The 490,443-nt window shown below is 45.6% G+C and overlaps 11 protein-coding genes, 3 long non-coding RNA genes and 2 pseudogenes across 62 annotated transcripts; 13 read left to right on the top strand and 3 right to left on the bottom strand.

Annotated features, from left to right (window-relative positions):
* Positions 1-29,229: 29,229 nt before the first annotated feature.
* Positions 29,230-154,350, top strand: CTDSPL (CTD small phosphatase like). Of its 7 annotated transcripts, none has more exons than XM_049715931.1 (10): positions 98,389-98,521; positions 120,883-121,037; positions 129,423-129,455; positions 136,697-136,798; positions 139,877-139,933; positions 143,276-143,368; positions 146,969-147,154; positions 150,647-150,764; positions 152,475-152,545; positions 153,980-154,350. In XM_049715931.1, exons 1-10 carry the CDS (start codon positions 98,404-98,406, stop codon positions 153,986-153,988), a joined length of 942 nt encoding a protein of 313 aa, XP_049571888.1. In that variant the 5' UTR covers positions 98,389-98,403; the 3' UTR covers positions 153,989-154,350. The 7 variants fall into 7 exon arrangements, 5 of the variants coding, with proteins under 5 accessions (XP_049571889.1, XP_004277961.1, XP_049571888.1 ...); XM_049715930.1 differs by having other exon boundaries at positions 152,850-154,350; XM_049715929.1 differs by having other exon boundaries at positions 151,726-154,350.
* Positions 43,714-63,372, top strand: LOC125965608 (uncharacterized). Its single transcript, XR_007479696.1, has 2 exons — positions 43,714-52,579; positions 54,166-63,372. It is a non-coding gene; the product is annotated as an uncharacterized LOC125965608 (long non-coding RNA).
* Positions 69,006-82,526, top strand: LOC117195873 (uncharacterized). Its single transcript, XR_004475768.2, has 3 exons — positions 69,006-75,667; positions 76,179-76,323; positions 76,653-82,526. It is a non-coding gene; the product is annotated as an uncharacterized LOC117195873 (long non-coding RNA).
* Positions 150,771-178,694, top strand: VILL (villin like). Of its 17 annotated transcripts, none has more exons than XM_033402149.2 (23): positions 152,406-152,545; positions 154,414-154,843; positions 155,990-156,083; positions 156,166-156,236; positions 164,794-164,860; positions 164,981-165,055; positions 165,377-165,582; positions 166,855-166,963; positions 168,232-168,342; positions 168,646-168,845; positions 169,229-169,307; positions 169,411-169,509; positions 170,217-170,355; positions 170,577-170,677; positions 172,623-172,760; positions 172,866-173,024; positions 173,558-173,737; positions 174,315-174,460; positions 175,451-175,595; positions 177,337-177,522; positions 177,676-177,747; positions 177,939-178,166; positions 178,420-178,694. In XM_033402149.2, the coding sequence occupies exons 5-23, from the start codon at positions 164,795-164,797 to the stop codon at positions 178,531-178,533; spliced, it is 2,553 nt and encodes an 850-aa protein (XP_033258040.1). In that variant the 5' UTR covers positions 152,406-152,545; positions 154,414-154,843; positions 155,990-156,083; positions 156,166-156,236; position 164,794; the 3' UTR covers positions 178,534-178,694. The 17 variants fall into 17 exon arrangements, 13 of the variants coding, with proteins under 13 accessions (XP_012391463.1, XP_033258040.1, XP_033258038.1 ...); XM_033402147.2 differs by having other exon boundaries at positions 156,166-156,952; XM_049715880.1 differs by having other exon boundaries at positions 156,166-156,970.
* A 294-nt stretch (positions 178,695-178,988) lies between these two features.
* Positions 178,989-201,028, bottom strand: PLCD1 (phospholipase C delta 1). 2 transcript variants are annotated; one of them, XM_033402152.2, is made up of 16 exons: positions 200,871-201,027; positions 195,952-196,134; positions 193,058-193,222; positions 189,459-189,687; positions 183,162-183,291; positions 182,829-183,060; positions 182,040-182,241; positions 181,727-181,871; positions 181,501-181,650; positions 181,252-181,410; positions 180,861-181,020; positions 180,549-180,665; positions 179,972-180,150; positions 179,747-179,879; positions 179,485-179,634; positions 178,989-179,350 (listed from the first exon to the last, which is right to left on the bottom strand). In XM_033402152.2, the coding sequence occupies exons 1-16, from the start codon at positions 200,902-200,904 to the stop codon at positions 179,265-179,267; spliced, it is 2,454 nt and encodes an 817-aa protein (XP_033258043.1). In that variant the 5' UTR covers positions 200,905-201,027; the 3' UTR covers positions 178,989-179,264. The 2 variants fall into 2 exon arrangements, with proteins under 2 accessions (XP_033258043.1, XP_004277957.1); XM_004277909.3 differs by lacking the exon at positions 195,952-196,134 and having other exon boundaries at positions 200,871-201,028.
* On the top strand, positions 196,375-300,597 carry DLEC1 (DLEC1 cilia and flagella associated protein). 14 transcript variants are annotated; one of them, XM_049715840.1, is made up of 39 exons: positions 196,375-196,752; positions 197,070-197,136; positions 208,818-209,339; positions 210,366-210,516; positions 231,623-231,733; positions 233,261-233,454; positions 233,667-233,887; positions 234,696-234,774; positions 261,929-262,016; positions 262,547-262,720; positions 263,359-263,495; positions 265,030-265,122; positions 267,965-268,070; positions 268,696-268,858; positions 269,965-270,157; positions 270,807-270,865; positions 271,432-271,600; positions 272,021-272,114; positions 272,331-272,461; positions 272,570-272,728; positions 276,703-276,842; positions 287,810-287,963; positions 288,409-288,519; positions 289,498-289,628; positions 290,366-290,557; positions 291,332-291,402; positions 291,864-292,015; positions 293,242-293,360; positions 293,885-293,955; positions 296,334-296,530; positions 296,615-296,725; positions 296,844-296,969; positions 297,077-297,171; positions 297,366-297,450; positions 297,642-297,860; positions 298,813-298,974; positions 299,745-299,898; positions 300,154-300,240; positions 300,325-300,597. In XM_049715840.1, the coding sequence occupies exons 3-39, from the start codon at positions 208,959-208,961 to the stop codon at positions 300,540-300,542; spliced, it is 5,298 nt and encodes a 1,765-aa protein (XP_049571797.1). In that variant the 5' UTR covers positions 196,375-196,752; positions 197,070-197,136; positions 208,818-208,958; the 3' UTR covers positions 300,543-300,597. The 14 variants fall into 14 exon arrangements, 12 of the variants coding, with proteins under 12 accessions (XP_049571797.1, XP_049571796.1, XP_049571798.1 ...); XM_049715839.1 differs by having other exon boundaries at positions 196,375-197,136; XM_049715841.1 differs by lacking the exons at positions 196,375-196,752; positions 197,070-197,136 and adding an exon at positions 201,050-201,615 and having other exon boundaries at positions 267,980-268,070.
* Positions 241,805-261,922, top strand: LOC101279236 (translation initiation factor eIF-2B subunit delta-like). Its single transcript, XM_049715935.1, is given in 2 exon segments — positions 241,805-258,939; positions 258,942-261,922. Coding segments are annotated over 2 exon segments (1,572 nt in total). The 5' UTR covers positions 241,805-258,257; the 3' UTR covers positions 259,832-261,922.
* Positions 300,598-300,774: 177 nt separating the features above from the next.
* On the bottom strand, positions 300,775-311,570 carry ACAA1 (acetyl-CoA acyltransferase 1). 2 transcript variants are annotated; one of them, XM_004277906.4, is made up of 12 exons: positions 311,274-311,569; positions 310,978-311,071; positions 309,955-310,012; positions 306,857-306,936; positions 306,511-306,553; positions 304,647-304,745; positions 303,699-303,779; positions 302,360-302,550; positions 302,025-302,204; positions 301,685-301,740; positions 301,434-301,579; positions 300,775-301,131 (listed from the first exon to the last, which is right to left on the bottom strand). In XM_004277906.4, the coding sequence occupies exons 1-12, from the start codon at positions 311,448-311,450 to the stop codon at positions 301,056-301,058; spliced, it is 1,281 nt and encodes a 426-aa protein (XP_004277954.1). In that variant the 5' UTR covers positions 311,451-311,569; the 3' UTR covers positions 300,775-301,055. The 2 variants fall into 2 exon arrangements, with proteins under 2 accessions (XP_004277954.1, XP_012391485.1); XM_012536031.3 differs by lacking the exon at positions 304,647-304,745 and having other exon boundaries at positions 311,274-311,570.
* A 1,550-nt stretch (positions 311,571-313,120) lies between these two features.
* On the top strand, positions 313,121-317,698 carry MYD88 (MYD88 innate immune signal transduction adaptor). Of its 3 annotated transcripts, none has more exons than XM_033402165.2 (5): positions 313,121-313,484; positions 314,368-314,502; positions 314,899-315,060; positions 315,264-315,355; positions 315,621-317,698. In XM_033402165.2, the coding sequence occupies exons 1-5, from the start codon at positions 313,157-313,159 to the stop codon at positions 315,639-315,641; spliced, it is 738 nt and encodes a 245-aa protein (XP_033258056.1). In that variant the 5' UTR covers positions 313,121-313,156; the 3' UTR covers positions 315,642-317,698. The 3 variants fall into 3 exon arrangements, with proteins under 3 accessions (XP_033258056.1, XP_033258057.1, XP_004277952.1); XM_033402166.2 differs by having other exon boundaries at positions 313,122-313,484; positions 314,899-315,088; positions 315,313-315,355; XM_004277904.4 differs by having other exon boundaries at positions 313,123-313,484; positions 314,899-315,079.
* Positions 316,955-345,934, bottom strand: LOC105748413 (putative UPF0607 protein ENSP00000382826). Of its 8 annotated transcripts, none has more exons than XM_049715945.1 (3): positions 345,661-345,934; positions 344,205-344,254; positions 316,955-318,097 (listed from the first exon to the last, which is right to left on the bottom strand). In XM_049715945.1, the coding sequence occupies exons 1-3, from the start codon at positions 345,777-345,779 to the stop codon at positions 317,817-317,819; spliced, it is 450 nt and encodes a 149-aa protein (XP_049571902.1). In that variant the 5' UTR covers positions 345,780-345,934; the 3' UTR covers positions 316,955-317,816. The 8 variants fall into 8 exon arrangements, 6 of the variants coding, with proteins under 6 accessions (XP_049571902.1, XP_049571898.1, XP_049571901.1 ...); XM_049715941.1 differs by lacking the exon at positions 316,955-318,097 and adding an exon at positions 320,183-329,138 and having other exon boundaries at positions 345,661-345,927; XM_049715944.1 differs by lacking the exon at positions 316,955-318,097 and adding an exon at positions 320,183-320,792 and having other exon boundaries at positions 344,184-344,254; positions 345,661-345,917.
* Positions 345,935-346,025: 91 nt separating this feature from the next.
* Positions 346,026-445,433, top strand: OXSR1 (oxidative stress responsive kinase 1). Of its 3 annotated transcripts, XM_004277903.4 has the most exons (18): positions 346,026-346,426; positions 362,532-362,644; positions 369,568-369,676; positions 386,635-386,776; positions 402,888-402,943; positions 411,311-411,420; positions 413,906-414,007; positions 417,869-418,002; positions 421,946-421,994; positions 422,611-422,676; positions 426,822-426,944; positions 431,021-431,056; positions 436,168-436,302; positions 437,613-437,677; positions 439,600-439,652; positions 441,318-441,386; positions 442,246-442,310; positions 442,724-445,433. In XM_004277903.4, the coding sequence occupies exons 1-18, from the start codon at positions 346,357-346,359 to the stop codon at positions 442,796-442,798; spliced, it is 1,572 nt and encodes a 523-aa protein (XP_004277951.1). In that variant the 5' UTR covers positions 346,026-346,356; the 3' UTR covers positions 442,799-445,433. The 3 variants fall into 3 exon arrangements, with proteins under 3 accessions (XP_004277951.1, XP_033258046.1, XP_049571893.1); XM_033402155.2 differs by lacking the exon at positions 413,906-414,007 and having other exon boundaries at positions 346,073-346,426; XM_049715936.1 differs by lacking the exons at positions 346,026-346,426; positions 362,532-362,644 and adding an exon at positions 377,902-378,038.
* On the top strand, positions 378,057-382,502 carry LOC117195871 (transformer-2 protein homolog alpha-like; annotated as a pseudogene).
* On the top strand, positions 431,536-436,160 carry LOC117195872 (protein phosphatase 1 regulatory subunit 14B-like; annotated as a pseudogene).
* A 321-nt stretch (positions 445,434-445,754) lies between the features above and the next one.
* On the top strand, positions 445,755-449,512 carry LOC125965548 (uncharacterized). The gene is made up of 3 exons (XR_007479561.1): positions 445,755-447,470; positions 447,504-448,872; positions 449,162-449,512. It is a non-coding gene; the product is annotated as an uncharacterized LOC125965548 (long non-coding RNA).
* Positions 449,513-451,009: 1,497 nt separating this feature from the next.
* Positions 451,010-460,167, top strand: SLC22A13 (solute carrier family 22 member 13). Its single transcript, XM_033401951.2, is given in 11 exon segments — positions 451,010-451,168; positions 451,171-451,236; positions 451,239-451,267; positions 457,398-457,501; positions 457,741-457,895; positions 458,124-458,264; positions 458,267-458,291; positions 458,458-458,736; positions 458,738-458,837; positions 459,377-459,604; positions 459,776-460,167. Coding segments are annotated over 11 exon segments (1,626 nt in total). The 5' UTR covers positions 451,010-451,014; the 3' UTR covers positions 460,121-460,167.
* A 3,066-nt stretch (positions 460,168-463,233) lies between these two features.
* On the top strand, positions 463,234-487,245 carry SLC22A14 (solute carrier family 22 member 14). The gene is given in 13 exon segments (XM_004277936.4): positions 463,234-463,731; positions 472,931-473,446; positions 474,162-474,265; positions 474,484-474,638; positions 475,543-475,596; positions 475,599-475,710; positions 479,809-479,929; positions 480,200-480,297; positions 480,550-480,764; positions 482,418-482,438; positions 482,793-482,925; positions 483,538-483,741; positions 485,551-487,245. Coding segments are annotated over 13 exon segments (1,935 nt in total). The 5' UTR covers positions 463,234-463,698; the 3' UTR covers positions 485,720-487,245.
* Positions 487,246-490,443: the final 3,198 nt, after the last annotated feature.

The raw sequence follows: 490,443 nt of genomic DNA, 5'->3' as shown, positions 1-490,443 counted from the left end.
CCCAGAAGTCCCATACAGCACTGGCCAGAAATTAGTCATATAAATGCACCCATCCACGAAGGAGGCTGGGGAATGGATTTTTAAGGAATAAGAAGAGAATACATATTGGAGACAACTAACAGTTGCCACACCCATTGGTATAAGATACTCAGAATATACCTTCCTTAAGCCCTAAATACGTACCCTTCAAATCCTTGAGTCTGACTGGATTTGAGCAAGAGGAACACCTTTATTTGGGGTGGGTACTTAGGGTACAACAGAGTTGGCTAATCATATTAATGTCCACACAAAGCTCTTTCTTGTTTTATGTTATTTTTCTCCTTTATCCCCCGCCATCCTCATTCACATTCCTCTCTCTCCTAGAGGCACCAAGTCTAATGAATTGAATACATGTCTTTAGAAATGTAAGTACATAGTATTATTTTGTGTGTTTCACTTAAATGGTATTGAGCCTAAAAGCTCAGGTTGTGGTTTCATTTTTTTGAGGATGTATTCATGTTGCTGTGGTTATGCAGCTCTACATCCTACATTGTTTCTACCGCATTTTACTACTCCAGCCCCTCTGTAGGAGACCTTTGACTGCTTGCACCCTCCTGCTGCAATGAACATCCTCTCCCATGTCTCCCGCTGGGCCTGAGCTAGAATCTCTTGTGGTCCATATTACATATATTACATCTTAACATGGTTACAGTCTCCTTTTCCAGATTCTAAAATGACCCCACAGTGGATGCTCTCAGCAGCAGTGCATGTCCCTGCATCCTTGCCCATCATGGAATTATCTGACTTTCTTGCCAGTCTTGTGTGTACACTGTTGTATGGAGTTAGGTTTGAATGTGTTTGACAGCCGTACACATGCATCTCTTCATATTCTTATTGGCCATCTGGGTTTCCTTTTCTGGAATCAGTTTCACCTCCTTGAACAGTCTCTCCATTAGATTTCCAGAATAGTACGCCTACCACCTCCCTGGCCACTTCTCAGCCTCCCTTGCAGGTTCCCACTCTTCTTCCCAGCCTCTTGATGTTGGAACTTCTTGCATCTGTACTCCTTGGAGATCCCCATCCAGGCTCCTGGCTTTACGTGTCACCTACAGGACCCAGGTGCCTCCAGTCTGGTCCTCTCCCCTGAATTCTCCACTCACTCAGCTAGATCACAGGCTTCTCAAACTGAGCATGTTGAAAGCTGGACTGCTGCTGTCCCCAACTCAGGAAATGGCAGCTTTATTCTTCTGCTTGCCCTGGCCAAAATCCTTGCAGTCATCCTTGACTCAGCCGCCTCCCACACTACAACCACTCCTTCAGAAATCTCTGCCAAATGGTCTTTAAAAAACAAAACCACTAATTCAAAAAGGTACATGCGGGCTTCCCTGGTGGCGCAGTGGTTGAGAGTCTGCCTGCCGATGCAGGGGACACGGGTTCGTGCCCCGGTCCGGGAAGATCCCACATGCCGAGGAGCGGCTGGGCCCGTGAGCCATGGCCGCTGAGCCTGTGAGTCCGGAGCCTGTGCTCCGCAACAGGAGAGGCCACAACAGTGAGAGGCCCGCGTACCGGGAAAAAAAAAAAGAAGTATATGCACCCCAACATTCAGAGCAGTATTTTTACAATAGCCAAGGTATGGAAGCAACCTAAGTGCCCATCAACAGATAAATGGGTAAAGAAGATGTGGCATATATATACAATGGAATATTACTCAGCCATAAAAAAGAATGAAATTTTTGCCGTTCGCAGCAACATGGATGGAGTTGGAGGGCATTATGCTAAGTGAAATAAGTCATACAGAGAAAGATAAATACTATATGGTATCACTTATATGTGGAATCTAAAAAATACAACAAACTAGTGAATAAAGCAGAAAAGAAGCAGACTCACAGATATAGAGAACAAACTAGTGGTTACCAATGGGGAGGGGGGAGGGGCAATATAGGAGTAGAGGAAAAAAAGGGTTATTATGGGATTATATGAACTCATCTGTGTGAATCTTTTGAAAATTGTAAAGCACTCATTGCCAGGCAAACTTAAGAGCTTTCAGGATCACTCAGAACCATCCTGTGTCTCTGTCCATACCCACTATGACTGGATTTTTCTTTATTTCCTTTTAGTTCTGTCCATTTTTGCCTTTTATTTAGGACTGAGCCTATTTTATTAAGTACCTAAAAGTTTAAATTATCTATCTTTTCCAGATCAACACTCTATCATTATGCAGTGATCTTCTTTTTCTCTAGTAATACTTTGTGTTCAAGTCTGTGTTGGTTAGTGTTTATACAATATACCTTTTCTCATTTATTTATAGTCTTTCTATTGATATATCCTTATATTTTGTATGTATCACTTGTAAACAGAATGTAGTTGAGTTTTTAAAATCCATTCTAACACTGTTTGTCATTTTATTAGAACATTTAGTTTATCTGTACTTATAATTATTAATGAAATAATTGGATTTATTTCTGTCTTATTTTGTGGGGTTTTTGTGTGGTTTTTTTTTGCCTATCTTAAGTTTCTTTTTATGTCCTTTTCTTCTTTTTCACATTGCGTTCTTCCCCCCTTTAGTCCTTCTTCTTATGTTCTTTAAGTGGATACCCAGATACCCTAGAACTTCAAGACTTACCATAGTTTACTTGCCTAAACATACCACAGTCTAAAGTTAATAACTCTCCTTTAATGCATTTTAAGTTTATACTTCAACATCATAAGTCTTTTGTTTTTGTGTTTTTGTGTTGAATATTCTGTAGTAAAATGTTGCTCATGTATTTGCCACCTTCTCTGTTCTTCATTCTTTCATCTCAGATCTTTCTTCCTGGGGTCATTTTCCTTATGCCTAGTACATCTTTTAGAATTTTCTTTATTGAGAGACTGCTGACAGGCACTGTTTCAGTTTTGTTTTATTTGAAGCTTCTTTAATCTGCCAGATTCTTGACTTTTTGCTGGCATAGAATTCAGCAGTTATTTTCTCTTGGTGGATAAATATATCATTTCATCTTCTGGCTCCTGTGGTTACCATTAAGAAGTTGGCAGTCAATCCATTTGTCACTTCTTTAAGAGGGATTTGTTTTTTCTCTCAGGCTTCTTTTAAGGTTTTCTCTTTGTTTTTGTGATCTGTAGCTTCACTCGGATGTGAAGGTGGAATTTCTGCTTATTCTGCTTGGGATTTGCTGGGCTTCTGTGGTTTGATGTCTTTCATCCATTCTCTTCATCTCTGTAAATATTCTCCATGCTTCATTTTTACTTTGACTCCTTCTAGAACTCTGATTATCTAAGTGTGAGACTCTCTCTGTCCTTCTTGCCTCTTTGTCTACCTTTCCTGTTTCCATCTCATCATCTCTCTGTGCAGCATCCTGGAATATCTCTTCTAGACTACTTTTGCATTCACTGTCTTTTCAGCTTGTGTCAAATCTGCTTCTAGAATTGTTTATTGGGATTTTCATTTCAATTACATTCACATATCTAAAAGTTCTATTTAGTTCTCCTTCAGATGTGATTGGTAATTCTTTGTATTTTCTTGTTCACTACATGTGCTTTCAAGTTTCTTTTGTATCATTACACATGGTAATCATAGTTTCTATTTTATATCCAATACATGCAATGTCATTGTTATGTGTCTATTTCTGTTTTCTGCTTTCTGGGGTTTTTTTCCCTGATGATTCTCATTCACGTTACCTTGTTTCCTTGTGTAAATAGTGGATTTTTTTGTTGCTTGATTGATTGTTTTTTGTTGGTCTGTATGTTTTTTACTATTAGCTGCTTATTTTCCTTGGAAAATTATTTGTGGTAATTCTTTGAGAGATAGGATGGAGATGTGCTCCTACAGAGAGCATTTGCTTCTGCCTCTGCCAGGAGCTAGTCTGGGACCATACATTGAGGTTCACACCCATGTAGTGTGAATTTGAACAAATCTATGATAAGGCCAACTTGTGGTTGTTACTTCTCAGCAGTGATATTTCCATCACCCCCTTGCCCACCCTGTGCCCTACTCAGCACTGAGGCCACTCCCCTCAGTTGAGTACTGGTAGGAATGATGTTTCTATTTCTCTTACATGGAGGTTGTAGCCCTTTGAGCTCCCACTTTATGGGCCCACGAACCCTGCAAAGCCATGAAAACCAATCTCAACTTTGTTAGGTTGACACCTGCTCAGGACTAAAGTGACTGCAATCCTCCACTTACCTCCCCACATTGCCACCTTCACTCAGATTTTGGCTTGATAATTTCATACTGTTACTGAGTCCGAGCTCATACTGTTCACCACACAACAGGCCAATAAATGGAGAGACGCGTTGTTGGGGCAAAGAATAGCGACTTATTCAGAAAGCCAGCAGACCAAGAAGATGGTGGACTACTGTCCCATAGAACCATCTTGCCAGGGCGTGGATGCTAGTTTCTTTTATAGAACAAAGTGGGGGTAGCGGGGGTGAGGAGGTAAAGTCAAAAAGGCAGTAAGTTTTTGCAACTATTTTCTGGTTCTGGCCAGACTCCAGAGGGGATGTGTTAATTTCTTCTTTCCTGCAGCCATTCATAGGCGGGCCTGGTCAAGATGTTTGCTGTGAGCTAAACAAAGGTATTTTAGTTTAATGCTCAGGCTTGGGAGACAAGGTTCCCAGAGGTGGGCCATTATGTATACTTTGAGCTATAGGCAACATCCCTTGAGTAATTAACTTGTAGCAAAGGCAATAGAATGCAAAGGTTAAAGTAAAAGAAACAGATCCAACATGGAGTCAGATTTGTTCTTCCCTATTACAATACATTTGCCATGTCTTCTGTGCTTTTAAGAACATGCTATTGAAAATATTTTATTCTTCATTTTTAATATTTTTGTTGTTGGGGGGCTTGATCTACCTTTATTCATGGATTATAAGCCTAGATATCTATTTTCTAGGTATCTAATCTAATCAGTTTGTGTGTGTGTGTGTGTGTGTGTGTGAGACGTTATATAAAATATTTCAAGCAAACAGAAAAGTTAAAATAGTTTTATGGTAAATACCTGTATACTCACCATCTAGATTCTGTCCATTAGCATTTTACTATACTTAGTTTATCACAGATCTATCCATTCCTCTCTCCATCCATTCACATGTCTGATTTTTACATATTTCAAAGTAGGTAGCATATACTAGTACATTTTCCCCTGAATGTCAGTTGTTTTTGTATGTTTGTTTGAGTTGTTAATCCAGTTATATTTTTCATTTCTATAAGTTCTATTTGATTCTTTTTTAATCTATATAGTCTCTCATCCCTGCACATATGTTTAAGCTTTTATTTTTAAAGTATGTTAAACTTATTTTATGATGTGTATGTTATTTCCAATAACTCATGTCTTTTATTATCATTGTCTGTTTCTCAGTTGTGGTGCCGTGTTTCCTTTGTGTTTTGCCATTTTTTCCTGTCAATTGCTTGTTCCCCTCAGAGCTTATCTGTGGGAATTTGAGGTAGTTTCCTCCAGGGAAGATTTTCATGTGCTTCTGCAAAGTGGATGAGAGAATGAATAATCTGGGACTGTTTTAAGCTAAATTCTTGCCTTGAGTTTTTTTCAGACCACCCAGGAAGTGTTGTAGGCAGCCTGCAAACTGATGTCAGAGCAGGAGCAAGGCTATAAGTTCTCTGAGGAGATATTTTTTTCTCCTCTATTCAACACCAGGATTCTAGTCTGGCCATTTTCTTGGTATACCTTGGGATGGGGCAGCAGCAAGTTGACTTCTCATTTAGCCTTATGCTGATGGTACAGTCCTTTGGTGTCCCAGATTCAGGAAGGGAGAGACCCCTTTCAGATCACCCTCCTTGAGTGATTCCAGGACTATGTCTCCTGTGCCCCCTTCCCTATGACGCTATAAAAATTCAGAACCAAGTTTTCCCAGTTTGGCAAATGTTTCCAAGGCACAAGTCAGCTTCAGCATTCTGCCTACCACCCCTACCTGGGTTCCCCACACCCCTGAACTTAGTGCTTATCCTGGATGTGCCTCCTTTTCTTGCCATTTTGTCAATAATTTAAGAAAAGCAACTATAATATTTTCATCTTGCCCTTTTAGATGATTTCAGCAGAAAAGTCAACCATGCTAGCGGAAATAGAAGTCTGTATTTCTCTCTATATTTGAAATATGTCATAATTTAAAATAATCTGATAAAAAGAAAAATCTAGAAACTTCTACTCTCAAGTAATTCTCATGTGCTCTATTAAGAATTCACTTAGGGCTTCCCTGCTGGCGCAGTGGTTGAGAGTCCGCCTGCCGACGCAGGGGACACGGGTTCGTGCCCCGGTCCGGGAAGATCCCACATGCCGCGGAGCGGCTGGGCCCGTGAGCCATGGCCACTGAGCCTGCGCGTCCGGAGCCTGTGCTCCGCAACGGGAGAGGCCACAACAGTGACAGGCCCGCGTACCGCAAAAAAAAAAAAAAAAATTCACTTAAACTCTAACATATGTGAAAACTGATTATATGAGATACTGAAAGCAAGAAGATAAAAAGCTCTGTTCAACATTTTTATGAATGATTTATTCCCTCTGAGTTTTTCATTTAAGTTGATCTACCTTTGAGTTGAAGGTTTTATTAATGATACTGCTGTTAATGTAGCTATTGGCAGTAACTATGTAGTAAAACTTATTTTTACTATACTTGTGATTGTGTGCTGAAACTTGTATGAACGTATGAGCTGATGGAAATAAGTATAAATTAGTTTCCTACTTGGCATTGCTTAATGTCAGCAGCAATAATTATTAGGATTTATTTTTTATGGTGCTTGTGTGTCCATAAGAAATGTTGTAAACCCAGACTTATTAGAAATGTCTAAGAAGTTTGGGATCTGAGAAGATATATAACTTCAGACAAATAGGTGGTCTTTCTTTACACCAGGCTGAGAAAGTACACCCTGACAGAAGCCAAATAATTTCTTGAGTGCTCCTTGAAATCTTTTGAGACAAAAACAATAATATTTATACAGGACCATGAGGACTGGGTGGCTATGGGCCTCTGAGAATGAGTCTATATCTTAGAATACCAATGCCTTGTGATATGATTTTGTTTCTGTGTGGACTTGTTCTCCGACTAGTGGGCTGAGAGTCAGATCTCTGAGAGGAGGGCAAGATCGAGCAAAGGTGATTCGCAGGGTTGCGTTTTCATCCTCAAGTCTTCTCTCTGACCCTCCTTCGTCCCTGCTAAGTTAGTTCCTTAGTGTGGAGGCTTGAAACATGGGAATAACAACATATATTGCATAACCCAACGATAGTGAATGGTATAGCTTCCTAAAGGGACCCTACATTACCTTATAGTGTCTTAGAGCTACCCCAGGGTGGGAGGTAGCTCTTAGACACTATACGTTAGGTATTAGAATATTATAACTCCTTCCACAAGTAAAATACGCATTATTTATCAACCTCTTCTAAATGATGGCCGTCCGTGGACTCTCCATGTAAGACTTTCCTAGGATATTTGTAATATCAAATATCTATCATGTTCTCATTATGTGTCCAAACCTGTTGGTAGATGATGTGTGAATGCAGTATGGGGGCATGGCTGAGAGGACGAGCTCTTGATTTAGGCAGATCATAGGGAGAACAGCCAACAGGAGAGAAGTACCCACGAACAGCAGAGGGCCACCCCCACAAGGGCCCTGAGGGGCCAGGAAGGAGCCCTGGTCATTAGAGAAACAATCCCACTATCAGCACCACAGACCCACCATGTCCCAGAACCTTGCTTATGGGATCTTAGAAAGAAAATGAGCTCACCTAGGACCCCCCACCCCCGACCATGCACACAGGGAATAATGCAGCTGCACGTAATCATGATCATGCCAAGAGGTGATTCAGGAATGCTTGGTTGCATGATTCTGGTTGGAGTATAGATTCTTGGGTATTGTGTGATTATGGCTCCTCTATGCTTTTGTAATAGCAAGGTCTAGCATCTTTCAGTTACACCTAGAATCTGAATCTTGGAGTTGTCACCTTCTCTGGAGATCACTCGCTACAGGAATTTTTTCTTTGGCATCCTTGAAATTGCATTCTTCAAGTCTCTGCTCAAAGGTTCTCATTGATGAAACATTCACCATACTTCTCTGCCCCACTGGGTCAGTGCTGCTGAACCCTGGAGCTCCCTCTGTCTCCCCAGCCCTCCCAGCCATCTATGTCACGTCTCCCTTTATTGTTTTTTTAAAAATACTGGTAAAATACACATATCTTATATTTTTACCATCTTAAACATTTTTCAGTGTACAGTTCAGTGGTATTAAGTACATTCACATTGTTGTGCAACCATCACCACCATACATCCCCATAACTCTTTTCATCTTGTAAAACCAAAACTCTATACCTATTGAATAATAATTCCCCATTCTCCCCTCCCTCCAGTCCCTGGCAATCACAATTCTACGTTCTGTCTTTATGATTTTGACTACTCTAGGTACCTCATATAAGTGGAATCATACAGTATTTGTCTTTTTGTGAATGGCTTATTTCACTTAGCATAATGTCCTGAAGGTTCACCCATATTGTAGCATGTGTCAGAATTTCCTTCCTTTTTAAGGATGAGTGATATTCCATTGTATCACTATACCACATGTATATATACCATATATACCATGTATCAGCTATTGTGAATAATGCTGCTATGAACGTGGGTGTACTAATATCACTTTGAGACCCTGCTTTCAATTCTTTTGTATGTATATATATATATATACAGACGTGGAACTGCTGGATCATATAGTAATTCTATGTTTAATTTTTTGAGGAACCAAGGAACCACTATACTGTTTTCCACAGTGTCTTTACCATTTCACATTCCCACCAAGAGTGTACAAGGGGTCCAATTTCTCCACATCCTTGTCAACACTTGTTGTTTTCTGTTTGTTTGTTTGTTTATTTGTTGACAGTAGCCATCCTAATGGGTGTGAAGTAGTATCTCCTTGTAGTTTTCATTTGCATTTACCTAATGATTAGTGATGTTGAGCATCTTTTCATGGGCTGATTGTCATTTGTATATCTTCTTTGGAGAAATGTTTATTCAAATCCTTTGTCCATTTTTGAATGGATTTTTTGTTGTCGTTGTTGTCGTGTCTTAGAAGTTCTCTATATATTCTGGATATTAAACTCTTGTCAGATATATGATTTGCAGATATTTTCTCCCATTCTGTGGTTGTCTTTTTAGTTTGGATAGTGTCTTTTGATGTGCAAATTTTAAAATTTTTCATCAAGTCCTATTTGTCTATTTTTTCTTTTGTTGCCTTTGCCTTTGGTGTCACATCCAATAAATTGTTGTCAAATCCAATGTTGGGAAGCTTGTGTCTTGTATTTTCTTCTAAGAGTTTTATTGTTTTAGGTCTTACAGTTAGGTTCTTGATCCATTTTGAGTTAGTTTTTACATGTGGTGTTAGGTAAGGGTTCAACCTCATTTTTTTGCATCTGGATATCCAGTTTCCTAGTACTACTGGTTGAAAAGTGTTGAATGGTTTCGGTACCCTTGTCAAAAATTACGTGACCAAATATGTGAGGATATATTTCTGGGGTCCTTACTCTATTCCATTGGTCTATATTTCTCTTCTTCCCTCTGTACCCCCAACCTTCCCAGCCATCTGTCCCAAGTTTCCCTTTAAAAATAAAATATATACTTTGTCTCCATGACAGCATTCAAAGCATATGAAAAGAGCTGCTATATAATCTATAAAATTTCTCTTTCCTGCATAAAGAAATCTCTAGTTCCTAAAACTATGTTTATGACAGCTTCCACATCCTGTACCATCTCTGACATAAATAAGAAAATAACTGTCACCCTGTAATGAAGCTACCCCTCAAATTTCCCTCCTTGCTTTGAGCTGCCAGCATAGAACTAAATTCGGTAACAAGAATTTTTATCTGTCTTGTTGGCAGCTTTGCTACCACGTTGACTCATATTAAGATTGTGGGCAACTCCTAGGTATTTTAAAATTCACTCCAATAAAAGAAAAATGAAAAGACCTTCCCGATGCCATTTGTTTTAATTCTGAAAGATATTTCAAAAAAGTGCAAACAGTATTATAACAAATGCCTAGGAACCTACCACCACTTTGTCACATTTGCTCCAAGTATTTCATTGGATTTTTAAAACTTTTTTTGGAAATAATTATAACCTCACAGGCAGTTGAAAAATAAGAAGTCCCATGTACCCTTCACCTAGCTTTCCCCAATGGTAACATCAAGCATAACCATAATACATACAATATCAAAAAGGGGAAATTGATACTGGTACAATCTATAGATCTTACTCAGATTTCATCAGTTTTTATATACATTCACTCATTTGTGTGCATGTGCGTGATCTATAGTTCTATGCAATTTGATCACATGTATAGATTCCTTCAACCACAACCACACTCAAGATTAATTACCACATAATGTTGCACACCTGAAAATAATATAATGTTATGTCAATTATATCTCAATTTAAAAATTTTTTTAAAGATTAATCACCACAAAGGGACTCCCTCATGCTACCCCCTAACCCGACCCCTAACAATCATTAATTTCCACCTCTATAATTTTGTCTTTTAGAGAATATTTTGTAAGTGGAATCATAGATTATACAACTATTTTCTCCATTTGTAGATTCTAGTCAGATTTATTTCTATTCATAGAAATTGTCCCTTTTTTCCTCTCTGCAGGCAGTATCCACTTTACGTATGTGTGGAAAGCCCTCTTCAGCCAGGTTGGAAAAGCAGGAGGAGGGAGATTCCCAAATCCACTGAGAAAACTGAATTAATTTTCTCTGAGAAAATGCAGTTGGTATTAAGTTTCCATAGGGGTAGCACTACTATTCTATTATCATCCTATGGACACATTATGGATTCAATCGACGTTTTTGACTAGACAAAGTACTATTCATAACATTGCTCCTGTGAAAAAATATATCCCAAAGTCCAAACCGGAAAACAACCTGTTTATTGGTGTTTGCAAACGTTGTGTTGGAATTGTGTGCCCAACTTTGCTTTGCCAAACATTGTGTGGGCTTGGAGTAACTTTTATCTGACTGGGGTCAGAGAAACAAAAATATTCACATTTCTTTCAGTTGTGGTAAAAGAAGAAAAAAATATATATATATATATAACCTTTGAGATTGGCTTTTTCACTCAGTATAATTCCCTTGAGATCCATCCAAGTCGTTACAGGTATCAATCATTTGTTCCTTTGTATTTCTATAGTATTCCATGATATGGATGTACCCCAGTTTGACCATTCAACTGCCGAAGGGCATTTGGGTTGTTTCCAGTTTTTGGCTGCTACAAATAATGATGTATTATGACAATTGTATTTCAGGGTTTTGTGGCACATAAGTTTTCATTTCTCTGTGATAAATACCTAAAAGTGAGGTTACTGAGTTGTAAGGTAAGTGTATATTTAGTTTTAAAACTAAACTGCCAAATTATTTTCCACCAGCAATGTATGAAAGATGTAGTTTCTCTACATTCTCACCAGTATTTGATACCATCACAATTTTTTTTTGAGCTGTCTAATAGGTGTAATATCTCATTGTGGGTTTAATTTGCATTTCCCTAGTGGCTAACAATGCCAAACATCTTTTCATGTGCTTATTTGTGTCAGCATATCCTCTTTGGTGAAATGTCTTTCCAAGTCTTTTGCCCATTTTCTAACTGACTGTTTGATATTTTACTGCAGAGTTTTGAGAGCTCTTTTTATATTCTAGATACTAGTCCTTTGTTAGCTACGTAGTTAGGAAATATTTTCTCCCAGTCTGTAACTTGTTTTTCACTTATCTATTTATCAATTTTTTTATGGATCATGTTTTTGGTGTGAAAGAACACGTCATCTAACCTGAGATTGTGAAGATTTTCTCTTATTTTTTTTTCTAAAAGTTTTCCAGTTTTGTATTTTATATTTAAATCTATGACCCATTTAAGTTAATTTTGTATAAGGTGTGGGGTTTTTGCATTTTTTGTTTTTTGGCTTTTTTGCTTTTTAAATAGACTATTTTTAGAGCATTTCAGGTTCACAGCAAAATTGAGCAGAAAGTCCAGTAAATTCCCATATCCTCCCTGCCCCCAAACACACTCAGCCTCCCCCACTTTCAACACCATGGAGCACAGTTGTACATTTACTACAATCAATGAATCTAGACTGATACATCATTATCAACCAAAGTTCATAATTTACATTAGGGTTCACTCTTGATCTTGTGAATTCAATGAGTTTTAACAGAGGTATAATTATATGTATTATTATATGTATATAAACAGAGGTTTTCACAGAGGTATATTATATACAGAATAGTTTCACTGTCCTAAAAATCCTCAGTGTTCTGCTTATTCATCCTTTCTACCCCCCAACCCCTGGCAATGACCTATCTCTTTATTTTCCCCCTAGTGTTGCATTTTCCAGAATGTTATATAGTTGAAATCATACAGCACATAGCCTTTTCAAATTGGCTTATTTCACTTACTAAATTAACACAAGTTTTTCCCACGTCTTTTCATGGCTTGATAGCTCATTTCTTTTTAGCACTGAATAATTTTCCATTGTATAGATATACCACAGCTTATATATGCATTCACCTCCTGAAAGACATCTTGGTTAGTTCCAACTTTTAGCAACTACGAATAAAGCTGCTAAAATATCTGTGTACGGGTTTTTGTGTAAAAAAAAGTTTTCAACTCATTTCAGTAAATACCAAGGGGTGAAATTGCTGGATCAAATGGTAAGAGTAGGTTTAGTTTTGTAAGAAACTGCTAAACTGTCTTCCTAAGTGGCTGTGCCCTTTTGTATTCCCACCAGCAGTGAATGAGAGTTCCTGTTGCTCCACATCCTTGTCAACATTTGATGTTGTCAGCATTTTGGATTTTCATCTTTTTAATAGGTATGTAGTGGTATCTCATTGTTTGAATCAAGGTTCATTATTAGCCTGTGAAAGTCCAACTGCTCCAGCGTGTCAGCTATTTCAAATATAAAAACAAAACATCTTGATGAAGTTGAAGCCCCTTTGTCCCCAGTCCCTAGCCCTATTCTCCTCCATTTCTCCTTTCCAGGAAACCACCACTATGAACTCAGAGTGCATCTTTTCAGTCCTTTTTTTACATTTTCAGAGACTTATAGATATGAATCTATGAACAAGATTTATATGTTTTATAGGTTTTTAATTTACAAAAATGCTGTCATGTCGTATGCATCATTTTTACTTGCTGATTTTGCTAAACATTTTGTTTTTAAGACATTTTCATGAAGCACTCTTGGGTAGTCAGAGCAAACATCTTGCCCCATTGGTGACACATACACACAGTCCCTGATTTATGATGATGGTTTGACTTATGAAGGTACAGAAGCAATACACATTCTGTAGAAACCATACTTCGAATTTTGAATTTTTATCTTTTCCTGGGCTAGCAATATGCAGTAAGATGTGGTCTTGAGATGCTGGGCAGCTGCAGCCCCCAGTCAGGCATGCAATCACAAGAGTAAACAACCAATACACTTACAACCATCCTGTACCCAGGCAACCATTCTGTTTTCACTTTCAGAATGGTATTCATGAGCTCTACCCACCACCAGTCCCTCCCATAAGGAAACTTCCACAAGCCTCTTAGATAGCCTCATCCACCAGAGGGCAGACAGCAGAAGCAAGAACTACAGTCCTGCAGCCAGTGGAACAAAAACCACATTCACAGAAAGACAAGATGAAAAGGCAGAGGGCTATGTACCAGATGAAGGAACAAGACAAAATCCCAGAAAAACAACTAAATGAAACGGAGATAGGCAGTCTTCCAGAAAAAGAATTCAGAATAATGATAGTGAAGATGATCCAGGACCTCGGAAAAAGAGTGGAGTCAAAGATCGAGAAGATGCAAGAAATGTTTAACAAAGACCTAGAAGAATTAAAGAACAAACAAACAGAGATGAACAATACAATAACTGAAATGAAAACTACACTAGAAGGAATCAATGGCAGAATAACTGAGGCAGAAGAACGGATAAGTGACCTGGAAGACAGAATGGTAGAATTCACTGCTGTGGAACAGAATAAAGAAAAAAGAATGAAAAGAAATGAAGACAGCCTAAGAGACCTCTGGGACAACATTAAACGCAACAACATTCGCATTATAGGGGTCCCAGAAGGAGAAGAGAGAGAGAAAGGACCTGAGAAAATATTTGAAGAGGTTATAGTCGAAAACTTCCCTAACATGGGAAAGGAAATAGCCACCCAAGTCCAGGAAGTGCAGAGAGTCCCATACAGGATAAACCCAAGGAGAAACATGCCAAGACACATAGTAATCAAATTGGCAAAAATTAAAGACAAAGAAAAATTATTGAAAACAGCAAGGGAAAAATGACAAATAACATACAAGGGAACTCCCATAAGGTTAACATAAGGTTAACAGCTGATTTCTCAGCAGAAACTCTACAAGCCAGAAGGGAGTGGCATGATATACTTAAAGTGATGAAAGGGAAGAACCTACAACCAAGATTACTCTACCCGGCAAGGATCTCATTCAGATTCGATGGAGAAATCAAAAGCTTTACAGACAAGCCAAAGCTAAGAGAATTCAGCACCACCAAACCAGCTCTACAACAAATGCTAAAGGAACTTCTCTAAATGGGAAACACAAGAGGAGAAAAGGACCTACAAAAACAAACGCAAAACAATTAAGAAAATGGTAATAGGAACATACATGTCAATAATTACCTTAAACGTGAATGGATTAAATGCTCCAACCAAAAGACACAGGCTTGCTGAGTGGAAACAAAAACAAGACCCATATATATGCTGTCTACAGGAGACCCAGTTCAGACCTAGGGACACATACAGACTGAAAATGAGGGGATGGAGAAAGATATTCCATGCAAATGGAAATCAAAAGAAAGCTGGAGGAGCAATACTCAAATAAGATAAAATAGACTTTAAAATAAAGAATGTTACAAGAGACAAGGAAGGACACTACATAATGATCAAGGGATCAATCCAAGAAAAAGATATAACAATTATAAGTATATATGCACCCAACATAGGAGCACCTCAATACATAAGGCAACTGCTAACAGCTATAAAAGAGGAAATCGACAGTAACACAATAATAGTGGGGGACTTTAACACCTCACTTACACCAATGAACAGATCATCCAAACAGAAAATTAATAAGGAAACACAAGCTTTAAATGGCACAATAGACCAGATAGATTTAATTGATATTTATAGGACATTCCATCCAAAAACAGCAGATTATACTTTCTTCTCAAGTGCGCACAGAACATTCTCCAGGATAGATCACATCTTGGGTCACAAATCAAACCTCACTAAATTTAAAAAAATTGAAATCATATCAAACATCTTTTCTGACCACAATGCTATGAGATTAGAAATGAATTACAGCGAAAAAAACGTAAAAAACACAAACACATGGAGGCTAAACAATACGTTACTAAATAACCAAGAAATCACTGAAGAAATCAAAGGGGAAATCAAAAAATACCTAGAGACAAATGACAATGAAAACACAATGATCCAAAACCTATGGGATAAAAAAAAATAAATAAATTAAAAAAAAAAAAAAACAAACAAACAAACAAAAAAACCTATGGGATGCAGCAAAAGCAGTTCTAAGAGGGAAGTTTACAGCTATACAAGCCTACCTCAAGAAACAAGAAAAATCTCAAATAAACAATCTAACCTTACACCTAAAGGAACTAGAGAAAGAAGAACAAACAAAACCCAAAGTTAGCAGAAGGAAAGGAATCATAAAGATCAGAGCAGAAATAAAGGAAATAGAAACAAAAAAAAAATAATAGCAAAGATCAATAAAAGTAAAAGCTGGTTCTTTGAGAAGATAAACAAAATTGATAAACCATTAGCCAGACTCATCAAGAAAATGAGGGAGAGGACTCAAATCAATAAAACTAGAAATGAAAAAGAAGTTAAAACAGACACCGCAGAAATACAAAGCATCCTAAGAGACTACTACAAGCAACTCTAGGCCTATAAAATGGACAACATGGAAGAAATGGACCAATTCTTAGAAAGGTATACCTTCCAAGACTGAACCAGGAAGAAATAGAAAATATGAACAGACCAATCACAAGTAATGAAATTGAAACTGTGATTGAAAATCTTCCAACAAACAAAAGCCCAGGACCAGATGGCTTCACAGGTAAATTCTATCAAACATTTAGAGAAGAGCTAATATCCATCCTTCTCAAACTCTTCCAAAAAATTGCAGAGGAAGGAACACTCCCAAACTCATTCTGTGAGGCCACCATCACCCTGATACCAAAACCAGACAAAGATACTACAAAAAAAGAAAATTACAGACCAGTATCACTGATGAATATAGATGCAACAATCCTCAAGAAAATACTAGCAAACAGAATCCAACAACATATTAAAAGGATCATACACCATGATCAAGTGGGGTTTATCCCGAGATGCAAAGATTCTTCTATATATGCAAATCAATCAATGTGATACACCATATTAACAAATTGAAGAATAAAAACCATATGATCATCTCAATAGATGCAGAAAAAGCTTTTGACAAAATGCAACACCCATTTATGATAAAAACTCTCCAGAAAAAAAAAAAAGAATGGTATTCATTAAATTACATGAGATATTTAACACTTTATTATAAAATAGGCTTTGTGTTAGATGATTTGCCCAACTGTAGGCTAATATAAGTGTTATAAGCACATATAAGATAGGTTAGGCTAAGTTGTGATGTTTGGTAGGTTAAGTGTATTAAATGCATTTTCTACTTAAGATATTTTCAACTTACAGTGGATTTATCCAGACTCAACCCCATCATAAGTCAAGAAATATCTGTATAAAATTAGTTCATTCCCTTTTAAAACAATCATGTTGTAGTCCATGATATGTTATGTAGTCCATGATATGATATTAGTGCATGTTATTTATTCATTCCAGTCTTAGTGAACATTTAAGAAATTTCTAATCCCCATGATATAGTTACACAATCGAATTTTGGAACCTACTTCTGAATGAAGTGGGAGGAAAGCAAAGAATCTAGCTCCCGGCTTCCCCCTGGTGGTCAGGATACGTCAGGGCAGCCTTTCTAACAACTGCTCAGAAGGTATGCGGATATTTTTGGTATTTACGGGAACAGAACATTTAACTTCCTAAAACGTCAGTGGAATAGGGCTGAGGGGCAACAATAATCAAAAAATTAAGTGATGCAATTAGCGGGAGTAATGAGGAAAGGAAAGCAAGCAAGCATTTTTTAAAAGAACAAGGGCATTCCCTGGTTGTCCAGTGGTTAGGACTCTGTGCTTATACAAGCCACAAGGCACGGCCAATAAACAAACAAACAAACAAACAACGAAAATGCTTCAACCATAAACTTATAAAAGCAATTTTTGAATTTGGCATTAGTTTCGAGTTGCAGAACTATTGAGAAATTGAGAATTACAGTGAAACATAGAACGTGATCCTTACTGAGATGGGGCTGTTATCTGTGGACTGTTTTTGTAACCTATTTTCCCCACTCCCCTCCAAAACTATATCACTGTCAAGGCGAGTCACTCTTAATCTCCTTGTAACCATGGGTGAAATGCCACTAAATCAATGGATATCTATTGGCAACATTTTCTCTACAATGTCATTGCAATTACCAGAAAACAATCTTAATTTTAAACACATCTTATAAAGACAACAGAGATGAGCTTTGATTCTAAAATGTTTATATTCTTCTTGTGGTGTTTAATATAGATCCTTTTCCATGTCTGTGTCTATGTATGTGTGTATGAATGCTTCAGTGTATGCTCTGAGCCCATGAGTTGAAAACACTTTTCATTGTACCTAAGAATCTTTACTCTCAGGTGGTTTACGCTAAGGGTTTTTTAAATTAGTATTCTTCTACTTTGAATATATGACCTTGAGCTATGGCATACTGAATTAAAACACCAGTATTTTGCCTACCAAAAATGTTAAAATTTGTTATCAGACATCTGCAAAAGTGTAAAACAGAATAGCTTGCCATTTGAGAAATTTTTTAAAGGAAGCTAATTATTCCAAGGAAACAACAACCAAAAAAATCTATAAACCAAAAAAAAAAAAGGGCAAGAGAAACATTATTGAGATATGCATCCATCCAAAATATTATTTGCCACAGCGTTAGTTCTAATTATTCTCTGGGCTCCCCAGTTTAAAATATTTTGATAAACTCTATGACAAATACAGATTCATCCATTTAATTTATTTGAGTAACAGCACTCAATACATTTTCTTTTTTTAATTCATTTCACATTGATCATATGCCATGTACCAAAACCTATATTCTCTGAAGATTTCCTGACTTTGCATTTTAATATTTTAGAAGATCTTGCTTTCTATCATTCTAGAACTATAGTTGATAAATTCTTTCTTTGCTAAATTCCCAATTTCACTAGCTGAAATATTTCACTTTTTTATTGTGAAGCATTGGCAGGGGAGGGGGACTGTGGCATGGATATCACCATTCCATCTTGAAATGTGCTCTATTTCTTCACTGGGTGAAGTGGTTTATTGACTGTCAATTTGTAAAGTGCACTCTGGGATTATCTGAATGCAAGATAGTAAGAGGGGAAACATATTTCATTGCCTTTTCTGTCAAATGGAATTAACATGCACAATATATCATCTTCTGGCAAGAATAGATGAAATACCAGTGAGTGATCTAGAATCTCCATCACATGGTTGTCCAGACAGAGTCCTAGCTGGATAGCTGTGGTCTCCAGGGTCCAATGGCTTCCTCTGCTGTCCTTTTTGTCTAATAGTTGTTTTTATACATGTGTGTTGGTATGTATGTATACATTATGTGTGCATATATAAGTATTTGATTTCTTTAATTTTATGTATTTTATTATTTATTTGGTTGCGCCAGGTCTTAGTTGTGGCAGGCGGGCTCCTTAGTTTCAGCACGTGGGCTCCTTACTTGTGTCATGCGAACTCTTAGTTGCAGCATGCATGTGGGATCTAGTTCCCTGACCAGGGATCGAACCAGGCCCCCCTGCACTGGGAGCGTGGAGTCTTACCCACTGTGCTACCAGGGAAGTCCCTGGAAATATTTGATTTAAAACCTACTCCTCAGGGTCAGGGGGGAGAGAGAGAGAGAGAGAGAGAGAGAGAGAGAGAGAGAGAGAGAGAGAGAATTCCCCTCCCACCTTGTCCCCATCTACCCAGTGTCTTCACCATTTCCTCCACCCTTCAACTAACCACTGCTATCTGTTCCTTACAAGTCCATCCAGATTTTCTTCATATGCTTACAAACAAATATGAATTTGGATCTTTGGGTTTTTTTTCCTTTTATACATAAAAGGTAGCCTGCTATATACACTACCCTGCGCTTTGTGTTTTTCTCTCTCAGTTCACAGAAAGCATTCTTATTCTTTTTTATTGCTGTATATTTGTTATTCCATTGTTCTAATGTATGAGTAAACCATAATTTATATAATCAGTCCCTTCTAAAACAAATGTAATTTCTTTCCAACCTTTTATTATTACTGCAGTAAATAACCTTGAAAATCGTCATTTTTGCCTGTGTGCAAATATACTTTAGGATAAATATTTAGAAGTAGAACCACAGCGAAAACCAATCTATCCCTTTGTAACTTTGACATATTGCCAAATTGCTCTCTGTAAGCACTGTACCAACTTACTCCCACCCATAATGGTTCCACTTGATGTGTTTTCAATGGTGTTTTGAAGAGAGAACACATTTTTTATCATTTCTTGTTTCCTATATATAAACACTTATTCATTAAACAAATAATTACCAAGTGCCAACTATGCCCTAAGCCCTCTTCTTAGGCCCTGGAGACACAGCAGTGAATAAAACAGACATACCGCTTTCATAATATTTTATTGTGAGACAGAGAAATAGATGACTAAGTGTGGGCATGATATATAACTTTCCTGATCATTTAAAGCCTGAGTCACCAACTCAGATGCCACACAGGGAACTTAAATGTGTGAAGCTCAGGGGTGAGACATCAGAGGGCATAGTGGGCACCATGTAGTCCTGGAGACCACAATGCCTGTGTAAAGGCTGCAGCTACTGGTCTGCTCTACACTATTGGATCATGTGGGAAGAAAACGTCCTTGTTGATAGATCCCCAATTTTCAAAAAAAACCCCAGAAATCCATATTTTCATGTGATATCTCCCCACTTTAAATGTTGGAAACTATTCAAACTTTTAGGAACATTTTGAGGACAGGTTATTTTTCAATGGCGCTAGATAAGTTGATACTAAAGTTTATATGGAAAAAATCATGCAAGAATATCTAGGAAAATACTGAGGGGAAAAAAGCTATTGTGAGAGTCAGGGACTGGCCTTATGAGAGACATTAAAACATATTCTAAAGCCTCTATAATTGAAACAATGTGGTATTGGTGCATGAATAGACAGACAGTCCAGCAGAACAGAATAGAAAGCCCAGAAATCAACTTCGGTACATATGGGAAATTAATATACAATAAAGGTAGCATTTCAAATCACTGGGGCAAAGATTAACTTTTTAGTAAATGGTGCTGGGAGAACAGGGTTGACATGGGACAAAGAAAAAAGTAGATTCTTATCTCACACCCTACAAGAGAATAAACTCCAAATGGATTAGAAATCTAACTAAAAGATGAAACCATACAAGTACTAGAAGAAAAACTTAGATGGATCCTTTCATAACCTGGGTGTAGGGAAAGGCTTTCTAACTATGACTCAAAATTCAGTGGCAATAAGAACAGATGGATAAATTTAACCACATAAAAATTTCCTCTTGGCAAAAAGAAAACACCATAAGCAAAGTCAAATGACAAAATGGGAGAAAGTATTGACAATCTATGTCGCAAATAAAGGGCCAATATTCTTATATAGAAAGAGCTCTAAAACATCAGGGATGTCAGATTTAAAAAATAGAAAAATGAGCGAGCGACATGAATAGACAATTTACTTTATACATAAATGAAAGTATGTTCAACTCACATGATAAGAGAAATACAAATTTAAACTATGCTGAGATACCATTTTTCTCCTGGAAGATTGGCAAAAATTTAAAACATGAAAACACATTTTATTGTTGTAGCTGAGGGGAAAAAGGCATTCTCATCCATTGCTGGTGGAAATACAACTTGATATAATCTTTCTTCGAAGAGATTGGCAATTCCTAACAAAACTACACGTGTGTTTACCTTTTGACCCAAGAATCTGGGTCAAAAGTATCCAAGAATTTACCCTTAAAATACTCCTATGCAGTGTGGTCTTTTAAAAAATGAGAAAGATCTCTATGAACTGAAATGGAGTGATTTGCAGGCTATATTGTTAAGTGAAAAGAAAAGGTACAAGTGAGTATTATAGGCTACCTTTTATATAGGACATGAGAAATAGTCATATATACATGTATCTGCTCTTTGTACAGAACAAGAAAACAAAACCCGGGAAGGATACACCAGAAACTAATGAGAGTAAACAGCTAAAGCTCTAGGGTAGAAACAGAGTAGAGAGGATATGGGGTCAGGGGTGAGGTACAAAGCGTGGGGCAGTGGCACTTCTCTGAGTATACCTTGGTTTTAGGAAAGTCAGTATAGTTCTGACTTTGGGGACCATATTAATGTTTCACTTACCAAAAAAAAAATCTACACAAATGGGGAAAAAACCTAACATAGAATAAACAGAAAAGAATGACCCTAACTTGAGTGTGGAAGAACAAACCCAAGTAACATGTGAATGAACTATTTTGACAAAAGACAAAGATAACTGGGACATCCCCAGCGGTCCAGTGGTTAAGACTTCACCTTGCAATGCAGGGGGTGTGGTTTCTATCCCTGGTCGGGGAGCTAAGATCCCACATGCCTTGCAGCCAGAAAACCAAAACATGAAACAGAAGCAGTATTGTAACACATTCAATAAAGACTTTAAAAATGGTCCACATCAAAAAGATCTTTAAATAAAGTAAAATAAAACATATTAAAAAAAAAGACAAAGAACTGTAAACAAATACTGAACTCTACTTAGTGGGATGGATTTTTGCTGTGGACTGGGTTAGCAATTCTGCAGCTACTCTCTGGGTATGCTAAGATTGAGCACACAGCTATATGGTGGATTACAGGAGTCAAGTTTCTCCCTGCCATAAATGGGAGTTACAAATATGGGAAGAGGGGAGGCTGGAATGAAATCTGTGGTGTTAGATAGGAACTCATGGTTTTAGCAGATTGAATATGGATAGATGACTGGTAAAGAGATAGACTGCTTGATACAGATATAGATCGAGAAATTCATATAGATGTAGATGATAGATAGATAGATAAATTTATATAGCTGTGTCCACTGAGTAAGCCTAGAATCAATAACACCCCAGTAGCAATGAACACACATCTAGCCCCCAGATCTTGGTCTCTAAATACCATTCTCCACTAAAAAGAATCAAGGCTCCTTAGACAGATGACTGACTCCAGTACTAGTGCAGGGAAAGGACAAGATGAGCCTGGAACATCTTGTTGGACCAGAAAGTGAGGAAGAGCTCAGAGAGTAATGTGGAGATGTCAAATGCACACAAAAACCAACTTGAATGGATTCCCACTGATGAAATGGGGAAAAGCCTGATAGCAGTAACCAAATTCAGGCAAGAATCATCAACAGATGCTAAAAATAGAGGCTAAACGTTTGATGAGAGTAAGGATATTTGAATGGTCTCAAAGCACCTCCCCACATAAAGCTCTTTAATTAGAAATGGGAAAATACAATGGGACAAAATTTATAGTGTACAAACCTTAGAGCTGTTGCCTTAAGCAAGTGATCAAAGTAACTGTTACCAAAAATGTTACCAATCGGGGCTTCCCTGGTGGCGCAGTGGTTGAGAATCTGCCTGCCAATGCAGGGGACACGGGTTCGAGCCCTGGTCTGGGAAGATCCCACATGCCACGGAGCAACTGGGCCCGTGAGCCACAATTACTGAGCCTGCGCGTCTGGAGCCTGTGCTCCGCAACAAGAGAGGCCGCGATAGCGAGAGGCCCGCGCACCGCGATGAAGAGTGGCCCCCGCTTGCCACAACTAGAGAAAGCCCTCGCACAGAAACGAAGACCCAACACAGCCATAAATAAAAATAAATAAATAAATTTAAAAAAATAAAAAAGAATGAGGAGGCATCTCCCTGCCTCTTAAGAAAAAAAAAAAAGTTACCAATCATGCCACAGTGAAGCAACATGACATGCCTCTTCATATGATGTCCTGGTAAGGATACAGCATCACTTCTGGAGCATTCCTGCCAAAAATGCATAACCTGAATCTACTCTTGAAGAAACAATAGGCAAACCCTTGTTAAGGGATATCCTATAAAATAACTGGCCTGTACTTTTCAAAACTGGCAAGGTCGTGAAAGACAAAGAAAGACCAAAGAACTGTTCCAGATTAAAGGAAAGAAAAGAAACCTGACAACATAATCCTAAATTGGATCCTGGACCAGAAAAAATATATTTTCTTTTTTGCTGTAAAAGGCAGAATGGGTCAATTGGTGAAATGTGAATAAGGTCTGCAGATTAGATAATAATTGTGTAACAACGTTAATTTCCTGATTGGATAACTGTATGTGATTATAAAAGAGACTATTCTTGTTTTTTAGGAAATATTCACTGAACTGTTTGGGAGTAAGTCTGCAACTTACTCTCAAATGGTCCAAACGATAATAATAAGGGGGGATAAAAAGTTAACATTTGGGAATCTAGTTGAAGGGTATATGGGAATTCTTTATTCTTGCAAAGTTTCTGTAAGTCTATGATTATAAACAAAAATTTGCGAGAGTCTGTGCTGTACAGGCAAAAACAAAACAACAATAACAAACCATGTTTGCCACCAGCACGGACCTGTAGGCTGGGTGCCACCCCTGGGCTGCTAGTTTGCAGTCTCCAGTTTAAAGCTATTTTCTTGAGTTGATTTGAGTGAGGTCTTGCTGATAACAACCATTGCCAGGGCTGGAGAGTGCTTTGCTGCATCTGGAACTTTTAAACCAGCTTAGCACCAACAAGGAAGCTGCCGAGACAGCCCTTATATAAATAATCAATTTGCTAATAAAGGAGTTTCAATCTGGACGCAGCCCCAATCCTCAGAGACAAGGAAGAGCTTGTCCAGACGGTCTTCCCCCGCGGAAGTCCTGCATTTCATCAGCTGCCTTTGGAGAGGTGCAAGCAACCTTGTCCCCTGGTTTTCCTGGTCTCAGTCATACACAGCACTAGGGGGGTATCTACGCATCTTCCAGAACCCCACTGTTGAGGAAAATAAGTTTATATCAGTAAAGGGGGAAAAGAGACTTTAAAGTTGAATTAAGTTAGGAAAGAAGAAAATGTGTTTCAATATATGAGAGGGAAATGTTCTTGGCACATCAAGCTTTTCTGCGCAGCAGGGCCTCCTTCAGGGGCCCCGTGCAGCATATGGGATGCTTTCATCTGAGGGTGCAGCCCAATCTGCCAGAGCCAGGATGCGTTAAAGCAGTTTGCAGACTGATCCAGGGGACATTCCTGCCACCTCTCCCTTCTCACTCTGCAACTGTACTTTCCTGATTAGTAGGTCCAAAGGCCAAGGGGAACACAGCCCAGGAATACTGAACTCAGAGCAGGCTCCCTGATGATCGGGCCTTGGAAAGGCCAAAAGACGACTGCCATTGAAAAGACAGTTTGTTATACTCAGAATTTCCAAGAGAAGGGGCTGCCCCATGCCACGGGAAGGGGGATGGCATGCAGGGAAGCACGAGGGTGGGTCAGGAGGCAGAGGGAGAAAGGGAAACTGTAGCAAGAGACTTTACTGTGGTTTCTATGGAAAGGAACAGGTGAGACGGGGTTAGTGGTTTAGGATTGGCTAGTTAGAATAATTTCGGTGGGCTCTAGGATGTAGGGACTATCTCTAGTCGTCTGGTACCTGATCCTAAGGTGATTAGGGCAATAGTGGCCTGGAGTGTAATAGCTCCAAAAAGGAGGTGGCTGGGGGAATGGGCTCTGGGTTGATCGGTTTGCATATGAAAGACATGTTTATAAGCCAGTTATTTGCTTTCTCTAGGAATGATGTAGCCCTGGGGTGGGCAGTCGCTCTAGAGTCAGCAAGGCCCTAAGATGTCAAAACATCAGAGTATAGTAAATAAAAGGCATGGCTAATACAACCATTTGTAGGTTTTGCAGCCAAGAGCCCAAAGGGCTCAGCCTTACAGCTGGCATCAATTGCAATGTGAGAAAGTGAGCCTTCAGATGATTCTGGCCCCCAGCCTTCAAGCAGCCCAGGTGACACCATGTAAAGCAGAGATGAGCTACACGTGTCAAGTCCTGCCCAAACTGTAAGTCGTATGCATAGAAATATTTTTTTAAGTCACTAAGTTTTAGAGTAATTTTTATACAACTATAGTAACTTGAACAATGGTAATGAACTAAGCCGAACAAATTCTCTCTCCAGAATTTAAACTGGGACTTATGAAAATGAATCAGGAGTTCCCTAGTGGTCTAGTGGTTAGGATTTGGTGCTTTCACTGCCGGGCCCTGGTTCAATCCCTAGTCGGGGAACTGAGATTCAGCAAGCCGCGCAGCATGGCCACAAAAAATAAAGAAAGAAAAAGAAAAGGGGAAATGAGTGAGTTGCTAACAGGAGACAAGTGGTTAGACCCTAAGAGAGTCTCATTCGTGATACATGACTTATTCTGGAATAACAGGAGTGCTGGGCTAGAGTGGCCCTGGTCCTGAATGATCCAGTTTCCTGAGGTCAGTAGTAGGACCTCATCATTCCTGAGGCCTTCGGGTGGTGGGTTCCTCCAGGGTCTGAGCTGGGCTCCTATGCGGTCTTGGATGGGGCAGAGAGCCCTGCTCTGAGACCCCCATGCTAATCCTTCCCTAAGAGAGTCTCCATTCCTTGCAGCCAAGGGAGCCTTTCACCCTTGGAGGCACATGGTACCCAGCCAGAGCCTGGCATACAGTAAGCAAGCAGGATGGGGGGACACCTACCTGCCTTCATTGTGGGACTCGCAGAGACAGAAAATGTTAAAGAGCTTTGTGAACACTCAAGGTCTGGACAAATCCATGTGGGTGGCTAGTATCGTCTTCATTTCTCCAAAATACTTTACTTTTACTATTTTAAAAATAATTTTAATCATCCAAAAATGTCCAGAAATTTCACTTCCTCGGTCCCAGCTCCAAGCTCAGACTGGGACAGGTGCCCCCTTCTGGTTTGTACTCATTCCAGAGCCTTCTGGCAACAGACCGTCATTTGCGTGTTCCTGCCTGCAAAGGGGAGGCCCAGAGAGAGGGAGCACTTGCCCATGGCCTCTTTCAGCAGAGGCAGGGCCTCCTCACCCGGTCCCCACACACAGCCCCCTTTCTCCACCTACCCCAGCCCAGCACTCAGGTGTGGAGCACAAGACTGGGTAGTGGGTGGTGGTGGTTCCCTGGGGTGAAGCTTCAGCGGTGCTTCGGGGGCAGCGGTGCAGGAGGACAAGGTGAGGCAGATGCGCCCGAGCGTGCGGGGGCTAGGGAACTAAGTGGGGGAGGCTTGGGGGAGTGAAGAAGGGGGAGAGAGGGAGAGTGGAGTCAGGAGATGGGCTGATTTATTGAGATCTTATTTTTTCCTCCCTGTATTCTCCACTCCTCCAGTTCCAAAGCAGACGGCCCAGCCCTCTCTCTCCCCAGGTCTCTGGGGAAGTCTGTGCAAAAAATAGAAATTGCCTGCAGACGCTCCCTTGCTCTCACTTGTGTTCATGTGCATGATGGATGATCCCTTCTGGGCCAGGGAAGGCCAGAGGGCAAGGGAGGGCAGTGCCAAGGTGGGACAAACCAGCCTGGGCAGAGACAACCTTATCACGGGTGCACCCTGTGTCCTGGCATGAATTTGAGCCTGTGTACGAATGAGCTTGTTCCTGTGTGTGCCAAGATGTCACCAGACCTGCCTGTGAAACATGTCATGCCACAGACTGCGGGCATGTATCTTTTCAAATTATAGTTTTGTCCGGATATATGCCCAGGGGTGGGATTGCCGGATCATATGGCAACTCTAGTTTTTTTGAGGAACCCCCATACTCTTCTCCATAGTGGCTATACCATTTTACATTCCCTCCAACAGTGTAGGAGGGTTCCCTTTTCTGAATTCAGAGAACATTTTAATTTGCCAGCCCCTGGGCCAGCCATAGCCCCTGAACAAATGCAAAGAGCATTAGAAGTGGGGACAAGGGAAGTCCTGGGTGCCATGGGGCCCTAATCTGCTCTGCACTTGGGAGGGTTAGGCTGGGCGTACGCTGGAGCCTGGGCTACTTACACTTTCCTAACCAAAAGGGCACTTCGCTTCAACCTTCTTGGCTCGGCTGCCCCAGGAAATCACTATGGTCCCAAAGGAGCCAACAGAAGAGCAGCTACTCACACATGAGCGCACTCCAAGGCAGCGGGCACCAGGACTCACGAACAAGCTCAAAGCCAGGATGTCACTTGAGGTCCTGGATTTGGGGGCAAAACCCCTACATCTTGCCTAACTACCTTTTAGAGCAGCTCCCCTGAAATGTTTTCCCACCTGCCACAGGAGCCCTGTCCCAGGACTGTCTCCCAGACCAGAACCCTCACTGGGCTCCACCCCGTGCAGACACTGTTAGGTCTGCTGGCTGCCCTTCGCCAGAGGCGCTTCCGGCAGTGTACTTGAAAACTTTGGAGAGTCTCCTTGCTTCTCCCGGTGAGCACGTGACCTCGCGGCAACCAGCTCCTGGTTCCAGGGGTTAGGGAGTGAGAAAAGTCCTAAAGGCCTGGCTTCCTTTCAGCCACGACAGGGATGGACGTGCCTATAACGCCTGAAGTGCGCGCGCAACCGGGCGCAGGGAGGCAGGACGATCCAAGCAGCAGTCCGCCCACTCAGCCTTGCCCACCTACGTCACGCTCCGCAGGCCCGCCCAGATCCTCCTGATTGGTGGAGAGCGCGCGCGAGTGCTCCCCTTCCGCCCCCAGATCCGCCCCCCTGCGGCACTGCCCGGCCCCCTGGTTTACCGGGCTGCCAGTGCGGCTTCCAAGTTGGAAAACGAAGGCGCGGGCGCGAAAGGGCCCAGACCCACCAAGGGTGAGGAGGCACTTTCCCGTCTTGCTCGCGCTCTCGCCCTCGCCCTCGCCCTCGCTCCAGACCTGACAGTGGCTGGCTGCTTTTCAGAAGCACAGTCATTGCTCAGCTCGGGCCGCCACAGGCCCCTTCCTCTCCTCAGCCTTCGACCCGCCACCCCGGCCGGGCCCCTTACTGCAACAGCACCCGTAAATGCCCACTGCCCAGGCCCCGCTCGACGCCTACACCCCCACGTGCCATGAGGTTGGTCCTCGAGGACCCACCGTCCAGCACGCGGGCTCTAGGGTCCAATGCTGAAACCAGTTCTGCAAGCATCCCCCGCCTGGAGCCTCCAGCTCCGTCCGCAGACGACTCCTCCCTCCACCCAACCCCTGGTCACTCTTGGGTCCCGCATGTCCGGACCCTTCAGGATTCCCCACACTCTGGGACCCCTCCGTTGACCGGCGCACCCTCGGGTCCCTCCGAACCTTCCTCGCATTCAGGGGTTCTTCCTCGCACCAGCGCCCCGTACCCCTCCGCGGGCCGCCTCGGTGTAAGGGACCTCTCTTAGCAGCCTCTACCTCCGCAAACCGCTGCCCTCCGCGCCCAAGTCCCTGACCCCTCGCTTCCCGCGCCGGGATGCCCCTCACCCAGCACCTCCCCCAAGACACCCTCTCGGGACCCTCCTCCCCTTCCCTCACATCTGCCTCCTACTCTTCCTGCCTCCTCCCGGTAAACATCCCTCCCAGGGTACTCCTCACTCTCGCATCCATGCGATCCCCCCTCGGGCCCCCGGGATCCCACTCCGAACACCCCTCCGAGCCCTACCCGCACCCCCGCGGGCCCCTGCCTAGCCCCCCACGCCCCTTAGCCCACTCATCTGCCGGACTCCTCCTCACGGCCCTCGCACCCCAGGCCGCTCACCCCACTCATTTTCCCAGAACCCCTGACACCCCCACACACCCCGGCCCTCTTATCTACCGCCAGGATCCCTCTGGAATCCCCTCCACCCCAAGCCCCTCACCCAACTCGTCTGCCCAAGACCCCCGCCCGCCCTCCACTCACCGCCTCGGCCTCACCCCGAAACCCTCTCCCCCCGGGGCCGGCTGGCAGCGCCGGCGGTGGCGGCGGCGGCGGCGGCGGCGGTGGAGGCCGGTCCTCGGGCCGGGACACACCCACCCGCCCGCCCTCCCGCTTTCCCTCGTTCCCTCCCTCGTTCCCTCCCTCTCTCCCGCCCGCCCGCCCTCGCTCCTGGCTCGCTCCTTCCCCCTCGCCCGCTCCCGCTTCCCGCGGCGCCCGGCCTCCCGCTCCGCCTCCCCTTGCGCGGCTCTCCCGGGCGCGGCTCCGGGGTTCATGGTGACGAGGCGGCGGCCGCTCCAGCCCAGCGGCGGCGGCGGCGGCGGCGGCGGCGGCGGCGGGAGCGGGGGCGCGGGCCCGGGCCGCCTCTCCCAGAGAGCGGGGCCGGGCGGCGGGCGCGCCCAGGCGGCGGCGGCGGCGAGCGCCCCCCCCGGCCCGCGGCCCCGCGCGCCCCCCGCGCCGCGCGCCCGTGCGCCTGGCTGCCGGGGGGCCGGGCCGGCGGGCTGCCGCCGTGCCGCGCACCCATGGACGGCCCGGCCATCATCACCCAGGTGACCAACCCCAAGGAGGACGAGGGCCGGGCCCCCGGCGCCGGCGAGAAAGGTGAGGAGGGGCGCGGGCGGGGCGGGCCGGGGGCGTGGGCACTCCCCGCGCGGCCGGAGTTGGCTGCCGGGCGCCGGCCCGGGCTGGGGGAGGGGTGCGTGGGTGCGGGGTGTGCCGCAGGGAGGCCGGCGTGCGGGTGCCGGCGGGAGGGGGAGTGTGCCCGCGCAGCCCGGGGTGCGGGAGGGGGCGTGCGCCTCTCCCGGGGGGTGGCAATGTGGGGCCGACCCTGCCGGCCGGGAGTTTGTGTGTGCGCTCACGCCGACGGAGAAGTTGTGAGCGCGCGTGTGTGTTCCTGGCAGGTTGGAAGTGTGTGTGCCCTGTGTGTGCAGGAGACAGACGTTGGAAGGGTGTGTGTGCACTTAACGGAGAAGTTGTGAGTGTCGTGCACCCGACACGTTGGGAGTGTGTGTATGTGTCTGTCGGTTTATGTGTGTGTGTGCACTTGCATGTTGTGGGTGTGCACACACCAACTGAGAGACGGTAAAGGTGTGTGTGTGCACCTAACAGAGGTGGTGCGCTCGGGTTTTCCTGACAGGCTGTGAGTGCGGGTGTGTGTACCTTATGTAGAGGTTTCTGTGTACCTGACTAGGAGGTTGTGGAATGTATGTGTGCATGCCCAAAAGAGCCTGAGTCTGAGAGTTTGTATGTGTTCACTCCTGACAGAGTTTGTGTGTGCAGATGATTGTGTGCCTACAGCACCCAACTGGCAAGTTGAATATGTTGTGTCCGTCAACTGGGAGGGTGTATGTCTGTGTGCACTCACACCTAAGAAGGCTGTGTGTGCTGTGCCTGACCATGAGCCTGTGTGTGCAGCGTGCGCACCCGACAATGAGGCTGTGTGCCGTGCGTTTAGTTGGTTGCACAAGTGAGGTAGGGGGTCGGGGGGAGCATTGCTGAGCCATCCGCCCTCCTTGACTCTGCCGTCTCAGTGACACCAGCCTGCTGGGCGCATCTGCAAGGCCTGGTCCTCCCTGGGTCCTTTTAGGGCCCAGCTCTCATGGGCACTGGAGGAGCCCTTGGGGGCCAGGTGTATCCCTTCCCGGAGAGTCGGCACTGTGCTGCAGCACCTGGTCTGATTTCAGCACATTTTGGCCCCGTCACCCACTTCTGTTATCTTTTTTGCTCTTTTCCTTTGTGTCCCTGCCCCTCTTGGAGACCTGTTGTCCCCCTCTCTCATGTGCCCTGCTCACTGTCACTTTAGTGAGCTGGCCTGAGGCTTGGACAGTTTTGAAGAGCCAAGGAATCTGGCTTGTTTTGTTCTGGTGACTAAAGCTTCCTGTTATGCGCAGGGCAAATACCTGGACCCAGGTCAGGAGCAGCCCACCAGGACACGCCCCTCCCCTCTCCAGGCCTGGCCTTTGACTTTGACAGAGTCAGATTTCTTTCCATGTGTTATTACTCTTGTGCCAGTCGGGTGAGGTGTGCAGCCCTACGGAGCAGTGGCATGGGGGTGGGGAGAACACCCCATTGCCTCTCCCCAAGCAGGAACGGCTGAGCAAGCCCACCAGGAAAATGCAAGAAACCACCAGAGGCACCCTGAGATTGGGGATTTGTCAACCCATTTGCACTTTCATAGACCATAAACACTGTGTGTCTGTGGACTTGTTTTCTTTTATGTAAAATTAGAAATCAGACTCCCCCAGGCATTTTCCTGTGCCTTACAAATGGGCTATAAAAACCTCTGCAAAAGGGTGCTCCAGATGAATCTTCATGTCTCTCTGGAGCCCAAGTGGGCAGCACCTTGGTTGGTCTGGCCTTCCTGCCGCTGGGGCTGTTAGTTCTTGGGGCCCTGGCCTGCTGGCTCTGGGCTGGGCATGTCCCCTCAGGGACGTTTTGGTTGGAGGCATCAAGGAGATTTGATGCCTCTGCTTCTCTCCCGCTGTGGATTGAGTGCTTCGTGTGATGCTTTGCCAGAGAGAATCCACAGCTCTTGAGAGGAGAGGGGTGGTGGAAAGCAAGGAAATATTTGTCGAGGCTTCAGCCTTCCTGCTGCTCCCCACCTGGTTCCAGGAGCACGCACTTACCCAGCTTTCTCTTTTCGTCTAGCTGCTAGGCTTCTAAAGTGGAGTCAGTTATCCAAAATCCAAACCATGTACAAATACTCAAGGATGGTGCTTGTTCTATTCAACTTGTTTACATTGCCCTCCATGACAATCTTTTATTATCTTTAACTGTTTATTTTGTTTGTTTTCTAGTGTCAGGTTGGTTTTGGTAACTGATTAGAGGAATTCCTCACCTGCTGCTCTGGGATGGGGTGGCTAGCTAGTAGATGCTTCTTGTTGAAGCATTAAAATCCTACTCAATTTAGTTTCTCACTTTAAAAGCTGGAAATAATTTTGGTTAACTATAGTGTGGCAATAAACTTTAGAGCCAAGCTTTGGAATAGCTTCTTCAGATTCATAAACCACTAAACAGGTTTAGCAATGCTTCTTGCTTAAGCATGTTGATATATTTAGATAGGCACAATGTATTTTATTTTTATTTCTTTTTAATTGCCAATTTTAATTTTTAATAAAATATGGTATTTATAAGGTGCCTTCCATTTGGTATACACAGCAGATGAGATATAGCTTAAGATCTCAGGACTGTAATAAAAAAACCAATTTATTGGAGACAAAACAGGCACAATGTATTTTATATCATTTGAGTTTTAGGTAAATACTTAATCCTTTTGGTTTTTATTATGGGGCCTGGAATGTTGTAAGTTTTTGTGATAGGAAAGAAATGCTTGGTTTTAAAAGTTTACTGTTATCATTTGTTCTTAAAATAGGAATAATAATGACTGCCTTTTGGGTTTGATTTGGGGGTTAAATGAGATGAGGTATGTTAAAGACTCTGCCTGGTTCACCAGTGTGTCACTATCCCATAAACCTTTCTTTAGGTTTAGGTTTGCAGAGAAAGTAGTAATGGGCTCAGGCATGGGCCTGGGCGGGCGTGGGGGCAGTTTGCACGAGTTGAATTACTTTTTGACACTTTGCCTCGTGGTGGTGCACCACTCAGAGATGGCTCTCCCTGTCAGAGGTGTGGCCTGTCACCGAAGATTTTTTTTGTAATCATGTTTGACTTGACTGATGGTATAAAGATGCAGAGACAGTTTTCCCTGAGTTTAGCTCAGCCTGGTTTGCTATCTGGAAATTTATTCTTACAAATCAATATGAAAAAGTCAAACAATGCAGTAGAAAAGTGGTCAAGAGATATCAACAAGAAAAATCATAGAAGAGAAAATTTGAATGTCCAGTAAGTGTATGAAATGACACTTTACTTCCTGTGAAATTTTTTCATGCATCAGCTAGGTTAAATATTTAAATGACTGACAACATTCAAAGTAAACAAAAGTTTTGGGAAAGGAATACTTTTGTAGTCTTTTGTGAGAGAATAGAATACAGACTTTTTAGAGAGTAATTTAGTACTGACTCATTTAGGAACACATTTGGCTGCAAGTAACAGAAAACCAGACCTAACCTGATAGGAGTTTATTCTTGTCACATAGCAAGCAGTCTGGAGGTAACTGCCGGCTGGCTTTGGTTCAGCAGCTCATTAGTATCAGGGCTGACCTCACTGTGATTCCCTTGACTTCCCTACATGTTGTAACATGGCTGCCACCCCTCCAAACACCACAGCCACCTTCAGGGCAGGAAAAAGGGACAGTGCCAGTCATGTCCAGTCCTTTTTACTCAGAAAGCAGAAACACTCCTAGGGACGGCCCAGCAAACTTTTGCTGATGTGTAATTGGCCAGAACTGGTCATGTAGTCAGTCGAGCCTTTGTTTTGGAGGTGGGAGAGGAGAAGATGATTGGCAATAGGTGGGAACAGGTGTTGGTTCAGCCAGTCAACAATTTTGGCCACACCTGCAAAGCCCTGGTCTACTTCTGGATTTCTCTCCTAGAGAAATAGCCTCATATGTGGTCCAAGAAACAGCACAAGGATTTTCACCAATGGCTACATTGCTTGCAATAGCAAAAATTGGAAACATCCTAAGTGTCAAAGGATTAGACTGTGGTACATCAATTCCATAGAATACTGCAAGGTACTTGAAAAGAATGAGTAAACATAGATCTAAACATACTGATGTGCAAATTTCCAAGACATTTTGAAGCAGGGGGAAAAATCAATTTGAAGAACAGTATAAACATTGTGATCCTGTCTCTATTTAAAAAAAAAATCAGACACACACATAAAACTGTACATATGTCTAGAAATGCACAAAAAATCTGAAGGAAATACTTCAAACAGACAATACTTCCCTGGGGAAAAGACGGGGATGGGAAGCGAGGGAACTTTGCCTTTTTGTTTAAATATTAATGAAAATGTACTTGTGCTTTACAGAATTTTTTTTTTTTTTTTTTTTTTCTGTACATGGGCCTCTCACTGTTGTGGCCCCTCCCGTTGCGGAGCACAGGCTCCGGACGTGCAGGCTCAGCGGCCATGGCTCACGGGTCCAGCCGCTCCGCGGCATGTGGGATCTTCCCGAACTGGGGCACGAACCCGTGTCCCCTGCATCGGCAGGCAGACTCTCAACCACTGCGCCACCAGGGAAGCCCCTGGAAGAATTTTTTTAACTAAAAAAAAAGAAAAGAAATTTCTGTAAGCTAATACATGTCACTTGATGGGATTTCTCCAGGCAAGTTTGTTTTGGCAGAATTTTGGCCTAAAATGCTAGGTATATTTCCCCCAAATGTTTGCAACACTTAAGCTTAACTCAGAAACCTTTAACCTTTGGGCTGCTAACAAAATTATAGCAAGGAGAAGATTCTTGGAAGCAATAGTTATTTCAGATGCTGGAACACATTTGAAGTAGATTCAGTTTGATTAGCTTTTTAATAATAAACTTTTTATTTGGAGATAACTGTGCATTTACATGCAGTTGTAAGAAATCACACAGAGGGCTTCCCTGGTGGCGCAGTGGTTGGGAGTCTGCCTGCTGATGCAGGGGACACGGGTTCGTGCCCCGGTCCGGGAAGATCCCACATGCCGCAGAGCGGCTGGGCCCGTGAGCCATGGTCGCTGAGCCTTTGTGTCCGGAGCCTGTGCTCCGCAACGGGAGAGGCCACAACAGTGAGAGGCCCGCGTACCGCAAAAAGAAAAAAAAAGAAATCACACAGAGATCTCCTGACCTCCCCCTGCCCCACCCTGCCACCTGGTTCCTGCCCATATTAGCATCTTGCAAAACCTTAGTACAAAATCATTGGTGTAGTCAGGATACAGAAAAATTCCGTCACCTGGAAGATCCCTCATGGGGCCATTTTATAACCACACCTACTTCCCTCCCATCCTCACCCCTTCTCAGCCCATTGGCAACCACTAGTCTGTTCTTCATTTCTGAAATTTTCTCACTTTATATAAATGTATGGGGGCTTCCCTGGTGGCGCAGTGGTTAAGAATCCGCCTGCCAATGCAGGGGACACAGGTTCAAGCCCTGGCCTGGGAAGATCCCACATGCTGCAGAGCAGCTAAGCCCATGCGCCACAACTACTGAGCCTGTGCTCTAGAGCCTGTGAGCCACAACTACCGAGCTTGTGGGCCACAACTACTGAAGCCCGTGTGCCTAGAGCCCATGCTCCACAACAAGAGAAGCCACCGCAATGAGAAGTCCATGCACCTCAAGGAAGAGTAGCCCCCGCTCGACGCAACTAGAGAAAGCCCGCGTGCTGCAATGAAAACCCAATGCAGCCAAAAATAAATAAATAAAATTTAAAAAAATAAATAAAATATATAAATGTATATAAATGGAGTCAAACAATATGTGCTCTTTTGGAATTGACTTTTTTCATTCAGCATAATTCTCTGGATTTTCAGCTAGGTTGTTGCTTGTATCAATATTTTCTTCTTCTTTATTGCTGAGTAGTTTTCCATGACATGGATATACTACAGTTTGTTTAACCATTTACTCTTTGAAGAACATCTTATCGTTTCTGGGTTTGGGCTATTACAAATAAAGCTGCTTTAAACATTAATGGACAGGTTTTTGGGTAGACATAAGTCTTCGTTTCTCCAGGATAAATACCCAGGCACGCAATTGCTGGGTCATATGGTAGTTGCATATTTACTTTTTAAAGAAACTGCCAAACTGTTTTCCAGATTAAATGTATCAGTTTACAGTCTCACCAGCAATGTGTGAATGATCCAATGTGGAGAACCACATCCTCACAGCATTTGATGTCACTTTTTATATTAGCCATTCTGATAAGCATGTATTAGTATCTCATTGTTGTTTTATTTACATTTCCCTGATGGCTAATGATGTTGAACGTCTTTTCATGTGCTCTTTTCCTTCTGTATATTTTCTCTGATGGGATGTCCCTTCGTGTCTTTAGTCTGTGCTCTAACTGGATTTTTTTTTTACTGTTGAGTTTTGAGAATTCTTTTCATATTCTAGATATTAGTCTTTTGTCAGATATGTGGTTTGCAAATATTTTCTCCTTATCTTTAGCTTGTATTTTCATCCTAACACAGACTTCTGCAGAACAAAAGTTTTAAATGTTGAAAAGGTACAAAATATCAGTTTTTCCTTCTATTGATTGTGCTTTTGAGGTCAACTCTAAGAACTCTTTATCTAGCACTAGATCCCAAAGATTTTCTCATATGCTTTTCCTAAAAGTTTTATAGTTTTACATCTAATACCATTATCTATTCTGATTTAATTTTTATAAGGTGATTGACTTAGATTCACTTTTTGTCTCTGGCTGTCGAATTACTTTAGCCACATTTGTTGGAAAGGCTTTCCTTCTGCTTTTGCGCTTCTTTTCCATCTCTGTCAAAAATCAGTGCATCATATTTGTGTAGGTCTCTTTCTGAGTTTTTTATTTTGTTCCACTGATTTATGTGTCTATCCCTCTGCCTGTATCACAGTCTTGATTACTGTAGCTATATGTTAAGTCTTGAGATAGGGTAGCCTGATTCCTCCAAATTTTGTTCTTTTTCAAAATTGTTTTAGCTGTTCTAGTTCCTTTGTCTTTCTATATATATTCTACAATAATCTTGTCTATATCTATTAAAAAAAACTTGCTGAGATTTGGTAGGAATTGAATTAAACCTGTGTGTCAATTTGGGGAGAATTGACATCTTTACTACTTTGAGTCTTCCAGTTCATGACCACGGTATGTCTTTTCATTTATTTAGATATTCTTTGATTCTTTCATCAGGGTTAAATAGTTTTCAGCATACAGGTCCTATTAATGTTTTTGTTAGATATGCATCTCAGTGTTTCTCTTTTTTTAAGTTATTATATTTTTAATTTTGGTGTTCATGTGTTCAGTGCTAGTGTATAGGAATACAATTGAGTTTTGTATGTTTTCCTTGTATCCTGTGATTGCTCATCTAACTTATTAGTTATAAGAGGCTCTATATACTTCTTGGGGCTTTTAACATAGACAAACATGTCATCACATAAGAACACTTATATTCATTTCTGATTTGTATGCTTTTCTTTTTCTTGCTTTATTGCACTGACGAGAACTTAGAGAAGTATGATGAATAAGAGTTGTGAGAAAGTACATCCTTGCCTTGTTCCCCATGGGAAACCATTTCAGTCTTTTACCATTAAGTATATTGTCAGCTGTTGTTTTTTTGTATGTCTTTATCAGGTTGAGGAAGTTCTCCGTATCCCAGTGTTTCTGGGAGTTTCAGAAATGGATGTTGAATTTTGTCATATGCTTTTTCTGCATCAGTTGATATGATCATATGAGTTTTCATTTTTAGTCTGTTAATATGATAGATTACACTGATGAATTTTGACATATCAAACCGCTTGCATGCCTAGAAAAAACCTCATGGTTGTATATATAGTTCTTTTTATATATTAGTGAATTCTTTTTTTTTGTTTTGGTTTTTTTGGTTTTTTTTTTTGCGGTACGCGGGCCCCTCACTGCTGTGGCCCCTCCTGTCGCGGAGCACAGGCTCCGGACGCGCAGGCTCAGCGGCCATGGCTCACGGGCCCAGCCATGGCTCACGGGCCCAGCCACTCCGCGACATGTGGGATCCTCCCGGACCAGGGCACGAACCCGTGTCCCCTGCATCGGCAGGCGGACTCTCAACTACTGCGGCACCAGGGAAGCGCTATATTAGTGAATTCTAATTGCTCATATTGCTAATATTAGCAATATTTCTGTTGCTAATATTTGAGGATTTTTACATCTGTATTCACGAGTGATATTGGTCTATAGTTTTCCTTTTTGGCATGGTCTTTATCTGGTTTGGTATCAGCTTTGTAAAATAAATTGGGAAGTATTCTCTCTTCTCTTTTCTGGAAGAGATTGTGTAGCACTGGTGTTCATTCTTCAGTGAAATCATCTATGCCTGGAGATTTCTTTTGAGGGGGGTTTTTAAATTACAAATTCAATTTCTTTAATAGTTACAGAGCTATTCAAATTATCTCTTTCATACTGGGTAAGTTGTGTCATTTTTGTTTTTAGAGATTTAATCCATTTCATCAAAGTTGTCAAATTTGTGTGTAGAGTTGTTCATACTATTATTCCCTCGTTACCTGTTTGAAGCTTGCAGGGTCTGAAGTGATAGCCGCTGTTTCTCATATCCCCTGTTCCATTCGTAGTATTGGTAATTTGTGTCTTCCATGTTATTTTTTGGTCAGGCTTGATAGAGGTTTCTCAATTTTCTTGATCTTTAGAAAGAACCAACTTTGTGTTTCATTCATTTTTCTCTACTGCTTTATGTTTTCAACTTAATTGATATCTGTTCTTTTCTTTTAAAAAATTTTTTTTAATTTAATTTTATTTATTTTTTTATACAGCAGGTTCTTATTAGTCATAAATTTTATACACATCAGTGTATACATGTCAATCCCAACCTCCCAGTTCACCCCCCCACCCCCCACCGCTTTCCCAACTTGGTGTCCATATGTTTGTTCCCTACATCTGTGTCTCAATTTCTGCCCTGCAAACTGGTTCATCTGTACCATTTTTCTAGGTTCCACATATATGCGTTAATATACGATATTTGTTTTTCTCTTTCTGACTTACTTCACTCTGTATGACAGCCTCTAGATCCATGCACATCTCTACAAATGACCCAATTTCGTTCTCTTTTATGGCTGAGTATATTCCATGGTATATGTGTACCACATCTTCTTTATCCATTCGTCTGTTGATGGGCATTTAGTTGCTTACATGTCCTGGCTATTGTAAATAGGGCTGCAATAAACATTGGGGTGCATGTTTCTTTTTGAATTATGGTTTTCTCTGGCTATATGCCCAGTAGTGGGATTGCTGGGTCATATGGTAATTCTATTTTTAGTTCTTTAAGGAACCTCCATACTATTCTCCATAGTGGTGGTATCAATTTATATTCCCACCAACAGTGCAAGAGGGCTCCCTTTTCTCCACACACTCTCCAGCATTTTGTTGTTTATAGATTTTCTGATGATTCCCATTCTAACTGGTGTGAGGTGATACCTCATTGTAGTTTTGATTTGCATTTCTCTAATAATTAGTGATGTTGAGCAGCTTTTCATGTGTTTCTTGGCCATCTGTATATCTTCTTTGGAGAAATGTCTATTTAGGTCTTCTGCCCATTTTTGAATTGGGTTTTTTGTTTTTTTAATATTGAGCCGCATGAGCTGTTTATATATTTTGGAGATTAGTCCTTTGTCCGTTGATTCATTTGCAAATATTTTCTCCCATTCTGAGTATTGTCTTTTCGTCTTGTTTATGGTTTCCTTTGCTGTGCAAAGGCTTTGAAGTTTCATTAGGTCCCATTTGTTTATTTTTGTTTTTATTTCCATTACTTTAGGAGGTGGATCAAAAAAGATGTTGCTGTGATTTATGTCAAAGAGTGTTCTTCCTGTGTTTTCCTCTAAGAGTTTTATAGTGTGCAGTCTTACATTTAGGTCTTGAATCCATTTTGAGTTTATTTTTGTGTATGGTGTTAGGGAGTGTTCTAATTTCATTCTTTTACATGTAGCTGTCCAGTTTTCCCAGCACCACTTATTGAAGAGGCTGTCTTTTCTCCATTGTATATCCTTGCCTCCTTTGCCAGAGAGTAGTTGACCATAGGTGTGTGGGTTTATCTCTGGGCTTTCTATCTTGTTCCATTGATCAATCTATGTTTCTGTTTTTGTGCCAGTACCATATTGTCTTGATTACTGTAGCTTTATGGTATAGTCTGAAGTCAGGGAGTCTGATTCCTCCAGCTCCGTTTTTTTTCCCTCAACACTGCTTTGGCTATTCGGGATCTTTTGTGTCTCCATACATATTTTAAGATTTTTTTGTTCTAGTTCCGTAAAAAATGCCATTGGTAATTTGATAGGGATTGCATTGAATCTGTAGACTGCTTTGGGTAGTATAGTCATTTTCACAACATTGATTCTTCCAATCCAAGAACATGGTATATCTCTCCACCTGTTGGTGTCATCTTTAATTTCTTTCATCAGTGTCTTATAGTTTTCTGCATACAGGTCTTTTGTCTCCCAAGGTAGGTCTGTTCCTAGGTATTTTATTCTTTTTGTTGCAATGGTAAGTGGGAGTGTTTCCTTAATTTCTCTTTGAGAATTTTCATCATTAGTGTATAGGAATGCAAGAGATTTCTGTGCATTAATTTTGTATCCTGCAACTTTACCAAATTCATTGATTAGCTCTAGTAGTTTTCTGGTGGCATCTTTAGGATTCTCTATGTATAGTATCATGTCATCTGCAAACAGTGACAGTTTTACTTCTTCTTTTCCAATTTGTATTCCTTTTATTTCTTTTTCTTCTCTGACTGCCGTTGCTAGGACTTCCAAAACTATGTTGAATAATAGTGGCGAGAGTGGACATCCTTGTCTTGTTCCTGATCTTAGAGGAAATGCTTTTAGTTGCTGTGGGTTTGTCGTATATGGCCTTTATTATGCTGAGGTAGATTCCCTCTATGCCCATTTTCTGGAGAGTTTTTATCATAAATGGGTGTTGAATTTTGTCAAAAGCCTTTTCTGCATCTATTGAGATGATCTTATGGTTTTTATTCTTCAATTTGTTAATATGGTGTATCACATAGATTGATTTGCATATATTGAAGAATTCTTGCATCCCTGGGATAAATCCCACTTGATCATGGTGTATGATCCTTTTAATGTGTTTTTGGATTCTGTTTGCTAGTATTTTCTTGAGGATTTTTGCATCTATATTCATCAGTGAAATTGGTCTGTAATTTTCTTTTTTTGTAGTATCTTTGTCTGGTTTTAGTATCAGGGTGATGGTGGCCTCATAGAATGAGTTTGGGAGTGTTCCTTCCTCCGCAATTTTTTGGAAGAGTTTGAGAAGGATGGGTGTTAGCTCTTCTCTAAATGTTTGATAGAATTCACTGGTGAAGCCATCTGGTCCTGGACTTTTGTATGTTGGAAGATTTTTAATCACAGTTTCAATTTCATTACTTGTGATTGGTCTGTTCATATTTTCTATTTCTTCCTGGTTCAGTCTTGGAAGGTTATACCTTTCCAAGAATTTGTCCATTTCTTCCAGGTTGTCCATTTTTTAGGCATAGAGTTGCTTGTAGTAGTCTCTTAGGATGCTTTGTATTTCTGCGGTGTCTGTTGTAACTCCTCCTTTTTCATTTCTAATTTTATTGATTTGAGTCCTCTCCCTCATTTTCTTGATGAGTCTGGCTAATGGTTTATCATTTTTATTTTCTCAAAGAAGCAGCTTTAAGTTTTATTGATCTTTGCTATTGTTTTCTTTGTTTCTATTTCATTTATTTCTGCTCTGATCTTTATGATTTCTTTCCTTTTGCTAACTTTGGGTTTTGTTTGTTTTTCTTTCTCTAGTTCCTTTAGGTGTAAGGTTAGATAGTTTATTTGAGATGTTTCTTGTTTCTTGAGGTAGGCTTGTGTAGCTATAAACTTCCCTCTTAGAACTGCTTTTGCTGCATCCCATAGGTTTTGGTTCTTCGTGTTTTCATTGTCATTTGTCTCTAGGTATTTTTTGATTTCCCCTTTGATTTCTTCAGTGATTTCTTGGTTATTTAGTAACATATTGTTTAGCCTCCATGTGTTTGTGTTTTATACTTTTTTTTCCCCTGTAATTGATTTCTAATCTCATAGCGTTGTGGTCAGAAAAGATGCTTGATATGATCTCAGTTTTCTTAAATTTACTGAGGCTTGATTTGTGACCCAAGATGTGATCTATCCTGGAGAATGATCTGTGCGCACTTGAGAAGAAAGTGTAATCTGCTGTTTTTGGATGGAATGTCCTATAAATATCAATTAAATCTATCTGGTCTATTGTGCCATTTAAAGCTTGTGTTTCCTTATCAATTTTCTGTTTGGACGATCTGTTCATTGGTGTAAGTGAGGTGTTAAAGTCCCCCACTGTTATTGTGTTACTGTTGATTTTCTCTTTTATAGCTGTTAGCAGTTGCCTTATGTATAGAGGTGCTCCTATGTTTGGTACATATATATCTGTAATTGTTATATCTTCTTCTTAGATTGATCCCTTGATCATTACGCAGTGTCCTTCCTTGCCTCTTGTAACATTCTTTATTTTAAAGTCTATTTTATCTGATTTGAGTATTGTTCCTTCAGCTTTCTTTTCATTTCCATTTGCATGGAATATCTTTTTCCATCCCCTCACTTTTACTCTGAATGTGTCTCTGGGTCTGAAGTGGGTCTCTTGTAGATGGCATATATATGGGTCTTGTTTTTGTATCCATTCAGTGAGCCTGTGTCTTTTGGTTGGAGCATTTAATCCATTCACATTTAAGGTAATTATCGATATGTATGTTCCTATTACCATTTTCTTAATTGTTTTGCATTTGTTTTTGTAGGTCCTTTTCTTCTCTTGTATTTCCCACTTAGAGAAGTTCCTTTAGCATTTGTTGTAGAGCTGGTTTGGTGGTGCTGAATTCTCTTAGCTTTTGCTTGCTCCATCGAATCTGAATGAGATCCTTGCCAGTAGAGTGATCTTGGTTGTAGGTTCTTCCTTTTCATCACTTTAAGTATATCATCCTACTCCCCTTCTGGCTTGTAGAGTTTCTGCTGAGAAATCAGCTGTTAACCTTATGGGAGTTCCCTTGTATGTTATTTGTCATTTTTCCCTTGCTGCTTTCAATAATTTTTCTTTGTCTTTAATTTTTGCCAATTGTTTACTATGTGTCTTGGCGTGTTTCTCCTTGGGTTTATCCTGTATGGGACTCTCTGTGCTTCCTGGACTTGGGTGGCTATTTCCTTTTCCATGTTAGGGAAGTTTTCGACTATAATCTCTTCAAATATTTTCTCAAATCCTTTCTCTCTCTCTTCTCCTTCTGGGACCCCTATAATGCGAATGTTGTTGCATTTAATGTTGTCCCAGAGGTCTCTTAGGCTGTCTTCATTTCTTTTCATTCTTTTTTCTTTATTCTGTTCCACAGCAGTGAATTCCACCATTCTGTCTTCCAAGTCGCTTATCCATTCTTCTGCCTCAGTTATTCTGCTATTGATTCCTTCTAGTGTAGTTTTCATTTCAGTTATTGTATTGCTCATCTGTTTGTTTGTTCTTTAATTCTTCTAGGTCTATGTTAAACATTTCTTGCATATTCCTGATCTTTGCCTCCACTCTTTTTCCGAGGTCCTGGATCATCTTCACTATCATTATTCTGAATTGTTTTTCTGGAAGATTGCCTATCTCTGTTTCATTTAGTTCTTTTTCTGGGGTTTTATCTTGTTCCTTCATCTGGTATATAGCCCTCTGCCTTTTCATCTTGTCTATCTTTCCGTGAATGTCTCTGTTCTTTTCTTTATTATTTCTTTCCTTCTGCTTGATTTGGGTTTATTTTGCCCTTTTTCTAGGTTCTTGGAGGGGAACTTAGATTATTGGTTTGAGACTTTTCTTTTTTCCTAATGTATGCATTTAGTGCTACATAGTTTTCTCTGAGCACTACTTTTGCAATATCCCACAAATTTTGATTTATTATATTTTCATCTTCATTCAGTTCCATGTAATTTTTTAAAGTAGGCCTTATTGGGCTTCCCTGGTGGCGCAGTGGTTGAGAGTCCGCCTGCCGATGCAGGGGACACGGGTTCTTGCCCGGTCAGGGAAGATCCCACGTGCCGCGGAGCGGCTGGCCCTGTGAGCCATGGCCGGTGAGCCTGTGCGTCCGGAGCCTGTGCTCCACAACGGGAGAGGCCACAACAGTGAGAGGCCCGTGTACTGCAAAAAAAAACCCCAAAACAAAAACAAAACAAAAAAAAAATAGGCTTTATTTTTTAGAACAGTTTTAGGTTCACAGCAAAATTGAGCACAAAGTATAGAGTTCCCACATAATGCTGACCCCACACATTTTCACCTCATTTGGGTAAATACCAAGGAGCGCTATTGCTGTACTATATGGTGAGAATATTTTTTGTTTTGTAAGAAACTGTCAAAGTGTCTTCCAAAGTATTTGTATCAACCTTAGTTTTCAAAAGTTTAGTTACGTTATGTCTTGGCATGGATTTCTTCAGGTTTATCCTATTGGGGATTTTCTCAACTTCTTGAATTTGTATGTTGTCTCTCACCAAATTTGCGAAGTTTTCAGCCAGTATTTCCTGAAGTGCTTTTTCAGCACTGCCCTTTTCTCCTCTTGTTCTGGGACTCTGATGACACAAATATTAGATCCTTTGTTATAGTCCCACAGGTTTATCAATACTATTCTTTTTTTTTTTTTAACCTTTTCTCCCTGTTGATTCAGATTGGGTAATTTCTGTTGGTCTATCTTCAAGTTCATCGATTTGTTCTTAGTCCCCTCCATTCTGCTATTGAGCCCATACACGAGTTTTTTATTTCAACTTTTGTATTTTTTTTTGTTTAAAATTTTCCATTCAGTTTTTCTTTATGTCTTGTATTTCTTTACTAAGACCTTCTATTTCTTTGCTGAGGCTTTCTATTTTCATTTATTTTAAGTGTGTTCCTAATTGATTTTATTGTAGCTGCTTGAAAATCTTTGTTAGGTGAGTGTTACATCTCTGTCTTCTTGGTGTTGGCATCGATTGACTGTCTTTTTTTCATTCAGTTTGAGATCTTCTGGCTCTTGGTATAACAAGTGAATTACAGTTGAAACCTGGACATTTTCATGTTGTATGAGACTCTGGGTCTTAGTTCAACCTTCTGTTTTAGTTGGTTTTCTCTGGCACTGCTCTAGCAGGGAAGGGGGAACACTGCCTCCTTATTGCCAGATTGAGGTAGAAGTCCAAGATCTCCACTTGTCCTCTTTTGGCAAATCTGCTGGGCAGGGGAGGGAGTTTCAGCTCCCACATGGTCTCTGCTGAACTGCAGTGGGAGTGGTCTCACTACCACTGGGTGATGGTGAAAGCCCTGAATCTTCCTGTCCCTCTTCTGACTCCACCCCTGTAGGTAGGGAAGGAGCATTTCATTACTGCTGGGTAGGGATAGAAGTCCAATCTGGCCACATGGTCTCCACTGACACCACTGGGAGTGGAAGGGACTCAGTACCAGCTGTCAGGGATGAAGGTCTCTTCTGCCTACGTGGTTTTCTCAAACACTACCCCAGCAGGGTGGTGGGGTGCTTCCTTACACCCTGGTGGGGGTGGAATTCTACATACGCATTGGATTTTGCTAATATAGGTGGGGTTGGGGCCACAGTGTGTGTGTGTGTGTGTGTGTGTGTGTGTGTGTTATTCGCTGCAGTAGGGCAGTTATTATCTGAAAGCTTTCTGTCTTACTAGACTGTCCCTTTTCTGATCCTTTGGTTACAAAGAATAGGCCTTTGAGAGGACTTTGTCTGCAACTGTTGATGTTTGCCCATATCCAGCTCCTTCAGCTCTAAGTCTGGGTTATCTGAGGTAAAAGAAAACCCCGGGGGTCACCACTGTCAGTTCAGGTCTCAGGTCCCTCGCTGCTCTGCCTTCTCTCCACCTTCAGTCTTTTTATGTTTGCTATATAAACCAGGTTTTTAGTTGTACTTAGTGGAAAGAATAGGAAGAAGTATGTTTACTTCATCTTCTTGGAAGTAGAAGTCCCCTGATTAATTTTTAGACCTATCCAAATTAAGTGTTTTAAGGAAGACTGGATTTGGAAAGTTGTAACTTTCAAGGTTTATTTCAGCAATGTGCTAATGACTGATGTAAAAGTCAAATTGAGTTAGTGCTCTGAGAATCTTGATTGTCCCTGAAAAAGAGAAATGATAAAGAATTCAGTGTGAAATCAGGTCTAGATCAGTGGGGCTTCAGTGACAACTGTTGTTGAGCCAACCTTCAAAGGATGCTTTCATAAGCTTACGTCTTAACACCAGAATTTAGATCAGAATTCTCAAGTATCCTGATTTAGATGTATTTTTGATCTAATATTCTGTTTGATTGGCAAGCATGTTTAAACCCATATCTTATCTTTCACTTTGTTTCTCAAATGAGAAAGCATCCATTTAAGTAGATAGAAGAAGTGTCTTCCTCGGGTAAACACAAAGGAGCTTATCTCTGGTTTTAGTGCTTGTGACCACCAGGCAGGGCTCACTGGCCAGTGAGTGGAAAAGCCTGCTTCCAGTCTGTGCTGCCCTGAAAGTAGGTCTGAGGACTTCAGAAACTTGGCCCAGGCTGCACTTGACCGGAGTGGCCAGATCGGAGGGGAACCCCATTTGCAATGGCAGGACTGGGCTTTCGGGGGGGACCACACAGCTTTTCGTTTAATTCTGAGGTATTTATTTATTTTCCTTCCAGTTTTGTTGACATACGACATTATTTAAGTTTAAGGGATACAGTACAATGACTTGACATACATATGTATTGTGAGATGATTACCACAATAAGTATACATCCATTACCTCATATAGTTACCAAAAAAATGTTTTCCCTTATGATAAGAATTTTTAGGATTCACTTCCTTAGCAACTTTCAAATATACCGCCCCGCATTGTAAACTACAGTCATCATGTTGCACGTTACATCCTTAGTGCTTGTTATCTTATAAATGGAAGTTTGTACCTTATGACCACCTTCACTCACTTCCCCCCTCCGCACCCTCTGCCTCTGGGAACCACAGTTCTGATCTCTTTTCCTATGAATTTGGTTTTTTTTAGATTCCACATATAAGTGAGATCATAAAGTATTTGTCTTTTTCTGACTTATTTCATTTAGCATACTGCCCTCTTAGGTCCATCCATAATGTTGCAAATGGCAGGATTTCCTTCTTTATTATGACAATAATGTTCCACTATATATTGATAATATATGTGTGAATCTATATGTATATGAATCTTACATGTATATGAATATATATAGGTGTGTGTGTGTGTGTGTGTGTGTGTGTGTGTAGTGATGTTGGGGGTGGGAGAAGGGGGATACATGACAGGGCCAGTGGATTCACTGGGTCCTTTCAGCCAGGAATTGGCAGAGGTCAGGAAACACTCTGGCCACAGACGATTCTAGATTTAAACATACAATACATATATAATTTTTTTTCACTTGCTTTGGTAATAATGTATGATGCTAAGGTCAGCAGTATATAACTACTAATCAAGGGAATGTAAGGATTCTCTTGGGAAATGTTGAGGTATAATATATACCTTGAAACTTATTTTCCAGATATTAAATCATGATTTATAAGACATTTGAAGTTTAGTATTTTTAATGACCTAGCTTTCTTTTAAAAATCTACTTTCGGGACTTCTCTGGCGGGGCAGTGGTTAAGAATCTGCCTACCAATGCAGGGGACATGGGTTCGAGCCCTGGTCTGGGAAGATCCCACTTGCCTTGAGCAACTAAGCCCGTGCGCCACAACTACTGAGCCTGTGCTCTAGAGCCCGCAAGCCACAACTACTGAGCCCACGTGCCACAACTACTGAAGCCCGCACGCCTAGAGCCCATGCTCCGCAACAAGAGAAGCCACTGCAGTGAGAAGCAACGAGGAGTAGCGCCTGCTCGCCACAACCAGAGAAAGCCCGCGGCAGCAACGAAGACCCAACACAGCCAAAAATTAAATAAGTAAATAAATAAATCTACTTTCATTAAATAGTTTCCTTTTATTTAATCTTTTTTTTAAAAATATTTATTTATTTGGTTGTACCAGGTGGGCTCCTTAGTGGCATGCAAACTCTTAGTTGCGGCATGCATATTGGATCTAGTTCCCTGACCAGGGATAGAACCTGGGCCCCCTGCATTGGGAGCACGGAGTCTTAGCTGCTGCACCACCAGGGAAGTCCCTCCTTTCCTTTAATCTTTTACTATTTTTTCTTTTAATGAGGAGGCATGGTCAGTGCTTTATTTAAAATAAAATTAAGCAAATATTTGTCTTTATGGCTTTGAAATAACACATAATGGAGCAAAGGCTTAGGAACTGCTTGTAGCCCTGGGTTGGGATGTGGACATTTTTATATTTGGGATCAGGACAGAAAACACTAAAAACACATAGTTCTCTGAAACTAGGGCCTAATAAACTGGTCTTCATGGATACTAAGGATTATATAATCACCTAAGTAATCGCTCATTTTGATTCTGAGTAGCTGCTTCAAGTTAAAAACTGAAAGGTTTCTTTGTAATTATAACTCGTACTAAGGCTACTTGCCAAAGTGTTTTAAAATCCTGGTACTCAAAGCACTTTAAAAACTGAAGAGAAGTGGCTTAATATGTGATGGCTGATACTATTCTTACCTTTCATAGTTAGCATTTAACCTAAGCTTTCAGTGTTTCACGGTGTCATGAAGAACAAACCACACTACCTTGTCAGCACGCACTACCTTGTCAACACGGCTTGAATAAATGTAGCCTTTTAGTATCAGAGAGAAGTCAGTATTCCAGTAAACATTCATCCTGTACTTGGCATTGTGTGTAATGTGTCCCTCTGCATTCTGATCAAGCTCCAGGTTCCATGCTTAACGTATCATAAATTTGTTCTAAGTATTTGACTCACTTATGTCCAGGTCAGAAACCACTGACTTTAATTCCAGAACCTTCTGTCAGAGCCGTATTTTCTTTCCCCTTTTTGAGGAATCAGTTCAACATATTCATTTTTGTTTGGGTTAGAACAAAAACATTTCAAGGCGGTCATCAAACAAGCATGCAGTTGAAGGCGCTGTTAACTCTGTCAAGTGTATGAGCACTTATTAGTGAGCATGAATTTTTCTGTCCCACAGGATATTCTGTTTTACTACATAGACTTGACTGGTTTTTTTTAAGTTTAATTTTTTTAATGAGGTAAATTTACATACAATAAAAATCATTCTTTTTGGTGTAACCCAAGGTTACGACGTTCCCTGAGCTTTGACAAACTCATACAGCTGTGTAACCACCTCCATAATCAAGATAGAGAATATTTCCATGCCTCTCAAAATAATCCCTGTGCCCCTCAGCCCCTACCCACCCTCCACACTCAGCTCAGAACAACTGATCTGTTCTCTCCCCTGTCCTTCCCTTTTCTGAAATATCATCTAAACAGAATCATGCAATATGGAGCCTTTTGAGTTTGGCTTCTTTCACTTAGTGTAATGCTTTTGAAATTCCTCCAGATGGTTGCCTGTATCAGTAGTTTGTTGCTATTTATTGCTGAGTAGTGTTCGATTGTACGCATGTACCACAATCTGAAAGTATATGTTTAACTTTATTTAAAAAAAAACTGCCAGTTTTCCAAAGAAGCAGTACTATTTTGCATTTCCACTAGCAATGTTTGACTATTCCAGTTACTCTGTATCTTTGTCAGTACTTAGCATTGTCAATTTTTAAATTTTAGCCATTCTGGTGGGCATCTAGTGGTATCTTGTGGTTTTAATTTCTATTTCACTAACAACTGATAGTGCTGAGATTCTTTTTATGGACTTATGTGCCATTCACCTTTTGGCAAATTGTCTGTTCAAATAGTTGCCAATTTAAAAAATATTAGATTATTTGATTTCTCATTATTGAGTTTGAAAGTTTTTTATATATTCTGGATACAAGTACTTTGTTGAATATGTGTTTTGCAAATACTTTATCCCAGTCTTTTATGTGTCTTTTCATTTTCTAAGCAATGTCTCTGATTTTCCAATTTTTTTGTAGTTAAACACACTTTACATAAAATTTACCATCTTAACCATTTTTTATTTTTTTAATTAATTTATTTGTTTGTTTATTTATTTGGCTGCATCGGGTCTTCGTTGTAGCACGGGCTTCTCTCTAGTTGCGGTGCGTGGGCTAATCTCTAGTTGCGGCACAAGGTCTTCTCTCTAGTTGTGGCTCTCGGGCTTGTCTCTAGTTGTGGTGTGTGGGTTTTCTCTCTCTAGTTGTGGCGTGCGGAGTCCAGGGCGCGTGGGCTCTGTGGTTGGCGGCAGGCGCACTCTCTCGTTGAGGCGCCCGAACTCAGTAGTTGTGGCTCGCGGGCTTAGTTGCCCCACGGCATGTGGGATCTTAGTTCCCCGACCAGGGATCGAACCTGGTCCCCTGCATTGAGAGGCGGATTCTTTACCACTGGACCACCAGGGAAGTCTCATTAACCATTTTAAAGGGTACAATTCAATGATATTAAGTATATTCATGTTGTTGTACAAATATCACCACCATCCATCTCCAGAACTCTTTTCATCTTACAAAACTGAAACTCTGTACCCACTAAACAATAACTCCCCATTCCCCCTCTCCCCAGCCCCTGGCAACCACCCTTCCACTTTCTGTCTCTGATTTTGACTACCCTAGCTACCTCATATAAGTGGAATCATACAGTATTTGTCTTTTCATGACTGACTTATTTCAGTTAGTATAAAGTCCTCAAGGTTGATCCACTTGCAGCATGGCAGAATTTCATTCCTTTTTAAGGTTGCATTGAGAGAGAGAGAGAGATATAGATGTATTATATATCTTTTTATATATGTGATATATAAAATATTCCAGATTTTGTGTATTTATTCATCTGTCAGTGGACATTTGGGTTGCTTCCATGTTGTAGCCATTGTGAATAACGCTGCTGTGAACGTGGGTGTGAAATTACCTGTTTCAGTCCCTGCTCTCAGTACTTTGGGGTATATACCCAGGAGTGGAATTGTTGTGGAATCACATGGTAATTGTATATTTCAATTTTTGAGGAACCACCATTCCTGCTGTTCCACAACAGCTGTACCATTTTACATTCCCACCAAGTACACAAGGGTGTCAGTTTCTCCACATCCTCACCAATACTTGTTATTTCTGTCTTTTTGGTAATAGCTATCCTAATGTGTGTGAGGTGTTGATGATGTCATTTGAAGAGCAGAAATTGAAGTTTATTTGTCTGCATGTGAATGTCCAATTGTTTCCACGTCAGTTATTGAAAAGACCATCCTTTCTCTGTTGTATTGCCTTTGAACCTTTATCAGAAATCAAATGACTGTATATGTGTGGGTCTATTTCTGGACTCTATTCTCTCCTTAAATTTTGATCAGCATCCTATTAATGTGAAGCAGTGTTAAGCTTAATATATTACCAGCCCTCCCTCAGAAGTAAATTTTTGGTCATGATTTAACCAGAAGAGGAGACCAAGACATTTTATAATCTGGCCGGGCAGATTTACTCTGCATTTTGCAATGAAGGGTGTTCTGAAAGACAAAACCTATGACCTTCTCCACTCTTTTGGGAACTTACCCAAACAGATTTTGTACAGTATCTTTTTCCAGGTTTAAAATTGGGGCGGAGAATTTCTTCTAATCTTGAGTATCCTTCTGCAGAAAGTTAATACAAAAGTACAAGATAAGATAAACAAGCATTTGAGTTTAAAATATAGTCTCCCATAGTTATACGATAGTATAAAAATAATGACTATCTTGATGGAGTCCAAGCGAACAAAAGAATATAATGTCACCAAAACAGAAATAAATGTGCTGAAGCCCCAGCTCTGCAGAGAGGGCCTGGGCTCCAGAGGGCGTGGGAGACACCTTTCAGGCTGTCCACAGATAACTGCCCCAAAAAAAGGAAGGGCTTCTGTTACCTAAACAAAAGAGAAGAGCCTGGCAATCACAAGGGTAGCTTGAGTTCTTTTACTACCAGGTAAATAAACCAGGTGAAACTTCTCTGAGAACGAAATCTTCATCCAGGTAGTATGACTTAGTTTGTATAGAAACCACAGTCTATTTGCCACTAATTTTAAGACATTGCTTAGAAAATGATGTCGAGATGATCAGCCTCTCAGAGGTGGAAGACTGGGCCAATGGCTAATGTTCTTTTCTATCTTCCTGTCTCTTGTTTGGCCACTCATTCCAGCTCTTCCTCCCTGAAGCTGCTGGATGTAAATTGCCAAAGCACAGCTGTGATTATTGCTGCTGCCGGCTCAAAGCTGTTTCTCGGTGCTTCCGCATTGGCTTTAAGATAAAAACATGGTGTTTCACAGCCTGTAGCCCTTCACGGGCTGACCCTAGACCACCTCTGCATCCTCCTGTCCAGGGATCCCCTTCCACGCGGTGATGATCCACTGGCTGAGCCCAAAGATGCTGTGCATTGTCACCCCTCTGTGCATACGCTGATTTCTCTTAACAGATGCCTTTTCCTTTATGTGCCGGGTGGATTCTTAGTCATCCCCTCAGACCCATCTCGAGCGTCGCCTTCTCTTGATACCTTCCTGCACTGTCTGAGCAAGATGCAGTAAACAGAGTGGTCATGTTCAAGGGCACAGGCTTGGGTTTGAATTCCAGCTCCATCACTTTTGAGTTGTGTGAACTTTGACAAGTTACTTCATCTCTCTGAGCCTTGATTTCATAGTGGTACATACCTAATAGGGTGATTATGAGGATTAAATAATATAATATATATGTGTGTATATATAGTGCGTATCAAAGTACATAAGTATTTAATAAGCATTTCTTATTATTATGTCTGGTTCATTTAGTCAGTAAACATTTATCGAGCACCCACTGTGTGTTGTTCACCTGTACCAGATACTTGGGATGCAGAGAAGAGTGAGCCCTGGCCGTGTAGCGGAGGTTCTGAAGCACCATGCTTTAAGAAGAAGACATTTAAAGTGCCATGGAAGTTGCCATTTATTTTATGATGACTATATGCCAAGTACTTTACATGTGTATCTCATTTGATCCTCCAACAGCCTTAAGACGTAGGTGTTATAATCCCCATTGAGGCTCAGAGAGGCTAAGTATCTTGCCTGTATAGTGTAGATAGTAGAGCCAAGAGTTAAACTGCTGTCTGACTCCATGAAAAGGAAATTTAGGAAATATTTGGAGAATATCATAAGCCCTTTGAGATTTACATCTTGAAAGACAGAAACCATATTTTTTCAAAAGATGCTTCTTCCTGCTTCTGCCAGAGGCAGCATATTTAACAGGATAAATTCTAGGGCTCACCCAAGTTGACAGGCCACATTTTCTTACAATTCATCTTCTGTTACTTATATAACAAATTCTGTTTCCTTGAGTCTTGCTATTAACTCTTCATCTCCCTCTTCATATTCAGTTGTGAACTGTGAATAGTAGAAATGAGAGGAGTTAAAGTTTATAGTAAAGGTTAAGACTCCAATGGCTTTTATCTCTCAAAATCTGGCAGAAGTGACAGCCTTCACTATTAAGACTTACACACTATGTCTAAGTGTGCAACTAAATAAAAGTGGACTTTTAAGATATTTTTAGAGGGATAGGATGCCAAGAAGGCTCTTAAAGATGCTTGAATCCCATTATATTGGTCAGAGTTCTAAGTGGCAAAACACGGAACCTGCCTAAACTGTTTTAGACAGAAAGGAATTTGTCAAGATTTTAGTGGCTTGTAGACCCACTGGTGTGGCCAAAGAATTAGATTTGGCTGTTTCCCAGCCAGGAAAAAACACTGAACTGTATCTTAGGACTACTTTGGTGAATGTGCTACTGCCCTCACCTGCTGCTGATTCAGCTCAGAAGCATCACCAGAACAATATTTGTCCTCCCTTAAACTCGGCGATCGTTTCTAAGAACTATCAGAAATGAAAGGAAGCCCGTGCTCATAGGCCTACTTGATTCTCTTGAGGTATATGCTCATTTGAGGAGCTGGGCTGAGATCTAGTTAGAAGAGATCTTATAAAAACAAAATCCTAGATAAATAAATTGAGGCATGTTCAGACAATGAAATCATATACAGCAATTAAAGGGGATAAACCAGAGCCACATCTATGCACACGGCTAAGATTTAAAAATGTAATGTTGAACAAAAATGCAGGTTCTATAATAACACATACAGTTTGATACCATACCAAAAGAAGTTTGAGAACATGCAAAAATAGCCTCTATAGAGTGTATGGATAGATGCATATATTGTAAAATTACAAAAGCATCCCCAGGAATGATGAATTCAAAATAGTGGTTATTTCTGGAGAGGGAGAACAGGGAGTGGGACCAGAGAAGGGTATACAGGCAGCTTCTGTTGTATCTTTAATGTTTTGTTTTTTATGAACTATTTTCTTGAGACAAATAACAGCAAAATGTTAAGCAATCCAAGATCTGGGTAGTTGGGTAGCCCAATATATAGTTGTTTGTTATATTTATTCTCTGTCCTTCTCTGCATAACTAAGTGTTTCATAATTTAAAGTGTTAATACTGGGCTTTAGTTGAGTATTAAGGTAAATTTTTAAAAATATTACCTCCTTTCCATAGAGATAAATTCAAAAGAAGTGGTACAAATGCAGTTGTTGAATTTAGCTGGTTCTTTTCCCAACAGGAGGGTATTCAGGAAGATATCCAAAACACTTGGTCACTGAGCTTTCCAGAGGGAGTTGGAGTGGTCCTCAGTCGTAGCTCAGGCTGTGCCAGGTATGCAAGCTGGAGCCAGGTCACACCCCAGTCCTATTATGTTTCTCTCAGGTGACCTTCCAAAGGGTGTCATGAGTGCTTGGTCTAGAGCCAAGTTAGCTTTGTGTAGAGTGCTGGCAACAAAAGTCCACGTTGGTTTAAAATGTTCTATTTACAACTGTGTGGTCAAATAGCCTGGGTGTCATCAAAGGAATGGTTTGCTTGATTTGCCAATTGTGCCCTGTTATCGTGGGAATTTATTTTGGGGATAAAGGAACTGAAATGTTGAGCCAAGTCCTTTCTATTAAGCAAAGGAAAATCATATTGGAAGGAGAACAAAGAAATGTGTGAAATGCAAAATCAAGAGGAGTCATCTTAAAACAAATCACCTGAACAAGTGTTTGAAGACCCCTGGCATCCCTGGCGCACAGAGGCCCTCACTAAGTCTTTGAACTGGTGGGATTTCCATTTGGGTGGAACTCTGGTTCCCCCTTGGTCTAGGCTGCTTCCAGCACCATTTTTTTAAAAAATATTTATTTATGTATTTATTTGGCTGCATCAGGTCTTAGTTGCAGCATATGGGACCTTTTACTTGCAGCATGTGGGATTTAGTTCCCTGATCAGGGATGGAACCCAGGCCCCTTGCATTGGAAGGGCGGAGTCGTAGCCACTGGACCACCAGGGAAGTCCCAGCTCCATTTTTTTAGTGCAGGAATTTTTAACCTGGAGTCCACAGATCCCTAAGTGGCTCATGAGTAGAATTCAGGGAGTCCATCAACTTGGTTAGGAAAAAATATTACATCTTAATTTTCATTGACCTCTAACTAAAATTTAGCATTTTTCTCAGTTATGAAGTAACTGGCAACAAACCAGTATAATATTAACAGTGCCTGTAACTTTATCATCATGTCCAAAATAGATTGGCCTGTGATTTTCTTCTCTTTAAATGTCCTTGACGTTTTGGTGTCAAGGTTATGCTGGCCTCAAAAAGCAAATTGGAGACTTTTATTCTCTGGAAGAATTGGTGTAAGGTTGGGCTTCCCTGGTGGCGCAGTTGTTAAGAATCCACCTGCCAATGCAGGGGACACGAGTTCGAGCCCTGGTCCAGGAAGAACCCACATGCCATGGAGCAACTAAGCCTGTGCGCCACAGCTACTGAGCCTGCACTCTAGAGCCTGCGACCCACAACTACTGAAGCCCGTGTGCCTAGAGCCCATGCTCTGCAACAAGAGAAGCCACTGCAATGAGAAGCCCACGCACCGCAACGAAGAGTAGCCCCCGCTCACTGCAACTAGAGAAAGCCCGCGTGCAACAACGAAGACCAAATGCAGCCAAAAATAAATAAATAAATAAAATAATTCTAAAAAAGAAGAATTTGTGTAAGGTTGGTGTTATTTAATGTTATTAAATGTTATTAAATGTTTAGTAGATTACATTGGTGAAGCCCTTCAAGGTCTGAAGTTTCTTTCTGGGAATCTTTTAAAATATAGATTTAATTTATTTAATATATACAGGACTATTTGGATATTCTATTTCTTCTCATATAAGTTTTGGCAAGTTTCCTTTTCCTAGGAATTTGTCCATTCCTGCTGTTTTCAAAATACTGAGTGAAAGTTGTTCAGAATGTCCTCTTGCCCTTTTAACATCTATAGAATCTGTAACGCTGTCCTCTTTTTCATCCTTTATATTAGGTAAAATTTTAAAACATTAACACAACTCCGGGTTCTTAAGCGTTTAGGGAAATGACAACCGTTGATAGGCATTTAAATTAGTACAGCCTTGGTGACTTCCATGGTGGTCCAGTGGCTAATAAGACTTCGCCTTCCAATGCAGGGGATGCGGGTTCAATCTCTGGTGGGGAGCTAAGATCCCACATGCCTCGCAGCCAAAAAAACCCAAAACATAGAAGAGAAGCAATATTGTAACAAATTCAATAAAGACTTTAAAAATGGTCCACATTAAAAAAAAAATCTTTTAAAAATAAATAAATTCGGGGCTTCCCTGGTGGCGCAGTGGTTGAGAGTCCGCCTGCTGATGCAGGGGACATGGGTTTGTGCCCCGGTCTGGGAAGATCCCACATGCCGCGGAGCGGCTAGGCCCGTGAGCCATGGCCGCTGAGCCTGCGCGTCCGGAGCCTGTGCTCCGCAACGGGAGAGGCCACAACAGTGAGAGGCCCGCGTACCGCAGAAAAAAATAAATAAAAAATAAATAAATTCGTACAGCCTTTCTGGAAGACTGTTTTGTAGTATAGTATATATCAAATATGAAATGTGAGTATATTTTATCCAACTACCAGTTTTAAAGAATTTGCCATAAATAAATAATTTCACAAATGCAAACATAATCAGCACAGTATTATCTATAGCAGCCAAAAAAAAAAAGGGAAACAAATCAATAGGAGTCAGGGAAGTAATCGTACTGTTTACATTCGCTAGACTACCTTTTTTAGTTACAAAATATAGGATGTTAGTCACAGAAGAGCATGTACAGTGTAGCATCTTCTGTGTTAAATATATACTTCTATATGTGAATGGGTACATAGAAAATAATTGGGAAGCATGGTCACCAAGTTTCTAACAGCATTATCTATGGGTGGTAGGATGTTGGGTAACAGTTATTTTCCTTTTGCTCTTCTGTATTGTTTCAAATGTTTGCATGAACATGCATCATTTCTATAAAAATAACAAAACTTTCTAAAGAGCTTGGCAGTAACAAGAAGATGAGAGGGTGGTAGGGGAGGGAAGTGTCAAAGCATATTTCTTGACTGATGGAGAACAGCCAGGGAAGAAAGAGAGCTTGAAGCTACAATAAAGAAGGGGTAATCACTGAAAGACAGGAGGGCCTGGACTCAGACACAGAAGTCAGCCCTAAAGGGGCAAGGCAGCATTTCTTCCCAGAAAGGAGGGAAAGACAGTTGAAAATGTGGAGAAGTTCTGAGCATAAGGGAAGGGAAAATAATGTTCCTAACACACGGCTGCCAATTTCTTACTGAAATCAGAGGTGAGACTATTTGCAAAGAGTGGGAAAAAAGAGTGGAGCAGGGGTCTTGAGGAAAGTGGCAAGGGTCTCCAATAGGATTGACAGGAGGAGAGGGATTCACTGGGGCGTGGACAGTTGACCTGACCTGGGTGCCTTACGGAAACTTTGGTAAGGGAGCCCGATGGTATGGCTGGGCAGTTTTTCTCTAGGAGAAAAGCACAGTTGGTACCAGGTCAGAGGGTGGCTCCGCAGGCTTAGTAGTGCTTCAGAGGATGAGAGAATTCAGGATACTGATTGACCTTAGAATCCAGGATGCTTGGGAGGAAAGTGAATTAAGAAGAGTACCGAGGACTGGGGATTTAGTTGGAATATGGACATCCAAGAAGCCAGAGGACAGGTGCTCATGGTCAGGGTGGGTTTTCAGAGTTTGACATGTTATAGGAGACACGAAGGGCTGCTAGGTGGCCAAGGGGGCACAGGAATGGTCATAGAAGTTGGGAAGGTCAAAGGGTTGTGACGCTGGTAGGTCCAGTGGGCTTCCTCGTGGATGGGAGCATTTCCCAGGATGGTGACGGGCATTCCTTTGGAGAAGATTTTGAGGCAGGTACTAAGAGATTGCCTTCAAGGGTAGAAAGACTCGTCAGAGAGGGCTTGATGGAGAGAGCTGGTAGAGTCCTGGTCTGGAGCAGCTGCAGGACAGCAGGGAGTCTCTTGACCTGCTCTCCTAAGACCAGGACCCTGGACTCCAGACTCCAGGAGAGGCCTCCCCTCACAGCTGTGGGGTTTGGCCCTCCGGAAGGCTGGCAGAAGGAATACTCCAGAAGAGGAGAAGGAATGCTCTGCAAAAGCTTCTTAGCAAAGGGACAGGGCATGGGGTGCAGATGTGTGGGCAAAAAATACGAGAACGGCGTTCAAAAGAGAAGCAGACTAGCGAGAAGAAGGGCTGAGCTGCAAAGGGGTGAAGATTTGTTTGCCGGTTTCCCAAAGGAAATGCTGAACTGTATGTTTCTTTTTCTTATCACAAAGCAATATCTGCTCACTACAGAGAGAACAGAAACTACAGATAAGCAAAAAGCAAAAACAAGTAAACAAAAAGAATCATAAGAATGACTCACGATCCCAGGGTCCTGGAGCTTTTCCCGTTGACATGTTCTCCCCTCCTGTTCCCACTGGCGCAGATCCAGGGCAGGGCCACATTGGCTCTAGAACAAGCTTGTCCTTGGGGTCACAAATTTCTCTTCCTAGCTGAGCGCCCAGGCCTGCTTCATTCCACCTCCCAGCCTTCCCATCCTGCAGAGGCCGCCGCAGCCATCTTCCCAAAACACCCTTCCCATTGCCACTTCCCTTTTTAGGTTCCATCATATACTACCTCCCCTCCCTGGCTTTCCAAGGCTTCCGTAACCTGGAACATGGAACAATCCTACCTCCCAGACTTGTTTCCAAAGCTTTCCCTTTACTTAGATGTGCTTTGTTTCCCTCCCAACTCACATCCCCACCTCCTCACATCCAGGTCTCTGTGATGCCCTCCCTGTCAGGATGGCCACCCCAGTGCCCTGCACCAGCCCATACTGACTGATCTTTGCCTTTCCAGGTACTCATCTGATCATTCCTTTTAGGACCTCATCAGTTCTGTGTCAGTGAACACCTAGGTATGATGAGTACACTTAGGTATACTTAGGAGGAAGCACAGGACTTAGAGCTGGGAGGAACCTAGGCCCCTGTTCTTACTGAGAGAGAGGCCAAGAGACACCCCCAAAGTCAACCAGCAAGCTGTTGATGGAGCTGAGACTAGAACCCTGATTCTCAGACCTGAACGCTACTTGTTGAATTGAATATTGCTTTTAACACACGGCTCTTCTCTGATGCCTGGACATGAAGTCCCAGAGACCCAAAGCAGTGGTTATCAGTGTTGAGAATATATCAGATTGCTAAAAATCCAGACTTCTGAGCCCAGTGGGGGGAAACCCTGATTCAGTATGTCCAGGATAGGACCTGAGTATCTGCATTTAAAAAAAACAGAAAAAACTCTCTGGATGATCCTGATGTAGAGAGCCCTCAGCTCAACAGAACTCTTGTCTTTGGTTTTGCTTTCTTTTTTAAGTTCCCTGATATTGTCCCTGTGGACACTGTTAAGCTTTTCTGAAGCTTCGCGTCTCAGGAGCAGGCTTGAGTCACCCCCCATCCAGATCCCCATCCAGCAGCAACAGCACAGTACTGTGGCCTTTGCACCTTCTCGGGCCCAAACTGGCCTGGGCCCAAGCTGCTGTCTTCTTGATGTGCGTGGCCATTTGGCCCCAGGAGCCAAGTTATTTTTCAAAGTCCTTTTAGGCATACCTTGGCAAAATATTAAGTGTAGTGGAATTCTTGTTGGAAGCACCCCCCTTGCCAGGGTGTTTCTTAGCACCTTCCGAAGCATGGATGCCCAAGCTCTGTGGTCTGCCAACTCTCTGTGTCATAAGGCTTCCACGTAAACCAAGCCCAAACGTGTGCCTGGCCCAGGCTGGCGGGAGGAAGAAACCGTCTGCGTGGTGATGAGGGCGAGACTCTGGGCACACCGCCTGCCTGGGCTCGTGCCTCAGTTCCACCTTTCCTAGCTGCGTGACCTTTGACATCCCTTTGCCCCCTGTTTCTTCATCTATAAAGTGAGAGTAAAAATTATAAAGTTAATTATATTATAAAAAGTAAAAAGAATTCCTACCCCACAGGATGGTGATGAGGATAACAAATTAATGCATGAAAAGTCCTTGAAACAGCGTTTGGCACATAGTAAGTGTTCAGTAAGGGATTACAATTATTATAATTATTACATGAAAACTGTGATGAAATAATGAGAATCTAAAGAGATGACTCACTGCTCTCCATGGTTATCTGTCCAGAGTTACCAATTCCCCCTTGTTGCATCAGCATTGATCAGAGGAATGACTAATAAGGTAGTAATTGCTCTTCAAAATACTGCCTGGACCCCTGAAGACAATTAAAATATGCTAGGTATTTCCTAGCAATAAGGTCAAGCCTTGCATAATTTAACAGCTCTACAGCAGTTCAGCATTTTGGTGCTTTGGTAAGGTGGCAGTTACATAACAGGCTGCAACCACGCAGATGAGCAGAGCCAGAGGTGGGGGAGAGGGTGCTTTGAAAAGATGTGTTAGCACAGGGATGATGGGTGTGATAGATGAAGGACATGGCAGCAGCTGTGGGCTTCATGAAGTTTGGGTCTAGGGGATGCATGCATGCCCCGTGCCATTTTGGCACATGTTGGCTTGAAAAACATCTCCCAATGTTAAATATCAAGCTAATGCCAATGGGAGGTATGAAAGTTTGTCTTATTTTAGCCATATTGCAGGTGTTTTCTCACTCCTTGGTAATATCTTAAGTTAAAAATACCAATTGCATCAGTCTCTAAAGTGACACAAAGCTGAATAAATCTCTGAAATCATGTTTCATCAAACTTTTATGTAAAAAACTCAACTTATAGTATTGCCAAAGCATCACCTTCCTGTATCCCATTGCCAAGATACCCTTCCTTGGTGCTTCAGACGTAGTGGTACCATACTTCAGATTCCAAGTACAGGAGAGCCCTAGAAGGGTGTTAGAAAGCAGATTACTGTGGTTTATTTCTGTTTTGGGATGAGAGATGCTAGTCTGTGAGCCCTTAGCAAGTGATCTCATGTGCTAGCCACTACAATACTTTTTAGACTGCCTTGTTTGAGTTCTGCAATATTTCTTTAAAAGAAGACTGACATTTGAATTGACTGCTTGGTGTTTATCAGAACGTAAGCCTCAAAACTTCTAGAGACCAGAAAGTCAGTTTGTTTCTGGAACTGTCTTTAGAAAAACAAGGATCATCTCATCTCGTCTGAGGAGCCAGAACAGTTCTTTGGTTGCCCAAACTTTTTGGAGATAATGCTTAAACCGGGGTCTTTAGATTCATGGATGGAGAGAGTGCTACGGGGGCTGCTGTCAGCTGAGCCAGGCTGAAAGCTTGCCTCGGTAAGGCTCGCTTGGTAGCCTGCCATTTGCCTTAGTAAGAAGCAGCTGTGGAATAAGTCCCTGGAGATGAATGAGGCCCAGGAAAGCCTTGTTGGATGAAAATCCATAATCTTACCTTAAGTCTTTTAAAATAAATAATTTTTTTAATATTTACAAATGAGAGCAAAATTTAAGATGAATATATTCTTTTTTATTGCTGCCTGTCCAAACATTATGGGAGGTCAGAGTGCTAGCCTGCTAGCCAGGTGGCAGGCAGTAGCCAGGAGGCCTTAGCCATCTATAACTTTCATTTGTTCACCTAATACCCAGTTAGTGCAGACCATGGACCACACTGTGCTGCAGAGGAAGGACGATGGCTGGAAAGTCTCACTGAGTGCATATGTGTGAAGCATTATTTTTAAAAAATATTTATTTATTTACTTGGTTGTGCTAGGTCTTAGTTGCGGCAGGTGGGCCCCTTTAGTTGTGGCTCACCAGCTCCTTAGTTGCAGCACATGGGCTCCATAGTTGTGGCATGTGAACTCTTGGTTGTGGCATGCATGTGGGATCTAGTTCCCTGGCCAGGGATCAAACCCAGGCCCACTGCATTGGGAGCATGGAGTCTTAGCCACTGCACTGCAAGGGAAGTCCCTGAAGCATTATTTTGAATACCAAACTGTTTGACATTTTTCATAATAAAGTTTTTTAAAAGTGAACTAGTATATTTGAGAATAAGAAGGAGATCTTGGAAAATAAAAGATATAACTAACTTAAACACTTTTTAAGTATAGTGGAAAGGCTGAAAAACAAAATCAGGGAGTTTCCAAAAGGCAAGGTGAAAAGATGAAGAGATAGAAAATAGGGGAGAAATAATAAATAAAAAATTTAAATGATACATCCAGGAGTTTGAATATCTGAATAGGAGTTCCAAGGAGAAAGAACACAGAAAACAGAAGGAAATTACCAAAGAAATAATACAAGAAAATTTTCAGAACTGAAGGTCAAGGAGCTTTCAGTCTAGAGCCCAGCACAATGAATGAAAAAAATTACCCATCCCTAGACACACTGTGATCAACATTCACAACCCCAGAAACAATGAATTGTAACAGCTTTTGGGGGAGAACTAGTCACAAACAAAAGAAGGAAAATCGGAATGCTAATAGAGCTCTTAATATCAGCAGTGGAAGCTAGAAGTCAACAGAACAAAGTCAGCAAAATTCTGAGGGAAAATTATTTTCCATCTAGAATTCTATGCTCAGCTAAACTTTCAATAAAGTTTGAGGATAGAACAAAGACATTTTTAAATCTACAAGGATTCAAAATTTTGCTTTCTGTGGATCCTTTTCTAGGAAACAACCAGAATAAATACTCAGCAAAATGAGGAAATAAAAACAGAAAGAGAAATAGAACTCAGAAGGCAGGGAAACAACACAGGAAAACAGCCTGGAGAAGCCCAATGTGTATAAAATAGGCCTGGCTACTTCGGAATTCACAGAGTGTCTGCTGTACTTAGCCGTTTGGAAAAATAATATTTGTATATATACTGATAGTTCAGGGAGAGTGTTTGGAAAAACCTGAATGTAAGTGCCTAGAAAATGAAGGAAATGAAACAAAGAGGGAAGTGTTAACTCCAAGGAAAAAAAATTGTAGAAGGGAAAAAAAAATTAGTTACCTCCTTGACTTTTCAGTGAACAATTCTTTATCATAATAATATAAGGGAAGGAGAAATGTGGCAGGTGGTATAAAAGAGCTTAAATCTAGGCAATTATAACATGAAGTTAATGGGTGAAGGGTAAATAGATAAACCAAGAAATGGCAATATTAACATATTATTTGGTTTTTTAAAAAAGCTAAAAGCGGGACTTCCCTGGTGGCACAGTGGTTAAGAATCTGCCTGCCAATGCAGGGGACATGGGTTTGAGCCCTGGTCTGGGAAGATCCCACGTGCCATGGAGCAACTAAGCCCCTGCACCACAACGACTGAGCCTGCGCCACAACTACTGAAGCCGGCGTGCCTAGAGCCCGTGCTCTGCAACAAGAGAAGCCACCACAAATGAGAAGCCTGCGCAGCGCAACGGAGAGTAGCCCCCGCTCGCCGCAACTAGAGAAAGCCCACGCGCAGCAACAAAGACCCAACACAGCCAAAAATAAATAAAATAAATTTATATATTAAAAAAAAAAGCAAAAAGCATTGAAAGTGTTTGCCTCAGGGTCCTGTTTTTTGGTTTCAGCATTTTTGAGCAGTTTGATTTAAACCATGTGTTTTTGTTTGCTCTGAGAAAAATGAAAATAAAAGGAAGAAAAGGTCAAAAGTTTGACCATCAGTGGGAAACTCAAGCCTGCATCGTCTAAGCTTTTGTCACCACAGGCATCAGCGGTGTGGCAGATGGGAGCACACAGTCAGAGTCTCTGTCAAATCCAGGCTCTGTCTCCAGGTTTCTTGTCTCGGGATAGCCTCCCTGTCCATTGGCTGGTGATTGGGCCATCTCCTGCCAGCACCATACCAAGTTTCAGATGAGGTTATAAGGCTGAGCACGGGTGTATGCCTCATAACAGGAAGAGAGGAAAGAGGAGGAAGGAAGGAAGGAGAAAATCCCCTTCATAGATGGATTTAGAAAATGATTTGCCACTTTATTGTTGAGACAGCTTCAGGGAAACTCTATCTGAAATGCACCAACCAGCTGAATATAGTATCAGATGACGATTCCACTTCTTTACCATGTAAAGCTGGCTGGTATGACTCAACAGTGTGTCTCTAAGCCAGCCCCAGGGAGCAGAGTTAACCAGTGGGCACACTGGGCTATCCCATTCCCACCCCTGCTCCAGGTTGGAGTTGGGGTGTGGTACTAAGGGTTCTGGCTGGCCTGACCTAGTGATCTATCTAGAGAACACAGAATGGACCAGATTTCCCCCACCCACACCCCTCATCCAGGGGGTGACCTCTCCATCCATCATCACTGCTGACGGAGGTGCCTTATCATGAGTCTGGGGCCTGCCCCAGTGCAGACTAATCCGTGTCTGGGCTCCCTGAGTCTCGTTAGAATTGGACCACTGAGACCATAGCAATAGTCAGGTAGCCATTCACTTCTCTATACCCTATTCCTGTTGACCAGCACTGTCTGAAAGAAGTGACTATACAGGGAAGCAGCTTTCTACTCCTACACCCAGGTGTGCAGGGCACCAGGCCAGCCACAATCGAAGACGCAGCTGTCTGTGTAGACTGGACTGCATCGAAGCCCAGTCTGTCCTCTTCTACACCAGGCCTGGCGTGCCATTTTATCGGGGAACCATTGTACCAAACTCCTAGCTGGGGAGGACACCTTGCACTTTCAGTTAGTCATGATTTAACCTGTTCGTGGAAGCGTTTTCCTTTGAACAGAACATCTTTCTTTTATCATCTAGGTAGTGAGCCATTTTTAAAAATCTTGTTTATTATAGAAGTGATGCATGCTTGTAACAGATTGAAACAATACAAAACTATGTTACAAAAAGGATGGTATATATGTATGTATGTACAACATATATATGTATATATACATATATGTATCTTCACAAACAGCTGTGACCACACATATATGGTTATTGTTCAACAAAAATGAGATCATATGCAATGCAGTATGTTTGTTCTGTCGACATAAATTATAGGCATCTTTTCATATCCTATAGATCTGCCTCTTTCTCAAGAATATTCTTTATACTGATACACTTTGATTTATCTAAGTCCCCTATTGATGAACATTTAATTTCTCCCAGACTTTTTTTTTTTTTTTTTTTTTTTTTTGCAGTACGCGGGCCTCTCACTGTTGTGGCCTCTCCCGTTGTGGAGCACAGGCTCCGGACGCACGGGCTCAGCGGCCATGGCTCACAGGCCCAGCCGCTCCACGCCATGTGGGATCTTCCTGGACCAGGGCACGAACCCGTGTCCCCTGCATCGGCAGGCGGACTCTCAACCACTGCGCCACCAGGGAGACCCCTCTCCCAGACTTTTGATATTAATATTAGAATTGTAATAGTACCCTTAACTCTGAAGTCAGACAGCCTTAGTTGGGATTCCAGATACTCCATTCACTTACTTTGTGACCTTTAGCAAGTTATTTAAACTCTTTGTGCCTGTTTCCTGATCTATTAAATGGGAATAAAATTGTCCTCACAATGTTCCTACCAAAAAAAAGCTAAGTAACATAATATGTATAAAATGTACTTAGCATATTATAATAATCATAACTAACATTTTTGGAGTACTTACTATCAGCCAGGCACTGTGTGGGTAAACAAATACCACACTATTTCACACGTTAGCGTTATAAACAAATATTTTAATATCTGCACAGGCAAGTCCTCCATCATTATTATTAAAGCGACATTAGCTATTCCTATGCATTTACTCCTCCAGGTAAATTTTTAAGTCAACTTTCCACCTACCTCCCATCAATATGACAAGTTTTTTTTTTTTTTTTTAATCCAGTTGGAGTTTTGAAGGGTGTCTCTACTTTTGAAGGTTGCCAGAGTAGAAAGACCCTTGGACTTGAGTCAAAAAGAATTGGATAGTCTCGCGGTATCCCTCCAAGGCAATGTGACCATGGGCAGTTCATTTAAATGCTCTGAGCAACTGCAGCTTCCCTACCTGTAAAATGGGAGAGATGATCCTTATAAGACATGGGGGGAGGATATTGTAAGAAAACACTGGAACAGGGCCTGCCACTTAATAAATACGTAACAAATGTACTTGCTTCTGAGGTGAGTGTTTGTACTTTATCTTCTGACTCTTTGTCGTTAGCACCATTTTCAGTGGCAGCTCCAAGATGATCTTCAGCGAAAAGAGTTTGTGTAAGAGCAAGAGCAGCAGTGAGCAGGCAGGATGAAGTCTCAGGCCCCCGCTTCCTGTGCAGGGCGAGCTGAACATTTACGACCCGTTGAAGATTAGCCAAAAGGGAGGAAAGGGGACTGGGACAAACATAGACTGTTCCGTCGTGCCGGCATGTGCCATCAACCATGGAGTGGACTTCCTGCTGCAGGACACATCTGACCTTTAAGAGGCACTGTCTGGGTGAGGCTGCCTTTTAGCAGGACAGAACACAGCTGTTGTTTAGATATCAGAGGCTGGTTAATAACTGTATTTGGCAGTCAGCTTGGGATGTTAACAGTTTGGAAAACAGTCTGCTTCTAGGTTTAAGGAAGGCCAGTATGAAGGGAATCTTTGTGTTACCAAACAGGTTGTTTGGTAATCCTTTGAACAAAAATGAACACTTAGCAGCAGCTTTAAAAAGAATACCGAGAACTCGTAAAAGTTAGAGCAGATGTGCAGGAGAAGGTCACACTTCCAGAGCTCTCTTGGGAACTATTTCTGGACTAACAAGTCCAACAAATGTGTAATTCAGGTTGAGATTTCTAATGCAAATATTGACTCAGTGGCAACATTTGCAGTTAATTCTCAACTTGAATGTGTCCTTTCAGAATACCTTTGCCTGTTTTCTTTCTTCATGCCTGATAGTTTGCCCACCCTTCATTTTGAACCTTAGCAGGTGAGTTTTTAATGACCAGTTCTGCATTCTTTCTCTAGGCCTGAATAATGTTTAGAGGAATAAATATAACTATTTCTTCATTTTCCTAGTGGCATAATTGTAGGAAAGGAGGGAGGAGAAGAGACAGTTTAGACCAGGAAATCCTGGCAGAATGTAAATGATTCCCAGTCTTAGGTCAGATTACATAAAAATAACTTCTTACCCACTATTCAATTTAAAGGAAAACCTGAGCTTGTTTTGTTTTTTTTTTCTTCCCCCAGTTCACTTGATATTTTAATTACTGTTAATTTTAAAACATGTGTCTTACAGTTTCTATGAATTGGTATACAAACTGCTGTGTGGCTAACCAACTTTTAGTGTAAAAGAAAATGTTTTGATTAAAAGATATGACAGATATAATGTATATTTATTTCACCTTCAGTTTTGAAAGATATTTTCACTGGATATAGAATTCCAGGTTGAAGATTTTTTTCCCCAGATGCTGTTATACCACCTTTTGGCTTCCTTGGTTTCTTATGAAAAGTCAGTGGTCCCTGGAATCATTGTTACCTTTATGTAATGTAGCATCTTTCTCTGGCTGCTTTCAAGATCTTTTCTTTATCTTTTGTTTTCTTTGCATTTATCCTGCTTGGAGTTCATTGAGCTGCTTGAATCTGTAAATTTAGGTTTTATACAAAATTCGAAGAATATTCGAAATATTCTTCAACTATTTTTCTACCCCATTCTCTCTCGTTTCTCCTTCTGAAACTACAGTTACACCTATGGCAGACTTTTTGATGTTGTCCTACAGGTGTGATGTTCTGTTTATATTTTGTTCCATCTTTTTTTTCTCTCTATTCAGATTGGATCATTTCTGTCAGTCTGTCTTCAGATTCATTGACTCTTTCCTTTATCATCTCCATTCTGTTAAGCTCATCCAGTGATTTTTTGGAAAATTTTATATATTGTACTTTTTAGTTCTAGAACTTCCAGTTTGTTCTCTTTTATTGTTTCTATTTCTCTGCCAAGGTTTCCTATATATTTCATATATTCTTTTAGACCGTTGAGCATAATTATGATAGCTGCTTAAAAATTATTATCTGTAAATTGTAACATCTGGGTTATCTTGGGATCATTATTGATTGTCTTTTTTCTTGAGGTTGGGTTGCATCCTGTTTTATTTTTGTATATGTAATAATTTTAGAGTGTATTTTGAACATTATACTATTATATTATGAATACCGTGGCTTCTCTTATATTCTTCTGAAGAAGTTTTTGGAGGCAGATTGTTGTTTGTTTTGGTTTTTGCCTTAGCTCTCAATTAGCTTGATTGAACTAAAACCACAAACTCTGTCTCTTGGGCAGCACCTCAGTTCTTGGCTCAGTTATTTTATCTTTAGCCAGGTTGCTTACAGTCTGCTCCACACATTCCTGGCTCAGGAGTCAGCCGGAAATTGGGCAGAGTTTTAACACAGAATTTGTGTCTCTCTCTTGCTGGCTGTATACTTTCTGGGATTTTCTCTTTACTTTCAGTGTCTGTGGTTGTCCCGAAATCTGTCCCCCAAGGACTGCATGCTTTCTATTGGAGTTTTAGCCACCTCACATGCCACTGACTACAGCCTGCCACCAGGCTAAGAGCCATGAAATTGAGGAACACATCGAAGTGTTTTCCCTTCTTCCGAGTGTCAGCCTTCTTCTTGAATCTGCCTACTTTTTAATCTTTCTACAGTGCCTTCAGGTAGTTGTGTTTTCAGTTTTTCTCCAGAGTTTCTAGTTATTTTCTCCAGGAGAACCAGTCCAGTAGGAGCTTACTTGGCCATACCAGAAGTAGAACCAAAAATATACTTTTTAAAGAACATTTAAAGTACAAGCTGCTCCTTCCCATAATTAGTTCAGATTAGCAAGTTTGAAAAATATAAGTAGATAAAAACATGGAACTTGAGAACTTCTAGAGGAAAACTGTTATTTTTAGGGTCATGGTAAACAGCACTACTATTAACACCCAAATAAGCAACATGGTTCATTGTAAACTTCAACATATTAATGAGATACCAAAAGCTGCTTTGTAAATCTTTTAGTCAGAACTTTTAATTTCATTGTAGTGAAGTAAAAGTTGCCATGCAGCAAATTACATACCAATTCACAGAATTAAAGGGAGAAACAAAAAAATTTCTCAACCAGAGTTGGAGATTTTCCACTGTCAGCAATTGATAGAATAATTATACAAAAAAAAAAAAATATATATATATATATCAGTAAAGGCATAGATGAATGCCTAAAGCACATTGATATAGAATACTACATTCAACAACAGCAGAATACACATTCTTTTAAAATGCACATGGTATGTTTACCAAGTTGGTCAAAATGCTGGACCATAAAACAAGTCTCAATAAAATTTAAAAGTTTGAAATATATAGAGAATATAGGATATCCTCTGACCACAATGGAATAAAATTAGAAATCTATAACAGAAATATATCTAGGGAAACCCCAAATGTTTGGAAATGCAACAACACACTGTATACAATTCATGGTTCAAAGAAGAAATCACAAGGTATTAGAAAATATTTTTAACTAAATGATAATGAAAATACAGCATATCAAAATTTGTAGGATGCAGCTAAAATAGTATATAGAGGAAATTTTATAGCTTTAAATATTTGTATTAGAAAAAAGAAAGGTCTTAAATATGCTGTCCAATAGAACTTCCTGTGATAATGGCAATGTCCTCTATGTGTATTGTCCAGTCCAGTAGCCACTAGCCATGTGTGGCTATTAAGTACTTGAAATGTGGCTAGTGTAACTAGGGAATTGAATTTTATATTTATTTAATTTAAATTGATACCCACATGTGGTTATTGGCTACCATATTGGACAATATGGATCTAAAAATCAGTGACTAAAGAAAAGTACACAATATAAGTAATAAGGATATAGTAAAGATAAGAGCATAAATCAGTGAACTGGAAAGTAGACCAAAAAATAGAGAAAATCCATAAATGCTTGTTCTTTTATTTATTTATTTATTTATTATTTTTTTTTGCGGTACGCGGGCCTCTCACTGTTGTGGCCTCTCCCGTTGCAGAGCACAGGCTCTGGACGCGCAGGCTCAGCGGCCATGGCTCACGGGCCCAGCCGCTCCGCGGCATGTGGGATCTTCCCAGACCGGGGTACGAACCTGTGTCCCCTGCATCGGCAGGCGGACTCTCAACCACTGCGCCAGCAGGGAAGCCCCAAATGCTTGTTCTTTTAAAAGATCAATAAAATTTATTAAGTATATAGAGAGCAAAGATTACCAATATCCAGAGTAAGAGAGGGACTACAAACATTGGGAAAATAATGGAATGTTATGAGCAATTTTATGCCAAAAAATTAAACAATTTAGATGAACTGTACAAATTCTTTGAAAAATACAACTCATCAAAACTGACACAAGATGAAACAAAATCTGAATAGCACTATGTCTATTTTTAAAAACAAAGTCTAATTCAACATCAGGCGCCTTCTCACAACGATTTTGAACCTCAGACAATGTTGGTAGAAATATAAAATGGTATAATTACTTTGGAAAAAGTCTGGCATTTCTTTTTTTTTTAATTTTTTTTATTTTGCGGTACACGGGCCTCTCACTGTTGTGGCCTCTCCCGTTGCGGAGCACAGGCTCCGGACGCGCAGGCTCAGCGGCCATGGCTCATGGGCCCAGCCGCTCTGTGGGATGTGGGATCTTCCCGGCCTGGGGCACAAAACAAACCCGTGTCCCCTGCATCGGCAGGTGGACTCCCAACTACGGCGCCACCAAGGAAGCCCCTGGCATTTCTTATAAAACTAAATATACACCTTCTCTTTGCCTCAGCAATTCTACTTATAGTTATGTATGCAAGGGAAATTGAAATATATGTTGACAAATAAACACAAAGCCTAGGCGTCAGTAGGAAAATGGATAAACAAACAATAGGATATTTATACAATGGAATACTATTCAGCAATACTGAGGAGAAAATTACATTAGGAGAAAATTACATAAGTGCAACAGCACTTATGAAACTAAAAAACATGCTGAGTGAAAGAAACCTTCCACAAAAAGAGTATATACTATACGATTTCATTTATAAGAAATTCTAGAACAGGCAAAACTAGTCTATGGTGGGGAAAAAAAATCAAAACAGTGGTTCTTTATGGGGGAGTAAGGGGTTTTTTAGTCAGGTGTATATATTTGTCTAAACTCAGTGAACGTACACTTCAGACATGGACACTTCACTGAGTATGAATTTTACTTCAAAAGAAAATATTAGTATTGAACTTCAGTTAATGATAGGCATACTGAATTATTTAGGGAAAGTCTGACATCTGTAGTTTACTTTGAAATACATCAAAAAGACTAGATGGATTGACGGATGGACAGGAAAATGGATATGTATATAGATATGTGATAAAGCAAGTATAGTAAAATGTTAGTGGTAGAATCTAGGTGGCCTTAAACATACTCTGTTGTCCAAATGAAATTTTTCATAATAACATGTTGGGGAGAAAAGGTGAAGGAAAAGCGTGCTTTTAATTCCATGCACACAGAATTACAGAAATGCAGTTGAGCTGAGCCTCACTGGGATCTGCCTTTATAGACAAGAAAAATGTGTTATGCATACATTTGTTCTGAGTTTCTTGAGAGCTACTATAAGCAAAGGATCATGGAATAATTAATTAATATGTATCGAGGTTTTTTCCTGTCCTCTGGAAACTTGCAATCTAATGAAGCATATAAAACAAACATACAAATAATAGAGCACAGAATGCCATACGTTCTCTAAAGTAGGTAAGGACAAGCTGGCATGTTGTTCAGCAGAGTGAGAGCATTTTAGGTTGGAGGAACCCTGGAGGCTGCCTGGAGGAGGGGCTATTTTAGATTCTAAGAGGACAGGGGCCTTCAGCACAGAAGACGGTATCTGGTGCAGAAGGGAGCCTGTGCAGATGTTTGGAGGGGTGTGAAATAAACCTGGAAAGGTGGGACCAAGGCCTTGAAAACCAGGTTTGGGTTTTATTCCGTAGCTAGGGAGGAGACATACATTGTGTGTTTGGACAAGGGAGGGAGATGCATGCTTTAACATAAATGTTATGTACTAGTACCCAGAAATGCAGGAAGTCCAGATGAGAGCCACCCCGCCTCCCCGCCTCCCACTGTAAGGCTTTATTCCAATCACACGCCCTTGGAGGGGTGCCCGGGACCCGGTTTTAAGTTGAAGAAAGTAGCTTAGAGGGTCTCCAAGGTCCATCCAGTTCCAGCATTCTGTGATCTGTTGGCTGGAAAAAGTTGTTGCTCAAACAGATTAAATATTTCCTCTTGCAATGTTATGTTGCTCCGTTAGCCAACTCTTACTTCATAAAGTCTGGATTGTACTGTTAGATATATTACAGATTCCATATTCTGGGTATCAGAGCTGTGAGCTGTTGCTGTGTGGTAATGTTGCTTTTCACAGACCGGTAACATTTCAAGCTATTGAACTTTAACATTGCGAAAAAAAAAAAGACTGATTGTGTCCTTAAACTGGGTGGGGGTTACAGGGGAAACCTTCCAATGCTTCTGCATATGTCACAGATGGGTCTGAGCAACACGAACTTGCTTGTATCATTCTGGTAATTCCCGAATGCAAGGAAACAGAGACAACACAATTTCTTGTGTTGAAAGAAAATCTATTTCTGCATGAGTTTTTAATAATGGTTTTATTGTAATCTCTGGTGTGTTTTGATCTTTGGCCCAGAAAAAAATGTCCCAATATATTGAACCATTGGGTAGGTGGTGAAAAACTAACTTTCAGCTCTAATCATCCAGGTCTAGGTGGACATCTGCTTGTGTCGAGAGTGAAGGAAAGATGCTGGAAATATTGTTATTTTCAGACCACTGGGTTCAGGCATTTGATGTGAGGAAAGAAGTGATATGTTGAAAAAGTTGTGTGAGGTGGGAACACAGAATCTTTGGGAGGAAAAACAGAAAGAAAGGTAGCTCAGAGCACTCTCAATGGTATGTTTGCCGTTGCTGTGGTGGTTTGATGACTGGCTTAGACCTGGTTCCAAAGACACAAGTTTGATCTTTGATGGAGTGCTGGTTACACAGAGATCTCTGTTGCAGAGAAAACATGTTTCTTAGCGTTCATTCACTTTTCATCTTATTAGGGAAAGAAGCCATGTCCTGACCTCATCAAAACCATTTAAACACCAAGCCACAGCTCTCCAAGGGTCTCATAGATTTGTGGTTTGTGAATGGGGCAGAGGTGGTCAGTATTCATATTTATTGATGGAATCAGTCCAGAGTAATCTCAGAACCCCCAGGGTCTTTTACAAAGAGGATGTTCTCTCAAGGAACCCAGTAAGCGGGGTCTCAGATCAGAGCTGCTTCAAAGAGGTAAGGGACGTGCCTCCAGACCAGGCCCCAGTAAAGAGAGGAAGCTGCTTTTCCTCTGCTGGGAGCTAAAGACTGCCACATCGGGACCCTTCCATTTTTAAACATTTCCCTGAAATGTGCGCTGTTTGTCAGCAAACAGCACGTTTTGAAGCCAGATATCCTGTCCAAATAATAATAATGTCACAAGTTCTGTCATGAGCATAGTTTCCCCTTTCTTCAACTTATAAGGATTTTTCATATGATTATAAAAGGAACTATTAAAATCTTAGAAAATATAGAAAGGTGTAGAGCCACAAAAGTCATCCATAATACCACAACTTAAAGGTGTTAACCATTGTTAGCATTTTAAGATTTTTCTTCTTCCTTTTAAATTGCTCTTACATATGTATATGCATAAATGTCATAAGGGCATCATCGGAAACATGCCAGCTATTTTTCACATAACGTGAGAATTTTTCTCGTGTTATAAAAAACCCTTAGAGAATATAGTTAATGACTACAAAATATTCCATTTTGTGAGCACAGCATCGCTTTTTTTTTTTGATTTTTTTTTTTTTTCTTTTGCGGTACGTGGGCCTCTCACTGTTGTGGCCTTTCCCATTGCAGAGCACAGGCTCCGGACACGCAGGCTCAGTGGCCATGGTTCACGGGCCCAGCCTCTCCGCAGCACGTGGGATCCTCCCGGACCAGGGCACGAACCCGCGCCCCCTGCATCGGCAGGCGGACTCTCAACCACTGTGCCACCGGGGAAGCCCACACAGCATCATTTTAATAGTACCTCACTATTAGACATTTAGATTGTTTCCAATGTTCTTTTGTAAAAGTGGGAATATCCAGGTTTCAGGAGACACACTCCTATGTCTGGGGAAGGTGGAGAAATATGTGTTTGCAAGGGTGCCTGGTGGCCCAAACTAAACCTGTTCAGACCCCTCCGCAGGGCCTCTGTCTGGCTTTCTGTGCATCCAGATTGAAGGACCAGAGAGGGAGTCCTCAGATCCGCTGATCATGGCAGGGGTCACTATGTGTTTGTGCTGCTCTTCCTGGGGACAGGCAGGCTCTGGGGATGGGAGTCCATCCCAGTGGACAACCCCTCTGCTCCCAGTAGCCCTGGGAGCTAGGCCAAAGGACCTAGCCCTTCCTCGCTCTCTTTTCCTCAGAAAGAGAGACACCGCTTTCTTGGTCCCATGAGGCTGTGGTCTTAGGTCTGAAACAGAGGAGCTTTAAGTGGCTTGGAGCCTACTGGACCTAATAATAATGGTTCTAACAGTGGCTAATATTTATTGGGCATTTGCTATGATGCTTCAGGTGCTCTACATACAGCAACTTGTTAATTTGCAGACCTCCTGTTCTGAGAGCAGGCGGTAGTGTCTCCTAGTGAAAATAAGCAAGGCGGGCTCAGGGTCTCACAGACCTGGTTAGGGTCCCGGCTGCCCCACTGACCAGCAGCTCTGTGACTCAGGCAGGTGCAGCTCTTAGGAATGCATTCAGCTGCAAAGATCAGAAAACCCAACCGAGAGTGCCTTAGACAAGTAGGTAGTTATTTTTCCGACATTATGAGAATTCTGGAGGGAGCCAACCCCGGGCTCATGCGGTGTCTTCAGGGACCCACTCTCTTATCTTCCCACCTGCACTATCCCCGCCTTGTGGCTTTTGTCCTCATGGTTGTGAGATGGCTGCATCTGAGGCAGGAAGAAGCAGAAAGGGAGAAAGTGGGGCAGCCCCTGGATCAGGAAAGCAAAAGCTTTTTTTGAAACGCTCAGCTTATGTCTCATTGGCCAGAACATGGCCACCTGGCTGTACGGGACTCTGTGGGAGAAGGTTTAGCTGGACACATTGCCCTCCCTACAGAAATCAGGGTTCGGTTAGCAAGGGAGACAAGGAATGTTTGATGGGTCAGCAGCCATCAGCATCCGTGTCAGCAAGTCACTTCATCTCTCTGAGGCTCAGTGGTTCCACCTCCCTAGTCTAGTCAGGCTCTTTCAACTCACTAGAGGTATCCCCGGTTTGCCTTAGGGCTTGGGAGATCCCCAGGGATGGGGAGACCCAGACGTGGGTCCCAGCAACACACAGTCCATTCCCCGTGGGTCTCTGTGCTTCCCAGCAGGCCCTCTGGCACCTTGCTGTCCGGGAGGTACCAGGAGCTCTGGGCACGAGCTGTCCTGCCATCACTTTGAATCGGGCATCCATGGCTCCCTGCCACACCCCGCGATTCTTCCTGGCTTGGAAAGCTGGCCTCTTTGCCCTCTTTCTCTTCCTTCTACTCCTCACTCTACTGACTCAAGCCGACTGTCACCTCTGCTGCCATGGCTGCATCTCACATTCAGACCCCCCAAAAGAGACAGTGTCCGGGGTGAGTCGGTAACCCCTCGGTGAGGAGCATTGTGGTCAGGCAGAGGCTTCCTGTCCCAGTGGTCACTCGTCACCCTTTAGCCACAGGACACATTGTGGCTTCTTTCCTCAACAGAGAGAGCCCTGTGGCTGGGGCAGGTGCTGGTGGAGCCCACGTCCTCTGCGACCCGTTGCCTCGGGGAGTCTCAGGGCACAGGACTGCACAGCTCTCGGGGCGTCATGCACGTTGAGTCCATGTGAGTTGTGCTCCAGAAAACACCATCCCCCGGGTGGGCCTCAGTTTTTGTTGGAGACTGTTTGCGATGGGGGTGAGCTTCCTGTCATCTGGCTCTTGGAGAGACAGCCAGGGCCCCTGCATACTGACTTCAGGGCAGAGGAGAGAGCCCAGGGAAAGGTGGCTGGTCTCATTGCCGGCATCCCTGGGGAGACCCTTGTGTTCTGTGAGGAAGACGCCTTTAGCCACGTCCCAGGCTGCTGAGAGGTGAGGGCCAGTTGTCAGGACGAATGAGGGAATGTGTAGGCACATTCTTTGAAGCCATGACTCACTCCAGAGGCCTGCTTGTGGCTGTTATTACAGCTGCCGCTGCTGCAAAACAGCTTTGAACCCTGAGGTGTGAGACCGCCTTTGGAGGTGGGGGCACGGAGGGGGCAGAGTTGTTTGGCAACACAGGACAGGAGCACCGAGTTCAGGGATCTGGGAAGGGGCCGGGGGGAGGGGGGATGAATAAGCCGCCTCTGTCTCCTCAGTAGCGCTTTTAGGTTGTCTGTGTGATTCTGGATGCAGGGAGAGCTCGCACACCTGGGCCCCGAGGGTCAAAGGCAAGAATCAGGCCAGGAGGCCCTGTTATCACAAGAGTTATCACAAGGCTGTCCAGGTGAACAGAAGGCAAAGGTATGTCACACTCCCACCAGACAGCTCTCAACTGGGGCCCTGCTCCGGCCTCGTGGCACCGGCTCGCGGCCTCTTGGACAGAAGCCCAGGAGTCCCCCTTCTCTCCTCCACCCTGCGTTCGTGCTCTGGCCCAGAGAAGCTCCAGTGGGCCACAGTGCTGCACTGAGGGGCCAGCCCCTGCCCAGTCCACGTGCAGTTGCTTCTGGCCGGTCCCCAAGCCGGCCTGCCACTGCCGCTGCCACTAGGTAACTGGTTTATTCAAGCAGCTTATACCGGGGCTCTAGCGGTTGAAACAGAAAGTCACTGAATGGCACTGCCTTCCTCCCCAGGTCCCCACCACATGCTCTCGTGGCCTCAGGAGCTCTCCTTCAGCCTGCCCAGGGCTGGAGGGCCGTGTAGTCAATCTCCTCAACCTGAAGAATTCTACAGAATGGAGTTGGCTTCGTGGGCTGGCTGCCTGTTGGACCTGCCAGCAGACCAGCCCTTCACTGAAACTTTGAACTTGGTTATGTGACATTTGCTTTTTAAGCAGAGAAGAAAGGCAGATTGCTGAGCAGAGCCAAGCTAGTTATGGTTCTTTTTTTGGCTGATGAGTACTAATTCCCTTTGAGGGAGGCTTCTCACTTGGTCCCTTTCAGACACCAGGAGAAGAAGGGGTGGGACCCTCTATCAGGCTTCAGAGGAAAGGACCCGCACCAGTGAGTGGAGGACCCCAGGTCCTAAACTGACGCGAGCTGAGAGTACCTCACAGCATGACACGCTGTGCAGAGGGAGAACCGGCTCTCAGGAGCAGTGACCCCTGGGGATAGAGATGGAAGCCAGGGAGCCCATCAGGGGTGGGAGGCGCCCTTCCAGCTCCCCGCCCAGAGCACTCCTGCACCCCAGGCTCCCAGGAGTCAGCACCTAGTGCACAGTGGGCTCGAGACTGGGCCCCGGGGATGACCCAGCTCACCCTCGTCTGCGCGCTCAGCCTGCAGCTCTCTGCGCCGCCTCCTTCTCGTGGAGAAAACATGTCCATGACCATGAGTCCCTTTCCATCCCACATGTCCAGGGCAAACCTCCCTGCTGCAACACACAGACGTGGTTCCAATCTCTGCTCCTTCCTTCCCTACGTCTCTGGTCTGGGAAAGCGGTTTTCTGCCCATCCTCACATCCTGCCTGCGGTATTGCAGCAGCCTCCTAAGCAGGCCTCCTGCCTCTAGGGCTCACCAACAGCATCCTGTACCTCTTTCTGGCATAACTTGCCAAAACACGATGCACTCTAATCATGCCTCTGGAAGTTTTCAGCTCCTTGCTCGCTGCCTACAAGAAAAAGGAGAAGGTGGGAGAACCTTCCTTTGTGATTTGGCCCCCCTCTGCCTCTCTGAGTCTTGTTACACTTTGTTCTGCCCACAGCTCCAAACTTAGGGACTCAAGAAACAGTTAGAGATGGAATGAATGAATCTAAAAATTTGGAGGCCAAACAAGGGTCCTCTGGTGTTTTTAATTTCGTAGTTATAGAGCTGCCATGCTAATATCTTCATGAGATATTAAGAGTATCATTGATAGTCTTTTCCTGGTTTTCTGGAGATAAGTCTGTTATCCAGAGAATTGAGAGGCCTGTCTTATTTCATAAAGGGGGCAAGGTTTATGGAATATATAAGGAAACTGAGAGTCAAATAACATTTTGATCTTTTGTTTTGAATTTGTAGCTCAGATAATGCCTACCAAAAGCATTTCAATAATTCGCTCTTTTTTTAGCCAGCCAGTTCTTCAGTCGAGTTTAAAAAGGCTTGGAAGAACATGTGATTTTTAAAATATCCTGGAGGATTTTTCCAGGCCTGGGCGACTCACGGGTCAATGCACAGCTATTTCTGTATGTGTGTAGAGTGGGAGGTGCTCTGCCGGTTCACGGAGGGCAGGTCCTGGCTCTCTGGATGGGGGGTTGGATGCAGGACTTTACTCTTCCCTCCTTGTGCCTCAGCTGGACTTCACTGCAGAACCGCAGGCCCATTTTCCTCACCCCTTTGTGTTTCCGTGCCTGCACCGGCTGCAAGGTGTTTATTCTGAGCTGGTCCCTTTAAATTGTGGGAGCCCTGACTCTGGGTCAGAGGTGTAGGTATGAACCTAGTAGGTGTCTGAGGAGTCGCTCTGGGGGAGTGTAGACTATACAGAGTAGGGGTAGCTTTGGAATACACCATCCATACATGAGAAACAAACACCTCCTAATAGCAAAAGGAACCCTCAGGTCAAATGGAGAGCTGAGGAGTGTGGACCCATGGTGCTGAAGGATCGAGTGCCCCGCCCAGCCCTGCAACTCATCCTTTGATTTTCTGGGCCAGGCCTTTCCCCCAGGGGCACAATCCCTTTCAAGCTAGGTGGCTGGGCGGATGTTTTCTGTTTGCCCCTCAGATCCACTCTTCACCCTTCTGTGCCCTGCCCTGAGCTCTGGAAGCTGACCGTAGGGACTGTGTGAATGGGCTCCTGGCTTCCTGCCCCCTATTGTGCTCTTTACCCGGTGGGGAGAACCGACAGGAGATGAGAGGGGTGTGTGGAGGGCGCTGGGAATGGGGGGTGGCGGTGCGAGGCCCAAGTATTGATTCTCCTGGCTCCTCCCTGAGGCATCACCAGGTCTGGGCCCCTGGTCGGCAGTGCTCTCCACAGGGCACTTCATCTAAGGTTCCAGTAGCCTCTCCTCCCTCACCCCTGTGGTCCTGGCATGTAAATGTGGCACTGTTACTGGTCCCAGAACGCTGCGCTGTGGTTCCCCTACCCCCTGCTCGCCCCTCTATAAATGGTCCCTTTATTAAACTCTCCTCAGATTACCCAGTTTGAGAGTGCCATCTGTTTCCTGCCAGAACCCTGGCGGATATGGTTCCTAAGATCTTTTCCAGCTCAGAAAAAAGATGCCTGCAAGCAAGGGGGAGCTGGCCCTTTGGGGTTCCCGTTTTTCATTGGTGCCTCCCTGCCTGGTTCACCAGGATCATGGGAGGGAGGGACTGGTAGAAATGTGATCCCCAGAGCACAGAGTCACTAGGACAAGGATCACCAGGGCCTTGGCAGACACAGACTGTCAGAGCCCCGATTTCCAAAGAGTGGGCAGGTGTGCTGTCCCCCTGTGGTGGAGGGGCGAGGGTAAGGGGTGATCACACCAATGGAGGCTGGACTGTCACTCCCATCCCTCTCTGCCCTGTGACTTTGAGCAGGTCACCTCACCCTCGGAGCCTTGGCCTCTTCCCTCCTAGTCCAGAGCTGATTGCCCCATCCCTGGCCCACACACGAATGTTATGAGGTGCAGAGGAAGGAGTCTGTGCAGACTAAAGAGAGTTGCCGTCAGAAACAGCTTTTATTGTGATGGGGTCACAGGCAGGGCACAGAGCTCCGTGGGGACATTCCCCCTGCTCCTGTCCCAGCTAAACCTGCTTCCTTTCATGCTTTCCTGCTGTATGCACTCATAGAGACATACGTGGCTCCCAGAGTGTCAGTTTCAGGATCAAAGCTTGACCTCAGAGATACCAGGTTACAGGATCATGCCATCAAAGCGCTGCGGCAGCCTCCGGCCATCTCTGGAATTCAGATCCAGACCTCGAGGGTCTTAGGCAGCCACCTGTGGCCCTTCTCAAAGAAGCCACTTCAAACTAGGTCTAAGAGAGGATAAGAGAAATTAAGAGTATACTTTTTTAATTTATCTATTCTTTTTTCTTTTTTTTTTTGGCTGCATTGGGTCTGTTGCTGCGCACGGGCTTTCGCTAGTTGCGGTGAGCAGGGGCTACTCTTCGTTGCGGTGCGCAGGCTTCTTATTGCTGTGGCTTCTCTTGTTGCGGAGCATGGGCTATAGGCACACGGGCTTCAGTAGCTGTGGCTCGCGGGCTCTTAAGAGCACAGCCTCAGTAGTTCTGGCGCACGGGCTTAGTTGCTCCGCTGCATGTGGGATCTTCCCGGACCAGGGCTCGAACCCGTGTCCCCTGCATCAGCAGGCGGAGTCGTAACCACTGCGCTACCAGGGAAGCCCCCTATTTATTTATTCTTTTTTTTTTTTTTTCTTGCGGTACGCGGGCCTCTCACTGCTGCGGCCTCTCCCGTTGCGGAGCACAGGCTCCGGACGCGCAGGCCCAGTGGCCATGGCTCACGTGCCTAGCCGCTCCGCGGCATGCGGGAGCCTCTCGGACCGTGGCTCGAGCCCGTGTCCCCTGCATCGGCAGGCGGACTCCCAACCAGTGCGCCACCAGGGAAGCCCTATTTATCTATTCTTAATGATTAAAGTTACCACCGAGAGTTCTTGACATACAAGAAAAATACACTCTTGAAAACTACAAATGTCAAGTGCAGTTTTCTCTTTAAAAAAGTGATAAAGGCAGGACTTCCCTGGCAGTCCAGTGGTTAAGACTCAGCGCTTCCACTGTAGGGGGTGCAGGTGCCTGGTCAGGGAACGAAGATCTGGCATGCCGTGAGGCGCAGCCAAAAAATTTTTAAAAAAAGAAAAGTAATCAAGGCACTTAAAGAACTTCCATCCTACTCACTTGGCACTGTGGATATTGTGCCATACCATGTGCAGACCAGTGGGGGAGTGGAGGAAGGAGAAAAGGGGTGAAGGAGCGATGGGCCGGGAGAGGGCATAGCACAAAATGCCCTGGTGGAGACACACCTCACTGTGTTGCTTACACAGCAGTTGGGAATTGTGCACACGGCAATGTGAGAGATCTTAAGAACATAGTGCTCAGTGGAAAATTAAAATGAGATACACAAACCAATATTTCCATAAGTTAAAAATAGGCACACAGGAAAACCCATAGCACATCTTGTGAGCAAACATAAAGATACACCTCAAGCACATTCGACAGTTTGCCTGTGGGGTGAGGGAGATGGAATCGGGCTACAGGGAGAAAAGCACACACACAGAGAAATCCAGAGCTTTCACCTGGACCACGTTAATCTTGTGCCCAGAACTACTGCATGTGATGCAGGGAACCCTCTGCTCCTGAGGTGCAAGACAGACGAAAACGCAGACAGTCCTCAGTTGTTTTTTCTGTTCTTTTAAGTTTTAAAAGAAACTTTAAAAAGCTTTTACAGTTCAGTTTGCATGGTCTTCCCCCGTAGCCCTCAGTGTAGCCTCTAAACCACAACTAGTTACTGGATCAGAAGTAACCTTTGTAGGGTCAGAACGCAAACACAGCACAGACGCTGCCCACAAACCACATGAAAGAAGGGATGCTGTGAGCCACCCTTCATGCTCCCTTCTGGAAACTCACCCCCTGGCAATGCCTGCCAAGCGGGCTAGTGTCTATCACAGCAGACAAGAGTACCACCCTACCTGTGGTTCTCTTTTGTTTAAAAAGTGCCTCATGGAAAGTGGACGATGGGGCAAATGCATGTGAACCTATCAGAAGAGACTGAATACAATATTTTGAACTGTATGTCCACTTTTCTCTTTTTAGTATGTTTCCTTTCGTCATGTCATGGGCAAGTTTTTTGCCAAAGTGATAATCACGCGTCTACATAATCACATGTTACATAAATTACATTATTTTTCATCCTTATTCCAGTTATTCTGTCCTCAATATTACGTTTGATAGTATTTTTCCATTTTGCTACATAGACTCTGTTACATCATTTTTAATGACTGAGTAATGTTTTATTAACTAAATATCACAACACTTATCAGAATGACATTTAAGCTGCTTTCCACGTATCCTCCACTTGTAAGTAATGCAGAAAGAAGGTATCCATGCTGCATAAAACTTCTTCATATTTTAAATGAATCCCTTAGGATAGACTCAGGACATGGAATTACTGGGTGAAGGAGTGAACAAAAGCATCTATGACTCTTGGTACAAATTACTAAATTGCTTTCCAAAATGATAGTAGTAATTTACACTTCCAATAGCATGTTCTTGTACCAGCATTATGTTTTATAAGTTCTTAATTGCCAATTTAATAGCTTAAATACACTGATTGCATTTTATTTGATTGTGAGGTTGAAATTTTTCCAAGTTTGTATTTCTGTTTATATATTACTATTGGGGGGTGATCTTTTTTTTTAGTTTTTTAAAAATTTTATTGGAGTATAGTTGATTTACAATGTTGTGTTAGATTCAGGTGTACAGCAAAGTGATTCAGTTACACACATACATGTATTCATTCTTTTCCAGATTCTTTACTCATATAAGTTATTACAGAATATTCTTTACCCATATAGGAAATTACAGAATTCTTTTTTTTTTTTTTTTTTTCGGTACGCAGGCCTCTCTCTGCCGTGGCCTCTCCCGCTGCGGAGCACAGGCTCCGGACGCGCAGGCTCAGCAGCCATGGCCCACAGGCCAAGCCGCTCCGCGGCATGTGGGACCCTCCCGGACCGGGGCATGAACCCACGTCCCCTGCATCGGCAGGCGGACTCCCAACCACTGCGCCTCCAGGGAAACCCCAGAATTCTTTACCCATATAGGTTATTACAGAGTTCCCTGTGCTATACAGTAGGTCCTTGTTGATTATTTTATATATAGTAGTGTGTGGTTTGGGGGTGATCTTGGGCTGTTCTTTTTAATTTGTATGTAGCCTTTACCCAATATTTAATCTTTATCACAATTTTGCAACTGTTTTGTTTGCCCTTTAAAATGTTTGAAGTTTTACATAGAAAAAAAATTTTAAAGAAACTGATACTGATTCACTGGTGTTTTTATTTATTTTGTTGGCTCAATGAAAATCAGGATACCCTGTTGGTTAAATCTGAGGAAGAATTTTTACAGCATGGCAGGATGAAAAAATGCATCCAGTTGAGGCCTTGGAAGGTAGACAAAGCCAGGTTCCAATCCCTGCCTGTGATGTCCTGGCTGAGCAAACCAGTCAGGCTCTCTGAGCCTCACTGCCTTCATTTATGCCAGGAAATTACCATGCCCACTTTCCAGGTGTGGACCAAGGTCATGAACAAACACTGGCACAGTGGGAGCCCAGTAAACATGGGTCCCCTTCCACTCCTTGCCCTCTAGAACTGAGCAGGTTAGGAGGACCACACTGAAACTCTCGCCCAACACTGCCCACGGCCATGCTTTTCTCGCCAGTTGCTGGGAACAGTAGAGTTGTTGTTCTGGCGTATCTGCTAACCACCTTCTTGTTTTTTCTGGTGTGGTGGTGTTCCTTCAGTCAGCAGCGGGAGGGAAAGAACTAGGTCGGGATGGGTAACCTCAGTTCTCGAACTCCTCTTGTAGCGAAAGAGTCTGGCCCTTTCCAGCAGGGTTTCTGTGATGGTGATTGTGGGGCTGTGTCATCTTGAGCAGGGCTGAGGTGCTACGTACGTCTCATGTGTGGGGAGGTAAGAAGGGGATGACAAGTTACCGTAGTTGGGAATTTGGGACCCTGGTGCCCATGAATTAAACACTAATGGATTTTAAATGTAAGCTGATTAAACTTTAAACTTTTGTTGCCCACAAAGTGAAGTATCACCCACTCCCAGTCTCTTCACATTCTGGGAAGAACGGTTAAGACATGAACACTGGAGCCAGACTGCCTGGATTCAGATCCCGTCTCTACCACTTATTAGCTCTGTATGTGACAGTTGGCAAGTGACTTAACCTCTCTGTGCTGCAGCTTCCTCATCCAGAAAATGGGAGGATAATAATAACTACATCATAGGGTTGTTGCAAGGATTGAATGAGGTAGTGTGAGTTAAGTATTAACAGAATTCTACACCACATGGTAACCTTACAGTAGTTAGCACAGGGTCCTGAGATTTTCTTTGCTAAAGTCCGTTTGAATCTATGATTCTGAGAGGCTAGCCTGCATACTTTTTGTCAAAGATCTGGAAACTCAGTTTAAAGGTAATTTTGTGAGATTTCTCAGTTCATTAGAAGTAGATGGTGTTTATGAAGAATATGTATCAAGAGTATAGAAGACATATTCCTAAAAGAGTAGTTGTAAATTATTATAAATATTTTATTCTTATTGGCTTTGATTTTTTAAAATTCAGGGCTGTATTCCTGTGGAAAAAGTTTGCTTCCTGCTGAAGTAGATGTCCCTTTGTCTCAGGGAAACACACAGAGGCTGAATTTCTCTGTTTCACAGGGTGGGGGCCAGGGGCTGATGGGGGAGGTGTGAGTTCACTGCTTGTGAATGCGGGCCCTGATGTCTGGGGGAGGTGAGATGGTGAGTTACAGCCCTTCTCAAGCTCCTGTGCTTCCAAGGTCAAGCCTCCTGCCATGTGTGCTAAGTCTAGGCCTCTGCCCTGCTTTATGGCTGTAAATAGGGGTTTGTTGGATGACGTTGTTGTCCTGTATCTCTCAAGGTGCTAAGACGATGCAGAGCTTACAGTGAGCATGTCGGTAATTTAAATCACTTAATACTCTTGCTTCTTTCAAAACAGTTTATCATAGAAGACTGACTTGGTTAATTGCTGTACTTAGGAAATCAAACAAAGGGTGAGCCCCAGAGGGGGTTACAGCAGCTGCCACCTTTGCTTTTCTACATCTGCTTTGTTGAGATGACTGAATGTTAAGTCAGAGTGTAGTCCTCTTTGGGTTTGAGAAATTGGGATGATCACAGCTTTTGGTAGCGATTTGCAGGGCATCGGGAACTTCAGACCTGAGACAACGCAGAGTGATGAGTTCCCTCTTGTCACTCAGCAGGATCCGGGAGGGAGGACCCAGGAGGGAAGTATTGCTGTGTGGCTGGAACACAGAGGCTGAGGGGTGGAGGAATGATGAGCTGTTCTTTACCCAGAGGTGCAGGTGAGCTCTTTCTCATTTCACTGAACACCCAACCAGAATAACCTTTCACAAGTATCAGGGATTTCACTGGAGAAAAATGTTTTTTAAAAACATTTTAGTGGATTTCCAAGATAGGTTTCAGATTCTTTTCCTGGGAGAGAGAAGAGGCGGGGTAGCAGCAGGCATCAGGAAGCTGTCCAAACACCTGGGTGGCAGGTGGAACCGTCTCTACAGAGAGAGGGAGGAACAAGAGTCTGATAAGCTTACAAATCAAAAACTGCCATTATGGGCTTCCCTGGTGGCACAGTGGTTGAGAGTCCGCCTGCCGATGCAGGGGACACGGGTTCGTGCCCCGGTCTGGGAAGATCCCACATGCTGCAGAGCGGCTGGGCCCGTGAGCCATGGCTGCTGAGCCTGCGCGTCCGGAGCCTGTGCTCTGCAACGGGAGAGGCCACAACAGTGAGAGGCCCGCGTACCACAAAAAAAAAAAAAAAAATCTGCCATTAGGAAAACCCTTTCAGTTAATTATAGGTTAGCCTATTCATCTGTGACTTTCAAAGCTCCTTGATTTATGGTATCTTGGGTGGCCAGGTCCAGAGGTGCTCTGACTTTCCCAGCTGCGAAGGAAGGACCGAGAGAGCTGCAGCCCCTTCTGGCGTCAGCCTTGTCCGTTCCTCCCTTCCAGGCAGATGTTTTCAGGCCAGAGTGTAAGTTCTGGAATAAGTCTTTGTAGTACCCAGCTTGTTGGTTTTGAAATATTTCCTTTATAGGCAGTTTTGTATTGTCTCTGGGTAAGGTAGAGCCTCATTAAATCAAGTAGGCGTTAGCCAGGCTGCAGGTTCCCCAGGTACAAGTTGACCCCACGAGGCAGAGGGGCCCTCAGAATCTCAGGATGGGAAGAAAGGGAAACATGTTAACTGAGGCTGTGTGTGTGTGTGTGTGTGTGTGTGTGTGTGTGTGTGTGTGTGCTGGGGACATGGTAGCAAGCCAAGTCTTCGGTAGTAATGGGAGGCAGAAATTATTAGTAATCTAGTTATCATTTCAGAGGGAGTCTGACACTATAAGCAAGAGTTTGTGAGAGTCCAGGAAATTCATAACTTCCCCATACCACACATATTTATTGAGCATTAACCATACTTTAGACACTGTGGTAAATCCTTACATGTCTAGTTTATTATTTCTGTCATCCTGTCTTCATCACCACCACAGCCGCAACACCCAGCCCCAGTATATTTTCAACTTTCATTTATGAAATGCTTACTGTGCGCTAGACACTCTCCTAAGTGCTTTACAAGCATTATTCAATGTAATCCTCACCATAACTGTCCTTTCACAGATAAGGATAACTGAGGCTCAAAGAGCTTAAATAGTTTGATTAGAAACTTTGATACGTGTCTAAATGAAAAGCACTATTTTAAAACCAAGGTCTACCCATTCATCTGCTACCTTGTATGCCTCCTAAACGAGCAAACACTGCAAGACTCAGCAGGCTATACTCTTTTATATTCAACTGACTAGAATATTTTGGAATAAAATCTGTAGGTGGCAGGACACAGGGCATAAGGCACTGCTTTTTCCTTTTTCCTGGAAAGCAGAGGGGGAGTGGTTTCATAGCAGATTGTCTTGCTTTCAGGTGGAAGTAAGACCTGGGGACACCCTGCTAACTGAAAATGCATATTAATCTGTTTATTTCAAATCAGAATTTTGTGACCTAGTCCAAATTGTAGATGTTATAGATGAAGAAACTGAGAGCCAGAGGAGGGGACAGACTTGCCCAGGATTACTCGCGAGTAGGGCTGTTGTTCCAGGAATCTGGCAACATTGGTCTCTCCATGTGTGAACATATATGTGCCTGAGACTGTTTCTGGGCTTTCTATTCTGTTACATTTGTCTGTTTGTCTATTCTTTTGCCAGAATTACATTTTCTTACTTACTGTTGCTCAGTAATAAGTTTCAGTAACTAGTGGAGCAAGTCTGTTATTGGCCTTTTGCATTTCCATATAAATCTTAGAATCAGGTGATCTGTTTCCGGTTTTCACAAAATGAACAAACAAGAACTGCTATGGTTTTCATTGAGACTGCATGGAATCTGTAGACCAGTTTGGGGAGAATTGACATCTTTACAATACTGAATCTTCAAAACCATGAACATGGTATGTCCCTCCATCTTTTATGAACTTTAAAAATTTCTTCAAATCACATTTTAGAATTTTCTACATACAGGTCTTGCATATCTTTCTGTTTATTTCTAGATATTTTGTATTTGAATGTTAGTGTAAATTATAACTTTGAATTTTTTTTCCTTTTCTAAGTGTTTATTTTTAGTGTTATGAAATACGAGAGATATTTTCAGACCAACCTTGTTATCTCCCAACTAATTGTTGATGGTAGAAATTTATCTGAAGATTCTTTTGGATTATCTATGCACACAGTCAAAATATCTGTGAATGGAATGTTTTCCCTCTTTCTTTACCTTTTCTTTTCCAGTATCATGTTGAGTAGAGGTGGTGATTCAGGCCTCTTTGCCTGGTCCTTGATCTCAGCAGGAAGCTTTCAGCATTTCACCATCAAGTATGATGAGAGTGCTATAGTTATTTATAAATACCACTTATCAGATTCAGGAAGTCTCTATCTTGTCCTAGTTTGCAAGGAGTTTTATCATAAATAGATGTTGAATTTCATAAGATTATTTTTCTGAATCTACTGATATGATTTTCCCCTTTATACTGTTAATGTGATGAATTGCACTCCTGTGTTATTAAGCCCATTTGTTTGATGTACTGTATTATCATTTTTTTATACATTGCTGGATTCATTTTGCTAATATTTTATTCAGGATTTTTACATCTATGCTCATGACAAGGATTGCCTGTAGTTTTACTCTTTTGTAATGTCTTTGCCAGATGTTTATGTCATGGTTTGATTAGTCTCATAAAATGAATCGAGACGTGCCGTCTTTTTTGTTCTCTAGAAGGATCTGTGTGGGATTGATATTATTTCTTTGTTAAGGGTTTGCTTAAGATTGGTGTATTTGTTCTTTAAACATTTGAATATTTTCTTTCAGTACTTTGACAATATTCCAGAGTCTTTTGGCTTTCAGTATTTTCATTAAGAAATCTAAAGTCCATCTTATTGCTCCTCCTTTGATGCCGATCTGTCTTTTTTTTTTTTTTTCCCACCGCCGATCTGTCTTTTTCCCCTCTGTCTGCTTTTAAGATTTTCATTTTGTCTTTGGTGCACAGCGATTTACTATAATATGCCTAGGAATAGTTTTCTTTTTATTTATCTCATGTGGGGCTCATTTAAGAACTTGGATCTGTGCTTGATGTCTTTCTTCAGTTTTGAAAATTCTTGGCTGTTACTTCTTTGGCCCAATTCTCTCTCTTCTCTCCTGTGACTCTGATTACATACCTGTTAATCCTTCTTTTTTTTTTTTTTTTTTTTTTTTGCTGTACGCGGGCCTCTCACCGTTGTGGCCCCTCCCGTCGCGGAGCGCAGGCTCAGCGGCCATGGCTCACGGGCCCAGCCGTTCTGCGTCATGTGGGATCCTCCTGGACCGGGACACGAACCCGCGTCCCCTGCATCGGCAGGCAGACTCTCAACCACTGTGCCACCAGGGAAGCCCTGTTAATCCTTCTTGTTACATCCCTGTGTATCTCTAATGCTCTCATCTTTCTTTTCTATCCTTTTGTCTCTCTGAGTTTCAAACTAGATATTTTCTTCTGCCCTATCATTTAGTTCACTAATTTTCTTTTCAAGCTGTGTTTAAGCTGCTGTTAAACCCACCTATTGAATTCTTAATTGTAGTTATTTTATTTTTAAGTTCCAGAATTTCTATGTGTTCTTTTTGTTTTGTTTCTAATTCTCAGAGAAACTTTTCAATTTCATCTTTCAACTCTTTGACCATATTAAGTATCTTTTTTTTTAATTCTGCATCTGATAACACCTTTATTTTTAGCCCTTCTGAGTTTGTTTCTATTGCCTGTTTTTTAACTTGGAATCCATTCACATTGTCTTATATCTTCATATACCTGGTTAGTTTTGATTGCACGCCAGACATCAAAGATGAAAATTTACAGAAATAACTGGAGGCCTTGGAGGATGTTCTCTTCCTTTAGGGAGAATTACTCTTTCCTCTGCCAGGCCCCTGGAGCACCTGCTGTCTGTTGTCACTGTAAGCCAGTTCCAGAGACTGAGAGAGCTCTGCCTCCGTGAGGACCAGTCTGCCTTTTGTTCATCTTTACTCATAGGGTGTAGCACTCTGGGGATGGGACTCCAATTTTTGTTTCTCTGGTTTCACAAGCTGTCCAGAGTGATGCTCAGCTTTTCAGCCTCTTAACTAATTCTTCCAAAAGTGGCAGGCATTCTTAGAGGAAGAGCAGCCCCAAATGCCAGGCTCACCTCTCTGGATTTCTCTCTTCTCCTAAGTCTTGGCTCCGTTCTTCACTGCCTGCTAATTCTCCATAACCTCAAGCAGAACTTTTAAAATATTTTTCCAGCTTTTCTCGTTCTCAGCAGGAGGATTAGTCCAAATTACCTAGTTTAACATTACGTCAGTGGTTTTTAAATGTGGTGCTTTTATTCACATGGTGTTTGTTGTGGATTAAATTGTGTCCCGCCAAAAGATATGTTGCAGTCCTAACCCCCCGTTCCTCAGAATGTGACCTTATTTGGAAATAGGGTCATTGCAAATGTAACTAGTTAAGGTGAGGTCACACTGGAGTAGAGTGGGCCCTTAATGCAGTGTGACTTGTGTCCTTATAAGAAAAGGAGAAGAAACCCAGAGACGGAGACACACAGGAAGAAAATGGCCGTGTGATGGATAGAAGCAGAGACTGGGGTGATGCGTCTACAAGCGAAGGAGCGCCAGGGCTTGCCAGCAAACCCCAGAAGCTAGAAGAGGCAGAGGGTCCCCTGCAGGTTTCAGAGGGCACATGTCCCCGCCAGCACCTTGAATTCAGACTCCTAGCCTCCAAACCTGTGAGACAATACATTTCTTTTGTGTTAAGCCACCCAGCCAGTAGTACTTTCATATGACAGCCCTAAAAAATTCATATAGTGTCTTATAGTGTACAGAGTACTTTCCCGTTAAACTACTTTGTTCTGCACAACTATTCTGACAGGAAGGCGGGAGGACAGGTGATGTTAAATGAGGTCAGAGTTAGAGAAACTGAGGCCCAGAGAGGCGGCATCCACATTCTGGGTACCACAAGTCACAGGCGAAGTCTGGATGTACCTGGGCATCCTGCTTCTTTCTATCCCACTGAGATACCATAATTCTTCTCCAACCTCATTACATCTTTCTAGGGTCCTGGGTATGGCGAGGTTCCCAGTGACCCTGTGCCAACGCCCACTGCCTTGTGTGAAAAGGACAGAACATTTATTTGACTGGGTAGCACACACATTCATTTGTCTGTTCATTCATTTGTTCAGCAGGCACTTACCAAGTTATCACCTGGTCCTATTTCTTTTATATATATATATATATATATATATATATATATATATATATAAATTTTATTTATTTATTTATTTTTGGCTGCGTTGGGTCTTTGTTGTTGTGCATGGGCTTTCTCTAATTGCAGGGAGCAGGGCCTACTCTTTGTTGCGGTGCATGGGCTTCTCACTACGGTGGCTTCTCTTGTTGCGGAGCACGGGCTCTAGGCGCATGGGCTTCAGTAGTTGTGGCACATGGGCTCAGTAGTTGTGGCACACAGGCTTAGTTGCTCTGAGGCATGTGGGATCTTCCCAGACCGGGGCTTGAACCCTTATCCCCTGCATTGGCAGGCGGATTCTTAACCACTGCGCCATCGGGGAAGCCCACCTGGTCCTATTTCTGGGTGAGGGCAGGGGCACAGTACAGGGAAGGACAAATTCGAGAGGGACAGAACGAGTGCTCAGTCTCTGTCGCGAGGAGCTCACAACCCAACAGCAGAGAAGTTTCACCCTTAAACTGTTGTAGCTTTTTAGGTAGAACTTAGCAGAGTATGAATAATCTTACTCATGTAAAGTGAGTTTTCCACTCTGCTTTATATACAAATGAAATGTCAGAAAGCATTTGTGTAGCCTGTTTAATATTGAGGGCGCATCTTTTGCTTTAAAGTGTTAGACACTCTCATTGTAATTATTTAGAAAATTATCTGCTGATAAATTGTCCTAAATTATATCCCAATATAGCTGAATAAATTTAGACCTTATTAGGTTGATGTCATCCAGTTGAAAATGTAGCCCAACAGCAAACGCCAGACCACAGTGTACTAGATATAGTATTACTATTAAATGTTTCTGTTTGGTACACAGTGTAACTCCGTCATCAAATTTTTATTTAGAACTTTGAAAGGAGGGTAGAGGAAGCATCAGGCAGTTCCTGTCCTCAGCCAGAGACAAACTGTAAGCGATGAAACCTTCATTCTTTCATTCGTTGTTCAACCTTAGTTTGAGTGTCCAGGCAGTGGGGATATGGTGTTGAATAAGACATGAAAAAGCCAAGTATAAAACTGAGTGCTGTTGTGTTTGACAGCAGAAATTTGAGAAAAGAGCTGGATGAGCCAAGAGCCCAAAGGCATAGTAGGAGTTAGAGCAGAGGAGTGTGGGTTGGAGACTTCAGGGAAGAATTGCAGAAAGTTTCTTGGAACTGGGCCTTTTTAGTGAGAAGGAGGAGCGGCTAGAGGAAGGCCTGGGAGGCGTCCCAAGTGAGGGGAGATGGGAGCAGATGCAAAGGCAGGGCCAGGGGAGCACCGGAAGCTCCAGAAGGGACATATGCTCAGTAAACTCACTTACATGCACACTTGCTTCATTGAATAAGAGAACAGTCCCCAGGGCCTGGAGATCTGGTACAGCCTCTCTCTCCGCTAACCAACTCTGACTTTGTGCAGGTCGCTCCATTCCCCTGTGCCCTAATTAGGGAACTCAAAAGTCCACCAGGCATGAGGATGTTCCTCAAAGTCTAATTTGTCAGAGCCCCTTCCATCCCTGCCCACCCCGCCCCCGCCGCTTGCCTCATCAGGCCAAGGCCTTTGCCAGCTTTGGAAGGCCCTGTCTGCTCAGGCTGCCTGGGTCCTTGTGGCCCCACGCCCTGTGCTTGGTCTTCTCTTAGCTCCCTGCCCCTGCTCCCAGGTTGGCTCACTATCTTCAGGGACACATGTGGAATATTCCAAGCCTTCTGGCCTTTAACGTATATTTCTTGGAGCCCTCCAGCATATAAATGTGGTCCACCTCCCCCTAGGAATGTCATCTGGGCTCACATTTCTAGAAGACTCTACCTTCATTGTCCTTCCAGTCACATTCTGTTTTCATATCAATGAAACATATCAAGTTCCCCCATCACACGTTCTCTTGATTTAATATGATCACAGCCCAGCTAGGCCAAAACTTAAATTGCCTTATGGTGACACTAAGGGATTGTGTTCTGTAATTGTGGTCCAGTTGTTTTCCGTTTGTCTTTTTGCATCTCATAGATAGAATCTTAAATAAAGGACAGTGCCTGGAGCTTAGAAACAATTTGATTCATTCCCCCAACAAACATTAAGGGCTATATGTGATCTGGGCCCTCTGCTGTTAGCTGGTCAGAATCATGAAGAAAACGCTGTTCCCTGCCCCCAAGGAGCTCCCAATCTAGAAGGGGAAATGGCCCTAAAGAATGATGAGAGTGGTCACAAAGCACCGAGCTGATCTCCCTGTGCCATGCGGCTGCTTCCCACTAGCTATCTATTTTACGTTTGGTAGTGTATATATATATATATATACACGGGGTGGGATAGGGAGGGTGGGAGGGAGGGAGACGCAAGAGGGAAGAGATATGGGAACATATGTATATGTATAACTGACTCACTTTGTTATAAAGCAGAAACTAACACACCATTGTAAAGCAATTATACTCCAATAAAGATGTTAAAAAAAAAAAAGAATAATGAGAGTGGAACAGTAAAGGACATCATGGAAGTAGCAAGAACACCTTTTATTGTAATAGGATTTGTGTCAATGGAAGTGTTTATTATTTAAAAGATTATGTGTAGGGCTTCCCTGGTGGCGCAGTGGTTGAGAGTCTGCCTGCCGATACAGGGGACGTGGGTTTGTGCCCCGGTCCGGGAAGATCCCACATGCCGCGGAGCGGCTGAGCCCATGAGCTGTGGCCACTGAGCCTGCACGTCCAGAGCCTGTGCTCCACAACGGGAGAGGCCACAACAGTGAGAGGCCCGCGTACTGCAAAAAAAAAAAAAAAAAGAGTCCTGTACCACAATGTTTATTGCAGCTCTATTTACAATAGCCAGGACATGGAAGCAGCCTAAGTGTCCACCAACAGATGAATGGATAAAGAAGACGTGGCACATATATACAATGGAATATTACTCAGCCATAAAAAGAAACGAAATTGAGTTATTTGTAGTGAGGTGGATGGACCTAGAGTCTGTCATACAGAGTGAAGTAAGTCAGAAAGAGAAAAATACCGTATGCTAACACATATATATGGAATCTAAAAAAAAAAAAAAAGGTTCTGAAGAACGTAGAGGCAGGACAGGAATAAAGACACAGATGTAGAGAATGGACTTGAGGACACAGGGAGGGGGAAGGGTGAGCTGGGACGAAGTGAGAGAGTGGCATGGACATATATACACTACCCAATGTAAAATAGATAGCTAGTGGGAAGCAGCCGCATAGCACAGGGAGATCAGCTTGTGCTTTGTGACCACCCAGAGGGATGGGATAGGGAGGGTGGGAGGGAGATGCAAGAGGGAGGAGATATGGGGACATATGTATATGTATAGCTGATTCACTTTGTTATAAAGCAGAAACTAACACACCATTGTAAACGCAATTATACTCCAATAAAGATGTTAAAAAAAAAGTCTACGGGTTCCCTTTGCCGTAGATGGTAACGTTCATGGGTCCAGGGATGGGTATGTGGCTCTCTTTGGGGAGGAGCATTATTCAGCCCTCCCTAGGGCAGAGGGATTTAGCTAAAGCGTGAGGAACAATTTCTGGATCAAAGACGGGAATTCATGATCTCTGCTTGAGGTCTTTGAAGAGGTGCCACAGGACCCTGTCTTGGGGGCTGGACCGGCCTGGCTGCCAGAGCTGAACTCCCCAGACCTTCCTTCCAGCAGACGGAATGCACCAGGTCTTGGTGAGGCTGAGTGCCGTGGGGGCAGCTCTCTCCAGAGGTGACTTGTCTGGTGCTGGAAGCCAGGACGTGAGCTGCTGGAGCTGCGCAAGGAGGAAGCAGCCTTCCCCCCTTTTAATTGGCAGCTTGGGCTGTTCTGTAGCTTTGGTCCCCCTCAGAGCAGCTGTGTTTCCCAGGCTGTGGAGCATCTGCCCTGAGGGGTAACATCAGAGGTGGGGGCCGGAGAGGCCCTGGCAGGAGGTGTGGGCGTCCCTGGCCCTTCCTCGCTTGGTCCCTGGGTGGTGAAGGGCCAGGCACTGGTGGCATTCTCGGTTTAGAAACATCCTCCTCAAGAGTGAGATTTTCAAAATAGTGACCTTTTGTGGGGGAAGAACAGCATCTGGTTTAAGATCCCACATCCTCTTCAACCCCAGTATTGCAGGGCTTTCAGTAACGCCAGGGTCTCTACTGTGGGTGTGTTGCCCTTACTGTGTGGAATGGAGCAGATGTTTGGGTTTGATTAGCTTGCTTGGGTTGAAGAGGACCTAGTCAAGCACTGGTTCTGGTCTCTTCCCGACCCTCCTGCCCTCTGCACTTCCTCAGCCGTGTGGGCCTGGGTCCAGCCTATCCCGAGCCCTCTCTTCTCCCCATGGGTTTGAATCAGTGCCCCTTGGACCTCTGTGAGCCCAGGAGCCAGAGCCCTCCCACTGGGAGGAAGAAAAAGAGGGATTTGAGAGAGGAGGGCTGAGAACCATCCTCCCTACCATTGCCTGGTACAGTTGTCCCAGTACTTCCTTATCTGTTGTGCCATCTTCTCAAAGCATCTTCTGGATGTGGCCTGCCCAGGACCACCTTTTTTTCCAGATAACAGGGTTTAATTTCTGATTGGCTAAATGACTTGCCCAAGAGAAAGGCTCTGAAGACTGGCTGCTGTCCGGGATTATTTCCACGGCTCCCATGCAAGGGGTGGCACCTCGCCTATGCTGGGCTGAGTGTCACAGCGGGGGGGCCCCTTCGGACTGTCTCCTCCACAGTCAGGACAGAGGGTGTGAGAGACCAGAGCCTGCTTTGCAGACGTGTTTGACCTGTGTCATGCTCAATACCCCCAAGTTCAGAGATACTGCTGTAGGTAGTTAGATGTGTACCTTTCTCCTCCCACTGGTTTGTGAGTTTCCCAAGGACAGAAACATTTTCTTATTTGACTATTTTTAATCTCGCAGTGTCTAATCAATACGTGACACATAGTTGGTGTGAGAAAGCCATTGCAACCGTCACCACCACCATCACCACCACACACAGATACACATGCACAGAGTATGTGTGTATTTTGTGCTGAGGTAGACTTATTATGACTTTCTGAGGCCTCACTCTATGGTAAGGGGATGTACCCGTGTAAGCAAATGGTCATTACAAATTCGGGTCATCGCAGGACATCTGTTTCTTCCCTCTCTGCCCTCTTGTCATGGGCCTTGCCTCCACGGCGTTCAGATGTGCTGAGGAGTTTTTCCCAGGTTGTGGAATATGTAGACCTCTGCCTGGGGGAGCAGAGGTAGCCGGCAACCCATGGAGAAGGGCCTGAGGGCAGCCACATCTAGCAGCCCCTAGAAGTTACTCTCTGAGTTTGATTCTTTTTTTTTTTTTAATAAATTTATTTTATTTATTTTTAGCTGCATTGGGTCTTCGTTGCTGCACGCGGGTTTTCTCTAGTTGCAGCGAGCAGGGGCTACTCTTTGTTGCGGTGCACGGGCCTCTCATTGAGGTGGCTTCTCTTGTTGCGGAGCGTGGGCTGTAGGTGCGTGGGCTTCAGTAGTTGTGGCACGCCAGCTTAGTTTTTCCGCGGCATGTGGGATCTTCCTGGACCAGGGCTCGAACCTGTGTACCCTGCATTGGCAGGCGGATTCTTAACCACTGCACCACCAGGGAAGCCCTCTGAGTTTGATTCTTAAATGCCATCCTCAAACTGAAGGCCCGCACTGCTGTGCAGCATGAAGGCCAGGGTCTGTCCCCAAGGTGAGCCCAAGTGGTCTGGGAAGCAGCACCCTGAGGCCCCAGCGGTGCAATTATACCACACCGGTGACCAGTCAGCGGTGACCAGTCAGATTCCCAAGGTGAAAATGGATCTCAGGGCAAGAATTGGGCTGGAGCTCAAATGGCTCCAGCCCTTGGGGCGATTCTCCCTCCTCCATCCAGAGTGGGAGGATCAGGGTATTACTTTATTAAAGGAGCTAGCAGGCTTCCTTAAATTCGGTGCCGGGTAAATCTTTACTAAATACATTGCTCCTACTTCTCCTTGCAAATGTGGCCATGTTGAGTTATGGGTTAAATCAGCCCTTTTGGGCTAGCATGAGCACCTTATCTCTTTAGTATTTATGGGAAATAGCTTGCCAGCTTCCAAACAGTGATTGGCGAGTGAGGCTTGTGACCAGGACCTGCTCACCAGCTGGGGCCTTGCCACCTCCTGGCCTGAAGCACTGAAGTGTGTGTGTGTTTCTGTGTCAGGGCCATCTTCAAGGCTGGAGCCCAGCCCAGGCTCAGAGCCCACTGGCCTGGCAGGACTATTCCAGCATGTGGGTGTTTGACAAGCCAGGGCAATGTGACCCTCGTGGACAGCAAGGGGTGAGTTCACTGGGCATCCTTGGCTTCCCTGTGTGACCTTATCTCATCTAACATTGCAACAACCCAGCGTGAGCCAGGTCGGGCCACCGAGGGGGTGCATTTCAGAAAAGATGACGCTGACAGAGTGGGTGAGGAGAGACCTGTCATCATCAGACTGTTACGGAGGTCCCAGGGAGGGGGGTGATAGCGTGGGCCAGGATGACGACTCACCAGATGAAAGATGAAAGAGCCTGCGCCTGGTAGCTGACTGACTGCAGGGGTTGCAGGAGGCAAAGCTGAGCTGGGTGTCCACCTCTCTGGTGCTCTTGTAGTGACATCGAAGCAGTCAGTTGGAGGAAGGAGCCCTGAGCTCTTCTTTTGGGGAACCCTGAAGTTGATGTGCAGACTCCCGGGGAGACTGCCAGCCCAACGGATAGTTCAAGTGTGTTCTTAAAATACCCAGTCTTGGCAGAGTGGAACTCTGTGTAGGAAGAATCACATGGTACTTCTTATTTCATGTGCAGTCCCCAAAATGTGGTGTTTATTTTGAAGTGTGTGGTTTATGCATTTTTATCTAGAGAGGTTTCTTGGGATCATTTGTTGCTATTTTTCCATTTGTAAAGGTTTTATACCCTAGAAAATTCCTGGTTAAGGAACAAATAACTAAAAATACTTCTTACAAAGTCACGCTCTTATGGGAATTCAAATTATAAAGGTAAAAACTCTAGGCTGTCAGCATCGACATTAGAATGTGCATATTTCCATCCAAATTATTAAACTGTTGGCCGGTGGATACTAACAAGCCTTCTAAGTATTCCTTCATTTTCTCAATTTTTTTTTTTTAATGAAACAACACTTACAAACCAATTCAAACTCCAAACAGTATTAAACCACTCATCTAAGGCTGTCAGAAAACTATGATAGTAGGAAGGAGACAACACAAACGTGATTTGATGGGATTTTCAAAATTAACTTGAAAACATCTGTCCATATCTGTGAGAAATGAAGACAGTTTTAATCAGGTGTTGCAAGCATAAACTCTTTCCTTTCACTCTTCTCTTGTTAAAACAAACCGAAACAGGGAAGAGTTTCTGTGTTTGAAAATGGGGAACGAGAACAAGCCTCTTGCTGTGTAATCCAGGGTGAGATTTCCTTTGTCTTACAATCCTTGAGGTGAGAATTCCGAGTTCATTTTGATTCATACTAAAGCTGTTTCCCTTATTTGGCCTAAAGAGAGAGAAGGAGCATCGTGTGTCCTGTTTATATGATGAAAATAAATTTCGCCAGTTACTCTCTTGTCCCTTTTGGTTGCTGTCCCATGATTGGAAGGCTTGTTTATGCATGTGAAAAAGGAATTCAAAAGGGTTATGAAGTCCAGAGCTGATATTTGAGAGGCTGAAAAACAGTGAGGAAAGACCCAATGCCAGCAGCTTTTCCTTGTTCTCGGAGACCCCTGGTACCGTGATTGCCGGCTTTTCCAACAAGGCTTTCGCGAGGGCACCTTGAGCAGCTTAGCCTGGTGGGCAGCATGTCAAATGTCCCGAGGCTCTCGCTGATCTTCCTGCCTCCACAACTGCAAAATAACGACAAAAGTAAATACTTGGGGCCAGGTTTACTTTGCTCAGACAAGTTCCAGTCTGGTTTCTAAAATTAGGAATTCTGTGGGACGCACGTGGTTTGGGCACCCTGCCAGAGGACTTGGTCTCAGGGATGTACAGTGCCCTTGTTTGTTGTTGCGTGCTTGGAAATGTGCATCTAAACCCTGTCTCATGTCTGTCCGTCTGTGCAGACCCACTGCCCGTGGCGGGAAGGCTTCTACCCAGCTCATGTGAGTAGGCACATCCCACCCCCACCAGCATGACCCCGCTTACATGAAGCTCTGACCCCGCTGTCTGTCCTCCATACACCGCCAGCCAAGCTTCCCAAGAGGTCAGCTCTCATCTTGTCTCTGTCCCTCCTCAGAGCATTCTCTCAACCCACCCCCACTGCCTTCAGGGTAAGGCCCTCCCCACTCTGGTCTCACCTCTGCCCCCAGCCAAACTGGCCTCCTTGTTGCCCCTCAGACACCCCGGCTGCTTGTTGCTTTTGTAACTTTCTAGTTCTCCCATATAAACGTCCCTCCACCTGCCCTCTGTCCATCCTTCCGGGCTCAGCTGTAGTCCCACCTCCCCAGAGAGACTGCCCTGCCCAAGGGAAGCCTTGGCCAACCACTGTGAACGTTTGCCGGCATCATCCAGCGTTGTTTCTTTCCCTCAACGCCCAGTGCAAAGGAGGCACTCGAGAAACATTCCTGTTTAGCCTTGGTTTTTAGTGTCCCCTCCTGGAACCAGTCCTTGCCCTGTAAAAGGCTGCCCTCCCAGCGCTGGCTCCTGGGCTTGTCTTTCTCCTCCACCCGGACTCGTGGAGCTCCCTCTAGAATGAAGCAAGGGCTGCTGTCACCCTAAGCCTCTAGGTGGGGCCATGGTGGTGGGGAGCGGGGGGCGGCCTGCATTCCAGGGTCTTCTTTCTTGGGTCGAATGGGAATAAGCAGGGCCGGCTTCATGGGCATGCAGCCTGCATCCCAGAGAGGACCCACACTTGGTTTACTGCTCTGCTGTTACTGTCTTAATTTTCTTACTTTTTAAACAAGGGGCCCTGCATTTGCATTTTGCACTGGGTCCTGCAAAGTAGGTATCTGGTCCTGGGAACAGGGCAGGTATTAACAGACAGGTCGGGGTGGAGACATGTCAGTCCAGGAGGAATGCTGGCTGAGGTCTGTGTGGAGGCCAGTGGAGGATGGGAGGAGACAGGAGGAGAAACATCAGCTCTTTCCTTGCAGGGGTGGCAGTTCTCCAAAGGCAGGAGTGTTCCTCAGGGGTAGTGACTCCACAGGACCTGACTTTGGCCCTAAATAGCCTTATTGAGGTCCTGTCGTAAGCCTGCCGTTTTTATAGTGCTGTTCCAACAACTTTCCCATGTCAATCAGAGGAAAAGCCAAGTCCTTCCAGTGGCCTGCAGGCCCCCTGACCTAGCCCTTCATCACTGACCTTCTCCCCTACCACTGTCCCCTCGGTTATTCTGTTGCAGCCACACCGGCCCCCTGGCTGTTCTTGAACATGTCAAGGATGCCCCTACGTCAGTCAGGGCGTTTGCACCTGCTGTGCTCTGAGCCCAGAAGGCTCACCCTCACCTTCTTCAGGCCTTTGCTCAACCACTTAATCAGTATAGTCTTCCCCAAATATCCTATTTAAAATAACACACACACACAGAGCACTCTTTAACCTTTTTCCTGCTTTACTTTGACCTACAATATATATCACCATCTGACCTACTCTATGTTTTACATGTTTTTATTGTCTGTTTCTTCCCCCCCGGAACATAAGCTCAACGAGGACAGGGATTTTTTTTTTTTCAATTTTATTTATTTATTTATTTATATTTTTGGCTGTGTTGGGTCTTCGTTTCTGTGCAAGGGCTTTCTCTAGTTGCGGCGAGCGGGGGCCACTCTTCATTGCGGTGCGTGGGTCTCTCACTGTCGTGGCCTCTCTTGTTGCAGAGCACAGGCTCCAGACACACAGGCTCAGTAGTTGTGGCGCACGGGCCCAGCTGCTCCGTGGCATGTGGAATCTTCCCAGACCAGGGCTCGAACCCGTGTCCCCTTCATTGGCAGGCAGATTCTCAACCACTGCGCCACCAGGGAAGCCCGAGGGTAGGGATTTTTGTAAGCTTTGTTCACTGCTCTATTCCTAGAACACTACCTGACACATAGCAGACACTAAATAAACATGTGCTGGATGAATTCCCTGCCCTTTGGGGGCTGAGAGTCCTTCTACTTGAGCCCAGAAGGAGGATCAGCAGTAGCTGGGGAGAGGTCCATGAGGCCACGGGAAGTCACAGAGAGACGGCAGGCTGGCAGACAAAAGGAAATTAAAAGGTACCACACAAATAAGTGGAGATAAAACTAGAAAAGCCTAAACGAGCGGAGCAGCAGGAGATAGGAAGAGACCCTCATTGAAGCCACACCAGCGAACTGAGAGAAACAGCTGTGGTGGGTAAGGTCATAGGTTTCCAGCCCACACAAGAAACACTATTATTTTTTTCATTCCTGACCCACCGTGGATCCCATATCCATCTATCAGATAAACTATTAGGGAATTAATTTCTGTTCTCATTTGTTAATAGAGACATAGATGGATCCCTCCAACATTGTAAATAAGAAACAGCCACTGACTGTCACGAGCCACGTGGGTCTGCGTCCTCCCAGCAGCAGCAGAACTGAGTCCGTGCAGCCGTGTTGCTGCCTGGGCTCCCAGAGACCCTCACTCATAATTTACATCCCAGGGCCCTCACTTAGGAACCACCCACTTCAGTGCCCTCTGAGAGCCCTCCAACTCAGAATCAGGTCGTCCCGGGAGATCTCTCAGTGCCGTCCCTGGGCAGGTGAAGGTCCAGGCGCCTCAGTGGGACCGATGTAGGAATGTCAGTCCCTGTCATCAGGTACACTGGTCTGACTGATAAGTGTGGGAGGGACCTCTGATCAAGGTAACCCTCTTGGCAGAATAACCAGACACCCAGGTCTTGCCTCATAGAGAACAGAGACTCTGGGGACAAATGACGTCTATACAGAGTTGATCATTAGCAAAACTGAGGAGGGAATCGAAGACTGAATGACTGGCAGACTTGAGCTTTTTTGTTTTTAGGTTTTGGCCTCAGGAAATGTCTGTGCTGTGAGGAGGATTAGTGAGGACTCCTGAAGCATTATTTGAGGTGATTATCTCTTTTTGCAGTTGTGAACCAGTATTTGGTGTGACTGGGTAGAGACCAAATGTAGAAATGGTTACATTTTAATCGTAGAACCAACCTAGAGGTAGAACATACTGGGTGAACTGGCTTGCTGCTTTAGGAATTCTTCTGGAAGGAGTTTGACCCAATAATAGCAGTTTTTAGTGGAATTTTATCAGTGAACTGTGGCCCTAGTCCAAAAGAAGAAGCAAATGCATTCATTACCTAGAAGATACTTGCATTGTTAGGCGACGGTGGTGATGAGCCAGGAGTGAAGGAGCCCCACCACAGCACTCGGATCACCCACAGCCCAGAGGGAGCGAGAGAGATGGCCCGTCGTGTGCCAGTTGTAATAACGATGGGCAGAAAGGTATAGGCTTTGCAGTCTGACAACCTGAGTACAAATTCCGCTTCTACTACTTGGTACGTAACTGTGCACTCTTGGGCCAAGTCTAGGTGCCTCGCTTCTAGGCCTCCAAAATGAGGATGGTGATACCTACGTGAGGAGGAGATTGTGTCAGGTCGAGCATGTGAGGCACTCGCCCAGTACAGGAGGCATTCCTTCCATCAGCGGGAGCTGTGGCTTCCTCCCGAAACCACTCTTTTTTTTTTTTTTTTTTAATGTTGTTAAAAAAAAACCCACATAGCATGAAATCTACCCCTTAATGAATTTTTAAGGGTACAGTACAGTATTGTTAACTGTATGATCATTGCTGTGCATCAGATCTCTAGAACTTTTTTGTCTTACATGATGTTCTCAAGGTACATCCATGTGTAGCACATGACAGTATTTCCTTCTTCTTTAATGGAATGGTATTCCATTACACACACACACACACACACACACACACACACACACACACACACACACCCTATAGTTTCTTTATCCATTCATCCATTAAAGGACGTTTGAGTTACTTCTAGTCTATTGTGAATAATGCTGCAGTGAACATAGGAGTGCAAATATCTCTTTGAGATCCTGTTTTCAATTCATTTGGATGAATACCCAGAAGTGGGATTGCTGTATCATATGCTAGTGGGATTTTTAATATTAAGTGTATGGGATTTTTAATTTTTTGAGGAACCTCCATATTGTTTTCCACAGCAGCTACCCCATTTTACATTCCCATCAACAGTGCACAAGTGTTCCAATTTCTCCACATCCTCGCCAACACTTGTTATTTTGTTTCTTGGGTATTTTTGGAGCATTCTTAAAATTTTTTTTTATTTATTTTGGGCTGCATTTGGTCTTTGTTGCTGCGCTTGCGCTTTCTCTAGTTGCAGCAAGCGGGGCTATTCTTTGTTGCGGTGCGCGGGCTTCTCATTGCCGTGGCTTCTCTTGTTGTGGAGCATGGGCTCTAGGCGCTCGGGCTTCAGTAGTGGTGGTGCGTGGGCTCAGGAGTTGTGACTCACGGATTTAGTTGCTCCACGGCATGTGGGGTCTTCCAGGACAAGGGCTCAAACGCATGTCCCCTGCATTGGCAGGTGGATTCTTAACCACTGCGCCACCAGGGAAGCCCTGTTTTGTTTTGTTTTGTTTTGTTTTGATGATAGTCATCCTTACAGGTGTGAGGTGATACCTCATTGTAGTTTTAATTTGCATTTCCCTGATGATTAGTGTTATTGAACATCTGTTCATATACTTGCTGGCCATTGTGTGTCTTCTTTAAGAGAAACGTCAATTCAAGTCCATTGGCAATTTAAAAAATCTGATTACCTGGGGTTTTTTGCTGTTGAGTTGAAGGAGTCCCTTATATATTTTGGATATTAACCTCTTACCAAATATATGGTTTGCAGATATTTTCTCCCCTTCTGTAGGTTGCCTTTTCACTCTGTTGATTGTTTCCTTTGCTGTGCAGAAGCTTTTGAGTTTAATGTTGTCTGTTTTTGCTTTCGTTGCCTGTGCTTTGGGTATCATATCCAAAAAGTCATTGCCAAGAGCGATGTTATGAAGCTTTCCCCTGTGTTTTATTCTAGGAGTTTTATAATTTTAGCCCTTAACATTTAAGTCTTTAATCCATTTTGAGTTGATTTTTGTCTATGGTGTAATATAACGGTCCAATTGTATTGTTTTGCATGTGGATATCTAGTTTTAAGAAACACCATTTGTTGAAGAGACTATACTTCCCCATTGTGTAGTCTTGGCTCCCATTTTGAAGATCATTTGACTGTGTATGCTTGGGTTTATTTCTGGGCTGTCTATTTTTTTCAGTTGGTCTATATATCTGTCTTTATGCCAGTACCATACTTTTGTAGATCTCTAATATGTTCTGAAGTCGGGAAATATGAGGCCTCCAGCTTTGTTCTTCTTTCTCAAGGTTGTTTTAGCTATTTGGGGTCCTCTGTGATTCCATATGAATTCTACGATTGTTTTTTCTATTTCTGCAAAAAAAAAAAAAGCCTCTGGGATTTTGATAGGGATTATATTGACTCTGTAGATTGCTTTGGGTGGTGTGGACATTTTAACAATATTGTCTTCTAATCCATGAAGACAGGCTGTCTTACCATTTTTTTCCTGTCTCCTTTAATTAATTTCACCAATGTTTTGTAGTTTTCAGTGTAGAAGTTTTTATCTCCTTAGTTAAGTTTATTCCTAAGTATTTTATTCTTTTGGATGCTATTGTCAATCCAGTGGTTTTCTTTATTTCCGTTTTGGATTGTTCATTATAAGTGTATAGAAATGCAACTGATTTTTATACATTGATTTTGTGTCCAGCAATTTTGCTGAATTCGTTTATTAGTTCTAATAGTTTTTTGGTGGAATCTTTAGGGTTTTCTACATATAAAATCATATCATCTGTGAACTGAGATAATTGTGCTTCTTCTTTCTGATTTGGATGCCTTTTATCTCTTTTGCTTGCCTGATTGCTGTAGCTAGGACTTCCAGTACTATGTTGAATAGAAGTGGTAAGAGTAGGCATCCTTGCCTTATTCCTGATCTTAGAGGAAGAGCTTTCTGTTTTTTACTTTTAGTGGGATTAACTGTGGGCTTTTCTTATATAGCCTTTATTATGTTGATGATTTTTTCTTTTAATCCTAGTTTTAAAATTATTTTTATCATGAGGCAGTGTTGAACTTTGTCAAATGCTTTTTCTGCTTCTGTTGATGATCATGTGATCTTTATCTTTCACTCTGTTAATGTGGTGTATCACATTGATTGATTTTTGTGTGTTGAACCATCCTTGCATCCCAGGGATAAATCCCACTTGGTCATGGCATGTGATCCTTTCAGTGTGCTATTAACTTTGGCTTGCTAGTATTTTGTTGAGGATTTTTACATCTGTATTCGTCAGGGCTGTTGGCCTGAGGTTTTCTTTTCTTGTGATGTATCTGGCTTTGGTATCAGGATAACACTGGCTTCATAAAATGAGTTTGAAGTATTTCCTTCTCTTTAATTTTTCGAAAAAGCTTGAGAAGGAGTGGCATTAATCCTTCTTTAAATGTCTGGTAGAATTCTCCAGTGAAGCCATCTGGCCCTGGGATTTTCTTTCTTGGGAAATTTTTGATAACTGATTCAGTCTCCATGTTCATTATTGGACTGTTCATATTTCCTATTTCTTCATGACTCAGTCTTGGTAGGTTGTATGTTTCTAGGAATTTATCTATTTCTTCTAGGTTATCCAACTTGTTGGCCTATAATTGTTCATAGTTTTCTCGTAATCTTTTTATTTCTGTGACATCAGTTATAATGTCTCCTGTTTCATTACTGATTTTACTTATTTGAGTCTTCTCTCTCTTTTTGTTAGTCTAGCTAAATATTTGTCAATTTTGTTGGTCTTTTCAAAAAACCAACTCAGTTTCATTGCTTTTTAAAATTGTTTTTCTATTCTCTATTTTGTTTATTTCCACTCTAATCTTTATCATCTTCTTTCTTCTGCTAACTCTGGGCTTACACTTCTAATTCCTTGAAGTGTAAGGTTAGATTGTTTACTTGAGACCTTTCTTCTTTTTTAATGTAGGCATTTACTACTATAAAATTCCCTCTTCATACTCCTTTTGCTACATTCCGTAAGTTTTGGTACGTTTTCATTTTTATTTGTCTCAAGATATTTTCTAATCCCTTTTGATTTCTTCTTTGACCCATTGGTTGTTCAAGAGTGTGTTGTTTAACTTCCACATATTTGTGAATTTTCCAGTTTTTCTTCTGTTGATTTCTAGTTTAATTCCATTGTGGTCAGAAAAGATACTTGGTATGATTTTAGTCTTCTTAAATTTGTTAACACTTGTTTTGTGGCCTAATATGTGATCTGTCCTAGAGGATGTTCCATGTGCACTTGAGAAGAATATACGTTGTGCTCTTGTTGGGTGGAATGTTCTGTATATGTTTGTTAGGTCCATTTGCAATATAGTGTTGTTCAAGTCCTTTGTTTCTTTGTCCTTTCTCTAGATGTTCTATCCATTACTGAAAGTGGGTTATTGAAACCTCGTACTGTCATTGTGTTGCTGTTTGTTTCTCCCTTAAGTTCTGTCCATGTTTACTTCATATGCTCTGATGTTGGTGCATGTATGTTTATAATTGTTATGTCTTCCTGGTGAATTGACCCTTTTACCATTAGATAATGTTCTTTGTCTCTTGTGATAGTTTATTTTTTTTAAAGATTTTTTGATGTGGACCATTTTTTAAAGTTGTTATTGAATGTGTTACAATATTTCTTCTGTTTTATGTGTTTAGTTTTTTGGCCCCAAGGCATGTGGGATCTTAGCTCCCTGACCAGTGATCGAACCCTCACCCCCTGCATTGGAAGGCAATGTCTTAACCACTGGACCTCCAGGGAAGTCCCATCTTGTGACAGTTTTTGACTTAAAGTCTATTTTGTCTTTATAAGTGTAGCTACTGTCCTTTCTTTTGGTTACCATTTGCAGTGAATATCTTTTTCTCTCCTTTCACTTTCAGCTTATGTGTGTTCTCAAATCTAAAGTGAGTCCCTTGTAGATAGCATATAGTTGGATCTTATTTTTTTAATCCATTCAGCCACTCTATGTTTTTTTATTGGGGAGTTTAATCTATTTACATTTATAGGAATTACTGATAGGGAAGATCTTACCATTACATTTTTTAAAATAAATTTATTTATTTTATTTTTGGCTGTGTTGGGTCTTCGTTGCTGTACACGTGCTTTCTCTAGTTGCAGTGAGCGGGGGCTAGGCTACTCTTTTTTGTGGTGCACGGGCTTCTCACTGCGGTGGCTTCTTTTGTTGTGGAGCACAGGCTCTAGGTGCACAGGCTTCAGTAGTTGTGGCTTGTGGGTTCTAGAGCGCAGGCTCAGTAGTTGTGGCGCATGGGCTTAGTTGCTCCACGGCACATGGGATCTTCCCGGACTAGGGCTCAAACCCATGTCCCCTGCATTAGCAGGCAGATTCTTAACCACTGTGCTGCCAGAGAAGCCCCCTTACCATTACATTTTTTTAATTGTTTTGTCGGTCTTGTAATTTTTTTAACCCTCTTTTTCTTTCTAGCTCTCTTCTTTGTTTTTTGTTTTGGGGTTTTTTTGTGTTTTTTTTGTAATGACATGCTTTTATTCCTTTCTCACTTTCTTTTTTCTCTCTTCCATATGTATTTTCTTTGTTGTTACCATGGGACTTAAATTAAACATATTATAGTTATAATAATCTATTTTAAGCTGATAACCAAGGCCACTTTTAATCTTGGCACAGTTTTTAGGAATAAGGTACAACAAATGGATTTTTTTAACTTTCTCATTTTAATTACTTTAATGGAATTAACTAGAATTAGTGCATGCATATTTTATGAGCCTAATGCAACTAAATCCCAGTGGTATTTTTTTAAAACTTGATAAAGTGATTCTGACATTCATCTGGAAGCATAAAGGGTTAGACTATCCAAGAAGTTTTTGAAAATAAATAATAAAGGAGGACTGGTACTATTAAATATAAAACACTAAATCTACAGTAGCAAAGCTATGTGTTACTGGCACAAGAAAAGGAGTGGGATGAGATGGGATGGGATGGGATAGGGTAGAATAGAATGCCCAAATCATTGTATAGGGTGAATTGTTCAATAAATATTATTAGTATATTTGACTAATCTTTTGGGGGGAAAAGGTAGATTCATATATCCTACTGTGTACCAGAATAAACAGGTAAAACCGATAAAACAGATAAAATCTTTACTTTAAAAGATATTTACTTTAAACTAAAAAAGAACTAGAAGAAAATATAAGTGAATGGTATATTGTATTAGATTGGGAAGGAATCATTTGAAAAATGGTTAGATTTGACTTCCTAAAAACTAAAACTTCTGCACATACATAACTACTATTTTAAAAAAGTAGAAGGCTGAAAACAAACTGATGCAATTTCCAATGTACAGAACAGTCCAAGAATTATGTCTCTAATATGTGACAAAGGAACACTTATAAGTCAAAGAAAAAATATAGAAAAATAGGCAAAAATATATAAGCACAGTTTTCAAAAGAAGAAATAGAAATGACCAAAAAGTATATGAGAGGGACTTCCCTGGAGGTGCAGTGGTTAAGAATCTGCCTGCCAATGCAGGGGACATGGGTTCAAGCCCTGGTCCGGGAAGATCCCACATGCCGTGGAGCAGCTAAGCCCGTGCACCACAACTACTGAGCCTGCACTGTAAAGCCTGTAAGCCACAGCTACTGAGCCTGCACGCCACAACTACTGAAGCCCGTGCGCTTAGAGCCTGTGCTCCACGACAAGAGAAGCTACCGCAATGGGAAGCCCATGCACTGCAATGAAGAGTAGCCCCTGCTCACCACAACTAGAGAAAGCCCACGTGCAACAACGAAGACCCAATGCAGGCAAAAATAAATAAATAAAATTATTTAAAAAAAAAGTATATGCGAGATTGTAGAACTTGGGTGGCAATCCAAGAAATGCAAATTAAAGCAAGAGCAAGTTACCATTTTCACCTTTCCGCTTGGCAAAGGCCAATTAAAGTCTCAGAGTTTGCACAGCCTAAGTGGAACACCCCATGAGGGGGTGCGCATACACACTGCCTCTCTAAGTGGCAGATTGTCCATAGATATCAAGAGGCTTAACGTTTTTTTCAAAGACTTTGGCCTTTGAAAAGCAGTTACACTTCTAGGTATTTCTTCTAAGGGATAAATCAGATGTGCACATAAAATTAGGTATGCTATGCTCACTGCCATATTATTTTTGATGATTTAATTTTTTACTTATAATGCATGATATACAGTATGCAATTATTAGTTTAATACATGATACACAATCCAAAGGATACTAAAGAGAATAGAGTGAAAAGTAATTCTCCCTCCCTTCTGGTGTGTCCTCCATTCGTCTCCCATGGGGCAACAGTTACTTATAGAGATACTTTTTGCACATATAAGAATATGCACACGCTTGTGCATTCTATTTTGTTAACTTATTTGATTTTGTATTTGAAGGTTGATGGTAGTACACTATATGTTCCAATGTCCTTGCTTTTCTCATTTAATGTATCTCAGAATGTGCTCCATTATCAGTAGGCAATATAAAGCAGAGGTTAAGAGCCCAGACTACTTGGATTTGAAAAAAGTCTACTACTTACTAGCTGTGTCATCTTGGGCAGGTTTCTTAACTTCTCTGGGACTTAGTTTCCTCATCTATAAAATGAATATAATAGTAGTCCTAACCTCATAAGATTACTGAAAGGATTAAATGAACCAATGTATGTAAAGTGCATAGAATAGTGCCTGGTACATCTTAGGTAAGATAAGTGTTGGCTGTTATCAGTGCACAGGGAGCTGCAGCCTTCTTTTTCACAGCTGTATAATATTCCACACCAGGGATAGATAGATAGATAGATAGATAGATACAGATAGATGTATAATATTTGGTCCCACATTGATAAACAACTAGTTTGTGCTGAGGTCAGCATTGCTGTTGCAAGCAAATTGCAGTATTATGACACAGTTTGAAGGAAACAACATAAATGTCCAAAGTTAGTTTAATTTTGACACAGCGCACATCCATACAGTGGAATCCAATACAACCAACCAAAATAAGGTTATAGAAGGATATCTGATGAAATGTGAAAATGTTCACGTATTAAGTAGAAACAAACATTTTAAATATTTACTCAGTTTTTTCCACTATAAACATGATGTAGATTGTAGACATTGAGAAGCAATAAAAAAAAGTATAAAGAAAAATAATAATTAACCTAGTCCTACGATCCAGAGATTGCTGTGCTTACTTAACATCCTGGTGAACTTCACATAATCTCTCTTTCAGAAAACTTGCATTCATTACTTTATAGGAAGTAGGAGTCGCCATCTTTGCTAAACATGGCAGGGAGCTGTGAGTTGGGCTCCCCAGATGAGGGTTGGCCATGTGTGGGTGGCACAGATTAAAGCCCTTTGGAAGAGGGAGGCTCACTGTGGGCAAGAGGGCTTCCCAGGAAAGACATGCTGCTCGGCTGAGCGTGCTCTTAAAGTTCCTTTTTATCAAATCAGTCGTTTTCATTGTTCTGTGTTTCCTTTCACACATTCATTCGTTCAATAAACATTTGTATGTCAGGCCTATTTTGTACTATCGTGTTTCTAGATCTTAAGGACTGAGACATGAACAAGATACGTTCCAAGCCAGTACCCCTGGAGCCTACCTTCCCCAGCTTGTCCAGAAGCACATGACAAAGTTACAGACATCGGGCAGCACAGTGTCTGAGGTGACCTGCCTGACCACAAATGCTTCCCCACATGTCTTCATAATGGTCATTTCTTGTGGCTGCACAGTATTCAGTCCAGTCGCTGTGCACTGATTTAACTAAGCACCCCGCTTTGTTGGACGGTCAGATTACCAGCATAAACACCTCGTGGTCTTTGACACATCACTCACCTACTTGTCATATGGACTGTTCCAGTTTACAGAGTTACCAGCAATGTGTGAGTGAATGGGCCCAGGCCGTCAAAGCCTTACAACCATTGGCTATATGTTTTTATTTTTATCATTTCTGCTTATTTTTTAGGTCCAAAACTGGACCTCGTTGTTTAAACATTCATTTATTTGATTACTGTTAAATTTTAACCTTTGCTTCCTCTAAATAAGTGCGTCATCTGTTTAAATCCTTTGTTCCGTTACTTATTTTGGCTCTCAGTGTGAAAAACAGATTCTGTATAGTGATGGTTAAGAGCTCAGATTCTAGACCCACACAGACCGGGTTTATCTCCAGCCCTGCTACTTCGGAGCTGTGTGACGTGGGGCACAGGGGTTTGGGGAAGTGCTGAGGCCAGGAAAGGCATTCCCAGCCGAGGGGCTCTCCTGGGAAGCTGAGTCACAGAGTTTGGTGGCCTGGGTACATTCGGGGGACGGCACAACAGCCACTGTGTCTGGCTTCATCTAATAGGGTTGCCGGGAGTATCACTGGTTCATTTTGGAGTTTTCAGAAGTGTGATATTTTGAGTGAAGGCAGGTAGCATAAGGCTTCATATTCAGTTTCTCCCTGGAAACAAAACCCAAACCCATCAAGTGCTGGGGAGAGGCAGGGAAGGGTGGTAGGAAGGCCGGGAGCTCTGCAGCCAGGCTGCTCTGGCTTTGAACCCCAGCACCCTCACTGCACAGTTATATGTACTCCTGGTCTTGTCTTCTCATCGGAAAATGGCACTGCACATCATGAAGGCCACAAGTGATTTATGTCAGGGACCTCACACAAACAAGGCACTCAACTAACGTGGGCTGTTACGAACCAACTGTGAATGGGGAAGCTCATCCTTCCATCTCAGAGGATGAGATTAGGATTTCTCCTGCCCAGTTTTTAGCCATCAACCCTTACGGGCCCTCCCCGTGATGTCTCACTGCTGGAGGAACCACTGCCAGTTACAGGCTGCACAAGGGAAAAGAGCTTCCAAAGGTACATTTCTTTCACAGAGTGGCGGGTGGAATTCCCTGAGCAAATCGATCACTTGGGAAGAAAGTAGGGACTGATGGGACATCTTGAAAAGTGACTAAGTCCTTTTCCTAGGAGGAAAGGATGTTTGGATTCTCAGCAGCTACATCTGCTTTTGAACTCTGTGCGGTCTGTGCCCTGGCCTCTCCCCACCCCCCAACCCCCCCTTTTATTCAAACAGGGGAAAGTTGTGTTTGTTGACAACTGTTTCAGGGTGGGAAAGGAATGTAATGTATGCATAGACTGCCCAGAATTTCCTGTTAGACACCCATTCCAAACCTCGGCCCTGGGATGCATTCCAGAGATTGCAGCCCAGTTCTGGAAGAGAAGAAATGGTGCATTCATTTAAAAGCTGACCCTCAGAGGAACTCCCCCTCCTCCCTTAAAAAAAGGTGTTTAGCATTTTCTGTGGTAAAGTGGTTGTGAATTCAGCTGTACGGTCTCTTCAGGGTTGTAATGCGCTCTGACATCCCCATGTACGGAGAAATAGCCTACTTTGGGAAACTTTGGTGTCCAGTTTTGCAGCTATAACAGCATTGGTGTCCACATGTTTTTAATGTTCTGCTGTAAATACGTGGATGACACAAATCTGTTACGCAATACCTTTCTCGCTTCTGCTCGTGGCATGAAAGAAGCTGGTTCTGATGGCAGGTTTTGGTGCTATGACACATTAGCAGTAGACTTCATGTGTTAAGTCAGTTTTCTCCTGGAAATTCTGTTACTCGGGGTCTTTGGTAGTCTGGACCCTGTGTCGGCATGTAGGCTGGCTTGGCATTGTGGAAATGAAAGGTAAACCTTGTTCTCTATAGCTGCCAAGATGCAGTTTCTTCACTTGAATGATTGGGGGTGGAGTCATAGTTGGTAGCAAACATTTCCACCTATGTTTCAGCTACTTTCATCTTGACCCTGAAGCACTCCTTGGTTCTATAGAGATGGGGGAGGGGGTCGCCGGGAGTTGGAGCTCAGATCAGAGATAAGGACGGATGGGTGGGTGGGGTGCTCACATAGGAGAGTGTGCAAAGCTCTGAATCAGTGTAGACCCCAGAGGTTGTGATCCTGCAGCCAGGGATTCAGGACGGTTCCTAAGCCTCTCCACACCTGGAATCAAAACCAGGTCAGAATTGTCAAAGGGCAGTGGGCAGCTATCACACTAACTAGGAAACGCTGGCTTTGGGGTCAACATTTCCATTTCTGGATACAGAAGGGAACCAGTCAGGTCAGGAAGTAAGTATAAGAGGATGATCAGAAATGCCCCTCTCGGCCTGTCATACCAACCCACTGTGGGTTCCGTTGTGCCTTCCGTCTGTTGGCATAAACACAGTCCTCTTGTCCCAGTGAAGGGCCAAACCCCACCGTCAGCCTTGGTGGTCTTTCTCCAAGACTTTCCATGTTTTTAACTACAACACTTTATTTCTAACCATATTTCATGATTTCTTCAAGATTTCTTCAAAAAGGCCTGAATCCTAGGGTTTAAGTTTCACATGTAGAGCTGCTTCTTACTTGTTTACTTTCTAACATTATTATTATTATACAAAGAAACCTTCACTAGATAGGAGGTAGAGTTTGAAAGAGCTACTTCAAGTTCTAAGTTTAGAATTCACATAACCAGAACCAAAATGGGTCTGCCTACGTGTTTTCTCCTAAAGCCAGGCTGTTTTTGTGAGGACTGTTGTCTGGATACAGTCACTAACTTCTGTTCACAGTGAGACACTGCACTGGGCCTAAACCAATCATCAGTTTTTGTTGCTATATCTTAAGCTGCTGATAGATTTTTCTCTCTTACACAAACATACATGGTTTTGCTGCATCCACACAACAACCCTGTGGGGGTAGGTGTTATGATTCCCCTGTTACCTGTGTGGCTTAGGTAGATGAATTCACGCTGGCGAACAGAAGGCAGGGTAATTCTATGTAAATGTAATTCTAAAGCCCGTTTTCTTTCCATGTAACTTGTATTTAAAGTCAGTTTTCATGGCTTCCCTGGTGGCGCACTGGTTAAGAATCTGCCTGCCAATGCAGGGGACACAGGTTCGAGCCCTGGTCCGGGAAGATCCCACATGCTGCGGAGCAACTAAGCCCATGCGCCACAACTACTGAGCCCGCGAACCACAACTACTGAACCCGCGTGCCACAAGTACAGAAGCCCATGCGCCTAGAGCCCGTGCTCCGCAACAAGAGAAGCCACTGCAATGAGAAGCCTGCGCACTGCAACAAAGAGTAGCCCCCGCTCGCCTCAACTAGAGAAAAGCCCACGTGCAGCAACAAACACCCAGTGCAGCCAAAAATAAAATAAATAAATTTTAAAAATAAATAAATAAAGTCAGTTTTCAAATAAGAAATTCCATTCTAGGCATGTTACATAAAAGAGGCCACATCTGTGATTTTTAAACATCCTGGAAATCTGTGATGTATATAGATAGCTTACATTAGTCATAATCTAAAATTTAAACTCAGTAGTTCCAGTTACAGAAGTCAAACCATGACGTGTGTGGTACAGATCTGATTACGTCATTCCCCAGGTCCATAGAATTAAATCCAGACTCATCACCATGGTTTACAAGGCCCTTGCTGTCATCATCCCCATCTCATAACACCTCGCCTCTTTGATTTTTCAAATATTTCATGCTCCCTCTCACTTCAGGGCCTTTACACGTTGCTGTTTCCCTACTTCCCTGACCCCTCCAACAATTTTTTTTTTTTTTTGCGGTACGCGGGCCTCTCACTGTTGTGACCCCTCCCGTTGCGGAGCACAGGCTCCAGACGCACAGGCTCAGCGGCCATGGCTCACGGGCCCAGCTGCTCCGCAGGATGCGGGCTCCTCCCGGACTGGGGCACGAACTCGTGTCCCCTGCATCGGCAGGCGGACTCTCAACCACTGCGCCACCAGGGAAGCCTCCCACCTCCAACAGTTTTATACAACTTCAGCCCAGTTGTCAGACTACTTTCTTCTAAGAAGTCACTCCTACCCACCCCCTGCCAAATATGGACTTTGTGCCCTTCTCTGGGCCCCAGCAGCGCCCTGTGCTACCCCATCATAAGGAGACTCATACTGTATTAGAATTGCTTGTTCTCGTGTCTCTCCTCCTAGGCGTGCGCGTCGTGAGGTAGGGACGGTGCCTGTGTGATTTATCAGCGTCTCTGCACTGCCTCGCCCAGGAGCTCACATTTTCAGGGATAATCCTTTCCATTGCAGATAGCATAAACCCAATTCGTATTGGCTTCAAAGAAAAAGAGATTCACATAACTGAAAATGCCAGAAAGATCTGGTTTACTGAAATCAAGTCAGAGATCTGCCCCTCTTCACATCTCAGTTTGGGCTCACGTGATCAGTCAGGTAGGTGCTTCTCGCTTGGTGGCCAGGATGGCCGCTGGTGGCTCCAGGCTTACATCCTGCCAGCTTAGCAAACCAGCAAAAAGAGAACATTTCCTCCAATAGCCGTAACATGAATCCAGGGGCCGACTTTCCTCGGCCCAGCTTGGGTCATGCGCCCATCTCTAAGCCAATCACATGGCTCTTATTGGCCAAGCTTTGGTAATGGACTGAGAGTTGGTGAGGTGAGAGTGGTGGAACTTTTACCAGAGGATGGGAAATGGATCTTGGCAGGCAAAAATGTCACACGTCTCCTACAGTCCCCATCGGCAGCTGGTGCTTTGAAGATACTGGTCCTTGCTACTGGACCAGCAGTCTGCCAAGAGAGACCAGGGAGGTATTGAGGAGGCTTCCTGTCTCACCTTTAGGACTGAAGACTCAAGGAAGGCAGCCATCTCTGCACTCATGTTAGCCGCCCCATTCATAGGCCCTCTCTAAGCCCCTCATCTGCTGTGCTGGAGGATGGGAGGTCCCCAGCCATTGAAGGAGAACGGTGGCGGGGGGGGAGGGTGTATGAGTGGGAAGCGGGTTGTTCATCTGCTGGCTGCAGTGACATCAAGTACAGGGACAAAGAGAGAGGCATTAGCTCCCAGGGTGTATCGAGGAAAACCGGGCCACATGTCTTTGTCCTCAACGTCACACACTCCCCACATGGTCAGAGGGCTCCAGACACATGGGTGAGGCCCATGCCCAACGTCTCCAGCTCTTCACAACCCTTCCCAGGGTTTCTGCTCCACGCAGGCCTGCTCAGAAAAATGGGGGAAGTCTTAGGATCACCCCATCTGCCCCTGCCGGGGATCTCCCCATCCTACCCTGTAGGATGCCATTTTCATGGGCCAGCCATCTGTGTGGAGAGAAGGGCAGCTGCTGGGACCAGCCACAGGCATGTCTTCATTAGCAGGACTGAGGAAGAAGAAGAGTTCCCTCTGATGGGCCTGCGCTCTCAGAGCTGGGGGGCAATGACAGCATACAGTGGCCCAGTAGGGGAGCCTGCAGGAGAGCCATGATGGGTCTGTTGGCCTCCTTGCCTGGTCCTCATGCAGTCCTCCTGCCCCGGGAGGGTGCTCCCTTTTGGTGCACAGCATGGGGCGAGGAGCCCCTGGATCAGATGCAGACAGGGCAGGGGCAGAGCTCAGCAGAGGAGGGTTGAGCAAGTGGGCAGGAGAGAGTGGATGCTTCCTCCCCTCATCTTGAAAGCAGTATTCTTTTTCTAAGGGGAAGCAGGTAAACAGTGCCCAACAGCATTCATCTGGACGCTTCACCCCTCCCTCCATTTTCTTTCCTCATCTCTGCCTCTCCAGGTTTTAGAGCAGTTGAGTAGAATCACTTCTGAGATTTTTCTAGTTTTGCTTTCTGAATTACAGCTTAAGTAGCCAAGGTCTGTTATAGTAAGTTATGCCTCCTAGTTGTCAGACGGCAGGGAACAAATGTGGACCCACGGGATCCAGCCTTGGATCCGGGATTTACCAGCAGAACCCCTACTCCTTTATGAAGCACAAGCTCTTCAGAAACTAATGATAATAATAAGAGCTGACATTTATGAAGTGCTTACCCTGTGCTGGGTCCTGTTCTGTGTACTTTATACGAACTCATTTAATTCTCACAACAAGCCTATTGTTTCTATTTTACAGATAAGGAAACTGAAGCACACAGAAGTCATATAACTTAGGTCCCGTAACATTTACTGGTTGAGCCAACACCTAGGAGGCTGACTTCAGAGGCCACATTCACAACCACCAGGCTCCTCACTTGCTGGGCTACACCTTGGTGGGTCATGTCAATGATTAATTATAGGACACAGAATCAGCAGCAGCGAAACAAGTTCTGCCGCTATTGTAGTTGTCCGGGGACAGAATGATGAGGGCCTCAGCTGGGATATGAAAGGGACAGGGCATTGTTGAGGACAGATTTAAGAACCACCAAGGATATCAAAACCAACAACTTAATGAGAGGGGGAAGGGTAGAGGTTTAGACTCGGAGATTGATGCCCCAGGTGACGAGGGGACCTGCTGGGTGAAGCACTCCTAGGAGGCATCCGGAGGAGATGTCCATCCGGCAGGCAGGTGGATAAACTGGCCTGGAAGTTGGGAGGGAGGAATGGGCTGAAGATGTAGCCCAGACAGACGTGTTTATTTGGGAGTTCAGTGGCCAAGGACCAAATCCCTTCCACTGGGACAGGCTTCCTTCAAGGGGTTGGGCTTTGAACCAGCCCCTGAAGAACAGGAATGTTCTCAGAAGTGGGGTATGAGGAGAGGAGGAGTGGGGGGTAGGATGTCAGCGTGATGAGGCGTCTACCATGAGGAGGAAACCGGACATGAGGTGCACAGGTGTGGACGTGGATAGGAGCAGGAAGATGATCAGGGAAAGCAACAGAAAACTTCAGAATAATTTTTGATGATGTTTTCCTCCTAAATCTGATAAAACATGGAAATCTTTATGAAATGTTCGAGACTGATGTTCAAAGTTCCTACTCTCTCCTTTACTCCTCCAAAGTATTCTTAAAACCAGTGTAACTGGAAGATGTACATATTAAACTGATTTTCATACCCTACTGTTACAATTCTGATAAAGACCTTCTTCTGGCTCCCTGGGCCACCAGGGGGCCTCTCGTGTTATCAGTAGGGACATTCAAAGGGGCGAGTGAGGCCAGGTGGTGAGAGGCTGGGTGGGCTGCCAGCCGGGAAAGCCAGTGGGAGCACGCTGCTGGGCAGATCATGGACTCGGTGCCCTCTGTTCACGTGGGCCCCTCTGGTTTGGGTTGGTGGGCATGTTCCATCCCGGCAATGTCACGGTCCGGGGCTGAGCCTGGGCCACCACAGCAGTGACATTTACCTCCTGCAAGGCTTATGACGCTGCTCTTGCCTCATTTTGCCCTTCACAGGCATGGAGTGGAAAGCGGAGGAATAGGTGTAAGGGTTTGGGTTTGGGCGTAGGATATGGTTTCTCCTGAGCTTTACAGAGTTGCTGAAAGAAAGCTTAACGAGACTGTTTTCTTTCCCCATTGTTAGAGTAAAATGTAATGACCATAAAACATTGGGGAAATATAGAAGGAAGAGGTGTAAATACCCAGAGTCTGACAATTACTGTTAACATCGCGATATATTTTTGCCAATCTTTTCTCTACTACAATCTCTTTTCATTTGTTTTTGCACAGTTACGATCAAGTCAGGTATACAATTATTTATCTTGCTTTTTTGATCTAATGTTATAAACATTTGTCCATTAAAACATAGATGTTGGGCTTCCCTGGTGGCGCAGTGGCTGGGAGTCCGCCTGCCGATGCAGGGGACATGGGTTCGTGTCCCGGTGCGGGAGGATCCCACGTGCCGCGGAGCGGCTGGGCCCGGGAGCCACGGCCGCTGAGCCTGCGCGTCCAGAGCCTGTGCTCCGCAACGGGAGAGGCCACAGCGGTGAGAGCCCCGTGTACCGCAAAAAAACAGAAAAAACCCCATAGATGTTGATTTCATGTATCAACTGAAACCCTTTTACCAGAAGTTTATGAGTAAATCAAGGGCCTTCTGGATTGTAGCTGGTGGAGAGGCAGCAGCTGGGGTGGAAGGCAGCAGGGTCATGAGACCCATACAGCCCACCTTGCCCTTTCAGGAACAGTGAGTGCCGTGGGCAGGGTGGGCTCATGCTGGTCCTGAGGGAATCCAGCCATTTCCCAGCTAGCCTGCTTTTGAGAGCACCAGCCCAACCCAAGGGTGATTAGAAGATTCGAAAGCCCCCAGCTGCCTGAAGGTTCCTACGGGCCCTAGTAGTGACCTTATTTAACAGGAAGATGCCTGGACCCTCCCACAGCCATGAGCTGCTTCACCTCTTCCTACATAGACGGGGGAATGGAGTGAGCTGCCATTGTCAGGGGTGATGGCCTCCCAAGTGACCTGAGCAAATAGTGACCCTGCAGCCCTCTTTGTGGCTGCCACGTGGCAAGTAATCATATGGTGGAATTATAAGTAGCTCCCTGGCTCCATGGTCAGGATTTTTTTTAGCACATAAGTTAGCTTGTTAATTTGTTAGTTAGTTATGGGGAAGATTTATGTGACCCAAGGATGAAAATAAGATCCGGGAAAGTGCATTTTTTGCAGAGCTTTTTACTGCCCGGCCTGAGTGTTGACGGATCAGTGTCACCAAGACATGAACAAACAGCTTGTTTACTTGCAGAGAAATGTGCTCTCAGCCGGGGAAGAGACAGTTTTTTCTTCCTCTGACTAAATTATCTGAGTGAGGCATAAAAAACTAAAATACCTAAAGTAACAACAAAACAGCTTAACCAATCATTTATATTAAATATGAGTTTATGGCAGTGCTTTTCTCTCCGTTTGGCACGTTCCCTCCTTCTTAATCTAACCTGAGTTGTTTCAGAATTGTCTTCAGTGTGGTGCATGGGGAAAGCATGCGCTCTGGAAACTGACCCACTTGGGTTTGAATCTGGGCACGTGCAATTACTAGCTGTATGTTCTCAGCAGTTAGATGGAAGCAGTCACACCTATCTCCTTGGGTAGCTGTGAGGATGACATGAGATGAGGATTGTAAAGTACTAGAACCCAGAGGGCTGGCCCCAGGAAACAGTGGTCACTGTCGCTGCCACCACTGCTGTGTGGGAGGTCTCTGTGCCTGGTGGTCCCCATGGTCTGGTCTGGCCGGACGAGTGGGGCCTGAAATGAGAAGACGGGTGCCCTGTGACATGAACCTAAGGATTCATAAGGCAGAAGAAACAGCCAGCTTTTCCAGAGATTTATGGTTCTAAAGATCATCTTTAATTAATGAAGGTTTTTGTTTGTTTGGTTGGTTGGTTTTTGCCTGTGCTAGGCAGCTTGCGGCATCTTAGTTCCCTGACCAGGGATCGAACCCAGGACCCGGCAGTGAAAGTGTGCCAAGTCTTAACCACTGGACCGCCAGGGAATTCCCAGCGATTATCTTAAATTCACACTTCCTGGGCCATTTGCCTAAACCCAGGCTAAAGACCATCCAGCCTGTGAAGCTGCTGGCAAAACAGCCTTTCAGTCCTTTTTCAGAATTTCTGAATGCATTTGGTTTTGCTGCTGGCAGAAGGGTACCTGCAGACTTTCAGCAAAGGTTTTGTGATGTCTTGAGAGGGTAGGTGCTATACAAATCCCTCAAGTGTACAAAGAGGAATCGTGCCAGAATTGCTTTGTGGGAGAGACGGACTCCAACAGTTATCATGCGAACTTAATAATTTCCTACAGTGGCGATCTTCCCATCAACCCCAAGCATGGTCCCTGTGCCCGTAGCCTGTACCCAGACGTGGTATGTGGTGGGACTGCTGCTGACCCACCCAGACGTGGTATGTGGTGGGACTGCATTCCCAGGGCTAAATGCTTCTGCACCTCCAAATTGTCAGCCTCCTCCCCTGAGGTGTGTTTCTCATCTGTACTAACTTTTGTCTTTTATTTCTGACTTGTGGCGACTTGTCTTGAGCCCTGGATAACAGAAAGGATCCATCCCTCCCTCCGGAGCCTCAATCCAGGACAGGCCAGGGAATGAGTCAGTGGCACAGTATTGCCCTGGGTCTCGTGAAGATAGGCTTTGCCCTGGCCAGCCCTGATGTTCTGTCCCACCTCTCCTGCTGTTTCTGTTTTAAGTGTGATGGAAGCCTCCACCCCTGAGGTCTGTGGGTCCAGGCTCCTATCAACTTCTTGACAAATGGCAGAGTTTAAGAAGAGGGCTGCTTTGTGCCTTCACACATCTTATTTCTTAACTCATGAAGTTAGTTGTTTCCATGGTGAGCAGGGAGTGTCCAAGAACCCAGTTTCAATGTGACTCTTCCTTGGTACCCTTCACAGAGAAATGCTTCTCAGCGAGGGACAAGTCTGATTTGTGCCTGCAAGGATCTATGTTTTGAAGTAGCACTTGTGCAGGGTTGGAAGACTTTATCTGCTGGTCTCAGGAAGGCAGATGGCCCCGGGAATGGGTCAGCTAATGAGCAAGCAGCCCCCACTGGGCCGAGATCAGGGGAATTCTGTCCAGCCAGCAGGACTGGACTCCATCGACTGTCTGGCCCTCTAGGAGTCACGTAACAGTCTTTTAGAGGAACTTCCTGGCTCCCCTGGTCTTCTGGTCCTGAGTTGGTCTCCACACGTCAGGGCTCTGGGGCGGCTGCACGTTCGAGTTTTCCCGTAGTATTACAATTGGCCACGCTGTGCTTTGTTTCTCTTCCCAGCATCCCAGTGCAACGTCAGCCTGAAGAAGCAGAGGAGCCGCAGCATCCTCAGCTCCTTCTTCTGCTGTTTCCGTGATTACAATGTGGACGCTCCGCCGGGCAGCAGCCCCGGTGTTCTTCCGCCGCTGGTGGAGGAGAACGGCGGGCTTCAGAAGGTCAGTGCCGACGCAGCAGCCCCGGTGTTCTTCCGCCACCGCGCGTCTGTCCCGTCCTTGACGAGCATCCTTAGTCAGAATCTGTGACAGTGTGTGCGCAGCCATTTACTTAAAGATTTGAAATTACCAAAAAAGTCATCATTTTTGTTACAGGATATGTCAGTCATTCCCATTTAGCAACTGAAGAACATATTTGATGCGAGTTATAAGAGTCACTTCATATTTTTGTAACATTCTGTCATGGGGAGTTGTATGAAAGAGAGTTAAAGAACCAGGAGCAGACAAAGAAATGGAAAGACCAGAGGAGACACAGAGACTTGGAAAAAAGCCAATAATAAATATAAGTGAATTTAACTACCTCGTTTAATAATAAACGTATTTGTTATATATTCTTTCATATGTGTCAAATAAAAAATTTTAAGTCAGATCATCACAATAGGTTAAAAAAGAACAAATTCTACTCACATGCTGTCTAACAGACATCATATTCAAAACAAAATGACTCAGAACAGTTAAAAGTAGGAGAATGAGCAAAAAGACATCACACAAGTATGAGCAAAAAGACATCACACAAGTATAAACAAAAAGAAAGGGCTTCCGTGGTGGCGCAGTGGTTGAGAGTCCGCCTGCCGATGCAGGGGACACGGGTTCGTGCCCCGGTCCGCGAAGATCCCACATGCCGCGGAGCGGCTGGGCCCGTGAGCCATGGCCGCTGAGCCTGCGCGTCCGGAGCCTGTGCTCCGCAACGGGAGAGGCCACAACAGTGAGAGGCCCGCGTACCGCAAAAAAAAAAAAAAAAAAAAAAAGAAAGCAGGGATTATAATAGTAATCTCAGCTGAAAGAGAATTTCAGGTAAAAATCACTGAAAGAGACAAAGGAGATTATTCATTATCAAGGACACAAGAGTCATAAAACTTTATATCCCAAATAATGTGAGCAAAAGACATGAACTGACGTTTCATAAAATAAGAAACACAATTGGTCAGTAAACATGAAAAAATGTTCAATATTGTTAGTAATCAAGGAAGTGCAAGCTAAAACAATGAGATATCCTTTTCCATCTATCAAATTATCAAAATATATTTTTAAAAATAATATTTGGGTTTGGCATGGGGGTAGTGAGAGAGAGAGTAGAGGATGTAAATTGGTTATTGGTAGGAGTGTGAATTGGTTACACCTTTCCGGAGAGAAATTTGGCAGTATGATCTCAAAACCTTAAAAATAGGGCTTCCCTGGTGGCGCAGCGGTTGAGAGTCCGCCTGCCGGTGCAGGGGACGCGGGTTCGTGGCCCGGTCCGGGAAGATCCCACATGCCGCAGAGCGGCTGGGCCCGTGAGCCATGGCCACTGAGCCTGCGCGTCCGGAGCCTGTGCTCCGCAGCAGGAGAGGCCACAGCGGTGAGAGGCCCGTGTACCGCAAAAAAAAACCACACACACACACACACAAAAAAAAAACCCTTAAAAATATACCTATCTGTCCACCCAAGCAGTTCCTCCTTATTGACATGAGTATGGATGTGCAAAGATTTAATCATAAGATACTATCCAGCATAGATTATAATGTTGCAGAATTATAAGTGAGCCGATGATCGACAATAAACAATAAAAGACCTATACAGTAACCATACAAATAGTATGCAGCTATTAAAAATGATGTCTCATAAATATTACTGATATAGGAAGATGTTCACAATATATCACTTAGGGGAAAAAAGGTTAAAATATAGTAGGCAAGTATATTTATAAGTATGTATATGGTCATAAGCACACATACACACACACACAGGCATTTACAAGACCAGAATGACATATGCCAAAATATGAAGAGATTATTTCAGACTTGTGGAATCTGTGTAAGATTTTCTCTTCTCCTCTGTGCCTTATTTCTTTTTCTTTTTGCTTTTCCCAATTTTCACAGAAAAGCTTAATTAGAAAATAGATTAGATTAGAAAATAGATTATTTTAAAAGTGCATACGAACATAGGGAAGAAGATTCTGGGAAGACTACAGCTTGAGCATGTGGTTCTGACCATTTAAATTCCCTCTCTGGATAAACCCAGGTGAGCCTGCTGGTGGAGCCTGGGAAGTACATCAAGGCCTCCACTTTTCCTGACATCTCCAGGGGAAAGAGAGGGCACAGAATTCATTCTCTCTGACACTCAGTAAGAAGCAGGGAACCACATCAGAGGAAAATGCTTGCCTCTCTTGCAGTCCTGGGATGAAGACTTGAAATGTGAAGTCCTGTGAGGTCAACAAGCCAGCGGGAGCCTGTGGATCCCCTTGGAAAGGGCCTGCATTGCCCACTTAATGTGTGTGGTCCCTGGAGGGGCTGCACTGACAAGCTGAATTGCTTTCAGTCTAGTGCCCTGGAGGAGCCCAGTAGTACAGCGACTTTTTCACCTCTTTGTGCTTTGTCAACTTGGGCTCTGCTGGACCATGAAAACAGCTCTGCCTCACAGTGCTGGGCCTCGCAGTGTTCCCTCATTTACCACTGCCGAGGAGATTCCAAGTTGAAAATCTAGAATGTGAGACTCCCACTGAGGTAAAACTAATGGAAAAGGTAGAAGAAAATGATAGTTCAAGAAATGAATTTTTTTTTTGACCCTGCCTCACGGCATGTGGGATCTTAGTTCCCCGACCAGAGATCGAACCTGCGCCCCCTGCATTGGAAGCAAGGAGTCTTAACCACTGGACCACCAGGGAAGTCCCGAAATGAATTTTGAGTATACAAATAAATTTTAGAACTTAAAAAAAAAAAATCCCTTGATTTCTAAATACAAAAATTCAGTAAATGAACTGAGAAAAAGAGTGGGAATGATCACTGCTGAGAACTGCATTAATGTTCTGGAGGAGCAAGTGGAAAAAATATCTTAACAATTCAGATCAAAAACACAGAGTCAGTAATTGTGAGAGGTGGGAAGAAACATCTAGGAGACCTAACATGCAAATAATAGGAATTCCAGGAAGAGAAAAAGTAATAGAAGAAAATTTTCTTGAGCTGAAAAAAAAAAACCTTGAATGTGCAGATTGAGAGGATTTACCAAATCTGCAGCAGGATTAGTGGCAGCAAGAAAAGGAGCACATGTATGCCTAGATATATGCCATTGAAATTCTGAAATTTAAGTATAAAGGAAATCTTACAAGCTACTGGAACAAGATATTTTCAAAGAAAAGAGAATTATACTAGCACCAGACTTCTCGTCAGCAACACTGCAAGCCAGAAGACTATGAAAACATGTTTGCTACTGAGAGAAGAGTTACAAACCCAAAATTCTACATGTAACCAAGATAATCATTTATCTACTAAGGCAAAAGAAGTACATTTTCAGACATGGAATGATTCAGAAAGGGGACAAAAAAACAATCTGGGTGAGACTGATATTCAGTTATGATATAATTGTAGAAAACGTAGGAATAAATACAATTATTAGGAACAGAACTGTGACGAGTAGCACAATTAGAAAATAGATCCTCAAAATTCACAGAGAGTGAAAGGGAAAATAAAAAGAATTGTGAACAAGCCATCAAAATTAAGGAAAGGGGGGACTTCCCTGGCCGTCCAATGGTCAAGACTCCTCACTTCCAATGCAGGGGGCACAGGTTCGATCCCTGGTCGGGGAACTAGGATCCTGCATGCCATGTGGTGCAGCCAAAACGAAAAAAAAATTAAGGAAAGGGGAAAATAAATAACAATAAATAGGAACCTAACAAAGAGTAGGCATAAAACCAAGTTTAATGAACGAAATTCTCCTAACAAAAGACCAAGACTCTATCAGATTGGCATGACAAATTCAGGTGGATGCTGTCTCCAAGAATACACCTGTATCAGATAGGAATGATTTTGGCAGCAAGTAAAAGAAAACTGACAAATAATAACTTAGCCAAATGGGAGATTCTTTTCCTCACGTATAAAACTTGATGCTGGCAGTTGCTGGATTTAGTTTAGATGCATGGTGATACCATCAGGGTCCCGAACTCTTTCTGTTCTTCTATCTTTTGATCTTTCTGCTCCACCGTTCTTGGAGTGTTTGCCTTCATCCTCATGCTTGTTGTTTACTATCATCTCAAAGTCACAGGCTTCGGATATCATATCCACATTTAAGAGAATACAAGAGGGAGGAGTAGCACTAGCCATGTCTGTCCGTTTTATGGAAATGCTTTCACAGAAAGTCCCAGGAAAGTCCTTCTGCTTATGTCTTATGGGCCAGAACTTTGTCACCTGGCTGCCCTCCAGCAGCAAGAGAGGCCTGAAAGGGGAAGGATTTATTCCTGCAGTTTCCTGCTGTCAACAAAATCAGACCTCTTTTCACAGAGGAGAAAAGAGGAATCACTACTGAGTAGATTTAGGGTCAGTGTGAGTTCAGTTATGCTGCAGTAACAACTCCAAATCTTCAGAGGCTTAACATAAGGAAAGTTAATTTTTCATTCATGCTACATGTTTATCATGGGTTGGCTGGGCCATCTGTTCTGTGCCAATGTCCAATAGAAATATAGTGTGAGCCACATGTGTAATTTAACTTTTTCTAGCAGCCTCATTTTTTAGAATCTTTTTTAAAACTTGAGATTGATATTTTTAATTTTATTTTTTATTTGTTTGGCCATACCATACGGCTTGTGAGATCCCAGTTTCCCAACCAGGGATCAAACCCAGGCCCTCGGCAGTGAAAGCACAGAGTCCTAACCACTGGACTGCCAGGGAATTCCTGAAATTGATTTTAATAAGAGATTTTTATTTAACCCAGTATGTCCAAAATGTTATTTCAGCATGTAATCGATAGAAAAAATTATCAATGAGATAAAATTTACATTCTTTTATCTTACTAATTCTTCAAAATCTGATGTGTATTTTATACTTACAGCACATCTTAAATTTGGACTAGCCACATTTCATGTGCTCAACAGCTACATGTGACTAATAGCTACTGTTATTCTATTAGATAACTCTATCTTATCCTCATTCATGGACCAGACTAAGGAGGGCCCATCTCTTTGCTTCCATGATTGTCACATCAGCAGAAGAGGAATGTGGTAAATCACACTGGCTCTTAAAATTTTCACTCAGAGGTAACAAGACTTATTTCAGCTTACATTTTATTGGCCAAAGCAATTCACATGATTACACCTAACTTCAAGGACTGTGGAAGTGTAATCCTACCATGTGCCCAGAAAGAAAACTGGAATTATTTGGTAAACAGTGCTAATGACTGTTACAGTATGCAGCTAATAGCTTTTGAGCCAGCATCTAACATACAGTGATACCAAAAAAAGGTAGAAAATAAAGAGATGGGCAAAATGTACAAAGCAGATCAAACAAATAGAAAGCAAAAGTGGCGATATTAGTATCAGACAAAACAGAATTCAAGGCCAAAAACATTAAACAAGAGAAAGAGGGACATTTTATGATAAAAGAACTAATACATGCAGTGTACAGTAGCCATAAACCTTTACATACCAATCAACAGTACAGCCAAATACATAGAAGAATATCATTTAAACATGATATAAAGCTGTCTTCTAAAAATAAACAGCAAACAACAGAGGAAAATCATTGGAAGTTCTGGCTAATGTAATAAGATAAGAATATGAAACAACTGATATAAATATGGAAAATAAAACCAGTTTTATTTGCAGATGGCATGATTATTTACAGTGAAATCCCAAAATACTACCAAAAAATGAGAATCACTAAAACGTTTTGATGTGGTGGCTCTTATTTCTTGAGAAGTGTGTTGTGTTTCTGAATAGGAAGACTTAAAATTTATACAGAAGAAAAAAAATGTCTAAGAACAGCTGAGAGGGCTTCCCTGGTGGCGCAGTGGTTAAGAATCCACCTGCCAGTGCAGGGGACACGGGTTCGATCCCTGGTCCGGGAAGATCCCACACTCTGCAGAGCAACTGAGCCCGTGCACCACAACTACTGAGCCTGCGCTCTAGACCCCACGAACCACAGCTACTGAGCCCACGCACCACAACTACTGAAGTCCGCGCACCTAGAGCCTGTGCTCTGCAACAAGAGAAGTCACCGCAATGTGAAGCCCACGCACCGCAATGAAGAGTAACCCCTACTCGCCGCAACTAGAGAAAGCCCGTGCCCAGCCACGAAGACCCAACACAGCCAAAAATAAATAAATAAATTTTTAAAAAAAGAACAGCTGAGAAATTTTTGGAAAAATATTAATATAATGAAAGATACCTAGACTTAAGAGATGTTAAGCTGTACTGTACATTGGTGTAGAAAAACATAAGTGGAATTTGTATGATGAGATTTCACTGTAAACCCTATCACAGCCCCGAATTCTGATATCTCCCCTCAAACTCTCCATTTTCCCAGTTTGAAAATCATTGCTGAGGAGAATCCCCATTAGTGAAGGGAACATAGTTTGTACCCTAGGCCTGTAAAGGATTTAAAAAGTGAAGAATCACTGCTGTCATAGTAAAAGTTATTTTTACCTAGTACCTGCCTAGATGAATGACTTGAGAAGATGGTGGTGCAGCCCTGGAAGGTTTCCTGGAGCCCTTAGCCATATCTACCAGAGAATAAAGTCCTTAAAGGGAGCTCCTCTGACAGAGCTGGGCTTAGCTGGACCTAGTGTTCACTCATGGAAACGTCCTTTGGTTAACACTTGTAAGAGTGGCTTTTTAAAGAATTAAGTTAACTCTGAGTAGTGCATCGTTTGCATAATCCGCGACCCTTCAGTATGTGAGACCAGACCTCGTAGAAAGAGCCTGTGTCAAAGTGGGGCAACTCTGCCCTTTGCACTCACCTGGTCAGGACACCTGGAACGTAAAGCCCAGGCTCAGTAGGTGTGGAAGCTGATTCCAAGCATGTCGCTACTGCTGCCTCCTGGGCTCTCCCAGCCTCTTGGAGCTCAGCCTGCCAGAGGAGGAGGGAAGGCTGTGGACAGAGTGCAACAGATGGTTCCATCCACCCTGCATATTTACTGTCCTGGAGAAAAGCTTCAGAGCAGTGGCCTGGGGTGGCTACCACTGTGACCGTCACAGTTACAGCCTGGACTGGAGACAAGTTGCCCAAAATAAAAGTGTCTGCAGCCCCTGTCTGGAGGCTAGAAGGAGTCAGCACTCAGAAGGTCCCAATGGCAGAGACCCTGGAGGACTTCTCAGTGCAAGGACAGAGTGAAAGCCATTGCTGGACACTCACTCATACATGCGTATCCCATGTACACACACACGTAAACCTCTAGGGTAATTTTCAAGCCCACATACTTGTCTAGGGTGGCACCTTTGGTTGTGGTCTGTGTTTTGTCAAGCCCTTCCCAAATAACCGTTTGGCGGTGTTATCTCTCACCTCACTGATGTGCTCACCTGGTCTGAAGGTACACCTGTGTGTTAGGGCTGTTTGCCATCTCCCACTAGCGCATTGGTTCTCAAATGGAGATGACTTTGCCCCCTAGTGAACATTTGGCTGTGTCTGGAGCCATTTTTTTTTTAACATTTTTATTGGAGTATAATTGCTTTACAATGGTGTGTTAGTTTCTGCTTTATAACAAAGTGAATCAGCTATACATATACATATATCCCCATATCTCTTGCATCTCCCTCCCTCCCACCCTCCCTATCCCACCCCTCTAGGTGGTCACAAAGCACAGAGCTGATCTCCCTGTGCTATACAACTGCTTCCCACTAGCTATCTATTTTACATTTGATAGTGTATATATGTCCATGCCATTCTCTCACTTTGTCCCAGCTTACCCTTCCCCCTCCCCATGTCCTCAAGTCCATTCTCTATTAGGTCTGCATCTTTATTCCCGTCTTGCCCCTAGGTTCTTCATGACCTTTTTTTTTTTTTAGATTCCATATATATGTGTTTGCATACGGTATTTTTCTCTTTCTGACTTACTTCACTCTGTATGACAGACTCTAGGTCCATCCACCTCACTACAAATAACTCAATTTCGTTTCTTTTTATGGCTAATATTCCATTATATATATGTACCACATCTTCTGGTCTGTCTGGGAGGCAGAGTGGAGCCCAGTGCCCTAACTGTGGAATATCTTTGAGTTCCTCCTGTTCATCAAATCCCACCAAGGGGGCTTCCCTGGTGGCGCAGTGGTTGAGAGTCCGCCTGCCTATGCAGGGGACACGGGTTCGTGCCCCGGTCCGGGAGGATCCCACATGCCGCGGAGCGGCTGGGCCCGTGAGCCTTGGCCACTGAGCCTGCGCGTCCGGAGCCTGTGCTCCGCAACGGGAGAGGTCACAACAGTGAGAGGCCCGTGTACAGCCAAAAAAAAAAAAAAAATCCCACCAAGGTACAGAGAACAGGCAGTCATACGGCCGCTGTACTCAAGAGTGCTTTGAAGTTTCTTTGGAGAATATGATCTACTTCTCTTTGAACCTGACAGTGATTTTTTTTTTTCTCTCTCCTCAGGGTGACCAGAGGCAGATCATTCCCATACCAAGTGTATGTATATTTATCCAATTTTACTTAAACAGTTATAGAATCTTGTAGCTTTCGGCCTACTAATATAAAAGATTTTTTAATGTTTTTGCTTATATTGCATTTTTATCGTGTGGTATTAACAGCTCTGGTCTGTTGGGAAAAAAAAAAAAAAAGTGAAGCTACATTTTAAACCGAGAACAGGAAGTTCTGTACGAGTTTCCTTTCTTAGGAACAGCAAGGCAACCAGCATCTATTAACCACATTCTCACCTTTCTCTCTGCAAAGGGCCTCCACGTCTCTTAGTAAGCCGAGGCGGCACTCCCCAACTCCATAGACTGCAAGAACATACTTTTGCCCCAATAGGGTTCTTTGCAACAGGTTCTGTCCCAGTGGGACTAGGTTCACCACACCCCCATCCCAGGGGAGCAGACCATCCCTGACTGTTCAGCAGTGTCGGTAGCTTGGCCGTGGCTCTGATCAGAAAAATCTCCTCAGTTGTATTCCCTGAAGTTGCAGAATCACCCTACCATCACCACCATCCTGCCCTCTGCCCCCCAAATCCCACAGGCTGGTTGTACTGCAACTCTGCCCCAGCCAAGCACTCCCTTGGACCACCCACTTCTGTTTTCAGTCCTGGAATTTGGGATACTAGCTGCACGGTTGTCTGCCCCAGCACAGGCCTGGACCGGCCACCCCTCAGACAGCTGCTCTCCCCACCGCTCCTTTGCTTCCGTCTTCTCTGCCAGCCGAGCCGTGTGGCCTGAGGCCAGTCAGCAAGCAAGAAGCAGACCAATGACCGACTCCCAAAAGAAGCTTGCAGTTGAGATGTCTGTATCAAACAGGATCTCTCAAACAGTCCTGTGTCCTTAGAGAAGGATTTAGGTTTTTAAAAGTTGTCCAGAAATTGATTTTTTTTTTTTTTTGGCCACACCGCACGTGGTTTGTGGGATCTTAGTTCCCTGACTAGGGATTGAACCTGGCCCTCGATAGTGAAAGAGCGGAGTCCTGACCCCTGGACCGCCAGGGAATTCCCAGAAATTGATATTTTAATCCATAAAGGTTCTCTGATTCAGATTGTCTGATTCAAATCTAATCATCTATCTTTACTTGGACTTTTTCACATGTTTTCTGGGAACATCCAAGAGACACAGCAATCTTACATTGAAGGAAATGATGGATTTCATTAGTACAGTTTGACTTCAAATTTGGCGAAGCATGTCACCTATAAATTGCCCAAAATATTTTTGTTAATTTCACTTATCTTCACAACATTAACCCTCCATTGATTAACAGGTTGCAAGGGTTTGTGGAGTGATTCTGACTTTGCTAGCGTGCCTGGGGGTTGGACTTTGTTGGGAACTGACTTTGATCAAAAACATGGATCAATCAGCACGACTTCTTATCCAGTGTTTGAGTAGGATACCCAAGGGATTGATACCAGAGGCCTCTTTTTAATCTTTTACAAAGTAGTTTCGTATAATTTTCCTGCATTCAACAGGTATCTCTCCCCCTACCTCTGAGACTCCGATAGCACTGGTTTTTTTCCTCAAAGTTAATCCACAGCTATCTGTAGAGTTAAGTGCTGAATCAAAGCATTTGTCAGAGTAAACGCTCTACTGGGCACCCACAGTAGAGAAAAATGACCCTTTCTTCACAAATCTCTTTCTAGAGTCCCAGAATAAAATAGTCAAGAGGAAAAAGATGCTTTGTGTAATTTAGCCTAGTGTTAGGTCAGTAAACCACAGACTGCTTCCTACATGTGAGACACTGGGTTAGGCCTTATGAATCTGAAATATCTTGCAAGAAAGCAAAGCCTAGCTAAAGTAACTTGCATCTTTTTTTTTTTTAAAGCTTTTTTTTTAAATTAATTTTATTTTTTGTCTGTGTTGGGTCTTCATTTCTGTGCAAGGGCTTTCTCTAGTTGCGGCAAGCAGGGGCCACTCTTCATCGCGGTGCGCGGGCCTCTCACTGTTGCAGCCTCTCTTGTTGTGGATCACAGGCTCCAGACGCGCAGGCTCAGTAGTTGTGGCTCACAGGCCTAGTTGCTCCGTGGCATGTGGGATCTTCCCAGACCAGGGCTCGAACCCGTGTCCCCTGCATCGGCAGGCAGATTCTCAACCACTGCGCCACCAGGGAAGCCCAGTAACTTGCATCTTTGAATAAGTACTCCCAGAACAGCAGTTCCACCAATGGGTACCGTGTGATCTCCACTGCCTGCTTAGCATGCAGCACTAAACCCAAGTCCATCTGGAGAACAGCTCTGCCCCAGGATTCGAGCCTTGGGGTCTCCTGCAAAATCTGCACCTACCTGTCGAGACTGCAGCTCACATAAACAGTAGCCCTGCCTTTTCTGGACCACGGGGGACCTGGTTAGTGCTAGGAGCCTCTGAGAGCTTGTTGGAGGGCTACCACACAGGACCAGAAATCCAGGCTTGTGCTGAGCCTCCAAACCAAGTCCCCACACCTGCTGAAAGCTTTTTCCAGGCCCAGAAGACGAAAGGTTCCCCTAAGCCTGTGGGTGCCCAGAGGAGATCCGGCTGGAGTTCCCATCTCTTGCTGCTCACCTCATGAGCCCTCCATTTTTTATTCTCATGCTGCTGTTTATATGTGCAGCCTCCATCTTTTGACTTTTTTTTTTACTAAGCTCATTTTTTCATTATTCACTTTTCATTATTCATATTTTTTCATTATTCAAACTCATGGTTTAAAAAATTACTGCAAGATTAAAATAGAAAAAAAAAATCTCCCAACTTGATCCCACTCTCTAGAATAGCCTTCTAACATTTTTTGTATATCCTTGCAGAAATTTTCTAAATCAACACAGGCATATTTAAACAAATGAGAGTGTTGCGAGTTGCTTTTTGCTTTTATCAGAGTACCTTGAACATCCTTCCAGATATTAGTACATAGCGAGCTGCCTCATTGTTTTACATGTAGTTGATGGCATTTACGTTGTGTCCACTTTTGTGCTATTACAAATATTCTTGTGCTTGTGTGTTTGTCAGCCTGAGTGATAGTATCTGGGTGATCAGTTCCTAGTTGTGGAAATGCTAGGTCAAAGGGTATACTTTATATTTCTGGTAGATTAAAGGCAAATTGCCCTCTGAAAACCTAATTTACATTCCCAGCAAGAGCCCATTCCCTTTTCAAAAATGGTAATTAGCAAATACTTTGATCTCTGCTAATCTGAAAGTAAAGATTTATTGCTTTGATTTGCATTTCTTCATGAATGAGTATGAACATCTTTTCACAAGTTTATTGTCCATATGTATTTCTTCTTAACTATTCATTTCTTCTAGATTTTATACTATTATCTTTTTAAATTTCAAGGAAATTAGCACTCTCCCCCAAATTTATGATATATTTTTTGGTCTTGTTTATAATCATTTGGCCACAAAGGAGTGTAATTTTATATAGGGAAATGTGTTCATCTTATCTTTTATGGCTCCTGAACTTTATGTCATGCTTAGAAAGCTCTCCCCACTCTATGACTATGACCCACTTGTCTCCTAGTATTTTAACGGTTTCATCATTACACTTAAATCTTTGATCCATCTGGATTATGTTGGTGTAGGGCGTGAAGTCGCAATCCAGCTTTATTTGCTTTTCCAGGTGACAAGTCAGTTGTCTCAGCATCATTTATTGAGTAACCCATCTTTTGTACACCTATTAGAAATAACATTTTTATCTGGATTTGATCTTAAACATTTCACTTAGTAACATTTGTCTCCCAACTGGGAGCTGGGGTTTGGGGCCCTCTGTACCTCTTATCGGAAGCCTCATGTTCTGTCCAGTAAAAGTCAGGTGTTGTTGAAGGGTAAGGAAAAATGCAGAGGGACAGGCTTGGAAACGGTGAAGTTTGGTGGTGACTCTGAAGGTGAACACTCCGATGCTTTGGCCCCAGTGAGGAACAGACCCCTCCCGTTCCCCACATGCTCGCTGCGATCACTAAGTCCCTGGTGCTTCCAGCTCGGGGTTGACAGTGCAGCTGAGCCATAAAATTGCTGAAAGTGGAGAGGAGAAATTTGTTTTCTAACAATTACGTCTCTATGCTGTCGGCCTAAGCCTTTTAGTAAACAGTAGTATACTTTTTTCCACCAAACCTTATGAAGATCATATAAGCAGAGCAACTCCTCTAGTTAGAGCTGGTGTCCAGTCTCCTTTGCCCCTCCTGCAGCAGCCCCTAGAGTTCTGCCCTGAGCTCGGGAGGTGCGAGGGGAGGGAGGTGGGCAGTGTGCAGACTTGGAGCCTGAGAACTCAAGTGCACAGACAACCAACCAGCGTACCAAGAAGAGGCACCACTCTGTAAGATTTGCAAGGGTGTGTTACGGGGTGGATACCTTAGATTAACTATTCCTGGCTGCCCGTTCACAGCCAAGGAGGGGAACTTTCACGTCCACTTCCAGAAAGAGCAATGGCATGAATGCCCTTCTCAAACCTCCCCCTCCCCCCATGCTTTCTTACTCCCGCCCCACCCCCCTGGCAGTGCCCGCCTGTGCTTGGGAGCAAGTCTCTGTGTTTAGAAAAGGCTCTTTTTGATATAGCTGGTGTTTCCCCTGTTCTTCAGCTTGATGATGACCTGAGAGAAAATTTGCATCAGGACATTTTTTAGTTAATGATTCAAGCATCACCTGAGCAGATCAATTGAAGTCACAAAACACTATCGCAATTATCTAGTATCCTCTCATGTTCCAAGGACACAGCTGTCCAAAAGAATTCTTACCACTGGTCTGAGGAATTTGCATTAATCTAAAGCCAAGCTCTCAGGGAAGCCGCGTGCATTTAGGAACTGGGCTAAGGATTAATGGACCCCCCCCCCCGCAGCGTGTCGCCCCAGCCTGGCCTTGTTCTCTGCAGCAGAAATGCTAAATCAATAGCTTGCTTATTATGCCTGTCACCCCGCTTGCTCTTTTCTCTCTTAAAATAGTGCGGGGAGGCTTTTTCCTTACTGTTAACTCAGAGAATGCTTGTAAAGTGTGGGTTAAACCTGCGAAGAAAGTAATTTTCATTCTCTGGTTTGGAAAATAACTGAGCCACTTTTGGCAGAGCTTTAATGTTTTCAGATATGCTAGGGATAGAAGTTCTAGATCCTTATTTTCCAGACTAGCAATTACTTAAAGTTAAAATGCTGTTTTAGTCTATAAACGCATAGAAAAAGGGCTAGACAGATACACACCAAACTAAAAAGGGGGGGCACCTGGGGAAAGGAATTGGGGGGGTGAGCATGGAAGAGGGAATACTTGTGTTTTCTATGTCTATATTCTTTACAATGAGAATGTGTTTTATTACATAATTGTATAATAGAAAATTAAAACAAATTTTATTCTGGTCACAAGCATGCTTTCTGCTATGGCTCACACAACAGAAATAACCCCAATCCTCTCTATTACGTTCATTTATTGGGCTCATCACACCCTGCCTTTTTAAACCTCTTTTGAACTTCTTGCAAGTTGATTGTAATTTTTTTAATAAAACCTGCCTGCTTGCTGATTTGTAATGAAGGACATAGTCCTTTCCAGGACACTGGGTCCCACGCTCCAAGTCTAAGGCACGCCTTTTCCAGTGCCACATTCTCAGGGATACTGCCTGGTGAACATTCATTAGAGCCAAGGGAGTTGGGAGGCCATAAGGGCTTTTTCTGCTGGATGATGTTGGAGAGAATGAAACACCCACGCTTACTAGAGATAGCCCCCCAGGAATTAGAAATGCTCGTGTCTCCACACATTGCTTCATCCTACTCCGCCCCCGACAATCCCTCCAGCCAAGATGATCATAGCACTTGCAAATTTACCTACCCTGTTGACTGCCTGCTTTACATTCACTATTGAACCAGCTCAAGTCCAAAATTGACATGAATTCCCTGACTAATGTTCAACTGAAACCAAAAAAAAAAAGAGAGAGAGAGAAAGAAATAGCCATTTAAAAGGGAATACTTATTGATTTCATTTTTTTCTTGTTTTATTTGATAAGCTAAATTGTCCATTCTTCAGTGGTTAGGAACAGATATTTTCTTGTGTTTTGTTTTGCGTTAAATATAGAACAGAGCTTGACCTTCCTCCAGGACAGAAAATTAGCTAGTTAACATTGGATACTGAATATGCCACAAAGTAAACTGAAATACTTCAAATCATTTCTAGAATGAGGCAAGGCCCAAGAAATAAATACTCTAAATCAAGAATGAGGTTGGCTGAAGATATCTAGGATTTTATTAACTCTTTATGACTTGTTTATTATAACATGAAAGTCAGCTACTGCAAAGACATATAAATGGATTTTCTGGTTAACACGCAACATGTGGATTAAAGTATAACTTCCAGGGACAGAGACTCCAAGGGATAAAAGTGCCACCGTTGCTCGATATTACACCACAGTGGGGCACGTACAACGCAGGGCACTGTACGTGGACCAGTTTTATTTCTGTTTCCTATTATTGGAGGTCACTTTGGATTGCATTTTGCTGGTAGTTCTATAGTTTCTCTTAACGGTTTTTGAAAGCTTCAGTCACTTTTTTAAAAAAATACTATGGTCCAATAAAGCTCTAAAATATGCTTATATACCACAGTGAATTTCAGATGAAATATGACCCCGGAACATAGGCTGCATGGTTAGAGTAGCGATTATAATTTAACATTCATTTTCATGTTGTCCTTTTTTTTTTTTTTGCGGTACACGGGCCTCTCACTGTTGTGGCCTCTCCCGTTGCGGAGCACAGGCTCCGGACACGCAGGCTCAGCGGCCATGGCTCACGGGCCCAGCCGCTCCGCGGCATGTGGGATCTTCCCGGACTGGGGCACGAACCCGTGTCCCCTGCATCGGCAGGCGGACTCTCAACCACTGTGCCACCAGGGAAGCCCATGTTGTCCATTTTAATAATCACAATAGCCACCACATATGTGCCAGGCAGAATGCTGGGTGTTTTACTGCAATTATAGCTGATAACAACCTTTCGTGGTAGGTATTATCATCCCAACTCACAGCCAAAGAACAGACAGAGCTGATATTCAAACCCAAGTTTGTCTGGTTCCAAAGCCCAGGCCCTCATAATAGCCGTTCAGGCAAGTGGCACAGTATTTGCTTGGTAAAACTTCAGTTGCAAACTGCTCATTCCTATTGTTTTTAATAAAATTCCATGATGTGCTTGACCAGGCATTTAAATGTTTGGTTTCATTTCTGACCTCACTGACATAGTGTAATACAATTATAAGGGATTTGGTTTGTCTTTTACATAAAGGTAATAATATTGATTTTTTTCCCCCCTTTAGCCACCAGCTAAATATCTCCTTCCAGAGGTGACGGTGCTTGACTATGGAAAGAAATGTGTGGTCATTGATTTAGATGAAACATTGGTGCACAGTTCATTTAAGGTAAATCAACATAAAAAACAATCAGTGATCTTTGTGATTTGGTCACAGTTGTATTGGAAAAGGATGAAAGCTTGTGGTTGTTGGCGTATGACCTCACTGTTTATGAAATCCCAATAGCAGTTGCTTATTAACTCAGGTGAACATTAACTCAAGTAGCTGAATATTAACATGATTAGTTTGGGGCTGCCAATATCCCTGAGACTTCATTCTTACGTATGCAATTTGAGTTTTCCAACACTCTGGCCCCTGCAGAAATCCTTTTCAGGTGGCACAAGGCAATCAGTGCCCCAGAACACTGCTATGTGTTTGTCAAGGTAACCGGAGCGCTGTACGTGCTGCAAGTTGTATTGGGAGGGGCAGGGGAGGCACTGTTGAAAACCATCAAGCAACCGACTATCCTGGAAATTTTCCCAGACCAAGTTTTGGAAGATGCCCAACTCTGAAGAAGACTTCCAGAGTTAACGGCATCTGAACACATTCAGCCATTTACCTTGACCGTTTTCATGACAGGAGGTTGCTGGAGTTTTTCCTAAGCTTCATGGCTTAATGTGTATCCACCTGCCTGACCTCCCTCCTGATGGCTGCGGGGCTGCAGTGAGCGCAGCTTGCTCTCCATCTTCATCTCCCCGCCAGAAAAACAGCCAAGATTACAAATTACCCAAGGGCCTCTATGCAGGGACAGCTATGGCTACACTCTTGGGGAATGAGTTAATTAATCGTTTTTCCATTTTTTGAAATTGTTTAAAAGAAGCAAATGATAAAAAAAAGTTTGGAAATAGGGGACTGGTGTGTTGGGGAAAAGAAGCAGGTGTGTAGGGTCCTTGTCCTGTTTTCCTTGGGTGTTTCTGGTGATGGAGCTGCTCTACTATTGCTGGCCAGTTAGACCACATTCTTCTTTTTACCCCCAGCCCATGACCCCGTTTACTTTGCTGAGAGACGTGAAAGCACCACCTGAGATGGAGTGTGTGTCTGACACCAGCCAGTCACTCCTTGATGGCTCTATGGGAAGTGGGAGAGCCATCAAATTTTCCTGAAGACCTTTCTGCCAGAAACATCCCTCCTTGTGCCTGCTTCTCACTAAACAGAATCCTCCTTGACAGGACAAGGCCAGGCAGTCGTCCTAGAGTCCTTTGGAGAGTGGAGGCAGGGCCACACTTACCCCTGGCAGTGAGAAATGGCCCGGCTGGCAGCTGGGGCACGTAGGTACCACTCATTCCCCAGCCCCACAAGGGCCCTTCCAGGATTGGTCCCAGGGCTGCAGTGACCTTATATCCCAACTCAACACTGAATGGCATTGGAAGCCTTTTCTCCCCATGGGCAGGATGCTCAAGACTTTTTCAAGTCCCTGAGGAAGAAAGCCCTTTAGGACAGGGGTCAGTTGCCACTACAGCATAGACCAGCTTCATTCCAAGCAGCTCTGGGAGTGTGGGCATCGCTGGCCAGACTGCCCAAGGTTACTGAGGGTTCCTGCCTCCAAAGGCGAGGCCTTGGCAGCCCCTGGTATCTCCAGGGCCTACTCAGAGGGCGTTGATGCGACGGGCTGATGTGAACACCATCTCTTTGTTTCTGCCCTCCCTGGCCTGCCTACATTTGCGAGCAGAATATTCTTTATCATATGGTTTTTAAGGTTCTAGGCATTTCAGAGCCCTTTGAGAATCCGAAAGCTGTGAACCTCTCTCCTTGAAACTGCGCATCTGTACAGCACGCAGGGCCAGGACCCAGGTTTACAGCCCTGGCTTTGGCCCGGTCTCGTGCAAGAAAAGATGGAGGGCAGTGCTTGCTCTGAGCTGGGCAATGGTTTTCTCTTGTTCTATGCTCTGTGGAATATGATTTCACAGTCTAATGCCTTGTGAGAATTTCTTCCTTCAGTCTCTTGCTTTCTAGCCTGATTCTCTATTTTAGTTGTGAAATGATAAAATACCGAACTCATCCTTGGCCTTCCAACCAAAGCAGTGAAGACACTGTAATCTTAAGCCTCAGGTGCTCTGCTGAGTGCTTAGTAATGGTTCTGTGATCTAGTATTTTCCACCTTTTTTTCAGTTTACATATCAAAGAACAATGTGTGTGTACAGTAATGGGCTTAAAGGCAGAGACCCCAGTTCAGATTGTGACCAGAGTGCCCTGTGGCCACCACACACGTGTTCTCCCTGCCTCTGTTTCTCTCCTACGTGTCCCGAGGGTTTGTGGTCTCATGATTCTCTTGGGCCTGTTCATTTCTACCTGATTTATGGAATTCCATTTAGAAGTGTATGTGAGTCTATCATTGAGAACATAGTGACTGCCGAAGCATCCTATTTGAATTTTAAGTGTTATTAAGTGTCAGAGTTACTTTAAATATGCAGAGGTTTGTGAGTGTGCTACGTATTGTGTTACATAGAGCAGAACGGTCTGGAGTGGGCTGGCTCTCCCCACCTCCCACAGTAGGAGATGGTGCCAGGCAAGGCCTGAAATCACTGATGCATGCTGGATGGAGGTAGGGGCACTCATCAGATCCCTTGCTTTAGTTGTGGAAGACAGGAGAATCCGAGGTCCAGAGGGGAAAGAGCCGGCCCAAGGTCATGACTGTGGCCTCTGACTTCACCCCCATATCCGATGGCCCCACTTGGGGTCCATGTGTTGAACATCTGTCAAGCAGCCCCTCACAGGGCAGTCTGCACTTGTGGGTCCAAGACAAATTCTTTTCCTCTGAGTAGCACTGTCCTCGGGGATCGTCAGGCTCTCACCTCCTCCCCCTGGTGGCCAGCAGTGGTTCCTGCCATGCTGGGAGGGCTCTAGGCAAGAGCGGGGAGTTTGACAAGCCCGGTTCCCAAGCCAGGTGCGCCACTCTTTGCGGTTGGGGCCAGGGAGGTGATAAAAAGGTTGCACCAAGATGCTGAAAATGTAACAATGTTCAGAACAGAAAATAATGTGCTTTTCTTCTTGTGCTTATTTTGAGGAGCCATGGCATGCTTCAACATCCTCCTGAATTGTTTTTTCCAACAATAAAAACATTGGTCCAGGCAAGCTTTTTTGGTGCTAAAGTTTCCAATTTTATTTTGTTCTTTCAGAGATACTAATTATAGTTTCTTTTTTCTCTAGCCTATTAGTAATGCTGATTTTATTGTTCCCGTTGAAATCGATGGAACTATACATCAGGTAAGAAATCAAAGCTAAATCTGAGTTTCAGTTAGCATTTTTTAGTAATTATGTTTCCTGTGAACTGTATTTCTAAATTCCCACTTCATAGTCTTTTTATTCCTAAATCAAAAGGAAGTAGATTTTATTAAAAATGCAATGATGTTCTGCTTTTTTTTTCACTCAGATGAATTTTATACTTAGTTTATAAGGGAAACTCTAATCTATTTGTAAATATTAGATGTGGTTGCAAGTTCAAATAGTTCTTTGATTTGATGCAGACTTTTAGACGTTTCCGTATCCCCCACTGGCCTAGCTTGATGGTCTAATTAACTTCCCTGTGTAATTGCTGCAACTACTCTCCTAGCAGACAACAGGAGAATGTCACAAGTCACCCGCTTATGGTAGATTCTCGGGAAAAGTCCGTTTCCAAGGCCAGCCAGTCCAGACTTACCTTGTCACTCCTGCATCGTGTTCTCCAGTGAATATTTAGCAAAATCCAACCCAAAAAGGAAAGGAGGAAGGGTGTGCGTTTTTTGGATCAGCAGGCAGCTTTGACTAAAGATGCCCTAGTCAGCTGGCATACATCTTTGTTCTGATTTTTTTTTCCCCTTATTTTCCTTTTTTCTTCATGAAGCTCCTCTGGAAATAGTTTCATTTATGAAATATTGGAAACATTGTAGGAAGACATTGTAGGTTTTCCGCAGGGATGATCCAGTCATCTTCCTTGTCAACCCCGAGATCTAAAGGGAGGGTCTCTGGCCTGGTGTGTTTATATCCCAGGAGGGAAACTCTCCCTTGGCGCTTGAGCCGTAACAGGATGTCTTTCCTTAACGATGTCGGTAGTCTCTTTGGCCCTTGAGTGCAGGGTGTCAGAGCTGGGGGAGTCGGCTGATCCAGCCACCTCATAGCACACATGGGGAAACTGAGGCTCAGCCAGGGAGAGGATTGGTTCAAGGTCATACAGTAGGAAGAATTAAAATGAGAGCTCCAGTCTCCTGTTCCTAACCCAGGGCTCTTTGGGTGATACTCGAGTCCCTCTCCTCCCCTGCCAGGAGGTCCTGCCAGGAATCCGTCCAGTCCCTGGGAAAGGCAGCCCTGTCCCTGGTGTCTCCACACTTCACACTTTTAAAAGCCATCAGGGAGCAGGCACTTGGGCATTTAACATTTGCAGAAGCGTCAACAGAATTAACTTAGCATCTGAGAAGCAGTCAAGGCTTCTGCATTTATTATCTTGGCTCGTGTTACAAGATAATGAGACAAAGGAGAGGCTGCCCATTGGCATGGCAGGAATTAGGAGAGAAATTAATCCTTTGTTCCTCGTGACCGTGAGCATGGCCCTCAGGACCTGACCTGCTGTGGCCAGCCCATTCTCTAAGGAGCTGCCCAGCTGCCCCAGCCCTCCAGACTGTGCTGTGATTCACTTGGTGGTAGATACCCCAGAGCTGGGGTCAGAAACTCTCTCTCCTGAGGGAATGAAGCCACAGGCGCCCAGAGGAGGACCAAGGCCCTGGCGAAGGCCGTGGCCTCGTTCAAGTAATCCAGGATAGGCTGTGCAGGTCCCAAGGGGCCTATTCTTGGTTACTTGCACGCGGACGCGGGCCTGGACGCTGGCCTCCGGGCCCAGGACCCTCCTCTCTGCCAGAGGCACCAACACCAGAGTTCCCAAACCAGTCTCCTGCCCTTCGCGTGTAGCAAAGCTTCCTTTCCAAGCAATATTCCCAGGGAGACTGAGGACCACAGGCCGGATCCGTTCCTGGCACCAAGCAGCCTCGTGGGCATAAGTGGGGCCTGGAGCTACTACAGCCACAGGTCCAGCCCTCAACCCACACCCAGGCCACCCTGCTCCTCTGGCCCCTCACTCCACACACCCTTTCAGTCAGCCATGTTTCCCACCAAGTCCTGGCTCTGTGTAAACTCCTTTACCAGCAGCACATCCTCCGTGTGGGGCAGAGCCCCGTTCCCCTCTGTTACTTGTCCTGTTAGGTATCCAGCCTGCTTCGTTTATGGCCCCATGCATTACTCGCCCTGGCCTGCTTTTCACATTTCATCTTCAGCCTTTTCTACCCTCATTTCCCCCTCTTTTATTGCTGCCTCTGAAGGGCTGGTCATGCAGGGCTCTGGCCATTCTCTAACACCCCAAGTGTTTTCAGGCCAGGTCTCAGGCTCATACTGTTTCCTCTGTCTGGAAGCTCACTTCTCATCCTTATCAGCCTGGTGAACTCCTATTCATCCTTCAAGGTCCAGGCCACATGTTCCCTTTTGTGATTCCCTCCCCTTGAGAGGGGAGTTAATCATCCTCAATTTATCCCTCTACTACAGCTGTCATTACACATGTTTATTTTGATATATTTTTCTGTACGTCTGCTCTAGACTGTGAGCTCTTCAAGGGCAAGGCCTGTGTCTCACTCACCTTTGTAACTGCTTCAGGCTGAGCCCAGAGCTGGGACTGAGCGAATATGAATTGAATTGAATTTTAACAAGTTTGAATTATTTTAGGGAAATGGCTAATTTCAGATGGAATTTATTCAAGTTTTAATTAGTTCTTCCCTCCTCCCACCTCCTCTATCTCCTCTTGCCAGCTCTGCCTTCTCTCCCTGCTCCTATGTTTCCTCACATTTGTTCAGGTTCCCCAGTCAGGAGCAGAGCCCAGCCACTCTAGGAAAGGCTGCTCTTTGCCCCCCTCTGCTTGGCGACTCCTCCTGATGGCTGGTTTCTGGGGCCTGGGGTAGGCTGGCTTCAAGTCCCCTGAAGCATCTGTTTCTGGAGCAGACCCAAGCAGAGTTACCTTTGTGGGGTCAGGTAGATGGTTTCCCAAGCCGACAAGGAAGGCCCTTCCTTCAGCTTTGCTGGGTCTGCGCCTCCACCCCAGGCCTTCTCAGCAAGGGAGGGGTTCCAATCAGAGTAGGTAGCAGCTGGAGCAATCCCAGGCCTGCCGGGCAGGGGCCCAGGCCCTGACCTCCCGAAAGGACTACCCCAGACCACAGCCTGTGTCCACAAAGGGCCTGACTGAGAGCATGTGCCGCGAAACGCACGTGAAATGAAGGAATTGTGTCACACAAATGCGGCACAACCCTTCCACTCACTGCTTCTGAAAATCCCCAGGACCTTCAATACCATGGTCAGCTTCCCTTTCCCCCTTGGGAGGGGCGTCTGCTCCGAACTCAGACCTGGAGCCCAATCTGAGGTGTGTCTGGCCTGAAGCGCCGTATCTGACTGCACAGCCCTTCATACGCACCACATTAAACCAAGGGGCAGGAGGCAGGAACCTGGTTAGGAATTCTTCCTATGCAGGGTGTCCGGGCCCCAGGCCTTTCCCAGCGGCTGCTGTGACTGACCGGCGTGCTGTCCCTGCCGTTGCAGGTGTATGTGCTGAAGCGGCCACATGTGGACGAGTTCCTCCAGAGGATGGGGCAGCTGTTTGAGTGTGTGCTCTTTACTGCCAGCTTGGCCAAGGTGGGTCCTGCCCCCAGCCCTGAGTGCCCAGCCCCTCCACCCCTGCCCCCTGTCAAGCAGCCCTTTGTTAAGGTGGGGGAAGCTGTCACCATGGTGACAGGTTCCCACCCCAGGTGGGGTGGATGCAGGCCATGTGCACAGCACCAGCCTGAGAGGCTTCTGGGTTACCATAGCGACAGCACTGGGAACAAATGCTCCATGAAGTTGCTCCCTGCGGCCACTGAAGCTACTTATCCACAGACCAGGGAACCACACATGTGTCCAGTGTAACCAAGAAAGGGCGTACGTATCTCATCTGTTGACTGGCTACAGGCTCAGGCCTCTTTGCCCTTGGGTTAGCTCACACGGGTTTCAGGGAGAGACAAGGGTCAAAGATTCATCCACCTGCTGGGGCCAAATGAGAGTTGTGACTGCCCTCATGAGCCCTGGGACCTCAGGCCAGTTGCTTCACTTCTCTCGCCTCAGTTTCTTCTATAAGATGGGGATGATTCCATCTACCTCATGGGGTGGGTCAAATGAGATAATGCCCATAAAGAGCTTAGCACAGGGCCCCACTCCTACTCAGCAGGTGTCCGTGGAGCACCTGCCGGGTCCCATGTGCTGTGCTGGGCGCCGTCACATGGTAACCGCTACTGGTGTTCGTTCTTTATTATCATAATTATTCATGATGATAAAATAATTCACACATGTTCTGGTCCTGTGGTTTGGTATGAATCTCTGACCCAGCATCTACACTGGCTCTGACCAAGGAGAGTGGTTTCTCGGCCCTCTCCTGCTGTTGGAGGGAACTGGCAGGCTCACAGGGCCCCCAGTGTGGTTTAGTCTGTCCCTTCACAGGGGAGCGGAGGTACGTGCGTGGTGTGGAGGGCAGACAGGGCAGGCCCTGCTCCTAGGAAGAGATCCTTGCCATGACCATGTCTCAAACCCTGACCCCGATGGGCCAATGCCATCCATTTGTTGATGGCACTGCCGGTGTCTCCATGGGCACCTCAGGGACCCTGAACGGCCCCAAAGATGAGCTCTGTGGGGCCCAAGTTAGCTAGCTGTCTGCCTGTCTGCAGACCCGCTCCAAGGACCCACAGGCAGCTTCCTCCCCCATGTTCTGTCTCTGCGCGGCTCCCTTCTCTGCATGTCGAGGACTCTGACCCCGAGTTCCCACACACGCTGCTTTGCCAGGTTGGGCATTGCTGGTGTGGGCCATCTCTCTGTCATGGCCGAGGGGAGAGAGACCCCCACTTGCTCACATTCTGCCAAGCTCATCACCAGGCCGGCAGTGAGGGGATCCAAAGCCCCGGGCTGACCTCTGCATACTGTAAAGGGAACGTGGCCTCAGGGAAAGCATAATCTTCCCTGGTGGGTACCAAGGCTAATCGTGCTGCGGTGCCGAGGGCTTTTCTGACAGTGCTCTGGGCTGCCGAGGAGCCTGAGGTGATAACCAAAGAAATAACAAACAGGAAGATTGCACAATGCTGGTGGATTGAGAGCTGTTTTTTTCTTTGGCGAAATTGAAAGCACTCTTTCTTGGCATCATCCCCAGCACTTGCTTAAACATCCTTGTTCAGTCGCTCTCCCTGGACGGCTCCCACCTGCCCCTCCATCTGTCTCTCCAGCCCTTCTCTCGCTGCTGCCCCAAGGCTGGCTCTGCCGAATCAGCCCTCAAGTCTAGCCGTCCAGCTTCTCTCCTCCCTGGGGCACAAGCTCTGCTGACAGGTGGCCGCTCCCCAGTGCTTGGCTCTGGGCTCAGCCCCAGCCAGCACTGTTGGTGCAGAGGACCTCCTGGCCTGCCGCCCGGGGACCTAAGCAACCCTCTGCTGACTGTCAGAGCCCTTCGGTGTCTGCTTCCCCATCTTAGTGTCCTTCCTTCATTCACTCACCCAGCAAGCATGTACTGTGTGTGTCAGCCACTGTACTAGGCACTAGGCATACCACAGAGAACAAGAGACAGTCCCTGCCCACATGAAGCTTATATTCCCCTCCTTCATCTCCAAGGCCTGGAGCCCCAGACTCAGACATTCCCTTGAAAGATGTATGCCACCGCCACCGTTAATGATTATGAAGAAATTATCTAGAGTCAGCCCCTTAAAAACAACCCACATGGTACTTGGCTACCCTCACCAGCAGAAAACTGCAGAGCCCTGAGCTCACCCCGCTTGGTTGGCAGGAAATCCAGCCTCCTCCTGGACTCTGCTCCATCAGGATGTGTCTGGAGAGAGGAGGACTCGCCCATGGAACCAGGATGCTGCTCGTAGCCCTGCATCCTGCAGCCGTGCCTGCCTTGGCTCTGCACTTGGGCTGCTGTGCGTTCTGCCACTGGCCTTCCCAAGACCACCAGCCTCGGGTGCTTCCTACCTCCCTGGCAGAGCCTCTGGGCCCCTAGGGAAAGTGGCTGTGCCCCTCACTTGGGTCTTGGTGCTGAGGCCTGACCTAACATCGGGCTGGGAGCTGCCACTCTTTTGCCTTCAGCCCAGGCCACTCAGTCTGGATGAAGATTTTCCCTCAGGGATAACCCCTCTATTTCTTTATCCAGTTCAGCCTGCTTTGGGGGGAATTCCCCCAGGCCATGGCATAGGGCCAAGCTGGATGAACCCCAACTGTGAGCGGGGCTCGAACTCCCTCCCTTAAAACTCCTGGGCTCCAAGTAAATGGAAGTGCTGTCTGGGCACCATCCAGTGACAGTCGGGGGCTGGGCTGGCCCAGCTGCCCGGAGCACCTCTAGGGGGCAGTGTGGCCCCGTGCACACAAGACAGATACCAAGTCCGCTCTTTCGTTCACTGACGGAACTAGTATTTACTGAGCCCTACTATGAGGTAGGCACCCACAAGTGCTAGGGATGTCATGGGGAACATGACAGGCAAGGCCTGGTCCCTGACAGGTGACAGGAACATCAGGTGGTCCCAGGTGGTGAGCTCTGTGGGGGCAATGGCTGTGAGGCCAGAGAGTAGGCAGAGAGGAAGGGCTGGGTAGGTGATAAGGGAAGCCAAGATCTGAAAAATGAGGAGACAGAAGGAGAAGTTCGTGCAGAGAGCGGGGAGAGAGTGTTCCATGCAGAGGGGACACTGGTGCAAAGGTCCTGACCATGTGCAAAGCCAGTGTGGCTCAAGTGACTTGAGATGGAGCTGAGAAGTGGCTGCAGCCGTACAGGATCCGGCAGGGATCAGGGGGCCTCGTTCCAAATGCGACGGGAAGACAGTGCAGGGAGTGATGTGGTGTGACAGATGTCTTCCAGCGGCCGCTCTGACAGCTGTGGGGTGAAGGGGTGGAAAGGAGGCCCAAGGGGAAGAGGGAAGCTATTCTAGAGGCTCACGCAGCCACCACAGGCCAGAGACTACAGAGGCCCAGACGAGGCAGTGACAATACAGAGAGATCCAGGTGGATTCAAGATATTTTTGGAGCTGGAAGTGACAAGAATTTCTGATGGATTGGATATGAGAAGTGAGAGAAATGGAAGAATCCAGGGTGTCAGGGAAATAACCAGGATCTTGAAACACATCCAGTTATTTAAATCCCTTTTTAGAAAAGTAGTACGGATCTTGCTGCAGGAGGTCAGGGCTTCTGGGCTCTTCCAGGCGCCCAGGCTTCATTGTAACACCTGCTTTCCAGTACGCAGACCCTGTGGCTGACCTGCTGGACCGCTGGGGTGTGTTCCGAGCCCGGCTCTTCCGAGAATCATGTGTTTTCCATCGAGGGAACTATGTGAAAGACCTGAGTCGCCTTGGGCGGGAGCTGAGCAAAGTGATCATCGTGGACAATTCTCCTGCCTCGTACATCTTCCATCCTGAGAATGCAGTAAGTAGCCCCAAAGCAAAAGGACGCAGAGCTCCATCTGAGCTCTCTTGCCAGGCAGAACCACTTTTGTACCTTCAAGCCCCTGTGTGGGGTTTCTTGGCCTTTTCCTTGGTGAAATCCCAACTCTGCCACTTAGCAATTACATGACATTGGCCAAGTTATTTATGCCCATTGAGCTTCAGTTGTCCTGTCTGTCAAATGGGGAGTATAAGCATGCTGATCTCATAGGATTGTTGGAGGATTGGGTGGCAGTACGTGAAAAGCACTTAGAGCAGAGCTTGCAGGCTCAATGAGCCTGTATCTCCTTAGCATCTTTAGGATTGTGACCGGGAAGGTTCTGTCATTAGCTTCCTGGAGCTGGCTGTTGCCCAGGACTTCATGACCCCTGTAGACTTAGAAGGCCTGGGTGACCTCTTCAACAGAAGTATTAAGAATGAATAGCACTTCAATGAGGTCTTCAGATAAGACTGCCAGGCTTTACGACCTCATAATGATGTCTAAAAAGTAGACAACGGCAACATTTCCTACATAAAACTCCATGGAGGGCTTCCCTGGTGGCGCAGTGGTTGAGAGTCCGCCTGCCGATGCAGGGGACACGGGTTCGTGCCCCGGTCTGGGAAGATCCCGCATGCCGCAGAGTGGCTGGGCCCGTGAGCCATGGCCACTGAGCCTGCGCGTCCGGAGCCTGTGCTCCGCAATGGGAGAGGCCACAACTGTGAGAGGCCTGTGTACTGCAAAAACAAAACAAAACAAAAACCATGGAGTGTGGCAGCTCCCAGTGCCGACTCTCTGGGTGCAGCATGACTCAGAGCAGGAGAGACGCCCTCCTGCTGCCCGCCCTTCATTTCCAGGGGAAGAGAGACCAGCCCCATTGGTGATTGCTCACCCCTCCATGGTGGCCACCATGCCAGGCCTCAGCTCAGGCCCTGGAGAGGATGTTTCTCCCAAGCCCATGTTTCTCAGACTCAACAAAAGCCCAAACAGGGTCCTTTCCTTGAGGCCAGAACTCTGTTGCTCCACTTATAACCAAAAACTGAGTTCAAACTAGATTCCATTAGTGTGTAATCATTATTTGAACAAACATTCAAAATGTATTATATTTAAATATGCTCCTTTTGATGAGTTAATCAAATTCAACATAATGCATTTTGTAATGTGTCTAACAGATAAGGGTTCTTTTTAGTATAATCCCAATTCCTGGGACTTTTCTGGCAGTCCAGTGGTTAGGACTTCACGCTTCCATTGCAGGGGGCACTGGTTCAATCCCTGGTCCGGAAACTAAGATCCCACAAGCCTCGTGGCGTGGCCAAAAAAAAAAAAAAAAAATCCCGATTCCATTATCACATCTGATAATACTAACAGTTTCTTAATATTATCTAATATCCAGTCTGTGTCCATCTTTTCCCTATCATCTCGAAATATTTTCTTACATTTGGATTGTTTGAATCAGAATCCAGACAAGGTCCATACACTGCTTTGGTATTGTGTACTCACTGTGGTATCCCATCAGGAGGCATACGACATCAGGTTGTCCCACTTTTAAAGATTTTGAATTGATTTTTGGATTCAGGTGTTGTCAGCCGGATCCATCCATTTTTAAATTTTCAATCGACCTTTCACGACTGTGAGCAGTCGTTGATGATCCTTACCTACATCCACTATTTCATTAGGAATTGCAAAATGGTGATTTCTGAATCCTATCATTCTTTCTGCATTTATGGGCTGGAATTCTTTTTTTTTTAAATTGAACTTGCTCTCATTGACTACTTGATTCCCTAAAATTCATTTTGAATGTTTGAATAGGGAAGTCAGAGTAAAGTCTTGGTTCTTTTTCATTAATTTTGCAGTTTTCAGAGTCATGAGTTGGTGCTCTAGCAAGCCTCCAAAAGTAACCAGTGAATTTTTTTAGGTACCATCATGAACTCATGGATTTTTTTTATGTTATAACTTAAGTCCATCTATTATCCTTTTGTATACTTTGGCCAGTGGATGCCCCTTCAGATAACAATAGTCTTTGATAGCTTCCTGCTTTCTGGTCCAGCAAGGTGTTCTAAGCTCATCTTGTCCATTTCTTGCTCCAGCCCTGGAATCAGCCATTTTTCTATGGACCCTGATTCCTAAGAATGAAAATGGTATCTAGAGACCACAGTTTGGGTGGGTTCTCATTGTTACTGGGATGTCCTTTGCTTCCAGTCCTTTCTACTGGACAGAGTTAAAATACACTTATTTTTATTTTTAGAATGAAAACAAAATCATAAATTCACATTGGTTTTTCCAATTCAGTTGTAATGGTTTTTATTTAATTTGTTTTTGTATTTGTGTCTCCTTCTCTTATGCTGAAACTCTTGATTCCTAAAGATACTAACATCATTACAGGTTTGATTTATTCTATAGTATACATTTAATAGCTTCAGAATTGCAGTGTTTTAATATTATTACTAATAATAAAACAATTGAGTGCATTTAGAGGTTTTGTTTTTTTGAGAAATCTACAAAGAGCACTATGTTTCAAAATCACTTGAAATAATCCTCTGTGGTTATGTCACAAACTTATATACACTAAGGTTCATCTTTTGTTGCTTTTTTTCTTAATGATTTAATTTTATTTCAGTTATGTAACACATTTACATAGTTTAACATCAAAACTATCAGCAAAGATAAATTCAGAGAAGTCTTGTGTCCATTTCTGCCCTCTCCCCCATTCCTGCCCCTTCCCCAGGAGTAGTCATTTTTTTGGTTAATCCTTACCTTGTTTCTTTTTTAAATTACATGCTGAATTTTTATGTTTCTGAGCAGTCTTTAGATTTTTAAAATGGTCAAAAATACTGCTTTACAACTTTTTTGGCTTCCCCCAATTTCTTTTAATATCTCTTCTTGGCACCCCTGGCTATTACCCACTAGCAGCCTTCCCCACCTCTCTGTCTAAACCTAAGGGAGAATGCTGTCTTGCCCATGGCTTCAGAATGTCCTGAAATTTTATACTTCCCCTTTTACCTGATCTCTGCTAAGCGTGGGAGGAAATGGTCCACTTCTCCTTGCCGTGCAGTCTGGCACAGTGACCCTAAGTGGAAGCCCTCTGGTGCCCTCTATGTGGGCTCCCTGATGTCAGTGTTGGCTGGTGTCCGCTGGCTCCAAGTGCTCTGAGGTACCAGAAGCTGGTTTAATGCAATGGCAAGAGCGTTCTGGAATTAGCAAGGTGCTAAGCTAGTTATATATTCTGCGCCCTGGCCACCTTTTCTGTGGCAGGAAAACAAAACAGGCAAATGCCTGCAAAGTGGGTACACTTAATTTTGCCTTCCTGAACCAGGTAGATCTAGATTGATTTTAGTTGGGACAGGAGAACGAACAAGATGATGATGATGATGATGATGATTTCCAGGTACCCATCCTCCTTACCAAAGAAAATGTTAAAGTACAGGGACACAGTCAGGCTAGAAGCGGCCCCCAGGCCTGGATACAGTTCTGCTGCCCCTTCCACGCACTGTCTTCCAGGTGCCTGTGCAGTCCTGGTTCGATGACATGACAGACACGGAGCTACTGGACCTCATCCCCTTCTTTGAGGGCCTGAGCCAGGAAGACGACGTGTACAGCATGCTGCACAGACTCTGCAGTAGGTAGCCCCGGCCTCCGCCCGCCTCCCGCCTGTGCACCCTGGAACCTCAGCCTCGGGACCTGCCTGGCCTCAGCTCCCCAGGAGCTAAGAGTGAGGACACGCCATACTCCAGGCCACGGGGCGAATGTGGCCATACCTACCTGGTTTATTTTTTAAGAACAGAAACAACTATTTTAAAATGAACTCTTTTAACGAATTTCGTAAAGGGACATGCATTTTACTGGATTTGCTTTTCTTAAAACATACCAAAAAGGAAAAAAATGGGAAAAAAAAAAAAGCTTGATATCTATCAGACTTCCTTTCAACTGTCCTCCCCTCCAGCAGACAGCCTGTCCCCTTCTACCCCAGCTCAGAGTAGCTGACCCAACTCAGAATCTCTTTCCTACAGGATGAAGTGCCTTTTTGAATGTTATTTTAAGCTGAGAGTTAATTTTTCTATACAACGTATTTCCAGACATCTTTTAGTCTTTTATTGTCTTAGCTTCTCTAAGAAGATAAATATGACAATTTTCTAAAACCTGGAAGGTGGGAGGGAGGTGGGTGGTAAGGGATGGGGGTGAGTCATAGGAGCCTGTCTCCCAGCGGGTGTGCTGCTCCGACCGCCTGTGGCATGCCGCAGGGTCAGGCCCTTGCGAGGAGATTTTGTGATGGTGTCAGTGTGTGCATTCATTTCTGACCCAGTTTGGAATGTATCCGCAATCGTGTGGCTCAACGCTTTAGGAAACGGTAGATCCTTTTATATTACTCTTATTGTTTCTGACGGTGACAAATTTGTCTTGAGGTCACAGTTTCCCCTGGAAAAGTGGCATCATGTCACTTCCGCTTTCACACTACTGCCATATTTCTGTATGTTTTTGGTTTGGTTGTTGTTGGTAGAACAGTTCTAAGAAACTCTAAAACCCTTGGATAGTTTTATAAAAATCTGATGATTGATTTTTAAATCTGTCCTTTCCAAAAGCTGGATACCCGTGGAGCTGTTTGGGAATTTTCTTTGCTGCTACCGTGCTGCCACCAAATGGAATTGACCAGCGGCTGTTACACTGTTCTTTGCCACTGTGCCTACGCTCAGAATCTGCTCACTGCTAAGCTGCAGACTTGGACAGGGTCAGAAACATAGGTGTCCCACCCCGTTGCAGACTGTGGACTGCGTTCCTTCCCTGGCACCAGCCTTGGGAGTTCAGAAGGGAGCAAAGACAAAAGGGCCAGCGCACCTGACCGGTGTGGCGTTCATTTCAAACAGCAGTCAAGCTCAGAGTTTCTGATAAGCCGACTGTTGTCTCTTGAGAACCTGTGGCCTCAACCCACCACCACGCTGATGTGGCCCGAGTCCATCTCTTGGTCTTCTCTTTTGAAGCACAGCCTATTTCTGAGCCGAGGGTTGGGGAAACGCATCTAGATGTGGGACCCATCGCCCAGAGCCAAGGAGAGGAAGGGCCCCCTCCCTGAGCCGGGGCTCCCTTTGCAGCCTTTCCCAGTGAGATCTTTTAAGCAGTGCCATGTTCCTCGTTTGACAATAAGACAGTCTATAAAGTATTGCTCTTAAAGATAATTTAAAAGAACCCTTTCATGTTGGCACCATTGCCTTAGTCCTCTATGGGTCGGGCCGGAGTTCTGGTGGGAGTGACTGGCACTAAGAAGACTGGAAAACGGTGGGGGGCGGGGAGCTGTCAAAGTAAAATTTCTTTTCTGCTTTCATTCATAAAATAGTGAAGCCAGCTGCCAATCACGTCCTCCCAACAGCACTTTGGTCTGCAGACTGCCGTGCTTTCAGAAGAGAAGTAAGTATTCAGGGGTAACCAGGTCTCCCCATGCTCTGAGTGTTCCAAACCCAGTAATCCACATGCCAGTTAAAATAGAAAGAGCCCCTTGCAAGGCATGACTACAGAAAATAACAGTTACGTGGCGGGTCTGCACATGCCATACACCTTGATTTGGAAAACTAGTCATTAAAAGAACCCACTGCCTTAAATGTCTTGAATGTTGCAGTCAAGGGTCTGACATGTGCTGACATCCACACAGAAATCAGTCCTGATGAGAGCCTTAGAACCTCACCTGTGCCCCCTTCTTTGTTGGCATCCCAAGGTCTTATTTGGAATAGGGGGCAGAGAGGACTGAAATCCTAGAATATTCCAGGGGAATCAAACCTAGGAGTCGTGCCCCACTTCCGATGGAGTGAAGACACTTGGCAGGCTTGAGCCAGACACTTCACCTGGTCATTCCTGAAACCGTGAGCACCATTGCACTGAGCCAGTGCAGAGCTGCCGGGGGTGGAACCCAGTTCCTGCCACCACAGACGCAGAACGTCTCAGGAGGGCAGCGGGCCCTCGGAGCGTTCTGGATTCTGTGCACCTTATTTGACCCCACTCCAAAATTCCGTTCTTATTTTAACCCTTGATTCTGCTTTATGTACATAATCAAAATATCTATATCGATATATATATTTTTAATCATCTACATGTAAATGAAGCAATAGAATTCTAACATAAGGCCAAGAAATGAGATGAATGTTCGGGGTTTATGTTTTTTAAGGTAAATACGGGTATTGTTTTTAATTATTACCTTTTATTAAATTGTGGGCTTTAAAACCTAATGAAACCTATCAGCTATTTCTCTGTGCCATATACTTCCCATTGTTACCAAAACACCCCCCAACTCTTTAGCCAAATGAGAAATCTGACCTCTTGAGTTTCCATGGTCCTTTCGGTACCAGGTTAAAATATAGTCTCCTGGAAAAATATTTTTTACATTAAGATCTGGAACAGGATTCTGTGGCTCGTGGACTATGATGTTATCACATCTCTGGCCGGGCCTTGAGTGGAGGTGCCCAGGCACACCTGAGGTTGTTACTACTCTGTCTTCCATTGCTCTGGAATCCTACGTGTTGGTCCGTGGTTTCACCCATTAGCTGTTTGTAAACAATGCATCTGTATCCTAAAAAGAAGCACCACGTGTCATAGCTGATGGTTGACGGGGAAACTCCTTTGATGTGGTGCAATTTTGATGAGATGATTTTGGAGACATGAGGATGCCCTAATGACACTGATTTGTCATGGTTGCAGCATTTGAACTTGTATAAAAAGGAAATCTGTATAAGTCTATAACCTGGCAACATTTTTATGACCCTGTGTATTAAAGATGGCTTTCTCATAAAATCCAGAACCGCACAGCCCTATGGTCAAACACTCGTGACGTTTGTGCCTCTGCTTTTAAAGGTGCTGTGATGGACAGTTGGCATGCCAGGGTTCGAGAAGAGTGGATGGTTTGAAGTGCTTGCATATACCTGTGCAAAATCAACTGGCTGCCTCTGTTCCTATTTTACTGTAAATTTGATGGTATCTGTTCCTGTTCCATTCTCTAGGGAGCTTCTCTATAGACAAACACACACACGCACACCCCCAAGTGGTGGAGATGCTGGTGGTGTCTGGGTAGTCATGGATTTCTGTTGGACATTTGAATGTGTAAACAATCCAGCATCACTGGGGAAATACTACATGTAGAATGTGCACGTTTCCAGGGCCGAGCATTGTCAGTCAAGAGATTTGCAATGATTTCCTTCCTGCCAAAAATAAATACATGAAACTGCGCTCTCTTGTGGGTGGACTGCTTCTTAGCACCTCTCCTCACTCTGTTCTCTGTTCTCTCCCAGCTGCACAGCCTCACACCGGCACCTTGGGTCTCCCGGTGCCCCAGCTTCTGAAGAGCAGGGGCCAATGGGAGCAGGATCTCAGGAGCCACGGACCTTGACTCCAAGGGGAGCTAGGAAACCACTCTGCCCAGTGTTAGGACCCTGGCTTCATCTCCCCAGACAGAAGCGGTCTGGCTTACCATCCTCCCCCAAGGACTCCAGCCCTACCAACAGGCTTCCAAGTGCAGCCTGAGGAAACCACAGCCTCAGAGCCACAGGCATTGAGTGTGGTACCTAAACCCATAGCCCTCGCATACTCTGGCTGAGGTGCTGTGGTTGTCAGATGAAGCATGGCAAAGGACCCAGGAAGAGAGTAAGGATATCCAAAACAGTTTTCTTGCACTGGGACATCCAGAAACATTGCCCTCAGCCAGCCCCTCTGTATGAGAAGGTAAGGGGTGACAAGTTCCCTGCCCTGCCCCTCTGCTAGGAAGTCCCGGCAGAGCCTTGGGCACAGCCTCACCACTCTAAGGACTGTTTCTTCATAATGATACCTAATTCAGATAACAGAAAACACCAGGGTCAACAATCTCAGCAGATAGGTCTTATCCCCATTTTGTGGATGAGAAAACAGAGGCCAGTGAGACAATGCTCTGCAGTCTATTTTGTCTGTCAGAGGGATACAGGGTTCTGCCAGGCATGTATATTCATCCCAAACAACACAGGGCACAGTGTTATATCAGGCCAGGAAACCTAATATTTACCCAGAGACACACCCCAACCCCCCCCACCCCCTAGTTAGTCTGTACCATGCCCCTAGGTGCCCTTTCTGCAGTAGAGCTCCTGGCCAGCCAGAGCGGTCACCCCAGCTTCCTCCCTGGTCTGGATTCCTAGGCTGTGTCCCTCTCTGTCCCTCTGTCTCTCCTTTGCTCAGCTCCCTAGCCCTCTCCCTCCCCTTGGCTTCTCTGGCATTGCCCCCAGGCCCCACCTCTGCATACAAGCAAACAACTGGTTGAGAACTGTCACTGCCCCTGAAGCTGGGTTTAAATGGTCTGGGGTGGACTTGAGGATCTGTATTTTTAAGGGCCCTCAGGTTTCTAATGGGCAGCCAGAACTGAGAATCACTGGGTTAGGAGAGGGTGCTGTAAGGGAGGTGTGGGGTGGAGAACCTAGAGCCCACATAGCCTCCTCCCGAAGGCCTGAGGGTCCAGTGTGTTCTCCTTGGAGATCAGGCTAGTGGCCATGCCAGGTGGTGAATCTGGGCCGTGAGCAGCCTGTTGATTCGCAGGCAGCCCTGGCACAGGAGATGTGTGCCACGCCAGCATCCCAGGTTACACAGACTGCCGCTTATCCATAAGCTCAGCAGACTGTCTTCCCAGGTGGGCTTTCCCCAGCCACTCCTCCCCAGCCTCCTACCCGGGTCCTGGAATACAGAAGTGATATAGGTGCTCAAACAAGAAAACATCAGGAGGTGAACTCTCAGTATGCCAGGTCCCAAGCAAGTGACCTCTTGATGACCTGTTCCCTTCCCACCTATTCAGAGGACCCGTGCCAGCCCAGCTCTCTAAGGGTGGGCATCATATTTTTACGTGCCCAGATGATTCAAAGGTGCAGCCTGGGCTGAGAACCTCCACTCTGGCTATGGAAGAAAAGAAAGTCCCCCAAAACTCTTCCAGGCCTGACACCTCCAGGTATGGCACAGGAGCTATGGGCAGGGCTTAGGGGGAATGACATATATTGCTTTACCTGAAAGGTGTTATGTATTCACTGCAGAAAATTCAGGAAACTCAGAAAAGTACACAGAAAACACTATATGGACACTGGGAGTCTTTCCCAAGGCAGGGGTGAGGCGGGGGTCCCAATAAGAGCCCCAGCTGCCTGACAGCTCCCTGCTTTTACAGTGAGGTGGGGAGCAGAGTAGCTACCCCCACTTCACATTGGAGCAGTGGATCGCTCAAGCCACCGGGAACACCTCACCTGGCGGGAGGAGGGGGTAGGGAGGGTACCGTCCTGGCCCCAGCTGTGTCTAATTGGGGGGGTGCACGGGGGCTGCGCAGGGCCACGCATTCCCCGCCACGGAGACGCAAGGCATCGGCACCTTCTCGTTCGCAGAGACCTAGGGCTGTTCTCTGGACCGTCCTCGGTCTCGGGCACTCCACACGGCTCATTAGAGTGGTGGCCCCCGCAGGCACAGGACAGGCTCCATCTCCTCGGGCCCTGGCCGTTGCCATGGCGCCCTCGGGGGAGTCGCTCTCGGACCGTGCGCGCCCCGGTTACTGTGTCACTGCTCCTCCGCGGCCTGCAGCCAGGTGGGGGGCGGGAGGGGACCCACGCGGGCCCAAGGCCGCTCTCCTCAAGGGCGTAGGACCGGACGTTTCCAGGCCGTGGGATTCAGGACACTGGTCAGGCAGCCCCGTCCCCGGCCCAGGTCCTGTCCGCGCTCCGGAGGGGCGCCCCCGCCCCCCCCCCCCGCCACCTGGGACCCGGTCTCCACGAGAGGCAACATCCTGCACCTGTCTGGGAGGGACTCGGACGAAACCTGGGACACCAGGACGCCGAGGTGGGAACCAGAGCGCAGGTAACGTGGGGGCGGGGCCTGCAGGGGCGGGGCCTGAGGCGGGGCTGGCATCCAGCGCCTGCCCCGCCCACCCCAGGCTCTCCGACGCCTTTATCAACATTGATGCCGAGGGGGCTGGGCCTTCGGAGATAAGCTGGTGGGGGGGTGGGGGGTGGGGGGCGGGGAGGAACAGAGTAGCGCTGAGAACCTTGGGAACCTGCGGGGCGAGGGTGGGGGCGGGTCGCGGCGTCCCGGGGCAGGAAGAGGTCAGTGGTACGAGGGGGTCATGGCCAGGTCGGTGCTGGGTGAGGCAAGCCAGGCTCAGTCCCCTTCTGACTCGAAGCCCGGATCCGTGGGAGGGTGGCCGAACCGGAGGAGCGGTTGACAGAGCTCCATTCTTGCTCCGGAGGATGAAGGGAGAGGCCGGTTACTCTCTCGTCCTTGTAGCATACTGGCTGCCTGTGATCACTGCTCTGGGCCTCAGTTTCCTCTCTCTGTGCCAAGGGCTTGATCCCGTGGAGTTGTCCACACCAGACACAAAACAATGCTGCTCATCTGGACCCCAGGCCAGGCCCTGGGCCCACTGCCACCGCTCCGGGCCTCGGGTCACAGATTACAGGGTGGGGCGGCTCTGGAGTAGGGCAGTTATGAGAGACTTCCTAGAGACCCAGAGAAGTCTAAGGGGAGGGGCCTTGGAGAGTTCCTTGTGCCCCCACCCCGCATTAAGCTGCTGAGGCTGCATTGTGCCAGGTGGGGTGTCCTGCCCACAACGAGGGCGGAGGGAGGTGCCGTTTTGGTTGAGTCAGGAATGTGGAAAGGGAGCCATGGGAAGATGTAGGGGAGAGGCTTCCAGGCAAAGGAAACAACAAGTGCAAAGGTCCAGACACTAGAATGAGGTCCGCGTCTTAAGAGACACAAGAATCCTGTAGCTGGAATGTAGTGAGAACTGGGGACAGTGATAGGAGATGCAGCCAGAGGGACAGGCAACTGGGGATTTGATTTTAGGGAAGCTTCTGGAAAGTTTGAAGCAGGGGGATGGCATGATCTGATTTATGGTTGAAAGATCCCTCTGGCTACGGCGGGAGGATGGATGTAGGGACCAGGGAGATCGAGAGAGGAGCTCGTGCTGCCAGTTGGTGTGAGAGGCTGCTTTCCAGAGCAGGGCAGGAGTTGTGAGAGGGCTGGCCAGGCTCAGGGGCCCGGATGAACCAGCCGCTGGCCAGTCTGCTGGGTGTGAGGGGAGAATAGGAACCCAGGATGGCTCCCAGGTTTGGGGCCTGAGCAGCTAGATGTTCCTGCCATTTCCGGAGGCTGTGAGGAGGTAGATCTGAGAGAGGCCTGACGTGGATGTCAAGTGTGAGGGCAGACATGCCAGGACAGATGGGACGAGATAAAGGAGACAGATGGAGGCTGGGGGAGTTCGGGAGGGGTGGGAGTTGGGGTCAGAAGAGAGCGTTTCCATGGTGTTTACAGCCTGGGGACTGGAACTTGGGAAAAAAATAGAAAGGAGACGGCGAAGGAGCGGAGGCTTGTGCCTGCTGACATTTAAAGGCCCCAAAGGAGGCGGCCGGTGCGGTGGGGAGAAAACTTGGGCTGGGGGAGGTTTCAAAAGGAAAGGTTGGTCAGCGGAGTTCCTGGTTGGTGGAGGGGAAAGGTAAGGTGAAGACAGGGAGCCAACCCCCAGCTTTTGGGCTCTGGGGACTAGGAAAGGGCCATTTCCAGGGAATGAAGAACAAAGACCAACCAGGGTGGACTGAGAGAGAAAGTGAGATGAGGTGGGGAGAAGTGACTGCATGTGATTTTGCTGGGGCCCAGACAAAAGGAGTCGGGAAACAGGTGTGCACAGGCAAAGAGGTGGAGCCAAACACAGGCACCTCACAGGCACACACGCACAGTCACAGAAAGGAACAGAGGCTCAAAAAGGCATTCTCCCACACACGAGGTCAGACACACAGACACACACAGGGGCTGGCCAAGTGCCTTGTGACACGGGCCTCCCTTCACACACAGGGACCCAGTAACTCTATCTGTTAAACACAGTCACACACCGGCAGTAGGTCCTCCTGGGCACAGCTGGACCCAGATTTCCTGGAATCCCCTCACCCTGTGACAGAGAGCAGTGGGGGTGAGGACTGGACATGGGGAAAGGGTCTTGGGACCAATTGGCAGCTTTTTTTTTTTTAAGGGATTTTTTAAAATTAATTATTTATTCATTTATTTTTGCCTGCGTTGGGTCTTCGTTGCTGTGCACGGGCTTTCTCTAGTTGCGGCGAGCAGGGGATACTCTTCGTTGCGGTGTGCGGGCTTCTCACTGCAGTGGCTTCTCTTGTTGCAGAGCACGCTCTAGGTGCTGGGCTTCAGTAGTCGTGGCGCACGGGCTTAGTTGCTCCGCAGCATGTAGGATCTTCCCGGACCAGGGATCTAACCCGTGTCCCCTGCATTGCAGACGGATTCTTAACCACCGCGCCACCAGGGTAGCCCCCAGTGGCAGCTTTTAGCCGTGTTCCCGCACTGGAAGGGGCATCCACACCGGCTGCACCGTGGCTGGGACTGAGGCCTGTGGTCTAAGTTAAGGATGGCCGTGCCCCTGGAGGTTCTGGAAGGCTCTGTTTTCCAGCTCTTCCCCCACCCCACAATCAGGAAGGAAAGGAGGGGGTTAGCCTAGGCGTGGAAGCGGCGTGTTCCCTGCAAGGGCTGGACTGGCCTCTCCCACGATGGGTATCAGGGCTCCCTGGGGAGGGCTGTGCCGGGCAGCGAGCCCGAATTGGGATGGGGAGGGCAGCAGAGATGCAGGAGGGAGCCCTGGCCACCTTCCCCCACCTTCTGAAGTGACCTGGGTCTCGCAGAGCCAGACTGCCGACCCCCCCGAACCAGCCTTGGCGCTGCTTCCTCCTAATGTTTGCTGGGGTGGCCTGGCCTTCTGGAGGTCGGGGATCAGGGACTCTCAGAAGGGAAATCACAGTGGATTCCACACCCCACATCTTGGTGCAGCCCAGGCCTCCATCTCCCGCTCTCTCTGGCCACTGGTACCCTGGAGGTGAGGCCTGGCAGTCCAGCCAGGGGAAGGGGTTGGCTCTCAGAGAGCTGGGTTAATATTTGTTGACTGACTAACTGATTGACTAAGTGTGAATGCCCCAGCCCGACAAGTGCTGGGGCGTGTCCTGCTGGGCGGGAACAGGGATTCAGTTACAGTGTTGGGGAGGGCAATGGGCAGAGCCTGGCCCCGAGCCAGGCCCAGCACTGCCCACAGGCAGGGTGAAGGAACGAGCAGTTTCCAGCAGGTAGGCCGGGCAGGGAGGAGACTGGGGGGCCAGGGTGGGGAGGGCCGCCCCAAATGGGGTGTACCACGTCGGGTCACTGGGCTCGGGGCTGCCGAGGGGCCGGTAGAACTGGGAAGGCAGCGAGCAGCCCAGCAGGTGAGGGCACTGGTGGAGGCAGGGAGGCTGCGACCAGAGCAATCCTCAGGGGCAGGAAAGTGTCAGATTTTCTATGGGGTGGGGGGGCGTGTCTGTCTCCCAGAGTCCATACACCTGGGGCCGGGGCCCTGTCCCTCCCTCCCACTCCAGCAGGCAGTGCCCCCCCGCCCCCTTCCTGGAAGTCGGGCAAAGTGACCTCAGGGTCCGCCCCTTCTCAGGATCCTCAGGAGGCGGAAGTTACACACCTAGGGGAGAAAAAGGGGCACCAGAGGAGGGAGGAGGCTCTGGGTAGAGGGAGGGGCGGGGGGTGTGGAAGGAGGGGGCTCCGAGGGAGAGAAAGGGGCCCCTGGGTGGGAGGAGAACCCGGGGAAGGGAAAAGGAGGCCAGGGGAGAGAGAGTGCATTGGGGAAGGAAAGGGGTGTGAGAGGGCAGCTCCAGGGGAAAGAAGGGAGGAGGAAGGGAGCACAGAAAGGGTGGAGGGGCAGTCAGGAGAGAAGGGGGCACTGGGGAGAGGGAGGATGCATGGGGGGAGGAAAAGGGCACCCAGAAAAGGAGGGGGCACCGGGACAGAAGGGCACGTCAGAGGAGGAACTGGACATCTGGGAGAGGAAGGGGGCCATGGCTGGAGGGAGTGAGCCCCCAGGGAAGAGAAGGGAGCTTCCAGTAGGAGGAGAGGATACCTGGTAGAGGGTCCCCACTCGGGGTGGATGATGGAAGGGGAAGAGGGGACACCCTCGGGTGGGAAAACCTGGTGGGTCAGAAGGGGCACTCTGGGGAGGGCAGGGGCCTCCTGAGGGAAAAGGGACTGCCTGGAGGAAAGAAGAGGGTGCTGGGGAGATATGGCCCCCACCCTTTGAGCATCCCTTCTCCATCCCCCCAGAATCCAGTTGGAAGACAGGTTACATGGGATGAGGCCTCAGGCCCTGGGAGCCTGAGAGTTTGGCTCTGCAGGCTGGCACTGGATATGCGGGCACCCTCCAAGCTCCCTGGGGATGATGCTGTCCCTACCCCATGCAACCAGCCCAGTCCCAACTTCCTGGCCGCAGTCTGACTTCCCTGCCCCAGAGGGAGCCCTGGTGACCCCTGTGCTGAGCCAACCAATCTTCCTGTCACTCTGTCACTATTTCACAGTTACAGCTCCTAGTCTGTACCTCTGGTCACTGCCTGCCTGTGCCCTGGTGGTTGTCACTAATCACTGCTTCTGCCCGTCACCGCCGAATGTCACTACCCCTGTCACTTGATGTCACCACGTGTTTCCTGTTGATTGAGACCACCGTTACATGGTCACCGTGTCTGCCTGTCACTCATGTCACTGTCACAGCAACAGGCCATCACTGCGACAGCAGTTCTGGGTGCAGTTAGAGCACGTGGTGACTCCCTTCTCTGTCCGCTTTCACTCCTGCAGTCATGGGCTGAGAACCTGCCAGGTGTCAGGCAGCAGGAGCCGGCAGTAAACCAGGAGGACAAGCCCCTGGCCCCGGAATCCAATGCTCTAGTGAGGGAGGCCAGGCCGTCAGCACACAGGGTCTCCAGTACGGGTTCGGGGGGGCGGCTCTAGCCCCAGCAGGAACCCCCTCTGCCCGCCCTGTTCTGGGCAGCTCCCTCTTCCACCCCACCTCACCCCACATCCACGGCCATCTTGGCCCTCTTTGAGAGGGCTGGGTGTTTCCCACTGTGAGCTCACCAGGGCCTGGGCCCAGCCTGGACAAAGACGTAAGGAAGCTGGGCCACTCGGTGCCACCTGCCACGCTCTGCCTCTGATTCTGTAACTCTGTATCTCCCCTCCCACTTCATTTCCCCTGATCATGCAGGGTCAAGGTTGTTCCTCCTGCTGATATAGCACGGCTAGAGTGGAGTGGAGAGGGGAGGGGAGAGGAGTGAACACCACACCAGGGCCACTAGGAGTGAGAAATTCAGAAAGAAGGGACTTCTGGGTCTATTGGGCAAAGCAGCAGCAAGAAGGAAAAGTTGCAGCTGGCAGGATTTAGTTTACACGTCGAAAGAATTTCCACGGATGAAGGAATGACCAAGCCTCATGCAGAGGTTTCTGAAGGAGGGATGCAGGGAAGCCCGGGGTCGTTGAGAGTCACCTGCCGACATGAAACAAAATCCAGAGCCCCCTTCTTCCCCAGATCCCTCTCATTCCACGCTTCTCTCTCCTGTGCACACTCAGAACCACAGAGCACGGCAAAGTTGCTGTTTGCAGAGCCAGTGGCTGTTTGCAGTCTGTGTGTATTAAGCGTTCAGCTGTGTTTCAAGAATTTGAGAATGTTTTGGTTTGATCTATGCAAACTGCTCATGTCAGCTAAGCCTGTCACTTGCTGCAGAGTCTGTCATCTTCAGAGACAGTCCGTGTGTGCAGAGTCTGTCCTGGGTTTGCAGAACATGTGTCTGATCTGCAGAGCTTCTTTCTGTCCTGAGCCTGTTTTGAGAGTGTCTTTTTTCAGAACCTGGGTCTTTTTAAACAGTCTGTCCCTCTTTCTTCATGGATAAGATATGCTTTTATTGCAGAAGCGGCCCTGAACGCAAGCCTATCCCTGTCTCTGGAGCTTGTCCCGCGGCCTTGGCTGGGACAGCTCTTTCTGCCTAAAGACACCGTCCCTGTCTATAAAGCATTGTCTGTTTACAGTTCCTGGCCCTGTCAGCAGAACCTGTTTCCTCTGCAAGGAGTATCTCTGTCTCTAGACTCTGTCCCTATTCATAGAGTCTTTTCCTATTTCAGAGCCTATTCTGTCTGCAGAACCTGAGCCCTATTTGTACAGTCTGTGACATTTTTCAGGGCCTTTGCCTATTTGCACAGCTTGTCTCAACTTCCTGGATAGAAATTCTCGTCTGCTTGCAGGCTTTCCTCCTACGAAGAGTTTCTCACCTGCCATGGGTCACTGTGTCTGGGAGCACCCCTGTCTTTCGACAGAGCACATCCCTGTTGGCAGAGCCCATGCCTGTCTGCACAGTCTACTCCTAATTCCATGGGTACTTGTTAACAGAACCTGTCCCTATTCATGGAGCCTTTATCTCTCTCTAGAACTCATCCTTTTCTAAAGCCTGTCCCTGTTTGCCGAACCTGGGCTCTCTACAGAACCCAGCCCCGTTTTAAGATCTTGCCCATGTCTGGGGCATCTGTGCTGGAACATGGAGCTGATTTCCCGGCCGGCTCCTTTCAGCACATCCTGCCCTCTCTGAAGACACTGTCACTGTTAACAGAGGCTGTCTGTTTGCAGAGCCTGTGTGGGCTTACAAAACCTACCCCAATCTGCCAAGTCTCTGTCTATACAGGCTTTGTCTGCAGAGCCTGTGTCTTTTTGCAGAGCCCGGATTGCTCTGCAGAGCTCACGATTGCTTGCCCAGGCTGTTCCGATCTCCTTGTTTGCAGGATTTGAGGCTGTTTCCCAAGGCTGTCCCTGCATGCAGAGCCTGACCATGCCTAGAGAGCTTTTGCCTGTTTCAGAGCCTGCCTCTGTCTGGCAAGCACTTCTCTTACTGGTGATGCTGTGTCTCTTTGCAGAGCCTTGCCTATCTACGTGCCTGTTCATATCTGCAGAGCCTGTCTCTTCTGCAAAGAGTCCCTGTCTTAAGGGTTTGTCCCCATCCACATTTGCAAAGCCTTTCCCAATTCTGCAAAACCCCTCCACACCTGCAGAACCCGGGACTGTCTGTAGAGCCTTTCTCAGTGTTCATAAACTTTACCTGTTTGCCCAGCTTGTCTGAATTTCCCTGGGTCCAGTCTGTGTCTCTTCACGTAGGTCATCCTTACAAAGGTGGTCCCTGTCAACAGAACTCATCTTTGTCAGGAGAACCTGTGCCTGTTGCATCCCCTTCCTGGGTCTGAGGAAGCTGTCCCTTTTCTCTGCAGGTGCTGTGTCTCTTTGCATGGTTATCTCCTAACTGTCTGAAAGACCTACGCCTATTTGCCTTGTGTGCAGAGCCTGTCTTGTCTACAGGATTCTGTCTCACTTCAAGAGCCTGCCCCTGTTTGCAGAGTCTGTCCCTGCCTACAGCACCTGTTGTGACTAGCAGAGCCCTCGCCTGGCTGTAAGCCTATCACTGTCTACAGTGACTGTCCCTGGCTGCAGATCCTGTGTCTGTATGCATAGCCTGTTTCAAACGCCCTGTCTGTTTGCAGAGGTTGTCCATAGACTCAAAGCCTATCATTGTCCACAGAGCTCAGCCCTGTTTCAAGTACACAAGCACAGACGACAAGGCAGGTCCCTGTTTGCAAAGCCTCTGTGCCGACGTCTGCAGTACCCTGGTGTCCTGGTGTGCTGGCCCTTTTGTTTACGCAGCCCTCCTCATGAGAGGCACAGGCTATGATGAAGGGTCTTTGGAGAGCTGTGCGTGGGGAGAGCTCTTGCTTAGAGCCCAGAGTACAGGCGGCCAGGGCCTGAGGACTCTGGCTACTGTTCCCTCCCTCACTCTTTCCTGATCTAGGATGGACACCAACAGGGGCCTCCCAGCCATCGAGAGCCACAGGGACCTCCACATATGGATCACTGAGGTGAGCTACACGACCAGACAGAAGAGCCCCCCACTCAGAGCTCCCTCCCCCTACGCCAAAGGGTCATGGCTGGGGGGAACAGGGTCTCCCAAGTTGTCACTAGGCACCCTCCTCTCCCAGAACCTGAAGATGGTGCCGGTCCCCGAGCGGGCTTATGGGAACTTCTTTGAGGAGCACTGCTATATCGTCCTGCACGTGAGCACTTCAGGGGGGTGGGGGGTGGGGTGGCTGGCCCTTTGGGGGTTCCATGGTGCAGACTAAGCCCCGCCCTGGGAAAAGGCAGGCTGGGAGCCCAAGAATCGCATCCCATACGGAGGCTGCTGCCTTTGAGGCCTCTTCACCCTTCCCTCGCCGGTCTCCGTCTCCTGTCGGTGGAAGCACCTGACCAGTCTCCCCACAGCCCTTCGTACATCCTCCACCTCGATCTCCCCTCTCCGCCTCAGCCCTCGGGCCCCACCCCACTCCTGGGACCTCAGCCCCTCACCACACACACGGACGCAAACACCTGGGCCCTAGGTCCCCCAGAGCCTGAAGGCCACGTCGGGGGCACCCAAAGACCTGCACTACTGGGTCGGGAAGGAGGCGGGTGTGGAGGCGCAGGGTACGGCGGGCTCCTTCGTGCAGCACCTGCAGGAGGCGCTGGGTGGCGCCACCGTTCAGCACCGCGAGGCGCAGGGCCACGAATCCGCCTGCTTTCGCAGCTACTTCCGCCCTGGAATCATGTGAGTGAGGCGGGCAGGGGGCTGGGAGGGACAGGAGCCGTGGGGTGGCTGGCGGCCTGGGGCAACTGTCTCCCTCATCATAGTGTGTGGGGTGGTTTTTTTGAGGGGGGCGGGTAACAACTTATTGACATACAAATCATACCATACAACCCACCCGTTTAAAGCATAAAATTCAGTGATTTTTTAGTGTATTCACAGACTTGTGGGATCCATCGCCGTAATTTTGGAACGTTTTCAACACCCCCAGAAGAAGCCCCGTACCCTTTAGCATCACTCCCCATTTCCCCCAATACTCCCTTGCCCCAGTCTGTATAGATTTCCCTCTTCTGGACATTTTACTTAAATAGAATTATACACCACCATTGATGGATATACCACATTTTATTTATGTATTCATCACTTAATGGACATTTGGGTTGTTTCCACTTTTTAGCTGTTATGGGTAATACTGTTGTTAACATTTGTATACAAGTTTTGGGTAGTTTTTCCCCCCAGTTTTATTGAGATATAACTGACACACAGCACTGTATAAGTTTAAGGTGTACAGCATAATGGTTTGACTTACATATATTGTGAGATGATTACTGCAGTAAGTTTACTCACCATCCAGTATTGTATACAAGTTTTTGTGTGGACATATGTTTCTCATTTCTCTTGGGTGTATACCCAGGAGTGGATCCCAGTGCTGTTCTTCAGTTTGCTTTTCTGTTACTATGCCCAATAGAAATATGTCTTTTGCTGTAAATTGCTTCAAATATTTATTTAATTAACAATTACAATATATTAGGTCGAACCATAGGAAATTGCCAGTATTCGATCATTTCTGTTGAACCTGATACATGTAAATAGTATATACATAAATGCACGCACACATGTATACATGCGCATGCAGAAAACACGCCACCCCATGTATGTCCACCTGCAGATGGACACCCACATACATTGGTGAGTATTCATGTCCACCTACACACATATACGCGGTTGCGTGAATTCCATGCACGCACATCTGTACGCACACAGATAAACAGATACACGTTATTCCCCACATGCATACATGTATATACACATTCATGTGTCCACGTATCTACACATGGATAAACACATGCACATTACTGCCCCCATATGCTTGTACACACGTGTTCATATCTACTTGCACACACGTATTAAACAGGCACACGTGTCCCCGCATGTGTGCATGCAGGCGCGCACATCTGCACTCACCCCTGCGCATGGCAGCATATGGTCTCACATGGGACCCCATGCTCTCCTCAGCTACCGGAAGGGAGGCCTGGCCTCTGCCCTCAAGCACGTGGAGACCAACGTGTACAACATCCAGCGACTGCTGCACATCAGAGCGGGGAAGCACGTGTCAGCCAGCGAGGTGAGAGCTGCCAGGGATGCCACCTGACCATGGACTCAGCTGGACTGCGTGTCCTGAAGTGTAGGGAAGTGTGGAGGGCGGTGGGGACATTGGGGGGAACGTGGGAGGTCAGCATTCCCCGATGGCCCATCCTGATGAGGAGAGAGAAGGCAGAGCCAGGCTTCCAGCCCCACCCGTCCCACAGCTCCTTTGACCCTCTGTTTCCTCATCTGTCCCATGGACACACTGAGAACTAGGGAGGTGAGGCAGACACGATGATGCACCTGGATGGCTCTGCTAAGCAGCACAATGGGAAGTAGCATGATTTAGGGAGGTGCACAGCCCCACATTCTCATACACGTCATAATTGTCACCCATAGGCACACCCAGTGTCTCCACGGTTAGCCCTAATGCCACTCGGTCCATAGAGTGCCCTTGTGCAAATTAGACCTGAGCACCCCTTACTTCCATCTGTCAGGATATTGATGGAACATACTGATCTTGTGAGAACAAGACGGTTTGCTGCCATCAGTGTAATGAACAGTCAGGAGTTTGACGCCTGCGATGTGAATGGTGACGCTGAGTTGTGTACGTTGCTGTCTGCATGGTATGTGGCAGCTCTGTGACTCACAGACAATCCCACCCAGGCTAACACAGTGTCACCCACAGATTTAGTGATCATACATCCCCGGTCATGCAGCGCCACCATGCAGCCCCAGGTTTTGCCTGTTAGCGTGGCATAATTATTCAGAGCTCCCACTTTTACTCTCCAAAGCATTGGGATGATACTTGCCCTTTTCCACAGATAACACACTGTCCCCCACACAGGTACACATGCACTGTCAGCCAGGAGCTCATACACTTCTTCACATTTGATGTTCACCTACACACACATCTACACATGTGGATAAACTGGTACTTGCGCCCCACTTGCATCCATGTGTCTGTGTACGCATGTACTGCTGTAGACTTGCACTGAGTGAGAAGTGTCAGACTCGGTCACGGACACCCTGTGAAATGCAGCATAACCTACGTTTACACATGCCCAGAGATGCACCCAGCCACATCCACAGTGACGCTCAAGGTCTCACATGCTTACATGGATGCGTGCCTGCACACCATCAGAGTGGTGTCACACTCACACATACACCCAGTTGCACGCAGCTTCATGCACATAAGTGACACACCTGAGCTATGCGCACGTGGGCAAGGACAGGCTGCAGTGCCCCTCCACCTGGGTGCGGGTGGTGTGACACACTGTCTCCCTCCCTGACGCCTGGCTCTGGCAGGTAGAGCTCTCCTGGCACAGCTTTAATAAGAGTGACATCTTCCTGCTAGACCTGGGCAAGATGATGATCCAGTGGAATGGGCCCAAAACCAGCACTGCTGAGAAGGCGCGGGTCAGTGTCTGCCCCGGGAACTAAGGGGTGCGGTGCTCGGGGAGAGGGGTGGTCCTCCAGGTGCCCATCCTCCAGCTACCCCAAGACGTGGGCTTCGCTCTCGCCTAAGAAGCTGAGAAGCACCTACAAACTGAGTCCAGATCCTGAACTGGTGGTACCCCTGGATGCCAGGATAAGGGGATACCTCCCCTGGCCCCCAGCCTCTGGGAGCTGAGCAGTGACAGGAGGATTCTGGGCTGGACTGTCTGAGAGGTGATGGGGGGCATTCTGGGGATGCTCTGACTGCCAGGTCCTGTCCCGCAGGGCCTGGCCCTGACCCGCAGCCTCCAGGACAGGGAGCGTGGTGGCCGTGCACAGATTGGTGTGGTGGATGATGAGGCTGAAGCCGCTGACCTCATGCAGATCATGGAAGCTGTGCTGGGCTGCAGAGTGGGCAACCTGCATACCGCCATGCCCAGCAAGAGTACTGACCAACTGCAAAAGGCCAACGTCCGCCTCTACCAGTGAGCAGACCTTGGGAGTGGGCAGGGTGGGTGGAATAGCCCAGGCGTGCATGTCCGGCATTACTGCAATAACACGGTGTCTCTAGGAAGCCCTCTAGAAAAGGTTCATGGGTTTCTGGGGCAGGCCATGTGGGACCTTAGGCCCAGCCTGTGCTCTTGCATGGCTGCCTTTCTGAGAACGCATTGTACAGACAGGGCAACTGAGACCCTGAGAGGGCCAGGGAGCTGCCTAAGTCTTCACAGCAAGGCTGCAGTGAAGACCTCAACCTGGGCCCCCAGCCCCCAAGCCTTCTGCCTCTGGAGGTGCGAGGGGCAGTGGTAGCTGGAGTGCAGCCAGGCCCGGGAGGAGCTGAGCTGCCCACATCTGGATGCCTGTCCCCTAGTGTCTACGAGAAGGGCAAGGATGTGGTGATCCAGGAGTTGTCGACCTGTCCTCTGGCCCAAGACCTACTGCAGAAGGAGGTGAGGCAAGCCTGGCCCCAGCCATCCCGTCCATCTCCCCACCCACTCTACAAGCCCAACCCAGTCTGGACCACCTACTGACCAGCCCCACTTTGGCTCCCAGGACTGCTACATCCTGGACCAGGGTGGTTTCAAGATCTACGTGTGGCAGGGACGCATGACTAGCCTCCAGGAGAAAAAGGCTGCCTTCAGCAGGGCTCTGGTGAGGCTATGGGGCCCTGGCTTAGAGGGACATAGAGCTGCCCTGGTTCCTGGGTAGGGAGGAATCCGCCTTACCCTGCAACCTAAGCTGGGAGACATCCATGTCCTGGGGTCTAAAGAGAGAGGTAATCCTGCCCTGGGGCCAGGAGGGGGATACATCCTGCCCTGGGAGCCCTGTCGGGTGGAGGAGGACATAACCCTGCCCTGGGGTCTAAGCCTGAACACCCACCGCTCTGTCTGAGGGCGGAAACACAGCTCTGCCCAACGGTCCGAGGGGGAACACAGGGCCTCTCTCTGGGGTACCGCGGGCTGTGGCCTGCCTTGGGGGCCCTGACGGGGGAGGACCAGATAGCTTCCAAGAAACCATGTGTAAAAGGGGGATGTGGGGGACCCGCCTTGAGGTCTGAGGATTCTCCAAGCACTGGGTGCTCCCTCCTTTTCCAGGAGGGGAGGCAGGGCTCTGCCTGGGGTCTGACGGGTGGTCATAGCTGGCCCTTCCCGAGGTCCGGACTAACGGGACCCTGCCTGTCCTCAGGGACTTCAGAGAAGTCGGTAGTGCCGGAGCCAGCTCCTTAAGCCAGTCATGAGCTCAGTTAATTAACGCTGCCCAGTGCACTGGCTGGCCCCGAAGCGTGAGCGGCAGGTCCTGCGGGTGGAGCGGAGCAGTGGGCCCCTGGGCCACACGCTTGACAGAGCCCCCCCGCCCAGGGCTTCATCCAGGCCAAGGGCTACCCGAGCTACACCAATGTGGAGGTGGTGGACGAAGGCGCCGAGTCGGCCGCGTTCAAGCAGCTCTTCCGATCGTGGTCTGGGGAGCAGCGCAAGAACAAGCACCTCCGCGGAATGGGTGAGGGGGCGTGGCCGGACGGCGGAGCGGAGCGCCGAGCCGAGGCTTCCTGAACGATGGGCGGGGCGGGGCTGGAGGGGCGGGGCCTGAGCGGGGCCCAGAATCTCCACGGGAAGGTTGAGGGGGCGTGGCCGGAGGGAGCTTCTTGCGTGATTGGCTGAGCGAGGCGAAGTCTGGGACAGGGCAGACATCGCCAGTGACACCCTCTGTCCCACCCTCAGGTAAATTACTTCAGGTGAAACTGGACGTGGGCAAGCTGCACAGCCATCCTGAGCTGGCGGCCCAGCTCAGGATGGTGGACGACGGCTCTGGGAAGGTGGAGGTGAGGGGCACTGACTTGGCTGGGGGAAGATGGGCGCACAGGTGTAGGCTTTGTCTTCAGGTGAACCTTATGGCTGCTAAAGTGACCCAGGTACGCCCAGGTGCACATCTACACACAATCAGGGACACACGGGGCATGTGTACGTATACACGCACCCTCCGCCCTGCCAGCTCATATGCATCACGCGTACAGTCCCATGCAGCCACGGCCACTTGCTCGGTAACACTCATGGCACCCAGAACAGTAACATTCGGACAATTGTGCCCTTTTGTCATATGTATGACACATACATATTATAGACACACATACTCATACCTTGTGATTGCACTTATTCAAACAATTGAAAACATGTAAGCATACAAACTCTGCATCACACATGATCACAGCCCCACACGCCCAACACAAAGTCACACCCTGTCAGCCACCCTTCTGGTCTCAGACCAATGTTCTGGGAGATGGCAGGGGTTGGGGGCTCCTTCCAGGCTCTGTACAGGGCAGGGTTGTATCTTGACTAATTGGGTCACCCCCAGGCAGGGCCCTTAATTCCTTCAGGGCTTAGGTTTTTATATGTAAAATGGGGCTAAAGCTGTGGTCCCACCTGGCCCCGAGGCTGGTGTGCGGGTGCTGAGAGCGTATGGGAACAGGACAGCTGGGCCTGTGTGAGGCGCACTAGTTCTCAAGGTAGGCCGAGGTCTGAGAAAGTACTGTTTCTCCAAGGTGCCCTCTGACATTTGCCCTACTATGGATGGACAGTGGCAGTGAGTGGGGAGAGACTGAGATAGGAGAAGACGGGGTGGAGGGGGAGGAGGGAGAGAGGATGACAGGTTGAGGGGACAGGGAGAGACAAAGAAGAGGAGACTGAGAATGAGAGAGAGAGGGCGGAGGAGACCGAATAGAGGGAGGAGGGGATGGGATGCAGAGCAGGGAGGGGTGAGGGCACAGGGAGAGGAGAAAGGGGGTCAGGGAGAGATGGGGTACCCAGGGAAAGACAGAGGGGCAACCAGCGAGAGAGAGAAAAGGAGAAACAGGAAAGCGGAGAGAAGGGCAAGGGAGGAAGGAAGGAGGGGTCTGCAGCCCAGGCCCCGAGCACAAAGCCAGGGAGGGGACGTCCCCCGCCCCCCCCCCCCCCACAGCAGGCTCGGGGACAGGCAGCCAGAGGGGGCCCCGAGCCAGGAAGCCTGGCTGCCAGGTGAGTGCTGCTCCTGGAGGCGAGTGGTTGCAGTCAGCCTCTTCTGCAGAAGCAGGATTCCCGGTGCTCTGGTCTTTTCCAGAGACTGCCGTCAGGCTCTGTGTGGCCACGGGATGCCCAGATGTTGTTTCTTGCCATGTCGAGGTGAGCGCTGTTACCCCCACTTCACAGGTGGGAAAAACTGAAGCTCAGAAAGGTCTCACTGCCGCTGTGGGTGACCGGGATTCAACCAGGGTTTGCCTGGCTCCGGGGCCCATGCTCGGCTACCCACAGGAACAGGATATCACATTAAGTGTGACTAAGTGTTTCCTTTTCAGTCTTTGAACAGGGTTTGCTTTTTTTAAGTGACACTTGAAAAAAAGGAAATTTTTCCAAGAGCCCCAAGGCCTTGCTTCTGCCCAGCTTCTGCTGCCCTGGCCTGAGCAGAGAGCAGCTGTGCAGGGCTGTGGCTGGTGAGGTCAGGCTGGGGTGGCACGTGGCAGCCTGGGCAGCCTCTGGAGTGCTCACCGCTTGTTTGTCCCAGGCACCACACACCAACTCAGAGTCCTGGCTGAGAACAGGCTGGCACAGGTGTGGGTCCCAGGGGTCCCTGGGGGAAGCACAGAGTGTAGGGTGGGCACAGAGCTCGGGGGGAGCCCCTTGTCTGCACAGATAAGGTGTGTCCCCCGCTGCAGAGAGCTTCTTGGCTGGACACACGGTGGGTGGGCTAGTTCAGGTGGAGGCACCAGCCCTGCCTGTTGGGCCCCTGTTCCCCAGGTGTGGTACATCCAGGGCTCACGCAGGCAGCCCGTGGACCCCATGCATCACGGACAGTTGTGCGCAGGCAACTGCTACCTTGTCCTCTACACGTACCAGAAGATGGGCCTCGACCAGTACATCCTGTACCTGTGGCAGGTGCGCCGGCCTGAGCAGGGTGGCGGGCACCCTCAAGCCCCAGAGCTCAGGAGCTGAGAGTGGGGTCTGGGAGCCGTGCCAGGCCCTCACCACCCCTGCCCGCAGGGCCTCCAGGCCACCGCACACGAGATCAAGGCCCTGAAGGGCAACGCCGAGGAGCTGGACCTCCAGTACCACGGAGCGCTGGTGCAGGAGCACGTGACCATGGGCAGTGAGCCCCCTCACTTCCTCGCCATCTTCCAGGGCCAGCTGGTGATCTTCCAGGTAGGGCCCGCCTTGCTGCTGTGGCCGCAGTCTCTCCACCCCTCCGTGCACCCATGGCCCTTACACGCATGTGCTAAGCGCCTTCTCTGCAGGTCAGGGGCCCAGCGGTAGCCCCTTGGCTTCCTGGTGCTTGTCCAAGGCCCAGGAGCTCCAAGGGCGACCCCTGCCTGAGTTTCTTCCCCCATCCCCAGAGGCAGCCACAGAACAGGCGCACAAGTGCGGAAGCGGAACGGAAAGGGAGCTGGGGCCTTACCTGGGGTCACACACAGGCAAAGCTGCTCCCCACTTTCCGTCTTCAAGGCCTGCGGGATCCATGCTCTGACCCCTTGGCGATGGGGTGAGGGGTCTGTTTAGAAAGGGCCTGGTTCCCTATTCTAGACCGATGGCATCCTCACATTCCACACTCAGAGGGTAGAAAACAGAGCTGGCTTCAGGAGAGGGGGCCCTGGGTGCCGAGGCAGTTTGGCCCCCACTGGGAGAGGGAGGCGGCCCCAAGAGCCCTTGCCGCAGCCTGAGGCCCAGCCCTCTCGTAGGGGAGCGCTGGGCACAACGGGAAGGGGCAGCCAGAGTCCGCCACAAGGCTCTTCCACGTACGAGGCACCGACAGCTACAACACCTGGACCCTGGAGGTGCCAGCCCGGGCCTCAGCCCTCAACTCCAACGATATCTTCCTGCTGGCCACAGCCAGCCTCTGCTACCTCTGGTTTGGGAAGGTACCCCAGCAATGACTACTTGACTTACGCCTGGGGCAGCGGTGCCAGGCCAGGGAAGGGTCTACTCCGCAGCGGAGGCTGACTTTAAGTCCAGCCTCAGGCCAGAGGGAGGTGGGGGAGAGGCCACAGTGTCCCTTCTGGGACCTGGGGGAAGTTATGGGTGGACCTGGGCATCCACGGGTCAGAGCCAGGCCAGGCCCAGGCTGCCTGCCCTCCTTCCTGCCTCGTGCCGGGACCACATCCCTTCCCAAGTCTCTTGGGAAAAGGAGGCCTAGTTCAGATTGCCAGGGTTTTCTCTGATCTTCAGCATAAACCGTGAATGATCTCCAAGCCTGGAGGTCCCCATCCTGTGCTCTGGACCTGGAGAGGGTTCAGGTCCCTGTGACCTTGATCAGCTGAGGAGACAGAGGGAGGAGGGGGAGGAAGGGAGACACTTTGTCATGTGTGCCCCGCCACGAGCCCAGGGCTCCTTGTGACTCAGGCGCGGCTCCGCACAGGCTCCTGTTAGCAGGGGATGTGGCGCAGGAGGTGAAGGCCCCTCCCTGTGCAGGGCGTGACCCAGCTCTTTGCCTGCCAGGGCTGCAGCGGTGACCAGCGTGAGATGGCACGGACAGTGGTCACCGTCATCTCCAGGAAGGACAAGGAAATGGTGCTGGAGGGTCAGGAGCCTCCCCACTTCTGGGAGGCCCTGGGGGGCCGGGCACCCTACCCCAGCAGCAAGAGGTGACAAGGCTGGGACGAGGGTGCTCTCCTGACCCAGAGGAGGGAACTGAGGCCCAAGGGGGTGGGTGACTGATTAAGGGTCACACAGGGAGGTGGAGAGGCCAGACTGGAGCTGAGAACTCGTGGTTCCCCAGCCCAGGGGCTCCTAGGAGCACAGCCCACCCTTCCCTCCTCCCTAACTTGGAGCACGAAGGTGCCGGGGACAGCAGGGTGGTCGCGCCCTCTGCTGGCCGAATGTGCTCCCTGCACGGTCCCTGTACTGGACCGTCCTATCGGCAGAGGGCCAGAGGGCAAAGTGCATTCCCCCACCCCACAATCCCCACGGGTGGTGTCCCCGGTGTAATATGACATATGGGTAAACAGCGTGTGTGGAGTGTGCAAGAATAGTGTGTGTGGGGTGCGTAAATGGATAAGGGTATGTATGGGAAGGAAGGGCAGAGTGAGGCTTCAAAGGGAACTGGGAGCGGAGAACCTACCGCTCTTTATGTCTGTGCGGCCCAGCTATGCGCTGTGCTCCCCCCAAGTCTCCTGAGCTCCTGAGTGCTGCTGTCACCCTCTCTCAGCCTGGCTTCCGTCCTCCCACCTTGGGCCTGAGGCTGGGGGCCAGCGGCTCCTCCCTCCCAGGGTGGCAGGGCTCCAGCTCGGCCCTCCCTCCGCACTCAGCCAGCCACCCCCTCCTTCCCCGTGCTCCTTCCCCGAGAAATTCATGGGGCAGCTTGCACCCCGGCTGCCTGTGGGAAGACAGACTACCTAACCTGCTTTCCCCACTGACACGAGGACACGGAGGCCCAGAGAAGGGCAGGCGTTTGGGAGTGGATCCTGGGATGGGTGGAACTTAGAGGGGAGCAGGTGCCTCCTGCTCCAGGAGGCATTGTGTCCCAGCCCCTGGGGGGCGGTAGAGGGGTGCTGTGCTGGGGGCTGGCTTGGCCCAGGCTGGTCAGAAGCCCAGCTCTCTCTGCGCCCCTCATGGCCTTGTGCCATGCTGGCCAGGCTCCCCGAGGATGTGTCCGACTTCCAGCCACGACTGTTTGAGTGCTCCATCCAGACGGGCCCCCTGGTCCTCACGGAAGTGGTGTTCTTTAGCCAAGAGGACCTGGACAAGTATGACGTCATGTTACTGGACACCTGGGAGGAGGTACGGCAGCCTGGGTGCCTGGCTGCGTTGTGAATGGGGGGTGTCTGCACCTGCGTAATTGGGTGTGAGTGTGTGTGACTTTGTGTTTCTAGCCACGTGACTGCATATAAGGCTGCGGGTGAGTGTGTGACTATCTACGACACTGTAACACTGAGTGACTGGGCAATTGTGTGACTGTGGATAAGACACCAGGGACGACTCTGTGACCCAGGGAGCCTGGGGGAGACTGTGGCTGTGTGTCTGGGACTCATGTGTGGTCGTGACCGGTTGTGTAGTTGGGTGTAACTCCATGTGCCTTATAAGGGCGTGTGTGAGTCCATGCAACTGAGTGCCCATGGCTGACATGTCAGTGCTGAGTGGGTGGCCATAAAGTGACCGTATGTGTGTGCGTGTGCGTGTGCACGCATGTGCGTGATGCCTCTGTGTGACTGCATTTGATCTCTAGTTTATTTATTTCCTCTCTGGTCTTTATTATTTCCTTCCTTCTGCTGACTTTAGGTTTTGTTTGTTCTTTTTCTAATCCTTTTAGATGGTAGGTTAGGTTGCTTATTTTGAGATTTTTCTTGTTTTTTTGAGGAAGGCCTGTATCGCTATGAACTTCCCTCTTAGGACTGATTTGGCTGCATCCCATAAATTTTGTCTGGTTGTGTTTTCATTGTCATTTGTCTGTCTGTGTGCCTGAATTTGCCTGTGTGTGTGCAGCTGTGTGTAATGGCTGTGTGGTCAAGGAACTGGCTATAAGTGACCAGACTGTCTATAACTGGTGACACTGTGAGAGAGAGACAATGTAACTGGCTGCAGGTGTGAGTGCCTGAGTGACTGCATTCGTATGACTGTGTAATCATGTTTCTGTGTGGCTGGATGTGATGGTGTTTCAGGCTACTTGTGTTTTCAGGCTGTGTGATCCACTGTAAATGTGCTTAGATGCAACTATGCATGAGTACGGGTGACAGTGTATGGCTGTGATTTGCCGTCTGGCTGAGTGGTGGTGGACAGTTGTGTCTGTGTATCTGTGGTCGTGTGTGTGTATCTGCATCACTGTGCCTGGGACTCTGTGTGACTGTGGCAAGGAGGCCTTTGGGCTCGCATCCCACTCAGAGCGCAGCCAAAGCCCCTCCCCCAGCCCTGTGACAGGTGGCCCCGACTCTCCCCCTCGCTCACTCTGCTCCAGCCACCATGGCTTCCTGGCCGCTCCCTGAACATGCCAGCATGCTCAGGGCCTTTGAACTGGTTGTTTCCTCTGCTCAGAACACTTTCCCCCCAGACATACATGTGACTTGCTCCCCCACCTCCCTCAGAGCTTGACTCCAGTGTCATCTTCTCAGTAAGGCTCTCCCTGACTCTAATTTAAAATGACAGTATCCACCCCACCACCACCCCACTTCTCTTCTTTCCCTGCTTTATTTTCCTCCATCTGATATACTACATATTTTACTTATTTTTGTGTCTCCCCCAGCAAAATGAAAGCTCTACAAGAGCAGGGATTTTGTCTCTTTCTTTCCCATGGTTGAGTCCCCCGTGCCTAGAACATTACCTGGCACACAGTCGGTGCTCAGTAAATGTGTGGATTGACTGCACACACGCATGCCTGAGACTTCCTGGCACATTTACGGGTGTGTGGGGTGGGTGGGTCTGGTTGGCTGGGATGTGTGCATCGGGTTCTGAGACCACCTGATGGGCAGGGCTGGGAGGGAAGTGGTCAGCTCCACCCGCCCAAGGCCAGGCCCCCTCTGTGGCCCAGATTTTCCTGTGGCTGGGGGCAGCTGCGAGCGAGTGGAAGCAGGAGGCCGTGGCCTGGGGCCGGGAGTACCTGAAGACGCACCCAGCAGGGAGGAGCCTGGCCACGCCTATCGTGCTGGTCAAGCAGGGCCACGAGCCTCCCACCTTCACTGGATGGTTCCACACCTGGGACCCCTACAAATGGACGGTGAGTGAAGCCTGAACCCCCCATCCCCACCCTAATCCTGGGAGACGGGCCTGCCCTGGCAGATGGTGGGGGAGCCATTGCCCTGTCCAGGGACCTCCAGTGTGTGTGGGGAATCTGGTCCCATTGGTGCCCCTCCATCCGGCCCCCCCCCAGAACAATCAGTCTTATGAGGAGGTGGTGGAGGGCGGCATGGGAGCAGTATCTGCCATCTCAGAGAGAACAGCAGTGAGTACTGGGGCCTCCCAGGGGTCTGGGCTCAGCTGGCATGGCCCAAGGGCAGGAGGAGCAGGGAAGGAGCCAGGTGCCGGTAGAGGGCAGGGGTGGCAGTTGGGGGCAGGAGGGCGGGTGGGCTCAGTGTGGCCTCCCATGGGAGCCCATCCCCCAGCTTCCCCAGCCTGAGTCCCCTCTCCTGACAGCAGGTCAGCAGCTTCCGGCTGTCCAGATCGCCACGCAATGGCAGGGCAGGCCCGTTGGCCCTGTGGGCCCTCAAGGGCTCCAAGGACAGCTCCGAGAACGAGCTGGAGCGGGGCCCCAAGGCGGGCAGCGGCCCCAGATCCGTGGCCAGCAGGAGCCTGCCCCGGGAACAGCTGAGGCACCAGGCTGTTGAGGACCTGCCGGAGGGTGTGGACCCGGCCCACAAGGAGGTGGATGCCTGAGACCCCCGCCCCGCCACTCACCGCCCCAGCACTAATGCATATAAAGCTGAGGTGCCGGCGCCCAGGGCGTGACCCACTGACGGTGGGCAATGGGCAGGCTGCCCGGGGAGATGTGTGTTCCAGATAGGGTGATGGGCAGAGAGATGTGGGAGAGGATGACACCTCTGGGCGAGTGGGACAGGGTTCTGGGCTCCGCTGATACACTTCCTCTGCACCCACTCCCTCCTCTCCCCCACCCCAGTCCTATCTCTCAGACTCTGATTTCCAAGATATCTTTGGGAAGTCCAAGGAGGAGTTCTACAGCATGGCCAAGTGGAGGCAGCAGCAGCAGAAGAAGCAGCTCGGCTTCTTCTGAACCCCGGCCCTGCCGGCTCCATCTACGTGGCCAAGACGCCTGCCTGCGGGCACCTCCCCTACACATATACGAGCCCCCCGGGGAGGCCCTCCTGGCGCACCCTGCTTGGAGACTCCTGGGTCACTAAAATAAAAGCCTGTGGCCTTCACAAGATGTGGTGAGTGGGCTTTCAGGTCTGGGTCACTCAGCAGGTCCGCCTCTGGGAGAGTGGGCCTCTGGGGTTGGAGGGGTCGGCCGTGACATTCCAAAGACTGAGCCCTCCATACCCTCCGCCATTCAGGGGTTTGTTTCTTGCTGGTCCCTCCTGCCCAGGGGACAGGTGTCCCCCCTTGCTCCAGTGTGAGGGTGGAGAAGTGGAGAGTGAGGTGCTGGGGCTCCAGTGCTCTGGGGCATGCACACACGCACGCATGCCTTACAGGGATTTTTCCAGTGTCCAGGTAAAGAGACCACAGTACTTAGTCTTATGATTTTTATAAAAACCCTCAACCTAGGGCCCGGCTGGAGGATGGAGCAGGCTGCAGTGTCATTCCTAAAGGAATTGAGGACAGCTCCAGGGACTGGGCCAGCTCCTGGGCTCCCGAGAGGCAGCAACACAGACAGTAGGTTGGAGCTGAGGGCAGCGTGGGGCTGCCAGCTCTGAGCAAGAGGTTGGGAGCAGCCCCTGTCCTGCCCCCCAGATGTGGACAGAGGGCCTGGTCCGCTCGGGGCAGCCCTCACCAGACTCCCCGAGCCTAGTCCTGGAGGCCCACCTTCACAAAGAGGGTGGCAGACGGGTGCTGGTCTCCGTTCTTGGACAGGAGGTGAATGTGGCGGTATCCTGGCAGGCGGAGGGGCGGGGAGGGGCGCACAGCGGAAGTTCTGGTCACTTAGGGAGGATGCTTTGAGGAATAGCCGGCCCCTTCCCAAGAGATGCCTCCCCTCGAGTCGTCCCCTCCCTCCACAAACACTCACCCTGCTTGAGGCTGTTCAAGGGGATGGTGCTCTGGCCAATGAAGTCATTCTTGGAGGAGGCATCATAGTCCTCCACCACAAAGCGCACGAGGGCGAGCTCAGGCACAATCACCTCGAACTCAAACTCTGTGTCCCACCATGGGTTGAAACCTAGGGGTGCAGGCACCATGTCAACAGCATGGACAGAAGCATGGACAACAGCATGGACAGAAGCCAACAGCATGGCTCCAGAAGCCGGGCCCAGCCCAGGCCCAGCACGTACCGTTATTGGTGACCACAGTGGTCTGGTGGCTGGCCACGTCCTGGCCCACGCCATGGATCTCCACTGTCACCTTGGGGTCCACAATTGAATTCTTATTCTTGTTGACTTTTGGCAGCTGCTGCCCTGAGATGACCTGAGGAAAGGCGGGGGACAGTTAAGCGTTCAGGATGGTAGCCAGGGGGAAGGGAGGCCCATGGCATCTGTCCCTCCGGTGGCTGGCCATACCCTGACATTGAGCCGCTTCCGAGCCCACCAGGGCCCCTGAGCCAGGGCACGGGAGTTGAAGGTGGAGTTGGGGTCTCGCAGGAAGGCAGGCTTCAGCACGTACCCACAGGCCCCATTGTCCTGGAATCGGCCCTGGTATACGTCCATCTCTGGCCCAGGTGTCTGGAAGTTCAAGGCCACTACAGGCAGGACAGAGCAGTCACAGGCTGTGGGCTGGCCTCAGGGGCCCCAGAGCCCAGCCTGCTTGGGGTACACTGAGGCCCAGAGTCACACGGTGAGGCAGAAGCAGGGTCCAGGATCACTCCAATGCCTACTGCCCTCCTGCCACCCTAACTGACCCACCACACCAACCTTGCATTCCATTTCTGGTGCCAGAATTCAAAGGACAAATGTGCTAACAATGGGATTTCAGACGCTGTATTTGCTGGTGGGGGATATTTCCAGACTGAGATTACCAGCTCCTGAGCCCACAAATCCCTGCATCTGGCTCTGCCTGGGTCCCCAGAGGCTCCTGGCCCGTGGCCTTCCAGGCGGAAACCCTCACCCAGGCCTCCTCCAAGCCCCAGCCAGCCCGTACCGATCTGGCAGCCCCCATTCCACATCTCCACAGGGCTGTAGTTGGAGGAATCCGTTCTCCACCCGGCGGGGTAGATCCTGCTCAGGTGACTCACATTGTGGCGGACAAAGCTGTTTCCTGAGGGGGGTGTGAGCGCATTAGAAGCGGAGGCCTCCTGGTGAGTCCAAGCCCCTCCCTACCAGCTCTGTCTGGTAACAGCGTGGGGTGCCAGCTCTGGGCGACGTCCGGAGGGGTGGGAGCCAGTCCTGACCCTGGCCAGCTCAGGTGGTCAGACAGATGGACAGCACCCTGGGGGGACAGGGCCGGGCTCACCTGATTCTTGAAGCAGTCGGAGGGCACGGTTCTCGGAGAAGGATGCCATCTCATAGAAAGCCTGCCCACGGGTGCCAGGACTGGGGAAGCCCAGAAAGTGGACGCTCTTGCAGTAAATGACCATATCTGAGAGCTCCTTTGCTAGTCTGAGCTTGTCCTCCTGGGGGCCATGGGGAGGCCCAAGTCAGATTCAGAGGTTGGGGCAGGTGGGCACTGAGAGAGCCAGAAACCCAGATACAGAGAGAACAGAGAGGGAGACAGAGAGAGGGGGCAGAGGGTCTGAGTGACAGCCACAGAGAACCCGGACAAGACAAATACCCCACAGTGTGATGGAGGGGGATGGTGGGGTAGGGCCCCCCTCCCCTCCTCGCTCCATAGCCCCCGCTCAAACCGTGGACTTGTGCTGCACTTGGTTCCTCACTGCCTCATCCTCCATCTCAGCAGCCTCATCCTCGTCTGACACCACAGTGGCCTCAGGGCTGCCTTCCCCTCCAGGGAGGAAAAGCCCCCCAAGCTTCTTCCCCTTCAGCAAGATCTTCCCCTTCAGTTGCTAAGGGTGGAGGGGCAGCTGGTCAAGACGCAGCGGGCCTCCCGGCCAGTCCCCTGCCCTCTCCTCTGGGCACCCTACCCCATCGGGCACCTCAGGGGAAGGCAGGCTGCTGGTGACCCCGTCCAGTGGCCGATCCAACAGCATGGGGCCCAGGAGGGTGTGCAGGTGTTGCGCCATCACACGCTGCTGCTCCAGGCTGCAGTGGTTCTCCAGGGACAGGATGACGGGGTAGGGGGACACCTGGAGGCCCAAGGGCGGATTAGGAGGGGTGGGTGGGCCCGAGCATCCCCTTCCTCAGGCCCAGAAGCGCGCCCACCTTGAAGGCGTAGTCCCGGATGACCCTGAGCACGTCGCAGAAGAGGATCTTGGAGGTGAAGGTGTAGCCGTGATAGATGACCGGTTCCTGGTTGGGTCCATCCCAGCAGTCGAGCTCCAGGCAGCGGCAGCCTTTGCACAGCGCCCTGCGAGTGGGACGGCGGCTAGGCCCCTCGGTCCCGGCCGGGCCCCGCCCAGGTCCCGCCTGCCCGCCCAGGTCCTGCTCAGCCCGGCCCCGCCCCGCCCCGCCCCGCCCCATCACGACCAGGTCCCGCCCGGCCCCGCCCCATCATGCCCAGGTCTCCCGGCCCCACCGGATGTAGGCTTCGGTGCTGCTGGGCCCCGTGAGCTGGTCTTCCAGCAGGTAGGTGTTGTGAGAGGACGACACCAGGTAGTGACTGAGCGGCTGGCCCATGTCCTGGTAGACCCGCCGGTGCGCCCGGTTGAAGGCGCTGCCGTCGGCCGAGAGCAGGTACATGAGGAAGCCGTCCTTGGTCATCTGCCGCCGCGCCTTGGCTGGGAGGCGGGAGGCCGGCGCCCGTCAGAGCCCTAGGCTGGCGCCGCCGCTCTGGGGGGAGGGGCCCCCCCACTCCCCCTCCCCGCACTCACCTCCCCCCCTACTCTTCCTGCCTCCCGTCCTGAGCTGGTCCTCGGTACCTCTTGGAAGCGGCTAAGCTCGGGTCTCTTGACCAGACCGTGACTATCCCAGGGTGGGGCCCTGTCTCCTCCTCTGTCCCCCATGCTGTGAGGCCCCCCCTGAGGGCAGGGCCTCATCTCCTCCTTCTCCAGGACTGGGCCCCCATCTGATGTCTTAAAGCTTTGTGGCCAGCGTGGGCACAAAGAGGGAGGCAGGAAAAGTGCCTGCTTTTCCAGCCTCCTCTCTCTCCATTTCCTGGGGGAGGAGTCCTCAAATCCCCTGAAGGAGGAACCAAGAGAGGGTCCCTGCCTCCCATCTGCGTTCCTGGGGCAGAGAAATACTGACCAGGGGCTCTGGGCCTGGCTGAGGTGCCCCCTTCCCTCCAGCTCCCTACTCTTGGGCTGCCGTCTCCCCAGGGGTCTCCCCACCCTGTGTGGCCCTGGGACTACAGGTCATAGGCCCTCACCCATCTCGCTGGGCTCGTAGCGCTCAATGAGGGAGAGGGCCAGTGCAGGCCCCGCCGCCTCCTCCCGCTGTTGGTGCTGCAAGAAGACCACTAACTGATCCACCGACAGGGTCTCCCCCGAGCCCGCAGCCTCCTTGAAGGTGAGGTCGATCTCCTTCCTCTGGGTCAATATCTTGTAGAAGGTCTCGATCTCCTCATCCTCCAGGGAGTTTGTCTGAGAGTGGTCACATTCCTGCAGAGCCAGGACGCCAGGTGGGCAGGGTTCAGAGCAGGTCTCGGGCTGCAGTCAAGGACACACTGCCAGGCAGACCCAGCCCTCACATCCTGCCTCACCCTGAAGATCTTTCGGGCATAGCTGTCGTCCACCTGGATGTTGAGCTCCTTCAGGAAGTTCTGCAGCTCCTTGAAGTTCATCTTGTTGTCCTTGTTTTTGTCAGCTTTTCGCAAGCAGGAATGAATCCAGCTGGGCAAGAAGTAAGGAAAGAATCCAGGAGCCCTGGGACCCCCGAGGTCCCAGCCACAGCCATGATTCAAGCTCAGGGTCAACTCCCAGGCCCAGGTGGACTGAGGTCCCCTGTAGACACAGCTCCCCGCAGGCCTGACTTTTGGCATATCCTCACTTCAGAGGGAAGACCTGGTGGCCTCTTTGGAGGAAATGTGACATCCAGTGAAGGAGTCTTTTTCCTGTTTTCTGGCTTTGAACCCTTTCAAAATTTCAAAAACATTTCTTTTCTCACTCTAAAAGGGTTCATTACAGACAATTTAGAAAATGCAGAAAAGTAAATAAACAAAGCCCCCATAATCCTATCACCCAGGGGTAACTACTGTTAACATTTCAAGGTATGTCCTTTTCAGTATATAATTGTTACCCAATTATAGATATAGTATATATCTATATAGCATATAATTATACTATACACTATATAGTATATAGTGCTTTCTGACGAAAGCACTTGAGGCTTATTTAGTAGGAAACAGCAAATTTCAAGCCACTGATCAGAAGGTGGGGACATCACATGCAAAAACAAAGCCTGGATCATGGTGTCATGATTGGGGCACTTAGGCCTCCACTTCTCCATTCCCTCTATCTCTCCCATCAGAATTGACCTTGAGAACTAGAGAAGGAGGAGCTGCACACTACAGTCCACAGAAAACAGAGAGCTAACTATAGAACAAGACAATGGGAGCTCATGAGCACAATGAAAACATGATAGCAGGCTTCAGAAGAAATCACAAAAGAAACAACAACATAAATCATGCCATATAAACTTTTTAAAATTCTGAGGATTAAATAAAGAAAAACTAAAGTCATCTATCTGACAGACTGGAGGAAGCATTTGCAGCAAAGCCTTTGAAGAATTCATTAAAAAGAAAACAGTATGATGACCCTAATAACTAAATGAGAAAGGGATATAAACTGACCTTTTGCAAACATTACTAGTAGTCAAAGTTATTAACAATTTGGAAATGAGATGCAATTTCTTAAACTAAAATTTAGCAACTTAAAAGTATATTACCTAGTGCAGGTAAGGGTGAGGTGAAATGGACACTCAAATCCATCACGTGGGCAAAAAGTAAATCAGTACAACCCTTAGGAAAGTGATGGAGGGATAGCTAAAGCTTTAACCTGTTACATCAGTTGACTCAGTAATTCCACTTCTAGGAATCCATTGGTAAGGAAATACTTCTAAATACTGAAAGGTTTTATGAACATAGTTCTTTGCAATGTTATTTATAGTGGTGAAGGAAATGAAATGTTTGACACTAAAAGAATGGATCACTAATTTATAGTCCATCCATTCAGTGGAATAGTACACAGTCATTAATAAAGCTGTTTATGGAGACTATACTAACACAGGGAAATAATTATGATATAATGTTACACAGAAAATGGATACAAATGTATAATCTCCACTATTTTTAGCAAACGTATCATTAGGCAAAATGAAATGCAGCCAGAAAAAATTAAAGATTAAAATTTTATTCTAACCTACCCATATTTTTAAACCTTTATTTATATATATGTATGTTTTATGTAAATATGTGTATTTACATTAAAAAAATTATAGTAGAATTCCAGGTTAAAAAATTAAGTTCAGAGTGGTACACCCAAGCATGAGGTCCCAGTGCCAACTGCTCTTCAGCAGGCTGGGATGGCTTTATGATCTCAAGGTCTGGGCAGCAGAAGCCTGCAGAGGCCATGAGATTGTCCAAGTGCATGCCTGTGCAAAAGGAGTGACTATCACAAAAGTGCCACAGAATTGGGCTTTTAAGAAAGCTCAGGGACTTCCCTGGTGGTCCAGTGGTTAAGACTCTGCACTTGCACTGCAGGGAGCACAGGTTCAATCCCTGGTCAGAACTAAAATCCCGCATACCTCGAGGCATGGCCAAAAATAAAATAAATAATTAAAATTTTAAAAAGAAAGCTCAAAATCAGGCAGACATAGCCTTGAGAAAAGACACTTAAAAGTCTTTGAAATGCTGAAAAGTACACAGTAAAGGGAGCTAACAGGGTTCAAAATGTGTCCCCCAAAGGAGTTGGATATACATTGGCAATGAATAATCAGAAAATGTAATAAAATAATTCCATACAGTAGCATCAAAATGAATAAAAATACAAATTCTTTTAATACATAACTTATACTCTGAAAGCCACAAAACATTGTTGAAAGAAATTAAAGATCTAAATAAATGGAAAGATACCCCATATTTGCTGATCAGAAAGAAGACTTGATATTGTTTAATGAGAAATACTCTCCAAACTGATCTACAGATTCAGCACAATACCTATCACAGTCATGCTGGCTACTTTGCAGAAATTGACAACCCAATCCTCAAATTCATATGGAAATTCAAGGGACCCAAAACAGTCCAAACAATCTTGAAAAAAAAAGAACAAATTTGGAAGACTCACACTTCACGATTTCAAAACTTCGTACAAAGTTACAGTAACTAAAACGTTGTGGTTCTGGTGTGAGAAGAGACATTTAGGTAAATGGAAGAGAATTGAGAGTCGTGAAATAAACCCTCATATTTATGGTCAGTTGATTTTTTGAAGATGGTGTAAAGACGATTCAATGAAGAAAGAATAGTCTTTTCAACAAATGGTGCTGGAACAGCTGTATGTCTACATGCAAAAAAAATGAAGTTGGATCCCTCACCACACCATACACAGAAACTAACTCAAAATGGATCAAAGACCTAAATGCAAGAGCTAAAACTATAAGAAGAAAATATATGAGTAAATGTTTGTGACTTTACGTTAGATGTGACATCAGAAAACACAAGCAACAAAAGCAAAAAGTAAATGAATTAGACTTCACTGAAACTAAAAACTTTTGTGCTTCAGAGAATACCACCAAAAAAAGAAAAGAACCCACAGAATGGGAGAAATTATTTGCAGAGCGTATATCTGATAAGAATATTTTTAAAATATTAGAATATTTTAAAAATATTTAGAATATTAAAAAAAAAAAACCTCTTACAACTCAATAATAAAAAGACAACTCAATTAAAAAATGGACCAGAGGGCTTCGCTGGTGGCACAATGGTTGAGAGTCTGCCTGCCGATGCAGGGGACACGGGTTTGTGCCCCGGTCCGGGAAGATCCCACATGCTGTGGAGCGGCTGGGCCCATGAGCCATGGCCGCTGACCCTGCGTGCCTGGAGCCCGTGCTCCACAGCGGGAGAGGCCACAACAGTGAGAGGCCCGTGTACTGCCAAAAAAAAAAAAAAAAAAATGGACCAGAGATCTGAATAAACATTTCTCCAGAGGAGATATACAAAAGCACGTTAAAAAATGGTCAATATCATTAATCATTAGGGAAATGCAAGTCAAAACCACAGTGAGAGACCTATTTAAAAAAGAAATAACAAGTGTTGGTAAGGACGTGGAGAAACTGGAACCCTTGTGCACTGTTGGTGGGGATGTAAAGTGGTACAGATGCTATAGGAAACAGTATAGTGGGTCCTCAAAAAAATTGAAAATAGAATTACCATATGATCTAACAATCTGACTTCTTGGTATACACCCCAAAGAATTGACAACAGAGCCTCAGAAAGATACTTGTACACCCATGTTCACAGCAGCATTATTCATGATGGACAAAAAGTGGAAGCAACCTAAGTGTCCATTAATGGACAAATGAATAAACAAAGTGTGGTAATATACATACAATGGAATATTGTTCAGCATTTAAAAGGATGGAAGTTCTAACATGTGACAACATGAATGAACCTTGAGGACATTATGCTAAGTGAAATAAGCTAGTGGCAAAATGACAAATGCTGTATGAGTCCACTTATATGAGGAACTTAAGAGTAATCAAGTTCATAGGGACAGAAAGTACAACAGTGGTTGCCAGGACCTGGCGGAGGGTGGAATGGGGAGTTACTGTTTAATGGCTACAGAGTTTCAGTTTTACAAGATGAAAAGAGTTCTGGAGATGGTTGCACAACAATGTGAATGTACTTAACACTACTGAACTGTACACTTAAAAATGGTTAAGATAGTAAATTTCATGTTATGTATACATTACCACAATTTAAAATTAAAATAAATAGATCCATAAAAAAAGAACTTTACAACAACAAATGGGCAAAGGATGTATTGAATAGCTGTTTCTCCAAAGAGATATGCAAATGGCCCATAACCACATGTAAAGATGCTCAACACCGTTAGCTATCAAGGAAATGCAAATCAAAACCACAGTGAAATGCCACTTCAAACCCACAAGGATGGCTATAATAAAAAAAAAAAGGCAGATAATAGCAAGGGTTAGTGAAGATGTGAAAAATCAGAACTCTCAGACACTGCTGGTGGGAATGTAAATTTCCTCTTTGGAAAATAGTTTGGCATTTCCTCAAAACGTTAAATATATAGTCACCACAAGACTCAGAAATTCTAGGTATATACTCAAGAGAAATGAGAACATATGTCCACACAAAAACTTATACACAAATATTCACAGCAGCATTATTCAGAGAAGCAGAAACCCAAATGTCCATCAACTGCTGATTGGATAAGTAAAATGTGGAATGGCCACACGGTGGAATACTATTAGGCAAACAGAAGGCATGAAGTACAAACACATGCTACGACATGGACGAACGTTAAAAACATTATGCTAAGTGAAAGAAGCCAGTCACAAGAGACTGTATGATTCCATTTATATAATAGGTCCAGAAAAGACAAAGGTATAGAGACGGAAAGTAGATTAGTGGTTGTCTAGGGCTGGGGGGTTGTGGGGAAATGGGGACTGCTAAAGGGCATGGGGTGTCTTTTGGGGGTGATGGTTGCATAACTCTGAATACACTAAAAAGATGGACTTGTACACTTTAAGTGGATGAATTATATGGTATGTGAACTATATCTCAATAAAGCTGTCATTTAAAAAGAAAAAAAGGAGCCGGTGCTGGTTCCACCCTAATCCTACATACCAGAAGGCTGATCACTTTGAACCATAGACTACTGTGTTGCTGTGCACCTGGACTTTGAAGTGAATTTGTTTCAAGCCCGCAGGCTGGCCTGCACACCGGGACTGGGGGAACGTGATGACTCCCCAAAGAGTGGCACAGGATATGGGGGCAAGTGGGAGTGTATCATGGCCTCCCAAACTCCCAGAGGAAAAAAATGCAGTTAACTCTAGGAAACATTAAAATATCTGAGACTAGGTCTCCCACTGAAGCAGGCAGCTCCCCTCAGCCTCCCCACTCCATGCTGGTTACCTAGGGGGGATGAGGGACTTCAGGGGGCTGCACTGTTGTCTGGCCCTTGGGTCAGACTAGACCAAAGAGGGCTCCAAGTACCCTCCCTGCTTCCTTTGTGTTCTCCCAAATTCATATGTTGAAGCCCTGACCCTCAATGTGATGTATTTGGAGATGGGGCCTTGAGAGACTTAGATGAGTTCATGAGTGGGGGCCTCATGATGGGATTAGTGCCCATAAAAGAAGAGACACCAGAGGGACTTCCCTGGTGGCGCAGTGGTTCAGAGTCCGCCTGCCAGTGCAGGGGACATGGGTTCGAGCCCTGGTCCAGGAAGATCCCACATGCCACGGAGCAACTAAGCCCGTGCACCACAACTACTGAGCCCATGTGCCACAACTACTGAAGCCCGCCTGCCACAACTACTGAAGCCTGTGCGCCTAGAGCCTGTGCTCTGCAATAAGATAAGCCACCACGATGAGAAGCCCGCGGACTGCAACAAAGAGTAGCCCCCGCTCCCCACAACTAGAGAAAGCCCACGGGCAGCAACGAAGACCCAATGCAGCCAAAAATAAACAAACAAATAAATAAATTTATCTTTAAAAAAAGAAAAGAAAAAAAGAAGAGACACCAGAGATCTTGTGCTCTCTCTCTCTCTCTGCCATGTGAAGACAGTGAGAAAGAAGGCAGCCATCTACAAGCCAGGAAGAGAGCTCCCACCAGAACCCGACCCTCTGGCACCCTGACCTTGGACTTCCAGCCTCCAGAATCGTGAGAACATTAATTTCTGTTGTTTAAGCCACCCAGTCTATGGTATTTTGGTATGATGGCCCAAGCTGCGTGTCTTCCATACCCAGGTTGTCCTGGGGACGACCATAGCCAGTAACCACCCGCTGGGCCTGGACCCACTGCCACCAAAAGGATACTGCCGCAGCTTCTGCTGCTGGTCCATGGAGCCCGAGTGATGGACGATCTTGCGCAGGCCCTGCACCCAGTGCTGGGCTTCGGCGGGCGATGGGGCGATGAGGTCTAGCGTATTGCGCTGGTCCTTGAAGACGATGGAGAAGCAGCGGTCCTCAGGCACGTCCCGGGCAAACTTCTCCAGGCCCTCTGAGCGGTGCCCCATCCGCACCTCCTGAATGTCCTCGATGGAGACTGCAAGAAGGGGGTGGAGGTGGGCAGAGAGAGCCGTGAGGGGCAGGAAGATGGGCAGAGCGGGGGACAAAAAGAGGCTGAGGTGGAGAAGGAACGAGACACAGCTATAGCGTGCACAGTGGAAACGCCCAGGCAGAGAGAGATTGACTTTAGGGTGGGAAGGGCACCTAGGGTCCCAGGCCTCCTGTTTCTGTGCTGGGAGGAAGCAGGGCCCCTGGGAGAGGAGTGGGGCAGGGCAGGGCTCTCATACAGAGATAGAGAGAGACCATTCTGGAGCTTGGGGCCTGTGACAGAGAGGAGGCCACACACTCTCCTGTTGTGCTTGACTTTGGGCCCTTCGCCTCCCTCAAGACAGCCATGGGAGCCTCCAGGCCCCTCTCCTGACAGAGGGGGAAGTGCTTGTGTCAGGGGAGCAGCCAGGGCCTTGCCCTGCATGAATCTGTGTGTCCTGATCTCAGGGAGCCCCTTGGCAGGAATGGTGCTCCAGGATCCCAAGAGGTAGACTGGAGGGTGCCCCTGGGGGTCTGAGATGACATCATTCTGCCCTTGGGAACCAGGGACGGGGGCTGTCCTGTCACAGCCCAACCTTCCAAGCTTTAGGGAGCAGCAAGACCCTGCTCACCTGCCTGAAACCCCAAGGTGCCCTCCCTGGCCTGGCTGGGAGGGGCTCATGCTGGGCCTCCCCGCATCAGGAGCCAGGCTCTGCCCCTAACCCTGCCCCATCCCCATCCCCATCCTGAGCCATCCACGTCCATCTTTCCTGGGTCTAGACCAGCTCTGGCTGAGAGCCTGCCTGTCCTTCCCGGTGGTGGCCTCCTGGCCACCTGCAGGCCCCAGATGTGTGGCATGTGCCTGTCCAGGAAGCAGGCTCTGAGGTGTGAGACACGCGAACCCTGGGCCATGTGGGATGCAGGGGATATCCCTGCTGAATCGCTCCGCTCACAACCTCCCGTGTCCCTCAAGGTCCCACACCAGCTGTAGCTGCCCCAGGCTGGGAGTGGAAACAGGAAGCCTGGGCAGCGGAGAGAGAATCCAGACGCCTTCCCTGCTGATGATAATCCTTGTCTGCCTATGGGAACCAGAGCTGAGGGAGGCTAGTGGCGTCGGGATGGGGGCAACTTCCAGACCAGGAAGCAGAGGCAAAGAGAACTGGGGACTGCCCCCCACCCCCATCTCCTGGCCTCAGTTTCCCCGGGGGGGGAGCACAGTGGAGGGCAGTCTCACTGCTCACTTAGAGGAGGGAAGCAGCCCGATGGGTATGCTCAGCCCAGACCTGTCTCTGGGTCTCTGACATGGAAAAAGCCCTCTTCCAGCCATGCTCCTCACCGGAGCGCACCTGGTGCCCAACCCCCAACCTGTCGCCCCTGTGGCCCCTCCTGTCAGGGTGCAGGCCCCTCACTCACGGCCCTTCCTTATTCTTGCCCCTGCACCTTTGCTCACACTGGGTCTGCTGCCCGGGAGGTTCCTCCTGCCCTTGTGCTCCCAGCTGTGCCGGTATGAGGTTCCCAGCTCACCAGCCCAGGTCTGGAAAGGCCCACATCTCCCACTCCTCAGTCTGCCCCCTGCCCACCCCCGCCAAGTGCTTGGCTCACACTGGGAACCATGCACGTGTACTGGCTGGGGGGTGGGCTCCCAGGAGTCCCCAGGGCTCAGACAGTATGATGCCCCATTCCCACGGTGCCGCCAACTGCCAGCGTCTAACAGGAAACCCCATATCAGGGCAGAGGCCTGTGAAGGAACCTGGCTGGAGCCACAGACAGAGGCAAGGGCCAGGTCACTCCTGTGTTACGTGGCCAACAGGCACGCAGGGTAGTTTCCTGAGAGCGCTTCAGGCTCCATCCCCTCCCACCCTGCCCTGCCCTGCTCAGACCTCCCATGGCCCATTGCCCCCAGGACCCAGCCGGGCTCTCCGCATCCGACCCTGCTCCTGTCCTGCCTCCCCTCTGACCTGCCACAGGCAACACCTTCTCAGGTTTCTGTCCAGTGTCCTGGGGCCTGGCAGACCCTTCCTGAGACACCCTCAGTGGGCCGCCCCTCCCTTTTCTCCTGCCCCCTTCCCACCTGGGCCCTGTCACCTGTGTCTGGTCTCACTCCCCAGAGACCTGCCAGTGGGCTGACCCTGCCTGCCCCATCTCTACAGCCGAGGGCAGGTGAATGGGTGAGGGATTTCCAGGGACTTGGACTGTGTGAGAAATCCAGCTGCAGTGATCCTTCTGTACCCCCAGCCACACGTGGTTATTTAGATATAAATTAGTTAAAGTTCAGTAAAATTAAGAATTTGTGGGATTTCCCTGGCGGTCCAGTGGTTAAGACTCCACACTTCCAAAGCAGGGGGCTCAGGCTCAATCCCTGGTCGGGGAACTAAGATCTCACATGCCGTGCAGTGGCACAGCCAAAAAAAAAAAAAAGAATTCATTTCCTCAGTCACACTAGCCACAGTTCAAGTGCTCAATGGCCACAGGTGGCTAGTAGCTGACATATTGGACAGCACAGATACAGGACATTCCCATTATCATAGAAAGTTCTTTTGAATAGCTTTGGTCTAAAATTTTCCCACCAAGTAAAGGTGCAGAGGGAACCTCTCATTTTACAAGATTCTTAGGGCATTCTGTGTAAAAGGGCAGCAGCAGTTGGCAGAACTTTCTTCCTAAGACCTTGCAGGGGGCACTCTCCATCTGCAGGCCTGAGCTTTGGCGTCTTGGACCTTTTCTAAAGCTTCCAGAAAGGCCTCAGGTCCACAACCCCAAGGGAGCTGCCCAGCCAAGGCCTCTCTGTGCAAGTCCCAGCCCTGCTCCACCCCAGGCTCTCTTTCTGGTCCCAGCCCAGGGAGGAGCTGCCTCCTGCAGCCCCACCTCACATCCTGGCCACTGCTACCTGGAAGGGCCTTATCTGCCCCTGGACTTTGGGCCTCACCACACCTGGGCCCTAGTCCTCCCTCCTTCCCTTCTTCCCACAAATGTCCGGGTGGTTACCTGGGAATTCAGGCAACACTGTCTAGCTCCCTCCCTACTTGGGAGCCCGGCTTTCCCCATCTGTGGTCATGGCTATGGAGTCCCACCCCCAAAAGGCTTGAGCATCTCCATCTGTGGTCCTCGGTCCATGACTGCCCTCTCTAGCCCAGGCTAGGCCTCAGTTTCCCTATCAGTGATTTAACTGGCTCCTCTCCCCAACCCTGGCCAGGCTGTTTCCCCATATCTGGTCCTGTTTGCATGACCAACCTCTGCCCCACCAGGCCAGGCCTCAGTTTTCCTACCTTTGGTCCTGGTCCACGACTGACCTCCAGCCCCACCCCACCCTGACCAGTGTCAGTTTCCCCAACCAAGCGCAGGTGCAGCACCCTGCCCCTCCCCTTGCAGCCCAGGGCACTCACACAGCTGGGACTCTGGGGTCCGCATGACCTTGCGGGACTCCTGCCAGATGGTCTTGCAGTCCTCCTGCAGCTTGTAGAAGCGTTCTCTCCGCCATGAGTTGGACTTCACCTTCAAGAGTTGGCTGCCCTTCAACAGTGCCTGTAGGTCCTTGTCATCCTGTAGACCTAGGGGGCAGAGCTGGTAAGATGCTACCTCCTCTAGGGTCCCTGCTGCCCCAGGCCCCATGCTGGCCATGCCCACCACTGGACCCTCTCAGCCCATTTTTCACCAGCCTCATCCTCAGCTCTCTGTTCACTTCTCCCTCCGCCACCCTTGTTCCAACCTGATTCTGGAGACCTGCCTTCTCCAGGAAGGCATCTGTGTTGCCAGCTGAGGCCACGTAAACCTTTGGACACCCACCCACTCAAGGCCACACTTTATACACTATGACCTGCCACCCACAGCTGAATGGACAAAGAGAGGGCAGCTAATTCAAGAACACCTGGTTCCTGGGTGACCAGACCCCTAGGAAATGGCCTGGCTCTGAAAGACTTAGTGGGCTCCTCCTAGGGGTCAGAGTGACCTGAAGGAAGCTGGGACCAAAAGACCACCCTAGCCTATCACCCTGGCCACATGGAGTCCAGCAGCCAGCTCTATTCAGAGCCGATGGACTACCTCACCTCACTTCTGGCCCCAAAACAAAAACTCTGTGGCTTTTCAGCAATCTTTATCCTTCTGCTCCAGCAGAGTGGTGGCATCAGGGACCGTGTGGGTCCAGTCTGAGGGGCCTGTGCCTAGGCCTATAGGCTTTTCCTTTCTGAACCCAGATCCCCAGCCCCTGATGTGCTCTCCCAGTTTATCCATGACCCCACTCCCTATGCCCCAGCCAGCCTGCTCCACACACACTCAGGACCTACAGAATCTTCTGGACCACTTCCGCGGGCCTCAGCCACCCACCCCCTATCCCTCCCCAATCTCCTGCTTCCAGTGGAGACAGCCACGTGCTAACAGCCCCCCACACCCATGGCTTCAGGAAACCTCTGTGCCTCTGTTCCCCCAACAGCACTGGGTAAGGAGGTGTCTCAAGACCTCCTCAGAGGTGACAGTCTGATGTGACCTTCCCCCACCTTGGTCCCAGCTCTCTCCACCCCCTGCCTTAGTGTCAGCAGTTTCCCTCCAGCCCCAGGTGAGGCCCATTGAGGGAGGAGGGGGCTCCTGCAGGATGTCCTCAACTGGTGGCTGTGTCTGTGGGGCTCAAGACAGAGGCCGGCAAGGGTAGTTCCCAGCCGCCGGAGGAGAGAGCAGCCTCAGCTCAGCTGGGGGATTCCACTGTCCTTTCCGAGGCTGAGGTCAGCTGGCGGGGGGTCATCTCCTTACCCTCTGGCTTCTGGCTGTACCGCCCCTCCCCGGCTAGGGCATTAGGACAAGCCACTGTGCATGGCACAGATGGGGGGAGGGGCGGCGCACAGGGGCGGAAGGTGAGCCCCACCCTCTGGTTCTGGAAAAGGCTGTGAGCAGATGACATGTTCATCCTGTCCTGGAGCCAGACTGCGGCCCTGTCTGCGGTCAGGCAGAGATAAGTCCCCTGGTTGCCAACATGGCTTCCGGAACACAGACCTCGGTCCCAAGGTGGGTCTTGATATTAGTGGCCCTCCAGGCCGCTGGGCGACCTAAGCAGACACCTCCATCTCTGAGCCTCATTTGAGGCCCTTTTGTTTCTGAGGCCTCTGGGCTGCCCGCCCCCCCTCCCTTGCTCCCTTAGCACCCAGAAGGTCTATGGGCCCTTCGCTCAGCCCCACTCACTCAGCTGAAGCACCTTCTCCTCCTGCGGGATGGTGGTGCTGAGGGGCCTCTGAGCTCAGGGGCCCCTGGGTCGACCTTGCAGCCTCACCAACCTGCCCAGGCTAGTGGCACATATGGGGAGTACAGAGGGGCTACAGTGCTAATAGGAGGCTGGCGGTGGGGGCGGTGCCAGGAGCCCTGCCCATGTACCTAGGGTGAGGCCTAATGGAAACAAACTGAGTCTGGGACTCACAGCAATACACAGCTACACAGATATAGCCACACACATACACAGTCACACACACCACACCACCGTACTCATCAGACACTGCCATACACAACCGGGAAGAGACAATGGGCCACACACGGTGACACATATTATTACATGGAGTCACACACAGCCACACAACGTACAGTGCCAGAACATCATCGTCGTCATAATAATAGCAGTCACCATAATAATAATAATAGTTCATGTTTGAATAAGATCCTGTTCTTAGCACATGTATTTAATCCCTTGAACAACCCTGTGAGGAAGGCACCATCATTGTTCCCATTTTACAGATGATGAAACGGAGGCTCAAGGAAGTTACATGGTAGAGTCGGGACTCAGAAGCTTGCCCACAAGGCCAATGCTAGAAAACATTACCTTATACAGCCACCTCTCAGGGGCATGCTGCCACAAAGAGTAACAGCAGAACACCCACAGAACACACACACCATAACAGAGATGACAGAATCACTCAGTCACCTGGGTCATCCACAGTCACACATGGTACACAGCATCACCCTGGATCACACACTGTCACACTGGTGCCACTTGGTTACACAGCATTGCATATCATTATTGCTGCACAGTGGCCCCCACTACCATACAAGTGACAGAATCACCACTAGGTTTGTAAACAGGATGGTTTGGGGGTGGCAAGGCGCAGGGTAACCAATCCCCGCCCCCATTACTCACTCCACATGCCATGCCCGCAAACACAGCCCCACCATGGGTCACACACTCACAGAACTATACAGGTCCAGTCCCCGAGATCAGGAACATACAGTCTGAGTCCTGTCCCAGCTGCCTTCCCAGCCTCCGCAGATCTCGGGGGGGTGGGGGGGGGCGCCCTGCATCCCTTACCCAGCCTCTGCTCATTGAGAGCTGCCACCTCGAGGCTCTGCTCCTGCAGGTAGAGCTCTCTGGAGCGGCTCTGGCTCCGGCTTCGGCGCCTGACCCCCAGGCACTGCATGACGTTCCGAAGTGCCCCCGCCGCCCGCTGAGCCTGGCCCGGGACAGTGTGGCGTCCAGAAGGCAGCCCTGGCCCTAGGAGCGGAACGGCCTCCTTAGAGTGGAGCAGGGGCGGAGACCTGGAGTGGATGGGCGGGGCTAGAACCCGTGGGGGCGGGGCAGTGAAGGGTCGGGCCATGGCTCTAGAGGCGGGGCGATACAGAAAATCTGTGCTGAAGGGGCGGGGCCATACCCTAGGAGGCAGGGACAGTTCCAGAGGGGCAGGACCGATGCCCCCAGGAGGTGCGGCGAGAGCGGAATCAAGGCGGGGAGAGAAGGAGGAGGAACCGGGGCCGGGAGGTGAAGTGGGACAAATCCATAACCCGGGAAGAAGATCAGTGGTGAAAGTCAGAGCCCAGAAAGCGGATTGGGGTGGAGCCAGAGCCAAAGAGATGGGGAGCGGGAGGAGCCGAGTCTGCGAGGCGACGTGGGGCAGAGGTAGCCAGGAAGACGGCCGGGGGCGGAGCCAGGGCCCAGGGGACAAACCGGGGGAGGGTCCCTCACTGCAAAGGCCTTTTGTTTTCCGGCAGGGAGGGGCGGAACCTCGACTGTGGAGGCAGTCCTACCAGGGGGCGGAGCCTGAGCCGCGAATTCTAAACGCTCAGCTGGAGGCCTGGCAGAGGACTGGAGGGCTGGGCAAGATTGAGCCGGGAGGTAAGCCCGGCCGGGCGGCAGCCTGGGCTGCAGAGTCTAGCGGACAACCGGGTGGGGCGGGATAGGAAGGAGCCGGGGATGGAGCCCGGGCCGGACAGCGGACCCCGCCAAATATTTTACCTCAGTTCCTCAACGAATCCACTGTGACTCAACGGGCTGTTGCCTCACATGTAAACCTCAGGGAGGCCTGTTTCCTTCTCTGAGAGTTCCGCTACCTGAGTGGGATAATCTCCAAGGCTCCAAATGCGAATGGAATTCTTGAAAAAATGCTGGTCTTAAAAATGAGTCCATTAACACAGGCTTGCTTTGATAAATAGGTGAGGAGGACTCCAACTCCATATGAAACTGTGCTGCCAGTGTGCTCGGAACAGTGGGCCCTTTCATGTAAGTTACGTCTTGCTTTTCATTCACCCAGCAATTATTTATGGAGCCCCTACTGTGTGCCAAGGTCAGGACACCACCCAGAGGCCTGACTCACTCCTCTCTTTTACTCTCCGCCTCTGAATAGTTCCTTCACTCGCCTCACCGCAGCTCCAGTCACCAGCATTGACAGTGAGTCACTGGCAAAGCCAGTTATTAGCACAGACAAGCACAGCAATAATAACAAACTGAAGTGCAGAGCAACTTGCCTAAGGTCACACCTCGGAGAAAAATAAATCATGAGAATGTGTGTTAATGTAGGTGAGCTGGAATATGGGCACAGAAATGTTGTTCTTCATTTGGAGCTGAGGGAGCTGATTGTAAGGGGAACCTCTGTTTTAGAGAAACCACGTGATGGTTTAATGGTTTAATCAGAGGGCCAAGGACTCCCCGAGGACCTATGGATAGAATCACATCTCAATACAATTTGCTTCCTTTGAATTCTTATGTATTTTATTTTATGTATTTTATTTTATGCATTTAAAAACATGATCCTGAGAAGGGGGCCACAGGCTTCACCTAACTGCCAAAGTGGTCCAGGGCACAAAAAAGTTAAGATCAGTGTGGATCAGTGTGTGTCTGTGTTGTGTGGGCATGGAATCCCAGGGACAGACAGCTTTGAAACATAATTGAGGAGGGTAGCGGTCTAGCTACCCCAAATTGCTATGATGGATCTGGAACCGTTATCTCTTGGGGGTACTGGCTTCTTTGCCAACCTAGAATTCCTTTGCCCACTAGTGCTTTATCCTCACAACATCCCCTATCAGTAGGTATTGCTTTCCCGTGGATGAGAAAACAGGCCCAGACAGGCAAAGGGACTTGCTCAGGGTCACAATGTAAGTAGAGGCAAAGCTAGGACTGGAACCCAGGACTGGAACCTAGGACCAAGATGAGGCCCCTCTTACACCCTACCTTGCACTTTTACTAATGCCAGGTTTTACAGTGGGGCGGGAGGGATTCAGTGTTTGAATAGTTAGTGTAGGTGGAGGTGGATGTGTTCAGTGAGAGGAGAGCTTTGGGAAGTTAGGTCTTTTTGGGTACATCTGGGGACCTGCTGGAGAAGCCAGTGCAGGCCTGGCTAGAATGGAGCAAGCAAAGGAAGTAGGGTAGGGAAGGAGGCCAGGGGACTACAGCGTCAGTCTGAGGGCTTCAGAAGCACCAGAAGGAGCCCCTGATTCTTCTTATTTTTTTTTTTTTTGGCCTCACTGCATGGCTTGCAGGATCTGAGTTCCCCGACTAGGACTCAAACCCCGGCCCCTGGCAGTGGAAGCATGGAGTCTTAACCACTGGACCGACAGGGAATTCCCCAGGAGCCCTTTGATTCTTAAGGGTTCTGGTCACTTTTTTCCTGGTTAGGGACTACCTTATTCCCCCTCATCTCACAAAGTACTCACATGACGTGGTCACTTGGGGGGTGGGCCTCCTGTAGGAACATTGTACCTGCTGGTACTAGGCACTGTTCTCATTATTGCCTTGTATGTGTTAGCTCATTCAATCCTTACTGCAATCCATGAGGGAGGTAGTGTTCTTATCCCCCATTTTACAGATGAGGAAACTGAGGCACCAAGAAGTCAAGGGATTTGTCTAAGATGAAAAAGCTAAGACTTGAACCCAGGTAGTCTACTTCCATAATCCATGTCTGTATACTACAGTGCCTCTGCATGCATCTGGGGCGAGGACAGAAGGGACATCTCTCATCTAGGTGGCCCCCATACCCCCCCAGGCCAATGGAGGGAGCCTTTCTGCAGCAGACCCCCAACTGCCCAAGCCAGAAAGTGTGTCCAGTGCTAGAGGACCCGAAATATGAAAGAGATGCAGACTCTCCAGTGGAAGTGTGAACAACCTGGAACAGCACAGGGCACAGTGACTACACCCTTCCACCACCAGTTCTCCTTGACAGATTCTTGCTTGCCGATACGGTTTGCAGGGGGAACAAAAGGCAGTTAAGGGACGTAATTTTGGGTGATGAGCTAGAAGCAGCAGGGCCTTCAGGGAGACAGCTTGGGATCGCACTGTTCTTGCCAGCTCCGCAGGAAGAGCTGGACTGTCAGGCACTTGGGAGGCAGGTCTCAAACACGATGGACCAGGGCTGCCAAGCCCATGCCACAAAACTGGGAGGCGCTGAATGAGCCTCCACGTGGCTTCCTCTCCAGGGAAGATACCAGGGCTGCCCAGGGACAGAGACTGGGCAAAGGCACAGATGCCTGAGGATGCAGCCCATTCTAACATGAGCTGAGGCTACAGCTGTAGCCAGAGGCGATCAGAGGGCTTGTAGGAGGTCTGAATGTGAAGCTGGCACGGAAGAGGTGGCAGTCTGCAGGGTACACAGCACTAGCTAAGGGATGATGAGAGAGAAAGCAGAGATCTCTACTGTGATCCTCTGAGCTGCCCAGCCGCCCTTCCTGCCAGGGTGGCAGGAGCACTGAGACACCTCTGTCCTGAGAGGAGAAGAGGGAGCCCTGGAAAGGGCAGGGATCCCATGACCCTGAGTTTGCCTTGAGGCTACTTGTGTGAGGGTAACAGCTCTGGGCACTGAGCAAGGTCTCTCTGGGCCATGGGGACCAGATCTGGGACAACCAGGAAAATGAGACAAACTGGGCACTGGCTGAAAGGAACGTCTCCGAGTGTCCCTGAATTCCAGAGGGTCTCTAGTGGACAGCTGGAGGGCTCTGGCTTTCTCTTTCCCTTCTATTATATCCATGCATGGTTTAGGTGGATAGGTGGTGGGCACTAAAGGACTCCAGAGGTACTAGAAAACAGAGGGAGATCGGGTTAAGCGGTGATTGGTGCAAGAGAGGCAGGGTTTGCTGAGCTGGCAGATGACCTGGGGCGCAGGAGGGCAAAGCACGCTAAAAGTGGGTGAGTCCCCAGGCTGGAGCAAAGAGATTCCAGGTCCAGGTTGGGGGCCCCGTGCAGCTAGGAGACCTCCAGTCCCTGCAGTCCAGAGCCCGCGGCTGCCCTCTCTCCTGGAGAGACAGCTATAGGGCAAGGAGCTGGCCCAGACTGTTTCCCGGTCGGTCGGAGAAGACAGAGCTCGGCTGGACAAAGGGGGGTAGCAGCAGGCAGTTAGAGCTGAGACTCAGGCCTGTCCGGCCAGGAGGGTGCGCAGATGGGGGCGATCGGGCTGCCCCTCCCAGTCCAGGCGTCGCTGACTAGCATTTCTGCGCTGGGCAGTTACTGCGGCGCGGCCCGACCTCACCTCGCACACCTCCTCGCCCCAGCCTTCCCACCCCGCCACACCTACGCTGCCTGACGCGGTCCAGGCACGCCTGGGCTTTGGGGAGCCTCTCTGGGCGGCCCGGACTGGGCGAAGATAACTCAGTTATTCGTGGATGCTGGTTCCTTTCCTCCTCGGTCCCTCCGAGCGCGCCGGACCCTGGAGCCCACCCGTCCGTGACTAGGAGAGGGAGAGGGGGAGTCCCCGAGGCGGCAGGGCCGGGGGTCGTCTTTAGGGAAATCTTCAGACTCGCACCCTTCTCCCCACCGGCCGGGTCTGGGGAACAAGCCTGGAAACGCCCAGGGTTGCGCCCGGCAGTCCCGGGTGGAGATTTCCTCCGTGCGACAAAAGGGACGAGGGGCGGGCCCGGGGCGGGGCGGAGGGCGGCCGAGGAACCGGGGGTCCCCCATCCTGGGCCGGGAACGGCTTTCCTCGAGGTCGGCCCAGGCGGGGTCCCCCCGCGAGCCGGCCGAGTACTCACCGTGCAGGGTCAGGAAGTCCCGGCCCGAGTCCATGCCCGACGGACGGCGCGGCGGGAGGGGGGCGCCGCGGGACACTCGTCCGCAGCGACAGCGCGGGCGGCCTCGGGTCCGAGAGGAGTGCAGGGGAGGGCCCCGAATGGACTGAGGAGGGAGGACACCGGAGGTGCTCCCGGGACTCCGCTCCGTCCCTCGCCCGCCCGCGCCCCCGCCCCCGCCCCCTGGGCCCTCCAACCAGCGCCTCTCCCCGCCCCTCCTGGGGGTTGGGGAGGAGAGCAGAGGTGGGGACCGGGAAGCCGGGCCATCCCTGGCCCAGGCCTGTGGGCGCGTCCCGGCCAGAAATAGCCGGATCTCTCTGGCTTCCTCAGCCACCGCCACCGCCAGGCCGCGGACCCTGTCATTATCGCCGGCGGCCCGGCCCCACTCCCTGCCTGTGGGCGCCTCGCCGGGGTTGGGGTGATGCACGAAAGAATCTGGAGTCCTTCTGGGGCAAGGACCGCGTAACGTTCGACGCCCAGCCGGGCTGGTGCGAAAGGGAGCCTCGGAGTCCAGGCGCCAGCCGCTGCTCCCCGGATGTCTGCTTTCCCTTCTGCAAAATGGGTGCACGGAGGCGAGTGAGGAGGTCCTTGGAGAGGCATGCCTGGACCTAGTCTGGAGAAGGGTCCCCTCCCGGCTCGCTGGGAAGTTTCTAACCCGAGAAGTGCCCTTGGCGGGGGGCTGGGGCGGAAGCCATAAAACTTAGAGCAGGTAGGTGCAGAGAGCTCTCCTTTGAGCCCCTCACACCCCAAACTCCTGGCGACCTCCAGGGTACCTTCTTTGGGTGGCCTCCCAAGGGGCTGTCTGGACAAGGGGTCCCTAATGGACCCCCCCCACATACTCCCACCATCAATTCTTGCAATCCTGACACCCTTTTTATAGGTACCCAGAGACCTCCAGGGGAAGTCCTGGGGGGATCCTGGAAGGATCCTGCTGCCCACCAACTTTTGGGAAAGGCCCTTGGGAGAGCCCCCAGAAGACCTCCCAGGATGCGGGGTACTGAGCCCACCAGTGAATCTTGCTGGGCTGATAAAACCAACAGGAGAGTCTGGCAGAACCAGTTGGACCCCAACCCCTCCCCCTCCCAGTACAAGCAGGCCTAGGTGGCCTTGAATACCTCATGAAGGGATGTAACCAGCTAGAGAGCAAGTCTTCCCATCCTGACAGTTGAGCCTGGGTCAGGACTTTGGAGAGGCTCCTGCCCTCTGTATGTCTCCCCTATGCAGAGGGGGACTGCCCTCTGTCTGGCACTCTCCCCAGTGGGCCTGCCCTCCAGCAGGAGCAGCCCTTGCCCCTGGCAGGCCTGTCCAAACCCTCCTTGCTTTCCCTTCTGCTCAAGGATGAACAAGTCCACACAAGGCCTCCCTGTGGAGCCCCAGCCTGGGGACAGGGAGGATGAGGGGTCCTTTCTCTGTCCTCACTCTCTCTCCCAGGCCTGGATGCCTGTCTCCAGGACTGCCCTTTGGGGGCCTCCTCTGGCCTTGGGGCTAGTCCTGGGACCTCTGACATCCCCGGGGGCCTGCAGGCCCCTCTACTCAGCAAGTTAAGCCTCCTCAAGTCCTGCTCCTCTTCCCAGGCAGAGACACAATGGAACTCTGACACCAGCAATTGACTCCTTCATCTTAAGCATCATTCCTGTTTATTCACATCACCTCCCAGCTCTGAGCCCCGAGCTCGAAACCAGGGCATTACCTGATGCCGCTGGTGGGGGCTACAGCCTGGCTCTTCCTTTGCACACACCAAACCTGTCTCACGCAGGCCCTCTTCTGGCCTCTGGCCCAGGCAGAGGAGCTGAGGCCTTCTCCTGAGCCTGGGGTTGCTGGGCAGGATGGGCACGGCTGACTCAGAGTTGGGACATGCAGCCAGGTTCTGCCAGAAAAGAGGGCTGGGCCACGCCCTGCTCAGAGAAACCAGGCTGCTGCTCTGACCTGTGGGTCAGCAGCTCCCCAGGACTCTCCTCCCGCCTGCCCCTCCCTCTCTCTCACAGGCTGGGAGGTCATCTGCTTAATTACTTCTGCTGTGTGTAAGCCTGTGTGGTGTGTGTGACTGCGCCTGTGTGTTGAGGGGCTGGGAGGGCCTAGCAAAGGCTTTGCATTGAACCGCAGTTGCTGGATTCTGCTCCCTCTGCCCTTAAACAGCCAGGGCTCTCTGTGGGCCCATCCCTGGCCAGATGCCTAGATTACCCTCCTAAAACCCAGCTCTCAGTAAGTTACCTCTGCAGGATTCCCTGAGATCCTGGTGACTCACTGGGCTTTCAGCAGGCACAGAGGGGCCACGCGTGCCCATAGACGAGTTGTCTAATGGGGGGGGTTCAGGCATCTCCCCACCCCCGGCTGACCATCCTGTCTCCGATAAGCGTGTGAGGGGGGGGTGTGGGGAGGGGGTTCCTGGGATGACTGGAGACAGGTGAGACCTAGTGTCAGGGCTGGTGCCCACCTTAGGTCACTTCCCTTCGCCCCTCCACCCCTACCCTCTCTAGAGGCCTGGGGAGGGGGGAGGATCAACCCAAGAATGCCAACTTTCCAGCTGTGCTTCAGAGCCAGCCCTGCCCAATCCCTCCCCCAGAAAAGCAAACCTAGATGAGCTTGGGTCAGTGAGGTGTAGCTGCAGCAGAGAGAGCCGAGCGAGGGAGAGGGTGAGAGAGGCCAGAGAAGAAATGGGGCCCAAGTCCTGCTGGGCCTTCTAAGGGCTTCCACGTTCGCTCTGGGGGAAATGGGGAGCACTTGAAAGGCTTCAAGTCAAGGAGGGACATGATCTGACTCATGGGTTTTTTTTTATTTATTTTTATTTAAAATTTTTTTTATTGGAGTATAGTTGATTTACAATGTTGTGTCAGTTTCAGGCGTACAGCACAGCGAATCAGTTATACATATACATCTATCCACTCTTTTTTAGATTCTTTCCCATATAGGTCGTTACAGAGTATTGAGTAGAGTTCCCTGTGCTATACAGTAGGTCCTTATTAGTTATCTGTTTTATATATAGTAGTGTGTATATGTCAATCCCAACCTCCCAATTTATCCCTCTCCCCACCTTTCCCCCCAGTAACCATAAGTTTGTTTTTTACATCTGTGATTCTATTTCTGTTTTGTAAATAAGTCCATTTGTACCATTTTTTTAGATTCCTGTTTTGGTTATTTTTTTATTTTTATTTTTTTTTTGGCCATGCCGCATGTCTTGTGGGATCTTAGTTTCCACGACCAGGGATCGATTGGGCCCCCTGCAGTGGAAGTGCAGAATTCCTAATCGCTGGACCACCAGGGAATTCCCTGCTCTTGTTTTAAAAGAATCACTCTGGTTGCTGGAAGTGGGGGGTATCATGGAGGGACAGGGCTGAAGCAGGGAGTCCAAGGAAGGGGCTTTTGTAATAATTCAGGTGAGAGTGGACGGTGGGTCAGACCCTGGTGGTGGGAGTGGAGGTCATGAGAAGTGGGAGGATTCTGGATACATTTTGACTGGAGAGCCAGCAGGATTGACCAGTGGGGGCTGTGAAAGAAAGAGAAGAGTCAGAGGTGACTCTAGGTTTTTGGCCTGGACCACTGGAAGCAGGGGTTCCCAGAAGCAGAAATGGGGAAGGCTAAGGAAGAATGGGAGCTCTGTTGTGGACACATTATGTTTGAGGTGCCTTCAGACAGCTAAGGTCAAGTATTGATACAGGATGGATATACAAGTCTGGAGTTTTAAAGGAAGATGTGGGCTCGGGCTAAAATTTGGGATACGATTCAAAGCATGTTGAAAATGTCCGTAAGCCCTCACACAATGCTAGTGGGAGTCTACTCTGGGTTAATCGTTCTGGGAGGTAATTTGGCAATATCTCAAATATTAAAATGTACATATGCTTTGGCCAAGCAATTTTAATTCTATATCATCTATGTATTTTGTACAGAAACATTATACAAGTTGAAATTCACTAGCAGGGACCTGGTTAAATAACCTATGGTATTTCCATTACAGTGGGTTCTCCTGCATCTGTTAAACAAAAACAAAAACAAAACAAAACAAAACAAAATCAGTCCTCTTTGAGTTGCTGTGAAAAAAAAGCAAATTGTAGGATAACATATATAATGCATACTATAATACCACTGGCGCTTTTTAAAAATTAAAAAAACTTTGTAGATATTTGTATTTGTACAGGCAGAAACAATAGCTAGAAGGATATAGAAATAATCCAAGGAAAGAGATTGAGAGGAAGATACTTTTTATTTTTTATGTATTATTCGAATTTTTTACCATAATGATGTATAACTTTTGAAATTTAAAAGTAAAAAAAAAATTCTATTGAAGTATAGTTGATTTACAATGTTATGTTAATTTCTGCTGTACAGCAAATTAATTCAGTTATATGAATATATACATTCTTTTGTGTATTCTTTTCCATTATGGTTTATCACAGGTTATTGACTATAGTTCTCTACGCTATATAGTAGAACCTTGCTGTTTACCCATTCTTTTTTTTAATATTTATTATTATTTTTTTATTTGGTTGCACCGGGTCTTAGTTGCGGCAGGCGGGCTCCTTATTTGCGGCTCTCGGGCTCCTTCGTTGTGGCATGTGAACTCTCAGTTGCAGCATGCATGTGGGATCCAGTTCCCTGACCAGGGATCAAACCCGGGCCCCCTGCATTGGGAGCGCAGAGTCTTAACCACTGCGCCACCAGGGAAGTCCCTGTTTATCCATTCTATACATAATAGTTTGCATCTGCTAACCCCCTAACTCCCAATCCATCCCTCTCCTACCCCCACCCTTGGCAACCACAGGTCTGTTCTCTATGTCTGTGAGTCTGTTTCTGTTTCGGAGATAAGTTCATTTGTGTCATATTTTAGATTCCACATATAAGTGATATCATATGGTATTTGTCTTTCTCTTTCTGACTTTAAAAGTAAAAAAATTTAAAAGGCCAAAAATGTGCGTGGGAACCCAGAGATAAACAAAAGTCAAATTCTGGTCGGCAGAACAGGTTATAAAATGAAGAAGGCAGCTCAGGAAATTCCCTTTATGCTGACAAAGTCCTCATAGGTGAGGAGACTGGCGTCCTTTGTTACTGGTGCCCGGTTGAAACCATTCATTTATTCAGTTAGTCACAGAGCAAACAGAAAGTAGTTGCTGGGCACAGTGGAATCAGGGATGAAACCAGCTTATCAGGCAGAGAGATACCAGGAGAAGAGGGAGACGATGGTGGAGGTGGGGAAGCACAGAGGAAAGCGGGGAGCGAGGGAGGGGAGTGTGTCATTAAGAGGGAACGGGCAGCAGCAGATACTGCTGAAAAGTCAAGGAAGATGAGCGCAGAGGAGGAATTGGAGCTTTGCTGAAGACCTTGGCCTGGACAGAGCTGGGGGAGCTGAAGCCAGAAGGTGGGAGGGTCACAGAAAAAGGCGAGGCCTGTCCCAGGCTGGGCCAGACTCTCTGTGTCCTTCTCTGAGGCTGTTTGGAGGCAGGATGGAGAGGCCAAAGGTGATGGTGAGAATCCATTGTCCTGTCTTTCCCTAGGGCAGGGAAGGGGGCCAGGAAGCTTCCACAAGACCACCTGGTTTGGGCAGGCCCCGTCCTAACTCTAGAGCAATGGAGGCCCCCAGACTGTTCTACTAGCTCCTTCCTCCCCTATGGTGGTGGTGGGGTGGGTGGGCTCACATGCACGTGAGCAATTGGACAAACCAGCCCACTTGCCCAAGCTCCCTCTGCCTCCACCCCCACCCACGCTACCCATTAGTGCACACGCCGGTCAGCAATGAGAGGAAGGCCTTAAAGAAGTGGCCTGCACAGGTCCTGTCAATGGGCTCACAATGTCTGGGCAGGCACGGGGCATGTCACATTGACCTTGTGGCCTCCTCGCTCTGGAGAGGGTGTAGCTTGAGGAGACTCAGAGCAGGATCCTCTCAAGTACACAATGCAGAACAGGGGCCCTGGCTTCCCAGCCCTGAGGATGGAAGAGATACCGGAAAGTAGAGATGAGGGAGCCAGGCCCAACCACGAGAAGCGGAAGTGGCCCAGGTCTGCAGGCAAGCATCCTGGGCCTCATCTCAGGAAGTGGGTTTCAGGCTGTAGGGCACACAGACTCACCCCAGCAGTAAAAAGAGGATGTTTATACCACCTGTGAGCAGAAGCCATGCTCTGGCAAGGATGGCAGTCACTGTGATGTCAAGCTGCTGCCTTGGACAAGTGCAGGCCTCTCCCCATCTCAGTGGATGATCTCATCACCCACCTGATCCCACACACAGGATATGTGGCAGTCATTCTTGGCCCCTTTTCTCTCTCACTCCCATGATCCACCAGCGAGTCTTGTCAATTCTACCCTTTAGCTCCGTCTCCAATCAATTCCTCTCACTTGAATCCCAGCGCCCTTCACCTCTTTCCTAACCCCTGCGCGAGTTTCCCAATTGAGCTCCCTGATGCCTCTTGCCTCCCCCCAGTCTACTGTCTCACAGCAACGAGAGTGATCTCAGTAGAACATACAGCTGACCACCACACACCCAGCTTCAGACCTTGATGGCCCTCCTACTGTCCTCAGAATAAAGTTTAAATTCCTTAATGTTGCCTACAAACCCATTTATGATCTGGCCCTTGCCTAGCAGTTTCCTCAACTCCCTGAGTTCCACCCCTGAACTTCTTTCATTTCCTCACATCTGCAGTGCTCTTTCCCAGTTTTAGCACAATGGGGTCCCTCTGCATGGAGTGCCCTTTTTCTTTCTCCCCTGGCTTACTCCTACTCATTCATTTTTTTTTTTTCACTTAAAAAATGGAAGTATAATTTATATACAGTAAAATGCACCCTTTATGGTGTACAGTTCTGTGAGTTTCGACAAATCCATACAGTTTTGTGACCACCACCACAATCAAGATGTAGAACAGTTCCATCACCCCAAGAAATTCCCTCATGCTCCTTTGGAGCCAACACTAGCTCCCATCACCAGCTCCTGATAACCACTGATCTGTTTTCTGGTTTGCATTTTCTATAAACAGATATCCTCTAAATGGAATCATTCATTATGTATATGTAGCCCTTTGAGAATGGTTTCTTTTATCCAGCATAATGCATTTGACATTCATCTGTGCTGTCGTATCACTAGTCTGTTTCATCTTTATTGCTGCGAGTATGCTGTATATAGATGTACCACAATTTATTTATCTTTTTATCAGTAGAAAGGACATTTGGGTTTTTTCCAGTTTTTGGAGATGATGAATAAAGCTGCTCATACAGGGCTTTGTAGGCACAAACATTCTCATTTCACTTGGAATAACACCTAGTTGTGGGCCTGATGTATGTGTTACTTTTTAAGAAACTGACAAACTGTTTTTCAAAGCTGCTATAATGGTTTGTATTCCTGTTGCGATACATGAGAAGTTGCTGTACATCCTTACCCGCACTCACGTGGTTCGTTCACCTGTTTGTTCGTTCATTCAACTTCTTGACATTCTACTAAGTGTGTAGTGGTATTGCACTGTAGTTTTAATTTCCACTTCCTTGATGGCTAATGACGGTGAGTCTATTCATTCTTCTAAACCTCTGCTTGGTCTTCACTTCTGCCCAAAACCCACTGTACTCGCTTTCTTTGTAGACTGGTTAAGTTCCTGTCCTTTGTGGTTCCATGACAACAAACAGTTTCTCCACCTTGACCGTAGCCCACTAAACTGCAATTGTTTTCCTGTTGTCGCCTTGCTCAACACTCTGGTCACACACACACACACACACACACACACACACACACACGGTTGTGAGCTCCGCCTTCCTTTGGTATCTCTAGCTCCTAGCACAGACCTGAAACAGAATCTTTATACAATAAATATTAAATGAACGAATTAATAAATGCTGAACAAATTAGAGAATAGGCAGATGAAAGTAAGTAGGAAGAAGCTTTGGCAATGAGACGGGCCTGGCTGTGCCAATTAACTCTTCTCTGTCGGTCCCCACGCTAAGGTCCTCCTCTCAGTAAAGGCAACACTGCCGTGCAAACGGTTACGAGGATGACGACGCGACAGCGCCCTTTAACAGACGCAAAGCGGAAGAGGTGGGCCGGAAGTGGAAGTGCGGCAGGGAGTTAGCGGCGTCTCAGTTGCCATGGAGACTGGAAGGGGAGAGCAGCAGTCCGCAGAGTCTGAGTCCTTCGCCTTCGCTGAGGCGACGTGGACGCCAACTCCGCGTCCGACCCGGATCCGCAGCCCCAGCCAGTCCTCCCTCGCCTACTCCGAGTCTTTCTACCAGCCAGGTAGTCGGCCCCGCCGCGTCTCGCCGCTCACGCTCCGGCCGCTCCCCGAGCCGCACCTGCTGCGCCTGCGCCCCACCTCGCCGCGCACCCAAGACATCTCTTACTTGCTCACCGGCGTCTTTCAAAACTTGTATACCGCCGAGGTGATTGGCGAGGAGGTGAGTGCGAGTTTGATCAAGGCCCGCGGCAGCGAGGATGCTCGGCACGAGGAGTTCGTGGACCAGCTGCAGCAGGTAACACGGCCCCGGCGTCCCGCGCGCTTCTCCGCGTGCTCACCCGAGGCGCGGCGGCGTCACCGCGTGTGCGGCCGTGCGGGCGACCCAGGGCGCGACTCAGCCACTCGACAAGAGTCAGCCCCTGTTGGGTGCCAGGCACTGGGGATGCAGATGGAAAAGAGCAGACCAAGTCCATGCCGCCGTATATCCGACATTCTAGTGGGAGGACACTCTACACACGCGCTTAGGCGAATACACACATTCTACACACATAACGGCATATATCTCTAGCACCTATCTTTATTTCCCTACACGCATACACACGTTATATATTACACATATAAATGAAACGACGAGGGCAGAAAGCTGAATAGTTGTTCCCCGGAGAGGATAAAGTCACGTCCGCTTTGGGGTGCCTGCCCTTGTGTCACAAACCACAATCTTAATCGAGGCATTCATGCCCAGATTTTAGGAAGCATGTCCAGGCTCTAACAGCAACTCTGCTTCCTTAATCTGTATAAGGAGGAAAGTAGCTGACTTGAGTCCTCTCTGCTGAGGCTGACTGCTAAGCAGGCCATACTGCCCACAGCCCCCTTCAAGGAGTCTCAGCTGTGTGCTTTCAAGCAGCTGAGATCAACTCTGAAGGGGCTGACGGCTGGAGGCTCTCAGCTCACTATGCTCCCTGCAGCCAGGTAGCAAGTCCTTCCTTGAAGGGGGTCTGGGTGACACAACCCTTTGTCTGCCACAGGTGGTGTGTTAACTCATATTTGGTATTTCAGAGGTTAGATGGCAGCTCTCTTTACTGTGAAGCCAGTAGTCAGGAGATGGGGTTTCAGACTTTGTTCTGTAATTGACTTTACTATGAAAGCTTTAAGCCACTTACTCCTGTGGGTCTCGGAGTTCAGATCTGTCTAGTTAGACCAGATGGTCTCTGCAGTTCTGTGACTGTTCTGTGCTTCACGGGAAGCCCTGATGCTGGGGTGGGATTCAATAAAGCTGTGTGATCTCACCATATTTCTGTGCATCTGATCACCCACCTGCCAGATTCGGGAGCTCTATAAGCAGCGGCTGGATGAAGTTGAAATGTTGGAGAGACATATCATTCAGGCCCGCGCACGGGCCCTTGCGGAGAAAGAGCGGGCCATGCACCAGGCCGAAGTACAGGTCCTTGAGCCGTTCATCAAGATGCCTCCAGGTGTGTATGATGAGCTCCTCTATGCCCTTCACCCTGACTCCCCAGTTGTTAATGTATTACTGTGTTCGCTTCATTACCTCTCTAGTCTTTTTCTGAACATCTGGAGAGTGAGTTGCAGATATGTTGTTTCATTACCACAGAACACTCCATTGTGCATGTCTCCAAAACAGGGACACTCGCCTACATAACCAGCACACAGCCCCCTAAGCCAGGAAATCAGCAATGGTGCAGCGTTAACCTCCACTTCCCAGATGGCATGCAGGTTTCACCTGCTGTCCCACAGTGTCCCTTTCTCCTCTTTGGTCTAGGATCCTGTCTAGGAAGTCATGTTACATGTCATTGTCATGTCTCATTTTCAGAATTTTCATTTGGCACAGTTCTTTGAACTTTTCCTGTCTTTCATGTTCTTGACTGTTGGGTTTTTCCTCAATTTTTAAAAATTATGGTAAACTACACATAACATAAAACTTACCCTCTTAACCATTTTTAAGCATACTGTTCAGTGGTATTAAATACGTTCATAATCTTGTACAAACATCATCACCATCCGTCTCCATAACTCTTTTCATCTTGTAAAACTGAAACTCTATGCCCATGAAACAATGACTTCCCATTCCCTGCCTTGCCCCAGCCCCTGGCAACCACAATTCTACTTTCTGTCTCTGTAAAAATTTTTTTAAAGTTACTATTTCTGACCATTTATTTAATTTAATTAATTAATTTATTTACTTTTGTCTGCGTTGGGTCTTTGTTGCTGCACGCAGGCTTTCTCTAGTTTTGGCGAGCGGGAGCTACTCCTCGTTGCGGTGCACGGGCTTCTCATTGCGGTGGCTTTCTCGTTATGGAGCATGGGCCCTAGGCGTGCGGGCTTCAGTAGTTGTGGCGCACAGGCTTCGGTAGTTGTGGCTCACCAGCTCTAGAGCGCAGGCTCAGTAGTTGTAGTGCATGGGCTTAGTTGCTCCACGGCATTTGGGATCTTCCTGGACCAGGGCTCGAACCCGTGTCCCCTGCATTGGCAGGCGGATTCTTAACCACTGCACCACCAGGGAAGTCCCTATAATTTTTTTTCTTAATTTAAGATTTTTTTCTGATGTGGACCATTTTTAAAGTCTTTATTGAATTTTTTACAATATTGCTTCTGTGTTATGTCTTGGTTATTTGGCCTAGAGGCATATGGGATCTCAGCTCCCTGACCAGGGATCAAACCTGCACGCCCTGCATTGGAAGGTGAAGTCTTAACCACTGGACTTCCAGGGAAGTCCCTTGTCTCTATAATTTTGACTACTCTAAGTACCTCATATAAGTGAAATCATACAGTATTTGTCTTTTTGCAACTGGCTTATTTCACTTAGCATAATGTCCTCAGGGTTCATCCATGTTGTAGCCTATGTCAGAATTTCCTTCCTTATAGGCTGAATAATATTCCATTGTAGGTACATACCACATTTTGCTTTTCCATTCATCAGCTGATGAACTCTTGGGTTGCTTCCTGGTGTTAGCTGTTCTGAATAATGCTGCTCTGAACATGGTCATACAAATATCTCTTTGAGACCCTGCTTTCAGTTCTTTGGGGTTTATACCCAGAAGTGGAATTGCTAGATCTTATAGTAGTTCTATTTTTAATATTTTGAGGAATCACCGTACTGTTTTCCACAGTGCCTTTGTCATTTTTACATGCCCACCAACAGTGCTCGAGGATTCCCATTTCTCTACATCCTCACCAACTCTATTTTCTGGTTTTTCAGTGTGTGGTTTTTGTTTTTTGTTTTTGAGTGTAGCCATCCCGATGGGTGTGAGGTGATAGTTCACTGTGGTTTTGATTTGCATTTCCCTGATTATTAGTGATGTTGAGTGTCTTTTCATATGCTTATTTGCCATTTGTGTATCTTCTTTGGAGAAATATCTTCTCAAGCCCATTTTTAAAAAAAATTTTACTGGGGTATAGTTGATTTACAATGTTGTGTTAGTTTTAAGTGTACAACAAAATGAATCTGTTATACAAATACATATATCCACTCTTGTAGAATCTTTTCCCATATAGGCCATTACAGAGTATTAGTAGAGTTCCCAGTGCTATACATTAGGTCCTTATTAGTTATCTATTTTATATATAGTAGTGTGTATATGTCAATCCCAATCTCCCACTTTATCCCTCTCCCCTTACCCCCCAGTAACCATAAGTTTATCTCGTATATTTATAACTCTATTTCTGTTTTGTAGGTAAGTTCATTTGTAATCTTCTTTTAGATTCCACTTATAAATGATGTCATATGATATTTGTCTTTCTCTTTCTGACTTACTTCACTCAGTATGACAGTCTCTAGGTCCATCCATGTTGCTGCAAATAGCATTATTTTGTCCTTTTTTATGCCTGAGTAATATTCCATTGTATATATGTACCACATCTTCTTTATCCATTCCTCTGTTAATGGACATTTAGGTTGCTTCCATGTCCTGGCTACTATAAATAGAGCTGCAGTGAACATTGGGTGTGCGCATATTTTCGAATTATGGTCTTCTCTGGATATATGCCCAGGAGTGGGATTGCTGGATCATATGGTCGCTCTATTTTTAGTTTTTTAAGGAATTTCCATACTGTTCTCCATAGTGGCTGTACCAGTTTACATTCCCACTAACAGTGTAGGAGGGTTCCCTTTTCTCTACACCCTCTCCAGCATTTATTGTTTGTAGATTTTTTGATAATGGCCATTCTGACCAGTGTGAGGTGATACTTCATTATAGTTTTGATTTGCATTTCTCTAATAGTTAGTGATGTTGAGTACCTTTTCATGTGCTTTTTAAGCATCTGTATATTTTCTTTGGAGAAATGTCTGTTCAGATGTCCCACCCTTTTTTTTTTTTTTTTTTTTTTTTGGTACACGGGGCTTTCACTGCCAAGGCCTCTCCTGTCGCAGAGCACAGGCTCTGGACGCGCAGGCTCAGCGGCCATGGCTCACGGGCCCAGCCACTCTGCGGCATGTGGGATCCTCCCAGACTGGGGCACAAACCCGTGTCCCCTGCATCGGCAGGCGGACTCCCATCCACTGCGCCACTAGGGAAGCCCCCACCCATTTTTTGATTGGGTTGTTTGCTTTTTTTGATATTGAGCTGCATAAACTGTTTGTATATTTTGGAGATTAATCCCTTGGCAATTGCTTCATTTGAAAATATTTTCTCCCATTCTGAGGGTTGTCTTTGTTTTGTTTATGGTTTCTTCCTTTGCTGTGCAAAAGCTTCTAAGTTTAATTAGGTCCCATTTGTTTATTTTTGTTTTTATTTTCATTACTCTAGGAGGTGGATCAAAAAGATCTTGCTGCGATTTGTGTTAAAGAGTGTTCTATGTTTTCCTCTAAGAGTTTATAGTATCTGGCCTTACATTTAGGTCTTTAACCCATTTTGAGTTTATTTTTGTGTATGGTGTTAGGGTGTGTTCTAATTTCATTCTTTTACATGTAGCTGTCCATTTTTCCCAGCACCATTTATTGAAAAGACTGTCTTTTCTCCATTGTATATTCTTGCCTCCTTTGTCCTAGATTAGATGACCATAGTTGCGTGGGTTTATCTCTGGATTTTCTATCCTGTTCCATTGATCTGTATTTGTTTTTGTGCCAGTACCGTACTGCTTTGATGACTGTGGCTTGGTAGTATAGTCTGAAGTCAGGGAGCCTGATTCCTCCAGCTCCACTTTTCTTTCTCAAGATTGCTTTAACTATTCATGGTCTTTTGTGTTTCCATACAAATTGGAAAGGTTTTTGTTCTAATTCTGTGAAAAATGCTGTTGGTAATTTGATAGGGATTGCATTGAATCTGTAGATTGATTTGGGTAGTATAGTCATTTTGACAATATTGATTCCTCCAATCCAAGAACATGGTATATCTCTCCGTCTTTGTGTCATCTTAATTTCCTTCATCAGTATCTAATAGTTTTCTGAGTATAGTTCTTTTGCCTCCTTAGGTAGGTTTATTCCTAGGTATTTTATTCTTTTTTTTTTGGCTGTGTCTGGGTCTTCATTGCTGTGCATGGGCTTTCTCTAGTAGCAGCAAGCAGGGGCTACTCTTCATTGCAGTGCACAGGCTTCTCATTGTGGTGGCTTCTTTTGTTGCAGAGCACAGGCTCGAGATGTGAGGGCTTCAGTAGTTGCAGCACGTGGGCTCAGTAGTTGCAGCACATGGGCCCTAGAGTGTACAGGCTTCAGTAGTTGTGGTGCATGGGCTCTAGAGGGCAGGCTCAGTAGTAGTGGCACACAAGTTTAGTTGCTCTGCAGCATGTGGGATCTTCCTGGACCAGGGATCAAACCTGTGTCCCCTGCATTGGCAGGCATAATCTTAACCACTGTACCACCAGGGAAGGCCCATATTCAAGCCCATTTTTAATCGATTGTTTTGTTGTTGTTGAGTTTTAGGAATTCTCTATATATCCTCATTATTAATCCCTTATCAGATACATGATTTGCAAATATTTTCTCTCGTTCTGTGGGTTGCATTTTTACTCTGTTGGTAGTGTCTTTTGATGCACAATTTTTATTTTTCATGAAGTCCAGTTTGTCTATTTTTATTTTGTTGCTTGTGCCTTTGGTGTCATATCCAAGAAATCATTGCCAGATACAGTGAAATCACTGCCAAATCCAATGTTGTGAAGTGTTGGCCTTGTATTTTCTCCTAAGAGTTTTATTGTTTTAGGTCTTGCATTTAGGTCTTTAATTAATTTTGAGTTAATTTTTTGTACATAGTATTACAAAAGCATCCAACTTCATTCTTTTGTGTGAAGATATCCAGTTTTCCTGGCATTGCTTATTGAAAAGACCATCCTTTCTCTATTGAATGGTCTTGACACTGTTGTCAAAAATCGTTTGACCGTATGTATGAGAGTTTATTTCTGGGCTTTCTGTTCTATTCCATTGATTTCTATGTCCATCTTTATGCCAGTACTATGTTGTTCTTATTATTGTAGCTTTCTTATAAGCTTTGAAATTAGGAATTGTGAATCCTCCAGCTTTGTTCTTTTTCAAGATTGTTTTGGCTGTTGCTTTTGGCTGTTTGTTCCTTGAGATTCCATAGTGAATTTTGGGATGGGTTTTACTATTTCTGTAACAAAAAAACATCCTTGGGATTTTGATAGAGATTTCATTGAATCTGTGTATTGATTTGGATAGTATTGACATTTTAACAGTATTAAGTCTTCTAATCCATGAACATCTAATGTGTTTCCATTTATTTATGTCTTCTTTTGTTTTTTTCAGCAATGTTTTGTACTTTGTATTGTACAAGTCTTTGATCTCCTTGGTTAACTCTCAAGTATTTTATTCTTTTTGATGCTCTTATAAATGGGATTTTCATAATTTCCTTTTCAGATTGTTCATTTTTAGCATATAGAAATGCATCTGATTTTTGTGTGTTGACTTTATGTACTACTTAGCTGAATTCACTTGTTAGTTCTGACAGGTTTTTTTTGTGTGTGAAATCTTTAGGGTTTTCTATATATAAGATCATATCTGCAAACAGTAATAATTTTGCTTCTTCCTTTCCAGTTTGGATGCCTTTTATTTCTTTTTCTTGCCTAATTGCTCTCATTAGAACTTCCAGTACTGTGGTGGCTAGAAATGGTGAAAGCAGACATTCTTGCCTTATTCCTGATCGTAGAGGAAAAGCTTTAAGTCTTTCACCACTGAGTGTGATGTTTGCTGTGGGTTTTCATCTATGCTTTTCATTATGTTGAAATAGTTTCCTTTTATTCTAGTTTTTTAGTGTTTTTTTAATCATGAAAGGGTGCTGAATTTTTTCAGAAATTTTTCTGCATCAGTTGAGATGATCACGTGATTTTTCCCCTTTCATTCTGTTAATGTGGTGTATTACATTGATTAATTTTTGTATTTTGAACCATCCTTGCATTCCAGGAATAGATCTCACTTGGTCATGATGAACTATCCTTTCAATATGCTACTGAATTCAGTTTGCTAGTATTTTGTGAGGATTTTTGGATCAGTATTCATAAGGGATATAGTTTTCTTGTAGTGTCTTTGTCTGGTTTTATGTCAGGGTAATGCTGACCTCTTGAATGAGGTAAGAAGTGTTCCCTCCTTTTCAGTTTTTTGTGAAAATTTTGAGGATTGGTATTAATTCTTTAAATGTTTAGTAGAACTCACCAGTGAAGCCATCGGTTCAGGGCTTTTCTTTGTTGGGAAATTTTTGTTTTATTATTGATTCAGTCCCTTTACTAGTTATAAGTCAACTCAGATTTTCTGTTTTTTCATGATTTAGTCTTGGTAGGCTTAGTGTTTCTAGGAATTTGTCCATTTTTATCTAGGTTACCCAGTGTGTTAGTGTACAGTTCCTGGTATTCACTTATAATCCTTTTTATTTCTGTAGAATCAGTAGTAATATCCCCACTTTCATTTCTGATTTTAGTCTTTTGAGTCTTCTCTCTTTTTTCTTAGTTGATGTAGCTAAAGGTTTGTCAATTTTGTTGATCTTTTCAGAGAACCAACTTTTGGGTTCATTGATTTTCTCTATTGTTTTTCTGTTCTCTACTTTGTTAATCTGTGCTCTAATCTTTATTATTTCCTTCCTTCTTTCTGATAGCTTTAGGTTTAGTTTGTTCTTTTTCTAGTTCCTTAAGTCCTAAAGTTAGGTTACTGATCTAAGATCTTTCTTGTTTTATGTAAGTGTTTATAGCTCTAAAATTCCTCCTTAGCACCGCTTTTGTGGTGTCCCATAAGTTTTGGTATGTTGTGTTTTCATTTTCATTTGTCTCTAAGTATTTTCTAATTTTATTTGTGATTTCTTCTTTGGTTCATTGGCTGTTTAAAAATGTGTTGCTTGGAGTTTGGGGACAGGTTTGGTTTTTTAATTTTCCAACCAAGTTGAGAGGCAAGTTGATCTTACATAAAGCACTACAGCACGTAGTAACCATGTGATTTTGAGCAAACCACATGATTTTTCTAGGTCTGTTTTCTCACCTACAAAATAAGGAGGTTGGACTGTCAGGGTGAATGGGTGAATTCAGGGTGAATGATAGTTGATCCTTGCTTTCATCACTTTCTAGCTCATCACCGTGCCTTTTTTCTTTCCTAAGAAAGATGTCACACCCCTTTCCTCTTCTCTTCTATTGTCCCTCCCTCCTTCCCTATCAAGGTACAGGCAGAGCTGGAGATTAGGCTGAGATCCAGAGTTTCCTAGAGAGTAACAAAGTGGCTTAGAAAGGGAAACCTGACTCTGGCCTCTTAATCCTGCATTTGGTGACTAAGGGGACGTAGGATGGTGACACGTCTCTTGCTGGGAACATACATTTAGCCAGTTTTCATAGTGCCTAGAATGTGTATGTCTATTTGTACACGATTGTCTTTTCCTATTTTGGAGTGGTCAGACATTTTATTTTTGTTCAGAATTATCAAGTTTTAGACAAACTTGCAAAACTGTGCTTTTATTAAGTGACTTTTTTGAATAAACTCTTTGGTATTCTGGAAAAAAAAAAGTGTGTTGCCTATTTTCTACAATTTAGTGAATTTTCCAGTTTTGTTTCTTTTTCTTTTTTTTTTTTTTGTGGTACGCGGGCCTCTCACTGTTGTGGCCTCTCCCATTGCGGAGCACAGGCTTCCGACACGCAGGCTCAGCGGCCATGGCTCATGGGCCCAGCCGCTCTGCGGCACGTGGGATCTTCCCGGACTAGGGCACGAACCCGTGTCCCCTGCATCGGCAGGTGGACTCTCAACCACTGCGCCAACAGGGAAGCCCCCAGTTTTCTTTCTGTTACTGATTTCTAAGTTTACCCCATTTTGGTTGGAGAGTATATATTGTATGATATCTGTCTTTTCAAATCTATTGAGACTTAATTTATTGCCTAACATGGTCTGAGAAATGTCTCACGTGCACTCGACAAGAATGTGTATGCTGCTGTTGTTTGGTAGAGTGTTCTATATGTGTCTATTAGATCTAGTTATTCTATTGGGTTAAGTCCTCTTTTCCTCACTTATCTTTTGTCTGGTTGGTCTATTGCGATAAATGGGTATTGCAGTTTCCAACTATTATTGTAGAACTGTCTATTTATCCCTTCAAATCTGTCAATTTTTGCTTCATTATTTAAAAAAAATTTTTTTTATTTTTTTGCGGTACGCGGGCCTCTCACTGTTGCGGCCTCTCCCGTTATGGAGCACAGGCTCCGGACGCGCAGGCTCAGCAGCCATGGCTCACGGGCCCAGCCGCTCCGCGGCATGTGGGATCTTCCCAGACCAGGGCACGAACCCATGTCCCCTGCATTGGCAGGCGGACTCTCAACCACTGCGCCACCAGGGAAGCCCCATTTTTTAAAAAATTAATTAATTTATTTTTGGCTGCATTGGGTCTTCGTTGCTGTGCACGGGCTTTCTCTAGTTGCGGCAAGCGGGGGCTACTCTTCGTCACGGTGCGCAGGCTTGTCATTGCAGCGGCTTCTGTTGTTGTGGAGCATGGGCTCTAGGCACGTGAGCTTCAGTAGTTGTGGCTCATGGGCTCTAGAGCGTAGGCTCAGTAGTTGTGGCGCATGGACTTAGTTGCTCCGCAGCATGTGAGATCTTCCTCTATCAGGGCTCTTACCCATGTCCCCCGCATTGGCAGATGGATTCTTAACTGCTGCACCACCAGGGAAGCTGCTTCATTATTTTGATGGTCTGCCATTAGGTGTGTAAATGTTTATACTTATTGTATCTTCTTGCTCTGTTGAATCTTTTATTACTATATAATGTCCTTCCTTGTTTCTTGTAATTTTTTTTAAATAAATTTATTTATTTATTTTTGGCTGCATTGGGTCTTTGTTGCTGTGTGTGGGCTTTCTTTAGTTGCGTTGAGTGGGAGCTACTCTTCGTTGTGGTGTGTGGGCTTCTCATTGCGGTGGCTTCTCTTGTTGCGGAGCACGGGCTCTAGGTGCACAGGCTTCAGTAGTTTTGGCACGCGGGCTCTAGAGCGCAGGCTCAGTAGCTGTGGCGCACGGGCTTAGTTGCTCCACGGCGTGTGGGATCTTCCCAGACCAGGGCTCGAACCTGTGTCCCCTTCATTGGCAGGATTTGTAACCACTGCGCCACCAGGGAGGCCCCTGTTCTCTTCTGGTTACTATTTGCATGGAATATCTTTTTTCATCTTTTCACTTTCAATCTATTTGAGTCTTTGGATCTAAAATGAGTCTCTTGTAGACAGCATCTATTTGGATCATGTGTTTTTACCTATTCTGCCGATCTCTGTCCTTTGACTGGAGAGTTTAATCCATGTACATTTAAAGTAATTACTGATAAGGAGGAATTTCTGTCACTTTGCTGTTTTTTTTCTATATGCCATGTACCTCTTTTGTCCCTCATCTCCTGCATTACTGTCTTCTTTTGTATTTAGTCAATTTTTGTAGTGAAATGTTTAAATTCCATTCTCATTTCCTTTTGGGTATATTCTATAGCTATTTTCTTTGTGGTTACCATAGGGATGACATTTAACAACCAAAAATTATAACACTCTAATTTGAATTTATACCAGCTTAACTTCAATAACATACAAAACTCTTGTTTCTTTACATCTCCATCCCTACCCCTTTTGGTTGTTGATGTCAGAATATTACATCTTTATACATTGTGTGCCCAGAAATACCAACTAATGCATTAGTCTCTTAAATTATGTAGAAAACAAGACATGAAGTTACAAACCTAAGTTACTATAATACTAGCTTTTATAATAATCAGCTTTATGTAATACTAGGTTTTTATAATACTAGCTTTTATTTTTACCTTTGTGTTTTTCCTTTAAATGTATAATATTAGTCTCTTAAATCATGTCGAAAACGTTTATGATTGTCCATGTATTTCCTTTGTTGAGATCTTTATCTCTCCATGTGTCTAGGAGTTACTGTCTAGCGTCCTTTCATTTCACATTGCAGGACTCCCTTGAGCATTGCAGGGCAAGTTTAGTGGTAACAAATACCCTCAGCTTTTGTTTATCAGGAAATGTCTTAATTTCTCCCTCACTTTTGAAGGACAGTTTTACTGGATATAGGATTCTTGGTTAACAGTTTTTCCTTTTAGCACTTTGAATGTATTGGCCCACTGCCTCCTGGCTTCCATAATTTCTGATGAGAAATCTGCTGATAGCCTTAATGAGGATCCCTTGTATGTGACAAGTCACTTCTCTCTTGCTACTTTCAAGATGCTCTCTTTGTCTTTCAAATGTTTGATTATAACATGTAACATGAGTGTCTTTGAGTTCTTATAGTTCATTGAGCTTCTCGGATGTTTATATTCATGTATTTCATCAAATTTGGGAAGTTTTCAGCTGTTATTTTTTCAGATATTCTCTCTGCCCCTTTTTCTCTCTTCTCCTTCTAGGACTCCCGCAATGTGTGTTGTTCACTTTCTGGTGTCTCACAGCTTCCTTAAGCTGTCTTTACTTTTCTTCAATCTTTTTTCCCTTCTGTTCCTCAGACTCGATAATTTCTATTTTTCTATCTGAAAGTTCACTGATTCTCTCTTCTGCCTGCTCAAATCTGCTTTTGAATCCCTTTGATAGTGAATTTTTCATTTCAGTTAGTGTCCTTTTCAGGTCCAACATTTCTTTTTAGTTTCTTTATACATTTTCTGTCTCTTTATTGATATTTATATTTTTTGGTACATCGTCTTCTTGAGTTTCTCCACATGTTCTTTTAGTTCTGTGAGCATCTTTAAGACGGTTTAGCCTTTGTCTAGTATGTCTGCAATCAGGTCTTTTTCAAGGACAGTTTCTGTTGATTTAATTTTTTCCTTTGAACATGGCATACTTTCCTGTTTCTCTGTATGTTTTTGATTTGTTGTTGTTGTTGTTAGAAACTGGACATTGAATCTAATAGTGTTGTAACTCTGGAAATCAGATTCTCTCCCTGCCGCAGAGTTTGCTGTTTTTTGTAATTGTTTTTTGGTTTTGCTTTTTTAATTATTGTAGGCTGTCTGTGCTGAGGGTCAGCCTGAGATGTAATCTTAAGGTCTTCTAGGTCTTTTCTGAACCCTTCTCTGGGTATGTGTGGTCATGTTCTAATATTCCCCTGATCTGCAGTTGTTTTTGAATGACGTAGTCTTTAATATCTGGCTTCCAAAAGGGGGAAAAGAGAAAGATGAAGGGGGCGTGCTGGCCCTTTAAATTCCCTGGAAGTCAGCTGATGTTAAGGCTTTCCATTAACACTGCAACCACAGAGGAAGGTAATGCTGTGCCTCTATGTCGAGGCAAACCCTCCCCCAGCTTTACTAATCTTCAAGCAAGTTCCCTATCAGCCACTTTCCTGAAAATCCCAGCAACAAAGCTGCCCTCACACCCCTGATCAACCAGCGAAGCCATTCACCACTACTGTCCAGAACTCCATGTATACTCGACCTCAGGCCACTTCTGCCATACAAAGTGAACGATTAGGTGTGACACTCAAGGCTCTAGCCTGGGAAGGATTTCCCTACATGGTGTCTTTTAGGGCCATGCCTGAGTAAGGCTGTGATACAGCAGCAGCCCATTTACGGCTAACCTCAGTGTATCATGCTGACCCATCTCTGGACCAGACTGGGTTGCTCTTTTTAACTTTGATTTACAGAGAATTTAGAATGTGCACCTAAGTAAATAGAACAGTATATGAACTCCCATTTACCCCTAACTCAGGCTTAACACATGGCCATTTCTGTCCCACTCATTACCCCCTCATGATATTTTAAACAAGTTGCATACATTATATAATTCCACTGTAAATATTTTAGTATGTATCACTAAAAGATAAGAAATGTTTTTGAAAAATAATGACATTATTATTATACTTGAAAATAGCAATAATACCTTAATATCAGATATCCAGGAAGTGTTCAAAATCAGACCTGAGTTTTTGTTCCTGTCAGTTGGTCTTTGAAAGTTTCCCATGAAGCCATAGATAGGAGTTGAGGGAAAAGCACAGGAGCAAAGGACATAGACAGTCTGGACCACCAGTTGATGTAATTAGCATGTGTCTTTTGGATCTGCTCAGGCCTGATCCCAAATATGCCATTTTCCCATTGTACAATGGATTGCTCCTGTGCCCTCCCAGTCTTATGACTCAGTGGATCTGATAATACCCAGTCAAGATGAGTAGCTCTGGATGAATAGTCACTCGATGTCCCATAGTTAGTGCTGGGTCTATGCTCAAGCCCTATAGCCCATTTTTCAAATGATGAGTCATTCTCTTTCACAGTAGGCAGAGTTTTGCTCCAGAACCCTGAGTCTGTGTTACAGCTCTCCTACTGGGGCTTTCTAGAGACTCTCTACAATATTCTAATCCACCGTAGATACCTTTGGATTCGTTGCATTTTTGTGTGTCATGTGGCTTTAATGGCAGGACAGCTTCAGTCATGGCCTGGACATGCCATAGAGCTCTCGCTTGCTTTGAACCCCACTCAAAACTGGTAGCCTTTCAGGTCACCTAATAAATGGTTTGGAGCAATATTCGCATGTGTGGAATATGCTGCCTCCAAAATCTAAAGAGTTCTGCCAGTTACCACTCTTCTTAGTGGTAGGGGATACAAAATGCAGCTAGTCGTCCTTTACTTTAGAGAAGATGTTCTGGCATGCCATGTATTTATTTAATTAATAAATTTATTATTTAGGGATTTAAATTTAAATTTAGGGATTTATTGGATCCCTAAAAGTTTCTTCAGTGTGTCAGTGTTGGAGGACAGAGGGAATGAAAAGCACCCACCAAACTGAGAAGGCATTGTGAGAGTGAAAAATGAGGCAGGCAGCTCCATATAATCAGTGGATCAGTGGGTGAGATTGGGATCGGGTGGGCAATGACGCAGAAGCATTCACAGCTGTGCTCCACACCGCAGAGGGGCCATTGGGATAATTTCATAGTTAACCTCGGGTATGGGGCTAGGTGCTTGGAAACAGTACGTGCATTCCTAAGTTAAGATTTGTGAATGGGTGGGGCTTCCCTGGTGGCGCAGTGGTTGAGAATCTGCCTGCCAATGCAGGGGACACGGGTTCGATCCCTGGTCCAGGAAGATCCCACATGCTGTGGAGCAACTAAGCCCATGCGCCACAACTACTGAGCCTGAGTGCCACACTACTGAAGCCCGCATGCCTAGAGCCCATGCTCCACAACAAGAAAAGCCACTGCAATGAGAAGCCCACGCACCGCAACGAAGAGTAGCCCCCACTCACTGCAACTAGAGAAACCCCACGCACAGCAGGGAAGACCCAACACAGCCAAAAATAAATAAATAAAATAAATTTACATTAAAAAAAAAAGATTTGTGAATGGGTAACTAGTCTTGTGGGCACCAGGAATACATCAGGGAAGGTTTTTCATCATTGTTTGGGGACTAATAGAGCATAGAGGCTACCTGGTCCTCATGATTATTAGGCAATATCTATTAACTACAAAGCCCTTGATGAAAGAGAAGTGATTCACTACGCAGTAAAGTCCTGGGTAGGGTCATTGAAAGGAGAGGAGAAACTGTAAGGGCCCAAGATGGCTGTCAGTCATGCTAACAGCCATACAGTCAGGAGCCTGAATCTTCTAGTCTTACTAAACTACTTACCACTTCATGATCACCAAGTCCAATTAGTAAGTCATCAGTATAGTGGACTGGCGTGATGTTGGGCAGAGTGTCAAGACAACTGAGTTCCCCGCAGGCTCTATTGGTTAGAGAGCAGGAGAGTTAGTATATGCTCTTGTGGTGAGATAGTGATTGTGTGCTGATGTCCTTCTTACATAAAGGCAAATTGCTTTAAACCATCTTTACCAAGGAGGATAGAGAACACACTTGCCAGACCAATCGTCACATGTCAATGCTAGAAGCTGGCCAGTAAAGATACCACATTCAGTATGGCAGCTGTGATTGGGGCTACCACGTGGTTAAATTTATGGTAGCCCATTATCATCTACTCTATTTGGCTTCTGCAGGAGCTAGACAGATGAACTGAATAGTTTATGAACCCTTATGTATCCATCACTTAATCCCAACAAAACCATCCTCCCTGTATCCTTTAGGTATTTGATGGTGGTGCTAATCTCTGCAAGGGGGGAGGGTTGCTTCTGCTGACCTGGAGTGTTCAGATGAGCCTGGAGGTTCAGCATTCTCAGGTTCATGCACCTCAATGCCTCATTCCAGGTCTTTGAATCTTACTCTTTTCCTGTCAGGGTCCTGACTTTGATACAGGAGACCTGTTGATGCTGTGCATGCAGTCTCCTTTGCTATTCTGCTACCATCAGTTAGATCCCATATCTGATTTTCACACTGTCTGCCCTGCAACTTAGATGAGAGTCTCGTTAGACATTGCCAGAGACTCTGACTTTCATGGTATGCCTTGTCCGTTAGTTGACGTGAGCCTGTAATTTTCTCTTTTTTGAAAGCTTCCAAAGCAGTTAAAAGCCAGCCAATCCTTATAATTACCATTGCCCCCATACCATTCAGGGGTCATAGCTATCACAAGTGCCAGCACTTCACCTTTTGCCACATCCCAGTTTACCACATATGAGAATCTTAGTTATTTGATGCTGTCATACTCCAGCAATGACCAGCAATGGAATCCTTTTTGCCATCTGACTAAAGAGTGATCCAGCTCCAAAATCCTATCCTGATAGTATTCACTCTAGTCTGGAAGCAATTGTTTTACCCAGTTTCTCCCAAAAGCAAAGCCTGGATAAAATGTTTTCATGCAGGTAGTTTATTTGGGAATGTGATCCAGACAGAAGGTATGCAGAACAAGGGAAGTGGAACAGGGAAGAAGGGAAAGATGATATAAAGATTTGTCATTCAGTTGGCCTCCACTACAGGTGACACGTGCTCAGTCCCCCAGGACCTTTTGAGGAGCCTCATGAAATGGATATCAGAACCACCAACCACAGGGAGATGAAAAGGGGAAATATATCTGTTGGCTCCTGACCGCTGTTGGACAAGAGCGCTCCCCTCGTGTTAACTCCCTGTCTTAACCAGTCCAGGATGCTGTAACAAAGTACCAGAGTGGTGATCATTTTGTAATGTATAAAAATATCGCAACACTATGTTGTACACCTGAAATTAATATTATAAGTTAACTGTACTTGAATAAACAAACAAACAAACAAAATTCCCTGGAAGTCACTTCAGCTGGAAGAGAAGGGGCTTGACACAATGGGGGGAGGTGCCTTTTTGCCTACACCTCTGTGGTCAGAAGCAGTCATCGGCCGTCAGAGCACAAATCCCAGGTATTTGGAGGACAGGGTCCTTTTGGCTCACCCAGACTCTCACAGACTGTGCAGGATGCCCCAGAAACACATGCACAGATGCCTGCCCTGGGACTGGGAGTGAGGTGTGGGTAGCTGCTAAGAGCTGAAGTCCACTGCAATTTCCTGTCCAAGGCTTCCCCTGGAAGTTACAAGTCTTGAATAGATGCCATGGTTACAAAATAGTTCCGTTAGACTGATTCTGCCAGTGCACCTTTCACCTAGGTGGGGAGGCAGTGTCCTGGTGCTTTACTCCCTGTCTTCCCAGGATCCTCTCTCTTGACAGGCCTCCCCCTCTGTGGCGTGGCTCTAATGTTGCCCCATGACCACACGCAGGCTCGCGCTTGGCAGCAGCACCATGCAAATGACGCTGTGCTCCTCTCACTGCAGCACGTCAGGAGGCCCGGGTGATGCTAGCCTTGATTACCTGGTCAGGTTGGTGTCTCCACCTGAAATTCGCCATGTCGGATGATAATTGATTAGTGCTTTGTGGAGAGGTATTCTCACATTTGACCAATATCTTTTTTCCTCATCAAAGCTCCATCAGCACTCACTGAAAACTCTTTTCTAAGTCAACCATCTCTCTGGCAATGCTTTCTTAATTTATTTGTTAAAGAAATTGGGTCATTTTTCCTGTACACTTGTCCATAGTCTGGATTTTGCTAATTTCAACATTGTGGTGTCATTTAACCTGTTCTTATGGTCCCTGTATTCTTTGCAATTCAGTAGTTAGTTGTAGAGACATTTTGAGGTTTAAGTTCAATTTGAGGGGCAGAAGGGGAAAGACCAGTTCATAGATGGTGCTGTGTACTCCCTTCAGGAGGTACGTGATGTCTCTGTTTTCGTGATATTGCCAGTCTTTGCCCAGATCTGTTGTTTCATTAGGGGTTATAAATTACAGTGAAATGCTAATGATACTGAAATACTTCCATAAAGAGAAACTCTTCAGTAACTACTTTGATTACTCCAAGATAGGAACAGAATTAATTCTTTCCCCTTATCTGACAGTTTTTAAAATAATGAGTTGGTTTCTCTAACATCTGCCAACGATGACTAATGAGGTTTGGTTAGTCGGTTTTTAATATCATTATGACCTCATAGGTTTCATAACTACAATTATATTTATTCTTTTTTTTTTTTTTTTTTTTTTTGGTACGCGGGCCTCTCACTGTTGTGGCCTCTCCCGTTGCGGAGCACAGGCTCCGGACGCGCAGGCTCAGCGGCCATGGCTCACGGGCCTAGTCATTCCACGGCATGTGGGATCTTCCCAGACCGGGGCACAAACCCGTGTCCCCTGCATCGGCAGGCGGACTCAATCACTGCGCCACCAGGGAAGCCCTGTCTTTATTCTTATTGATGCTCGAACTGTCCCATCTTTGGCCAATTGGAACATTTTCAAGTTGACACCTGACTCTTTTGACACAACATTTGTTGTCTGTGATAACTTCCTTACTTTCTGGAATGGTCAGATGTTCCAGGTTCATCTTGTGTATTTATTGCCCCAGACCTGGAATCAGCCGTTTCTCTAAGAAGCCCTGGTTCCTTTATTCCGCCCCGCCCCCTCCGAAGTCTTTGATTTATCCTCTTACATCCCCGAAAATCATCATTTTCCAGGTTAGTAGGGACAGTGCTTTTAGGGTTGGGAGACCTGACATATCTGTGGCCTGGAGGGAGGGAGAAGTGGAAGATACAGTGGCTTCGGAAAGCATTACACTCATGGGGTCCTGCTGAAGACCAGAGGATGGGTAAGATGCTTTGCATATGTTATTCCACTGAATCCTTCCAACAACCCTGCGAGGTAGGTTTTCTCTCCATTTTACAGGTATAGGAGCTGAGAGAGGAGCTCAAGTAACTTCCCTAAATTCCCACAGCTCAGAAGGGCTGGGACCCAGATTTGAAGTTGTATCTGCTGTCAAAGCCCATCTCTTTCTTCTCTCAAGAGGAGGAGGAAGGCCTGTTGTCCAGGCACAGTGTCACACGGGTGTAGATGACTTCCCCTCGGGTGTGGCTCTGAGTGTGAGGCCCCATGCCATGTCAGGTCTGCCCGCTCTGAGGCTCAGCCCCGTTAGACAGTGAACACTCAGTGTAGAATCCATATCTCCTCCTGTTGCCCCTTCTCTGCAGCAGAGTCGTGTAGCTGCCAGGCCCCCTCCCTCAGTCGTGGATTTAGGCAGAGATTATTGGTAGCAGATTCTCAGGAAGATTTATTGATTGCCTGACATCCACTGAGTCCTTGGAGTCTGATACTGTCCCTGTCTTTGGTAGGATTCTTTTGGCTAAAGATCAGGGGAGATTAAGTAATTATTTATTTGTTTATTTTTAAATTTATTTATTTTTGGCTGTGTTGGGTCTTTGTTTCTGTGCGAGGGCTTTCTCTAGTTGTGGCAAGCAGGGGCCACTCTTCATCGCGGTGCGCGGGCCTCTCACTATCGCGGCCTCTCCCGTTGTGGAGCACAGGCTCCAGACGCCCAGGCTCAGTAATTGTGGCTCACGGGCCCAGTTGCTCCGCGGCATGTGGGATCTTCCCGGACCAGGGCTCGAACCCGTGTCCCCTGCATCGGCAGGCAGATTCTCAACCACTGCGCCACAAGGGAAGCCCTTCTTTGTTTATTTTTTTTATTTATTTATTTTTTAGAGAAGTTTTTTTTTTTAATTTATTTTTTTGGATGTATTGGGTCTTCATTGCTGTGTGCGGGCTTTCTCTAGTTGTGGCGAGTGGGGGCTACTCTTCGTTGTGGTGTGCAGGCTTTTCATTGTGGCGGCTTCTCCTGTTGCGGAGCACGGGCTCTAGGTTTGCATACTTCAGTAGTTGTGGCACTCGGGCTCAGTAGTTGTGGCTCGCAGGCTCTGGAGCACAGGTTCTGTAGTTGAGGTGCACGGGCTTAGTTGCTCCGTGGCATGTGGGATCCCCCCGGGCCAGGGCCCGAACCCGTGTCCCCTGCGTCGGCAGGCGGACTCCTAACCACTGCGCCACCAAGAAAGTCCTCTTTGTTTATTTTTAATGAAAGTGGAATAAAACATTGAGAACTGTGAAATGAACATCAGCCAGGAGAGTTTCCCAGTGACCTTCATTTTATGTTTTTACCCAAGATAATATTAAGTTGTAATCAGACATTATCTGCCCTGGTTTCTCAGCCTTCTGCTGGCAATGTTTCTCTTTTTGATTTCAAAAGTAGCAGAAGTAGAGACCTTAATCCAGTTCGCTGGACACCCCTCTGGTCTCTGCTTCTCCGGGCAGGGCGAGGTGACCCAAGAACACCTTTTATAACTTGGATGATTGATGGTAAGGACATTCCCCTGAAATATTTGTTATTTGAGGCACAGAAGCAGACTTTCTCCGTTTGCTGATACAAACGTCACATGGTGGAAAACATGCGTAAATTCTCCAGACAGAGGGAGAAAGATCAGAATTCAGCAGAACGTCCTGTGCTTTTGTTCCCTTCCCTTGCTGCTATCTTATTTATTTTTTATTTTTGGCCGCATAGGGTCTTAGTTGCGGCATGCAGGATCTTTCACTGTGGCATGCGGGCTTCTCTCTAGTTCTTCTCTCCAGTTGTGGCGTGCGCGCAGACCTAGTTGCCCCATGGCATGTGGGATCTTAGTTCCCTGACCAGGGATCGAACCTGAGTCCCCTACGTTGGAAGGCGGATTCTTTACCACTGAACCACCAGGGAAGTCCCAGCCTTGCTGCTATCTTATCTGTATTATCTTTTGGGGAATGGAGCAGCCAACCCCTGGCAGAGCCGTGCTCAGGAGCAGGGTCCATGTAGGAAGCCCATCCTTCCCAAGTGGAAGGAGATGGTCACAAGGCCAGTTCAGGGTGCCCAAAGCTCACCTGGTCCATGGACCAGGCCTGACGTGGAGAGAAACTTCCCAAAGACCTGATAAGAAACTGCCGCTCCCACCCCCAGACACAACACTGAACTGCCCACACCCTGGGGGAGGACCGTGGGAGTAATGGTATCCGAAGACAGAGGATACATCTCCTTGCAGCATGGCCTTTGCCCTTTATCTGGAAGCTTTATTTTATCTTTTAATATTTCAAATAGGCCATCACCAAAGTACTTGGGAACTGGGCTGGACTGTGTCAGTTGGCATTGCTGTCACTCCCTGGTGAGGTCTCTGTATTGCAGAGGAGGGGCCAGGGATCCACACGTTCCCAGAATGGACCTTTTACCTGTGGTTCCGGGATCGGTCACTGATGAGAGGCTCTTGGTGAGTTTTGGAAGGGGAGGCCTCTGTTCTTCAGAAGCAGTAGCAGGCAGATGACCGAGCAGCTGTGAGTTTCAGAGCAGAGTCCAGATCACGTCCTGAGAGCCCCCTGCTTCAGTGCTGCTGGCTGAAGTTGTTAATGATGAATTCCCTGACCTCTCTCCCACTTTGTAATCCTCTGCATTCAACAAGTGCCCTCCCGCCCTTTTTTGGCCGTGCCGCGTGACTTGTGGGATCTCAGTTTCCCAACCAGGGATTGAACCTGTGTCCTCGGCAGTGAAAGCACAGAGTCCTAACCACTGGACTGCCAGGGAATTCCCTTAACCCCTTTGTATACGGTATACATAGAGTAATTCCTGTTTTCCTTGTCGAAACTTGACTATTACAGTAATAGGCCAAATCTGCTCTTCACTTGTCTCACCTGTACCTTTGGTTATAGGGAACCTCCGGAGGGAAAGGCCATTTAAGGCACCATGTTGGTTAATGGAGCAAGCAGTAAAGTTTGAAAACTTTCAAGTCTTCCATTCACCCTGTTTACTCCTTAATTTTTATCAAAGTAGTCGTGTACATGGTTTAAAAAAAATCAAATTGTTTCTAATGAAATATAAAAAAGCCCCCACCTACGTATGTCATTACACATTTGTGCAAACCCATAGACTTCACAACACCAAGAGTGAACCCTAATGTAAACTGCGGGCTTCATGTGACAATGATGTGTCAGTGTAGGATCATCAGTTGTAACAAATGTACCATCCATGGGGGACGTTGATAATGGGGGAGGCTCTGCATGTGGTGGGGGGAAGTGGGTATTTGGGAAATCTCTGTACCTTCCCCTCAATTTTGCAGCAAACCTACCACTGCTCTAAAAATGTCTATTGAAAAATCCTCCACCTCACCTCTCCCAACTTCAGTCCACTTGTCAGAAATGGCCATTTTTAGCTCTAATTCTTCCGGAAACCTCTAGATAACACATCTTTTCTACTGTTTCCTGGCTCATCAACCATAGATAATATCAACTTCCCACTCTATTAAATGAGATTTCCTCTCATGTGTCTGCCAGTCGTTTGGGGGTTGGCTGATCTAGCTGGGCTTGGCTGGCTAGATCAGCGTCCAGCTGTGGGTCCAGCTGAACTTGGCTCCCTGCTGCAGGTTGGGCTCAGGTCTGCTCCATGTGGACTCCTGCTGGGGTCCAGGATGAAGGGGCAGGAGCTCTTCTCAGGATGATGGCAAAGGCACAAGAGGGAAGGCTCAGCTGCATGAGCACCTTTCAAAATCCTGCCAGCCTTTCATGGTCAAAGCACATCACATGGCCAAAGTCAAGGGTGAAGAAGTGGGCTCTGTCCCTAGTAGCAGGAACTAAACACTCACATGGCAGGGGGCGTGGATACAGAGAAGAGTGAAGAATTGGGGCCACTCATCAATCTACCCTGTTTCTCCTAACTCTGTTTTGTTATAGACCTCTCTGCAAGTAACTGTATTTTAGCTCAAATCATACCACCACACAGCCTTGCCCAATGGTTGGCCTCTTTTAAGTGGCCAACTTAAATACTTGCTGGTTAGTTTCTTAAATCTCAAAATGACCACAGGTTCTAAGAATTTTGTTAGGTGGTTTAGGCTTGGAGGATGAAGAAAGTTTGGGTGTAGTTTCTTTGACATCAGTGTGCCTTGAAACACCTTTTCTCATTCTCTTCTGTGTAGTGAAGACCATCTTCAGGTGGTGTGTGGACAACGAGTTGCTACAGAAGCATCATTTGATCTGCCCGAACGATTACTACAGCGATACAGTGCCCTTTTGCTCTGCACCTAAAGGTAATGCCTCTGTGCTCTCTTTGTGCTCTCTTCGAGCCTCTGATACCATTCCAGGGAAATTCTGTAGTAGTGGGACCACACCAGCCACGTTTGCTGCTATTTCCTTGTTCATAGATGTTTTTTTCCACTTTTCTTGAATTTGGTAGTGGCTCTTGGGAGGGTCAGCTCTGAGCGTGCCACTTCCTCACTAGCTCCCTAGCATGTACAAGATAAAAGTCTCAGCTCCTCAATGAGGAATCTGACTCTCTAGTCCGTTGCCCAACAACAAGATGTGAAAATGTTTAGAAATGGAGTTGAATGAACCAAGACAGGGAGGGTCTGAAGACATATGAGCCAGGGAGCAAGTTTCTGATGGAGTCAGAACACGGACCTAGGGGTTCTGCATACCCCTTACAGGCCAAGAGCAACTTTGAGTGTGGAGGGAAGTTTGGGTAGGGAGGCGGAGAAGGATGTGTGTGTGATACTGGGCCAGTTTTCTGTGCTGTAGAGGCAAGATCTTCTGAAAATGAGTGGAGTGGGAGGCTGTGTTGTGGGCTTAAGCAGCAAGGTAGAATTTCAGAAGAGCCGCCATGTAGATCCTGCGGCCAAACATCGGGATGGCAGCCTGGCGGTGCCAGGCTCCAAAGACGAGCTTGTCAGCAGCCCCAGTCAGTGGGACTCTGATGATCTCTGGGGGACCGGAGCTGAGAAGGCATTTGGGTTGGAAGGACTGGGATCCAGAGAATTGAGGGTGCTGACGAGGAAAGAGTTGCACTGACGGCCTGGGCCATGCAGAGAAGTGAGGCCAGAAAGAGGTAGCAGAACCAAGTGCCATGGGGTACTCGACCACTTAGTATTTTATTTTGTTTTATTTTATTTTTATTTTTATTATCATTTTTGGCCGCACTGTGTGGCATGCGGGATCTTAGTTCCCTGACCAGGGATGGAACCCGTGCCCCCTGCAGTGGAAGCATGGGGTCGCAACCACTGGACCGCCAGGGAAGTCCCAAGCCACTTAGTATTTTAAAGTTGGCTGGACACTCAGTATCTTAGGCAGCTCAGTAAGGATGGATTTAACATGTATTGAGGATTTACCTGGCACTGTGCTAGGAAATGTGATGGTACCAGTTTCATTGCATTCCTGCTAGCAATATTGAATGTTCTCATTTAACCTTTCGGAGATGATCTTATAGGTATTAAAAAGCTAATACAAACTTTGATTTGTCATGTGAACCTTTTAAAAAGCATGTTCACATATGATGTATGTGTACATGCGTGTGCGTGACAACGGTGCACTCATGTTCTTGACCATGTTTGGCAACTGAACAAATACATGAACACTCTAGTCCTAAGTCTCGAGGATGCAGAGTAAGTTCCAGGAGTAATTGATACACTGCAGGGCAATTACATCTGGGGTAGGAAATATGAACATTTAGGGGGAAAAGAATACCAAGCTAACTGTGCCTTTGGTGGTTTCATTAAGTCATCTTGGAAGCGTCCACCTCGTCACCTTGGTATAGTAACTTATTTTTTTTCCTGGTGCTACAGGTGCCTTTGTCCCTGGATATTCAAAACTGACATTTAGTTTTGAGAAACGTTCTGTCCCAAAGATAGAGCTGACCAAGAAGCTTGCCTGCAGGAAGATGCCCTCTCAGTCTGAAGAGGAGACAGACTACACCATGGACAGCCTGACATGGGACTCATCTTTTAAGGGCAAACTCAGATCCAGAGCAACTGCCGAGGTGAGTGCTGAAGCCTGTGAGTGTGTGGGCGGTGAGGCAGGGCGATGACAAGGGGGAAGGGGCTCCTGGTGACACACGACATTGTGATGAAGCCACAGCAAAATAGAGAGGAGGGTGTCCTTGGCCACCTGTGGATCATGAAGTCGGCAAGATATCAACACACACAGCCCCCCTGCTTGTCGTTGACGCTATCCTTTTCTCGTGTTTCAAAGAAAACAGGTTCACGGAAGAATAAAAACTGGATGAACCATTTACGTGTGCCCCAGAGGCAGCTGGAGCGGCTTCTGCTCTCCAGGATGGAGAGTCGGAACCGCTTCCTGAAAAACCCTCGCTTTTTCCCTCCTAACACTCCGTTTGGAGGCACGTCTCTTCTGTTTCCTCCCAAGAAGCCAGCACTGATAGGAGAGTTCCAGGATGGAGAGCTGGAAGAGAGGTGTGTTTTTTCCTGTCTCGTATTCTCAGAAAATCTGACCCTGCAGAGGAAAACTCAGAAGGTCCTGAGTCTGCTTTGGCTTCTGGAGGATCCTAGACGTTTGGGGGCGGGGTGTCAGTGTCCAAATAGAGCAGGGCTTCGGGGCTGCCTTCAGGCGTGGCCTTTGGACACCCCCAGAGTCCTGGGTTGTGCTCTTCTGACCTGCCAGTCTTGAGGAATAGGGATTAGTGTTGGCTCTTGTTTATATCTTAATGGTCTGGATCAAATGGGAGACATTTCTATAGCCTTGTGCTCCTTACATTAAATTCATGTGTCTTGGATAATAAAAATGTTTAAAATCTGTGTAATGACAAATAATTAGTATAAATTGTGATGTTTCTTTAAGAGAGTGCCTTTGGCTATATTTCAATAATTGTCCGTACGAAGGGAATGAGTTGCTTCACTGGTTCATAATTTTAATGGACTTAAAACGATTAATGTTTCTTTATTAAATATCTTTTTATTAAGAAAAATCGGAAAAGATTTGCCAAGAAAACTAGCACCTATATTAAAAACCCAATTAACGTATTGGTGTTTAAGCTTCCAGAGTTTTTCCTCTGCATATTGAAAAGGAAATATGTAGATATATGTGTTTTCACAAAGATTTGATCTTGCTGTAAAGCTCTTTTGTGACCGGCTTTAACAACAACAAAAGCCAACAGATGACACATTGCCTATCTCTTTGATGGCTTGGATGTATTTCTTTTCCATGAATCAGTCACATGGATGAAACTAACAGCCTTTCTCACCCTTTCTTGCCCTCCCACAGTTGTGCTGATACTCCAGTGTTTCTAGCTAAGCCCTCAATCGCATTTTTCACAGATTATGAAATTGGACAAGTTTATGAGGTAGGACTCTGGTTTCTTTACACATCCCACTCTGCTTCCTTATTTTTAAAAAGTCTTTGCTGTGAAATTTAAAAACCATACACACACACACACACACACACAGGCCATACACAAAACTAGGGAAAAGACTGTAAAGAACGCTTATGTGCCCATCACCCAGCTTCAACAGTTACCTACCTTCTGCAAATCTGGTTTCGTCTGTTATCCTCACAACTTCATGTATGTGTGTCTGTGTGCACATGCATTCACTGGAGTATTTTAAGGAAAAGCTTAGATAGCATGTCATTCTTCAGTTAATACTTAAGTGAGTATCTCTAACAGATAAGGACTGTTAAAGAATAACCATCATCATACCCAGCAATATTAACAGTGATTCCTTAATATCAACCAATATACATCCACATCTGATTTTTAGCTATTTTTTTTTTAAAAAGTCAATTTATAATTGGTTTCTTTGAGTCAGAATTCAAACATTGCATTTGGTTAAAGTATCTCTTATTTCTCCCTTAGTTTATAATTGCTGCTCCATCCTTTTCTTTTTAAAAATGCCATTTATTTGTAGAAGAAACTGTAATTTCTTATATTCTGGATTTGGCTAATTGCTTTATTTTTTGTTTTTTTAGTTTAATTTTTATTTTATATTAGAGTACAGTCGATTTACAATGTTGTGTCAGTTTCAGGTGTACAGCAAAGTGATTCAGTTATACGTATACATATATACATTCTTTGTCAGATTCTTTTCCCATATAGGTTATTACAGAATACTGAGTAGAGTCCCCTGTGTTATACAGTAGGTCCTTGTTGATTATCTGTTTTATATGTAGTAATGTATATATGTTATATCCCAAACTCCTAATTTACCCCTCCTCCCACCTTTTCCCTTTGATAACCGTAAGTTTGTTTTCGAAGTCTGTGAGTCTGTTTCTGTTTTTATATAAGTTCATTTGTATCAATTTTTTTAGAATCCACCTGTAAGTGATACCATATGATATTTGTCTTTCTCTGTCTGACTTACTTCACTTAGTATGATAAACTTTAGGTCCATCCACATTGCTGCAAATGGCATTCTTTCATTCTTTTTTATGGCTGAGTCATATTTCATTCTATATAGGTACCATATCTTCTTTATCCATTCATCTGTTGATGGACATTTAGGTTGCTTTCATGTCTTCGCTATTGTAAATAGTGCTGCAGTGAACATTAGGGTGCATATATCTTTTCGAATTATGGTTTTCTCCAGATATATACCCAGCAGCAGGATTGGTGGATTATATGGTAGTTCTATTTAGTTTTAAGGAACCTCGATACTATTCTCCATAATAATATTACCAATTTACATTCCCACCAACAGTGTAGGAGGGTTCCCTTTTCTCCGCACCCTCTCCAGCTTTTATTGTTTATAGAGTTTTTGATGAAGTCCATTCTGACGAGTTGTAGTTTCGATTTGCATTTCTCTAATAATTAGTGATGTTGAACATCTTTTCATGTGCTTTTTGGCCATGTATATGTCTTCTTTGGAGAAATGTCTATTTAGATCTTCTGCCCATTTTTTTATTTGGTTGGTTTTTTTTTTTATATTGAGCTGCGTGAGCTGTTTGTATATTTTGGAGATTAATCCCTTGTCGGTCTCATCATTTGCAAATATTTTCTCCCATTTTGTGGGTTGTCTTTTTGTTTTGTTTATGGTTTCCTTTGCTGTGCAGAAGCTTTTAAGTTTAATTAGATCCCACTTGTTTATTTTTGTTTTTATTTCCATTACTCTAGGAGGTGGATTGAAAAAGATATTGCTGCAACTCATGTCAAAGAGTGTCCTGCCTGTGTTTTCCTCTAAGAGTTTTATAGTATCAGGCCTTACATTTAGGTCTTTAATCCATTTTGAGTTTATTTTTGTGTATGGTGTTAGAGAGTGTTCTAATTTCATTTTTTACCTGTAGCTGTCCATTTTTCCCAGCACCATTTATTGAAAAGACTGTCCTTTCTCCACTGTATGTTCTTGCCTCCCTTGTCATAGAGTAATTGACCATAGGTGTGTGGGTTTATTTCTGGGCTTTCTATCCTGTTCATTGATCTATATTTCTGTTTTTGTGCCAATACCAAACTGTTTTGATTACTGTAGCTTTGTAGTATAGTCTGAAGTCAGGGAGTCTGATTCCTTCAGATCTGTTTTTCTTTTTCAGGATTGCTTTGGCTATTCAGGGTCTTTTGTGTCTCCATACAAATTGTAAAGTTTTTTGTGCTAATTCTGTGAAAAATGCCACTGGTAATTTAATAAGGATTGCATCGAATCTGTAGATTGCCTTAGGTAGTATAGTCCTTTTGACAATATCGATTCTTCCAATCAAAGAACATGGTGTATCTTTCCATCTGTTTGTGTCATCTGCAATTTCATCAGTGTCCTATAGTTTTCAGAGTACAGGTCTTTTACCTCCTTAGGCAGGTTTATTCCTAGGTATTTTATTCTTTTTGATGCGATGGTAAATGGGATTGTTTCCTTAATTTCTCTTTCTGATCTTTTGTTGTTAGTGTATAGCAATGCAAGAGATTTCTGTGTCATAATTTTGTTTCCTGCAACCTTACCTTATGAGCTGTAGTAGTTTTCTGGTAGCATCTTTAGGCTCTTCTGTGTATCGTATCATGTCATCTGCAAACAGTGACAGTTTTACTTCTTTGCCAATTTGGATTCCTTTTATTTCTTTTTCTTCTCTGATTGCCATGGCTAGGACTTCTAAAACTATGTTGAATAATGGTGGTGAGAATGGACCTCCTTGTCTTTTTCCTGTTCTTAGAGGAAATGCTTTCAGTTTTCCGACGTTGAGTATGATGTTAGCTGTGCGTTTGTCATATGGCCTTTTTTATGTTGAGGTGAGTTCCCTCTATGCCCACTTTCTGGAAAGTCTTTATCATAAATGAGTGTTGAATTTTGTCAGAAGCTTTTTCTGCATCTATTGTGATGAGCATATGGTTTTTATTCTTCAATTTGTTGATGTGGTATATCACACTGACTGATTTGTGGGTATTGAAAAATCCTTGCATCCCTGGGATAAATCCCACTTGATCATGATGTATGATCCTTTTAATGTATTGTTGGATTTGGTTTGCTAGTATTTTGTTGATAATTTTTGCATCCATGTTCATCAGTGATATTGGCCTGTAATTTTCTTTTTTTGTAGTATCTTTGTCTGGTTTTAGTATCAGGGTGATGGTGGCTTCATAGAATGAGTTTAGGAGTATTCCTTCCTCTGCAGTTTTTTGGAAGAGTTTCAGAAGGACAGGTGTTAAGTCTTTAAATGTTTGATAGAATTCTTCTGTGAAGCCATCTGGTCCTGGACTTTTGTTTGTTGGAAGTTTTTAAACTACAGCTTCAATTTCAGTAATTGTGATTTGTCTGTTCATATTTTCTATTTCTTCCTGGTTCAGTCTTGGAAGGTTTTACCTTTCTAAGAAATTGTCCATTTCTTCTAGGTTGTCTATTTTATTGGCATATAGTTGCTTGTAGTAGTCTCTTATGATCCTTTGTGTTTCTGTGGTGTCCATTGTCACTTCTTCTTCATTTCTAATTTTATTGATTTGAGCCCTCTCCCTTTTTTTCTTGATGAGTCTGGTTAAAGGTTTATCAATTTTGTTTATCTTTTCAAAGAACTGACTTTTTTGTTTCATTGATCTTTTCTATTGTTCTCTTCATCTCTATTTCATTTATTTCTGCTCTGATCTTTATGATTTCTTTCCTTCAACTAACTTTGGTTTTTATTAAAAAAATTTTAATTAATTAATTAATTATTTTTTGGCTTTGTCGGGTCTTAGTTGTGGCACGTGGGGTCTTCGTTGCAGCATGTGGGATCTTTCATTGCAGTGCGTGGGATCTTCATTGCGGCGCACAGGCTTCTTTCTAGTTGTGGCATGCAGGTTTTCTCTCTCTAGTTGTGGCGCGTGGGCTCCAGGGTATGTGGGCTCTGTAGTTGTGGTGTGCGGGCTTAGTTGCCCTGCAGCATGTGGGATCTTAGTTCCCCAACCAGGGATCGCACCCGTGTCCTCTGCATTGGAAGGCAGTTTCTTTACCACTGGACCACTAGGGAAGTCCCTAACTTTGGGTTTTGCTTCTTCTTCTTTCTCTAGTTGCTTTAAGCACAATGTTAGGATGTTTATTTGAGATTTTTCTTCTTTCCTGAGGTAAGAGTGTATTGCTATAAACTTCCCTCTTAAAAGTGCTTTTGCTGCATCCCATAGGCTTTGGACTTTTGTGTTTTCATTTTCATTGGTCTCTAGGTAGTTCTTTATTTCCTCTTTGATTTCTTCAGTGATCTATTGGTTGTTTAGTAACGTATTGTTTAACCTCCATGTGTTTGTGTTTTTTAGTTTTTTTCTTGTCATTGATTTCTAATCTCATAGTGGAACAGCTGTACTTCTCTGTCGTCTCATTTTGTCTAACTTTCTGTGTTTGTGGCCTCCATTCCTCAGGCTGCAGGATTATAGTTCTTGCCTCTGGTGTCTACCCCCTGGTGTGTGAGGTTGGTCCAGGTGCTTGTGCAGGCTTCCTGGTGGGAGGGACTGGTGCCTGCCCACTGGTGGGTGGAGCTGGGTCATATCCCTCTGGTGGGCTGGCTCATGTCAAAATTTGTGTTTATAAGCAGCTGTGGGGTCAGGATGTCTTTAGGCAGCCTGTCTTCTGGTGGGTGGGCCTGTGTTCCCACCCTGTTGGTTGTTTGGCCTGAGGTGTCCCAGCACTGGAGAAGTGCAGGCTGTTTGGTGGTGTCTGGTCTCAGTGCCAAAATGGCAACCTCTGGGAGAGCTCACGCTGATGGGTATTCCCTGGGGCATCCGCCACCAGTGTCCTTGCCTCCACAGTGAGCCACAGCTGACCCCCACCTCCCCAGGAGACCCTCCAAGACCCACAGGTGGGTCTGGCCCAGGCTCCTATGGAGTTACTGCTTTGCCCTGAGTCCCAGTGCACGTGAAACCTTGTGTGCGCCCTCCAAGAGTGGAGTCTCTGTTTCCCCCAATCCTGTGGAGCTCCTGCACTCAAGCCCCACTGGCCTTCAAAGCCAAATGCTCTGGGGGCTCCTCCTCCTGATGCTAGATGCCCAGTCTGGGGAGCCTGACGTGGGGCTTGGAACTCTCACTCCTATGGGAGAACCTTTGCAATATAATTATTTTCCACTTTGTGGGTTGCCCACCCAGTGGTTATGGGATTTGATTATATCAGAAAAGTGCCCCTCCTACCATCTCGTTGTGGCTTCTTTGTCTTTGGGTGCAGAATATCTTTTTTGGTAGGTTTGAGTTTTTTTGTTGATGGTTGTTCAGCAGTTAGTTGTGATTTTGGTGTTTTTGTGAGAGGAGTTGAACTGAAGTCCTTTTACTCTGCCTTCTTGTCTCAGTTTGACTCTCGCTAATTGCTTTATTTGGTGACATTAAACATATTCCTTTATCCTCCATATATTTTATAAACTTGTCAGATGTAGAGGTTTGATTAGATTCATGGTCAAGTTTTTTTTAATTTTTTTGGCAAGAATACTTCTTTGGTTGTGGTGTATATTTCTTGTTGAATCCCATCAGGAGAACGTGATACTCGGTTTTCCTATTATTGGTGATGAATGGCTTCAGGTTTTATGAGCCTAATTCATCCTTTATAAAGTTTTTATCAATGTTTTATTTAATGGTTTTAGTAGCATTAGATGATTGTTGCCTAGATCAATTTTTTTTAAATTAGGGGTTATAAAACGGTGACTTCTAATTCTGTTATTCTTTCTGCATTTATTACCTGTGATTTCCTGTTTTTAAAAAAACTTTCCCTCAAACTTCTGTTTATATCCCCTCTTCCTTAAATTCTCCTTACCTCTATAGATAACTATTTCTATTAGTTTGGGTTCTTCCATTGTTTCTTTTCGGAATCATAAGCAAATATGTAGATATATATTTGAACCCTTTCTCCTTCTTACTGTCCACACCTTGCTTTTTTCATGTAACAGTATATCTAGTGATTACTTCAAGAGCAATATGTAGAGACTTCTCTCATTCCTTTTCCTAGTTTCCCTCTTGCTGCTAGCCTCCTTCCATCCTGGGGAATCAGGTCAAGACCAAGCTTAGCAGTCACCAGTTCTGCTCACCATATGCAAAGACAGCTATTCTTAATGATGACAGTCCCTTCACACACACATGGACTGTACTTTACAGTTTAAAGAGCACTTGCAAATCCATAATTCTTTAGGAACTCTCATCCACCCATAGCAAAAGCAGACTAAGATGTCAGGCTTTTAGGCTAAATGTTAAGGAAAGCATTTTGTTTACTTCTTGAACTCAACAGTTATGTATTCTCTTTTGGACTTGTGTGCTTGGGATTTCTGTGTCTGGTCATCACATTTCAAAGACAGTTGGAAAAGCTGGCAAAGACTCAAGAGAAAGGGAGCTGAAATAATTTCAGTTTGGGCATGGAATGGGGCAAAGGGATGGCTGCCCAGGGACATACAAAAGCCATTTCCTTAGGACCTGCAGGTGTCCACTGTGGAGCCTGTAGATGAGGTGAGCTTAGGCTGCATAGGACCATCTTCCCCTCCTGTCTTTACTCTTCTGTGGCACAATTTTTTTTTTGAAAAGCTTCTTTATTAACACAAATTACTATTCTTTTTTTTCTTTTGTAAATTTTTACTTGTTTATTTTTGGCTGTGTTGGGTCTTTGTTGCCATGCGCGGGCTTTCTCTAGTTGCGGTGAGCCAGGGCTACTCTTCCTTGTGGTGTGCAGGCTTCTCATTGCGGTGGCTTCTCTTGGTGCAGAGCACGGGCTCTAGGAATGTGGGCTTCAGTAATTGTGGCACGTGGGCTCAGTAGTTGTGGTTCATGGGCTGTAGAGCACAGGCTCAGTAGCTGTGGCACATGGGCTTAGTTGCTCCATGGCATGTGGGATCTTCCGGGACCAGGGCTCAAACCCTTGTCCCCTGCATTGGCAGGCAGATTCTTAACCACTGTGCCACCAGGGAAGTCCCCGTGGCACAATTTTATTTATCTTCCCCACTAGATTGAAACCCACATGGGCAGGGGTTATTTCTAGGTTTATGTTATCATTTTATTATTAGTGCTGGCATATAGTAGGTCCACTGACTGAATTACTTGAATACTTGAATATGGGTCTACCTCTTAGCCTTGCCTGCCCCTGATGCAAGGTAAATCAAGAACAAATGAAAGGGGCCTCATTTTACTAAAAAAAAAAAAAAAAAAAGAGTGTGTGTGTATGTGTGTGTGTGTGTACTTCTCAAAGGGTTTGTTTGTGGGTCACCCACCTGGCAGATATGGGATTTGATTTTATCATGATTGCATCCCTCCTGCCGTCTTGTTGTGGCTTCTTTGTCTTTAGATGTAGGATATCTTTTTTGGTAGGTTCCAGCATTTTTTTGTCAATGATTGTTCAGCAGTTACTTGTGATTTGGGTATTTTCATAAGAAGGGCTAAACTCACGTCCTTCTACTCTGCCGTCTTGTCTGAGATCTTCCCAAGGGGTTTCGATAAGGTGGTGAATGACAGCTTACAGATGGTTTCGTAAGGTCGCTAAATATGCAAAATGGTTAAATATAGAGGGAAACCTGCTGTATAAAAAATAAATTAAATTTAATTTTAAAAACTATATAGGGAAGTATATGTAAAATAATGTTAAAATTAATCAAAGCACAGCATAATGATTATGAGTAAGATCTGAGTACATATGGCTGGAAGAAGCCACTTACACTGCACAGAGAATCATACATAATTAGCACATTTCAGGGAAGGAGTTACAGTATCATTTTTTTTTTAACATCTTTATTGGGAACAGTATCATTTTTTTCATAAACTTGTGTTGACACTGATGAAAACTTCTATTTATTTTTTAATTTGGGGGATTTTTGTTTTTATTGAAGTATAGTTTATTTACAACGTTGTGTTAATTTCTGATGTATAGCAAAGTGATTCAGTTATACATATATATATACATTCTTTTTTTAAATATTCTTTTCCATTAAGGTTTATCATAGGATACTGAATATAGTTCTGTGTGCTGTACAGTAGGACCTTGTTGTTTATCCATTCCATATATAATAGCTTACATCTGCTAACCCCAATCTCTGACTCCATCCGTCCCCCTCCCCCCTCCCCCCGGCAACCACAAGTTTGTTCTCTATGTCCATAACTCTGTTTCTGTTTCATAGATAGGTTCATTTGTGTCATAATTTGGATTCCATATGTACGTGATGTCATATGGTATTTGCCTTTCTCTTTGTGGCTTACTTCACTTAGTATGATAATCTCACGTTGCTGCAAATGGCATTATTTTGCTCTTTTTTTATGGCTGAGTAATAATCCATTGTATATACACACCACATCTTCTTTATCCATTCCTCTGTCGATGGACATTTAGTTTATTTCCATGTCTTGGCTATTGTGAATAGTGCTGCTGTGAACACAGGGGTGCACGAATCTTTTTGGATTAGAGTTTTGTTTGGATATATGCCCAGGAGTGGGATTGCTGGTAATTCTATTTTTAGTTTTCTCAAGAACATTCCATACTATTTTCAGTAGTGGCTGTACCAACTTACATTCCCTCCAGCAGTGTAGGAGAGTTCCTTCTTCTCCACATCCTCTCCAGCATTCGTTATTTGTAGAGTTTTTAATGATGACCATTCTGACCGGTGTGAGGTGGTACCTCACTGTAGTTTTGATTTGCATTTCTCTAATAATTAGCGATGTTGAGCATCTTTTCATGTACCTCTTGCCCATTTGTATTTCTTACTTGGAGAAATGTCTATTTAGGTCTTCTGCCCATTTTTTGATTGGGTTCTTTTTTATTGTTAAGTTGTATGAGCTGTTTGTATATTTTGGAAGTTAATCTTGTATCCTGCTACCTTGCTGAATTTGTTTATCAGTTCTAGTAGTTTTTGTGTGGAGTCGTTAGGGTTTTCTATATATAGAATCATGTCATCTGCATATAATGACAGTTTTACCTCTTCCCTGTCAGTTTGGATACCTTTTATTTGTTTTTCTTGTCTGATTGCTGTGGCAAGGACTTCCAATACTATGTTGAATAGAAATGATGAGAGTGGGCATCCTTGTCTAGTTCCAGATTTTAGCGGGAAGTCTTTCAGCTTTTCACCATCGAGTATTATACTGGCTGTAGGTTTGTCATAAATAGCTTTTATTGTGTTGAGATATGTTCCCTCTCTACCCACTTTGTTAAGAGTTTTTATCATGAATGGATGTAGTATTTTGTCAAATGCTTTTTCTGCATCTATTGAGATGATAATGTGGTTTTTGTCTTTTGTTTCTGTGGGCATCACATTGATTGATTTGCATATGTTGAACCATTCTTGTGAGCTTGTGATGAATCCCACTTGATCGTGGTGTATGATCTTTTTTATGTGTTGTTGGATTTGGTTTGCTAATATTTGCTAATATTTTTTGAGAATTTTCACATCTATATTCATCAAAGATATTGGCCTGTAATTTTCTTTTTTGGTGGTGTCTTTGGTTTGGGTATCAGGGTGATGGTGGCTTCATAGAATATCTTTGGGAGTGTTCCCTCCTCTTCGGTTTTTTGGAAGAGTTTAAGAAGGACTGATATGAGTTCTTTGTATGTTTGGTAGAATTCTGGTCCTGCACTTTTGTTTGTAGGGAGTTTTTAAATTACAGATTCTATTTCACCTCTAGTGATTAGTCTGTTCAAATAATCTATTTCTTCTTGATTCAGTTTTGGTGGGCTGTATGTTTCTAGAAATTTGTCCATTTCTTCTAGGTTGCTGAATGTGTTGGCATATAATTGTTGATAGTATTCCCTTACAGTTTTTTGTATTTCTGCACTATCAGTTGTTATGTCTCCTTTTTCATTTATTATTTTGTTTATTTGTGTTCTCTCTCTTTTCCTCTTGGTGGGCCTGGCCAGAGGTTTGTCAATCTTGTTTACCCTTTCAAAGAACCAGCTCTTAGTTTTATTGATTTTTTCTATTATTTTTTTAATCTCTATTTTATTTATTTCCTCTCTGCTCTTTATTATTTCCTTCCTTCTGCTGACTTTAGGGGTTTTTTAAAATTCTTTTTCTAATTCTTTTAAGTGGTAGTTTAGGTTATTTGAGATTTTTCTTGTTTTGGAAGGAAGAACTATATTGCTATGCATTTCCCTCTAAGAACCACTTTTGCTGCATCCCACAGATTTTGCATGATTGTGTTTGCATTGTCATTTGTCTCAAGGCATTTTTAAATTTTCTCTTTGGTTTCATCGTTGATCTATTTGTTCTTTAGTAGCATGTTGTTCCATCCCCATGTAATTGTCTTTTTCTCCTTTCTTTTTCTGTGGTTGATTTCTATTTTCCTGCCATTGTGGTCAGAAAAGATGCTTGAGGTAATTTCTATACTCTTAAATTTGTTGAGGTTAGTTTTGTGCCCTAGTATGTGGTAAGTCCTAGAGAATGTTTCATGTGCACTTGAAAACAGTGTGTTCTGGTTTTTTTGAATGTAATGTCCTGAAAGTATCAATTAAGTCTATCTGTTCTATTGTATCATTTGGGATCTCTGTTGCCTTATTGATTTTCTTTCTAGATCTGTCCATTGATGTGAGTAGGGTGTTAGTCTCCTACTATTATTGTATTCCTGTCAGTTTCTCCCTGTTAGTATTTGTTTTATATATTTGGGTGCTCCTGTATTAGGTGCATATATGTCGACGAGTATAAAATCCTCTTCTTGTATTGATCCTTTTGTCATTATATAGAGTCCTTCTTTATCTTTCTTTATGGCTTTTGTTTTATGTTTTTTAAGTTTTTAAAAAAATATTTATTTATTTATTTGGCTGTGTTGGGTCTTAGTTGCAGCACACGGGATCTTCATTGCAGAGTGCGGGATCTTTAGTTGCAATGCGTAGGATCTTTTAGTTGCGGCATGCAGGATCTCTAGTTGCAGCATGTGAACTCTTAGTTGCAGCATGTGGGATCTAGTTCCCTGACCAGAGATAGAACCTGGTCCCCCTGCATTGGGAGCATGGAGTCTTAGCCACTGGACCACCAGGGAAGTCCCTCTCTCCATTCTAGCTGCTGCAAACCAGTTGCTGCATTCTCCTCCAAGGCTCTGAAGCTCCCCTGCTCTCCTGGCTGAGCTCCCTGCTGGTGAGGGGACTTCCCAGCATGCAGGAATCTTTTCTCTTTCACAACTCCCTCCCAGGGTTGCAGGTCCCATTCCGATTCCCTTCTCACTGTCTTTTTCTTTTCTTTTATTTTTTCCTTTTTTCTTTTGTCCTACCTGGTTATGTGGAGATTTTCTTGCCCTTTCAGAGGTCTGAGGTCTTCTGCCAGTGTTCAGTAGATATTGTGTGAGAATTGTTCCACGTGTAGATGTATTTTTGATGTTTTTGTGGGAGGAGGTGAGCTTCACGTCCTTGATGAGCTACTCCACCATCTTGATCCTGGACCTGATGAAACCTTTTAAATTAAAAAAATATGAATGAGAATTAGGTTTTTTCACTGTTGCAAAAAGAAGTTACATATAAGGAAAAGGGGAATGCTAGAATGAACTCTATGGTGCTAGATTGTATTTGGAAGTGTAAATAAGGATTCATGGTTTAAAAATATAGGTGTGTATGTTGGGGGGGGGATAACACATACACACAGTTGGATAAATACAAGAATAAATGTAGATGTATGTGAATGTGTTGGTTAGTACACATGCATATATTTCTTGGCTGTATCTACTAGAGAGAGAGAAATAATGACACCCTAGTAGCATTTAGCACACCTGTTCCATGGATCTTGGTTTCTAAGTACTATTTTCCAAAAAAAGGAACCCAGGGCTCATTGGAAAACTGTTTGATTCCAGGGTTGAGGCAGGGAAAATAGGAAATGCATGTAGAACATCTTGTGGTGCCAGAAAATAAGGAAGTGCTAGAGAGAGAGAGAAAAAGAGAGAGAGTGTGTGTGTGAGTAGGGGAGAGGGCATGTCAGAAGGACACAGCTCCCAATGGCCAAAAGAGAAACAACTCAAGCAACAAAACAAATAATAATGTTATTAGATTATAACCCAAAGAATAAAGTAAATATCCATGAGTCCATACTAATATAAGTAAATATCTGAATAAATAAATGGGAGAAAAGGGACAACTCTTTGTTATGAAAGAATTCTAATTAATAATGTAGAAAGAATGAGAATTTAAAAATCATCATTAGGGACTTCCCTGGTGGCACAGTGGTTAAGAATCCGCCTGCCAATGCAGGGGACACAGGTTTGATCCCTGGTCTGGGAAGATCCCATATGCCATGGAGCAGCTAAGCCTGTGCGCCACAACTACTGAGCCTGTGCTCTAGATCATGTGCGCCACAACTACTGAGCCTGCGTGCCACAACTATGAAGCCTGAACACTCTAGGGCCCGCATGCTGCAACTGCTGAGCCTGCGTGCTGCAACTACTGAAGCCTGCATGCCTAGAGCCTGTGCTTTACAACAAGAGAAGCCACTGCAATGAGAAGCCCGCTCATCACAATGAAGAGGAGCCCCCGCTTGCCATGACTAGAGAAAGCCTGCGCGCAGCAGCAAAGACCCAACACAGCCTAAATAAATAAATTAATTAATAAATAAGAAAAAACCCACACTAAAAAAAAAATTTAACCATTAACTATCACACTAATAAAATCTGCAGGCAAAACATACTAATAGATGCTAAAATTATTGGGTAGAAGTGTGAGCAGAAACATAATTCCATAGTCTCTCCCCAAATATTTAGCAATTACAAAGGAAAAATAGTAACTGTACAGTAGAGAATCCTGGAAGACACCAATTTAACCAAGTGGTTAAGGTTACCATCACCACTAATAGGACACATCAATAACATATAACCCCGATATGATATACCGGGAAGGGCACATCACTTTTGTGGTATTCCTACAAATAATGCACAACCTCAATCCATTCATGAGTAATCATCAGAGAACTCAAACTGAAGGACACACTGTAGAGAGACATTCTACAGAATAACTGACCCGTACTCTTTAAAAGGCTCAAGGTCATGGAAGGTCACAGACAACAAGGGAAGATTGAGAAACTGTCACAAGTTGGAGGAGACTAAGAAGATATGACAGCCTAATGCAATTGCAGATCCTGGATTGGATCCAGGAATAGAGAAAGGATGTTAGTGGACAAACTGGAGAAGTCCACATAAATTCTGTTCTTTCGTTAATATATGGTACCAAGCTCAATTTCTTAGTTTTGGTCATTGTTCTGTTGTTATCTAAGATGTTAACATAAGGGGAAGCTAGATGAAGAGTTTATGGGAACTCTCTGGATTATTTTTGCAACTCTTGTAAATCTAATATCTCAAAATAAAGCACTAAAAATATGTATTCTGTGGAGACTTCCAGTTATGGCAATGTTGTATGTAAATAACCTGAGGAATCTACAAAAAAAAATGAAAATTCTGGAACTGAAATGAAGTACTCAATAGAAGGCTTAACAGCAAATTAGACACAGATGAAGGGAAGACTTGCAGATATGTCAGTAGAAATGATCCAGGCTGAAGTATAAAGAGAAAAAAGATGAAGGAATATAGAAAACTACATTAAAAAATATGGGGCATAGTAAACAGGTCTGTTATGTAATTGAAGCCCCAGAAAAAGAGGAGACAATGTCACAGAAGCAGTATTTGAAGAAAAAATAGTTGAGAATGATCCAAAAGTAATGAAGAGTTCAAGCCATAGAGTAAAGCACTAACAATCCTAAGAAGGATAAAATAAAGAAACTCTACCTTATGCATATACTTATATACATATACTTACACATTATAGTAAAATTCTGCTCTAAAGACAGGGTTTGGGGAGGAACTTAAAGCATCTAGAGAAAAAAGACCCACTGCCTTCTAACAGTAATGACAGACGCTAGAAAATATTGGAATGGAAGCTTCAAAGTGATGAAAGAAAATAACTTTCAATCTAGAATTCTAAACCTAGTGAAAATTTTCTTTAAAAGTGAAAATAAGGAATTCCCTGGGAGTCCAGTAGTTAGGACTCAGTGCTTTCACTGCCAAGGGCCTGGGTTCAGTCCCTGGTTGGGGAACTAAGATATCGCAAGCCACACAGTGTGGTGAAAAAAAAAAAGAAGATAAAATGAAGACATTCTCAGACAAACAAAAACTAGTAATTCATTACCAGATAATAATAATTCATCACCAGAAGACCTGAACCAAAGGAATTCTTCAGTCAGAAGAAAAGTCTACCATATGGGAGTAGAGAAATATAAGAATGAAGAGCAACAGTAAGGGTAAACTTGTTAAGACATGTAAATTAATATTAAATGTAACATAACCATAATAATAATGTAGTTATTATTAATAATTATATGTTATTTAAATATATGTAGAATTAAAAACATAACTATACCCCAAAAGTGGGAGGGGTAAGTGGATTTAAAGTGTTCCAAGATCCTTGGATTCTCTTGGAAGTGTATAAGTGCTAATTAATATGGAAACTTTAATAATTTAAGGTTGCTTGTTGTAATCTCTACGCTAATCATTATTCAAATAGTAAAATGATTTAAAAATAACAAGGTAATGGGGGAAATGGAATTTTTAAAAAATATTTGATTAATAGAAGATAAGAAATGAAAAAGGAACATGGGGGATAGTACAAATAGAAAATAAAAACATGGTAGATTTATACTCAAAAAAATTTTTAACATCTTTATTGGAGTATAATTGCTTTACAATGTTGTATTAGTTTCTGCTGTATAACAAAGTGAATTAGCTATATTATACTCAAATTTGTTGATAATTACATGAAGTAATTAAATGGACCAAGTACTTCAATTAAAAATAAGGATCAGGAGGGACTTCCCTGGTGACGCAGTGGCTAAGACTCCTCCTGCCAATGCAGGCAACACGGGTTTGAGCCCTGGTCCAGGAAGATCCCACATGCCACAGAGCAACTAAGCCCATGCGCCACAACTACTGAGCCTGTGCACTAGAGCCCATGAGCCACAACTACTGAGCCCACGTGCTACAACTACTGAAGCCCGTGCACCTAGAGCCCTAGAGCCCACGCTCCACAACAAGAGAAGCCACCACAATGAGAAGCCTGCGCACCACAATGAAGAGTAGCCCCTGCTCGTTGCAACTAGAGAGGGCCTGCGCGCAGCAATGAAGACCCAACGCAGCCAAAAATAAATACATACATACATACATACATAAATATTTTTTTTTTAAAAAAAGAAGGATCAGGGAATTCCTGTTGGTCCAGTGGTTAGGACTCCATGCTTTTACTGCCAAGGGCACGGGTTCAATTCCTGATTGGGGAAGTAAGATCCTGCAAGCCACACAGTGTGGCCGAAAAAAAAAAGAGAGAAGGATCGTCAGACTGGGTAGAAGAACAAAAACCAACTAAATGCTGCTAACGTGAGATAACCTTTAAAATTAAGGATATAGGGCTTCCCTGGTGGCACAGTGGTTAAGAATGTGCCTGCCAATGCAAGGGACGCAGGTTCGAACCCTGGCCAGGGAAGATCCCACATGCTGCGGAGCGCCACAACTACTGAGCCTGAGCTCTAGAGCCCACAAGCCACAACTACTGAGCCCACGTGCCACAACTACTGAAGCCTGCACGCCTAGAGCCTGTGCTCCGCAACAAGACAAGCCACGACAATGAGAAGCCTGTGCACCGCAACGAAGAGTAGCCTGCACTCACCACAACTAGAGAAAGTCCGTGCACAGCAACAAAGACCCAACACCGCCAAAAATAAATAAATGAATAAATTTATTAAAAATTTTTCCAAAAAATAAGCATATAAATCCCCACTGTAATGTCTGTTACACACAAACTGTTGTGGGTTCCTGCCAGCCTTAAAAAAAATGATCTGAATTTCTTTCTCCTAAAAAAAAAAAAAAAGGATACTAAAAGATTGAAATATAAGGATGGAAAAAGATATAATCAGACAAACCTTAACCAAAAGAAAACTGGTGGGACTTGCCTGGCAGTCCAGTGATTAAGACTTCGCCTTCCAATGTAGGGGCTGCGGGTTTGATCGCTGGTCAGGGAGCTTAGATCCCACGTGCCTCATGGCCAAAAAACCAAAACATAAAACAGAAACAATATTGTAATAAGTTCAATAAAGACTTTAAAAGTGATTCACATCAAAAAGAAAATCTTAAAAAAAAAGGTAAAAAACTGGTGTGGCTATGCTAATATCAGAGAAAGTAGACATTAAGTCAAGAAGCATTAGTAGAAATAAAGAAGAGGGACATTTTATACTGATCAAAGTTTTTTAAAAAATCCATCCAAAAGGTACAACTATTTAAAATCTAGGGACTTCCCTGGTGGCACAGTGGTTAAGGATCCGCCTGCCAGTACAGGGGACACGGGTTCGAGCTCTGGTCTGGGAAGATCCCACATGCTGCGGAGCAACTAAACCCATGAGCCACAACTACTAAGCCTGCACTCTAGAGCCTGCAAGCCACAACTAATGAGCCTGTGTGCCACAACTACTGAAGCCTGCGTGCTTAGAGCCTGTGCTCCGAAACAAGAGAAGCCACTGCAATGAGAAGTCTGCACACCACAACAGAGAGTAGCTCCCGCTCACCGCAACTAGAGAAAGCCCGTGTGCAGCAACAAAGACCCAATGCAGCCAAAAATAAATTAATTAATTAATAAAAAAAGAAAATAAAGTCTATATACACTAATGACCTAGCCTCAAAATATATAAGCAGGACTTCCCTGGTGGCGCAGTGGTTAAGAATCTGCCTGACAATGCAGGGGACACGGTTGAGCCCTGGTCCAGGAAGATCCCACAAGCCGCAGAGTAACTAAGCCCATGAGCCACAACTACTGAGGCTGCACTGTAGAGCCCATGGGCCACAACTACTGAGCCCTCGTGCCACAACTATTGAAGCCCGCACACCTAGAGCCCATGCTCTGCAACAAGAGAAGCCACCTCAATGAGAAGCACGCACACCACAACGAAGAGTAGCCCCTACTCACCGCAACTAGAGAAAGCCCATGTGCAGCAATGAAGGCCCAACACAGCCAAAATTAAATAAATAAATAAATTTATATTTAAAAAATTATATATATATATAGGCAAAATTTTACAAGTCTAGAAGAAAAACAAACAATAATAAACATGAGATTTTCACATTCTTTTCTCAAAAACTTAAAGAGCAGGTAGACAAAAATATCAGTAAGCACACAGAAGAATTGAACAATATAATTAACAAACTATATCTTATTGAGTTATATACAACACTGTACTCAGCAATTGCAATGTACAATTTCTTTAAAAGTACACTTGGAACATTTACCAAAATTGTCTATGTGCTGGATCATAAAGGAATTAACAAATTTCAAAGGACTGAAAGCATATAGAGCTTGAACTAAGTAGACTGAATAACAAATATATAACTAGAAACTCCCCCACATATTTGGAGATTAAGCAATTCATTACTAGATACATGAGTCAAAGAAGTCATAACAGAAATTAGAAAATAGAAAATAATGAATGATCATCTTTAAATGATACATCACAGCTTATGGGATGCAACTAAAGACATGCTTAGAGGAAAATGTATAGACTTATGTTCACATATTAGAAAAGAAATAGGGCTTCCCTGGTGGCACAGTGGTTAAGAATCCGCCTGCCAATGCAGGGGACACGGCTTCGAGCCCTGGTCCGGGAAGATCCCACATGCCGCGGAGCAGCTAAGCCTGTGTGCCACAACTACTGAGCCCGCGTGCCTAGAGTCTGTGCTCTGCAACAAGAGAAGCCACCACAATGAGAAGCCCACACACCACAACGAAGAGTAGCCCCCACTCGTCGCAACTAGAGAAAGCCCACGCTCAGCGACAAAGACCCAACGCAGCCAAAAGTAAATAAATAAATTTAATTAATTAAAAAAAAATAGTCTGAAAATCAGTTACCTAGGTATACATCTCAAAAATTAGAAACGAATAGCAAATTAAGCCCAAAGAAGCTGGAAGGAAGCAAATAATAAAACAAGAACACATTTTAATTAAATAGAAAACAAATATAGTGTAGGATCAGCAAAGCCAAAAGTTAATTCTTTGCAAAGATTAGTAAAATTGCTTCGTCCCTGGCAAAACTGATCAAACTGAGAGAAGGTAAAAATTGCCAGTGTCAGGGGAAATAAAGACATCATTATGGATCCTACAGACATTAGAAAGATAACAAGAGGTTTATGAACAACTTTATGCTTAGAAATTTGAAAATGTAGATGAAATAGTCATAATTTTAAAAATTTTGTGAAAGCAATGATAACAGCAAAAGGATAAACATGAAGGTATAAAAGAGGACATCAAAATTATAAAATTTGGGGAGGAGAGTAAGAAAATGTAGAACCGACCCCACCATATCTCCGAGGTGTGCCTGTACCCCACATTGTACTAGCTCATGAGGGCTGATCATGCACATCTCTTTCCAGCTCTGTGCTCAGGGATGTCACATTGGTATCTTGAAATTGACCTTATTGAGGGTTTTTACACCACAGAAATCAGCCAATATTACCAAGTCAGGACTCTCCCCACCCCAAGAACTGGTCGTTAAACATTTGCCAGCACACTACAGAATATATTATACTCATGAATTGGAAGACTCATTGAGAGGGGAATTAGTGATCTGCATACTCATTTAACGAATAATAGCCAATACACTGTTGTCAGTGAGCAAAGGCAAAAAGAATTTATAACTGAGAGGGGAGAGGAAAAACTTTAGTCTGGGAACAGTGAATCTTGTCTGCATATTTTGGGGGTAAGAAAGAGGCCAGTTTGGGAGTCTATTCTTAAGCAGTCTGAATAATGATATCAAAACAGTTTCAGGGGCTTCCCTGGTAGCACAGTGGTTGAGAGTCCGCTTGCCGATGCAGGGGACGCGGGTCCGTGCCCGGGTCCGGGAAGATCCCACATGCCGCGGAGCGGCTGGGCCCATGAGCCATGGCCGCTGAGCCTGCGCGTCCCGAGCCTGTGCTCCGCAACGGGAGAGGCCACAACAGTGAGAGGCCCGCATACTGGGGAAAAAAAAAAAAAAAAGTTTCAGGATTTTTAAAATGAATTTTCCAGAAAACCTTGCAAAATTAATTGTGGAGTATATGTGACAGACTGTGTCTTCCAGTGTCCTTTATTAGTGTTCTTTATCTTAGTTAGGCCAGGTCTGCACCATTTCCCTCAAAAATTTCTCAACTCCCCCCATTTTGGTCAAAAGTCCCTGGTGTAGAGGATCTAAACCTAAGGGCTTTAGTCTGTGATGCAGAATCATTATTGGATGTCAGTTTGATCTTGGGGGTATAACAACATTTAAACACCTGAGTGTCAAACACAATGTGAATATTATAACAGACATTTGGAACATATTTTGTGTCCAATTTTTGGATAAGTGTAGGTCCAGTCAAGAGAATATATATTAAAGACAAGATTGGTCAATTTTAGTTAAGTAATTGGTTTTTTCAGCCCCTATGATTAATTGATCATTTCATCTTTTTCAAAATATGTATCCAGGTACTGTAAACTATTGGCTATTGTATAGTGTTCATTTTTTTGGTGAGAGCACATCTATTTAGAATCATTCTACTTAATGAAGTTTTGTTAATCTAGCCTAAAATGAGTTATTTAAAGTCAGTATTCATTCTGCTTCTGAAATTATCTCAGATTTGTCCAGTGGGAGCCTTACACGTTGTCTCCCGTGTTCTTTTGATATGACCTAGCAGTTTCTTGAGCGCTTCCTTACATTCTGCCATCACAAGATGTTCCAGGCTAATCTTGTACTCTCTTTGTCCCAGTTCTGGAATCAGTTTCTAAGAAGCCCTGGTTCCTTTTAGCGGAGAATGGTATTTAGAAACCAAGATCTAAGCACTAGATCTGCTACTAGCTACTGGGATGTCATTGCTTCTAAGTCCTTTAAATGGATAGAGGTGGGGAAAAATAACAGTTTCAGAGGTCCATCTATATATATGTAAATATATATGTACACATAAACATGCATATATCCATATCCATGTGCTTACATATTTAAAAATCATGACTTCATGCTGATTCCTCTAACTACAGTCTAATTCCGCAGTGCCTCCTCCCATTCCACGCCTATAGCTCCCTCCACCCACAGTCATCTGAAGAATCTTGGAATAACATTCTACTTGTGGAAGTCTCTGCATCTAGTTTAGTGAGTCTCAGGGTCAGATCACCGCAGTGACTGCATGTCCAGTTGCAGGATTCTAAATATTTATACTGTGGGAGGCATACAGCCCAGATGTATTAATGTTCTGGGACTTAAGAACAGCATTTGTGGTTAAAAGTACTTGATAGAAGAAAACAAAGAAAGAAAGTACTTAACATGGTCCCTTCCAGCATGGTTTTAAGGGTAACTTTCATTGGAGTCTCTTTTAATATGTTCAGTGTTCCAGTTACTGTAACCATGTAACACATTGCCCCCAAGACTTGGCAGCGTGAAACAGCAGTTTGCTTTCTGATCAGATAGGACACAGCTAGGAGAGTTTATCTCTACTCTGTGATATCTGGGGCCGCAGCCGAGAGACTGGGGCCAAAGTCTCACTCACTCACACGTGTGGTGGTTGGTGCTGGCTTTCAGCTGAGACCTCAGTTCCTCTGCCTGAGGCTTCTCCACCTCAGCTAGTTCCTTTCCTTTCCCTTCCCTTCCTCAGAGCACAGTGGCTGGTTTCCCCAGGGCAAGCCTCCCCCAAAGAGAAACGCAGTCTGCCACTGTCCGTTATATAAATTGAATTGTATCTAGTGATGTCTCTTAGAAATGCACCTTGCATCTGTTGGGCATATGACTGTGTGCCTAAGTTATTTACCCAGCTAAACTATAAAGTTTAAGGATAAAAACATTTTCAAATTTGCCAAGTCTTTAAAAATGTATGTCCCATGCACCCTTTCTCAGGAAACTCTTAGGGAACATGCTCCCCTATATAAGTGAGTAAACCAAGGAAGAGGAAGGCTTGATGTGTGGGAAACGAGAGATCCAGCATAGGAGAGACATGCAGGAAAGGCCCAGGTCAGTAATGGTTAAGGAGCTCTGTAGTTACTGCTGGTACAAAGCTTAACAACTTAAAACAACAATTTTATCGTGCTTGTAGATTCTTTGGATCAGAAATTCTGACAGGGCACAATGGGAATGGCTTGTTCCATGATGTTTGGAACCTAGCTGGAAAAAGTCAGTGACCAGGGGTAACCTGAAAGATGGGGCTGGAACTCTCTGAGGCATTTTCACTCACAGAGTAGTTGATGTTAGTTGTCTGTCGAGGGTGCTAACAGAGCACATGCACATGTATTCTCCATGTGGCCTGGGCTTCCTCACAGAATGGCTACCTCAGGGTAATCAGGCAGCTCAAAGTGAGTGATCAGAGCTTCGAAGTGAGTATTCTAGCAAGTAAGGGGGAGGTTGCATCACTTTTTTTTTTTTTTTGGCTGTGTTGTGTCTTTGTTGCTGCGCTCAGGTTTTCTCTAGTTGCGGCGAGCAGGGGCTACTCTTCGTTGCAGTGCACTGGCTTCTCATTGCAGTGGCCTCTCTTGTTGCGGAGCACGGGCTCTAGGCACCTGGGCTTCAGCAGTTGCGACACAAGGGCTCTAGAGCGGAGGCTTGGTAGTTGTGGCACACGGGCTTAGTTGCTCCACGGCATGTGGGATCTTCCCAGACGAGGGCTCGAACCCATGTCCCCTGCATTGGCAGGCGGATTCTTACTTAACCACCACGCCACCAGGGAAGCCCCTTAAGATTTAATTTTATTTTTATTTCTTTGGCTGCGTTGTGTCTTTGTTGCTGTGCGCGGGCTTTCTCTAGTTGCGGTGAGCAGGGGCTACTCTTTGTTGTGGTGTGCGGGCTTCTCATTGCAGTGCCTTCTCTTGTTGCAGAGCACGGGCTATAGGCATGTAGGCTTCAGTAGTTGTGGCACACGGGCTCAGTAGTTGTGGCACACAGGCTCTAGAACTCAGGCTCAGTAGTTGTGGCGCATGGGCTTAGTTGCTCCGCGGCATGTGAGATCTTGCCAGACCAGGGCTCTAACCCATGTCCCCTGCATTGGCAGGTGGATTCTTATCCACTGTGCCACCAGGGAAGTCCCTGCATCACTTTTTATGACCTAACCTTGGAGGTTCGTTTCCCTTGGAATACATGAGAAAGTCATTACTTCCTCTGCATTGCTGTAGGTTACAAATGAGTCACTAAGTTTAGCCCAGATTCGAGGGGAAGCTACATAGATAGACCTCACCTCTCAATGGAAGGACTGTCAAAGAACTTCTGGATGTGTCTGAAAACTGCTACAGGGGTTGTCCTGTCCTGGGTCATAGCAGTAGGTGTAGCAAGCGACCAGTCCAGATTAAAAGAGGCCAGAGGCTCTAGGAAGGGTTGACTTGTGGGGGTGACACTGATAAGAGTCCCTGATACATCTGGACATCTTGGAAGGAAATTTGTAGGGTAGTGGAAAGAGATTAAATTATTGATAAGCACAAACCAAACAAAATAATTGGTTGATTAACTTTCGGAAAAACAAAAAGTGTATAAGGGAGAATTTCATGCTCAGCTGTGAATAGCATTTACATAGCAACAATAATGTAAACATTACTGATCTAACCATGAGTGTGATGTAACTTACATCGGGAAGATGAGGGAGAAGAAGGGTGTGGCATGCGGTGAGCTGGCTAAGGGTGAGGAAAGAGAGAATATCCATATCACCCATCCATAATTAATGCCTAAAACTGAAAAAAAAAAATTAGCATGCCATCTGGAGCCACGGAAGTAAATTCCAAAATAATCAGCTAAAGGAGGAAAAAGTGTTTGTGGTTGGGTGTGGGAAATGGCAGGGGTAGAGGCAGGGGAAGAGGGCAGGATTTCTATTTTCGAAATTTTGTAGAACTCTTTGCCTCTTTAAACTATGTGGTTATCCAACTTCGATGAAAATAGCTTAAAAAGAAAACTTTTTACTGAAAGAAACGCCATGCCCAGATCATTTTACAGGTGTACACCATCAAACATTCAAGCTAATCCTGACCTTATATAAACTGTCAGAGACTACAAAAAGAAGGAACATACCCTCATTCTTAGGTAATGAGCCTGCTGTGGTCTGAATGTTTGTGTCCCTCCAAAATTCGTATGTTGAAATCCTAACCCTCAAAGATGATGGTATTAGAAGGTGGGGCCTTGGGGAGGTGCTTAGGTCATGAGGGTGAAGCCTTCGTGAATGGGATTAGTGCCTTTCTGAAGAGGCTCTAGAGAGATCCCTTGCCCCTTCTGCCACTTGAGGACACGGTGAGAAGGTGCCAGCTGTGAATGGAAGAGGGCCCTCACCAAAACACAGCCATGCTGGCATCTTGATCTTGGACTGTCCAGCCTCCAGAACTGTGAGAAATACATTCCTGTTGTTTATAAGTCACCCAGTTTTATGTCATTTTGGACTAAGAGCCTAATGTTACCTTGACACCAAAGCCAAATAAGGAGCTCTGACAATGAAAGTCATAAGCCAGTTTTGCTTAAGAACATAAGCCCGGGAGGATGATGGCTGCCGTGGCCGTGGCTGTTTGCGAGGACTCGGCATCTGGGATGAAGGCGGAGCTTGTTCCTCGGCCTGCGGCAGGGGGGAGGGAGATGACCCAAGAAGAAAAGCTGCAGCTTCGGAAGGAAAAGAAACTGCAGAAGAAGAAATGGAAGGAGGAAAAGGGGGAAGAACCAGAAACTGGCTCTGCTGTATCTGCAGCCCAATGTCAAGGCCCGACCAAAGACCTGCCTGGACTGGACAGTCAGTTGGGCAGTGCCAAGGAGAAAGTTCCAGCAGGTGGGAGTAAGGCTGAACTTCGAGCTGAAAGGCAGGCCAAGCAGGAGGCTGAGCGGGCCCTGAAGCAGGCAAGAAAAGGGGACCAAGGAGGGCCACCTCCTCAGGCCTGCCCCAGCACAGCTGGAGAAACCCCCTCAGGAGTGAAGGGTCTACCCGAGCAGAGTCAGGTTGATGACTCCACGCTTCTGAGGAGGCTTGTTAAAAAACCAGAACGACAGCAGGTTCCTACACGAAAGGATTATGGACCCAAAGTCAATCTCTTCTCCCACCTACCCCAGTACAGCAGACAGAACTCTCTGAGCCAGTTTATGAGCATCCCATCCTCTGTGACCCACCCAGCCATGGTGCGACTCGGCCTGCAGTACTCCCAGGGCCTGGTCAGTGGCTCCCATGCCCGGTGCATTGCCTGCTTCGTGCCTTGCAGCAGGTGATTCAGGACTACACCCCACCTCCCAGTGAAGAACTGTCAAGGGACCTAGTGAATAAACTAAAGCCCTACTTCAGCTTCCTGACTCAGTGCCGTCCCCTGTCAGCGAGCATGTACAACGCCATCAAGTTCCTTAACAAGGAGATCACGGGTGTGAGCGGCTCCAAGCGGGAAGAGGAGGCCGAGTCAGAACTTCGAGCAGCCATCGGACCATATGTGCAAGAGAAGATTGTGCTTGCAGCTCAGGCAATCTCACGCTTTGCTTATGAGAAGACCAGTAATGGAGATGTGATCCTGATATATAGATGCTCATCTCTGGTATCACGAATTCTTCAGGAGGCTTGGGCTAAGGGCGGGCGGTTTCGGATGGTAGTGGTGGACAGCCGGCCACAGCTGGAGGGAAAGCACACGCTACGTTCTCTGGTCCGTGCTGGGGTCCCTGCCTCCTACCTGCTGATTCCTGCAGCTTCCTTTGTGCTCCCAGAGGTTTCTAAGGTGCTGTTGGGAGCTCATGCACTCCTGGCCAACAGGTCTGTGATGTCACGGGTAGGGACAGCACAGCTGGCCCTGGTGGCACGGGCCCATAATGTGCCAGTGCTGGTCTGCTGTGAAACATACAAGTTTTGCGAGCGTGTGCAGACTGATGCCTTTGTCTCTAATGAGCTAGATGACCTTGACGATCTGCTGTGTGAGCGAGGAGAACGTGTGGTCCTGGCTGACTGGCAGAACCACTCGTCCCTATGGTTGTCGAATCTGGTCTGTGATATGACCCCCCCAGAACTGGTGGATCTGGTGATCACGGAGCTGGGCATGATCCCTTGCAGTTCTGTACCTGTTGTGCTGCGAGTCAAGAGTAGTGACCAGTGAGTGGAGGGACACAGGGTCAATAAATGACATACTCCCTACACTTAAAAAAAAACAAAAAACATAAGCCCAGTCTCATCCCCCAGCCTTTTGGAGCTGTGAGAGGGCTTGTCTGTCCTGAGATGGGGAGCAGAATGGGATGCTGGCTGTGAGTGCTGGAGGCTAAGGAGTTGTGGTAGGAATAAAGATCTGTACCTTATATGCCAGGGGCTTATTATGTTTCCTATAATTTCATTTTTGTTTTCTTTCCATATTTTGGTAAATTTAAAAGACATTTGAAACAAACAAAAAAAAAGAACATAGGTTCAGAAATATTAAGTAAAAAACCAAGCAAGAAGAAACACGCACGCACGCACGCGCGCACGCACACACACACACACACACATCCACCCCAGGAGCAAATTGAGTATAACCCAGGAATGCAAGGGATGTCTTCACAGTGGCCCTTGAGTTGGCAGTTGGCTGCCCTGAGCCTGTCAATTTTTTCCTCCATGGCTTCCAGTGCTGTTATGGAAAGCCAGCCCACTGTGCAATCCGTGTACTTACTCTTCCCAGACCTTGCAACCGCGCCGTAGCTACCACGTTTCAATGCCCGCCTGCACCTCATTTAAGTCGACCATGGGTGAAAGCCTTAGTAATCTCAGGGGTCATCACACCCTACTTCCCACCAGCTAGAGTTCTGATCGCTGCCAGACTGGGGAGAAAGCCAACTCCAGAATCACATCCTAAGGGTCTGCTGTTTTAGGACCTTTCTGACGCAAAGTGTCATAGCCTGGGTTCCCCATAATGCGGAGTCTGAGGTGGTGAGATTTTGTGCTGTCATTTACAATTCCAGGGAGGAGTGAGGAAAGGGGATGGAAGGAGGCAGAACCAATACAAGAATTACTGAGCTGACTTCCAGAAAGTGCAGTTGATTATTTTATCTTGTGAGACATCCCTTCATAAACTGCTGGATCCCGCCCCTTATTGCTTGGGGGTTTGCCTTGTGTGGCTGGGAGCAAGACTCTCTGGAGGCCTGCCTCAGTGGACATGAGGGGCAGCCACTGCCATGAACACCTCGATCCGTAATGACAGCAATGGCTGCAGCTAGCCCCGAGTCTGGAGAATAGCAGCAGATTGAGGGTATGGTGCCAGGGCTGTCCCGTGCACGTGTGCAGACCTGAAGAGGCAAAACTGAGTTAGTATCCTTGCCATATGGAAAATAATTTAATCCCTACCTCCCTCCATAGCTGAAACAAAATACTTTCCAGAAAAGATCTCAAGCAAAAATTTAAGAAGAAAATATAGGAGATATAGAAAGATTTCTTGAAACTGAAGTATAAACCTTGAACAAAATGTTGATAAATTTTATATGAAAATTTTAGAAACTGTACGCCAAAAGGTAATACAAGTTATAAACTTATACAAGTTATATATTGGGTTGGCCAAAAAGTTCATTCGGGGTTTTCCGTTACGTCTTACAGAAAACTGAACCCAATACTTATACTTTATAAGGTATAACACACACCTTATAAAGAATTAGTACCCAGAATATATAAAGAATTCCTACAAATCAATACGAAAAAGACAAAGTACCCAATGGCAAGTTGGCACTACGAACAGACACATCACACAAGAGGAAGCCCAAATAGCAAATAAACATACGAAAAGATGCTCATCATCATTAATAACAGAGAAATAAAAATTAAAACTATAATATGGGTCTCTCCACACTTGGATCTGGTTCACAGGTGGATTGAGGCAATATGTTGTACTGGCCAAAAATGGATTTAAATGTTGATTTAGGCATACATACCTATGAAGACATGCTTCAAATTTATGGAGCTGTTTTCTGGTGGGAGGCTGGGGCAGGGCTTCATCTGTATTTTTAATGTTTTACTTCTTAAGCTGGGTGATGGAAACACGGCTTGTCATGTTATAATTTATACGTTTTTCCCAGTGTAATAGTTCACGAAACAGAAGGCAAAGGTGTGTGCATGTATGGAGTTCCTCTTCCGTGCCAGGTTCATTACATTTATCCCCCCACCCCCTTCCCATATTATTCAGTGAACCCCAGACTTCATAGCCTTTGTCCACACACGTCGCTTTGCCTTTGAACAGATGGTGATCTCGCTGCAGAACACCACGTCCACCAGCCACCACCTGCGAGTCCTCCCGCCGTCCACACCCTACTTCGCTCTGGGATTGGGTGAGCTCAGGGTGGCAGTGGCCTGGGCGGCCTCGATATTGTGTACTGGCCTTGCCCCGGGTTACACGCCCACCAGGCCCTAGGGTGACTCCACAGCTGCACCCCTCGTGCTCCACAGAGGCCTCCTACCCACCCTCCACCGAAGGCCCCCAGTCTCGACAGCTCCTCCTCGGATCTCGTCCCTCCAGGCTCGGTTCTGCCCTCTCCTCGCCCTGCGCACTGTCACTGCCCTCAGCCAGGACCCCTGGTTCCTCACTTAGGCCATCACAGTGGCTTCCCAGCCAGGCTTCCTGCCTCCGTGACGCAGCGTTCTCCTGAAGAACAGCTCTGATCTTGTGTCCCACCCCCGGCAACCCCTGCAGAAACCTCAAATACCTCTCTGCTGCCCACAAAATAAATGCTAAGCCATAGGAACAGGCATGGCCCCGCCTGACCGTTCCAGGTGGACCCTATCACTCCCCCCACTGCCCCAGGCCCTGGTCTTCTTACCTGGTCTCCAGAATCTCATTTGTCGCTTTTGTCACCCACAGGGATGTTCCCAGGAAAAGGTGGAATGGTGGCTCCTGGAATGACCTGCCAGTACACTGTCCAGTTTTTTCCCGACTGCCTTGGGGGTTTTGATGACTTTATTTTAGTGGAGACCCAGTCAGCACACACGCTGCTGATCCCCCTGCAGGCCCGGAGGCCGCCCCCAGTGCTGACGCGTGAGTGTGCTCTGCTCCCCCGGGATTCAGGGAGGGCTGGTGCCCCTATAAGGACCGCCTGCCCACAGGGCCCCTTCATGGCAGCACACAGCCTGTCCCCTGGGACAGGGGCTTCTGGGTCCTGAGAAGGGACCTGCCAGAAGTTTGCGCACAGTCCTCCCGTGTCAGGCCCCGACCATCCTGCTTCCCGTGGAGGCTGACTCTGAGTGACACACATCGGGAGAGGAGGCCAGCATCCCAGCTGACCCCAGCCTAGGCGTCGCTGGCTCAGGGACACCCTGAGTGGGCCTGTGCCGTGGCGAGGCAAGAAGGAGTGCCTGGAGCCCTCCATGGGTGTCACCTGTGTGGCCGTGGGGTGGCTGGCTTTGCCTGGACGCCCTCATTTACGAGTCCCTTCAGCTGGGCACAGGCTGCAAGCTGGGACTCTGACCACAACCCCCAGGGCCATGCCGGGTGGCACTGGCTGAAGCCCGAGCGCATGGAGTCCTGAGGCGCCGCTGCCATGTGGGAGCAGGGGTGGGCCCGTCCCCATCCATCCCCCTCGCCCCTCCACAGCTGCTCTTAGCTCGGGCTGGGCCTCTGGAGAACAACAACAGGACTGTGCTGTTTCTCTTGCCCATCTTTTCTTGTGGCTGCAGTGTCGCCGGTGTTGAACTGTGGTTACTGCCTCATTGGGGGCATGAAGATGACCAGATTCATCTGCAAAAACGTGGGCTTCAGCGTGGGCAAGTTCTGCATTATGCCTAAGAAGAGCTGGCCGCCGCCAAGCTTCAGAGTGAGTGCTCACAGATTGCTACCTGGCAAAAGAGCAAATCCATCAAAGGAAATAACCCCTGTGAGGGACTTGCTCGAGTGCACCTGTGACTGGAAACACACACACACACACACACACACACACACACACACACACACACACACACACACACACACACACACACACACACACACACACACACACACACACACACACACACACACACACACACACACACACACAAAACAGAATTTTATAACCTCTCTCTCCAGCTGCCACGGTCCAGTGAGAATCAACATGTACAGAGACCAGCGCTGTAGTTCTTGTTACTCCCCTAATACCTGTGTGACCCTGGGCAGGTCCTGTCACCTCTCTTATCCTCCAAGGCCTGGCTCAAATGTCCCTGCATTCATTCATTCATTCATTCATTATAGTAGCAAATGTTTGAGTATAGCAGAGGTCACAGATTGGCAGCTCTTTGGCTGAATTTTGTGGGTATATTTATTTGGCACAGGGCTTAAAAACATTTTTTGAGCCACCGTTTACAAATAGAGAGATTTCGGACTTCCCTGGTGGCCCAGTGGCTAAGACTTCACGCTCCTAGTGCAGGGGGGCCGGGTTCAATCCCTGGTCAGGGAACGAGATCCCACGTGCTGCAGCTAAGACCCAGCGCAGCCAACCAACCAACCAACCAAATAAATAAATAAATATTTTTTTATAAATAGAGAGACTTCGTATAAAAATGTGCACTTCCAGTCTCTCTGAAACATTGGGTATGTGCAGCCCTGGGCCAGGATCCACTGTGGCCTGTCCGCTGGAGTTGAGAAGCAGGGGGTGTGCACATCCCCTCCTGTTTGCCCAGCTCTGCCCTCCCCGCCCCAGGGCAGCCAAGTGCTGACACCACTGATGGTCATGCTCACTCACAGTGTTATCTGACTCAGCGTAGAGATACTTTGCTGTACCTGTGTCTCCCGAAACAAGCGACAGATCCAGAGGACCACATGTTCCCAGACACACATTTCACTCATTTCTGTTACCTGCCGGGGTCCTGGAGGCGTGGGTTTGTGTCCCTGGCATCTAAGTGGCTTCCTGTGTGGGCGCCTGGGCTGCAGCTCTGCTGACAAGATGGCAGCGTCCCTTGACTCAGGTGCCCATGGCCAGGGGTGGGTTGAGGATGGAGGCCGACACAGAAGCCGGCACCAACCACACAGGCTGCTGTAGTAGGGAAAGGACTGTGCTTTGGGAGCCCACCTCCTGCTTTGCGTCTGAAACACTTGTCAGTGGCCTCGTACCTCCTGCCCGCAGGCAGCTCTTCGTGGACGCTCTGTCTTGTACTCATCTTTAACCACCAGAACCCCATCCAGTGCCTGGTGCAGGTTGAGTGAGTGCTGGCTGAATGCATGAGCCTCGGTTTCTTCATGAACAGGAGACTGGATGATCCATTAAGACCCTTCAAGCCACAAAATGGATGTTTGGAGGAGGGAAGTGTGTCATCTGAGCACGAGATCTTACAGTTTCTTCCACACTGTTGGGTCATCATCTGCTTTTCTTTAAGGCTGTTGCAACCATCGGCTTTGTCGAGCAGCCTCCCTTTGGGATCCTGCCATCAGTGTTCGAGCTGGCTCCGGGGCAGGCCATATTCGTGCAGGTAGGTGATGAGACACTAGCTTGTATTTCTTTATGATTGGTTCGCTGTTTCCTCAACTGCTCGCTTGATTTCATTTGCCTCTCTGGTTTTTTGTTCCTTGGGGCTTTTGGGGGTTTTTTTTGGCTGCCCCACACAGCTTGTGGGATCTTTAGTTCCCGGACTAGGGGTTGAACCCGGGCCACCGCAGTGAAAGCACTGAGTCCTAACCACTGGACCGCCAGGGAATTCCCGCCTCTGTGTTTTCATGACCCAGATAGCCACTCCCAGGTCCCAGCCTTGGTAGCTTCTGTGTAGGAGCATGCTTTTGTATTCTGTGGGGTGATGTCATTTGACTCTCCTATGACCTCCCTCACAGAGCAAGTGCAGAAAGCCCTAGCAATGCCACCACGATCCCTGAGAGTTGCTTGTCCACCCGTGAGCCTGCGGGTCACCTCTGCTAACATCTGAGCTGCCTCCAGGATCTCCCCTCGGTCCTTCAGTCCGTCTTGGACCATCCCACCCCCTAAATCTGGTACCTTTGTTCTCTTTCCTGTTTTATCCTCAGTTATATGGTCAACAAGGCCCGCCTTCCTTAGGCCTCATCCTGAACCTCTGCGGAAGCTCCCAGAGTCTGACCTCTGGGATGTGGGCTCCTCCTTTCCTAACTGGCCCCTTTCCGGCGTCCCTTGGGCCTGTCACACCTGCTCACTGGTCCCCAGAAGAGGCTGTGAGACATGGTGATGTCTTCCTGCCCCTGTCACCCCACCCTCTGCTCCAGGAGTCTGACTCTGTGTGGTCCCATGGCTGGGTGTGGGGCTGCCACAAGTGAGCATGGCCTTCCTCACTTGCCTGCTGAAGGACACACCCACATTAAAGAGTAAAAGCTATCTGGGTTCTGGGGAGGGGGATTTGGCCTACATCAGGTCATCAGGTAGTGAAAGCCAAGAGCCATAGGTTCTCAAACTCAGCTGCACATGGCCGTCCCCTGAGAAACTTGCAAACACGCTGACATCTGGGCCCCAGCCCTGAGGTTTTGAGTTAATTGGTCTGGGGTGTGGCCTGGGCATAGGATTTTTCAAGCTCCCCAGGTGATTCTGTGTGTGCAGCGAAGTTTGAGGACCACTGCCATAAGCTTCTTTGCCAAGATGTAAAGGAAGGCTTCCTTTATCAGCTCCTTTCCAGTTGCAAGGGTCTGATGGGGTCTTGTTCATGTCCGTGATGATCTGACCCTGATAAGAACCTGGCTTTTGGAGTCGGGATGAGGCCAGTTCAGGAGCACAATAGGGATTATCCATCCTCCTCTGTTGCCGAGGGGTGAGCCGGGTCCTCTTGGCATAGCCCAGGATTTGTCAGAGCCTTGTGGTGGCTTTAAGGAATTGGGGCTGGTCACCCCTGCCCAGGCCATGATGTCCCCCTCATCCCATCCTCCTATGATCCCCAAGGAAAAGAAGAGGGTGGCAGCAGCAGTCTTTGGGGAGCAGTGGGGGAGTCAGGGGGAGGTTTTCCCCTTTGCATTCCTTATGTAAATTTTGTTTACTGACTGGGATTTTGTTTGTTTTAAAATTTATTCATATTTCCAAATAAATAGATTCACATGATTAAAAATTCAAAAGACGCAAATAGATGCACAGTGAAATGCTCCCTCTCCCCCCAGTTCCTCAGCCACCCAGAGGCCACAGCCTTACCAGGTTAGAGTGTCCTCCCAGAGATATGTGATGCCTACCTAAGCAACTGCACATGGTTTTCTCTTTCCTTTGTTTCCGTTTTTCCTTCACACAAATAGTTGCCCACTCTGTGCTCTGTTCTGCACCATGTATTTTCCACTTACCGTTTCTTTTTTTTACAGCTGCATAGTATTCCACTGGGCATATGAACCATAATTTAGGTCAACTGTCCCCTGCATGAAGATTATTTCTGATCTCTGGCCATCTCAGGGAAAAGCTTATACATACATCACTCTGTCCTACCAGAAGGATACAGTCCTTGACGTGCATTTGCTGACTCAGGGTCTCTGCTCTCATAATTGTGATACATGTTGCCAAAATCCCCACCATGTGGATTGTATCAATTTGTACTTCCATCCACAGTATGTGAGGGTGCCTATTTTAATTCTCATACCTTTGCCAATACAGTGGGTTATCAAACTTAAAAAAAAGAACTGTTATCATGGACATTTTAAAACATACACAAAAATAATCTGAAAAAGAATAGATATACATATATGTGTATAACTGACTGAGTTTGCTGAACACCTGAAACTAACATAACATTGTAAATCAACTATACTTCAATTAAAAAAAAAAAAACGAAAGGTCAGAAGTCCAACTGGCCAAGCAAAATCAAAAAAAAAAAAAAAAACCCAAAACAAACCTATATGCAAAAATAGAATAGTTGAATGATCACCCATGTACTCAGGACACAGCTTCAACATTTATCAACTCTTGGCCAACCTTATTTCCTTTGTGCCTCTCCGTCTCTTCCCACCAAGCCCTGCCCTGCCCCTCTAGATTATTTTGAAGAAAATTAACATATCCTATCACTGTGTTTATGACCGCTAACTTTCTGCTCTTTGCCAGTAGGAGGCATGAAAAACTGTTTTGGGTGGTTTGCATTTCCACTTCTTTTATCATGAATGAGGTTAAACATGTTATTTAAGAGCCATTTGTATTTCAGTCTCTATGAATTCTCTCTTCATAGCCTTTCAACACACTCCCCAAATTAGCTGGTGGAGCCTGGGCTGAACCCCTAGCCTTAGGGAAGGGGCCGGGAGGGGAGGCAGAAGTGGAGACCGGAGGGAAGGAGGTGCAGCTGAGAAGAAGAGGGCGAGGGGGTAGAAGCCCCTTCACGGGAGACAGCGGGACAGCCCTTCTTTCCCCAGGTCCTGTTCCTCCCAACCAGCCTGGGAAAGGCAGAGCAGACCTTCATCATCGTGTGTGACAACTGCCAGATAAAGGAGCTGGTGACCACAGGTGGGCTTGGGTGCGCTCCCAGGGGTGGCCCAGCTGCGCCCGGTCCCCCTTGGGGGTGGGCACACTCAGGGGATGCTGCAGCCTCCAGGGCTCTGGTGTGGGGCCTCTAGCTCTGGTCAGACCTTAGAGACCCAAGCCAGTGTGGCCTTCGGGACTGTCCCAAGGGGCCGTCTAGTGCGAGAGGGATGTAAACCTGGGGGGCAATCTTTTATCGAGTCACTTTGAAACTCACCGCGATCTCCTTTGGGGGACTGCCAGTGACTCACACAGAAACGACCAGGGCACCTGTAGGTTCCTGTACAGTTAGAAGGGGCATCCTGCTGAATTTCCTTAAGGTGCCCTGTTCCTTCCTTCCATCCGTCTGTCTACCATCCACCCAGTTTCACTCACCAGGTATTAATTGAATGCCTGCTACATGCTATGTTATCAAAATCACCTTCTTTTGGTCTGAGGTGACGTGGGGACATGAACCTGCGTGCTGTTGGCTCCCTGTCCCCCTCTGTGCACTTCCCGGGGTCACGATCACGGCGGTTGCATGTGGATGGTGGCTTGGGTCCTGTGACAGCCTTCGGCCACAGAGTCCTGGTTTCAGCCCTAGTGAAACGTCACTACTGTACTTTGTCAGGAATCGGGCAGCTGGTGGCTCTGGATCTGATCTATGTGTCTGGTGAAAAAAGTCAGCCGGAGCCCGGAGAGCCCACAGACTTAACAGCCCAGCACTTCCTACGCTTCGAGCCTGAAGACCTTCAGTCCACGGCCAGCAAACTGCTGATTATTAGAAACGCCACGTGAGTGACGCCTGTGAGGGACCCCAGCACACACCCTCCCTCCTTCCTCACCTGGCCTGAGGTCCCAGTGAGGCTGGTGGTTCCTTCCAGAGGCCAGGGGGGGATCTGGGCACAGGATGGAAGGATCCAGATTTGCACTGTCCATCATGGTAGCCAGTTGCCACATGTGACTATTTAAATGGAAATCAATTAAAATTAAGTAAAAGTAAAAACTCACTTCCTCCGTGACACCAGCCACATTTTAAGTACTCAGTAGCCGCACGGGTAGCTGGTGGCTATCGTATTAGAGCCGATTTATAAGATGTCGTATTGGACAGTGTTGCTCTAGATCCTCTGGAGCATCCTTAACCAGGAATAGTTTTCCAGAGGGGTCCTGCCCAGCCCACGAGGGGAAGCCACCCAAGTCCCAGCGTCAGACAGATGATGGCCTGTGGGTTCAGCTCTCATGCCATTTATTCCCTGACCGTCCTCTGAGCTCCATCATTACACCAGGACAGACCTTGGGGAGCCTCCCCGCCAGGCTGCCCAAGTGACCCAGGCCTTACACAGGCTCTGTCGCCTGGCAGGATGAGTAGTTCTCACCTGCCGTCCCCCTCACCGACACCTGCTGTCAGCAGCACACCTGGAGTCCCACCCCTTCCACCACCAGGGAGTTGTCACCGCTCCTGTTGGCAGCCAGTGGGCACATATCTTTCTGGCCAGAGCAGTTGTCCTGGGAGGCCATAGCTGGAGAGGCAGAGGGTGGGGTCGATGTGGCAAAAACTCATGCGGTAGAAGGTAAGGCAGAAACTTTTCCTGATATCTGGGGGGGTGCCTGATGGTTAGAGCATGATTCCCCCGAGTCACTGTGGCTCCAGCCTCCAGCTGCTGTGTGGGGCTGTGCTGGGAGGTCTGCAGACTCCCTGCCCCCTGTGCTGTCCCTTGCCCAGGGGCCCCCAGGCTCCTCCATGGGAAGGGCCTGAAGGCTGACCTGGCCATGTCCTGCTCCTGGGTCGTTTCCTGCTCACTCCGGGAGCAGGGCCAGGCCGGGGGTGGGGGGAGCTGATTCTGGCAGAAGTGGGACATGGACTTGGACCCACTGCCTACTGTCAAGGTCGTCCCCACAGGCACGTGGAGCTGGCCTTCCGCTGGCAGATCATGAAGCCCAACCTGAGGCCCCTAATGCCTGGAGAAACCTACAGCCCGGACAGCATCAAGTCCCACCCCGACAGGGAGACGGCCTTCTCCATCGCCCCCGACACGGGAGCTCTCGAGCCCCACACAGACCACGAATTCCTCTTGAGCTTCTCTCCTCGAGAGGTTCGAGTGCGGCCATCTTGGTGGTCACACATGATTGGGTCACGATGTTTTCACCCTCTGTCCCTGTTCTTTGGTGACACTGAAGCCACGGCCGACGCTGCCGAGATCCCTAGCATCCTGCCGAGGCTGGCGCTTAGCTAAGAGCGGGGCCAGTGGCCGGCTTTGGTGTCCAGCTCGTTTTGCCTGGTCCCGACCCTGCACGCCCCATCTGCAGCCAGGGCCTGGGCTTGTTTCCTCGGCTCTAGTGTCTTCCGTGTCTCTACTACATCAAAGGTGTTACCATTCCTGCCCAGCCCACAGAAGCCCCCAGAAAGAGGGAGGTGGGGCTCCCCAGAGTGAGGCTCACACGACCCCCGCTTTCCAACACGAAGCCGTGTGTGTCCCGGGCGAGGGGGGAGTGTGAGGGGGATGCCCAGGGACCCTTGCTGGTAAGAGAGCAGGCCTGCCTCTCAGCACGCAGCCATCTCACGGCCTCTCCCGGGAGGGTGTGGTGCTGCAGACACACTGCGGGCACTGCCGAGCGAAGCAGCGCTGTGTCTCGTGGAAGACCTCTCTGGGGGCCAGGCCACCGGGAGGAGGGGTGCCTGCCGTGCCTTCAGCCTGCCCTGGGGCAGGCTTTTGTCTTCAGGGTGCTGTGTTTGCCTTGCAGCCCAGGGATTTTCACAGCGTGCTCCAGATGGTGCTAGAGGAAGTCCCAGAGCCCGTGAGGTGAGCGGGAACCGGGCCCCTGGCTGAGGGGTACGCAGTTGGGCATGCTGGGACGGAGTGAAGGAGCCCCTGACCCCCGGCAGGCTTTGGCGCGTGGGAGCGCCTTGCCTTGCCCTGGCACCCAGGCCTGGAGCGGGCTCCGCAAGCAGGGAACAGCTCTCTGGACTCACTATCCTGGAACCTTGGAGCTGTGCCCCAGGCTCACGGTTACCGCCGGGCCTCTAGGCTGGTGGCCTCTGGGTGGTGGCGACTAATGAGGGGAGGTTTTGTCCCAAGGCGTCACCTCTGCCAGTGCTTCCCTGAGCAAGCTGTCGGTGGGGGGCCTCCAGTCAGCTGGTGTGGAGATCCTGGCCGACGCTGCTGCAGGGTGGTCCCTGGAGGTGCAGGGAGGGACCCCCGCCCCAGGCCTGTGGTTGAGCTGCCGTCCCAGCCACAGGCATTCATCTGTTTCAGGGCATTGCTGACGCCTCTGATTTCAGGGGGCTGTGGGCAGGGGGCGCTTTCTTTTCACAAGACCAGAGATGCGGGACACGATGGCTCCTAGCTCATGGTGGCTTTGTGTCCAGCTTGCACTTGGAAAGCCCGAAGGATCCCTCATACTCTGTGGATGACGTGATTGTCCTGGAAATCGAGGTGAAAGGCTCAGTGGAACCTTTCCAGGTTCTCTTAGAACCATATGCCCTCATCATCCCCGGGGAGAACTACGTTGGGATAAACGTGAAGAAGGATTTCAAGGTAGGTGGTTGTCCCTTCCCAGCCTAGGCTGCCCGAGATGGTGCTGAACTTGGGCGCGAGCATGGGGAGGAAGCGGCTGGCGGGGCCAGCTGTGGTGGCCACTGCAGAGAAGCTGAGGCTCTTCCCAGAGCCCCGGAACCCACTTGGTTTGAACAGACGCTGGGCCGGACACGTCTGTCATTTGTCAGCTTCCCAGCATCCTCCAAACGACAGGACTGTGGCACGCGTTCCTGGGTTTAGGCATCTTTGACCGGCGGTGGCACCCACAAACCGCCGTGTGCCGCCGTGTGCGTTGGTGCCATCGGGTGGCCGGGATGTAGCTGGGGAGGTGTCGAGAGGACCTCTTGTGAGCCCACAGTCCCGCAGTCCTTTAGCAAGTACAGATCTGACGGGGAGCCCGGCTTGGGGTGTGTCTTTCAGATGTGGAACAACAGCAGATCAGCCATCAGGTACACGTGGGGGAAGATCAGCGACTGCCACATCGTTGAAGTGGAGCCCTGCACGGGGACCATCGGTACTGCAGGGGCCGAGGTGGGGGCTGGCTGGGGAAGGAGAGCTCGAGGTGAAAGGGGCCTGTGCAGGGGTCCATGGCCCCCTGATCAGCTCCAGCTGCAGCCTGGCCCTGTGGTGGGTAAGGAGTACGCCAAGGCCAGGTATCTGAGCCCGGCCACAGAGGGGACCTGCCCCTGCTTCCTTTCTCCACGGCTCACCTTTCCTCTCCCTCTCTCAGAGCCCAGCGAGGTGGAGGATTTTCAGTTGAACTTTACCGGGGGTGTCCCCGGCCCGACGAGCCAGAGCCTGCTGTGTGAAATCAAAGACTCCCCCTCACCCGTGGTCTTACACGTCGAGGCGGCCTTTAAGGTGCCTCTGGCGGGGCTGGGCGGCTGGGCGGGCTGGACGGGGAGCCGGGGTAGGGCACAGAGCCCACGGCCCGGATGGCCGGGTGACGGGCCCCTCTGGGTGCCTCAGGGGCCTGCCCTCGTCATCGACGTCTCAGCCCTTCAGTTTGGTTTGCTGCGCCTGGGGCAGAGAGCCACAAAGTCCATCCAGATCCGGAACGTCAGCCAGCTCCCGGCCACGTGGTCCATGAAGGAGAGCAGGGTCTGCCTGCAAGAAAGGCAAGAGAGCGTAAGTCCTGCGATGCTGGCTCGTGGTGCCACCCCTCCCCCCTCTCCCCCCCACCCCCACCGGAGCCGAGTAACCCGCGTGTTGTGTGAGCCGTGGAACTGTTGCTGGTGCCTTCAGAGCGTGGAGGCTGGAGAGGAAACACCTGCCTGGTGACCTTTGCCTCGCAGAGTCCCCCATCCCGTCTCTAGGCAGTCGGGGTCCTTTCTACAGCAGAACTTAACCCCGAACTGGATTTTCCTGTTCCTTTCAGAGCAGCCAGAGCCAGGAAGAAAACAGGCAGCTGAGCTGGGCGGGAAGCTTCCAAAAGGCCCCCGGGGAGGGGCAGGCCGTGGGGCTCCCTGCAGAGGTTCCCAGCCTGCTTGCAGTTTTGAGTACCTGCCACCAGGTGGTGAGCTTGCCGCCCAAACCAAAAGGCTCCGAAAGGCAAATCATTTCCACTCAAACAGCACTTTTCCTTTTACTCTAAAAATAGAAAATATTAAAAGTGGCTAAGCATCGTCATCATTACATTTAAATTATGGCATCATGTTTTGTTTTGGTTTTTTAAAAATTTATTTTATATTTGGCTGTGTTGAGTCTTCGTTGCTGCGCGCTGGGCTTTCTCTAGTTGCTGCGAGCGGGGGGGCCCCCTCTTCGTAGCGGTGTGTGGACTTCACATTGCGAATGCATTGCGGTGGCTTCTCTTGTTGCGGAGCATGGGCTCTAGGAGTGCGGGCTTCAGTAGTTGTGGCACATAGGCTCAGTAGTTGTGGCACGCGGGCTCTAGAGCGCGGGCTCAGTAGTTGTGGCATGCGGGCTCTAGAGCTCAGGCTCAGTAGTTGTGGTGCTCGGGTTTAGTTGCTCTGCAGGGATCGAACCCGTGACCCCTGCATTGGCAGGTAGATTCTGAACCACTGTGCCATCAGGGAAGCCCATGGCATCATGTTTAAATACCATGTTCAGGGAGTTCTCTGGTGGTCCAGTGGTTAGGACTCAGGTGCGTTCACTGCCGGGGCCTGGGTTTGATCCCTGGTCAGGGAACTAAGATACCGCAAGCTGCGTGGCACAGCCAAAAAAAAAAAAAAAAAAAAAAAAAAAAAAAATATATATATATATATATATATAAAAATATAAGTTTCAATCTTTTTTATTTTTATTTATTTATTTATGGCTGTGTTGGGTCTTTGTTTCTGTGCGAGGGCTTTCTCTAGTTGCGGCAAGTGGGGGCCACTCTTCATCGCAGTGCGCAGGCCTGTCACTATCGCGGTCTCTCTTGTTGCAGAGCACAGGCTCCAGATGCGCAGGCTCAGTAATGGTGGCTCACGGGCCTAGTTCCTCCGCGGCATGTGGGATCTTCCCAGACCAGTGCTCGAACCCGCTTCCCCTGCATCGGCAGGCAGATTCTCAACCACTGCGCCACCAGGGAAGCCCTATGTTCAGTCTTGAACAAGCCCAAGCCACACCAGCAGGCAGCTAGCTATAAACCACTGGCTCACCATGCCCACCCTTCCCACGTGGTGACTGTAGCTCTGTCGGAGCAGCTGCTGCACGTGTGAGACTCTGGCCAGGTCTGTCTGGTGAAAGCACCCTCCCTCCCCAGGTCCCGCATCCTGCTGCCCACTTCCCCTGTTGGTTAGAGGGCTGCACACTTTTTCTTCCACATTCAGGAGCTGAGGAAAGAGAGTCACAGCCACACATACATCTTATTTGCCAATGCACCTTCCCTTCTCCAGGACTTTTCCTTTCCACTTGAAAGCCATTCTCCTTTACCTGGCGGCCTCGCTTCTCCACTAGGCACCCTGAAACTTAGAAGTTATGACAGTTTGCATCGAATTGGCCAACACCATTGCCAAGAAACATTGCCATGTGGTCTGTTCCACAGGCTTGGAGTTAGCACTGGCCCCCCCAGGGGTCACTGGTCACGCTGCTTGGACCATGGAACCACAGAGGCTGGCGCTGGGACTGCGGGCAGGGTGCTATCAGTAACCTTTTCTTCAAATGAAACCTTCAGCAGAAGCCCAAGATCTAGAATAGAGTATGACTGTTCTTGGCTCCCAGAGGCCTCCTCGTCAGGCATCCCTGCCCCGCCCTGCCACTCCCCACATCCCACTTCCCTGCCCTAGGACTTCTGAGCAACCCCTGGGATTTCCCAGAGCGAAGTTGGAAACTTACGGACCTCAGCCAACCTTGTCACTTGATAGAGGAGAAACAGGGAGGGACAGGGGCTTCCCTGGGGCCACACAGCTAATAGGTGGCAGAATCGTATCAGATCCAAGTTCTCTGATTCCCAGTCTGTGTTTTTCTCCCATAGTGAAGAATAACTACATTTTACAGTTGAAGTAATTGTCAGTTTCACAGTACATTAAGATTTATGTCCTAATCGAAGCTGGTAGCAGTCCTGTCTCTACAGTTCTCTGTGCTGTGTTCTTGTGAGCTCTCAAAAATAATGTTGAGATTTGGGGTTTGTAGATGTCCCCAGGCCAGGGGACCCAGAAACCCAGACCCAGACCATAGCGCCCCCCCCCGCCCACCCCACACACACCCACCGGGCTCCAAAGGAGAGGCACGTGAGGAGCAACGAGCAAAGAAAGCAAAGGGGCTCTTTCCTTACCAGCAGAGCTTGGGCCCAAAGCTTGGACAAGCCAGGCCAGAGCATGCCAGCCACGTTTCCTGAGACGTAGGCCAGCCCACCCTCCCTCCAGTGCCAGGGCGGTGGAACCTCTGAAGTGAGAGGGCACAGGGCCCAAGATAGCACAGCACGGCGGCCAGGGTGGAGGTGGGGTGGGACTGGGCAGGGGCGGCCAGGTCTCCCTCCAGGCAGGTGCCTTGCACTCCTTCATGGCCTTGGTCTCAAGGAAGGAAGAGACCAAAGAGGAGTAACCTCCCTCCTGGTTGTAAGCTTTCAACGTCCAGTGACACCCCGACTAGCCAGTGCGGCCCCTCTGGGGCCCCGGGGCCGTGCAGTCAGGCTGGTGCTCCTGGCCTCAGCCTGGACAGGAAGAGGGGCACTCTTCTCCCCAAGCCTTTTCCTTTCCCTTTTAGTGCCTGGTATAGGGCAGGGGATGGACATGTTGGGTGAGTGGGAACTAGCCTGCAGTGGGGCTGAGTGAGGTGAGGGTGTGACGGGGTGGGGCAGAGACCACGTGGGTGTGTTACTGAACCAAGCTTGGGTCCGCTTGCCCACGTGCAGTAAAGCCAATCTACGGACACCAGGTTGTGGTGAAGGAAGGTGTAGTGTTTAAGGTGCCAGACAAGGAGACTAGGTGGCTCGTGCTCAAAAACCTCAAACTTCCCGAAGGGTTTCAGCAAAACATTTTTGAAGGCCAGGTGAGGGAGGTGGATCATAGCGTGTGTGCTCAGTTCGTGCACAGTTCTCTGCTTGGGGGATGGTGAGGTAACAGGGCAGTGTCACAGGGGTTAACGTTATCACTCCTCAGGCTCCGGTAGGTCCGGGGACTACGTGCTCATGGTCATCAAGTAGTTAATTTCTTCCATTTGGTGGTGGTTTTAGCGTCTGTAAAACAACTTAGGAAACGTGCAGCGGATACTGTCATCTAGGTGCTTCAGAGAGGAGCTACAGCAGAGGATATGGGGAGGGGTCTGTACCAGGAAGGCACAGTTACAGGTGCAAAGGGCAAATCTGTGGCCACATGGAAGCTTGTCCCCTAGTTTGGGGGCTTGGTGGCTTTCCTTACTTGAAGCCGACAGTTCCTGACGCGCGCCTGCGCAGCAGGGCGGGCAGACCTCTCAGAGCCACCACGCCGAGGGCGACTCCCTCTGCCTTCCACCTCCGGTTTCCTTGGAGACTCAGTTTTCATCCTCTTCGTCCTGAGCTCTTGCTCAGCTGTGTTCCCCCACCCGCTTGCCTCCTTCCGCATCCTAGAAGCGCTCGGGGGAGGGGGTGGGGGCAGCTTGGGGGCAACCCTGGTTGTTCATGGCCAGCACCCAGTTCTGCAGTTCCATGTGTCCCCACTCCTCGTCCTTCTCCTCATCAGGTGTCTCCCTTCGTCATCGAGCCGTCCAGTGGCCAAGTTCAGCCACTGGGGGAGTGCAGAGTGAGCATCACGTTGGAGGCCCGGCACTGCCAGTGTCTGCAGACTGTCCTGAAGCTGGAGGTGGTAAACGGGACCTGCAGGTAAGGGGGTGGGGAGGGAGCCAGTATGACACACTCTTTGCATATTCGTGGCATATTTATTTATATTGTGTGTAGTTATGTATTTGTCTATAGACGTTTCAGAATTTAAAGGTCTTGATATGTGTTTATTCTATGAAGTTTGGAAATTACAGAAAAGAAAATGATCCATAATCTATTACCTGGAGATCATTCACTAGTAATATTATGGGGTATATATATCCTTCTAGTGTATATATGCGAAAGGAATATACATTAATGCAGCCACTTTGGACAACACTTTATTGTTACCTAATAAGGGTAACAATACCCTTGGTCCAGCATCAGTCCTTCTGGATATAATCCCAGACTTACACGTGTGCAGTGGGAGCCGTGTGCTCATGCTGGAAGGCTCATAGCTGGACTGTTCATGACAGTGAAAAACTGGAAACAGCTGACGTTCATCAACAGGAGAATGGATACAAAATAACTGTGTCAGATTTTCTCTTTATTGGAATGCAGTTGACATGTCACTAAGTTTTAAGTAGTACAGCATACTGACCTGATTCATTTATATATTGCAGCATGATTTCCATTGTAGCGTTAGCTTACACCTCCATCACTTCACCTAATTATCATTTCATTTTTGTGGTGGGAATAATCAAGTCTCCCAGCAGATTTGATGTATATAATACAGTATTGGTGTCCATAAGCACCATACTTCACATTAGATCTTCAGGACCCATTCACCTACTAGTTGCAAGTTTGTACCCTTAAACAGCATCTTTCCAGGTGCTGGGCATCCCCAGCCCCTGGTAACCACCATCCTACTCTCTGTTTCCACGAACTTGGCTTTTTTAGATTCTGCATATAAGTGAGATATTACAGTATTTGTCTCTGTCTGACTTATCTCACTTGGCGTAATGTTCTCAAGGTCCATCCATGTTGTCGCAAATGGCAGGATTTCCTTCTTTCTCATGGCTGAGTAATGTTCCATTGTATGCATATACCACATCGTCTTCATCCATCAATCTGTTGACAGACAGTTAGGGTGCTCCATACCTTGGCTGTTGTGAATAATACCGTAAACATGGGGGTGCAAATATCTCTTTGATATCCTGTTTTCACTTCCTTTGGATATATACCCAGAAGTGGAATTGCTGGGTCAGGTGGTAGTTCTCTTTTTAATATTTTGAGGAACCTTCATACTTCTTCTGTGGTGGCTGAACCAATTTATATTCCTACCAATGGTGTACAAGGGTTCCCTTTTCTCCACATCCTCACCAACACTTGTCATCTTTTGTCTTCTTGAAGATAGCTGCTCGAACAGGTGTGAGGTGATATCTCGTTGTGTTTTTTTTTTTTTTGCAGTACACGGGCCTCTCACTGCTGTGGCCTCTCCTGTTGCGGAGCACAGGCTCCAGACGCGCAGGCTCAGCGGCCATGGCTCACGGGCCCAGCCGCTCCGCGGCATGTGGGATCTTCCCGGACCGGGGCACGAACCCGTGTCCCCTGCATCAGCAGGCGGACTCCCAACCACTGCGCCACCAGGGAAGCCCCTCATTGTGGTTTTGATTTGCATTTCCCTGATGATTAGTGTTGCTGAGCATCTCTTCGTGCACCTATTGGCCATTTGGATGTCTTCTTTGGAAAAATGTCTAGTTCCTCTGCCCATTTTTTAATTTGATTTGTTTGGCTTTTTGCTGTTGAGTTGTATGAGTTCCTTATATATTTTGGATATTAACCCCTTATCAGATATGTGTTATTGCTGATTGAAAAAAAAAAAAAAGCACAACCTAAAAGTTGAGAATTATGTTTAATTCTGGGACCTTACTGAGGACTATAGTCCAGAAAACAGCCTCTCAGATAGCTCTGAGGTAAGGGAGGAGCCAGAATATATGGGAGTTTTTGCTGAAACAAAACAAAACAAAACAAAAACAACATACAGGGGAACATCAAAAGATTACTGCTAATCACAAGAAACAGACATCTCAAGTTAATGATTTTAGTGCTTTTCTGTGTATGGGAAGATGCAAGATTCTGGGCTTATGGAAATCATTCCTTTAATATGCATCTTAACTACGTATGGCTGGTACCCTGTCTCTCTCCATCCTGAATTCCCCTCAGGGTGCACTGGTGGAGGCAGGTGCAGTGACTGCTGGCTTGATGGTTGCAACATCCTTTGTTTACTGAAATGGCAGGCAGCATTCTTTGTCCACAGTGTGCAAATACTTTCTCCCATTTGGTACGTTGTCTTTTCATCTTGTTCATTGCTTCTTTTGCTTTGCAGAAGCGTTTTAGTTTGATGTAGTCTCACTTATTATTTTTTTTAATTATTTTATTTTGGCTGTGCTGGGTCTTTGTTGCAGCGCACTGGCTTCTCTGGTTGCGGCGTGCAGGCTTCTCTAGTTGTGGCGGGAGGGCTCTAGAGCACGGGCTCAGTAGTTGGCAGCACGCAGGCTTAGTTGTGGTATGTGGGATCTCAGTTCCCCGACCAGGGATTGAACTTGGGCCCCCTGCATTGGGAGCATGGAGTCTTAACCACTGGGCCACCAGGGAAGTCCCTCTCACTTGTTTATTTTTGCTCTTATTGTTTTTTGTACTTTTGGTGTCAAATCCAAAAAAGCATCCCCAAGACTGATGTTGAGGAACTTCTTCCCTGTGTTTTCTTCTAGGTGTTTTATAGTATCAGATCTTACGTTTATGTCTTCGAGCCATTTCAAGGTAATTTTTGTGAGTGGTGTACGATAGGGGTTCAGTTTCATTTTTCTACATGTGGTTACCCAGTTTTCCCAACACCATTTGTTGAAGAGACTGTCCTTTCCCAGGACATTTTCCCAGGTGTTCATTTTTTAAAAATTGAAGTATAGTTAATTTACAATGTTGTGTTAGTTTCAAGTGCATAGCAAAGTGATTCAGTTATACATACACATAATATATTCTTTTTCAGATTCTTTTCCATTGTATGTTATTACAAGTTATTGCCTATAGTTTCCTGTGCTGTACAGTAGGTTCTTGTTGTTTACCTGTTTTATATATAGTAGTGTGTATATGTTAATCCCAAACTCCTAATTTATCTCTCCCCACCCCTGCGCCACGATCCCCTTTGGTAACCATAAGTTTGTTTTCTATGTCTGTGAGTCTGTGTCTGCTTTGTAAATAACTTTATTTGTATCCTTTTTTTTAGATTCCACATATAAGTGATATCATATGATATTTGTCTTTCTCTGTCTGACTTACTTCACTTAATATGATAATCTCGGGAATTCCCTGGCAGTCCAGTGGTTGGGACTTGGCGCTTTCACTGCTGGGGCCCAGGTTCAGCCCCTGGTTCGGGAACTAATATCCCACAAGCAGTGCAGCGCAGCCAAAAATGAAAAAAAAAAAAAGAAATCTCTAGGGCCATTCATGTTGCTGCAAATGGCATTATTTCATTCACTTTTTTATGACTGAGTATTATTTCATTGTGTATATGTACCACATCTTCTTTATCCATTCATCTGTTGATGTACATTTTGGTTGCTTCCATGACTTGGCTATTGTAAATAGTGCTGCAGTGAACATCAGGGTGCATGTATCTTTTTGAATTATGATTTTTCTCTGGATATATGCCCAGGAATGAGATTGTAGGATCATATTTTAATGCTATTTTTAGTTTTTTAAGGAAGCTCTATACAGTTCTCCAAAACGGTTGAACCAATTTACATTCCCACCAACAGTGTAGGAAGGTTCCCTTTTCTCCACAACCTCTCTAGCATTTATTATTTGTAGACTTTTTGATGACGGTCATTCTGACTGATATGAGGTGATACCTCATTGTAGTTCTCATTAGCATTTCTCTAATAATTAGTGATGTTGAGCATCTTTTCATGTGCCCATTGGCCATCTGTATTTCTTCTTTGGAGAAATGTCTGTTTAGGGTATTCTTTTTTTTTTTAATTTTTTAACAAATTTATTTATTTTTGGTTGCGTTGGGTCTTCGTTGCTGCATGCAGGCTTTCACTAGTTGTGGCGTGCAGAGGCTACTCTTTGTTGCAGTACGCGGGCTTCTTATTGCAGTGGCTTCTCTTGTTGCGGAGCACAGGCTCTAGGCATGTGGGCTCAGTAGTTGTGGCTCATGGGCTCTAGAGCACAGGCTCAGTAGTTGTGGCACACAGGCTTAGTTGCTCCATGGCATGTGGGATCTTCCCGGACCAGGGCTCGAACCTGTGTACCCTGCATTGGCAGGCAGATTCTTAACCACTGCGCCACCAGGGAAGTCCCTGTTTAGGGTATTCTTGGCTCTCTTGTCAAATATTAGTTGAGTGTATACATGGCATTTTTAAATGAGCGAATACCATTGTATTCTGGGAGGAACACACTGGAGATTTCAAAGGTTATTAGTGATATTCCCTCTCTCACTCCCTCCTTTCCTTCCTTCCTTCCTTTCTCATGGAAAATTTCTTACGTATATAAAAATAGTATAGTATAATGAACCCCTGTGTATCCATCATCTACTTTCAGTAATTATCAAATCACGACAAATACTGCTTCATCCACATGCCTCATCCATTTCTCCCCCCAACCCTTCTCAAACTATTTTGAAGCATAATATTCATTTTCTTAAGTTGACTGATGGTAACATTTTGTTTCTTAAGCTAGGCGGGGGTGGTACACAGTTGTTCTTTTTATTATTATTCTTTAAACTGTATAGCTGTTTAAACTGTATATTTGTTTTGTAGTCATTTCTGCACGTATTTTGTTATAAAAACTTTAACTGCTCACTTTAAATCTTCATGAATACTTGAATTATCCTCCAAAGAGAATGGGCCATTTTATACTTGCACCTCCAGGGTATGAGACGCCCATCACCCCAGACTGTCACAGTGACAGATATTCTCAGACTTTGGGTACTTGGATCAGCAACAGGGGGAAAGTACCAGCAATGTCTCATTCAAATGTGCTCTTCTACAGCTAACGTTATGGGTCTAAGTATGAGTCTTTTCAAAGCCACCGGTAATTGCATGGTTCTTCATGGTCCTTAAATAAGAGGGTTAAGTCTGTCTTCTCCTCAGGCAGAATGAATACCTTTTATTCAGTCTCTGCTTATTTCCTTTCTTTTCTTACCTCTATTCTTTCTTCTTAAAGGACCTTGTATTAATCAGAATGTTTACAGTTGCAAGTGAGGGAAACACATCAATTTAGGCAAAAAGGGGGAACCATTGGCTCATGTACTCGGGCATTCCTGCCCTACTGAATCCAGGGCTCCAGCCTCTTCCTTTGTCTGGTCTTCTACTTCTCTCTCATTGTCCGCCCTCCTTCCCTCTCCTGCACCCACCCCATCCTTCAACTCTGCTTCTCTCTCTTTGTTGGCCTTTCTCTCCCCTATTGGCAGGGGCCCTTGGCCACAATGCCCCAGGGAAGGGGGCCACTTAGAGTTCCAGGCTCACACACTCCCAGCTTAATAACCTCTGTGAAAAATGAAATCAGCTTTCTCCAGAGATACAGTCTGAATGGATCTCTTTGGTCACCTCCCCTCACAGGCCCTACCTCCCCGTGGCAGGGGGCAAGGATCCAGCTCTAGAAGAGGCAGGTGGGAAAGCTTGCTGGACAGTAAAAACAATAGCTACCACAGTCCACCACAAACCTGCTGGATCTATACTGCATGAGTTTAACCATTTTCCTCATATTTTCCATCTCTTGGGGTTTTTCTCCTTGCTCAGGGATATGCCCTTGGCCCTGCAGGTCACTAATTAAGTCTCTGGTGGATACCCTTGTTTTGGCAATCATGCTTTTCAATTTCAAGCTTTTTTTTTTTTTTTTTTTAATGAATTGTTCCTTTTCTGTAGTCATCTGTTATTGTCTTATGGATGCAACAGCCTCTCAGATTACCCCGAGGAAACTAATTTTAGTTTCCTCAGATTCTGGTTTGGAATCTTTCTTCGCTTTTTGGGTTTCTTTCTACATCTAATAATCCTTGGCTGCCCATTCCTGTTCTGAAGGAGGAAGTTGATTTGCATAAGGAGCCGGTGGTGTCAGTTTCCTCTGAGTATGTGGGTGTAGGTGTGGATGGAGTCCTCCTCCCAGGACTGAGTGTGTGTGAGTGTGTGTGAGTACCCTCAGAGCAGACAGCTTCCTGAATCCCATAAAGGGAAGGGGCCTTTGGGGAAAACAGCCCAAGACAAACAGTCGAGGAAACCCACACTGGCCAGCTACACGAATCAGTCCCTTCCTTCCTTCATAAATAGGATCTTTTTGGTCGTTCTCCCTCAGAGACAGTTGAGAAGCCCAGTGTTCCTGCAGGATCTGCTGTGACCTCTCTTCAGGGCCACGCCCACATTCTTCACTGAGGGTGGGGTAAATCCTGTTGCAGGATTTACCAGTCTTCTGTGTGATGCCTGAGCTCTGGGAGCCAGTATAGCTGAACCCTCCAGGATAATCTCCCAGCGCTCCTTTAGTTACCTCCCCTGCTCTTTCCCCACAGCCCACTCTGCCTTGTGATGCCTCTCACTCCACTGTTACGGAATCTCTGCTTGGCCTTCTCCAGGGGTCTTAAGTAATAGTTTTGTTCTCCTCTGTTTTATCAGTTAATCTGATTACAGCCTTTCTTTTAATTTTTTAATTATCCCAATATAATGCATTGGGATAGCATTATATTTATTTTATTTTAAAATTTTCACAAATTATGCATAATGTTAACATAGTGTATCTTATTATAATAATGATATATGGGGCAAATATAATAGTTGCCAGTCGGGACCCACTCTCCATCCTTCTCCACCCTGCTCTCCTATTTCTCCTCTTCCTCAACAACACTTGTTACAATCTATCGTTCAGTGGTACTCATCCTGGTGTGTGTGAAGTGATATTTCACTGAGGATTTGAGTTTTCCTGATGGCAAATGATGTTTAGCATCTTTCATATGCTTCTTGGTTATCTGTAGATCCTCTTTGGAGAACTAGCTCTTGAATTCTGTGCCCATTTAAAAAAAATAAGGTTATTTGTCTTTTTATTATTGAGATGCAAGTGTTCCTTTTTTTTTTGAGATGGAAGTGTTGTTCTTTATATATATTCTAGATACATGTCTATTATTAGGTATATGATTTTCAAATATTTTCTCCCACTCTGAGAGTTGTCCTTTTACTTTCTTGATGGTATGTATACTTTGAAGCACAAAAGTTTTAAATTTTGGTGAATTCCAGTTTATGTATTTTTCTCTTTTGTTGCTCGTGCTTTTGGTGTTATATCTAAGAAACCATTGCCTAATGTCACAAATATTTACTCACATGTTTTCTTCTGAGAGTTTTATAGTTTTAGTTCTTATTCTTAGGTCTCTGATCCGTTTTGAGTTAGTTTTTGTGTATGGTGTGAGAAAAGAATCCAGGTTCATTCTTTTCCAACTAGATAATCAGTTGTCTCAGTAGGGTTTCTTAAAAAGACTTTTCTTTATCCATTGAATTGTCTTGGCACCCTTTGTCAAAAATCAGTTGACTGTAAACATGAGGGTTTATTTATGGACTGTCAGTTCTGTTCCATTGATCTATAGGTCTGTTCTTATGCCATATCAACATTGTTTTGATTAATGTGGCTTTATAGTAAGTTTTGAAATCAGGAAGTATGAATTCTCCAACTTTGTTTTTCTTTCTCAAGATTGTTTTGGCTATTCTGGGTTCTTTGAATTTCTGTATGAATTTTAGGACCAGTTTATCTCTTTCTGCAAAGAGGCAGCTGGGATTTTAATAGGGAGTGTGTTGAATCTGCCGATCAGTTTGGGGAGTATTGCCATCCTGACGATATTAAGTCTTCCCATTCTTGAACATGAAATGTCTTTCCATTTATTTAGGTCTTTTCATTTCTTTCAGTGAGGTTTTCAGTGTACAAGTCTTGTACTTTTTTTGTTAAAGTTATTCCTAAGTATTGTATCATTTTTGATGCTTTTGGAAATGGACTTTTCTTAATCACATTTTATTATTATTCATTGTTAATGTGTAGAAATACAAATAGTTTTTTGTATATTGACCTTGTATCCTACAACCTTGCTGAACACATTACTTCTAATAGTTTTCTAAATAGAAGATCATGTCGTCTGCATTTAGAGAATATTTTACATCTTCCTTTCCGTTTGTTTCCTTTAAAATTTTTATTTATTTATTTATTTTTGGCTGTGTTGGGTGTTCGTTGCTGTGCATGGGCTTTCTCTAGTTGTGGCGAGCGGGGGCTACTCTTCGTTGTGGTGCGTGGGCTTCTCATTGCGGTGGCTTCTCTTGTTGTGGAGCATGGGCTCTAGGGCGCATGGGCTTCAGTAGTTGTGGTGTGCAGGCTCAGTAGTTGTGGCTCGCGGACTCTAGAGCACAGGCTCAGTAGTTGTGGTGCATGGGCTTAGTTGCTGTGTGGCATGTGGGATCTTCCCGGACCAGGGCTCGAACCCATGTCCCCTGCATTGGCAGGCAGATTCTTAACCACTGAGCCATGAGGTAAGTCCCTACATCTTCCTTTCCAATCTGGATGCCTTTCCTTTCTATTTCCTGCCTAATGGACCTAATGACACTCCAGTACAGTGTTGAATGAAAGTGGCAAGGTTGGATGTCCTTGCCTTGTTTCTGATCTTAAAAGGAAAACATTATCTTTCACCTTTAAGTATATTAGCTGTAGGCTTTTTGTAGATGTCCTTTATCAGGTTGTGGAAGTTCCCTTCTATTCCTAGTTTGCTGATTGCTTTTCTCATGAAAGAACGTTTCATTGAATGTTTCATTGAATGTTTTTTCTGTGTCTTTTGAAATAATCATGCCATTTTTGTCCTTTTTAAAATTAATGTGGTGTTTTTCACTAATTTTTGCATATTCAACCAAAAATTTTATTTCTTATTTGACCTATTGTTTATTTAGGAGTGTGTTGTTTAATTTACACGTATTTTTGTTTCCCAAATTATTTTCTGTTGTTGATTTTTAATTTGATTCTCTTGTTGTTGGAGAACATACTTTGTATAATTTCAGCCTTTTAAATCTGAGGCTTGTTGTATGAGCTATCTTATGGTCTGTTCTAGAGAATATTCCATGTACACATAGGAAACATTTTGCTGTCATTGGATAGAGTGTTATATAGAGGTCTGGTTGGTTTATAGTGTTAAGTCTTCTATTTCCTGTTCATCTTCTGCTTAGTTGTTCTGTCCACTATTTAAAATGAGGTATTGAAATCTCTAATCATTATTTTGGAATTGTCAGTTTCTCCCTTCAGTCCTGTCATTTTTTGCTTCATGTATTTTGTAACACTGGTGTTAGACATGTGTATTTATAATTGTGATGTCTTCCTGATGGATTGATCTTTTTATAATTATAAAATACCCTTCTTTGTCTCTAGTAACAATTTTTGTCCTAAAGTCTATTTCATCTCCCATTAAAATAGCTACAATAGCTCTCTTTTGGGTACTGTTTGCAGTATATTTTTCCATCCTTTTACTTTAGGCATATTTGTGTCTTTGAATCTAAGGTGTCTCTTGCAGACAGTATACAGTAGGATCATTTTTTAAAATACATTTTGCCAATCTCTATCTTTTGTTTGGCTTTTGAATCTATGATCTATCTCAGTCTCGTTCTGTGGCTATAAAAAGATAGCATGATAACTGCAATTAAACCTCATTTTCAAATGTATTTTACAGCTTTTTATGGGGACAAGTCTTTTCTTCCTTGATATTCTTGAAGATTGCCAAGCTGGCCAAGATGGAAAAGGTTTTTTCTCTTTTGGAAAAATCCTTAATTATTGAACAAAGTGAACAGCACTCAGAAATTTATGGCCAAAAAAAAAAAAAATGGGGGTGGGGAGGAGGTTAAAAAAAAAAGAAGATAGCATGAGACATCCTTGTAATGGAACCGTTCTGTGTCTTGACTGTGGTGGTGTCATGCGTACCTACATGTGATAAAATTGCGTAGAAGTAAATACATACAAACGAGTCCATGTAAACCTGATGGGGTCTGAATAAGATTGCTGGATTGTATCCGTCTTGGTCTCCTGCTTGTGACATTGTGCTATAGTTAGGCAAGATGTTACTATTGGGAAATTGGGTGAAGAGTATATTGGATCCCTTTGTATTCTTTTTTGTTACAGCTGCATGTGAATCTACAGTATTTCAAAATAAAAAGTTAAAAGCAAAATGCATGTTATCTCCGTTCCTTATATAAGGAAAAAAATACCCTCAGACATATTTGTGTGGGTCTGTTTCTAGGTTTTCTACATTGTTCCATTGATCTGTTGTATACATCCCTCCACCAGTAACACACTAACTTGATTGCTGTAGCTGTATAGTAAGTCTTAACATCCAGTAATTTCCCACTTTATTCTTTTTAAAAATTGTTTTAGTCTGTGTCCTTTATCTTTCTATATTAATGTTATAATAAGCTTGTCTATATCTACAAAAATCCTGGCTAAGAGTTTGATAACAATTGTGTTAAACTTAATAGATCAATTTGGGAAGAATTGACGTGTGTTGAGTTTTTAAATGCATGAACATGATTTATGCCTCTCTATTTATAGTCATCTTTGATTTCTTTCATTGGTGTTTTTGTAGTTTTCAGCACACAAATTCTATATGTGTTTTATTAGATACTTACCAAAGTATTTCAATTTTTCGAGCAATTATAAATGGTATTATATTTTTTAACTTCTGTTTCTACACATTCTTTGTTAGCCTGTAAAAATGTGATTGATTTTGGAGTTCCCTGGCGGTCCAGTGGTTAGGACTCTGTGCGTTACTGCTGAGGGCCCGGGTTTGATCCCTGGTCAGGGAACTAAAAATCCCACAGGCCTCCTGTCACAGCCAAAAAGAAAAAAAAAGTGATTGATTTTTATGTGTTGATTTTTACCCTGTCACTTTGCTGACTCACTCATTAGTTCTAAGATTTAAAAAAAAAATTGATTCCCTGGGATTTTCTACGTGGACCATCGTGTCATCTGCACATAGGGAGGAGTTTTAATTCTTCCTTTCTGTTGAGTATGCCTTTTATTTCCTTGTGTTCCAGCCACCTGCCTGTGTATGCCGAGGTGCAGGAGCCCTACGTGTACCTGCAGAGCAGCCAGGTGGAGGTCACCAACCTCTACGTGGGCGTGCCCACCAAGACGCCTGTCATACTCATCAATGGCACACTCCTGCCCACCCAGTTCCACTGGGGCAAGGTGGGTGAGCCCACACTGTCGGGCCCTAGGCCTGCAACCCTCAGCCCCAGAGGCCTGTGTGGAGGGGGACATTGTCCCCCAGACACCTCCCAGAACAGATTATTACCCCTGGAGCTGACTCTGCTGCCTGCCCCACGTGCCACGGCAGATGGGGCCACGTCCCTGTGCATCAGAGCCAGCTGTCCCTGTTCCCCATCACCCTGGGCCTCCCAGGGTGGCTTTAGTCCAGAGAACCCCTGACAGGGATGAGGTTCATCTGTGGTGGGAGAGGAGAGGAGAGGGACCTGTGGTTTATCCCCACTCAGGAGCACCCCACCCTGCTGGTCTTGCTGGGGGCCCCCAGTCCGCCAGCCTCCCCAGAGTATGCGGCGGTGCTGAGCCCTCTGTCTGGACCCCGGGTCCATCCTGGAAGCCCAGCACGTGACCCCACCCATGTGTCTGCCAGCTCCTGGGGCTCCAAGCAAGCTTCTGCACAGCAAAAGTCTCCCCGAGACGTGGCACGCTGGGCCCCCGTGAGGAGCGCCAGTTCAGCCTAGAGTTGACTGCTCATACCCAGGCGAGTGAGGGCTCAGGGGCCTGCATGCCCAGGAAGCTCCCCTGGCTGCCTGCCTCTGTGCCGGCCAGGAGGTCCACCCCAGACCCCTCTCCTGGGCTGCGTCAGTGGGGACGAGACTTCTTGCATTTGGGTCTGGGGTCCCCACTCCCACTGGGCCTGCTGTCTAGGGATACAGGGCCTGGATGTGCCCTGACACCCTTGGGCACCACCTTTAGCCCTCGCCAGGCCATTCTCTTTGGAGCAGGTGGGCCCAGCTTTCCAGCTGCCTGGAGATGCTGAACAGAGCTGCTGCCCACGGCGGGCCCTGTGTTGGGTGCTGCAGGGGAGTCTGAGCGGCACCCAGGTTCCTCCCAAGAAGGACACAGCTTCTCCTGGGTGCAGCCCACAGGAAGGCCATTGGGCCGAATGTGCTCAGTACTTGGGTGGTTGCCGGCTATCTGTTTGTGGTTCTTGTGGGGAAGGAAACTTCTTCCTCGCAGGGACTAGCAGCCCCAGGTCCCAGTCCTCTCTGGCGAACATGTGGCCGGTGGGCTTTCTTACACAGCTGAGTCTGAGCTCGAGGGTGACGGCCGGGCCCAGGCCTGGCACAGAGCAGACCTCATGCAGAAAGGGCTTGATTTCTATGGTAGCAGCTTCATCAGGATAAATGTGCGGCTTCTCCAGAGGTCCGCTTGGAGGGGTCTCCTTCACATGGGGCTGCCCAGGTATTTGGGGCCGACTCACAGCCAGGAGCCTTGAGGAAGGGGCCAGGCCTCCGGTGGGGGGCAGGGGTGGGCTGACAGGCCGGGTCTGGGCATAGTGACCCACTGAAGGGTCTGGGAGCCCTTCCACAGAGATGAGCCTGGACAAGACCTTTGGGTTGAGCGCCCCCGCCCCCAAGCAGCCTCCTGTGCTGCGGGAGCCCATCTGAGGCCCCTCTGCTGAGGCCAAGCCCTGGGCTTTACCTGAGTGATGCACCCCCGGTGGGCTTCCTTATAGGACGAGTTGATGGACCTGGCCCTCCCTTGTAACGTGTTGGGCGTGAAGGAGCCACTGGTTCTGGGCATTTCCGGGAAACCCCGGGGACTGCAGGTGGCCATCGCCATCTCTACAGAGGACAGCGACAGCAGGTGAGCCCAGGGCAGGCCCGAGGCCTGGGGGCTGAGGCAGCCGTTAAAAGGACCGGCCTTGAGGTGGTACCAGCCTCCTCCCCGTGATTCCCGCGGCCGGGAAAAGGCCCCTCACAGACTCTCTGGGGACAGCCCCGCCTAGCCCATCACCGCCTTCTCTGTGGTCTTTCCCCACACACCAGAGGCGTGGTGTTCAGGCGGGGAAACGGCAGGGGACGGGGCTGTGGGTACCTTGGGCTTTCCCACAAGAGGCCTGGCGACCGGGAGACAGGCCGGTCTGCCCCAGACAGGGAGAGCCTGGGGAGTTTGAGGCCTCTCTTGGCATCACAGGTGGGCGAGATGGGAGTCTCTGGGGGGTGGCAGCTTTTTTTTTTTTTTTTTTTTATTTATTTATTTATGGCTGTGTTGGGTCTTCGTTTCTGTGCAAGGGCTTTGTCTAGTTGTGGCAAGTGGGGGCCACTCTTCATCGCACGCACAGGCTCAGTAATTGTGGCTCACGGGCCCAGCTGCTCTGCGGCATGTGGGATCTTCCCAGACCAGGGCCCGAACCTGTGTCCCCTGCATTGGCAGGCAGATTCTCAACCACTGTACCATCAGGGAAGCCCTGGGGTGGCAGCTTAATGAGGGCTTGGAGGATGCAGCCTGGTTTCCGGGCAGCTCTGGCGCCCCCACCCCAGGTGGTTCGCTGGGCAGGGCCAAGGGTGGCGTGTAACCGGGTGCTCGTGGGCTCGGGGCAGTGTTGCCAGTGCAGAGCTGTGGCCATGCCACCCGGAGAGGCTCCACCTGGACTTCGGCTCAGCAGTGCCGCTGCGGACCCGCGTGAATCGCCAGCTCATCCTGACCAACTGTTCCCCGATACAGACCCCTTTTACCCTCAAGTTTGAGTACTTTGGGAGCCCTGCAAACAGCCTGCGCCAAAAACCCAGCCTGTAAGTCTGGTTTCTTTCAGAGGCGGCTTCTGGAGAGGATGTGGCCTGCTGAGGTGGAGGGCTTCGGACAGGCCAGGTGGTACTGGGGCCCGCGGACGAGGGAGAAGTTATTGTAGGTGGAGGGAACTGTGCGCAGAGATACAGTGAGGCACGCTGCAAAGCTGTAGCTCGGAATCAACTGCAGTGAAAGTATTTACACCGAGAGGTTGGCTAAGTTTACCAGCACCCCGCTGCAGACGCCCCGCCACCAAAGCTCCTAAGGTGGGGGTGGGAGTGGGAGCTTCAAAACCACCGACTGCTGGTGTTGCAGGGCACCAGGAACAGCTCCTGAGCCATTAACTTGCCCATTGCAGAAAGTTAGCATGTGTTCAATGCAGGACAGATGTCAGCAGGAAAGAGTGGAAATGGCCTGTTGCAGAAGGCTGGACGAGGGTTGGGGAGTCTGGGCTGGGTTTGCATCCAGGGGTCACCAAGGTGCAGAGCCTGGGGATCGGGGTCCCTGCCCTGGAGCCCTCCTGAGTTTGTTGGGAGGCAATCCCTGGGGCTGGCAGGCAGCCTGCAGCTGGGATGCTTTGGGTGGTAGGGGTGCAGCGTGAGCAAAGACCACAGACAGAGGTGAAGAGGAGGCCTGACCAGCTCTCCCCTGGGAGGAGCAGGCAGGGCCCCCTTCCTCCGCTGGGCACCTGGGGGGATGCTGGTTGCCAGGGGAGGTGGCTCAGGTCTGGGGAAGGGCCCGGGTGGCTTGATGTGATTTCCATGTCCCGTCTTGTCAAGCCCCGACATGCCTCCTGCCCTGCTGAAGATGGCTCGGATGCGGGAGCTCTTGGCCAAGCGAGAGCAGCTGGGTAAGAGTCCCAGGGCATGCGCTGAGCCCAGGCCTGGCCAGAGCGGCATTTTGCGTGGCCTTCCAAGGAGGTGGGCCGGTTGCTGCAGGAGGGGACCCTGACCAGAGACCACTTCTCAGCGTCTTTTCTAGCAAGGTCCCTGAGATGGCCGTGGCCTCCACCTGACAGCGCCCCCTCTTTTAAACGAGGCCATCCCCTTGCCAGGGCCTACGGCTTGTGCACAGGGCCTGGCTTCGATTCGGGAGGGGTGGTGGCTCAGAAGGGAGGGCTGAGGCTCGGCCCTTGTGGGAGGTGAGAGAAGCTGGATGCTGGGCCCCAGGCTCCCAGGAGGAGGGTCTGTTTAGCCAGACCAAGGAGAGGCTGTAGGTTGGCTTGTCTGGTTCAGTGCTTTGCTGACGCTTGAGGGTTTGGACCTATTTCCTGCCCTGGGGCCTGAATCCCCATTCCTGGTTCTCCTGCAGAGTTTATGGAAAGCATGCTGTCCCACGGGAAAGGAGCTGCCTTCTTTCCCCACCTCTCCCAGGGCGTGCTGGGGGCCCACCAACAGCTTGCCATTGACCTCACAGCCTGTGCGAACATGTGGGGCGAGTACTGGGACAGCCTCATCTGCACAGTAAGTAAACAAAGTAAACGTGTCCCAAATCCTAGGCTACTGAGTTATTGCACAGAAGATTTTCTTGAACTATTTAGTAAATTGGATGGGTTAGTTATGGTAGATATTTGCTTTAAATTGTGCTGTGCCCAATGACAAAGAGTTGATCACCTTAATATACAAAGCGTTTCTTAACTAACAATAAGGGGGGCAAAAGCATCCCAAATAGGCAAAGGGTTCGAATAGGCAACTCAAGAATGACAAAGAGAGACGGCCAGTGAACGTGAAACATGTCACCGGCACTGGTAACCAAAGAAGTGAGGGTTAAACCACTGAAATACTAGTCTTTGTGAGATTAGCAAGGTTCAAAAGTTGTCAGTGAAGGTGCAGGGGAAAGGTACTCACGTGCACGGCGAGGCCGGCTGGGAAATGTGTGCCGCCGTTCAGAGGCACTTCTGCAGGGCGCTGGGGACACACAGTTAAGGTTGCCCCAAGGAAAGAAGTGGACACAGGGAACAAGTAAATTCACACCAGGCTTCCTTTTCTTCTCAGCGTTGTTTGTAATAGAGGGGGGAGAAAAAAGCAAACGGTGTAAACATCCATGTCCATCAGGAGAAGATAGGATGAAAACATTAGGCTACATCCACGCAGTAGAATTCCGGAGCCTGTTAAATGATGCTGTAAACCTTCATTAGTAAAATTATCATATGTTGTAAAGAGAAAAGAGATTACCAAAACAAAGCATGCCCAGAATGCTCCTCATTTATATCTGTGTTTTATGCACACAAGTCTGTCTAGACAGTGGTACACTGAAATGTTAACAGTGAGTCATGCTGGGGGGTGGGGTAGGATCATGGGTGAAATACATTCTATTTTAAATTAAAAAAAGACATTTATCGCTTTTTATTAGCAGAGAAAAATAATAAAGTTATTTCCATTTAAAAGATAAAGAAATTTAATCAAAGGGGCCATAAGAGGCCAAAGACCCTCAAGCTGGGAGATCCGTGCAGTCGCACGCAGGGCTGGGTGGGAGAGCAGGACAGGGAAGCGGGGGCTGGGAGGCCAGGCCTTTGGGGGGGTCTGGGGTGAGTGTCAGACAGGGGGAGTGAGTCCCCGCCCAGTTGCGACCAAACTTTGGGGACCCTGGGCTGGCTGGAGGAGGGAGGGCCTCGAACGGAGGGGATGGGGAGCCAGGGGTTGTGGTAGGAGCCGGTGCCGAGAGCAACGCATGACTGCTGTTTTTGTAGGTGGGAGACCTGCCTCCAGCGGTCATCCCGGTGCACATGGCGGTGGTGGGCTGCCCCATCAGCTTCCACAGGACCACCCACTACACCGCTGACCAGATCCAGAAGGAGCCTGTTGTCAGGTATCCCTGCCTCGCCCCCGCCCGCCTCCTGCTCTAACCCTCGAAACCCTCTGGCCTCCACCCCGGGCTGCCCACTCCAGCTCATTGCTGTCCCGCTGGCCCAGGGCCACTTGGTGCCACCCAGCTCGAAAGCCCCAAGCCAGGGCTACCCCAGAGGAGAGAGGCCTCAGGGGGCACAGCCGTGATCTGCACATCTCCGAGGGCTTTGCGGGGACAGAAGTACCGAGTAGTCACTTGTGGTCCGAGGTCAGGGCCGGACTTGGGACCCCTCACTCCAACTGCGTTGGGGTCTGTGTGGTTGCAGAGTGGGTGGGGTTTACTGGTGAGCAGTCCTGGGTCATGGTTCACCGGGCACCGCGTGGGGAGGGCCTCCAGCCCTGGGACTCGGTTGCTCTGGGCCGAAGACAGACCGCTATGGGGCCTCCTGCCTGCCTGCCTGAGCCCCGGCCCTCCTCTCTCAGGAGAGCTGGCCTGCGGGGTGTGTGCTGGCTGTGGCCCTGCTGACCCTCGTCTCCTGTCTCCAGGTTCGGCACCCAGGTCTCTGGAGGAGACACAGTCACCCGGATCCTTCGCCTGAGTAATTCCAGCCCCTGTGGTGAGATGCTCGCGAGAGAAATCGGGACTCTTGCTGCAGGCTCTGCCGTGTGGTGGGCCAGGCTGGGAGGGAAGATTGGGGTGGGGGAAGCTGATGGCCCACGACCTGGAGCCAAGTGGGCTGGGGTATGGAGGGAGGCCCCCAAGGGCCAAGGTCAGGACTGGCCAAGCCAGTCTTGGGTTGTCAGAGCCACTTCCACCCGAGAAGACAGGACTTATCCTTGCCTGGGGTCTCCCAGTGTCCATGGGCCACAGATGCCCTCCCCTGGTTGGGTTCACTTTGCATAGGGACAGGCACTTGTAGGGGACACCTTTTCTCTTCCCTTCAGCCAGCAGCCCCTGAGCTATTTGCCAGGTGCTGTGCAAGGAGCTGGGGATACAGGGGCAACAGGACAGCAGGGGCTGTGCCTGATGGGCAGGACGGACGTGACCATGGGCTGCCAGCGTAGAGTGCACTGAGTGCAACTATGGGGGCGGCCAGAGTGCTGGGGGTCTGTGTCAAGGGCCATCAGGCTGAGGCCAGGAGGAGAGCAACCCAGCTGGGCCTGAGGGAGCGTATGGGCCACAGGAAGAGCCAGGGCCAGCTGAGAACCAGAGTCTCCTGGGGATTATTTAAAGCACCTTGAGGCTGGGCCACCCCAGACCAAGTGAACCACAGTCTCTAGTGGCAGGGCCTGGGCACTGTTAGTTTTTAAGCTCCTCGGGGACTCAAGGGAACATCCTGTTGGTGGAAGAGAATGGCCACTCTGTGACCTTGCTTGTTTTTGTCCACTGGATCTGTGCATTTGGGGTGCATTGGACCACTCTAATCATATCTTAATCAAGTTCTTCTGGCGTTTGTAGTTTTGCTGTATGTTTTTAGCTTCTGTATTGTTAGATGCACTTGACAGCTAACGAGGCCTCTTATCACCCTGTAACCTTCCTCTTTGGCCCCTTCAGTGCTTAAATCCCACCTCGCCGAACAGCAGCATTGCTCCCGCTGGTTGTATACTGGCATTTGCCTGGTATGTCTTTGCCCATCCCTCTGTTTTCACCTTTTATGACTTTGATGTGTGTTTCTTTGTAAACAGCCGAGCGCTGAGCTTTAGAAAACCTAATCTATGTATTTCTTCTTATTTTATGATTTATTTCACTGTTATTTTTCTACTTTCTTCGTTTTGCTTTTTGTGACTTCTGTTTTCCCTTTGTTTGATTTGGGATTTCTCTTCTACTTTCCTGGTTACCGTTGCTTCCTTGGGGCTCATCATCACATGCACATTTCTCCGTACCTGAAAGTGAGATTGTCCTCTGCACTTGAGAGTATGGAAGCCACTGGTGGCCTTGGTGAGAGTGATTCCGTGCATGAAAGAGGCAGATACCAGGTAGTAACCCTAGGGACTACAAGTTCAGGGACCTTGCGTGGGCATGTCTTCACCAGGCATTCATTCCCCAGGGGCGAGCCATGAATCCGAGGTGAGCTGGGAGTGGGGGGAGGCGCTCATGGATTGTTTATCCTCCAAGCTTGCTGTGGAGACGAGAGGTGGTACTGGAAAGGTCTGGCAGAGGGAAGCTTGTTTAAGTGCTGTGGGGAAGCAGCCAGGAGAGAGGGGAGATGGGACACATCTGGCCCCTGAGAAGAGGGGTGTAGGGATGGGGTAGATGCAGATAGATGGGGGGCTCCGGGCAGGACTTTTTTCTGGGAGGTGAGGTGGGACCACCCACTGAGTGCCAGAGGAGACCAGGGAAGACAGTGTTGTGGTGCAGGTAGGCAGGGACGGCTGAGCAGGAAACAGTGATGGGCAGAGTGGGGGCACAGTTTAGGTTGGGGACATATTTATGGGAGTGGCACGTTGTTTAGAACGCGGGGGACTTGCTCACTGGGGCCTAGATGGTCGGTTCCGTTCCCCCAGGGTTAGGTTTTTGCCCAGTGGGTACAAAGATGGGGGCAAAGAGAGAGATGAGAATCCTGGCCAGACAGTTGCCAGTGGCAGCCCCCAGAGACTCGCCTGGCTGGGGAAGGAAGTGAAAGCAGGCAGGCGCTAAAGGATGGAGGAGGGGAGGAGGCAGGGGACACGGGGAGTGAAGGGCCCAGGGGTCAGCAAAAAGGCCAGAAGGAAAGGAGGGTGTGGGGAGAGCACACAGGGAGCCGGATTTCTGCATCTGGACATGAAACCTGGTCTTGTGATCCAGAGGGCAAGGGCTGATGGAGCCGATGGCATAAGCCTGTAGACTCTCCTAAAACAAGAATTGCCTGCAAGTGACATTGGGGAGCCAGGCCCCCTCCACCCTGAGTGTGGGAGACCCGGCAGCCTCCGGGGGCTGCAGGGAGTGGGGGGGGGGGCCCAGGGAAGAGTCTGCTCCTTCCTTATCCCTTGCCTTTCTCCCCCATGTCTGCCCCAGACATCCGCCTGGACTGGGAGACCTACGTTCCAGAGGCCAGGGAGGACCGGCTGCTGGAGCTGCTGGTGTCCTATGGGCCACCCTTCCCGCTGCGGGACCAAGCTGGGAACGGCCTCCTGTGCCCTGAGACCAGCAGCTCCTTCTGGTCCCCAAGTCCCTCTGACGTGTCCAAGTCCAGCCGTGAAGCTGCCCAGTCTGTGAGCAGGGGTGGCGGGAGGGCTGCCGGGCTGTGGCCAGTGGGCCTCGAGCCTGCGTGAGCCTCAGCGACTCCTGGACCACAGGCTGAGGGCGGCTCCAGTGCCGGCGCCTCCCAGGAAATCATCTCGGTCACCCTGCAGGGACGTGAGGGGGTGCCCTCTGACGAGCCGTTCTCCATCAGCCCCAAGCAGGTGGTGAGTTGGGGTGGGGCCGGGAGCTCTGGGAGGGGGTGGGGGTCGGGGGGGCCGGTGGGGGGTGTCCCCCTGGCCGGGAGGGACAGGCGGCGCTGAGGCTGCTGTGTGTGTCTGCCAGGTGGTCCCCGCAGGGGGCAGCAGCACCATCCGCATCTCCTTCACACCCGTGGTCCTGGGCCCCGACGTCCTGCACAAGGTGGAGTGTACTGGCTCCGCCCTGGGCTCCATGAGCTTGGATGACGAGGTGAGCGCTCCTGGCCTGGGGAGGGCCCCCACCACTGCCTCTCCCTGGGGCAGCTCGCCCGCTGCCTGCTCAGCTCGGGCGCCCGTGATCGGGCTTGTGCTCGGCAGGTGGAGAGGGAGCTTCCGGGGAGGAGGCGCCGCCTGCCGGGCTCGGCTGTGGGACCCGTGAGGCTGCACCTGCAAGGCTACGTGAGGCCCGCGCAGTGAGTCGGCTGGGCTGCCTGGCCTCCCTGCGGCCCGCTGTGGGGGTCAGCCTTCCCTGGCACTGCTGGGGACCAGACAGGGTCCTGGGAGCAAGAGGATGGGGACGGGAGGGAGAAGCTGGCGGGTGAGCCCAGGGAAAGGCCGGCCAGGGTCAGCTGGGCCCCAGAAGCCCAGCCGTGCCTGTCGCTGGCAGGCTGAGCGTGGAGCTGGACTCCGGCGGCAGCATGGTGTTCTGGCACCAGGCCAGCGACCTCATCCCCGAGCAGCGCTGTGCTGGGGTGAGTGTGCTGCACCCCCCCCCCAACCGGCCCTCCCGAGCTACCTGGTCCTCAGACGTCTCCCGCGGCCCCCTGTGGGGCACAGGCCTGACAGTCCGGGTCCCCTCCCCCGGGACCCCCCACCCCCCACCCGAGTCAGAGGTTCCGGAGGGCAGAATTGAGTCCCCTCCCCGACCTCTGTGGCCGCCCAGGTGCTGAGTGAGCTGGTGACCACCCACCACCTGAAGCTGACCAACACCACGGACATCCCACACTACTTCCGGCTCCTGGTCTCCAGGCCCTTCTCTGTTTCTCAAGATGGAGTGAGCCGCAGCCACAGGGCTTCCGGTCCCAGCTGGAAGCAGGAGTGCAAGGAGGGGACAGCAGCAGCCGGCAAGCAGCTGGTACTCTACCCACAGGAGAACATGCTGGTCAGTGGGAGCTTCTGTGGTCCCTGCCTACAGTGGGCACACTCACCTGGGCTGGGGCTCACCCTCCTCTCACGTTTGCGCATGCAGCACCCTCCAGGTCGGGACATAGACACAGACAGTGGTGTCCACACACGAACCACACGCTTGGCCCCGCCGTGCGCTGTGCGCTCAGGGGCGGACACCCATCACACGCACCATGTCCAGCAAACCCCTCCGCACGGGCCCTCCACGCGCAGGAACGCCCAGACCTATCAGTGTGGACACTCGCGAGTTCCCTCCACCAGTGTCCTGGTCCTGCGAGCACCTCCACGCGGCACAGACCCCCCTTCTTGTGTGCCCTCACGCAGGGTTTCATCACCATCTTTCCATAAACATAAGGCACACCAGAAACAGAGTTCCCCAGGCCCCACTGCCAGAGATGAGAAGATCTGGGCTGAGGCCCAGGAACACGTTTCCCTAACAGGTGCCTTTGATGAATCTGTGGATCTGGGTCCACAGACCTGGGTTGGGGAGCCCCGTGTACAAGCCCCATCCTGTTAGGCCCAAGTTACACCCTGGACCCCAGATACCCACTCATGCTCCCCCAGCCCCCTCCCCACAGCCTCCAGGGTGGCCCCTGAGGAAGGCAAAGCTGACTGCACATCCTCTGCTTAAAACCCGGCAGGGGCTCCTCACTGCCCCCAGAACAAAGACACAGGCCTGACTTGGGCCTACGGGCCTGCCCGCAGCCCTGGTCACGCGAGTGGAGCCGCCCAATCCTCCGGCCTCTCAGCTCCCGAGGGCCGCTCAGCCCTGTCCCCGGTACTGACAGCTGTTGGGCGGGGAACAGGGCACAGGGTGAGGAGTGAATGCACCAGGCAGGGTCCGCAGGAGGGAAGGATGGAGCTCTGGGCGGGGAGGCTGCCGCCCACCTCCAGCAGTCTGAGGTGACGGCTTGTCCACATCTGCTCAGGTGAATGTGTCCTTTTCCCTCTCCCTGGAGCTGCTCTCCTGTCAGAAGCTCCCGGCTGACCAGATGTTGTCTGGAGTGGACATTCAGCAGAGCGCGAGTGGAGAGAAAAAGATGGTCTTCACTCAGAATCTGCTTCTGGAATACAGCAACCAGACCACTCAGGTGAGTCCCAGGCCTGCCTCATGTGTTCAGGTGGGGTCAGAGGAGGACAAACCCCAGTTGTCTGCCCTGGAAGAGGCCTGGCACGTGGAGAGATGAGGGTCATCCATCCTTACCTGTCTTAGGAGCTCAGAGCGAGGTGGGGTGCTGTAGGGTGCAAAATCAGGGAAGGCTTCCTGGAGGAGGAGGTGGCATGCGAAGCCTGCATGCTGTTTAACAGAGAGAGAAGGGAAACCAGGCCAAGGGAATGGCCTGATGGGTGGGGACTGAGCAGCTGAGGGACGCCTCCTGGGCTCGTGCGGGACTGCGAGCACCAGGTGAGAATACCACGGGCCTCGTTCTGGTTCTGTGGACTGTGACAGCTCCACACCACAGCCCCTCCTGCCCTGAGTTGGAGAAGCCAAGGGAAAAGGTTAGATGGCCCAGGGCCCAAGGGGAGCAGAGGGCTAGACGAGAGGGGAGAGGAAGGCAGTAGGGCGGCCCGACCAGGGAGCAGAAACCACAGAGCTGGATCCAGGGCAGGGGTGGCAGGGGAGTCAGAGGGGAGCAGATGGCGCCTTCCTGGCCCTTTTCCTGCCCAGAATCCCACCAGCATTCCCCGGCTTTAGATGACAGCGCTGGCCCCCTTCCACCAGCTGTGGTGCTGCCTGTACGTCCCTCAGAAGCTGCAGTACTTGGGGTCGGCAGGGCCCCTGTGTCCCTGGGTCAGAGCCCAGTGGGAGTGGGTAAGGTCACCCAGTCCCCACCAAGTTAAAGGTTCTGTCCCCCGCAAGGTGGTGCCCCTGCGGGCCGTCGTGGCCGTGCCCGAGCTGCAGCTCTCCACCAGCTGGGTGGACTTCGGGACCTGCTTCGTGAACCAGGGCCGCGTCCGGGAGGTCTACCTGATGAACCTGAGCGGCTCCCGGAGCTACTGGGCCGTGTTGACAGGTGTGCCATGCCCTCCTCCCTGCTCCCCCGTGCAGCTGGGCCGAGACCCCCAAGAAGGGGCCTGCGTGCCCTGTCCCTGCAGGCTGGCTCCCCAGGGTTGGGCCCACCTGAGAATTCCTGCAGAGGTGGGCAGGAGCAGAGGCGCACCCCCAAGATGCGGGCAGGGGGCCGAGCGTGGAGCTGGCTGCGCTCCTGCATGTCCCCTTCCCCTCACGCAGGCCAGCAGGAGCCAGACAAGGATCCTGTTGCCTTCAGGGTCTCCCCAAGCAGCGGGCTGCTGGAGGCACGACCGGTCAACGCGCCCCCCACCTCCGTCCCCCTCCAGGTTTCCTTCACCGCCAGGTACGGCCCTCCCAGCCTTGCTGGCGCTGCCTCTGGAGCCCTGGCCCAGGGTCCCCAACTCATCTCCGCCCCTGCTCCCCACAGGAGCTGTGAGCTGTACGAGTCCACGCTGGTGGTGGAAGGCGTGCTCGGTGAGAAATCCGGCACCCTGCGGCTCCGGGGCCGAGGCTCGTATGACGAGAGATATGCATCACCCTACTAGCTCTGAGCCTCTGCCCTCAACCCCCAATACTGGAAATAAACACGGCCCAGAGCTATGGAGCAGGTTTACTGGGCAAAGGCACCTACTGGAGGACCTCTGAACAGCTCCTGGGATGGAGGGACCCCCCCCCCCCCACCCCGCAACCTGCCCCACCACTTCCAGGCCCTGCACCCTGTGTCCTCAGAGCTAATACAAAGGGTCGGCCACGCCCCTGTGGAGACCAGAGCAGTTAGTTAGAAGAGTCACTATTCAGATTCAGCAGAGGCAGGACTAGCATACCAAGAACTGGCTCTTTCTTGGGGGAAAAAACCACAGCCACGGAGAGAAGGTAATGCGTTTACTATGTTTACTGCACTCCGCATCCACAGGCCCCTTCCCCCAGGAATCACACGGTGGCCTTGCAGGCTGGGTGAGCCAGGCCAACTTTGCCTGTCTCAGCTAGAGGGGCCCGACAGACGGCAGCCCGATACCTCACCCGCTCCCGTACTGTCTCATCAGTGTTCACATTTGCCAGCTCAGCTGAAGTGCCTTGACTTGCCACTGCCACCAGTGCTGGGACTCCCCAGGTGTCACGTCTGTAGCGCTACTGCCAGAGCACTGGGCTGGGCCTCTTTCAGTTTCCAGGGTATTCGAAGACGGCGGCGGCTCCCATGCCGGTCCCGATGCACATGGACACCACCCCATACGCCCTGTGGAAGCAAAATGTGCTGGTTGGGTGAAGGCACAAAGGGCAGAAGCCCAGCCACCAAGCTCTCCCCGGACCAGGCTGAGCTGGGTGGACCAAGGCCTTCACGGGCACAGGACGCCAGACCTCGGGGAACGTGGTTCCCGGCCTGCCCGCCGAGGGGCGCGCACACGGTGGCCGATGCCTGCCGCAGGCCAGGGGCCCGTCTCCTCGGCTCAGAGTGTGTGGGGGGCGGGGGCGCGTACACCTCCCCCCATCAGGCGCACCAGTTGGGCCCCCCCCGACCCCCACGGGAACCGGCCTTACCGCCTCCCGCGGCGCTTCAGCTCGTTGAGCAGCGTGATGACCTGTCGTGCCCCAGTGCAGCCCAGCGGGTGGCCCAAGGCCACCGCACCCCCCAGAGGGTTCACCTTCTCAGGGGGCAGTTGCAGCTTCTCCACACAGTAGACGACCTGGAGGGAGGCTGAGCATCAGTGTAGCTCCCTCCCCAGTCCCCCGCACCACCCTCCCGCTGCCTCCAACTGGGCGGCCCAGGCAACAATGCAAAACAGGCTCACCTGACTTGCGAAGGCCTCATTGATCTCAAAGATGTCCACGTCCTCCACCGTCAACCCTGCAGGCAAGCGGAAAAGACCTGAGCTGACCCAGCGGCCCCTTAGCAGGCTTCTCAGACTCCCTGGGGCCCTACGCCATCCATGGCCTGGAGGCTGGGCTGCCCGGTGTGTCTGCCTCTGTTCCAGATGGGTGAGCGGGTCCCAGCTGTGGGGTCAGGAAGGGGTCGGGGTGCCCCACCTTCACTCTGCGGCACCCGCAGGCCCACCCCGGGCACCCGCCTCTGGCAACAGCACGAGAGGCAGGGGCTGGATCCAAACCTAGGGTGTGAAGGAGCCATCTTACCTGCTTTTTGCAAAGCTACAGGGATGGCATAGGCAGGTCCAACGCCCATGATGTCAGGCGGGACCCCAACCACTGCGTAGGACCTCAGGACCCCAAGGATGGGAAGGCCCAACTCTTCTGCCTTGGACCTCCTGGCCAGCAGGATGGCAGCTGCCCCGTCACTCACCTGGCTAGAGTTTCCTAGAGGCAAACCACAGGGTTAAGGAGGCCTCGGGGCAGCTCCGAGGAGGTCCAGACCTTCCATATCCACCCTGCCCGGTGGCTCCAGGCTCCCAGAGGAGAACACCCGGCACGGAAGCAGCCCCCTCCTCACCCCACCCCCAGCCCAGTCTCACCAGCTGTGGTAGAGCCCCCCTTCTTGAAGGCAGGCTTCAGTTTGGCCAGGCCCTCCAGGGTGGTGTCGGGGCGGATGCCCTCATCGTGGGCCACGGTGACACTTCTCTCAGTGCCCTTGTCATCACGGACCGTGGTGGTCACAGGCACAATCTCAGCTTGGAAACAGCCCTTGCTCTGGGCTCTGGCTGCCCTGCCAGCACCGTGGACAGCCAGGCTCAGGTTTCCATGGGGTTACCTTCCTTCCTGGGGTCCCTCCCTGAGGCCTCCGCCTCCTGCCCTGCCCTCTGGGACAGACATGCAAGCTCAGACTGCTACATGCGGGGTCACACTCACCTCGGGGGCAGTGCACAGGGTCCCCTACTACCCCACCTGCCCTGGGACTGGGAAGCCCAGGGCTTTACAGGGACTTCTTGGCCATCAGCCTTAGATCTTCAGATCCTGGCTTATCCCAACCTCAAAGGGGAGGGGGAAGTTTGGAAGTGGCGGCTCCCCTTTGAGACCTTCACCCAAGAGGGACTAAGCCAAACTGAGGCTGGAGCCCCAGGAATATTTGTGCTGGGTTCTGCCAGCTTTTCTGTTCCCTCCCGTCGCTCAATTCCATCCATTCCCCATGTTTCCACGTGATTAAAATGACATATACTACCCTGAATATATCTATGCAAAATTTGCATGAGTGACACTTACGATTAACACAGACTTGTTAGTGAAATAAAATCTTTTAAATGTCAAAATAAAATAAAATGCCATATACCAAACTACCGGATGAATCTTTGTATTTAAACAGTGTAAAAGCACAGGGCATTTTAGGGTGGTCCTTGCAATCATGCAAAATGTAAGGGCCCACAGGCATTCCCATGGGGAGGAAGCCACGGCTTTCACCAAATTCTCAAATGGTTACTTGCACCCAAGTGGCTAAGAACCACTGCCTCAGTGTCCCCAGCCCCTGCCTCAGGATGCTACCCCAGACTCAGGGATGCCAGGGTCCCCGACAGCACTGGCTCCACCCTCCAGGCTATCCAGAGAAGCCTGTGGTTACCATGTCTAATCACCAAACCACAGCCAACTAGAGAAGAGCCCTGGCCCTCCTTACACTCTCAATAAATGGATGGGGATACCGAGGCCAAGCTACGGAAAGACACTCAGGGTAAACAGACTGTAACGGGACACAGTGCTAACTGCACAGTGGCCCCCCCCCGCCCTCCCCCACCTCCCCCTTCTGGGAGGTAGAGGCTTAGAAACCAGTGGTAGCCTAAGGGCAGCTCCACCTGAGATCACTTAGGACAGCCTCCAAACCTCACTCTCCAGCCCTTTAAACATCTCACCCCAAATAGCACTCACTTTTGCTGGGAAGCCAGTGCAAAGGTATCCTGCTTCTCCCGCGAAATGCCAAATCGCTCGGCTACGTTCTCTGAGGTTATCCTAGAACACAGACAAAAACAGTGAGCGTGGAGCCAGGCAGCCTGGGGACGGGCCCCAGGGCTGCAGGCAGGAGAACCGGAGGGCCTGTCTGTGCCACAGTGACAGTAGTGATGACTCAGGGCGGAGCACAGGCAGGGAGTAAGTGACGCTGGCCAGACTCTAAGACGCCTGTTCACCAGAGACCAGCACACAGGAGGGCGTGGGTAGGGCACTAACTGGCTTGGCCAGCTTCTCCTGTGCCTCAATGAAAAGTGCTTTACCGTGGGAGAGGAGTCCCCCTCTGGGAAGGCCACACCCAGCTTTCTGCTCCCCGTAGCTGGAGCCTCCCCTCATCCTGGGAGCCCAGAGCCACAGAGGGGCCTTTGGCCGGGGCTTCTGGCTTTACAGGCTTCCCTCGGAGATGGTCCCTGGATGTGGAGGCAGCCGCACATCCCCTCACACGTCCAGCGGAGCCACGACTCCCTGTCCACGGACCCCGGGGGTGGCTCTGGATGCCTTTGATGCTGCACTGACAGGGCCCAAGGGCCCTCGCCAGCATGGCCGGTGAGCAAAAGCCTCCCGCCTCCTCAACTTTCTAGGCCTCCAAGGCTTTAGGGTGCAGCTGCCATCATGCCTTGTGCGACTGAGCCCCTCAGGGTGGGAGTGACAGGCTGGGCCATGCTTGGAAACCCAGAGGCACAGAGCGGACTGGGGGCCTCAGGACACGGAAGTCAGGGCCAGCACTAAGTCCCATGCCCAGAGTCCCTGCAGAGCAGACCAGGGCCGAAGGCGGGAGGCCACAAGATAATCCAAGTTCCTGCACCCCTGCTCCGGGCCAGGCAGGGAGCTGAGCGGGGACAGGCACACGGAGCCACGGTGGGCGCTCACCCCATAGGAATCAGGCAATCTCTGGCCTTCTCCTTCTCCACCAAGCGAGAGGTAACATTTCCAGGGTTCCCTCTGTCTGCCAGGGACATGGACTCCACCCTGAAGAGGAGGTGATCATCAGCGGGACTCCCCACGGAGAGCTCTGCGTCTGGCAAGTGCTGGGAAATGGCCAGGGAGCTCAAGGCAGAGCACTGGCCGGCAGCACAGAGCTGGGGGTGCAGGGCTGCTGAGCCCCAGCCGCACCCTCGCCCCCACTGCTGCACAATCCACATGCCTGGTCAGGGCCTCGCTTCCCAGCACAATTGGTCCTGCAGCCAGTCCCAAGGAAGGCAGCCTAGTGTTGGCCACCGTGGGAGAAACACATCTAAGGAGCCCGGGCCCTGCCCTCAGGGGCCACAAATTCAGCGGAGAGAAGAGACAAACGTTTCAAAAGCTGCACATCAAAGAGCAAGCCGACCTGCATAGACCAGGAGGTGCTAGGAGCCCAGGGAAACACGAGCGATCTCAGTTTAGTGTGGTCAAAAGGGCTTCCAGGAGGTGGCAGGATACAAGGCCTCAAAGGATGACAACACATAACCTTGACTGCACGCTTTTCATGCGCCCAGCACTACTGTAAAAATCTTTTCTGGGAATTCCCTGGCCGTCCAGCGGTTAAGACCGCGCTTCCACCGCAGTGGGCACAAGTTCGATCCCTGGTCGGGGAACTAAGGTCCCGCACGCCCTGCAGTGTGGCCACCCTGCCCCCACCAAAAAAAAAAAAAAAAAAGTCTTTTCAGGTATAAGAGCACTTTGAACAGTGTCAGGCTCAGAGAAGCTGAGTTAACTTGTCCATGGTCACTCAGCCAGGATCCAAATTTAGGTAGTCTGGCTTCAGAGCCCACTGCCACCTAGGATATCCTGGGCTACTCATCACGATCACAGTCTACGGGGAACAGTCAGCCTGTGACATGGGGGAATGTCCTGGCCCCAAATCCTTAATACCCTAGTAACACAGTCTTTTAATTTGCTTGGGGACTCAGATACCCTCTAAGAAACACATGAAGGCTCCGACCTTCTCCTCAGGTCACCCACACCCCCATCCCTCCTCCAGTAAGATAGAAACCAGAGGGCAGCCTGGGCAGTGGCCTTTGCCCGGCCAAAGTCCCTGCAGTTTGGTCTTTGTGTTTATCTACAACTGCAGACACAGGGCAGTACAGCAAGTGCCAACTGGCACAGCTCTGAGACGGCCCAGCAGGGCTCCAATCGAGAAATGCTATGGAGAGGAACTGAGAGGCAGAGGGCGCACATCAGGATCCTGGGGCTGCTGGCCTCCCCGAGGCTGCCAGCACCCGACGCCCACCCCAGCCTACCCCTCCCTGGGCTCCACACGCTGCAGCTAAAAACGGAATCACAGCTGACGGGGACAAAACCACCACAGATCTGACCGTGTCCCTCAGAACCCAGGAGGCAGCTGGAAGTTTCCACCTTGGTCAGGGTGGGGGACAGCCAGCCTGTGAAATGAACAAGCTAGTTCTACAGCAGGCAGCTGTCCCTGGCTCTAGGGAAGCGAAACTGCTCTTTCTCTCAGCAGCCATCATGAATCAACAAGGGCCACAGACAGAAACCCAGTGCCGTATTTCCTCACAATGCTTGCCCACATTTCCAGCCCGACAGATTTCCAAGAAAGAAAGCTCTTCAAAGCCCACTTCCTCTGGTGCTGAGAGATGTGAGCGGTTCCCGAGCAGCCAGAGCTGGGGACCACTTCTAAGTGCCTGCAAGGGCCAGGGGAGAATTCTAAAATCATGGCCTCTGGGAACTCAGGAGGTGAACATTAGTTTCACTGGTACAAGTCAGTTAATAAGCTCCAGCAGGAAAAAATTCTTACCCACAAGCCATGCCAATGTCATAAGACCCATTTCTGATGCCACCTGCAACAAAAGCATTTCATAAACATCCTTCCCCAGAGTCCATCTGTCCTGGGAACAGGGGAGCCTCTTCCCCACCTGGTCTCTAAGTGGGACTCAGCCCCAGCCTCAGAGATAGAAGACCCAGGAGTGTCCAGAAAAGGCTGGGGGTGCAGTGAGGGGCTCTCCTCCAGGCTTTCTGAGATTACGGTCCTGTCAGAAATCCTTACTGCTTGCCCAGCAGACAGTGACTCTGACGACCCAAACCCGAGGAGCCAGGAACAAGGCCAGGCCGCGGCACTGGGTGCCCACCCAGTCAGAACTTACCAGCTATGCTGGCCACCGCCTGGAGCCCTGACGAACACTGTCTATTGACAGCTGACAAAGGCACGGTCTCTGGGATGTCACTGAAACAGAAAGTGAGAACAGAGTCAGCCCCCTCTCCCCTGCCAGGCTCTCAGGGAAAGCAGGCCTGTGCTCCTGGCCAACATGACTGCCCCTTCAGGAGACAGAAAGCCCAGGGGAACAAACCCAGCAGCCCTGCCCCTACTCCAGGCCTGACCTACACTGGGCAAACCCCATCTCTGCAGGTGCTTGCTCCCCAGTGCCCCACAATCACATGCCCTTCCACCCTGTGATTCTCCTCATCCAAGGCCAAGCACAGCGCAAACGCAAGAGAAGGCTGGCTGGGCCACAGGGGTCCTTCTTTCTCTTCCTTTGAAGATTCAAAAATTAAAACTGTATATCCCTGTTTCCCATGAAGAATAGAGAAGAGGGCCTGTGGCCAAGACAGAGAACCAGTGCAAAATAAATGTCTGAAGTACGACAGATGGCCAACAGGCACGTGAAAAGATGTTCAACGTCGCTAATTCTTAGAGAAATGCAAGTCAAAACTACAATGAGGTATCACCTCACACCAGTCAGAATGGCCATCAAAAAGTCTACAAATAATAAATGCTGGAGAGGGTGTGGAGAAAAGGGAACCTTCCTATACTGTTGGGGGAATGTAAATTGATACAGCCACTACGGAGAACAATACGCAGGTTCCTTAAAAAACTAAAAATAGTGTTGCCTTATGATCCAGCAGTCCCACTCCTGGGCATAAAGCCAGAGAAAACCATAACGCCAACGATCGCTGCAGCTCTATTCACAATCGCCAGGACATGGAAGCAGCCTACATGGCCATCAACAGAGGAATGGATGAAGAAGATGCGGCGCATATATACAACGGAATATTACTCAGCCATAAAAAGAACGAAATAATGCCATTTGCAGCAACATGGATGGACCTACAGATTGTCATACTGAGCGAAGTAAGCCAGACAGGGAAACACAAATATCATATGATATCACTTATATGTGGAATCTAAAATATGACACAAATGAACTTATCTACGAAACAGAAATGGACTCACAGACAGAGAATAGACTTGTTTTTGCCAAGGGGGTTGGGTAGGGGAGAGATGAAGTGGGAGTTTGGGATTAGCAGATGCAAACTATTATATGTAGAATGGATAAACAACAAGGTCCTACTGTATAGCTCAGGGAACTATACTCATTATCCTGTGATAATCCATAATGGAAACAAATATATTAAAAAACAATGTATATATATGTATAACCCAATCACTTTGCTGTACAGCAGAAATTAACACATTATAAATCAACTATACCTCAGTTAAAAAAAAAAAAAAAAATGTCTCAAGTATGAGGCTAGAAACCATCCCCACTCCTCAGCCTTACTAGTAACCATGTGGCCTTTATGTTCCCATTGTCTCTGGAAAGGCTGTTCCCAGCTGGACAAAAATCCCTGATGGGTACTAGGTATTCTAACATCCCTTCTTCTGATGGGTTCCCCCAGATTCTCACACTGGTTCCAGCCCTGGAAGCTGGTGAGGCTGCGTCTGCCAGTGTAACCTGTGCTGGCCAAGGGTACAAAGCCCTGGGGAAATCCCCAGACCCATGGACTCAGAACCTCAGGGGTGAAAGCACTGTTGATTCTGTTGATTCTGGCGTGCAGCCAGCGTCAGGAACCTCTGGGCTAGTGCCCAGGCCAGGCTCTGCTGAGACCCCCTTGGGTGGATAGTCTCCTAGGTCCCTGTAGCCTGTTTAACCCTTCCCAGGTCCCCTAACTCCCTACTACCTAGTTACCACCCCTTCACCCAATCCACCAAGTGTTCATTAAACACCTACTTGGTATGAGGCACCACTGGAGGGATGCTGACATGCTTATAATACAGAGCCCTAGAGGATGCCCAACCACACACAGAAAGTGAATTAACTAGCAGAGACTACAATAACAGAGCAAGGTGGCAAATCACATCACAAGGAAGCACGTGGCTAGGAACTGGAAAAGAATGGGCCCTCGTTTTAAGCTTGGGAACTCAGAGAAGTCTGGTCAAAATGGTGAAACTGTGTTTGAACAGAGTTTAACTGGGGCAGAGAGGGGAGGTAGGGACAGTACTGCAAGGGGACAGAAAGACCAGCTTAGGGAAGGCAGTGGGCAGACAGGCTGGTTGAAAGAGGAAGCAGCAGGCAGATTAGGCTAGAAGTCAAATCTGGAGCCAAATCGCTGGAATCTTTGAAATCCAGGCTAAGCAGTCTGAACCTCTCCTAGTCTCCACAGGTTTTGTCAGTTTTCCTGTTCCTTCACTAGTTCACGTTCCTGTTGTTTCTTCTCCACGAAGCTGGGAGTACACAGCTCAGTGGCTCTTAAATCGACATGTGAAAATAATTTAAACCTCCTCCCTGTCTTAGGACAACAAGTGGTAAAGGGCAATTCACCAGGGCCCCTTCTGGGCTACCCTTCACCCCAAGATTCTGCACTGTCCCCAAGCCTCTGCTGATGGGCTAGCATTTAAAAAGCTCAAAATCAGGGCTTCCCTGGTGATGCAGTGGTTGAGAGTCCGCCTGCCGATGCAGGTGACACGGGTTCGTGCCCCAGTCCGGGAGGGTCCCACATGCCGCGGAGCAGCTGGGCCCGTGAGCCATGGCCGCTGAGCCTGCGCGTCCAGAGCCTGTGCTCCGCAACGGGAGAGGCCACAACAGTGAGAGGCCCGTGTGCCGCAAAAAAAAAAAAAAAAGCTCAAAATCACTCTTCAGTGTGCCAACCTGCTTATTTACTTGACAAGAGGACAGAGTTCACAAGCAACAAGCTGATTTTGGCTTAAGAAAAATCAGGCCACAAGGAACTTTTTGCTCCAGTCCCAAAGGCCGTCTGTCCTGGCTCAGCGCTGGGAAACACACCCTCCCTTCAAAGTAGGGGAAAGGCAGCATGCAGAAAAGCAGGGTGCTGAGGACCCTGGCTGTGTCCAGGTCTGGTGTCCAATCCTGATCTTCTCCCCACAACAGGCTGAGTTCTCTGGGACCTGAGCCCAAGCAAGAGCGTGAATAGCCAACCCAGGGCAAGAACTGGAAAAGTTTACCTCAGAAACTGGGCAATTCGGGCCATTAATGCTCCGGCCCCAGGCTGAAGCACATTTCCTGTGGACAACAAACCTTTATTCAGTGCCAGGCACTAAGGTACAGCTGTGATTACCAAGAGGGGGGCATTCCAGACCTTCCTTCAGAAACAGTGGAATTTCAAGGTCTGGAGCAGGGGCAGCCAGCTATACAGCAGCTTGTCCTGGCCATACACTAGATCCAGTCCCTGAGAGGCCCAAGTTCCCTTGTCCATGCAACCTGCTTTTCCAAATCAGCACACACTGGGGAGGTCGCCTGCCTTTAAAAGGTAACATGGAAAGAAGAATGCAGTGCAAAGCTTTAAGTCTGAAGAAGTAGTTCTGTCAGTTAGGAAAGTGTTTTTGAAATGCACAGCTTCCCCTAAGTGCCCTCCACTCCAGGGGTGGAAGAGTGATCCCCCATCTAGGGCTGACACTTAGGTGACGTGACTCTTACCATATAATGTTATGTTTCCAGGCTAGAGGAGCAGAGTTGGGGAAAAAGGGTTGGACTGAAGGTCAAGAGGTCCTGGATTCAGGTCCAAGCTCTGCTGCAAATTCCCCAGGCCTCAGTTTCTCCATCTGCCTCAGTTTCTCCATCTGTAAGTGCGGGGCTGGACTAGATGGGTTTTGATGCTCCAAACTCCCTCTGTTCTACCCTGGCATAGATAGTACGTCAGGATGGGTACAGAACCCTAGCCTCCAGTCTCTTAGGGTGTTCTCAAACTCCTGTGCCAAGACCCTGGCGTTGAAATGTCTGTCACTTGAGATCCCAGCTTTCTATCACACTTAATATGCAGAATGTGCTTGGAGCGGGCACAGAAAATGCCTGGAGGCGGGGGTGGGGGGGTGGAGTCTATAGCCCGAAAAGGACGATTACAGTCAGCTGCGTGAAGTCCATCGACATTCCCCTCAGGGAAAACACCTGGAAAGTGCCTGGTGTTTGAGGAGGGCTTCGGCGTAATGGGAAGGCGAGAACCGAGCGCAGGGCCCGGGTAGTGCACTCACCCACGCAGATATCTCCCAGCTGGGCCGGGCTCAGCTTGACGTCCTGGAGAACCGCGGTCATGACGGCGGAGAGAAGTTCGTCGGGGGTGGTGTCCTGCAGCGGGAAGCGCGCGGCTGGCGGCGATGCTCGGGGTTCCCAAAATCCCAGCTCCCCCAGCCCCACCCCAGAGAGACAGAGCGGTCCAACTCGGGCGCGGAGCCACCACCGACGCCGAGGGTTACCGAACAGAGGAGCCAGACGCCAGCCCGCCCCGGGCCGCCATCTCACACCCGGCGCCCGAGCCCAGGGGTCTCACCTTGAAGCCGCCGCGGCCCGACCGGCCAATGGCCGTGCGCCGCCCGTGCACCACCACTACATCCTCCGCCGACTTCCGCGGAGCGCCGCTCCAACACGGCGCGGCCCGCGGCGCCGGCTCCGGGCCCGAAGCGGGCTGGCGGTTCAGGTGACCCAGCACCACCTGCAGCCTCCGCATCGCGTAGCTCGGCAGGGTAAAGCCCCAACCAGCCAGCAGCAGAGAGTAGCAACCAACAGACCAACGCCCGCGCAGGCGCTGAACCGTACCTCTGACCACCCGCTTCCTCTATCCTAAGCCCCGCCCGCAACCCTGCGGGTCTGACTGGCCCTTCCCTCTAAGGTCCCGCCCACCTCCCCGCCTCAGACAACCAGAAGGCGAGTCTGCCTGAGGTCCCGCCCCTAGCCGCAAACGGAACCTCCTAAAGTTGAACCCAAGGTCTTTCCACTCAAAGCCCCGCCTACAGTAGCCTCAGGCGGCTGCCAACCAGGAGGTGGGCTTTTCTGAAGCCCCGCCTAGAAATACAGACAGGAAACCTTTCTACTTGCAGCCCCGCCTACTGCCAAACCCGAGGCGGGTCTCCAAGAGCCCCATTGGTATCTTGAAGCAAATTTCACCATTGCCAGGGGTCCCTTTCCCTACAACTCTGCCCTCTGCCCGCCACCAAACAGAAGGCAGGTTCGTCAGGAGTGCCGCCTACAGCTTCTTGTCGGGAAAGAGGGGCCAGCGACTATAATTCCTCTTCCCCTTGCCTATCCTTCTCTGCTGTCTCCCCCAAGCTGGGGGACCTAAATAATTCCGAGATGCCCCAGAGCCTACCCCGACGCCCTTGGGCTCCCCTAGGAAGTCTTTCGAGAAGACTGAGGGAATTTGGGTTTTGAGGTGGCAGGAGAACGGATTGTACAAATGTGCCGGAGATGTGACAAGCCCCCTATCTGGAGAAAGAGTATCATACTTTTTTTTAAAAAAACCAATTTTACAGTCATTTGGGATGATTTGATTAGTGCCCACCTCCCCCACTAGGCTGGGGTTTCCGCCAAGTCAGGATGCCTGCAACATACTTGACACTTAATAGGTGATCAATAAATACCTACTGAATGAATGAATGAATGCACCAAAGCTCCCCAGGTCAGGACGATGTCCCCTGCCCCCTAAAAAGCAAGGCCGGGTGCCCGCTTGACTCCCAATGGCAATGTTTTCCCTAGACCCCAGAGGGTAGTACTGGGTTTCTCTCAGACAGGAAGGCCAGGGTGTCCTGTTACCCTCAAACACGGAGGGTGGGGTCGTGCCCCCCACTTTTCAAGGGCAGGGCCGTGGCATGCCTCTGGCTCCAGAAGGCAATATGCCCTTTTCCACCTCCAACTCTGGGTGTACAGCCAGGGATTCCCCATACTCCTAAGGGCAGGATTGTGTGCTCTACCAGAATTAGGGTGGGGGTGTGTGTGGAGGGAGGCAGATCCGATGCCTGCCCCCTTGCCCCTTCCCCGCCATCCTCGAGGGCAGGACCGTATGAACCCCTCAGATCCCTAATGGAAAGGATGTAAGTCCACCAGATGCCAAAGAGCAAGTCACCTCTTTCCTATAACCCAGGAAGGAAGGTCATCGTCCCACTGCCGCACCAGACCCTCCTGGACAGATAGGTGGAGCTCCGTAGACCTTCAAAGGTAGGTTCCCGGTCCCCACACCCCCAGTCCCCTGAGATCCCGAGGGCAGGGGTGGGGCGCCCCCCACTTCCGCACATATACTGGGGCTCCAGATTGTAGGGCGGGGCGTCGCTTCGAAAGAGAAACCGGCGGGGCGGGGCGGGGCGGGGCCGGGTGGGCGGGGTGGCGGTAGGGTAAGGAGGAAGCACAGACCCACGACGCGCCTTTGCGTGACGGCCCGCCATGGCGGAAGGAGGTCTGGACGCGGGCTCCGCGCCCCCCACCGCTTCCATGTCCTCCCTGCCCCTGGCAGCGCTCAACGTGCGAGTGCGGCGCCGCCTGTCGCTCTTCCTAAACTTGCGGGCGCATGTGGCGGCCGACTGGACCGCGCTGGCGGAGGAGATGGGCTACGAGTACTTGGAGATCCGGCGGCTGGAGACGCATGCCGACCCCACGGGCAGCCTTCTGGACGACTGGCAGGGACGACCCGGCGCTTCGGTGGGCCGCCTGCTCGAGCTCCTCGGCAAGCTGGGCCGCGACGACTTGCTGATGGAACTGGGACCCAGCATCGGTGAGGACGCCCCCTTCCGGGCCTCATATCCGAGGTGGGGGTGCGGATGAAGGGGCTGACCATAACTGGCCTCAGCATCCGTCCCACCTTTCCTGTCTTGGAGGCGGGGAGAGCGGGGGGGAGGGAGTAGTTTTGGGGTGGCAAGGGGGACACTGGAGGCAGCCTGCAGAGGGGGAACCGTGCAAGACCAGTTCCCTCTTTCCATACGTGGGATGATAGGGACTAGAGAAAGAAGGCGAAGGCCGGAAAAGGCACAAGGAAACAGCTTAGACAAAGGCTTTCACATAGGACCAGGAGTCAGAATAGGGGTCCTCTGTGGGGGGCTTGGAATTGCTTCAAGTATGTAGAGCAACCGGCAGGTAAGGGACTGAAAGCTGACAGTCTTTGGAAACTTCAGGTCCCTGGAAAATGCACCCCTTCCTGCCACTTGCTGACCCATACCTGCACAGGCATGGGGACAGTGGCCCACTTGGTTGGGGCTGCTGCCCTCGCTGCACATAATCACCAGGTCTCCTGAGCTCTTCCTACATGCCCTGCTCACATCAGCCGTGGATCCTAAAAGAAGCATACCTTGGATTCTATTCTCGGGAGCCCGGAGCGGGGGGTGGGGGGTGGGGGAGTGGAGGGCAATGGGATAGAGACATAAGCCTGACCTTGATGGCTTCCCTCATGGCCAGAACACCACTGACGTCCCTTTAGGATGACCAGAGCCAGGTGGAAGCTCATCTTTTCAGAGCTGTTGAACTGTGGATGGCACCACTGGGCTAGAGAAGCCCTGGAGGACAACACAGCCAGGGAGGTGGGACAGGGGCTGGATCCTGACCATGGGTAGAGGCGTGGGGTACCTGCGGGGAGCTGGCCACACCTTGTCTCTTCCCCACAGAGGAGGATTGCCAAAAGTATATTCTGAAGCAGCAGCAGGAGGCATCTGAGAAGCCTTTACAGGTGGACTCTGTAGACAGCAGCATTCCTCGGACGAGAGATCCGGCGGGCATCACCATTTGCGATGACCCCCTGGGTAAGGGCCCAGTACTGCCCCCCTGGGCCATAGGACATTGTGGTGTTAAAAGTATGGATGTTGAAAGCAGATGGACTGTGGCACCTTGGGCAAGTCACTTAATCTCTCTGAGCTTCAGTTTCCTAAGAAATGGGAATAATAAAGTCCTACCTCTGGTTTTGGTATGAGATTTTCATGAAATGATGTGTCTATCTCATCGTCAACCTAGGGTTTGGCCTGGGGTGGTAAGAAGGTGCTCATCTTTCCGCTCCTGGGAAAGGCACTTTCTCTGAGTAGTGTCATCTCAGGATTGTGTAGGGTCCAGGATCACGGACGCTTAGGCTGGGGGCACCTGGCTGGGCTCCTCCCCAGCCTTCCTGTAGGGCTCTGACCATCACCCTTGTGCTTTGCACCCAGGGCAAATGCCTGAGTGTTTTGACGCCTTCATCTGCTACTGCCCCAGCGATATCCAGTTTGTACAGGAGATGATCCGGGAGCTGGAACAGACAAACCATCGGCTGAAGTTGTGTGTGTCTGACCGCGACGTCCTGCCTGGCACCTGCATCTGGTCCATTGCCAGTGAACTCATTGAAAAGAGGTTGGCTAGGTGGCCAGGGGGCAAGTGGGTGGTTGTACAAAGCCCTGCCAGGGATCCCAATGCTGGGATCCTCCCAGTTGGACCCTGTCTAGCCTGGGCACAGTGGGCTCCTCCCAAGGCTGTCCCCTGGGGGTATGCTGAACTAGGTCACCACGGTGCCTATAGCCTGCCCACTCTCCCTTAGGTGCCGTCGGATGGTGGTGGTTGTCTCTGATGATTACTTGCAAAGCAAGGAATGTGACTTCCAGACTAAGTTTGCACTCAGCCTCTCTCCAGGTAAGCTCAGCCCTGCCTTTGCCACAGAGAAGTGGGCGGGGCCTCAAGATGCCAGCCTTCCCTCACCAAGGGCCACGGGTAGAGCATCAAGGAACTTGGGCAGGTCTCTACACATAAGTGTGCATGCACATGAGTGCCCTTTGTGTGGGTGAATACGTACCAGGGGTGCTTAGTTGGGAGAGGGATGTTGTTAACCCCTGGACTGAGGATTGGTCCCACCCCACTGTGAGAGCCTGGTGCCAGCTCTGTACCCTTTGGCTTGCAGGTGCCCATCAGAAGCGACTGATCCCCATCAAGTACAAGTCAATGAAGAAAGAGTTCCCCAGCATCCTGCGGTTCATCACTATCTGCGACTACACCAACCCCTGCACCAAGTCCTGGTTCTGGACTCGCCTTGCCAAGGCCCTGTCCCTGCCCTGAACTGCCCTGAGTCCCTGGGTGTGTGTGCATCTATCTGCCTGTACATGTACTTCTACCCCTGCCTCCGCCTGCAGTTGTACGGGGAATCTGTGCTCCACTGGCCTCTTGATTCCTGGACATGCCAACTCCACAGACACAGCTGCAGCCATTGTACATATCTGGACATCGCATCTCATGTCCTGCATAGAACATGTGGCTGCAAGTGGCACGCCCACTTGCAGTTATCAGCCAGGACAGTAAAAACCAGAGCCAGCTGGGACTAAGAGGAAGACCAGAAGAGCCAGCTCTGACCCATCCACACATCTTAGGCCTCAGTTTCTCCACCTGAGAACTAAGTAGGGTGAGGAGAACAGGCAGTAGCTGTGTTTGAATGATTGTGGGAAACGGTGAAGCACTGTTCTGAGTCTCCTGGGGACGGGAGACAAATCTTGTCTGAGAGAGAGCTAGCTGCCTGGGCAACGTGCTGGCCACTGCTGGGACCATGGCACTGCTGGGGCAGCTGCTTCCACAATGGTGCCTACGGATGCTTTGGGGCCCTGTTGCCCCACCTCACATCCCACTTCCTCCTGCCCCGGGGACAAATGGGGAAGCAGCCTGGCCTAGCATAGAGAGGTCCTACATTGAGCCTGATTCCCCAAGGGTCCACCTCTCATCTGCCTCTTTGACTCCTCCCAGCCTCTGCACACCTTCCCTGTGATAAGCCCCCAAGAGACTGGCCTGAGCGTCTGGGGCTGCTTTTCACTTCCACCTATTGAGTGCCTGCGGTCCTGCTCTCAGCTCTGCCCTGCATGAGATGGGATCCCATCTTCTGGCATCTCCATCAAGTTTGGGTTCTGGAGCTAGGTCACCATGGTGGTGTGAGCAGGAAGCCTTCCTCCCTGGGCCACCCACAGAGAACTTTCCCACCAATCTTCTGTACTTAATTGCCTTACAAAGTTGTTTGCTGGGACTAGTTTACAAACAGTGACCACACAAGAGCCTCTTGCCCCAAAGCTTGTAGGCAAATGGACACATAGAAGCTCACACACAGAGACACATATATACATGCACGGGCACCCTCATGCACACACATACAGGCATCTTCATGCACACATTTCCCTGGATACAGCTGCCAGGAACAGCTGGGTGGGACAGTCCCACCACAGAGGGGGCCTAACCCTGGACTAAGATGGGACAATCTTGTATTCTTTTTGTTTCCCTCTTCATTGGAACCAGACTCTGGAAAGGACCCATTATGCCAGCATTTACGCCTTCAGTGAAGCACAGAGCGAGGAAAGAGCTGCTTGAACTCACAGAGCAAGTTAGCTGTGACAGCTGTTTTTCCCTCCTTGGGGGATTTGTACGTTGGTTTCCCTTAAGCTCTCCTTCAAGGAGAAAATGTCATGGTCTCAGGTCTCTGTGCCAGGATAGGACCCAGGACCCTAAATCTAATAGCAAATGTATGCCTTCTCTGCTCCACTTCCAGCAAGGGCTGGGGCAAACCAAGTACCTTCCCTCAGGGTCTCAAGAGGGACTGGAGGCCCCTCTCTGCATAATCTTGATGAAGCACTTAGCTACTAGGTACCTATCCCCACTTTGATACTGGGAAGTATTTTAAAACTCTTTCAAGAAAGTATCTTTCAGGGACTTCCCTGGCAGTCAGTGGTTGAGACTTCGCCTTCCAGTGCGGGGGGTGTGGGTTTGATCCCTGGTCGGGGAGCTAAGATCCCACGTGCCTCAGGGCCAAAAAACCAAAACATGAAACAGAAGCAATATTGTAACAAACTCAATAAAGACAAAAAAAATTAACTTTAAAAAAAAAAAGTATCTTTCACACCTGTTTGTATTCATTGTGAGAATTTCAAAGAGAGCTGAGAAATGCCTCGGTCTGTAATTTCCCCTTCTGTATCCTAGGTTTATAATAAAGAGTTCTCTACTTTGGGAGTAGCAGGTTTCATTTGTGTCTGGAAGGAGTATGGAAGCAGTAACTTGGGATAACGCTCTCCTGGGTACATGAAACTGGGCCCTTGGGTAGGTTCCAGTGGGTTTGCCAGGAACTTCCTTAAGGCTGGTCCTCCTCCTCACAGGGTCCAAGCCTCACCAGGGCTGCAGGCAGAACTGTAAACAGCAGCTCAGCTACCGACACTGGGGACTCTGCTTGCCTCTGCCAAGCTTGGTCTTCTGGGGATTGTGCCACACTTCTGGGTCCTGGGCCGGCCAGCGGGAGGGGCTGCTCTCCTAGGCTCCCAGGAGAGTCTGGAGAGTCCCCACTCCAGATCACAGATCTCCAGAGAACGCTGTTGTTACCAGTAATGGCCATCCTTGGGCATATCTGTGTTAATCCTGAAAGGATCGATCTATTTTTAAATAGAACGCACGACTTTTTCACTGTTCACTTGAGAAAAATTAGAAAATATGAAGAAAAAAATGCCCATAATCCTAATCCCAGAGATAACTGTGGTGACCTTTTAGAGTGCCCAGATATTTTCAGCGACCACAGCTTTTCTCTCACTGGTCTCTCTGTTACCACGTCCTGGCTCCTGAGCCTCCTGGATGCTGGAGGCTTCCCAGCCTTGCCTCTGTACATTCAGGACTCCTAGAAAGTCCCCCTGAGGCCAGGCCGTCCTCTCCAGTATCCCCTTGGGAACAAAGCCTCAGTGTGGTCCAAGCAGGGCCCCTGGGATCTGCCTTGTGCCCCCATGGCTGGGGGGACAGTCTTTGGGTCTGCTCCTGGTCATGGAGAGGGCTCTCTGGGCAACACCAGTCACGTCATGGGGAAAGCCCCTGTTCTCTCAGGTCAAGATGGTGACCTGAAAGCGCTCAGCTCAACCCCATCTAATCCTCACACCCCTCTCACCTTCCTCCAGTGCCCACCTCCCCATAGGTAAGTTCCCAGATACTGAGAAAGCTTCCTCTTCTCATTTTTGTTTTAGTCCCCTAGGAACTTTTGATAGAGAAATTCTCTTTCCTAAAGGGAAAATTCACTGATGAAATTATCCAAGGCAAAAGCAGGAAATTTTGGAGGGCAGCAGCAAAAGTAAAACACAAAATTACAAATCTACGTGACAATGGACTTGGATTCTGCCACAAGTCAAGGGCAAGGGAAAGAAACAGGGACAGGGATTTCCTCCAGATTAGACAATAAAATATACAAATATAGTGTGGCTTTGCTGTATCCTGGTTCAAACACATCAATTATAAAAAGATATTTTGGGGTCATATATCCAGTAGAGGTCAATATACAAAATATGTGAGAGCAACAAAAAAATAAACAACCCAATTAAAAAATGGGCAAGGGGGACTTCCCTGGTGGTCCAGTGGCTAAGACTCCATGCTCCCAATGCAGGGGGCCCGGGTTCAATCCCTGGTCAGGGAACTAGATCCCACACGCCACAACTAAGAGTTCGCAGGCTGCCACTAAAAAAAAAACAGATTTCACATGCCGCAACTAAAAAAAAAAAAAAAGATCCCGCGTGCTGCAATTAAGACCCAATGCAGCCAAATAAATAAATAAATAAATACTAAAAAAAAACAAAAAAAGAGCAAGGGACTTTAATAGACATCTCTCCAAAGAAGATATACAGATGACTAAAAAGTACATGAAAAGATGCTCAATATCACTAATCATTAGGGAAATGCAAATCAAAACCACAATGAGATACCATCTCATACCCATTAGGACGGCTACTACCAAAAACCCCAGAAAACTGGGACTTCCTTGGCGGTCCAGTGGTTAAGACTCTGTGCTTCCAAAGTAGGGGCACCGGTTCAATCCCTGGTCGGGGAACTAAGATCCCGCATGCCACACTGTGTGGCCAAAAAACACAAAACAAAGCAAAAAACCCAAATGGTACATTTGCTGTGGTATGGCAATTTCCCAAAAAATTAAAAATAGAAATACCATATGATCCAGCAATTCCACTTCTGTGTGGAAACCCAAAAGAACTGAAAGCAGGGTGCAAATATCAAAGAGATATTTCTACACCCATATTCATAGCAGCATTACTCACAATAGCCAAAATGGGTAAGCAACCCAAGTATCCCTTGACAGATGAATGAATAAACAAAATGTGGTATATACATAGAATAGTATTCATCCTTAAAAGGAATGAAATTCTGACACATGCTACAATATGGATGAACCTTGAGGACACTATGCTAAGGGAAATAAGTCAGTTGCAAAAAGACAAATGCTGTATAATTCCACCTACATAAGGTATCTAGAACAGCCAAATTCTTAGAGATAGAAAATAGAATGGTGGTTTCCAGGGCCTGAGCGAAGGAGAGAATGAAGAGTTGTTTAAAGAATATGAAAAAGAATATATGCATACACTCACACATAAAACTGAATCACTCCGCTATACTTGAAACTAACACAACATTGTAAATTAACTATACTTCAATTTTTTAAAAAGGCAATTTCAAATATTATTCGGAAAAAATAGTTGTTTAATGGGTACAGAGTTTCAGTTTTGCACAATGAAGTGTTCTGGAGATGGCTGTACAAAATTGTGACCAAAAACACAAAAATCAATATACTGGCCCGCGCCGCGGAGGCCGATGAGGTCGGCGCCAACGGCCGGCGTTGCGGGTGGGAGGCCGCGCCGGAGCGCAGTATGGAGGGGCCGGCCTAGCTGGGGCCCGTGGCCCTGCGTCTTCTGGTGCGACGCCGGTCCTGCGCAGGCTGCGGGGCCGCAGCCGCCGGGCGATGGGCGCCCGAGGGGCCGGGAGGCGAGCCGTGGCCCCCAGGCGGGTGTGGGCATCGTATCTGCAGCCAGCGTCCCCGAGGCCACGCTCGGGCCATGATCACTCGGTGAAGCTGCGCCGCGACAGCGCGGCCGACTTCTGGCGCTGTGAGGACCTGTGCGCACTGCAGGATTTGGTGCCTTTGCCCGCCGTGTGCGCCTCCCTGCGGAAGGGCCTGCTGGACTTCAACGCCGACCGCCTCCGCGGGGTAGACTAGATGCCGCTCCTGAGGACCCTCTGCCCCTGATCTGTATCCAGAGATTCTTCCAGCCATGGCTTGGCGAGACAGGTTCTGACAGAAATAAAGTTTACAGAAGTTGTGTTCCTGCGATAAGAAATAAAGATATGACCTTCCAGTTGTGGAAAGCTCTTAAATGCTGTGTAAGTGCGTCGGGTGCGCTAAGGAACCTGGAGCTAAATAGGCTAGTTCTGAGAGAGAGAGACTTAACTATGTTAACAAAGGTGCCTGGGTTTTTGGCAGCAGCTAAGCACGGAAGCTTAGGAGAAGGGGGCCATTCACCTCGATCCCTTGTCAGCGGCAGGGGCGACCTCAGTCCCGGCGGCAGCAGAAAAAGCGGCAGGGGAATCTTCTGCTTGCAGGGCCTACTGCTGGTAGACACCAGGGAAGAGGAGCTTCTTGATGGGATGTCTGAAGATTTTTCACGCTGCAGCTCCTTTCCAGACATCAGTGAGCCTGGTGATTTGGGCCGGTGGTCTTCACCCAGCATTTCTTTTTTTAGCCTCTCCAGCAGCAGGGAGCAGCATGCGGTTGGGGCAGAGAACACCATGGCATGGGACTCAGGCTTCCAAGGAGGCAGGACATCTCCAGGATCTCCATCTGAGAAGATGACATGGCTTTCTGAGGAGGAGCTCATTGGAGACATCTGGGCGTTCTCACTCAAGTTGTCTTCTGGGTGCTCGGGAAGGAGGTCCACTGGCTCAGGATCGCACTTGAGGCAAGTGAGGACTCCACTGGTCTCCTGGGGCCTAGATGTCAATGGTATACCCCGATTGCTACGGTGGCCCCTCTTCCGATCGTCCTCTCCTTTGGTCTCTGTGTGATCCTCCATCTTTGCCATGCCTCTTTGGGGCTCTTCTTGGACCTTCACCTCCCTCTCCTTTGGAGAAGGAAGTGGAAGGTGACTGGATGGTATCGACTTCCTAATCTTGAGCCCTGTGTATGTATTGGCCAGCCCTTCCCCCGCAAGTGGCCCAGAGGCCAGACGCTGCTCAGAGCTGAGTGCAGAAGCCCCCAGAGCTTGCCAGGGTGTGGCCAGCCTCCTCCGGGGACCTCCCCAGCTTCTCTGCGAGGCCTGGAGACTGAAGCACCTTCTCCAGGGCTGCTCAGCTGCCAGCATCACCATGAGCCAGGCGGCGAAGGTTTCTGAGCAGGGGATGCAGAGCCTGACCCAACTGGATGCTGCACCCCACGATGTCCCTTCCTGGCAGATAGGTTCTTTCTTCTTTTTCGAAATTTGATAAAACAACATTTAAACTTTCCACTGTTCTTCAGGGTATACAGATGGTAGTGGCTTGTTCTCTGGACTGTGGTGCCTCCTTATCCTATATGCTTCATGTGTTACTTTTGTTTGTTTGTTTTCTTGTAGTCCTTATGGTACTTGGCCCTAAGTGCCATACCTGTAATGACACATACACTGCCCTGTAGGAGGTCTTCTTTTGTTCAACGCATGAATTGGTCATCCACCACACTGGGTTCTGGTCTCCGAAGATACAGGTCAGGGAGCACCAGTTGGCAGCATAGCAGCATACCACACTTCTAATTGAGGCTTGCAGCCCAGATATTCCCTTTGGTCTAATTTGAAGGATCCAGATATGTGAAGATTATATTCTAGATAAATCATGGGCTATCCTGAAAGAAATTCACCAGTAAATTATTCCAGTTTCTCTGGCCTTCCTGGAGTATATCTAGTAAGGCATCTCATTCATGTCTAGAAAGCAAATATATCATTTATTGCAACTTCATCGTGGAGCGACGTATTGGTTTAAAGTACGATTAACACAATTTGGTCATTGTGAGTATGCCAGCTGGGTCCACTCTTTTTCCCATTGCGGAGCACAGGCTCCGGACGCGCAGGCTCAGCGGCCATGGCTCACAGGCCTAGCCGCTCCGTGGCATGTGGGATCTTCCCGGACTGGGGCATGAACCCATGTCCCCTGCATCGGCAGGTGGACTCTCAACCACTGCGCCGCCAGGGAAGCCCTAGGTCCACTCTTCACTACACATGTGTAACTCTAGAGATTCTTATGCCCAAAAGAGACATGCTCTTGGGTGTCTAGGGTAAGGGAAACGTGTTGTTATTCAGGAGCGGGAAGCTTCAGCATGACAGGAAAGAATTGAAAAATCCTGGTCTACACATCACTTTACCTTGTTTGAAACTTGTTTCTTTGGCTTGCTTCATTGGAGTGTTTTTGCTCTCCTGGGGCTGACACTGTGTGTTATGTAACACGCATGTGACATGTAGAAGTTTCAGAACCCAGAGTCACATAGATCAGTCAAAAATTTATATATTTTAGTTTAACATCTATTTTCGGTGGGGTGGGGATGGTGGTGTGCTGAATTGGGTGATTGGGATTGACATGTATACACTGATGTGTATAAAACTGATGACTAATAAGAACCTGCAGTATAAAACAACAAACAAACAAACAAAACAACTAATACTAAACTTTCTTTGGGTTATTTGTATGGAAATATGTTAACATAAATGTTTCAGACATTACATGAAATTTCTAAAAATCTTATATGTTCTGGTATAATGTTATAAGTCATAATTCTAGTTATTACTTTAAAATGTATATCTCAGAAAAAAAATTCTATTTAAAGTAACACTGGGCATAATTCATATATTCCAAAATTAGTTTGACCCTCTGCTCATGAGATTCTTTTTATGGCATGTGACAGCAAATTTGGACTTCCATCCCCAATAAACTTTGAGGTTGGAGGACACAAAAGGTTTTGCTCAGACCTAAATTCTGTCTGAAAAAAAAGGGTAAATATTATAAGCCCTTTCTAACCTCTCCAGGAGCAGAAATAATTTACAGCTGTGGCATTTAACCATAACTCCTTGATCTAATTTGAGAAGAGTTCAGTAAGGAACAATGTCTTGATTTTGTTTGTTTTGTTTGTTCCCTGTTTTCTTGTCTTGCTTACCAACAATCCATTGTAATTCATGAGTTAGTATGGCAGCAGACTGAGTGTTCCCTGGAGCTCATTAAATGAACTTTTTTTCCCCCCAAAAAACAAAAAAAATCACAATATACTGAACTGTATACTTAAAACTGGTTACTATGGTAAATTTTATGTTACGTGTATTTTACCACTAAAAAAAAGACATTCTTGAGACAATTGTGGAAATTTGGGTATTAGATGACGTGAAAGAATTATCACTATTTTTTTAGATGTGACAATAGCATTGTGGTTATATAAAGAAAATGTTCAATTTGTTAGAAACTAATTCTGAAGTACATGGTGTGAAATGAATGATGTCTGGGATTTCCTTTAAATAATTGAGAGAAAATAATAACAAAGACTATATGAAGCAAATATGACCATATATTAGTTATTAAATTGAAGGTACATTTCTTCTCTCTGTTCTTGTGTATCTAAAATTTTTCAAAATATAAAAAAGTATTTTAAGTTAAAAAGTGCAAGCATTGTTGTTAACTCCACTTGGACAAATGTCTCTCTTGCTGCATCTCCCTAAGGTAGGTATCTTAAAATCATTCATTAGGAATGACTGAAACGAAAATAATTGTTTCCTATCTCATGGGGAAGTGGAAGAAAATTTGGATAATATATTCCCAGACATCTGAAAATCTCACCTTGGATCACTGGTTTTTTTTTAAATCATTCATTAATTTTGAGTCTTAATAAAAGTATTCCAAAAATATTTTCTTCAACTCAAAATATTTTCCTTTAACTTAAACTTAAAAGGGACTCTCACAAACTGCATGGCATTTGAGTCAGAAGGACCAGACCACTGACCCTGGAAAAACGGGGAAGCGCCATGGCTCCTCGGCAGCTGCATTGCAAGCCTCGCTCTGGGGACCGTGCACTCCAGCCTGAGAGACACGAATAGAGTTCTGGCCCGCAACAGTGCAGGAGCAGCCTCCGTGGGCCTCTGGTTGATGGAGAATTCTGAGTGGTGGGGCTGGGAACTAGCAAGTGGTAGAAAACTGGAAAATGCCTGCTCAAAACAGGCTGGAATGATTTCAAATTCCAGAAGGCAAACTCAGAATCACAGAAAAACAGGCAGGGCCACTGGGCTGGTAGGGAGGTGGGTGAGGAGGGAGCTCACCAACAATTCAGGTGAACACTGTCCTCACTGGCTGCTGTTCACCAGGTGAGGCAGAAGAAATGGTCTAAAAGTCCCTGGGGACTTGTGGTTCCAGGACAATATGGAATAAACACGTCTCCTCAATCCCTCTGTTAAGTACAGCTAAAAAAAAAACCCTGGGCCATATATATACATATAGATATATATACATATTTTATATATATATATATATATATATATATATATATATATATAAATAAGAAGACTCTGAAGAGTGGAGAGGGAGATAGTCCGATAGTCTGACTAGCAGCCTTGGCACCCATAGAAAGACATGGCAATGATTCCGATGGTTTTCTTTTTGCCTCAGATATCTCAGACTGAGTACTGGAGAAGCTAGCAACCCAGAAACAAATGGGCACAGATGAAAAAAAAAAAAGAAATCCTGCTCTTTCTAGCCAAAGGACTAGGAAGGGGCAGAGTAACAAGAAAGAAAACTTTTAGACTACTCCAGTCTACTCTACTCCAGTCAAACCACAGAAAAAAAATTGTAATACTCCCTATACTCTGCCAGTCAAGATAAACGGGGACCCCAGGCTTCTACTCCTACTTGCAGGGTGCTGTCAGAAGGCTTAGTGGAGAGTCAGGGCTGTCGCCATTGCCAGAAGCAATGTGCTCCTCCATCCTGTCAGTAGAAGCCACAAGTGTGGCAAAAACAAGGCATCCTTCCCCTCCCAGCCAGGGTGGTCTCAGCAGAGGATCAGTGGGCAGCCTGAACTCCCACCCTGGCCCAGCAGTAATTAGGCACCCACTCTACACCCCCTTCCCAGGATGTCAACAGCGGCTGAGTGGGGAACCTGAACTTTGACCTCTATCTGACAGCATCAGTGAGAGCCTGCTAAAACAGAAGATTTAAATAGGATCCAGAGTCTCATAACATAACACTCAAAATGTCCAGGACTGAAAATCACTCTTTATACTGAGAACCAGGAAAATCTCAACTTGAGCAAGAAAAGATAACCAATAGATGCTAACACCAAAATGACAGTGATGTTGAAATTATCTGACAAGGATTTTAAAGCAGCCAGTATAAAAATGCTTCAATGAGCAATTACAGACATACTGCAAACAAATGAAGAGTCTCAGCAAAGAAACAAAACAGATGAAGAAGAACTAAACTGAAATTTTAAAACTGAAAAAAAAAAACCCACTGAAAAATGTCACTAGATGAGTTCTATAGTAAAATGAACTTGAAGAAAGAATAATAGAAATCACCCAATCTGAACAACAGAGAGAGAATAGACTGAAAAAAAATTAACAGAGTCTCAGGAATTTGTGGGACTATAAGAAAAGATCTAATATTTATGTCATTGAAGTCTCAAAAGTAGAGGAGGAAGAAGGTGGAGCTTAAAAAATATTCAAATAAATACGGCTAAAAATTTTCCAAATATGGCAGACATAAACCTATAGATTCAAGAAGCTGATAAAATCCCAAACAGGATAACCCAAAGAAATCCATGTCAATATTCATCATAGTCAAACTTCTGAAAACTAAAGGCAAAGAAAAATCTTGAAAGTAGCCAGAGAGAAATGACAACTTCCCTATAATGGAAAAACAACTTTGAATGAAGTCAAGTTTCTCATCAGAAACCACGGAAGTCAGAAGGAAGTGGCACAACATCTTCCAAGTGCTGAAAGAAAAGAACTGTCAACTAAAAATCCTATACGCAGAGAAAATCAGGAATGAAGAGGAAATCAAGACATTCTCAGATGAAGAAAAACTGAGAGAATTTGTCAACAGCAACCCCCACCCTTTAAAAAATAGCTAGTAGAAGTTTTTGAAGCAAAAAATAAATGATTGGAAAAGCAATCTTGGAATATCAAGAAGGAAGAACAAAAGAGTGAAAATAATTTAATAATATGTTTTCCTTCTCTTGAGTTTTCTAAATTATACCTGAAGGTTTAAGCAAAAGGTTAGTGGTTGTATGCAGGATAGATTAGAAAAGTTGATGAGCACTGTGGTAATTTCTACTTCAAGCAACTGCACAAACAAAAGGGAGAAATGAAGTGACTGCTGGCTGGGAGGAGGGACCCTATGGTCCCTTCTATTTCCTCTTTCCTAAAAAGATCAAAGCCTACCAGGTCCAGTCCATCGTCCCCTGTCCTGAGTACTCACACATCGTCTGATGCAGTTCTCAATTTATACAGAGAAAATATTTAAGACAGTTATAAACGGGAGAGTAAAGGGACTTAAAGAGAAGAAAGGTTTCTACCCCTCACTGAAACTGGTAATGTCAACACAAGTAGAACTGAGATAAGTTATGTATACACAATGTCGTACCTAAATATCCACACAAAGAGACACTCTCCAAAAACTAGAAATAAATCAAAATGAAATTCTACTCGAAATGGATGAGATGAAGAATAAATTAGTGGTTGTCAGGGATGGTTGGTGGAGAAAGGGGATGGATATTCTATAAAGAGGTAGCTGAGGGAGCTCTTTAAGGTGTGGTAGTAGTTCTGTATCTTGATTGTAGTGGTGATTACACAGGACCTGCATGTAATAAACTGGCAAAGAACTGTACATTGTACCAATGTCAAGTTCCTGGTTTTGATACTGTACTACAGTTACATAAGGTGTATCCATCGGGGGAAATTGTGTGAAAGGTTCAGAAACTTCTCTGTACTATTCTTGCAACTTTCTGTGAATCTATAATTATCTCAAGATAAAAAGTTTTTTTAAAAATTTAACATAAAAAGGAAGTAAAGGGCTTCCCTGGTGGCGCAGTGGTTGAGAGTCCGCCTGCCGATGCAGGGGACACGGGTTTGTGCCCCGGTCCGGGAAGATCCCACATGCCACGGAGCGGCTGGGCCCGTGAGCCATGGCTGCTGAGCCTGCGCGTCCAGAGCCTGTGCTCTGCAGCGGGAGAGGCCACAACTGTGAGAGGCCCGCGTACCGCAAAAAAAAAAAAAAAGAAAAAAAGAAGTAAAAACAAAAGCCGCTGGGTGCTTATGCAATGACTAAAACTTAATTTTCCATCTTGTTTTTACCCCAGTTTTATTGAGATATAACTGACATACAGCACTATGTAAGTTCAAGGTGTACAACCTGACCTACATATATTGTGAAATGATTACCACAAGTTTAGTTAACATCCATCATCTCATATAGGTTAAAAGAGAGAGAAATGGGACTTCCCTGGTGGCACAGTAGTTAAGAATCTGCCTGCCAATGCAAAGGACACGGGTTCGATCCCTGGTCCGGGAAGATCCCACATGCGGGTGGAGCAACTAAGCCTGTGAGCCACAACTACTGAGCCTGCGCTCTAGAGCCCGCAAGCCACAACTACTGAAGCCTGTGTGCCTAGAGCCCATGCTCCGCAACAAGAGAAGGCACCGCGGTGAGAAGCCCACGGACCGAAACAAAGAGTAGCCCCCCTCACCACAACTAGAGAAAGCCCACGAGCAGCAACGAAGACCCAATGCAGCCAAAAATAAAAATAAATAAAAAAGATTTTAAAAAAAAGAGATTTTTTCCTTGTGATGAGAACTCTTAGATACACTCTCACCAACTTTTCTGTATATCACACACCATTGTTAACTATAGTCATCAGGTTGCATGTTACATCTCCAATACCTGTTTGTCTTATAACTGGAAGTTTGTACATTTTAACCACCTTACTTCAATTGCCCCTCCCCACAACATTCGCCTCTGGTAACCACAATCTGATCTCTTTTTCTATGAGTTTGGTTTTTTGCTTATTTAGATTCCACATATACGTGAGATCATACATTATTTGTCTTTCTCTGTCTGACTTATTTCACTTACCATAATGCCCTCAAGCATTATCCCCTGTCCTAAGCACTTATGCATCAATTCAACCTGCAATTACCTAACCCGAGGTCATGAGGTCCTGAGGGTGCACCAAGTCCAAGGACCCGTGAGGTTAATTCTCATGAGGTCTCTGCTTTATTCGCTCTTCTAATTGAGTATCATAAGTGAAAATGGTTTAAGAACACCAGTTTTATCTACTTCAAGAGTTACTTCCTTCAAGAGTTGGATAACGCAGTATTATCCAACAGAACTATGTGAGCCACGTACGTTTTTTGTTTTTTGTTTTTTTTGTGTGTGGTACGCGGGCCTCTCACTGTTGTGGCCTCTCCCATTGCGGAGCACAGGTTCCAGACGCGCAGGCTCAGCGGCCATGGCTCACGGGCCCAGCCGCTCCGCGGCACGTGGGATCTTCCCGGATCGGGTCACGAACTCGCATCCCCTGCATCGGCAGGCGAACTCTCACCACTGCGCCACCAGGGAAGCCCCCACGTATGTATTTTTACATTTTCTAGTAGCCATGTTAAAAAAAATAAAATGAAACAGGTGACATTAATTTTAATATTTATTTAACCCAATATATCTAAAATATCATTTCAACATGTAATCTATATAAAAACTATTGATGACATTTTAGTTTTTTTTCATATTAAGTCTTCAAAATGCAGGGTGCACTTTACACTTACAGCACATCTCAATTTAGACTAACCACATTTCCAGTGCTCAACAGCCACATGGGACCAGTGGCTACCACATTCGACTATGCAGCCATAGAATCTTGCTACTCAAAATGTGGTCCCTGGACTGGGAGCATCAACATCATCTCTTAGAAATAAGGAATCTCAGGCCCCACTGCAGGCCTAATTCATCAAATTCTGCACTTTAATGGGATCCCCAGGTGATTCATAGGTACGCAAGATAGAAAAGCTCTGCCCCATATATCTGGGAGAAGAGACACGGGATACATGGTATTTTTGCTACCCAGCATCAATACTGCTCCTCCTCATCCAGGCTCCACGCCCTGATTTTCCTCAGCCCGAGCTGCAGACACAGATCTACACCAAGCAACACCTCTCCTTGATGCTGAGCACCACGACTGGTTCAGGCATGCCAAGTGATCTAACCAGAGTCAACCTGTGGACAACCAGTGAATCCTTTGATAGATCCTACTGTGCTTGAATGAAAAAGGCTGTAAGTTCTGAAGCCTTTTTGTAGCATGATAGGAGATCCTGCCTGTATATGAAGCCTGTGAATGCAGGAAAAACCAGATAATGATGACCTCATTTGAGCCCCTGCTCTAAGACTTGCAGCTTGACTCTTCAGATATGTGAGCCAGAATATTCTGTTTGTTTAAACTAGTTTGGATTGTGTTCTAGATAGATATTATCTGTTTTCTCCTCCACATCTCCTCCCCTTGCCAAAACTGGACTACTGCACATTCCTTTTGGTTTCCCTATGCCCAGCCCATGCCTTTGCAAACAGCTCCTTTATTAAACTCTCCTCAAATTATCTACTTTGAGTGTGCCCTTTATATTTCCCTTTGGGACCTGACTGGTACCATAACTGGTATCAGGAGAGGCCTTAAAATGGGATTCCAGAATTGAGTTGCTCATGTATATGAGGAAGGCACAGATAACCTCCTTGGTGGGGGGGAAATGGGACCCTGGCCATCCACAGCATGCAGTGTCATCACAAATAAGCAAATTATCACTGGTGGTGGTATAGGATAAAGCACAGGTGGAGGGCAAGACATGGGGAGATTCAATCAACTCAAAGTACTTATCATGAACTGGGTACTACCTGGTTCACTGAACCATAAAATTGGAGAGGCATATCAGCCTGCCATTGTGAAATGGTAATGGTATATACTGGGCAGGTCCAAAGGCACAGTGAACTACTGGACTCCTCTTGTATCCAATGCCACTGCCTGATTATATCTCCTTCAATATTCTACCTATGCCCTCAAGGGGAACACATATAAGTTAGTGGAGGAAAAAAACCCACAGGCTTCTTTTACAGATGAATCTACACACATGCTGGAACCAGCAAGAAGTGGGTAACCGCTGCATCACAGCTGACTCTGGAGTGGCTCCAAAAGCCAGCAATGAAGGGATATTCTCCAGTGGGCAGTACTCTGCTGCAGATCTAACTACGGTACAGAGCTAACTTGACTCACTAATTGGATAGTCAGCTGGTCAGGAATTTAGAAAGAACAAGATTAGAAGATTGGTGACAAGGAGGTCTAGCGGAAAGATGGACTTCTTGCAACACATAGAGTGTAAATCATTCAAGGGCATCTGTTGTAGCTGAGACTCAATAATCGGAAGGACAACAGGACCCAACCTGTGGACATCAGAAGGCCTCTTCCTTAGATTCTCTAGTGCTTGGTCAATAGACCCTTTACAAAGTGGCCATGGTGACAGGGTAAAAGACTGTGTATAGGCTCAACAAGACTTGTCCTCACCAAGCTAATCTGGCTACTGCCACCATTTTCTTTGTGGGATAGATTTTATCTACAAATTCAAAATTTTAATAGATATAACTCTATGCTGATTATCTACTTCTTTATTTTCTACTTCTTAAATGAGCTTTGACAGTTCATGTTTTTCAATAAATCTATCTAAGTTGTTAAGTTTATTGGCATTAAGTTGTTCACATATTACCCTTTCAGTATCTGCAAAAACTGTAGTGATATCACCTCTTATTCCTCTTATTGCTATCTGTGTCTTCTCTCCTTTTATCTTAAAAATTAATTAATTTATTTATTTTTGGCTGCGGTGGGTCTTTGTTGCTGCACATGGGCTTTCTTTAGTTGTAGCTAGCCAGGGCTACTCTTTGCTGCGGTATGCAGGCTTCTCATTGCGGTGGGCTTCAGTAGTTGTGGCATGTGGGCCTCAGTAATTGTGGCTCGCGGGCTCTAGAGCGCAGGCTCAGTAGTTGTGGCGCACGGGCTTAGTTGCTCTGCGGCATGTGGGATCTTCCTGCACTAGGGCTCAAACCCGTGTCCCCTGCATTGGCAGGCGGATTCTTAACCACTGCACTACCAGGGAAGCCCTCTCCTTTTTTCTTTATCAGTCTGACTAGAGGTTTAAAAATTATATAGATTTTTCTCATAGAATCAATTTTTGGTTTCACTGATTTTCTCTACGGTTTTTTGTTTACTATTTTACTGATTTCCACTCTGGTCTTTATTATTTCTTTTCTGCTGTTTGAGTTCAAATTACTTTTTTTTTTTCTATTTCTTAAGATGAAAGCTGAGGTCATTCTTTTCTTCAATTAATTAATTAATTTTATTTTTTGGCTGCATTGGGTCTTCGTTGCTGCATGCGGGCTTTCTCTAGTTGCGGCGAGCGGGGTCTACTCTTCGTTGCAGGGCACTGGCTTCTCATTGTGGTGGCTTCCCTTGTTGCAGAGCACGGGCTCTAGGCACATGGGCTTAGTTGCTCTGCGGCATGTGGGATCTTCCGGGACCAGGGCTCGAACCCATGTCCCCTGCAATTGGCAGGCAGATTCTTGACCACTGCACCACCAGGGAAGTCTGAAAGCTGAGGTCATTGATTAGTAACTGTTCTTCTTCTGTAACATAGGCATTACTGCTAGGCATTTCCCTAAGCACTGCTGTTGAATGCCCAAAATGTTTGTTCAGAAGCTGTATTAAACCCATAAATGGCACCATTTCCAGGGGGACCGGCCAGACACCTGGTTCTTGGACACCTTTCAACATGTTGGGGAAAGGTTATTTGTAGGAATAGACACATATCATGGGTGTGGATTTGCCTCCCCTGCCTGCAGGATTTCTGCCACCACCACTAGTTTATGGACATGCAAAATACCTTATCCACTGCCGTGATATCTCACATGGCACTGCTCCTATCTTAGGGACACATTCTATGGCAAATAAAGTGTGACAGTGGCACCACACTCAGAATTCCTGGTCTCACCACGTGCCCTACCATCCAGAAAGACCCAGTTAGGTAGAACAGTGGATTGGCCTGGTTAAGTCTCAGTTTAAAAGCCATAAGTCAGCAGCCAGTATACAGTGCCATCTCCCCCATAACCAAAATGCAGAGGTTTGGGAAACAAGGGGTAAAGAATGTGGTAACCCTCCTCACTTTTACACCACATGAAACACAGAGGAATTTTTGTGCTTCCCATCTCTGCAACCTTGAGCTCAGTGGGTTTGAAAGTCCTAGCGCCAAAAAGAAGGATGCTTCCGTAGGGGAATACAACCATGGTTTCATTAAATTGGAAGTGGAAACTGACTCCTGACTGATACATATTGTGGCAGAGACTGTCCCCAGAATCTAGCTTCTCTTTATTTCTTTAGGAACAGAACTCCAGAGTTTTAATTGCACATATGGCCACCATGCTTTCCCAGAGTTCTGTGTAGTTAAGGTTGGTAGACTATTGTTCGTAAGACATTTGTTCCATCCCTCCTCTCCTCCCTTCATGGGAGGGGTATACTTCCTACCCCACTGACATTAGGCTTGGGTATAACTTGTGTTGGCCAATGGGATGTTCGCAGACATGATCCAAGCAAAGGCTTTAAATGTGCTTCTGCAGTTGGGTGGGCTAAGGCCTTCATTTTGCCATTCTGACCCTGGATAGGTAAGTGTAAAAGCGAAAGGGCTCAGATCTGTGCAAGGTCACAACCTTGCCCTAAGGCCACCTTCTTTACATAGCTCTTAACCCATATACATGACTTGCAAAGGCCTATGTATGCTGCCATTACCATGAAACTCATCACCATGAGAAGCACAGGCCCTGGGCAGCTTGCTGTTAGCAAGAGGATGAGAGATACATTGAACAGATTTGAACCCAAGCTGCAGCCTGGAGCCAAGACCAGCTGAGTCCAACATAGACCAGCCAAACATCGGCTGATCTGAAGACATGTGAACAAGAAATAGATGCTTACTGTTGTCTACCACTGATATTTTGTGGTTGTTACACAGCATTTTTGTGGCAACAGCTAAATGAGACCTTAGGTCTGGCTAGGTGATTAAGCTACAGGCAATAGGATGTAAGACAAAGTGATATATGCCTGGACAAAACAATAATTCAAAAAGACACATGTACTCCAATGTTCATAGCAGCACTATTCACAATAGCCAAGACATGGAACCAACCTAAATGTCCACTGACAGAGGAATGGATAAACAAGATGTGGTACACATAGACAATAGAATACTACTCAGCCATAAAAAAGAATGAAATAATGCCATTTGCAGCAACATGGATGGACCAACAGATCATAGTAAGTGAAGTAAGTCAGAAAGAGAAAGACAAATATCATATGACATCACTTATATGTGGAATCTAAAATATGACACAAATGAATCTACAAAACAGAAACAGACTCACAGATATAGAGAACAGACTTGTGGTTGGGAGTTTGGGGTTAGCAGATGCAAACTACTATATATAGAATGAATAAACAACAAGGACCTACTGTATAGCACAGGGAACTATATTCAATATCCTGTAATAAACCATAATGGAAAAGAATATGTGTGTGTGTGTGTGTGTGTGTATATATATATATGTGTGTATACACACACACACACACACACACACACACACACACACATATATAACTGAATCACTTTGCCATACACCAGAAACTAACACAACATTGAAAATCAACTATAGGGACTTCCCTGGCGGTCCAGTGATTAAGATTGCTCTCTCAATGCAGGGGGCACAGGTTCGATCCCTGGTCAGGGAACTAAAATCCCACATGATGCATGGTGTGGCCAAAAAAAAAAAGAAAATCAACTATACTTCAACAAAATAAATTTTTAAAAAAGAGATTTATGCAACTTTTTTATTTTAATATTTATTTTTTATTTACTTTGGCTGTGCTGGGTCTTAGTTGCGGGATCTTTAGTTGTGGCATGCGGACTTCTTAGTTGCGGCTAGTTCCCAGGGATTGAATCCAGGCCCCCTACATTGCGAGCATGGAGTCTCACCCACTGGACCACCAGGGAAGTCCCTATATGCAACTTTTAATTCATGACCTTAACAAAATTGTGTGTCCTCTACTTTCCCTACCCACTTCACGCTGCAGCAATGTGGGTGCAGCAGTGCAGTGGTGGGAGCTAGAAGCTCAATGTTGAGGATGGCAGACACAGCATGGGAAGGGCCCGGGACCTTGATTATTGGGTTGAACTATCAGCCCAAAACTGCTTACACTCAGACTTTTATGTACGAGAAAAATAAATTTCTACTTTGGCTATTGTTACAGAGGAATGCTAGCATTCTTAATGCAGTTTGGGTTTTCTGTCACTGGCAACCGAGAGGCCCTAAGTGACAAAACAGGTTTGTTGCAAGCCCCCTGCAGTGCTCATCCAACCACAGTCCCACCATGTCTGCTGATGGTCTCCTCCTTGGTCTGCTGTGGGTCCTGCTCACTTTGCAGATGAACACTGGGCCCATGATCTGCTTCTGTACAAAGGCTCTCATTTCCTGCCCCCACTAGCTGTGAGGGTGGCAGCCAAAGGGCTGGCTTTAACTGGACACTTCATATGCTTGCCCTATAAAGCACAAACAAGGTTAGAGCAGGGATGCACACTAACTCACCCTGTAACTCAGAGGTGCAAAGACAATGTTGCTTGTTTTCTGTAATCTAATCTTTCCTATAAGCCCCCATCCTGCTGGGCAGGAAAGGGAGATTCGAGCTTGCCGGTAAATATTAAATTATCTGGTTCACACAGTGTCTTTCAGAGTAACCTGGTCTCTCTTAATGCTGCTTCTCAGGTCTCTTTCCCTCCCCCCCTCACCTTGTCAAGAAGGTCTTGGGGTGTGGGAAGGGAGAGGCTCAAATATGACCTCACGGTAGAAGGAAAGCGTTGCTATGGATCATTGTGAGCAGGTCCTTATACTGTCTTCTAGTTCTGCCATGAAATACCTGGCATGATTCCTGAGTTCCTATAATTACCTGCTGAGATGCAGTGGGCCTCATCTGGCCTCTGGAGTGTGATGCCAGCCCTCAGAGCTGAAGTCCATGGTCCCAACCATTTGCCTTCTGCCATAAAGCCCACCTCTGCAGGCCTTTTCATTTCAACTCTCTACACAAGTCTCTACAGCACTTCCGCATGCTTTGATAGGACACAGGGAAGCTTTTGACCTCCTGCAGACCAAGTATAGGCTGTGAGGAACTGGGTATGGTATCCTGGTGTTCACTGGCCTAGACTCTGCCCTCCATCACTGCTACATTATTGTTCCTACAGTATATTGGACATGATGCAAGCCAGCCTGTAGTCTGCCCCAAGCCATACGTGGGGAAGCAGCCCACAAGCCTCTGATGTTCTGAGTTCTTCATATTTCCCTATCTGTCTTGGATGCTTCTACAGTTTCCCCTAGTCAAGATTTGGATGGGTTGGGGAGAATGAATAGGGGGAAAAAAGGATCCTGGAGCATGCCTGCACTGCTTGCTTTCCCTCTTCTGTTTTTCCTGTTTACACACCTGCAGGTAGTGCTACTTTTATTTCCTCTTACTTTTTTCCCATGGTCTGGACATTATGGGTAGATGAGGTTTCACCTCTACAGTATGCAAGGAACATCATGATCTGAGTAAGGCATGGGTTTTGATAAAAGGGCTGCAGGATAACTGTGAATTGGGGCCCTTCCAAGGACAATTGTATTAATAATCCACCCCTCGAATTTTATCTCTGTTGAAAAACTAAGACCCTTCGCTGGGGTGCTTTGTGCCAGCATCCCAGTTGTAGGTTCTACTCTGCTGCCCTTGGGTCTGCCCACTTCTCTAAATTTTCACCGTGCCAATTCCTTCTCTACCCTTTCTACATCGAGGGGTTGTGGTCCAAAGATCCATTCCTTTCCCCAGGCAGTTTGTGGGCACACTCATCTCCTGGCCATACATTTTCTACAGCCTGGTTACTTAATATCGAAGTATGCCATGTTTGTAGGTGCCAATGCATACTTACATGCTTCACCAGGACCTTCCAAGGGGTCCTTGGCACTCCAAACTTGCTTCCTTCCTGGGTCTCCCTGCCAGGTGAAGTGTTAATAACACACTGTACACACCATGTGTACATACGTTAACAGGTGAAATTACCCAACTCCATATTGAGAAAGGTTTTCTCCAGACGCAACAGCTTTACTTTCTGATGACAACCTTGGTGCTTGTGCAATATGGAGTTAGTTCCTCTTTGTTTTCCTGCTTTCAGTCTGTGTCCCAAGGCTTGTCAAGTGCATAAGAAGACCCAATACAGCACCGACTATTCTATAATAGTTACCACAAAGCTACCAAATCTTTAAAATTAATTATTTTCTCTCTAGGATTTGGGTGAGTTAAAACTAAGTGAGAACAAGTTACCCGCCCCCCACAAGACTGAAGCAGAAGAATCTGATAACAGTAGGATAACACCTTCTGTGTGCTGGATGGGGTGGACGGAGCCTAAGACTCTACTCTACGGTCATGGAGAGCCCTCCCTCTGTCACGGTCCACTGCCATTCACCAGGGAAGTAACATCAGTTCCAGGGCCCAGGTCTCTTTGGATGATGGAAGACAATCTCATCTTTAGGCAGACTGCTCACAGCTATGCGCCTGGAGAAGAGTTCATAAATGCAGGCGCACTGCAATTGATAGGGAACTTTTGTCCACATTTCTTGATGTCCTGATACTTCCAACTCAATGTCTAGTCAGGCAGGGGCGTCTCTAATTTTGGTACAGCTGAACCCCAAATTCACTCATTCAGGTTGGGTGCTAAAGGCAAACAAGGCTTTACAATCCACTGAGAATCAAAGAGAAAGCCTTCATTTCCTTCCCCAGACACTGCAATAAGAAATTAGGCAGTGCTGGGACTTCCCTGGTGGCACAGTGGTTAAGAACCCACATGCTAATCAGGGAACATGGGTTCAATCCCTGGTCTGGGAAGATCCCACATGCTGTGGAGCAACTAAGCCCATGCACCACAACTATTGAGCCTGTGCTCTAGAGCCTGTGAGCCACAACTCCTGAGCCTGCATGCCACAACTACTGAAGTCCGCCAGCCTAGAGCCCGTGCTCCGCACCAAGAGAAGCCACCACAATGAGAAGCCCACGCACCGCAATGAAGAATAGCCCCTGCTCGTCGTCGCAACTAGAGAAAGCCTGTGCGCAGCAACAAAGACCTAATGCAGCCAAAAAAAAAAAAAAGAAAGAAAGAAAGAAAGAAATTAGGCACTGCTATGGGCAGCAACGATGCAGCAGTGGTATGGTGTGAATGACATCATGCAGATGGCGGCTGAAACCGGTTTTTCCTGAGCAAGTGGACTTGAGTCAGACACACTGTTGCTCAACCTCCACCTCCCTAATGCTTTCTTACTCTAGTCCCACCAACTAATAAGTAACAGCTATCAGTTACCGAGCGCTTACAAGCCAGGTGCTATGCTAAGCATTTCCAGGAACTTCTGGAGGAAAGTTTCTTAACCTTTCTGAGTTTGTTTCCTCAGCTGTAAAACTGGCATAGAAACCTCACAAGGCTATTTTACTGACTGCATGAGGTACCTATTTATATCCCTTAGCACAGTTAAATCTAATTGTTGCTATGAAGATTTTATTGGGCTTTTTAACTGAATTTATATTAATTTCGTCACTTTTTTTTTTTTTTTTTTTTTGCGGTATGAGGGCCTCTCACTGTTGTGGCCTCTCTCGTTGCGGAGCACAGGCTCCGGACGCGCAGGCTCAGCGGCCATGGCTCACGCGCCCAGCCACTCCGCGGCATGTGGGATCTTCCCGGACCGGGGCACGAGCCCATGTCCCCTGCATCGGCAGGCGGACTCTTAACCGCTGCGCCACCAGGGAAGCCCTGAATTTATATTAATTTAATGAACCTAGGCATTAAATTCCATGCTGTCTGAATCTATCCAGTTCCTGAGTTCAGAGAGTGAGGTATACCAAGTTATCAGAAGATAAATGTGAGTATTCAGTTCCTGAGTTTAGTTAGTGAGAGATACCTGCATTTTTGAATGTTTTTATAAACTACTGCTGTGCCTCGGAGATTCTGATACCCCTGCCTAAGGCTGAGAATTGAATGGTATATACATTTTTGCAAATTTTCCTAAAAAGGAGAGAAATACAGCTCTTTATACATTTCTAGACTGTCATCATGCTGGCATGGCTTAAGGTGGGCAAATAACCAACACCACCAAACCCAAAACTCCAAGAAAGTCCTTTACTTCCTACTGACTGATAGGATATCTGCCACCCCTCATGGGTGATCCACAACCCAATTTGAAATACAGAATACTCACAAAAAGAGAAGACTATGGTTACCTGGCAGCACAGGTTAAGTGCCCGGAAATGGTCTGGGTGAGGTAGTATGTATACATGATTTCCCTCAGGGCTGGAACAATCTCCGAAAAAGCATTCCAAGTAGGGAGGAGGGGAGGGCTGACCATCAGCTGAACCTGGCAGAGCCAGTAAGACTTGGACAGGTGGAGAAGAAAAGTGGCATTCCTGGAAGGAGGAAAGGCCTGAAAAAAGGCAGACAAAATGAAACCAGGTTGAAGAGAGTGTTGGACGTTCCCTCAGCTTGAAAGAAGGGATGGGCAGACTGCGGGGTACCATAAATATTATTACTGCCCGAGCCATGACAAACCAAACTTAAAATTATGAAATATACCTTAAAAGAACACATAAACATATAGGAATAGTTGAGCACTTGTATACTCATCACCAGGTTAAGAAATAGCACACTCGGACTTCCCTGGTGGCACAGTGGTTAAGAATCCGCCTGCCAATTCAGGCGACATGGGTTCGAGCCCTGGTCTCGGAAGATCCCACATGACGCTGAGCAACCAAGCCCCGTGTGCCACAACTACTGAGCCTGCACCCTAGAGCCCACAAGCCACAACTACTGAAGCCCACATACCACAACTACTGCGGCCCGTGCTCCTAGAGCCCGTGCTCTGCAACGAGAAGCCACCACAATGAGAAGCCTGCTCACTGCAACTAGAGAAAGCCCATGTGCAGCAACAAAGACCCAAGGCAGCCAAAAATATATTAAAAAAAAAAAGAAATAGCACACTACCTGAATCTTGGAAGTCTTCTGTGTGCCCTATCCTGGTTGCATCCCTTTCCTTTCCCCTAGAGTTAATCACCAAACTGATTGTTGTTTCCTTGCCCTTCTTATTCAATTGTGCCTACTTCTGACCTTTTTGTGAGTTCCCTTTTTGTGAGAGAATGTCCAACACTCTGTTCAACCTGGTTTCACTGTGCCTGCCTTTGTTCAGGCCTTTCCTCCTTCCAGGAATGCCACTTTTCTTCTGCTCCACCCATCCAAGTCTTACTGGCTCTGCCAGGTTCAGCTGATGGTCAGTCCTCCCCTCCTCCCTACTTGGAATGCTTTTTGTGAGATTGTTCCAACCCTGAGGGAAGTCATGTACACTTACAGTCACACTTGTAAGTGTTCTTCTGTTACTTTGTTGCTATCATCACTGTTCTGAGATTTAGTCAAGTTACTTTATGTAGCTGCATAAATACCTTTCCACATAAAGTATCCACTGTATAATTATCTTTACATTCTATTTGGGTGCTTTCCTTTATTTATTTAGCTATTACAAAACATGCTGATATAGATGTTCTTGTGTATATTACTTGGAACACATGTACAAGAGGTTATTAATATATATATACTTAGGAGTGGAATTGCTGGGCTATAGGGGAAGCACAGGTTCTATTTTACTACATAGTAACAACCTGCTTTTTCCAAAGAGGTCACAGCAATTGACATTCCAACTAGCAGAGGATGAGAGTTTCTGTTGCTCTTCATCTTAGTATTTTCTGGCTTTAAAATTTTGCCTATCTGGTGAGAGTGAAATGGAATCTCATTTTAGTTTTAATTTACATTATCTTTATTAATGAAGCTGGGGTTTATGGGCCTCCAAAATATTTTTGTGAAATTGATCTTAATGAATTTCTTTAGAGAATTTACATTGTTAGTGTTACACAATATTGGAATATTTTCTCCTTATAGTTCAAACAGTACACAAAAAGCAAATGTGTATTGCACCTCCACCCATCTCCCAGACCTTATTCCATATATTTATATACATATATGTTATAGGTTGAATGTTTGTGTCTCTCCCAAATTCATATGTTGAAATCCTAGCCATCAATGTGATAATATTAGGAGGTAGGGCCTTTGGGAGGTAAATAGGTCATGAGGGTGGCACCCTCAGGAATGGGATTAGTGCCTTTATAAGCAGAGACATGAGAGCTTGCTCCTGCCCTCTGCCATATAAGAATACAATCAGGAGATGGCTGTCTTTAAATCAGGACGCAGGCCTTCACTAGACATCAGATCTGCCAGCATCCTGATCTTTGACTTCCCATGCCCCAGAACTGTGAGAAAAAATATTTGTTTTAAGCAACCCAGTCTATGGTAATTTGTTATAGTAGTCCAAACTAAGTCAATGCAGAAATTTATCTATAACTTGCTTGTTTACCTTAATTACAGATCATTCCATTCCAGTATGTACAGATCTACTTCATTCTAACTGCTATGTAATATTTCACAGCACAGATGAACCAGAATTTCACCCGTCTCCCCTTCTTAAATTAATTTTTTTTGAACAGGTAATATTTGGATTTATAAAGTCCAAAATGTACAAAAGAGTATATCCCTCCTACTCCTCTTCCTCAATAAGTCAGTAGCTCTGGCCTGGCCGCAACCAAATTTACCAATTGTGGCAGAGATCGCCTAGATGTTGACTAATCCCGTTTCTTCTTCCTGGACACAGAAGAAGCCATGTCCCAGTCTCCTTGACTTCAGTTCTGACCAACACAACCTGGGAAGAAGTAACAAACACAACTTCCAGTGTTGGCCAGCTTTTGTAGTGTTCTCCCTCTCAGCTAACCAGCTGGCTGAATGCAGAGAGTCCAGCAGAAGACTCTAAGGAGATCCTAGAAGATGGTGGTGCCACAAGATGGAAGGAGCCAAAATCTAATTCTCTGCTTGGAGGAAAGGCACCAAGGACATATGTATTGGACTATATGTGTGTGAGAAATAAGCTTTTGGGTTAAACCAGCCAGTTTAGTTTAGTTTTGGGTTGTTACTTCAGCTAGCATTAACACACAAATTTCTTATTTATCCTGAGATGTTCTACATAATATATACAAGCAATTACCAATCCTCTATCAATGGACACCTTTATCCAAGGTTGTTTCCAGTTTTCCCCTATTACAATAATGTTACAATAAACATCCTAATGAAGGAGGTTTCTAGACATATTAAACCTTTAAGAGACAGTGTTTGAAAAGTAGCAGGCACCTAGGCACCTGCTCCACCTCAGTCAGGTATTTCCCATCTTTTGCTCAATTCAACTTGAGATCATCAAGTTGGCATGGTGCCAGCCTGAGAGAACCTGAAGCTACTCTCTGGCCCAGAACCCAGCTTGATGCTGAGACTCTACTTTCTGCATGGACTCATTTTTCTTTTCCTACAATAACCTCTCATCTACCTATTTCTTACAGGCTCTGAGCCCCTGTCACCTTGGACATTCATTCCCTGGGTCTGCCAAGATGTCAGCTTCTCCCCAGGCTCCAGACTCCTAGCTTGTGCATGTCTTCTCTACTCGCAAACTCCATCGATTTTTAATCAACACCATGCCTGAATACGTGCCTGTACAGGGACCATTCTAGGCACATAGGCGGGAAGCACACCTATGTGAGGAATGGGTGTTATCCCTTCTCACAAGAGATGACTTTATACTACATATGACGTGTGATACTGGAGAGAAGGGGGTTGGTGGGGGGGGAGACAGATTCCAGCAGTTTACAGTTGGTCCTGGCGCTGATGTGGAACTGCTGAGAAAATCAGCTTAGGACAGAGACATAAACTTGTGCTTTTCTTTATATTCAGGTTTATCACAAAAGGTACATATTAATTTATAGACTTCAACTCTCTTTCTTTAATGGAGCCTATAAAACTTGAATTAAAGCTGTAATTATCACTTCAACACATCATTAGTCTTGAAATCAGTCCTTTTTCCTCTACCCTGCAGGTGCTAAAAGCAAAACACAATGCAGGTAAGTTGCTTAAAGGCAACAGAGAAAGAAGAGGAAGGATGAATATACTTTCCCTCCCAGCTTTTCAGCCCAGACAATGATTCTCAACTTCTGGGTTTACACACTGTAGTAGATGCTGTCTATACCCGTACATATCCTTTGGGCCTTCTCTGACGTTTGGTTTCAGAGTTCTAGTACGTGAGGAGGACTGTCTGTGTCTCTTGCTTGAGTGCATTCTCTGACTTTAGGAGCATGCTTTTCCCAGCACTGAGCTGGGCGGAAGTGCAGGAGCATTAACAATGAAGAGGAAAAGGAGTTGGTGGGCAAATACCTCAGCTTCCTTGCCTGTTGGTGGGGCAATTCCAAGGTGCGTTCCAGTTTCTCAAATAGCCACGGTCTCCCCTCATTAATATACCCTTGAATGACTTTCCTTCCTTTCCTGTCCCATCTCACCACTCCTTCAGAATGCCTCTTGAGGTCACCTCCTAAATAAACTATTTGCACCCAAATCTTTTCTGAGTCTGACTTTGGGAGGAAGCCAAAAGAAGATAAGGACTCCTTTGAAAATGTGAAGAAAAACAAGGTCCCACTCTTCAGGAAAGTATGTCATACTTTCAAGAAACCTAGGTAAGATTTGGTTAAATTTTGGTATTAGGGCAAGGGTTCAGAATCACCATAACCCCCTTTTCCCCCCATCCCCCAAAAGATTACTGAGGGAGCCAAATACAAGGACCAGCGGCCTAAGAGGAATGATATTATTACTTCAATAGCTTCGAAAGTGCCTAAAACCCCGTTGTAACCTGTTTAGAACACACTTTGCATGGCTGGCTCCCTCGCAGTTTTCTCATAGAGGTTTTCTCCAAACTCCCTAACGATTGTCCGTCACAGTATACTCGCCTTTTCCTGCTTGATGCTTTGTAACATAATTCCTCATCTATGTATTTGCTGAGTTGTTTACTCTTCCTCTATTAGACTATAGCTCCATGAAAACAGGAACTAAGTTACTATGTTTACCACTGTACACCCAGTGTTTATGACAGTGCTATCACATGGAAGATACTCCATAAGCTGAGAAAGAAATTGAGGTTTCGGCTTCTGGTCTCAAACAGCCACCAATTCCTTGCTCATTAAAAACATGGGACCTTCATGACCATCAGCCACATGGAGAAAGCCCAGGAGACAGGGGAAATAAAATGACCAGATCTGCAGAGCAGGTTCTGGCTCAACTAAACCATCAAGCTTTGTGCATTGGAGGAAGTAGAAAAGAACCCATCCACGAATGTATAGTGGCCCTGACCACCAAGAATGTGGGTCAATTAACATCGTGAATTTTCATTATTAGGTCAGTAGCTCCTTTTCACTGGGGAAGAAGAAGAGAGAAAGGAGGAAGGTGACCAGATTTCTCCCTGAAGTACATACTATTCTGCACACAATTTCAAAGGAGTAAAAACACCACAAACTTTCTGAAGGTTGTTCATGGTCCACACAGGCCAATAAATCCAGGTTAAGAATTTCTGGTTTATGGATCTTTCTATTGGTACAAACCTTGACATCTCTAATCCTTACCATCAGCGTTAGCTCTTCTCTGATAGATTTGATCCCCATCCCTCTTCTCCCTGCAAAAAGAAAAAGGCAACACGTGGCAGTAAAGAAGGCGTCAGTAGTTAACAGCTGAAACCAATCTCTATAGCAAGGCCTGTGCTATGCTTCCAAACTTGGGAACTCTGGCACCTTTGCTGTGACTGGAATAGTCTAGCCTCTCAATTTCCACCTGTTGATAACATGTTAACTGTGCAGGGTCTCCTCCTCCATGAAACATTCTCCAATCCCACCAAGCAGGTGGAAACGCGCTAACAGCTTCATTGCTGCAGCTCCTAGTTGACTGCTTTTGTTTTTTTCATAAATTTATTTTATTTATTTATTTTTGGCTGTGTTGGGTCTTCGTTGCTGTGCACGGGCTCTCTCTAGTTGTGGCGAGCAGGGGCTACTCCTCGTTACAGTGCACGGGCTTCTCATTGCGGTGGCTTCTCTTGTTGTGGAGCACGGGCTCTAGGTGCGTGGGCTTCAGTAGTTGTGGCACACGGGCTCAGGAGTTGTGGCTCGCGGGCTCTAGAGCGCAGGCTCATCAGTTGTGGAGCATGGGCTCAGTTGCTCCGCAGCATGTGGGATCTTCCCGAACCAGGGATTGAACCCATGTCCCCTGCATTGGTAGGCAGATTCTTAACCACCACGCCAGCAGGGAAGTCCCACTGCTTTGGTTTTGTAGTCAGTGGATTTCCTGCACAGGGCTTCCAGTGCCTGGCATGGCCTGGGGGAAGGTCTCTTTCATAAGGACTACTACTGGTCTAAAAGACATCCAACTGAGAAGAGCTTCACACCTAGCCCAATCCACGTCAGTACTCTTTATTCCATTTTACCAAGTATGTTCAATTTCACCTCGTTAATTTCTCCAACGGCCCTAAGTGGTCAACCTGTGAAAACTCAAGTTCAATGAGGTCACACAAAAGTCAAGGCCTCTGAAACGACCTCAAATCTCCTGGGCCAAACCTCACTTGTTTAATGGCCCCAGCCGCCTCTGGGGAAAAACTCCAACCTTCCGAGGCCCCAAGACAGGTGCGCATTTAAGCTCCAGACCCAAAGTTGAGTATGGACAGAACACCCTAACCATTAAGGTTACTGAGAAGGCCGCGACGGGCGCTGCAGATAGAACTTCCGCCTAGAGAAAGTGTCGTCACGGGGCGAGCTTCCGGTTCCCCTGTCTCGTGGCCGAAGGCCTTTTATCCCACTTGGCAGTTGTCCACACTCCAAAGCTACCCCACCCAGCTGCTCCCTCGGGTTTCTCCACACCCTGCGGAGCCATTTGCACGTCTCGAGGGTGTGACGGTTACACCGCGACGTCTCTTGGGAGAACTATGCAAAGCAAGAGGCATAACCGCCACCTTGAAGGGCTGGAGCCCTGTCGGAGCACGGCGCTCAGAGCGCCTGCTGGCGGGACTAATTTATGACTGACGTCCACACTCACCTATTGCCTTTCTGATTCCTTCTCAAATAAGCCAATGAATGAGACAGCGGAGACGGCAACGTGCCCCCGCCGCCAGAAGTGGCTCCGCCCCCTCCACTAAGCCGCCGTTTGGTTGCCATACTCAGTGTGGCTACCGCTTCTGCTACTTTAGGCTCTTCTCTGGCTTTCCGATGCCCTTGTTGAACTCCTTTCAAAGCATTTCTTCTCTTCTATTGTCAACTTTCTCCTCCTCGGGATTCTTACTTGCCTGCTGCTCATCCAGCCACACTTGAAATGGCGGCTGGAGGCGGCGCCGAGGCGGGGCGTGCCCGGCGCGGTGACGTCAGCGCGCTGCGTGTCGGCAGGTGGAGGGAGAAGGGAAAGTTTGGCCCGTGCGTGGGGCTGGGGTGGAGGGCGGGACAGAGGGGCTGGGCCGAGGCGAAGCTCCTGTAGCTGCTGCCACGGAGGCCGAGGCCGGGACCTGGGCCGGGCAGGGGAGTGCCGGCCGCGGAGGAGCAGGAGGCGAGGTCCGCGGGTGCTTCGAGCCCCCCGCTGCTCTGCCGCGCGGCCACCCGGCGCCAGGCGCCGTCGACCCGTGGCTGTTCCAGAGGCGGTTGGTGGGGGCGCGGCGGCAGCGGTTGGGGGTGGGGAGAGGCGCGGCGAGGAGAAGAGGGAGGTCAGCGAGTTTGAGGGAGGGCTGAGTGCCGTGCCGCCGTCATGTCCGAGGACTCCAGCGCCCTTCCTTGGTCCATCAACAGGGACGATTACGAGCTGCAGGAGGTGATAGGTGAGAGCTGGCGCCGCGGAGGGGGGAGGCGCCGCGCTGGATGGCGGGTGACACGCGGGAACGAGGGGACCCGCGGGAGCTCGGAGAGCGCAGGGCTTCCAGATATTCGTGGGCGCTCGAGTGGCCCGGGGGTTGGTAGGGAGCGTGGGTGAGGCTCCAGGTTTGTGCAGCGCGTGCAAGGCATGGAGGGGATTTTGAGTGGCGCGCCTGTGCGGCGCGGTGGGGGTGGGGTTTGAGAGGCTCACCAGAGATTTGTGTAGTGACAGATGTTTGAACCAGAGCGACAGATGTGTCTGAGAGAGAAAGAAAAGTGAAGGTATGGGACAGGCCTTTACGAGGCGGTGCGAGAAATGGGGTATTGCAGTTGGGGGCACGGCCAGCTATTCGGGGGTTGATGGGTTAGGGTGCTTTTGTTCACTCCTGCATCCGTGCGAGAACCCGCACGAAGTGCCAGGCGTTGCTGCGGTAGAGCTGGGGATCCTCTCCAGATGAAGCTGCAGGTACCGCACTGAGCGATGTAGACACAACTTACGACTGCTTGGAATTGACTTTCTAGTCAGGGAGGTAGATAGTAAATAAGTAGGTAAATAAAAAGAATTATAGGTTTTGGCAAGTGCTAGGAAGGGAATAAACAAGATGTTCTGATAGAGGATAACGTGGAGACCTAGTTGGGGCAATTTCAAGGAAGATGCTTTTTCTGAGGCGTTTACATGTAAGTTGAGCACTGAAGGATGAGAGAGTCTTAAGAGCCTAGGGAAATTTTTTCCCGACTGAGGGATGAGGAAATGCAAAGGCTCCTGAGGAGGGAAAGAGCTTGGTGTGTTTTAGGACCTGAAAGAAGACTGGTAAGGTTAGAAAGGTAAGGGAGAAGCCAGATTTTAGGGATCTTCTCAGCCAAGGAAAGGATTTTGGAATTTTATTTTAAGTGTTATTGGAGGGCTTCAAGCAAAGACATGAAACAATCCGATGGACCTGGCTATTGTGTGTGGAATGGATTTGAAGGGGGTCTGGGAATACCAGTTGGCAGAGACCAAAACTTGCACAAACATGGATTGTAATTCTCACAGAGGCACAGTGATTGGGGGAGGGTGGGGACTGGGGATGAGGGGAGTATTTGTTAGACAACAATAATCTAGTGATTTTAGAAATCAAAAGGGGGTGGGTTTAGCTAAACAGAAGCTCAATCCAACAGACACGAGCAGACCCTTGTGTGTTGGAGGAAGGAGATTGTCTGCTTTGCCAGATCAGCATCCAGTCCTAAATTAGTTTTATAACAAAGAGTGGCTGAAAACTCCTTAGCTGTCTTGGCGGGGTGGGGGGTGGTGGCAGGGTGGGTAGTGTTTATTGCACCGTGTAGGTGTTTAGAGAAACTTTGTCACATTTCTTTTTTTCACTTTACTTCTTGTTTCAAAACAAATCTGGCCTAAGTTTTATCTGAAAGACAGCACATCTTTTTCCTTAAGCCACTTCATGGATCTTTACTACATGCTGGGTCTTTGACGTGTACTTGTTGGTTCTAAAGACAGCTAGCTAGGTCTCTGTCTTGATTGATTGCTTCTGAGGCCCTCAATCAGAGTTTCTTATTGAAAAAAGGGATTAAGTGGGAAATTCCAAAATGATGTCTAAAAAGTAAGGAAAGGGGGTCCTTATCATTTTAGAAAAGGAATTTTGATTTTCTTTCTGGTAAGTTGTACATCTTTCTAGGGTGAAGAGGAGGGTTGTAGTTGTTCCGAATGCCCTTGCTATTATGATTGCACAAGGCTCTAGAGCTTTAGAAACTTGTTAATTTGGTGTCCTCAGACCAATAAGGTGTCTGTGAGTGAGCAAAAGGGAGGCTCAGGCCTCTGGGTTAGGGTTAGTCTTCATCTTATTCTCAAAGTGGTCTGTGGATAAAAAGTTACCTCCAATGTGATTTGACCACCTTATTTTTAAAAACAATTTTACTCTGAGGTATAATTTCACCCATTTTTTAGTATAAAATTCACCCATTTTTAAATATAAAATTAAATGATTTTTAGTAAATTTATTGTGTTGTGCACTAATCAGCATAATACAGTTTTAGAATATGTTCATCACCCCAGTGAGATCCCTTGTGCCTGTTTACAGTTAATCCCTGTTCCTACCCCCAGTTTCAGGCAACTGCAAATCTACTTTCTGTCTCCATAGATTTGCCTTTTCTGGACATTTCATATAAATGGGATCGTGTAATATGCAGTTTTTTTTGTTTGGCTTCATTCACGTAGCATAATATTTTTTCATTTTTAAAAGCAATTTATATACCATAAAATCCACCTGTTTTAAGTTTACAGTACTATAGTTTTTTAGTAAATTTACAGAGTTGTTCAGTCATCACCACAATCCAATTTTAGAACATTTCCATCATTCCAGAAAGATGCCTCATGTACATTTGCAGTCACTCCCTGCCGAAGGCAACCACAGATCTACTTTCTGTCTCTATAGATTTGTCTTTTCTGGAAATTTCATATAAATATGATCATATAATATGTGATCTTTTGTGTTTGGTTTCTTTTACTTTGTGTAATGTTGTTTGATGTTCATCCATGTTGTAGCCTGTATTAGTACATTATTCCTTTTCATTGGACACCACTTGATGGACATTGGGTTTCTTCTGCTTTTTGCCTATTTGGAATAATGTTTCTATGAGCATTTACATCAAATCTTCATGTGACCATGGTTCATTTTTCTTGAGTGGAATTGCTGGCTCATATAGTAGATTTATGCTTAACTTTTTAAGAAATGGACAGACTTTCAAAGTGACTGTACCATTTTACATTCCCATCAGCCATGTATGAGGGTCCCTATTTCTTTACATTTTTGCCAGCATTTGTTGTCTGTCTTTTTGATTATATCCATCCTAGTGGATGTGAAGTGGTATTTGATCATGGTTTTGTTTTACATTTCTGTAATAACTAATAATAGAGAGTATCTTTTTTTTTAAACATCTCTATTGGGGTATAATTGCTTTACAATGGTGTGTTAGTTTCTGCTTTATAACAAAGTGAATCAGTTATACGTATACATATGTTCCCATATCTCTTCCCAATAGAGAGTATCTTTTCATGTGCTTATTTATTAGCTTTTCATATCTATTCTTTGGTAAAATGTCTATTCAAATTTTTTTCCCATTTGAGTTGCCCATTGGGGTGTTTTCTTCTCACTGAGTTATAGAGATGTGTGTGAGGGTGTGTATTCATTCTGGATATGAGTCCTTCACCTGATATATGATTTCAAATATTTACTCTCAGTCTTATTTTGGGGGGCGGGGGGGGGGTGCCACAGCTTGCGGGATCTTAGTTCCCCGACCAGGGATCTAACCCGCGCCCCCTGTAATGGAAGCGCGGAGTCTTAACCACTGGACCACCAGGGAAGTCCTGAGAAATCTTTAGTAACCCAACATCACAAAGATTTTTTTTCCTATGTTTTCTTCTGTTATAGTTTAGCTCTTAAATTTAGTCCTCTGATATATTTTGAGTTAAGTTTTCTGTAAGGTGTGAGGTAAGGTGAACCATCTTGTTTTACAGATGAAGACACTGAGACATAGGAAGGTAAAATGACCTGTCTAAAGTCAGAGCTAGTTATGGACAGAGCTAGTACTGGTGTCCAACTGTCGCCTAATCCAGGATCCTTATTTCTGCATCTGCATTTGATTGGTTTTTGGAAGTATCTGAAGATGGTGGTCATAATCTCACCTTTTTTTTTTTTTTTTTTTTTTGCGGTACGCAGGCCTCTCGCTGTTGTGGCCTCTGCCGTTGCGGAGCACAGGCTCTGGACGCGCAGGCTCAGCAGCCATGGCTCACGGGCCCAGCCGCTCCACGGCATGTGGGATCTTCCCGGACTGGGGCACGAACCCGTGTCCCCTGCATTGGCAGGCGGACTCTCAACCACTGCGCCACCAGGGAAGCCCCATAATCTCACCTTTTAAAGGAAATATCCTTACAATGAAAAAAAACTGATCGGAGCAGATATTTTGTAGATAACCCTTTTAGATATAGTTAGATTTATTCTCTTTTGTGTATCCTATTTTGTCATTTTTTTTAATGTTCTCTCTCTCTCATTAATAAGTTCCTGAAAGTTCTTAATGTACTTCCACTCCACTCACACACTCTCTCTCACCCCATCTTCTCAAGAGGGAGGAAAAGAAGTTTTTCCTTGAACTACAGCCTAGTACAAGTAGCAAGTCTCAGTAAAGCAGTGCATGCTTATTCTAACTTTGCTTCCATGCCAAAATGTTTGGAATACAGTATTTTGTAATAAGCTGTAAGTAGCTTTCCAAATGAATCTTTGTAATTTCTTCAGATTATACTTATTTTTTTTCAGGAAACAAATGGTTGAAGTCTGGGCAAAAAAGGCTTGGGGGAATCTTTTTGAATTTTCTGTTTCCAAGGGATTGTATTTTAAGGAAATGGTATAATGCTGTCTCCTTTCTCGTCAAAGCACATACAGTTATTTGAACTATATATCTTTTTCACATGTGCTACTTAGGACTGTATTTGGGGTTAGTTTCTCGCATGGTTTTATTCTCTCTTTTTCTGGCAAAATCTTATAGAGAAGAGAAAATTCCCTTCCTAGAACATAATAAAAGCATACAAGTTGGGAATTCAAAGGACTTCCTTTTAAGGCTTCCCTGGTGGCGCAGTGGTTGAGAGTCCGCCTTCCGATGCAGGGGACACGGGTTCGTGCCCCGCTCCGGGAAGATCCCACATGCCGCGGAGAGGCTGGGCCCGTGAGCCATGGCCGCTGAGCCTGCGCGTCCGGAGCCTGTGCTCCGCAACGGGAGAGGCCGCAACAGTGAGAGGCCCGCGTACCGCAAAAAAAAAACGGACTTCCTTTTAAAGAATTGTATCATCTTAAGCATGCTTTGGCAAAGGTTTGAACTTTAAGTATGATTACTTGTAAAAGATGTAGTATTGGTCTCACTATTAATCATTTATCTTTTCAGTGTTTTTGAGCTCCTTCCTAACCCCGTCTATTGCATTAGCACTTCTGACCAGGTGGTGTACTGTATTTGACGTGTGTTGAAGCAACTGTAATAGTATGGGCTTTGGGGTTAGACTGACCTGGATTCAAATCCTGGCGTTAGCTCTTACTACCTATCTGATCTGGGGCAATTTATATAACTGTTTTAGTGTCAGTTTTTTGTCTGTAAAATGGGAATAATGGTACCCATGTCCTTGGGGCTGTTGTGCAGGCTGTTGTTGTAGTTGTTTGCAGGAAGCTTTTAGCTTGTATTCATTACTCCATACAATCTCTTTGTTATCTCTTTCTTTTTTTCTTCTTTTTCTGTTTCCTAATTTTTGGTACTGCCATAAAATGTGAAATACATGATTTGAAATCTTGTAACACTTGTAATCTTGTAATGTTTTGAATCTGTTGTAATGTTTATTGGAACATCACTGCATCTTTTTTTTTTTCTTACTTCCAGATCTTATTCAGGTTTAGATGGATTTAAGGATTTATGCTGGACATGGTAGTATAGCAGTGTAAGGCCCTGCCACCTGTTTTATTGCCCACGATACAATATAGTGGCAAAGTGGGAAACCAGTCTGTCAAGGGCTGTGCCATGTGGCTTTTGTTATCATGCATTTTTTTTTTTTTTTTTTTGCGGTATGCGGGCCTCTCACTGTTGTGGCCTCTCCCATTGCGGAGCACAGGCTCTGGACGCGCAGGCTCAGCTGCCATGGCTCACGGGCCTAGCCGCTCCACGGCATGTGGGATCTTCCCGGACCGGGGCACAAACCCGTGTCCCCTGCATCGGCAGGCGGACTCTCAACCACTGCGCCACCAGGGAAGCCCATTTTGGTTTTTGTTTGTTTGTTTTGGTTTTTGTTTTACTTTTTATTTATTTTTTGGCTGTGTTGGGTCTTCATTGCTGCATGCGGGTTTTCTCTAGTTGCGGCGAGCTGGGGCTACTCTTCTTTGCAGTGCACGGGCTTCTCATTGCAGTGGCTTTTCTTGTTGGGGAGCATGGACTGTAGGTGCACGGGCCCAGTAGTTGTGACTCACAGGCTGTAGAGCACAGGCTCAGTAGTTGTGGCGCATGGGCTTAGTTGCTCTGCGGCATGTGGGATCTTCCTGGACCAGGGATCAAACCCATGTCCCCTGCATTGGCAGGCAGATTCTTAACCACTGTGCCACCAGGGAAGTCCCGTGTTACCATGCATTTTTAAAAGTCTCAATAAATATTTACTGTTTACCTCAGCCTAGGTTTAGAAAATTGTTCTTTAAGATCCGTTTTTAGTAAGGTGTGATTCACCTACCTTTGATACTGTGGTGAAGGCAGCCTACTAGCTTTATTCTCTACTTTCCCTACCCTTTTAAATTTTCATTAGTTGTTCACTAGCTACACATTTGATGTCTAAAGTATTGGTTTCCAAATACAGATTCCAGGATCCCACCTCTAGCTCTTCCATAAATGTGAAAGCCGTTATTTTCTATTGATAGAGTGATGCTTAATGGTTAGTGTATTTTCTCCCCCTGATTGGAAGACTTAGCTATGATAACATTTTCAATAAGGCCAGCATTGGGCCAACAACCTCATAGGGTTGTATCAAATAGGGATTGCATTTGGCTGCATGTAATGGAAAACAAATAATAGTGGCTTAATAAAATACTTTTTTGCTCCCTTTATATGACACGAAAACTGGAGTGGCAGCCTAGGTGCCATTAGGCCCCCAGGCTCGTAGTTTTTCACTCCACTCCACTTAGCACTTTGACTTGCGTTCTCATAGTTGCAAGACAGTTGTTCCACCCCTAGCCTTGTGCTTGTGTTCCAGGCCAGAAGAATATGGTAAAAGGACAAAGTCACATGACAACTCAACTGGCTCCCTTTCAAAGAGCTTTCTTTCCTGGAAGCCTTACTCAGTGATACATTTCTATTTTATTGGACAGAACTGTGTCATTTAGCCATTTGCAAATGAAATGAAACTTTTTATCCAAGCACGTTATTATTTAAAGCAAAATAGGTAAAAGTTCTCTTATTAAAGAAGGGAAAACTGTATGTTGGCTAGGCAACTAAAAATGTTGGCCTCGGGTTTTTTTATTTTAATTAAAATAGTTAAATAAGACACTGCAAGTAAATAATTTAACCTGACACGTAAATAATCAGTTAATGTTAGCTTTAAAGAGTCAGTTGCCTACCAATTAAGAGTATGGTGTTGAAACGTCATGTAGTTCTGGTTTCTAGGCCCTACTCTGCATCTTACTAATTTATGACCTAAGTCTTACCTTTGCTTGCATTGCTTTGTAAGATCAATAATACCTAACTCATGGGATTATTGTGAGAATTAGATGGAAAAAAAGAAGTGCAAGTAAGGAGAGTGCTCAGCATAGTACTTGACGCACAGAGTAAGTGCTCAATAAATGGTAACGTTCACGATGGTAATAATGAGGTAATGCCTGTGAAGACTGGGCTATTTTTGTGTTTGTTCTGCCCCAAATGAGCAAAAATTTTTTTCTTGAAAATATATGCCACTACTTGAGTCATGAATCTATTCAACAAATAGTTACTGACTTCCACTTGTGTGTCAGGCACTATTTGGATGCTAGAGATACAGCAGCAAAGCAGACAGACAGAAATCCCTTGTGGTGGTAATGAAGGACAAATATAAAGTAGGGAAAGGGGTTGCGAACTGCTAGGGATAGAGGTGAGTTTTAAAGAGGTCAAGGAAAGCCTCACCGAGAAGGTGACATTTGAGGAAAGACCTGAAGGAGATGGAGAAGTGAACATGGTGGTTATCTGTAGGTAGCTTGGTCTAAGCAGAGGGAACATCAGGAGTGCAAAGGTCCTGAAGAAGGAGCACACTGATGTGACTAAGGAATAATGAGGTAAGGGTGGCTGGAGCAGAGTGATTCAGAGGTTGAAGAGGCAGACCGGTTGAAGAGATCAGGAGAGTAAGGTGGTAGGTAGGGATGGATGGTCCTGGCCATCAGATGGTATGAAACGTGGTAAGTCATTGTGGTACTTGGCTTTTGCTTTGTGTAAGATTTTATGTTTTAAAAGGACAACCTGGGCTGCTACGTGGAGAACAGTCTTTTAAGGGTATGAGGGTAGGAGAGGTTATCCAGGAGAGAGAGGTAGTAGTGGAGGTGGTGAGAAGCAGTCAGACGCTGGTGTAGCATATTTTGAATTTAGAGATATGCCATTGGATTGGATGTGAGAAGTATCCAAGATATTTGGCAGGAGCATCCAGAAGGATGGGGTTAATATCCGTTGAGATAGAGATCACCAGAGTGAACAGGAGCGAGAGATGATTCATTGCAAAACCATCAGGCTGCTTGAATAATTACTCAGAGCATATGGCAGTGTCTTTATTTTCATCTTTGTATGGAGAGAGAGCGTGATTTTTATGATAATGACTGTCCTTACAGCTGTTTCTGTAAAGGAGCTTTAATTTTCAGTATGACTCTGACAAGAGGGCTTATTCAGAAAAAGGTTTATGAAATTGTAAAGTCCTGTATTTTCCATGGTTCAGGTGACAGTGCCTTAGTCATCTTTCAGAATAAACAGTCTGGACTAGCTCTTTAGTTGGTGTTAAAGCCTTACTGAAAAATACTTAAAATCTTTAGAATATGTATCTGTAATAGTGATGGTTGGTCAGAATTTGGGGGGAAAATATCTTCAGTTGATTTGGTTCATTTGATTTATTTTTTCCTCACAGGTAGGAATAAAATCCATATTTTTGCTTACTCTTTTAAATTTCAGGATCTAGTAAAGTGGAGGGAGACTGTGAAATTTTTTTTAGTCCCGCTCATGCCTTTGGGCAGCTCCTTTTCTGTTTCAAGAGATAAGATTACCCAGTTTGAAGGATTTCAGGAGAAAGCTCAGTCATGGTTTTTCACTTTAATCCATTCTGGTGTGTAATGTACACTAACATAGCAGTTGAAGAACCAGCTAGGAGAGGACAGAAGAGTGGAAGAGGGGACATGGGGGATGGTGCATGGAGGATGCAAAACATGTAAAATAGTGAACTTCTGAATTAGGATGCTTTATTGGAAATTGTTTTACATTTTCCATTATATTATTCTTCATATTAAGCCAATGCTTATTTGCTGGCATTAGAACAGTAGCTTTCACACTTTGACTAAACCATTCCTAACAGTTACCTTTTACATATTTTCGTGTGTATTTACACTGAAGTAAAAGTTTTACAAGATAATATTTGCATTTTTATTTTTTTATGTATTTTTTAATTGAAGTATAGTTGATAGATAATGTTTACTTTTACTGTGTGCAATACATACTGATGGTTTCTAATTTGATTCTGTTTTCTCTAAGAAAAATGATGGTTGAAACCCAGTAAGTTGACTTGTGGTTTGAAAAATTCCTCATGAAGGAACCTGCTTTAAAAAGAGAAAGAAAAAATATGTATTGTGGGGCTTCCCTGGTGGCACAGTGGTTGGGAATCCGCCTGCCAATGCACTAAACACGGGTTCGAGCCCTGGTCCAGGAGGATCCCACATGCTGCAGAGCAACTGGACCCGTGTACCACGGCTGCTGAGCCTGCGCTCTGCTTCGAGCCACAGCTCCTGAATCCCGTGTGCGTGGAGCCCGTGCTCCGCATGGGGAGAGGCCGCCGCAATGAGAAGCCTGCACACCATGACAAAGAGTAGCCCCTGCTCACCGCAACTAGAGAAAGCCCGCGCACAGCAGTGAAGACCCAGTGCAACCAAAAATAAATAAATAAATTTATTTAAAAAAATATGTATTGCACAGTAATTATATTAAGAAAAAGCAATTTTGAGTAGAATGCTTCATGTAAAATACAACATGCTTTCAATATTTTTCTTCCCCCATCTCCTCTTTTGTAAACATTTTTGTGAAATTACTTTTTTTTAAAATAATGTATTTATTTATTTATTTTTGGCTGCGTTGGGTCTTCTTTGCTGGGCACGGGCTTTCTCTAGTTGCGGCGATTGGGGGCTACTCTTCGTTGCGGTGCGTGGGCTTCTCACTGCGGTAGCTTCTCTTGTGGAGCATGGGCTCTAGGCGCGTGGGCTTCAGTAGTTGTGGCACTCGGGCTCAGTAGTTGTGGCACTTGGGCTCAGTAGTTGTGGCTCACGAGCTCTAGAGCGCAGGCTCAGTAGTTGTGGTGCACGGGCTTAGTTGCTCCGTGGCATGTGGGGTCTTCCGAACCAGGGATCGAACCCGTGTCCCCTGCATTGGCAGGTGGATTCTTAACCACTGCGCCACGAGGGAAGTCCCTGAAATTACTTTCTATTTGGGAAGAAAATGAGAAAATGGAGAGGAAGGAAGAAAGAATTTAATGATTGTACATTTTTTCTTTTTTATTGTTTACATTTCATCTCTATCCAAGGCTGTATGTACAGGAGAACCCGTGATTAAAACATTGAAAAAAACTACAGTTTAAGTGGTATGGCTAGAGATGGGGAGTTGGTGAGGATAATTTATCTCATGTGTTTTGGTAAAGATTCGAGTACTTTAGAAGCGTCATAAACCTACCCTATATCAAATACTTGAGGAGACACAGCTATGTCTTTTAACAGTTTAAATGTCTAATAGGAAGATAATAGGTAAATAAATGAACAATAATGACATTTATTGAGCATTGCCATTTCCAAGCACATAATCAGGGAACCAAGACTTACCCTGCTCATGGTGGCAGAGTTTGTTTGAATCTAAGTGTGTTTTCCATGGAGCTTCCTGGTTAGGTGAGTTTTGACTTGGGCTTTAAAAGGAGGGGGAGGTATGGATTAATATGTAGAAAGCAAGCAAGGTGAATGGTTTACACAGAGGAATGGAGATGGAGAAAACTAAATTGCATCCAGGGTATGGAAAATAAGTTAAAGCGTTGAGTTATCAAGAAGTACAGTATTGGGACTTCCCTGGTGGTGCAGTGGTTAGGAATCCGCCTGCCAGTGCCGGGGACACGGGTTCGAGCCCTGGTCGGGGAGGATCCCACATGCTGCAGAGCAACTAGGCCTGTGCACCACAACTACTGAGCCTGTCCTCTAGAGCCCACGAGCCACAACTACTGAGCCTGTGAGCCACAACTACTAAAGCCCACATGCCTAGAGCCCATGCTTCGCAACAAGAGAAGCCACCGCAATGAGAAGCCCGCGCACCACAACAAAGAGTAGCCCCTGCTCGCTGCAACTAGAGAAAGCCCGTGCGCAACAATGAAGACCCAATGCAGCCATAAATAAATAAATGAAATTTTAAAAAAAGTACAGTATCAAGTAGTGGCTGTGGTTTAGTGATCTGATGAGTGATATAGTGCAAATGGACCTTGAAGATTATTTTATTAAGGGTAATAGATGGATTGAAGCCTAGGCTTTTTTTTTTCTTTTTTTTTAAGCAATCTACAGAACTTAGAGCTTACTATCTGTATGTGTACTGTACTCATTTGTGTGCATGTGTGTATGGTTCTGTGCAGTTTTATTACATGTGTACCTTTGTGTAACTACCACTAAATTCAAGACACAGAACTGTATTCCACCACAAAGTCCCTCTGGCTACCCCTTTGTAGCCCTCCTAACCTGTCTACTCACATCCCTAATCCCTGACAACCACTTATCTGTTCTCTGTTGCTGTTATTTTTGTTATTTCAAAAGTGTTATATATTATATAAATGGAGTCATAAAATATGTAACTTTCTGAGATTGGCTTTTTTCATTCAGCATAATGCCCTTGAGGTTCATCCAAGTAAGTAATTGTGCATATCAATAGTTTGTTCATTTTTATTGCTGAGTAATATTTGTCTGTGTGGACATACCATATGTTTAACCATTCACCTGTTAAAGGATATTTGGGTAGTTTCCAGTTTTTAGCTATTATGAATAAAGCTGCTGTGAATATTCATGTACAAGTTTCTGTGTGAACAGAAACTTGTATATGAATTTTTAATTTCTCTCAGAAAAATTTTAATTTTTAATTTTAATTTCTCTCAGATAAATACCCAGTCATACAAATGCTGAGTTGTACAAGTTCATTTTTAGTTTTAAAAGAAATGGCCAAACTATTTTCCAGAGTGGCTATACCATATTTTATATTTCTGCCTACATTGTATGAGTGATCCAGTTTAACCATATCCTCACCAGCATTTGTGTTATCACTTAAAACAATTTATTTTAGCCATTCTAGTAGGTTATTCCATTGCTGTTGAATTGCTTTTGTACCTTTGTCAAAAATCACTGTGGGGGGCTTTCCTGGTGGCGCAGTGGTTGAGAGTCCGCCTGCCGATGCAGGGGACACGGGTTCGTGCCCCGGTCTGGGAAGATCCCACATGCTGCGGAGCGGCTGGGCCCGTGAGCCATGGCCGCTGAGCCTGCGCGTCCGGAGCCTGTGCTCCGCAACGGGAGAGGCCACAACAGTGAGAGGCCCGCGTACCACACACACACACACAAAAATCACTGTGGCACATTTGTGTGAATCAATTTCTGGTTTCTCTGTTCTGTTTTTGTGTGTGTGTGTATGTGTGTATGTCTGTCCCTCTGCCTGTACCACACTGTCTTGATTACTGTAACTATATAAGTCTTTAAATTGGATGGTATGAATCCTTCAACTTTGTTCTTTTTTTTAAAAATTATTTTTATTTATTTTATTTTTGACTGCATTGGGTCTTTCTGGTGCACAGGCTTCTCATTGTGGTGGCTTCTCTTGTTGTGGAGCAGGGGCTCTAGGTACACAGGCTTCAGTAGTTGTGGCTCGAGGGCTCTAGAGCGCAGGCTCAGTAGTTGTGGCACACAGGCTTAGTTGCTCTGCGCCGTGTGGGATCTTCCTGGACCAGGGCTCAAACCTGTGTTCCCTGCATTGGCAGGCAGATTCTTAACCACTGCACCACCAGGGAAGCCCTGTTCATCTTCTTTACTATGGTGTTGATTATTCTAGGGCCTTCCCTTTTCATATAAACTTTAGAGTAAGCTTGTCTATGTGTACAGAATACTTTGCCAGGAGTGTGATAGGAATTGCCTTAAACCTATATGTAGTCAATTTGGGGAGTATTGACATCTTTACTGTGTTGATTTTTTGAATCCATGAACATGGTAAGTCTCCAGTTATTTAGGTCTTTTTTGTTTTCTTTGTTTGGTATTTTGTAATTTTCAGCATATAGATCCTGTTCATATTTTATTGGATTTGTACCTAAATGTTTCATTTTGGGGGAGCAATTGTAAATGATACTGTGTTTTAAGATTTTGGTTTCCACTTGATTGTTGTTAGTATATAGAAATGCAGTTGGTTTTTGTGTGTTGACCTTTTATCTTGCAACCTTGCTAAACTCTTTTATTAGTTTTAGAAGCTTTTCTTATATAGATGGTCATGACATCTACAAACAGGGACAGTTTTATTTCTTCTTTTCCAATCTGGATGCCTTTTATTTCTTTTTCTTGCTTTATTGTGTTGTCTAGGACTTCCAGTGCTATGTTGAATAAAAGTGATAAGAATGAACATCTTAGCCTTTTTCCCAATCTTAGAGGGAAGGCAGTCTTTCACCAGTATGATGTTAGCTGTAAGGTGTTTTTTTTGTAGATGTTCTTTATGAGGTTGAAGAAGTTCCCCTCTATTCCTAGTTTGCTGAGAGCTTTTTTATCATGAATGGTGTTGAATTTTTATAAAGTGTTTTTGTGTCAGTGGATATGCTCATATGATTTTTCTTCTTTAGCCTGTTGATACAGTGTATTACATTGATTTTTTTTTTTTAATTGTACCAGCCTTGCATACCTGGAATACATACTACTTGGTTGTGGTGTAGTATCTATTGCTGGATTCAATTGGCTAACATTTTGTTAAGGATTTTGCAGCTAAGTGCATGAGAGGTATTGGTCTGTAGTTAGTTTTGTTTTGTTTTTTCTTGTGATGTCTTTGTTTTGTTTTGGTGTTGGTAATACTGGCTTCATGAAATGAGTTGGAAAGTGCTCCTGCTTCTTCCTTTTTTTCTAAATTGTTGAACTATGAGTTAAAATTGTTTGTAGTATGTAGTATTCCCTTTTTGAAAAAGATCAAGATATGTCACTTAACATAAAACTAACCATTTTTTTAACATCTTTATTGGAGATATAATTGCTTTACAATGTTGTGTTAAAAACTAACCATTTCTTAAGTGTACAGTTTAGTGTTTTTTTAGTATATTCACAGTGTTTTGCATCCATCATCATTGTCTAATTCCAGAGCATTTTCCTCACCCCAGAAAGAAATTGTACCCATTAAGCATTAACCTCCCATTTTCCTCTTCTCCCAGCCCCTGGTAACTACTAATCTGTTTTCTGTGTCTATGGATTTGCCTGTTCTATGGACATTTCATATATATGGAGTCATACAATATGTGGTCTTTTGTGATTGGTTTACTTCACATAGTATGTTTTCAAGGTTCCTCCCTTGGCTCATGACTCCATTACTCTTACCTCTGCTTTCATTGTCTCATCTTCTCTGACTCTGACCCTCCTTCGTCTCTTTTATAAAGACCCTTGTAATTAAATTGGGCCCACCCAGATAATCCAAGATCATCTTTCCATCCTTAATTTAATAACATGTGCCAAGTCTTTTTGCCATTTATGGTAACATTCACAGGTCTCAAGGATTAGGATGTGGTCACCTTTGGGGGGGCGGGTATTATTCTACCTACCACACAGATTTTAGAGCTTTTATTATTATTCCACTTCTCCCTGAAGCTCTGTTCTTTTTTTCAGTCTGTTTTCTCTCTGCTGTTTAGATTGAGTAAAATTATTGATCTTATCCTCAAGTTCACTGAATTTATCCTGTTATCTCTATTTTTCTATTGAGCTTCTCCAGCAGGTTTTATATTTTGGAAATTATATGTTTTAGTTGTATAATTTCCAGTTGGTGCTTTTTTTTTTTTTAGTAACTTCTGTTTCCTTATTGAGGCTTTTCTATTTTTTTATTTTGTTTTAAGATAATTCTTAACTGTTTGTTGAAGCACTTTTATGATGGCTGCTTTAAAATTCTTGTCAGATAATTCCAACTAGTAATTCATTTTGGTGTGTCTATCAGTGTGATTGTCTTTTCTCATTCAAGTGTGTTTTTCCTGGTTCTTGGTGTGACGATGTGATTTTCCTTTTTTAAATCGTGTGATGGACATTTAGGATATTAATGTTAGGAGACTCCTGATCCTATTTAAAATTTCTATTTTAGTAGGCAGTTACTCTACTTAGATTTAATGTGTAAGTCCTGGCCTCCTTTTGTGAACTATGTAATTCTTATGATAAGTGAGTTTTCAGAGCTCTGGCAGTGTTATTATCTTCTGCTTTATTCTTCTGGCACAGCAGGACTCCTATTTAATCTCTGCAGGTGTTACCTTGGTTGACAGGTGGGTGTGGGTCTGGTTCCCCCCCTTCCGCCCCCCACCCCCTCTGCTGCTGCTGTGGGCAGATTGGCTGGATGTTGCCCAGGTGTGGGGCAGGGACCTAGTTGCCCCTGTGGTGCATCTGGCCTGCTGCTGTCTGGGTGTGGGGTGGAGACCCTGCTGATGCTGATGCTGTGGTGGGCTGGGTGGATTGTCCTGGATAAGGATCGGGAAATCTGTCTTCTAGGTTGCTACTGAGCTTCCCCTTTCACAGTCCTTTGGCTAGAAAGGATTTTTCTCATTTGTCTGTTTGTCTATCCCTGTTGGTTCCAGGAAGCAGGCTGTTCTGGTGCCCACTCATGGATATGTGCGAGATAAAAGAAAAGCCCAGGGAGCTTACAGTAGTGCTTTTCCTCACATCCTGAGGGTCCTAGCCAGCCCATCTGCTTCTTTCCACCTTTCAGATTGTCTTTATGATTGTTGAATTATTTCTAAGGTATTTAGTTGTATTTAGAGGAGAAGAGCAGGGAAATGTGAGCCTACGCCATCATATTCTAGAACTTCTGGAACTCAAGCAACTTTTATTTGTGTGTGTGTGTGTGTGTGTGTGTGTGTGTGTGTGTGCTGGTATTTATTGACAATTCTATGAAATGGTCAAGGCTTTTGCTTTTATTGACACCCTACTTTTTAGAGTGTTTCTCTGCATTTTTTGTTGAGTGTAAGAATAAGTTAACAATTATTCTCTTGTTTAAATTGTGTAAGAATTTAAAATGTCTTGTTTTTATCTACCCCTCTACATATTTACTCACTTATATATTTATCTTTAGGGAGTGGAGCAACGGCTGTGGTCCAAGCAGCATATTGTGCCCCTAAAAAGGAGAAAGTGGCGATCAAACGGATAAACCTTGAGAAATGTCAAACTAGCATGGATGAACTCCTGGTATGCACTTCTCGTATTTCTTGTATATTCATGTTAAAGTGGGAAATAACTTGAAGTTTTTTGTTTTTTATTTTTTAAAAAGGTTTGTGATTTCTTCATTAATAAGTAATGCTTATTGTAAAATTTATAAAATCCAGGTAAGTAGAAAAAAATTATAGTCCTCTCATTCTGAGATTGACACTTCCTATATGTGCACATTTAAACATCTTTGTATTTTCATAATAATGTAACCATATACTTGTTCTTTCAATTAAAAATTTATCATAGAATTCTTTCTATGTCTATAAATATGAATTAATGTAGCTTTCAATATGTATGTAGTGTTCTGTTGAATACTTTATCTAACCTGTTCTCTAGTATTGGATGATTTTTGTTTCCTCTTTGTTGTTATAAACAATGCTTGCTTACTTCTCACTTTCCTTAAAATAGTATCATGCAATTGTGATTTCTGGGTCAAATGAAATACCTTTAAAAGGCTTTAGCCTTCTAGGAACATGGTACCAACCTGCATTCTGACCATTGTTGCAGGATGAGGGGTAGAATGACCCCCCAGCAGCACTGGCTTCTCCAAGGGCTAGGTTCAGGGAGAAGAAAGGGTATCCCAAGGATCCACAGCTGCATGAGATGTTCTGTGGCGTTAAAAGCTAGCCACACAGGGATTGTTCTGTACTTTTATGCTCCATGACACCTAGAGTAGTTTTTAAGTATATAGTAAGTACTCAGCAAGGGAAATGAAATAGTTTTTCCAAATCATTTAATTTTTTAAATCCTCAGTTTCTTTGGTTTAAATTGGAAATAATATCTGCTTCTGCTTTGTGTACCTCATGAGGTTTTTCTTTTTTCTAATAAATTAATTAATTTATTTATTTATGGCTGCGTTGGGTCTTCGTTGCTGCGCATGGGCTTTCTCTAGTTGCGGTGAGCGGGGGCTACTCTTTGTTGCGGTGTGCGGGCTTCTCATTGCGGTGGCTTCTCTTGTTGCAGAGCACGGGCTCTAGGCAGGCGGGCTCTAGAGTGCAGGCTCAGTAGTTGTGGCGCATGGGCTTAGTTGCTCCGCGGCATGTGGGGTCTTCCGAACCAGGGATCGAACCCGTGTCCCCTGCATTGGCAGGCGGATTCTTAACCACTGCGCCACCAGGGAAGTCCCTTATGAGGTTTTTCTTGAAGATTGAATGAATAGTACTTGAAAACCATAAACTGCCACACAAATATGAACTAATATTGTTATATTGTTAAGTAATTTCTCTAAGATCATGTACAGCTAATAGTAGAAAGGACAGGAACTAAGACTGGTATGATCTATCAGTCCTGGATTGGGTTTAATTTCTGGTGTAGTCTGTAGTGAGTATTTAGGGAATAATTGGAATAAAGTAAAAGATAATAGAATTATATATTGAACTTTCAGCAGATGAGACAAATGTATTTCTTCAGGAGTTGGTAATGCATAAGCAGAAGCTGAAGAGTTGGGGTGCTGGAGTGATCTAGAGCTGTCTTTGGTGAGAGAACACACACTTGGAAGGAGATGCTGATTGAAACGCTATGTGACGAACTTGGATTTACAGATGCAAGCAATACCTTAGAGCACCATTTGGGCATTTGAACTGCAGTGATCATAAAAGAAGTCTAAATTGTAAATTAATTCTTATTGTTAAAGAAAAACAATATTTAAAAAAATTTTTTTTCACATCTTTATTGGAGTATAATTGCTTTACAGTGTTGTGTTTGTTTCTGCTGTACAACAGATTGAATCAGCTATACGTATACATACATCTCCATATCCCCTCCCTCTTCAGCATCCCTCCCAGCCTCCCTATCCCATCCCTCTTCATCACAAAGCATCGAGTTGATCTCCCTGTGCTATGCAGCAGCTTCCCACTAGCTATCTATTTTACATTGGGTAGTGTTATATATGTCAGTGCTACTCTCTCACTTCATCCCAGCTTCCCCTCCCCCCCCCCGTGTCCTCAAGTCCATTCTCTATGTCTGTTTCTTTATTCCTGCCCAGCCACTAGGTTTATTAGTACCGCTTTTTTAGATTCCATATATATGCGTTAGCATACGGTATTTGGAAAAAACTTTTTTTTTTTTGCGGTATGCGGGCCTCTCACTGTTGTGGCCTCTCCCGTTGCGGAGCACAGGCTCCGGACGCGCAGGCTCAGCGGCCATGGCTCATGGGCCCAGCCGCTCCGCGGCATGTGGGATCTTCCCCGGACCGCGGCACGAACCCGTGTCCCCTGCATCGGCAGACAGACTCTCAACCACTGCGCCACCAGGGAAGCCCCACACTAAGCTTTTGATGTTGTGATTTTAAATTTTATTTTCAAAACTGTCTTTATTATTATGCAGAAAGGATGCTCTGGGTTCTCCAGAGAGTACTGATGTAAACCAATTACAGGTGTGTAATGTGTGTGACAGTTACTAGTGAGGACGCAGTATATTGCTCCTTTCTCTTGTCAAAATGTTTTCTTGTCTGACAGCCTTTGCTAAGTGTGATCACAAAATCGGCTGTCAAATCTTACTACATTTATTTTCTCCAGAGATTTTACTCACAGACTTTTCTCTGAGAAAGGCAACTATGTAATATATTGAGATTTTTCTCTCCTCTGGTAGATGCTAGGACTAGATTCATTGAACAAACATCTGAGGGGACCATTAAGAGGCTTAAGATGTCTTTTCTTCTGCCAAGAGGCTCACAATCTAGTTGAAGAGTTAAGGCTCTTGCCTGCTGTACATGGCAGAGTGTGACAAATGCCTAAGAAAGGTATAAGTACTGTGTTGAAATAAGAGGAAGAAGGGAGCTACCAGTTATGAAAGTGGAGGCCTTTGTGGAGATGTTTGTGTCCTGGGCCACCTGGGCTGGGAAGACTTTGAAGAGGCAGAGGTGGAGACCCTGCTGGGCAGGGGTTTAAGATCAGCAAAGAATAGCATATTATATATTAACATTATGAATATATATGATATTATATATTAATATAACTGAAACATTTTTATAAAACAATTTTTTTTGAGCATTTCTTTTTTTTTTTAACATCTTTATTGGGGTATAATTGCTTTACAATGGTGTGTTAGTTTCTGCTTTATAACAAAGTGAGTCAGTTATACATATACATGTTCCCATATCTCTTCCCTCTTGCGTCTCCTCCCTCCCACCCTCCGTATCCCACCCATCCAGGCGGTCACAGAGCACCGAGCTGATCTCCCTGTGCTATGTGGCTGCTTCCCACTAGCTATCTACCTTACATAAAACAATTCTTAATTATGTGGAATGCGCTCTGATTTTCTATCCTATTTTTGTTTGTCTGGTTTTTTTTTAATGTGATCCACTAAATTTATTTAATGGCCCATATGAGTTGCATCCCATAGGTTGAAGAACACAAAGAGATATTGAGACTAAATTCAGGCAGTGACAGTGATAATGGAAAGGAAGACACAAATTCCCTAGACATTTTATAGATGGAAAAATTGTTAGTACTAGAATGAGCACTCTATGAGGGCAGGGACTGTTCACTCTGAATGAGTGAATCAATAAATTAACATTACTTGGGGACTGACTGAATAGTGTGAAGTGGAGGAAAACCACCTACGTTGGAGTAATCAGAAAACCAGGGAGTAAATAGTAGAAATCAAGATGAGTGAGTTTCAAGAAGGAATGAACAGTCCATCATTAAAACATGGCTTCAGGTGGAGAACTGAAAATTCCAGACAAAAGATCTGGTATTAGCAGACAATAAAGGACTTTCAGGAAAGCATTTTCATGAGTAGGGGTGGAATCACTTATGAGTGTTGAGGAAGTTGCTGGGAAATTTGAGTCAGAATGAATATACCACTCTTGCAGAGCACTTAATATGTATATTTTTTCTTTTTGAAAGGAAAGGGAAAAGGGTAACTCCAAGGGGAATTAAGAGGAATAGAAGAGAAGAAATGGAATATTTAAGGCCTTTTTTACCTTTAAAATTTATGGCTCTCCTGCTAGCCTCCTTTTTTTTGTTGTGGTTGTTTTTTGTTTGTTTTTATTAATTTTTTTTAGTTGTAGTTGATTTACAGTGTTTCAGGTGTACAGCAAAGTGATTGAGTTATACATACATACATATATATGTATATGTATACTTTTTCAGATTCTTTTCCATTATGGGTTATTACAGAATATTGAATATAGGTCCCTGTGCTATACAGTAGGTCTTTATTGTTTATCTGTTTTATATATAGTAGTCTGTATCTGTTGATCTCAAATTCCCAATTTGCCCCCCGCCATAGTCTCCTTTTAGAAAACCCTTTGTAGTACTCTTTTTTCCAGGATTAAGCTCAAAACCTTTTGCTTAACATTTAAGACCTTGGACCATTTGACCCCAGCTCTTTGCATTGTCACTCCCCTATGTGATTTCTGTCTCTTTCACCTCTCCTGTCCAGTTAGTCACCAAGCCCTATTGTTTATACCTCTTTAGTATCATCTCGACTCTTCCCTTTCTTTTCATTCATATTACCACTTATTTTTTTTTAACTTTTTATTTTGTGATAGTCTCAACCTTACAGAAGAGCTGCTAAAGCAGCATAGAAAGTTCCCATATGCTGTTCACCCAACATCTCCTAAGAGTAACATAACCATAGTACAGTAATCTAAACTGAGAAATTAGCTGTTTATCGTTTTTCAGGCCATTATCATCTCACCCAGCTCATGGCAACAACCTTGAACAGAGTCTTTCCCTTTAGTCTTGCCTTCTCTCTTTTATTTTCTACATTACAGCCAGAGTGATTTTTATGAAAAAATAAATATAGTTAAACCTTTGATGCCTTTCCATTGCTGTTAGGATGAAGCCTAAATTATTGAACACAGTTACAAGCTCCTTTATGATACGGTCCCAGGTAATTAAACAATCAAAACCCCTAAAAACATATTTATCTTTCCTATTTCAGTGTCAGTGTAGTAAAACTTCTTATAGGAAGCTTTCCCTGATTGTCACTCCTAATTTTTGGTAATTCACCTCTCCGATGAAATCATGTAGTATTTAGTACTTCTCCTATCAGACTTTCTTCATCTGTGTTATTAATTAGTATTTGTCTGACTTCTTCACCAGACTGTAAGTTTCATGAGGATTCACCATTGTGGTCAAGCACCTAGGACTGTGCCTGGCACAGAGTAGGCATTTGGTAAATTTCTGTTGAAAGCATGAACTGCTTAACCTTAGACAGGTTTACTCCTGTGTCCTAAAATCTGTCTTGCTTATTTCATCCTCTTTTTGTAATTTTATGTGCTTTGCACCTTGTACTGCTATAACATCCCACATCCTGCAGAACTAAACGTAGTTCCCACCTTCTCTGTGAAGACTTCTTGCCTGCCTTAACTGTTCTTTCCTCTGGATTCTTGTAACATTTACTATCTTTACTGCTCATTTGGCACATATATGCTGTTCTCTTTATATTCCCTCTTATATGTACATATCTTATCTCTTCAAATCCTGTATAACTATGTCAGTAGGCAGGTGTTTACTTTAGTTCTTCTTCCTTATCCTTCATATTTACTTACCTTTTAGTATGGAAGACTGTGCTAGTAACTTAGTGGGTAGCAAAAATGCACACAACAAAGTCCTTGCCGTAAAAGAATTTACATTCAAGTAGAGAAAATGAGAATGGAAAAACTAGTGTTTATTGAACACTTCTTATGAATCAGGGATTATGGGCAACTTTTACACAATTGATCTTACTGAACAAATACCAAGGGCATAGGGCAAGTATTAATACATCAGTAAGTAAAAAGCTATATAAAGTGCTATAGGATTTTATTCATTCAGCAAAATTTTATTGAGGGTATACTGTGTGCCAGGCACAATAAGGGCCAGTATACAGAATCTGACCTCTCACTGAGCTACAGTTTTGTGAGGGATGCAGAAAAATAAATAGGCAATTACAGCATCGTATGATAATTCCCACCATGTGTATGAGTCCACTTTTAAGTACTTGCCTTCTTGGAGTTGTCAGTCTAGCAGGGAAGGACAGACAAATAAGCATCCAATGTACTATCCAGTACATATGTGCTGTGATGTAAGGAGATATGCACAGAGCTTGGAAGCCAAGAGAAGGGACACCTAACTAACTCAACCTGGGAAGTTGGGAGGAACTGGTATTTTGGCTGAGATCAGAAGGAAGAATTGGTGTTTTCAGCTAGGTGAAAATGAAGGAAGTGTATTTGAGGCAGAGGGAACAACAGGGTTAATTTTAAATGTCCATGGTTAGAAGAAGCATGGCTCACTTGAAGTTACTTTGACTGGATCATAGGACTGGGGTATGTTGGGGGTAGGGGTCAGTGAAGGCAGTAGGAATGATGGAGAGGTAAGCAGGGCCCTGATCACACAGGGCTTTTATAAGGCATTTTATCACACCAAATCTAATTTAAATTCATTAAATTCGAATGAGATAGTATAAGCTGAGACTTTGGGCTCAGGTGTCTACTTTGGATTTAGTTCATGGCCTCTTTAAAGTGGGAACCGTTAATCATTTCACAAAAATGATGTGAAACAGTGTTTTGGAGAAGAAAGACAAACAAACAAACCACCCTTTGTTTATTAGTATTGATAATTATCCTCTGTGACTGTAAAACCTGATTTCCCAAGATGGTTCTTTAAGGGCACCTGGAAGTAAAAATATGTGTCCCAGTGGAGGCCTCTGTGGTGCTGTCGCAGGGTGTGATAAATAGTGCATGTTTTTGGTTTCAGAGATCGCTAGTTTAACAAGTGAAAGGAGTAAGAGTCAGAATGGACTGAGGGAAACCAAGCGGTTTTTTTGGTTTAACCATTCTTGCAGAGTTCAGGCATGAAAATCCCAGAAAGGTTGTGACATAGTCTTTGGAATTCCCAGATCTGGATTCAGTAACTTCTAGTGTTGTTTTAGCCTTGCATATAATGAATTACCATTTTTTCTCTTCTTTGTAGAAAGAAATTCAAGCCATGAGTCAGTGCCATCATCCTAATATTGTGTCTTACTACACGTCTTTTGTGGTAAAAGATGAGCTGTGGCTAGTCATGAAGCTACTAAGTGGAGGTGAGTAGAGTACAATGAAATGTCAACTTCCATGGTTTGGAAAATTTATACAAATGTTTTTCTTGTTTTGGTTTTCATGGACATTTACATTTGAGGAGATACTGAGAATAAAGTATCTAATGATAATAGTGCACAAGGTGAGACAAGTTTCACATGTTGCATTTGTTTGTCATGCCTCTTCAATTACTCTTAATCTAGGATGGTTCCCTCCTACTTCCTCTCTTCCATGAGGCAGACTTACTGAAGGGTCTGGTCTGAAGGGTCTACCTTGTCCCACATTCTGAATTTTTTTTTTAACATCTTTATTGGAGTATAATTGCTTTATATTGTTGTATTAGTTGCTGCTGTATAACAAAGTGAAGCAGCTATATGTATACATATATCTCCATATCCCCTCCCTCTTGCGTCTCCCTCCCACACTCCTTATCCCACCCCTCTAGGTGGTCACAAAGCACCGAGCTGATCTCCTTGTGCTATGTGGCTGCTTCTCACTAGCTATCTGTTTTACATTTGGTAGTGTATTTATGTCAATGCCACTCTCTCACTTCGTCCCAGCTTACCTTTCCCCCTCCTTGTGTCCTTAAGTCCACTCCCTGTGTCTGTGTCTTTATTCCTGTCCTGGCCTTAGGTTCTTCAGAACGAGTTGTTTTTTCTTAGATTCCATATATATGTGTTAGCATACGGTATTTGTTTTTCTCTTTCTGACTGACTTCACTCTGTGTGACAGATTCTAGGTCCATCCACCTCACTACAGATAACTCAATTTCGTCTCTTTTTATGGCTGAGTAATATGCCATTGTATATATGTGCCACATCTTCTTTATCCATTCATCTGTTGATGGACACTTAGGTTGCTTCCATGTCCTGGCTAGTGTAAATAGAGCTGCAATGAACATTATGGTATATGACTCTTTTTGAGTTATGGTTTTCTCAGGGTATATGCCCAGTAGTGGTATTGCTGGGTCATATGGTAGTTCTGTTTTTAGTTTTTTAAGGAACCTCCATACTGTTCTCCATAGTGGCTGTATCAATTTACATTCCCACCAACAGTGTAGGAGGGTTCCCTTTTCTCCACACCCTCTCCAGCATTTGTTGTTTGCAGATTTTTTGATGATGGCCATTCTGACCGGTGTGAGATGACACCTCATTGTAGTTTTGATTTGCATTTCTCTAATGATTAGTGATGTTGAGCATCCTTTCATGTGTTTATTGGCAATCTGTATATCTTATTTGGAGAAATGTCTGTTTAGGTCTTCTGCCCAATTTTGGATTGAGTTGTTTGTTTTCTTGATATTGAGCTGCATGAGCTGCTTGTATATTTTGGAGATTAATCCTTTGTAAGTTACTTCGTTTGCAAATATTTTCTCCCATTCTGAGGGTTGTCTTTTTGGCTTGTTTATGGTTTCCTTTGCTGTGCAAAAGCTTTTGAGTTTCATTAGGTCCCATTTGTTTATTTTTGTTTTATTTCTATTTCTCTAGGAGATGGGTCAAAAAGGATCTTGCTGTGATTTATGTCATAGAGTGTTCTGCCTATGTTTTCCTCTAAGAGTTTTATAGTGTCTGACCTTACATTTAGGTCTTTAATCCATTTTGAGTTTATTTTTGTGTATGGTGTTAAGGAGCATTATAATTTCATTCTTTTACATGAAGCCGTCCAATTTTCCCAGCACCACTTATTGAAGAGGCTCTCTTTTCTCCATTGTATATTCTTGCCTCCTTTATCAAAGATAAGGTGACCATATGTGCATGGGTTTATCTCTGGGCTTTCTATCCTGTCCCACTGATCCATATTGCTCTTTTTGTGCCAGTACCATACTGCCTTGATTACTGTAGCTTTGTAGTATAGTCTGAAGACTGGAAGCCTGATTCCTCCAGCTCTGTTTTTCTTTCTCAAGATTGCTTTAGCTATTCGGGGTCTTTTTTGTTTCCATACAAATTGTGAAATTTTTTTGTTCTAGTTCTGTGAAAAATGCCAGTGGTAGTTTCATAGGGATTGTGTTGAACCTGTAGATTGCTTTGGGTAGTATAGTCATTTTCACAATGTTGATTCTTCCAATCCAAGAACATGGTGTATCTCTCCATCTGTTTGTATCATCTTTAACTTCTTTCATCAGTGTCTTACAGTTTTCTGCATACAGGTCTTTTGTCTCCTTAGGTAGGTTTATTCCTAGGTATTTTATTCTTTTTGTTGCAGTGATAAATGGGAGTGTTTCCTTAATTTCCCTTGCAGATTTTTCATCATTAGTGTATAGGAATGCAAGATATTTCTGTGCATTAATTTTGTATCCTGCTACTTTACTAAATTCATTGATTAGCTCTAGTAGTTTTCTGGTAGCAGCTTTAGGATTCTCTATGTACAGTATCATGTCATCTGCAAACAGTGACAGTTTTACTTCTTCTTTTCCAATTTGGGTTCCTTTTATTTCTTTTTCTTCTTTGAGTGCTGTGGCTAAAACTTCCAAAACTATGTTGAATAATAGTGGTGAGAGTGGGCAACCTTGTCTTGTTCCTGATCTTAGTGGAAATGGTTTCAGTTTTTCACCATTGAGAACAATGTTCACTGTGGGTTTGTCATATATGGCCTTTATTATGTTGAGGTAAATTCCATCTATGCCTACTTTCTGGAGGGTTTTTATCATAAATTTGTGTTGAGTTTTGTCAAAAGCTTTTTTCTGCATCTATTGAGATTATCGTATGGTTTTTATCCTTCAGTTTGTTAATATGGTGTATCACATTGATTGATTTGCATATATTGAAGAATCCTTGCATTCCTGGGATAAACCCCGCTTGATCATGGTGTATGATCCTTTTACTGTGCTGTTGGATTCTGTTTGCTAGTATTTTGTTGAGGATTTTTGCAACTATGTTCATCAGTGATATTGGCCTATAGTTTTCTTTTTTTGTGACATCTTTATCTGGTTTTGGTGTCAGGGTGATGGTAGAATGAGTTTGGGAGTGTTCCTCCCTCTGCTGTATTTTGGAAGAGTTTGAGAAGGATAAGTGTTAGCTCTTCTCTAAATGTTTGATAGAATTCACCTGTGAACCCATCTGGTCCTGGGCTTTTGTTTGTTGGAAGATTTTTAATCACAGTTTCAATTTCAGTGCTTATGATTGATCTGTTTATATTTTCTATTTCTTCCTGGTTCAGTCTCGGAAGGTTGTGCTTTTCTAAGAATTTGTCCATTTCTTCCAGATTGTCCATTTTATTGGCATGTATTTGCTGATAGTAATCTCTCATGATCCTTTGTATTGCTGCAGTGTCAGTTGTTACTTCTCCTTTTTCATTGCTAATTCTGTTGATTTGAGTCTTCTCCCTTTTTTTCTTGATGAGTCTGACTAATGGTTTATCATTTTTTTTTATTTTCTTAAAGAACCAGCTTTTAGTTTTATTGATCTTTGCTATCGTTTCTTTCATTTCTTTTTCATTTATTTCTGATCTGATCTTCATGATTTCTTTCCTTCTGCTAACTTTGGGGGTTTTTTTGTTCTTCTTTCTCTAGTTGCTTTAGATGTAAGGTTAGGTTGTTCATTTGAGATTTTTCTTGTTTCTTGAGGTAGGATTGTATTGCTATAAACTTCCCTCTTAGAACTGCTTTTGCTACACCCCATAGGTTTTGGGTTGTCATGTTTTCATTGTCATTTGTTTTTAGGTATTTTTTGATTTCCTCTTTGATTTCTTCATTGATCTCTTGGTTATTTAGTAGCATATTTTTTAGCCTCATGTGTTTGTATTTTTTACAGTTTTTTTCCTGTAATTGATATCTAGTCTCATAGCATTGTGGTCGGAGAAGATACTTGATATGATTTCAGTTTTCTTAAATTTACCAAGGCTTGATTTGTGACCCAAGATATGATCTATCCTGGAGAATGTTCTGTGCGCACTTGAGAAGAAAGTGTAATCTGCTGTTTTTGGATGGAATGTCCTATAAATATCAATTAAATCCATCTTGTTTAATGTGTCATTTAAAGCTTGTGTTTCCTTATTTATTTTCATTTTGGATGATCTGTCCATTGGTGAAAGTGTGGTGTTGAAGTCCCCTACTATTATTGTGTTACTGTGGATTTCCCCTTTTATGGCTGTTATCATTTGCCTTAAGTATTGAGGTGCTCCTATGTTGGGTGCATAAATATTTACAATTGTTATATCTTCTTCTTGGATTGATCCCTTGATCATTATGTAGTGTCCTTCTTTGTCTCTTGTAATAGTCTTTATTTTAAAGTCTATTTTGTCTGATATGAGAATTGCTACTCTAGCTTTCTTTTGATTTCCATTTGCATGGAATATGTTTTTCCATCAACACACTTTCAGTCTGTATGTGTCCCTAGGTCTGAAGTGGGTCTCTCGTAGACAGCATATATACGGGTCTTGTTTCTGTATCCATTCAGCCAGTCTGTGTGTTTTGGTTGGAGCATTTAATCCATTTACATTTAAGGTAATTATCGATATGTATGTTCCTATTACCATTTTCTTAATTGTTTTGGGTTTGTTACAGTAGGTCTTTTCCTTCTCTTGTGTTTCCTGCCTAGAGAAGTTCCTTTATCATTTGTTGTAAAGCAGGTTTGGTGGTGCTGAATTCTGTTAGCTTTTGCTTGTCTGTAAAGGTTTTAATTTCTCCTTTGAATCTGAATGAGATCCTTGCTGGATAGAGTAATCTTGGTTGTAGGTTTTTCCCTTTCATCACTTTAAATATATCCTGCCACTCCCTTCTGGCTTGCAGAGTTTCTGCTGAAAGATCAGCTGTTAACCTTATGAGGATTCCCTTGTATGTTGTTTGTTGCTTTTCCCTTGCTGCTTCAATATTTTTTCTTTGTATTTAATTTTTGATATTTTGATTAATATGTGTCTTGGTGTGTTTCTCCTTGGATTTATCCTGTATGGGTTTTCTGCACTTCCTGGACTTGATCAACTATTTCCTTTCCCATATTGGGAAGTTTTCAGCTATAATCTCTTCAAATATTTTCTCAGTCCCTTTCTTTTTCCCTTCTTCTTCTAGGACCCCTATAATTTGAATGTTGGTGCATTTAATGTTGTCCCAGAGGTCTCTGTAACTTTCCTCAATTCTCTTCATTCTTTTTTCTTTATTCTGCTCTGTGGTAGTTATTTCCACTATTTTATCTTCCAGGTCACTTATCCGTTCTTCTGCCTCAGTTATTCTGCTGTTGATTCCTTCTAGAGAATTTTAAAATTTTATTTATTGTGTTGTTCATCATTGTTTATTTGCTCTTTAGTTCTTCTAGGTCCTTATTAAATGTTTCTTGTATTTTCTCCATTCTATTTCCAAGATTTTAGATCATCTTTACTATCATTACTCTGAATTCTTTTTCAGGTAGACTGCCTATTTCCTCTTCATTTGTTTAGTCTGGTGGGTTTTTACCTTGCTCCTTCATCTGCTGTGTATTTCTCTGTCTTCTCATTTTGCTTAACTTACTGTGTTTGAGGTCTCCTTTTTGCAGCCTACAGGTTTGTAGTTCCTGTTTTTGGTGTCTGCCCCCAGCGGGGATGGTTGGTTCAGTGGGTTGTGTAGGCTTCCTGGTGGAGGGGACTGGTGCCTGTGTTCTGGTGGATGAGGCTGGATCTTGTCTTTCTGGTGGGCAGGTCCACGTTTGGTGGTGTGTTTTGGGGTGTCTGTGACCTTATTATGATTTTAGGCAGCCTCTCTGCTAATGGGTGGGGTTGTGTTCCTGTCTTGCTAGTTGTTTGGCATGGGGTGTCCAGCACTGGAGCTTGCTGGTTGTTGAGTGGAGCTGGGTCTTAGCATTGAGATGGAGATCTCTGGGAGAGCTCTTGCCGATTGATATTATGTGGGGCTGGGAGGTCTCTGGTCAACCAATGTCCTGAACTCGGCTCTCCCACCTCAGAGGCTCAGGCCTGACAGCCAGCCAGACCACCAAGACCCTGTCAGCCACACGGCTTTTGGAAGTCTGAGGTCCTCTGCCAGCGTTCAGTAGGTGTTCTGTAGGAGTTGTTCCACACATAGATGTAATTTTGATGTATTTGTGGGGAGGAAGGTTATCTCCACGTCTTACTCCTCCGCTATCTTGAAGGTTTCTCTCTTCACACTATTTAGTTTTGAAGTGTTCCATACTCACAGATCAATCAAGGAAAAGCTTGAGGGCAGATTTAGGGAAATCTTCCATTACTCCTGTTGCTAGAGGATCTACATTTCATGTTTTTTCCTTTGTGCTTAGTCTAGTTTCACTTGCTCATAGAGTACTGCGTGCAGTGGCCTTCTTCCTGGCAATTCAGACAAGAGTTTCTAGCATGAAATGTATCAGGCTGCACCTGATACTTGAGCTTGGCGGGCTGTGTGCAGAAGCTCTGCACATGACACCTTGGCTCAGCGGGGCCATGTGCAGAGATGTTGTGCCTGGCCCTGTGAGCTGGAGCCTTAAGCAGCACTAGCAGCACACAGCTACTCCACATTCTGGATTTAACTGGTTATTTCTTCCTGGTGATGTTTAACCTGATTTATATTCCTCTGTTTCCTACTAATTAAAACAAGACCCTAAGTGTTGTTTGGACAGAATATTTTGTAGGTGATGCTGTGTACTTCATATTGCATCACATCAGGAAGTAGTATTTGCTATCTGGTTGTATCTTTAATGGTGATATTAATTTTGATTGCTTAAGATTATGACAGCCAGGCCTCTCCATGGAAAAGTAAGCTTTATTTCCCTTTGCAGCAAGCAAGTAATCTGTGGGATGATACTTTGGCACTGTGAGTATCCAGTTCCCCAGTCTTTTGTCTAATGATTTTAGGCATCCATTAACAATCCTTGCTTGTCTCAATTAGTTTTGTCAGGGGTTGCAGAATGGTAATTTTTCCTATTGCGCCTTTTTTTTTTTTTTTTTTTTTTTTTTACATTTATAAACTGGCATTCTTCTCTGTAAAGGAACTTTCCCTTATTAACTGGGGCTTTTTGGTTAACCTATACTGTAGTTCCTACTGAAAAGGCAAGATAAATGTGTTTTTTTAAGGACCAATTTTCAGAGTAAAAAGTTAGTTTAATAATCACTGCCAGTGATTTTTTTTTTTTCCTTTTTCCCATTGAGTAATGCTTTCATTTTTTGGAGTATCACTATATAGACTCAAGGATTTTTATATATTCTGTGTCTTTCTCAGCTATAGTCTATTCTTTTGATGCTCAGGTTATCCAAAATTTTGTCAGTGGGAGTCCCTTCAAGCTTTCTGTTGTGTCCTTTTGACATGAATCCATCAATCTTTGATAACTTCCTTGATTTTTAGTTCAGGATAAAGGTTCACATTTATATTGCTTTTCTTAGAATCAGTGAATATTCTAAGGAGCCCTGATCCTTTTTATGGGGAGTGGTATTTAGAAAGTATAACTTGGATTCTTGGGATGCTCATTGCTGCTACTTTGTCATTGTTTCTAGTTGAAAGAGCTTGGAAATATATTGTAGCATATTAAAAATAAGTCATAATTTGACAGTTCAAGTTTAATATTACAGACGTTTAAAACTTTAAAATTATATTTGAATCTCTACTCTTACACAGAAAATCTTGTTTCCCCCATATTAACATAATTAATTACATACTTTATCCTGCACTATTATATTTACAATTATTTCTGCTTTAGTCCTTAGAATAAAGTGTAAGTATTGCTGATTGCAAACAGTGGACCCTTGGTATGTATAGATTGAAGATTTTGTTATGGTTACTGAAATACCCATGCCATGTAGTAAATTAGACATTTTCTTATGGCATGGATTTGAATGATGTGGCAAGATGGAGAGGACAAGTGAGTGATGGAGCTGCCTGACTTTCCCATCACTGTGCGACTTGTTTGCATATATATTTTATGTGGAAGCATGATCTTCCATTTTGGATTGTAGGGTTACACAAAAGATAATCCATGTTTATTTGCCATGTCAACACCATTACTCATTGAGCACCTTACCCAGAGAGGCTTTAAAGGAAAGTCGTAGGCTTTAGAATTAAATTCCAGGTTTTCTACTTAGCAGTTGTGTCACTGGGCAAACTTTTTCAACTCTTTGAACCTATTTTCTTGTCTGTTAAATGGGGATGCCTTTCTGCATTTCAGGGTATTGGGGAGGAGTAAATGAGATGACTATGCAAAGCATCCCTCACTATGCTGACATGTAATAGGTGCACAAGAAATTTTAATCATTAATAATAATAATCCCTTGTTATTTGATGCTTTTCAGTGTAGCCAGAATCACCTTTTTGTTTCAATCCCATTAGTGACACACTGGAGAAACTGGATTACTTTGTTAAAGGCCCTGTTCATATGATGATTGGAAGCCTTGCTAACACCAACCACCTTTCAAGATGGTGGTCAAGCATGGTTCTTTCAGTATGGACAGATATGGGAATATTAGGTAATATTGTATCTTTCGTTTTTGATCACCTACAGCATAATTTTCTTTATATGTAATTTACAAAAATGTATAATACAAAGTTTTTAATGTTTTGCTAAAAGGTCCTCTGATGAACAGGAATAAGTTGTCTGCTTAATTCTGTTATCCATAGCTGTATGCCAGCCCACCCTTTCTGCTACTCCTAAGCAGAATGCCTTAAAAAAAATTTTTTTTTTTAAAGAATCCCCGTTCCTCTCTCAGTGAGTATATGTCCTGATCACAGAAAGGGCAGGATATGTAGCGGAGTGGGATGTCTTTTCAGTGTACTTCTCTGTTCCTCCTGGTCTTAAGTTTCCTGGGATGGTGCCCAATTTTTCTAGCATAGCACTCAGCAGATTTCCTGGTTGATAATTTTCAAATATATTCCAGGCATTAATTCTTTTTATAATTACTTATAATTTTATGAGTCAACTTAATCTTATATCTAAATGTTTACTTTTAAAATATTAAAAATTTTACATCTTTTTTAAGAAAATGTAATCTTTTGTAGTTATAAAGTAAATACATATTCAAACTGAAGAGATACATTAAGTAATATTTAGAAAACAAAAGATAGAACTAAGCACAACTTAAAAAAATTTTTTTTAAATAGGAGGAAACTGTCAAGATAGCTCAATTAAAAAGCCTTTCATCAAATGCTTATTGATTACCAATACACTGGTGAATCAAACCATCAGTTCCTTGCTATTATGGGGCTTATAGCTAATAAGTAAAAGTTATAATTAAGTAATTATAAGGGTGTAGAGTGCCATGAAGAAGTATCAGGTATCATGGGAATAAGTACCAGGAGAACCTAACTTTATTGAGGGAGAATAGCTGTGGCAAGATAGACAGAGACTGCCTTTAGGAGGTGACGTTCTTCAGGAGACCTGAAGAATAGGTAATAATTAGCCAGGTGAAATGGGAGGTGGAGGTGGTATCGGGAAGAATGGGAGAAGGAATCCAGAGATAGAGGGAACACTGTACTGAGAGTGACTGGAGGCAGGATAGAGCAGTGTGGTGTGTCCTGGGAACTGATGGGGGATCATAGCTGGAGCAGAGAGAGTGAGAGGAGGGGACCATTGAGAAGCAGGGGCTCCGTTTGAATAATTTAAAAATGTAAATAGCCAAAGTTAATAGAAGTATGTTTAGGCTACATTCTTCTATATTCGCTTCCTCAGCCAAAATATTTAAATCAAAAGCATATTTTTGATGTAGCAACATTGTACTGATATAGAATTTAATAAGCTCATTAAATGTAAAATGAATTGCAACTGGCAGTCTTAAGCCCATCGACCAAATGGACAACATGGTCAAAATAAGTTTAAGTGTGTCAATATTATAATTATTTTGTAATGCTCCCTTATGACTATAATATTCTTATCTTTTGTTAATTAAATAATTAGAACTCTGATTTTGAGTGTTGGAATTTATTAGTATAGAAAGTTAATCTTTAGAAATTAGAATCACTTTCTATCTAAATAGCTGTTTCTACCATTTATTAGCACCAAATTGCAATATAAGATTTTTAGAAATCAAAGTAATTAAGAAAGCTTCTGAAGATTTTGCTGGAGCCTGCGACCGAGTGGGAGTGGAGTGGAGCGGCTGTTGTTGCCGACTCTTTCCTCCTCCCCACGGTCCAGCCAGCTGGTTGATTAGGCCATCGGCCCTCAAGCTGAGACTTGTCTCTTATTTAGTTCTGGGGAGTGCCTGGCCGACATGAGTGATGTAGAGGAGAACAACTTCGAGGGCAGAGAGTCTCACTCTCAGTCAAAATCTCCAGCGGGAACTCCTGCTCATGTAAAATTGGAGAGCAGGTCAGGATCTCGTAGTCCATCAAGAGTTTCCAAACACTTTGAATCCCATTCTCAATCAAGATCAAAATCCAGGTCGAGGTCAAGGAGGCATTCTCATAGACGTTACACTTGATCCAGATCCCATTCTCACTCTCATAGGAGACGACCTCGAAGTAGGTCCTATACACCAGAATACCAGCGTCGAAGGAGCCAAAGTCATTCTCCAGTGTTTAACCGGAGAAGACATACAGGCAGCAGGGCAAATCCAGATCCCAACACTTGTCTAGGAGTGTTTGGCCTCAGTTTGTACACAACAGAGAGAGATCTTCTCGATATGGACCATTGAGTGGTGTCAATGTGGTTTATGACCAGCGAACTAGACGATCACGAGGGTTTGCTTTTGTTTATTTCGAGAGAATAGATGACTCAAAGGAGGCTATGGAAAGGGCAAATGGAATGGAACTGGACAGTAGAAGAATTCGTGTAGATTATTCTATCACCAAGAGAGCTCACACACCTACACCAGACATATACATGGGCAGACCAACTCATAGTGGTGGAGGTGGAGGAGGTGGCAGACGTGGAGATCCTAACCGTGATAGAGGATATGATCGTGGGTACGGCAGATATGAAGACTGTGATTACGAGTACAGAAGAAGATCACCTTCTCCGTACTATAGTCAATACAGATCACGATCAAGATCTCGTTCCTATTGATAAACAGAGTAGTTGCAGTTGAGGACATCTTTTTCTCTTTCTCTTTTTTTGTTTAATTCTGGATTTCCCCAAGCTTCTGATCCTTCCTACTCCTTAAAAAGAACCCTTAAAAAAATCTTTGGTTTATTTAGCTTCTACACTTTGTCAATTGTATTGCTGTTTTCTACCCCTTTTATTATATTCTTAAAGATGTAATTGTTGTCATTTTGGGTAGTTGAACATCTTGAGTAAAAAAGGAAACCCCAGTGTTATGCTTTTGTAAATGATTTTTTGTTTGTTTTTTGCTTTTACAGAAAATTAACTCCTGCCTAATCAAATGAGGAAAGAAATGGTCTTTTTAAAGCTTCTTTTGTGTTAGATATTGTATTAGCTGCATTTACTACAGACTCCTTTTTAAACTTTCTTTTGGGGAAGTTAGTAACATATAAAGTAGTTCAGTCATGTCAGGTTTGTCTGGGGTGGCATGGAGCAATCAAATAGTTGAGTGTAGAAAGTTTGAAGCTATAGAAGAAAACACTTGGTCATTTCTTTTGAAGAATGGAATTTTTGAACCCTAAAAATTATGTCGTTTTTTAGAGATAAAAACCTTGTGGACTCCTACAAAACATGTTGTATTTAAAATACATTTGTTAAAACTTCAAAATGTTAAGTGTGATTTTTGTGTTGAAATTATTGAAGTTTAATCAGTGCAGGACAAGCCTTATTATTTAGAGCAGTTGTATGCTTTGCTGTTAGAAATTTTGGTATTGGGAAAATGGTTTAAGCAGGCTATTGTATAGAGTCCTTAGAAATAGTGAGGGGAAAGGTAGTCTCCTTTCAAATAAAAGTTAATTTCTTTGGGGAAAAAAAAATAAGAAAGCTTCTAAAAGGAAAAGATGAAGGGACTTCCCTGGTGCCGCAGTGGTTAAGAACCCACCTGCCAATGCAGGGGACACAGGTTCAAGCCCTGGTCCGGGAAGATCCCACATCCTGCGGAGCAACTAAGCCCGTGTGCCACAGCTATGGAGCCTATGCTCTAGAACCCGCGAGCCCCAAGTACTGAGCCTGCGTGCCACAACTACTGAAGCCGGTGTGCCTACAGCCCATGTTCTGCAACAAGAGAAGCCACCACAATGGGAAGCTCGCGCACCACAATGAAGAGTAGCCCCCACTCGCCACAACTAGAGAAAGCCCACGTGCAGCAATGAAGACCCAACGCAGCCAAAAATAAATAAATAAATAAATTTATATGAAAAACGTCGTTCCTAACAAATATTTAAAAAAAGGAAGGGGGGCTTCCCTGGTGGCGCAGTGGTTAAAAATCTGCCTGCCAACGCAGGGGACAGTGGTTCGAGCCCTGGTTGGGAAAGATCCCACATGCCTTGGAGCAACTAAGCCTGTGCACCACAACTACTGAAGTCTGCGCTCCTATAGCCCGTGCTCTGCAACAAGAGAAGCTGCTGCAATGAGAAGCCCGCGCACTGCAACGAAGAGTAGACTCTGCTCGCCACAACTAGAGAAAGCCCATGCGCAGCAACGAAGACCCGACGCAGCCGAAAATAAATAAATAAAATAAATTTATGAAAAGAAAAAGTTAAGTCTTAAAAAAAAAAAATGAAGTACCTGTAGGACTGAAAGGGACGAACTATAGAAATGCAGAAATCTAATTTAATTCACTGTTAGGGAATTATTTTGTGGTTTAAGGATGCTTTGTCATCTTCTAATAGATAAAAGGCATGGGACTTCCTTGACCCTGAGCAGGACCCAGGTAAAAAATACCTGTTATTAAGAGTGACCAGGGCTTCCCTGGTGGCGCAGTGGTTGAGAGTCCGCCTGCTGAGGCAGGGGACACGGGTTCGTGCCCCGGTCCTGGAAGATCCCACATGCCACAGAGTGGCTGGGCCCGTGAGCCATGGCTGCTGAGCCTGCGTGTCCGGAGCCTGTTCTCCGCAACGGGAGAGGCCACAACAGTGAGAGAGGCCCGCGTACCGCAAAAAAAAAAAAAAAAAAAAAGTGACCAGCTTTGGATGGTCAAGCAATAATGGAGGGTGTTCCTGTTAATCTGAAATGGAATACTCAGACTAAGCAAATCGTGGTCCCTTTGAAAACTTACATGGCTTAGGAAGACACAAGCAACACCCAGTGGCTAAAGATTGGTTAAAACTTCTTGGTAAAAATACCTAACTAAAATGAGTGAGTTAATTTTGGACTCAAGAGTGTTTTTTCATAAAAATAAACTGTGCAAATGAACACGTTGACTGAGTAATTTGATTGAGCTACAATTATCAGATTTAACAAGGGTCATTAACCAGCAGCTGCTTCACCACTTTTTCAATTTTTTTTAATATTTAGTAATGATTTTCTTGGACAGTTAAAGTTTTGCATTGCTTTTTTTTTTTTGCGGTACGTGGGCCTCTCACTGCTGCAGCCCCTCCCGTTGCTGAGCACAGGCTCCGGACGCGCAGGCTCAGCGGCCATGGCTCACGGGCCCAGCCGCGGGGCATGTGGGAGCTTCCCGGACCCGGGCACGAACCCGTGTCCCCTGCATCGGCAGGCAGACTCTCAACCACTGCGCCACCGTGGAAGCCCTGCATTGCTTTTTAAATGTTCTGTGCTATAGACTATGAAGGGAGACATGAAATGGTTTGGGGGAATAGATAATCTACCTACATTGTAATTTTTTGCTTTGTTATGAAATTTGTACCAAACCCCTCTTGTTTTCCATTATTTAATTTACTTGCTTTTACTCTAAGAAATTCTTGGGTTTCAGTGGACAGTGTTCATCAAGTAGCCTAGGTTGTTAAAATGCAACTTCTTGGGCCCTACCTCAGATCTCTTGAATGACAGTCTATAAGGTCTGGGAATCTGCATTTTTAACTAGTTTGCCAAGTAATTTCATGCATTAAAGTTCAAGAACAGTTTATCCCTGTAGACTATTTCTTCTAGATTGTGCCTAAGGACATAATATTGTATATGCTGATATAGCCTTCCCTCATTATTCCTTCTTTTCATTAGATATTAATTTGAATCACCCAGTGATAAATCTGCAGTTTTCTTTTGCTTAGAATATTTTACTCTCATCTTTCTCTGAGTTGATATAAAGAATTCTATGTACTTTTGATGTTTGAGGAGGGAGGATTATAGGCGCCATCATCATGTTAGACGCTGCAAGATGCTGAGGAAATCATATGGAAAAGAAGTGGGGACCTTCCGGGACCAGTATTTGTCAGTTAAGGAGGAAGGTCTTAGTGGCATGATCATCCCTCCACCTATAAAAATCATATTGTTGGGAGGGAGACTAAAACTGAAAAGACAAGTTATCCCAGGGAAGAGGGGGCTTCTTATCCAGCCTTGTTTGGTATATCTGTTCTGGACATTGTCCGGGGGTGTGCACTGCTTTAATTTCCCTGTTGATCATTGGATGATGTGAAATCAATTAAAATTTTCTAAGACTTTGAAAAGGAGTTCCTGCTTCAAACTCTTTAAAAATACAGATCTAATAACTTTGGTGTGCCCTAGGGTCTTTGTTACTCCATTTCTTTGATCTTCCAGATTAGAAGTTCCCTGAAAGTCAGCAGTCACATGTTTCTTGACATATTCTGTGGCACCTAGTTCTAGATCGCATATATGACTAAATTGTTGAATGAATAAATTGTGTTTTTAATTCCTAGTAGGGGTTTCTCCCTTTGCGTTCCTTATTTTAGATATTCTTTATATTACAAACATTTAACTCAGCTGGGATTTATACATACGTCTTCTTACTGAGCAGTTCTTGTATGGCCTGGATTTCTCAGAAGAATGAAATACATGCCTGTTGGTATAGTCACTTTGCTTTTTGGGAGTTGATGTGTGATTGGTTAAACTAAACAGAACAAAACTTCTTCCTTAGGCCCCCTCTTTGTGAATCAGTCTTGTGAATCCCAGCAATAAAGAGGGGAAAGTGTTAGAAAAAGTTACCTAGAATCTGAAGCCTCCCTGGTTCTTTGTCTAAAGAGAGTAAACTGCCTGTCTCCTGCTGGAGGTGGGGTGTGGTCGTGGCCTGGCTTCCAGGATAGGGAGGAGGGATCTGGGAATCTTATTCTGCCTTATATGAACTTTAACCAGTTTTCCTGTGTTCAGCCCTTTCCTTCAGTCCCCCCTTACTTTCCCTTATGTGGTCTTTGGTGTTTGTATTCTGAGCCTTTCTGGAGCTCTAGGGTAGGGAATCTACTTTTTCCTAATTGATATACCTCCTGTGCAGGCACTGAAGTTACAGATTTTTCCACTCTGCATAATCAGTTACTTTTTTCTGCTTTCTCTCTTCTAGAAAATTAGTGCTATATCTCTTCTGTTATCTTCTTTCTTTCTTTCTTTTTTATTCTGGGTTTATGCCCTTGTTCTCAAGCTTATCAAGTTAGTGGATTTCAAATGGGAGCTAAAGTAAACATGTGTTCAATTCTCTAATGTTTTTGAGGATTCCATCTAGACCACTTCTTTCCATCTATTTGGAAGTATATTTTTTTCTTTTTAAGTGTGTGCAATAAGCATCCACCAGGACATGTTTTCAACAGAAGCATTTGCCAAGAAATGGGCATCCAGTCTTTTCAGTGCAGTTTATGTTATGTTTCAGATTTCTTGGCACAGTTTTTAATATTGGAGATTGTTTTGCTTTGGTTCTGTGATCTTTATGGGCCATTGTACTGCCAGAAATCTTACCGATCTCTAGCAAACTTTTTTTTAATAATCATCAGTTATGATAGACAGCATTCTGTGACTTTAATTACTATATGGGTGTCATTTCCCTCCCTCTCTCTGATTTTTAGGAGGAGCATTATTTCCCATCCTGGGAAGAATGGGATTGATAATACATCTGGGCTGTTATTTTAAAAGAACTGCCATTTTTATTCTTTTCATATTTTTCTTTGCCTTACCTGTTTTATTTCTACTACTTATTAACCTGAAACATAATTTTAACCCTTAAATTAGTTTGCATACACATGCGATATTTACTTTCCAAGTTTTCTTCTGTAATTTGACCTGCGTTTCAACTGTGTTTTATATCTTTATTTATACAATGTTGCATACTCTAATCTGATGTTAGAGGCCTAGATTGGTTTGTTATATCTTATACTAAAGTGTTATTGATGGGTATGGTTTACCTAGGGATTCTTTAGAGGTGATTAAAAATCATCTATTACCAGCCAGGAGATGGAAGCAACCTAAGTGTCCATCATCGGATGAATGGATAAAGAAGATGTGGCACATATATACAATGGAATATTACTCAGCCATAAAAAGAAACGAAATTGAGTTATTTGTAGTGAGGTGGATGGACCTAGAGTCTGTCATACAGAGTGAAGTAAGTCAGAAAGAGAAAGACAAATAACCATATGCTAACACATATATATGGACTCTAAGGGAAAAAAAATGTCATGAAGAACCTAGGGGTAAGATGGGAATAAAGACACAGACCTACTAGAGAATGGACTTGAGGATATGGGGAGGGGGAAGGGTAAGCTGTGAGAAAGTGAGAGAGTGGCATGGACATATATCCACTACCAAACGTAAAATAGATAGCTAGTGGGAAGCAGCCGCATAGCACAGGGAGATCAGCTCGGTGCTTTGTGACCACCTAGAGGGGTGGGATAGGGAGGGTGGGAGGGAGGGAGATGCAAGAGGGAAGAGATATGGGAACATATGTATATGTATAACTGATTCACTTTGTTTTAAAGCAGAAACTAATACACCATTGTAAAGCAATTATACTCCAATAAAGATGTTAAAAAAAATAAAATGAAAAAATATATATACAGAAAAGGGAAAAAAAATCCTCTATTACCTTTTTCAGATTCTCATTAGAAGTCTAAAAAAGATGCTGGTGTAACACTACTATTTGGATATTAGCAGGCTGCTTTCTGTTTTAGAGTGGAATCGAGAATAAATTATTACTTTAAACTTCTGTATATCCTTATATTTACTATTTTTTCCTTTCTTTCCTGCACAGCTAAGTTTATGAAAAGGTTTACATGTGTTTTGATTTAAAAATGGTTCTGAATTATATTGAATGAGTTAAAAAAATCATGGAAAACTGTGTTTTCTCTTTTCAGGTTCTGTTCTGGATATTATTAAGCACATTGTGGCAAAGGGGGAACATAAAAGTGGAGTCCTAGATGAAGCTACCATTGCTACAATACTCAGAGAAGTGCTGGAGGGGTTGGAATACTTGCATAAAAATGGACAGATTCACAGGTATGTAGAAGACAACAGTCTTTTCTTTTGGATAAGTGCAGTGATAGTTGTGCTGTATCATTTCGTGGAGGCTATTCCCCATTCTTTTGCACAGTTAATCATAATCTCTGAGTGTTAGCAGGGTTCTTCGTATTACTAGTTCCAGTACGTAGTGGTTACATAGCTAGTAAGCATTTAAAAGTAACAAGTACTTTAGTCAAATTGGAAACTCCAGAAACAGGAGAAATTTCTAATTTCCTATGGGAGTCAATCATTGCAATCACTGATAACATTTTGGAATATTCTTTTCCAGTTTCTTTTATATGCTAACAGATATTTAAAACAAAACTGTATGTATAATTTTGTCTGTTTCTTTTTTGTTTCCTTTATGTTATATCTTGACTATTTTCTCAAATTATTAAAAGCTTTTATAAAATCACTTTTTAAAATTAAAAATTATTATTATTTTTTTTAAATAAAATGACATTTGAAAACCTGTGTAACATTTTATGGTTCAAGTGTTTCTGGCTAATTATATCTATTCAGTCCCTGCGTACAGATAACAATTGTTACCTGTAGAAATGGTGGTAGATTCTGTGTTAGTACAAATTTGTTTAGTCCCTGGATTTGGTTTTCCTTCATTTGAAGATATATTTATTTCCCCATCATTTCTGAAGGATAGTTTTCCCTGGGTATAACAATTTGTAGTTGACAGTTCTTTTCTTTCAGCACCTGAAAGATGCTGTGGTACTTAATTGGGGCCTTCATGGTTTCAGATGAGAAATCTGTCATGTGAATTGGTGTTCTTAGGCAATATGTTGCTTTTCTCTGGCTACTTTCAAGGATGTTTCTTCGTGGGACTTCCCTGGAGGTCCAGTGGTTAAGACTCTGCATTCTCAATGTAGGGGACACAGGTTCAGTCCCTGGTTGGGGAACTAAGATCTCATATGTCACATGGTGTAGCCAAAAAAAAAAAAAAAGATTGTTTCTTTTTTTTTTTTTAGAAAAACGATTGATTTATTTATTTATTTTGGCTGCACTGGGTCTTAGTTGCCGCATGCAGAATGTTTTTAGTTATGGCATGCAGACCCTTAGTTGCGGTATGTGGACTTCTTAGTTGTGGCGTGCAAACTCCTAGTTGCAGCATGCATGCGGGATCTAGTTCCCAGACCAGGGATCGAACCCGGGCCCTCTGCATTGGGAGCTCAGGGTCTCAGCCACTGGACCACCAGATAAGTCCCAAAGTTTGGTTTTGACAAGTTTAATTATGATATGTCTTAGTGTGGATTTCTTTACGTCTATCCTGTTTGGGGTTCCTAACCTTCTCAAATCTATAAGTTTTTGTCTTCACCAGTTTTGGGATGTTTTCAGCCATTATTTCTTTGAATACCTTTGCAAGCTATTTTCCCTCATCTTCTTCTGGGACTCTAATGATGGAAATGTTAGATCTTTTGTTATTGTACCATATTGTACCATAATCCCTGAGGTTCAGTTTTCAGCCTATTTTTACTCTGTTCAGATTGAGTAAATTTTCTTGATTTGTTTTCAGGTTTGCTGATTCTATCCTCTGTCCTCTCCATTCTACTCTGGAACCCATTCCTTGAGCTTTTTATTTCAGTTAGTGTAGGTTTTCAGTTATATAATTTTTATTTGGTTCTTTTTTATAGCTTTTTATTTTTTTGCTGATATTTTCTGTTTTTCATTTGTTTTGAGATTTCCAAATTGTATGTTAGAAGCATTTTCATGATGGCTGCTTTAAAATTCTTGTCAAATAATTCCAAAACCTGATTCATCTTTGTCTTGACATCATTTTTTTTTTTTTTTTTTTGCGGTACGCGGGCCTCTCACTGTTGTGGCCTCTCCCGTTGCGGAGCAACAGTCTCCGGACGTGCAGGCTCAGCGGCCATGGCTCACGGGCGCAGCCGCTCCGCGGCATGTGGAATCTTCCTGGATTGGGGCACGAACCCGTGTCCCCTGCATCGGCAGGTGGACTCGCAACCACTGCACCACCAGGGAAGCCCATGTTGACATCATTTAGTTGTCTTTTCTTTTTGAAGTTTTTCCTGGTTCTTGGTATGTTGAATGATTTTTTTTTTTTAATTTTATCATGGATGTTTTGGATATTACGTTAGGAGACTCTTGATCCTATTAAAATAATAATATAGTGATATAATATATTTTAGCAGGCAATTGCCCTGATTTTTTAGAGCCCTTGCAGTGTTGTTCTGGTTTGTTTTGTTCCTGTGGCACTGCTGGGGCTCTCTTCTCGATCCCTGCTGATGCCACCCATTGGAGTAGAGTGCCCTTCCCCAGGCCTGGTGCTGCTAGGTGGAAGGTGGGAGATAGTGGCTGTGCCTGTGGGTCTGTGAGCACTTCTTGGGCTCACCTTGTGGGCCAGGCCACCTGGCTGCAATTGGGCTCCCACTCATTCTGTGGTATTGCCTGTGGACATGAAAGGCACTTTTCTGGGCCACCTTTTGCTACTGAGTGGGGAGTTGGGAGACACTGGGTCTGGGTCATCCTTTGCCACTGTGCAGCAGTCCCCAAACTTTTTAGCACCAGGGACTGGTTTCATGGAAGACAATTTTCCACACACTAGGGTGGGGTTGGGGGAATGGTTTAGAACAGGCCACGGCCCAGTAACGGTCTGCGACCCTGGGGAATGGGGACCCCTGGTGTAGAGGACCAAGAGGTGCCAGACCTGGGTCACTTTCTGCTGCTGGGTGGAAGAATGGGAGATACTGGCTGGGCCTATCGGTGGTGCTGGTGTAGGCAGCATGGGCCTACCTGCTGCACTAGATGTGGATTGGGCAATGGAGTTTCCTGTCTGGTCTTCATTGGCACCTCTGGTTCTGGCCTAGTCGGTCAGCCTTCCATTCCAGCTATGTAGTCGGGGATGGAGTCCCTGCTAGGTCTGAGCTGTGCTGCCCCTTTCCTGATCCTTTGGCCACAGAGAGCAGGCTTAGAACTTCTTCTTTTTTTTTTTTTTGGTCTATGCCTATTGACAGTTCTGGGTTGCAAGACTATAATACCCAGTCCAGGATATATGAGATTGAAAGAAAACTCAGGGAAGTGGTATAGTGCTATGTGAAAGTGGACTTGGATTAGTTGTAAATGTGTAGAGCAAACTCTAGGGCAACCACTAAAAAAGGAAAAAAAAAAAAAAGAATACGCTAAGAGAGGAAAGAAAAATAGAATCATATAAAATGCTCAATTAAAACCAAAGAAAGCTGAAAAAGAATGGAAGAACACAACAAGATATAACATTTAAAATCACCTACTTTTAACGAACTACAAAAATAAGAACAGACTGAGCCCAGAGTTAGCAGAAGGAAGTTAAATAAAAACATTACAGTGGAAATATATGAAATACAGACTAAAAATACAGTTGTAAAGATCAATGAAACCAGTTTTTAAGAACTGGTTTCTTAAAAAGATAAATAGACAAATTGTTAGCTAGACTCACCAAGAGAAAAAGAGAGAGGACTCAAATAAATTAAGTTCAGAAATGAAAGAGACATTACAGCTGATACCACAGAAGTATAAGGGATCATAAGAGACTACTATGAACAATTATATGCCAACAAATTATACAACCTAGAAGAAATGGATAAATTCCTAGAAACATACAATCTACCAAGACTGAATCATGAAGAAATAGAAAATCTAAATGGACCAATTACTACTAAGGAGATCAATTCAATAATCAAAAACCTCCCAACAAAAATCCAGGACTGATGGCTTCACTGGTGAATTTTACTAAATATTTAAAGAGGAAATTATAATAATCCTTCTCAAACTCTTCCAAAAACTAGAAGAGGAGGAAACATTACAAACTCATTTTACAAGGCCAGCATTACCCTGATACCAAAGCCAGACAAGGACACTACAAGAAAAGAAAATTACAGGCCAATATCCTTGATAAACATATATGCAGAGATCTTCAACAAAATGTTAGCAAACAAAATTCAACAGTATGTTAAGAGGATCATACAGCATGATTAAGTGGGATTTATTCCAGGGATGCAAGCGTGGTCCAACATCTGCAAATCAATCACTATGATACACAACTTTAACAAAATGAACCATAAAATCATGGTCATCTCAATAAATGCAGAAGAAGCTTTTTGAGAAAATTCAACATCCTTTCGTAATGAAAACTTTTGACAAACTGGGTATAGAGGGAATAACATAATAAAGGCCATTTATGATAAGTCCACAACAAACATCATACAAAAAAATGATACTGACCTCTATCTTATACCATACAGAGGAATCAACTCAAAATGGATTAAAGACATGAACTTAGGACCTGAAAGTATAAAAACTCCTAGAAGAGGGCTTCCCTGGTGGCTCAGTGGTTGAGAGTCTGCCTGCTGATGCAGGGGACACGGGTTCGTGCCTCGGTCCGGGAAGATCCCACATGCCGCAGAGTGGCTGGGCCCGTGAGCCATGGCCGCTGAGCCTGTGCGTCCGGAGCCTGTGCTCCGCGAAGGGAGAGGCCACAACAGTGAGAGGCCTGCGTACCGAAAAAAAAAAAAAAAAACTCCTAGAAGAAAACATATCCTTGAAATTGGTCTTGGCAATGATTTTTTGGATTTGACACCAATCGCAAAGGCAACAAAAGCAAAAACTTTAAAAATTAGACCACATCAAACTAAAAAGCTTCTGCACAGCAAAGGAAATCATCAAAAAAGTAAAAAGGCAACCTACTAAATAGGAGTAAATATTCGCAAACCTCATGTCTGATAAGGGGATAACATCCCCAAAATAGGAGGAACTCATACAACTCAGAGGCAAAAAAATAAAAACAACCCAATTAAAAAAATGGGAAAAGGACCTGAATAGACATTTTTCCAAGGAACACATATAAGTAGCCAACAGATACATGTGAAAAAGGTGATCAGCATCACTAACCATTGGGGAAATGCAAATCAAAACGACAATGAAATATCATCTCACACCTGTTAGGATGTCTGTTATCAAAAAAACAAGATATCAGGCAATTCCCTGGTGGTCAAGTGGTTAGGACTCCGTGCTTTCACTGCCAAGGGCCAGGGTTCAGTCTCTGGCCAGGGAACTAAAATCGCACAAGCCGTGTGGTGCAGCCAAAAAACAAAACAAAACAAAACAAAAAGACAAGATATCAGATGCTGGCAAGGATATGGAGAAAGGGAACCCTTGTGTACTGATGTTGGGAGTGTAAACTGGTACAGCCACTGTGGAAACAGTATGGAGGTTCCTCAAGAAATTAAAAATAGAATTACAGGGAGACTTCCCTGGCGGTCCAGTGGTTAAGACTCCGCACTTCCAATGCAGGGGGCACAGGTTTGATCCCTGGTCTGGCAGCTAGGATCCCACAAGCTGTGTGGCGCAGCCAAAAAAAAAGAATTACAATAAGATCCAGAAATCGCATTGCTGGGTATATGTCCAAAAGAAATGAAGTCATTATCTCAAAGAGATATCTGTACTCCCGTATTCAGCATTATTCACAATAGCCAAGATATGGAAACAACCTTAGTGTGTGTCATGGATGAATGGATAAAGAAATTGTGATACACACACACACACACACACACACACATATACAATGGACTTTCATCCATGAAAAGGAGGAAGTCCTGTCATTTGTGACAACATGGATGAACTTGGAGGGCATGTTATGCTAAGTGAATTAAGCCAGACAGAGAAAGACAAATACTGCATGGTATCACTTAATATGTGGGATCTTAAAACACACACACACACACACACACACACACACACACACACACACACACACACACACACAGTTAAATTCCTTGAAATAGTAGAAAAGTGGTTGCCAGGGGCTGAGTGGGTGAGGGAAACAGGGAGAGGTTGGTAAAAGTACAAACTTTCAGTTATAAGATGAATAAGGTCTGAGAATTTCATGTATATCATGTTGACTATAGTGGATAACACTGTATCATATTATTGCAGTTTGCTAAGAGAGTAGGATTTAAATGTTCTCAAAAAAAAAAGTAAATATGTGAGGTGATAAATGTGTTAATTAACTCTATGGAGTTAATCCTTTCCCAGTGTATATGTGTACCAAACCATCACATTGTACACTTTAAATATCTTACAGCTTTATTTATATCTTACAAATTTATTTACCTTACAATATATCTTATTTATTTATATCTTACAATTTTATACCTCAGTTAAAAAAAAAATCACCTACTTAACCCTAATCCATCAACAAACAGACAAGCAAAGGCCCAGAAAAGTAACAGATCAAAGATCAGACGACTACCAATTTGTAAAACTGAGGTTTTAAGGAGAAATCAGAATATGGAGGAAAAAAACAAGGTATTTCCTCCCCCTACACACAAACTTTTGATTAGATTACCCTGAGAGTAGAAGCATTTTAAAGAAAATCAACGTATAGTAAGTGAAATCACTCATCTATAGAAGCATCTCATTCTAGGAAAAATGAATAATTCTTTCCAGTTGTTTAAGTTTTTCCACCTGCTTAAGTCTTACAAAGGAAACAAACTTTTTTTTTTAATTAATTAATTTTTATTTTTGGCTGTGTTGGGTCTTCCTTGCTGCGCACGGGCTTTCTCTAGTTGTGGTGAGTGGGGGCTACTCTTTGTTGCGGCACATGGGCTTCTCATTGCAGTGGCTTCTTTTTATTTTTATTTTTAATTTAATTTAATTTATTTATTTTAGTTTTGGCTGCACTGGGTCTTCTTTGCTGTGCGCGGGCTTTTCTCTGGTTGCAGTGAGCTGGAGCTACTCTTTGTTGCGGTGCACGGGCTTCTCATTGCGGTGGCTTCTCTTGTTGCGGAGCACGGGCTCTAGGCACGCAGGCTTCAGTAGTTCTGGCACAGGGGCTCAGTAGTTGTGGCTTGCAGGCTCTAGAGTGCAGGCTCAGTAGCTCAGTAGTTGTGGTGCATGGGCTTAGTTGCTCTGCGGCATGTGGGATCTTCCCAGACCAGGGCTCAAACCCGTGTCCCCTGCATTGGCAGGCGGATTCTTAACCGCTGTGCCACCAGGGAGTGGTAGCTTCTCTTGTTGTGGAGCATGGGCTCCAGATGTGCAGGCTTCAGTAGTTGTGGCACGCGGGCTCAGTAGTTGTGGCTCGCGGGCTCTAGAGCACAGGCTCAGTAGTTGTGAGGGCTCAAACCCGTGTCTCCTGCATTGGCAGGTGGATTCTTCACCACTGCGCCACCAGGGAAACCCCAAACTTTCTTTTTATGAGGATAAAAGAGAGTAACTGATTCTAAGGAATAACATGTAAACTAGAAATCTTGGAAACACTGAAAGTATATTCTTAAGACAATAGTATTTTTCATCTAAAATTGTACCTAATCAGTTGTTTTGTACCTAGTTAAAATAATGTGTTAACAAATGACTGAAAAGGGGACATGACCAAAGGGTAAATGTTTAGGAATTTATTTCCCACACTGTCAAGGGAAAAGGTGCCCTGAAAAACAGGATTCCTGTCCTCTGAATGGTGATAACCCTGTGTATACATACCTTGATACTAGCAATGAACATAATTCAGTTAATACCTCAGTTCTGATTCCATGTTCATCAAGTAATCTTCTAGAAAGACATATGCCATAGACTGCTAATTGGCCCCTAATATGTCTCCCCTTGTTTTAGAATTAAAAGAAAAAAGACATTTTTTACTGGGCACATGAACATCCAGAGGAAAGGCAGCATTTCATAGCCTCCCATGCAGGCCAGATTTGACTGTGTGATTTAGTTTCTAGCCACTGTGATGAAAACAATAGTGTTCCCTTAACAGGTTTTATCAGTCGCAGCACCACTGACTTTTGGGCTGGGCAATTCTTTGTTTCAGGGGCTATCCTGTGCGTTATAGAACGGATCTAGCAGCATATCCGGCTTCTACCTATTACACGCCAGTAGCACACACATACACACCGCCCCCAGTGCCCATTGCGACAACCTAAAATATCTCTAGACATTGCCAAATACGCTGAGAACCACTGCTCACAGAAAGTGACATAACCTCTTTATGCCCTTTCCTTCCTTCCATTGAAATGTGGATGTGGTAGTAAGGCATCTTGGACTGTGCAGCAAGAACTTAGAGATGGTAGAGCAATAAAATATGAGGAACCTGAATCACCAACTCTGTGGAGTTACCATGCTGAACTGATGTCACTCATGCCCAGACTGTCATGTGAGAGGAAAAAAAAATTATTTTACCACCATATAGATCATCAGTGATTGACAGACTCTGGCCCACAGGATGAATGCAGCCTGATGCCTGTTTTTTGTTTGTTTTTTTTGTTTGGGTTTCTTTTTTAAAACACAGCCATGCACATTTTAGCACTACAGAGAAAAAGTAGTGGTGACAGATATCATCTGCCCCACAAACCCTATTTACTATCTGGCCCTTTAAGAAAATGTTGACCCCTGGTGTAGATAATAATGACAGCTAGCATTCACTGCAACTTGTGTGCTAAATACTTTTTTTTTTTTTAAGTATTTATTATTTGGCTGCACTGGGCCTTAGTTGCGGCATGTGAACTCTTAGTTGCAGCATATGGGGTCTAGTTCCCTGACCAGGGATCGAACCCGGGCCCCCTGCATTGGGAGCATGGAGTCTTAGACACTGGACCGCCAGGGAAGTCCCTAAATACTTTTCTAAGTGTATTTTCTACCTTAACCTGATTTAATCTTCACAATTATTTTATGAGTTGGTACTATTTTTTTTAAATTAATTAATTAATTTTTGGCTGCGTTGGGTCTTCATTGCTGCGCATGGGCTTTCTCTCTAGTTGCGGTGAGCAAGGCCTACTCTTTGTTGCCGTGCGCCTACTTCTTACTGTGGTGGCTCCTCTTTTGTGTGGACCACAGGTTCTAGGCACGTGGGCTTCAGTAGTTGTGGCACACAGGCTCAGTAGTTGTGGCTCATGGGCTCTAGAGCACAGGCTCAATAGCTGTGGCACACGGGCTTAGTTGCTCCGCGGCACATGGGATCCTCCTGGACCAGAGCTCAAACCCATGTCCCCTGCATTGGCAGGTGGATTCTTAACCACTGCGCCACCAGGGAAGCCCCTGGTACTATTATTTTTCCTATTTTACAGATGACAAAACCAAGGCAAAGAGAGTTAAGTAACTTGCCAAAGGTCACCCAGCTAGTGACAGAGCTGGGATCTGAATGTAGCAGTCTACTTCCAAAGTCTTCTAGGAAATATTGTGCTAATCAGTGATGCTGGGCATACATATCATGCTGGGTTTAAATATCAATTATAGTTTTTAGTTACTAACTCAGTAGAATTTAGATCTGCCACTGAATTCTTATTCTTTAAATATGCAATTGTTGTCTTATTTAATATATCCGTATCTCTATTTTTAAAAGTCAAAGTCCTCACTTCAGAACATGGATAGAAGTACATTCCTTTCCCTAAACCTTTACATACTCAGACTTATATAGTCAATGGTAAAATTAATCCAAAATACACACTGAAATACACGTTAAGTCCACTGTTTTTTTTTCTTTTTCTTTTTTGCAGTACGCGGGCCTCTCACTGTTGTGGCCTCTCCCGTTGCGGAGCACAGGCTCCGGACGTGCAGGCTCAGCGGCCATGGCTCACGGGCCTAGCCGCTCCCCGGCATGTGGGATCTTCCCGGACCGGGGCACGAACCCGTGTCCCCTGCATTGGCAGGCGGACTCTCAACCACTGCGCCACCAGGGAAGCCCCACTGTCTTTTTTAGAAAGCAATCAAATTGACTTACATCAAGTTCAGGCACAAATTCAATCTGTGCTCAATTGTGTATGACTGTAACATCTACTTTGTTAAATCTGTCAGCTCTCATTTAGCTAAATGAGTAAAAGGGACAAAAAAATATTGAAAGAAATAGTGACCTAAAACTTCCAAATTTGAGGAAAAACATTAATCTACAAATTTAAGAAGCTTAACGAACCACAGTTAAGATAAATAACAAAGAGATCTATACCTAGACACATCATAGTCACACTATTGAAACCTAAACACAAAGAGAATATCTTGAAGGCAGCAAGGGAAAAACAACTTATCATGAAGGGGGAGTGCTATAGACTGAATGTTTGTGTCCCCTCAGAATTCATATGTTGAAACCTAATCCTCAATGTGGTGGTATTTGTAGGTGGAGCCTTTGGGAGGTACATAGGTCATGAGGGTAGAGCCCACATGAATGGTATTAGTGTCCTTATAAAAGAGACCCCAGAGGGCTTCCCTGGTGGCGCAGTGGTTGAGAGTCCGCCTGCCGATGCAGGGGACACGGGTTCGTGCCCCGGTCTGGGAAGATCCCACATGCCGCGGAGCGGCTTGGCCCGTGAACCATGGCTGCTGAGCCTGCGCATCTGGAGGCCACAACAGTGAGAGGCCCGCGTACCGCAAAAAAAAAAAAGAGACCCCAGAGAACTCCCTTGCCCCTTCTGCCTTGTGAAGATACAGTGAAAAGGTGGTCACCCATGAACAGGGAAGCAGGTCCTCACCAGGCACCAAATCTACCCCTGCTTTGATCTTGGACTTTCCAGCTTCCAGAACTGTGAGAAATAAATGTTGGTTGTTTAAGTTGCCCAGTCTGGTATTTTTGTTATAGCAGCCTGAACAGACTAAGACAGAGCATCAGTATGATTAGGAGGAGTTGACTTCACATCAGAACACTGGAGGCCAGAAGTAGCTGAAGTTAGCCCTACAACACTAATGACCCCTTTGAACTATAGTCCTCTGCGATTGAAAGATATTTTATAGGTACATACAGGTTCAGGATTGTTATCTTCTTGGTAAATTATTCCCTTTTTTTTGTTGTTGTTATATAATGATGCTTTTTATTCCTAGTAATGCTTTTGTATTAAAGACAGTTAGGTCTTATTTTAATATGGCTTTACTGGCTTGCCTTTGGCAAGTATATGTTTCATTGTGGCTCAGTCTTCCCAGGGTCCTAGGTTTATGAGCGGTCTCAGTTCTCTTTCTCAACCTTAAGCTAGCCCAATGCCATATATTCTGTTTATGGGTGGATTTTAAAGCCTGAGCTCCCTAGCTATTTGGCGGAGTATCTCTGTTCTGTCTCCCAAGGCTTACTGCTCTGCTCTTAAGTGTCCTTTTCATTTCTGAAGATCGAAGATTTCCTTTTCTTTATTTCATGTTCATTTATGTGGCAGTTTCCCCCCCTAATTAATCCAGCATTTCTTTGTGTTTGGAGAAGGGGAATGGTGTATCTTGGGGCCAAGGCCTGGGTAGTAAGTGATGAAAGTCTCTGCCATGTTGCTGGAATGGAAATTCTCTTACACATAAAATCAGAGAACCTTAATGTTGGCTTCATATTGGAATCACCTGGGAAACTTTAATAAGTACCAGTTCCTGGATCCACTGCCAGAAATCCATTTACCTGGTCTATGATGAGGCCTTGGCATTGGGACTTCTGAAAGTTCCCCAAGAGATCCTAATACGCAGCCAGGGCTAAGAACCCTACTTACACTTTAGCCAAGATGCACTGATGTTTCAACAGGAGAAGCGTTGGGATAAAGTTGTTTTACTGGGAAACAAATGGATGTTGTAGTAGATTTTGTTACTTCTCATATCTTTAGAGTCCAATTGTTATTTCAGGTAGATTTGTGTCAGTCTGGTGGATTAGGTCAAATAATTTTACTGTTTCTACTGTGTTTTCTCCTTGACTCCCCAGGCTTTAGAGGTTTTGACTAGGGTGAACAGGTATCTAAATTAGACTTACACTTTTCTCTCTGTATCTACATACCCAAATATTTTTCCCATTTAAAGAGGTTAGCTTTAACAGAAATGGTAGATATTTAGTCAGTTTAAGATGCCTAAATGTAGTATATTTTCCAGCTTTTGTCTTGATTCATTTCTTCTCTTGGCCTTTTTCATGTTTTCCATAAACTGTGCCTATTGATGAATCATAAAAATGTAATGGGGGGCTTCCCTGGGTGCGCAGTGGTTAAGAATCCGCCTGCCAATGCAGGGACATGGGTTCAAGTCCTGGTGGCACAGTGGTTAAGAATCCGCCTGCCAATGCAGGGACACGGGTTCGATCTGTGCACCACAACTACCGAGCCTGCGCTCTAGAGCCCATGAGCCACAACTACTGAGCCCATGTGCCACAACTACTGAGCCCATGTGCCACAACTACTGAAGCCTGTGCGCCTAGAGCCCGTGCTCTGCAACAAGAGAAGCCACCGCAATGAGAAGCCCGCTCGCCGCAACTAGAGAAAGCCCGCACACAGCAATGAAGACCCAATACAGGCAAAAATAAAATAACTAAAAGTAAATAAATTTTTTAAAAAATGTGATGGGGAGAAACTTGTGTTCTGTACTAATGAGAAAGTCAAGTATGTCTATGATATTCCTTTTAATTTTAAAAGGAATCTGTAACTTTGGTGCAATAGTGACTTGTGAGAAATGGCATCAGGCTGCGAAAAACAACACTCACTGTTCTTGCTATTTAAGAGTGGTTGGAGGATTTAGCTTTTGGGGCTGTTGGGTTGCTTGATATCCTTTGAAGCAGGTAACAAAGGTTCTTCAGTTAAGGACTATTACATTGATTTCCAGAGATTTAGTTACAGATCTTTTCCTTGAAAGGTCCTTTGCCCTGTTGTGTGTGAGGACAGACTGTGGTGTGTTTAATTGTCCAGTGAGCCATTTAGCTTCATGATCTTCCTCTGCTTTTACTCTTGGAAACTGCTCTATATTTTGCACTTTTGGTTTGAAAAGGGAAACATGAATTGGTTATCTGGAGAACTGATCAGGAAAAGTAGTCACCCGAAGTGTAGGTTCTACTGAAAATGGATTACTGTTTCTTCACTTAAGAAAAAAGCTTAGAAAACATTATTTGAATGGGTAATGCAAATATAGGCTTAGAAATTCAAATGGTACAAATGGTATATGATAAAAAAACAAGTCTTCACCATATCAACTGTGCTAAAACATGGTGATAACTATGTACCCTTGATATGATGTGATGAAAATGGCACTTGACTTCTGTGGTTTTCCTTCCCAAAACTCATAACAACAGTTTAATCATGAGGAAAACATCATACAAATTCCAATAGAGGGGCATTCTACAAAATGCTGGACCGTTACTCCTCAAAACTGTCAAGGTCATTAAAAACAAGGAAAGTCAAAGATTAACTGTCACAGACAAGAGAAGCCCCTAAGAAGACATGACAACTAAATGGAACATGGTATCCTGGGAAAGAAAAAGGACATTAGGTTAAAACTAAAATATTTGAATAAATTGTAGACCTTAGTTAATAGTAATGCATCAATACTAGTTCATTACTGTGGCAACAGAACCATTTAATGTGTTATGTTAATAATAGGGGAAACTGCGTGACAGGTGTATGGGAACTCCTCTGCACTATCTTCTCAATTTTTATGTAAATCTAAAACTGTTCTAAAAATAATAAAGCATTTTAGGGACTTCCCTGGTGGCGCAGTGGTTAAGAATCATCCTGCCAAGGCAGGGGACACGGGTTCGAGCTCTGGTCCAGGAGGATCCCACATGCTGCAGAGCAACTAAGCCTGTGCACCACAACTGCTGAGCCTGAGCTCTAGAGCCTGCGAGCCACAACTACTTAGCCTGCGTGCCACAACTACTGAAGCCCGCGCACCTAGAACCTGTGCTCTGCAACAAGAGAAGCCACCACAATGAGAAGCCCGCACACCACGACGAAGAGTAGCGCCCGCTTGCTGTAACTAGAGAAAGCCCGCTCACAGCAACAAAGACCCAAGGCAGGCATAAATAAATAAATAAACAAACAAACAATAAATAAATATAATAAAGCATTTAAAAAAAGAAAAAATCTCCTTCCTTCACTGAACCTCTAGTACCCTGGTCTAAAGGGAACCACTTCTTGCCATTTTCTTGTGATTCCTTTGAGAGAGATTTTTATGGCAATATAAACATACTGTATATATCTCCCTCCTGCTTAAAAAAAAAAAAGACAAATGGCAACATGATGTATGTAGTATTGTTATTTCACTTAATATATTTGGAGATTGTTCCGTATTAACATATATATTCGTTAGTACTCATAGTATTTCATTTTATAGATATACCATAGTTTAACTGCTCTCCTATTTAGATGGATAGGAGGTGGGAGTTGGGAGGTGGGATGGCAGGAGGGAACAATTTTATTTTTGTATTTAAGTTGGATTGATTGATTTACTACTCCACATCTCTTCAGAAACAATCAATTTTTATTTTAGTGTTTAGTTGGATGGATGGATTGATTTAATGATTCACTTATCTCCATAAGAAGATTTAAGGCAGGTTGTCTTCTATTTAGTTATTTAAATCTATTTGATGAGTATCTGGGAGATGCCCCCTATGCACTAATTATAATACTAAGTAAGTGCAGATGATAATAGAAATGTACTAAGATATGACTCATGGTGAAATGAGAAAGATTATATTTTTATGATCTGTACTAACATTACAGCCTGCTGCAGAAACACAAGGAGGAAGTGACTAAACTATATATTGTTTTTCCCGTTAAATTTTAGATGTCATTCCAGATGAGCCCAGAAAAAGGAGTTGAAGGTTCATGGTTGCCTTAGTTGAATGGTCTTGTCACCGAGGGAAGGAAATATCCTCAGTTCTGTCCCGTTCATGGTGTAGACTTTAGGTTTGTAGGGCAAAGTGAGCCAACCTCCATTCTAAGTCAGCCTCTGGGAAAGGTCCTATAAATTGCTTGGATTTATAAGCAGAAAAAAATACTCAGTGACATGATTTCCCAATGATTCAGTATATATTCAGGAAAGGTATTGTATACTCTTGGTATGGTGACGTTGCTACACACAGTTGTGAAATTGTTGTTCATTGTTTACCAAGGAATGGTTATAGCTAAGGATAGGGGAAAGAAGACAGGGACAAGGAAGAGATGAAGTGTCCTTTCACTGGTTCTTTTTCCTGACAAACTGGGTCTTCTTCCATGAGCTAGCCTCACTTTTCTTTCTTGTCTAGCTTCAAGGCCTGGCTCTCTTTTATTTAATTATATTTATTTTTAATTATGAAACAAATAAGTGAGTCCATTCCCACAAGACTCTGACCCCGCTCCTCTCCACTAAAGGAAATAAATTCATTGCTCTCTGTGTATGGAAAGGGGTGTGTGTGTGTGTGTGTAACATTGATGGTGGCATACAGAATGCACTGTCCTATTTGATTTGTTCACTTAGCAGTATGTATTATGTATTAGAGGGCATGACATGTTGATTGACCTTAATCCATTTCATGGATGTAACAGAATTAATCTAATCTTTTTGCTGTTGTTGGCTTTCTAGCTTGCTACCATTTTTGGTTTGTTATTACAAACAATTCTGTAGACAACCCCCTTGTATATTCTGTGAACGTTGTGAGAGTTTCTCTAGGTTATCAAAGAAGTGGATTACTCATAGGAATTAGGGATTGTAAATTTTGCTAGATATTACTGACACATTATTGCATGAGCAAAACAAGTTGTAGATTTGAAGGGATAGTACGATATCATTTATGTTGGAAGAAAAGTCCAGATATGTCACAGGAACATATTCTGTTAACTAGACTGATAATGGTTGAAAACTTTGGAGAGAATACTAGACTTGAGAACAGTGGTCAAAAGGAACTTTGGCCTTTTCAGTGATGTTTAGGTTTTTATAGCAGGAATGTGTTCATGTATTACTTGAGCTGTTATATATAGTTACTAATAAGAATATAGAGATGTTTGAATAATTTCCATCATGTATTTATGCTACAGGCATAGAATAGTCCCTGTTTTCAACCACATACCATTTAAAATTTTTGATCATATATTAGGGTGTAGAAAAAAATCATTGTATTTTAAAAAGTAGATAAGGTGATAGTAAGTGAGGGTCACATTCTTTGGCCACTATTATCTCAATTGAGTATTTAATAACCTCAGATTTTCCAAATTTAATAGTAAAAAGCTATATGTTATTGTTTACAATGTTTGGATTCTAGTACAAGTGACTACAATTTTTTAAATTCTACTGTTGGCCTTAATACCCTTTAATGCAAAATAGAACATTTAAATATTGACAGTGTTGTGGTGAATATAGTGAACTGCTTAAATTATGTGACTCCAAAGAATAGGTGTTTTTTAATAAGTGATTTTTTTTTTTCTTAAAGAGATGTGAAAGCTGGCAATATTCTTCTTGGAGAAGATGGCTCAGTACAGATTGCAGGTAATGATTAATATTTCTTTTTATTTTGGTTTAATGGTTGATAGAACCACATTACTTATCTGTTATGTTTTCTTAGTTTTCTCTTCTATCCCCTGGACCCTCTCTGGTCAAACATACTATGTTGACACATCCCTACTGACTCAAGATATCTTCCACTACTCATCCTTCATTTTCAGTCTTAGGCATTTTCTGACCATTACTCATTACCTTACAATTATCTACTCCTTATCCCCATTAAAGTCGTCATCTGTGGGTTTTCATAGCATTCTTTACTTTCTTTTAAAGGAGAAGTAGTCAAGAAACCTCATTGCGTTTAAGAATAAATATGCTACAGAGAGGTGATACAGAACTGCTTCTGTCCTGGGAGAAATGGGGTATTTGCCAATTAGGAAGAGGCATCTGAGAGGTGGAAGTGTACTTTTGTCAGATTCAGAGCTAAAGAGATAAGAATTGGAGTCCAAGGCCTGCCAGTGTTGCTATCCTGGTGAAATGCCCCCTCCACCAGGATGAAACTCCAGAATAGCTGAACTGCAGGATTGTAGATCAAGCAGATCATCTGAGAAAAAACCTCAGCTTGGTCCCACACTGCTGGAACAGTCAGGTGTTCGGCAGGAGGAAAATAACCACCCAAACCTTGAATTATTTCTTCAGCTTTAGAAGATAATTTAGGCACACATCTTCATGTCCTCAGGTAAGGGAATAATTTAACAAAGCCACATCATGTTCTAACGTAACGAAAAAATTGATAAATTTGGCTCCTGTAAAATTAGCAACTACTGTTCATCGAAAGAAGAACAGTTTGTCACCATGAATAAGTAAAAAAGCAAAACCACAGAGAAGATGTTTGCAGCATGAATAACTTGACAAGGGGCTCAAATTTAGAACATACAAAGAACTCATTAAGGAAAAATCAGATAATCTCAAATGACATCAAAACATAAATATAATAAAAGGTGGTCAGCTTCACTAGCTAGCAATTAAATGCAAAGTAAAATAGCATTGGGGATACCACATTATAACTGACCTAGCAAACACATCTGACAGTACTAGTTATCAGTGTGGATGTAAAGCAAGGGAGAATCTCACCCTCTGATGGTGGGAATAGAAACAGTACCAACACTTTATTAAGTTGAAGATATGCATACCCAGAGACTTTAGCTTCTAGGTGTATGGCATAGAGAAACTCATACTTCAGTGTGCCATAGTGCTTATAAGCATTGAAAGTTTGAAACAGTCCCAGGTCTTTTGTTAGTAGAATGGATAAGTAAATTGTAGTTAATTTATACTTTGGAATACTATATAGTGATGAAAATGAATAGAACTATAACTGTATACAAAAGCATTAAATAAATTATAAAAATATAGAGTGAACAAAGCTAGTCAGAATATATAGCTTGTGATTCCATTTATATAAGTTCAAAACCAGGCGCAATTATACTGTATTGTTTAGAGAAGCAAAATCAAGTAGTGAGAAACTAAAGAAGAGAGAATTCTGGGAAGATGGCAGAGTAGGAAGCACCAGGAATCTTCTCCCCACCTAAACTACAATTGAATTGGCAGAATTTGTCTAATGTTGGAATTCGCGAGGCCCGTGTACCACACACAAAAAAATAATAATGGCTGGAAACATCTCAAATTCGATGAAAGACAAACATCTAAGAAGCTCAGTGATCTCCAACTAAGGTGAACTCTGAGAGACTCAGAGACTCACATTATAATCAAACTTATAAAAGGCAAAGACAAAGAATTTTGAAAACAGCAAGAGAAAAGTGACTCATCACATACAAGGGTCCTAAATAAGGTTGTCAGCAGATTTCTCATCAGAAACTTTGGAGGCCAGAAGGCAGAGAGACAATATATTCAAAGTGCTGAAAGAAAAAGTGTCAACCAAGAATCATATATCCAGTAAAACTGTTTTTCAAAAATGAGGGAGAAATTAAGACATTTCCAGATAAACAAAAGCTGAGGGAATAGACCTGCTCTGTAAGAAATGCTCAAGGGAGTCTTGCAAGGTAAAATCAGAGGATCTTAGACGGTAACTGCAAGCAGTATGAAGAAATAAAGATCTCAGTAAAGGTAAATACATGGGGATGTATAAAAGCTACTATTATTGTAACAATGGTTTGTAACTGCACTTTTTGTTTTCTACATAATTTAAGAGACTGATACATTACTAAAAACAGTTATTGGTCTAAAACTTGGTATTACTTGGTATTGGTTTGTAACTCCAAGTCTTCTTTTCTACGTAATTTAAGAGACTAATGCATTTAAAAGAATGATTAGTTCATGTTTTTGAGCACACGGTTTATTAAGATGTAATTTTGTGATGACAACGACAACCAAAAGAGGTGAGAATAGTGCTGTAAAGGAGAAGAGTTTTTGTATGTTATTGAAGTTAAGCTGATGTAAATTCAAATTAGATTGTTACAACTTTACCATGGTAAATGTAATCCCTATGGTAACCATAAAGAGAATAGCTATAGAATATAAACAAAAGAAAATGAGAAAAAAAATTAAGCATTTTACAACAAAAAATTAAGCACAAAATAAGTAATATAGGAAATGAGGGACCAAAAAGCTATAAGTCATATGAAAAAAATAACACAATGACAGAAGTAAGTCTCTCCTTATCAATAATTGCTTTAAACGTAAATGAATTAACTGTCCAATTAAAGACAGAGATTGACAGGATGGATAAAAACATGATCCAATTATATGCTATCTATAGGCAGGTCACTTTAGATCCAAAGACACAAATAGATTGAAAGTGAAAGGATGGAAAAATATATTCTATGCAAATAGTAACTAACTAAAAGAGAGCAGAGGTGGCTACTCTAATATCAGACAAAATAGACTTTAAATCAAAAAAGGTTACCAGGATGTGGGAGGGGTGAATTGGAAGATTGCGATTGACATATATACACTAGTATGTGTAAAATAGATAACTAATGAGAGCCTACTGTATAGCACAGGGAACTCTACTTGGTGCTCTATGGTGACCTAAATGGGAAGGAAATCCAAAAAAGAGGGGATATATGTATATGTATGGCTGATTCACTTTGCTGTACAGCAGAAACTGACACAGCAGTGTAAAGCAACTATACTCCAATTAAAAAAAAAAAAGGTTACAAGAGACAAAGAAGTACATTACATATTTTTTTTAACTTTTTATTTTATATTGGAGTATAGCCAGTTAACAATGTTGTGATAGTTTCAGGTACACAGCAAAATGACTCAGCCATACATATACATGTATCCAGTCTCCCCTAAGTTCCCCTTCCATCCAGCCTGCCACGTAACATTGAGCAGAGTTCCCTGTGCTATACAGTAGGTCCTTGTTGGTTATCCATTTTAAATATAGCAGTGTGTACATGTCCATCCCAAAATCCCTAACTCTCCCTTTCCCCCCGGTAACCATAAGTTCATTCTCTAAGTCTGTGAGTCTGTTTCTGTTTTGTAAGTAAGTTCATTTGGGTCATTTCTTTTTAGATTCCGCATATAAGGGATATCATACAATATTTCTCTTTCTCTGTCTGATTTAAGGAAGTACATTACAGATTAATAAAAGGTTAAATACAACAAGTAGATACAACACTTATAAATATCCATGCACCTATTAACATAACAGCAAAATATATGGAGCAAAAAATGACAGAAGTGAAGGGTACTGTAGATACCTCTACAATACTGAAGGAAACAGTAGAGAGCTCTATAATAATAGTTGGGGACTTCAGTACTCCACTCTTAATAATGGGTAGAACAGACAGAAGATAAGGAAATAGAGGACTTAAACAACACATTGACCTTCTAGATCTAACAGACATATACGGAACACTCTACCCAACAGGAACAGCATACACATTCTTCTCAAGTGCCCAAGGGACATTTTCCAGGATAGACCATATGTTAGGCCACAGATTAAGTGATATCATCTGACCACAGTGGGGTAAAGCTAGAAACCAACAACAGAGGACGGGAAAATTCACAAATTTATGGAAACTAAACACACATTTTCACAACCAGTGGATGAAGGAAGACATCACAAGGGAAACTAGAAAATACTTAGAAATGAATGAAAACAAAATTACAACCATACCAAAACTCAGGGGACACAGTGAAAGCATTGCTAAGGGGCAGATTTATAGCTTTAGATGCTTTCTTTAACAAGAAAGATAGCACATCAACACCCTAACTTTACAGCTTAAGGAGCTAGAAAAAGAAGAAACTGAACCCAAAGCTAGCAGAAGGAAGGAAATAATAAAATTTAGAGTTGAGAAAAGGAAATAGAGAATAGAAAAGCAATAGAGGGAATCAGTGAAGCCAGAAGATCACCAAGGTTGACAAACCTTTAGGTAGACTAAGAAAAAAAGAAGACTCAAATGACTAAAATCAGAAACAGGGACTTCACTGGTGGCCCAGTGGTTAAGAATCTGCCTTCCAGTGCAGGGGACGTGGGTTTGATCCCTGGTCAGGAAACTGGGATCCCACATGCCATGGGGCAGTTGGACCCACGCGCTGCATCTACTGAGCATGCGCGTCACAACTAGAGAGGCTGCATGCTACAACTACTGAGCCCTCGTGCCACAGTGAGGAGCCCGCGTGCCCTGGCAGAGGATCCCATGTGCCGCAGTGAAGATTCCAACGAAGATCCCACGTGCTGCAGCTGAAACCCAATGCAGCCAAAAATAAAATAAATAAATATTTTTTAAAAATAAAAGAATCAGAAACAAAAATGGGGACATAACTACCAATTCCACCCAAATAAAAAGGATTATAAGATGGTATTATGAATAATTGTACTCCAACAAATTGGATAACCTAGATGGACAAATTCCTTGAAACACAAAACCTAACAAGATGAAATCATGAAGAAGTAGAAAATCTGAAATGACCTATAACTAGCACAGAGATTGAATCAGTAATCAAAAATTTTCTGACAGAGAAAAGCCCTGGACTCGATGGTTTCACTGGTGAATTCTATCAAACATTTAAAGAACTAGGGGCTTCCCTGGTGGTTCAGTGCTAAAGAATCCACCTTACAATTCAGGGAATGCGGGTCTGATCCCTCGTCAGGGGACTAAGATCCCACATGCCGCAGGGCAACTGAGCCAGCATGCTACAACTACTGAGCTCACATGCCTCAACAAGACCAAAAGTCAGACAAAGACACTAACAAGAAAAGAATACTACAGACTAGTATCCATTATGAACTTGATGTAGATATTTTCAGCAAAATAACTAGCAAATCAAATTCAGTAGCATATTAAATGGATCATATACCATGGCCAAGTAGGATTTCTTTGGAATGCAAGGATGATTCAACATATGAAAGTCATTGTTATACATGACGTTAACAGAAAGAAAAAGAAAACCCACCTGATCATCTCAGTGCAGAACAAGCATTTGAGAAAATTTAACACCCTTTCATGATAGAAACATGCAACAAAGTAGGAACAGAAGGAAACTTCCTCAACATACTAAAAGCCATATATGAATAACCTACAATGAGCATCATACTCAGTGATGAAAGGTTTTCCTCTGAGTTCAGGAACACAGGAAGGATGTCTGCTTTTGCCACTTCTATTCAACACAGTACTGGAAGTTCTAGATTGAACAATTAGGCAAGAAAAAAATAAAAAGACATTCAAACTAGAAAGAAAGAGGTAAACTTACGTCTGTTTGCAGATTGTATGATCTTATATGTAGAAAACCCTAAACACTACATAAAAAACTACTTGAGAGACTTCCCTGGTGATCTAGTGGTTAAGAATCCTCTTTCCAGTGCAGGGGACACAGACTCGATCCCTAGTCGGGGAACTAAAATCCCACATGCCATGGGGCCACTAAGCCCATGCCACAACTACAGAGCCCACGTGCTCTGGAGCCTGCATGCCACAACTAGAGAGCCCACGTGCCACAACTACTGAGCCCGCACGCCACAACTAGAGAGAAGCCCGCACGCCACAACAAAGATCCCACGTGCCGCAACCAAAGATCCCACGTGCCGCAACTAAGACCCAACGCAGCCAAAAGATAAAATAAATAAATACATATTTTTAAAAAAAACTATTTGAACTAATAAATGAATTTTGTAAAGTAGGATGCAAAGTCAACAGACATAAATCAGTCACAGACTTCCCTGGTGGTCCAGTGGGTGAGACTGCACGTTCCTAATGCCAGGGGCCGGGGTTCAATCCCTGGTCAGGGAACTGGATCCTGCACGCATGCTGCAACTAAGAGTTCTCATGCTGCAACTAAGAAGTCCACAAGCCGCAGCTGAGTCTGCATACTGCAACTTAGAAGCCATCATGCCACAATTAAAGATCCTGCATGCCACAGTGAATATCCCACATGCTGCAACTAAGACCTGGCGCAGCCAAAATAAATAAATAAATATTTAAAAATAAATAAAAATAAGATGGTAATCTTTAACAAAAATCAGTTGCATTTTGTACACTAACAGTGAACAATTTGAAAAAGAAATTACAAAACAATTCCATTTACAAGTAGCATCAAAAAGAATAAAATACTTAGCAGTTAACTTAATCAAGGAGGTAGAATACTTGTACAATGAAAACTATAAAACATTGCTGAAAGAAATTAAAGAGGATGTAAATGAATGGAACCACATCCCCCCTGTTCATGGATTGGAAAACTTACTATTGTTAAAAAGTCAATACTCCCCAAAGTAATTTATAGATTCAGTGCAATCCCTATCAAAGCCCCAATGACATTTTTTTTTTTGCAGCAATAGAAAAAAAAATCCTAAAATTCATATGGAATCTCAGGGACCCTCAAATAGCTAAAACAGTCTTGAAAAAAAATGAACAAAGCAGGAGGACTCATACTTCCTGTTTTCAAAGCTTACTACAAAACAGCAGTAATATAAACAGTATGTTATTGACATAAAGATAGGTATAGAGACCAGTGGAATAGAATAGAAAGCTCAGAAATAAACCCTCGTACATATGGTCAAATGATTTTTGACAAGGGTGTCAAGGCTATTCAATGGGGAAAAGACAGTCTTTTCAACAAATGGTGCTTGGAAAACTGAATATCCCAATGCAAAAGAATGAAGTTGGACCCTTAGCTAACACTATATTCAAAAATTAACTCAAAATGGACCTAAATATATGACCTAAAACAATAAAACACTTAGAAGAAAACATAGGGCAAAAGTTTCATGACATTGAATTTAGCAGTGATTTCTTAGATATGACACCAAAGGCACAGGCAACAGAAGAATAAAAATAGACAAGTCGGATTTCATGAAAATTTTAAAATTTTGTGCATTAAATGACACTCTCCACAGGGTAAGAAGGCAACCCACAAAATGGGAGAAAAGATTTGCAAGTCATATATCTGGTAAGAGATTTATAATATCCAGAATACATAGAGAACTCCTAAAACTTAACAACAACAAAAAATCAATTTTAAAATTTAATAGACATTTCTCCAAGGAAGATATTCCAATGTCCAGAAAGCACATGAAAAAGATGCTTAGTATCACTAATCATCAGGGAAGAATGCAAGTCAAAACTAAAAGGAGATACTAACCCATTAGGATGGCTGTTATCAAAAAATAGAAAATAACAAGGATGTGGAGAAATCTGAATCCTTGATCACTATTGGTAGGAATGTAAAACGGTACAGCTGTTGTGAGAAAGAGTATGGCAATTCCTTAAATCAATTAAAAATAAAAATACCGTATGATCCAGCAGTTCCACTTCTGAATGGAATTATACGCCAAAGAACTGAAAGCAGGGACTGTAACAGGTATTTGTGTACCTATTTTCATAGCAGCGTTATTTACAGTGGCTAAAACTTGGAAGCAACTTAAGTGTCCATCAGTGGATGAATGAATACACAAAATGTAGTATATACATACAATGCAATATTATTCAACCTCTAAAGGAAGGAAATTCTGACATATGCTACAACATGGATGCACCTTGAAGATCTTACGCTAAGTGAAACAAGTCAGTTATAAAAAGATACACTGTATGATTCCACTTACATGAAATACTTAAGAGCAGTCAAAATCATAGAGACAGAAAGCAGAATGGTGGTTGCCGGGGGCTGGGGAGAAGAGGCAACTGGAGTTAGTGTTTAATGGATATAGTATTTCAGTTTGGGAAGATGAAAAGAATGGATCGGAGCAAGGAGGAAAATCTGAGGAGAAGATGATGGTGGAGGTGGAGAGGAATGGAGTGAGGAATCTGTTAAGCTATGTCTTAATTTAGTCAAGTTTAGCAGAAAGAAGAGAAAAGGTCATGCCGTGTATATAGGAGCATAACTATATTACTTTCCTATCTACTTATGTTAGTTACTGTACTTTTAATGCCTTGCTGTTGTATTCTATTTTAGACTTTGGAGTTAGTGCTTTTTTAGCAACTGGTGGTGACATTACCCGAAATAAAGTTAGAAAAACCTTTGTTGGAACCCCTTGCTGGATGGCGCCTGAAGTTATGGAACAGGTACTGTGTCTTTTGTCTTTTTAAAACGATTTGGGGTTTTGTTACAAAATTGAAAAAATTGAGTAGTGTTTGCTTTTGTTTGTTCTACTAGGTTTGGCTTTGGGAAGTACGTCTCTGTTCCTTAAGACTGGTCCGTGCTTAAAAAAAAAACTCTAGAATCTTAACAAAGGACATATGAATCTCAAGATTTATACAAAAGGCAACCTAAGGAATAATATAATCAAGATTGATTTAATGCTAATATCCTTAGTACAAATTAAATGACCTGACTTTTTTTACATGTAGTTTCATTGCTATGGCTCTTGAAGGACTAGTTTTCTCCAAGTCCCTCTTTCCCAGTTGTCAAACAAACTGTAGTCTGATGTTGCTGATCCCATCACCTAATGGAAACTGCTATTTCTCCAATCCAGTGCTCATTTTTTTGCTCCTTGTTTCGCTCTCTTTGTGGCATTTGAAACTGTTGACCTTTTCCCCCTTTACTCACATCCTTGGCTTCCTCATTCTTCATCTACTTGTCGGGCCATTTCTCTGGCTTCTCTTCTGGCTTTCCTTCTACTGCTAAATGACACTGCTCCCCAGCACCTTGTTTCTGACTCTTCTATTCTCTGACGACACATACTATTTTCATCTCCACTTCCCACCTGTTAATTATTTCTAAATTATATCCAGTCGAGTCTTGTTTTTTAAGCCTCTGGATAGATATTTCCAATTCCCTATAGATGCTTTACATAAATGTCTTATGTCAAACTCAGTATGTAGAACTGAATCTACTTTTTATTCTGTTACAATAAAATACAATACAGTACAGGCCTATATTGACCCTGTTGGTGAGGGAAGGCTTCCCATGCTAGGGTTATGGGGATGGCTGAATGCACAGCACCTGACACTGGGCCTAATGAGATTGACAGCAGTTTATTATTTGTATGTACACATATCTGGAGGCAGAGGACACTGCATGCCCCACGGGGTTGCACTTAGGAAGGAAAAGAACAAACAGTTGCTGTAGGAGACAGGCTTTGTAGTATCAAGAGAGTGATATGCCCTTTGGTTTCCTTGTGAAGGTGTGATTGGCTTGTTTGAACAATTCTGAGGGCTGGCAGGGAAACCTGCTACTCAGGAATAAACAGGAACTGTACCTGATCCATTTGATATGCAGGGTTGTTGGGCCTAGGGGGCCTTCTCCTTGGGAGGAGACCAAGGAAGGGAATTTTCGCTTACGTCAGTAGAGGTCGTCCTGTTTACCCAATGTTGAAGCAGCATGTAATATGGAGCTTTAATTTTAGGTCTCAAACCACACACTCCCCAAACCTGTTTCTCCTCCTATATTGCTTAGGATAGAAAATTAAAATATTTAATTATATAATATGCTGGTGACAGTATAAAGGAGAGAAATTTGGCAACATATTCACACCAACAACTTTAAAAATATTCTCACCCTTGGTAACTTTTTTCATTCTAAAAATTAAGGTGATAAAACAATACCATAACACAGAGGAATTAATGGGGAGGGTGTGGGACATATATGTAATGGAGTGTTACGCAGCCATAAAAAGGAACAAAATTGGGTCATTTGTAGAGATGTGGATGGACCTGGAGACTGTCATACAGAGTGGGGTGAGTCAGAAAAAGAAAAACATTAACGCATATATGTGGAATCTAGAAAAATGGTGTAGATGATCTTATTTGCAAAGCAGAGATAGAGACACAGATGTGGAGAACAGGCATGTGGACGCCAAGGGGGAAGGGGGGGTGGGATGAACTGGAAGATTGGGATTGATATATATACACTATTGATACTGTGTATAAAATAGATAACTAATAAGAACCTACTGTGTAGCACAAGGAACTCTACTCAGTGCTCTCTGGTGACCTAAGTGGGAAGGAAATCCAAAAAAAAGGGGATATATGTATACGTGTGGCTGATACACTTTGCTGTACAGTAGAAACTAGCACGGCATTGTGAAGCAACTATACGCCAATAAAAATTAATTTAAAAAAAGAAAAAAACAATACCATAACATAGGAAATTGGGAAAACTATGCCTAAGACTGCCTAACACTTTTTTTTGTTCTAGTTCTTTCTAGTTTTTTTCTTTAATAGGCTATATATCTGTTTGTAATAGGATCAGAACTTACGAAAACTTTTGTAATCGTTTTTCTTCATAAGTGCTTTATCATATCACATCATAAAGTGGTTTTCCATATTTTCATATAGAATTCATTAATTTTGCTTTTAGTTGAGTGTATAATATTTTTTAAGTGAATATACCATACTTAACTATTTCCCCATCGTTGGTGAACATTCATTCAGTTTTCTTTCTTTCCTTTTCTTTTTTCCTCTTACCAAGTATATTTGGCTTTTGCCAGCTTTAGATTATATTTTATTGGCTTAAAATTTATGGTTCTTGATACATATTAGAAGCTATCTTTTAAAAGTGCTTTTAGGGTGGTAAAAATAATCTTGTACATCTCTCTGTTCTGTACAGGTCCGGGGTTATGATTTTAAAGCTGACATCTGGAGTTTTGGGATCACAGCAATTGAACTGGCCACAGGGGCAGCTCCTTATCATAAGTATCCACCAATGAAGGTGAAGCTCACATTCAAAATACTACCCCAGCTCATGCCTCAATTCTCTTTCAGAGCCTTACTTCATTTGGCATTCTTTTTTTGTTGTTGTTCTCCTTCACTTTATTTATTTATTTATTTAACATCTTTATTGGAGTATAATTGCTTTACAATGGTGTGTTAGTTTCTGCTTTATAACAAAGTGAATCAGCTATGCATATACATATATCCCCATATCTCCTCCCTCTTGCATCTCCCTCCCACCCTCCCTATACCACCCCTTTAGGTGGTCACAAAGCACCGAGCTGATCTCCCTGTGCTGTGTGGCTGCTTCCCACTAGCTAGCTTTTTTTTTTTTTTTTTTTTTTTTTTTGCGGTATGCGGGCCTCTCACTGTTGTGGCCTCTCCTGTTGCGGAGCACAGGCTCCGGACACGCAGGCTCAGCGGCCGTGGCTCACGGGCCCAGCCGCTCCGCGGCATGTGGAATCCTCCCAGACCGGGGCACAAACCCGTGTCCCCTGCATCGGCAGGCGGACTCTCAACCACTGCGCCACCAGGGAAACCCTAGCTAGCTATTTTACATTTGGTAGTGTATATATGTCCATGCCACTCTCACTTCATCCCAGCTTACCCTTCCCCCCACCCCATGTCCTCAAGTCCATTCTCTACGTCTGCATCTTTATTCCTGTCCTGCCCTTGGGTTCTTCAGAACCTTTTTTTTTTTAAAGATTCCATATATATGTGTTAGCATACAGTATTTGTTTTTCTCTTCCTGACTTACTTCACTCTGTGTGACAGACTCTGGATCCATCCACCTCACTACAAATAACTCAATTTCGTTTCTTTTTATGACCGAGTAATATTCCATTGTATATATGTGCCACATTTTCTTTATCCATTCATCTGTCGATGGACACTTAGGTTGCTTCCATGTCCTGGCTATTGTAAGTAGAGCTGCAATGAACATTGTGGTGCATGACTCTTTTTGAATTATGTTTTGCTCAGAGTATATGCCCAGTAGTGGGATTGCTGGGTCATATGGTAGTTCTATTTTTAGTTTTTTAATGAACCTCCATACTGTTCTCCATAGTGGCTGTACCAATTCACATTCCCACCAGCAGTACAAGAGGGTTCCCTTTTCTCCACACCCTCTCCAGCATTTATTGTTTGTACAGTTTTTGATGATGGCCATTCTGACCGGTGTGAGGTGATACCTCACTGTAGTTTTGATTTGCTTTTCTCTAATGATTAGTGATGTTGAGCATCCTTTCATGTGTTTGTTGGCAATCTGTATCTTCTTTGGAGAAATGTCTTTTTAGGTCTTCTGCCCATTTTTGGATTGGGTTGTTTGTTTTTTTGATATTGAGCTGCATGAGCTGCTTGTAAATTTTGGAGATTAATCCTTTGTCAGTTGCTTCATTTGCAAATATTTTCTTGCATTCTGAGGGTTGTCTTTTCGTCTTGTTTATGGTTTCCTTTGCTGTGCAAAAGCTTTGAAGTTTCATCAGGTCCCATTTGTTTATTTTTGCTTTTATTTTCATTTCTCTAGGAGATGGGTCAAAAAGGATCTTGCTGTGATTTATGTCTATGTTTTCCTCTAAGAGTTTTATAGTGTCTTGCCTTATATTTAGGTCTTTAATCCATTTTGAGTTTATTTTTGTGTATGGTGTTAGGGAGTGTTCTAATTTCATTCTTCTAATGTAGCTGTCCAGTTTTCCCAGCACCACTTATTGAAGAGGCTGTCTTTTCTCCATTGTATATTCTTGCCTCCTTTGTCAAAAATAAGGTGACCACATGTGTGTGGGTTTATCTCTGGGCTTTCTATCCTGTTCCATTGATCTATATTTCTGGTTTTGTGCCAGTACCATACTGTCTTGATTACTGTAGCTTTGTAGTATAGTCTGAAGTCCGGGAGCCTGATTCGTTTGACATTCTTATCCATAGAATTCTGCCCTGCATTCCTTCTAACTCCTGTAGCAGTTAAAATCTCTATTAGATATTTGGTATTTAGCATTGGGTGACTTTACATTGTAGTTGAGCTTTTTATATGATGACTCACCATCTCCTGACTGTGTAACTAGTTTGATATTAGGATCTGTTGTGTCTTATTTTAGGGTGTGTTCCCCACAGTCACTTGTGTAGAACAGCCTCAGTGGGGATGACGATCATTTCTACTTTATAAGGTTGTTGGAAGGGTTACATGTTAATAGTAATTATCACTAACATTGATTCAGCACTTATCTGTGCCAGGCACTGTTTTTAAGTGCTTTTTATATGTTAAATAAGATCCATGCAAAGTGTTCATGTGCCATACATATATATCATTCTCACTGTTATTGAATAAAAGTTTGCTTTGTAGTAGGACATTAAGCAGCTTTTATTAAAAGGCCTCTTATATCCTGAAGGAGTAGTTACCTGAAACGTAGTTGTTAATCCTAATGCCCCAACATTAGTAATAAATGAGTTTTTTGTGTTTCAAAATGGTCCTGCCAGTACTGTTGGCAGCCATTTTTATCTGTGTGACCCCTTAATTGTAATATGCACATGAATTCTATTTGTTTGTAACTGTAGCTGTTGTTTATAGTTCTGCTTGATCACTTTACAAAATGCCCTGTGACTGTTTAAATTGGTGACCACCATTGTGAATTTTTGTCATAGTGATATTATTCATATATCTATGTTCTTGGTGCATTTTAGAACCTTTAAAATGTTATTTTGTCCCCTTTAACAATGTAGAGAGGGACAAAACCAGTAAGCAGATAGTATGAAAACCCTCTCTATATCTGCATATTCAAAACATATGTATATTGACCTATATATTTGATGCGTGAAAGGTTAGTGATATTTTAAGGCCACGGTTTTTTCTTAAAGGTCAAGATGCCTAGGTGTAAGTGAATAGTCACAAGGTTTTGAAAAGGATGGTTTTTTAATAACTGTAAGGTGGGAGGCTATTTTTAGGTCCAAGAAATGGCTTATTTTTAAAAAGAGGTGGGGGAGGAAGATGAGGTTTACTTTATATCATTGTAGGCAGTGACTCCTGCAGTTGTAGCCAGACATACACATGTTAACCTATTTGCTCAAAACGAGAAATACTGCCAATCTTAGTAGTTCCCTTTCAGTAAATATAAATTGAATCTGAATAGCAAGTAATAATTCTGATTATAGCATTTTAATTTTGGTATTGACTTTGTGCTCAGAAAAATGGCTTATACTTTTATTAAAAAGTCAAACAGTATAGAAAAACACAAAACATCCCAAATTCCACCATATAAATGTGACCTTTATTATTTACATCTCTATGCATTAAGATAGTATGTTGCCATGTCAGTCAAGGAAGGAAGAGATTTCGGATGGACAGTTGCTGCAGGGAAGGTAGGAAGAATGCAAACTAAAAGAGGCTGTAGTTTTGTTAACTGGGACATCATCAGTGATTTCTGTGATTGAAGTTTCTGAGGAGTTCTGGGAAGAGAAGGTCAGGTTACAAGGGGTCAGGTTGGAACAGAGCCATGAATAGGTAAAGTCAGCAAGGTCACACTCTTAATTTTGCTATGGTTTTAATTTTTTTTAAGATAGTTTGCTGGTATAAGAATGGGGACAGAGGACATGAAGAAAGGATTCCAACTAAAGGACATACAGTACAATGTTGATACAGTTGAGCCCTTGTAGGCACATGCCTGGGAAGCCCACTATCTATAAGATACTGTTTATGTGGAAAACACCTAAATAACTCTAGTTTCCAAACAACTGGTCTAGATGTGAACTTTTAGAAAATGAAATCTGCTCGTATGTTTGGAGGTTGTCTATATTGAAAAAACTTGGCCGCAATATTTAATTTACTTTACTGAGTCTTCAGAAGTTTATATTGTATTAAAAATTCTTACAGGTTTTAATGCTGACACTGCAGAATGATCCTCCTTCTTTGGAAACTGGTGTTCAAGATAAAGAAATGCTGAAAAAGTATGGAAAATCATTTAGAAAAATGATTTCATTGTGCCTTCAAAAGGATCCAGAAAAAAGGTAAAATATGAGATAAAGCTTACTTTTCTCTTCATCTAATATATAAACCATTGGGGAAGCCTAAGAATCACATACATACATGCCATACATACATACATGCACAGCAAATTCAAAGGAACTAAATACAAACATTAGGGAAAAAATGCACAGACCATTATACTAGACTGGAATGAGTGAATTACTTTCTCCCTTCTTTTTAGTATACAGTGTACCCTAAATAGTTAAGCTATTTCCTGGTTAATTTCTTATAATTATAAATTTCTATGTTATTGAAATGCCAAGTTAGTGGGAGGGCTTATTTTCAATTTGCATTTAAGAGTTGTAAGTAAAGCAGTATCTTAATGCTCTTTACAATTTTAATAACAAGAGCAATATACATAGCAAATATTATATTTAATGTCGAATAGTCATACTTATTTCCTTACTAGAAAGATATTTTAGTTAAGTGGACCAAAAAGTCAAAGAGCTTATTGTTAACATTAGAAAAATTGGGTGGCATGTAAGTAAGAGAAACATGATCATCTAATGTGTGTATCGTTATGAATTAAACAGAAGCATAGAATGTTGAAGATCATTGAATACAATTTTTTATCTTTGAGGTCAACCAAAACTCCTGATTTCTAACCTTGGGCCCTGTTCCCACTCTGTCTTATTTTTCTGTTTCACATAGTATATACATAGTCCACTCAGTTTCTTAGCACTAAGAAGTCTTTAATTTTGATTTTTCTAAAGCTCAACAAAAGTAAAAGATTTGAACTGACATCCTTGATCATGTCTTTAGTATATTTAATGGGCTTCAAAATTTACTGTTGGAAATATTGGAAAGGGTAAGAAAACAGGCAGTAAAATTCAAACCTTTGTTTTTAGAACTTTTTTTCTCTTTCTGAATAAATTGGTATAAAACATAGGTAATGCTTTTGCTTCTGCCAAGTTAGTTGACTAAAATAACAGAATTCTCTTGTTACAAACACCCAGAAATGCTGGCTAAATCTATCAAACTTAAAAAACCAAATACAGAGATGAACTTGCAATAAAGGGATATCTTCAGATGCCAGAATTAATAAGGAAGCCATAAATCCAAGAACTATCATAAACTAATTCTGTGGCTCCCCTCAGTAGGACACTATTCATTCCAATAACCTACTGGTTTGGATTTTTAACTTCCAAGTGGGGACTGGAAATGAGATATTGGGCCTACTCAATGGGGATTTTGAACTGAGATCCCTGCTTAAAGCTAGGACATTCAGAAGTCTGCATCCTCCGTAAAAGGAGAGACCAAAAAACAAAAAAAAAATCTGCCCATCATCACAATGACACAACAGAAATCTTTCCTGAATAATCCAGCCCTCTGACCTGGACATTCTGCAGGCTTACAGTCTGAATTTATACCCATATTATCCAGGAATCCACAGGATTAGAAAGTAAAACAGTTATTACTAAGCCAGTTTTATTTCTGGCAGAAGCAATTGGAAACTGCACTGTTAGAATACTTCCAAAACTCAGGTCCATGAGATTCTTTTTTTTCTTTTTTTAAATTTTATTTATTTTTGGCTGTGTTAGGTCTTTGTTGCTGCGTGCAGGCTTTCTCTAGTTGCGGCGAGCGGGGGCTACTCTTTGTTGCGATACATGGGCTTCTCATTGCGGTGGCTTCTCTTGTTGCGGAGCACAGGCTCTAGACACACGGGCTTCAGTAGTTGCAGCACGCGGGCTTTGTAGTTGTCGCGTGCGGGCTCAGTAGTTTTGTCACACGGGCTTAGTTGCTGCATGGCATGTGGGATCTTCCCGTACCAGGGACTGAACCTGTGTCCCCTGCATTGGCAGGCAGATTCTGAACCACTGCACTGCCAGGGAAGTCCCCCATGAAATTCTTGCACTGAAGAGATCACAATCCAAAATTACAAAACGCACAGTGTAACATTACCGCTGTGAACTAGAAGCAACATTCGAAGAAATAACAGCTGAGAATTTTCTGAATTGATGAACTACCTTTATTTTCAGGCTAAGGAAATATCACCCCAGATTCCAAGTGGTATCCCTCTTTTCCCACTTGTACACATTGTCGTGAAACTACTGGACACAAAGGCAAAGAGAAGCTCTTAAATGCAACCTGAGAGAACAGATTACGTACTGAGGAATAGCAGGCAGATTGACAGCCACTTCCCCAAAAACAACAGTCAAGGCCAGAATATACTGGAACAGTGCTGAGAAAAAAAAAGCTGTTAACCCAGAATTCTCCATCTAGTCAAACTATCATTCAACAGTAAGCATGAAATTAAGTTATTTTTCAGACAAAAATTGAGTTTTCCAGTCATGTTTTAATCACTTAAAGAACTCCTCTAAAGTGTACTTTAGAAAGAAGGAAGTGAACCTAGAAGAAAAGAACGAATCATAAAAAACAGTGTTGTGCAAACTGTTGAACATATTGAAATTGTGACTGAATGAAAAAAATAGGAATGGTAATGTCTACTTTCAGTTTGCATAGCACTTCCACACTGACTCTCTCTTTTAATCTTTATAAGAATCCTCTGAGGCCCTGGTTCTCAAGCTTGAGTACATATTGGTATCACCTGGGGAGTTCTAAAAACTGCTGATACCCAGGTTTGCCCCCACAGATTCTGCTTTAAGTGTTAAGGGGAACAGCCTGGGCATCAGGATTTTTTTTTTTTTTTTTAAATAAGGTAAGACTTTATTTCTCTCTTGTGTAACAGTTCACATGTGGTATGACAACTCTATTTCAGGAGGGCAATCCAAAACGTAGGCTGCTTCTACCTTGTTCCTCTGACATAGCTAGAATATGACCCTCATGTCTTTAGTCCCAAGGATTTTTTTTTTAACTCCCAGATATTGTAATGCACAGCAGTGTTTAAGAACCACTGCTTTTAGGGACTTGGCCAGGTAATACTGAACCTTAGAGAAGTGATTTGCTCAAGATTACATGGTAGGTATGTGGCGTTAATCAGGTCCAGTTTCTTAAGTGTAGTATTTATTATTTATTCTCAGTCATACGTTTGTGAAATGGACAACAGTGCCTTTATGCCAGTGAAGTAAGACTGTACACAGTTGAGTTAAAAACTGAGTTTAGGGCTTCCCTGGTGGCTCAGTGGTTAAGAATCTGCCTGCCAATGCAGGGGACACAGATTCGAGCCCTGGTCCAGGAAGATCCCACATGCCACGGAGCAACTGAGCCTGTGCGCCACAACTACTGAGCCTGCGCTCTAGAGCCCACAAGCCACAACTACTGAGCCCATGCACCACATTTACTGAAGCCCATGCGCTCTAGAGCCCGTGCTCCGCAACAAGAGAAGCCACCACAGTGAAAAGCCCACGCACAGCAATGAAGAGTAGCCCCTGCTCGCCACAGCTAGAGAAAGCCTGCATGCAGTTACGAAGACCCAACACAGCCAAAAATAATAAATAAATAAAAATAAATTAATTTTAAAAAACCTGAGTTTAGATTAAATTGGGGGACTATACGTTACTCTTAGAATCTTCAGTTTTTTTAAAGGAAATTGTGAAATTATTTTTTAAAAATATGTAGTTACCTAAGTTGAAGGCTTGCAGGCAACCATGTGGCAAGAAGCACAGGGCTTGATTTGTGAGTTTAAATATATTTTTTTGCCTCGTTAAAGCAGATAAAGCCAACTTATTGGGAAATAATATTAAATAGCAAATATATTGAAAGCCACTAAGAAATCATGCTTTTAAAAGAAACATTTCACTAATGAATTTTTGAAAGAGCCTACAATAATTATTATCAGAACATTTCTATTTGAGTTTTTTAATTTTGTTCGATGTCTTGTACTGAGTTTATCCTTTTTGGTTTTTAGTAGGTTGAGGACAGTGGAGTACACTGAGTTTTTATCTTGATGCTCAAGAAATCATTTTTGAAAATGAAAACCCACATTCCACTTGAATTTATAAAAACTTTCTTTTCTGGTTTTAGACCAACAGCAGCAGAACTGTTAAGGCACAAATTTTTCCAAAAAGCAAAGGTAGGACATTCTAACTTGATTTCATGTGTTCATATGATCCTCCTCAATTACCTAAATTAGGTTCACTGTTCAGATGTTGCATTAAGATGATTATTTTTGGAAGAATGGTGGTAGATCAAATAATTGCTGAGGGCACTATTTATATAATCTTTGGTATATAAGATAAATGTATTTTTCATATAAATTAAGTGTCAGGTAAAACTTAAAACAGGAAAAATGAATATTAAACTTTACCATTATAAATAAAATCTGTGGAAAATTCTGTGAAATATACTGAACTCTCATTTCAGGGTTTACTACTGAATTAGTAAACATCTCATTTCCCAAAGATGTGGGTTAAGTAGGATGTTACTGTAGTTGGGAAATGTGGGACCATGATCCCAAAGGACATATGTTAAAGCAAACTTTTCATAGATAATGGTTTTACAGTACACTAAAGATTTTTCTCAATTTATAAAGTCATGGTAGTAATATACTAAGGAGCTTCAGAAGCTTTTTTCAAACTTCTTTATAAAACAGTTACTGTATCACATTTTAATTGTGAATATTTCTGTGTCAGTTATTTTGTTCAATAAAAACTTCTTGTGAGAATAAAATACTTATTTTTCCTCTCCAGAATAAAGAATTTCTTCAAGAAAAAATATTGCAGAGAGCACCAACCATTTCTGAAAGAGCTAGAAAGGTAAATGGGGATTTTACTCAGTTTTTCTGGGAAATTACTTAGAATAGATTTACTTTTGCATTTTGAAAGTATATTTAACTAATACTGTGTTAACAGTGTGAGTATTACTCATTTTCTTTCAGTCTTATCTTTAGCATTCTTTGATATATTCTTTTAGCAATAGTCTACTGTATGCCTTGGTATTACTCCACTATCAACTAGAATGAAAAGGTATGTTACGTAATTAATGAATTAATTCTAAATTCTGTTAAATCACTGTTTGCAACTACCAGAGTAAGTTGTAAAGTTGTGAAGTTTCTTCACACCATACAAAAACAATGAAGACACCACTTCACACCCACTAGGATAACTATATCAAAAAAGACAAACAATAACAAGTGTTGCTAAAGATGTAGAGAAATTGGAGCCCTTACACATTACTGACGGGAATGGAAAATGGTGTGGCCACTTTTAAAAAGCAGTCGGGCAGTTTCACAAAAGGCTAAACAAAGTTGCCATATGACCCAGCAATTCCACTCCTAGTCACACCCAAGAGCATTGAAAACATGTACACATAAAAATATGTACATGGGTCCAGTCGCCGTCAGCCGAGGGCTGGCGGAGAGACACGCCCATGGCTGGGAAGTTGGCGGAGAAGAAAAATCCACCATGGGTACTTCCGGGGATTCTTCATATTGATGGAAGAAAGTGTTCAGAGTACCAAGTGAATCCCATTGAAGCCACGTGAGGGAGATAGGAGAGGCTAAATATAGCCACATTAAAAACCATCAGCAATGTTGGAAACAGCTTCAAGCTGAACATCCACATCTATATCCTAAGCTGCTTCGGCTGAGTGAATTTCTATTAAATAACAGTATCCTTTCTCTTGGCTGACTGGAAGAACTACATGTTTTAAGAAGAAAAGAGTTTAAAAAATTAAATAATTCAGTCTTATGTCCTTCCCCCTGACTAAAGTAGAAGCCACTTCCCCATTATTTCACGATTAATGTGAAAAAGTACAGGAACAATGAGAGGAAGTTCATCTGTTTCCAGTAGTAACATTCTGGTTTCTGTTGGAATTCCATCGGCAGCAGAAGGAAGCAGCATATACCACATGCCTCCCTATTACAATACACAAAGCTGTCAACTTTGAACTCTTTTGAAATGTTAGTAAAGTAGAAAAGATGATTGTGGCTTTCCTTCAATATTACTTGGGTAACCTAGCCTTAAAATAGTGAACAAACATAAGTCCTTTACCCTTAAGGCAGGACCAAACCAAGATATTAGTGGTCTAGGTAAGCTAGTAATTTGGCATACCTTCAAATGGTTACTTTTCAGATATTCACTCAGCAGGTGTTTGGGTGAGGAGTTGGGCATGGCAGGCCTTGAGAGGGAGTGGAAAGGGGGCTGATGGGGCCTTTCAGTTTGCATACTCTATTCAGTATAACAAAGACCATGCAACTGATCTGGCTAGATCTCCTTGGAAGGCAGTTTGGTGACCATCTGTAGATTTTCAAATATGCCCTTCCCTATTCCAAGCTGTTTATCGAGGCATTAGTAACTGCAGCATTTATAACTGCACTGGTAGCTCCTTGAAAGGTTACTGCTTTATATTCTTTTCTCTACCTTGTTGCATTCCCAAAGATGCTTTCACACTCCTTATAGATCCAGCCTCCCTTCTATACCATGTACTGAGTGTCTGTTATGTGCCAGGCACTGTGCCAGATACTAGAAATATAAAAGTGATGAAGATACTTTCCCTGCCCTTAAGGACACACCTTGGGTAGGGGAAAGATTTACAAACAAATAATACAATACCACAGTGATGAAGCCTGTAGCAGTAAAATGGTTATTACTAGATATTACTGGTAAAATGCTCTGAAATCCTTTCTTAAAATAGAAGGTATTTTGAATTTGCCTTTATCTCTGGAAATCTTACCTTGGGTAAGGACTGGAATGAAAAGAGAGTAATGTTAAAAAAAAATATGTACATGAATGTTCATAGAAGTATTCTTCATAACTAAAAAGTGGAAACAACCTGAATGTCCATCTATTATAAACGGATATATAAAATGTCATGTACCTATACAATGGAATATTATTCAGAAATAATGAATGAAGTACTGATACATGCCATAACATGGGTGTACCTTTAAAACATTATGCTAATTGAAAGACATATTCTATGATTCCATTTATGTGAACTATCCAGAATAGGCAAATGTATAGAGACAGAAAGTAGATTATTGGTTGCCTAGGACTTGAGCAGATTGTAGGGAAAAGGGCAGTGACTGCTAATGGGTATGGGATGTTTTTTGGGGGGTGGAGGGAGTGATGAAAATGACCAAAATTTGATTGTGGAGTTGGTTTCACAACTCTGAATATACTAAAAATCATTGGATTATAATACCTTAAATGGGTCAATTTTACGATATATGAATTATATCTCTGTAAAGCTGTTACTTTTAAAAAAGAAGCATTTAGAGAATGGCGCTACCACCAATGGCTCTTGGAAATTGAAAACATTATAGAAGAAATGAAAAAAATTCTTTACAAAGATTTTAGGGTAAAGTTGAGGAATTTCCCAGAAAACAGAGCCAAAAGGCCAAGAGATAGATAACAGAAAAGATGAGAACATTAGAAGATTATTTGAGAAGCCTCAATATTTGAGTTAAAAGAGTTCCAGAAAAGGAGAACTGAGAAAAACAGAAGAAAAGAAATTACTGAAAAAATAATTCAAGAAAAATTTTCTGAATTTCCAGATTGAAAGAGCCCAAGTACCCAGCACAGTGAATGAAAATAGACCAACAGTAAGGCACATTTACCACGGTAGCTCATAATACCGGAGACGAAAAGAAGATGTGTAGCTTTCCAGAGAAGGGGGACAGGGCACGGACAGGATCGGGGTCATAATGACCTCAGCAGCATCTCTGGAAGCCACATCACAATGCAGCACTATTTCAACATTATGAAAAAAAAATGTTTTCTAACCCAGATTTTTTTTTTAACCAGTCAGACTGTAAGTGAAGTGTGGGAACAGAATCAAGTTATGTTCAGAAATGCTTGGCTTTAATAAATGTGCCATGTTGATAGTAGAGGAAGTGTTTAAAGTAAGAACAGGGAAGTCATGTGATCTAGGAAGCATGGTCCTCTAGATGACGGTAGAGTGAGATCTAAAGTACCAGACCTGGTGTCAGTCTGGTGGAACAGATCAGGAGGCTCTGGTGAGAGGCTTTCTCAAGAAGATAATACTGATGAATACCTAATATATGTGAATATGGTGAGAGGAGATTTACACAGCAGGGAGAGAATTGAGGGATGAATATGACAAGTAAGAAATAAGCAAATATTAACTCCAGGGGAAATTAAAAAGTTATGCAGAAAAGAAAAGTAATTGTAATATATAATAAGGTTCACCTGTATAGTTTATATAATCATGTTATATAAACACTGAATATTGATTTAAGCAAAATTACAGTGTATCTTGAAAAAAGAGTAGGGGATTGATAATAGGGTTTAATTCTCATTTGCATAGCAGGAAGTTCAATAGATAATTCCTAAAACTAGAAAATCAAGGGGTAATAATAAGAACAGGTTACTCAGAGAGATAAATATAAATTCCAAAAGAATAAGCTAACATGAATTGAAAGTGGTTGCCTGTGAGGAAGAATATGAAAGTTAGGGGACTGCTCTTTTTCTTAACAACACTTGCATAGTTGTAGTACTTTTGAAACTATGGAGGTATAATTGTGATTTTAAACATTAAAATTGAAAAAAAAGAGCAGCATCTTCTTTATCTTGGGTTTATTTATTTGAGGGCTTAAACTCCACCCCCCCACACCTTTTTTCAGTGTCTCAAGATACGAAACCATTAATCAGATTTGACCTGTGACTTCACATAAGAAGGATTTGGATGATGTGCAGGCTCAGAATATGGGAGTACAGGGAGGGTCAGTGGTTGTGAGTAAAGACAAATAGTGGAGATTATGAACAGAAAGCAAGTGAAGGATGGAGGATGTGAGTTTATATAGGAAAACTTCTCTATTGGGAAAATTATTATCTGCTTACAACATTGAAGTAATAGAAGGAGAGAGAATATGGCTGACTTTTCTATATAGTAAGTGTCAAACACTACCATAGTCCACGTCTCTCTTCCTAATGAGCAGGTTCGGAGAGTACCAGGTTCCAGTGGCCGTCTTCATAAGACAGAAGATGGTGGCTGGGAGTGGAGTGATGATGAATTTGATGAAGAAAGTGAGGAAGGGAAAGCAGCAATTTCACAACTCAGGGTAAGTTTTGTTAAACTATATGCTTTAGCTAGAGTTCTATCTTTTTGTCTGAAGCCTCTGAGATAATACTATATTCTGTGGTTCTGTTCAGTTTAACCAGCTAAAATATAAAAAATACAGACAGAATTTTCTTGAACAACTTATTAACAGGAGCCCAAGTAATTCTACATGGAAAAGGGGACTGGCATATCTGTTTTACTGTGATAATATTTAGGGTATATAAAAATGACCTAAATCGAGAAATAAAAACTATAGTGTCTGAGATGAAAACACACTGGATTAGATGAATGGCTGATTAAACACTGCAGAAGAAAAGATTAGAGAATTTGAAAGCCTAACAATTGAAACTTTGTCCCTAAAGTCTGTTAACTTTCTACCTGAAGAGGAACAGTGCACCCCTTCTTCAATTGGTATATCCTGGATCGTGTGTGCGAGTGTGTTAGTTTTTGCTAGAAGTGGACACCAAGACATGAAGTGAGCAAATACTATTTGAAAAATGGCGCTGATAGACTTGCTCAGTGCAGGGTTGCCACAAACCTTCAATTTGTAAAAAAATGCAATATCTGCAAAGCATAATAAAGCCTAGTGCAATAAAATGAGGTGGGCCTATATCTTAAAGAATTTGTTCCAACATTTTCTTGTTTGTATTGTTTCCAGTATTAAATCTGCTTGTATACTTACCTTTTCATTTATAAGTCACATTTGTTTTTACTCTGGCTGCTTTTAAGATATTTTTCTTTATGAATGGTTTTGAGGAATTTGATATGGTATGCCTAGGTGTATCTTTTTTTTTTTTTTCCATGTTTCATGTTTAGGGTTTATTGAGCTTCTTGGATCTTTGGGTTTACAGTTTTTTAATCAAGTTTGGAAAGTTTTCAGCCATTACATTTTCTTTTTTTTTTAATATTTATTTATTTGTTTATTTATTTATTTGGCTGCACTGGGTCTTAATTGTGGCACGTGGGATCTTCATTGCCACATGTGGGATCTAGTTCCCTGACCAGGGATTGAACCTGGGCCCCCTGCATTGGGAGTGTGGAGTCTTAACCACTAGACCACCAGGGAAGTCCCTCAGCTATTACATTTTCAAATGCTTTTTCTGTCCTTCCACCTTGGAGAGTCCAATAACATGTATATTAGGCTGCTTAAAGTCATCTGACTGCTCACTGATCGTCTTTTCATGTTTTAAAAATTCTTTTTCCCTCAGTTTCATTTTGCATAGTTTCTAGTGCTGGCCTGTTCATTAGTCTTTCTTCTGCAGTGTTAATCTGCTGCTAATCTCCCATCCAGTCTCCTTTCCATCTCAGGTGTAATACGAGAATTTTGATTTGGTGTTTGATTTGGTTGTTAGTTTCTAGAAGTTTGATTTGGTGTTGTTTTGGCATCTTCAATGTCTCTACTTAACTTTTTGAAGATATGAATATATAATAATTATTTTAATGTCCTTCTCTGCTAATTCTAACATCCAAGTCAGTTTGGGGGCAGTTTTCTTTTCACTGTGGCTTGAAAAGTGTTTTTGAGAGTTGAGTAAATAGAGGTAAGAGATCAAGGCAGATAAAATTTGATAAGGTAGAGTACCAAGGAGGAGAGAGCTACCCAGAGAAAGAAGCTTAGAGCTTCCCTTTTGAGTATTCAGCAGCATACTTATCAGTGACTATATGTGAGAAAACTACCCATGTGGAGAAAGTGCCTAGCACTCACACAGCCAGGAACAGCAGTTAGACTGGAGAAACTTATAATTCACAGGGCATTTGGTAGAGTGCTTAGTAATGGGGTGTAATATATTGCCCTAGACCGAACACTGCTCCAGACCCAACTAACAGCTCATCAAAGCAGGATCCAAAAGGATTAAACTATTTCCAAGTAACTTTACTGTATTCCAAAACAAAGCTCAAGAAGATTTATAGAAATTATCAGCATGCAACAAGGTAAAATTCACAGTTTCTGTCATCTAATCGAAGATTACAAGAGTAAACATACCTTATGCCCAGATCGTGGTTTCTAATGTCATTCCCTACTAAAGAACAAAGGCTCACTGGAGAAATGGCTGATTCCAGGGCTTACACAGGGAAAATGCAAGATAAATCTGGAATATCTTCTTTTGACAGAAAGAAAAGATCTTTTATTTTTAAAAAAGTCATAATAATATGAGCCAGGTTGAAGGAGCTCCCACTGGCCAAATTAGGGAGAATTTAACCATCAAAATCATTAAGTGTAGGAATAAATTATAAATCATTTAAAAAATAGGAATCTATAGGCCCATACTAATAATAAACAGATATATAAATACATGGGGGGGGATGGGTTTTCATTACAGTAACTGCCAGTGCTGACTGGTAAATGTAGGAGTGGATGGGGAAGTTCATCATTTTACAGCCATCATAAAACAATCGTAAATGTTAGATCAGACAAGGATCATCAATAGTTGCTAAACATATGGGAAAATTTTGATGAACAGGATATTTACATGGTCTTAAAGTTTCTCTCCATAGATGGCCTATTAGTTGCAAGAAAAAAATACTGCGTACCTGAGAAATTAGAAAATGCCTTGACTCAATGATTAAAATTAACATCACTAATGAGGGGTAGAGGAACATGTGATTCCCTAAGATATGACACTATAGGAAGGATACGTCACTCTGTAGAATTCATTTAAGTCTGAATCATGAGGAAACATCAGACAAACCACAAATTAGGAGCATTCTATTCAAATAGAGTGTGTAGTAGGCAGGGGGGAATGATTATGTGTAGGAGGTCATTGGAAAAGTTGGATTATAGAGAGTAAATTAAAGTATTATTTTTAAATTTACTTAAGTTGATTGCTTTAGTAGTGTGAAGTTATGTAAGAGAATATCCCTATTCTTAAGTACACAGTGGGGACTTTCCTGGTGGTCCAGTGGTTAAGACTCTGCCCTCCCAATGCAGGGGGCCCGGGTTCAATCCTGGTCAGGGAACTAGATCCCTCATGCCACAACTAAAGATCCCGCACACTGCAACAAAGATCCCGCACGCAGCAACGAAGATCCCGAGTGCCACAACTAAGACCCGGCACAGCCAAATAAATAAATATTTTTAAAAAAAAGAAGAAGAGGAAGAAATACACAGTGACTATTCAGTTGTAAAGAGCTATGATTATATGCAACTTATTCTCAAATGGTACAGGACTGATTAAATATATATATTTAAAAAGAGAGAAAGTGAACACTAAATAATAAAGCACATGAGGAAAAAGGTTAGTAATGGATGAATCTGGGTAAAGGGTATAGCAGTGTTCTTTGTATTATTCCTATTCTAATAACTTTCTGTAAGTTTGAAATTATTTCCAAACAAAGTTTTTTTTAAGGTTTTGTGTTGGCTGTATACTTGCTGTAACCCATTAGCTGTTGCCTGTACCTTGATTCTCCTTAATAAAATGGTAATGAAAATTTTAAAAACCTAAACTGACCTTATAAGAAGTCTAAATTCACACTTGGTAGAATTTACCATAAATTGACGTTTGTTTAGAGATATGTTGTTGTTTTATGTATTCTCCAGTGCCTGTATCCAGAATTACTACTAACTTATGATTTACTGAATCAATTTAGCTTTAGATTTTCATATGGCATATTGTAATTAGTATTTCAATTTTGGCTCAAGAGTTTTCTTCATTAAAGCCTATAATCAGAATTACTCTGCTTTAAGAATGTGTTGGATAATTAGCTTGAATGTTTACATTTGGTTTGAGATATTATGCACATAATATGTTCATGATTAGTAGAAAGAATTGAACTTTGAAGAATGTGACCTCCCTACTAACTGATAGCTCAGTCCCATTATGTTTGCTTATAAACCTCAAGTTCTAGACTTAAAATACCGTAGGTATATTGATGCGTTACAGGCTACCTGGACAAAGAATACAGTAGTATCATGACAGTTTTCTTTTTCCAGAAAACTCTCACTAGAGTTACCGATGAGTTAATTATGGATCAGAGTGAAATGGAGTTGACTTGCATTTCAACATTCCGTGCAGTTTGGAACTGACTACAAGTAACCTGAGTTTTCAGTTAACAAGCCTCCTTTTTTTGTATTTCTTTTAGTCTCCCAGAGTGAAAGACTCATTAACAAATTCTGAGGTAAGTAGTTGTGATTATTGAATCATTAAAGTATATGTGCTTTTGTTTTGGTTTGGTTTTAATGTTAAGCACACTTTTTGGTATGTGCCTAAATGGGAATGGGAACTTATGCCAGTCGAATTTTATTAGAGCTATCAATTCTGAGTTTGAATGGATCTTTGCAGTAAATGGTGCCATTGCACTCATTTTAAAAGTGGGCCTAAGAACCCAGAATGTTCTTTTTTGCTTGCTTGACTTTATGAATGGCTATTTTTATCTTGGGCTGCTTAAAGTGGAAATTAGTCTTTTTGCATTAGCCTGTCCAGGAATCTGTCATATGCTGCCTTTGCTTTTTGGACTTTTTTCCTCAGCCTCTTGTCAAATAGATTCTGATGTCTATAGTTACTGCCTCAGTGTGATAGGGAATCCTACTAAACAGACGCCTGTTAGGCTGGCCTGCCTTATGCTCCTTACCTAAAGAAAATAATCATCTCGTGAGTATTCAATATTTGGTTTAATGGCACACATGTCTTGCTCTTAATCCAATTTGTTCTTGCCACATGCTTAAAAGTAACTATTTTTTCCACTTCATTTGTATATATAGTAATATAATTATGTACAGGATTATGTTTAAGACTGAAAATACTGTACCTCAGCTTATTACAGGCTAGCATCTGACAACTTGAATTAGAACTGCTATTCACTAAGATTTCTGGCTCTTCTTGGTATGCTGTAGAATTGCATTTTTCTGCCCCTTGAAGTTACTCATGGCCGTGGCAGTTACTTTGGCCAATAAAATGTGAGCAGAAGGAAGAGCCACATTGTGATTCCCTGGGTTCCCTTGCCCCTGCCATCATGACCTGCATCCCTGCTGCAAATTTAGGTACCAAATTTAGCCTCTGCTGGCCATAGATGGACTTGAAGTGTGTGCAAGAAATAACTTTATCACCTCACACCAGTCAGAATGGCTATTATCAAAAAGACAACAAGTGTTGGTGAGGATATAGAGAAAAGAGAAGCCTCGTGCACTGTTGGTGGGAATGTAAATTGGTGCAGCCACTATGGAAAACAGTTTCTCAAAAAATTAAAAATACAATTATATATCCCACAAATCGACTTCTGGGTATTTTCCCAAAAACACTAATTCAGAAAGATATATGCATCCCGTATTCATTGCAGCATTATTTACAGTAGCTAAGATATGGAAGCAACCTAAGTATCCATCAATAGATGAATGGATAAAGAAGATATGATATATATGTATATATACACAATGAAATATTACTCAGTCAGGGACTTCCCTGATGGTCCAGTGGCCAGGTCTCTGCACTCCCAATGCAGGGGGCCCAGGTTCGATCCCTGGTCGGGGAACTAAGGTCCCACATACCGCAACCAAGAGTTCACATGCCACAACTGAGGATCACACATGCCACAACTAAGACCCAGGGCAGCCAAATAAATAAATAAATATTTTTTTAAAAAAAGAAAGAAATATTAGTCAAAGAAGGAATGAAATCTTGCCATTTGCAACAACATGGATGGACCTTGAGGGTATTATGCTAAGTGAAATGTCAGAGAAAGACAAACACCGTATGATGTAACTTATATGTGGAATCTGAAAAACAACAGATGAACAAACAAAACAGAAATAGTCTCATAGATACAGAGAACAAACTGGTGGTTGCCAAAGGGGAGGGGCGTGAGGGGAATTGTGAAATATGTGGGGGAGATTAAGAAGTACAAACTTCCAGTTATAAAAAATAAGTCATGGGGATGTAATGTACCGCATAGGGAATACAGTCAATAATATTGTAATAACTTTGTAGGTGACAGATGGTAACTAGATTTATTGTAGTGATCATTTTTTAATATATAAAAATACCAATCGCTATGTTGTACACCTGAAGCTAATATACTATTGTAAGTCGATGAATTATACTTCAGTTTTTTAAAAAAGGAAAATAATTCTAAAACAAGCAAAATGTTTTCAAAAAAGTAATAACTTTTGTTCTTGTAATTTACTGAGAATTTAAGATTATTTGTTACGCTCTAACTTAACCTATCTTGACTGATTCCTAGTTTCTCAAAAATTGAATGGAAGGGTATTTTACATATTACCCAGACTTATTCTTTTTAGTCTCCTCCTTGTTCCTTTGCCTAAATAGCCTCTCCACGTGAACTTGTACATGCTCATAGTCATAGTCTCATGCTCATAACTTTGTTGTTGTTTTTTAAATTATGATAAAATACACATAACATAAAATTAACCATCTTAACCATTTTTAGTGTGCAGTTCACTGACATTAAGTACATTCACACTGTTGTGCAACCATCCCCACCATCCATCTCCAGAGTTCTTTTCATCTTGCAAAACCAGCTCTGTACCCATTAAACAATAACTCCCTATTCTCTCCTCCCCCCAGCTCCTAGCAACGTCCATTCTATTTTCTGTCTCTGAATTTGACTACTCTAGGTACCTCATAAAAGTGGAATCATACAATATTTGTCCTTTTCTGACTTGTGTATTTCACTTACATAATGCCCTCAAGGTTCATCTATGTAACATGTATCAGAATTTCCTCTTTCCTTCCCTTTTAAGGCTGAATAATATTCCATATTTGTGTGTGTGTGTGTGAACCGCATTTGTTTAACCATTTATCTGTCAATGGGCATTTGGGTTTCTTCTACTTTTTGGCTATTGTGACTCATGCTGCTATGAACATGGCCACACAAATATCTGTTTGAGTCCCTGCTTTCAATTCTTTTGGGTCTATACCCAGAAGGGAATTGTTGGATTATATAGTAATTCTATTTTTAATTTTTTGAGGAACTATCATACTGTTTTCCATAACGGATGTACTATTTTACATTCCCACCTGCAATGCACAAGGTTCCAGTCTCTTCACATCCTCTCATTACTTTGTTTGGTATAACCTTTCTGTCTTGATTATAGGTATACATATATGTGCATGCAATTTGGAAGCTGTCTTTTTGAAATAGTGCTAATAGTTTTAAGCATTTTCAAAACTAATCTTAAAGTTCTGTTTTTCTATCAAAAACTGGAACCAGTGACTAACTTTTGGTTTCCTTTATGTGAAGCTAAGTAAACACAAAATTTTACTTCCTTGTCTCCTTGTTTTGCTTATATGATAACAGCTATTAGACCTCTCATTGCCCTTCTAATTTTTTTCCTCTTTTAATTCTAAATTTTGGCCATTACATTGATATCATTTTCCCCATTACCTTATAATTTTAAGTATGTTTAACTTGAATTTGTACTCAACTTCGGTCTTTTTTCCCCATTACATAACTAAAATTTTCAAACACGCAAAATAATGTTTAATGTCTATGTTAGTTATAAAGCTTCACATCCATTTTGAAAAGCATTGCAGTTATGTTAAGGAACCATTGGTTGATTTTCTTTTTTTTAAGTAATGGAACGTCCCCAACATAGAAAAATGTCATTTCTATAATTTCATACTATATACTACATCTGTATTTTGTAGGTGCTATTTTGCTGGGCAAAGGGGATAGAATAGATGTATTTAAAAATAAACAGGACACAAAGAACTACTATTCTGAAGAAGGAAAAAAAAGTGGACTACTGATATTTGTTACAACATGACTGACTCAAAAACTAAGTTAAAGAAGCCAGACACAAAAAGAGTGCATATTGTAAAATTTGGTTTATATGAAATGTCCACAAAAGGCAAATTGATAGAGGCAGAAAGTAGATCAGTGGTTGCCTAGGGCTGGGTGGGGGAGCCGGAGTTAACTGTAAATGGGCACGGGAAGAGTTGATGGAAGTGTTCTAAAACCAGATTGTAGGGATGTTTACAGAAGTAGAAATTCTCTAAAAATCACTTGAGTTGTAGGCCGCCGCCGCCCTCGCCGCGGAGCCATGTGGAGACGAGCTCACAAGCTAACCTGAGCCAGCGGCCGAGCCAGCTGGCGGGCGTCCCAGAGGTGGCGGCGCAGGGAGGGGCCCGACGCACGCACTTGGCCCTGGCGGCCGCCATGGCGGACAGCGGCCCTACAGGGGGCGCGGCGTTGGCGGCTCCGGCCCCTGGAGCGGGGAGTGGTGGCCCAGGGCCCTGCATCTACTTTCAGAGCCCACCTGGGGCTGCAGGCTAGGGCCCGGGCAGCGCGGACGACGAGGGCCCAGTGAGGCGCCGAGGGAAGGTCACGGTCGAGTAGCACCGCGAGGAGCTACGGAGGCGCCTCAACCTGGAGGAGTGGATGCTGGAGCAGCTCACTCACCTCTAGGACTGCCAGGAAGAAGAGATCCCAGAACTGGAGATTGACGTGGATGAACTTCTGGACATGGAGAGCGATGATACCCGAGCTACCAGGGTCACGGAGCTGCTGGTTGATTGTTACAAACCCACCGAGGCCTTCGTCTCTGGCTTGCTGGACAAGATCCGAGGCACGCAGAAGCTGAGCACAGCCAGAAGAAGTAAGGGTCCTCGACCCAGGTGAACCGTGGTTCCCACAGAACAATCGCTGCCCCCCCGCAAGCTGGTAACAGCAATACCAGTGAATTTCATGGGACGTAAATTATACCTCAGAAAGTTCTTAAAAACAAAAAAGCGGGACTTTCCTGGTGGTGCAGTGATTAAGAATCCACCTGCCAATGCAGGGGACACGGGTTCGATCCCTGGTCCGGGAAGATGCCACATGCCGTGGAGCAACTAATCCCGTGCACCACAACTACTGAGCCTGCGCTCTAGAGCTGGCGAGCCACAACTACTGAGCCCACATGCTGCAACTACTGAAGCCCCCATGCCTAAAGCCCTGTGCTCCACAACAAGAGAAGCCACCGCAATGAGAAGCCCGCGCACTGCAACGAAGAGTAGCCCCTGCTCACCGCAACCAGAGAAAGACCGCACACAGCAACGAAGACCCAACACAGCCAAAAATAAACAAATAGATTAATTAATTAATTAATTTAAAAAGCATAGAGATATTTGACTTCCATTTGAAATAGGTGTGTCTTGGGGATGTAGAGATGGGCTGGTTCACTACACAAGGGCTACTTTAAAAAGTCTCTCTGCGGCAGTGCTTGCCTGTCAGCAGGCCCGTCTCCCTTTCCTCTCAGCTTAAGCAGCACTGTGTGTGTGTTTTTGTTACAGCTGTTTTCAACAACTGATCCTGTGGGTACTTTACTCCAAGTTCCAGAACAGATTTCTGCTCATCTACCTCAGCCAGCTGGGCAGATGACTGCACAGCCAACTCAAGTCTCCCTGCCGACCCCTGCGGAGCCTCAGGTACAGCAGGGATGTGCTTTCTTTTGTGGTCAGCCTTCCGGGTGGAGGAAGAGGGTGGAGGCTAACGTGGACCGCCGGCTGGTGCCATGAGGGTGATGTCCTGGTAGATTTTGAAACAAGTTAGAAATTTGTTTTCACGGTTTTAAATGTATGCAGATAAGAGTTTAACAAAGATCACACAGGTTTCATTTAGCAACAAAATAAGTTAATGATGGAAATATTTCAAACAGCAAAAGTTGGGGGGGGCAGTAATTTCTTGTCAGCTTTTTTTTTCCTCACACGAAGGCGAGGGGTTTTGCCCACTGAGGCGGCTCAGTGCCCCGGTGGCTCCTGCACTCAGGAGGGACGGCGCTGGGGGGTCTGGCGCCCCACGGCTCCCGCTCCCTCTCCCTCGCCCTCTCGGATCGCTGGGGAAGGCTGTCTCACCCAGGGTGCGTCGTCCCCCATGCCCCGTCCCCGGAGCACTGTTTTCATCTGCATCCCAGTGGTGCTCTGCCTTTGGAGATCACTGCTCTGAGCTCTTCCAGTTAGTCACATTTTAACTTCATTTACCTTTTCTTTGCCCAAGTTTTCCATTTCTGCCCATCATATGGGAAAAGATACAGTTGTCTTATGAAAACTGATGGAAAGATTGGATTTGTTTTATAAACGGCTTAAATAGAATGTATATCCTCTGTAAGGCAAGGGACAGCTGTATGGTTTTCAGAGAGGATTAGTTTAGTCATTAGAAGATGTGGAGGGACTTCCCTGGTGGCACAGTGGTTAAGACTCCGTGCTCCCAATGCAGGGGGCCCAGGTTCAATCCCTGGTCAGGGAACTAGTCCCACATGCATGCCGCAGCTAAGGAGCCGGTGCAACCAAATAAATAAAATAAAATATTTTTTTAAATTAAAAAAAAAAAAAAGATCTGGAACCTCCAGCGTGGGTGGTTTTGTGAGGGGTAGCCAGTTTAGACCTTACTGGCAGATGTGTTGGCCACTGGCAGATTTTTTAAAGGGAAAAACCCAGCTTCATGTTCTTCATGCTTATATAGAGGAAGAGAGGTCTGAAAAATACAAAATTAAATGTGGCTGTGTATGGAATTTCGTGTGGGTTTGAGAATTATCTTTCTCATTATGTTTGACATTGAGCTCTTGTTGCTGCCTTCTGGTACATGTCCTCCCGCAGCAGGGAGTGTCCTAGGGACTAGGATGGCCACACCTGGAGATGAAGAAAATTGATGCCAAGTGGACGATTCTGCAGATGAGCATTAGTCACCTCCATGCTTAATAGTCCAGGCAATGACTTTATACCTTTCAATGCTTTTTTAGGCTCTGTCTTCAGGAGCAGGTTCACAAGAAACCAAGATCCCAATCAGTCTAGTACTAAGATTACGGTAAGTAGACATTCTGTTGTTGTTGTTTTCTGAATACTCTGAATATGCTGATTTCTATTTGAAAGTTACTCCCCCTTCTAGTAGTTCGTGCCTGAGAGTAACTGGATAGGATCGTGTGTGTTTGCTTGTGGGTGTATTATTTCCCTCAGAAATAATAGCAGTAGTGTGAGGACCTGAATTAGCATTGACTCATTCCTCCTTCCACTTGTGAATTCCTAGTCATCTTCTCAGTATGACCATAATTAGAGTAGAGGCAGCAAGAGTGTTTGGGGAATGTTTTGATTTTACCACTAACAGTAATGAAATTATGCCATAAATGTGAAGAAAGCAGATCTGGTTACCTTTTCTTTATAGAAGCCTACTCTGTATACCTGGACTCAAATAGTTCTGAATTAATACAGTGTCTTGGTAATCTCATCCTATTTTAACTGTACGCAAAGAATGTTATTTGTCTCTCTTCAAAATTTTGTTTTGAAAACTTACAGCAGTTAATAGAGAGTATAACAATTCTATTTGACATGTGCTTCAGGAGGGGAGAGGATACTTGTAAGTGATGTAGTTAGCTTTTTTTTTTTAACAACTTTATTGGAATATAATTGCTTTACAATGGTGTGTTAGTTTCTGCTTTGTAGTTAGCTTCTTGAAGGGTGCTTTTTAGTGGACTGTGTTCCAGACTTGTTTATGGAAGAGGAGGCTAGATTCTTATTCTCACTTATGAAGACTTTGAAGTTAAATGACTAGGCAGTTCAGTTTAGCATATTGTTATCTTTGAAGGTGTTTGTGCTTGGCATGACAGTCACATCACTAAAGTGATAATGAACACTTGACTTTAATTTTATTCAGCTTTCAGACTAAGTACAGCACTATTAGCTATTGTGTTAAGATACTGAGAAAAAGAGAAAATGAAATGCAATAATCAAGTCTGTGTTGGAAGTTGATTTGTATTGTGTACTTAGCATAGCTAAAAACAAGTTTCAGTAGTAGACATGCAGAAGTCTGTGTAGACAAGTGCAAAGAGACAACATGAGGGAGAAAATCACTGTGGGGCAGGATGTGTTGGATTTGGATAACTATATTTTAAGCACAATTTCAGTAACATCAAGTATGTGTCAGATAGACCTAAGCTCCCTGAACTATTTAGATAAAATGGATTTGGGTCCTAAGTAATCACTCATGTCTGCCTTTAGACATAATATTCTAATTTCTCCATCTTTAACCAGAACCTCCAGGGAGCTTAGTTAATCTCAGTACTTGGTGTGGTGCACAATCTATGTAACTATCTTTCACCAGTCACCTTTTAATCTCTGGAGCCTTATATTAACTCTGCTGCCAGTATGGGCCCCATTTCTTTCCCCATCTTCTCTGCCCACCCAAATCCTTCCTAGCCATTAAGTCCTATCTAAAATACTACTTCTAAAGTTTTTCCTCATTATCCCAATCTGTATATTCTTTATCCTTCTCCTCTGAACCCCTGTGGAATTTGGGGAAGCGTCATGTGTTTCATTCTATGAATCTAGTCAGACTGATCACCAGTGGTGAGCAAGGTACTCTCCTAGGCATAGGGGTGTGGGGGGTAGGAGTAGGGATAAGGAAGAAAAGGGCATCCTGTATCATGTTAATCAGACCTCCCTGTGCTCATACAGATATTCCTCTTAGTCTAATATGATCATCTTAGTGGGAATAAGGATGGGCATTGGCATATATTGACCAGTGAAGGACATAAATTAAAAGGGTTGTAGAACAATTAGATGATCACTCTGAGTTGTTTGCTCCGAGCCCTCAGTGTGAGCTCATTAGGACAAATCATACAGTCTATGGGACAGAAAGATCTTTCTCTTGGCATAGCTTTCCTGATACATGTAGGCGGACCCTGAATGCATAAATTCAGACATTTATTTTATACATTTTGTTTTCTTTCATAGGAATTCAAAAAAAGAACTAAATGATATTCGATTCGAATTTACTCCTGGGAGAGGTGAGGCATCAAAACATTGAAAACAAAATAACTGCTCATTTGTCATTTTAAGGAAATGTGTGAGAAGTTTCTGTCCTCTAGATATATTTTCCTCTTAAAGGGTGATAAAAATGTTCCTGGCCTAGAGGTTTTGGGGGGCATATGAATAAAATTAAAATGCAGTTTATTTACTACTACCTCATTTAGAAAACCTAGTATAATACAAAGAGTACTGAATATAACTCTAATTTACTGCTTACTGTATGGCAGACATTGTGCTAATCAGTATCTCATTAAATTCTCAAAACTGCCCCCTAAGGAAAGATTATTGTCCCCACTGCATAGATGATGAAATCAAGGCTTAGAGAGAGTGAAGTAACTGGTTGCAGTTCCCACAGCTGAGAAGAGGTGTAGCTGGAATTCAAACCCAGATCTTTCGGAGCGCAGAGTTCCTGCTCTTATCACTGAACGTGGTTGTCCTCCATGACAATAAAGAAGCAGTAAGGCTTCCAGTCCCCTCCCTCCCAGCTAAAGCTGAGCCCTGTCATTGCAGTTTCTGGCCGTGAACTTCTCCCAGGGACAAGGCTTATTTTCTTTCTTGCCTTTGTTACTCAGGATTCGTATTTGGGAAGTGGCCCGCAGCCAGCTGGTATCCGTCCTGTGTGCCACGCTTAGTCTTCCTGCTGTCTCAGTATCATGAGCAGTTCACTCAAATGCAGAGAACAAATGCACATGTACAGAGATGTATCTGTTTTCCTTTTTAAAGCCAGGCAGAGTCACATTTTAAGGTACTCATTCAAATCGCTGGTCTTTGGCAAATGTATGTGCACAGCCCCTCCCCAGAGGTCCTCCCGTTCCCTCTGAGGGGATCGGTGTTCAGGCCTCGGGAAGGAGTCAATTGGAGATGAGGTTAATTGATGGTACTCTGTCCTCATCTTTTTAGTTTCTAGTTATATACCCATTGCTCAGACAGTACAACCTATAATAATTAGATATGAAGGAAGACCCACCAGAATAAAAAAATTTATTTTAGCAAAAAAAACAAAACCAAATAAAAAACTGGGAGTATGACCCACAAAGAGAAGAGATTACAGTTTGTTTTCTTAAGATTTATGGGGGCAATTCCCTAGCGATCCAGTGGTTAGGACTCCGCGCTTTCACTGCCGGGGGCACACGTTCAATCCCCAGCCGGGGAACTAAGATCCCACAATCCGCACGGTGTAGCCAAAAAAAAAAAAAAGAGATTTAATTGGGACTAAATTATTCTGCTTTATTAGCCCTGGAGGTGTTATACATTCACCATCACGTCTCAGAGCTCATAGGGCTGGCGTCCAGGGTTGTCCTCAGACTAGTAGTTTCTTCTGCAGCATCACTATCAGGTGCTCTTCCGACAAAGGCAAGAACCCATCTAAAGTACACCATCATTTAGAACGTTATCTTTACGTTGAGCTGATATTTGCCGTCTGGGTGATACAGGTTCCGCCCTCTACCTAGACCTGTGATAGTCCCTCACTTGAGATAATCCTGGTGGGAGGAGAAACCTTTATGTGGAGGAAGTCCCCCCCGCCATCTTGGTTCTGTGGATTTAACAGCTAGCTTTGGTCTGGCTGTGCCAGCACCCACTCTGAATGTTAGCAGGGACATGCGTGCACAAGAAATGGAGCACCTTCTTCTTTGTCCTTGCAGATACAGCAGAGGGTGTCTCTCAGGAACTCATTTCTGCTGGCCTCGTCGATGGAAGGGATTTAGTAATAGGTAACTACTTTGTGCTCTGCCTTTGTGTCACCGTCTCTCTGCTTGTATACTTAGGATCTAGAAAATCAGGCTTTGATTCCACTGAGTAGGTCTAATGGTTCTTGGAATGGTTCTTGGCTTTGCTGAAATAACAGGTATTGGGGACAGTTCCTTCCTTACAAAAAAGAAAATCTCACTTCTGAGTTTGCTTTGTGACCCCCAGTGATAGTGAGTGAAAACTTACCCAGGTCTCTGGGAGATCGTAGAAATGATGACAGAAGTTACAGGTTAGAGTAAGCTTGGCCATATCTAATCCGTTTTGGAGAATGAACGGTATCCTTTTGGAGCTAAAGGTTAAGCAAAAATCATTACAGATTTAGTCCTAAAAAAAGCAGGAAGTAAGAAAAGGCACAGTCGGGCCACAGGTGCATTTTACTGAAGGAAAAGACCATTGCCTAGGACAAGTCAGCAGAGTTTTAAAGGGCCAGATAGTAAAGTAAATAGTTTAGGCTTTGTGGACCATGTAACAGTCTCTGTTTTTACACTCTTCTTGGCTCACAGGCAGAACAGAAACAGGCTGAAGGCCATAGTTGGCTGATTCCCAGTCTAGGGCTTTCTGGCCCATGAATAGGCAAATCATACCTCTTTCACCCCAGTGTCTTTCCTAAGTTAAAAGAAAGTTAATTTGACAATGATAAGATTTATTTGTGCTGCTTGGAGTTGCTTTTAAAAACACCTTGTGTTTAGGGAGCGATTTATCTTTCTGCTTCCATTTTGATTGTATATAGACGATTGTGAACTACCATTTAAGTTGTTAAAATGTGGTTGAAATGTGGATTTACTTAGCTTCTCATTACTTTCTCTGTTTGTATGATTACAGTGGCAGCTAATTTGCAGAAAATTGTGGAAGAACCCCAGTCAAATCGATCTGTCACTTTCAAACTGGTATTCATCCCTTCCTCTGTGTTAAACCATCTCACGTTTTACACACCAGCAGCCTCTGCAGACCAGCTTCCATACTCCCTGAGTGATGAGAATATTTAAGTCTGGTGGATTGTATTTGTTTAACCTCCCCATGCCCTGGGCTGATACCGCCCTTCATTGGCTTCCCTTCCCCTCTCCCTCTCAGGAAGCCTCCTACCCGAGGCCCTTGACTATTTATCCTCAAGAGAGATTGCTGGTCAATCTGACTCCACCTTTGTACCCAGACTCCACCTACACCTTTATCTGCCTCCTGTTTGTATCCCAGGGACCTGTCCCCCACTGCCCTCTTTCCCACAGTCCCCATGTCAGTTTTAATTGCTGCCTGCAATTTTGTTTATAAATAGCCACAGCTTCTCATTTTGTTTGGTTCTTAGGCATCTGGTGTCGAAGGCTCGGATATTCCTGATGATGGTAAACTAATAGGATTTGCCCAGCTCAGCATCAGCTAAAACACAGCCCTGGAAGAGGTGGCCTAAGGAGATTCCACACATGCGTATCTCTGTTGCTTCTGTTGGCCTAAACTCACTACTGCCAAAGAACCCAGCAACAAACCTCCCAGCTAAGAGCTTTAGAGGTCTTTCTTTATGTTTTTCCTGCCATCATTCCCCCTTTTCCCCACAGGGAAAGAAAAGTTGGATCACCAGTGGCCAGCATCCCTTTAAAGAGTTCCGTTAGTAAACTTACTGCACGTGTCCCCTGTCTTCCTCCATCTGAGAAGTGGCCCGGGTGCCTCAAGGCCCAGGAGGGAGGTGTATCAGCTCATCTTGCCTTACTCCAGTGATGGCGCTGGGTGGAAAGTAGCAGCTATCTTGGGCTTCCTCATCCTGCTTGTTCTCCCACACCTGAGAGGATTTGGGCATCTTGGGATATCCCTTTACCACTGAAGTAGCAATTAAAAGTTGGTTGTTTAGCTGAAGCCCAGAGAATTTAATTTAGTGGGGTTTTGTTTTTGTTTTTGTTTTTTGGTATCCGATATGAATTCCAACAACCTTTGTTAGGATGAAGCACAGCCTCAGATGGAGGCAACCTAAACCGTGTTCTTGTTTTGTTCATGATGTTTCTAAGCGTTTTGCTGAAGCTGCTCTCAGGCACCCCTCTTCATTACTTCCTCCAGAAAGGGTTGCTAGCCTTAACTTCAGCTGGTGCAAAACATCTGACTGTAATCGAACTTCAGCCATCGGATCCTTCAAAGTGGAACTTTGGACTGTTTTTAGAGAAAAGATCAAGTAATGGCTTGTAAAAGAGAATTTCCCCAGCAGTGGTTTTTGAACAGGAAAAATCATAACTCATATCATTGCAGAAGTATTTATTTTCAAATCTTAAAACAATTGAAGAAAAACTGCTCCTTGATCCTCCCATGAAAATCAATTTGCCTGGCCTCCAAATCATGAGGAAATGCAAGGCTGAGATTTCTACAGCAATAAAGGAGACTCGCACTGGGCCAGAGAGGCGTGCCTTCTGCCCCCTCTCCTGCACTGACCCTTTGGAGGGGGTCCCTGTGTGCTGAACCTGACCCAAGATGGAAAGTGAAACCACATGTGCCGTGACTTTTAGGATTTTTGAGTAGACAGTGTTCATTTGATTTTCTACAGAAATAATATAAATTATTCTTTAGGTTTAAAAAAGAGCACCATAATGCAATATGTGAATCATCAGTGGCGTTGATTTTTTCTTTTTTTTCCTACTGTTTCACAGTCAGCCTTTGTCTAACTGCAGATAGCCCTAACAAGTTTTGTAAATGAAAGGGATCCTCAATCTGGCCTTAAAATGACACACAAAGATGGGCTTTGGCCCATCTTTATAGAATCACTCGAGCCCTTTCCAGCATTGTTGGTCTGTGAATAAAAGGATTGCTTTACCTAGTTTTCTCTTAGAGCACTTCTGAAAGCTTTCTCCACAACTAACTTATTATAGTTTTTGTTTCATTCTGAGCTTGTAGTTTTAGTCATGGGCTTTCTTCACCTGCCCTGGATACAAAGGCATGTTGGGAAAGGGATGGGTGTTGTAGAGGAAGGGAGGGGATGCTTTGGGATGGGGGTTGGGAGGAAAGTAGATCAGAGGATCGGACACCAAAGCCCAAGGTCCCAGCAGGATTGGTGAAAGGAGGGAGCCTGCTGAGCCTGGAGACAGAATAGATTGATCAGCTTACTGGACAAATATTTAGCTTTTCTTTTTCCTTTTTTTTTCTTTCTTTTTTTAGAAGAGGGTTGGGGGAACAAGGACAGGAAGGTAGGAATAAGTTATGAAAAAATGTAATGTCCCTTTTGGCACAAGACTAGTGGCTTACCTTAGAGTCTGTGTTTTGGTTTCAGATAAGCCCATCATAGTCTACTTATTTCTGAATCCAAAGGGTGGTGGCATCACTCTATTCTAGCTTTTATTTGGAGGTGGTCGAGAGCCCAAGCTGGAAGTAAGCAGCAGCCCATCTCCCTGTTCAGTTTCTCCAGCCGGCCATTACCTTTGAACTGCAGTGGGACAGGCATGACAGTAGAAGTGGGCTGGGGCTTCCTCTTTCTTTTCCATTCATCTTTTGCCCTGCTGGGAATTAGGAGTCAGAAACCAAGCCCCAGGACAGTGTTATTTCTTCTTCTGCTTGATGTATGGTGGACTCGCTTTGCTGGCTTGTGCAGTGATGCTGAAAAAAAATGAATGAACAGAAACTTTGCAGGTGAGACAGCACGTGACCTAGTGAGCAGTTTTGCTCCTTCCCAGGAGGGGTGATTCAGGATACACCTCTCTCCCCGGATCCCCAGGATTCCCTGGTCCCTGGGGGAGGGACTAACTTAGCACAAGGTAACATGTGCCAATGCTATTTGTGAAATGTATGGTCTTTCTAAATGACTAATGGATTTGTTTGGGTTTTTTGCTTAAGTTGTGAACCAAATCCTAGAGCCAGCTGATACTCTAATAATCTGGAGGACAGAATAATGGTGTATCAATAAATGGAGGTTCCTCCTTATGATGTATGCTAGATTATGGAAGATGTAAAATATTTGACTTCCCCCTCCCTTTTATTTTTATTTTTTTGACTTTGTACTTTGCTGCATGTTTCATTCATTTTTAATCAATAAAGAATAAATTGTCTGTGGTGGTGTAAGGATGCTTCACTTTGGTGACTGTTGGTGGGGGCAGTGGGAAGTGGGTCAGGAGGTCACTACTAACTTTAATTTTTCATGCGAATAGAGAAAAGCCAAGGTGCACTTTTCCCGAAAAAGTGTATTAGTCTACAAATTAGAATAGCTTAAAACCAAGTGGGGAAACTGAAATCCCAAAAGAGAGAGAGATCTGCCCAAGGAAGTTTGATAGAGTGGGATAAGGAACTCTTTGCATTGATCTTCTCTGTTTAATTCTGCTCATGCTGTTGGGGGGGGGGGGGGGGGGAGATGCCAGATTCAAGCCCTTGGGAATCTGTTGTGGAAAGTTTAGAGCAGGGCTGAACTTGTTCCCATTTGGCTTTGATATTGAAATGGTGAGGTTTCGTGTAAGATTCTAGGCCCCTCTGTATTCCTCCACCCCCTGGATAAGTAACCTCCCTGATCATAACTCCTTCCCAACAGAAGGTGGTCTTTGAGCCATGACAGGACTGCTTTTGTATGGGTCCTGGTAATTCAGGCCTCAGGTCCTGGGACCTTGGAATTGATGGTATCATAGCTGATTGAATTTGCTTTCAAGATAAGCAGGTTGTAAGAGCGGACTCTCACTATTGTGGGGATGGAGAGGAGTTGCTGGCTACTCAAAAGTGACCATGATGTATGTGGGGATAAGAGCAGGGGCAAGAGTAAACAGAGCCTCTCCACTTGCCCATAATCTCTAGCAAGATCCAGTCTTGTCCAGAAGCCAGTTTCCTCACCTCTGCCTATTCATACTAGCAATGCTCAGTGCAACAGTTCATGGATTCCTCCTGTGGGTCAGCTCATCTACCCCACATTTTTTGTTTTTCTCTTTTTTAAAGTAGACTTTATTTTTTTTAGCGCAGTTTTAGTTTCATAGCAAAATTGAACAGAAAGTACACAGAATTCCCATATACCCCCAGACCGCACACACACGCACAGCTGCTCCCACTGTCAGCATCCTGCGCTGCAGTGGTACATGCGTTACAATCAATAAACCTACACTGGCGCTTCGTTGTCACCCGAAGCCCATAGTATACATTTGGGTTCACTCTTGCTGTTGTATATTTTATGGGTTTGGACAAACGCACAGTGATGTGTACCCATCGTTGTGGTCTCACAGAGAATGGTCTCACTGCCCAGAAATCCTCTGTACCCTTCTTGTTCATCCCTCCCTCCCCTCTAGTCCCTGGAAACCACTGATCCTTTCAGTGTCCCCAAAGTTTTGCTTTTTCCGGAATGTCATATAGTTAGAATCATACAATATGTAGCCTTTTCAAAACTGCTTCTCTCACATAGTAATATGCATTTAAGGTCTCTGCATGTCTTTTTGTGACTTGATGGCTCATTTCTTTTTAGTGCTAATATTCTGTGCCTGGATATACCACAGTTTATTAATCCATTCACTTACTGGCTGTGTCCAAGTTTTGACAGTTATGAATAAAGCTGCTATATATATCTGTGTGCAGGTTTTTATGTGGGTATGTTTCAACTCCTTTGGGTAAATTACCAAGGAGCCCAATGGCAGATTGTATGGTAAAAGTAGGTCTAGTTTTTTAGGAAGCCACCTACTGTCTTCCAGAGTGGCTGTGCCGTTTCGCATTCCCAGCAGTGAATGAGAGTCCCTGTTGCTCCACGTGTTCGCTGGCACTTGGCGTTGTCACTGTTTTAGATTTGGGCCATTCTACTAGGTGTGTAGTGGTATCTTATTTTAATTTGTAATTCCCTGATGACAGCGTGTTGAGCATCTTTTCACATGCTTCTTTGCCATCTGTATATATTCTTTGGCGAGGTGTCTGTTTAGGTCTTTGGCCCACTTTTAATCAGGTTGTTCTCTTATTGTTGAGTTTTAAGTGTTCTTTGTATACAGGCAGACTTCATTTTATTGCAGTTTGCTTTATTTCTGCTTCACAACTATTGCATTTTTTTTTTCAAATTGAAGGTTTGTGGCAACCCTTTGTCGTCAGATGATGGTTAGCATATTTTAGCAATAAAGTATTTTTAAATTAAGGTATGTAATTTAATTAAGGTAATTTAAATTAAGGTATGTAATTTAAATTAAGGTATGTAATTGTTTTCTTAGAATACTATTGCACACTTAGAAGACTACAGTATAAACATAACTTTTTAAAACTTATTTATTTATATTTTGGCTGCGTTGGGTCTTCGTTGCTGCACGCGGGCTTCCTCTGGTTGCAGCAAGCAGGGGCCACTGTTCGTTGCCGTGCATTGGCTTCTCATTGCGGTGGCTTTTCCTGTTGCAGAGCACCGGCTCTAGGCGCGCAGGCTTCAATAGTTGTGGCACACGGGCTCAGTAGTTGTGGCTTGCGGGCTCAGTAGTTGTGGCACACAGGCTTAGTTGCTCCGCGGCGTGTGGGATCTTCTGACCAGGGCTCGAACACATGTCCCCTGCATTGGCAGGCGGATTCTTAACCACTGAGCCACCAGGGAAGTCCCTAAACAACTTTTATATGCACTAGGAAACAAAAATATTCACTTTATTGTGTCTAGTTGTTCCAGCACCATTTGTTGTATTGTATTGCTCTTTGATCAGTTGAATCTGTGAGTTTCTTTCTGGGCTCTCTATTCTGTTCCATTGATTTATGTGTGTAATCTTTTGCCAGTACCACACAGCCTTGAGTACTCTATAGTCAAGGTTGAAGTCAGGTATTCTCAGTCCTGCACCTCTGTTCTTCTCCAGCACTGTGTTGGCTGTTCTCACCTTATCTACCCTGAGCCCCCAAGCAGTCTGTCAATTACAGTCGGATTCTCCCACTGTGATACTGGTTCCTGTGGAAGTTTGAGTTTGTGGATTTCTGCTCCAAGAAGTTACAGTTCTCTGTATTTACCTGTCTAGCTCCAATTCAAGGGATAGCAGTTTGCCCTGTGGCCTCACTTCTCTGACAGAAAGTTGTTGATTTTTCAGTTTGCTCAGCTTTTTACCTGCTAGAACAGTGACAATTTCCAAGCTGTTTACATCCTGGACCAGAAACCAGAATGCCTATCCCCTGTTTTTATCTACTAGAGTCGTTCTCAAATTTGGAAGAGGTTTGAGACACCATCCAGTGCATCCCTGTAGGTGATGTTTGGGGAGTACCTTCCCCTCCCCCCACCATACACACAAACACCGCCCTCTACCCCATGGACAGTTGATTGCCAGGGATGTGTGTCCATTCAACTTAGCTCCAGTGGTTAGAACACTCTTGTTACACCTCTCTTTGGTCTTAGTTTTGCCCTTTACTGAAGGCAGGTACAAGGAGGGGAAGAGGAGAGAGACAGGCTGTAGGCTCTCCCTGAAGGGCCAGAGGCAGCCCCGTCCTACCCTGCAGTCTCCTAGAGGACAGTGGATGTGACCAGACTGCTCGGGGACGCCAGAGAGCAGCACATATCCTCCTTTGAGCTCATCCTCCCAGGTCAGTGAGACCACAGGTCCCCGGGGTTACAGTATTCCTGGGAGGACTCCCTCAAAGAAGGGAGCCAGTTTTAGGCTTTGAAGCATCATGGGGAGCCTTTGGCAGACTGGTGGGGTCGGGGGGAGGGTTAGGAGAACAGATAAGTTAATCAAGAAATTAAGATTGGGGCAGTTGGGAGTGCAGTGAAGCCAGTGGCATTTGGGGATCATAGTTACAACTATGGAAGGTCTTTGGTTGAGTCTCACTCTTCTATCAGCATCTCCTCGTCATTTATCTATCTGTGTTTTAGAATCCTACACCAAGAAATGGAAGAATCCTTAGAGAGCATCTAGTTCAAGCTTTCCTTATACACAGATGCAGAAATAGAGGCCAGAGGGATAGAAGGAGCAGACTGCGGATCACAGGGAATCAGTGGTGGAGACCAAGCTTCCTGCCTCCTACCTTCAGTCCCCTTGGAGCCTTAGAGCTGAAATCCTTACCCTGATCAGAGTGAAAAGATGATGAGGACTGAGCCCAGGCTCCTGTCTCCACCTCAGTTTTCCCCATAATGTGAACGCCAAAATGAGCAGCAGCAACTAGTAGCGTCTGCTTTCTTGGCAATTCAGTGAAGGCTATGCTGAGGACAAGAACACGCAAGCCAGGTGGGTGAGGAAGAAGAGGTGGGGCTGGGGACAGTGGGGAGCCTGGTGGGGAGGGGGCAAAGAGGAATGTCCTCTTCTTAGGCAGGGTTGTGGACCCTTGCCTCTGCCTTCCAGCGTCTGGCCTACCTGGACCCTCCTTCCGTGCTGACTAACAGGCCGCGGATGTAGGCACACTGTATCAGGAGCTGCCCTGCACAACCTTGCTGCCTTCCCTTCTCCCATGCTCCTCTGCCCATCTCGTATCTCAAAGTGTTTCAAAATCAAAACACAAAAAGGCTTTCCGATGCTTACCAAGCAAATATGTGAATGTGAATGTGATACCCAAGCGTGTATTTTTCCCTAATGCTCTATTTAATCCCACCATTCCCCACCTCCTATGATTGAACTAGATGCCTTCCAAGCCCTGGGTCTACCTGCAGTGAGACTCCCCCCAGGGAAAAAGGATGGGGGCTTTCATCGTTGGGAGGTTCCTGTTGTCAGAGGTCCTGCCTTCTGTTAGCCTCCTGCCCTGTAAGAATCCTGACCTGCCAGCCCCCATGCCGTGCCCCATCCCAACCTCGACTCCAGCAGGGTCATAGGACTGACCAGCGGGGGCTCGGGCTTTGTCCTTTGTCCCTCTGTGCTCACCAAGGTTGCTCAGGGTGATTGGGCTACCCTTGGGCAGCTTTTGCATCTGTTTCTGTCTTGGGAGGGTGTTAATGGTTCCTTCCTTGATTAGATAGAGATCAAGATGCACTGGTTAGCTCAGCTGCTGAAGGGAAAGGCATTTATGCCCTTGGTGGGTCTCCTGACCTTCATACTACCCTTGGATTGACTGCTGTTGCATACCACCACATGCTAGAGACCCTGCAGAAGAAAATAACTTCAGGGTCATGAGACCAGGTTGGGCTGTTGGCCGAGTTAATGTGCAGGCTGGGTCCTTGCTGCTCACTGACTTATCCCCCGCGGTGCAGTGTAGTAGCAACTGCCTTGTAGCGCTGAAATTACTCTCAGAATTTGGACTCTATCATAATGGGAGGGGTTTGCACTGGTGTGAATTGTAGAGGGTGTTGCAGTTAGAGGGGGTGCTGTCCCTGTATACCACGTAACCTTTGGCTAAAGCTCACTGCTGTGTGCCAGGCCTGAGAAGTTCCTCTTGTGGTGCCTGTCACACAGTCCATAAAACATCCTCGGATCCTCCAAGTCAGAGTGGACTATCTTTTCATCATATTCTGTCATTCCTAGACCAGAGCTGGGGAGCTGAGGTGTGACAGGTGGGGCCAGGCAAGGCTGATTTAAACATTAACACAGCACCACCACTGCCCCGAGGAGCCCGTGCCCCAGAGCGAGCTGCAGGGCTGTCTGGTGGCCCCAGCTAAGGAGGCGGTAAGCAGTGACCGTGGCTCCCTTTGCCCAGGTCCCGGCTGACATTGGCAGCTTTGGTCGCTTCCAGGTACAGCTGCTGATACTGCTGAGTGTCCCCAACTTCCTGACTGCCTTCTGCATGTTCACCCAGGTCTTCATGGTCCTGGATGAGGCCCACCACTCTTCAGTGGCCTGGGTCAAGCACCGGACTCTGACCCTGGGCGCTGCTGAGCAGCCGGTGCTGAGCGTGCCTGTGGATGCGGCGGGCAGCCCTGAGCCCTGCCTCCCGTTCCGGCCACCCCCCGACGGTGCCAGCTGGAGGACGTCCTCAGCCACGGCTTCAGTGAGACACAGCCTTGCGAGGCGGGCTGGGTCTATCCTGCAGGAGGCCCCTATCCCTAAAGAATGAGGTAAGGCTGCCCTTTGGCCTATCTTTCCACCTCTTTTGAGTCGGTCAGCTCGTCTGCCCGAGCCCGTGCCCTCAGTCTCTGGTGTGGCTGCCCCTGCACCCCATGCCTGAATGACGGTGGGTCCGCCTGTTTTGCTCTCTGTCCTCTGCCTGTTGGCTCATCTACCTCTCCATCCATTTCCTTTGTCCAGGGTGTCTGTCCATCTGTCCATTCATCTCTGCCTGTGCTTTTATCTGTCCCGCTGCCTGTCTCCCCAGTGGCCCTCCTTCTTGTCTCTCCTGTTCTCCTGTCCTCATGCCTCTCTTTCTCTCTCTCTCCCCCATGTTCCCACCTGCCTGTCCATTTGCCTTTGTCTTTCCGTCCACCTCTGCATGTCTGCCTGCTTACCTGTCTTCGCATTTAACTAACCCTCTGATGCTACCCCTTCCCCGTCCACTCGTCTGCCTTCCTGCTTGCTTGCCTCGAGCTTCCTGCCTTCAGCCTCTCTCTCTAGATCTCCTCCTGCCTGCCTGCCTGCCTGCCTCTTAGATCCTGAAGGACACCCAGGACTCTAGGACTTGTCCTGCACATAACTGGGCAGTTGCTCCTGCTAACTCCATTCTCGTAGGAGGGACCCTGGCAGATCAATAGAAAGTTCCCCACTCCAACCACCTCAGAGCAAGAAAGGCTGCTTCCCAGACAGTGGGGTTGAGCACAGAATGGGGAGATGACTTGGCGAGGGCAACATAAAGACTTGATGGTGGAGCCGGGACTCTCTCATTCGGGGCACCTGCTGCCCAGTTCCCTGCAGGCATGGGAAAGAGCACAGATAGTCCAGAAGCCTGAGGGGCAGGGGTTGGGGATCTGTGCAGCTCTCACCTTAATGGTGGCAAATCCTGAACCTCTGTGGAGGGCAATTTGAGCCCCGAGACTAAACATTCACCTCTTAATATGTGACCATACACCTGCCTCCAGAACCGTGGCAGCCTGAGGATGTGTCCTCCTGCCTTCTTTCTGACCCTCCCCCTCATTCCACCCCACAGGGGGAGTAGGTCGCCTTTGAACTCTGCCAGCCCCTGGATCTAGCCCAGCCTAGGCCGGTCTGACCCTCAGTGCCCCCTCCATCATCTCCCCAGTATCCCACCCGTGATAGGTCTGGTCTTCATCGGTCCTTAGATGTTGTGGAGGTGTCTTCCTCTACATGTGCTCATAAACTCTCTGCCCATCTGGCCAAATGTCACCATCCTTACAGCCCAGGCAGACTTCCAGAGTGCTTAGAGCCAACTCTAGGTCTTGTGCACAGCCTTTGCTGGCCTGTTCATGCAATTACACTCAGCCAACAGCTTCTGAGTATTAACTATGCAAGGAACAGAGAACAGCGGCACCCTATTCACCTTCTCTGAGAACATCTGGGCTCCTTGTAGAGGGACAAAGGGCTAGATGGGCTCTAAGGCTAGAATTTACTTTCTCCTGGGGAGGGAATGGGCAGGCAACTCCCTGAAGGAGTTGGTATGTGAGCTGGGCACCAGGGACCCGAATAAGATTGATGGAGAAGAGGGGAAGGCCTTTTTAGACAGAGAATAGCAAAAGGAAGGCCTGGCAACAGGAAGCAGGTGATGTGTCTGGGAAGCAGCAGGAACTTGGTGTGCCTGGGATAGGGCTGGGCAGGTTATGGGAATGAATGGGACGTTCTCAAGGACTGGGGGCCTCTCTCTTTATCCTCAGTCACCAACTTAGTCTTTGCTGACCCTGGGGTGGGACCTTGGACGTCCGGCCTTTACCTGACATGCTCCCAGGGACCCACCCTCCCAAGAACTGCAACTCTCAGGGCAATGTACACTTTTGGTACTTTGTGCCCTGAACCACGTGACAACCTCAAACTCTGGGGCTACCTTGTGTGAGGTATCCACCTTGGTTTCCAGTCAACAAGCAGGGGTTCTGCTACAGACTGAGGACTCCTCTGAGGTGACATCCCAAGTTTCCTTATTATAACCAGCAACTTCATATGCAAAGTGAAATACAAACAATCCGAATTTAAGAAGAAAAGAATATATTTCCTTATAGGCAGTGTGCTCATGAAGGACAGAGTACATTTCTCCTTCTCAACCTACCTGACCAACATTTCCTGGGTGCCCATCCTTGGTAAAAGGGAAAATGACTCCCAGCCCTGTCCACACGAACCTCTGAATAGGGAGGCAACTAGACCATCATTGAATAGCAACAACAGTGTGATCCGTCCTGGGACCACAGAAGGAAGCAATGGGAGGGAAGGGGAAGCAGAGGGAATAGCCATTTCTAGGGTCTGGAGCATGAAAATGCCTGGCCTCTGTGAGCAATTCTGACATACAAAAGGGGTTGAGAAAAGGCAAGAGCCAACTCTTAAAGGGTCTCAGATACAGTGCTGAGGAATTGGGGCTGTCTCCTAGAGACCAAAGGGAGTCATTGATGGTTTTGGAACAGTGAAAGGGAGATGTGATGGGTTTTGCTCCAGGAAATGGGGGTGGGATGCTGTGGGCCACCGTGGCAGGCCCCAGACAGAACCATCCACTGTAGGCATTAGGGCTGGGAAGGTTGACAACTGGTGTCCCAAGTTGGAGCCCTCTTCATCTCTGTTCCATCTGCAACATGACACCAGCATGTGAACTTGGGTAGGTCTTGGCACCTCTCCAAGCCTCTGTCTTTGCTGCAAAACAGAGGGAATGATAAGCCTTCATGGAGTTAGAATGAGGATTTGATAAGATAGGGGATATCTCGTCTACAGGGAGGTAGTGAATGGTGTCCACTAAGCAAGGGTGGCAGCCTTGGAGGAGTCCCATGGCTCAGCACTCATGCCTTTAGAGTATGACCGCCCCTTGTGTCTGAGATGCCTGTGTCACCAGCTGTGTGCTTCATGGCACAGGGGCCAGTACAGCCTCAGCTGAGCTAGCATTTGCTGACCTAGCACAGCCACTGTGCTAAGCATGCTATATGTGTTAATTCCTTTAATCCTATCTGGCGATACTATGGAATGTATTTCATCCCCATTTTGTACGTGGGAAACCAAGACACCAGCAGGTCAGCTAACAGATTCAGAGTCACACAGAGTGACTCAGTTCTGACTCCAGAGGCTGACAGCAGCAGGCCTTTGTTCATTATTATTTATTTTAAATAGTGTTTAACTACAAAGCAATCTGTGGTGGCTGGACAAAAAGCAAACAGGATAGAACTGGGTGGAACAACAAGTTCAAGTACCTGGTCCTGCTGCACTTCATTCTCAGGGGCAATCCATTCGTCACTTGGTATATATTTAAAGTTCTTATAAAATTAACAGTTGTTGGACTTCCCTGGTGGCGCAGTGGTTAAGAATCCACCTGCCAATGCAGGGGACACGGGTTCGAGCCCTGGCCCGGGAAGACCCCACATGCTGCGAAGCAACTAAGCCCGTGCGCCACAACTACTGAGCCTGCACTCTAGAGCCCGTGAGCCACAACTACTGAGCCCACGTGCCACAACTACTGAAGCCCACATGCCCTAGTGCCCGTGCTCCACAGCAAGAGAAGCCACCGCAATGAGAAGCCCACGCACTGCAATGAAGAGTAGCCCCTGCTCACCACAACCAGAGAAAGCCTGAGGGTAGCAATGAAGACCCAACGCAGCCAAAAATAAAATTAATTAATTTTAAAAAATAAAATTAACAGTTGTCCTTCAGGACAGAACTAGGAGCAAAATGCTGTCTCCTGAGTTGGTTAATTTTCTGCTAAAGGTTAGTTAACTAATGGAGATTGGCTACTCATCTGACTGAAGGTATTAGTTCCTTCCTTCATTCACTCATCCCTTCACTCAGGAAACATTACCTTAGCTTTCCATCAGTTTCACTCACTGCCATCCAGTTTCAGTCACTGCCAGGACTAGCTGCTTAACCTCTTCTCCCTTAGACGAATAAAGCAGTCTCCTACCTTTTGGGCACCAGGGGCCGGTTTCGTGGAAGACAGTGTTTCCACAGACAGGGCGGTGGGTGCTGGGGCAATGATTCAGGCGGTACACGAGTGATGGGGAGTGATGGGGTGTGATGGGGAGTGGCAGATGAAGCTCCGCTTGCTCGCCGCCGCTCACCTCTTGCTGTGCAGCCTGGTTCCTAACAGGCTGTAGAGTGGTACCGGTCCGCAGCCCAGGAATTGGGGACCCCTGGGGGAATATAATAATAAGTCAAGGATCGTTGTCAGAATTATATGAGATGGGACTTCCCTGGTGGTCGAGTGGGTAAGACTCCACACTCCCAATGCAGGGGGCCCAGGTTCAATCCCTGGTCAGGGAACTAGATCCCGCATGCATGCCATAACTAAGAGTCTGCATGCCACAACTAAGAGTCCACATGCCACAACTAAGAAGTCAGCATGCCATAACTAAAGATCCTGCATGCTGCAATGAAGATCCTGTGTGCCACAGCTAAGACCCGGTGCTGCCAAAATAAATAAATAAATAAACAAATAAAATTTTTTAAATGAGATAATGCACGTAAAACATTTGGCACATTACCCAACCCAGAGTAAGCGCTCAAAAAGCATTAACGGGCTTCCCTGGTGGCGCAGTGGTTGAGAATCTGCCTGCCAATGAAGGAGACATGGGTTCGAGCCCCGGTCTGGGAAGATCCCACATGCCGCAGAGCAACTAAGCCCGTGCGCCACAACTACTGAGCCCGCATGCCAGAACTACTGAAGCCTGTGCGCCTAGAGCCTGTGCTCCACAAGAGAAGCCACCGCAATGAGAAGCCCATGCACCACAACGAAGAGTAGCCCCTGCTCGCCGCAACTAGAGAAAGCCCACGCGCAGCAATAAAGACCCAACACAGCCAAAAATCAAATAAATAAATTTTTTAAAAAAGAAAACATTAATATGGTTGTGAAGCTACCTCTGTGAGCTCTGGAGAACAGCTCATGTGTCATGATGCCCTCATAAACATATGGAGCTGAGCTATGTGCAGAGGGGCATAAAACTCACTGCGGGGCCCACAGATGGAGGTGGGGAATATCAGTCACATGCACTTATTGTTATGTGCACATTGCAGTAGACAAGTGTACAGACGTGTATGGACACCCATATTTTCATCACTTGGTTTCCCAGTCTGTCAAGTTCTCTCTGTGAGTCTCCAGGTGGGTTGTCCCCCTCACATCGTGTGTGTATGTCTGTGTGTGTGTCCGCGTGTGTGCAGACCTGCACATTCCTCCATCCTAATCTCTTTCCTCAAGGAGTGTGTGAGGGCTCCTTAGGATTCTGACTGCCTGTGAATGATGGGAGTTTCAGGGGGGTTTTGCAGCCAGTTGGGAAAAGTTGGAAAGGCCCAAGCAGGTCACAGGGGTGCCATGGTTGTGGGAAAGAGGCCCCATTTGTCAGGAAGAAGCAGTTAATGACTGTCAGAGGTTCCCAAACTGTACATTCTTAATGGATCAATAATTTTACATGGCATCTCCAGGCCAAAAAAATACCTAAAAGTTTCACATATTAAGTAATTTGTTCCAAACAATTGAAGAAGGGGGACTTCCCTCACGATCCAGTGGTTAAAGCTCCATGCTTCCACTGCAGGGGGCACGGGTTCGATCCCTGCCCTAAGGAATCCCAGATGATCCCACTGAGATCCCACATGCCGCATAGTGCAGCCCAAAACAACAACGACAAAAAACAAAGACAAACAACTTAAGAAGGATTTATGTACTAATAACTCAGTAGCTGTTTAAAAAAATATATACACGAATCAAAACACTTTTATTTCATCCTAACGTGCAATTACTTCCTAATAGGATGTATTGGGAACTGCAAAACGTCTTGATCCTTGAACCCCGCCACCCTCATTTTCTGATCCACATTGAGTTTCACATGGTGCTTGCTTTTTTTCATAGTAACTTCCAAAAACACAACTTCACACAGGTATGATGTCACTGAAAAGAATTGCGTGAACCATCTGGAGCTGGTAGTTTGATATGAAGCAGATGTTGAGGGTCACAGTGCTTCCCTTTACACTTCTAAGTATCGTGTTGTGCACCCTGAGTTCACGCTGGTGCCCTGGGATGCCTTGCCTGCCCCACTTCTGTCCTGAGAGGTTTGTGGTGGGCAGGCTGGCTGGTAAAGGACTCGCCCTCGCTGCCCCTAGACTCACATCTGCATGTGTCTGCCTCAGCTGAACCTGGCCTGTGGTCGGAAGCATCCGAAGGACACCTCCCAGTCGGTGGACCTGGCTAGGCTCCTCACTGGGGCGCTCATCGTCGGGCCCCTCTGTGACTGGTAAGAACCTTGAGCAGCTCCCGCAACCCAGCACGCTCTTGGGTTCCTGGCCCAGTTCCTCCCCACCACGTGCCCCTCTCGCTGGTCTCCAGGTAAGGCCCTGTCTCCCCGCAATGGGGCTCCCAGGTGGGGCCCTGCACCCTCCCGCAGACAGAGCACCCAGGGCAGGGCCGGGGGCTGGGTCTCCCTCCTTCCCCTCAGACAGACTCCCTCCTCAACCTGCCCCTTTCTTACCCCAGGATTGGCCACGAGGCCACTGTCCTGGTGCAACTGCTACTCTTCGCCATCCTTGGCATGGCCGCAGCCTTTGTGCCCGGCTTTGAGCTCTACACGGCCCTGCGCTTTGCTGTGGCCACAGCCGTCGTTGGATATAACTTCAGCAGCGTCACCCTACGTGGGTATCTGGGTCCCGCGCCATCAGCCGCAGAGCGGGGCCTTGGGGTCTGGGCGGCCACGCTCCCACGCTGCCTGTGGGGCCCACTCAACTCCCCGCACCTAACGTGACGGCACCAGCACTCCCTGTACCGGGCCAGGACCACAGCCCCTGACCTGGTGGCGTCTAGCCATGGCAGGGAGTGAGAGGGCAGGGTCCGGGCCAGCCTCAGACTCAGCGTTCTCACAGTTGCAGGGTGGGTGGGGCCCTGGTAGAGAACTCAGGCTGTGGTCCTGGCCCAGTACACCTTCTCCGTGGAGCAGATGGCCCTCGCAGGACTCGCCCATGGCGTCCAGAGCTGGAGGCTTTTCCAGATGGCTGGCGCTGCACCTGTCTTCCGCTCTTCCTTTACTTCTGGTGAGGAGATACTTCCCAGGCAAGCTGCCTCTCGGTTGGCTACATGTCCAGAGAGGTGTCTGGGAGAGCGAACCTGTGGGGTCAGTGTGCACTGGGACAGCGGGGAGGCTCCTGGGGGAGTGGGGAGGCCCAGGTCCAGGCCCCAGGGTCACAGCCCGACCTACAGGGCTCTGCCGGAATCTGCACGGTGGCTCCTGACCCGGGGGAGGGTAGAGGAGGCTAAACAACCGATCCAGAGGGTGGCCTCGGTCAACAAGCGAAAACTTCTCCGAGCTCCTGAGCCAGGTACTTGCAGTAGCTGGGCCAGCCCTGCCCTGGTCTGACCACACAGCCCGGCCTGCCTGGCCCCTCACTCTGCACCTCCCTCCCGGATGGTCCCAGAGAAGACCGGCCCCACGGGGGATGCCCTGGATCTGTTCCAACACCCCCAGCTCCCCAGGCACTGTGATGGCTCTGGTGGGGAAGTTTGCTACGGCGGCTGGATTTACCATCTCCTACGTGTAGTCTGCTGAGCTCTTCCCCACTGTCATCAGGTAAGGACTGCAGGTGCAACTCCTGTTCCTCTGCTCCTGAGACCCTGATTTTGGCCATCCCTCCTCTGCCCTTACTGCTGTTCCCCAATGAGCTTACAGAGCTGGCTCTGGGGCAGCAGTGCTGGATGGGGTCCAAGGCTGGATGGGGTCAGTGGAGAGCAGAGGAGAGCAGCGGAGGGCAGATACAGGAGGGGCCACACCCTGACCTTGTCAGGACTGGGACATGGAGTAAGTCCCGAGTTTGATGAATGGCTCAGAAGGAAGACTCCGGTGGGGATGGGAGGTGGTCAGGAGGTGCAGCCTTCGATCTGAGACTCGACAGGTGAGCAGGAGTACAGCAGGCAGACAGGCCTGGAGGTGGCAAAAGCACGCCGCACAGTAGGACTCGGGGAAGTGCAGGAGGAGGGGGCAGGAAGGCTGGCTGGACTGCACGGGCCTGGAGACTCCGCAGGCCTGGAGACCAGATGAGACACTGGGGTGCTTCCAAGGAAATGAGCTGTGGCCCAGCGGAGGCCGGGTCTTCTCGGCTTGCACTCACCTTTGCGCGGGCAGACGGGCATGGGGCTGGTGGGCATTTTCTCGAGGATCGGGGACATCCTCACGCCACTCGTGACCCTGCTGGGTGAGTACCACACGGCCCTCCCTATGCTCATCTACGGCAGCCTCCCCGTCGGGGCTGGCTTACTCTGTGCCCTGCTGCCAGAGCCACGTGGCTGGAGCACGAAGGACGCCATGGACGACCTGGAGCAGGAGTCCTGCCCACAGCGAGGTGCTTGGTCTCTCTGAAACCCAGGACCTCATATCAGTGACCCCATCCCCGAAGGGGCTCTACTTCACCATTTGTCCATTGTTGCAGAGAGGCCCATCTGGCATCCTCACGATTCCCCTACTTTGGGGAGGGGATGGCGAGGAACTGTAATACGGGATCAGTTCCTGAGCAGCCAATGACAGCCTTCTGCTTCCTCCAGCCCTCTGAATGCAATGACCTCGGAAAAGGATTCCGAGGCCTCAGGAAGTACTTCTAGCCCAGGGGTGGCCTTTAGAGCAGCACGTACCTCTGAGTGTGTCTCCGAAGCCAGAGCAGCAGCAGCAGAGAGCTGCCTGAACACTCCCCTGGGAACAGCTGGACCTGTGAGCATGACCATCTTGCTGACGGAGGCAGCACCCCATGAGCTGGCCCCAGAGCCAGCCAGCCACTGCCCAGCCCAATCCCAGAAGCATCTGAGACAGGCCTCCCTCCTTTCAAAACCTTTCTCATCCCCAGAGCCCCACACCCAATACCCTGTTCTGGGTTAGAGTCTTGGGCGTGTCTTGGGCTTAACTTGTTCTCTGACAGTCTTGTGGGGATATGGCTCCTCAGATCCCCTCCATCTGGGGTCCCCCTGCCCTGAAAACACAGTCAAGCCAAAAACAGAACAGCTGGGTAGGGCCTCTCCAAGTAGGTGAGAGTAGGAAGAGAAAAACACTTAAAAGTTCTGGACTCGCCCAGGCAGGTGAAGGAAAAGCTGTGGATGAAGGGAAGGTTGTGGTTCCTCCAATGGCTGGACTAGGCCCGTCTGGATAAGGTGGGACCCACAGGGCATTTGCTCCAGCTGAGTGGGCACTGATTCAGTCAGAATCGAAGCTTCAGTCTTGCCTTCTCTTCAAAGATTCTCCTTCCCCTGTCCTGCACTCAGGGACCAGTGGCGGGGAGAGGGAGGATGTGGGTCCTGTTCCTCTCCGGGCCCCTCCTCCCTTTCATGCTCTGCTTCTCTGGCTCCTTCAGGGCCCATGCAGGGTGAGGGAAAGGGGAAGAAGTCTTCTTACCTGGTGGCCACTGGTGGTAGTTCTTCCGGGCTTGCAGTGGTTAATCATCAGTCAGTGGCCCTGGCAGGCTCCTAAAAGTAGGTTTTCCACAAGAATTTTCGGGGGTTCTCAGCGATCATCCCAGGACCTCTGCGTCGGTCCTCAGTATGAGCAATGTGCCTGCAACTGAACCCTTGGGACCCCTCTTCACCTCTTGGCCGCCCCCCCACCCCGCCCCGTGGGGATCCCCACGTAGTCTCTTACAGAAGAATCCAGCTAGCAAGACCATAGCAGCACATGGGCCCGACTGTCTGCTTTCTCTCTTCCTGCACCCCAACTGCTGGTCACTGCTGGAAAGAGTCACACTCCCAACGAGTCTGATCTATGAATCCATGGTCACCAGCACCAACTGGGTCTTTAGCAGCACCTCGTATTCCTACCAGCTTTTCAAGTCAGCTCGTTTTCCAACTCTCACCAGTGGCTATTTCTAAGCTCCGCTCTGCCTGCCTCTCATCCTTCTACCCCCTGCCAGATAGCTTCTCCTTCTCCTCTGAGAGAAAGGAAAAGCCATCCTACTGCCGCTCCCCAAACTTCCCACCAAGAAGTCTTTAACCTACACTCCCTCCTCCCCCGGGTGGGATCTGGGAGCTGCTGAGTGGAGAGCCTGTTCCTCCTCTTACTCTCCTCTCCATCCCTCCTCTTCAGGCATAGGGAGGGGGGCGGCCAAGTTGTGTGTGGAAGGATGGGAGGATTTCCCTCAGTGGAGGTGGAGCCCTGATGGGGAGGCGGGTGCTCCAGGTGCTGGGAACAGTCTGCACGGAGAAATGGGGCTGGCTCATGTGGAGATTTTCCCAGCCTGCCTTGCGCCTTCAGTTTCTAGAGCCTGTGGCCAGTTGTGCCCCAGGAGTGGAATGCTGTTCCTCCCCATGCCACCCCACCCCAGGACCTCCCCACCCCATTGTGACACTGCTCCCCAGACACCGTGGAACCCAAGGGTTCTGCTTCCAAGGGTCTGGCTGGGCCTGGCTTGTGGTCCTGTCTCCAGGGAGGAGGGACTGGGAGGGTGTGGAGGGTGGCAATTATGATGACACCTGGCAACTGTGCAGCCGCATTCTCAGCGCAGATGTGGACAGGGCCTGTTCGGCTGTGGGGAGTCTGTGGAAGGAGCGGGCTGTCCTTCCGGGAAGCGTGAGTTCTCAGGTGTGGCATCTGGCCATTTCCTGCCCTCAGAAGGGGGGCTGCTCCTGGTTATACCTTCCTGTCCCAGGCCTTAGTCTCCACTTTTTACATTGAGAACCAATTACCTGGGGCCTGTCCACCTGGCAGGGGACCTTTGGGAACAAGTGCTCCAGGGCCTTGCAGACTGTCAGGCCCCTGTGGGTATTCAGGTGATGCTGTGGGGGACACTGAAGGGGACCCTGCCCGGGAAGCTGGCTCCAGGCCCAAAAGCCAAATCTCTCTGAGCAAAGCAAAGTTTCCCTCCTTCCCTCTCTCCCTCCCTCCCTTCTTCCTTCCCTCTCTCTCTCCCTCTCTGCCTGGGAAGTCTCTTCTATCCTGTGACACTCCCTCCAAACTTATACACATGCACACTGTACTAGTTTTCTGTTGCTGTTGTAATATATTGTCACAAACTTAGCGGCTTTAAGCAACACAGATTTATTACCTTATAGTCCTGCAGGTCAGAAGGCCAAAATGGGTCTCACTAAGCTAAAATCAGCTGTCGTAGGGGAATTTATTTCCTTGCCTGTTCCAGCCTCCAAAGGCTGCCCACAGTTCCTTAGCTCACAGTTCCTTGTATCTTCAAAGCCAGCAACGGCTGGTCAAGTCTTAAGAGATGTAACTGAAATTTATGCATTTTCATTGCTGTATTGCATTCCACTAGATAAATATACCACAGTTTATCCATTCCTCTGCTGATGGAGCGTTTGGGCTCTTTTTTTTTTTTCTTCACATTTGAGGTGTGTTGTCGTGAATGTTTTGGTAGTCTTCTTGGATCATATGTACAAATGTTTGCCCAGAGTATGTAACTGGGAGTAGAATTGCTGGGTCATAATGTGTGGGGATATTCAGCTCTATAAGACAATGCCAAATTGTTTTCCAAAGTGGAACTATGAATAATCCTGTCAGAAATGTGTAAAAGATAGATACTGGGTATGGTCAGATTTCTTAAGTTTTCTTAAGCAAATGAGTGTAAATTATGGTCTTGATTTGCATTTCCCTCATTATTAAAGAGGTTGAACATCTCTTCGTATGTTTGTTTAAATTTCCTCTTCTTGCAATGCCCATTCATGTCTTTTGTCATTTTTCTATTGTCTTTTTATTATTGATCTGTGGCTTCTTTACATATTCTTGATCCTTTTTCTCCCCAGTAATACAAGTTTTTCAATATATTCTCCCAGTTGTGTTTATTTTAACTCTATGATTTTCATTTTTGAGTAGTCAAATTTATAATCAAAAAAATTTTTTTAATTCATTTGTTTATTTATTTTTTGGCTGTGCTGGGTCTTCGTTGCTGTGCGCGGGCTTTCTCTAGTTGCGGCGAGCGGGGGCTACTCGTTGTGGTACGCAGTCTTCTCACTGCAGTGGCTTCTCTTGTTGCGGAGCACGGGCTCTAGGCGCGCAGGCTTCAGTAGTTGTGGCACGCGGGCTTCAGTAGTTGTGGCTCTCGGGCTCTAGAGCGCAGGCTCAGTAGTTGTGGCACACGGGCTTAGTTGCTCCGCGGCATGTGGGATCTTCCCGGACCAGGGCTCGAACCCGTGTCCCTCACATTGGCAGGCAGATTCTTAATCACTGAGCCGCCAGGGAAGCCCTATTTTATGGTTAGCATAGACTAGCATAGCTTTCGTGTCCTGATTAAGAAATCCTTTTTTGGTTCACCCTGCTCCCTCTTGTGCTCACATTCTGGCCTGCCATGCCCTGCTCTCAGGAGACAAGTCGTCTCCCCCAGCAAGGTGGCCCAGCTTGCAGAGGAGGGCGGCATACCGCTCCACTTTGCCCAGCTCTCGGAGCACACCACCACCCAGACCAAGGGGACTACGTGCACCGCAGGCTCTGACCTGTACACTGCCTGTGATTGCACAGTACCACCTATGGAGAAAGCCCTTGTGAAAACCAACATTCAGGTACCTCTTCCTTCTGGGTGCTATGGGAGAGTAGCTCCATGTTCTAGCTTGGCTGCAAAACATTTCATAGATGTAGAAGCTGGTGTCATAGATGAAGATTGTAGAGGAAATGTTGGTATTGTACTATTTAATTGTGGCAAAGTTTGAAGTAAAAAGTGTGATAAAATTGCACAGCTCATTTGTGAACAGATTTTTTTTACCCAGAAATAGAGGAAGTTCAAGTTTTAGATGACACTGTAAGGGTTTCAGGAGGCTTTGGTTCTACTGGTAAGAATTTAAAATGTATGCCAAGAACAGAGAATGAGAAAATGTTCCTTGAAAAGAAAGACTTTTCTTAAAGTGAAAAAAAAAAAAAAGAAAAAAGAAATCATTTTTCACGTAAAGTCAAAAATATATTCCAGTAAAAGGAACTAGACCCTAGATGCTAAGTAATGTTTGATTCCATTTAAATGACATTTTGTAAAAGGCAAAACTATAGAAACAGTGATTGCAAGAGATTGTGGAGTAGAAGGAGGAGAAACACAAGGGGATTTTAGGGGTAATGGAACCCCTCCACATCATGATTTTGGTGCTAGATATACTATTCTATACCTTTGTCAAAACCCACAGAACTGTACACAACAAAGGGTGTATTTTACTGTACATAAAATAAAAAGTATATAAGAGATACAAATATAAAATTGAAAAAAGGCTGGGACAGGGACTTCCCTGGTGGTCCAGTGGTAAAGAATCCAACTTCCAATGCAGGGGACATGGGTTCAATCCCTGGTCGGGGGAAAAAATATATATATATATTTTTTTTCTAATAAAAATTTTGTTCTTTAAATTTAGGTCCTTAATAGGGCTGAAATTTTTGTTTATGGTGTGAGACAGGAACCAATGTTAATTTTTTTCCATTTACTGACCTGTCATGCAAGTCTGTCTCTCATATATCCAGATTTGTTTGGGACTTCCCTGGTGGTCCAGTGGGTAAGACTCCACGCTCTCAGTGCAGGGGGTCCGGGTTTGAGCCCTGGTCGGGGAACTAGATCCCTCATGCGTGCCGCAACTAAGAGTCCGCATGCCACAACTAAGAAGCCTGCATGCCGCAACTGAAGATCCTGCATACCACAACGAAGATCCCATGTGCTGCGACTAAGACCTGGTGCAGCCAAAATAAATATTTTTAAAAATTGTTTGCATAAATCTATTTCTGGGCTATTTAGCTACTCCTGCACTGAGACCACCTTGTCTTTAATGAATATAACTTTATAATAGATTCTGATGTTTGGCAGGACAAATCATTCCTCCTTATTATTCTTCAGAATTGTCTTAGATATTCATGCCCTTTGTTCTTCCATAGTAATTTTAGAGTTATCTTGGCAAATTTCACAAAAAAATACCTTTTGGATTTTGACTGGATTTGTACTGAATCTACAGATCAACATGGGGAAAAATTGACAACTTTTATTCATGACTATTAGATATCTCTCCATTAATTTTTCTTTTTAACATATTTCTGTAAGTTTTATAATTATTTTACACACAGGTCTTGTACTTTTTTTTTTTTTTTTTTTTTTTTGCCCTGCTGCATGGCTTGTGGGATCTTAGTTCCCTGACCAGGGATTGAAACCCAGCCCACAGCAGTGAAAGTGCCGAACCCTAACCACTGGACCTCCAGGGAATACCCTTGCACATATTTTTAAAACATTTTTTATTGTGGTAAAATATACCTAATATAAAATTGATCATTTGAAACATTAAAAAAAATTAGCAAAGGTAAATGTGAAATTGACATACAAAATTGTAAGATATTCAAAGTGTACATTGTGGTTCTTTGATATACATATATATTACAAAAGGACTCCCTTCATCTAGTTAATTCACACATCTATCACCTCACATATTTATCTTTTTTGTGTGTGTGAAACTTATGTTCTACTGTCTTAGCAAATTTCAATTATACAATATAGTGTTATCAACTATAGTCACCATGTTTTTACATTATATCCTCAGACCTTATTCCTCTTACAGTTGAAAGTAATTACCCTTTTACCAACCTCTTCCTATCTCCCCACTCGCAGCCCTTGGAAACCACTTAAACTTTCTGTTTCCACTAGTTTTGACTTAAAAAAAAAAATTCCACATAAAAGTGATACCATACAGTATTTGTCCTTCTCTGTCTGTTCACTAGCATAATGCTCCCAAGATCCACCATGTTGTCACAAATGGCAGGATTTCTGTTTTTTCTTGTGGCTAAATAGTATTTCATTGTATATATAAATATATACCACATTTTCTCTATTCATTCATCCATTGATGGACACTTAATGTTGTTTCCATATCTTGCTATTATTGTTTCCTGTTTCCTTTATTTCTGTCTTAACTTTATAATCTATTTATTTAGGTTTATATTATTTTGTTCTTTTTTCACTTCCTATGATGGGCATTTAGTTTATTAATTTTCAGTCTTTCTGATTTTCTATTATAAAGCAGGTAACACTATAAATTTCCCACAGAGTACCACTTTTTATACCACCCATAGGTTTGATATGGGTGGTATAAGTTTTTATAGTTTTCACTTATAAGCATTTATATTATCACTCGTTTATAAATATTTTAAAATTTTCATGATGATCTCTTCTTTGACGTCTGAGATAGTCGCAAGTTTTATTAACTTAAAAATATATATTTATAAAACTTAATAAACTTTAGAAAAAATATATGTATATTCCATGTTCATGGATTGAAAGACTCAATATTGTTGGTAAGACATCAACGCTTCCCAAACTGACCTATAGATTCAATATAATCTCAATCAAAAGCACGGCAAGCTGTTTTGCAAATATCAACAAACTTATTCTAAAGTTCAAATGGAAACGCAGAAGACCTGGATATCCAACACAGTAGTGAAGAAAAACAAAGTTGGAGGCTTCACACTACCTGATTTTAAGACTTCTTATAAAGTCTTCCATAATCAAAATAGCGTGGTATTGGCAAAAGGATAGACACATAGAACCATGGAACAAAATAGAAAGTTCAGAAATAGACCCACATAAATATAGTCAACTGCAAAGAAGCAAAGGCAATTCAATGGAGAAAGGATAGTCTTTTCAACAATGGTACTGGAATAATTGGATGACCATATGCAAAAATTAAATGTAAAAAAAAAATGTAAACCCAGATCTTACAACCTTTACAAAAATTAACTCAAAATGGATCATAGACCTAAATGTAAAACACAAAACTATATAAAACTTCTAGAAGACAACATAGGAGAAAATCTAAGTGACCTTGGGTTTGGCAATGAATTTTTAGATATGACACCAAAAGCAAAATCTATGAAAGAAAAAAATTGATAAATTGGACTTTTATTTTAAAGATTTATTAATTTTGTTTATTTTTGGCTGCGTCAGGTCTTAGTTGCGGCACGTGGGCTTTTTGTTGTGGTGCACAGTCTTCTCTCTAGCCGTGGTGTGCAGGTTTTCTCTCTCTAGTTGTGGCGCACAGGCTCCAGCGTGCGTTGGCTCTGTAGTTGCGGCACGCAGGCTCAGTAGTTGTGGCACGCGGGCTTAGTTGCCCCGCGGCATGTGGGATCTTAGTTCCCCTGACCAGGGATCAAACTCGTGTCCCCTGCATTGTAAGGCGGATTCTTTACCACTGGACCACCAGGGAAGTCCCAAATTGGACTTTACTAAAATAAAAAACTTCTGCTCTGCAAAAGATGCTGTTAAGAGAATAAAAGGGCAAGCCAGAGACTGGAGAAAATATTTGCAAAACATAGCTGATAAAAGACTTGTATCCAAAATATACAAATAACTCAAAACTCAACAGTAAGAAGGTAAACATCCCAATTTAAAAAAACAGGCAAAAGATCTGAAGAGATAACTCACCAAAGAAGATATACAGATAGCAAATAAGCATATGAAAAGATGCTCAACATTATTTGTCATTAGGGAAGTGCAACTTAAAAGAATGAAAAACTAAATAAAAGAGCTCATCTATTATTATGGCTAAAATCAAATAAATTGGCAAGGATGCAGAACAACAAGAGTTCTCATTCATTGCTGGTGGGAGTGCAAAATGGTATAGCCACTTTGGAAGACAGTTTCCAGTTTCTTACAAAGCTAAACATAGTTTTACCATATGACTCAACATTCGTGTTCCTAGGTATTACCCAACTGATTTGAAAACTGTATCCACACAAAAACCTGCACGCAAATGTTTATAGCAGCTTTATTCACAGCTGCCAAACACTGGAAGCAACCAGGATGTCCTTCAATAATTGATGAATGGATAAGCAAACTGGAGTACGTGGATACATTGAAAAATATTATTCTGTGATTTTTGAGAAACAAGCTATTAGGCCATGAAAAAATATGAATGGCCTTAAGTGCATACTGCTGAGTGAAAGAAGCCTGTCTGAAAAGGCTATATAGTGTATGATTAAAGGTATATGACACTCCGGGCTTCCCTGGTGGCGCAGTGGTTGAGAGTCCGCCTGCCGATGCAGGGGACACGGGTTCGTGCCCTGGTCTGGGAGGATCCCGCATGCCGTAGGGGGCTGGGCCCGTGAGCCATGGCTGCTGAGCAAGCGCGTATGGAGCCTGTGCTCCGCAACAGGAGAGGCCACAGCAGTGAGAGGCCCGCGTACCGCAAAAAAAAAAGGTATATGACACTCCAGAAAAAGGAAGATATACTGTAAAAAGATCAGTGGTTGCCAGGGGTTGAGAAGAGAGAGGAGGATTTAATAGGTGGAGCACAGATTTTTTAGGGCAGTGAGACTTCTGTCTGATACTCTAATGGTGGATACATGACTCCACGCATTTGTCAAAACCCACAGGACTTTACAGCCCATAGAATGAACCTTACCATGTACAAATTTAAAAAAAAATCATTTAAGAGATAGAGGGATCCCAGGGTGGAATGCAGACTGTGATAAATGAATGTAACTATATTACACATGTATGAAAAACATATGGAATTTTAAATTATTAAGCTGTTAGTGACTTCTAATTTAATCTCATTGTAGTCAGAAGACAGGTCTATATGATGCCTATTCTTTGAAATTTGTCATGAGAACTTCCCTGGCGGTACAGTGGTTCAGACTCCCTGCTTCCAATGCACGCGGTGTGGGTTCAATCCCTGGTCGGAGTACTAAGATCCCATATGCCGTGCAGTGCGGCCAAAAAGAAAAAAAGAAAATTTCTGTCGAGGCTTGCTTTATTGCCTAGTGTATGATAAAGTTTTGCAAATGCTCTGAGTAAGCTTGAGAAAAATGTGTATTCTCTAGTTGTTACATGCAGAATTTTAGAAATGGTCATTAGTTTAATCTTGTTAATTGTGTTATTAAAATAATCTATCTTTGCTAAGGTTTTACATTTTGGCTCCTTGAAAAGGTGCATTGAAATTTCTCATTATGGTATTAGAGATATCAACTTCTCCTATGAGTTATACTCATTATTTTATATATTTGAAGACATTTATTAGGTTCATATATATTTAATTTTTTGGTGTACTGAACGTTTTGTCTTTAGATAATGAATCTCTCTATTAATGATACTTTATGGGGTTTTGTTTTGTTTTGGTAATAGTATAGCTAAATCAGATTTCTTTTGATTACTCTTTGCCTAATATAACTTTTTCCATCCTTTAACTCTCAGCCTTTTCATGTCCCTATGCTTTAAGTGTGCCTTCTTACAGAGTGACCAAGTTGTCATCAAAATCAAAACACTTGTGAGAGGGAAAGGGGGCGCTATGAATAATTACACAAGCATAAAAGACATAAACTGGGTATGTTCTGGGAAATACTGGCCACCCTGTTTATTTATTTTTAAATATTTATTTATTTATTTGGCTGTGCCAGGTCTTAGTTGTGGCATGCGGGCTCTTTTAGTTGCAGTATGCAGGCTCTAGTTCCCTGACCAGGGATGGAACCTGGGCCCCATGCATTGGGAGTGCAGAGTCTTAACCACTGTACCACCAGGGAAGTCCCGGCCGCCCTATTTAAAAACAGCATATTAATTTGATTTTTCAAAAGCTCAATCCAACTATCTCTTTTAACTAGTGATAATCAATATACTTTGATTCATTTTTCCAGTCACAATTACTGAAATCCACTTTTTCTACGTTTCCTTTTTTCTTTTCTTCCCTTTTTCGATTGAGGTCTTGTTTTTGTTTTTCCCTTTAGCCTACCTTTTTCCACTACTGTTTTCTAGCTATATTATTGTAGTGGTTATCCTTAAAATTTTATCATGCAAATGTAACTTTGAGGGACTTCCTTAGTGGTCCAGTGGTTAAGACTTCGTGCTTCCACTGCAGGGAGCATGGGTTGGATCCTTGGTCAGGGAACTAAGATCCCGCAAGCCAGGCAGCGTGGTGTGGCCAAAAAAAAAAACGAGAAAAGTAACTTTGAAATCTTGGTGTCTTTCTCCTACACCTTGAACAATAGAAAGATTTAAAGATACTTCGGCTCTCATCATCTCCATCCTGAAATATATTATTGCTGCCCACCATTTTATCTTTTTTTTTTTTAACTCCACAGTTGAACAGAGCTTTTATTATTTAATGCAATCAATATTTGGATTTGCTTACATGTTTACCATTTAGATTGCTCATCACTGCCTATTAGTTTGTCGTCTTGACATAATTTTCCTCCTCCTTATCCTCTTTTTTTTTCCCAATAGTTCCAGACCCATTTATTGATGAGTTCCTCTTTTATCCAGTTTCTGGACTCTTTTTTTCACTACACTGTATATTCCTACTCCAAAACTTTGTTGTTGTTGTTTTTTGGCCACACTGCGAGGCTCGTGGGGTCGTAGTACCCCAACCAGGGACTGAACCTGGGCCCCTGGCAGTGAAAGCTCAGAGTCCTAACCACTAGACTGCCAGGGAATTCCCACCAAAACCATTCTTAATTGTTTGAATTATTTTAGGATTTTGCATTTTCATATACATTTTATTTTATTTTATTTGGAGCATCCCCCTCCTTAACTTTTAGAAGTTCCATTAAATCAGATCTGTTGCTAACTCAATTTTTGACTATAACTCTCTTCATTTTACTCTGACAGATAATTTTGCTGAGTAAGCAATTCTAGGTTGGCTGTTATTTCCTATCAACATGTCGAAGATACTCTTCACTCTCTTCTGGTTTCCTTGTTGCTTAACAACTTTTGGTTATTTCTTTAAAAAAAAGAAAAGAAAAAGAAAATTCAAAAGTCTTAGAGTTAGGGCTTCCCTGGTGGCGCAGTGGTTGAGAGTCCGCCTGCCGATGCAGCGGACACGGGTTTGTGCCCCAGTCCAGGAGGATCCCACATGCCGCAGAGCGGCTGGGCCCGTGAGCCATGGCCGCTGAGCCTGCACGTCCGGAGCCTGTGCTCTGCAACGGGAGAGGCCACAACAGTGAGAGGCCCGCGTACCGCAAAAAAAAAAAGTCTTAGAGTTAAACAATGAGTCTTCAACATTATAAAGCTATTTATAACAGTAATTAAAGTAGTGGTAACATTTTCCCCTTATGAAAATGTCATAGACTTCAAATCACAACTTGGATCCTCAATGATTCAGGTGTTTTATCTTACAAATATGGGTTTGGTCAGTTTTAAGATAAAATTCCTCCAAATATGTTGTCCACAACTTTTGTTTCTTAACAGAAGTCTGTAGACACGGCTCATTTGTCCATGATCTATCTTCTCTCTAGATGTTTTTGAAAATCTTTTCTTTGTCACTGGTGTTCTGCAGCCTTGTTACAGTGGGTTTCTCTTTTATTTATCCTGCTTGGGATACACTGTTTCCTGATTCTAAGGATTCATGTTTTTCAAATTTTAGAAAATGGATTGCTCTTATCTCTTTAAATATCGCTTCTCTCTTTCTCCCACTGGGCCTGCAACTAGATGAACGTTAAATCTTCTATCTTCTAATTCATCTTTGTGTCGAATCTATTTAACCTTCCCTTTAGTGTGTTTATTTCAACAACTTGTTATTCAGTAATTTTTATTTTTAGAAGTTGTGTCTTCCCTCCAAAGGTGTCTGCTTTTGGCCTCTGGTTATAAGTCCATTTCTGTAATTATAACTTCCATCTCTTACTCTCAGAATGACTTAACTTCTTATGGGTTAGATAATATTTGTTTTGAGCCCTTGGCTTGATCTTAATCTGTGAGAGCCTTGCAAGCTTAGTTTGGAGAAATTTTCCTTCAGAGAAGACCTTCATCTGCTTTTGCTGGTAGCCAAGGGGTGCCCCAACCCAGGACCTCTTCAGCCCCGCTTAGGTTCCCCACTTTGCTGCTGTTCCAAGGTAATATCCTTACAGTCAGTGTTGCTACCTCACTCCTCCCCTCCGCCTGCCTTTCCAGCTTGGCTCTCTGTTGCTGTCTGTCACCCTACCATTTTGGTGCCCCATGGCACCAGCCCTGTCTTCTCACCTCTGTGATCAAGGCTTGCAGCCACCCACCTTGGCCTCAGTTCATGGCCACTTCAGAGCCAGATTTGTGTGTGTGTGTGTTGTTTTTTTAATTAATTTATATATTTTTGGCTGCATTGGGTCTTCGTTGCTGCGCGCGGGCTTTATCTAGTTGCAGCAAGCGGGGCTACTCTTCATTGTGGTGCGCGGGCTTCTCACTGCAGTGGCTTCTCTTGTTGCAGAGCATGGGCTCTAGGCGCACGGGCTTCAGTGGTTGTGGCTCGCAGCTCTAGAGTACAGGCTCAGTAGTTGTGGTGCACGGGCTTAGCTGTTCCACGGCATGTGGGATCTTCCCAGACCAGGGCTCGAACCTGTGTCGCCTGCATTGGCAGGCGGATTCTTAACCACTTCACCACCAGGGAAGTCCCTGTTGTTGTTGTTGTTGTTTTTTTTTTTAAGGAATGGTCCCTGGAGACCTCTCCTACCTTTTGCAAGACTGGTGGTGCCTCAGTGTGTGTGTAAACAAAGTTTCCATTGTGGGCAAGTTGCAGGAGAGCTCCTCAGAACTTAGTCATTCATGATAACAGAAGCAGAGCATTTTCTAAAACATTAAAAAATCTTAAGTGCTCTATACACATCAGGGACGGGTGGGCCAATGGGGGCCAAATTAAGAAATTTCAGAAGCAAAGGAGGGAAGTACAGAGAACATCAAGGTTGGGATCCAAACTGTTTCAAGCCAGTTTCTGGCCAGTGCCTCCCACGCTGGTCTATGATATCTGAAAAGTGGTGTCAGTGAAGACTGAGCTGCATCCTCTCTTTGAACAGATGGCAAAGGAAAACAACTTCAAGGTAGAGTTCAAATCCCAGCATTATCTCAGGAGCTTCCACCAACATGAGGCAGCAGAAAGCCCCCGTTCCTGTTCTCTGGACATGCTGTTACGCAGATTGAGGGCCATAGAAGCCAAGCAAGATGATAAGTTTGCCACCATCATGGATGCAGTAGGGGAGTTTGGCACATTCCAGCGGAGGCTGGTGGCCCTCACCTTCATTCCCAACATCCTGTCCACCTTCTTCTTGTTTGCTGACATCTTCGTGTTCAAACCACAGAAGCCCTATTGCAACACCAGCTGGATACTGGCAGTGGGCCCCAACCTGATGGAGTCTGAGCGGCTGAATCTGACCCTGCCCCAAGCACCCAATGGCAGTTTCCTGACTTGCCTCACGTACTTGCCTGTGGACTGGGATCTGGATTCTATCATCCATTTTGGGCTCAACCACAGAGACTCATGTCAAGATGGGTGGATCTATCCTGAGGTCAAGAAGCGATCACTGATCAATGAGGTATGCCTTGTCCTGAGTTGTCTGTAGCTAACCCAGGACCCCAGAGATTTGCCCTCACCCTCACTGAACAGGTGGGGAAACTGAGGCTCAGGGAGGGGAAGCAATTGGCCCAAGGTCAACCCACAGAGACAGGGCCAAGGCAGAAACAGGATTCCTGCTGCCCAGCCCTGGTCTTACAGGTCTTAGCCAGGAAGCTAGAGTAGATTGGGGACTAGGGGCAGATGTCAGGTGGCAGGGTTTGCCACCTGCCCAGGGAATTGCTTCTGTAGTTGTGGTTCTGCCCTCTGAAATCACAGAAATTAGGGAACTGGGGAAAGAAGCATCTTTGATCTGGTACCTCTTATGGAGTTTCTCAGCCTAAGCTGCTACCTGGGCCCTTCACAGCACAGACCTGCCCAGTTTGATTCTCTAGGGTGAGGCCTAGCATCTGTACTTGGAAAAGGGTCTTGGGTGATTCTGGCCTTTGCTCCATTACCTCTTCACCCAGCCCCCTTCTTGGCCTGTGTCTCTGGTCCCTCTCTCCAGGCCTAACTCCTAGAGTCTGCCAGATGCAGGATGGGATGCAGAGGTAACAGAGCTGAGGCATGCTGCACACAGTTACCTGCCCCTGTCCCAGGCCCCTTCTGCCTAAAGGCCCACCCTGGGTGGAGGCTCAGTCTCAACCTAGAAGGCCCTGGATGGAGGCCTGTGGCCAATCCCTGCATATAACCCCCAGTTTGACTTGGTGTGTGGCAAGGAACCGAACCCGGAAATCGTGCAGAACATGTACTTGGTGGGACTCTTGACAGGGTCTTTCCTCTTCGGGTTCATAACTGACAAGTAAGTCTTCCAGAGTTCCCTCTGGTCCCCGGGACACCCCTGCCTCCTCCTTGTGGCCATTCAGAGCTGAAGGGTCTCAATTTAGGGGAGGCAAGGGTAGGGGCCCTCCGGAGGCGAGTGTATGGCTCGGGGCCTGGTCTTGGTGCTGGGAGCGGGCTGGGGCCAGCCACATAGGTCCATGCACTTGGTGCAGTCTCCCCTCCCTTGCACGCGCGCAGGCTGGGCCGCCACCCAAGCATCCTGCTGTCGCTGCTGGGACTGATCATCTTCGGCTTCGGGACAGCCTTTGTCAACAGCTTTCACCAATATCTGTTCTTCCGCTTTGGCGTGTCCCGAGCTGCGGTGGGCTATGCCATCAGCAGCGCGTCTTTAAGTGAGGTGGGGGGGCGGGGAGGCGGGGCGCGCATGTACCTACTGGGAGCCCGCAGGACAGGGGGAGTTGTGGTCCAGTCAGGCAGGCTGTGGAGGCCTAGAGATGGCAGAGAATCTGTGCCCACACTGCCCTTGCACTGTCATCCCCCTGGTACCCCACACATCCCCCCTTTATACCCCTTGCTTCCCCCACCTGGGCCAGGTAGCTGCTAAGCCCTCTATATGTATTGCCTCCTTTCACCCTGGCAACTGTCTGTTCGGTAGGCACTAATCTATTATTCCTTTAGCTCAGGAAGATACTTGAGCCTTAAGAAGTTAACCAACTTACTCAGGGTCACACGGCAGTTCAGTGAAGGAACTGGGATTCCACCCCAGGCCTGTGTGATGCAAAATTCCCAAGTGCCCGTACATTTATTCAGCCTCACAGGAACCTGCTGGGGAACCTGCTCCCGTTTCTCATTGGGAAATTTTCAGAGCCCAGCCAGAGGGAACTGGGTCCTCCACAAAGGCCGGGGTCTAGGTGGCCAAAGCACTGATACACTAAGAACCAAGACAAGGACAGTGATGTCTCGCCTTGCCTGTGTCAGGCCACATGTGAGGTGCTGTACCCAGGGCCAGAGCTTCTCAATGACAGGCGTGTGGTCAGGGGGGAGGTGTTCCAAGGGAACAGCCAAGTTGATGACAGACTGGAGGCTATGTCTGTGGTTTGGAGCCCAGGCAAGTGTGCCCTGGGGGCGCAGAGGCACTCTGCCTGGCTTTGAAGTGCTGTCTCTGGACCCGGATCCTGAGCAGGCAGAAGAAACCCAGTCCCTGAGCAGGGCTGGGGCATCTCAGAAGGCTGGGGGCAGGGGCAGCCCTGGGTACCTTGAGCTGATTATGATTTTGTCCTCCTGGCCTCTGCACAGTCACTGAGTGGCTAGTGGGCATGCGCCGGGCCCACGCCATCATCCTGGGACACTGCTTTTCGCTATGGGGGTCATATTCCTGACGGGACTTGCCTACAGCCTTCCCCACTGGCGGCTGCTATTTCTGGTGAGTGGGGCACCTGTGTTCCCCCTCATCTCTTATATCTGGTGAGCAAACAAATACAGGGCATGCACAGGGATGGGTCTGTTGGGCTGGAGATTGAGGGGTGTGGAGGGTCCTTGAAGGGCTGGAGTGGGTGGGATTTTCCCTGGGAGAAAGTGTATGGGGAGCCAAGGGCAGAGCCTCTGGAACCCCAGCATTAACCCCATCAGAGGAGATCCTCAAAGAGATGTCAGAGAGGTGGGCAGAAAACCAGAAGGAAAGGTGTTGAAAGGCAAGAGTTCAAGGACAAGGGAATGGTCAGGGTTGAAGGCAAGAAAAGTGAGGCTGGAGAAGGGTCTGTTGCCCTTAGTGACCTTGGCGTGGCTTCCGCGGAGCGGCAGGAGGTGACACTTTCCCAGTGTTGGACTGAGGCAGGCAGGGGGAAAGTGAGGACGTCTGTGGGCAGCTAAGGCAGAGTCAGGGAAGGGTCTCTGATGTTTTTAATGGTAGGGGAGTCACAGACCTGAAAGACGGAAGCTATGAAGGGACAACTGATGGAGCAAACTTGGAGGAGTAATGAGGAGGGACTGGGCACAAGAGCAAGACGGCACTGCTTACTATGGGCAGGTGGCAAAAGGAGAGGAACGGGGCTTCCCTGGTGGCGCAGTGGTTGAGAGTCCGCCTGCCAATGCAGGGGACACGGGTTCGTGCCCCGGTCCGGGAAGATCCCACATGCCGTGGAGCGGCTGGGCCCGTGAGCCGTGGCCGCTAAGCCTGCGCGTCCGGAGCCTGTGCTCCGCAACGGGAGAGGCCACAACAGTGAGAGGCCTGCATACCGCAAAAGAAAAAGGAGAGGAACAGAAGAGAAGGCAGATAGGGAGGTGAGAGGGAGCAAGCTGAAATCACCTTGTTAAGGGTTAGGCAGTTCTGGGTGAAGAAATGATCATACTGAATCTTGACATGATCACATATTATCTTGACAAGATGGGCGTGAGTCTCCTGTCCCAGAGGCTGGAGGGAGGGGTGAGGGAAGAGGCTTCAGAGGGTCAGAATAACTTGCCCAAGGTCACACAGCTAAAAAGTGGGAGACCTGGGATGTGACTCAGCCTCTCTGGCTCCAAAGCCCCTGCATTTTAACCACTGCACCGTACACAGTATGGATTGTAAGAATTGGGGTTACCAGTTAAAAGTGAGGGCACATAGGTGGCTTGGAGACCTTCCAAATTGTGCAGAAGCTGGAGACCAGCTTTAACAGTCGTTGAGATACCCCTAATGAGTGTGAGGACCTGGACCCAGTTGATGCCAGGTAGCATGGCATGTAGCTGGGAAAGAGGGTTGCATGACTTGATCTATTTTTTTTTTTTGGTGAGGGGGGAGGTATAGTTGTTTTACAATGTTGTGTTAGTTTCTACTGTACAGCAAAGTGAAGTACTATTTTATACATATTCGTGTATCTATGTCAGTCCCAATCTCCCAATTCATCCCACCACCACCCCCTCATGACTTGATCTTAAAACATTTTTTAAAATGTTATTAATGCAATTGATGCATATGGTTAAAGATTAAGTAGTATCAAAAGGTTTGTGATGGAAAACAAGTCAACAATTTCAGCTCCCCTCAGCCCTCAGATCCTTTCCCAGAAGCCATCACACTGATCTCCCTTAGGGCTTTCTTCCAGCCGATGTCTACATAGTTCTACATTCTATGAGTAGACAGCTTATTGAATGGGGCACCATTTTTCTTCAATCACTACCTGCAGACATGTCCTGTCAGCTGTCCCTCGCCTGACACTTGACAATATCTTGGGCAGGTTGTGTCTCTTTCCCATCATTCTTGGTTGTAAGAAAAAGTCTCATTTTGATCATTAAGCTTCACTGGCAGTCATTAAAAAATCCAGTCATGTCCCCATTTAAAACTTGGTCTTATATCCAGTTCACACCTTCTCCCTGGTGGCTAGGTAGCTCAACCTAGTCTGTTCTGACCTTTGCTTTCCTCCTCTGTCTCCCTGCTCTGATATTCCAGGTTCCCAGCATCAGAGAAAAACGACAAAAGATGTGTCATCAATGGTCAGTGTCCTCCGTAGGGCAGATGTTCAAATGCCCCAGGAGCCCATCTGTGGGTCTTCAGAGTGTTGGCATTTCCAAATGCTCCAGGCACTGTCGTTGTGACTTCCTCCAGCTCCTGTCCCTAGCAGTTCACCCCATAGCCTCTTTCTGCAGAGGTCTTCTCGCCCTAGCACATGGGGTGCCTTCAAGACATCACGGTCCACTTGGCTAAAAACTCATTGGCCCCCACCTCGCAGGCTGCCACTGTGGGCTGCTCACACCAACCTCCTGCCTGACCATACCCAGAGGGAGAAGGGACCCCAGTCTCTGGGTTTGTGTAAGTCCTCCAAATTCAGGAGACACACAAGGACTCTACCAGAAACTCTTCTGTCTAGAGTACAGGTACCAGGGCAAGCCCACAAGTTTCTGAATCAGGAAGCTCCAGCCAGAGAATGGAAGGACAGACTCCCTTTCTCTAAGGCAGTGCCCTTCACCAGGCTTGACTTGGTGAGCAACGTAGGGAGGGGAAGAGATTCAAGACCCTCTCACTTCCATGCACAGGAAATTTCCAGCCTTTCTAGATGGCCAAGGGAGCTGGCTGCTGGGCTGTTTTGTATTATTATTATTTCTTTAATAAGTCCTGTCCTGAATGTGGTAAAACCTCTCTTTAGAAGATGAGGTTATCAGCCATTCTTACTAGCTTTGGGACTTAGCTGAAATTCCAGGCAAAAAAGGCCTTCGTTTTTTTCGTGATAGCATTTGGATTTTTTTAAAAATTTTATTTATTTTTTGGCTGTGTTGGGTCTTCGTTGCTGCGCGCAGGCTTTCTCTAGTTGCGGCGAGCGGGGGCTACTCTTTGTTGCGGTGCGCTGGCTTCTCATTGCGGTGGCTTCTCTTGTTGCAGAGCACAGGCTCTAGGGCGGGCCTCAGTAGTTGCAGCACACGGACTCAGTAGTTGTGGCACGCAGGCCCTAGAAAGCGTGGGCTTCAGTAGCTGTGGCGCACAGGCTCTAGAGCACAGGCTCAGTAGTTGTGGTGCACAGGCTTCGTTGCTCCACGGCATGTGGGATCTTCCTGGACCAGGGCTCGAACCTGTGTCCCCTGCATTGGCAGGCAGATTCTTAACCACTGTGCCACCAGGGAAGACCCTTGGTGACTTTCTTGAGGACAGTTTTGCAGCCTTAGAGTGGAGAAGGATAACAGGGTGACTGGTTGCTGGCCCCTGGGTCTGGGGGGAATAGGAGCAGGGGCAGGTAGAGGGGATGATGTTGTCTCTAGAGTCCTGGGTGTGTGTGTACAGTGGCCAGCCACAGAATCCAGGCTGGGGCGGGAGGAGGGACAGTTGCAAGAACACAGCAGGGACTGATGGCATAGTTTTGTCAAGAGTGCCTTATCAGGTTCATACTAGCTCTGACTCTGTGACCTTGGGCAAGCCCTTACTCCCTGAGGCTGAGAATAAAATGGGAATAATCATACTAGGTCAGGGCTTGGGGGGGGATTAACAAACTGATAAGATAAGGGCACTTAAGTGCTTTAAATGTTAATCTGTGTGGATTCTTCAACCTGGTAGCATCGGGAAGAACCAGGGGCCTTTTGAGGTCAAAGGCAATGGGAGATGTGGCGGGGAGGAGATGGGCCAGAGTGGAGACCACTCACCGAGGCAGGGGCTGGGCCCTGGGGTCAAACCTGGGGTCCTGCCCCCATACTCTCCAGGCTATTAGGAGATGGAGAGGAAACAGGAGAATTCCCCAACTACAAGAACGAGGCTCTATTAGAGGGTGTAGACGGGGAGGACAGTATGCCTGGCAGGTGGGGACAACCCCCAAGATAGAAAACAGCTCTTAGAGGTGGCTCTGAGGAAAGGAAGCTGTAGTGCAGAGGCAGCCAGTGGGCAGGGTGTCACTGAGCAGCAGTGGGTACGTGTATGGCTTGGGCAGGGGACGGGCTGACTGCCGGGGGTAGGCGAGGGAGGCCAAGGTTGATGGTCGCCTTCAGGGCCTCCAACATCTGAGTCACCTCATGCTGGAGCAGGATGGCCACCGCTGAGGCTGGGATGGTGCCACCTTGGATCTGCGGGGCATCTTGGAGTGATGGGTAAGAGAAGGGCGGGCCATGCAGGATTCTCCCAGAGTCCCCACGGTGGCTGATGATGAAAGGGAAGCTGAAAGAGGCCAAGCAGGTGCTGTGCTATGCAGCTGGTGTGAACAAGAAGACCATTCCTGTAAGTCTGCTGGATAAGGTAAGAAGCTTCAGGCCTAGAGTGGGACCAGGGCAGGGGGCTATGCAAAGGCCTCTTCCCTCCTCATCCTTTCAGGTGGGACCTCGGCCCAAAGGGTGTCCCCAGCCCACTGCTTGAGGAGTATGGTGACAGCAAAATCAAGCCCTGCCAGGGGAAAGACAGAGGCCAGGCTGGCCCTGTGGGGGGCAGGGGGGCCTCGTGAGTCCTGTTGGGGGAAGGAGCAAGCTGGGGTCTCGGCCCTGCCTCTGGCTGGTCCTGCTTGTCCTGTAGCTGCAGCTGCCTGGAAAGAAGGTGACTACGGCCTCTATCCTGGACTTCTATAGCAACAGGCACCTCCGCAAGGTGACCTTGGTGATGTGCAGCATGTGGTGAGTACCCAGCAGGGACTGCAAACAGCCTTGCAGGCCAGGGGTACAGGGAGACGATGGGCGTGGGCAGGCTGCAGGGGGAGCATGGCCTGAGGACCCTGGTGCAGCCTGCAGAGCCCAGATCGCTGTGCTCATTTCTCTCCTCCATTGCCACCCTGCTGCGCTCTCCTCTGCCTCTGTCTTTATTCCTGGCCCCGGCTTTCTGTGTGTGTCTTTTTCTCTAAGTGTCTCTCTTCTGGCAGTGAATTCCAGGCTTGCTATCAGTTGCAACTATTATATGCTGAGCCTCAGGATGAAGGAATTGGGAGTGAACATCCACTTCACACAAGTGATTCCTGGCATGATGGAGGTGCCCGCCCGGCTGTGCTGCATCTTTCTCCTTGAGCAGTTGAAGAGGAAGCGAAGCCTGATTTTGACTTTCTTCCAAGGTGCCCTCATGTGCTTCCTTAGCCTTCTGCTCCCCTCAGGTACAGCTTCCCCTAACCTCCCACTTCACCTCCCTGATGCCACCCCCGGCCTTCCGGCTTCCTCAAACCCCTCCCTCCTGCCTCCCTCCTGCCTCCTGCCCCTATCCAGCCAACAAAACACCTTGGCAGTTAGCCTCATGCATCCAGACCCCACCTGCCCTACAGAGGCCCCTGCACGTCCTGAGCAGGGGCCATTCGCTAGAGCACTGCCCTCTCGGAGGGGAGGGGGTATCCCAAACAGGGCACTTGCAGCTCCCAGAGGCCTGGGAAAGGAGGACGTGCTGTCCAGAGGAATCGTCCTTGTGCAGGAGAGTGGGCAGCCTTCTTCTGCCTGATTCCAACTCCTGTCAATAATTAAATGTGAACAGATGCAGCAAAAGTAGTCCTTCAATTGCTACCCCTGCCCTGTCTCATCTGTAGTCTCACCAGGAAAAAAATCACTTGCCCACTGAAGATTGAGCGTAACATTGGGCCAATCTCTCAGGAACAATTCTTGTATGGAGGCCACTCCTTCCCAGGGCGGGCACAGTGCCCTGCGCCCTGTCAACTCAGAACTAGGGAAGGAAATGGGAGGGTGGGCTGGCAATATTTTCAGAATTTCAAAGAACCTTAAGACAATGCATATGCTCCAGGTCACAAGGCTAGAAGAGTGTGGCAGGGCTGAGGATGTGGACATTAAGATGTCAGTGTTGGGGGCTTCCCTGGTGGCGCAGTGATTGAGAGTCCGCCTTCCGACGCAGGGGACACGGGTTCGTGCCCCAGTCTGGGAAGATCCCATCATGCCGTGGAGCAGCTGGGCCCGTGAGCCATGGCCACTGAGCCTGCGCGTCCGGAGCCTGTGCTCCGCAACGGGAGAGGCCACAGCACTGAGAGGCCCGCGTACCGCAAAAAAAAAAAAAAAAAAAATGTCAGTGTTGGGAATATCCTGCCGGCCCAGTGGTTAGGACTCCGAGCTTCCGCTGCAGGGGACCCCGGGTTCAATCCCTGGTCAGGGAGCTAATCCTAATCCCGCAAGCCACGTGGCATGGCCAAGAAAAAAAGATGTCAGTGTTCATTCACCTGATCAGAATTGCTGACCGCAAGAGCCCTCTCAGCCGCTGGGGCCAGGATGGCGGAGCCTGGATGCGGGGTCCACCTCAAGGGGCTCCCTCACTTTCCCTGGGGTCTGGAATTTTGTGGGTCTTGACCTGGACTCTTCCTCTCCCAGATGTTGGCAGTGTTGACAGGCTAAAACAAGATGGGGGAAACAAAGCCATTGTTCAATTTCTGTTGTTTGGTGTTTTTTTTAAAAAGTGGGTCTATAATGAGTCAAGCAGAAATGTCTGAAACTCTCACATGTGTGAGAGAAACTAGGAGGAAAATCCCCAATATACAAAATTAGATCTCCGGTTTCATCCCAGAGCCAAGTAAAGCCAGACCCAAAGTGGGGAGTGGGGAGGCCTGGGGCAGGGTCCAGCAGAGGCTGATGGGGAAGGAGCTGAAACTCCTGGCTCCAGGTCAGTGAGCAGGGCGTCCAGCTCCCAGCTTCCCCAGGCCTGAGGAAGGGCGTTTCCCAGGCTCTTTTCTTCCTCCTCCAATGTACATGTCTGGAGTTGGGCATCCCGGAACGTCTAGCTGTTCAGGCCCCAGGGACCAGGCTTGCAGAGGATGAAGGGGAAGTGGGGAGAGCCCTGAGCAGGGAGCCCGGCACACAAGGCGCAGGCCAGGGGCTGAGTGGATGCTTCAGGAGGAGCTGGCCGTGGGGTGGGTGAAGCTGGGTGAACATGTGGAATACAGGGAGGCAGAGGTGCAACAGCTGAGTCCACCCAGTAGATGGTGGCCTGAGAGGCCACAGAGGTCCCCACTCCACTGACCAACTCTCCCGCTGCAGATGTACTAATTCCCGGCCTGGCTGGGCCTCTAGCAGACTGACCCTCCTCTGAGTCTGCTGGCCAGCTGACCAGGTGGTCTGGGTAGACCTTCAGATGCCTTCTAAGAGGGATTGAGGGAGGGCCGGTGGGCAGGCCCCCCAACTTGCCCCGAGGGAAGGATGGCCACATTGTCTGGCCACAGAGTTGAAATCCCTCTTGGTCTTGATAATCGTGCTCGGAGAGTTCAGCCTGGCTGCCACGGTCACCGTGTTCTACATCTACCCTTCTGAGCTCCTCCCCACTGTCCTCAGGTAGGGGGCCTGGTGGGTGATGGCCATGGGGGCATGGGGAGTGTGGGGCGATAGCAAAATGGATAACAGCAGCTGAGATTGGGCAATCACCTGGTGAGAGGCACCCTGCTAAGCAATTTACATGGGTTACTCCATCTAACCCTCACCACAAAAAATCCCCCTAACACCATCATTAACCCTATTTCGGACAGGAAATCAGAGAGATAAGGGCACTGGCTCAAGGTCAAACATAGCAGGTGGCAGAAGTGGGATTTGGACCTAGGCAGTCTGACTCCAGTCCCTGACTTGCACTGACTGCCTGAAATGTGACTGGGCCGCTCTGAGGTTCAGGCCCTTCTCCACGGGGGCCCTTGGTGATGGCTGCAGTATCCTCCTCCCCACCCTCCCACGCATACCCACGCTATGGTATGTGGTCTTACTTCTCCCACTCCTGGACCCATGAAGAAACTACTACCTACCTTGCAACAGTAAAGAACTAAATTCTCCAAGGTTGCACAGTGAGTTGGGACAGGGTGGAGATGAGGGTGTGGGGTTTTCCCTAAAACCTTTTTCCACCCTACCCAGTCTCTGGGCCCAAGAAGCCCCCAAATGAACTTTCACCTCCCCTTCCAGGGCGACAGGTCTGGGGCTACTGCCTTTGGTCTGGGCTGCTGGAGGTATCTCATCCTTGATAGTCGTCAACCAGAACATCGCCATCCTACCCGTCTTTCTCTGCTGCATCTCAGCCTTCGTGGCTTTGTTCTTCTGCGTCAAGCTGCCAGAAACGCAAGATCAGCCCATCCCTGACAGCCTGGAGCACCTTCCGCCAGAGAGAAGGTAGGTGTGTGAGGCTTCTGGGCTCTGGTCAGAACAGGGCCTCGTTCTCAAGCACTGTCCATCCCTGCCCCTTCGCCAGAAGGGCCTATGATACAAGGGCTACTCTATGTCCACAGCAGACTCCCTAGCTCTACTGGATGCTGCCACGTACCTCTGTCCAGCTCAGCCTCTGCCAGCTCCCATCCTGCCTGGCTCTCCTGACCTAGCCTGGGCCACGTCTTCTTCTTTCCTCATCCCCTGGTGCCTGTCTGGACTGGGGTGATGCCCTTCGAAATACTCAGGGCTCCCTCCCCTCCCAGGGCACAGGGGACTGGCTTGGAACCAGCTTTCTGAGTACCTCTCCATTCCTTTCTGAACTCCCAGGTGCTCACAAAGGACCCAGTCTTGATTTACAACTCTGGCCTCTTGGCCCCAGTAGCCCAGGACCCCATGTGGGAAATGCGCTCCACCCAACTGCTTCATGGGCACTTCTGGTCTCTGGTCTCCTAGTGCCACTGGAGAAGGCTTGTCGTGATTGGTAGCACCATCCCTTCTGGGATTTGGGCCAGCAAAGCCCAGAACTCTCTTCCTGGACCTGAGCAACAGGGAGGAGCAGAGGCTGCTTCATGTCCTACAGTGCCCTCTGCTAATAGCACAGGGGCCTTTGGCCTTCCTCAGTCCTCCTCCCCACCACCCCCTCCTCCTTGCCTCCTTTTTCAGACTCTCATTGATACCACCTCTGCTAGGCATTGTACCAGGGCTGGTAAGAAGTCCCCAGGCTTAAGTAAGCCATAGTTTATAGGGAGACAGATACGCAAACAGTTATCACCAATGGACTCTGACAGAGGGATGTATAGGACGTATAGGGACCCCAGGAAGGAGGAACTTTAGTTTGGGGAGTTGGGGAAGGTTTCCCAGAGAAAGTGATATTTGAGTAGGGCTTTGAAGGATGAATAGGTGTTTGCCCCATTGTAGAGGGTGGGAGTGCCATGCAGCAGAGTGACAGCATAGTAGGTAAGAACACAGGCTCTGGAGCCAAAGGGTCTGGATTTCTATCTCTGCTAACACTTCCTAGTATGTGCACAGGGAAGTTACCTAATACTTCTGAGACTCAGTTTCTACGTTTGCAAAATGGGATGATAACATAGTAATAATAATAGCTAAGCTGTATGGAACATTTACCATGTGTCAGGTCCTGTTCTAGATACATGCCTTTTCACATTTCATCATAACAACCACCACATACAATAGTGACAGGTCCTGTCACTATCCCTCATTTTACAGGTGAGGAAACTGAGGCACAGAGAGGTAAAGACATGGAGCTGAGCCTTCCTATCTCATAGGGATTTGGGAAGGTTACACCCATATAAAGTGGTTGGAGGAATTTCCTGGCGGTCCAGTGGTTAGGACTCTACACTCTCAATGCAGAGGGCCTGGGATTCGATCCCTGGTCAGGGAACTAAAATCCCACAAGCCACATGGTGCGGCCTAAAATAACTAACTAACTAATTAATTAATTAATTAAAAAATAATAAAGTGGTTGGCACAGTGGCTCGAGGCAAGTGCTCAGTAAATGCTCGTGATGAAGATGGTGGACAGCGTCCCAAATATGCAGAAGAGTGAAGGGTCTGACTAGGGTTGGGAGATGGAACAGGTCTGCTCCTGGAGGTGAGGGTCCCTCCCGGGCTCATGGTGAAGCTTGGCTGGGGACCTGCCAAGGCGTGGGAAAGACCCACCTCTCAGGAGTGCAGAGCCAGGCCTGGCCGGTGCTGCTTTTCTCAGCTCCCAAAAAGATGCAGCTCATGAGTTTTTCTCCAACGGTTTCTTCAGGACCTTGAGCGAGGACATGTCGAGCGAGGACATGTTATGTGACGATGTGACAGAGGAAGTGGCCAAGAACACCATTTTCAATGCCACGATGACAAATGTGGACCAAGACAGTCTCTCCAACCTGTCTTTGCAATCTGGAGAAGGGGAAATAGACAAACAGGAGGACTGAGGGCCAGGCCCCCAGATGATCTCGGGCTGGAGTTGAGTGGCCAGATCTGGGGCTGTGGATCTCAGACCATGATTTCCGGTCCCAGTCCAGCTTGGTGGGGGCAGGGTCAGTCCTGCCCCAAGGCCAGCCCTGGAGATCCAAAAATGGCCCCTTCTCGGGGAGCTAGGGTGAGATTCATTCCAACAAAGGTACCATGTTGGACTTGAGACGACTAGGTCAAAATTGGCTGTGTCTGGAGGAACCAGAGGCCCAAGCCAGGAGGAGAGTAGTTCAGACAGGCTTTTCAGAGTCCTTAATGTCTTAGCTGACCTCTGAGGACGAGGAGTTGTCTCATTGGGGAGTGTGGGTGGGCCGTGTCTGTGAGGGCCGGGAGTGGGCAAAGGCGCCACTCGCCTCCACGCTGCCCACATCTTTTTAGCCCAGGCGTCCGCTAGTGTGGGTGGTCTTCCCACTCAGGTGCAGGCTGAGGACAGGTTCCACAGCCCCACTGTGTGTGTGTTCACCTGCCAAGGCAGGGGTGGAATGTAAAGGAATAATGAGAAATTCTTCCTTTTGTGCCATGGCACAAGGGCTTTCTCACTCCTCCTGCTGCTCCCAGATAAGCACGGCCTTGGGAATTACCTATCTCAGTCTCATCCTCAGGGAGTGGGGAGCAGGGTGTCTCCCCTGATGATTCCATCCTGGCTGACCTCTGACCTCCACCACCCTGAGGATAAGCCCTCAAGCCCCAGCTCACGGTCCTGACTGCCCTGAGGGTGAGTCTGCATTCCCAGCCAGCATGGGGGCCCCCCCGAGGCAGGATCCAGGACTCCTCATCCACTGGTCAGACCTGGAAATCTTTGGGTCAGGCCCTGGGCTCCACCTCCTATCTCCCTGAGAGGAGAGTCCCTGAGGGTAGGGGCGGGCTCTTCTCTCCCTGCTCAGTTTATTTGGAAGATCATTATTAGCTTGCAGGGAGGTGCTAACCGCTGGAGCTGCTGCGGGGAGGAGAGAAAAGAATGTCCGCCTTCATGGAGCCCGGGGTCTCCCGGGCAGAATTGGAGAGCAGCACAGCAGGGCACAGCTTCTGGTACCCTGGCCCAAGCACACTGCTTTGGGTGTGTGCTCCCAAGCTTCAGGACAGCAACAAGCTGGTGCCAGGCCTTCCTCTTAAAATATCATTTTCTTTTTTTTTAAATTGAAGTACAGTTGATGAATATGTTATGCTAATTTCTGCTGTACAGCAAAGTGACTCAGTTATACACATATACACATTCTTTTTTTTTTTTTTTCTGTTTTTTTTGGGCACGCTGCCTGGCATGTGGGATCTTAGTTCCCCCAGTCAGGGATCAAACCTGGCCCCCCTTCAGGGAAGCATTGCGTCTTAACCACTGGACCGCCAGGGAAGTCCTTACACTCTTTTTTATATTCTTTTCCATTATGGTTTGTCCCAGGAGATTGGATATAGTTCCCTGTGCTATACAGTAGGACCTTGTTTATCCGTTCTAAATGTATTAAAATATCATTTTCTGATTTCTCTGTTCTTTACCCAGTTTCCCAGGATTGCCTTCAAAGAGGGGTTTGAAGGGCCCAGAAAAAGAGGTCTCGAAAAGTCTCTGCTCACAGGACGACAGGATATTTTAAAGGCCTCCCTTGCTCTTTCTGTGGGAGGCCTGTCTATGAGCTCTGGTGGCCAACATATTAGCTATGTTTAAACACCTCATCTCACATTGCTTTGCTGGAATGATTCAGCCAGTACTGCTGGGAACAGTAGGAGGAGATGGGTCAGGACAGAAAACTGATGGGGCAGCATGGCCACAAGAGGTGACTGTCGGTAAGACCTAGTACACCCCTACTCGACTTAGATATTCCTTAGGTGGCCAGGATTTGTCAGTCAGTTCCAGATAGGACCTAGTTTGCTTATCTGAACAATGGCTAATATTACCTAGAGTTTGGCATTATATACTTTAACAGACCATAGGCTAGCCACTAGCCAGATACGGCTGTTGAGGGCTTGAAATGTGGGTAGTCGGGAGTTGAGATGTGTTGTGAGTGTAAAAAACACACTGGAGGGCTTCCCTGGTGGCGCAGTGGTTGAGAGTCCGCCTGCCGGTGCAGGGGACGCGGGTTTGTGCCCCGGTCCGGGAAGATCCCACATGCCGCGGAGTGGCTGTGCCCGTGAGCCATGGCCGCTGAGCCTGCGCATCCGGAGCCTGTGCTCCGCAACAGGAGAGGCCACAACAGTGAGAGGCCCACGTACCGCAAAAAAAAAAAAAAAAAAAAACACACTGGATTTCAAAGACTTAGTACAAAACGAAACCAAACCCAAAAAATATGTCACCAGTATTTTTTATATTATGTGTAAAAATGATAATATTTTGGATATATTGAGTTAATATTAAAATTAATTTTACCTATTTTTTAAAACTTTTTTTAATGTGACTGGCATAAAACGTAAAACTACACACGTGACTTCCATTTCCATAAATCTATCGGCCCCTTGGATTCCCTGTTTTGTGAAGTACTTGGTCAAGTTTCTTGGCCATTTTTTTTTTCTGGCCACGCCGCACGGCATGTGGGACCCTAGTTCCCCGACCAGAGATCAAACCTGTGCCCCCTGCGCCCCTTGCATTGGAAGTGCAGAGTCTCAACCACTGGACTGCCAGGGAAGTCCCTCTTGGCCATTTTTGCTTTTTTCTTTCTTTCTTTTCTATATTTATTTATTTATTTAGACTGCACTGGGACTTAGTTTCAGCACTCAGGATCTTTGTTGTGGCATGTGGGATCTTTTATTTTCCTTTTTTAATTTATTTACTTATTATATATTTATTTTTGGCTGCGTTGGGTCTTCGTTGCTGCGCGCAGTCTTTCTCTAGTTGTGGTGAGCGGTGGCTACTCTTCGTTGCGGTGCGTGGGCTTCTCTTGTTGCAGAGCACGGGCTCTAGGCACTCGGGCTTCAGTAGTTGTGACTCAGGGGCTCTAGACCACAGGCTCAGTAGTTGTGGCGCACAGGCTTAGTTGCTCCGCGGCATGTGGGATCTTCCCGGACCAGGGCTCGAACCCGTGTCCCCTTCATTGACAGGCGGATTCTTAACCACTGCCCCATCAGGGAAGTCCCAGGATCTTTTTTTCTTTGTTTTTAGTCGTGGCATGTGGGCTTCTTAGTTGCGGTATGCATGCCGGCCCCCTGCATTCGGAGCGCAGAGTCTTAACCACTGGACCACCAGAGAAGTCCCTCTTGGCCATCTTTGTCTGGGGTTGTCTGCTCTTGTTCTTACAGACTTGCAGGAGTACTTTATAGTTTCTTGATGAGGCTGTTGTCAGTTATGTGGTTGCAAATAGCTTCTACCTCTTTGATTTGCCATTTCACTCTATCTAAAACTTTTTTACAGTTTCATATTTTTAAAAATATGGATGCCTAATTTTTCCACGATTCCTTGTTGGAAAGATGGTCTTTTCCCCACTGTTCTCAGTGCCATCATAAATCAAGTGATTGTGTATGTGGATTTGGTCCTGGGTTCTCTCTTTTTTTTTTTTTTTTTTTTTTTTTGCGGTACGCGGGCCTCTCACTGTTGTGGCCTCTCCCGTTGCAGAGCACAGGCTCTGGATGCGCAGGCTCAGCGGCCATGGCTCACGGACCCAGCCGCTGCGCGGCACGTGGGATCTTCCTGGACCGGGGCACGAACCCGTGTCCCCTGCATCAGCAGGTGGACTCTCAACCACTGCGCCACCAGGGAAGCCCTGGGTTTTTTTTGTTTCCTTGGCCTGTTTGTCTTCTTGTGACAATGATCTTGGGTACTGTGGTGCATTGAAGTCTTGATGTCCAAAGGAGCAAGTTCTCCCACATTGTTTTTCTTTAAGAGGGTCTTGGGGGACCTCCCTGGTGGTCCAGTAGTTAAGACTCTGGGCTTCCAATGCAGGGGACGTGGGTTCGATCCCTGGTCGGAAAACTAAGATCCCACATGCCACACAGCACAGCCAAAAAAAAAAGGTCTTGGCTTCTCTTGACCCTTTGCGTTTCCATATAAATCTTAGAGTCTGGTCATTAAGTTCCACAACAAAAATGAAAAACACCTGTTGGGGTTCTCACTGGGATTATGGTGAATCCATAGAACAATTTACAATGTTGAGTCTTCCCATCCAAGAACATGCTAGATCTTCTCTCCACTTATTTAGGTCTTCCTTCGAGTCCTTTGGTAAAGTTTTAGTTTATAGTGTTATGGTTTTCTCCATACGGGGTCTTGTATTCTTTCTTTACTCCTGGGTACCTGATATTTTTTAAGCTATTTTAAAAGCTATCTTTTGGTTTTGTTTTTTAATTTCATTTTCCATTAGCTGCTGGTATATAAAAATGCAATTGACCTTTGTATATTGATTTTATATCCTCAGCTTTGTTAAATAGATTATCTCTTCGTTTCCAACGTTTATGTCTTATATTTCTTTTTCTTGCCTTACTGGACTAGTTAGTTCCTCCAGTACATTGTGGTAAAGAAGTAGTATGAACTGGCATCCTTGCCTAACTCCTCATTTTAGAGAAAGCAAACCTTTCAACATTAAGTGTGATGTTCGTTGTAAATTTGTTGTAGATAGCCTTAATCAGATTAAGGAAGTGCCTTACTATTTCTGTTTTTCTAAGAGGTTTTTTTTTTTTCTCCTTTGGATCTTAGTTGTGCTTAGTTGTGCACAGGCTTCAGTAGTTGTGGCACGTGGGCTCAGTAGTTGTGGCACGTGGGCTCCAGAGCACA

The sequence above is a fragment of the Orcinus orca genome, chromosome 10, assembly GCF_937001465.1.
Source record: "Orcinus orca chromosome 10, mOrcOrc1.1, whole genome shotgun sequence".
In the NCBI taxonomy this organism is placed as follows: Eukaryota; Metazoa; Chordata; class Mammalia; order Artiodactyla; family Delphinidae; genus Orcinus; species Orcinus orca.
Note: the sequence above shows the minus strand (reverse complement) of the source record. Positions and strands in the feature narration are given on the sequence as shown.

What these genes read in the sequence shown, in the direction of transcription:
- ACAA1 (XM_004277906.4), bottom strand. Translation starts at nt 311,450, where the DNA reads ATGCGGAGGCTGCAGGTGGTGCTGGGTCACCTGAACCGCCAGCCCGCT. An exon ending in CGAATTGCCCAGTTTCTGAG is followed by an intron (nt 306,937 to 309,954) that starts GTAAACTTTTCC and finishes TTTCTGTTTCAG; the next exon opens with TGACATCCCAGAGACCGTGC. An exon ending in CTGAAGCGCCGCGGGAGGCG is followed by an intron (nt 301,132 to 301,433) that starts GTAAGGCCGGTT and finishes TTGCTTCCACAG; the next exon opens with GGCGTATGGGGTGGTGTCCA.
- VILL (XM_033402143.2), top strand. Translation starts at nt 156,151, where the DNA reads ATGTATTCACTGCAGAAAATTCAGGAAACTCAGAAAAGTACACAGAAA. An exon ending in GCACTGCTGAGAAGGCGCGG is followed by an intron (nt 168,343 to 168,645) that starts GTCAGTGTCTGC and finishes CCTGTCCCGCAG; the next exon opens with GGCCTGGCCCTGACCCGCAG. An exon ending in GCTACCTCTGGTTTGGGAAG is followed by an intron (nt 173,738 to 174,314) that starts GTACCCCAGCAA and finishes TTTGCCTGCCAG; the next exon opens with GGCTGCAGCGGTGACCAGCG.
- PLCD1 (XM_033402152.2), bottom strand. Translation starts at nt 200,904, where the DNA reads ATGGACTCGGGCCGGGACTTCCTGACCCTGCACG. An exon ending in CTACGAGCCCAGCGAGATGG is followed by an intron (nt 182,242 to 182,828) that starts GTGAGGGCCTAT and finishes CCCGCCTCCCAG; the next exon opens with CCAAGGCGCGGCGGCAGATG. An exon ending in TCCGGGACTACGCCTTCAAG is followed by an intron (nt 181,651 to 181,726) that starts GTGGGCGCGCTT and finishes TTGGGCCTCCAG; the next exon opens with GTGTCCCCCTACCCCGTCAT.
- LOC105748413 (XM_049715941.1), bottom strand. Translation starts at nt 321,990, where the DNA reads ATGTTGTTTTATCAAATTTCGAAAAAGAAGAAAGAACCTATCTGCCAG.
- MYD88 (XM_004277904.4), top strand. Translation starts at nt 313,157, where the DNA reads ATGGCGGAAGGAGGTCTGGACGCGGGCTCCGCGCCCCCCACCGCTTCC. An exon ending in AGTGAACTCATTGAAAAGAG is followed by an intron (nt 315,080 to 315,263) that starts GTTGGCTAGGTG and finishes ACTCTCCCTTAG; the next exon opens with GTGCCGTCGGATGGTGGTGG. An exon ending in TGCACTCAGCCTCTCTCCAG is followed by an intron (nt 315,356 to 315,620) that starts GTAAGCTCAGCC and finishes TTTGGCTTGCAG; the next exon opens with GTGCCCATCAGAAGCGACTG.
- DLEC1 (XM_049715840.1), top strand. Translation starts at nt 208,959, where the DNA reads ATGGAGACTGGAAGGGGAGAGCAGCAGTCCGCAGAGTCTGAGTCCTTC. An exon ending in GCCCTGCACGGGGACCATCG is followed by an intron (nt 272,115 to 272,330) that starts GTACTGCAGGGG and finishes TCCCTCTCTCAG; the next exon opens with AGCCCAGCGAGGTGGAGGAT. An exon ending in GGCTACGTGAGGCCCGCGCA is followed by an intron (nt 297,172 to 297,365) that starts GTGAGTCGGCTG and finishes TGTCGCTGGCAG; the next exon opens with GCTGAGCGTGGAGCTGGACT.
- OXSR1 (XM_004277903.4), top strand. Translation starts at nt 346,357, where the DNA reads ATGTCCGAGGACTCCAGCGCCCTTCCTTGGTCCATCAACAGGGACGAT. An exon ending in TGGCTCAGTACAGATTGCAG is followed by an intron (nt 402,944 to 411,310) that starts GTAATGATTAAT and finishes ATTCTATTTTAG; the next exon opens with ACTTTGGAGTTAGTGCTTTT. An exon ending in CGACCCCTGCGGAGCCTCAG is followed by an intron (nt 436,303 to 437,612) that starts GTACAGCAGGGA and finishes ATGCTTTTTTAG; the next exon opens with GCTCTGTCTTCAGGAGCAGG.
- CTDSPL (XM_049715929.1), top strand. Translation starts at nt 98,404, where the DNA reads ATGTACAGTGCCCTTGTTTGTTGTTGCGTGCTTGGAAATGTGCATCTA. An exon ending in AAGGCTTCTACCCAGCTCAT is followed by an intron (nt 98,522 to 120,882) that starts GTGAGTAGGCAC and finishes TTCTCTTCCCAG; the next exon opens with CATCCCAGTGCAACGTCAGC. An exon ending in TTACTGCCAGCTTGGCCAAG is followed by an intron (nt 143,369 to 146,968) that starts GTGGGTCCTGCC and finishes CCTGCTTTCCAG; the next exon opens with TACGCAGACCCTGTGGCTGA.